The sequence below is a fragment of the Mustelus asterias genome, chromosome 1, assembly GCF_964213995.1.
Source record: "Mustelus asterias chromosome 1, sMusAst1.hap1.1, whole genome shotgun sequence".
Taxonomy (NCBI): domain Eukaryota; kingdom Metazoa; phylum Chordata; class Chondrichthyes; order Carcharhiniformes; family Triakidae; genus Mustelus; species Mustelus asterias.
This window is the reverse complement of record NC_135801.1, coordinates 19,112,959-19,689,674: the sequence shown is the minus strand read 5'-3', so window position 1 is coordinate 19,689,674 and position 576,716 is coordinate 19,112,959. Positions and strand designations below refer to the sequence as shown.

The 576,716-nt window shown below is 44.7% G+C and overlaps 4 protein-coding genes across 12 annotated transcripts in view; 3 read left to right on the top strand and 1 right to left on the bottom strand.

Moving 5' to 3' along the window:
* The window catches only part of LOC144491975 (janus kinase and microtubule-interacting protein 1-like), a 329,706-nt gene extending 244,549 nt beyond the window's left edge, over positions 1–85,157 (top strand). For 3 of the 7 annotated variants that reach the window (XM_078210200.1, XM_078210201.1, XM_078210199.1), the window contains exons 5-14: positions 7,467–7,676; positions 16,096–16,215; positions 16,774–16,920; positions 19,894–20,034; positions 22,651–22,710; positions 59,050–59,169; positions 61,631–61,759; positions 62,446–62,529; positions 65,739–65,801; positions 74,512–74,933. In XM_078210200.1, coding sequence (XP_078066326.1) covers positions 7,467–7,676; positions 16,096–16,215; positions 16,774–16,920; positions 19,894–20,034; positions 22,651–22,710; positions 59,050–59,169; positions 61,631–61,759; positions 62,446–62,529; positions 65,739–65,801; positions 74,512–74,685 — 1,248 coding nt within the window. In that variant the 3' untranslated portion in view covers positions 74,686–74,933. Of the gene's footprint in view, positions 1–7,466; positions 7,677–11,134; positions 11,183–16,095; positions 16,216–16,773; positions 16,921–19,893; positions 20,035–22,650; positions 22,711–59,049; positions 59,170–61,630; positions 61,760–62,445; positions 62,530–65,738; positions 65,802–74,511; positions 75,930–76,827; positions 76,927–79,879; positions 79,934–84,983 lie in introns of those variants that run through there. The other 4 variants (XM_078210202.1, XM_078210204.1, XM_078210197.1 and 1 more) reach the window with 3 other exon arrangements.
* A 188,835-nt stretch (positions 85,158–273,992) lies between these two features.
* LOC144507644 (dihydropyrimidinase-related protein 1-like) lies at positions 273,993–345,704 on the top strand. Of its 2 annotated transcripts, none has more exons than XM_078235240.1 (14): positions 273,993–274,364; positions 300,781–300,869; positions 311,599–311,783; positions 319,475–319,639; positions 322,902–322,963; positions 325,406–325,486; positions 330,001–330,069; positions 333,334–333,454; positions 335,318–335,474; positions 336,866–337,007; positions 338,740–338,910; positions 341,364–341,543; positions 342,917–343,082; positions 344,493–344,584. In XM_078235240.1, exons 1-14 carry the CDS (start codon positions 273,993–273,995, stop codon positions 344,582–344,584), a joined length of 2,052 nt encoding a protein of 683 aa, XP_078091366.1. The 2 variants fall into 2 exon arrangements, with proteins under 2 accessions (XP_078091366.1, XP_078092192.1); XM_078236066.1 differs by lacking the exon at positions 273,993–274,364 and adding an exon at positions 277,417–277,536 and having other exon boundaries at positions 344,493–345,704.
* Positions 345,705–348,382: 2,678 nt separating this feature from the next.
* Positions 348,383–393,485, bottom strand: evc (EvC ciliary complex subunit 1). Of its 2 annotated transcripts, XM_078210195.1 has the most exons (21): positions 392,920–393,485; positions 391,670–391,798; positions 388,564–388,647; positions 387,558–387,793; positions 385,682–385,766; positions 383,760–383,858; positions 380,292–380,426; positions 377,293–377,451; positions 376,074–376,290; positions 373,784–373,932; positions 372,463–372,561; positions 369,959–370,171; positions 369,453–369,562; positions 366,352–366,562; positions 365,612–365,812; positions 361,551–361,695; positions 359,463–359,574; positions 358,519–358,645; positions 354,721–354,811; positions 352,523–352,638; positions 348,383–350,181 (listed from the first exon to the last, which is right to left on the bottom strand). In XM_078210195.1, the coding sequence occupies exons 1-20, from the start codon at positions 393,106–393,108 to the stop codon at positions 352,559–352,561; spliced, it is 2,871 nt and encodes a 956-aa protein (XP_078066321.1). In that variant the 5' UTR covers positions 393,109–393,485; the 3' UTR covers positions 348,383–350,181; positions 352,523–352,558. The 2 variants fall into 2 exon arrangements, with proteins under 2 accessions (XP_078066321.1, XP_078066322.1); XM_078210196.1 differs by lacking the exon at positions 372,463–372,561.
* Positions 393,486–393,715: 230 nt separating this feature from the next.
* LOC144491933 (limbin-like) lies at positions 393,716–547,862 on the top strand. The gene is made up of 22 exons (XM_078210194.1): positions 393,716–394,487; positions 395,044–395,137; positions 400,745–400,905; positions 403,541–403,606; positions 419,142–419,328; positions 421,153–421,262; positions 424,095–424,160; positions 427,247–427,372; positions 432,893–433,035; positions 440,351–440,675; positions 452,283–452,522; positions 454,815–454,990; positions 464,785–464,944; positions 470,683–471,152; positions 484,561–484,756; positions 488,986–489,114; positions 508,381–508,608; positions 515,844–516,052; positions 522,435–522,522; positions 535,109–535,296; positions 540,194–540,295; positions 545,579–547,862. The coding sequence occupies exons 1-22, from the start codon at positions 394,179–394,181 to the stop codon at positions 545,856–545,858; spliced, it is 4,053 nt and encodes a 1,350-aa protein (XP_078066320.1). The 5' UTR covers positions 393,716–394,178; the 3' UTR covers positions 545,859–547,862.
* The last annotated feature ends 28,854 nt before the right edge of the window (positions 547,863–576,716 follow it).

The window sequence follows — 576,716 nt, the reverse complement described above, 5'->3', positions numbered from 1 at the left end:
GTCTTCTTTAGTCCTGTTCCTCCATCAATCATCAGCTCTTTGTGAAAGACAAGACTGTGCAACATGGAGCAAACCACAAAATAGTAGAAACCTTAGGCTGTGTATACTTTACTGTTCTCCCAAACCATCCTGACACCTGCATTCATAGAATCCTTACAATACAGAAGGAGGCCATTCGGGCCATCGAGTCTGTACCGACAACAATCCCACCCAGGCCCGACTCCTGTAACCCCATGCATTTATTCTGCTAATCCCCTGACACTAGGGTCAATTTAGCACGGCCAATCAACCTAACCTGCACATTTTCATCCTGTGGGAGGAAACGAGCACTCAGAGGAAACCCACGCAGACACAGGCAGAATGTACAAGCTCCACACAGACAATGACCCGTGGCCAGAATTGAACTTGGGACCCTGGCACCGCGAGGCAGCAGTGTTAACCACTGTGCCACTGTGCCATGTTCTGCAACATTGGACAGAGAAAGTGCCAAGAGTTCAGTGATTGGATGGCCTGGGCAGAACCTGGCACTGGGCTTGGAAAACCCCGACTCCAGAATGAATGAATGGGCAATGAAAAGGAGGCCACAGTTGAAGTCTGGAAAAAAAGAAAACCAGACATCCCCTGAACCCTGGCACTGGAGCCCTCCCCTCATAGAAATCATTAGAAATCATAGAAACCCTACAGTACAGAAAGAGGCCATTCGGCCCATCGAGTCTGCACCGACCACAACCCCACCCAGGCCCTACCCACATATCCCTACATATTTTACCTGCTAATCCCTGCATCCCAGGACACTAAGGGGCAATTTTAGCATGGCCAATCAACCTAACACGCACATCTTTGGACTGTGGGAGGAAACCGGAGCACCTGGAGGAAACCCACACAGACACGAGGAGAATGTGCAAACTCCACACAGACAGTGACCCAAACCGGGAATCGAACCCAGGTCCCTGGAGCTGTGAAGCAGCAGTGCTAACCACTGTGCTACCGTGCCGCCCATGCCAGGAGATTACCCAACAATGCCACCACGGTGTAATTGGTAGGAAAAGCTGGTAGGTTTATCTGGAGAGATCATCTCGTTGAGTGCAGGCACCATCACAGACAGTCATGTTGTCATTTGAGTTCCATTGTTTCTAAGCCTCTGCAGTAATGGTGTGCCAACACTAGATGTCACAAGTGTACACATATATAAAAGGGGACTCGCACCATCTTATGTTGGAAAGTTCCTGCCGCATTATTTAGTGTAGTGGAGTACAGGGTACAGTGCTTTGACATCCCGCTCGTTTCAGATTTCGTTCAAATCTGTTGTCGACTGGAACATGTGGGTTCTTTTTAGTCTGTGTCGGCTGACGAGAATACCAATATGAATTGATTTCCTAGTGGTAACCATGGAAACGTAATTTCTGTTATGCAGTCAAAGCTTTATTCAAATACATGCAAGGAGAAAGATTCCTGAAGGCACATTGTAAAGATATTTTCCCTTAAAGCTCGCCCTTATTATCGCAGGAACCTGGGATTTGTGCCACCGGGGGTTCATTTTGAGCTGTCATGCCAGTACAAGAGCTAAGTGATAACAGAAAGCATCATCACCACAGCCCCAATCAAATGGTTCACATTGATGGATGGTAAAATTGGCACTGTAATAGGTTCCAGCGGGCAGCTTGGATTGGTTGCTTGCATTACTCCTGTGAATGGTGGTGAGTCCAAAGATGTGCAGATTAGGTGGATTGGCCATACTAAATTGCCCCTCAGTGTCAGGGGGATTCGCAGGGTAAATATGTAGAGTTATGGGAATAGGGCCTGGGTGGGATTGTTGTCGATGCAGGCTCGATGGGCCGAATGGCTTTCTTCTGCACTGCAGGGATTCTATGATTCTATAAATGTAAAATACTTAGGTAGTTTGAGGAAAATATCCAGCCATCTGTGTCCTGGAGGCAGAAATACTTTAGGAACTAAGCTATTGTTATACATGTGTGCACATATTTATATATATTAGTACTGTATTTAATAATTAATGAGGAAATCAGGATACTTAACTCTCGTGAGGCTCCTTGTTCCTCTGTTGCAATGTAGTGGAGATAGTTCTTTTAATAAATTAGCATTTATAGAACACCTTTCATCACCACCGGATGTCTTAAAGCATTTTACAGCCGAGAAGTCACTTAAAAAAAATGTAGGCACCATTGCATGTCGGAAGTGCGGCAGACAATTTGTGCACAGCAAGCTCCCACATACAGCAATGTGTTACTGATCAGATAATATGTTTTTGTCATGTCGATTGAGGGACAAGTTCTGATAACTCCCCTTGTTTTTCTTTGCAATAGTGCCATGAAATCTTTGATGCCTAGCCATAGGGCCAAACAGGGCCTCAGTTTAATGTCTCATCTGAAAAACAGCATCCACGGCAGTGCAGCTCTCCCTCGGTGCTGCACAGTGTCAGCCTCGATTTTTGTGCTGGAGTGGGACTGGAACCTGCACCCTTCTGACTCAAGAGGCAAGAGTGTGACCAGCTGAGCCTCAGTTCACATCTAAATAAGTTTCAATTGCTCCAAAATTGGCGGCAATGCCTCAGGTTGACTAGGTTCAAAGTCCAAAGATGTGCAGGTTAAGTGGATTAGCCATGGCAAATTGCCCCTTAGTATCTCAAGATGTGTAGGTTAGGGGGATTATCGGGGTAAATATGTGGGGTTATGGGGATAGGGTCTGGGTGAGATGCTCTGCCAGAGAGTAGGTGCAGACTTGATGGGCCAAATGGTCTCCTTCTGCACTGTAGTAATTGTATTGTATTGTATAGGTCCTAAGCTCTGGAATTTCTTCCCAAGACTTCTCTGCCTCTCTTTCTTCCTTTAGGACTGATGTGAAGATGTCGGCGTTGGACTGGGGTGGGCACAGTAAGAAGTCTCACAACACCAGGTTAAAGTCCAACAGGTTTATTTGGAAACAGGAACTTTCTGATGATGGAGCAGCGCCCCGAAAGCTTGTGATTCCAAATAAACCTGTTGGACTTTAATCTGGTGTTGTGAGATTTCTTACTGTTCCTTTAGGACACTCTTCAGACCAATCTCTTTGACCAAGCTTTTGGCCATCTTCCCTCATAGCATCTTATGTGGCTCAGTGTCAAGTTTTGTCTCTACAATTGCTCTGCTAAAATGCCTTTCAATGTTTTATTATGTTCAAGGGTGCTATATAAATACAGGTTGTTGTTAAAACTTATGCTGGAGCATGGAAGCTAGGAGATACCGACATTTTATCTTAAGAGACTCACTCATAAATAGCATCAACCTAATAATACCTTATTAACCCGTATCATTGGGTGCTTCATTAATTAGGTTACCAGCTCTTTTGGCAAAGCTATCATCGTGTCGATCCAAGGAGGACAGGTGCGCGGCGGTTCTGGGGTTTGTGAAGCCGCAAGATTTTGGGAGGATAGGTCGGAGAGACCCTCTCTCGCCAACTGCTCGGTTGACAAAATGGCCGGTGCTGTGTCACCCTCTGGGGCAGTGGCGCACACAGATCTTCCCCCTCTGACAGGAAAGCTGGTGCCGGGTTCAGTCTATTTCGATGCAACAAAGTGGGTACCGTCACGTGCCGAGCACGCACACACGTGTTCACTCGGTGCCCAAGTGTGGTGCTGCCCTCGGGCTTGCCAGAGAAGTCGTGTGCACTGCCAGAGGAACGGGCTCTCACGCGACGTCCACAGACCGCTGCCCCGTTCCATGGATCCGTCGAGTGCCACTACAGCACGCACACGGGCACCTCGGCCTCACTCAGAGGAGAGTCCAAATGGAAGGTTGACCAACACAGACTCACTGGGTGTCTGTCCGACAGGAGTCGGGATTGGGGAGGGTCAAGCTCAGCCTGATGCACCAGTGTATGTTGGCCCTCCGAGGGCCCTCCCACACCGGACACAAGCCGCCAAATCGATCCGGGGATTCATTAGGTTACCAGCGTTACTGAGTTAGAACAATTAAACTATCCTCTGGAATCAGTTGTAGGTTATCAGTGGTTACACAGCCAGGTGATCCAAATCTATAGTCCCGAATGATCAACTCTGCCAGTGACCATGACTCACTTTAGCACGAATCACACCTTCCTAATATTAGGATGTATCCCACTCCAGCAGCAGTCATCGTTAATTCAATGTACTGTGAGTCCGAGTGGAGAGAAATTATATCCTTCCTTACAGATTGGCTGATTAGATGGTGAGATCAGAGTACGGAAACAAAATAAGATCAGAGCATCTTACTTTTGAAAAGATAATTAAATTGGGCTCAGACCAATTTTAACTCCAGGCACAGAGTGCCTTTGAATAATAGGTGAACTGTGAGGTCAGTTAAGTCGGGCAGCATGGTCGGGGCAGGCTTGGAGGGCCGAAGGGCCTGTTCCTGTGCTGTAATTTTCTTTTTTGTTTGTTCTTTGTCAGTTGAAACTTGTTCTGCATGGACCTGCACTGAGCTCCTTCCAAGGCCAATGGGCAGAATCTTCTGGAGATCCATCGAGAGTCCCGCATTTCCCCTTTTTCAGAAAGCCTGTTGCAACTCAGCTACTTAACAGACCAGTGAAAGTCTCCCCCCCCCCCCCCCCCCCCCCCTCAGCCATTCAGATGCCACCTGCAGCCTCAGATTGAGGAGGGACTCAGACACAGACAAGGCATGATGTGAAAGGGGGTTGCAGGGGAGGCGATGGAAGGGAATCGGTAACAGGGAGAGAGAAGTCGGCAGCAAGGGCTGGTGGCTGCCTCTCAAGGTCTCAATTTTCAGCTGGGCAGAAAGGCTGTTGATGAGTGTTTCTGATTTAATGGGGGTGAAGCTGGAGGGGACCCAGTCTGGTTAAATGCCCCCAAGCCACAAAACTTGCTTTCTTAGCCTTTGGCCTGCCCGACAGACTCTCGGATCCGTAGGGGCCTTTGTGCTGGGTTTGCTCAGGTATCCGTAAACTGTCGCACTGAACTGATGGCTTAGCAACAAAGTAGGAGGTTCTTTTGCCTGGTAAATTTGGCCCAGTGATCTTCTTTAGGGTAGTCACAAGAAATAAAGGGACAGAATACTTGATTTCATGAAGAAGAAATTCATTGCCACCTGAAAATGCACACACCGAGGGTGCGGGGAATATTCCCTGGGCCTGAATGAATAGGCCTGAGTCATAGAATCTCTACAGTGCAGAAGGAGGCCATTCAGCCCATCGAGTCTGCACCCTCCACAATCCCACCCAGGCCCTATTCCCGTAAGCTCACATATTTACCCTGCTAATTCCTCTGACACAAAGGTCAATTTATCATGGCCAATCAACCTAACCCGCACATCTTTGGACTGTCACATCTAGCATTGGATCTCGGAGGTCACTACTATCAGAGCAGCAGACAATTCATGGCAACCTCTAGTTAGCCCACTGACAAGAGGCATCATACCCCCTGAGTAAAGCATTTTAACAGTGGGAGGGGTGCAAATAGAAGGGAGGGTATAGTGACCGGGGAAGGTCAAGGTCATTATCAGAGGTTGCGATGGCAGGGGGAGTGTGTAGTGGCCAGTGGCAGACTGTCTATTTGAATATTAAGCCAAGAGATGCAGTCCTGCTCCTCTCAACTCCACAATCAGTTATTTTTTAAACAAACTTAACCTTTTATTGAAAACCCGCAGCTGTCCCTTTAAGGACTGCCTCTTTAGATCTCATGTGGACATGGTTTCCCTGAATGCGTCTCCACTGACCAAATTTTCACCGAGAGTCTAAAACACAGAACCTAGCAACTACTTCAGTCGCAGGGCCTGGAATCAATATGGCAGGCAACTCATAATGTTCACTAGTTTTAATTTGCCCAACGCATTAGGACGGCACGGTGGCACAGTGGTTAGCACTGCTGCCTCACAGCGCAAGGAACCCGGGTTCGATTCCCGGCTTGGGTCACTGCCTATGCGGAGTCTGCACATTCTCCCCGTGTCTGCGTGGGTTTCCTCTGGGTGGTCCAGTTTCCTCCCACAGTCCGAAAGACGGGCTGGTTAGGTGCATTGGCCACGCTAAATTCTCCCTCAGTGTACCCGAACAGTCACCGGGGTGTGGCAACTCGGGGATTTTCACAGTAACTTCATTGCAGTGTTAATGTAAGCTTACTTATAATGCTAATAAATAAACTTTAAACTTATAAATTGAGCTGAAGCACCTACTGAGTGCCTGAAAAATGGGCAGGGTGTCATGGAATTTCTAGGGCAGCACCTTTTTCCAATCCTGGGGTCTCCTAGGTGCAGGAAGTCCGCCTTTTAAGCTATGTGGTGGAATGTTGTAGTGGGTTGCAACCCCAGTTCTGCCTCTGCTTCACAGTGACAGGGGGAAAATCAGGGGCCTAGTTACCACAGGCTTCTTTGGTTTTGTTTATTGCCTGGACAACTTAGAACGTAGATGGTGTGGGCAGGGAGCGCATCTACAACTTACCATCTCAATCAAGGAGCAATTATAATGTAATGACATAGCAGAGAGAAACGGATGTGGAAAAATAAATTGCCGAGAAAGAATTTCTGCAGAAAATCCATGGAAAAGCCTAGAAGAGGTTTATAAAATAATGAGGGGCATAGACAGGGTAGATAGTCAACATATTTTCCCAAAGGTAGGGGAGTCTAAAATTAGAGGGCATAGGTGTAAGGTGAGAGGGGAGAGATACAAAAGGATCCAGAGGGGCAATTTTTTCACACAGAGGGTGGTGAGTGTCTGGAACAAGCTGCCAGAGGTAGTAGACATGATGTGGAGATGCCGGCGTTGGACTGGGGTGAACACAGTAAGAAGTCTCACAACACCAGGTTAAAGTCCAACAGGTTTATTTGGTAGCAAATACCATAAGCTTTCGGAGCACTGCTCCTTCGTCAGATAGAGTGGAAATGTGCTCTCAAACAGTGCACAGACACAGAAATCAAGTTACAGAATACTAATTAGAATGCGAATCCCTACAACCAGCCAGGTCTTAAAGGTACAGACAATGTGGAGTCTGCTTCATTGTCTGTACCTTTAAGACCTGGCTGGCTGTAGGGATTCGCATTCTAATTAGTATTCTGTAACTTGGTTTCTGTGTCTGTGCACTGTTTGAGAGCACATTTCCACTCCATCTGATGAAGGAGCAGTGCTCCAAAAGCTTATGGTATTTGCTACCAAATAAACCTGTTGTACTTTAACCTGGTGTTGTGAGACTTCTTACAGAGGTAGTAGAGCCAGGTACAATTTTGTCTTTTAAAAAGCATTTCGACAGTTACATGGGTAAGATGGGTATAGAGGGATATGGGCCAAATGCGGACGATTGAGAGTAGCTTAGTGGCAAAAACTGGGCGGCATGGACAAGTTCGGCCAAAGGGCCTGTTTCCAAGCTATAAACCTCTTAAGTTCTCTTATTTAAAAACTTGCCGTGTGTGGTGAGATTCCAGTGTGTCTGAGAAAGTCAGTGATGATGCCTTGAAGGTTTTACAGTGGTTTATTTTGTGTTTCTCCAGATGGATGAGATCAAGAGCAAAGACAGGGTCATTCTGACCCTGGAGAAGGACCTCGGTGTTCAAACAGGCCACACACAGAAGCTAATTCTTCAGAAGGAAGCCCTGGATGAGCAACTGGTGCAGGTGAAAGAAGCTGAGCGTTACCACGGCAGCCCCAAGCGGGAGTTTCCAAGCGGCGGTGGGGATGCCTCAGAGCTGATGGGGAACCAAGTAAGGGATACTATATATTTCAGTGGAATACAGCCTTTCAGTTGCTGGGTATCACTCTTGTTACTACACTGTGTAATCCAGGAATAGTACTCATAGAATCCTACAGTGCAGAAGGAGGCCATTTGGCCCATCGAGTCTGCACCGACCACAATCCCACCCAGGCCCTATCTCCACAACCCCATGCTTTTACCCTGGCTAGTCCCCCCGACACTAAGGGGCAATTTAGCATGGCCAATCCATCTAACCCACAAATCTTTGGAGTGTGGTAGGAAACCGGAGCACCCGGAGGAAACCCACGCAGACACGGGGAGAATGTGCAAACTCCACACAGTGACCCAAGCCGCGAATCGAACCCGGGTCCCTGGTGCTGTGAGACAGCAGTGCTGTGCCACTGTGCTGCCCCATTTTATAATTCCGTTTAGAGGATTGATAATACCCTGGCAACTTGCTTCTTTCAGCCTCTTTGCTAATTAATAAATTGTGCTGTTCAGATTTTCGTTAATCTCCTGACTAATCTTGGAGCTTTCCTCATTTTTTCTCCATCCCTGCATTGTTGGGTGGAGAGGAATCGCAGGATGCAAATTTTACTTTTAATCTTTGCTTCCAAAGTTTGTCATTCCAAAGTTTTTGTTTTCCTTCTCCCACCCACCCACAATCCTCTCTAACCGCCGGGTTACCAGGGCTTCCAAAAGGTGCTTAATAAAGTATCATGTAATAGTCTTGCTGGCAAAGTTAAAGCCTGTGAAATTAAAGGGACATTAGCCACGTGGCTATGAAGTTGGCCGAGAATCGTGATGTTTCCTTGGCTGGGGGAAGCTCTATAATGGGGTTCCCCAAGGGGTCAGTATTAGGAACATGGCTTTTCTACATCCACATTAACAATCTCGATTTGGGTCCGGAGGACATAATTTCAAAACTTGTGGATGGCATAAAGGTTGGAAGTATTATGTGAGGAGGCACGGTGGCACAATAGGCAGCACTGCCGCCTCACAGCACCAGAGATCCGAGGTGAAATTCCGGCCTTGGTTGACTGTGTGGAGTTTGCACATTCTCCCCATGTCTGTGTGGGTTTCCTCCGGGTGCTCTGGTTTCCTCTCACAGTCCAAAGATGTGCAGGTTAGATAGATTGGCCATGCTAAATTGCCCCTTAGTGTGTCCAGAGATGTGCAGGTTAGGTGGATTGGCCACTTAAATTGCCCCTTAGGTCTACCAAGGTCCCAACATAAGGTAAATGTGTGGGGTTACGGGAATAAGGTGGAGGGGAGGGCCTAAAGGGCCTCTTTTGGAGAGTCGGTGCAGACTCAATGGGCTGAATGACCTCCTTATGCACTGTAGGGGTTCTATGATTAGTGATAGACCTCAAGAGAACATAGATAGGCTAGTAGGATGAGTGGACGTGTGGCAGATGAAATTTAATGCGGAGAAGTACGCAATGATACATTTTGGTAGGAAGCACATGGAGGGTCATTATAAAATGAAGGGCCACTCCAAATGAGGTGCAGAAACAGAGAGACCAGAATATGTGCACAAATTGTTGAAGGTGGCAGGACAGTTTCAGACAGTTAACAGGTTGGTGAGATCCTGGACTTCATCAGTAGAGGCATGGAATATTAAGGTAATGAGGTTACGGTGAACCTTTAGGAAACTCTGGCTCAGCCTCAACTAGATTATTGTGTCCAACTCTGGGCGCCATACTTCAAGCAGAATGTGAAGGTGTTAGAGAGGCTGCAGAAAGCGTTTTATGGGAATTGCTGATGAGGGCGGATGCTTTGGAGAAGCTGAGGAAGTTCTCCTGAGAAGAGAGAAGGCTGAGAGGAGATTTGGAGGTTGCTCAAAATCATAGGAGGTCTCGACAAAGTAAATGGGGAGAAAATGTTCTTATTGGCAGAAGGGTTGAGAACTAGAAGACATCCATCAGTTTCAGGTGAATGACAGAAGACTCAAAGGCAACATGGAGAAAATCTTTTTGAACGCAGTGAGTGGCTACAATCCGGAATGCACTGCTTGAAAACTGGAGGCAGATTCAGCCATGGCTTTCAAAAGAGTGTTTGATAATTATCTGAGGGGAGAAAGTTTACAGGGCTACTGGGAGAAAGTGGGCCAATGGGACGAGAGTTGTTCTTACGGAGAGCCAATACAGACCCAATGAATGGCATCCTTCTGTGCGCTAACCATTCTATGATTCTTTTAATAGATTTTTGATTTGATTTGATTTATTATTGTCACATGTATTAGTATACATTGAAAAGTATTGTTTCTTGCGTGCTATACAGACAAAGCATACTGTTCATAGAGATGGAAACGAGAGAGTGCAGAATGTAGTGTTACAGTCATAGCTAGGGTGTAGAGAAAGATCAACTTAATGCAAGGTAAGTTCATTCAAAAGTCTGACAGTAGCAGGGAAGAAGCTGTACTTGAGTCGGTTGGTACACGACCTCAGACTTTTGTATCTTTTTCCCGAAGGAAGAAGGTGGAAGAGAGAATGTCTGGGATGCGTGGAGTCCTTAATTATGCTGGCTGCTTTTCTGAGGCAGCAGGAAGTGTAGATAGAGTCAATGGATTGGTGGCTGATTTGGGTGATGGATTGGGCTACATTCATGACCTTTTGTAGTTTCTTGCAGTCTTGGACAGAGCAGGAGCCATACCAAACTGTGATACGACCAGAAAGAGTGCTTCCTATGGTGCATCTGGAAAAGTTGGTGAAAGTCATAGTGGACATGCCAAATTTCCTTAGTCTTCTGAGAAAGTAGAGGTGTTGGTGTGCTTTCTTAACTATAGTGTCGGCATGGGGTGGGGGGGTGGGGGACCAGGATAGGTTGTTGGTGATTTGTACACCTAAAAACTTGAAGCTGTTGACCATTTCTACTTTGTCCCCGTTGATGTAGACTGGGGCATGTTCTCCTCTATGCTCCCTGAAGTCGATGACAATCTCCTTCATTTTGTTGACATTGAGGGAGAGATTATTGTTGCCGCACCAGTTCACCAGATTCTCTATCTCATTCCTGTATTCTATCTTGTCATTGTTTGAGATTCGACCCACTACGGTATGGCTATCGAGATTAATAACCCCGAGGTAGTGAGGGAGCCAAGAAACTTGAGCTCGTCAAAGCCAATATTGTGACAATCTATGCAGCATCCTAGATGGTCTGCCATCTATTGAGGTTCTTGCATTTAAGTTTTGAAGAGCCAAAATAGGCAGTGGAGGGAGGGGGAAGCCACTTTAGGCACTAGTTAGCTTCTATTTGTTTCTTTTACATAGTTTAAAAGTGAATGTAGCAGTAATGAATAGTGATGAATAATAACTTTTAATTATTGATTTATATGCTTTATATATAAATATATCCAAAGTGCCACATGTGGTGCCAACAAAGTTCTCAAAAAGATGATGTATTTGTAGGAATTTTTAAAACAGATAACAAGGTTTTGCAAACTTTTCAAATGTGTTGTATTATTTACAGATTAAGCCATTAAAGGAGCATTACTTAAAGGGGAACTTTAGTGTCAGGGTAAGTACAAAGAATGATGTGTACTTGCCTTAACATTAGTCCTTTAGTAACTAGAGAAAGCCCCTGAATGATAGACATTTATTCCTACATTGATCAAGGAATGTAGGGTTAAGGACAAGATGTGTGCTTACCCAAACATGGATCAATTACCCCAGGGATAAATACAATAGTGTGAACACTAATGTTTGCAATGTCTTCACATTTGCTTTGCAGGACCCTGTGTATAACTATTTTAGTGGTATGGATATATTGCGACGTATTAAAAATATTGTGTTTGTGTTTACAGTTTCCCCTTGCTGATTTCAGTTGTCGTGTTGTGAGTGCGTCAAATATAGGCCAAGTTATCTCCACACAGAGAGAGTTTTTATCCCTCACGTCTCCTATACGTCACTAGTATACACCTAGTCTCATAACCAACCTAACAACTGCTTGGTTTCAACCTTTTGTGGAAAGAGTAGTCCAATTCTCAGCAGGTTCAGCCCCTGCTTGGTCACCTCCACAGATGGGGCATTAGTGCCAGCTCCCCTATGTGCCTTTGGGAGAGAACAAACCATGCACCCCAAGATAGAAGGGTGTCCAATCCACAGACTCAGCGGAAGCCTATACGCACTCAACACAGCAAGACCTGAAGAAACTGCTTGGCTTAGGGATTTTATATTCACTCAAAAAAGTAATACTAGTATATATCATAGAATCCTACAGTGCAGAAGGAGGCCATTCGGCCCATCGACTCTACACCAACAACAATCCCACCCAGCCCTATCCCCATACCCCCATGCATTTACCTTCGTCAATCCCTCTGACACTAAGGGGCAATTTAGCATGGCCAATCCATTTGGACTGTGGGAGGAAACCGGAGCACCTGGAGGAAACCCACGCAGACACGGGGAGAATGTGCAAACTCCACACAGACAGTGGCCCAAGCCGGGAATCGAACCCGGTTCCCTGGTGCTGTGAGGCAGCAGTGCTAACCACTGTGGCACCGTGCCATCCCAAGTGGAGAATACAGAAGGTGTCCACCATCCTTTCAGTGGAAACTCAGGCAGGGAGATAACTACAAAAACCAATGAAGAAAATTATGTATTTCATACCTTGAAAATTAAAGATTGACTGGAATTTTCTGGACATTCCCACCATCATCCCATCTTCCGGTCCCGCCAATGGCACACCCCGCACTGTGGGTTTCCCGGTGGCGAGGGGTGCATTCGATGGGAAACCCCTTTGACAATGGCATGACTAGAAGATCCAGTTGCTGGCCAATGGAGGCCATCTCCACATGGTGCCTTGCGAGGGAATAAATAAGACATAATGCAGCTTTTAATTTTTTAACAAAAATGAGAAAGGTCAACAAAATGTGTAATATTTTCATCTGATAAAACAATCCAACTTTCAAAGGATATTTAGCGTGAGTATAGAGGTTCCCATGCCTTGCATACTCATCGTTCGCTGACCTCCATTGGTTCCCCATCCTCCATTGTGTTGGCTGTACCTATTTTCTTTGAAATCCCTCCCTTGTCTTAGTTGTTCTGATCTCTGCTGTCTTTTCCAACCCTGTGTCCCAGAGTGCACACTCTGCCTTGCGGACTCTGAGCCCCCACCACGGCAACATTGATGGAGCTTGCAGCCGCGATACCTCTCCATCCTGGCAATGTCTCTGCCAAGCTACAAGCAAGCTTCGCCTCATTATCTGTCACTCCACTGAACCTATTCCTCATCCTGCTGCGTTATTCCAACTTTTCTGTGAAGTACCTCCCATTGGAATGATTAAGCACGATTGGTTGTGATTTTCTATTGCTTAATTGGAAACCCAATTTATAGTCCCACAGTTTAAAACTTTAATCTTTCGAAGCAAGTATGACTGGGAATGATATCCTTGGGGTCGAGGGGAGGTAGAGGGTGGAGGGGTGGTGGTACTTGCTTGAGTGGTTGGGGAGGTTTTAAACTAACATAGCAGGGGGATGGGAACCTATGTAAAGATTCAGAGTGGGCGGGAATCAAGAACAAGGGAACAAAACAGCAAGGAGAATAAGAAAAGTGATAGATAGAGAAAACCAGGGCTAGAATCAGATAAGGATACAGTAAAAAATGATAGGAATGGACAGGAAATGTTAAAAGGGCTCACCTTAAGGTTTGGTGCCTGAATGTTCTTGGGGCACGCGAGTTGGACAGTGGAACGCTTTCCATCTTTCTTCTTAGGCAGTTCGTTGGAGTTGAGAATTACTTGTTTCCACATTAAAACAGAGTGCTGAGGTGATTGAGGAGTCCAATGTGCGACCTACAGTCCCTGTCACAGATGGGGCAGAAGGTGGTTGGAGGGGTGGGTGGATGGGGTGCCCAGGTTGCCACGCACTCCTTTCGCTGTCAGTGCGAGGCTTCAGTTTGCTCTTGGGGATGAAACTCGACATGTTCATCTCCTTCCCGGATGCTTTTCCTCTACTTTAAGTAGCCTTGGGCCAGGAATAATTCCCAGGTGGCGCAGGGATGTTGCATTCTTTCGAGGAGTCTCTGCGGGTGTCCTTGAAGCGTTCCCTCTGTCCTTTTATGACTTAGGCCAGAAACCCCAAGGTGTTTTATGAAGTTAGCCTAGTTTTGCACTTTGAATTTGGCATGGGTGAGCATAAGATGTTTCACTCCAGGCATGATTCAAACAAAGTTTATTTCAGAATGCAGTTAAAATCTAATAAAAAGATTCATCATAACTTCTACCAATTACAAGTTTTAAACATGATACAGTATAGACGTTAACAGCTAGCTATCTATGATGTTCCAAGTCAAACAACACCTTATAAACATACATCCCTTCCTAGACTTGGCACAAAAAGAAAGTATGCTCACGTGACTCTGGATTTTGCAGCTTTTTAACACCTACTGTGAATTAGTCCTTTGAATGTTGGATTAAATCTTAGGCTTCCCAATCCTGGAAATTTTAGCATATCTCTGGAGAGAGAGAGACACTGCCCTCCTCCACCAGCTTCTAGCTAACAACTGAACTGCAACTAAACCCTGGACTTTTCTGTGGGGTCCCCCAGGCAGCACCTGACCTGTCAATCATCCCCAGTCAGCACTCCCAAAGGATCATTGAAAACTCCAGGCCACTGCATTAGCCCAGATTAAAATAAAGATGTTGCCCACTATATTGCTCCAGTGACAATTAACGATCACCGCTTACAGACATTTTGGTGCACCAAACAAAACGCTAGGAGCTGCTTGGACAAACCCGCAAAGAAACACGACAAAAAATACATTTCTTAAAGGCACTGTATCGCCACAGCCCTCCTCGCCAGTGTGTGAGCATTGGGGATTCCCAGGTAAGTTAAATAACGATTGGATTCAATGAAGTCCAGTGATCGTCACAGATTTTCTTAGCTCAGCCTCAGAAAGACATGATTGAAATTTGGGTTATAGAATCATAGAATCCTACAGTGCAGAAGGAGGCCATTCAGCCCATCGAGTCGGCACCGACCACAATCCCGCCCAGGCCCCATCCCCACAACCCCATGCATTTACCCTAGCCAATCCCCCTGACACTAAGGGGCAATTTAGCATGGCCAATCCACCTAACCCGCACATCTTTGGACTGTGGGAGGAAACCCACGCAGACACCAAGAGAGCATGCAAACTCCACACAGACAGTGACCCAAGGCTGGAATTGAACCTGGGTCCCTGGCGCTGTGAGGCAGCAATGCTAACCACTGTGCCATCGTGCCGTCTACCGGTTGTGGGCTTCATCTGTATAATTGACGTGGGCAGTGCTATCTGGCTTCCAGAGCCAGCTTGCCCATATTGACAGTACTTACTAACTGTCCCATCAGCACTGACTCTGTGGGTGAATATTGGGAGGAAAAATGAAAGGGTGAATGTTGTGGGTTGGCAGCAACTCTCAAGACTGTGAGGATCCAGGAGGAGTACCCTAGTACCAAACGAAAGAATTTGACACAAGAATGTGTTGATGGCAGCCACTTGATAAACCTCATGTCCAGTAGCTTTCCTAGAGGAGAGGATATTGCTCCACAAGATTGGTCCAGTTTTATCGCCAAAGAAAATTGGTACAATGAGGACCAACTTCTCCCCCTCCTCCACGCCTCCTAGTCCACTGGTCAAGGAAGCTTTCATCATCACTTTGAAATCCAGGTGTCTAAGCTGAAAGGCATGAGTGGTCTAAGACATTACATGCTCCCTGACTTGTTAAAATAGGTAAACTACAGCCATTTTGCTGTCACCATGATAACATTGATATGGAGGAAAGAAACTCTGGTGGGAGCGTGCACAGAGATGGTACAAGAAGTTTCAGTTGTGTGGTCATAACCAATTGCAGCAAAATAACTTATACAAGAGGTATGACTGAGATTAAAGCCTAAGTGGTGATATTTGCATGATGAGTTCTCAGCAAAAGTAATTCATGCAAAATTCGAGTGGCTTGTCTATTATTTGGGTTGTGAGCGTCAGTGGGACTTAACAATGAGGTCATTCCATTTCCTAGAATCATAGAATCCCTACATTGCTGAAGGAGGCCATTCGGCCCATCGAGCCTGCACCGACAACAATCCCACCCAGGCCCTATCGCTTTAACCATACGTAGTTACCCTGCTAATCCCCCTGACACTAAGGGACAATTTAGCATGGCTGATCAACCTAACCTGAACACCTTTAGATTGTGGGAGGAAACTGGAATACCCGGAGGAAACCCACGCAGACACGGGGAGATTGTGCAGACTCCACATAGACAGTGACCCGAGGCCGAAATCGAACCCAGGTCCCTGGCGCTGTGAGGCAGCAATGCTAACCACTGCGCTACCATGCTGCCCAAAATCTTTGACTATCTTCCTTGACATTTACGTATGGCAGAAGTTGTTTCTGTTATCAGGCAAAAAAAGTCCACATCATTGACTTTCTCACTCTGAATTCTCTGTTAGGAAGCACAGCTGGATGAAAGGGATGTGCGGAGGTTCCAATTGAAGATTGCCGAACTAAACGCTGTGATTCGAAAGTTGGAAGATCGAAACACTCTGCTGGCAGATGAGAGGAATGAACTGGTAAATACAATAAACTGTGCTGCAACGACTTCAGTGAACGAATAAGCTCTGCAAGTAATTGCAACTCTGCCAAGTCTATCAAACAATCTTCCTCCACCAGGGGATAAATAAAAATAAAGGGCGGAATTTTCCTGTCGCGCGCACCACAGGAATCGCAGCAGGCGGGACATGGACCATGCAAAGGTCCGTTGACCTCCGGCGAGATTTCCCAGTCTTGGGCCGGAAAATCCCACCCAATATTTTCCACTTCCGAGCAGAAAGTGACAAGTTTGGAATAAATCCTCTGAAGAATTTATCTGCTGTGTAGCGAATTTCTGCAAAGCTAATGATTGCACATCAAATGTAAGCTGAGATAAGTGCTGCAATTTTCTGATTTTGCACACCCTGCTACCACTGCTGGCCAGAACAGGGAATTTGGCGCTCAGCCAATTCTTCATTCACTGCAGCGGGACTGGAGAATCCCTGCCGCGGGCGAGGTCGGAAAATTCCAGCAAGTGCCATTAAATTTATTGCATTTTGTTGAAACTTACCGTGTGCGACTCTCAATTGCTTTTACAGTTAAAACGTGTCCGCGAGACAGAGAGTCAGCTGAAACCACTCGTCGAAAAGAACAAGCGCTTGACTAAGAAGAATGACGATGTCATGCAGTCCATACAGAGGATGGAAGATAAGTTAAAAAAGCTGACCAGAGAACATGCAGAAATGGTAAAAGATACACTTGAAATTTTATATATCTTATAATTCCAGGTTGTAATTTAAACCACCCAGAGAGTACAATTGGGTTTGGCCCATAATCTTCTGTCAAAGTAACTGTGAGACAATTGACACATAGAATCATAGAATCCTTACAGTGCAGAAGGAGGCCATTCGGTCCATTGAGTCTGCACCGACCACAATCCCACCCAGGCCCTATCCCTGTAACCCCACGTATTTACCCTGCTAATACCCCTGACACTAAGGGGCAATTTAGCATGGCTAATCCACCTAACCTGCACATGTTTGGACTGTGGGAGGAAACCGGAGCACCCGGGGAAACCCACGCAGACACAGGAAAACGTGCAAACTCCACACAAACAGTGACCCAAGCCCAGAATTGAACCTGGGTCCCTGGCGCTGAAATTAGCAGTGCTAACAACTGTGCCACCGTGCCTTCTCCTTGCTGTGGTTTAGAAACATAGAAACTAGAAGCAGGAGGAGGCCCTTCAAGCCCGCTCTGCCATTCACTTTGATCATGGCTGATTATTGAATTCAATATCCTGATTCCTCCCCACCCCTCCTTCTTCCCATATCCCTTGATCCCTTAAGCCTCAAGAGCTAAATCTCATTTCTCCTTGAAATCAGACAATGTTTTGGCCTCAACTACATTCGGTGGTAGTGAATTCCACACATTCACCTGGGTGAAGAAATTTCTCCTCACCTCAGTTCTAAAAGCTTTACCCCTTATCCCCAAACAATGACCCCCTCATTTTGGACTCCCCCACCACTAGAGACATTCTTTCTGAATCTACCCTGTTTATTGCCTAAATGCTGCTGCAACATCAGGCAGGCGGTAGATGAGTGATTAAATGCAAAAATCCAAAAGTTGCTGTTTGAGTTGCACTGTCAGTTTGTGAAAACTGGCATCTTCCTGTCTGTCTCATTACCAACATGCATTAAGCATCGTGAAGCTGGGTTATTTTACAAGGTAGATATTAATTAAAGTCAACACAAAATAAGAAATCCTATCTGCTTCAGCCTGACCCAAAAGGAAAGAACAGTTCAGATCAGTGCTTTGTTTTACCATTAATGATTTGCCTACTATTATCTTATTTTCCCATCTTACTGTTTTTTTCCCACTTGGAATACCAGAATGAAACTGCAGCTAACTTCTGCTTACTCCCGCAATATCCGCCTGGCAGTACTTGGGGAGCTGTGTCGATAACTAGCTCCTCCAAATTTGATGGGACTCTCATCTGTTGGCATGCTAATGTCAAAGTCATTGAGTTCAAGATTGCAGAGTGACAGATTGATTCCTGGAATGAGCGGGTTGTCTTATGAGGATAGGCTGGAAAGGCTGGGCTTGTTTCCATTGGAGTTTAGAAGAATGAGGGGGTGGCTTGATTGAGGAACATAAGGTCCTGAACAGTATTGACGAGGTAGACATTGAGAGGATGTTTCCTCTTGTGGGTGAGTCCAGAACTGGGGGGGCACTGTTTTAAAATTAGAGTAAGAAGTCTCATCACTGATGAAGGAGCAGTGCTTCGAAAGCTTGTGCTACCAAATAAACCTGTTGGACTTTAACCTGGTGTTGTGAGACTTCTTACTGTGCCCACCCCAGTCCAATGCCGGCATCTCCACATCATTAAAATTAGAGGTTACCCTTTTGGGACAAAGATGAGGAGAATTTATTTCTCTCAAAGGATTGTGTGACTTTGGAACTCTGTCTCAGAAGGCAGTGGAGGCACAGTGGCACAGCGGTTAGCACTGCTGCATCTCAGCGCCAGGGATGGGGGTTCAATTCCGGCCTCGGGTCTGCATGGGTTTCCTCCGGGTGCTCCGGTTTCATCCCACAGTCCAAAGATGCGCTGGCTAGGTTGATTGACCATGCTAAATTGACCCTAGTGTCAGGGGATTAGCAAGGTAAATACGTGGGGTTACGGGAATAGGGTCTGGGTGGGATTGTGGTCGGTACAGACTCAATGGGCCGAATGCTCTCCTGCTGGACTGTCGGGATTCTATGAGTGGTTTAGTCGGGGAAGGCTTTGCACAAGACCTCCGACGCAGAGGAACGAACAGTGCAAGTTCTGAGTTGGATAAACTCTGGTGCTTTACTGAGTGAAGGCAGGAGAAATGGAATAATGCTTCCCATTCATCAGTTTATGGATGATGTTTACCTTAATAAGACTGCAGGTCAAACCAGAAGAAAGGAAACTGCATTTGGAATCTGGTGGCTCTTGCACATTCTGAATCTGAGAACAACGTGTAAATTCATCGCAGAAATACATTCTACTAAATTTCACTTCATTGCCAAACATATGGGGAAGCAATGGCCTAGTGGTATTATCACTAGACTATTAACCCAGGAGCTCAGCTGATGTTCTGGTGACCTGGGTTCGAATCCTGCCATGGCAGGTGGTGGAATTTGAACTCAATAAAAAAAATCTGGAATTAAGAATATTACAATGACCATGAAACCATTATCGATTATTGGAAAAACCCATCTGGTTCACCAATGTCCTTTAGGGAAGGAAATCTGCCTTCCTTACCTGGTCTGGCCTACATGTGACTCCAGAGCCACAGCAATGCCCTCCAAGGGCAACTAGGGATGGGCAATAAATGCCTGTCTCACCAATGAATAAAAAAACATCCTACCCACCAGTTTTCAAGTAGTTCATTTAACTATCAACAAGTGAAATGTGTAAGATAAATACAAAATACTCGGGGCAGGAATTTCCAGCCGTATTTGCTCCAAGATCGGAAATTCCCGCCCAAGGTCAATGGACCTTTGCATTGTCCACCAAATTTTCTGTCCCGCCTGCTACAATTCCTGCGGCAGGATGGACGGGAAAGTTCTCTCCCCTTGTCAAGCCATAAATGATTTGCGTAGGATTAAGAATATGAGAAAAATGAGACAGTTTAGTTCTTTGGACGGTTTAACGTACAGGTGTGTTAAATACATGTTCTTTTTGTGCTTGTCAGAAGGAAAAGTTAGCTTCGCAAGGACAGCTAAGACGGTATACTCCTCTGAGTGATCTGAACCAAACGCAAGATGAGCAAGAAATAGAGTTCTTGAGACTTCAGGTGGTCGAGCAACAACACATTATTGACGATTTAACAATGGTGAGACATTTGGTTATTGCACCCGTCCATACGTTTCCTAACTTCAGTGGCTGATGGTTGCTATTAATGAAGCAATTACTAGCTGCACCAGTATTATTAAGCAACAGATCACTAAATTTCTCAATGGAAGTTCTCCGTCTTCATTAAAAAGATGGATGGCAAACTTTTGTTGCCTAGCGAAGCTGTGAGTGTGATTTATTGACTTAAGGTTGCAGTACGTTGTAAGTGGTTTTGGATGTAAGCATCAGTGCAAAAGTCCTAGTGTAAATTAGCAGATGGTCAAATGCATTAGGTTGTGAGGTAAGAACCCAGTTCCATCTCAGCAGTTTGATGTGTGTATCAAGCGTAATATAACTTCAGTCTGAAAGGAAAATTCAAAGGCTGCAAAATGAAAATGATGCCCTTTCCACACAAAAATAGATTCCATGGCCCGAATTTTTCTGCATGGCATGGTCTTGCTTCTCTCCATTTGAAGAATTCCCGCATCAACTCCGAGTACCCTGCAGCCATCTCACGCTCAAATCAGCATAAAATGGCTACAGGCAAGAGGTCTGCTCCTCACTCAGGAGGAAGGCCCCGCTTTAGCCAGCTGTCAGCCTATCAGATTGGCCTTGCACCTCTCCAGCCCAGGGGAAGCACGGTGGCACAGTGGTTAGCACTGCTGCCTCAAAACTCCAGGGACCCAGGTCCGATTCCAGCCTTGGATCACTGTCGGTGTGGAGTTTGCACATTCTCCCCATGCCTGCTGGGTTTCCTCCGGGTGCTCTGGTTTCCTCCCACAATCCAAAGATGTGCAGGCTAAGTGGATTGGACATGGTAAATTGCCCCTTAGTGCCCAGGATTGTGTGGGTTAGATAGATGGTAAATATGTGGAGTCACAGGGATATGGCGGCGGAGAGGGCTTTGGTAAGATACTGTCAGCGGGTCGGTGCAGCTCAATGGGCTGAATGGCTTCTTCTGCTCTATAGGGATTTTATGATCCCTGCAGGAACAGCGCTGCAGTGGACAGAAGTTTAAGTTCAGGAGCTCATAAGAGCCCAGATCTGAGCACCTGAGTCCCAGGTAAGTTGAAGGGGTCCCAAGGCAGGGAGGCATGGGAAGGAGTGCATGCTGATAGAATCCCTACAGTGCAGAAGGAGGCCATTCAGCCCATCGGGCTTGCGCAGACTCTCCAACAGAGCATCTTACCCAGGCCCTATCTCCGTAACCTTACATATTTACCCTGTCAATCCACCTAACCTACACATCTTGGGACAATAAGGGTCAACTTAGCATGGCCAATCCACCTAAACCCACGCAGACACGGGGAGAAAGTGCGAACCCCACACTGACAGTGAGCCAAAGGGTCCCTGGCGCTGTGAGGCAGCATATTAACCACTGTGCCACCGTGCCACTATGATGGGAGCCATTGGGCTCTCAGGGGAGAGGCTGGTGGGGGAGGGATGTGCGGAGGCCACCAGACCTTAAGGGGAGGAGAGGGGGAGCCTCCCGATTTCAAAAGGGGATGTGCCCCCACCATCCTGCCCCTTTCCTGCCCAGGATGTAACCATGTTCTTTTCTGGGCTACATCCACAGATGTTCATTCCTTCTTGCCAACCTAAAAATTGAGGATGGGCAGGAAATGGCCCTTAAGCGGCCAATAATTGGCTAATCAGGGCTTCAGCTGGGGTAAGAGTGAGCTTCCCAACTGGGGCCTTGCCTGCCCCAGTGTAAAATCAGTGTGCGATCGTGGTGGGCAAGAACCAGGGTTGGAGGGGTGGCGGGGGGGGGGGGGGGGGAAGCGATGGGTGGGAGATTTCCATCCCTTCAATTTCTCACTCCTCTCCCCCCACCACCAACTGCCTGAAATCCTGCCAGTGGAGGGAGCATAGAATTCTGGCCCATATCTTTAGTCAGTGAAGCTGGTTTTGACGTGTCGAAGAATTGGTTTCTATTTTGCTCCAAGCTGAAATACACGGAAATAAGTGATGTTCATGTATTGCAGGAAAGATTAAGATCAATCTTTAATGTAGTAATTAGGAAATGAATTACAAGTGATTTTAAATTCTCTTGAAAACCTGCTAATACAGCTGTCACCTTGTTCACATGGGGGTGCTGGGATGTTTTGGCATCTCTTTAGTTGACAATCAACACACCCTTGAAGCATTCTGGGGAGGGGATTTGGAAAGGGACAAATGATGGGATAATTTAACTGGACTCCAAGCAAAGTCAGAGTTGAAATAATATTAGAAAATGGTGGTGATGTTCAGCAGGTTGGGTCGTATCTGTGGGGACAGAAACAGCTCAATAACCTTTAGTCAGAAGCCTAAAATGAGATGTTTCTGGTCCCTGTATGGATTGAACCTCCAGCGAGTAATAGAGTAGGATATCAGTGCGATTACTATGCATTTAAGAGCAAAATTACTTTCTCAGCCTGTCCTTAGATGTTATTGAGCAATAAAAGTGCCACACAAACCAGCGTCTATTTTTATTAATGTCTCATGGCTGGAATGGACTGGAATTGATCCAACTGATGGATTGCTATTGATCCTTGAAGTTTGTTATAGCATTTCCAGTTGATTGAGTCCATCATCTGAAAGTTGGATTTTTATATGTCACTATTTTGTGCTCCCTCAGGAGCGGGAGAGATTGTTACGCCCTAAGAAACAGAAGCGAAGAAGCACAAAACCTCACAAGGTAAGGTGACAAATATGCAGCAATCCTAGAGTTACAACTTCTGGGGACTCTGAAGTGCCTGTTCATTATTCCTCAAGCAAAGAGTGAAAGCAATGGCCAATTGCCTTGACATGACCTATTTGCTTCGATTTAAAACCCTGTCTGATTTTGATTTGATTTGATTTATTATTAGCATACATTGAAAAGTATTGTTTCTTGCGTGCTATACAGACAAAGCATACCGTTCATTGAGAAGGAAATGAGAGAGTGCAGAATGCAGTGTTACAGTCATAGCGAGGGTGTACAGAAAGATCAACTTTATGCAAGGTAGGTCCATTCAAAAGTCTGACGGCAGCAGGGCAAAAGCTGTTTTTGAGTCGGTCGGTACGTGACCTCAGACTTTTGTATCTCTTTCTCGACGGAAGAAGGTGGAAGAGAGAATGTCCAGGGTGAGTAGGTTCCTTAATTATGCTGGCTGCTTTGCCGAGGCAGCAGGAAGTGCAAACAGAATTAGTGGATGGGAGGCTGGTTTGTGAGATGGATTGGGCTACATTCACAGTCTTTTGTAGCTTCTTGCAGTCTTGGGCAGAGCAGGAGCCATACCAAGCTGTGATACAACCAGAAAGAATGCTTTCTATGGTGCATCTGTAAAGGTTGGTGAGAGTCGTAGCTGACATGCCAAATTTCCTTAGTCTTCGAAGAAAGTAGAGGCGTTGGTGGGCTTTCTTAACTATAGTGTCGGCATGGGGGGACCAGGACAAGTTGTCCTGTCCCTAATCATGTACAAAATGCAGAGAGGGTGGCACAGTGGTTAGCACTGCTGCCTCACAGTGCCAGGGACGTGTGTTCGATTCCTGGCTCGGGTCACTGTCTGTGTGGAGTTGCACCTTCTCCCCGTGTCTGCATGGGTTTCCTCCGGGTGCTCCGCTTTCCTCCCACAATCCAAAGACGTGCAGGTTAGGTGGATTGGCCATGCTAAATTGCCCCCTCCTGTCAGGGGGACCAGCTAGGGTAAATGCATGGGGTTATGGGGATAGAGCCTGGGTGGAATTGTGGTCAGTTCAGACTCGATGGGCCAAATGGCCTCCTTCTGCATTGTAGGATTCTATAAGACTTTCAGATTATTAACCTACGAGAAATTGGTTAAAGAAAAATAGAATGATTAATATATTGTAACCTTATGAGACTAATATTTGGAGGCTAAGAAATAACAGGTTGAGTTTGCTTCCCGAAGGCAAGTGCTTGGCAATTATTTACCATGGGTGAGATTCTCCAGCCTTCCAGCTGTATGTTTCCCGCCTACGGAAGGTGGCATGTTGTTTGCTAGCAGAGGGATTCCCTGGTCCTGTTGCTGTCAATGGGATTTCCCATTGATGCCACCCCACGCCGCCGTGAATCCCGCTGGCGTTAACGGCCAGAGAATTCCGGTCCAAACCATGGCAGAGTGCCACGTGTTGTTGCTGTGGGTAAAGTGGGCAGGATGGCTCCGAGTCCATCTCAGCTGGAATGGGAATCAGACCCCCGTGCCTTTGACATTAATCTTGCCCACACACCAGCTGTCCAGCTAACTGAGCTAACTGGCTTTGCACATGATCCATATCCAACCTTAAATAAAAACCTGTTTTTGGATGATAAAGTATAAAGTAAATGCATAATATAAATTAAAACAGAAAATGCTGGATAAACTCAGCAAATCTGGCAGAAACTGTGGGGAGAGAAAGGGAGTTATTGTGTTGTGTCCATAGGACCCTTCTACAGAACTGGAGAGGGATAAAAATGTGATGAATTATATAGTTGGAGAGAGGGTGGGGCAGAACGAAAGGTCAGGGATAGGTCGGAGCCAAGGAAGGATTGACAAAGGATTGACAAAGATGTCATGGACATGAGACAAAGGTGGTGTTAATGGTGGCATTGAGACTGAAGAAGCGCTAATAGCGGCATAAAGGTAAGATAGGAAAATGTGTTAACAGGACAGCAAAGGTCAGTTCTCAGTGAAAGCAAAACTGAAAACAGAATAGATTGCCCTTTGAGGGAGAGGTCAGGTGGTATTGGGGTAAACCAGTATGATGTCATGGGACCCGTCCCCATACTTTGTTTTTGACAAAGTGGCTAAAAATGCAGCAGAGGAAGCTGTCCTTGGGGCTGACAGCTTCCACCCCACTTTCCCCCACTTGCTGCACCATCTGCCCGTTGAATTTGTGAAGATGTTACTATCTCCTGAACCTTGCTTCGATGATGGATTCTCCTGTTGCTTCGACAGGTGAGTTTTCAGCAAAAAACAACCAATTCACAGTCTAGTTTGAAGTTGTCTCATGTGTGATGTTGGGTCAAATCTCTATTTGCATTACCGATTGTAAATACTGCATATGAAGTCAGTGTTGGAGGGATGGATGGAGGCATTGGCGTTGTGCCAATCTCACTTGTCCTGAAGGCACCTGACTGTTCTCCTCAAATGTTGAAATGGTTTGGTGACAAATACTTCTCCATTTGAGGTTGGTTCTTCCCACGTATTAGGATCCAGCTTGTAAGCTCCAAAATTAGCTTTCAGACTGCCTCTATATCTATGAGTGGACATTCCTGTGGTATGGGTTCCCATGCTCGTCCTGCCTTTGGTATGCAGGAATCCTCCACAACAACCACATTAGCGATCCAGCAAACTCTGAAGAATTGAAGAGTACAAGATGATAAAAGGTCTGGATAAAGTAAACGTGAAGTGGATGCTTCCGCTGGTAGGGCATTCTAGGATGAGAGGTCATAGTCTTAAGACAAGGGGTAGCAAATTTAAAACAGAGTTGAGAAGCAACTACTTCTCTCAAAGGGCTGTGAATCAGTGGAATTCTCTACCCCAAAGTGCGGTGGATGCTGGGACAGTGAGTAAATTTAAGGAGGAGTTAGACAGATTTTTAATTGGTAATGGGTTGAAAGGTTATGGGGAGAAGGCAGGAAAATGGGGATGAGGAGCATATCAGCCATGATCAAATGGCGGAGTGGACTCAATGGGTCGAATGGCCTAATTCTGCTCCTATATCTTATGAACACAGTCTCAATGCCAGATATGCAGCACTTTGCAACCTCTGTGTTGGGGATTTTGTCCTGACACCTGATGTTGCAAATATTCTCAGACAGTGAAGATGGAATGCCTCAAGTTGATTCATGTGATGCCAGTGGTTGCCCAAGTCTCACATCCATAAAGAAGTGGTCAGAACCACTGCCTGGTAGACTTTGATCTTTGTCCTGAGACAAACCCCATGCCAGAGTCTGTGAGTGAGCCTGCCAAATGTTGAGTTGGCTTTTGCCAGGCGATGGTTGAGTTTGTCATCTTGTGTAGTGTTACTGGGGAGGATACTCCCCAAGAGAGCAAAGCGCCTGACCTGAACGGAGGGATGTGGTGTTGTTCGTGACGATGGGATCTAGGAGTGTGTGGCCAGGGATGGGTTGATGCAAGATCTCTGTCTTCTTCAATGTGTTCTGAAGCTACGACAAAGTGATCAACAAACAGCTGAACATCCTCTGGAGGATGTGCTATGAGCGTGTAGAACAAGAGTTCACACAGTAGCTGCTCAGTGAGCTTTGTGCAATTAGCTTTTGCTAGTTGAAGAGGTTGCAGTCTATCCTGAATTGAATGTGTCCTTCTGCGTCAAGAGTGTGGGCTAAAGTATGGCCAAGAAGTATTTGGTGAACAGAACTGGAACCAATACACAGCCTTGTTTACTGCCATTGGTGATAGGAAAGGCATCCGATGAAGTGCTGCTTTCCATCATGTTGGCCATTATGCCATTGCGAAATGAGCGGAGGACACTGATCATCTTTTCAGGGTTGGTACAGAACCTTCAATAGCTCTGACCAAACCTTGGTTCTATTCTCCCTCCACAGACGCTGTCAGGCTTGCTGACATTTTCCAGCATTTTCTGTTTTTGTTTTAGATTCCAGCATCCACCATATTTTGCTTTTACCTTCAATAGGCCTGCCTGGTTTATTCTGTCAAAAGCCTTGGTCAGGTCCAGAAACACCATCGTGACTTTTTGTGAGATTTTACTTGAATTTGATGTGCTGCAGAGATCTACGTCTGCTGTTCCCCATCCTGTACGGAAGCCACGCTGTGATTCAGGCTACACAGAGCCAATGAGCTGCCTGACAATCCAATCAAGAATAACCCCAAATGTTTCTTTGACTTCATCTGTACATGTCATTGTTGGAACGTGGGCGCTAATGAGCGTCGCATGCTGGTTACTAGAAAGACTTAAATGGAAAAACTTTGAGTTGATTGCTACTTCTGTCAGAAGTGACTGAAGTCTCTGTGCCAGTTTACACCTGACAGTCGAGGTTTATCCTTCGAATGACCAGTTCAGTAGAATGCGTACCTTGCACCAACCTCCTCAAGTTCAGACTCCTCAGCGAGTCTTGGTTCACTTAGGGCAGACACCTCAATGTTGTACCTGGCCAAGATTCTGGCTACGAGGGCTGTTCTGCATTCTGGTCTGGTATTGCTGCCTCGAGCTGTTCTGACATGCCATGAAGTGAGCTTAGTAGCCATGTTCTCATATTTTGACCACAGTGAATGGATGACAAGCCAGGAGCGGTACTCTGACGGGAGCAGGGAGAGCAGGCTGTGTTTAGAGTTCTTTTTCTTTCTCTTCCTCGGATTGAGGAGAACATCACTCTATCTGGAAAGGTGGTCTGTCACTTCAGGAGGATATGATATCCACACCTGCCCTGATCTGTGGACAGCGACTGTCACCCTGAGGCTGCCTCTGTGCAGAGTTATGCCGATAGCATTCTCTACCTGTCCCCAGCACCACAGCGCTTGGTATGTCTGATGAACAGTCTCCACATTGAGTATATTTAAGTGGATGGGGTTTATACCGAACCTCTCCCTCGTCTGAAGCAGGTAATACTACATTGCTGCCATGCAATGTTTGCCATGCAATCCCTCAGGCAACTGGGGATGCAGCACGGTGGCACAATGGTTAGCATTGCTGCCTCATAGTGCCAGGGACCCGGGTTCGATTCCCAGCTTCGGTCACTGTCTGTGTGGAGTTTGCACGTTTTCCATGTGTCTGTGTGGCTTTCCTCTGGGTGCTCCAGTTTCCTCCCAGAGTCCAAAAGACATGCTGATTAGGTGAATTGGCCATGTTACATTCTCCATCAGTGTACCAAACAGGTGCCGGAGTGTGGCGACTAGGGGATTTTCACAGTAACTTCATTGCAGTGTTAATGTAAGCCTGCTTGTGATACTAATAAACTAACTTAAACTTTTCATGCCATAAGGGTAGCAGCTGTAAAGATGCAGGCTTGCTTTTGGAGTTCTCCTTCTCTGAGATGAGCTGCTGAATCATAAAATCCTACAGTACAGAAGGAGACCATTCGGCCCATCGAGTCTGCATCGACCACAATCCCACCCAGGCCCTCTTCCCATAATCCCATGCATTTACCCTCACTAGTCCCCCTGACACTAAGGGGCAATTTAGCATGGCCAATCAACCTCAGTCTTTGGACTGTGGGAGGAAACCGGAGCACCCAGAGGAATCCCTCGCAGACACGGGGAGAACGTGCAAACTCCACACAGACAGTAACCCAAGACAGGAATTAAACCCGTGTCCCTGGCGCTGTGAGACAGCAGTGCTAACCACTGTGCCACCGTGATGGAAGAGCCTCATCTACCCTTGACATCATCGTCCAGACTTTTTCCTCTGGGCATCAAGAATCTACCCACTATCCTTAATTTGATGATAAGGATGGAGGTGGAAAATTAGAGGATTGCTCTGCTAGTCTCCCTCTCACACAGTGCGAGTTCAGGATCCCCATCTGGTCCAAGTGTCAGGATCCTGAAGGCCACAGCAAAATCCAGCCCATTGTTCCTCATGCAATCCTATTGCTCATCGTAGACTTTCCATTAGAGCTAGCGTACAATGAAAATATTAAATGGATAAGCAAGTATAATGCAACTTTTATGCAATAATGAAGTGTTTTTTCTACAACCTCTGCACAAACATTCCATTCAAGATGATTTAAAGCTTTTTTTGGTCGGATTATTTGAAGATCTAAATCTCCCCCATCAAAATGTAGCGTGTTCATATGCACAAACTCCATGTGTGCCAGCAGCCTGACACATGTCACACCTCCTATTAATGTGTGACATAATTGTAGTAATGACTGAAAATAAGATGGTTCTTTTCATCTGATTGACAAATATGGAGAGAGACAGTAACCAGCTTTCTTTTATAATTCCAGCTACCTACATACCGAAGAAATCTTGTGTCTCTTGAGTGTTTGTGTCAGACACACTCTGGTAGCCCACTTAAAAGTAGTTGTCACACTTGCATCCTCTTAGCTGAAGTATTGTTCTCATAAATCGCAATAAATCATGATGAAACTGGAATGAATCAACAAAAACAAAAACTGTCAATCACAAAGCTCAAATATTTACCAATCAAACTAAGATTTAGAACAAAATTATGTTGCAGGAGATTACAAACTTACATAGCAACAATTAACTTACTTGTGCCATAGCAATTCTTGTGTTGGTAATATCTCAAACAATGGCCTAGTGGCATTATCGCCAGACTATTAATCCAGAAACTCAGCTAATGTTCTGGGGACCCGGGTTCAAATCCCGCCAAGGCAGACGGTGGAATTTGAATTAAAAATATACTGATGACTGTGAAACCATTGCTGTCAGAAAAACCCATCTGGTTCACTGATGTTCTTTAGGGAAGGAAATCTGCCATTCTAGTCAGGCCTACGTGTGAGTCCAAAGTCACAGCTATGTGGTTGACTTTCAACTGCCCTCGGGCAATTAGGGTTGACCAATAAATACTGACCAGCTAGCGACGCCCATGTCCCACGAATGAATAGAAAAAAGCCTCTGTCTGAGCTGTGAGATCCTGGTTTACAGAGCTGTCAGTGTCAACTGAAGAGATATAGCAAATTAGCTACAGAATCTATCTGTGCCTCTGTACCACAAATTGTGATTAATGATTGAGAACAAACGGGTCGTTCCCAGAGCATGACAGCACAGAATACACAGCCACTTGTATGGACTAATGTTATCCCTGTCTAACACAGATTTCAACTTTCTGCTTTCCATAGAAACATAGAAGATAGGAGCAGGAGGAGGCCATTTGGCCCTTCAAGCCTGCTCCACCATTCATTATGATCATGGCTGATCATCCAACTCAACAGCCTAATCCTGCTTTCTCCTCATAACCTTTGATCCCATTCGCCCCAAGTGCTATATCCAATCGCCTCTTGAATACATTCAATGTTTTGGCATCAGCTACTTCCTGTAGTAATGAATTCTATAGGCTCACCACTCTTTGGGTGAAGAAATGTCTCCTCACCTCCGTCCTAAATAGTCTACCCTGAAACTTCAGACTGTGAACCCTGGTTCTGGACTCCCCCTCCATCGGGAACATCCTCCCTGCACCTACCCTAACTAGTCCTGCTAGTATTTTATAAGTATCTAGGAGATCCCCCTTCATTCGCCTGAACTCCAGCGAAAACAATCCTAACCTAGTCAATCTCTCCTCATACATCAGTCCCGCCATCCCCGGAATCAGCCTGGTAAACCTTCGCTGCACTCCCTCGAGAGCAAGAACATCCTTCCTCAGAAGAGACCAAAACTGCACACAATACTCTAGATGTGGCCTCACCAAGGCCCTGTATAATTGCAGCGACACATCCCTGCTCCTGCACTCAAAACCTCTCGCAATGAAGGCCAACATACCATTTGCCTTCTTTACTGCCTGCTGCACCTGCATGCTTACCTTCAGCGACTGGTGCACAAGGACACCCAAGTCCTGCTGCACACTTCCCTCTCCCAATTCACAGCCATTCAGGTGCCTTCTTGTTTTTGCTTCCAAATTGAATAATCTCACACTTATCCAAATTATACTGCATCTGCCATTGATTAGCCCACTGACCCAATCTGTCCAGATCATTCTGAAGGATCTCTGCATCCTCGTCACAGTTCACCCTCCCACCCAACTTGGTATCATCTGTAAACTTTAAGATGTTACATTTTGTTCCCTCATCCAAATCATTAATATATGCTTTAGCAGAGATACTGCTGTTATATATTTAAAATGGTTGCATCTCTGCTGCTGGAATGTCACGTGACCTGTAGTGATGTAAGCAGAGGGATTTGTGGGCTTTTGGGGCTCTTCCATCTTGGACCTTAGATGAACAGCATCGTGTTTGACTTGAACCCAAGAGCATGGCACCTCACTGCTTATTGTTGAAATTTCCAGTCAATACTTAACAAATGCCAATAGGCATGAACAATTTATGCGGATCTTCTGCAGACTCAAAGTAAATTTTAGGAATGGGATGTTCCCGAGCAGTGACCAATTTAAAATGAGCCTGGGTTGCTTTGTGCCCATTCTGGTTGTTGCTTTGGGGATTTCTTTTGCTTTGTACACAGCTCAACAGCCTGTTAAAAATTGTAATATTATTCAAAATCTGTTGTACCTCCACCAGAGTAGAGAATCTGAAAATGTTTCAGTATGCCAAAGTGTATGACAATTGTGCCACTGGCTACATGTTCCAGGTGAATTAATCCGAAGGGTGACTAAAGCTAATCAGTGACCCCTAGAGAGTTTTTTAAAAATTCATTCGTGGGACATGGGCATTGCTGGCTGGCCAGCATTTATTGCCCATCCCTAGTTGATTTGATTTATTATTGTCACATGTATTAGTATACAGTGAAGAGTATTGTTTCTTGCGCGCTATACAGACAAAACATACCATTCATAGAGAAGGTAAGGAGAGAGTGCAAAATGTATTGTTACAGTCATAGCTAGGGTGTAGAGAAAGATCAACTTAATGCAAGGTAGGTCCATTCAAAAGTGTGACAGCAGCAGGGAAGAAGCTGTTCTTGAGTTGGTTGGTACGTGACCTCAGGCTTTTGTATCTTTTTCCCAAAGGAAGAAGGTGGAAGAGAGAATGTCCGGGGTGCGTGGGGTCCTTAATTATGCTTGCTGCTTTGCCGAGGCAGCAGGAAGTGGAGACAGAGTCAATGGATGGGAGGCTGGTCAGAGGGCAGTTGAGAGTCAACCACATTGCTGTGGCTCTGGAGTCACATGTAGACCAGACCAGGCAAGGACAGCAGGTTTTCTTCCCTAAAGGACATTAGTGAACCAGATAGGTTTTTCCAACAATCGACAATGATTTCACAGCCATCTGCCGTGGCGGGATTTGAACCCAGAACATTAGCTGAGTTCCTGGATTAATTGTCTAGCGATAATACCACCAGGCCATCACCTCCCCTTGGGATTCCAAAATGAACCAGACAGCAGCTGAAAAGTGCTTGGGAATAGACAGTTGGAGTTTTCCCTAGGTTGAAGGAAAGATTACGTGGGTCAGTGAGAGACACATGACCAAAATCAGTGTTAATGCTTTGGGCGGAATTTTCCTGTCCCACCCACCACGGGAATGGTAGCGGGCAGAACAGGACCATGCAGAGGTCCATTGACCTTGGGCAGGATTTTTCAGTCTTGGGATGAGCATAGTCGGACAACCCCGCCCTATATGTCTGGCTGAAGCATATCTTTAAGCACCCAGGAGCTTGGAGTTAAGATTGCTGTGAGTGTATTAGACGGTGTACAGAAACATGCCAATTACTTTGGAGATAAATCAACCCAATTGCAGTACTTCATAGTTAAGACACAACTCTGAGTTGACCTGCACTGGCAACATAGATCAGGCTCTATTCACGTTCAACATGTAATGTGTATGATAGGAGACATTTCCTATCTCACCCTCTCTCGGTAAGGATAATGCACAATTTAAAGGAGTGGAACAAGACAAACATCATGAAACTTCTCCAGCCTGGTGAGGAAGAATTGGAAATCAATGTCTCCTCAGCTGCCAGAATGAAGATTTCAAGGTCGAATGTTTCCCTTAAACAGGGGTCTCTGTTTATTATTTGCACTCCTTCATAAACCTCTTAAAAACAATCTTGTGGCTTGACTGTATTGGCTGGAATTCTCTAGCTGTTCACGCCAGTGGGATCTTCTGCTGATGGTGCACCCCCACTGTGGGTTTCCCAGCAGCGAGAGGTGGGGGGGGAGTCAGATTCCGCCACCGGAAAATGGCACACTGCCTCCCACCACAAGAAACACACCATGGGAAGTGCAGAGAATCCCCCTCCATCACGGTGACACAGTGGTTAGCACTGCTACCTCACAGCGCCAGGGACTCAGGTTCAATTCCAGCCTTGGGTCACTGTCTGTGCGGAGTCAGCACGTTCTCCCTCTGGGTGCTCCGGTTTGCCCCACACACCAAAGATAGAACATAGAAAAGCTACAGCACAAACAGGTCCTTCGCCCACAAGTTGCGCCGAACATGTCCCTACCTACTAGGCTTACCTATAACCCTCTATCTTACTAACTTCCATGAACTTATCCAAAAGTCTCTTAAAAGACCCTATCGAATCTGCCTCCACCACCACTACCAGCAGCCGATTCCACGCACCCACCACCCTCTGAGTGAAAAACTTACCCCTAACATCTCCTCTGTACCTACTCCCCAGCACCCTAAACCTGTGACCTCTTGTGGCAACCATTTCAGCCCTGGGTAAAAGCCTCTGAGAATCCACTCTATCAATACCTCTCAACATCTTATACACCTCTATCAGGTCACCTCTCATCTTTGGCTTCTCCAAGGAGAAAAGACCTAGCACTCTTAACCTATCCTCATAAGGCATGCCACCTAATCCGGGCAACATCCTTGTAAATCTCCTCTGCACCCTTTCTATGGCTTCCACATCCTTTCTATAATGAGGCGACCAGAACTGGGCACAGTACCCCAGATGGGGTCTGACCAGGGTCCTATACAGCTGCAGCATTATCTCCCAATTTCTAAACTCAATTCCTCTATTGATGAAGGCCAGTATTCCATACACCTTCTTAACCACAGGCTCTACCTGCGACGCTGCTTTGAGCGTCCTATGAACTCGGACCCCAAGATCTTTCTGATCTTCCACACTGCCAAGCGTCTTACCCTTAATATTATATTCTTTCATCCTATTCGACCTGCCAAAATGAACGACCACACACTTATCTGGGTTGAAGTCCATCTGCCACTTCTCCGCCCAGTCTTGCATCTTATCTATGTCTCGTTGCAACTGCTGACATCCCTCTACACTATCCACAACACCACCAACCTTTGTGTCATCAGCAAACTTGTGCAGGTTAGGTTGATTGGCCGTGCTAAATTTCTCCTTAATGACAGGGGGATTAGGAGGGTAAATATGTGGGGTGATGGAGATAGGACGAGACATGGGTGGATTGTGGTCAGTGCAGTCTCAATGGGCCAAATGGCCTCCTTCTGTGCTGTAGATTCTATGTTTACTTTGCGAGCAGAAATGGCAGCCAATGAACTCTCAGGGAGAATGAGATGATACATCTTCTTTAACACTTCACCCATTCCTGCCAAGGGGGCCGGTTTAAAATTGAGGGCATCGAGTTGGTGTGCAACATTAATTGTGCCTGTACAACTTAGCGACCGAGAAGTTCCCATCCCACCCGCCACGGGAATTGTAGCAGGCGAGACAGAAAATTTGGCGAACCATTTAAAGATTGAGCTCAGGCAGGAATTTCTGGTCTTGGGGCAAGAACGACCAGAGAATCCCGCCCAGTATGGCTAAACTGGATCTGATTTTCATGTCTTGCAGATTGCTTCGAAGTAGTTTGACTTCGAGAATCATAGAATCCTTATAGTGCAGAAGGGGGCCATTCAGCCCATCGGCCCCTATTTCACCATTTTAATTCTAAGTGCTGGGCGGACTTGAAACTTCAGTCAACATTCAGATCTGACTTTTAGACCTGTTCTCAGGCGCCCCCATACGCACTCTGCCTGAAAAAATAGCGATCCTGAACCGCGCTACAGAAGCCTGTGGGCGGGGCTTGTTAAGAAAAGAGCTAACGTTTCGAGTCCAGAAGACCAAAGCTTTGACAAAGGGTCATCTGGACTCGAAACATCAGCTGTTGTCTCTCCTGACAGATGCTGCCAGACCTGCTGAGATTTTCCAGCATTTTCTCTTTTGGTTTCAGAGTCCAGCATCCGCAGTAATTTGCTTTTATCCTTTATTTTCTTGCTGTTTGTCCGTAAGCAGGTGTTCTAATTTTTGAAATAGGTTGTGGCATGTTTCCCCAAACCCTGTTTGTGAGGTTAATTTGTAAAGTGATTCATAGCCAACAGTCTGGACAGAGTGGATAGTCAAAAGCTTTTCCCCAGGGTGGAAGAGTCAATTACTAGAGGGCATAGGTTTAAGGTGCGAGGGGCAAGGTTTAAAGGAGATGTACGAGGCAGATTTTTTACACAGAGAGTAGTGGGTGCCTGGAACTCGTTGCCGGGGGAGGTAGTGGAAGCGGATACGGTAGTGACTTTTAAGGGGCATCTTGACAAGTACATGAATAGGATGGGAATAGAGGGATGTGGTCACCGGAAGGGTAGGGGGTTTTAGTTAAGTCGGGCATCATGGTCGGTGCAGGCTTGGAGGGCCGAAGGGCCTGTTCCTGTGCTGTAATTTTCTTTGTTCTTTGTTCTTTAGGCTTATGTCAGAAGTAAAGTTCATTCACGCCATCAAATCTGGAGACTAATCGCAACTTCACTCACACAGCATTCAATAAGAGGACAGGAAAGGGGAGTTTTTACCACTTTGAATAACTTCATTATCGGTTCATGTGATTGCCAGAGTTCAGCATGTTAGCGTCCAGTGAGGGTTCCTTCCTGGAAGAGTTACAGTTTAGCAAGCTGAAGCAGGATTTTGCAAAAATCCTTTAAGGTTAATGGTGACACAGCAAGATGGGTTGGTGTACAGAGTCTTGGTCTGCTCTGCAGATTATGGCAGGAATCTTCCAGCAAAATAGGATTTGAGTTTGCTTAAACTTGATGCAGGCTGGTGGTCAGCCTGGAGTCCTGCTTTGATGTTTTCAGGTTGGAGTTTACACAGCAGACTGGCATATGAATTCGCAAATGTAATGTTAAAATTTTCCAAAGGCCAGAAGCTTGGGTCACGTGATGTTGCCCATTAGTGGTTCAGTAGCATGCTAACAAGCAGTTTCTATGTCTCTGATCGAAATCCATTATTTTAAAAATGAATGATGGCTATTAGTGCATCTGCAGATACGATCAGTTGCAATGGCATCCCCTTTGATACAGGACCAGACTGGGGAGAGGGAATGTCTACTGGTCCCTGGTTTCATTGAATGTAATGTCCTCACGATGAGAACTGAGATTCCACAAGGCTGAGGATTAAGCTATTGTCCTGTACCTGCTGTGGGAAGTTTCCAGAAACTGTAGCCATCTTGTGAATCATGTGACAGCCACCTTTTGGTTCAGCAAAGTCCACTTTTTAAATCAGCAAACAGGTAAGGTTTGATTTAACAGTTTATGATGCAGGGGTATGGGGGAAAGGCAGGGGAATGGCATCAAACCATAATGCCCGTTTGGAGAGCCAGTGCAGACACAATGGGCGAAATGGCCTCTTTCTATGTTGTAACAACTCTCTGATTATCACTTTCATGTCTTAGGGACATGACAATATTGAGAAGTGATGAGGACCTTGGAATGTATGTCCATAGATCTCTGAATGTAGTAAAACAGATCAATAAGGTGGTTAAGAATGCATACAAGGATACAGATTTCTATTAGCTAAGGTCTGGAATATAAGAACAGGAACATTATGCTATAACTCTATAAAACATTAATTAGACCACAGCTAGAGTACTGTGTACAGTTCTGGTCACTGCATTATAGGAAGGATGTGATTACACTCACGAGGGTACGGAGTAGATTTATGAGGGTGTTGCCATCACTTTTTGCCATGAGGCAAGATTAGATGTTTTTTAGAACAGAGAAGGCTGAGGAGAGATTTAATTGATGATGTGTTGCAGTTCACTCAGGGAATCTGAGTTGCTGTGGCAACATGCACTCTTACACACACCTGGAGCTATGGATAGCAAAGGTGGAAACTTCAATGTTCTTTCCATTACATGGCTGACCAGGAATCTCTCTCACTTTTATCGCCTACCATTGGCTCAACCTGTTAGGCCATGTTACGAATGCCTTCCTTAGCCCTCAATTCCTGGAGTGGGACCTGAACTCAGATCTTCTGGTTCAGAGGCAGGGACACTATCCACTGCACCACAAGAGCTTAGATTTAATTGAGGTTTATAAAATTGAGGGATCCAGATAGTGAATCCCATAGTCGAGAGTTCCATAACGTCAGAACATTAGATTTGAAGCAATTGATTTGATTTGATTTTGATTTGATTTATTATTGTCACATGTATTCGTATACAGTGAAAAATATTGTTTCTTGCACGCTAAACAGACAAAACATACCGTACATAGGGAAGGAAAGGAGAGAGTGCAGAATGTAGTGTTACAGTCATAGCTAGGGTGTAGAGAAAGATCAGTTCAATGCGAGGTAGGTTGATTCAAAAATCTGATGGCAGCAGGGAAGAAGCTGTTCTTGAGTCGGTTGGTACGTGTCCTCAGACTTTTGTATCCTTTTTCCCGAAGAAGAAGGTGGGAGTGAGTATGTCCGGGGTGCGTGGGGTCCTTAATTATGCTGGCTGCTTTTCCGAGGCAACGGGAAGTGTAGACAGTGTCAATGGGTGGCAGGCTGGTTTGAGTGATGGACTGGGCTTCGTTTACAACCCTTTGTAGTTTTTTGTGGTCTTGGACAGAGCAGGAGCCATATCAAGCTGATAAAACCAGAAAGAATGCTTATTATGGTGCATCTGTAAAAGTTGGTGAGAGTCGTAGCTGACATGCCAAATTTCCTTAGCCTCCTGAGAATGTGGAGGCATTGGTGGTCTTTCTTAACTATAGTGTCGGCATGGGGAGACCAGGACAGGTTATTGGTGATTTGGACACCTAAAAACTTGAAGCTCTCAACCATTTCTACTTTGTCCCCATTGATGTAGACAGGGACATGTCCTCCACTGCGCTTCCTAGAGTCGATGACTATCTCCTTAATTTTGTTGACATTGAGGGAGAGATTATTGTCTCCCTCAATGTCAACAAAATGAAGGACCCACGACGGGTCGGATCTCAAACGGGGGAAATATTAAAGCAGATTTGCAGAGAATGTTCTTCATCTACAGGGTGGAGGGGGTCTTATGCGCCTGAAAGGGTGGTAGAAGCAGCAACCATCATTTTATTTCAAAAAAATACTTCAACAAGCACTTCAAATGCTGTAGCCTGTAAGGTACAGACCAAGAGCTGGAACAGAGGATTAGGCTAGAGATCTCTTTTTTGACCAGCACGAACATAACAAGCCAAATATAGCCTCCTTCTGTATCATACATTTCGATGATTTGACTAATCAGTTCCACTGAATTTTATCCACCGTGCCTGAAGGATAGAAATTTCCTGTTAAACACCGAGGTTGAATTTCGGAGGGACAATTGTACTATACTTCAGGGCATCTTGCTACCTGGTTACGCTGTAGCTTTGCAAACTCAGTGCGGTATTGTGCGTGCATTTGATAAATAACGCACTGTCATAATGACAAGAAAACGAAGCTGCGGATTTTTCTAGTCCTTTCAGCAGATGGAGAATAACATTCGACACATTATTTTGGACTGATGACATTTACACACACGCCAAAACCTTGTTGCTGTTCACGCCGGCAGGATCTTACCGTCCCACCGACGGTGGGTTTTCTGGCGACAAGGGATGCATTCAATGGGAAATCCCATTGACAACAGTGGGACGCTAAGATCCCGCCGCCAGCGAGCAGCGCGCCCCCTCCCACTGCTGGAAAACATGCCGCAGAGGGGCTGGAAATTAATAATTCTGAAGCTTTCAGTAAAAGAATGGAGAAATAAAAACAGGAGGTGCTGCCTCATAGCCTCTGATAGCATTCACTCCAGCTCACAGTAATTAATTGTGTAGCAGCTTCAGATATTTGAAGCCTGTGATAAGGCATTATATAAATCCACATCTCTTTTTTATAACCCCCATTTTTAATTACTTAAAATTAGTTTTTATCTAAATATGTAGCCCTGGTTTAATCTTATATTTTTAAAGTTTATTTGATTTGATTCGATTTATTGTCACATGTATTAACACAGTGAAAAGTATTGTTTCTTGCGCGCTACACAGACAGAGCATACCGTTCATAGAGAAGGAAAGGAGAGAGTGCAGAATGTAGTGTTACAGTCATAGCTAGGGTGTAGAGAAAGATCAACTTAATGCAAGGTAAGTCCATTCAAAAGTATGACAGCAGCAGGGAAGAAGCTGTTGTTGAATCAGTTGGTACGTGACCTCAGACTTTTGTATCTTTTTCCCGAAGGAAGAAGATGAAAGAGAGAATGTCCGGGGTACGTGGCTGCTTTGCCGAGGCAGTGAGAAGTGTAGACAGTGTCAATGGATGGGAGGCTGGTTTGCGTGATGGATTGGGCTACATTCACAATCTTTTGTAGTTTCTTGCGGTCTTGGGCAGCGCAGGAGCCATACCAAGCTGTGATACAACCAGAAAGAATGCTTTCTATGGTGCATCTGTAAATGTTGGTGAGAGTCGTAGCTGACATGCAAAATTTCCTTTGTCTTCTGAGAAAGTAGAGGCGTTGGTGGCCTTTCTTAACTATAGTGTCGGCTTGGGGGGACCAGGACAGGTTGTTGGTGATCTGGACACCTAAAATCCTGAAGCTCTCGACCCTTTATACTTCGTCCCCATTGATGTAGACAGGGGCATGTTCTCCTTACGCTTCCTGAAGTCGATGAGATTATTGTTGCTGCACCAGTTCACCAGATTCTCTATCTCATTCCTGTACTCTGTCAGATCATTGTTTGAGATCCTACCCACTACGGTGGTGTCGTCAGTAAACTTGAAAATTGAATTGATGGGGAATTTGGCCACATAGTCATATAAGGAGTATAGTCGGGAGCTGAGAACACAGCTCTGTGGGGCACCAGTGTTGAGGATGATCGTGGAGGAAGTGTTGTTGCCTATCCTTACTGATCGTGGTCTGTGAGTTAGGAAATTCAGGATCCAGTCGCAGAGGGAGGTGCCGAGGCCCAGGCCAAGGAGTTTGGAGATGGGTTTCGTGGGAATAATAGTGCTGAAGGTTGAGCTATAGTCAATAAATAGGAGTCTGACATAGGTGTCCTTGTTATCTCGGTGTTTCAAGGTTGAGTGCAGGGCCAGGGAGATGCCGTCTGCTGTGGACCTGTTGCGGCGGTAGGCAAACTGTAGTGGATCCAGGTAGTCCGGGAGACTGGAATTGATTTGTGCCATGACTAGCCTTTTGAAACACTTATTTGTGTCACAAGTAGGCTTATATTGACACTGCAATGAAGTTACTGTGAAAATCCCCTAGTAGCCACACTCCGGTGCTTGTTCGGGTACACTGAGGGAGAATTTGGCACGGCCAATGCGCCTAACCAACACGTCTTTCAGACTATGGGAGGAAACCAGAGCACCTGGAGAAAACCCATGCAGACACGGGGAGAACATGCAGACTTTGCACAGACAGTGACCCAAGATGGGAATTGAACTGTGAGGCAGCAGTGCTAACCGTGCTGCCCAATTAACGACCAAAAAATTAATGAATTATTGTTTATGATTGGAGAATCTAGCTTGTTGACTTTTCAGTCCACTTTGTGCAGCCGTGACTTTGCTCGTCAATTGTCCATAATTTGTACAGCCGCTTACATTGTGTACAGGGCTGATACAGGCTGATTAGGCTCCTTTTGCAGCCTCGAATAGTAGCTATTCATAAAGAGCAGCATGTACTTTACAGTTAAGTGTTGCGCTCCAAAATTCACTTTTTGATCATTTGCCTGCAATTGATTGTCATGTTTTAATACACTTTGTGAGACAGTGTCCAAGCTTTGTGCCAACAGGGGCTTGTTACCATTGTGTTAGGGACCATGAGCCTGTTGGCTCAGACACCACGATGAACTGGATGATGCTCAGGTTTGCTGGAGCACGCGTGGGCCAGAGGGTGAAACCCCTGATTGAAAACAGAACTGACACAAGCTGCCTGTAATTATCCAGCGCACAATACAAGCGTGACCAGCTAACATAGCATGAACTGGAGAGACACTGGAAATATGTATAAAGGGGAATAAATGGTGCTGTCCGTCAGGCCATTTTGGGTATCCATGTAACTACGAGCCTGAGACCTTTGGCGATTTCCAGGAAAAGTCAGGGTCGTCTTCAAATTGATTCTTGCACACAGCTAGATACAGACAACCTTTTTTTATATATCAGTTAATCAATAGACACAAGCTGGCTGCATGCTGTGGTGAGTGAGATGCACTCTGCTGGAAGTAACCTTGGCAATGCGTGCTGTTAGACTTGATCCAGCTGCTCACATACCATAGACAGCAAGTTCGTCTAAATGACCAGGATGCTAAGGATGATTCACAAGAGCTCATTTTCTCACCAGCACCATCCGAGGCCAATGATAGCAAGAGCAGCTAAATCTGGAGCCTTTTCTTGGAAAGCAGTTGGGAATTGACTTTTCTTCTTCCAAAGATTATTGACTGGGAAACCATGTGCATATCTGGTTGCAGTCAGCCAACATGTTTCTCTAAGTAGCTTCCCTCATATAAATAGCTTCATAGTTTTTTCTATTCTCATTGCTGTGGTACTGGTGAAGCTACGCCACAGCACTTAATGAATATAGGACAAGTTAGCTCTGTTGTGCTTAAATTGCACTAAATTTCCTCAGCACTGCATCTGAGGTGACCAAGGTATAATATTTATTCACTGCAATCTTTCTCTCAGATAGCAGCTTATAAATATTTATGGTTTTCATTTTCAAGTATTACATTTATTGCTCCGGTGGTTGCATGTGTAGGGCCCCCATCTCTGGTCCAAAGGTTCTTGTCTTTACTCTTGGTATCAATAGCACACAACTTGGATGCTGTCTCACTAAATGTATTAAATCTCGAAGCAATTGTACACACAATGACACTAATTGCTTAGGGATCCTGAGACCTAAGGTCCATCTCAGGTGATCAGTCTTATTGACAGAACTCCAGGCACAACTTTGGATTGTCGGACCAGGCCATTCTGCCAACAGGAGTAAGAATGCAGGGTGAAGATCAAGCCTAAGAGGAGGGGGGGAGGAAAGAACGACAATTAATTTACATTCCCACCCACCCCGGATCAAGAGAAAATCCAGCCGAAAGTTTGGGATTTCTAATTTATTCAAACAAGTCCCAAGAAATTGTCAAAGTTGCGCCTGAGTTGAAATTATTCTTGTGTATTTTTCCCCTGCCAATTAGTTGGCATCTTCCTCAGTTACATTGTTGTACTAATCATATTTTAATGAACCTGTCACCTCTCACAAGTGTGGGGAATTAAAATAGAATGTAAAGGATGGCATTCGTATGTGAACAAGCATCCCTCAAACCTTTTTTTTGAAATTCCCCTTTCTCTTCAGTCCCCTAGAGTTCTACATGGATGTCAAAGAAAGAACATTTTTCCATGTTTCTGTCAGTGAATAGCTAATCCAGCTGAAGTGAGGCATGATATAGCAGCTTGGAAATTACTCTGCTTTCCCTCCCATTACAGTCATAGAATCATAGAGGTTTACAGCATGGAAACAGGCCCTTCAGCCCAACCTGTCCATGCCGCCCTTTTTTTTGAAACCCCTAAGCTAGTCCCAATAGCCCCCATTTGGCCCCATATCCATCTATACCCATCTTACCCATGTAACTGTCTAAATGCTTTTTAAAAGACAAAATTGTACCCGCCTCTACCACTACCTCTGGTAGCTTGTTCCAGACACTCACCACCCTCTGAGTGAAAAAATTGCCCCTCTGAACCCTTTTGTATCTCTCCCCTCTCACCTTAAACCTATGCCCTCTAGTTTTAGACTCCCCTACCTTTGGGAAAAGATATTGACTATCTAGCTGATCTATGCCCCTCATTATTTTATAGACCTCTATAAGATCACCTTTCAGCCTCCTACGCTCCAGAGAAAAAAGTCCCAGTCTATCCAGCCTCTCCTTATAACTCAACCCATCAAGTCCCGGCAGCATCCTAGTAAGTCTTTTCTGCACTCTTTCTAGTTTAATAATATCCCTTCTATAATAGGGTGACCAGAACTGTACACAGTATTTCAAGTATGGCCTTAACAATGTCTTGTACAAATTCAACAAGACGTATTGTTTTTGAAATCATAATTATATTCCCCTATTTGTTAAAGCCCAGATCAGAAACTCCAATGTCTTTTATGAAGCTAGCCTAGACCCTAACTTTTACATTTGAGGTCCTTAAGTGATTATTAAGTGCAATCATCCCTGCCCTCAGGCTTGATCTCCACCCTGTAACCTCCTGTTCAATCACAAGACCTCTTCTGAACTTGCGGGCATGGGGGAACGTTAAATTCTGCCCATTATTTTCAGAAGAAAATAATTTCAAACCAGGGTTTTCTAATATTTGGTCACAGTTTAGTTTTGGAATTATAGTCAGCCACAAGACCCCAGCACTTTGTGGGATGCTATGCAGTAAGTAATGGAAGAAAGACTTGCATGGTACCTTCCACAATGTCAAGATCTCCAAGATTGCTTTATAGCCAATTAAGTAGAGTCAGTATTGTAAATGCAGCAACCAATTTGCAGAGAGTAAAGTCCACATACAGCAAAGTGATAATGGCCGACTATTATGTGTTCGTAATGTTGCCTGAGCAATAACTATTGATCAGGACACTGGGGAGAATACCCTGCTCTTCTTCACAATGGTGCAATGGTAACTTTCACGTCCAACTGAAAGAACACCCAGGGCCTATGTTTAATGTCCTATTCGAAGGATGGCACTACTGACAGTGCAGCACCCCCTGAGTGCTGTGTGGCAGTGTCGGCTTAGATCTTTGCGGTCAAAGTTTCTGGAGTGCAACTTGAACCCATAATCTCCTGACTTGGAGGCAAGACTGATCCACTGAATAATAGACCGAGTTAAAGTTTAATTCCTTCTGAATGAACAGAATGGCATTATTTATATTTTTAGGCAGCTTTGATTGTTCAAATGAACAAAAAGACTGTTTTCTGTTGCAGTTTGAGGGCAAACCTTGAGTCACCCACTGGTGTGGAACAAGTTCTTGGTTATGATCTTAATAATAAGTTGTGGCACTATAAAGGTAGATTCTTAACAGTGACCCCCATTATTCTTTGATTATAAAGCACCTTTCATATGCAACAAACTAACATAACTGGCTGTTTCCTTTGGACCGATAATTACCTTTGTTATTCAAGAATTACTTTACTCTCTATTGCTGTACCTGGGTACGAGTCACTAGGATTGTTACTAGAAACTCTTCAATGATCAACCTTTCATACAGTGGAGAAACCAGCTGCTCCAGCATTATGTTTAAAGTTTATTTATTATTGTCACAAGTAGACTTGCATTAACACTACAATGAAGTTACTGTGAAAATACCCTAGTCGCCACACTCCGGTGCCTGTTTGGGTACACTGAGGGAGAATTTAGCATGGCCAATGCACCTAACCAGCATGTCTTTCGGACTGTGGGAGGAAACCGGAGCACCGGAGGAAACCCACGCAGACACGGGGAGAACATACAGACTTCGCACAGACAGTAATCCAAGCTGGGAATCGAACCCGGATGCCTGGCATTGTGAGGCAGCAGTACTAACCACTGTGCCACCGTGCTGCTGGTCTTTTCAGTGACCCCATTATTCTTTGATTATGAAGCACCTTTGATACACAACCAAATAACATAACTGGCTATTTCCTTACGACTGAAAATTACTTTTGTTGTCCAAGAATGACTTTACTCTCTATTGCTGTTCCTGGGTGCGTGTCACTAGGACAGTTACTAAAGACCCTTAAATGGCCAACCTTTCATACAATGGAGAGGCCAGTTGCTCCAGCATTATAATACCATTAATGGAGCGAATGGGATCTAATGGTCAGTTTTATAAATCCAAACATCACTCCTGGAATTGTGTTAAGAACATAAACATAAGAATTAGGAGCAGGAGTCGGCCATCTGGCCCCTCCAGCCTGCTCCACCATTCAATAAGATCATGGCTGATCTTTTCGTGGCTCAGCTCCACTTACCCGCCCGCTCGCCATAACCCTTAATTCCTTTACCGATCAAAAATTTGTCTATCCTTGCCTTAAAAACATTCAACGAGGTCGCCTCAACTGCTTCACTGGGCAGGGAATTCCACGGATTCACAACCCTTTGTGTGAAGAAGTTCCTCCTCGACTCAGTCCTAAATCTGCTCCCCCTTATTTTGAGGCCATGCCCCCTAGTTCTAGTTTCATCTGCCAGTGGAAACAACTTCCCTGTTTCTATCTTATCAAATCCCTTCAGAATCTTATATGTTTCTATAAGATCTCCCCTCATTCTTCTGAATTCCAATGAGTATAGCCTCAGTCTACTCAGTCTCTCCTCATAAGCCAACCCTCTCAACGCCAGAATCAACCAGTGCCAGTATATCCTTTCTCAAGTAAGGAGACCAAAACTGTACACAGTACTCTAAGTGTCGCCTCACCAACACCTTATATAGCTGCAACATAATCTCGCTGTTTTTAAATTCCATCCCTCTAGCAATGAAGGACAAAATTCCATTTGCCTTCTTAATTACCTGCTGCACCTGATTCATGCACAAGAACACTCAGGTCCCTCTGCACAGCAGCACGCTGCAATTTTTTACCATTTAAATAATAGTACATTTTGCTGTTATTCCTACCAAAATGGATGACCTCACATTTACCCACATTGTACTCCATCTGCCAGACCCTCGCCCATTCACTTAGACTATCTATATCCCTCTGCAGAGTTTAAATTGTATTGCAGGAAGCTGACTTGTGTTTTATAGACATGATAGTTTCAGATATTGTGGATTTTGAATTTGCAATGTCAGCTCAGACGATGGATTCATAGGGGATTTGTACTCACCACCTTCTAATTCAGAAGGGACAGTAACATCAATTAAACCATGCTGACACCAGACAGCAGACGGGATCACACACGCAAGCAGGTTGGGGCTGCCAATCAGCAAGTCCCAGCAATGAGACGGCTGTGGGTGACACAAAAGGTTTAAAGACAATCTCCATCTTAATAAATAGATGTTTTCCTTTAATCAGCACCTTTGATATATCTGGAGTTACTTCTCACATTCTACCACTCCAGTGTTACACCATCGCAGTGTTCACCCATGAATAATGTTGCAGACAACTTGAGCTGCCTCATTTTACTGCTCATCATTGCAATCTATTCATAGCGTATATTCTAAATAGAATTTTTCAGGGCACTTAGTTCACATTCTCAGAGAGACCCAAGAGCATTAGAACTGCATTGCCAATGCTTAAATTGCATCAGCTTTGCATAGCAGCATCACAAGATACTGTAAAACAAGGAAGCTACATAGTTACGATCACAGGAACTGTTGGGGGTAAAAATGACCAAGGTCTATCTGCTTTGCCTCCTACTGTCTCAGTAGTCACACATTAAAATGAGAATGGTGTTGTCAACTGATAATGAATGAAAAACACCATGACCAATTTAGGAACAATGAACTACTATTAATCAAAAATCTATCGTATTACTGGGCACAGTACACTGGAACATAAACCGATGCTGAATTAAAGCGGATTTATTCTATTCACATGTCCTCCCTAGCGATTAAGAAAGAGTCACTTCGACTTTTGTTTTGTTAATAATGGTTCACCCACAAGAAATATAAGGAATATTATAAGATTGCAAACAAAACGGAAGCAAAAATGAAAATGTCTGTAGTTTGATTCCTCAAACTCAAAATTGACTACTGAAAAATAATGAGTGAGGAAATCTATTGGCCTATCGAAACATAGATGATAGGAGCAGGAGGCCATTTGGCCCTTCGAGCTGCTCTGCCACTTATTACGATCATGGCTGATCATCCAACTCACTAGCCTAATCCTGCTTTCTCCCCATAACCTTTGATCCCATTCGCTCCAAGTGCTATATCCAGCCGCCTCTTGAATCCATTCAATGTTTTGGCATCAGCTACTTCTTGGGGTAATGAATTCCACAGGCTCACCACCCTTTGGGTGAAGAAATGTCTCCTCACCTCCGTCCTAAATGGTCTACCCTGAATCCTCAGACTGTGATCCCTGGTTCTGGACTCCCCCACCATTGGGAATATCCTCCCTACATCTACCCTGTCTAGTCCTGTTAGAATTTTATAAGTCTCTATGAGATCCCCCCTCATTCACCTGAACTCCAGCGAAAACAATCCTAACCTAGTCAATCTCTCCTTATACATCAGTCCCACCATCCCCAGAATCAGCCTGGTGAACCTTTGCTGCACTCCCTCGAGAGCAAGAACATCCTTCCTCAGAAAAGGAGACCAAAACTGCACACAATATTCTAACTGTGGCCTCACGTAGGCCCTGTATAATTGCAACAACACATCCCTGCTCCTGTACTCGAAACCTCTCGCAATGAAGGCCATCATGCCATTTGCCTTCTTTACTGCCAGCTGCACCTGCATGCTTACCTTCAGTGACTGGTGCACAAGGATACCGAGGTCCCGCTGCACACTCCGCTCTCCCAATTTACAGCCATTCAGGTAGTAATCTACCTTCTTGTTTCTGCTTCCAAAGTGAATAACTTCACATTTATCCAAGTTATGCTGCATCTGCCATTGATTTGCCCACTTACCCAACCTGTCCAGATCATGCTGAAGGATCTCTGCATCCACGTCACAGTTCACCCTCCCACCCACCTTGGTATTATCGGCAAACTTTGAGATGTTACATTTTGTTCCCTCATCCAAATGAATAATATATATTGTGAATAGCACTGATCCCTGTGGCACACCACTAGTTACTGCCTGCCAATTTGAAAAGCACCCATTAATTCCTACTCTTTGTTTCCTCTCTGCCAACCAGTTTTCTATCCATCTCAATGCACTTCCCCCAATCCCATGCGCTTTAACCTTGCACGATAATCTCGTGTGGGACTTTGTCAAGCACTTTCTGAAAGTCCAAATATACTATGTCTGCTGGTTCCCCATTGTCAACTTTACTAGCTACAGCTTCAAAGAATTCCAACAGATTTGTCAAGCATGATTTCCCCTTCATAAATCCATGCGGACTCTGTCTGATCCTGCCACAGCTTTCTAAATGCTCTGCTATAGTCCTTAATAGTGGATTCGAGAATTTTCCCCACTACCGACGTTAACCTTACTGGTCTATAGTTCCCTGTTTTCTCTCTACCTCCCTTTTTGAATATTGGACTGACATTAGCTACCCTCCAATCTGCAAGGACTGTTCCAGAGTCTATAGAATCCTGGAATATGACCACCAATGCATCCACTATTTCTAGAGCCACTTCCTTAAGTACTCTGGGATGTAGATTATCAGACCCTGGGGATTTATCCGCCTTCAATGCCATCAATTTTCCCAGCACCATTTCTCTACTAATATTGATCTCCCTCAGTTCTTCCCTCTCACTAAATCTTGCATTCTCCAACATTTCTGGTATTTGATTTGTGTCCTCTTTTGTGAAGACAGAACCAAAGTATGTATTCAGTTGCTCGGCCATTTCTTTGTCCCCTATTATACATTCCTCTGTTTTTGTCTGTAGGGGACCTACATTTGCCTTCACCAACATCTTTCTCTTCATATATCTATAGAAACTCTTAGGGCCCGATTTTACCATTGCGTCCGGGCGCGAAAACGTGGTAAAGTCGGGTGTGAGGCCATTAACATGATCCGCGCCCCATCCGCACAGATGGCCACTTTACCGAGACCCGGGAATGGCCACGATCCGATTTGATGCATTTAAATTGAATTAATTTCCTGCCCGCCCAACTTTATCAGCATTTCCCCCTTTACCGCCACGTTCGCCAATCCGGAATCGCGTCGAAATGGACATGCTGAATAAAAGTCTATTTCAGGCGCTCCAGCTGCTTAAGAGGCGAATTCAGAGCTTCCAACCGCTCTCTGACTCAGATCAGTGGTGGGGGGGAGGGAGTGAGGCGGGTCAAATCATTCTCTGGTGAGGGGGGGGAGGAGGGAGGCCCGATCATTGTCTGGTTGTGGGGGGGTGGAGGGAGGAGGAGGCAGGTCAGATGTGCCTCTGGCGGGGCGAAGAGGGGAGTGAGGCCAGATCATTCTCTGAGGGGGGGAGGAGGGGGGTGGGTAAGATGTATCTCTGGTTGGGGGAGGGGGGGAGGCCCGATCGCTCAGTGGTGAGGGGTGCAGGGAGGCCAGATGGATCTCTGGTGGGAGGGATAGGGGGGTCCACTGCCACTCTGCGGGCAGTCTGTGGGGGGGAAGGGGGCAGGGGGTCGTGATGGGACTGGGTAGCGGGGGGGAGGTGGATAAAGGGGACAGTGATGTCTGTGGGGGCCATCGCTCTCGCTTTTCGCTCTCGGGCCACTTTATCCGTTTTCTGCAGCCCGGGAGTGATGTGACAGCGGTGCGCTTTTTCAAATGTTTTCTAACTGCGCATGCGCAGTTCAGAGCTCTGATCATTTCGGGCGTGCTAATCCCCGCCCCCAGCGTGATTCAGACTCGTGATTTTTTTTCAGGCTGAGTGCGTATGAAAGTCGGATCTGAATTGCGCCCAGATTCAGCACTTAGAATGAAAATGGTCGAATCAGGCCCTTAGTGTCAGTCTTTATGTTCCCTGCAAGCTTACTTTCATTGCCCAGGTGAAACAGTTTTCCCCTTCCTAATCAATCCCTTGGTCCTTCTTTGCTGAATTTTAAACTGCTCTCAATCCTCAGACCTATTATTTTTCTTGGCCAATCTGTACGCTTCTTCCATAGATCGGATACTCTCTCTAATTTCCTTTTTAAGCCATGGATTGGCCCTCTTACCCATTTTGCTTTTGTGCCAGACAGGAATAAACAGTTGCTGTAGTTCCTCCATGTGCTCCTTGAATGTTTGCCGTTGCCTATCCACTGTCATCCCTTTAAGTAACTCTCCCCAATCCTATCAAGGCCAACTCACGCCTCATATCCTCATAGTTTCCTTTATTAAGATTCAGCACCCTAGTCTCCGAATCAACCACTTCACTCTGCATCTTGTTAAAACAATTCTATCATGTTATGGTCACACATTCCCAAGGGGTCTCGTACAGCTAGATCGGCAATGATTCCCTTCTCATTACACAGTATCCAGTCTAGGATGGCCTGCTCTCTAGTTGGTTCCTCCACATATTGGTCAAGAAAACCATCCCGCATACACTCCAGGAATTCCTCCTCTACGGCATTGTGGCTAATTTGATTTGCCCAATCTATGTGCAGATTAAAATCACCCATGATCACTGATATTCCCTTATCACATGCATCACTAATTTCGTGTTTAATGTCATTCCCAACATCAGCACTGCAGTTTGTATCATACTTCTGAAACAAGATTCTAACCTCTCAAAATAGAACCCCACAAATAGGCAACATATCTTCAAGAAAGTAACAGTATCAGTGGAATAAAGTCACATTATATGAATAGCTCACAGTGTTGAATTTAATGGTTCTCACTAGGTAATGTGGATGATTCAGACTAATATCCAGTATTACAACCTGCCTATTCACGTTCTCTTTTTAAGGAACAGGTGCTGATTAGAGTTGAGGAACTGCTGTTTGCATGCTCAGTTTTGGAGGGTCCAGCTTCCCTTCCTTGAGATTCAACATTCTATTAAGGGTCAAGTATGTTGAAATCATGTGGACCAAGTCATTAACATAACCCAGTTACTAACACACTTAGAATCCTATAGAATCATCGAATCCCAACAGTGCAGAGGAGGCCATTCGACCCATCAAGCCTGCACTGACAACAATCCCACCCCAGGCCCTATCCCTGTAACCCCACATATTTACGCTGTTAATCCCCCGACACTAAAGAGCGATTTAGCATGGCCAACTTTCCAACAGAGCATCCCACCCAGGCCCTATCCCTGTAGCCCCACATGCTTGCCCCACTAATCCCCCTAAACTACACATCTGGGCACACTTAATTACAATTTTGCATGGCCAATCCACCTAACCTGCGGAACATTGGACTGTGGGAGGAAAGCGAAACACCCGGAGTGAACACACGCAGACACAGGGAGAATGTGCAAACTCTGCACAGTCACCCGAGGTCAGAATCGAACCCGGGTCTCTGGTGCTGTGAGGCAGCAGTGCGAGGCACTGTGAGACAGCAGTGCTAGCCACTGTGCCACCGTGCCGCTCCAGTTACATCTCAACATAGGCCAAGTCATTAGCAAGGCTACTTGTAGGAAGATGGGAGAGGAATGAGGAATGTAGCTACTAGCTGTGCTGACTGGAATTTTTAAGCCAGCAACCTGGGTGACTTATGTTGGCCTGGACAACATCCATGGAGGAAACCCCAGTATACATAATAGCTACCGGGTTACAGCCGGCGGCCACCTGAAGGATCATGGCCAGGCAGCTGTGGCTTTTTTAAAAAATAAGAAGAAACTTGACTTCAATCCTCGCTCACTCTTTCTCTGTCCATGTTCTTGCCCATCTCTCGGCCGGTGGGATTGCAGATCTCTGAGTGCTAGAGGTCTTTCCATTGGCCCAGCAGCATTGGGAGTCTGCCCACCTTCCTGATTGGATGGCAAGTCCAATCCTGGGCCATTAATGGGAAGGAGAATCGCAGTGGGAATACCGAGTACGCACTATGCAGGATCGGAACCACAAACCAGCTCCCACGATTGTACACTGGTTGAAAGTCAGGGCCTTTAACCCAATGTAAAATCACATACAGAAAAAAAAGAGACAGATAATGGGATTGAGAGACAAAAAAGTTTCTTAATCAATTATTAAAATCTGAAGGAATAGCAGTTCACATTTGTAAAAGTAAATGTTTCATGCTGGAGAGGTTGTTTGATAGTAATTTTTTTTATTCATTCGTGGGACAAGGGGGTCGCTGGCTGGCCAGCATTTATTACCCATCCCTAGTTGCCTGAGGGCAGTTGAGAATCAACCACAAAGCTGTGGCTCTGGAGTCACATGTAGGCCAGACCAGGTAAGGATGGCAGATTTCCTTCCCTAAAGGACATTAGTGAACCAGATGGGTTTTTCCAATAATCGACAATGGTTTCACGGTCCCGATTCTTAATTCCAGATTTTTTAAATTGAATTCAAATTCCACCGTCTGCCATGGCGGGATTCAAGCCCTGGATCCCCAGAACATTAGCTGCGTTTCTGGATTAATAGTCTAGCGATAATACCACTAGGCCATTGCCTTCCCTGTACATTAAGACTTATCCCACCATTAAAATTTTATTTTCACTTAAATGAACATGGCCTGACTTATTCTGGCATGTTCATGGGGAATCAAAATAGGTAAGAACTGTGTCTTTGTGCCCTGCAATGTATGTAAAGGCGAGTCTCTGGCTGTTAGATCGAGACTTGTCAAGGAGCAAACTCAAACAATAGCTTGCTGATTTTTAGATTTAACTGTGCATGTGTGGATGCTGGATGTTACTATCTGATAGACTTGTAGAAGGTGATTGCTGATAGCCTTGCCGTTATTCTCACTGCAAAATCCGAGCCAATGTGAAAAGTAAATTGTGACAGTAGCAATTAAACAGATGGAAAAAAAGTGCAAGGACTTTAATGCTCAGTGCACTGTAGGTTTTTGTTCCCCTAGATCCCCTAATCTGTTATTGTGCCAAAACCATGAACTGTATGAAAATCTGGATTCCTACTTTATATCTTTGAATGAGAAATCTATGCGATCTTCTAAGAGCCAGGCGTGCAATTTGGAATGACCTGCCCATGTTCTCTGGGAGATTCTGATTTGTGATGAGAACACAGTTGTACGTACCCAGCGATGCCCACACTCGGAGGAGGGGCCAGGAGACCCAAGAGGGCGTTCCATCAGAGCCTTGGGGAAAGTGTTGGCATTGCATATTTCCTCGGATTTCACCTGAAGCAACCGCCCCAAAGAAGGTGTGATGAGGCAGACTTGAAGATTTTTGCTCCGTCGTCAGCAACCAGTTGTTTGATCTTCTTTGTTCTGCAGAAGGTTGTTTTGGCATCCTCCTCGTTTTAATGCTTCAGTGAAAGGGGGAATTGTGAAGCAGTTCAAGCATTATAATGGAATATTTACTGCTAGTGCTATATTTTTCTTGTTTCATCTGCCTGTGTGCTTTGGTTTGTCTGTATTTCTCTGGCTGCCAAGAAATGACTTACAAGCATGAAGGTAAGAGTGTCCTTCCAGCAATTGAAGATATGTTTTCTGTCGCTGATTAGTGCGAGTCACGGTTATTGGACTGATTTTATAAAATCCACAAGAGCTTTGTCTGCGAGAAGGAGATGTGCATTAGCTTGTTTTGTGAAATAATTTCATCCTTTTCTTTTTCACATGCAAAAATATTCCTGTCAGAGGATAGTAAAAAAAAACTGGTTAGACTGTAAATACTGTTCAGAAGTGGTGCATTTCCCATTTGCTCAATCTTTTTCTCTTGGGTTCAGCACTATGCTCGCAGCTCAGTTTGAATTTATTGCACCTAAATGTATGATGTAAAAATGAATTAAGAACGCAATTTAACTCTAATAGTAATAACACTTTTACAGCGAGCAGTAGCGATGAGCTTTTTCATCTTGTTTGACATGCCTGAAGCCCATGCGACCAGACAAGATGATATTCGCTGGATCTGAATTTAAACCAAGCCCTCGCAGTAAACAGATGATTTATGAAAGAAAAAGAGTTGAAATCTCACTAAGCTTTGCTGATGTGCAGGTGCACTTAGAAATGCTAGTCTTTGACTGAAGAAGGTTATTAAAACGAGCAGTGCTGAATGATTGATGCAGAGCCGAGGAGATTGTAAGGAATGGTTGAACCAACTTGTTCAGTCGCGCCTTTCAAAGGACTGCTTTGCGGCTGAAGGGATTATGCTCAGTTCATCCCTTCCAATTCCCCCTCCTGGGTCTTTTTAGGGATAAGTGTTTAACTTTGTACTGTAGGGTCAGTTCAATTGCTGTTTGTGCTCTAGTGGAGGCCTGACATCTGGGGTCAGCTAGGCTTTCAAGTAATACTCAGTAATGTAAGCCTTGGGGGCCCGGTCAATGTTGAGTTCCATTAAAACAGCTGCTGCGCCGTCTTATTCATTAGTGTTCCACTTGTGACTGACCTGAAGTGTTTTCACCTTTCGTCGGGTGGGGAAAAACCATCCCCCTGACAGCATTGTCAACAAGAGACCACCATCCCGTGACGACTGGCTGTGAACTCCTCTGTTTGCACTGTGTGACGGCACACAGCCTTCAAGCGTTCAGTCATTAAAGAGCAGGGCAAATTGGGTCTGAAGGTTCAAACTGGATCAATCAAAAAATGATAATACAACAATCCTCTAAATTAGTCAGAAAGGTAGGGGGGAGGGGGGGAATTTTATCTGTGGTGCGCCTTTCCTGATGGTGGAATAGAAAGTGGACGCCATTCCCATTATTGCTTTTCGCTAGTACTCTCATGATCACAATTAAAATTTAACATGCTGGGGACATGCATGGAGACACGTGTGATCATGTGGAGGGAGAGCATGCAGTGTGAAACCCACCCTCGGCTGACAGCAGGCATTGACAGGCTACGGAAGAGCTCCCTGTGCAAACAGGAACACTGCATTATGAGACGCTGCATTTCCAAGCCCCTTGATTTGATGAGCCCATAATCCAAACTTATCATGTATTGAACGTTTGAGCTGAACGTAGGTCTGGATCAAATGGGGATCATGACCCCACACTGTGGAAAACAGTCACCTGACACTGATTTTCCCCAAATTGGCCAATTTCTGGTCAGAGGGCAGGCTCACTATCTAATTAAGGATGGCAGGTGGGTTCTCGAAGCTACAAGGCAAAAAGAAGACACACCAGCTCAGAAGGAGCAGCAGCCTGAGGTTTAGGTAAGTGAGAAGGGGGGTTGCCTCCATCTTCAAGCAGCCTTTCTCCAATTTAAGTTCTAAAAAAGAAATCCCCTCAGCAGTCTGGTCATCATGTGGAAAGGAAGCATCTCCATCGGACAGCCTGTGGCTCTAACTATAACCAGGCAGGTGGGCAGAGCTTCAAAGTGTACCTGGAGCACTGGGTGCTCAGTCTTCCACCAAGAGGCAATCTCCAGGCAGTGAAGTTAGACCGAAAGCCTCCAAAAGTAGGCCTTAAAAGGTCATTAACTTCCCTCAATTGGATTCACTGCTACTCCTATCCAGCCTCTGGAAAAAATGGAACAGGGGCATGATGGTGTCAAGAAACTGATCATAGAATCCCTACAGTGCAGAAGGAGGCCATTCGGGCCAACGAGTCTGCACTGACTACAATCCCACTCAGCCCGTATCCCCCTAACCCCACGTATTTACCCTGCTAACCACCTGACATTAGGGTCAATTTAGCATGGCCAATCAGCCTAACCTAACCTGCACATCTTTGGACCGTGGGAAGAAACCGGAGCACCCGGAGGAAACCCACGCAGACACGGGGAGAATGTGCAGACGCCGCACAGACAGTGACCCAAGACAGGAATTGAACCTGGGTCCCTGGCGCTGTGAGGCAGCAGTGCTAACCACTGTGCCACCGTGCCGCCACAGTGGCAGCAGTGATATCCCAGCCAGCGGGCAAATTTCCCCACCTAAGCACCTGTCCGCATGGAGGGATAAGTCTAGCCCCGTGTGTTATGTGTGAGATCCAATTATGTGCTATAAAGACACCATGAGGTAAGTAGGTGTAAACCAAACAGAAATAGTTTATTCAACATCGTGTCAGTAGCAGAGTCAGAACAAGCTCCACTCAGGGTGGAGCCTGTGCCCGCGTCACCTGACCTGTTCCCTTAAAGGGGCATTTGCCCAACTACATACATAACACCCTGCTTTCCAAACAATGAATGTTGGATCAACGTACAAGTCAAACTGTTTGCCTATAGTCACTTGGTATAAGCTTGTCAGGAGGAAGGTTGTGTAATCCTACAGCACACAAAATTATGAATGAGTAAATACTGATGGGGCTCATTGGTGACACCAACGGATACTTTTTGATGTGTCAGTATGGCTCCCATCTATCCGTAATTTTACTGGAAACACAATCTCATTGAAAACAAGCTGGATAACATTCCTGTTTAAAACAGCAGAGATGGAAATGCCATGAGAATATGTCCCAAAGACTCCAAAGATGTGTGGATTAGGCAGATTGGCCATAATAAATTGCCCCGTAGTGTCAGTGGCATTAACAGGTAAATACATGGGGTCACGGGAATAGGGCCTGGGGGGGGTTATTGTTGGTGCAGACTCGATGGGTTGAATGGCCTCCTTCTGCACTGTAGGGATTCTGTGATTTTGTTCTATGTTGAACGTTCATCTGTTCATATCACCAGTAGCCATATTGCTGACTAATTTATAACTTAAGCCTTACAGATAATTAAAAAGAAAGGGGATCAATTTATGATTGACTGTTAAAGGCAAATAACATTCTTGGGTGCTTCATATATTCACGGAGCATTCCCTCCATCCAGTTACTCTCTTCTTTCCATATCAAGAATTCTTGTCATGAAAAAGCACTGAGCAGCAGAAAATCTCGGCCACCAATGATGTACGGAAAGCTGGCCTGTGCTGCAAATTCCTAATTGTGAGCTGTATTTTAATTCCCCAAGTTCATCACTAGGCAAATCCTAGCTACATGACAACGTGATGTTTGTTTTCTCAACGCTAATTTTTCCACCTTGCTCATCTCCCCTCTTTGCTGAAGTTTTGTCTCTTTATTGAGTGTATGTGTTATTCTCGCGTGACAAGACCCACTCTCCATGCACCCCACTATCCCCGGGTGCTAATCTCCCCGGTGTGGCTATCTTTCAGTAGAGCTGTTTGCCTCTGATTGACTAGCAGCTCTCATAAGAACATAAGAACTAGGAGCAGGAGTTGGCCATCTGGTCCCTCAAGCCTGTTACGCCATTTAATAAGATCATGGCTGATCTTTTTGCGGACTCAGCTCTACTTACCCGCCCGCTCACCATAACCCTTAATTCCTTTACTGTTCAAAAATCTTTGCCTTAAATCATTGCCTTAAAAACATTCAATGAGATAGCCTCAACTGCTTCACCGGGCAGGGAGTTCCACAGATTCACAGCCCTTTGTGTGAAGACATTCTTCCTCAACTCAGTCCTAAATCTGCTCCCCCTTATTTTGAGGCCAGGCCCCCTAGTTCTGGTTTCACCCGCCAGTGGAAACAACCTCTCTGCTTCTATCTTATATATCCCCTTCATAATCTTATATGTTTCTATAAGATCCCCCCCTCATTCTTCTGAATTCCATTGAGTATAGTCCCAGTCTATTCAGTCTCTCCTTATAAGCCAACCCTCTCAACTCCGGAATCAACCTAGTGAATCTCCTCTGCACCCCCTCCAGTGCCAGTCTATGCTTTCCAAAGTAAAGAGACTAAAACTGAACACAGTACTCCAGGTGTGGCCTCACTAGCACCTTATACAGCTGCACCATAACCTCCCTGTTTTTAAACTCCATCCCTCTAGCAATGAAGGACAAAATTCCATTTTCCTTCTTATTTACCTGCTGCATCTGACAGGTCTCATTAAGCAGGACTTCCACCCCGGGGTCCTTGATCCCGGGAGTCGGGCTGCTGCTGTCCAGTGAAGTGCAGGAGTGGAGCATGATGGGGCTGACCTTCCCTGAGAGGGGCAATACAGAGCTCTTCACAGCCGAGACTCCCCTCGCCGCCACAAGATTCTGTCCATGCCTCTTTCTGTGATGGAGAAAATCAAGTGCAGGAAAATGACCTTTGAACTTTCTGACAGCGCCCAAAGCCCTTGACAATCCACAGATCTCAGATTCTAGTGACATTTTCTGGAGCTAACTCACTCAAAATATGGAATCAATTTGATTTTTTTTAATATTGCTCAAATAAAACTAACTTCATGGTGCCTGTGAGATTCAAAATTTAATGAGATGCAGATTGAAATGCATGAAGCATGACCGGAGAACGTTAGCACTGTAATTTCAGTATTAAGTCAAAGAAACTAATTTGTGGAAAACTTGGAATAATTAGCATGACAATGTTTCAAGTCATGTGGCATTTAAGGCTTCAAATGATGCCCCTTTAGGTGCTTGAGTGATGTATGATGGATTTTTTTGAAGCTTGATTTCCTGCTCTATGTCAACATTTCTATTACTGCAATTCACTGAGTATAACATTTGCTTAACACAGTTTGACTGTTGTCTTTAACCAACACCTGGTTCTAAACTCCTCAAAGTAAATGATACACAGTTCATAACTGTATATCATTTGTGAGGCGGCATGGTGGCACAGTGGTTAGCACTGCTGCCTCACAGCGCCAAGGACCCGTGTTCGATTCTCGGTTTGGGTGACCGTGAGGAGTCTGCACATTCTCCCCATGCCTGCGTGGGTTTCCTCCAGCTGCTCCGGTTTCCTCCCACAGTCCAAAGATGTGCAGGTTAGGTTGATTGGCCATGCTAAATTGCCCCTTAGTGTCAGGGGGACTAGCTAGGGTAAATGCATGGAGTTCTGGGGATAGGGCCTGGGTGGGATTGTGGTCGGTGTAGACTTGATGGGCCGGATGGCCTCATTCTGCACTGTAGGATTCTATGATTTATGACACAATTGTCATAAGATTTGATATTTTTCCCTCACCGATAAAATTCTCTCCGGTTTTGATGTTCGTTTGGCACTTTTTTTGGTAAGATCGCCCCCCAGTTCTTTGCATAACTAGTCCAGTAATATCGGTAATGCAGCCGCTATGTTACTGTACTCCCTACCTATTTAAACCTGTTTTAGGCTGAGACTGTTTATACTGACTGAAACATCAGTCTGTTCCAGCTGTGAGTATGCAAACCCTCTACTTTCTCCCCTCCATAATTTTCTGTTTTGAATACACCCCGCTGACTTAATAACAAAGAATTGTGTTCTTCCAGCTCTACCAATGCTGTGTCTTAGCTGACACTTAAGACACATGAAGCATCAGCTTGACAATAACCTATTCAATGGCACATTGGAATATTGAGTTGGCACAGTGGTACAGTGGTTAGCACTGCTGCCTCACAGTGCCAGGGACCCGGGTTTGATTCCCGGCTTGGGTCACTGTATGGAGTTAACACGTTCTCCCTGTGTCTTTGTGGGTTTCCTCTGGGTTCTCCAGTTTCCTCCCACAGTCCAAAGGTGTTCGGGTTAGGTGATTGGTCATGCTAAATTGCCTCTTAGTGTCAGGGGGACTAGCTGGGATAAATGTATGGGGTTATGAGAATAGGGCCTGGGTGGGATTGTGGTCGGTGCAGACTCGATGGGCTGAACAGTCTCCTTCTGCACTGTAGGATTCTATGATAGAGAATGTTTGACAAAGATAGTGAAGCTTATGAGAACATTGGTAACAGATTGACCTTCATCAGTATTTTCTCCTATTTCTCAGAGGCATGTTGTAGAGACATTTTTTGGATTTGATGAGGAATCGGTAGATTCAGAAACCTCTTCACTAGCCTCGTATACAACTGACAGGACACCAGCAACTCCAGAAGAAGACCTCGATGAGGTAAATGACTCTATTATGTTTGCCGCACAATTGATACGGGAGCTCTGAAGGGGCTTTGAAACATGTTGGGTGAGATTTTCTGGCTTCCCAGCCAGTGGGAGGTGGCGTGTTGTTTGCTAGCAGCGGGATTCTCTGATCCCGCCACTGTCAATGGGAATTCCCACTGATGTCACCCCACACCGGCGGGAAACCCATGGACGGGAGTGCGCTGCCAGCTGGACTGGAGAATCCCACTGGCGTGAGTGGGCCAGACAATTCCGGCCATTGTGACAAAGTACAGAATTGAAAATAAAGAGTCTGACTAATAATTTATGTTTAAGAGAGAAAAGAAAATCTCTAAATACTGACAACCTGAAACAAAAGACAACAGAATGCTGGAAAAGCACAGCAATGTTTGTGAGCATCTGCAAAGATAAGTTAAACTTTCAAGTTCTGGGGAGTCTGTATCCTAAATGTATACCAGTCTTTTCTGATTTAGTTGCTGGCAAGTTTGCTGTGCTTGTCTAGTATTTTCTTGATATATTGCATGTGGTTAACTTGTGGTGAAACTGACCGTTGGTGTTAAAATTGTGGTGAGTTGGTTATGCTACTAGGTTGAGTGTATGCCTGGCTGGTTATGGTTGCAATGGCAGTTGTAGAGTGATGGTAAAAGCACGTGCTTGACTGGTGCCACTGTTAGTGAGAGCATGTCAGGACAGCATTAATTTTGATTTGATTTGATTTATTATTGTCACATGTATTAGCATACAGTGAAAAGTATTGTTTCTTGCGCACTATACAAACAAAGCATACCGTTCATAGAGAAGGAAACGAGAGAGTGCGGAATGTAATGTTACAGTCATAGCTAGGGTGCAGAGAAAGATCAAATTAATGCAAGGTAAGTCCATTCAAAAGTCTGACAGCAGCAAGGAAGAAGCTGTTCTTGAGTTGGTTGGTACGTGACTTCAGACTTTTGTATCTTTTTCCCGACGGAAGAAGGTGGAAGAGAGAATGTCTGGGGTGCGTGGGTCCTTAATTATGCTGGCTGCTTTCAAGTACTAATGGGTATGGAGGGATTTTCTTATGAGGAGAGGTTGATTAGGTTGGGCCTGTACTCACTGGAGTTTAGAAGAATGAGAGGTGAGATATGTAGAATTCTCAGGAGGCTTGACAGGGTAGATGCTGAGAGGTTGTTTCCTCTTTTTGGAGAGTCTAGGACCAGAGAACATAATCTCAGTGTAAGGAGTCACCCATTTAATACAGAGATGAGGAGGATTTTTTTCTCTGAGGTTAGTGAATCTGTATAATTCTTCACTGCAGAGGGCTGGGTTGTTAAGTATGTTCAAGGCTGAGATAGACAGATTTTTAATCAGTTAGGGAACCAAGGGTTTGGGATTAAGGCGAGAAAGTGGAGTTAGATTGTCATGATCCCATTGAATGTGGGAACAGACTTGATGGGCCGAATGGCCTACTTGTGCTCCTATGTCTTTCCTTTGGACCCCTCCACTCATCATTTTAAAATTGTGATTCATCAGCATGTGATATCTGCTTAACGGTGAAAATTCATTTTATTGACATGGGAAATCTGGAACAGGAAGAAATGAGTGAGAAACTTGTAAAGGAGGAAATAAATAAAGCCATGGAGGAAAACATCCTGAGCAAGCAGTTAGAAATAAGAATTAAACTCCAGGTCCAGAACTGCAGTGGGGAATTCAAAATGTAGTCAAAAGCTGTACGGGAACCATGAGGTCAGTTGTCCTTTCTCTAGTTACCAGGGAGTGGGTGAGTTCCAGTACAGCAAAGGGGGAACTATGGCCGGAATTTTCCAGCAGTTCACGCCCTGCCACTGCAGGTGAGGACAGAGAAATTGGCCCTCAATCAAATCTCTGTTCACCGCAGTGGGACCAGAGAATCCCACCACCGTGAATGGCCGGCACATTCCGCCCTATACTTGGAAAGGCACTGGAAAGTAGATCTTAATCGCTTCTGTAAATGGGATAAATCATTGTTGACTCTGAGTGGGAAAGAGACCATGAAGCATAGGGAAGGAAGTGAATGCGATTACTATTGAAGAGTTGAGAGGTTTGCCTTGGAAAGCCTGGAGAGAAAAGCTGAGGAAGGTATCATTCATAGCAAACCATTAGCTAGATTTAAGGAGCAATGGAATCACGTAAAGAACGCTGACTCCTTTGAAACTTGGCACAGAATTGGATCATTTCCTGACCCAAAAAGATATGTATTCTACGTATTCGCAAGAGTAGAAATCATTTTTAGAAAACTAGTTAAGAACAAAGTGAAAAGAGGCCTAAAGTCAATGGGGGTTTGGCAACTTATACGTTCTAAGTAAGTACAAGAGCATAGTTATTGTTTGGCTGCGTACTCAAATTTTTTTAAATAAAGGTAACTATTTGCATTCGGTTTCCATCGTAAGATTCTCTGATGTACTGAAGACTAATTCCAAAGATTTGCTCCATTTTATAAGGCCATAAACAGGGAAGAATCTGAACTGAGATTCCGTCAGCTCACTCGAGAATACCAGGCCCTTCAGAGAGCGTATGCACTGCTTCAAGAGCAAGTTGGGGGAACTCTGGATGTGGAGCGAGAAACCCGGGTAAGTTAAAGATGTGGTACGGACCCTCTTAATCTAGAATTGGCATTGGTTCGGCAAAACCCCTCCTCCTCCTTCTTCCAGTTTCCATCTTCTCCCCTTCACCACAGTCATCACTAAGGCGTCCAGCAAACGACATTGTTAATACAGGATCATTCACATCACCCAGCAGACCCAGTTACAAAATAAACCTTTAAAACTCTTTTCTTTTAAACGGACCTGACAAAAGTTTTACCTGATACAGACTGAGCATTCCTGATAGCCCAAAAAACTGACTTCAGAGCCAGGAGTGAAAACTCCCTTCAGAAATGCAATTCTCTGCTCTGCAAGAGTGACACAGTAGTTAGCACTGCTGCCTCACAGTGCCAGGGACCCGGGTTCAATTCCGGCCTCGGGTGACTGCCTGTGTGGAGTTTGCACGTTCTCCCCATGTCTGTGTGGGTTTTCTCTGGGTGCTCTGGTTTCCTCCCACACTCCAAAGATGTGTAGGTTAGTTGGATTGGCCATGCTAAATTGCACCTTAGTGTCAGGGGGATTAGCAGGGTAAATATGTGGAGCTACGGGGATAGGGGCCTGGGTGGGATTGTGGTCGGTGCAGACTCAATGGGCCAAAGAGCTGCCTCCTGCACTGTAGGGATTCTATGATTTCTAAGGTGTAATCTGTGACAGGCTCTAACTTATCTCAACAGACTCGCGAACAACTCCAAGCTGATCTCCTCCGAAGTCAAGCCAAAATTGAAGACCTGGAAAAATCACTTGCTGAGAAAGGGCAGGTAAAAGACTCTGAGAATTTGTGCGTACAAATGGCCATAATGTTGATTTATACCGGCATCCTTGGTTTAATTTGCGTCAATGATAATTGGTAACTTCTTGGGAGACTTTGCAAATGCGAGATTGCACAACTGTTTGGTCACGGAACACAGCTTTGAGATCCCAGACAGTGACGTGGTCGGTCACTCTGTCGAATACGTACATTGTGAATGAGCTCAGGCCAGAAAGTGATCCTGGCAATACTGCATACTGAATCGACCTGATAATTAATGAAGAATAAACCTCTGACCACCTTCTCAACCACCATTACAGGCTGCGTAACTAAGCACCTGAATGTTCACCGGCCACTTGCTGATAAGTGTTGACAGGCCATTATAGTTTTACACTCAGTCCTGAGATTGGAGTGCAACTGTTTGCTGTGCCAGGTTTATTCAGGTAGTTTCAGTACTGTATTTGCAAACGACACAACGTCGAAAGTATATACAGTGCTGCTCTCCCTATGAATCCCAATTCTGAAAATCATTTCCCCGCCCTCGCCACCCCCCCCCCGCCCCTGCCCCCGCCCCTGCCCCTGCCGCCCCCACATTTATCTAAAGAGACTTTTCAAGGTGCTTAATAGCAGTTATAACCAGACAAAATTTGACACCCAATTCAAAGAGGGTTTCTTGGAATCAAAAAGGTTTGGTCAATGGGATGGCTTTTAAGCTTCAGTGTATCAGCAAGTGCATCCTTTGGCAATTACATTGTTCGGCTAATTGTTTTATAAAAGGCAAGTGATGATTATTGGCTCAATCTCCAAAAGAGTATAAATGGATACAGCTGGAGCAATTGGTGTGGGTGAACCATAAGGAGTTTATATCTCTACTGAGTGGGTATAGAATAAACTTGCTGAAAGTAAAAGCCATACTGTTGTAATATTCCTCCATCATATACTACTGGTGGAATTAACATCAAGGAGCATGTGGTGCAAGGGTAGAAAGTCACATAAATCATTGCGAGAGCCAAACCATTGTCCTGTAACAATTAATTTCACATCTGAACCACTCAGTTGAGCAACATTTAAGAAATCTGAGTTAGTGTGTATTGCTGGTGACTGGGGTCTGCTTGGGTATTTCACGTATATCAAACCCAGGCCTCCACCGTTCATGACTTTGTGACAACCCAGTTCTACCCAAGTTACTGACTGACGCCAGTGGAGCAGTCGGGTTGTTACCCCAACAATAATTACAAATGGCATATTCCTTTTTGTCACGGCATATCATTTTACATTCTTCAAGGTGAAAAGAATGTTCCCTCTGTGATGTGAAAAACGGTCTAATTTAAACTCTGCATTCTGACAGTCTTCAGGGGAAATCATTGCTGGCTTGTGTTTTTTCTCTGAGATGCTAGAGTTAGTCTTGTTACTCAGTTTAATAATCTAGAATATTGTTCATAATGTGCAGGGGCATCAAACTCTTTGTATATGTTTCCTTAAGAAATGACTGGTCCAGAACTCATTCTAAATGTGTGACTCAGTTTTCTGGCCGCACTCGCCCCAAGGTCAGAAAATCCCACCCAAGGTCAACGGACCTTTGCATGGTCCGTGTCCCGCCCGCTACAATTCCTGTGATGGGCGGGATGGTATAATACCACTCTTACACTCACAATGGCTCAGAACCCATATGGGATCATGTATACCTTTGTGACTATCTATTATTTGAACTATCTGCTTGGCCATTTCTGTTGTCTGGAGGAACAGCTTATTTTGGATTGATGTCAAGGTACAACCTCACACTCATCTGCTAATGTTAGCAAAAATAAAGAAAAAACATTTTTGGGAAGTGAGGAAACCCGTTCTTCACTTCAAAGCACTTTTTTGATGAATGGAAGAAGATAGACTTTGTTGTGTTTGCATAATTTAAAATGCAAATTACGCTAAGTCAATTGAATGGAACACGTGCTTTTGCTGGTTCCTACTGTGGGTGTAGGTGGTATCCGAAAAGGCAATGTGAAATCTTATTAACATCCGTCACGCTCTGCACTGCCTTTGCTGTGCAGCTCTAGACTTGCACACCATTCTGTGTTGTCTTTTGCTACAGTAGAGAAATCTTTAGGCCAGGAGACTGATGGGTCGAGATATGTACTAGTGGTTTTTCATAAGATCATAAGATAGGACTCTAAATTACTGGCACTGTATTATGTTACCCTGATAGTGATCCACTCCATCCTTAAGCAATCACATTGATGAATGATCAGAACTGTACAAATAGTCATGTTAAAACCTTAAGATCAAGCTCAGTTTGACTTTTAAGTTGTCCTTTAAAGTGTGTGTGCATTTTCCTAATTTGTTGCATTTGTGGTTCCTGCACTAATGCTATATACCTTTTGGCTTATTGTGATTTTGTTTTGCACATTTGTTGAACAGTTTGTGTGAAATGTTGTTTTTTTCTCCCCATTCTCCTTCCGTTTATTCGGATGTGTAAGTCAAGCTTTCTATTGAAACCTTTCTAGCCTCCTGTACATAGACAAAACTAGTTTCACTGAATAAAGAACCCCTCTACATTCCTCTGCTTCAAGTTGACAAAGATCCTTTTTTAGCCTTAGTGACTGGTGGACCAGGCCAGTAACCCAAACTGCGTAGTAAGGTTGCCTTTTTATTATTTCTAAGCCTTTTTAACCATTTCTCAATAAGGAAACTGAATGTATGACAGTAATTTACAGTATCAAATGTCAATATGTTTGCATTATAGTGAAATAATGTCCATATAATTAACTGTACAATTTATTGCAATAGCTATGCTTACATTAATAGCAAAATTAAAATTGCTGTACATCTATTATAACTACATTTTTCTATGAATTCATTAAGACTTTTATTTAGCTTTTGGGGTTGGAGGAGTGCTGTGCTATTTTAGCATGCAATGACCTTCACTTACTTACTTTGCTAATTTAAGGGGAGAATTAACTTGCCCAAATGAGAAACAGCTTAATGCCCAAATTCGAATACCACACAAGGACATTTTGACAGGTTCAGAGTTTGTACGATAACATCACACAGTTCAATTTCAGCCCATTTCAACTTCAATGTGTCCAAATGCAACAATCTTTTTTTTTAATTTAAGGCTTTCTTCCCCTGCGCTCAGTGTGAGATACAGCATATTTTAAGCTTTGGTTTCGTTGCATAGGAATTTTGTAACACACTTTTGTTTCTTGCTATTTTTGTATATTTTAGGACTCAAAATGGGTGGAAGATAAACAGTTACTTTATAGAAGCAACCAGGAACTTTTAGAAAAGGTAAATGATCCAGTGGCTGTGTCTTATGGAGCTTCTCTGTTGTTGCCTCGTCCCAGTAATTTATCGTGGAGATGTTTAGCACTTTTGCTTCCGACAGCACGATTAATAGAGGGTGGAGAGACAACAGCTTTCACAGTTGACTAAACTAACCTCACTTGTCGCTAGTCAGGTTTCTTGTTGTAACCAGGCACTAAATACAGATTTTCATTTCTGGTTTCTTTTGTTTGGTGATTACGTTTCCATCGGTGCTTTGTGATTGCTAATTGTATTTTCTCGGCCTCTGTTGCAAACGATCTTGAATATCAAAGAGGGAAACCAGATTCCCTTCTCCCTCAATTTACTCTGCTCTCGTGATCGTTGCAACTCAATTCACAGCCTGATAGGAGATTCAGAGAGGCTCAACAGGTGTGAGTGACATTCAGTTTTTGCTACTGATAATGTCGTCCAGTGAGAAGACAGTAGTAACTATGGGCAGAATTCTCTCATCCCCTCGCTGGTGGCACAGTGGTTAGCACTGCTGCTTCACAGCATCAGGGACTCAGGTTCAATTCCGACCTCAGGTCACTGTCTGTGTGGAGTTTGCACGTTCTCCGCGTGTCTGCATGGGTTTCCTCCGGGTGCTCTGGTTTCTTCCCACTGTTCAAAGATATGCAGGTTAGGTGGATTGGCCATGCTAAATTCCCCATTAGATGTGTAGGTTAGGGGGATTAATGGGGTAAATATGTGGGATTACGGGACTCTGTTGGAAAGTTGGTGCAGACTCGATGGGCCAAATGGCCCGCTTCTGCACTGCAGGGATTCTATGATCTAATCAGTGGCAGGCAAGGTGGGGGAGAATTTGGCTGAAGGCCCAAAAATTGGTTTCACACTGGTGTGCATTTACAATGGGATATTCTGCTAATGCCCACCATGGTGGATTGAAAATCTCCCCCCCCCACCCCCCCATTGCTGGCTTCTCTGTCACACCAGTCAGAAAACATGAGGACCAACACGGCGTGCAAAAGGTGGAGCTTACTGGAAGAAGGCACTCGGAGGCCGCCGGCAATCCTGAACTCTTGAACTCCACAGCAGTGGGTGGGGGGAGGAGCATCTATTGGGTGGACCTTCCAGCTTCAGTCTCTTAGAGGAGGTCCATCTACCAGCCTCAGAGAGTTGCTGGACATCCATCTTCTTTCTCTGAGAGGTCCATTTTCTTTGTTCAATGGTAGGTCAGTGAAGTCAGGTGCCTTTTCAATATTGCGCACAGGTATGATGGAAGGACACTTGCCAACAAGCCCATCCAGCCATGGAAGATGGCACAAAAGCCCTCAGATACATGATTAATTACTCTGGAGAGGAAGTGTGGTTTCCTGTTGGCCTTCCAAGCGGGAACCATGGGACTTAGTCCCAGATGGGAGAATTTTGCCCCATATCTATTTTACACCCTTCAATGAGAACAGCATCACCGGAGTTTGCACAAAATTGGTTTAATTATTTTCCATCTTCAATTTTAGTCATTTTCTCCCTCTTCCATTAATTTTCTCTCTCTCCCCTTTTCTCTTTCTGTACTCTATCTTCATTTTCCCTTTTTTGCTCTCTATGCGTGCTACAATCTGTCTTTGGCTCTGTTGGCCAGAACTTTCCTCTTTGTGGTTAAGTTTCAGGGGTCAGCCATATTTACACTTATTTGGCGAGGATCTCAACAAGCACTGGAGTGCTCAGTGGAGGAGGGAGGGAAGGAGCAGGAATTTGCTGCCAAACAGAAACATTTGTCCATCTCCATTTAAATCCATTAACGGCACGGTGGCACAGTGGTTAGCACTGCTGCCTCACAGCTCCAGGGACCCGGGTTCGATTCCTGGCTCGGGTCATTGTCCATGTGGAGTTTGCACATTCTCCTCGTGCCTGCGTGGGTTTCCTCCGGGTGCACCAGTTTCCTCCCACTGTTCAAAGATATGCGGGTTAGGTGGATTGGCGATGCTAAATTGTTCCTTAGTGTCCCAAGGTTGGTGGGATTAGCAGGATAAATATGTAGGGATATGGGGATGGGGCCTGGGTGGGATTGTTGTTGGTGCAGACTCGATGGGCCAAATGGCCTCTTTCTACACTGTAGGATTTCTATGAATCTGATTTACAGCTGAATGACTGAGCACCAATTTCATTCACGGCTAAGGGGATTTAAGGTTTTGAAAGCATCGCATCGCTCCTAGTAATGCCTAAAAAAATGCCTAAAATTCCCAGGGATGGAGCTGGTGGTGGGAGATGGAGAATGGTTGTGTGGGGCAGGATGAGAAAGTCTCCTGAACGTCTGCCATGTCTTCAGCAGGAAGTCTGGGAAAATGCACGTTAATTGCTCCAACCCCAGAAGCAGATCTAGATGGCCATGGGGGTGTGGTCAACTTCCAGGAAACCCTGGATGGAGGACTTGCCTTGCTTTTCTGGTGCTTCATTACAAGTATTTTAGAAGCTGGTATTCCCACCTTTTACATCACTTCAAACTTCCCCCCAATCCCCATGGCTCTTCTATGCTAACGCGTGCCCCCCACATACCAGTCATGCCCCTCCTATCCCCCGTGGTCTCTCGTACCCCATGCTACTTCCACAGCCACTCACCAGACCTAGTATCTACTTTGATCAAACCTCAGGAGCCATGTGAAGATGAAAACAAAAGATGCTGACAATCTAATGTAGCTCTCACTCATGCGCAGGTGATTGTAAAAAAAACTCGTATTCATGAAACCCATTCAAAGGTTTTAAATCTCTTCAGGTGTTCATTCTGTTATGAAAACAAACAACTTCTATTCAGCCCATCAAAGATACCAAATCTTTCAATTGTCTCTTTAAACTGTCAATCAGCCCACCTGCTGAGATAATGCTTTTGTAGGTTTTGAAACTCAGCCAAATATTCAAACAACCTTGCCTAACAGTTCTTGGGAAATGTCAACAAGGATCCCGACTGGAACTGTGGAATAGGTGTTTTTTTTAATCTTCATTAGATGGCCCGCCAATCAAAGCAGTTTAGCAGACTTTTTTTTAAATTCGCACTAATAGTTTAAGCATGTTTGATTTACCAATTTAAAGAGCAGGGGATTTAAAACCCTCAAATCATGATACTGAAACAGACCGTATCCACCCTTCACAAGTGTTTATATCCACTCCATCGATTTGTGACTCCCGCACTGCGAGTTAAGGTCCTTGGAACAGCCAAAATGGGGTCTGATTGAACTTAGCACTAATTTCAAATGACCCTGCTGATTTCAGGTTTCCTGCCTGCATGGTTCACACCCTATCCCATTCCTACTCCAGCTAAAATGAAGTCTGTCAGACTTTGCATCTGGCTCTCGCCCGCCACTTTTAAAGGACTCCGGAGGGGGTTGCAATTCCACAAAATCTTGCCCTAACTGTTCGTGTGAAAGTCTAGCACTTTCTTCCTGGTAAATCAATCTCGGCCCTCTTTGTCCCCATTAGCAACCAGGCTTTTTGTTGAGTAGAAGTCAAAGCAGGTCACATGTTACTACTCCATTTTACTTTCAACTAAAGAGACAGTCCCTAAACTTAACAGTTATGTGAACATTGTCTTCATAACAACAGTGACTCTAAACAGAATCATTTTCACTTTCCTCTCTGAAAGCATTTAAAATTGTCACCTCTGACAATAGATGTAAATGATCCCTGTGGATGTCTCTTTTGACCTCTTGCCCTCACCAATGTAGATATTTATACAAATGCAACTGGTCTTTTAGTGGAAGAGCACACTAAGCATCATATAATGAAATGTTGCCTTTGTTCCTTTGATATCAGGTCCTTTGATCTTGCTTAGTTTTAAAGTTTATTTATTAGTGTCACAAGTAGGCTTACATTAACACTGCAATGAAGTGACTGTGAAGATCTCCTAGTTGCCACACTCCGGATGTGTTCAGACTGTGGGAGGAAACCCACGCAAACACGGGGAGAATGTGCAGACTCCACACAGGCAGTGACCCAAGCTGGGAATCGAACCCAGGTCCCAGGCGCTGTGAGGCATCAGTGCTAACCATTGCGCAACCATGCCGCCCACAATAGGGAAATTGTGCAATAGGGTAGAATGGCCAATAGCCAAGTCACAGCTCATTCTCTCCTAATTTTCTATTGCCAAAAAATGCCATTGAAAAGAACAGTCTAACATTTATTTATTACTGTCACAAGAAGGCTTACATTAACATTGTAATGAAAGTACTGTGAAAATCCCCTAGTCGCCACACTCCGGTGCCTGTTCGGGTACACTGAGGGAGAATTTAGCATGGCCAATGTACCTAACCAGCACATCCTTCAGACTGTGGGAGGAAACCGGAGCACCCGGAGGAAACCCACGCAGACACGGGGAGAATGTGCAAACTCCGCACAGACAGTGACCCAACCCGGGAATCGAAGCAGAGTTCTGGCACTGTGAGGCAGCAGTGCTAACCACTGTGCCACCATAATATAGTGTCTTTTATGACTTAAGGACTTCCAAAGTCTGTTACAGCCAAGGCATGTATAATACAGATGGATTGTGCTTGCAAAAATGAGACAGTTTGACCTGTGGCTCAATTGAGCTTCTAAAGTCTGTAAACTCAGATTTAAAAACATAATTGCAATTTTAATTAGCTTGTACTTTTAAACACTTTAGCATCCTTACCTAGAGACTATCAGTCAGGGCTTTTTTTCAGTGAAATTGGAGACAGATTGAAATCCCACCACACTTACCACTTCAACACATGCTGTCAGATTAAATTTGTTCCATCAACAAGATCCATTAGATACAGCTAAGGAAATGTATCCCACATTATGTATGTGCGCATTGGGAATAGAATCATGTGATCAGAGCTACAATTAACATCCTCTTGTAAATTGTGCATTGCCCCATCTGGCAAATACCTATTTAATGAACTGTTCATGACATGTCCTTGTTCTTGTCACACTATTCCTGTCCTTTAAAAGTTGCTTATTCAGGACTTCCCTATCAGTCATCCCCAAAACACTTCCACAATTATGTGACTGTCCTTCCCTGTCATTTCTACCTATGTTAGAAGCATTGAGTGTGGGTCTTTTTCTGAATGCCTCGATCAATTATATCACCTTCTGGTATTCTGGTAGTTTTAAGGGAACTTCTGGTGGTGAAGACTTGCTAGTATTCTTTTTTGGGAGCTGGTCTTTCAACTTAACTTTGTTTCTTCATCTCACAGCTACTAGTAAGGAAGACATCATTTGCTGTACATGCTTTAATTTTTATTGTTTAAGAGTAATTCAAATGGGAGGTTCACTAATTCAATTTAAATTGACTGCTCATCACAATTAGCGTTGCAGTGGAATCCGTGTGCAGAAATGAAACTTCTAAAGGTCAAAGCACACGTTTCAAATAGCAAAGATAGTTTGATGTTGTATTTGGTGCAAGTGTTTATCAGCAGTTACAATAACAGTCCAAACTGTTCAGAAACTGTCACTGAAAAACTGAGCTACTCAAACAGGCCTCAAGAAGATAGGATCAAGAGTAGGCCTTTCAGCCCCTGGAGTCTGTTGCACCATTCACTTAAACCATGGCTGATTTCTATCTTAACTCCATTTACTTGCCTTGGCTATTCCTTTTTTATTATTCATTCATGAGACATGGGCCTCGCTGGCTGGCCAGCGTTTATTGCCCATCCCTAGTTGCCCGAGGGCAGTTGAGAGTCAACTATGTTGCTGTGGCTCAGGAGTCACATGTAGGCCAGACCAGGTAAGGATGGCATTTCCTTCCCCAAAGGACATTAGTGAACCAGGTGGGTTTTTCCAACAATCGACAATGGTTTCATGGTTATCAGTAGATTCTTAATTCCAGATTTTTTAAATTGAATTGAAATTCCACCATCTGCCGTGACAGGATTCGAACCCGGGTCCCCAGAACATTAGCTGAGTTTCGGGATTAATAGTCTAGCAATAATACCAGCAGGCCATCGCCTCTCCGAATCATGTCAACTTAGCAAAAATCTATCAATATCAGATTTTTGCTAAATTTTCACTTGATTTATCCACTGTGTGAAGAAGTTCTTCCTGACATTACCCTGATCAGCTTCTTCTCTAAGTTTAAATTTGTTCCCCCTTAGTCCAGACACGCCAACCAGGGAAATAGTTTCTTTCTAACTTCCCTATCAGACCCTTTCATCATCTTAACTACTAGACTTTGGACGTAAATTGGCAATCCAGTTTGAATTTCTCCAAAACCTCAAAGTTTTGAAAAGGTTTTCTTCTTCCATGAGTTTCCGCTCAAACACAGTTGCCTCTTGCCGAATGCAAAATTTGGTATGAATTTGTGGCGGCACATTGGCCCAGCAGTTAGTACGGCTGCCTCACTTCACCAAGGACCCGGGTTCAACTCTGGCCTCGTGTGTCTGTGTGGAGTTTGCACATTCTCCCCGTGTCAGCATGGGTTTCCTCCGGGTGCTCCGGATTCCTCCCACACTCCAGAGATGTGCAGGTTAGGTGGATTAGCCATGATAAGTTGCTCCTTAGGGGGATAGGGCCTTGGTGGGATTGTGGTCGGTACAGGTTCGATGGGCCACATGACCTCTTTCTGCACTGTAAGAATTCTATGATTCTATGAATTTCATATAGGGATTATTCTATGAATAAGCACAGTTAAGCAGTACTTTAGAATGCAGTTTTTTGCTTTAAAACATTATCCTTGACGTTTGAAGAGTGGTAACTTAGTGCAGTCTATTCATGAAGATACAAGCGGGTTTATCATTTTAATAAAGTATTTTGGTCAGAGTTCATCGCCTGAAAGAAACCCAATTTTAAATAACCAATTGTGGTTTCAAAGAAAGTCAGAACCATTTGCTAATTATTTCAGTGTGCATTAGTCAAGTTTCTCAGTAAATTAAAAAAAAAGTATATTTAAAAGCTTTTAAGACTTGGAAGTCGGTGGCTTTGTACTCAAAAATATTTATTTTTAGGATCATCTTTGGGGGGGGGGGGCGCTACAATTGGGTACAATTAGTAGAAAATCTTAGTGGGAATTCATAGAATGCCTACAGTGCAGAATGAGGCCATTCGGCCCATCGAGTCTGTACCGACAACAATCCCATCCAGGCCCTATCCCCATAAATCCATGTATTTACCCTACTAATGCCCCTGACACTAAGGGGCAACTTAGCATGGCCAGTCAACCTAAGCCGCACATCTATGGACTGTGGGAGGAAACCAGAGCATCCGGAGGAAACCCACACAGACACGGGAAGAATGTGCAAACTCCACACGGAGAGTTACCCAAGGCTGGAGTCAAACCCAGGTCCCTGGCACTGCGAGGTAGCAAGTGCTAACCACTGTGCCACCGTGCCACCCCTACTCACATTGCTGGCATCCTTCATTCAATGTTTTAGTAATTGAAATAGTGTTTGACAGAACTGTATTCTAATTCTGCAATCCTTAAATGTTCTGAGGTAATTCTCAAAGCAAGGGCAATGTTTCCATTTGGAATGGAACTTTTTCAAATCTTTTTCACATCCAGGGTCAATCTCAAGCATTCTTGGGTAAAATGTGGCATCGCTACTTGACCCCCAAATTGAGCTTTAATTTTCCTGCTCCTTCTCAGATGGTTTTTTTTCTGTATTCCACATGAACCATCCTCAAAGCACGCACAGGAAGTCTGGGCAGTTTTGAGTTGTAAAGCGACACCCACTGGGAACCAGATTGAGGCAGCCTACTTGTTTCCCTCAACCCGCTGCCGCTGTTAAGAGTCTTGCATTATATTAGCTTGGGCTGAATTTTAACCCAGCTGTCAGAAGTCGAGGTAACAAACTTCACCAACAGGTTTATTTATATTTTAGAGAATACTTCCACTTTTATATTTGATTTAAAGTGAAAATTGTCTATACCTTTTAAGGAAGGCTTGTTATTTGTGCCACAACACTAGGGAGACCACTTCCTGCACATGCTCAGATGCAATCTTGAGTGTTAGCTGTGTGCATTAAACAACAAGTTGACTTCACGCAGACTAACAATAAAGTTCAAGTTACTCATTTTAGATCTGTGCAGTTCCGAAACAACTGCAAGTTCTTGTATCACCTATCATTTGGCAAATGTTCCTTCCATCGTTGATTAAGAGAAAAAGCACAACCTAGTAGAAACTCTAGGCCTCAAATCCTGTAATAGTTATTGACACCATTTTGCACCTCAGAGACCTCCAGGGGTTGCAGAGTCAGTACATTGAAATCTGGAATTTAGCTACTATTAAGATGATATTAAGATGAGGGGCAGCACGGTGGCACAGTGGTTAGCACTGCTGCCTCACATCACCAGGGACTCGGGTTCGATTCCCGGCTCCGGTCATTGTCTGTTTGGAGTCTGCACATTCTCCTCGTGTCTGCGTGGGTTTCCTCCGGGTGCTCCGGTTTCCTCCCACAGTCCAAAGATGTGCAGGTTAAGTGGATTGGCCATGCTAAATTGCCCCTTAGTATCAGGGGGATTAGCTAGGGCAAATGCATGGGGTTATGGGGATAGGGCCTGGGTGGGATTGTTGTTGGTGCAGACTCGATGGGCCGAATGGCCTCCTTCTGCACTGTAAGGATTCTATGATGATGGCATTTTGAGGCCCTCTATCAGTATTTGGTCAAGTTGGTTAAGAACCAGAGAGCACCAGAACAAAAAGGAGTGGAAAATGTTGAGTGTGAAACTGAGTCAAGTGATATTCGATAAATTGCAACATCCTTATGTACGCTTCTAAATTCTTTTACAGATTCATAAATTGGAACTGGAAGAGCTTAGACTACAGAATGAGATGCAAGACGCAAAGGACCAGAATGAACTGCTAGAGTTCAGAATCTTAGAGCTCGAAGTAAGACATTCCATTTGTAAAGTGTCAAATGGAGCGGAGGTTTATGAACCCAAAAGGAGAACGTTGGTGCAGTAATGTCGAGTGTAGACACTTGTCTTCCAGCGCTAATGAGCATTGCCTTTTATTAATGCGTAGCTGTTCCACTTGAAAAGAGAAGCTGTTTCACTGCCTGGATTTTTGATGTCAAACAATTCTTGGAATATATTCTGATAAATTGTTAGAGAATGATTGAAATGTACAAATAGATTATAATTTATACAAATAGGTTATAATTTATAGTGTTTTATTTTGCACTTAAATAAAAAGATTTTGTTTTTGCTACTAATTGCATTCATCATTTGTGTTTCATAATCCAACATTGTTCATCGAACTGTTGACTAAAGTGAGTCTAAGTTTGTTTCAGTTTTCATACTTCATGTACATTACGGTTTGTAACACACTCCCATTGCGATTTGTCTTTTATTTTCACTCTGAAGAATCTGGTGGAAAGCCAGGAGCTTCACATCACAGCCATGCCCCTCCTGCACTTGATTGAAATGCATTTCGCGCACATTCCAGAGTGGGAGATACTGGGAAGTATAATAGAGAAGTTATTAGGGAGCACCTGCTTTAGGAAGAAATATTGACGTAAGCAAGAGCTTAGTTAACCCACAAAATCTGGAATACAAGCTGTTCTTCAATTTTGTCACGAGTCTATCATCTTTTTGCACAAACAAGTTGACTTCACACAGACTAACAATAAAGTTCACGTCACTCATTTTTTGAGTCTGTGCAGTTCTGAAACAATTGGAAGTTCTTGCATTTAGTTCACCTACCATTTAGCAAGTGTTCCTTCCATCAGAATTGGGGCACGGGCAGTTTTGTGGATGGGGTGGGTATGAGATTCTAGTGTAACTAGCACAAAAGATAGTGGGAAATTCTACAGTCATTTGCATTGGTTTTCTTTTGCTAATTTTGAACTGTGCTACATTTTCATGGAGTTAATTGCATTAAAGGTTGCTTTGTGCTATGCGCCTTATACTATGTGATCTGTTTTCAGAATGCCTGTCTCATCTTTATTTTGGCCTAACATTGTTGCATTGGCAATACAAAACAAAAGAGTGATGCAATACCTGTATTTCAAGACTGTGCAGGAACACTAACCCATAAACTGTGCTTTTTTTTTGTAAAAGCTCATGTGATCTATTATTTTGTTTATCATTTCGGGAGACGTCCCACGTTTGAGCATGATTCCACTGAAACCCATTTAGTTGCAAATGCCCCTGCTTTTCCATCGGGTTCATTTCTGCAGCAGCATTCTTCCATAAGCAAGTTGTAAAGTAAGTATGAAAAACGTAGTTATAATAACAGCTGGCACAAAGTCTTCTGGAATACAATAGAAACTGTAAGGGTTCTAGTCTAGTCATTGTTAAACCTACAAATATGTTTTACCATCAGTGCTGAGCTGAAGATTGTTGATTGCTGTGACATTATACAACCCCATTGAATGTGAACTAAGCTCATTGGAAAGACAGAGGCTGAGGGGAGACCTGATAGAGGTCTACAAAATTATGGGAAGCATAGACAGGGTGGATAGTCAGAGGCTTTTTCCCCAGGATGGAAGCATCAATTACAAGGAGGCACAGGTTCAAGGTGAGAGAAGGAAAGTTGAAGGGAGATGTGTGGGGGAAGCTTTTCATACAAAGAGTGGTGGGTGCCTGGAACACGCTGCCAGAGTAAGCGCTGGAAGCAGGCACATTAGCAACGTTGAAGAGGCATCTGGATGGGTCCATGAATAGGGAGATATGGAGCGGGTAAGGGCAGGAGGTGTTTTTTTTTAGTTTAGTTAGGGCATCATGATAGGCGTGGGCTTGGGTCGAAGGGTCTGTTCCTCTGCTGTACTTTTCTTTGTTCTATGTTTTGTTTTCGCTGTGATGGCTAATTAGTAGTGGGATTGTTCCCTTTTAATATTTATCATTACACACAATCGCATAACTGGTGTTTTGATAAAGCTAAGGGAGCTTTTTGATATTTATTCCTTCCCTTACCCTCAATCAGCAAATGATCATGTCTGCTGTGAAGCATAGAGTACCAGAACAGAAAGGGGTGGAAAATCTTGGGTAGGGAATTGAGTTCACAGCAGTTAATACCTTTCAAAGCTTTAATCTTACACTATGATGGCTTTATTTTCTTCGTTATCATAACTTGGATGTGTTTGGATATGTTTCCTTCCTGCAGGAGCGGGAACGAAGATCGCCGGCATACAACTTGCATATGTCGGCATTTTCCGAGACTGGAAGCGCCCTTCAGCTCTATTGTCAGCAAGAGGGCATTAAGGTGAGATTTTCCTTCATCGGAGTCTGTCTTGTGAATGCCATCAAGGCATTTTAAGAGTCCGTCCCATATGTGTGGATGTACATAGATGTGTCTGACATTCAGCATTTGTGACTGGACAAGCTTACTCCTGGGTTGGGGCGGCACAGTGGCGCAGTGGTTAGCACTGCTGCCTCACAGCGCCAGGGACCCGGGTTCAATTCCAGCCGTGGTTGTGGAGTTTGCACATTCTCCCCGTGTCTGTGTGGGATTCCTCCGGGTGCTCCCACACTTCAAAGATGTGCGGGTTAGGTGCTTTGGCCATGCTCAATTACCCCTTAGTGTCCCAGGATGTGTAGGTTAGAGGGATTGGCGAGGTAAATATGTAGGGTTATGGGGTTAGGGCCTAGATGGGATTATTGTCGGTGCAGACTGTAGGGTTTCTATGATTTAATATAGAGAACCGTGGAGTGATAGGTGTTGAGAGGGTGAATTTGGAAAGACAGTGACAATGACACTATTTTGAAATACATAGATGAGAAGAGGGACCTTGGTGTCCATATACAGACATATTTAAACAAGACAGGGTGAGTTTGTGGTTTAAAAAGCATATGCGTTGCTTCAGTTTATGGAATAGAATATAACAGCGAAGCAATCATGCTAGAACTTTATAACTTTATGCAGCCCAGCAGTTTTGACCCTCAGTTTTCCTTCCCCATGTAAAACATAATCCCTGCCCCCTTCGCCAGGGCATCCCAGCCTGCCCCACCCAGTCCCCAGACTTACCTGGGTTCCAGGGCACCCATGCCTGTACTTCCCGGGTTTCCTGCAGTACCGGCAAAGGCCATTGCTCCCAGTGGCGCTGCCAATACTGAAGAGCTGCTGGTCTGCTGTTGACGGACAGCCCAATGAGGTAGACCTTCCTCCTGGAATGGGGCTGAAGTCTCGTCTCATAATAGTGAAAAGTCCATCAGCTGGGAAATTAAAGTGGGGCGGGCCGGCTGACTGGAGGTGGGCTCATGCGTGAAGGAAGCAGGACGCCCACCCTCAGCGTATATATGATCCAGCCAATTATATGTGGCACAGTGGTTAGCACTGCTGCCTCACAGCGCCAGGGACCCAGGTTCAAATCCAGCCTCTGGTGACTGTCAGTGTGGAGTTTGCACATTCTCCCCACGTCTGCGTGGGTTTCCTCCAGGTGCTCCGGTTTCCTCCCACAGTCCAAAGATGTGCGGATTAGGTTGATTGGCCGTGCCAAATTGACCCTAGTGTCAAGGGATTAGCAGGGTAAATATGTGGGGTTACAGAAATAGGACCTGGGTGGGATTGTGGTCGGTGCAGACTCAATGGGCCGAATGGCCTTCTTCTGCACTGTAGAAATTCTGTGATTTTATTCTTTGATTCTACATGGATTTTTGTGAAATAACATTCTTGTGAACGGCCCTGGGATGTTTTACTACATTAGTGGCGATGTACAAATCAGAGTTGTTGATCCTGTTTTGCTATTTTCCGGGAAGGAGGTCCATGGGCAGAGACCTTCTTGATCACCTCCCTTAAGGCGGGTGCTGTTGTGTCAAAGGAATTTCTGTGCTACCCCAGGAATCATGCCCCTTATGCCTTAGAAATGCTTCAGTAGAATTTACACCAGTTGAGAACTGGAGTGAGTTCTGTTTATGGCACCAATCCTTAACCAGACTTCTCTCTCGAGACCAACAGTTTCAATTCATAGATAGAATCTTTTCATAGAATCCTACAGTGCAGAAGGAGGTCATTTGGCCCATCAAGTCTACACTGACCACAATCCCGTCCAGGCCCTTTCCCCATAACCCCCAGGCATTTACCCCAGCTAGTCCCCCTGAAACTAAGGGGCAATTTAGCATGGCTAATCCACCTAACCCGCGCATCTTTGGACAGTGGGAGGAAACTGGAGCACCCGGAAGAAACCTACACAGACACCGGGAGAATGTGCAAACTCCACACAGACAATGACCCAAGCCGGGAATTGAACCCGGGTCCCTGGCCCTGTGACGCAGCAGTACTTACCACTGTGCTACCATTCATGCCGGTTTAGCTGTGCGAGGAATGAAACCAGTACGAGGTGACGGACGTGGCCTGACCTGCTGAGTAGTTCCAGCATTTTCTGTTTATATTTCAGATTTCTAGCATCTGCAATATTTTGTTTTTGTGCAAGGTGACTAATGTTTATTTCTTCTAGCATGTGAGAATAGTGCTTCCCAAACCTTTGCTCACTGTGACCCCATTTAATACTTGAAAATTGGTGCAATCCCCAGAGTGAGATCGGAGTGGGGGAAGTGGTAGGGAAGAGTTGCTGAGTGGGAGAGGGGCTGGGTGAGGTTGGTAGAATTGTTAAGGGGAGTCAGTGGATGGGTGGAGAGAGTTGTTGAGCGTGGGCCAATGATTTTGCTCTCGGCCATGTTGAAGACTGAGGCCTCAGGTCTAAGGATCTTACGTGCAGACATAATGGAACCTCAATGCCAGCCCCAGGAATGCCCTGCCATCAATCACAGTGTCTGTGGAAGTCCCCGCTTAGCCCGTTGGTGCACTACACCGGGCAGCCAATCCGGACACTGAAAGATTGACCAATCAGGACAGTAAAAAGCTGTCCCGTTGATGAACCATTTGGGAAAAATGATCATGCCCTGGTCAATATCTCTACTTGACAGCTGCCTTGGAGCTCGCAAAGCCCATGACCCCAACGGGGGTGATTAACCCATGGTTTGGGAACCCCTTGTGTATGGCATACCAAGAAAAGAAACCCTCTCAGTGAAACCTATACCTGGAAAGACTTTGGATTGAAATATCTATTCAAGAAAAACAATTAATAAAATGAATCAGCAATACTAATAAGTGGAATTAAATATTTTTTTATGGTTGTATTTCGCTGTTCTTTTCATTTGCTCTTCTAACCATCTCACAGATTTAATTCTTTGCTAATGATATCACTCTTTTCTTTCAGGATGTGGTCATTCCTGACCTAATGAAGAAACTTGATATCCTGGGAGATAATGGGGTAAGGTTACTTCAGACAACATGGATCAGCATTGTTCACTGAAATCAAATAAATTCAGGGAATTTGCATTGCTGGCACCTTTCATTCAATGTTGTTGTGATCATCCATAGTGTTTGACAAAACCCGATTGTAATCCTGCCATCCTTTAATGTTCTGATGTAATTCCCAAAGCAAGGGCAATGTTTCCACTTTGAATGGAACACTTTCTAATCTTTTTCACATCCAGGGTCAGTCTCAAGCATTCTGTGGTCACCGCTTCACGACCCCAACGTTGAGCTTTCATTTTCCTGCTGCTTCTCAGCTGTTTTATTTTCTGTATTGCATACGAGCCACCCTCAAAGTATCCGCAAGAAGGGTTACCTCAGTTCTGGACAGTTAGAGTTATAAAGCAACACCCACTGAGAACCAGATTGAGGCAGTCCACTTGTTTCACTCAACCCACTGCAGCTATTAGGGACGTGTGTTTCATTAGCTTGGGCTGAATTTGAACCCAGCTGTCAGAGGTCAAGGTAACAAACTTCACCATCAGTTTATTTATATTTTAGAGAGTACTTTCACTTCTATAGTTGATTTAAAGTGATAATTGTCTATACCTCTTAAGTAAGGTTTGTCTGTTTGTGCTACGAAGAGCACTTCCTGTACATGCTCAAATGCAATCTTGAGTGTTAGCTTTGTGCATTAAACAAACAAGTTGACTTGACACAGACTAACAATAAAGTTCAAGTTACTCATTTTTAGATCTGTGCAGTTCTGAAATAAGTTCTTGCATTTAGTTCACCTATCACTGGCAACTGGAAATTTCAGTAAATTCTCAAACTCCTATGTGCGGAATTGATATTAATACTGTATTTAGTTTAAGGTCACTTTTTGATAACAATCAATAAAAAAAAGTATTTTGACTAAAATACTTAAGAAAAAAAATTATACCCAATATGTGACTGGGAAATGATGATGCTGGGATTAAGAGTCCCATAAATTAGCGATCAAGCTACTTGGGTTGTGTAGAAACTCTCCACACAAATTCTTAACACATTGGGTATGATTATTTGGCCGCGCTTGCCCCAAGACCGGAAATTCCCATCTGAGGTCAATGGACCTTTGCATGGTCCTGTCCGCTATGATTCCCATGGCAGGCGGGACAGAAAAATTCCACCCATTGAATCTAGTCTGAGGCAGGAGCACTCATGTAAAATCTCATTGAGAATGTGATCCCATCACAGATTGAGAACTGGGATGAAAAGTCATTGATGTGATGAACTGAATTAAAAAGCCTTTGAAGGTGACAAATGCCTGCCGCTGATCAGAAAGTCGTGGCAGCAGCTATGTGTGCGCAGCATCTGCAGTGTGGAACGCGCACGCACACACAACTGTTTCTGACACCATTCACCAAATGTTCAGAACAAGTAACATTATAAATTCATTGGAATGGGAAACAAAATGCTTGCAGAAAGGATTCAAGAGAATGGTTCCAGGGATGAGAAACTTCAATGATGATGATGATTGGATAAGTCGGGACCGTTTTTCTTCAAGGAAGGAGGGCTGAGAGGAGATTTGATAGAAATATTCCAAATAATGATGGTTTGGACAGTGTAGACAGGGAGAATCATAGAAACCCTTCAGTGCAGAAGGAGGCCATCGGTCCATTGAGTCTGTACTGACTGCAATCCCACCAGGCCCTGTTCCTGTAACCCCACATATTTACCCTGCTATTCCCCTGACAGTAAGAAGTCTCACAACATCAGGTTAAAGTCCAACAGGTTTATTTGGTAGCAAATACCATAAGCTTTCGGAGCGCTGCCCCTTCGTCAGATGGAGTGGATATCTGTTCTCCAACAGTGCACAGACACAGAAATCAAGTTACAGAATACAAATCTCTACAGCATCTCCACATCATTCCCCTGACAGCCATGATGTGGGGATGCCGGCGTTGGACTGGGGTAAACACAGTAAGAAGTCTCACAACATCAGGTTAAAGTCCAACAGGTTTATTTGGTAGCAAAAGCCACTAGCTTTCGGAGCGCTCGCTGCTCCTTCGTCAGGTGCGCTCCAAAAGCTAGTGGCTTTTGCTACCAAATAAACCTGTTGGACTTTAACCTGGTGTTGTGAGACATCTTACTGTGTAATCCCCTGACACTCAGGGGTAACTTAGCATGGCCAATCAACCTAACCCACATATCTTTGGACTATGGGAGGAAACTGGAGCACCCGGAGGAAACCCATGCAGACATGGGGAGAATGTGCAAATTCCACACAGACAGTGACCCGAGGCCGGAATTGAACCCAGGTCCCTGGCACTGTGAGGCAGCAGTGCTAACCACTGTGCCACCGTGCCGCCCCAAACAGAGAAACTGGGAAAAACTGTTCCCATTCATGAAAGGATTGAGAACGAGCAGCCACAGAACTGGCAAAAAAAAAAGCAAAAACTAAATGAGAAAATACTTTCTCACACAGTGAGTGGTTAGGCTCCGGAATGCAGTGCCTGAGAGTGTGGTGGCGGCAGATTCGAGGGGAGCTTTCAAAAAGGGATTGGACTGTTATCTGAAAATGATTACGGGGAAAAGGTGGGAGAATGGCATTCAAAGGATATATTGGCCTTGGAGGGAGTGCAGAGAAGGTTCACCAGGTTGATACCAGAGATGAGGGGTGTTGATTATGAGGAGAGACTGAGCAGATTGGGTTTGTACTTGTTGGAATTTAGAAGGCTGAGGGGGGGATCTTATAGAGACCTATAAGATAATGAAGGGGCTGGATAGGGTAGAGATGGAGAGATTCTTTCCACTTAGAAAGGAAGCTAGAACTAGAGGGCACAGCCTCAAAATAAAGGGGGGTCAGTTCAGGACAGAGTTGAGGAGGAACTTCTTCTCTCAGAGGGTGGTGAATCTCTGGAATTCTCTGCCCACTGAAGTGGTGGAGGCTACCTCGTTGAATATGTTTAAATCACGGATAGATGGATTTCTCATCGGTAAGGGAATTAGGGGTTATAGTGATCAGGCGGGTAAGTGGAACTGATCCATTTAAGATTAGCCATGATCTTATTGAATGGCGGGGCAGGCTCGAGGGACTAGATGGCCTACTCCTGCTCCTATTTCTTATGTTCTTATGTTCTTATGAATTGTTCATTCGGAGAGTCAATGCTGACGTGATGGGCCAAATGGGCTCCCCTTGCACTGTAAAAACTTTATGATTCTGTGAAAATGTTTAGATTACATTCAAATTTCTTTTCATATCCAGGAGAAACAAGTGTCCTATAATAATATTAGGGGAAGATGGAAATTGGGGCAAGTTGCATACCCATTGTTTGGGTAGTGGAGCATGGTATCATTAGTCAGAATAGTGAAAAGCAAACTTTCAAGTGACTGCATCATGGAAATGTGACTTTTCCTCTACTGAGAGATTTGTGCGCGAAAGAGACAGAAATCTTTCAGCAGTGGGGTATTCTTTTTCCTCTTGGTCCTCCAGCCCACGACAACACATTCCACTTATGTCATTTTTAAAAACCTAAATAATTTGATTTATTATTGTCCCATGTATTAGGATACAGTGAAAAGTATTGTTTCTTTGCACGCAATGCAGACAAAGCATTCCATACATAGGGAAGGAAAGGGGAGAGTGCAGAATATAGTCTTGCAGTCATAGCTCAGGTGTAGACCAGCTTAATGCAAGGTAGGTCCATTCGCAAGTCTGATGGCAGCAGGGAAGAAGCTGTTTTTGAGTCGGTTGGTACGTGTCCTCACATTTTTGTATCATCTTCCTGGTGGAAGAAGGTGGAGGAGAGAATGTCTAGAGTGCATGGGGTCCTTCATTATGCTGGCTGCTTTTCTGAGGCAGCAGGAAGTGTAGACAGAGTCAATGGATGGCAGGCTGGTTTGAGTGATGGACTGGGCTTCATTCACGACCCTTTGTAGTTCATTGCGATCTTGGACAGAGCAGGAGTCATACTAAGCTGTAAAACAATATTGTATTGAGAACTGGTTTGAAGTATACACGTAGAGTGCAGTAATCTACGTCCAACTTTAATTTGTCTTTCATCCTCACACCACTACAGCATTCCTTGGTGCAGAGATGCTGTGAAATAAATGCTGTTTGTGGCCAAGGCATTATTACCGACGGTGAGAAGTTGCAGTTGGTGGGGGAATGTGCCTTGGGTGATGTATCTCTTAATTGTTTTCCTCCAGACATGGAAGTGCCTGGATTGTGCCGATTCGGTCAGAGGTGGCAAAGTGCAATCTCATGCAGGAAGTCAGAGAGCTTGTATGAAGCACCACCATGTCCCTTTAATCATCTTTCTTCCCGATAAGATGCTAAACTCTTTTTCAGGTGGACGATCCTATGGCATCTAGAATCATAGCATTCCTCCAGTGCAGAAGGAGACCATTTGGCCAATCGAATCTGAACTGATCCACCTTTTTATCTTACCAGGCCCTATTCCCGTGACCTCACATATTTGCCCACTAATCTACACATCTTGGGACACTAAGGGACAATTTAGCATGGCCAATCCACCTAATATGCACATCCTTGGAGTATGGAAGGAAACAGGAGCACCCGGAGGAAACCCTCGCAGACACGGGGAGAACGTGCAACCTCCGCACAGACAGACGCCCAAGGCCAGAATTGAACCTGGGTCCCTGGTGCTGCGAGGCAGCAGTGCTAACCATTGTACCACTGTGCTGCCCTCTGTGTGCTGGAAGTATTAACTAACATCATTTAAAAACTAGTCAGTATGTCATTGCTCATTGTGGAACCTTACTGTGTGAAGATTAGCTGATTCCCACATTCCAACAGTGATTATTTAAACATAAAGCATTTTGGGAAGCCTTGAATGGTCTATATAAATACAAGTCTTTTTGAATTGCACTTAACAGAGGGTTTATTTTTAATGTGTGTTCCTGTGTAATACATTAACTCAAATAATGCAGAGCTTTTTTTCAATCTGAGATGAAGCTGTGAGCAACATCTGTCAGATTTGTCCATCCTGCTTGTCTCTACCGTGTATAACTGTGCTGTTCAGCCCCAGTTTCACAATATTTTGCATGCCTTTGTATTTCAGAACCTGAGGAATGAGGAGCAGGTTGCAGTGATTCAAGCTCGTACTGTGCTCTCGCTGTGTGAGAAGGTACACTTCCAAATCATGATTCTTCTGTGAACCCGGAAGTGCATTCATAACCTGAGTCTGTATCACTTTGCTGTATGTTAACCTGCTGATTGGAATAAAGCACAGCCCGAAACAGGTCGCTCATTCTTTGTACTCATCACCAATGTCAATATAGAGACATCTTGGGTAGGATGGGGTGCGGTAGTTGTTGGGATGGTGGCGGGGGGTTGGGGTTGGGGGTGGGGACTGGTTGTATACAGCGCCCTTCAGTGACAGTTAATAATATGATTATATTGATTAAATTTACTTTTCAATTGTCCTATCACTCCGATAACCACTGAAGTTCCATGACCTCCGAGGAACTTGGAACCATAGCTCCATAGAGGTCTTGGAATCCACGACTCACATACAAAGATGGCCCTTTGGATTCCCAAACTCTGCAAAGGGCCTTGTATGACAAGTTCCTCACTCACCTTGTGTTGGGTATGCTCTACACCTCAGGTTCTCTGTCTGGATTAGCTGCTTAGTTTCATTATTTTAGCAGCTCTCTCTGTGAGCAAATTTATAGATATATCTGCTGCACGTTATTGATGGAGGAGGTCTTGTGGCGCAGTGGTTAGTGCCCCTGCCTCTGAGCTAGAAGCTCCAGGTTCGAGTCCCACCCCAGGACTTGAAGGCCAAGAAGATGCATTCATAACACGGTCAAATAAATTGTGTTGTCAACTTGCAATTCCTTCCAAACACGCCCATCACTGGTAGTAAAAGCAGGAGAGAATCCTGGTCAGCCACGCTTGATGTGGAATGGTGCCTGTCATGCTATAAGCTTCTGGCAACAGACTGGTGGCCTTTTCTGGGAATTACTAGCGATGGAAACAGGCAAAAGTCTGCACCACTAGGTACAGGGAGAGTATTGGACATTATTGATGGGTTCCAGTCCTCTCTTGGGTTCTGGATTAGTGAGAGAAAACAATAGTTTTGGTTTAGCCCATTAGTTGCATAGGAGCCTATCAAAAAGTTTGTCATTACTCTACCACATAGTGATATGGTGTGTATCAACTGAGGATGAGAGTCATAAGACCATAAGACCATAAGACATAGGAGCGGAAGTAAGGCCATTCGGCCCATCGAGTCCACTCCACCATTCAATCATGGTTGATTTCAACTCCATTTACCCGCTCTCTCCCCATAGCCCTTAATTCCTCGAGAAATCAAGAATTGATCAATTTCTGTCTTGAAGACGCTCAACGTCTCGGCCTCCACAGCCCTCTGTGGCAATGAATTCCACAGACCCACCATTCTCTGGCTGAAGAAATTTCTCCTCATCTCTGTTCTAAAGTGACTCCCTTTTATTCTAAGGCTGTGCCCCCGCGTCCTAGTCTCCCCTGTTAATGGAAACAACTTCCCTACGTCCATCCTATCTAAGCCGTTCATTATCTTGTAAGTTCATGGGTTGACACTGGAAAGTTCCAACAAAGATGCATCTGATCAATTTTCTGTGTAATCCACAGAATCTGCATTTTCCTTGAGTTTGTTTTGCCATCTTCAACTACTTAAACATGTTGATGCACATTGTAATTGAGAAAAAATATTGCTGTATGGCCAGCTGCTCCTCCTCAACCTTAGGGGAGTGTGTTAATCTGAAAGGCTTCATTAGCAGTCCATCTGTAACTTTGCACAATGCCAAAATGATCACTTGTAAATCCCCTGACTCCTTCACTACTCCAGTGGCGCATAAATTCATGACTGCTGTTCAACAATAATAATAGCAATTGGTATTTATGCAGTGCCTTTGCCACTGCAAGATGTTCCGAGGTACGTCACAGAAGCATTATCAAACAGACTTTGACACCAAGCCTCTTAGAGATGCAAGAAAAATGACCAAATCTTTGGTCAGAGGTAGGTTTTAACGAGCATCATAAAGACTGAGAGAGATTTTGGGGTGGGATTTTATGGCCTAACTCACGCAAGACTGGAAATTCCTGCCCCCGAGGTCAACATAGATTTCCATTGTTGGACCCTTGCCCATTCCGATTCCATGGCGGGTGAGGTGGTAGAGTTCCGGCCATAGTTTCAGAGAGGTTTATGGAAGGAATTACGGATCTTGGAGCCTTGGCAGCTTAACGCATGACTGCCAGTGATGAAGTGATGAAAACCCGGGATGAGTGAAAGGTCAGAATTGGAGAAGCTAAGGTCTTGGAGTCTTGTGAGGCTGGGGGAGATTCCAGGGAAAAGGAAGGACCAGGCCTTGGAGGGATTTGAAAACAAGGAAGAAAACTTTGATATTGAGAATCCTTTGAGTGATTAAGTTCCTCCTCAATTCAGTCCTAAATCTGCTCCCCCTTATTTTGAGGCTATGCCCCCTAGTTCTGGTTTCACCCGCCAGTAGAAACAACCTCCCTGCTTCTATCTTATCTATTCCCTTCATAATTTTATCTGTTTCTATAAGATCTCCCCTCATTTTTCTGACACTGCAGTTAAATTTTCCCCAATTCCAAACTTTTGACTTTACCCAAAGGTCAAAAACCTCAACCTCCGAGGATAACCTCTGTTATGTAACAAAAGCTCATTGTGGTGCAACTTCATACTAAGGGACATGTTTCCGAATGTCCCAACTTATGTTCCAACTGTTGCCTTTTCTGAGTGAAGCTTCTGGTAATGATGAAGGATACTGCCGTGATTATCAGGAACACATTAGAAGAGGATTTTGTTGCAGTCGCAGAGTAATAATCTGATTAAAATGATGCTGTCTGGTAAACATTTCTGGTATAATGATGGACCTCATTAACCACTGTATATACTTTCTTGGGGGCTGTATATGCTTTCTATCAAGCTACAACTGTGTTACCTTGCAGAATGTTCACTGTGGAAATAAATTAATAGAATTGTGACAGAAAATCACTTTAATATATTTGACTTTCAGTGGAATTCACAAATGTGTTATTCATATTCTCAGTGTTTCTAGTCATTGAGAGTTTTCGAATGCTGTTGTAATCCCACCTTCCCCAGAAGGACTTCAGTGAGCACTGGTTCAGATGCATTGTGTTAAATATAAGGCAGTGCCAGGTATGCACAAGGAACAGCCTTTTTAAATATAGCAAAGAACTGCGAGATACTGGAACTTTGAACTAATAACAGAAAACGCCCGAAACATACAGCATGTCAGCCAATACCTTTCGAGAGGGGCGGTACGGTGGCACAGTGGTTAGCACTGCTGCCTCACAGCGCCAGAGACCTGGGTATAATTCCAGCCTCAGGTCATGTCAGTGTGGAGTTTGCACATTCTCCATGTGTCTGTGTGGGTTTCCTCAGGTGCTCCAGCTTCCTCGCACAGTCCAAAGATGCACAAGTTATGTTGATTGGCCATGGTAAATTGCCCATTAGTGTCAGGGGGTTTAGCAGGTAAATACATGGGGTTACGGGGATAGGGCCTGGGTGGGATTGTTGTCGGTGCAGGTTTGATGGGCTGAATGGCCTCCTTCTGCGCTGTAGGGATTCTATGAGAGGGAGAGAGGTAGCGTAAACCTTTCAGGGTCGTGGAGTTTGCACGTTCTCCCTGTGTCTGCGTGGGTTTCCTCCGGGTGCTCTGGTTTCCTCCCACAGTCCAAAGATGTGCAAGCCAGGTGCCATGCTAAATTGCCCCTTAGTGTCAGGAGGATTAGCAGGGTAAATGAGGGTTGTGCAAATAGGGCCTGGGTGGGATTGTGGTCGGTACAGACTCGCTGGGCCGAATGGCACTTCTGCACTGTAGGATCCTATCCACAATTGTTAATAAAGGTTGGACCTTAATCCGGGTGTCATGCCCACAAGCTGGGGGGCCAGCGAGGGCCCTGCGTCACCGCCTTGGAGAAGGCCCATGGTTTTAAGTGCCAGTTAGGCATTTGACTGCCAATGGCAGATTCCACCACCCCCCCCACCCCCCAACCACAAGAATCACCATGGGGGTGGAAATCCCCATCCCCAGAGAGCTGCAGGCCAATAACACCCTCCCAAAAAAACCAGGGGCCCGGGATCAGTCAGGGACTTAGGCCACTGGTGAGTGAGGGTGGGTTGAGGGTCATGGGGAGTGGGGTGGAGGGGGAGAGAGGGTGCGGGCAAGGTGAAACTTGCTACTACAAAGAGTAGTTGAGGCAAACATCATAGATGAGTTGAGGGGAGACTCAATAGGCACCTGAGGCAGAAAGGGATAGGATGATAATGTTCAATGAGGAAAGATGGGCGGAAGCTCATATGGAGCATCAACACCGGAAAGGGCTGAATGGTCTATTACTCTATCTCTAGATTAGTGCGTAATGAAGTTTCATTCACCCACCCACACAAACGCAACAACATTGACAAGCTTCAGTGTGCCGTTATCTCTCAGCACTAAATGAGGAAATGGTGAGCATCTTTGGCTCTCACCACTGTCCTTGGTGATACACTAATAATGTAAACATTGTGCCCGTCAACAATTCATTGCTGGCCACAAGGAGGCGCAACTCTCCTGTTCAGACCAGTGGCTGCAAACTGCTGACTGTGATGGACCTTCTGCCATTACTGGGAAGCAGCCAGAAAATAAACCCACATTTGGACCACAGGATCCAGACTCGAAACGTTGGCTGTTTTCTCTCTCCATAAATGCTGTCAGACCTGCTGCGATTTTCCAGCATTTTCTCTTTTTTGTTTCAGATTCCCAGCATCCAAAGTATTTTGCTTTAGAATTGGAAGGATTATGCCTAGGGTGTCCCATTCATCCTCAACCCAATTGAGGCCCTTAAGTGGGCAACAAATGACCAGGAAGAGTTCAGGATCAGGTGGAAAGCAAGCCACCCTGCTTGAACCTCAGGCAGGAAAGGTGAGGGGGTGCCTCCTTCAATGGCTTCCTTTCCACATCAGGCACCTCAACCACCCTGAACGACATCTGCCACCCATGGGTTCTCCCCCACTCCGTCCAGCCTCTGCATCAAGACCCCCAATCTTCTCTCTTCTCACACCCCTGGTTCTCACTTCCACATCCTGTCCTGTACTTACCTAGTCCTGGATTGTGGACGTTGAGTCCTGGGACCGCTTGTGATTCCAGGCCTGGCCACTGCTGCTACTGGCACTGCTGAGATGACAGAGTTGTTGGCCAATCAGAGATGTAAGTCCTGTGACCTTGGAATATTAATGGCTGTGGGGCAGTCGGTATAGGCGGGGTTGCGTTCCCTGCCAACTCTTTGGCTGGCCAGATGGGAAACCAAAGTTGCACATTTGTTTCCTGTTAAAAGAGGATCTTCACAATCGGCAATTGGAGTTCTATATTTTAATTGTACTCCTTCCCACAATCCATTTCAATATTTGCATAGTCTTTCCAGCACAGAAACGGGCCATTCGGCCCAAGAGACCCATTCTGGTGTCAATGATTCACCCAAGTCTCCTGACTTCATCTCACCGCATCAACATATCCTTCTATTCCTTTCTCCCTCATGTAGGCACGTTTCACCCACCCCATCGTTAACAAGGACCAAGGAGAAAAGAAAGGAGCCAGAATGGGGCAGGTCTTCAGCTTATGACATTGACTCTGTCATGACCCTCCCCCCCCCCCTCCTCAACTTCTTCCTGGCTTGGAACTTGTTACAATTTATTTTATTCCTTCATGAGATGTCAGCACCTTTGGTGAGGCCAATATTTATTGTCCATCTCTAATTCCCCTTGAGTAGGTGAGTCGCCATTATGAACTGCTACCATGCACATGATTTAGGTACACTTACATTGCTATTATGGAGGGAGTTCCAGGATTTTGACCCAGGGTAGGCTTCTTGCCTGATCCCCGTCACAAGAGTGATCCTATCACTGTTGGGAAATGGAACCTGCAGTGGTGGTGGTAGTGCTATAGAATCATAGAATCCCTACAGTGCAGAAGGAGGCCTTTTGGCCCATTGCGTCTGCGCCAACAACAATCCCACCCAGGCCCCATCCCCGCAACCCTACATATTGTCCCTGCTAATCTCCCTGACACTGAGGGGCAACTTACCATGGCCAATCAACCTAACTCGCACATCTTTGGACTGTGGGAGAAAACCGGAGCACCTGGAGGAAACCCACGCAGACACGGGGAGAAAGTGCAAACTCTGCACAATTACGCGAGGTTGGAATTGAACCCGGGTCCCTGGTGCTATGAGGCAGCAGTGCTAACCACTGTGCCACCGTGCCACCCAGTGGAAGAACAGGTGGTCATTTAAAGGGAAGAGCCCTGAAGAACAAATTTCATTTTAGGCAAGTGGATTATTCCTGAGGGGCTGATGAAGTAAGATTTAATGGACGCTCTCCATCTAAAAAAGGAGGATGTCAGTGGACTTTTTGTGGCAACCTCAGAGTCCTGGTGGACTTTGCAACTGGGCAACAGGATGGGGGGGAGGGTAGAGAAATCAGGCAAGTGATAGTGAGTTGCTGACCAGCAGTTTCCCAACTGTGGTAAAAGGAAGGAAAGAAAAGTTGAGACGGAACTCGGTTTCAATACCCAGTTTCCTTAATCTTTCTGGCTGCTTTGGCACCTGACTTGGGATGGAACTGAAGAGGAAAATCTAAGCGAAGAATCTAATTCGAGAAAGAAGATCAGACTTCTTCACATTTGTGTGTCAGCCATGGCTCAATGGGTGGAGCTCTTGTCTCCGAGTCACAAGGTTCAGAGTTCATGTCGCACTCCGAGACTGGAGCAAAAAAGCCAAGGCTGAAGCTTCACCGAGGGAGTGCTGCACTGTCGGAGTCACCTTCTTTCAGATGAGGTGTTAATCCGAGGCCTCATTTGGGTTGATTTCGAAAAGCAGCTGGGAAGTTATCCCTCGATCAATAATGATAAAAGCAAATCACGTAGCCTTTATTACAATGCGGTTTCTGGGCAAGTGATGGTAGGAGTTGGGGGGTGGGGGCAGGTGTTGTTGTGTTTTATGTATCACAACTTCAAAAATTGGCTTTAAAGAGCTTCAGGACATCCAGTGGTCATGGACAGTGTTATATGTGTGCAATTCTCACCTCTCTTTGTATATGAAGTGATCAAGAAGTATAGAATCCCTACAGTGCGGAAGGAGGCCATTCGACCCATCGAGTCTGCACCGAGAACAATCCCACCCAGGCCCTATCCCCACATATTTACCCTGCTCACCCCCCCTGACACTAACGACAATTTAGCATGGCCAATCCGCCCAACCTGCACATATTTGTATTGTGGGAGGAAACCGCAGCACCCGGAGGAAACCCACACAGACACAGGGAAAACGTACAAACTCCGCACTGACCTGAGGTCGGAATTGAACCTGGGTCCCTGGCACTGTGAGGCAGCAGTGCTAACCACTGTGCCACCGTGCCGTCCTGTAGGTTAAACCTAGTATTCAAATGGTGAGAGCTGTTACAATCCGTATTGCAGTGTTCACCACTTTGTTGCCAAATATAAACAAATATTAAGGCAAGATGGAGTTTTTCAATCATCAAAAACTGCATCTTCCAATTAAAAGTTTAGGCTTTAAGTTCAGACAACTGGGAGAGGGTAGCACTGTGTAGATGTGTTTACTGTCATCCATGAAAAGTAGGGCTGGATTTCCACCCTCGAGGCGGGTAATGGGAGTTAGGAAAATTTGCAGCTCGGCCCACCTGCCTCCGGAAAAAGTGCCAGGAAAGGTGAAAATTTCATTCCGGGGTCACTGGGTGGGGTGGGGTCGGTAGGTGCAGGTGTGGGCCGCAGTTCTGTCAGCTGACTCTCTAAAAGGTTCGGAGGAGCCACAGGCGCTGCTGGGTGCTGAACTGGGCTGTTTAAAAGGCCCATCTTGTGTGTTTTTATTCCAGTTATAATGAGAAATGTAAGATTCTCTAGCCCTTGCACCCACTCAACCCCCCCCACACACTCCTCATGCTGCATCCGTGTCACCTCATGCCCACCATCCACCCCTCATGCCCACTATGTTCTGGCACTTGCCTGCCCATTGTCCCATTAAACACTATTGAATTAATGAACCCTGTGGTGACAATAGAATATGTAAAAATAACCTTAAAAGAGCCATTCATTCATTACTTTCCACACTCTTGAAAGAACTCCTTTTTAATCATCCAGAACTTCTAAAGCATCAATAACAGAAACTGCAATCACTTGAAACCACTTTATCTTGTGTAAATAAAGATTGGGCAATTGACAGAAAAGATCAGAGAACCGGAGCTGTCAATCAAGCAATGTTTTCCCTGGGGCTCAGCTGTTCCAATAGTCTAATGGATTACTGAGTTCTCAATAATGGGGCTTTGCCCAGTCTGAAAGCTTAGATCAAGCTTATTTGTTTTGGTTTTGGAGCCGATAAAATATCTGGCCTCCGTGTTAGCTGCACATGAAATATAGTGTGGGGTGTGGTGGGTCAGGGGGGAGGGGTGGTGCTGTGGAAATGCCTGAGGTATCTTCTTTCCAATGGGAAAAAAAAAGTTTTGATTGTGCCTTTCGAAAGACTACAATCATTTACATTTAAGCTTACAAATGTATTAGGAGTTAAGATAAATGTTTCCAAGGATACATTTGAAATCTGTTTTGTTGCAACGAGAGCTTTATATTTGACCCCTGAAATGATCACAAGCTGTAAACAAAATGAAAATTCAGAGTTTTAAACAGGTCTTGTGCTTTCGAGATAATTTTCCATTGAGATATTGCCTCTGTCACCTGGCTCAGGGTCTGAGCTAATTATGTCCATCATGACATAAGGGCGGCACGGTAGCACAGTGGTTAGCACTGCTGCTTCACAGCTCCAGGGTCCTGGGTTCGATTCCCGGCTCGGGTCACTGTCTGTGTGGAGTTTGCACATTCTCCTCGTGTCTGCGTGGGTTTCCTCCGGGTGCTCCGGTTTCCTCCCATAGTCCAAAGATGTGCGGGTTAGGTTGATTGGCCAGGTTAAAAATTGCCCCTTAGAGTCCTGGGATGCGTAGGTTAGAGGGATTAGCAGGTAAATATGTGGGGGTAGGGCCTGGGTGGGATTGTGGTCAGTGCAGACTCGATGGGCCGAATGGCCTCCTTCTGCACTGTAGGGTTTCTATGACAAACGCCAATTGTTTACTGACTCATCTCCTTTGATGTGCTTTCTTGAAAAATACAGTGGCTGAAACAAATTGAAGGCACAGAGGCTGCACTTCACCAGAAGATGATGGACCTGGAGAATGAGAAGGTACCTTAATGCGTGTTAACCAGCCTGGGGTGAGAATAATAGGGAGCTGTTCAAAGGTGGGGGTGCGGTGGGGTATACTGATCTGAAGCTCGTTAAATTAGTTTAAGAGAACAACTGACACTCAGACATAGCTGGATAGTGTGATAGGTGTGTGCCATTGCTCTTTGGAAGGTGAACTCATTTCATTGTCCTGTCTTTAACCCCATCGTTGTTCTTCAAATATGAAACCAGTTTTGCTGTGACTGAAATTGTCGAACCTAGAAAATTCACCAGCATTTTCAGTGCACGTAATGTATAAGAAATGAGTTTATTTGCTTGCTGTGAGGGATTTAGGCCGTTAAATCAGCAGGTATTGTGATACTGAACCATTCCAATGATAACAATCTGCGGTCAATGCTGAGTTAGCTGATTACTGGATTACAGGTTTCCCATGGAGTAAATCTTGGGATTTTTGAAAGCAGACCTATAATTGCTAGCATTTATATTCTGGCTTTCCATATCAGTTTTGGTAGTTTTTCTGTGTAAAATTGGGGCATTTTCTCTGATTGTATTTTCCCAGTGCAAATTCACACGCCTGGGCAGGACCTTCCTCTCTCTCCGCTGCGTGTTTGCTAGTACCAGGCAGCAGTGTGTTGCTCACAGGTGGCGAGATCGTATGGTCCCACCATTGTCATTGAGGTTGCCCATTGAATACAGCCCTCACTGCTGGGAAACCCCTGGCGGGGGTGTGCCATCAGCAGGACTGTAAGACCCCGTCGTCTGGACTGTAAGATCCCATCGGCGTGAATGGCAGCAAGATTTTGGCGCCCGGCTTTAGTCTCCAAACGGAACTTGGCCCTCCCTTTGACCCACCTGTTGAATCCACATCCTACATCATGATAATATGTGCTAAAGTAGGTCCTCAGCCTTGAATTGCAAGGTTTCACACTCACACTTCACAAAGAGTAGGTAAGAATGAGAGATGTTAAGGTGCAACAGTTGACTGGATAATCGGGGCAGGCAGAGGTGAAAGAGGAGTTCTGAACTGGAGGAGTTTGAGAGCAGTTTGCTGCAGCTGGGAAGGATCATCTTGATCCAAGCACCTACACAGAATGGACCGGGCGAGGTGCAGTGCTGTACAGTATGGGACTAAATGGCAGTCAGGCAACATAGAATATTTCCCGCCTACCCATTCCCTATTCCATCAAAATTTTATAGGCAATACAGGTCATATGAAGGCTTTAGAGTCATAGAGGTTTATAGCATGGAAACAGGCCCTTCGGCCCAACATGTCCATGCCGCCCCTTTTTTAACCCATAAGCTAGTCCCAGTTGCCCGTGCATGGCCCATATCTCTCTATACCCATCTTACCCATGTAACTGTCTAAACGTCTTTGAAAAAACAAAATTGTACTCGCCTCTACTACTACCTCTGGCAGCTTGTTCCAGACACTCACCACCCTCTGTGTGAACAAATTGCCCCTTTGGACACTTTTGTGTATCTCCCCTCTCACCTTAAACCTATGCCCTCTAGTTTTAGCCTCCCCTACCTTTGGGAAAAGATTTTGACTATCTAGCTGATCTATGCCCCTCATTATTTTATAAACCTCTATAAGATCACCCCTCAGCCTCCTACGCTCCCAGAGAAAAAAGTCCCAGTCTATCCAGCCTCTCCTTATAACTCAAACCATCAAATCCCGGAAGCATCCTAGTAAATCTTTTCTGCACTCTTACTAGTTTAATAATATCCTTTCTATTCTAGGGGGACTAGAACTGTACACAGTATTCTAGGTGTGACCTTACCAATGTCTTGTACAACTTCAACAAGGCATCCCAACTCCTGTATTCAATGTTCTGACCAATGAAACCAAGCATGCTGAATGCCTTCTTCACCACCCTGTCCACCTGTGACTCCACTTTCAAGGAGCTATGAACCTGTACCCCTCGATCTCTTTGTTCTATAACTCTCCCCAACGCCCCTACCATTAACTGAGTGAGTCCTGCCCTGGTTCAATCAACCAAAATGCATCATCTTGCATTTATCTAAATTAAACTCCATCTGCCATTCATCAGCCCACTGGCCCAATTGATCAAACTCCCGTTGCAATCTTAGATAACCTTCTTCACTGTCCACTATGCCATTAATCTTGGTGTCATCTGCAAACTTACTAACCATGCCTACTAAATTCTCATCCAAATGATTAATATAAATGACAAATAACAGTGGACACAGCACCGATCCCTGAGGCACACCACTGGTCACAGGCCTCCAGTTTGAAAACAACCCTCTGCAACCACCTTCTGGCTTTTGTATCCATTTGGCTACCTCATCCTGGATCCTGTGAGATTTAACCTTATGCAACAACTGACCATGTGGTATCTTGTCAAAGGCCTTGCTAAAGTCCATGTAGACTTTAGTGAGGAGGTGCATAAAAGAGTGTACTTCACCGAGAAGATGTGAGGGCAGCACTGGCATCAAATACATACAAACTTGCAGATGCCCGTATATGCCCACATGGTGTTATTTTGTGACTAAGGAAGTGACTATTAAATTCACTGGCCCTTTTTTATTAAAGCCCTATTTCTCAATTTTACCTGTCTCCTACCTCCCCCCTCCCCCCACATCTTCACCTGTCACAGCTTTCCCTCTGATTTCAGCTTCTCTGCCGTTTGGCCATTCACACCTTCTATTCTCTCTATGGACTGCCTCTTAGCCTTTCCCCTTGATTTTGTGGCTACGACTCATCTTTTAGCTTTGACAAAGGGTCATCTAGACTCGAAACGTCAGCTCTTTTCTCTCCTTACAGATGCTGCCAGAACTGCTGAGATTTTCCAGCATTCTCTCTTTTGGACAATTAAATTCAACTTTTATGGCACATCTTGGGCTGGAATCCCTACAAGATATTTCTTATTGTTGCTGGATGACCCAGCATTTATTATCCATCCCTTATTGCCCCTGAGTGCAATTCAGAGGGCATTTTTATGCTTTAAGAGCCAACCACATTGCTGTAGGTCTGGAGTCACAAGTAGGCCAGACCGGGTAAGGACAGCAGATTTCCTTCCCTAAAGGACATTAGTGAACCAGATGGGTTTTTTACGACAAAGATTTCACGGTCATCGTTAGGTGTTTAATTCCAGATTTCTATTGATTTCAAATTCCATCACCTGCTGTGGTGGGATTCGAACCCGGGTCCTCAGAACATTACCCAGGCTCACTGGATTATTAGCCCAGTGACAACACCACTGCACCAAAACCTCCCCGATTGCAACAGGAGCACAACTTGCATTTATGTAGCGCCTTTATCACAGTAAAACATCTTCTTAGGAGGGTCATCAATCAAATTTTGATGCAGAGCCACAGGAGATAGTGGGACAGGTGACCAGAAGCTTGGACAAAGTGGTGGGTTTGACGGTTTTAAACACAATTTTATTTTTTATTCATTCATGGGACATGGGCGTCGCTGGCTGGCCAGCATTTATTGCCTATCTCTAGTTGCCCTTGTTCAGAGGGCAGTTGAGAGTCAACCATGTTGCTGTGGCTCTGGAGTCACATGTAGGCCAGACCGGGTAAGGATGGCAGATTTCCTTCCCTAAAGGTGAACCACATGGATTTTTCCGACCATCAATAAGGGTTTCATGGTCATCATAAGATTCTTAATTCCAGATGTTTTTTTGTTGAATTCGAATGCCACCATTTGGCAGGATGTGAGATATAAAGAAATGGAGGTGTTTACAAAGGAAGTTGCAGAACTTTGGAGACCAGCAACTGAAAGTAGGGCCACCAGTTGTAGAGTGATGAATTTGGGGAGGAAGAGACCAGAATTTTCAGAGTGTAGATATCTTGGTCTGATAGGGAAGGGCAAGGCCATGGAAGGACTGGAAAACAAGGATGAAAGTTTCAGAAGTGTGGTGATGAGATGTAGTACTGGCATGTACTATTGAAATGAACGGAGGGTCAGGTAGCATCTATGGAGAGAGAAACACAGTTAATGGGCCGAATTTTACGGCCCTTCTCGTCAGCAGGATTTTCCAGTCCTGCCAAAGTCAATGGACGTTTGAACGGCTCTCTGCATTTACCAGCCCCGCCCCCATCGCAGTGAGGCGATAAAATTCAGCCCAATGTTTCAGATTGGTGATCCTTCGCCGGAACTGGGATGAATTAGAAATGGAGGAGGTTTAAGCAAGTGAAGGGTGGGTGGGAGAGTTGGGGTGGGTGGGAAGGGGGGGAGTGAGGCGCTGTGGTACTGGGTGCTGGCTGATGAGGGCAGGCAAAAGAACAAAAGGGAAGGTCCGTGATAGGGCAGGAGAGATTAAATGACAAAAGATTTGGGCCTAAGGCAGTGGGACAAGGAAAGAAACAAAAGATGTGTCCAGAGGAGGTGTGAATGGCAGAGTAATGAACTGCGCTTGATTTTGAAAAATCAAAAACAAATGTTTAAACCAAAAGCTGCAAAGAAACAGAAAACAAAGCGGGGTCAGAGGTCAAAGATTACAGTCAAATTGTTGAACAGAATGTTGAATCCAGATGGCCTTAAAATTCCTTGAACTTGCATTAAGCTTCATTGGAACATTGTAGGAGACCAAGGATAGGGAGGTCAGCAAGGTGAAGAATTAAAATGACAGGTACCATCAACCCTGTCATTTATTCTCTTCCCCTCTATCACAGATGTTGCCTTTTGTTCCTTTCCCACATTTTCCTCTTTCACTTCCTCCTGGTTGAATATCTGGTGCAGCCTGGGGCCTGTACTGTGACAGATGGTTTCCAGGCACCTAAAGGGTTCTTGGCCTAAAGTTGCCCTTTTCCCATGACTTGTCCCTGGGTGCAAGGTGCTACTACCTGCCTTTCTGGAACCTGTCTGCTGTTTCCTCCAACTTGCCACTTGTCTGATGATCCGCCTGGGTGGAGAAGGCTGACCTGAGAGACGTCAGTGTCAAGCTGATTGGCCCAAACCATTGTACTGGACTCTGGATCGGTGGCCTCATTCATCAGTGGATTGATTGATCTAGTGGCACCTGTCAGAACCCGATGGCACCGAGACAGTACCAACAAGGATCTGGAAATGGGGGCATTGTTTCTGAGGTGGTGGTGCCCTGACTGGCTCCCTCGCCACTTCTTGGGTGCAGAGTTGCCACATACATGCTTCATTGATGCAACAAAGAAACCGCTTCCCTCATGTTGCTTCAAAGACACAAGTCGTCTTCTCCTTGCTCTCTGCTGCTCATCCCTCCATCTGTTTGCACCCTTTGCCTCTGCTTAAGCTCTCTGCACCCCCGGTCGACAGCAGTGCTACATGGGAGTGAAAAAACAAGTCAGGCAGGTTTGTCAAGAAGCTCGAGGTGGAGGAACATAAGACAAGAAGTTGCTCCAAGAAACCTTCATTGAACTTGGCTCTGATTTCCTCTCAGTCTTTCTCACCATTCTTTTCCTCAACTTTGATGTACTCACACAGAAACGTAACTCCATAATGATGTGTCTCAGATCAGTCTTCCTTATAGCACAGATGAAGGCCATTCGACCCATCGATTCCGTGCCTTCTCAAGCATCGCCTCAGACATCTGAAGTGAGGGATTGGAGAGATCACAGAAGAGCAGTCCATGTTCTACCATCTCACATAGAGCGACAAGAATGATTATACTGTCTATCTAAGATTTCCCTAAGAATAACTGCCTAAAGTAAAGTTTATTTATTAGTCACAAGTAGGCTTACATTAACACTGCAATGAAGTTACTGTGAAAATCCCCTAGTTGCCACACTCCGCGGTGCCTGTTCGGATACATTGAAGGAGAATTTAGCGTGGCCAATGCACCTAACCAGCACGTCTTTTGGACTGTGGGAGCAAACCGGAGCACCCAGAGGAAACCCACGCAGACACGGGCAGAATGTGCAGACTCTGTAAAGACAGACCCAAGCTGGGAATCGAACCCGGGTCCCTGGGACTGTGAGGCAGCAGTGCTAACCACTGTGCCATCGTGCTGCCCCTTTGATCTGCCTCAAACAGATCAAATCATTCGGTGGTCAAAACATCTTTAAAAAGGACTAAATGCCACGAGAAACAATGGGTCAGGTTTTGTGTGTGCGTGGTGGATACTGGATGGGGCTACACAGAGCAGTCAGCCTGGGAACAGATTGATTTCCATGGAGGCCCTTCATACTGAGGCTAGCAAGCTTTCAGTCAGTGACTTGGGTGTGGTGTCGCTGCTTATCAACATTGTGCAACAACAGTTTAAAAGGAGATGTCCATTTTAGCATTGGGGATAGGAAGAAGCAACGCTGCAACATTCTGAATGGGTCCCTGGCAGGACAAAGCTGGGCCCGAGTGAGTGTCAGAAACGACCAAACGAGTAAAATAGAAATGAAATGTAAATGGAGAACACTCGGAATGTTCAGCAGGTCCGACTGCCTCTGTGGAGAGAAACCGAGTTAACATTGCACGTTGCTGAGCTCTCAGATCCGGTGATGTTGGGGATGTAATAAGCAGCAACAGAGGCAGGAAAAGGGAACAGTGAACAAAGGCAAAAAAAAAGGGAAGGTCTGTGATTGGGTAGAAGTCAGGAGAGATAAAACAACAGCAGGCATGTGGTGATGTAAGGCAGAAGTAGGTGGTAGTGGGATACCACCTAAGAGGTTCTAAGAGGAGACATTATTGGCAATGGCAAAATAGAAACATAGAAAATAGAAGTAGGAGTAGGCCATTCGGCCCTTCGAGCCTGCTGCACCATTCATTTTGATCACAGATGATCATTGAATTCAATATCCTGATCCCCCCTTCCCCCCATATCCCTTGATCCCTTTAGCCCCAAGAGCTATATCTAAATCCTTCCTGAAGTCAGTCAACATTTTGGACTCAACTACTTTCTGTGGTAGTGAATTCCACACATGCACCACCCTCTGGGTGAAGAAATTTCTCCTCACCTCAATTCTAAAAGGTTTACCCCTTATCCTCAAACTATGACCCCTAGTTCTGGACTCCACCCACCATCGAGAACATTCTTTCTGAATCTACCCTGAATAATCCTGTTAGAACTTTATAAGTTTCTGTGAGATCCTTTCTTACTCTTCTAAACTCCAGTGAATATAATCCTAACCGACTTAGTCACTCCTCACATGACAGACCTGCAACTCAGGAATCAGCCTGGTAAAGCTTCACTGCACTCCCTCTATAGCAAGGACATCCTTCCTCAGATAAGGACACCAAAATTGCACACAATACTCCAGATGTGGCCTCACCAATGTCCTAAACAATTGCAGCAAAACATCCCTATCCCTATACTCAAATCCTAGCAGTTTCTGTCTGAGAAAATATGGTTAGTGGTTATGAACTGAAATTGTTGAACTGTTCATTGGCTCCAGAGGCTGTAGTATGCCTAATTGAACAATGAGAACTTGCTGCTTGAGATTCGGTTGAACTTCAGTGTAGGAGACAGAATGGGAGTGAGGTGGAGAATTAAACTGACAAGGTAAACAGACGCTCAAAGTCATGTTTGAGGTTTCTACATAGTGACCTGTCTTTAGTCTCCTCAGTGTAAAGGGGATCACATCATGAGTAGTGAATAGCCTGTACTAAATTGAAAGGAGTATGTGTTAAGCATTATTTCATATGGAAGCATGTTTTGGGAACTGGTTAGCGGGAAGAGAGGACGTAAGAAACATAGAGACTTAGAAGCTAGGAGCAGGAGGAGGCCATTCGGCCCTTCAAGCCTGCTCCGCCATTCATCACAATCCTGGCTGAATGTCCAAATCAATAGCCCAATCCTGCTTTCTCCCCATAACCTTTGAACCTGTTCACCCCAATTGCTATATCTAGCCGCCTCTTGAATACATTCAATGTTATAGAAACAGGGCAAGTGTTACATTCCAGGTGTGGGAAGATGCTGTGGGATAGAGAGCAGGTGATGGGGGAGATTAGAGAGCTGGACCAGGGTGACACAGAGTGAGTGGTCCCTTCAGAATGCTACAATGTTTGGAGGTTATGGAAATTGTGAAGGGCCACCCTGAATGTGGAGACTGATGAGGTGGAAAAGGGAGAGAGGAACAAGAGTTTAGTCAGCACGATTTTCAAATGGCTGTGAGGTTGGGGGTGGGGGGCTAGAACCAGAGGCAGCCAGGTAGAGTAGTCTCTGTGGGAGGGCCAGTTTCTTCCTGCCTCACGGCCATTCCCAAGGAGGCTCGGTCAGAGGTGCACAGACTTCTCACCCTCAGGCAGCAGACAACCAATGACAATAATTAGGCCCCTCTCCTGGTCCTGCTGAAAAGAAGCGGCCTCCCAGCAGCTCCAGAATAATTGAGAGAGTGCCCCCTTCCCCAATAATGGAACAAAATAGATAAGCTAGATAGTCAACATCTTTTCCCAAAGGTAGGGGAGTCTAAAACTAGAGGGCATAGGTTTAAGGTGAGAGGAGAGAGATACAAAAGGATCCAGAGGGGCAATTTTTTCACTCCGAGGAGGGTGAGTGTCTGGAACGAGCTGCCAGAGGCAGTAGTAGAGGCGGGTACAATTTTGCCTTTTAAAAAGCATTTAGGCAGTTACATGGGTAAGATGGGTATAGAAGGATATGGGCCAAATGTGGGCAATTGGGACTAGCCTAGTGGTTAAAAACTGGGCGGAATGGACAAATTGGGCTGAATGAAGGGCCTGTTTCCAAGGTGCAAACCTCTATGACTCTATAAATGATGGCTGCCATGTTGAGGGGGTTCTCCTCCACAATGGCGAGTTGGCAGCTGTGGCCATTTTTATTTTCAAAACATTTAAAAGCACTGAGAGGATGCCTCCATCTTGAGGGACCTTCTCTCTCCCTTCCCTCTTGAGGGCTGCCTAGTGTCGGGAGACTTCCTGCCAACCTTAATTGGATGATGGTCATTAATCCCTAAGGGGGACACAGTGCGGGACTGATTTCCAGATTTAATCCCCTCGTTGGTGTCCCGATTTCAAAACAAAAATCCTACCCAACGTCTCAGGTTGTTTCATCAGGGCGTTAAGAGATGTAACAGGGATTACAGATAGTTGACATGGAGACTGGCAGACTCAGGCTGTGCGCTAAAAGCTGAATGTTTCATTCTCTTTTACCAGGAACAGTTTAGCAAACAGAAGGGCTACCTAGAGGAGGAGCTGGATTACAGGAAGCAGTCGCTGGACCATGCCTATATGGTAGGATCAGCATTCCTCAATGTATTTCTCAGAATCAGGATGAAATGAAGTTTGAATGATTGGGAGATCAACCCTGGGCAGGGTTGTATGTAAACACTCGCTGTAAAAATAATTAGCACGCGAGAGAGAGAGAGAGAGCAGTAACGTGCTTAACCAATTCCAAAAAAGAACCGATAAAAGACTGAATCGTTATCACTTATGAGTATAAGATATGTCAGTTATATCAGTTTTTATTCCTTCAATGTGGACATTTTCACACATCCACTTGCAATGGGGAGGCACGCTGCCAGAGAAACATTGGGCAGAGGAATTCCACATTGTTGTCATAGAATCCCTATAGTGCAGAAGGAGGCCATTCGGCCATAGGGGTAAAGCATGACTGTTAAAATAGGCTTAAGAACAAATTTAAAATGGAATTTGGCCTTGAAGCTTGCTGTTAATGAGGTTCCCAAGAATAGGCCCAAATAAATAAACCCTGTTAACATCAAATATCTCTAAATTATCTTACTTCAAGAGCATCAAATAGATTTTAAATACCAACATATGTTGGTTCACTTCTTATGGTGTTGGTCATAGACAGAAAGAAAATTTGCCTCACTCCTAACCCCTTTTAAAGAATAATATACATCATAAAATTACATAGATAAAACCTGGTATCTAAATCTTGATTTTCTAAGTATAGAATTGTGTTTTAGTCTGTACCTCAGAAATTCATCTGTTTAATGAACCAGTGTGGCAACGTATAAACCTTGCTTTTGTGGTAAGATGTGTCAGCATTGGTGTAGTGGCATCTCAGGAAGACGACACTAGATTGAAATTCCACCCAGGGGACTTAATCCAGCTTGACACTTCAATACTTTACCATTGGAGGAACCATCGTTCTGAGACTAAAGCGTATGTTTTACTCGTGAGTGAGAAGAATTCAGCCTGGAATTTAAACTGATGCCTCATATCTCTCAGATGGACATAAAAGATCCCGTGCCACTATTTGAAGAAAAGTAGGAGCTTAGGGTCCTGGCCAATATCCATCCTTCAAATCGACATCACTGAAAAGCAGATTATCAGATAATGATCCCATTGCTGTTTCTGGGAACTTGCTGCGTGCAAATTGGCTGCCACATTTCCCACAATGCAACAGTCTACACTTCAAGCGCACCTCATTGCCTCTAGAGGGCTTGGTACATCTGAAGTCATGAAAGGCATTCATAAATAAATATATTTTGTTCCTTTGGGATAATTGAGGAAATCCCACGTTAAAAATTCTTCTTCCAAAAAGTGGCTCAGGAAATCAGCAAGTGTTGTCCCCTTGTCATTTTTTTAAAAAAGGTTTTCATTTGTATAGAACCTTTCACACCTACAGGATGTCGCAAAGTGCTTTACAGCCAATGAAGTACATATGAAGAACAATCACTGTTTTAAGATAGGAAATACGGTCACCAATGACAACAGCAAACTCCCACCAACACAATGTGATAACAAGCAGATAATCTTGTCTCTTTTTTGTTGTGATGTTGACTGAGGGATGAATACTGGCTTAGACACCTGGGATAAATGCCTTGTTCTCTTTCAAAATATTGCCAAGGGACCATCTGCATCAACCAGAGGCTTTAACACTTCATCTGAAAGGTAGGGACTGCTGACAGTGTGACACTCCCTCACGCTGGAGTGCCAAGAGCTTCCAAGTCCTGGATCACCTCAGATAACTATGGAATCTGTATAATCGATTTGTTTCTGACTTGTATTTTGTCACAATTCATAAGCACAGACATAAAAATTGATTTAATGATCAAATACTGCAGATGCTGGAATCTGAAACAAAAACAGAAAATGCTGGAGAAACTCAGCAGGTCTGATAGCATCTGTGGAGAGAGAATAGCGCATGATAGGTGTAAAGGTAAATGTTAGTGTATGCGGGAGCATGGGTTGGCATGGGATGGAATTAAGTTGACATATTAGCTCTAAAGGATATGGGGGTGGGTGGAGGGCTTGAAGTGGCATGGGTTGGCATGGCTGGGGCATGGGGCTGTTTTTTGTTTTATTCATTTTTTGATATCTTTAACAAGTGCCAGAGGACTGAAACTGGTCTTCCTCTGCAGCCGGCAGCCTCTGAACTTTTTCCAGGGCCACCATTCTCATTTTCACCCGTGCCCGCCCCAATCCAAAAATCAGGACCTCCGGGGCACTTCCTCCCAGTTTAGGTTTATGGAAGCGGAATTGCCCTGATTTACCGCTCCTGACCCGGGAGCCAAAGCTCCAGCCATTAAATGACAAAATAGTTGGTGGGGCAGTGGAAATGTTGAAAACGAACATTCGGACTGATACATGCAAAGGGATGGAAGCAAAATGGGGCACAGAAACTGGGATCTGAAATTGGTGAATTCTGTGTCGCTTCCAGAAGGTTGTAAATTAAAAGATTATACTCGCGCATACAAAATATAAATGTGCAAAAGTAGTCCATTCAGCCCCTCAAGCTTGCTCCACCATTCGATGAGGTCATGGCTGATCTGTTCATGTTCCAAGTTCTATATCGACCCCTGATTAATCTTTAATTCCCTTGCCTAACAAAAATCTATCTATCTCTGCCTTAGAAATATTCAATGCCCCACCTCCACCACCTTCTGAGGCAAAAAGTTCGAAAGTCGCACAACCCTCTGAGAGAAAAAAAATTCCCCTCATCTCCATCCTAAAAGGGTGAACTCTAATTTTAACAGTGTTCCCTGGTTCTGGACTCAACCACAAGAGGAAATATCCTTTCCATGTCCATTTCTCAATACAAACACCTCAAACTTTATCTTTGTCAAAATCATCTAGAAATCTCAGTATCCATTTGTTGCTTTAAATTGGGCAGCACAGTGTCAATACCGGCCTATGGTGACTGCGTGGAGTTTGCACGTTCTCCCCGTATCTGCGTGGGTTTCCTCCGGGTGCTCCGGTTTCCTCCCACAGTCTGAAAGACGCGTTGGTTAGGTGCATTGGTCATGCTCAATTCTCCCTCAGTGTATGAAACAGGCGCTGGAATGTGGTGACTAGGGGATTTTCACAGTAACTTCATTGCAGTGTTAATGTAAGCCTACTTGTGACAATAATAAATAAACTTTAAAAACTTGCAGGGGCAGAAAAAGGGGAACTAAAAATTACACTATCTGAAATCTTTCTGTGAAATGACACTGGGGAATCAACTAGGTTTAAATAAATCCGTATAATTTGTAAAAAGAAATTAGACAGGTTTTGATTCATAATGGTAATCAGTGTTAATGTTGGCAGAGTAGAATATTCTCATGAACCCCCACTTTTATAATGTAGTGCCAGCATCAACCATGTCCATAGCATAGGCAGTGTAGTCAATTATAAAGTGGAGTTCTCTTTACTCTGCCACAGGGTGATGCTAAGTAGAATGATGGTTACTTCTGCTGGTATAACCTGTGGTGTTATAGCATTACTGTCACAACTAACCATGCGCACGAGTGTGAAATTTTACCTAAAATGAAATGGCGTGCAGTTCAGAATATCTGCTCTATGATTGTAGAACCAAGTTGAGAACTGTTGACGCAGTTAGGTATAAATTGAATAAGATACACTGAAGGTGAGAGGGGGAAAGTTCGAAAGAGATGAGAGGGGCAAGTTTTTTACACAGAGAGTGGTAGGTGTCTGGAACACACTGCCAGGGATGGTGGTGGAGGCAGATATGATAGGGGCGTTTAAGGGGCTTTTAGATAGGCACATGAATATGCAAGGAATAGAGGGATATGGACCAAGGGCAGGCAGAAGAGATCAGTTTAATTTGGCGTCATGTTCGACACAGCATCATGGGCCAAAGGGCTGCACCGTTCTATGTTCTATGTCCTGACGTACTGACAAGATATATATGTAGGGAAGTCATAAGCGTACACTTCCGCTGTGGAGAGGAATATATTTGGATATGTGCTGTTTTGATTCAGAAAGCTGAAATGATTGCCTCATGATCCAGCGCCTGTACTGTTTGGTGCTGTGTAGCATTGTGCTGATTGTGTTGTGCTGAATGCCAGACAATCAGGTTGGCAATAGCTGCCAAAGCATTTTCACCGCCACGCCCCTTATTGAGTTACCATGGCAACGTTGGTGGAAACACAGTGACCATTCAGAACCTTCAAGGCTGTAGACCTCAAACTACCACGGTTCAGAATGAGTGTGTTTGCCAGATCAGATTTAGAGTTCTTATTATCAGTGGAATGTTGTCGCCTTCTCGTTTGCTGCCTCTGATGTTGAAATTGGATATGCTGGTCATAAAGCGAAGTGTCTCAACTGTTGTTGGACGTGTCACCAGTTGCTAATAGCAACCAAAGAGCGCAGCAAACTTTCAAACAATGGGGTGGCGTTGCAAGGAACCTATTTTGTATTATGACCCTTTCAATAGTCACCCTGTTTTGGGTGTCGCTGACACTATATTGCACGGGGTGCCCCTATTGCCTTCTTGCTGTCTGCCCGACTCTTGTGTGAATTCTGATCCTTGTGCTCGAACAATGCTCGGCGCTTACGTCACACGGCTAACTCTTTCCCTCACAAATAGCCTTTTGTTTTAATGAGTTAATGCCTGCTGCGTAATATGTGTGTGTACATTCTCCTCCTCAGCAAATTCAGGAGCTGGAAGCCACCCTGTACAACACTTTGCAGCAGTGCCCTGGAAACAAAGTGAGTGAATCTCTGACGGAGGTACAAAAGGAAGAGTTGAAGTTGGCAGTCGAGAAGTGGCGACGTCAGGTCCTGAGGCAGAGCCGGGAGTACGATGGTCAGATTTTACAGGAGCGTTTGGAACTGTTGCAACATGCACATCAGGTATTAGACGTGCCCAGCATTTTACAGGTAGCACTCAAATCTACTTGAAATGCTGCGCTTCGCTCCTTAAGTTAATTATTTCAAAAGTAGTGAGGTTAATCGGGCTGATTATTCCCCTTTAACAGCCAACTCATTTTGATGTGTTTTTTTGAGCCAGTAAGTGGTATTAGGAGCATGTCTATTGACTTGTTTATATTGCCTTATTCAAAGGCTTAATTAATGCAAACAGGCTCCTTGCAGTCCTGAAGAAAATAAATTTCCCCGACAAAGCTACACATTAGACACAGAAAACGCAGGCACATATATAAACACCAAAGGACTTGCCCAGTAATTAACCTTATTGCTTTGTCAAAAACCTGGGCAGCACACTTATCATTTGAAGAGTTGTTTCAGTACCATATCTCTTTTTAAAGAGCCACGACTTGGGCTACTTGCTTTTGAGGGCAACCACTATTCTAGGATAGGGAGGGGAGGTGCTCGTGCGAGCATTTCAAAGAACCATAGAATCCCTACAGTACAGAAGGAGGCCATTCAACCCATCGAGTCTGTACTGACCACAATCCCACTCAGGCCGTATTCCCATAACGCCACACATTTACCCTGCTAATTCCCTTGACACTAGGGTCAATTTAGCACGGCCAATCAACCTAACCCGCACATCTTTGGACTGTGGGAGGAAACTGGAGCACCCGGAGGAAACCCACGCAGACACGGGGAGAAAGTGCAAACTCCACACAGACTTGACCCGAGGCCGGAATTGAACCTGGGTCCCTGACGCTGTGAGGCAGCAGTGCTAACCACTGTACCACCGTGCCGCCCCAGTTATTCAGCTGTATACAGAACAGGGCTTTTCCGGAAACCTAATCTGACTAACCTCTAAATTCAGGGAGACCTGATAGAAGTCTACAAGATTATGAGAGGCATGGACAGAGTGGATAGTCAGAAGCTTTTTCCCAGGGTGGAGGTGTCAATTACTCGGCGGCATAGGTTTAAGGTGCGAGGGGCAAGGTTTAAAGAAGATGTACGAGGCAGATTTTTTACACAGAGTAGTGGGTGCCTGGAACTCGTTGCCGGGGGAGGTAGTGAAAGCGGATACAGTATTGACTTTTAAGGGGCATCTTGACAAGTACATGAATAGGATGGGAATAGAGGGATATGGTCCCCGGAAGGGTAGGGGGTTTTAGTTAAGTTGGGCAGCATGGTCGGTGCAGGCTTGGAGGGCTGAAGGGCCTGTTCCTGTGCCGTAATTTTCTTTGTTCTTTGTTCATACCATCACTGCTTTTATACAGAGCAACAGAGATGAATTTACAGCTGGTGGGGCCCTGTACAGCTTCATTTCCCAGCCCATCCATCCCGTGATCTGAAGGTTGAAGCCCACTTCTCACGTACACTCTCTTTTCCCACCGCGCCCCTCCCCACTCACGCCTCATACTCGTTCTCTGGCCCCCCTCATACCCCACCACTTCCAGTGGGGTAGTGTGGCATTTTGAAGTGCAGGAGCTTTAAGTAACAATGTTGGCCACATAATTTCTCAATCTTCTATTATGTTGTTTTTCCATGTATTAATCACTTGAGTTCCCAAATGTCTGTAAGGCTTTGACAAAGGGCCACCTGGACTCGAAACATCAGCTCTTTTCTCCCCTTACAGATGCTGCCAGACTCGCTGAGATTTTCCAACGTTTTCTCTCTTTTGGTCTGTAAAGCTATGCTTTTTGAGTGAAAAATATTATTGCCAGTTGACATTTTATTTCAAACCATGAATCACTGAATGATTACTCTTTAGCATAGCTAGACGTCCATTATTCAACAGTTTAATTATGTAATTCAAGCCCATTAATAGATGAATTACAGAGCTTTACTTACAAGATATGGAATTTGGTTTGATTTGATTTGATTTATTATTGTATTAGTATACAGTGAAAATTCTTGCATGCTATAGAATAAAACATAGAATCTTACAGTGCAGAAGGAGGCCATTCGGCCCATTGAGTCTGCACAGACCACATCCCCACCCAGGCCCTATCCCCATAATCCCATGTATTTACCCTCCTAATCCCCCTGAAACGCAGGGGCAATTTAGCATGGCTGATCCACCTAACCCAACTTTGGACTGTGGGAGGTAATCGGAGCACCCGGAGGAAACCCACGCAAACACGGGGAGTATGTGCAAGCTCCACACAGACAGTGGAATTCTCGGCTCCACCCAAGCCGGGAATCGAACACAGATCCCTGGCGCTGTGAGGCAGCAGTGCTCACCACTGTGCCACTATGCCGCCTTATAATGACAAAGCATACCATTCATAGAGAAGGAAAGGATTGAGTGCAGAATGTAGTGTTACAGACATAGCTAGGGCGTAGAGAAAGATCAACTTAGTGCGAGGTAGGTCCATTCAAAAGTCTGATGGAAAAGAGTCAGAATAAAGTTTTAGAAGCGTAGAATGAGAGTAAAAGAAAGAATTAGAAGGTATGCTGGGCACAGCTTGTAAGAAGTCGCCTTGCTCAGGCGCCATCTTGAGAAAAAAACAATTTGAATAAAATTTGATTTGAATAAAACTGGGTAAATAGAGTTAAGATACAGATCAACCATAATGGCTTTATAACAGCTGTATTAACTTGTTCTGCCACTTTACATTGGGAGACCTTGCTGTCACATTACTAATGTGCAGCGGACTCTGGAGTCAGTTATTCATGATCAAAACACAGGCAGGAAGAAAAGGTGAGCAGGGCTTTTGCGACCAGGACATTGCACAGACACACACAGCAGAAGGAGATGTGAACCAAGGAGACAGCAGGGAGAGAAGCTCTGGCCTGTACCGTAGGACGGGCTACACAGTGTAAGTTAGCTTGAAATCATAAAATCCCTACAGTGCAGAAAAAGGCTATTTGGCCCATTGAGTCTGTACTGAACACAATCCCATCCAGGCCCTATTCCCGTAACCCCACATATTTACCCTGCTAATTCCCTGACACTAGGGTCAATTTAGTCTGGCCAATCAACTAACCCACACATCTTTGGAGTGTGGGAGGAAACTGGAGCAACCAGAGGAAACCCACGCAGACACAGGGAGAATACGTAAACTCCAGACAGACAGTGACCCGAGACTGGAATTGATTCTGGGTCCCTGGTGCTGTGCGGCAGCAGTGCTAACCACTGTACCACCATGCCACCCCATTTCCATTTTTATATTCTATATTTCACAACCCATTAAGTGGAGCTAAACTTGTCTATTCTATATTAGCAGCAGGTGAATACAAATTCAACAAAGTCATTTTGCTCATATCTATTGCCCTGTACATTACCCTTTAACATAGAATAAGGCATCTCTCAATTGAAACCCAACTTCACCTCAACTAATGTTATCTTAGTCCATGGTCAGTGAAATTGTAACAATGTGCATGCGATGTGGGTATCTAGTTTAGGTCTTGAGGATGCTAATGTTACAACCCTGGGTTATGTTGTCTTGCACGTAAATGGAGTGTGGCGTGAGTCAACTTGTATAAAGGTAAAACATTCCGATTGCTTTCGAGAGTGGCTGATCCTTTTGAACCTGGGAAGACAGCCGCAACAGACTGGAAATTGTTCTTGTCACTTAATTAACCAGGGAGGAGTTTCATAGAATCATAGAATCCTACAGAGGCCATTCGGCCTATCAAGTCTGCACCGACCACAATCCCACCCAGGCCCTAACCCCATAACCCATGCAGTTACCTTAGCTAGTTCCCCAACACTCAGTGGCAATTTAACACGGCCAATCCACCTAACCCGCATATCTTTGGGCTGCGGGAGGAAACCAGAGCACCCAGAGTTTGAACCATAAAATGTCGAGAAGCTGATTAACCCCTTTCCATTGTTAATGAACCTTCTGGCATCTCCTGTGCTGTATGAATGACAATGAATTGTAATGTATTCCAATGTGCTCTATACAGTATCCAGGCGACTGATAAGTCATCAAGTTTGGCTGGAGAATGGAGACTCCTTGGCTATGAATGGGTGTCAGTGATAGGGGCCATGGAAATTTGGGCAGGGCCTAAAAACGGGCGTCAAGTTGATTACTCCACACCTGTTGCTGCTGACGCAGGCATCATGCCAATTGCAGCCAGCGCCACGTTGGGCAGAGGGCTAAAAATCCTGAGAGGCTCGCACGTGTTAAAGCTAACCTGCATTACTCAAACTCACCCTGCACCTCCTAAAGGACACTTCACTGTGACTGGAGCCAGTGTTGGAAGTTATACTAAAAGTGATTCTGACATGGGAAGACAGTCACGGCACAACATGGCAGGAAATGGGCTCCAAGATTTTCTGATGTTGCACTGGAGGTGTTGGTGCAGTAAGGGAAAAGGAGGAGAGATCTAATCAATCCACACTGGGCCAGGGAGCCCCCTCTACATCCCTTACAAAGGCAGTGGGAGCAGAGAGCTGTGGTCAGTGCTAGGAATCTAGCCAAAGGACTTGAACACAGTGTTACCAACAGCTTCCATGACCCCCACATGAGCGATTTTGATTTGATTTGAGTTGATTTATTATTGTCACATGTATTAGTATACAGTGAAAAGTATTGTTTCTTGCGGGCTATACGGACAAAGCATACCATTCATAGAGAAGGAAAGGAGAGAGTGCAGAATATAGAGTTACAGTCATAGCTAGGGTGTAGAGAAAGATCAACTTAATGCAAGGTAAGTCCATTCAAAAGTCTGATGGCAGCAGGGAAGAAGCTGTTCTTGAGTCGGTTGGTACGTGACCTCAGACTTCTGTATCTTTTTCCCGATGGAAGAAGGTGGAAGAGAGAATGTCCATGGGGTCCTTAATTATGCTGACCGGTTTTCCAAGGCAGCGGGAAATGTAGACTGAGTGGTTAAGGTCAGTGAAAATATCGCTAATTGCACCATTAGCAACATGCTATCTCATTTTGTTTTTGTAGTGCTTGGTTGATTATGCTCAAGTGTACAGTCTATTTAAATCCTATTAAAATACAGTGACTCAAAGGGGTTAACTAGTGCCTCAGCTCCATGGGGACGTTTGGGTTGTTAGAGAGCCTTGTAACAGAGAGGGAACATGTTCCAGCTAGCCGTGGCTCAGTGGAGATAGGATTCGCATGCCCTGAGACAAAAGGTTCCGGCTTCAAGGAACCTCCAGGGCTTGAGCACAGAAAGCAAGGCTGACCTTACAATACGGCACTGAGGAAGTGCTGCACTATTGGAAGTGCCATCTTCCAGAGGAGACATTAAACTCAGGCCCCATCTGCTTGCTGGGTGTGAAAGGTCCCACGGCACCATTGCTGAGGAGATCAGCTGTTAAATTCCACCGAGAGTTAACATTGTGGGTTGTGACCTTCCATTCAAACCGGACTATGTTAGAGGTGAACAGCTTTTAAACAAGTGCAAAGCCTGTAAAGATGGGGGAGGGGGGGAGGAGGGCGGGGAAGGAGATGGGTGGGGGGAGGAGCTGGGTGGGGGGAGGTGGGGGGGGGGGGGAGGAGGTGGGTGGGGGGGAGAAGCTGGGTGGGGGGAGGAAGTGGGTGGGGTGGAGGAACAGGGTGAGGGGGAGGAAGTGGGTGGGGGAGGGGGGAGGGGGAGGAGGAGGAGGGTGGGGGGAGGAGGGGAAGGTAGGAGGGACAGGAGGGAATGGGGAGGGTGGGAGGAGCGGGGGGCGGGGGAGGAGAGGGTGGGGGTGGGGGTGGGGGTACGGGACGGGGAGGGTGGGGGGTGTACACAGAGGGAGAAGTCAATGATAAGGTGAAGGCAGGAGTTATTGTGTTATAAAAGTGAAGATGGTGCACATAAACACCTTTCCCTCTTGTTTTATCCCCTGTATCTTACTTTCTACAAAGATATTCACCGCTAACATCTTGGTTGGGATAAAATGCTTTTGATATTTTCCTCGCAAACAGAATTAATACTAACGCCCCTGGCAAGTGCCAGCTTTGAGAGGCGCTGAGAGTGTCACTGGCTGATCAACCCTCGTACTCAGAACAACTAAATTAAAGAAAGATACCACGCCTGTTCCTATCAGTTTCAGTTTAGGAAACCTGGTCGGCATGGATGAGAAGGGCCGAAAGGCCTGTTTCCGTGCTGGATATCTCTATGAGCCTATGGGCGGAATTTTCCTGTCCCGCCCGCCATGGGAATCATAGCGGGTGGGGTGTGGACCGCGCAGAGGTCCACTGACCTCGGGCGGGATTTTCCAGTCTTGGGGTGAGCGCGGTCGGAAAATCCTGCCCTCTGACTCTATTTTCTTCAATAATAATGAAAACACAGAATCTGAAGCACTTGTCATTATCGCACCTGTCAGCGCTTCTTCAATAATTCACCTTCCATGTTTCTCCTTTCTCTCCAAATGATAAATGATTTGGGGGGGAGGGAGGGGGGGGGGGGCGGGGGGGAGCTTTCATTACTTAGCCCATTAGTTATTCGTCAGATTGGCAAAGGATTATTTTTTACTTGCAAACAGCTCGGGAGCAGCTGTTATTTCTTCTTCCAGTGACGGTTTCACACATTGAAGGGGATCACTGTTTTGTCAACAAAAGGTAAATCTTATCAAAACCCTGCTTAAACAGTTTTATCTCATTCGACGCTGGAGGTAAGACAGGAAATCAGTGCTCTGGATTTATTGCTCGGTCTGAGATTCACTAATAATGCGCCACATGAACAAACAAGTGCTGCGCTGTTTCTGACAGATTGTTCTCTCCGGTTTCTCTTTGTAAACGTGAGGCACAGATTTCGGAGGTCACGCTGTCTTCCACTGTGAATCTTTTTAAATTCACTCGTGGGACATGGGCGTCGCTGGCTGGTCAGCATTTATTGCCCATCCCTAGTTGCCCATGGGAAGATGGTGGTGAGCTACCTTCTTAAACAACTGAGTGGCTTGCTAGGCCATCTCAGGTGGCAGTTGAGAGTCAACCACATTGCTGAGGGTTCTGGAGTCACATGTAAGCCAGATCAGATAAGCAGATTTCCTTTCCTAAAGGACATTAGTGAACCAGATGGGTTTTTCCGACAATGGTTTCACAGTCGTCAAGAGATTATAGATAGCTCCAACAAAAATAGGGGATAAATAGTAGGGGACTTTAACTTTCCCAACATTGACTAGGACAGCCATAGTATTCGGGGCATGGATGGAGAGAAATTTGTTGAGTGTATTCAGGAGGAATTTCTCATTCAGTATGTGGATGGCCCGACGAGAGAGGGGGCAAAACTTTACCCCCCTCTTGGGAAATAAGGGAGAGCAGAAGTGTTAATGAGGGTTCACTTTGGGACCAGTGATCATAATTCCGCTAGTTTTAAGATAGCTATGGAGAATGATAGGTCTGGTCTAAAAGTTAAAATTCTAAATTGGGGCAAGGCCAATTAGACAGGAACTTTCGAAAATTGATTGAGGGAGTCTGTTGGCAGGCAAAGGGATGCCTGGTAAGTAGGAGGCTTTCAAAAGTGTGTTAGCCAGGGTTCAGGGTAAGCACATCCCTTTTAGAGTGAAGGGCAAGGCTGGTAGAAGTAGGGAACCCTGGATGCCTCAGGATATTGAGACCCCGGTCAAGAAGAAGAAGGAGGCTATGACATGCATAGGCAGCTGGGATCAAGTGGATCCCTTGAAGAGTATAGAGGGTGTCAGAGTAGAGTTAAGAGAGAAATCAGGAGGGCAAAAAGGGGACACGAGATTGCTTTGGCAGATAAGGCAAAGGAGAATCCAAAGAGCTTCTACAAATACATAAAAGGCAAAAGAGTAACAAGGGAGAGAATAGGGCCTCTTAAGGATCAAAAAGGTCATCTCTGTGCAAATCCACAAGAGATGGGTGAGATCCTAAATGAGTTTTTCTCATCGGTATTTACTGTTGAGAAAGGCATGGATGTTAGGGAACTTGGGGAAATAAATAGTGATGTCTTGAGGACTGTACATATTACAGAGAAGGAGGTGCTGGTAGTCTTAAAGTGCATCAAGGTAGAAAAATCCCCGGGACCTGATGAAGTGTATCCCAGGACGTTGTGGGAGGTTAGGGAAAAAATTGCAAGTCCCCTAGCAGAGATATTTGAATCATCAATAGTCACAGGTGAGGTGCCTGAAGATTGGAGAGTGGCAAATGTTGTGCCTTTGTTTAAGAGGGGCTGCAGGGAAAAGCCTGGGAACTACAGGTCGGTAAGCCTAGAGTCTGTAGTGACTAAGTTGTTAAAAGGTATTCTGATAGACACAATCTACAGGAATTTAGAAAGGCAAGGACTAATTAGGGACAGTTAACATGGCTTTGTGAGTGGAAAATTGCACAAATTTGATTGAGTTTTTTGAAGGGGTAACCAAGAAGATGAGGGTGGTACAGTCAACATTGTCTACATGGACTTTAGCAAGGCCTTCGACAAGAGACCGCATGGTAGGTTGTGGCATAAGGTTAGAAACCTATAAAACTCTAACAGGACTAGACTGGGTAGATGCAGGAAGGATGTTCCCGATGACAGGGGGGTCCAGAACCAGTGGTCACAATCTAAAGATACGGGGCAGACCATTTAGGACTGAGATGAGAAGTCAGGAGCTAGGAATACTGCAGCGAGTAACTCACCTCCTGACTTCCAAAGCCTGTCCACCATCTACAAGGCACAAGTCAGGAGTGTGATGGAATACTCCCCGCTTGCCTGGATGGGTGCAGTTCCAACAACACTCAAGAAGCTTGACACCATTCAGCACAAAGCAGCCTGCTTGATTGGCAACACATCTACAAACATCCACTCCCTCTACCATTGACGCTCAGTAGCAGCAGTGTGTACTATCTACAAGATGCACTGCAGCAATTCACCAAAGATCCTTAGACAGCACCTTCCAAACCCACGACCACTTCCATCTAGAAGGACAAGGGCAGCAGATACATGAAAAAACCACCACCTGGAAGTTCCCCTCCAAGTCATTCACCATCCTGACTTGGAAATGTATCGCAGTTCCTTTGCAGTTGCTGGGTCAAAATCCTGGAATTCCCTCCCTAATGGCATTGTGGGTCAACCCACAGCAGTATTCAAGAAGGCAGCTCACCACCACTTAGTTCATTACCCAACTAGGGATGGGCAATAAATGCTGGCCAGCCAGCGACACCCATGTCCCACGATTGAATACAAAAGTGGTGAGCCTGTGGAATTTGCTACCACAGAAAGCAGTTGAGGTCAAAACATTGTTTGTTTCCAAAGAGCAAAGAACAATACAGCACAGGAACAGGCCCTTCAGCCCTCCAAGCCCGTGCCGCTCCCTGGTCCAACTAGACCATTCGTTTGTATCCCTCCATTCCCACTCCGTTCATATGGCTATCTAGATAAGTCTTAAACATTCCCAGTGTGTCCGCCTCCACCACCTTGCCTGGCAGCGCATTCCAGGCCCCCACCACCCTCTGTGTAAAATATGTCCTTCTGATATCTGTGTTAAACCTCCCCCCCTTCACCTTGAACCTATCACCCCTCGTGAACGTCACCACCGACCTGGGGAAAAGCTTCCCACTGTTCACCCTATCTATGCCTTTCATAATTTTATACACCTCTATTAAGTCTCCCCTCATCCTCCGTCTTTCCAGGGAGAACAACCCCAGTTTACCCAATCTCTCCTCATTACTAAGCCCCTCCATACCAGGCAACATCCTGGTAAACCTCCTCTGTACTCTCTCCAAAGCCTCCACGTCCGTCTGGTAGTGTGGCGACCAGAACTGGACGCAGTATTCCAAATGCGGCCGAACCAACGTTCTATACATCTGCAACATCAGACCCCAACTTTTATACTCTATGCCCCGTCCTATAAAGGCAAGCATGCCATATGCCTTCTTCACCACCTTCTCCACCTGTGACGTCACCTTCAAGGATCTGTGGACTTGCACACCCAGGTCCCTCTGCGTATCTACACCCTTTATGGTTCTGCCATTTATCGTATAGCTCCTCCCTACATTAGTTCTACCAAAATGCATCACTTCGCATTTATCAGGATTGAACTCCATCTGCCATTTCTTTGCCCAAATTTCCAGCCTATCTATATCCTTCTGTAGCTTCTGACAATGCTCCTCACTATCTGCAAGTGCTGCCAATTTTGTGTCGTCCGCAAACTTACTGATCACCCCAGTTACACCTTCTTCCAGATCGTTTATATAAATCACAAACAGCAGAGGCCCCAATACAGAGCCCTGCGGAACACCACTAGTCACAGGCCTCCAGCCGGAAAAAGACCCTTCCACTACCACCCTCTGTCTTCTGTGACCAAGCCAGTTCTCCACCCATCTAGCCACATCCCTCTCCTTTGCGAATACCGACGCAAAGTATTCATTTAGGATCTCCCCTACTTCTTTGGGCTCTAAGCATAATTCCCCAGTTTTGGCCCTGAGAGGTTCGATTTTTTTCCCTTTATCCCATGAGATCCAACCTTTTTCACCAGCCTACCATGAGGGTCTTTGTCAAACGCTTTACTAAAGTCCATATGGACGACATCCACGGCCCTTCCCTCGTCAACCATTCTGGTCACTTCTTCAAAAAACTCCACCAGGTTAGTGAGGCCTGACCTCCCTCTCACAAAACCATGCTGACTATCGTTAATGAGTTTATTCCTTTCTAAATGCGCGTACATCCTATCTCTAAGAATCTTCTCCAACAACTTCCCCACCACGGACGTCAAGCTCACCGGCCTATAATTTCCTAGATTATCCTTCCTACCCTTCTTAAATAACGGGACCACATTAGCTATCCTCCAATCCTCTGGGACCTCACCTGCGTCCAGTGACGAGACAAAGATTTGCGTCAGAGGCCCAGCGATTTCATCTCTCGTCTCCCTGAGCAGCCTTGGATAGATTCCATCAGGCCCTGGGGATTTGTCAGTCTTTATATTCTCCAACAAACCTAACACTTCCTTGTAATGGAGATTTTCTCCAACTGTTCAACACTCCCCTCCGAGACAGTCCCAGTCAACACATCCCTCTCCTTTGTGAATACCGACGCAAAGTATTCATTTAGGATCTCCCCTACTTCTTTGGGCTCCAAGCATAATTCCCCACTTTTGTCCCTGAGAGGTCCGATTTTTTCCCTGACAACTCTTTTGTTCCTAACGTATGAATAAAATGCCTTGGGATTCTCCTTAATCCTGTCTGCCAAGGACATTTCGTGACCCCTTTTTGCCCTTCTAATTCCCCGTTTGAGTTCCTTCCTACTTTCTTTGTACTCCTCCAGAGCTCCCTCCGTTTTTAGCTGCCTGGACCCAACATACGCCTCTCTTTTCTTTTTGACCAGTCCCTCAATTTCCCTGGTTATCCACGGTTATCCAATTCCCTTTTCAAGAAGGAATTGGATATAGCTCTTGGGGCAAAGGGTGTTCAAAGGATATGGGGGGGGGGTCGGGTGGGGGGGGGGGGGGAAGTGGGATCAGACTGTTGAGTTGGATGATCAGCCATGATTATAATGAATGGCAGAGCAAGTTTGAAGGGCCGAATGGCCTCCTCCTGCTCCTATATTTTATGTTTCTGTGAAAGCTGCCCCAATGGCTCCAGTAAATGGTTCCCGGAAGATTTTCCTCTCTATTCTTCAGAGATGACCATCCCCACAACACCCCCTCCCCCTGTAAATTTTAACCTTTACATACTTGTCCTAGTACACCTCAGTTTTGTAGCGACCTCGAGGTCTTTGGTCTGCATGAGAAGTGTGTACCTCTTCTGGGGGCTCTGCTGAAGCTTCAGAGCTGTGAGCCCTCAGGAGTGCACCCACCATCCTCAACTGAACTGCTGACCCATAGGCAGCCGATTAGAAAGGTCAGCTTCAGAAAAATCATCAAGCTGGTCCCACTGCCAGTAAAGGCCTTTTTTAAAATTAATTTTATGGGACGTGGGCATCCCTGGCTGGGTCTGCATTTATTGCCCATCCCTAGCTGCCCTTGAGAAGGTGGTGGTGAGCTTCCTTCTTGAACCGCTGCAGTCCATGTGGTGTAGGAACACCCACAGTTTTGTTAGGGAAAGTGTTCCAGGATTTGGACCCAGCGACAGTGATATAATTTCAAATCAGGATGGTGAGTGACTTGGAGGGGATTCTCCAGATGATGTCGGGATCCTGAAACTCGCTGTAAAATTCAATCCGTCAACTTACATTCTCCCTCCAAGAACGCTGTCAGACCCGCTGAGTATTTTCAACATTTTCTGATTTAACACATTTCCAGCAACTGTATATTTTGCTTCTGTATTGAAATGAAAGAGGAATTTGATTCCATCTCAGTTGAGGATATCCGTTCTTTGTGAAATATTTTTTTAAGCGTTTAGTTGGTTGGAACAGGCTGGAAGAGGCTTCTATTTTAGTTCCCATTGTTTTCAGTGATTCATTTCAAAAGTGATATGTACCCTTGTGTTAAAACAAGTGGCAAATAAAACTGGCTACACAATTTTCCTTGAAGCTGGTGTCCTGTAATTATCTGATCAAGGACAGAAAATCCTTGCTGTCCAATAGCAGCGGCATGGTGGCACAATGGTTAGCACTACTGCTTCACAGCGCCAGTGACCTTGGTTCAATTCCAGCCTTGGGTGACTGTCTATGTGGCGTTTGCACGTTCTCCTCAGGTGCTCCGGTTTGCACATTCTCCCCTCCAGGTGCTCCGGTTTCCTCCCACACTCCAAAGATGTGCAGGTTAGGTGGATTGGCCCATGCTAAATTGCCACTTAGTGTCCAAAGGTGTATGGATTAGCAAGGTAAATATGTGGGATGTTGGGGAGAGGGTCTGGGTTGGATGCTCTGTCGGAGAGGCAGTGCAACCACGATGGGGCCGAACGGTCTCCTTCTGCACTGTTAGTACTCTATGAATTGGATTTAAATTAATAATGATCCAAATTTTGCACTGGCAAGGCATTTAATGTGCTTTGCTGTTCGATGGACATTTAGCATTTTTCCTTTTTTCATTTTCTTGCATGGAAGTTTTTGAAAGTACAAGCTCATGAAGCCAAAATCAACGGAATTATTAATGCTCAGCCATCAATGTAAAATTATGACGTATTTCCAGTAACCGTGTACACAGTGCTGTTACGTGATGTTATTGGCAGAGAAATTTACTTAATCTCTAGGTATGGGGCCTGGGTGTTCCTTGATTTGTCCAGCTACTTGTTGCATTTACTTTACAACTCAACACTGACAATTTCCGAAACAACGATAAGTAGTATTTGTTTAGTCTTTTTCCTCTTTCTTTGGATAGCCTCCACACATTTGCCTTTTTTGACTTATTCTTGTGATGTGGGCATCACTAGCAAAATCCATCTCCAGCTACCTTGGGAAAGTTTGGCGAGAATTCCACCTGAACAGTCCATTGCAAGACTAGTTTGGAATTCCAAGGAATTTGACCCAACATCAATGATCTCAGGCAACTTATTTCCAAGTGGGGATGGTGTGTGACTTGGTGGCCCCATGTATCTGTTGATCTTGTAGGTAGTGGAAGTTGCAAGTTTTGGAGGTTGATGTTGTGGAAGTTGCCTCTGATAACTGATTAAAGACCATCTAAGTCTCCATAGAGAGCCATTTTACACTGTATGAGACTGGAGCTGGATCAATACTGAGATTTTCTTTCACTCCCTCCCGGTGGAAAAAGACCTAACCTGACCCAGGTGGTGGATCATGTCCGATTAGACCTTATTGCCGGAATTTTACCATCCCGCCCGCCACGGGAATCGGAGCGGGTGAGGGGTGGACCATGGAAAGGTCGGTTGACTTTGGGTGGGATTTTACGGTTTCGGGACCAGCAAGGCCGTAAAATAGTTTCGGGAATCGCAGACCCAAACACACATCTTTCCGATCTGTGGTACATGTGTTCGAAATCCACTGTGTGTTTTTAAATTGACCTCAGCATCTCTCTCCCGTCACTGTCACTACATTATCAGACTGCTTATCTGACATCAAGTACTGGATAAGCAGAAATTTTCCCCAACAAAGTATTCGGAAACTATTGTCTTCAGTGCTCGCCACAAGCTCTTAATCCCTAGCCACTGATTCCATAGCACCAAGAAATCAGACAGGGAATTCAGAATATACTTCTTTGTTCAGAGAGTGATGAGAATGTGGAACTCACTTCCACATGGAGTGATTGAGGCGAATAGTATAGATACCTTTAAGGGGAAACTAGATAACTAAATGTGGGAGAAAGATTAGAGGATTATAGTGATCGAGTTAGAGAAGGAAGGATGGTAAAAGGTTCGAGGGCAGCATATTGATATGGGCTAGTTGGGCTGGTTGGGCTGAGTGGCCTGTTCGTTTGCTGCATATTCTATGCATTCATTGTGTAAAATCTGCCTTTTTCACCAGGCGTTCAGCCTCTTCCCTCATATCCCCTTATGTGGCTCAGTGTCAAATTTTGTTTGCTAATGCTCCAGTGAAATGCTTTGGGACCTTATGCTATGTTAAAGGTGCTATATAAATGAAAATTGTTGTCGGTTTATTAACAAATCATTTTGAAAAGCACTCGCCCTCCTTTGAGGCCACCATTTAGCTTAGGGCCTGGATAAGCAGGCTCCAACTTCTAAGTCCCTATTTCCCATTGCCCATTGTTTCCTAGACAACGTGATGCATTGAATCAGATTGACTTGTCAGTATGTGTGTGTGTGTAAGTGTGTGTGTGTAAGTGTGTGTGTGTAAATGTGTGTGTGCGTGTGTATATGCGTGTGTGTGTGTGTGTCTACTATACAAGAATTAGGATATCTGAGACAGGTCTTGATTAAGAAAAGGGAATCAGATTTAAACCTGGAGGGAAGGAGAGAGAATTAAAGCTTTGCCAGTCAACAGGGGATTGTAGTGAGATCGGGATAAACGCCTGTGGAGAGGAAACATCAGAGGCAGGCCGGAGGGGGGCAGTGAACAGAACAAAACTCTTGAGGGTGGCAAAGATTGCTTCTTTTGATCTTTTTCCTTTCAAATGGTAGAAACATTAATACCTGAAAGGAACAAGGAACGTGTGAACATCGAAGGAAGTATGATAACAGCCGAGATGTGTGAGAAACGGGTCAGGTATGGAATTGAGAAAGATTTGAAAGAAGGGTATAGCTAAACTCTGGAGTCAATGTTTTAATCAAAATGTTGCTTCTCACCTCAAAATGTTGCTTCTCACCTCATGTAATCCAACAGAGTTTACTCCACAAACTAATACAACCCACAGCAGCGACTGGAAATGGTTAATTAGACAGCAGCTTCCTGCTTGGATATAGGGAAAGGCTGAAATCTTACTCTGTTCACCCCACAATCTTGTCAACACTGATTAGAATTCTCCAGCGTGGAAACATTTGATGAAAATTGTCATGTTTTGCTGATTCCTGCAAGTTCTATCAAGACTCTTCCAGGATCTCATTGCTTTTTGTGGGACCTTGTCGTCACAAATTAACTGCCTCATTTGCTTGCAAAGCATCTGTGGTGGCACTTCAAAAGTAAATTCATTGGCTGTGGCGCACCCTGGAACAACCTGAGGCAATGATGTACAAATGCAATGCCTTCCCTTCTTTCTCGATTGTAATTCTCCTTAACACGGCTATATTTCTTCATAATTAAATCCTCTGACATTAGGGATTAGCTTTGTGGGTAGTCCTTTTCTGTACTGCTTCCAGGACTTAGATAAAGTTACCTTGTGCTTCAGTGGTCAGAACTGAATACAGTGCTTTTTGGTAAAGCACATAGCACTGTCTCAAAATTTCACATAATCGATTAAGCTCATTCTATTTGATTTGATTTAATATTTGATCTGATTTATTATTGTCACATGTATTGGGATACAGTGAAAAGTATTGTTTCTTGTGTACTATACAGACAAAACATACCGTTCATAGAGTACTTAAGGGAGAAGGAAAGGAGAGGGTACAGAATGTAGTGATACAGTCATTGCTAGGGTGTAGAGAAAGATCAGCTTAATATAATCTAGGTCCATTCAAACGTCTGATGGCAGCAGGGAACACGCTGTTCTTGAGTCAGTTGGTACATGCATGATCTCAGACTTTCATATCTTTTTCCCAATGGAAGAAGGTGGAAGAGGGTATGTCTGGGTTGCATGAGGTCCTTGATTATGCTGGCTGCTTTTCTGAGGCAGCAGGAAGTGTAGATGGAGTCGATGGATGAGAGGCTGGTTTGTGTGATAGACTGGGCTACGTTCACAATCCTTTGTAGTTTTTTTGTGGTTTTGGTCAGCGCAGGAGTCATACCAAGCTGTGATACATCTGGAAAGGAAGCTTTCTATGATGCATCTGTAAAAGTTGGCGAGAGTTGTAGCTGACGTGCCAAATTTCCTTCGCCTCCTGAGAAAGTAGAGGTGGTGGCCTTTCTTAACTATAGCGTTGGCATGGAGGGACTAGGAAAGGTTGTTCGTGATTTGGACATGAAGCTCTCGACCATTTCCATTTCATCCCCATTGATGTAGACAGGAACATGTCCTCCCCTATGCTTCCTGAAGTCGATGACTATCTCCTTTGTTTTACTGACATTGAGGGAGAGATTATTGCTTCTATTTGCTTTGTTAAATATCGTTTTGCAATTGATTTGGCAAATGATGAGCTCACGCCCATTCCCAGCTAATCTGACACCATTCATTAATGGATTCCCCATTTTTCTTCCAACATGCAACACTCTCACTTGTCTAGATTAAATCTTGCATTGTTCAGTTTAGATTACCAACCTCTGTTTCACTCTGGATGAGGCCTGACCTGTTGGGTACTTCTAGCATTTTCTGTTGGTGTTTCCAGATGTTGGTGACCCGAAGCTTCTGTCTAAATAGCCACTTCCACGAGCTGCTGTGATTTATATTTACAGCATGCACCGTATTTTGCCCTTATTTCACTATGGTTCCATCCATTTATAGAGGGTTGATTATCCAGGACCACTAGCTCCTGGCAGGGGGACTAGCTAGGGTAAATGCAGGGGGTTACGGGGATAGGACCTGGGTGGGATTGTGGTCAGTGCAAATTCGATGGGCCAAGTGGCCTCCTTCTGCACTGTAGTGATACTATGATTCTATGATTCTATGAATCATGATGGCCTGTTGAATTGGGTGTTAGGCAAAAAATGGGATTGTTGCTGGGAGTCAAACCTGTTTCAAGTCTCCCTCCTTCCGTGCCTGTCCCAATCAAATTCCCGGCCAGAGCAGGTGGGAACCTGATGAATAATCATAATTGGTCATTTAAATGTCATTTTCGGACTGGAATCCCAATTCCAGGGAATTTTCACAGTAACTTCATTGCGGTGTTAATGTAAGCCTACTTACGACTAATAAATAAATAAGCTTTATAAAACTTTAACAACACCCTCCTGTGATGCCCATGTCCCCTCCAGTGGGATGTTCAGATGCTGGTAAACATCTTGGACTCAGAAAGGGGGTAGATTTTGTACCCATGTGTCTCTCTGCTACTGCTGAGCAGCAGAGTGAGGGTCCCCCAAGGAACCTGGGGGGGCTGATGGGCTCGGGCTGACGGGAGAGGGTTGACCTCGAGACTGTAACCTGTGATGGGGATCTTGTGGTTGAATGACCCATTGTAAAGATGTCTGCATTCCACCGGACAGGTGTTGCCAGCGCCAACGGGGAAGCACTCCAGTTTTCCCGCTAGCGGAAGCACTTATAGCAAAAACGGGAGAATCGCAGCCCGTAATGTTCAGTGAACTTGACAATCTGGCTTTGATATGAGCACTGTATCCCTCTGTTAATCTGACCATCTTGAATTACATTTCTGAATCCAGATTGTTCATATAGGGAAGACCAAATAGAGTTCCAATGCATTTCATCCGTCTCAAACCACTTCCTAACAAGCAACTAAAGCATAATTTCTGAGCCAATTTCCTAACTAGCTTCAATTTTATTTAAGATATCCATTGCAATAAGCCTATGTGGGATGCTTTAATTAAAGGTTTTCCAGAAGTCCGCCTACACTATATTCCAGGGCTTTCATTGTCTATTTAGGGTGTTACTTCATTCCTGCGTTCTCATTGTGTTGAAGCAAAGTTTAACCCATCTCCTATTTTGACATTCTTTGTCAGGAAGTCAAAGCTCTTGAGTTCCTTCAATCTGTAGATCTTTCGACAATCGGCGGTGTATGAAAACCCAATCTTGCCATTGTCAAATCTTATCTTCCCTCCTATTCTTTTCAACCACAGTCGTGTTCAGTGTAATGGGCAGAAACTTCTCAATAAAAAAGCAAGAGAAAGAAGCAGCAGCACGTAGATGCCAAAGGAAATCAGGTACACGAGTGCCTGGCAAATTTATTTCTTCACAAATTTAACGTGAATTCAAGGAAAGAAGAGCAACATTGCCAAAAGCTTCAAATTGTCTACTTCTTGTACCTGTCATTGTTCAGTGAGATGGTTTGAGTGTGTTATTTGAACGAACAGCCCGATCATCGTAAGAATGTCATTAATTTAATGGATTTGCTGCTCAAAAAATTGTTGGCCAACTGTGCTGCTAAAGCCACTATGTTATTAGTCAGTTCTCTTCAGAAAGATTCTTAATCATGTTAGTTGGAATTAGTTCTAGGGATATACTTGTATTTGCAAAATCCGGGTCTAAATCAGAATGGTGATCACTCTGTTAACATAGAATCATAGAATCCCTATAGTGCAGAAAGAACAATCCCACCCAGGCCCTATCCCCGCAACCCTACATATTTACCCCGCTAATCCCTCTAACCTACGCATCCTGGGACACTAAAGGGCAATTTAGCATGGCCAATACACCTAACCTGCACATCTTTGGACTGTGGGAGGAAACCAGAGCACCCGGAGGAAACCCACGCAGACACGGGAAGAACATGCAAACGTCACACAGACAGTGACGCAAGCCGGGAATCGAACCCAGTCACTGGAGCTGTGAGGCATCAGTGCTAACCATTTTGTCACTGTGTCATGATTTCAAACTATTCTGAGTGTTTCAAGAGAACTGCAGCATTCATCCAAAGGACTCAGTTCCAGTATCGCATGAGCATTAGTCTTTGCTGTGTTAAACCTGTGAAAAGGGATTTATCTAAAGGAAGTTTTGGTTTTGATTGGAACATCTCAGATATATTTGTTAAGGGTTATACATTATTGTGGTTGTTTTATAGCTGATAAAAGTTATTGTTAATTTTCTTTCCACACATGTTAACTATATTCTTAAATAAACTTTGTTTGATAAAAGCTCCCTACTGGGTCATTTGAACCATACCTGAAGTGAAACATATCATGCTTAAGCTAGCCAAATTCAAGATGCAAAACTTATGATCCAAGCAGGCTCCATAAAACATTGTGGAATTTCTGACCTGAATGATAACAAACTCTAAGATATATTATGAAGTTAGCTGAGACCACAACTTTTTGAATCTGGCATTAGCGTGAGGGTAAGGTGTTTCACTCCAGGTGTGATTCCATTGATCCACTAGGATGCTTTTATCGAAAGAATTTTTATTTAACAATATAGTTTAACCATGACAAAAATAATTAGTGTAATTCTTACCAACTCAAATACTTAAACATGACAAGATATAAATTTTAACAGAAAATGCTAGAAGAATTAAAAATGCTTCTAATTCTTGGGTAATTATATACGGATACTCACCCTGATCCCCCAAGGATCTCCCCCCCCCGCCCCCCCCAAGTACTCTCTTGACTCCCTAACTACCATCTCCGAACACCAGATTGGGCCCCAATCCCTGACTACCCCCACCACCACGCTTCACCCCCCTCACCCATGACTATACCCCATGCCCCATTATCCTCCAGACCATCTTACTGACCACCCGGACCCTCCCCACACCCCATGACCACACAACCCCCTTCCACAGACCACCCAACCCACCCCCACCAACCAGCTGACCCTCCCTGATTGACCACAATCCCCACCCCCCCTTCAATGATCACTTCCCCACAAGCCAACTGATATTAAACCACCCCCCTCTCCCCACCAGCCAACCTCCCCCCGACTCTCCTGATCCACTTACCTTACACACTTTCTCCCTGGCCTCTCAGAGTGGCTGGACCTTCCAACCTATCAGCTTTACGTCAGCTTTTAAAAAAAATTCATTCATGGGACATGGGCATCGCTGGCTGGCCAGCATTTATTGGCCATCTCAAGTCGCCCTTGGAGGACAGTTGAGAGTCAACCACATTGCTGTGGCTCTGGAGTCACATGTAGGCCAGACCAGGTAAGGACGGCAGATTTCCTTCCCTGAAGGACATTAGTGAACCAGATGGGTTTTTCAGACAATCAACAATGGTCATCAGTAGATTCTTAATTCCAGATATTTTTTATTGAATTCAAATTCCACCACCTGCCGTGGCGGGATTTGAACCCTGGGTCCCCAGAACATTAGCTGAATTTCTGGATTAATAGTTTAGCGATAATACCACTAGGCCATCGCCTCCCCTAAGTGCTGGAAAAAAGACTGTGTGGTTTCCTCGACTCTGCTGCACTCAACTGAAGGACTTTGGAAGGTGCTAGATTGCTGCTTTCTCACCTTGCCAGAGTCAGAAGGTCAGGTGAAAGAGGTAGAACTGCACTGCAGTGAAAGTAAGTAGGTGCAAAGTGGCAGTCTGTCTGTGATTGCCACTCCATGGAAGTCCTGGACCTTCACGTTAATAATGGAGTGCGGACTGTTGAATGGAATGCTAATGATTGAGATAATTGAGGAGTGTGCCAATCAGTTCAGTGTAAATCAGGACAGTGCTTCAAGGAGGCAATGACTTCCTGGTCAAGCACTGTGTTTACTAATCAATTTTCCTGTTTGGGAAAACTGAAATTTTGAAATCAACTATTCAGGTGATTTAGTTGGTAAATGCACCATCTAATGTGGAATTAATATAATCTAATGGGGCGGCATGGTGGCACAGTGGTTGGCACTGCTGCCTCACAGTGCCAGGGACCCGGATTCAATTCTGGTCTCGGGTCACTGTCTGTGTGGAGTTTGCAATTTCTCTCCATGTCTGCGTGGGTTTCCTCCGGGTGCTCTGGGTTCCTCCCACAGTCCAAAGATGTGCGGGTTAGGTTGATTGGCCATGCTAAATTGACCCTAGTATGTGGACGATTAGCAGGTTAAATGTGTGAGGTTACGGGAATAGGGCCTGGGTGGGATTGTGGTTGGTACGGACTTGATGGGCCGAATGGCCTCCTTCTGCACAGTAGGGATTCTATGATTCTATGAACTAATGCATACAGCTCATGATGAGTCCACAGTTGATCCTTTGATCATAAAGTTCCCCGCAATAATGTTGTTAGCAAAGTCACAACCCCTGCCCCAATTAGACCTCCCAGGTTGAGGAGCTGTCTCTGTTCCTATGTGCCCACCATCTCTCCTCCATACGCGACCCTCAATCCCTCAGTACCCTGCAACTTTGCCCCAAACCGCCCCCCCTGCATTCGCCCTGCATTCACCCGACACTATTCAATTCAATTCCATTCAACTTTATTGTCATTGTATAGTGCACAAATACAAATACAATGAAAAGTGAGCTTGCAGACTCCCAAGATACAAAGAAAAAGTAAATGCAAGTAATCATTATAAAATATGCCAACAGTCATTAAGTGTGTACATGCATATTGCACAATACCCATCACCTGGGAATATGTTAAAGGACAGAGTTCAGCTGGGTAACACCTCTGCGGAAGAAGCTGTTCCTTAACCTGGCTGTAGGGGCTCGAATGCATCTGTAGCGCCTCCCAGATGGCAGGAGAACAAACAGTCTGTGACTGGGATGGGTTGGATCTCTGGTGATACTGAGAGATCTCTGCTGACAGCGTTTGTGATAAATGTCCTGGATGGCTGGTAGCTGGGTGCCGATGATGTATTGAGCAGTTTTGACTACCCGCTGCAGTGCTTTCCGGTCAGAAACTGCCATACCACACCGTAATGCTGTTCGACAAGATGCTCTCTATTGTGCACCGGTAGACATTTGAGAGTAGCTGGGGGGACTCTCTTTAGCCTCCTCAGGGGCAATTTAGCATGGCCAATCAACCTAACCTGCACATCTTTTGTGTGTCAGAGGAAACCGGAGCACCTGAAGGAAACTTGCATAGATACAAGGAGAATGAGCAGACTCCGCACAGACAGTGACCCAAGCCAGGAATCGAACCCGGGTCCCTGGGGTTGTGAGGCAGCAGTGCTAACCACTGTACCACTGTGCCACCCCAATTTTGTTGTCAATTTTCTGACTGCTAGTGTATATAGTTTGTGTCCATGGATATTGAACTGACTGACATGCTGCAGTCAGCGTGTTGCAAGATCAGAAGATTTCAACAGAAATCAAGGGCTGTAGCAGCAAGAAGAACAAAATAAATCAGAAGGCCTGAGGTGAGAGAGAAAGAAGAAATGAGTAAAATCATAGAATCCCTACGGTGCAGAAGGAGACCATTCGACACTTGGAGCTTGCACCGACAACGATCCTATCCAGGCCCTATCCCTGTAACCCCATTTATTTACCCTGCTAATTCCCCTGACACTAATGGACAATTTAGCATGGCCAATCCATCTAACCCACACATCTTTGGACTGTGGGAGGAAACCGGAGCACCCAGAGGAAACCCACGCAGACACGGGGAGAAAGTGCAAACTCCACACAGACAGTGACCCAAACCGGGAATCGAACCCGAGTCCCTGACACTGTGAGGCAGCAGTGCTACCGTGCCGCCCTTAAATACAAGCAGACCACAGCAGAAATAATGAGATAGAGGGATGAGAGCCGATGCAGGGAGCTAAGAAGGAAATAAAGGAGCAAAAGGGGAATGGCTGGAGGCTGGCTGGGAATAAAAAAAAGGGTTGGATTGGACTGACTGGAAATTGCTAAATTATGGAGAGTTATTATAAGCCAATATCATTGCCAAAAGTATTTAAGGAGGCGTTGATCTCTCTTCTATTTGATAGCTGGGAAATCCAAGACAATTAGTTTGCTTAACAAACACATCGTGGGGCCAATTTTACTGTCTGCTATGCAAAAGGAAGAAAGAACATGTATTTATATATTTATAGAGTACAGCTTACAACCTTCATGTGTCCCAATATACTTTACAGGTAATGAAGTACTTTTGAAGTGTATCCACGGTTACAATGTCGGAAATGTTACAATCAATTTGCGCACAGCAAGGTTCCACTAGCAGCTATTAAATAAAGACCAGATCATTTATTTTGCTGATGTTGGTTGAATGAAAATATCAGCTCGACATCAAGGAGAATCCCTCAACTCCATTGAAATGGTGCCATGGGATATTTTACACCCACCTGAGAGAGAAGACAGCCCTCTGTTTAACATCTTATCAGAAAGACGGCACTCCTGACAGTGCTGCACTCCAGCAGTATTGTGCTGATTTTTGATCTGATTTATTATTGTCACATGTATTAGTATACAGTAACAAGTATTGTTTCTTGCGCGCTATACAGACAAAGCATACCATTCATAGAGTACATAGGGAAGAAGGAAAGGAGAGGATGCAGAATGTAATGTTACAGTCATAGCTAGGGTGTAGAAAGATCAGCTTAATATAAGATAGGTCCATTCAAAAGTCTGATGGCAGCAGAGAGGAAGTTGTTCTTGAGTGCTGGAGTGTCAGCCGCGATATTGGACAGAGCTTTATAAGATTGATTCTAAGTGTCCAGCTAGCGTGAAAATGGGAGATTTTCTGACCCATTTTTTGGGCAGGTTTTCATGCCCAATCCTATGTACTTAGTCATTGACAAAATGGTCTAGACTGTTTCTAGCTGTTGCAGGCAGTGGGCTGGGCTTAATTTGCCAGGCAGCCGGCAGAGAGAGCTAATGCTCATGTGCAGATCTCTGATTCTGCACATACGCAATTGCAACTGCTGAGGTCTGATAGACAAAGAGCTGTCAGGCCCCTGCTACTGCAGGCAGCCTCAACCAGCTGCCCACCCCCGCAATTGCCGGGCCCACAGCCGATCCCGAGTCCCACAACGCATGGGCATCTCGCCCCCGCCGCCCAGACCGATCGGGCCTCCCTCCTTCCCCCGATCCAATAGCAACTGCAGAGCGGCAGCAGGCCCCCCTCCCCCCCAACCCAATCTGGTTGCAGTGTACAGCGGGCCACCACCACCCCACCCTCCGATCCAATCCGGTTGCAGAGTGTGTAGCGGGCCCCTCTGATCCAATTGTGTTGCAGAGTGAACAAGAGGCCCCCTCCCCCTGATTGGGCAACCCATGCACCGGCCCTCCATAGGTCCTGCCCCTGGCACTGCCCACCGGGCAGTGCCAAGGTGCCTGCTGGGCATTTCCCAGGTGCCAGGCTAGCAGTGCCTAGTTGCCCAGGTGGCACTGCCCAAGGTACAGCCGCCTTGCCCTTGGCCAACCCGGGGGGGCCTCAATGTCCTCCAGTTCCACCGGCGAGGCCAACAGGACTATTCCCCGCTATTTTCCTCGCTAGAGAGAACCTCTCCCGGTGAGACCATAAAGGCAAGTGAGTCCGGACGATTGAGCATCGAGCGAGCTAATCAAATGGAAATTAACATTTAAATATATTTAAATAAATTATTCAGCCTCTTGCCCATATCCAGAGTGAGGCTGACCGCACCGGAAATCCGGCTCCCATAAAATCGCAAGAGTCGAGAAATTGGCTGTGATCCGGATTGCTCGGCACTCACATGACTTTATTGGTTCGCTCCACCCTTCGATGGGCAAGGTGAGCCAATAAAAATCCACCCATTGTGTTCAAGCTTCTGGAGTGAGATTTGAACTCACAACTTTTTGACTTGGGGGTGAGATTCCTCCCACAGTGCGCTGTCTAACAAGTGAGTCGCTTGCTATGTTTTTAGGCCCCAGACCTTTGAACCATGTTCCTTGATTCTGGAAACTCACAGGTCATTAATCTGCCAGTTTTCCTTGACCTTGGGGCCTTCACCTAGTTCCCCCAGACTTTGTTAGCTCTTCAAATCAAGACTCTGAGAAGCCCATCTCAACAACATCTATCTAGGCCCCTTCTTATTGTCAGACCCACCCAAAGGGCAGGATTTTATGGCCTTGCTCGTCCCAAAACTGTAAAATCCCACCTGAGATCAATGGACCTTTCCATGGTCAGTCCCTTGCCCGCTCCGAATCCCATGGTGGGTGGGATGGTAAAATTCCAGCCACAGTGTTTATCAGCCAATGTGATTGGTACTACTTGGGTAAAATTTTAAGGATGGTGAGTTATTAGCATTCGCCAGCTCAAAGAGTTGGCGTCTAATGCACAGCCGCTGACGCTTGAACTCCCACTCATTTGAACGTTGATTGACAGTGGGCGAGACTTTTGCCTGCCTTGGAAGGCTAGCCAACAATTCTTCAAACCGGCCAGGCACAGAGGTGCAGTGGCCAGAAGCAGTTACATTGCCGAGAGTCATGTAGACTGAAGACAATGTCCATTCCTTGGGCCTCCAGAGTTTACATTCCATTGTGAACAAATGACACGTGTCCTTCTGATACACTGCAGTTACAAAATGTTACATACTCTTCACCATATTATAACCCAATCTCACAGATACTAAAACCATTCAGAACAAATGGGTGGCACGGTAGCACAGTGGTTAGCATTGCTGCTTCACAGCGCCAGTGACCTGGGTTCAATTCCTGGCTTGGGTCACTGTCTGTGTGAAATTTGCACATTCTCCCCATGTCTGCATGGGTTTCCTCTGGGTGCTCTGGTTTCCTCCCACAGTCCAAAGGCGTGCTGGTTAGGTGCATTGACCTGAACAGGTGCCAGACTGCCGGGGAATTTCACAGTAACTTCATTGCAGTGTTAATGCCTTATTTGTGTCTAATAGATAAACTTTTACTTTAACAAATGTCAATAAAACTTCCTACCATAATTTTTTAGTTTTCTTTTCATCACATTAACACTGCAATCAAGTTACTGTGAAGTTCCCCGAGTTGCCACACTCCGGCACCTGTTTGGGTCAATACACCTAACCAGCACGTCTTTCAGACTGTGGGAGGAAACTGAAGCACCTGGAGGAAACCCACGCAGACTTGGAGAGAATGTACAAACTCCACACAGACAGTGACCCAAGCCGGGAATCGAACCCGGGTCCCTGCTGTGAGGCAGCAGTGCTTACCACTGTGCCAACATGCCACCCATAATGTCAAAACAGAAAGAAAAGTTTCCCTCTAAGACAAATGTTCTGCCCTACAACTGTGGTTAATCAATTTAATCAATGTATGGGTTTTATTTAAGGGCAGTGTTACCCGAAGTAAGCTACCTTTCAGTCATTTCTTCAAAGCTGATTAAGAAGTGCCCACAATACATTCAAAACAACATACACCAATTAAAGTGTTGTTGAAGTTGTTACAAAATCAATTATGAAGTGCCTTAGCCCTGAATTCTGAATTTCCCAGCCATGGAACTTGTTTCCTAACTCATCAAGGTCACTGAGGAGAGTGCACTGTGCACAGAGCTTTTTCAGTGAAACTGACAAGCTGTGAATACTTTGATCAGTTACATTGAAGAGCTCAAGCCATGGCTATTGAGAGAGAACTGATCAAGGCTCTTCTCAGCCAGTGCTGCTGCTACTTGACAGGTAGTTGTCAATTGTTTGGAAGCCACTTTGCCTGTCTAGCCCTTCACACACCTTCAGGCACACTTCCCTGCTGCCAGATTTCACTGCAATATTTGAGCACCTTTCACCTCTGCTGACCGTCAAGAGCAGAGGCCCAACCGTCCCAAGGAGGCAAGGATCACCAATAAAAGTTCGACATGCGGAAAATCAGCTTTCTCAATCCATCTGGACATCAGGGCTTCATGGAGCTCAGGCTCTCGCAGCAGGTTGTTGTTGATTTCTGCTGCCGGTGGCCAATCAGCCTAACCCGCACATCTATTGAATGGGAGGAAACTGGAACACCTGGAGGAAACCCATGCCGACACAGGGAGAAGGTGCCAACTCCAACAGACAGTGACCCGAGGCTGGAATTGAACTTGGGTCCCTGGCGCTGTGAGGCAGCAATGCTAATCGCTGTACCAACATGACGTCCAACCATTCAGAGAATCGTGTTCCAGACTCAAAGCAGTCCTGCTGTTTAACCAGGGATGGCATGGTGGCACAGTAGTTAGCACTGCTATCTTACAGCGCCAGAAACCCAAGTTCAATTCCTGGCTTGGGTCACTGTCTGTATGGGGTTTGATGTGGAGATGCCGGCGTTGGACTGGGGTAAACACAGTAAGAAGTTTAACAACACCAGGTTAAGTCTTAAGGCTCCGAAAGCTTGTGTGGCTTTTGCTACCAAATAAACTTGTTGGACTTTAACCTGGTGTTGTTAAACTTCTTACTGTGTATGGGGTTTGCACATTCTCCCTGTGTCTGTGCGGGTTTCCTCCGGGTGCTCCGGTTTCCATCCACAGCCTGAAAGATGTCTTGGTTAGGTGCATTGGCCATGCTAAACTCTCCCTCAGTGTATCCGAACAGGCTCCGGAGTGTGGCGACTAGGGGATTTTCACAGTAACCTCATTGCCGCCTACTTGTGACAATAATAAATAAGCTTTAAAATTCTTTTAACATTCCCTTCCATGTGCCCGGAAGGGGCAGCGTTCTCGGATGGGGTTGGGGAGCGGTTTGTTATAATGTAAATACTTGCTTTAGTGTGTGATTCTCAGGGCTGCCAGTGACATGACACGTTGAGCTGCCGTAGATCAATGGGCTTTCATTTGCCCGCGGGTACATCAAATCTACAGGGAAGCATTTTGCTCTGAGCAGCCAGTCAGTCTGATTTAGTGGTCACTTAACAAGTACTAAAAACACCGTTTTTCACATTGTGGAAATGCAGCAGTGACAGAGAGACGAGGAAAGCACAAAAGGATCTGGAGACAGGCAAAGGGATACATCAAATGAAGGGCTACATTTGAAAAATTAGTGCTTCAACTCTTTAAGTGAAACAATTCATTATATTCTTGTTGTGAGACATGTAAACATTGGTGTAAAAACACCTTTATTGAAAAGCCTTTCAGTCAGCACAGTAAGGACTGCTAAAATATGGATGGGAAATATTTATATTTTAAGATTTGCTGGTATCATGTGGTTATCAATCCTGATCTGCCACAGTTTAAAATAAAGAACTGAAGTTTGCTGCTTTTCAAAGACTAGCACTTTCTTTCATTTTAGCTCCTTACTTTCCACAATGATGAAATGATCTCTCTCTCGAGTTCACCGACTGAAAGAATGATTCGTTTACCATTTCTCTTAAGCTTGTGTTCCCATGGTAACTCTGTGTACATGAGCTTCCTGGTCTGGAGGCACACTGGGTGCCTGTGTCTGCTCAAACAAAATGACCATTCAACGAGAGGCGTGCAGGTGCTGAGGAGACATACCGCCCGAGATAGACTGGTTGCTTTAGCTGCTTTCGCAGACACCGATGCACTCCCCTCTTGAAAGGAATAAAAAAGGGACTCTTCCAAAAGTAAATGCTGCTCGCATATTTTGTTCAAGAGTTTATTTCACATGTCCTTGGCACAAGAATGTTTACCCCGAAGGAGAAAGCAAAAGCACCCGACGCTATCGCCACTCGAGATTCATCTGTGCTTGTTTTAACACTTGAGTAGTCAGTAGCTAAACAGCTGCTCAGACTATTGGCCTTTGTCCTCGCCCAGATTAGCAACTGAGCTTTTAATCTCCATTTGTCGGAACACTGTGCAGCGATTCTGGTGACTGCATTGTTGCCTTTACATGCCTGCTTCTCCCTGAGTGGCTGTGTTTTTAACAGAGTGGGTATCACTGCTTATTATTAATTAAGCAGTCCACATAAAGGTTATTTTAAGCAAAGCATTGAAGAATTATGGAATATTTTGGGGAGTTGATTGTAGCATCTTTCTGAAATCTTACTGGAAAATGATTGTCGGTTGCTTTGAAAACAGAACTGCACCCCCTAGCATCCAGAAGAAGAACAGGATCCTTTTAAATTGACCGATAACTCATTCTATAACTCAACAAATTAATTTAAAAATAAAACTAGAAAGCTTTAACGTAACTCTGTGTAGGTTTGTGTGCACAACACATTGTTCCCCGCAAATTCGTAGAAATAATGAAACAGAAACTGTCTATGCTCGTTACTACTTTCCATTTGCACATTACAGGATCTGTGTGTTTGGTTAGTCTCTAACAGTCTGTGGTCTGTTCCCCTACAGAGAATTAAAGAATTGGAAGACAAGATAGAAATTCAAAAAAGACAAATCAAAGAGATAGAAGAAAAGGTGAGAGCTAACAATGGACAATTTTTATTATAAAATTAATTGCATGCTTTTATGTATTTTAAATTAATTGTGAATAGACCAGTAACAATGAACACTTGAAAACATTGTCAACTTATAATATTGCAGATAAGCACGTTTATGTACGTACATTATTAGACTTTGAGCTGGTGCTAATATTTCTCTCTTCTTTAAACCTCTCCTTACTTCTCTCTTTTTCTCCTACTCCCACTTGTCTCCTTTACTTTCTGTTGGATTTTTATGTTTCCAGTTTTTGTTTTTATTTCTGTTTTTCTCTTTAGCTTTTATCCTCTGGCCCTGACGGCCAATCTGCTGAAGCACAGGTTAGTGGGCATATACTTACTACCCGATTGTACCTGATCCTTAAGGGGAGTTGCTGGGCTGTACCTAGTCAGTCTATACTAGAAGAATGATCCTCTTGTTAAGCTGATGTCCCTGACAGTTCTTAGCACTGAACGTCCTGAGCCCTGAATGAGATTTGAACCACTTTTTAGATGGCGAGATATTCAACTGAACATCAAGTGCGCTTTGTAAAGGGTGATTAAATATTCCCACTGAGCACTAAAACTGACCACTTAAGGTGGTTTGGTCCAGGACAAACTTGTTGCTTTTTGCCCAATCTCATGGGCTGGGATTTTACCATCTCGCCCGCTGCGTGAGGGGCAGATCATGGAAAGGTCCGTTGACCTCAGGCGGGATTTTCCAGTTTTGGGATGAGCAAGGCTGTAACATCCCGCCCATTGTGCCCGATTAGAAAATGAGTGATATTAAAAGATGTGTCTCAGCTTGGTTTTGAATGATAAGAAATCTTTTTCAATCAAATAAGCCATACATATGGGGCTGGATTCTATAACCCTTCCCTGCCAGGTTTGTTTTCGGTGCGGCGGTGGGGGGGGGGGGGGGGCACTCAAAATACGAAGGGTGGAAAGTCCACCATGTTCCTGCTCAACAAAGCCCCCATAATAGGGGGCCGCCATTGAAAAAAAACAGTTCATGGGAAACAACCTTATTACCAAGCCAATTGATCCATATTTCACACTACACATCCAATAGAAGTTTGGCATGGGCAGATAGGTGGGAAGTCCACCTTTGAAAGACGCTTTGGAATCGCAGGAAGGAAGGGAGCAAAGTGTTTGGAGACGTGGGGGGTGTGCCCAATGCACATTGGGGGAAGTCCACCCATTACCCGCTTTGTTCCTCCCCACCTGACCTCCAAGATCTGGCCCTTCACCCCTCCCTGACCCCTCCCCCCAACTTCCCTATAGCTGACATGGCTCTGGAATCTATTGAGGTTCTTCCTGGACCTCATCGCAGTGCCTGCCACTTGGTTCTGGTGCTGCTGAAACTACTGGAGCTGTTGGCCAATTGGATTGGCTGGCAGCTCTGGGGAGAGTGGGACTTCCTCCCACTGAGGGGGAGATGTCCCATTCTCAGCTGGTTTATTCCAGCGCATTATTGCTGTCGGGCGAGCTTTTGTTTTTGGGTCCACCAGCTGCCAACCAACTCTTAGAACAGGGGGTAGAGCAATACGAACCCCACTCCCCCACCACCTGTGAAATTCTACCCATAGATTATTTTCTTGAATAATATAGCATGCAGGGGTTATTAAAATGCAGAGCTAATATATATTAAGGATTTCTCCAATGTGGAGACTTTCACTTCGATTGTAACTGCAACATCAGCAGGTTCTGCAAGGGTGTTAAAAAATTTAATACTGGGACCAAGTCCTCAACACAGTGCACATTTTCTTTGATGTTGACCGAAGGCAGTGCACCTGAGTGCCCCATGGCGGGGCATTTCATTAACGTATTTTAATCGGGCCCCCACATGATGTAAAGTGCTGTATTAGTTTCCCAGAGATTGGGCAATCCAGCAGTGAATGGAAGATGGGACCTGCTAACTCCATGAGGCAAGTGCTTTTTCCAGCACTCCTTGTGGACGAAGAGGAACTTGGGTGCTTCCCTCAGTCCCTCAAGGAGGCTTGTGGCCTCCCCATTGTGATCTCTCTCTTCCACCTGCCCCTTTACCCACCTCCCTATTGTTGAAGGCTGTCAGTAAGCGATTTGGCTGGCTGCCTGTGAGGCAATTAAACTAGAAAATGTTTTATGCTTGCTGGAACTCCCTGTTCCCAGCCTTGTTGGTTTCTTTCACCTTCCCAATACCCTTATTTTGTCACAGGCATGTAGTGTTTAGGGTTGTTTGGTAACCGAGCCATTTTCCGGTGAGTTAAATGAAGCCTGTCATTGATTATGAATAATCAGCTCCTTTGGTATTTATTATGGGGCATGTTCAATATTGTATTAATCTATAGATAAATATGTGGAATCTCAACTTAATGTACTTTTAATTCTGCTTGTGCGAGTAGCAGAATTTGCAGCCAACTCTAAGTCGGCCTTTGTTTTTAGAGATCAAATAAAAATTGGGCGGCATGGTGGCACAGCGGTTAGCACTGCTGCCTCACAGCGCCAGGGACCTGGGTTCAATTCTTGGCTTGGGTCACTGTCGGTGTGGAATCTGCACATTTTCCCTGTGTCTGCGTGGGTTTCCTCCGGGTGCTCCAGTTTCCTCCCACAGTCTGAAAGACGTGCTGGTTAGGCGCATTGGATATGCTAAATTTTCCCTCAGTGTACCCGAACAGGCGCCGGAGTGTGGTGACCCAGAGGAAACTCAAAGGACTTCCTCCACCCCGGATTGGCTGCTGGCAACCCCAATAGGGTTTGTTTGGTGCCTTTCTGGAGACACAGGTATCTTTTGATCCCTGAGCCACCATTACGTCCTGGCAGGCTTGGGGATAATTGGATTTAAGTGGGCCAGTTCCATTCCTGTTGCCAGTGGATGAGTGCCTATGTTAGCCCCTTCCTGCTGCTAACTAAATCTGGAACAACGTCCTGCTTCCTAGAGAATCCGCGTGATTCGCCAGGCCCGGCAGCCATCTTGTCCACTGCAGTAAATTCTGCTCAAGATCTGTGAGGATAGGAACAGGCTCAACTGTGAGACTTCCCATGGTTAAACAGCTTCAACTTATGTACCACTTATGAAGAATAAGAACTATGATAAACATCTGAAGGGCAATGCAGCATGAGTTAGTGTCATTAGTAGGTGTGGAGAAGAAAAGTTAATAAACTTGGGCTCTAAAGTTAATGCTGAGTAGAAAAATGCCCATGTGGCTTTGTAAGAGTACTGGATTTGACCTCTATTTAATAATCCTTTCATCTGCAATTTTTACATTATCTTTATCATTAGACTGCAGGAGAGCTCACAGAAGATAAAACTAAGCGGACAGAGCAAATTTCAAAGTGTACAAAGCAAAATGCATACATTGACGTGGAGGCATTGACTAAATTCCAAGCTTCTACAAAGGACAAACCAGAACACAAGGAGAAAATAGACCCACGTGCACATGTTATGTCCACATTGGAAGATGCCATTCAAAACTTTCCAATATTTATCTACTTACTGAGGAGGAAGATCTTCCTGACAACAATTTGATTTTAAACGATCTAAGAATTGGACAAAAATTTTAATTATATATATATATATATACCTGAATGATTTAGAAATGATGGGGAGCAAACTTATAAAAGTGCAGAGCGATAAGGGGAAAGGGCAAGACACTGAAGATAACAGCAGGATGCAATTAAAGGAGCCACACATTTCTGAGGAACCACACACAGAACTGATGACTCCCACAGAACTTAAGGGAGGAGCACATTTGGAGTCTCTTCTGGGGGAGACGGCAGATTTAAATAACCAAACCTTAGCAGAGCAACTCATACAATTAAAGGAAGAAAACAAACACAGTGGTGGCAGGATAGCAGAACTTGAAGATCATATTTTAAAATTACAGAACTTCCAAAGCTCAGCAGAGCCAGGGCTCAGGGAAAACGTGGACAATCAGCAGATTTTGGAAGAGAAATTGAGAGAGTACGAGAGGGAATCAGTGGCTTTAAGGAAAAAGTTGAATGAGATGGAGCTTTCTTATCATCAACTTCAATTCGAATGCGATGCCCTCAAAGGCAGACTGGCCTCAGTGAGGGAACTGGACTCACTGGATTCTCGCAGCAGCGATGAGGAGGCTGAACGCAAACCGGGTGCCAAAACAGAGCTACTCCAAAGCGTCAGAAATCTAGAAGGGCTGCTAAAGATCAAGGAGATGAGCGAGAAGGAGCTGACGGACACGGTGGAAGAACTCCGAGGGCAACTGCAGCAAAACCAGGAGGCTCAGAGGCTGCTGAGCTCACGCTGTGCCAAGTTGGATCAGTTGACGAAGCAGAAGGAGGAGGTGGAAAGGCGGCTGGAGGAGAGGTACGGCCAGGTCGAGCAGCTGCAGAAGGAGAAGGAGAGCTCGGAGGAAGAGTACCAGGAGCATGTCAAAATGTTGCTGGAAGAGATCAGAGAGCGGGACGAAGCCCATTCCCAACTCGAGGCAATCAACAGGGAGCTGCTCCAGAGAATGGGGGAGGCGGACGAGGCCAGAGAGGGCCTTGAATCGAAGATTGCCAAACTGAAGATGGACCTGGAAGAGAGGGTGGAGAGCGAATTAAAATTTAAGAAGCAATGTGCGGATCTGGAAAAGACCGTGCGGGATTGGGAAGATCTTGAGCAACAGCTGAACGAGCAGTTTAGACAAGTGGAAAGGAAGCAAAATGGCAAAATTAAAAGTCTTCGCAAACAGTTGGAAGAGAAAGAAGAAACCCTGCAGAAGACTTTGCAGGCGCTGGAAGAACTCAAGGAGGGCGTCAAGGAGGCAGAGAGGGGCCTCCAGGAAAGGCAGCAACTTACTCCAGAGATTCTCAAGGAAAAGAGGCAGCTGGAGGCAGAGTTGAGCAGAATGGCGGAGGCTGAAGTGGACAAGGCCGGCTTGATGGTGAAGATGAGGAGCAGGTTCGAAACGGAGCTGAACGACAAGAGCAAAGAGCTGGAAGACTTGAAAGATGAAGTGGAAAGGCGGGAGGACGAGATCGCCCGGCTGCTGGAGCAACAGAGGCAGCAAGAAGAAGTCGACAGGAAGCTGCTGGAGAGAAACAAGATGCTGGAAGAGATGGCGGGGGACCTGCGGCAAGGGGAGGCCAAGATGCTGCAGGAAAAGATCGGCCGCATGGAGAAGCTCATCAGCATGAAAGAAGAGACGGAGGAGAAGCTGCAGGCGAGGATCTCCAAGCAGGAGTCCTTGCTGAAAGAAATGGAGGAGACCCAAAGGAGGTTGGCGCAACGCAACGAAGAAATGGGCGCCAGGCAGCGCGGGATGAGCGAGGAGATTCACCGCTGGAAAACCAAATGCTCTCACCTCGAGAAAGTGGAAAGGGAAGTGAAATTTGAAGCCAAATGCCAGCGAGATAGGATTAAAGAGTTGGAAGTTGCAAAAGCCACCTTGGAGGGGCAACTTCAGAGGAAGATCAGCGAGTTTGATGAGCTGGGCTCTTTGAAGAAGAAGGAACTGGCAAGTGTAACGGCGGAGCTCAACAACAAGATTGAAGAGCTGGAGCTCAAAGAGTCTGCCTGTCAGGCAGCCAAGCACAGCCTCGAAACGCAGCTGAAAAAAAGGATGAAAGAGTTTGACGTTTCTGAGGCGAACGTGAAGAGCCTTCGGAGAAAACTTGAGGAGGCCTTGGAGGAGAAGCAATGCGGGATCAGGAAGGTTGAAAGCAGCACGCGGCAGGAGAAGGCGGCGCTGGAAGCTCAGCTTGCTAAAGAGTCTCAGTTAGTCATGTCTCTGCAGGCCGCGGTTAAAGAGGGATGCCAGCTCTCCCACACCTTGAAGGGAGAGTTGCACGGTAAAGAGGCAGCTCTAAGACTGCTGCAAGAGGAGCACTCCATGCTGCTGGAGAGGATTCAAGCTTTGGAACAGGTAGGTGAGACATTCCTTGGGATTGCGAGGGCAGTGACATATCCTGGCAGGGGGTCGGTAACTTGAGTCAGACTTTGAATCTCATTGGTTTCCAATTCCTAGAGTAGAATCGCTACAGTGCAGAAGGAGGTAATTCTGACAGAGTATCTTACCCACGCTGCCCTACCCCTAAAACCTCACACATTTTCCAATCCACCTAACCTACACATTTGGGACACTAAGGGGCATTTTTTTAACCATGGCCAATCCACTTAACCTGCACATTTTGGGACACTAAGGGACAATTTAGCATGGCCAATCCACCTAACCTGCACATCTTTGGGCTGTGGGAGGAAATCGGAGCATCCGGAGGAAACCCACGCAGACATGGGGAGAATGTGCAAACTCCATACAGTCACCTGAGGCCGGAATCGAACCTGGGTCCCTGGCGCTGTGAGGCAGCAGTGCGAACCACTATGCCACTGTGCTGCCTTAAATTTTGTGCAGAGGAGTGTGCTTGCATTCGTGGATGCTTCTTAACTCCGCTGCCCTCATGCTTTGCGCAACCTATGGTTCATTTGTGAAGGGGTTCGCCCACATCAGTTCCAGTGGAACTGGAGTCAACCTGGGTTCTGAGTTCAGGGTCCTGAAGACTCCCAAATTAGAGAGAATTTACCTTAAGTGAAAAGCAGAACAGTGCAGATGCTGGTAATCTGGAAAAAGCTGGAAATACTCAACAGGCTATGGCAGCATCTGTGGAGACAAACAATGTTGATGTTACAGATCTGTCAACCTTAATCAGAACTGGGAAAGTTAGAGATACAACAGTATTTGAGCAAAGGGTGGGTGGGGCTTAAGCCTGCCATTCCGATATCTTCTATCGGGATTCCATTTTTCCTGGGACACTTTAATTTTCCGTCAATTAGCATCTTATCCCTGGAAAGGCATCTTTATTGGCATTCTTACAGATAAACTTTGACCCTCTTACAAGGATCTGTGAAACTGCGAGCTTGGTGTCATTCTGTTAAAAGAAAGTCAACAACATCCATTGAGGATTTATCCAAATTTGCACTAAATTCTTACTTTACACAAGAGCAGTCAAACTGAATTGAAACACCATTGTCTTCTCACTTGTTTTCGCCCTTAAGTACAAACTCTCTGTATGGTTATAAATGTTAAGACAGGTGTTGAAAGGATGAATTCAATAAGTGTTTCTGTAGCTTTGTTTACATCAATGTTTTAAATTGAATTAATTAGCATTTGACTTCATTGCGTGTAAACCCTGCACGCAAATGCATTCTATGTTAGCCACGACAACTTTTTGTTGCGGTATTTTACACCACTTGACACCAGCTGTACCAACTTTATATATCTTCACCAAACCAATTAAACAGTAATGTACTTGTCACCATCAATGTCAGAATGGTGTGAAAATATATTATGGGTGTCAGCCATGACTCTTGCCTGAGTCAGCAGGTTGTGTTGTCAAGTCCTGCAGTACAGCACTACATCTAGGCTACGACTCATTGAATCCCTACAGGGCAGAAGAGGCCATTTGGCCCATTGAGTCTGCGCCGACTCTGACAAAGTATCTTACCCAGACTCTCTCCCCCTGCCCTATCCCCGTAACCCCACGCACTTAACATTGCTAAATCCATCTAATCTACACATCTTGGGACACTAAGGGGCAATTTAGCATGACCAATCCACCTAACCTGCACATCTTTGGACTGTGGGAGGAAATCAGAGCACCTGGAGGAAGGCCACGCAGACGCAGAGAGAATGTGCAAATTCCACATGCAGTCACCCATGGCCGGGATTGAACCCGGGTCCTTGACCACTGTGCCACCGTGCCATCCTTAAGTGTAATGCTGTGGGAGTGCTGCATTTTCAGAGTTTACATTTTATGGATGAGCTATTAAACTGAGTCCTGCCCACCCTTTCTTACAGTGTGGCTACTATTTAGGGATCTATACACTACTCTTAACAATGTCTTCCTTCTTTTGCTGTTTTTAACCTCCAACCAAATAAGCTCTACATCATCTGAGTCTAGATCATCCCCTATTTATTCTCCTTACAAGAAAATCGCCCTCACTGACGTTTGTCTTTTTCGAAAATACAGTGCAAAGTTCATGTTTACCTGGCAATAGAAGACGAGAGGTTAAGCACAACACAAACAGAAAATGCTGTAAAAACTCAGCAGGTCTGACAGCATCTGCAGAGAGAGAATACAGCCAATGCTTCGAGTCAGGATAACCCTTCGTCAGAGCTCTAATAGTGCATGGGAAGCACTGCTTCACCTGAAAAGAGTGTTTGGGACCAGGGATAGTGAGCAGGGAGGGGGTGAAGGGGCAGGTGTTTCACCTTCTACGATTGCATGGGAAGGTGTTGTTGGCAGGGGGTGAGGTGTTGGGTGTGATGGAGGAGTGGACCAGTGTGTCCCAGAGAGAACGGTCCCTGCAGAATGCAGACAGGGGGAGTGAGGGGAAAATGTGTTGAGTGGTGGCATCATGCTGGAGTTGGCGGAAATGGCGGACGATGACCCTTTGAATGCGGAGACTGGTGGAATGAAAAGTGAGGATGAAGGGGGACCCTATCCTGGTCCTGGGAGGGAGTTTCAGATTGCAGCACCCGCAGTATCTTGCCTTTATCCAAGAGGTTCAGCACATTCATCCTCAAAACCAAAAGGAAGTGTCGGTCGTTACCTTTAGCCTGAGACCAGACAATGAAGATCCATGTTTTGTTTGTGCAATCAGTGAAAATAGATTATCAATAGTATTATGCCAATATTTGTAGTCCAGCTCTTGTACTTGGAGTCTTATCATACAAAACATTACACAAAAGATCAAGAAGGGCTCAACTGGACTTTCAAATCATTGAAATTCTTTGTCACAAAAATCTAGGTCGGAGAAACATTTTCATTTTTGTAAGACGTAGTTTTAAAGGTTGGCTACTCAGTGTTCCCCCATAGGATTGAGACAACATTAGAAGCACTTTGTGTGTGAATCTAATGCGAAGCTCTCCTGATGCGATGCCATTGTTGCAGTTCTTTGGAGCTGTAACATTAGAGTGCTCCATCAATATTACATGGCCACTTTGTCCAATGGAATTAACAGTAAGGCCTTTTCGTCATGAATAAATAAATGACTCTTCACCATATTGTGGAGATACTATTTGAGCAGCCGGTCACTGCAATTAACCCAACAGAAACTGTCTCAAAGTGAAAATATCTATTCCATCTGAAGACTGAAGCATTTTCAGTAGTGCGACATTTCTTGGGTTCACTTGGCCCCAATGAAAGGCAGCATTGTTTTATCTTCATATGGATTCCCTGGATGATAAAGTGAAGGAGATTAGTTATCATATTATCTCACCCAGAAAAGATGGAACGGATGTATTGAACGTTAATGTGACCATTGGTACCTCCTGGCAATTGCAGGATCTGGAGGAGGCAAAGAACGAAGGGACAAGACACAATGAGTGGGAGACCAATAAGCGTGAAATCGATGTCCTTGACCAGAGATTGGAGGAGCTCGCACAGTCCGAGAAGACCCTCAAACAAACCGTTGACAACTCCAGGAAGACAGAAGCTGCTTTACAAAGAAGGTAAGGACATGCAAGAGGTTGTGGTACTAATTCTTTTTCTCGGGCATATCTGGCAATTTCAAACTCAGGAGGGGAAGGCCTTATCATCACAAAAATTTCCTGAGCTTCGACTACTCTTCATTACTTTAGCGAACATGAGGATTGTTAATTAGCTGGTGATATTGAAGCAAGTAATAGCAATTACAGCTACCACTTTTATGAGCTTATATTTTTAATTGGTAATGGGTTGAAGGGTTATAGGGAGAAGGCAGGAAAATGGGGATGAGGAGCATATCAGACATGATCAAATGGCGGAGCGGACTCAATGGGCCGAATGGCCTAATTCTGCTCCTATATCTTATGAACCTATGCCTTTATTTACAGAATGAGAGATCACACGACACCAGGTTATAGTCCAACAGGTTTATTTGAAATCACAAACTTTCGGAGCGCTGCTTCATTGTCAGGTGAAGTATAAAACGGTGCAGGAATGCAGGCAGAATGACCGATTTCCGAAAACCTCTACATACTACTGACAGTTCTAAACAACTGGAACTCACATGGTGAATGATGTATTAAAGACTTTTGGAATTAACAGTAGCTGGATTTTCAATGCTAAGGGGAAAGAACGGCAGAGCATAGCTATTGCGTAGCTATTTCAGTCAACCTATACCGGCACAACAAGCGGAATCACTCCCTTTTTATCCGTTCATGGGATGTGGACATCACTGGCTAGACCAGCATTTATCGCCCATTCCTAATAACCTCTGAGAAGGTGGTGATGAGCCGATTTCTTGGACTGCTGCAGTCCACGTAGTGTAGGAACACCCACAGTTCTGTTAGGAAAGGAGTTCCAGGATTTTGACTCAGCAACAGTGAAGGAATGGAGATAAAGTTCTGCCTCTGTAGTGAATTTTTAAGGTGCTGGATGGGGTGGCATAAAGTGGGCTGCATTTTCCTAGATGGTGTCGAGCTCCTTGAGTGTTGTTGCAGCTGCACTCAATCAAACAGTAGAGAGTATTCCATTTTCCCTCCTGACTTGTGCTTTGTAGATTGTAGACAGTGTGTGATTCTAGATCAGGTATATTATGATGCAGATGAAAGCCGCTGGGTGTGATCTTATCTGCCATTCACGCCAGGCGCCCGCTTCAGCGAAGTCGGAGAATTTGGCGACCAGCCAAATCTTCGCTCACTGTAGCAGGATGGGAAAATCCTGCCCAAGTGAACGGTGGTATGATTCTGGCCTGTGAATCAAACACGGGCTGCAAACTTTTATAGCCGCATTTGTTATTGAGTTTTTGGGGAATTAATAGTTATGGAATGAGTGCAATAGGATATCATTAGAAGTGTTTCTTGGCCAGCAGAAATTTCTGGCAGCCCAAGTGTTTTAAAAAAAAGTTTATTTATTAGTCACAAGTAGGCTTACATTAACAGTGCAATGAAGTTACTGTGAAATTCACCTCGTCACCACAGTCCAGGGTCAATGCACCTAACCAGCACGTCTTTCAAAATGTGGGAGGAAACCGGAGCACCTGGTGGAAACCCACACAGACACGGAGAGAACGTGCAAACTCCACACAGACATTAACCCGAGCCAGGAATCGAATCCGGGACCCTGGTGCGGTGAAGCAGCAGTGCTAACCACTGTGCTACCATGCCGCCCCACTGTGCTACTGTGCCGTGTTAGGGAGAGAAACAAGTGAGAGGGCAAAAAATGAAATTAAAAGGGTTGGGAGGGGGAGCTTGGCTAAAACTCTGGCACAATAATTGAATTACCCTCAAGAACCTGCATGCACAAGGCATGGAAATGCATTGAATGGGTATGTTAGTATTGTACCCAGCAACTTGCTCATTAACACGAGTCAGTGTTACCCATACTATTTAGCGGATGCCAACCTGGCATGGATATTGAGTGTCTCTGACATTATTTAGCAGTAACCGACACCTCTTAAAGGGGTGGCCGTGCCAGTAAAATCAGGGTCATAGTGTCAATGAAGTTTGGGAAACATAGAACGAGAGTAAAAGATAGAATTTGAAGGTATTCTGGACGCAGCTTGCAAGAAATCGCCTCGCTCTGGGTGCCATCTTGGAAAAATTGGTTCATTTCTGATTTTCAGATATGATAAGGACAAATCACAATGGTTTCTAGAACCTAGATCTTTGAAGCTGTGGCATAGAAATGGTCAATGGAGTCAGTAGCTACATTCTTTTTTAATAACATTTTCCTCTTCATTCTTGTTATAAAAGCTTCCAAAATGGCAAGCAAGCAACTGCAGGGAATTGAAAATGTCATGAATAGGGAATGAAGTGAGAAATTATGGCCCATTAAACCTTCAACAACTACGTTCAAATCATTTCTCACGAATACATTGAATCTTTTGCTCAGTGAATTTTAGAAGTCAACATATTGTAAGAATACCAGAAAATCTTCATTAGTGTGAATGTGTCTTTGGTGATTAAAAGGGTAGAGTCACTCCATCAAACCCTTCCATGTTCGTGGAATGCGAAGTACATTTATAATTTAGAAAGTCGTTAAGTCAAAGTGCTGGAATTTTTTTAGATTCGCTTTGGTGGAATTGATTAAAAGGGACGATTGTTAGAACGTGAATTAAAACAATTCTATGGTTTGAATGAAACAAGTCACAATTGTTCCACCTGAACGGGTTATGTAGATGAGCTATTTGAATAACAAAAAAAATTTCAACAGTCTACAATGCCACACAAATGCCCAGGAAGAATCTTTAACTAGAAAGGTCAGATTTATCATTAAAGGGCAGTGTCTTCTGACAATTGAACTGTAATTGTCTATTTTAATTAGTTTTAGTCAATGCATGTGATTTTGTAACTTTTTTACCCCCTGCTTTTGTTTCTGAAGAAAGCTCAGGCTGACAATTTTACCTCCTCAGCCTGCTGGGAGATAGATGGGTGCAGTTAAAGTGGAGTTTGAATCCAATTCCTCGAGATGTGAGCCAAAACACAAAGTTGATAGGTGGGGAGAAGGAACCCATGTGGTCTGTTATGTATGTTGGGGCGTAGCCCCTTTAAGGGAACGGGTCAGGTAACCCAAGTATGGGATGAAATGCCCAGGAACGGTCCTGAGAGGGCAGTTGTCGCTTGGAGTGTGGAGCGAGTAAGACTGCAGTAAAGACTTGTGTTCCATGATGTCTGTTTGTGGAATGAGTTCTTGAAGATACACCGCATTACTAAAGGATTTAACATGGTCCATCAAGGCTGCCTTACATTCCTGATGTGTGGAACATCACAAAAGGCCATTCCCCCAGACATACCCACTTTCCCCCCTCACTGCCATGGCCAATACCCAGGGCCACTAACAGGAAAGAAGAACTCAGGAAAATTCTTCTCCAGCTCCACCCTACCCTAGGCAATTAAACCCAGTTCAGGCAATGGATCACATGTGACCTATAGACATCTCTATGGCTCAGTCTCGTTGTGTTGTTCAGCTCCCTTTTGAGGGCATGCAGAGAGTCAGTACCCACTATACCAGGCTGCAGCACATTCCTAAGGTCTCCAGACAGGCACCTACTTGTCAATCTTCACTTAGCAATGCTGCCAGGATAGCTAGTGTTGATGTATCACAATGGCAGACGAGAGGAAAGTTACTCCTCTGAAGTCGGTATGGTTTACATTTGATTTGACCTGATTTATTATTGTCTCATGTATTGGGATACAGTGAAAAGTATTGTTTCTTGTACGCTATACAGACAAAAACATACTATTCATAGAGCACATAAGGGAGAAGGAAAGGAGAGGGTGCAGAATGTGGTGTTACAGTCATAGCTAGTGTGCCAAGAAAGATCAGTTTAATATATGGTGGGTCCATTCAAAAGTCTGACAGCAGCAGGGAAGAAGCTGTTCTTGTGTTGGTTGGTATGTGACCTCAGACTTTTGTATCTTTTTCCCGATGGAAGAAGGTGGAAGAGAGAAAGGGCGGGTTTTCTGGCTACGCTTGCATCAAGACCGGAAAATCCCACCTGAGGTCAATGGACCTTTGCATGGTCCGTGTCCTCCCCGCTACGATTCCCGTGGCGGGCGAGACGGGAAAATTCCAGTCTATGTCTGGAGTACATAAGGTCCTTGATTATGCTGGCTGCTTTTCCGAGGCAGCGGGAAGTGTAGACGGCATCAATGTTTGGGAGGCTGGTTTGCGTGATGGACTGGGCCGCAATCCTTTGTGGTTTCTTGTGGTCTTGATCAGAGCAGGAGCCATACTGTGATACATCAGGAAAGAATGCTTTCTATGGTGCACCTGTAAAAATTGATGAGAGTTGTAGTGTTCGATGGGGCAAGTTAATGTGAGCCTTACCCTGAAGCTGTCTGAATTCAGAATTCAGACAGCTTCAGGGTAAGGCTAACATTAACTGCCCCATTGAATACTACAAGAATACTACAACTATCACCAACTTTTACAGGTGCCCCTTAGGAAGCATCCTTTCTGGATGTATCACAGCTTGGTAGTAATGGTTGATGTTCTTAGCAGTGACAGTCCGCAAATCAACCAACATAAAAATCCAGCAAAAATAGTTAAATAGAACTTTTTTCTTTCTTGTGCCTCCATTTGCTATCGGTTCCTTTATTTCTTTTTAGAATTCAAGAGTTGGAACTGTCAGAACAAAGGCTTCTGGATAAAATCAATGAGTTAACTTCCAAATCCCAGCAATCATTGGCCAGCGATCCACAACTGACAGGAAAGCTTCGAAATCTGCAAATTTCTGAGAGGGGTCTTAGAATTACGGTAAAGTTCATTTTAAACCCTCACCTTCCTCTATGCTTGCTCCTCTGAAGTCTCTGTCTTGTAGCAATTGTCAATTATCCAATCCTTCACCCAAATGATGATTCTCTATTGTTGGGGAGTAGATCATAAGGATTTTGCACTGATGGTAGAACAGGGTAAGGAGTAGGTAGCCCATTGAGTCAGTCCCAAACAGTTATACTGCACATTTTGGACACCACAAGCCCCATTCTGCTCTCCACCCTCCCCCCCACCCCCAACCACAGCAACAGAATCAGCAATCTGCTGGGAAAGGTATTAAAAACCCTGGACTAAATTTTGAAAGAAAATGTCTTTGGAAATTCGTCTCTGATGCCCAAAGGTGATTCACTAAATTCCAACAGAAAACTAGGAAACATATAGAATCCCTACAGTGCAAAAGGAGGCCATTTGGCGCATCGAGTCTGCACTGACTCTCCGACAGGGCATTTTACCCAGGCCCTATCCCCGTAACCCCACATACTTAACCCGCTAATTCCCCTAACCTATACATTTTGGGACACTAAGGGACAATTTGGCCAGTCAACCTAACCCGCACATCTTTGCACATCCCCCAGTACCCGGGCAGCTTCTACATGTAGATATCAGGAACTCATTCACCATCTTCTGAACATTTACTGTGAATTTGTACTCACCGCACAAGTCGCCAACTTGCTCCATTGGTTGCTGACTGTAAATAATTGCAGAATAAATCCTACTCCATGAGCACCTTGTCCTCATCTGAAGTTAAGGCTCACATATGTTCTAGTAGATACTACTTGACAGCAACCTGTTACAGACAGCGGACTAACTTATCCCTCCATTGCCCCTAACTCGAGGGTAGTGATGGCAATTGAATTAATTGCTTCAATTGGGTTTGACAGACACACAAGGCAAGTATTGGACCTTTTCCATACAATTCAGTATCTTGTGAAATTGTGCATTAACATGCAGAGCTTAGAGAGCTACTCGCTGCATTAAACTTGTCTATGAAATCCTAATCAAAAATCTGCTGTCAAGTGCAATCCAGATGACAGGAGGCTTTGTAGCCATTCAGTCAAAAGGGAAAATGAAGGCTTTGTTTTAGGCATGGGCTTTTACTGACCTTAAGACCTGGAATTCCCTCCCTAACGGCATTGTGGGTCAACCCACAGAACATGGGCTGCAGCGATTCAAAAAGGTGGCTCGCCACCACCTTCTCAAGGGCAACTAAGGATGGGCAATGCCATCAATGCCCATGTCCAACGAATGAATAATTTTAAAAAAGTAGAAGCTGGGTTTTCGCAATAAACCTGACTGACACTGTAAATGTAAACACAATACAAATGGCATCGAAAGAATTGAGTTGTTTCAGAAATGACAGTCTAGACGCTTATAAAATCTTCGAGATGCCAAATACGGGATGATGGCCCAGATTTTTATCATGGTCTGAGTGCCTCTCCATTGTGATAAAAATAGTGGAACTGCCTAAAAATTGCAAGTGCCTCCACATCCTCCCAACACGGCACTTCCCATCTTCATGGGGGTGGGAATGTTTTGTGCATGCGCGGTTCACAGAGGTAGTTCGCCATCTGAATCATCAGCTGCCTTTAATCAAGTTGGATTTTGGAATACCAGGAGTGTGAAACTTGAAACGTGTAGCTTAGACCCGGGCCTGGATTTTCGCCATGACAGAGGACTTCATCATCATCACGAAAATCCCAGAAATGAACTGAAAAGTCTAAGCCCTGTTTCATTTTCATCAATAAGTTGGGACGGCATGGTGGCACAGTGGTTAGCACTGCTGCCTCACAGCGCCAGGGGCCTGGGCTCGATTCCCGGCTTGGGTCACTATGTGGAGTTTGCACGTTCTCCCCGTGTCTGTTTGGGTTTCCTCCAGGTGCTCCGGTTTCCTCCCATAGTCCAAAAATGTGCAGGTTAAGTTGATTAGCTATGCTAAATTGCTCCATAGTGTTAGGGGGATGTCAGGTTGGTAGGATAAATATATGGGGTTGCGGGGATAGGACCTAGGTGGGATTGTTGTCGGTGCAAGCTTGATGGGCCAAATACATAGAACATAGAACATTACAGCGCAGAACAGGCCCTTCGGCCCACGATGTTGCACCGACCAGTTAAAAAAAAAAACTGTGACCCTCCAACCTAAACCAATTTCTTTTCGTCCATGAACCTATCTACGGATCTCTTAAACGCCCCCAAACTAGGCGCATTTACTACTGATGCTGGCAGGGCATTCCAATCCCTCACCACCCTCTGGGTAAAGAACCTACCCCTGACATCGGTTCTATAACTACCCCCCCTCAATTTAAAGCCATGCCCCCTCGTGCTGGATTTCTCCATCAGAGGAAAAAGGCTATCACTATCCACCCTATCTAAACCTCTAATCATCTTATATGTTTCAATAAGATCCCCTCTTAGCCGCCGCCTTTCCAGCGAAAACAATCCCAAATCCCTCAGCCTCTCCTCATAGGATCTCCCCTCCATACCAGGCAACATCCTGGTAAACCTCCTCTGCACCCTCTCCAAAGCCTCCACATCCTTCCTGTAATGTGGGGACCAGAACTGCACACAGTACTCCAAGTGCGGCCGCACCAGAGTTGTGTACAGTTGCAACATAACGCTACGACTCCTAAATTCAATCCCCCTACCAATAAACGCCAAGACACCATATGCCTTCTTAACAACCTTATCTACTTGATTCCCAACTTTCAGGGATCTATGCACACATACACCTAGATCCCTCTGCTCCTCCACACTATTCAAAGTCCTCCCGTTAGCCCTATACTCAACACATCTGTTATTCCTACCAAAGTGAATTACCTCACACTTCTCCGCATTAAACTCCATCCGCCACCTCTCGGCCCAACTTTGCAACCTGTCTAAGTCTTCCTGCAAACTACGACACCCTTCCTCACTGTCTACCACACCACCGACTTTGGTGTCATCAGCAAATTTGCTAATCCACCCAACTATACCCTCATCCAGATCATTAATAAATATTACAAACAGCAGTGGCCCCAAAACAGATCCTTGAGGTACACCACTTGTAACCGCACTCCATGATGAATATTTACTATCAACCACCACCCTCTGTTTCCTATCCGCTAGCCAATTCCTGATCCAATTTCCTAGATCACCCCCAATCCCATACATCTGCATTTTCTGCAGAAGCCTACCATGGTGAACCTTATCAAACGCCTTACTAAAATCCATATATACCACGTCCACTGCCTTGCCCCCATCCACCTCCTTGGTCACTTTCTCAAAAAACTCAATAAGGTTAGTAAGGCACGACCTACCTGCCACAAAACCATGCTGACTATCACCTATCAATTCATTACTCTCCAAATAACTATAAATCCTATCCCTTATAATTTTTTCCAACATCTTGCCGACAACAGAAGTGAGACTCACCGGTCTGTAATTCCCGGGGAAGTCTCTGTTCCCCTTCTTAAACAATGGGACAACATTCGCTAACCTCCAATCTTCTGGTACTATACCAGAGGCCAACGACGACCTGAAGATCAGAGCCAGAGGCTCTGCAATCACTTCTCTTGCCTCCCAGAGAATCCTTGGATAAATCCCATCCGGACCAGGGGGTTTATCTATTTTCAGACCCTCCAGAATATCCTGCACATCCTCCTTATCAACTGTAATACTGTCTATTCTACTCCCTTGCAACCCAGTGTCCTCCTCAGCTATATTCATGTCCCCTTGCGTGAACACCGAAGAGAAATATTGGTTCAATGCTTCACCAATCTCCTCCGGTTCCACACATAACTTCCCTCTGCCATCTATAACTGGCCCTAAACTTGCCCTAACCAACCTTCTGTTCTTGACATACCTATAGAACGCCTTAGGATTCTCTTTAACCCTATCCGCCAAAGTCTTCTCATGTCCCCTTTTAGCCCTTCTAAGCTCGCTCTTCAACTCCCTCTTAGCCAATCTAAAGCTTTCTAGTGCACTACCCGAGTGCTCACGTCTCATCCGAACATAAGCCTCCTTTTTCTTTTTAACCAACAAAGAAACTTTTTTGGTGCACCACGGTTCCCTAGCCCTACCAATTCCTCCTTGCCTGACAGGGACATACCTATCACAGACTCGCAGTAGCTGCTCCTTGAAAAAACTCCACATGTCGGACGTTCCCAGTCCCTGTAATCTCCTAGTCCAACCTATGTTTCCTAATTCTCTCCTAATAGCCTCATAATTACCCTTCCCCCAGCTAAAACCACTGGCCCGAGGTTCATGCCTATCCCTTTCCATCACTAAGGTGAACGTAACCGAATTGTGGTCACTATCACCAAAATGCACACCAACTTCCAACTCTAGCACCTGGTCTGGCTCATTTCCCAGCACCAGATCCAATATAGCCTCACCTCTAGTTGGCCTGTCTACATACTGAGTCAAAAAACCTTCCTGCACGCTTTGAACAAAAACTGACCCCTCTAACGAGCTAGAGCTATAACAATTCCAGTCAATATTAGTCAAGTTAAAATCCCCCATAACAATTGCCCTATTACTTTCACTCCTTCTGCACTGTAGGTATTCTATGAAGAGGATCCTTGCTTGGAAATCAAATTAAAAAGTAACTTCAGTCAATCTTATCTTGATATGTAGAACATGATGTTCTACTAATTTTAGATAACCCAAATGCTTTATGTCATAGAAATCATAGAAACCCTACAGTACAGAAAGAGGCCATTCGGCCCATCGAGTCTGCACCAACCACAATCCCACCCAGGCCCTACCCCCATACCCCTACTTATTTTACCCACTAATCCCTCTAACCTACACATCTCAGGACACTATGGGGCAATTTTTAACATGGCCAATCAACCTAACCCGCACATCTTTGGACTGTGGGAGGAAACCAGAGCACCCGGAGGAAACCCACGCAGACACGAGGAGAATGTGCAAACTCCACACAGACACTGACCCAAGCCAGGAATCGAACCCAGGTCCCTGGAGCTGTGAAGCAGCAGTGCTAACCACTGTGCTACCGTGCCGCCCATGGTCAGAAGAAAAGTGCATTAATAATGGAGTCATACTGCTTTGAACTCCGCCATCGTTTTGATTTTATTTACAGAATGACAGTAGAGAAAGAGCAAAATTGTAGATGTATGTCGAAGGAAGGCATTTGCAATTTTGCTGTCAAGAGTGACTCGTAGAAATCTTCCTAGTTACTCCCATTGTCCATTGGCTGTAGCTGTGCTATCATCAATACTTAGGCTTAGAAGCTTCCTGCACCTATTGATGAATGAGGCAGATAAATCGCATGCTTATGTCAGTTTCTATGGTTAGTTTTTCCTGGAACAAGTCACCAGCTCTGCATCAAGCAAGACTGACCAGATGACTCTCCCCTTCTTACCATCTGCCTTAGAAGTATTGAAGGATTGACTGATTAATAATTAACCTGTTTGGCCACATTATAAACTCACTGGGTCTCGAACCCAGAGCCTCTGACTCGGAGGTAGGAAAAACTACCCACTGCACCACAAGATCTCACTCAAAATTGGGATGGCATATGTCTTAATTTACTCAGTAAGAAGTCTCACAACAGCAGGTTAAAGTCCAACAGCTTTATTTGGCATCACGAGCTTTCGGAGCGCTGCTCCTTCATCAGGTGAGTGGATGAAGGAGCAGCGTTCTGAAAGGTCGTGATTCCAAATAAACCTGTTGGACTTTAACCTGGCATTGTGAGACTACTTACTGTGCCCATCCCAGTCCAACGCCGGCATCTCCATGTCTTAATTTACTGTTAGCTAATGACAAAAGAATCCACAATACCAGGAGTTATACAATTTTCCCATATTACTGAATGTCAGTGTTAAGTGTCTACCTTTGTATGCATGTAATGTGACTGTTCCTTGCAAAAATTAAACTAACAAAGGGCTGGCAATCAGGCTCTCTCTCTGCTTCCTAATAAATTTTCTGATGTCCATTTTTCACCATTACTTTATTGTTTGCTTTCCTCCCTAAAGATAAAGCCACCTTAGTCCCTGGTAACCATAGGCTTTGGAGGGGAGGGGAGAGCTGACTGGTGGTGATTTAACCTGAGGATCACCACATCTCAGGCGAGGGATAAGATTGAGAAGGTGGGGCCTTCATGAATAACCTCAACCGGTACAGGAATTGAACCCACGTTATTGGCATCGCTCTGCATCACAAGCCAATTGTCCAGCCAACTGAGCTAATCCTGAAACACGCTAGGATACTGACAGAAAGGAGCACTGAATTTGGTCAGCGATGAATAAATAAAATTGTTGTTAATGTCTCCGTTTTTGATGCTAACAACATCCCACTAGAAAGTGCTGTTAAATTGTTATTTTCTTTTAAGAACATAAGAACATAAGAAATAGGAGCAGGAGTAGGCCATCTAGCCCCTCGGGCCTGCCCCGCCATTCAACAAGATCATGGCTGATCTGAGGCGAATCAGTTCCACTTACCCGCCTGCTCCCCATATCCCTTAATTCCCTTATCGATCAGAAATCTATCTACCTGTGATATAAACATATTCAACGAGGAAGCCTCCACCACTTCAATGGGCAGAGAATTCCAGAGATTCACTACCCTCTGAGAGAAGAAGTTCCCCCTCAACTCTGTTCTGAACTGGCCCCCACTTATTTTGAGGCTGTGCCCTCTAGTTCTGGTTTCCCTTCTAAGTGGAAAGAATCTCTCTACCTCTACCCTATCCAGCCCTTTCATTATCTTATATGTCTCTAAGATCACCCCTCAGCCTTCTAAACTCCAACGAGTACAGACCCAATCTGTTCAATCTCTCCTCGTAAGCTACACCCCTCATCTCCGGTATCAACCTGGTGAACCTTCTCTGCACTCCCTCCAAGGCCAATATATCCTTTCGCAAATAAGGGGACCAAAACTGCACACAGTACTCCAGTTGCGGCCTCACCAGTGCCTTGTATAGTTGCAGCAAGACCTTCCTGCTTTTATATTCTATCCCCCTCGCGATAAAGGCTAACATACCATTTGCCTTCTTGATCACCTGCTGCACCTGCAGACTGAGTTTTTGCGATTCGTGCACAAGGACCCCCAGGTCCCTCTGCACAGTAGCATGATGTAATTTTTCTCCATTTAAATAATATTCCAATTGACTAATATTTCTTCCGAAGTGGATAACCTCACATTTGCCAACGTTACACTCCATCTGCCAGATCCTCGCCCACTCGCTCAGCCTATCCAAATCTCTCTGCAGACTTTCCGCATCCTCCACGCAATTCGCTTTCCCACTCATCTTCGTGTCATCAGCAAACATTGATACCCTACACTCAGTTCCCTCCTCCAGATCATCCATGTAAATGGTAAACAGTTGAGGCCCCAGCACCGATCCCTGCAGCACGCCACTGGTCACCAACTGCCAACCAGAAAAGCACCCATTTATTTTGACCCCAGATAGTGAATAAAAAGAGTAGAGAATTGTAAAAAGGCACAGATGAGTCACAGCAAGCTCTTCATGCAAAGAAGTTCTGTTTTTATTGCTTTGAAGTATCAAAGATCTGGTTAGAAATAAATATACCATTGGAGTCTTTTTGCCCAAGATATTTTAGTGCTAAAAAGAGAGCAAGTAAACTAACTCAGAGATACCAAGAGAATCAGAAGATTCTGCCTGTCCGTGAGAGTATTGGTAAAAGTGAGCATCGCGCAGTATTAATGGAGACCAAGTCCCATCTTCACAGTAAGGACACCCTCTGTAATGTCATGTGACACAAAGTGGGATATATTAAGGACAGATCCAGCAGCACAAAGCGAAGTGCCTATGAAGTGTGTTAAGACCCAGATCAGAAACTCCAAGGTGTTTGTGAAGTGAACCTAGACCCTAAGTTTTACATTTAATTGTGGTGAGCTTAAGATGTTTCACTCCAGGTATGATTCAAGTGACCCACTAGGAAGCTTTTATCAAACAAAGTTTATTAAAGAACACAGTTAAAATATAACAAAAAGAATTAGTATAACTTTTACCAATTACAAGATTTAAACATGACTTCATATAAGCCTTAAAAGCTAGCTATCTCTGTTGTTCCAAGTCAAACACCACCCCACAGCCATACACCCTTCTTCAGACTTAGCACAAAAAGCAAATATGGTCACGTGATGCTGGATCTTCAGCTTTTAACACCTGCTGTGAAATTGGCCCTTTGAATGTTGGATCAACTCTCTAAGGCTCCCCAGTCTTGAACCTTTCGGAAAGCTTTTGGAGAGAGAGAGAGAGAGAGAGGGAGGGGAGGGGGGTGGGGGGGGGGGGGGGGGGGGGAGGAGAGAGAGAGAGAGAGCAAGCAACCTTGCCTTCTTTTATCAGCTCCTGGCAGTAACTGAGAAATGAAACTTAAAACTGGACTTTTCTGTGAAGCATAGCTGTCTCGGGCCATATGACGAGACCTGTCAATCAACTTCAATTAAGCTCCACTTAGCAATCCCAGGGGACACATTAAAGCCACAGAACACTGCATTAGTCTCAATTAAAAATAAACATGATGTCAGTTACATTTGCCTCAGCAGCAATAAAGGACACTGGCTACAGACAAATTCCAGGAACCATCCTGCAGAAAAACATAATTAAAACACATTCCTTAAAGGCACAGTATCGTCACAGGTGCCCTGACCCATCAACAGCAGAATTGTATTCTACCACAATCTGTAACCTCACTGTCTTATCCCTGCCACAAGAAAGTTTATTTATTAGTGTCATAAGTAGGCTTACATTAACACTGCAATGAAGTTTCTGTGAATATCTCCTAATTGCCACACTCCGGCACCTGTTCGGGTACACTGAGGAAGAATTTAATATGGCCAATGCACCTAACCAACACTATGGGAGGAAACCGGAGCGCCCGGAGGAAACCCACGCAGACATGGGGAGAACGTGCAGACTCCGCACGTATAGTGACCCCAGCTGGAAATCAGACCCGGGTCCTTAGCGCTGTGAGGCAGCAGTGGTAACCACTGTGACACCGTGCCATCTTTTCATAAGAGTACCTTAGTCATCAGAATTCTCTGGTTAGATTGGTGCCTCAAATCGTCAGAGTAATTGATGAGCATCTGAAATTCAGTTAACATATATCGCAATCTTTAGGTAAAGATTTAATTTTTAATTTTCTGCCATTTGACAGTTCCCACTTGTTCTCAATCCAACTGCTGGTCCCCGACCTTGTTCATGTGCATTGATGTTCAAATGGAAGAATTAACGATTATGAGATGAGGGGTGGCAAGGTGGCACAGTGGTTAGCACTGATGCCTCACAGTGCCAGAGTCCTGGGTTCGATTCCCGGCTTGGTTGACTGTCTATATATGGAGTTTGCACATTCTCCCCGTGTCTGCGTGGGTTTCCTCCAGGTGCTCCGGTTTCCACTCACAGTCCAAAGATGTGCGGGTTAGGTTGGTTGGCCATGCTAAGATTGCCTCCTAGTGTCAGGGGGACTAGCTAGGGTAAATGCATGGGATTATGGGGATAGGGCCTGGGTGGGATTGTGGCTGATGGGCTGAATGGCCTCTTTCTGCATTGTAGGATTCTATGATGCTTTGAGATGCTGACAGTTCGGGACTGCAAAGTTCTGTGATGTGTGTTCATTGTACTCTTCTTCCTTACAAGCTGACTGAAAAGGAGAAGTCGGAAGAGGTGCTGAAGGGGAAACTGTGGCGTTTGCAGAACCACCTGAAGATGAAGGAGGATGAGATGAAGAAGCAATCCGAGTACTTTGAACACTACAAGCAGAAGCAACAGCAGCAAACGATGAAGCTGCGGGAACGGGAACAGTCGCTGCACAGCCAGATTTTCAAGCTGGACAGAGAGAGGATCGACCTGAATGCTACCAGCATTGTCTTGAGAACGGAGCTGCAGGAGGTTACGGCAAAGTTTGCAAAGCTAGAAAAGGCACACAACAAAAGGAGGAAAGATCGTTCAGAGCACGAAACGGAACTTGCCAACATGGAAAGTTCCCTGTCCGAGAGAGAGGACCAAATCAAAGACAGTATTCTGGTGCTTCAGCATGACCTGAAGAAGCTCTTGGAGAAGGACGAGGCCACGAACCGGGAGAAGGAACAGCTCCGTGAAAGACTTCAGCACGCGGAAGACAATGAAGACTTCCTCACGCACAAGCTGGAAGACTTCCGCTCACGGATCCATGAGCTGAAGCTATCGGAGAGCAGTCTGCAAGAGCAAGCGGAGGAACTGGGAGAGGAGAATGAGAAGCTCAGAAGAGAACTGAAAGAAGCGCAGGAGAATGAAAGCTATCTGAAAGAAGTGCTGGAAGAGAAAGAAAAGCTGGAGAGTTTAGTAGAGGAGAAGAATAGAATACATAATCTGACATTGGTAAGTGCTAATGCTGCCAAATGTAAAATCTCTACAAATTACGTTACTTCTTTTTGTTGTAATCGATACTGAAGCAATATTACTTTAAAACTAAGGCTAGAATCTAATCACCGTTCACGCCAGTGAGATTTTCCCATCCAGCTACAGTGAACGGAGATTTGGCTGGCCGCCAAATTCTCCAACCTCGCTGCAGCGGGAGCGTGGCATGAATGGCAGGTAAGATTGCACCCTACGTCTAAAAAAGGTAAAATCACCGTGGCTCCAGATAACCATGAGGAGGAGAGCTGACTGGTGGCGATTTAACCATGGATAAAGTAGACGTGGAGCGGATGCTTCCTCTTGTGGGGCATTCTAGGATGAGAGGTCATAGTCTTAGGATAAGGGGTAACAAATTTAATAAGAAGTTTAACAACACCAGGTTAAAGTCCAACAGGTTTATTTGGTAGCAAAAGCCACACAAGCTTTCGGAGCTGCAAGCCCCTTCTTCAGGTGAGTGGGAATTCTGTTCACAAACAGAGCATATAAAGACACAAACTCAATTTACATGAATAATGGTTGGAATGCGAATACTTACAACTAATCAAGTCTTTAATGGAGAGTTTAGTAGAGGAGAAGAATAGAATACATAATCTGACATTGGTCTGTTTGTGCTCTGTTTGTGAACAGAATTCCCACTCACCTGAAGAAGGGGCTTGCAGCTCCGAAAGCTTGTGTGGCTTTTGCTACCAAATAAACCTGTTGGACTTTAACCTGGTGTTGTTAAACTTCTTACTGTGTTTACCCCAGTCCAACGCCGGCATCTCCACATCATAACAAATTTAAAACAGAATTGAGGAGAAACTACTTCTCCCAAAGGGTTGTGAATTTGTGGAATTCACTACTCCAAAGTGCCCTGTCTGCTGGGACATGAGTAAATTTAGGGAGAAGTTAGATTGATTTTTAATTGCTAATGGGTTGAAGGTTTATGGGGAGAACACAGGAAAATGGGGATGAGGAGCATATCAGCCATGATCAAATGGCCTAATTCTGCTCCTATATCTTATGAACCTGAGGATTACCACACCTCAGGTGAGGTGCAAGGTTGAGAAAGAAGTCCTTCATGAATAACCTCAGCTAGTACAGGAATTGAACCCGTGCTGCTGATGGCACTACCTACTTACAAACCAACCATCCAGCCAGCTGAGCTAACCGAGCCCCATAAACTAAGTCTAGGCTCCAAAAGAATAACATTATTTTCATCTACATTTTTCTCTCCACATCTCATAAGAACGTCTAAACTGTACCCTCCGCCTTCCTTGTCAGTCAAGAATCTATAACTCAGCCTTAAGAATGTTCGGTGACCCAGCCTGCACTGCTCTCTGGAAAGAGACAAATGACTCCCTCCTTAAATATTTCTCAGTATTGCCGCCTTAAATGAGAGACCCTTTAATTTAAAATGTGTCACTTAGTTCTAGTTTCTCCCAGAAGGGGAAATATCCTCAGTATTTACCCTGTCAATTCTCCTCAGGACCTGATAGGCAAACCTTTCCCATTCTGCCCACCATATGAATCATAGCGGGCAGGACATGGACCATGCAAAGGTCTGTTGACCTCGGGGGGGATTTTCCAGTCTTGGGGCCAGTGCGGCCGGAAAATCCCGCCGTGTTTGCTTGAATAAGATCGTCTCTTATTCTTTTATACTTCACTGGATACAGTCTCTAACCTTTCATTATGAGATAACCTCTTCATCCTAAGAATCAGTTGAATGAGCCTTCACTGAACTTCTTCTAATTCTTTCTCAAGTAAGGAGATCACAACTGTACACAGTACTCCAGATGTGGTCTCACTAATGCCGTATACAACTCTACCAAAACATCCTTACTTTTGTATTCAATCCTCTTGCAATAAATGACACCATTCCATTTTCCTTCCAAATCACTTATTGCGTCTGTGCATTAATGTTTTGTGGTTCATGTACCAAGACACTCAGATCCCTCAGTACTGCTGAGTTTTGCAATCTTTTTCCTTTTAAATATTATCCTGCTTTTCCATTCTTCCTGCCAAAGTGGACCAATTCCTATCTTCCTGCATTATGCTCCATTTGCCAATTTTTGCCCACTCACTTAATTTATCTAGATTCCTTTGCAAATGTTCTCCTCGCAATTTACTTTCCCACTGATCTCTGTGTCATCCACAAATATAGAAACCATTCAAGTCATTTATGTAGATTATAAATAGTTGAGGCCCTAGCATTGATCCTTGTGGTACTCTGAAAGATAAGCTTGCCAATCTAAAAATAGCCCATTTATCCATACTCTCTGCTTCCTGTTCACCAACAAATTCTCTATGCATGATAACATGTTACCCCCTATACCATGAGCTCTTATTTTGCATAGAAACCTTTGATGTGGCAGCTTATTAAATGCCTTTTTGGAAATCCAAGTACATAACAGCTATAGCTTCCCCTTTATCCGTGTTACCTGTTACTTCCTCAAAGAACTCTAATAAATTAGTCAAACATGACCTCCCTTTCATGAAACCATGTTGACTCTGCATTAAGATTTTCTAAGTGTCCTGATATAACTCCCTTAATAATAAATTCTAGCATATTCCCTATGGCAGGTGATGATTTATGCCGCTATATTATACCAGCTCTCTCAGAGCTCATCCTTCAGGGGATTCATTACATATGAATGTGAAAATTAGTGGTTGAAGAGGATAAGTGGATGGCATCATTGGATTTTCCAGCAGAACTGTTGGATGCTATTTGGGGCGTGGGTTAGATGTGCCAGAGTTTAAGATGCACACTAAATTCCATTAGATGCCAGGTCTAGCGGAAGATGTGTCCATTCACAAACTGGTGAATAACAGGGAGCTGAGGCCAAAACTTGATGTGCCAGAACTGCTGTCACTTGTGCCAGAATTGGATTTGACTTTGGTCTGCAGAAAGGAGAGGTGAATTACCCGCCTGACACATCAAACCAAGAAATGGTCGGCTGTGTAAGCTTTGACTGTTCACCAGCATGTTTAAAGCAGCTGATTTGACTTTATACGATCAGAAAATTCTGTTTTGAGTATGCTGCTTAGAAAGAATTCTGTAGCTTGCCTTTTGATGGTTCCAGGAAGGGAAATGCCTGCTTCGTACCTTTCTATTTTGGAGCCCTTCCCAATGGGGTTCACAATAACCATTCCCATACATGCTGTCATATTCATGTTGCCTGTTTCTTAGATCTTTCATTTGCCATATCAATAAATGTTTTCCATATTGTAATCAGCCTGGGATTTGGGATTTGTCTACTTCCAATGAGTGTTTGGTGTAGATAACAATCTTGACAATTATATAAGAGACTTTAATGTAGTTTTAGGGAATGAATTCCATAGGACCTAGACACTGAAGTAATGGCTACCAATGGTGGGCGCAATGGCACAGTGATTAGCACTACTGCCTCAAAATGCCAGGGACCCGGGTTCAATTCTGGCCTTGGGTGATGTCTGTGTGGAGTTTGCACGTTCTCCCAGTCTCAGCGTAGGTTTCCTCCGGGTTCTTTGGTTTCCTCCCACAGTCCAACGATGTGCAGTTTAGGTGGATTGGCCATGCTAAATTGCCCCTTAATATCCCAGGACATGTAAATTAGATGGATTAGCCATAGTAAATGTGCGGGGTTACAGGGATCGGGCGGGGGAGAGGGCCTGGGTAAGATACGCAGTCAGAGAGTCAGTGCAAACTCAATGGACTGAATAGCCTCTTCTGCACTGTAGGGATTCTATGATTCTATGTACGGCAATGGAGATGCACAAGAGGCCACAGTTGGAAGACTGCGGAATTCTCGGAGGGTTGTATGATATTCATTGGCACCTTTTTCTTCCTTTAGAACAACAGCGAATTCCAGTTAAGTTCAGATGAAACGCCAGAACAAGAAACTCCATTGGAGGTGAGAACAAATCTTTATTTTGCAATCCAGCTGTTTTAACTCCTGTCTCAGTCGAGTTTGTTTTCTTTGGGATTTTGTAATCCCATTATTGAACAAGGGATTAACAAAAAGGTCACGTTTCATCATGCGCATGTCCTGTCCACTTAATATTTAAACTAGAGTTATTGGGAAAACCCTGCCTGGAATGCCATTTGAAGGTTAAATGGGTACAAATTTATCTGAGCCCATTTTTATCAAGTCACTGGAAAAGTAAGTTGATTGTGTGGCAAAAAGCCAGTTGCAGATTTGCTATGTGCCTGTTTCCATAGCTATTGAAAACCAGCTTCACCCTGTACCTATATGTTTGTGGGTCACACATCCAGTTTCCTTCTCTGCAATGATTTGACGTTGAGGTTATTGAAAAAACTTATGGTCAAACTATAATTTGGCAATGAACTCCAAAAGAAAGCAGAAATGCTAGTTAAGTGTAAAGCACAACATTTTAATCAGTGTACTGCAAGACTACAGAAAGGCTCTGTTCAATGAAGGAGCAGATAGTTCTCCAATGTCCGTGTACAAAACACCAGGTTAAAGTCCAACGAGTTTTTTTTGAATCACGAGCTTTCGGAGCACTGCTCCTTTATCAGGTGAGGGGAGAAGTGGGTTCACAAACAGGGCATATATAGACAAAGACACAATTGCAAGATAATGGTTGGAATGCGAATCTTTTCAGGTAATCAAGTCTTTACAGGTACAGACAGTGCGAGTGGAGAGAGGGATAATCGCAGGTTAAAGAGGTGAGAATTGCCTCAAGCTGATCCTACTAACTGTCCTGGCTTGAGACAATTAACACCTCTTTAACCTGTGATTATCCCTCTCTCCACTTGCACTGCCTGTACCTGTAAAGACTTGATTACCTGAAAAGATTTGCATTCCAACCATCATCTTGCAATTGCCTCTTTGTCGATATATGCTGTGTTTGTGAAACTTACCTCTCCACTCACCTGATGAAGGAGCAGTGCTTTGAAAGCTCGTGATTCAAAATAAACCTGTTGGATTATAGCCTGGTGTTGTCAGACTTCTTACTGTGCCCACCCCAGTCAAACGCCAGCATCTCCACATCATGTACAAAGACAGACGAAATTGTGACCTTCGCACTAAGGCATGGTAGAGTGAGTTTTGTGAGTGCGGAACATATCTCATGAGTTTGGAGAGAAAACACAGCATCACTGCTGTATTATTGCTGATCGCCGAAATGATTATTTTTCTGCTTTAGGTATCTTCTAAATATAAGCACCTGAGCAGCCTCTGCAGCGCAATGTTTCATCAGATGGTAAGCTCAGATTCTGATAGTTACTCCGCGGGTAATTAGTTAACTGCAGTTCAGAAACTCCAGGAAAATAAAGCATGAATTGATTTTCTTTATTTGTTCGTGGGATGTGGGCGTCGCTGGCTGGGCCAGCATTTATTGCCCATCCCTGAGGGCAATTAAGAGTCAACCACATTGTTGTGGATGTGGAGTCACATGTAGGCCAGACTAAGCAAGGATGGCAGGTTTCCTTCCCTAAAGGACATGAGTGAAGCAGATGGGTTTTTCTTGACATTCGACAATGGTTTCACAGTCATTATTGGACATTTTAAATTCCAGATTTTTATTGAATTCAAATTTCACCACCTGCCATGATGGGATTCGAACCCGGGCCCCCAAGGCATTATCCAGGGTCTGGATTATCTGGACTATTAGTCCAGCAGCAATACCACTGCGCCACTGCCTCCCCAATTATGTCTAATTTGTACTTATATGCTCATTCCAATCAGGTTGTGTTTCGGATGTATTCAGTTCTGTCAGAGGGTCATATGGATCTGAAATGTTGGCCGGAATGCTCCATCCGTTCACGCCTCGCCGCTGCTGCCAGAGAGGACGGAGAATTTGGCGCTCAGCCAAATCTCCAGTCGCCACAACGGGATGGGAGAATCCTACTGACGTGAGCGGCCAGAGAATCCTGCCCGTTAACTTTGTTCCTCTCTCCATAGATGCTGCCAGGCCTGCTGAGTTTATGCAGCATTTTCTGTTCTTATTTTAGATTTCCAGCATCCACACGCAGTATTTTGCTTTTATTTGAGTATTTATCAGTTTTGGTTTCAGGCGAGGATCCCAGTCAAGGTTCCTTCTGTATCCCAGGAGTGTCAGTTTTCTACTTTCTTGCTAAACTATAACTCAACATAACATTATAAATGGAGATGAGTAAGTGGCAGACATACCAAGTTTATTTTAGTCAGAATGGGAATCAAAACTCCACTGTGGCATCCTTCTGAACTGCATGTGGACCATATACGTCTCTAGCCTTATAACTATATGGAATTATATATATATAAATACACATTAAAAAGTACTGTCCAGTGTATTGGGAATGCTTTTAGCTGATGTAAGGGGAGGCAATGGCCTGGTGGTATTATCGCTGGATTACTAATCCAGAAACTCAGCTAACATTCAGGGGACCCGGGTTTGGACCCCGCCACAGTAGATGGTGGAATTTGAATTCAATTTAAAAAAAATCTGGAATTAAGAACTTACTGGTGACCATTGTCGATTGTTGGAAAAACCCATCTGGTTCACTAATGTCGTTTAGGGAAGGAAATCTGCCGTCCTTACCTGGTCTGGCCTACATGTCTTGACTCTAGAGCCATGGCAATGTGGTTGACTGTCAACTACCCTTGGGCATCTGGGGATGGGCAATAAATGTTGGCCAGCTAGCGATGCTCATGTCCCACAAATAAATAAAAAAATAATCTAAATGCAAAGCTTAAAGAGGATCAGAACAAAAATGAGCATTCAAACCCTTTTATAAGCCTTACAAGTTCCATTGAAACAATCGTTGAGAGTGAAACTTTGCATTGTAATTATCACAGTTAATTTGATTTTGTATTTACTTCCTCTTGTAGGAAGAGGAGACCTCACCGAACAGATACAGAGACCTAAAGAACTCTTTAACACACCTGCGATCTCAGCTGCAGGTAAAAAGAAAAGTGTCAAAACTCAGTAAATGCGCTATTCACCTTTCAGAGCACAAGGTTGCTTTGCATTCCTTAATTCTGGTGCTGGAAAATGAATAGAATTACATTTCTAACCATACTGGATTTTTCCAAACAGAGTCAGGAGAAGATAAGCACGCAGACCCTTGCCAGAACTTCCACAGAATTAAAAATGGCTTCTTATGACTTATTGAAAGTACTAAATGAAATTTGTAGCCTCGATTTTCCTCTGTTGCAAAATTGAAGCTTTTCTTCTCGATGTTGGGACAAACTTCTGCCACAATAGATCATCAGATATAGAAGCAGAATTAGGCCATTTGGCCCATTGAGTCTGCTCCTCCATTCAATCAAGGCTGATGAGTTTTTCAACCCCATTCTCCTGCCTTTTCCCTGTAACCTTTGATCCCGTACCAGTCAAGAACCTACCTATCTCTGTCTTAAATACACTCAATGACCTGGCCTCCACAGCCTTCTGTGGCAATGAGTCTCATAGATTCGCCACCCTCTGGCTGAAGAAATTCAACCTCATCTCTGTTATAAAGGGTTGTCCTTTTATTCTGAGGCTGTGCTCTCGGATCCTAGTCTCTTCTACCAATGGAAACATCTTTCCCATATCCACTCTATCCAGGCCTTTCATTATTCTGTAAGTTTCAATGAGATTCACCCTTTCCCTTCTATACTCCATCGATTACAGAACTAGAGTCCTCAAATGAACAAAGAACAAAGAACAATACAGCACAGGAACAAGCCCTTCGGCCCTCCAAGCCTGCGCCGCTCCCTGGTCCAAACTAGACCATTCTTTTGTATCCCTCCATTCTCACTCCGTTCATGTGGCTATCTAGATAAGTCTTAAACGTTCCCAGTGTGTCCGCCTCCACCACCTTGCCCGGCAGCGCATTCCAGGCTCCCACCACCCTCTGTGTAAAATACGTCCTTCTGATATCCGTGTTAAACCTCTCCCCCCTCACCTTGAACCTATGACCCCTCGTGAACGTCACCACCGACCTGGGAAAAAGCTTCCCACTGTTCACCCTATCTAAGCCTTTCAGAATTTTATACACTTCTATTAGGTCACCCCTCATCCTCCGTCTTTCCAGTGAGAACAACCCCAGTTTACCCGATCTCTCCTCATAACTAAGCCTTTCCATACCAGGCAACATCCTGGTAAACCTCCTCTGCACTCTCTCTAATGCTTCCACATCCTTCTGGTAGAGTGGTGACCAGAAGTGGGCGCAGTATTCCAAATGCGGCCGAACCAACGTTCTATACAACTGCAACATCAGACCCCAATTTTTATACTCTATGCCCCATCCTATAAAGGCAAGCATGCCATATGCCTTATTCACTACCTTCTCCACCTGTGACCTCACCTTCAAGGATCTGTGGACTTGCACACCCAGGTCCCTCTGCGTATCTACACCCTTTATGGTTTTGCCATTTATCGTATAGCTCCCCCCTACGTTAGTTCTACCAAAATGCATCACTTCGCATTTATCTGGATTGAACTCCATCTGCCATTTCTTTGCCCAAATTTCCGGCCTATCTATATCCTTCTGTAGCTTCTGACAATGCTCCTCACTATCTGGAAGTCCAGCCGTTTTCGTGTCATCCGCAAACTTACTGATCACCCCAGTTACACCTTCTTCCAGATCGTTTATATAAATCACAAACAGCAGAGGTCCCAATACAGAGCCCTGCGGAACACCACTAGTCACAGGCATCCAGCCGGAAAAAAACCCTTCCACTACCACCCTCTGTCTTCTGTGACCACGCCAGTTCTCCACCCATCTAGCCACATCCCTCTCCTTTGTGAATACCGATGCAAAGTATTCATTTAGGCTCTCCCCTACTTCTTTGGGCTCTAAGCATAATTCCCCAGTTTTGTCCCTGAGAGGTCTGATTTTTTCCCTTTATCACATGAGATCCAACCTCTTGCACCAACCTACCATGAGGGACTTTGTCAAACGCTTTACTAAAGTCCATATAGACGACATCCACGGCCCTTCCCTCGTCAACCGTTCTAGTCACTTCTTCAAAAAACTCCACCAGGTTAGTGAGGCATGACCTCCCTCTCACAAAATGAGTTTATTCCTTTCTAAATGCGCATACATCCTATCTCTAAGAATCCTCTCCAACAACTTCCCTACCACGGACGTCAAGCTCACCGGCCTATAATTTCCCGGGTTATCCTTCCTACCCTTCTTAAATAATGGGACCACATTAGCTATCCTTCAATCCTCTGGGACCTCACCTGTGTCTAGTGACGAGACAAAGATTTGTGTCAGAGGCCCAGTGATTTCATCTCTCGTCTCCCTGAGCAGCCTTGGATAGATTCCATCAGGCCCTGGGGATTTGTCACTCATTATATTCCCTAAAAAACCTAACACTTCCTACCTTGTAATGGAGATTTTCTCTAATGGGTCAACACTCCCCTCCGAGACACTCCCAGTCAACACATCCCTCTCCTTTGTGAATACTGACGCAAAGTATTCATTTAGGATCTCCCCTTCCTCTTAGGGCTCTAAGCATAACTCCCCACTTTTGTCCCTGAGAGGTCCGACTTTTTCCCTGACAGCCCTTTTGTTCCTAACGTATGAATAAAATGCCTTGGGATTCTCCTTAATCCTGTCTGCCAAGGACATTTCGTGACCCCTTTTTGCCCTTCTAATTCCTCGTTTGAGTTCTTTCCTACTTTCTTTGTATTCCTCCAGAGCTCCCTCCGTTTTTAGCTGCCTGGACCTAACGTACGCCACTCTTTTCTTTTTGACCAATCCCTCAATTTCCCTGGTTATCCACGGTTCTCGAATCCTACCCTTCCTATCCTTCTTTTTTACAGGCACATGCCTATCCTGCAGCCCTAACAACTGTTCCTTAAAAGACTCCCACACGCCAGATGTGGATTTACCCTCAAACAGCCTCTTCCAATCAACAGCTGCCAATTTCTGCCTAATCCCACTAAAGTTAGCCTTCCCCCAATCCAACACCTTTCCCTTGGGACACCACTCATCCTTTTCCATCACTATCCTAAAGCTAACAGAATTGTGGTCACTATTTGCCACATGTTCCCCTACCAAAACTTTGAAGACCTGACCGGGCTCATTCCCCAGTACTAGGTCCAGTATAGCCCCCTCTCTAGTCGGGCTATCTACATATTGTTCCAAAGAACCTTCCTGTACGCATTTTACAAATTCCTCCCCATTCAGACTCCCAGCCCTACGTGATTTCCAGTCTATACCAGGGAAATCGAAGTCTCCCACTACAACAACCCTATTTTTCCTGCACCTATCCATTATCTCCTGACATATCCATTCTTCCACTTCCCTTGGGCTGTTGGGGGGCCTGTAGTATACCCCAACATAGTAACTGCGCCCTTCCTGTTTCTGAGCTCCACCCACAGTGACTTGTTACACGACCCCTCTGAATTGTCCTCCCTCTGCACCGCTGTAATATGCTCTCTAACTAATACTGCTACTCCCCCACCTCTTTTGGCCCCTCCTCTGTCTCGCCTGAAACACTTGTACCCCGGAATATTCAGTTGCCTGTCCTGTCCCTCTTTCAACCAAGTCTCTGTCACCGCAACCACATCCAAATTCCTCATAAGCATTAAGGCCCTAAGTTCGCCTGTCTTACCTGCTATGCTCCTTGCATTGAAGTAGATGCACTCCAGACCTCCAGGCCCAGTGAGGTCATCCACCCCCAGAGTGCTCTTCTTCTTTGCCAGCCTTGTCCTGGCCCCAAGCTCGTCCCCAGCCTCTACACATGTAGACATAATTTTTTGATCTCCACCCCCCCGCCATATTAGTTTAAACCGACCCGAACTGCACTAGCAAAACTCCCAGCCAGGATATTCGTGCCCTTCCAATTTAGTTGTGACCCATCCTTCTTGTACAGGTGCCCTCCTCTCTTGAAAACTTCCCAGTGATCCAGGAATATGAAGCCCTCCCTCCTGGACCAGTCCTTTAGCCAAGCGTTCAATTGTACTATCTCCCTATTCCTAGCCTCTCTGGCCCTAGGCATTGGGAGCAGCCTAGAGATTGCCACCCTGGAGGCCCTACGTTTTAGTCTATTTCCCAACTCCCTGAATTGCTCTCCTAGGATCCCCCTGCTCTTCCTATCTACGTCATTTGCACCAATGTGTACAATGACATCCGTTTCTTTATCCTCCCCTTTTAATATGCCTCCTATCCGCTCGGAGACATCCAGTACCCCAGTACCAGGTAGGCAGACTACCATCCTGGAGTCCTTTTCGCACCCACAGAATCGCCTGTCCGTGCCTCTAACTGATGCATCCCCCACCACTATTGCTCTCCTGATCCCTCTCTTTCCTTTCCGTGCCACAGAGCCTGACTGTGTGCCAGTGACCTGGTCACTGTGGCTTACCCCTGGAGAGTCATCCTCCTCCACACTATCTAAAACAATATACCTGTTTTGGAGGGGGACAACCACAGGTGACCCCACCACTAATTGCTCACTCCCCTCCCCTCTCACACCTCATATGTCAAGCTTTTCATTCCCGGGATCATTCTTGTGAACCTCCTCTGCACCCTCTCCAAAGCCAGCACAGCCCTCCTTAGATACGGGGCTCAAAATTGCTAGCAATATTCCAAATGTGGTCTCACCCAGAGCCTTATAAAGCCTCAGCAGTACATCCCTATTTTTGTATTCTATGAAACATCCATGGCCCCAACTGGTTTTATAGCCTCAGATTCTTTAGTGTAATTTTGCTACATTCACCAATAGGTAAGGGGAGAGTAATTGACTGAGGCACTTTTTCCTTCCAGAGAACACTGAGGCAGAACCTGGGGATCCCAGCAGATGAAGTGAATCCAAGGTCACAAAGTTAGTTGGGGGTCAGTTGTGCATTCATGCGATGGGCAGAATGTAACATTCCAGTAGCCTCTACGTAGCCAATTAGAACAATTCGTGTTCAAATCTTTCAAATTTGGTACAGTAGCCCGTGCAATCGATCACTCTCATTACACAAGCTTTCTGAATTTTACAATATAGTATTCTGTTCACGCACAAGCATTCACACTGGATGACCATCTTTATAACTGATTTGTCTTTCTTATCGATTTGTCTTTCTTATCAGTTCTGCATTCCTTCTTCAGTTGTGATAGGTCAGATTAATCTGTATTATCCCAGTGCTGGAGAGTTCCTCTTTAGTCCCTAATGACAAGCAGAACATTAGACTCTCCTCTGGAGAGTTGGGGCTCCACCAGTAACATTTCCAAAAGGTGTTTGGTGGAAAACAAATTCTGATTTAGCCACCAGTGATTTCTCTATGTAATATAAATTCCTGCATTGTATTAAAACTGAAATACTCCACCCTCTCGTCATTGGCTGTCCCTTGATTCGATGATGATCTCTACTCCGAGTTTCTGCCACGGGTCTTCATGTGACTGATTTTCAACATTGTAGATCTCTGCAGCAGTATATCCCACAAGGTAATGGGAACTGGAGCTTAGGATTTGCTTCCTTTTCTTTCCCTCTCTGCGTCGCCCTGTCTCAACATTAAGATGTTGGGACTCGGAAGCGTGAAATAGTTTGGTGGACAAATTGTGATCATTCGGAGCAACTAGTAACAAATTCCTCCCAGTCATTAATGTCAATGCTGCCCTGCTTCAAGGTGAGCTGACATTGCTGACCACCATGGATGATTAGGTTTCCCTGCGTCCAGCTTTGCTATGGTCCTGATAATAGGCCTGACTTATTTCCATCATTGATATTATTAAGGTAATGGTAAAGTCACCATAGTCCCCGATGACCATACGTTGCTCTCCTCTTTGAGGGGGAGAGTTGATGGTAGTGATTTTAACCTGAGGATCTCCCCACTTCAGGTGAGGGGCAAGGTTGAGAGGTGGGTCCTTCATGAATAACCTCAGCTGGCACAGGAATTGAACCCACGCTGTTGACGTACCCGCCGTCTAGCCAACTGAGCTATCAACACGACCATATCAGGCATTCTCCTAACACAAAGTTAAAACAATGTACAAATGGGGTGAGATAACATAAATCAGATTCCTGACTTGTTTTCCCGATCCTGCCTAAACCAGTGCAGCTGAAAAATTAAGGAAAGTAAACTACTAACCACGGTTATACAAATTGTCTTCATATTTTAATCCTTCAAACCCTGATATAATTCTGGTGACTTTGCAGTGGATCCCTTCAAAGGCTGATACATCTTAGCTAAGGTCAAATGCCTGGAATTGAACGATGCTCCCAACATGGTCTGATAAAAACTTAGTACAAATGAATTGTACAGCTGAAATGTCACATCCTCACTCTTATATTCTATCACTCTTAAGATAAAGCCCAATGTTCAGCTGGCCGTTTTGATTGTTTTTAGTGATTTGCTTACATGGAAACCCAACTCGCTTTTCTCTTTCACCGTTCCTAGGGTTTTACAGCGTATCAAGAGGCCCTTCAGCCCATTGTGTCCTATAGTTGCTCGCCATTTTGAAAATATTCCAATTTGGGTCCAAAGTGAATGCCCTCGCACTTATCCCCACTGAACTCCATCTGCCGCAGTTTCACCCATTTATTTATTCCGTATATGTACCTTTGTAGCTTTCTCCTCACACCCACACTATTTACGGCACCATCTATCTTGATGTTATCTCCAAATCGAAATGGAAAACTTTCCAGTTGTACAGAACTTTAACAAAAGCTGAGGTCCCTGTACAGATCTCCGGGGAACAGTGCTGGTCACATCCCAGCAATTTCTTTATCCTGTCTCCAAACTAATTACCAGCCCAGACCACAAGGTTACAATTCCACTTTTGCTAATAATCTCTCATGTGAACCCTTGTGGAAAGCAAGGGGTTAGGGACTGGAATGCACTGCCTGAGAGCCTGGCGATGGTAGATTCAAACACAGCTTCCGAAAGAGAATTGAACAATTAACTGAAGAACAGAGGGTTGTAGGGGCTACAGGGAAAAGAGGCTGGACTGGGACTGTGAGGTGAGCTGCTCCTGCAGAGGGCCAGCATGGGCACATTCGGCTGAATGGCCTCATTCTGTGTTGCAACCATTCTGTGATTCGAAGCTTTTTAAATGAACAAGAACTTGTATTTTGGACTATATTACGATGAACATGATCATGAAAACCCCCTCCACTATCACATCATCCTGACTTGGACACTTATTACATTCCTTCATTATCACTGGGCAAAAATCCTGGAATTACTTCCACACAGCACTATGGGATCACATGGACTGCGGCTGTTCAAGAAGGAGCCACAATGCCACTGTCCCAAGAGCAACAGGGAATAGCGCTTGCTAGTGACATCCATATCCTGATAACTTGTTAACACAAACTATTTGATGGCTGAAACTGGTTCGTAGAATCATAGAATCCCTACAGTGCAGAAGAAAGCCATTTGGCCCATCGAGCCTGCACCGTCAACAATCCCACCCAGGCCCTATCCCATTTAACCCCACACATGTACCCTGATAATCCCCCTGACACTAAGGGTCAATTTAGCATGGCCAATCCACCTAACCTGCACATCTTTGGACTGTGGGAGAAAACTGGAGCGCCCAGAGGAAACCCACGTAGACACGGGGAGAACATGCAAACTCCACACAGACAGTGACCCGAGGCCAGAATTGAACCCCAGTCTCTGGCGCTGTGAGGCAGCAATGCTCATCACGCTGCCCGCAGAAAGTAATAATCTGGGTTCTATGATTGGCTTGGTATCTATACGAAAATTGAGCAACTGTTCTGGTGTGGCTTTTTGTATGGTCCACCTGCCTGGTTGTAGCTTTCCCAATCTTTATTAGAATGAATTACTTAACGGTGGTTATTTGAGTCAAGAAGTACAAACTTGATGATTTTCTTTGTGCAGGCAGGTTTCATCTGCCACCTTGCACACTAAACTAAGAGTGGCAGCACTGTGGCACAGTGGTTACCACTGCTGCTTCACAGCACCAGGGACCCGGGTTCAGTTCCCGATATGGGTCACTGTGCGGAGTCTGCACGTTCTCCCCGTGTCTGCGTGGGTTTCCTCCAGGTGCTCTGGTTTCCTCCCACAGTCCAAAGATGTGTGGGTTAGATGGATTGGCCATGCTAAAATTGCCCCTTAGTGTCAGGGGGATAGCTAGGATAAATGCATGGGGTTATGGGGATAGGGCCTGGATGGGATTGTGGTTGGTGCAGACTCGATGGGCCGAATGGCCTCCTTCTGCACTGTTGGTTTCTATGATTCAGTCGAGTGTAGATGCCATCTTTCTGAAGGCTTCAGCTCCAATTTCAAATATTTTTTTCCCACTCAGAATGGAGACATTTTGTTTCGAGAAGAGTTATTGCAGAACAAGTGGACAGCTGTGTTGGATTCAGCTCGGAACAAGAACACTCAGACTCCCTCCATTGGACAGTGTGTTCAAGAGGCCATGATCATTGCAAGTAGGGCATTGTGCACAACATTATACCCTTCAGTTAACCTCACTACTTCCTTAATCATTGTCTGTCATACAGTCAATGAAACATCTGTTTGATAAATTGTGTTTTGCAGCGAAACAATAGTTTTCCCTTTAACTATTGTGGATTGTTAAACTCATTTCGCATCTTATCAACATTCTAGTAAGAAAGCTTACTCTTTTGTTCAAGGAGGACTTGTGGCGCAGTGGATAGCGTCCCTGCCTCTGAGCCAGAAGTTCTGTGTTTGAGTCCCACCCTAGGACTTGGTGCCCAAGGAAGGTGCGTTCATAATGCAGCCAAATGATGAGTATCAACCCGCAAAATCTTTCCAACGTGCTAATGGCTGGCGATAAGAGTGGGAGAGACTCCTGGTCAGCCATGCTTGATGTGGAGTGACGCCCCTCAAGCTATAAACCTCCGGTGACAGGCCAGCAACCTGTTCCAGGGAAAACCTCTCTGTTTTGTTCAGGTACTTTAAGCATTTGTTTCCTCTTTCAATAGTACAAACTTCACCACGTAAATTATTTTCAAAGTCTATTTATTATGAATGCAATTCCTTTTGATATTAAGCAAGCAATCTTCCAGTACGTCCAACTTTTTGCCTAGTTTAGGGTGGACACTATATTGTCTCTTGGGTCACCAGTCTCTTGAGTGAGTCTTGCATCTCTTACTGTCAAAATTTCCCTCACTGCCTGAAGTGGGGAATTCTGTTCTCAGTGTCTGGAATATTTTCGAAATACTAATAAGTAAATCTATTTAATACTCAGATTTAAAGCGCAATAATATTTATTTCCAAAACTAGTTTTGTTATTTAACGTGCAAACAGTACAAAGAACAAAAGACATACATTAGTGATGCGCGACAATCAAGCACGTGGAACAAGGCTTCAGCTATTGAAGGCTTTTATTAGCAAACAATGGAACTAACTAACACGAGTACACCAGTTCAGACTGGAGGGGTCCCGCCGGAGCAGAGGGTCTTATACCTCTCCCCAGGAGGCGGGGCCCGACCGGGATGTGCCATAACAACATTTACCACAGGTAAACACCCTAATCCAACAACATTATACAACCCCCACAGTGGCAACACCCTAACCCAACAGTAACATAGGAACAACCCCCAGTGGTAACCAACGATGGTTCACCACAATTAGACAAGTACAATACTTCGGCCAAAGGGGGATCTTGTGATGCAATAGCACCTCGAGTTTCCTCCATAGATCTCCACTTTCATGCCAAAAACCTGGACAATTATACAATTTGGATATCTGAGATACAGTCCAGCAATTAATTTAACATGATCTCATTTAATATTTAACTTGTCAATGTATTCATGACACATTCTCAAATCGAACTATAATCTGACACCTTAAATAATAATTTGTCATTTGTCCGTTCAACTATCGGAAGTATACTCCTCAATCAAAATGTCTTCCTTGTTGCTTAGCAATACAAAATTATACTTTTAACTTATTCAGCGTTTTGCAAGGAGGTTAGAACCACTTTCTATTGGATGCGGGCCCATATATCTGGCAGAAGTCCCAGACTGAACTCCTTGTTCTTGTATAGAAATGTATATAATTTGTCCTTTTAAACAATGGATGGTTTCATACTGTACCATGTTCAAGTTACGTTGTAATTGAGTTTTCATGTTTTTCAGTCAATTCTCTGATGCAAGAAAAACCTGGGCTGACAATCAGTTACTGGCAAATTTAACAACTAACATCAGATGACTTTCAATGCCCTTATTAGTTTTTCATTTATTTTCAAAATCTTATTGATTAACTTCACTTCACTGCCCAAATACATAGTTATGCAATAGCATGACCCAGGGATCATGGTAATGAAACAGCTTTTGTGTGTCACCTGGATACCACAGTGCCACATAAGTGCTCAGATGTGTTTCTACCTTCCAATAGATGAGCATTCTTGTGAGCCAGTTCTACTTGTAAACCAACAGCCTGTTCTTTTTGTATGTAATGTATGGCTGTTTTATAAAACTCCTTCAAACATCACTAAATTACAGAGTGTGCCATACTGTTCCTGTTGGTGACCTGAGTATCTTACTGACTATAATGAATCTTTGAGTCTAGCCCTGCCAAACATAGGAAGACAATTCTCTTTGTCTGTGTTTGATATCCACTCTCAGCACGTCAAGCTGAGTCCTAACTGGACAGAAAAGTGAAGACTTGACCTCTGAACCATCCCCAGCTCTCTCAGTTGCCACGTGAACCGCTGCCTTGCTAGATGTAAGCTCCTGGTATCTGCCTCCCATATACCTCCTAGTCTCTCATTCCAGATTAATATGTTTATGAGGATATCTTACCAAACCCTCATTGTGGCATGCGAGAAAACAAAATGGCTTGACTGGATCATTCCTAGAATACATACATTCCATAGATTTAATTTCTCAGAAGCCAAATTCAACTCATATTTCTACATCATTAATTCAAACTTTCTATGAAGTCAATTGATAACAGCGATTAGCACTGCTGCCTCACTGCACCAGGGACCTGGGTTTGATTCCTGGGTTGTGTCACTGTCTGTGTGGTGTCTGCCCATTCTCCGCGTGTTTCTGTGGGTTTCCTCTGGGTGCTCCGGTTTCCTCCCACAGTGCAGGTTAGGTGAATCGACCATGTTAAATTCTCCCTCAGTGTACCCGAACAGATGCTGGAATGTGGCGACTAGGAGATTTTCACAGTAACTTCATTGCTGTGCTAATGTAAGCCTATTTGTGACTAATAAATAAACGTTACTTGTTCAAGAAAATCTGAAAGTACTACAATTTCATAGCAATTTGGTGATGGAGGGGCTACAAAATGAAGATATAACATGATCAAACTAACAAAAAGATGTTAATAAATCTCGGTATATCTACTTTTCAACAGAGCTGGCTTCCGAAAGTGTCTGTAATTACCCAAAGCTGCCCGAGGCTGTGAAGGAAGGGCGTATTATACCACTGCTTGAAGCAAACTCCTGTACATTGGCAGATCTGATGCAGGTTCTTAGGACTGGAGATGTGGAGAAGGTGAGGAACAACTCCTGAGCCTAAATGTAGCTGAATAATTTGCTCTTGTACCTCACATCTATATGATATATTACAGATGTTTTTATTCTACATTCTACATCATGGTGACGCTGGGTTTGATTTTAAAATGGTAAGTGGAACAATTCGCTCGATTGCTCAATCTTTTGAGGTTGAGGCCGATACATACAGCTGGGAAAAGCTTCACTCCACAACTAAGTGTGCTCTCTGATTCTCACCTGGGGGTGCATGAGGCTGAATAAGTGAAGACAAGTCCAGCACTAACATATTTCACCTTAATGTCCACCACATTTGCTAAACCGTTTTAAATATAGGAAATAAAATTCAACTAACAAATCTTACTTTTTCCCATCACTGTAAAATAAAGAACAGTCTGAAAACCGGAGCTTAGCTCCTCCCCCTCCCCCCCCCCCCCCAACCCCACCTCCCTCCCCCGAATTGGTGTGAAACTCCCTACCGCCAAAGAAATTCTCAGAGTGTGGAAAAATTGCATGCTGTAGCTCGCTAAAAACATCAGAGTGAAACTCGCTGGTGTTCTGCCTGTCCAGTTTGCGCCAACAATAATCCCACCCAGGCCCTATCCCCGTAACCCCATGTATTTACCCTGCTAATCCCCCTGATACTAAGGCGCAATTTAGCCTAGCCCATTCTACCTAACCAGCACACCTTTGGAGTGTGGGAGGAAACCGGAGCACCCAGAGGAAACCCACGCAAACATGGGGAGAACGTGCAAACTCCACTACAGACAGTCACCAGATGGTGAAACTGAACCCGGGTCCCTGGCGCTGTGAGGCAGCAGTACTAAACACCGTGCAACCATGCCACCCTTTTTATCTAAGACTTGCTATATATTTAACTTGTGTATTTATGCAGAGCTGTACATAATTGTCATTACCTTAACCTCAGGTCAGAGCAATCCTTCAGAGCCCTGAGACACAAAAGGAACTGGCTATGTTACTGGACCCTGAGGTAGGACACTGGTCGAGTTATGACCGGTCATCGTCCACGGTGGAAAAACGAGCGATCGCGACAGCTCAAGAGACCAGAAAATGTGGAGACCACCAGACGATTGGCAAGGAAATACGCAGTGAGGTCGCCGTTCCTGTGGACGCCCCAAGTGATGGGTCACAATCTGACCAATTAGAGCTCATGGGTCAGGAAGTCATGAAAGAAAAGTCAAGGTGCCTGTCTGTAAGCAGGATTGCAGATTGCACTGACAGTGACTCGGATATTTGCGCACTGCCGAAGACACATTTCAACACAAAAACAGGCCTGACTGGCACAGAACCAGAGACAATGACTGAAACCATTGCAAACCTCGAGGCTGAAATCCGACAACTTCAGACAGAGAAGGGAGAAGTAGGCCAGCTCTTGCAGTGCAGGAGCAGCCAGTTACTCAAGGCGACTGAAGAGAAGTGTAAATTAGAAGATGAATTGGGTGCAGCAAAGAGCGAAGTGAGCCATTTATCTCAGAAGCTCGAGGAAATAACAAAAGCAAAGCTGCAGGAAAAAGAATCGATGAAAAATAACCTGAGGAAAGAAAATGAAGCTTTGGAAAAACGGAATAAAGAGCTGCTAAATGGGATGGCAAAACTGGAATCCAACCAAAGAGACTTGAAAGAGAAGAATGAGGAATGTCTGCAGAGAATCTCAAAGCTAAAAGAAGAAAAGAGGCAGCTGGAAGACACAATTAGCCATATGCAGGAAGAAAACGCACAGAAATTAGGGGAGTGCCATCAAACGGTTGAAACTTTGAGCGCACAAAATGAGGAACTGCAGAAAAGAGTTTCAGAGTTGGAATCCAAGGACGAAACCCTTGCCAATGCCGTGACGGGAATGAAAGAGGAAATAGGAAGGCTGATGAAAGAAAATGAACGCCTGCTAGACTTAGTTAACAAACGGGAGAATGAGGAGACGTATGCCATTCACCAAACTGTGCATCAGTTAACAAGAGAGAGAGAAGATCTTTTCGCAAAAATTGGGAAACTGGAGAGCGAGGTGGAGAAGCACCATACTGAGAGCAGTGCCGCGCAAGACAAACTAAATCAATTGGAAAATGAAAACACCAACTTGTTGAATTTGAAAGACTATCTCGTCAAGGAGCTGAAAGCCCAAGGAGCAGTTGAAATTACTAAGCAAGACCAACTAAAGGAAACTCTACCGCAACAAAGTGGTAATTTATTACAAGAGGGTACTTCCAAAAAAGGCGACAGCAAGATGATGATCAGGGCTGAGAAGATGTGCCAAGTGAAACAAAGCTGGAGTTTGATGGAACCAAACGTTGAATTTAATGATGTATTGGCAGAGTCATCTGCAGGGAAACACACTGGAGAATCTAATGACTACCAGAGCAAGGGATCTGAAAAGAATGCGGAAGACCAAAAATGTCTTGTTGAAGAAGCTGGAACTATTGCGGAAACATACTTAGAAGAAAATGCGAATGTTGTGGCTTTAGAGGTCGTTAATTATTCTGACAAAATTAAATTGCTGGAAAGCATTGTTAAGGTAAAGGAAGAGTGTGTGCGTGCGCGGGTGTGTGCGTGTGTTTTGCGTAGGGGGTGGGTGGTGAGTGGGGGAAGAAGTTAGATAATTCCAAACCTCTAATGCAAGATTCCTTTTTAAACATCATGGCCGGAATTTTCTGACCATTCATACCGGCGGGGTTCTCCCGTCCCGCTGCAGTGAACGGAGATTTGGCCGAGCGCCAAATTCTCCGTCCTCGCTTTCAGCGGCAGCGGGGCGTGAACATCCGGAAAATTCCAGCCCATTAATTTCATTATTATTGCCACATTGCAGTTCCTGCTTCGAAATCCGGTTCTTTTTCCAATTTCAATTATTTAAAATTTTCGATTATACTGTCGGAACGTTTAGCACATAAAATGCTGGTTTGATGGTCGGTTCAAAATGTCCAGCCACCATGAATTAACATGTGTCATTTATTGCTCAACCTGCATCCACTTGAAGGAAAAGGATGAATCCTTGAAAAAGCTAAAGTTGGATTGTGACCTCCGACAAAGGAAACTAACAGACGCTGAGGAGAAGTCTGCAACTCGTGACTTCCAATTCAAACATGAAGAACGGGATTTGAAAGGAAAGGAGAGCTCTGCTGAGAAACCTGTGACTGAGGTAATCAAATATTGTTCTTTGTCTCCCATCACCTCCTTGACCCATTGTAAAACAACCCTTTTAAATATCAGATGCTGTACATGACTTTGATGGAAAGGAACAATTCACTTGAGAAACGACTTGAAAGAACAGAAATTGAGCTGAGGTCCAAACAAGATGAACTGGACAAGACAAAATCTGAGGTATATCTTAAAGTTTATTTATTATTGTCATACAAAGGCTTACATTAACATTGCAATGAAGTTACTTTACATTAACACTGTAATGAAGTGAAATCCCCGAGTCGCCACACTCCGGCACCTGTTTGGGTACACTGAGGGAGAATTTAGCATGGCCAATGCGCCAAGCCAGCACGTCTTTCGGACTGTGGGCGGAAACCGGAACACCCAGAGGAAACCCACGCAGACGCAAGGAGAACGTGCAGACTCCACACGACATTGACCCAAACTGGGAATCGAACCCAGGTCCCTGACACTGTGAGGCAGCAGTGCTAACCACTGTGCCGCCCTTTTGATTTGATTTGATTTATTATTATTGTCACATGTACTGGAATACAGTGAGAGATATTGTTTCGTGCGCGCTATACAGACAAAACATATGATTCATAAAGTACATAGGGGAGAAGGAAAGGAGTGGGTGCAGAATATAGTGTTACAGTCACAGGTAGGGTGAAGAGAAAGATCAGCTTAATATATGATAAGACCATTCAAAAAGTCTGATGGCAGCAGAGAAAAAACTGGAGGGGGTGAAACATTTAAGGACATTTAACATTTAAGGACCCCCCTCAGGTTGATCAGACTGGGCTCAGCTGTAATGCCCCCCAGTGCTGATGAGCCTGCCAATACTATTGTCTATGGGATGAAGGAGTATAATATCAAGGGTAAGACTCTTAGCAGTATAGAGGAACAGAAGGACCTTGGGGTCCGGGTCCATAGGACTCTTATATCGGCCTTGCAGGTAGAGGAGGTGGTTAAGAAGGCGTATGGTGTGCTGGCCTTCATCAATCGAGGGATTGAGTTTAGGAGTCGGGAGATAATGATGCAGCTTTATAAGACCCTCGTCAGACCCCACTTAGAGTACTGTGCTCAGTTCTGGTCGCCTCATTACAGGGGAGATGTGGAAATGATTGAAAGGGTGCAGAGAAGATTTACAAGGATGTTGCCTGGATTGGTTGGCATGCCTTATGAGGATAGGTTGAGGGAGCTCGGTCTTTTCTCCTTGGAGAGATGAAGGATGAGAGGTGACCTGATAGAGGTGAACAAGATGTTGAGAGGTATAGATCGGGTGGATTCTCGGAGGCTTTTTCCCAGGGTGGAAATGTCTGCTACGAGAGGACACAGGTTTAAGGTGCTGGGGAGTAGGTACAGAGGAGATGTCAGGGGTAAGTTTTTCACTCAGAGGATGGTGGATGAGTGGAATCGGCTGCCGTCAGTGGTGGTGGAGGCAAACTCGATCGGGTCTTTTAAGAGACTTCTGGATGAGAACATGGAACTTAATAGGATTGAGGGCTATAGGTAAGCCTATATATAAGCCTAGTAGGTAGGGACATGACCGGCACAACTTGTGGGCCGAAGGGCCTGTTTGTGCAGTATTTTTTCTATGTTCACAAAATATTCATGTATTTTATACGTTAAACATAGTAAAACATCCCAAAGCACCTCAGAAGAGGATAATCAGATAAAAATTGACACACGACCAAAGAAGGAGACAGTAAAACATGTGGCCAAGAGCTTGTGCAAGGAGTTAGGCTTTAAGGACCATCTTCAGACAGGAGGAGAGACTTGGGTCGAGATTTTCACTCCTGGGTAGGGAGCGCAGAGGCGGGACAAACCATTCAAAATAAAATGGGGCGTGATCCTACTGGCTGTCCACGCCACGCTCCCGCTGCAGCGACGTTGGAGAATTTGGCACCCAGCCAAATCTCCATTCACTGCAGTGGGATGGGAAAATCCCACCAGCGTGAACGGTTGGAGAATTCCGGCCACGATTCCCAGCCTTTGAGCAGTCAAAAAAATGAAACCAATGAAGAATGGTCACATTTGGAATAAGTATGTTTCTCAAATACAGAAATCCGAATAAAGATCATTAAAAACTCTAGTTGGGACCGACTTGTTTCATGAGCTAGTCAGATTTATTGATACAGATGCGAAGGATAGTTGATTTTAGCACCATTTAGGGAATATCGTGGCTCAGGGACCCAGGAGACACTGGTTATTTGCTGAACCATTGCTGGGGCTGAGTGGTACAGGTGGTTCCGTGGCTATTCTGCATGTGTACAGCTGAATGCTGACAGGCTCTTCAACTGGATTGGACCACAGTCAATCCTGATGCTTTTCTGACCTGATCCTTTGACACGTGGTCAGGGTAAATGCTGAGAGGTTGTTTCCCCTTGTGGGAGGGTCTAGCACCAGAGGGCGGCATGGTAGCACAGTGGTTAGCACTGCTGCTTCACAGCGCCAGGGACCTGGGTTCGATTGGGTCACTGTCTGTGTGGAGTTTGCACGGTGTCTGCGTGGGTTTCCTCCGGGTGCTCCGGTTTCCTCCCACAGTCTGAAAGATGTGCTGGTTAGGTGCAATTGACCCGAACAGGCACCGGACTGTGGTGACTCGGGGAATTTCACAGTAACTTCATTGCGGTGTTAATGTAAGCCGAATTAAGCCTAATAGCAAATTGGATTATTATCTAAATGGAAAGAAATTACAACATGCTGCTGTGCAGAGGGACCTGGGGGTCCTTGTGCATGAGACGCAAAAACCCAGTCTGCAGGTGCAGCAGGTGATCAAGAAGGCAAATGGGATGTTGGCCTATATCGCAAGGGGGATAGAATATAAAAGCAGAGATGTCTTGCTGCATCTGTACAGGGCATTGGTGAGGCCGCAGCTGGAATACTGTGTGCAGTATTGGTCCCCTTATTTGCGGAAGGATATGTTGGCCTTGGAGGGAGTGCAGAGAAGGTTCACCAGGTTGATACCAGAGATGAGGGGTGTTGATTATGAGGAGAGACTGAGCAGATTGGGTTTGTATTCATTGGAATTTAGAAGGCTGAGGGGGGATCTTATAGAGACCTATAAGATAATGAAGGGGCTGGATAGGGTAGAGATGGAGAGATTCTTTCTACTTAGAAAGGAAACTAGAACTAGAGGGCACAGCCTCAAAATAAAGGGGGGTCAGTTTAGGACAGAGTTGAGGAGGAACTTCTTCTCTCAGAGGGTGATGAATCTCTGGAATTCTCTGCCCACTGAAGTGGTGGAGGCTACCTCGTTGAATATGTTTAAATCACGGATAGATGGATTCCTGATCGGTAAGGGAATTAGGGGTTATAGGGATCAGGCGGGTAAGTGGAACTGATCCACTTCAGATCAGCCATGATCTTATTGAATGGCGGGGCAGGCTCGAGGGGCTAGATGGCCTACTGCTCCTATTTCTTATGTTCTTATGTACTTGTGACTAAACTTTCCTTTTTTTTGATAAACTGTCCAGATGTTGTCACTGGCTAATGATTAGAAGGAAGAAGCTTATTGTTTTCTTTTCTGAGACAAATCTGAGATAGCTCTGCTGCAACAGTGAAATATAGAATATAAAAATTGAACCAAAAGAGAAAATGCTGGAAAATCTCAGCAGGTCTGGCAGCATCTGTAAGGAGAGAAAGGAGCATTTTCTCTTTGGTTTCAGATTCCAGCATCCGCAGTAATTTGTTTTTATCCAATATAAAAATGAAAATGTATTACAATGAATAGGGCAGAATGAAGTAATTATGATTCATGTCCCTGTGTCTCCTTGACTACAGGCTCAACTGTGCCACAGAGACTTGGGCTTGGCAGAATCCAAGTCTGGGAAGGTCCAAGAGGAGCTAACGCAGGCTTTATCTGAGATGGAAAGGCTGAAGAAAATCATGAGAGAGCAGGAACGCCTGAAAGGAAATTTTAAATTGCTGGAAGAGGTAATACAAAGTAATCCAACTCTGAGCTGGAAATTTCCTCCTTCCAAGTGTTGTAATCTTCATGAAAGTGTACAAACAGTGGGGCACGACTCTCCCAGCCCGCTACGCTGCTCTTGTAGGCCGGGAGACTCAAGTGGAGGTCGTTTCGCAGGCTTTCCGCTGGGCGCCACGGCCTCCACGAGTCTCAGGCAGTTGGATTTCTGACGCCTTCAGCTCTGCGCCAGAAATTGGCGCAGAGCTACATCATTTTTTAAAATTAGAATTTAAATGTGTTTTACATGTGATTAGTGGGCCTGGGACCCCCTCCCTCCCCAGGGGCCAGGATTGGTTCACTCCCGCAGGGTTTACTATAGCTCCCCACTTGCGGGGAGCTGGTAGCCGGACCCCGCTGGAATGAAGAGGGGCCATTAAGACCCCCCCAGAGGTTCGGGTGCTGGACCCCTGGCACTGCCCAAGGGGCATGGTGGCAATGCCCAAGGGGCACCTTGGCATGACCCACTGTGTATCGCAATGCTGCCAGCCTCTCAGCCCCGCCCACTGATTTTCAGCATGATTCACGCTTGTGCACTCTGCAGTGCACAGAGTGTGGGAGATTCATTTTGGAAATCCCCACTGAAAAAAATAGCGTGATTACTCCAGTTTTTATGCAAAGTGGCAGGAAAACACTTTAAAGCAAAGACTCCTGGTATATAATTTTGATTCTCAAGCAGCAGTGATGGTCCAACAGTCACCGTTTAACTTCCAGTCAGTTTGCATTTGATCGCTCCCTCCAATGTGAGAGCTGACCTTAGATTTCCAGTCAGCAGGAGTGAATAGTGAAAAGGAGAGGATTGGGAATGGCCCTAATCTTGAGTCAATTCACCTGAATCTAAACTCCTTTCAACTGAACGTGCCTGACATTAACTGCAACAAGACGTCTATTATTCAAAAGATCACACAATCCCACTCAGGGAGACGAGCTGTGGCCATAAGAAGACAATAAGGTGTAGGAGCAGAAGTAGGCCATTCGGCCCATTTAGTCTACTCTGCATTCAGTGAGATCGTGACTGATCTGAAATGACAATCCTCAACTCCACTTTCCCGCCTTATCCCCATAACACTTGATTCCATTACTGATTAAAAGTCTGTCTAACTCGGCCTTGAACATACTTAATGACCCAACCTCTACAGCGCCCTGCGGTAAAGAATTCCACAGATTCACTACCTTCTGAGAAAATAAATTCCTCCTCATCGCTACCTTGAGACCCCTTACTCTGAGAATATGCCCTCTGGTTCTGGACTCTCCCACAAGGGGAAACAACCTCTCAGCATTTACCCTGTCAAACCCCCTAAGAATCTAATATGTCCGAATAAGGTCGCCTCTCATTCTTCCAAACTCCAATGAGTACGGGCCCAACCTACTTAATCTCTCCTCATGAGAAAATCCCTCCATACCCGGGTTCAACCCGATGAGCCTTCTCTGGACTGCCTCCAATGCCAGTATATCTTGCCTTTGAGGTTTGCAGCAAACAGTGAGTGCCCTATTTATATAAAGTCACATTAACACAGATCGCTGGATGAGCAACGTGAAAAGAAGCAAGCAGCTTTTTTCTGAAAACGTATTTGTCAAGCAAAGTAAGACTTCAATTAAAAATGTCATTAATCTTGCAGCGCAGTTAGTCCTCACCCACAGTGACGCGATCGCCTGCAGGTCTTTCCTGCTGCTTGGATGTGCCAGCGATTGTAGTGCTAGTGCCCTCTACTGTGAACCACTTCATTAGCCTGAGTGCAGTTTTATTTCAGTGAGGTTGTCATGAATGAATGTTAATTTTCATACACCAATGAAAATCCGGCAGATGGGGTTTGGGTTAACTCCTTGACTGCTGATCACACTCTAGCATTTTCTTATTGAAAAAGGTGGCTTTCCTGCTCATGCGAGTCTCTGTAACAATATTAATGTGATGATTTCAGCCAGGCTAATGAGGTTGGCTTGCTAGAGTATGAACTATCTGATGAGTCTTAATTGATGGTTAAATCAGGGGACCTCATGCTCCCTATTTAACGCAGGTATATTACGTTAATGAAATGGTTGCTACGAGAGGACAGAAATGGTTGCTACGAGAGGACACAGGTTTAAGGTGCTGGGGGGTAGGTACAGAGGAGATGTCAGGGGTAAGTTTTTCACTCAGAGGGTGGTGGGTGAGTGGAATCGGCTGACGTCGGTGGTGGTGGAGGCAAACTCGTTGGGGTCTTTTAAGAGACTTCTGGATGAGTACATGGGATTTAATGGGATTGAGGGCTATAGATAGGCCTAGAGGTGGGGATGTGATCGGCGCAACTTGTGGGCCGAAGGGCCTGTTTGTGCTGTGGCTTTCTATGTTCTATGTTCTATGTCAGAGTCCCAGCCTGCATTTAGCAGGGAGCAACTGGAGAGCAGGCTGTGTACAGATGTATGGTGTAAATAAAGTAACTTGGTGACGGGACTTCTCCCTCTGTGGAGTTATTACAATTAAACAGGCTACAAAATCAGTACTGCATGACGGCAGCTTGGGTTGGCTCTCATCTCTCTCCCTGCCCAACTTTCTCTTGTCCCTTCCCTGGAAGTTCTTTGCTTCCACTTGTGCTTCTTCAGAAAATTTCAGCTAAAATCAACACCAACAACTTACGTTAATGTAAATGGTATGTTGCCCTTCTTTGTGAGAGGTTTCGAGTACAAGAGCAGGGATGTGTTGTTGCAATTATACAGGGCCTTGGTGAGGCCACACCTGGAATATTGTGTGCAGTTTGGGTCTCCTTTTCTGAGGAAAGGTGTTCTTGCTCTTGAGGGAGCGCAGCGAAGGTTTACCAGGCTGATTCCGGGGATGGCGGGACTGATGTATGAGGAGAGATTGACTAGGTTAGGATTGTTTTTGCTGGAGTTCAGACCAATGAGGGGGGATCTCATAGGGACTTATAAAATTCTAACAGGACTAGACAGGGTAGATGCAGGGAGGATGTTCCCAATGGTGGGGGAGTCCAGAACCAAGGGTCACAGTTTGAGGATTTGGGGTAGACCATTTAGGACGGAGATGAGGAGACATTTCTTCACCCAAAGAGTGGAATTCATTACCACAGGAAGCAGTTAATGCCAAAAACATTGAATGTATTCAAGAGGCAGCAGCACAATGCTAAAGCTTAGTTTGATATTTGCAGTCCCGGTGTTAACTTTGGATTATAGTGTCTTATGCTATATGCTCATTAACAGGATTTTTTGATGGATCATAGAATTCCACTTGGCCCATCGAGTCTGCACCAACCACAATCCCACCCAGGCTCTATTCCCGTAACCCCACATATTTACCCTGCTAACCCCTCTGACACTAAGGGACAATTTAGCATGGCCAATCAACCCAACCCACTCATCTTTGGACTGTGCGAGGAAACTGGAGCACCTGGAGGAAACCCACGCAGACATGGGGAGAATGTGCAAACTCCACCCAGACAGTGACCCGAGGCTGGGATTGAACCAGGGTCCCTGGCGATGTGAGGCAGCATGCTAACCACAGTGCCACCATGCTGCCTACATAGTAATATAAGTCCACTTTATATTTCATTTATTATTCTCTCTAAATGCCTTTTGTTAGTAATTTACAAGCTATCATTCCAGGCTCAAAATGTTCTCTTTATTTTAAAATTTAGTTATACAGCCTCGATTAAATAAAAGAAACACTTACCTGCAAGTGTTCTTTAATACACCAGAGTGCAGAATGCAAACTGAATACTTAGCAATAATTTACACATTTTTGAGAATGCCTTTACCTCATGGTTATATCCATGTGACCATACTCTAGCACAGGAGGTCTTGATGAGCACTGGTAGCATCTCTGTCTCAGAACCAGAAGTTCTGGGTTCAAGTCCCACCTCAGGTCTTGATGGAAGGTGTGTTCGTAATGCAGCCAAATAGGTTGAGTGTCAACCTGCAAATCTTTCCAACATACACCAATAGACGGAGAGGAAGGAGTTAGAGCTGGAAAAATTCTTGCTCAGCCATGTGATGGAAAGAAAATTAGAATTATGGAATCATAAAATCCCTACCGTGCAGAAGAGGCCATTTGGCCCATCACATCTGCACTGACTCCCTACCAGAGTGTCTTACCCAGATCCTCTCCCCCCGCCCTATCCCCATAACCCCACACATTTCCCGTGGCTAGTCACCCTAACCGACACATCTTGGGCCACAAAGTGGCAATTTAGCATGGCCAATGCACCTAACCCACACATCTTTGGACTATGGGAGGAAACCGGAGCACCTGGAGGAAACCCACACAGACATGTGGAGAATGTACAAACTCCACACAGTCAACCTAGGCTGGAATTGAACCCCAGTCGCTGGAGCTGTGAGGCAGCAGTGCTAACCACTGTGCCACCGTACCACCCTCTTGGAGCCTCTACTGTCACACTTTATAGCTCCCAGCTACAATATGCAGGTAAAAGTGCATGCTGCCGTAGCAACCCGGACTCCTTGGTGGGCGGGTAGGGGGGGGGTTTGCCCAGTTGACTGGATGGTCAGTATGGATCAGACTGATGTCAACGGCACAATGTTCAATCCCCCATCCCTGTTCCGGCTGGGATGGATTTGGGACTTGTCTCCTTGCCCTACCTGTGCTGGAGATTGCAGCGCTGTGGGTCACACCTCGGCCACCATTCTCTTGTGGTGGATTTTCTGGCAGAGCACCCCACTGCGGGTTTCCTGGCGGTGCAGGGTGGCTACCATTTGAAATCCCATTGACAGCAGCGGGACCGGAAGATCCTGCCACTAGCGAGCCACCACTTGCTGCTGAGAAACCCGCTGATGGGAGGCTGGTCCTGACAGAGAACTCGGGAAGAAGATTTGAGCCGTATCTGCAGTTATGACCAATTCCAGAAGAGGGAGCTACAAGATCTTTTAAATGCACCCAAAATTTAATATGCTTCCTCAGTGAATCATGGGAGGGAAACTTCGACCTATGCCAACCCTTCCTGGTGTTACCTTTTCTTAGATCTTGAGAGTTGCCTAATCTTTGTGTGCAGACTAGGGAAGGTCTTATAATTCATCAATTCAATGGTAAAAGTGTTGTCTTGTGGCAATAGTATTTTTTTGTGAAGATCATCTTGTTCACGCTTCTTTGAAGAATTGGATTGATCTCCGTAGGATCTGAAGTATAGGTGATCTCATAACACACATTACACAATACGATGTCACTGCGAGTGAGAGAATCTGCCAATTGCAAACAGCCGGAGAATTGTCACTTTGAGTGACAACTGCATTTCTTCAGTTTTTTTGGGTTGATTTTATTCCAAAAGATCATTGACAGGGACCCTTGCCTTGACTGGATTAAGATGAGAGAACATCTTGTGCATGTCTTTGCGTCAGTTTGGACAGTTGTCACTCTTGCTGGTCGAGCATAACATTTTGGAGACGTTTTATTCCATACCGAAATTGTTGAAGCTTGACCAGTAATTGAGTCTGAATCTGAATGCATTGATGCGCCATTACTTTATAATCTGAGGTTGAAATGGATCTAAGCAGAGAGAGAAGGGAGTCCCAATTGAAAGAACAACTCGCTGCTTGAGATAGACACAGCAAAAAAATATGGATAGTCTCAGAGCGAGATACGGCCTTTTGGTTAAGATCAAGCATCAGATCAAGCCCAAGATGGGATGCAATGCCTTACCTTGTCAGCTTGGATCTTGTTTGTCTCTCTTGTGGGGATGATGTGGAGATGCCGGCATTGGATTGGGGTGGGCACAGTAAGAAGTCTCACAACGTCAGGTTAAAGTCCCTCAGGTTTATTTGGAATCACCAGCTCTTGTGGGGACGATGAATTGGATTCATTTGGATTTTGAGTTTTGATTTTGGAGTAAGCAAGGAATGGATTTGGGTTTGCCTGGTCCACTCTGAGCATTGACTTTGTAACTTTACGGATGGAGTAATCCCATGTGATGAAAAACAAGGGAGATGCAGCAAGTCAACTCAATAATGCGGTCAATCTTCCGATTTTGGTTTGATTTATTATTGTCACAGCTATCAGTATACAATGAAAAATATTGTTTCTTGCACGCTATACAGAAAAAAACATACCGTTCATAGAGAAGGAAAGGAGAGGGTGCAGAATGTAGTGTTACAGTCATAGCTAGGGTGTAGAGAAAGATCAACTTAATGCGAGGTAGGTCCATTCTAAAGTCTGACAGCAGAGGGAAGAAGCTGTTCTTGAGTCGGTTGGTACGTCTCCTCAGGCTTTGTGTCTTTTTCCCGATGGAAGAAGGTGGAAGAGAGAATGTCCGGGGTGTGTGGGATCCTTGATCATGGTGGCTGCTTTTCCAAGGCAGCGGGAAGTGTCAACAAGGTCAATGGATGGGAGGCTGGTTTGCGTGATGGATTGGGCTTCGTTCACGACCCCTTTGTAGTTTTTTTGGGATCTTGGACAGAGCAGGAGCTACACCAAGCTGTGAGCCACAAGTCTGAATGTGATATTTAAACCATCATAATCCATTATAATCATAATATTGTACTTGAATAGAATAGAATAGAATCCCTACAGTGCAGAAGGAGGCCATTCGGCCCATCGGGTCTGCACCGACCACAATCCCACCCAGGCCCTACCCCCACATATTTTACCCGCTAATCCCTCTGACCAATGCATCCCAGGACTCTAAGGGGCAATTTTTTTAACCTGGCCAATCAACCTAACCTGCACATCTTTGGACTGTGGGAGGAAACCGGAGCACCCGGAGGAAACCCACGCAGACACGAGGAGAATGTGCAAACTCCACACAGACAGTGACCCGAGCCGGGAATCGAACCCAGGACCCTGGAGCTGTGAAGCAGCAGTGCTAACCACTGTGCTACCGTGCCGCCCACGAAGTATTTTTAAAATGGGAAATTATGGCTGGAATTTTACCGGCACGTCCGCCCCGATTCTGGGGCGGGCGAGGCTCGCAGAATGGAATTCTCTGTTGGCCTCGGGCAGGATTTTACGAGCCTCGCCCGAGTGAGGTCATAGAATACCGTCCTATTAGTTTTTTTTTACCAATAAAAGCATTAGCTTTTTAAAGTTGATTTAACTTCTGACTTTGGAACCTCACCTTGACTCTTGTGATCTTCAAAAATCCATCTAAAAATCCCTTCTTTGACCCTGTTCATTATCACCATTTTTGATCAATGTTTCACTGTTGTGCTGTCTGCTGTAATTCCACATTTAGTATTCGAGCAGAGTGCAAAGATAAAAAGAAAGTTGGTCATCAGGGGAAGATTTGTGTTTTTCTCTTCATGTGAAATTGAAAACATCTTCTTGATGGAGGCAATTACAATTGTTGAACAGATACCAAAGAGAAGGAATTTCCATATAGATTATTTTGCTGATTGATGGCCAATTGCGCAAGCCGATGTGATTTAAGCTTCGTAACGTCTCCGCAGTCTGGTGCTAAAGGTGCTTTGTCATTGCACTCTCCAGTTAGCACTCTGATTGGTTCTCCCTCCCAGTTTCTACGAGCCTTGGCATCTGACAGACTGCTCTTTTTGGACTTGCAACGGCGGCCATTGTTATTGGATTTAGTGTTTGCTGTGATGGCTGCTTAGAATACTAAGGTGCACAAGCAGACCAGTCGGCCCATCCAGTCTGCACCAACTCGCCGATGGAGCATCCCACCCAGACCCTATCCCCGTAACCCCACATATTTACCCTGCTAATCCTCCCTAACCTACACATCTTTGGACACTAAGGGGCAGTTTAGCATGGCCAATCCACCTAACTTGCACATCTTTGCACTGTGGGAGGAAACTGGAGCATCTGCAGGAAACCCACGCAGACACGGCGAGAATGTGCAAACTCCACACAGTGACTTGAGTCTGGAATTGAACCCGATCCCTGGCGCTGTGAGGAAGCAGTGCTTCTTGAGGTTTCAGGGTTGCAACGAGATGTGATTAAGAGAGTTGCTTCATTTAAAACTGAGAAATGATAAACGTATATTATGTTAAAAGCAAAATACACTGCGGACAAAATTTATACTGTGAGGAGGGGGTGTGTGGTGGCTGTAATTGATAGGAAGGGCATAGATAGACACCCCCCCCCAGCCCCCCCCCCCCCCCCCCCCCTCCGCCCCCCGGCACCCTCTCAGTAGACAGGATTCTCATTGTAAATCCTGTCTAATTTTCCTGGTCTTTAACTCTGATGAGGGGTCACCCAGACTCAAAATGTTGTTTCTATTCTCTCTCCACAGGTGCTGTCAAACCTGCTGAGATTTTCCAGCAACTTATGTTATGTCCTTGGTAAATAAAAGAAGGAACTTACATTTATTTGGCACCTTCCACAACCTCAGGATGTCCCAAATGACTTTACAACCATTCTATTGCTTTTGCAGTGTAGCCACTGTTGTAATGTACGAAATGCAGCAGCCAGTTAGTTCACCGGATGCCCCATAGACCACAATGAGATAACAACCTGGCATGAGGGATCATTGTTGTCCGGAACACTCCAGTAGCAATCTCCTTGAAACAGTGCCATGGGATCTATTGCACCCATCTGAGAGAGCAGACTGGGCCTCAGTTGAATATTCCATTTGGAAACACTGTGCAGCTCTCACTCAGACTAGATTTGATGCCCAATGTTCAGGAATGAGACTTGAACTCACAATCTTCTGATTCGAAAGTGAGAATCAAGACTGGCACCTACAAATAATTATTAATAAAAGATGGAGTATTATTAACTCTGTGCATCATTTCTCATGCTGCTACACAGTGTGGGTTGCAGGCAAACAGTTTGCCATATTGATATTCGTGAGGTCAGACCATTGAAATGGATCCAGCCCCCCCTCCCCCTCAACAGCAACTCTGGAATGACAAGGCCCCGCACATTCCACTGACAGTTACAACTACGTAGGAACCGCTTGCTTCCACCTCTGCAAACACCGCTCCTCTCCATCTCTCCCCTGATTCAGCTGCTGCTAAAGCGCTGATATATGTGTGGGGTTTTTATTTGCACACTTGCGCCGGAAACTTCCGACCTCTCTCGCGGCTGGGATCCTCCAGTGCAGCTGCAGTCAATGGAAATTTGGCCAAATTCTCCGTTCTCACTGGTGGTGGGGGAAATGCATGGGATGAAATCGGAGATTCCCACCCTTGGTTCCATGTTATTGTTGGAATTGGGCTGCAGTAGAGCGCACGCTTTAAGTTGGGAATCAAGAGTGGCCAGTCGGAGAAGAATTAGGGCTTTATTATAAGAACATAACAAGGTCTTCACAATGGGTATTGCAGGGGAAGTGAGAAGTAATGGGTGGGATTTTCCAGGCCCATCGTAGAATAATAGAATCCCTACAGTGCAGAAAGAGGCCTTTCGGCCCATTGAGTCTGCACTACAATCCCACCAAGGCTCTATCCCCATAACCGCACATATTTACCCTGCCGGTCCCCCTGACTTACACATCTTGGGACGCTAAGGGGTGCTTTAACATGGCCAATCCACCTAACCTAATCATGGTGAGACAGGCCGCGAGAAGTTCAGCAGCCAGCCAAAGGTCAATGGACTGAATCACCCGTGTGGCGAATGGGGCTGGAAAATCCCGGCCTCTGTGTATCTGTTCTGCAGGCTTGTAAATAAACCTGTCCGAAGGTACAAGCTGGCTTCAGACTCATTCTTTCCTCAATTTATGATTGCTGCGATTAAATATTCCATACTTTCCATGTTGCCACCCAATCCCCTGCTTTCCATAAACTCCAACACGTCTCCTCCTTAATTTGCGATGCTTTTCAGCTGTAACTCCCAGACATCGGGAACACTCTAGAAATGTTGCAAAGTGTATTAAGATTTATTGCTTCAAGATCGTGTTTGTTCTGTTTCAGTTTGAGGAACTGCAGAGGAAAAAGAGAGAAGGTGAATTGCTGCTGGCTCCACTGAAGGTAACCTTTCGGTTCAAAATACAATTCACGTATCTGATCGATCTTGTCATGTTGACTGATTTCATTAGGGAAAATCATAGAATCCCTACAGTGCAAAAGGAGGCCATTTGGCCCATCGAGCCTGTATCGACAACAATCCCACCCAATACCTGTAACCCCACGTATTTACCCTGCTAATCCCCCTGACAAAAAGGGGCAATTTAGCATGGTCAATCAACCTAACCCGCACCTCTTTGGACAGTGGGAGGAAACCCGCGCAGACAATGTGCAAACTCCACACGGACAGTGACCCAAGGCCGGAATTGAATCCAGGTCCCTGGCGCTGTGAGGCAGCAGTGTTCACCACTGTGCCACCGTGCCGCCCACAGAAGATAACATTTGTTTCAATATTTATTTGTCTGCCTTTTTCCTTGAATGTATTTTCTCCCACTTTTCCCCTCCCCCAGTCCTCACGGTGTTAATCCATGATTTTTTATTCATTGGATACAGGGTGAAAAAGTAACCTCATTGAAGGCACTCAATGCATCTTATTTATTGTACTCCTGATAGGCGAAACTGTCCTGCCTGATACAGAAATGCCACAGCAGGAACAGCCTGATTATACAGTTGGTGAGGGAACTCTACCGACATGGCTTCGCTAACACAGGGCTGATAGAAGAGGCTGAAGACATGCTGAACGACACTGCGATCCTGGAGTACACACGCACCTTTCTGCCGTCACACCACCAGCAGGTAGGAATCTGGGTGTAAAGAACATCCAATTCATCCTCAATTTGCTTGATAACTCTCATCTTGGGATAGTAAGTGGAGATGAGCCCGCAAAAAGATCAGCCATGATCTTACTGAATGGCGGAGCAGGCTCAAGCGGCCAAATGGCCTCCTCCTGCTCCAATTTCTTAGGTTCTTATAGTTTTACAGGTGTTGTGTAAATGCAGGTCGTTGTTGTTAAGAGATGAGTGGCAGTAAAGTCATATAAAGGAAGCCTCTTTAGCATGCATTCTGAACTTTGTCTGCAGTGGTTAGTCTCATAGAATCATAAAATCCCCACAGTGCAGAAGGAGGCCATTTGGCCCATCAACATGTACTGACCCCAATCCCACCCAGGCCCTACCCCCGTAACCCCAGGTATTTAACCTGCTAATCTCCCTGACACTAAGGGTCAATTTAGCATGGCCAATCAACCTAACCTGCACATCTTTGGACTGTGGGAGGAAATCCACTCAGACACGGGGAGAATGTGTAAACTCCACACTAACAGTGACCCAAGCCGGGAATCAAACCCAGGTCCCTGGTGCTGTGAGGTTACGGGGGTAGGGCCTGGGTGGGATTGGGGTCAGTACAGGTTGATGGGCCAAATGGACTCCTTCTGCACTGTGGGGATTTTATGACTATGAGACTAACCACTGCAGACAAAGTTCAGAATGCATGCTAAAGAGGCTTCCTTTATATGACTTTACTGCCATTCATCTCTTTGCTGTGCTAACCACTGTGCCACCGTGCTGCCCATGATCTACACCAGTGTTGTTTAATATTACAGCTCCATAGATTAGCATGACTTAATTACACATTTTACTGCTGTATTACAATGGAGTTTACCAATAAGCTAGAGTCCATTTATTATTTGATGCATATTGCTGTCTTGTGATATTGGCTAGGCTCTTTAAACTCTGCGAGTTACTTGCTGTAAAAGAACCTTTGCTTGTAACGTAGCAACAACAAAAAGGCCGGTGCTGCATTTACTTGTGCCACGGGGAGCCTTTTGATTCAGACTGACAGTGGGGCTAAAGTTCAACCCATGCAAATCAGCTAGGAATTGTACCATAGTTTTCACACTGCCCTCCCCAGACGGGGCACTTTCTGAGGGACGGAGAGCGACTGGATGAATAGTTGGTTTCAAGTCAGGAGCAGGCACCGTGCAATTCAAACTGTGATGTAAAAGTGACGGATTGTATCACACCAAGAACCAGGGACAGTTCCAAATGAAGGGACTCAGAACCGCACATACCGACATGTTGGTCCATCATGTATGTATGTTGTAAAGAATGCAACCCGTTCAATAATATCACTGCAAATAAATTGAACACTTCTTCACCAGGCGACGTTAAGTCAGACTCAGAATTGTATCTTTAATCATTCAGGTGAAGCAGAAATAGGGAGAGTGACATGTGCAGCCCTCGATATATATTCTTGAAATGCAAGGTTCACCACGGGTAGCAGCAGAATCAGACTGGTCTTCTATACTGAAGGCATTTCCGAGCCTCTAGTACTTCACTCACTGCACAGGACTTCATTGAACTTTCATAAATCAAACTCCCTGCTTGTCAACAATTGTGGTGGAGGAAATGAGTCCCGCCAATCAGTGAAAGTACCTCTAGTACAAGTGAGAGGAGAGCCACTGGATAAAGAAAGGAACCAGTAATTAAACCGAGCGAGATCTTGTCCCAAGTGCAGCAGCAAGTCAGGCTGTACCTGTCTCCCAGCTCCGTTAGGGCAACTCAGTGGTTAGCACTGCTGCCTCACAGTGCCAGGGACCCGGGTTCAATCCCGGCCTCGGGTGACTGTGTGTGTGGAGTTTGCACATTCTCCCCGTGTCTGCGTGGGTTTCCTCCGGGTGCTCCGGTTTCCTCCCACAGCCCAAAGATGTGTCGGTTAGGTTGGTCGGTCATACTAAAGCGACCTTTAGGGCCCGATTTTACCATCAAGTTGCGTCCGTTTTCGGGCGTGAAGACTTGGTAAAGTCGGGCGTGAGGCGAATAGCGCTATCCACGCCCGCCTCCGCACCGGTTCCCCCTTTACCAAGGGCCTAAAATGGCTGCAATCGGGACCGCGCCCGAAACGGGCGTGACGTCAATTTAAATGCATTTGTATGCATTTAAATTGACTTAATGAGCTGGACGACCAAACATACCGGCACTTCCCCCTTTACCACCGTGTTCACCCATCCAGATTCAGCACGAAACAGACATGGCTCACAAAGGTCCAATTTGGGCACTGCAGCTTCTAAGGAGGTACGTTCCGAGCTTCCGGCGGCTCTCTGACTCAGATCGGTGGTTGTGAGGTGGGAAAGGGAGTGGGGGGGGGGGGGGGGGGGAGGCGGGTCAGATGGCTCTCGAGTGGTGGAGGGGGGGAAGGGAGGAGGGTCAGATGGCTCTCTAGTTGGGGGAGGGAGGGGCCGGGCGGTCCACTGCCACTCTGCGTGTGATTGGTGGGGGGAAGGGGGGGTCTGCTGCCACTCTGCGTGTGATTGTTGGGGGGGAGGGGCCCGCGATCAGTCTGATTGACGAGGAGTGGGGGATAAGGGGGTCAGTTATGTTGTGCGGATGGGGCAATGTCTGTGGGGACCAGGGGGAGGCATTATCCGGCCCGGGGGCGATGTGGCAGGAGAGCGTTTTTCTATTTTTTTTACTGCGCATGCGCAGTTGGAGGCGCCGTTCAGAGCTGCACTGTTTCGGGCGCGATAAGCCCCCACCCACAGCGCGATTCAGAATCGCTGAGATTTCTGCAGGTAGAGTGCGTACGGGGGCACTTGAGAACGGGTCTGAAAGTTGGATCTGAAACACTCCCGGTTTCAAGTTCGCCCAGCACTTAGAACTAAAATGGTAAAATAGGGCCCTCAGTGTCAGGGGGATTAGCAGGGTAAATACGTGGGGTTACGGGGTTAGGGCCTGGGTGGGATTGTTGTCGGTGCAGGCTCGATGGGCCAAATAGCCTTCCTCTAGGGGTTCAATGATCATTTTAGACTGCCGACTCCAGCTCCTGCATTCCCTTTTCCATTAAACCCTGATTCGCAGTTCCCGAGTAAGCTGATTACAATATAATGGTGGGATTCAAACCCTGGTCTCTGGATTTCTAGTCCAACGACAATAACATTACGCACCCCTTCCCCCACTTGTTCTGGGCTCCCCCGCATAAGTGGAAACAGTTTCTCCACATCCATTCCATTGAACCCCTTTATAATTGTACAGACCTATGTCAAGTCACCTCTGAATCCCAGAGAAAAGCGTGGCATCCTTATTCAACATCTTCCCTGATGGTTGCGACTCTCAATTTTGGTTGAATTAGGAGAAAAAAGACAGGCAGGATTAAAAGTTAGCTCCCAGGAATTGCTGCAAATGGCAATTTCAATTCTAACATTCCTTAACTCAGCTGTGATCCTTTTTGTTTCAGGGGGACATGAACATTAATTCAATCCTAACTGGAACGTCTAAACAGGAACAAGGTCAGTAAAGGGATACTAGTGACATGAAAAAAAGAACATCTCATCTGTTGGCAGTGCCTCACATACAAGCCCATAACACCAGAGGAATTCATTAGTGCATGTCTCAAACATCCTTCAGTGTGACAGCCATTATTCAATATTCCCCCTCCCATTTTAATTACCATTCTGTTTCTTTTAGTCCTACCATATCTCGTTATAGTTTGAGATCCGACCCACAACGTGGTGTTGTCAGCAAACTGAAAATCGAATTGGAGGGGAATTTAGCCACACAGTCATAGGTGTATAAGGAGTATAGTAGGGGGCTGAGAACACAGCCTTGTGGGGCATCGGTGTTGAGGATGATCGTGGAGAAGGTGTTGTTACCCAAACTTACTGATTGTGGTCTGTGGGTTAAGGAGTTCAGGATCTAGTCGCAGAGAGAGGAGCCGAGTCCCAGGCCATGGAGTTTGGAGATGAGTTTCGTAGGAATAATGGTGTTGAAGGCTGAGCTGTAGTCAATAAATAGGAGTCTGACATAGGTGTCCTTGTTATCTCGGTGTTCCAGGGTTGAGTGCAGGGCCAGGGAGATGGCGTCTGCTGTGGACCTGTTGCGGTGATGGGCAAACTGTAGTGGATCCAGGCAGTCCGGGAGACTGGAATTGATTCGTGCCATGACTAACCTTTCGAAGCACTTCATAATAATGGATGTCAGAGCCACCAGACAATAGTCATTAAGACACGCTGCTTCGCTTTTCTTGAAGCAGATAGGGACCTCAGATTGTTGTAAGAGAGGTTGAAGATGTCTGCAAATACCTCCGCCAGTTGATCCACGCAGGATCTGAGTGCTTGTCCGGGTACCCCATCCGGGCCAGTCGCTTTCCCTGGGTTGACCTTCGAGAAAGCTGCTCTGACATCTGCAATGGTGACCCCAGATACAGGTTCATCCAAGGCTTCCAGGATGGAGGACACGCTCTCGCTGACCTCTTGCTCAAAACAGGCATAGAATGCATTGAGCTCATCAGCTCACATATATGATCTATATATAAAGTACATGGCACGATGGCACAGTGTTTAGCACTGCTGCTTTACATGTGAGGTACGACCAATGGGCGATGTACAAGGGACCTGGGTTCAATTCCAGTCTTGGGTAACTGCCTGTGTGGGGTTTGCACGTTCTCCCTGTGTCTGCGTGGGTTTCCTCTGGGTGTTCCGGTTTCCTCCCACTATTGAAAGATGTGCAGGTTCGGTGGATTGACCCCGTGCTAAATTGCCCCTTATTGTCCCCGGATATGTAGGTTAAGAGGGATAACAGCATGGGGTTACAGGGTTAGGGACGGGGATGGAGGGGGTGGGCCTGGAAAAGATGCTCTGTCGGAGAGTCGGTGCAGACTCGATGGACCTAATGGCCTCCTTCTGCACTGAAGAATCTTAGAATCTAAGAATCCCTACAGTACAGAAAGAGGCCATTCGGCCCATCGAGTCTGCACCGACCACAATCCCACCCAGGCCCTATCCCCATATCCCTACATATTTACCCACTAATCCCTCTAACCTACGCATCCCAGTACATGAAGGGCAATTTTAGCACGGCCAATCAACCTAACCTGCACATCTTTTGACTGTGGGAGGAAACCGGAGCACCCGGAGGAAACCCACGCAGACACGAGGAGAATGTGCAAACTCCACACAGACAGTGACCCAAGCCGGGAATCGAACCCAGGTCCCTGGCGCTGTGAAGCAGCAGTGCTAACCACTGTGTTACCGTGCTGCCCCTGTAGGGATCCTAAGCATTGTAACATTGAAAAGTACCAAATTATTTCTAACATTTGTTTTACACTTTATTCGAATTCTTGCTATGATTACTGCATTCAGACAGGTGTTTGATCTACTTGTACTATCAGGTCCTGTGAACTATTACAAAAAAGATTCAGTGTATTTCTGAAAACATTATTTTTGTGTAAGTACATCAGTAAAATGTCCTGATGCCTGTGGTCTGATTGACTTGATGTGGAGATGCCGGCGTTGGACTGGGGTGAACACAGTAAGAGTTTTAACAACACCAGGTTAAAGTCCAACAGGTTTATTTGGTAGCAAATACCATTAGCTTTCGGAGCGCTGCTCCTTCGTCAGATGGAGTGGAAATGTGCTCTCAAACCATTTGCTCTCAAACCGTTTGAGAGCAGATTTCCACTCCATCTGACGAAGGAGCAGCGCTCCGAAAGCTAATGGTATTTGCTACCAAATAAACCTGTTGGGCTTTAACCTGGTGTTGTTAAAACTCTTACTGTCTGATTGACTTGTCAGGTTGTCACAAATGCTCTCTCTCTACCCAGCCACTAGGAGGCACCAGAGACCTCCCAGTGTGACTCCCCACCACATTTGCCACTGAAAGATAAATCTGGTTCGAGTGCAGTAAAATCATTTTCTTGTACTAAAAATGAAAGGACACGTGCTTAAAGATGAGGAAAAAAAAATATCTTCCTTACGCATTCTGGAGACTTAACACCATGATATTTCAAGTAAAATCCTTAATAGAAAATCAAATCAAAATAAGAAAATCCACATATTTATATCTTGTTTTTAATTATTTTATCATTTTAGGCTTGAACCCTTGGCTTCTGAGTTCTCCGTCTCATGGAAGTCGAACTTTTGTGGATTCTAATACATCTTTAGCCTACAGACCATGTGTGGCCATTGCTGACTACTGCCCTTATTCTAACATGCCCCACACAGTGCTGCCAGTGGTGAGTAATTCCCACTTTGGGATCGAATTCTGTCGCTCTCTATCTCACTCGCTTCTCCATTAGCTCAAGGTTTTTTTCTTGCATTCATGCATTTCCCTTCAGCTGGGAATCAACAATTTGCTTCCCCTGACAGTATCTCGATGGTGTATTCTGGTCAGTTCCCTCTGCGTGGAAAATAAATATCTGCTTCTCTGGGCCCGATTTTACCAGCGCGTTGCACCAGTTTTCGGGCGTGAAAACTTGGTAAAGTTGGGCATGAGGCGAATAGCACGATCCGCGACCGCCTCCGTTCCCCCTTCATCAAGGGCCTAAAATGGCCGCCGTCGGCACTGCGCCCGAAACGGGTGCGACATAATGGGCTGGACACCCAAACTTACCAGCACTTCCCCCTTTACCACTGCGTTCACCCGTCCACATTCGGCACGGAACAGACATGGTCCGCAAAGGTCCAATTCGGGCGCTCCTGTTTCTGAGGAGGTAAGTTCAGAGCTTCCGGCGGCTCTCTGACTCCGATCAGTGGTGGTGGTGGGGCGGGAGGGGGGCGGCAGATAGCTCTCTGGTGGGGGGAGAGAGGTGGGTCAGATCGCCCACTGGTGGGGGGGAGGGAGGCAGGTCAGATGGCTCTCTGGTGGGGAGGAGACAGGCAGGTTAGATTGCTCTTTGGTGGGAAGGGTGGTCCACTGCCACTCTGCGTGCAATCAGTGGGCGGGGGTAAGGGGCCGTGATCGGTCTGGGTTGCGGGGAGTGGTGGGGGGAGAAGGGGGACAGTTATGTTGTGGGGGTGGGGCAATGTCTGGGGGCTGGGGGGGGGAGGCATTATCTGGTTCAGGGGCGATGTGGCAGGAGAGTGTTTTTCTATATTTTTAACTGTGCATGCGCAGTTGAAGACACCGATCGGAGCAGCAATGTTTCGGGCGCGATAAGCCCCGCCCACAGGCTTCTGCAGCGCTGCTTTTTTTTCAGCCAGAGTGCGTATGGGGGCACCGGAGAACGGGTCTAAAAGTCGGATCTGAAACACTCCCAGATTCAGCACTTAGAATCAAAATGGCAAAATCAGGCCCAGTGTCTCCTCCTGAGGAGAAATAGTTATTTTCGAGTATTCCATTGAATAGGTTGAAAACTGTAAAAGCCACATCACAGATGTCAGGCTGATTTGAATGTCGACGAATACAGGGGTCATAGAATCATAGAATCCCTGCAGTGCAGAAGGAGGACCCTCGGCCCATGGAGTCTGCACCAACAACAATCCCACCTAGATCCTAGGGACAATTTAGTCTGGCCAGTCCACCTAAACCGCACATCTTTCGGACTGTAGGGCAGCATGGCGGCACAGTGGTTAACACTACTGCCTCACAGCGCCAGGGACCTGGGTTCGATTCCCAGTTTGGGTCGCTGTCTGCGTGGAGTTTGCACATTCTCCCAGTGGCTGCATGGGTGTCCTCTGGGTGCTCCGGTAACTCTCACATCTTTGGATTGTGGGAGGAAACCGGAGCACCCGGAGGAAACCACATGGACACGGAGAGAATGTGCAGACTCCGCACAGACAGTGACCTGAGGCTGGAATTGAACATGGGTCCCTGGCGCTGTGAGGCAGCAGTGCTAATCTGAACAGGATTCAGAAACTCCTGTTATAATTTAAGGGTGTGGTTTTTTCTTTGATCGCCATCTTCCTGTTGTCAATAAGCAGCACTTGAGATCAATATTTAGATGTCTGAACAAAAGATGTCTGAACAACGTAAACCAGTATATAAATCCGACGTGTTAATTAACCCTCAGCAGATTCTGGGCCGTTCATTTTATTTTACACCAATGCTTCACCTTTCTCTTATATACAAACAAATGTATATGATTGTAAAAAACATAGAGGCAGCAACATGGTTCTGTGTGTAACACAAACGCTTAATCAGTGTTGATTATCGATCTCTCTGAGGCCATGAATAATGGAGCAAGGTGGTTATGTGATGAATCCTGGCTGGAGAGGTCAGTCATCAGGTTGAAAGCAATCATAACGTCCATCGCTTGCGGTAACGTATGTAAACCACAGATGTTTGTATTATCACATGACAGCCTTCTATGGTGTCAGAGTAATTCTATACTTGGGGATCAGTGCTTCGGACGCTGTGCAAGGGGATTGGAGCTGAAACCAGTCCTGATGCTAATGGGATGATGTTAAACGATGGGAATTGATGGTGCGGTTCAAAAGCCAACCCATTCCTGCAATCCACACAGTTCCGGATAAGGGAGACAATGGAGGTTCCGGCTCCAAAGCCTGAGTTTTGACGAGAATTCCAGATTGACCCATTATCGCCAAAATCAAGAATGAGGGACTCGAAGTCAGTGGGCAACTTGCATCATTTGCTCTCCGATACTTTTCGTTTTCACCCTTCCACATTCTGGAACTGACTGTTGGGCAGTACTTTCGAGTAGAAATATAAGATAGAATTTTTTGGTGGGGGCAGGGCCAGAAAATAATGCGAGCTGTTCATAGTATTCTACAGTGCAAAAGGAGGCCATTCAGCCCATCGAGTCTGCACCGACCACAATCCCACCCAGACCCTATCCTCATAATCCCCTGCATTTACCCCAGCTAGTCCCTCTGACACTAAGGAGCAATTTAGCACGGCCAATCCACCTAACCCGCACATCTTTGGACTGTGGGAGGAAACCGAAGTACGCGGAGGAAACCCACGCAGACACAGGGAGAATAAAAGTCCATTAACTTCAAAAGCTAATAGCATGTTATTGTTTATTGTGAGGGGAATTAAATACAAACATAGGAGGTTATGCTTCAGTTACACAGGGCATTGGTGAGACCACATCTGGAGTATTGTGTACATTATTGCTCTCCTTATTTCGGGAAAGGTGTAAATGGGGTGAATTTTCCCATTCTGCCCGCCATGGGAATCAATGCGGGTGAGGGGTGGACCATGGAAAGGTCTGTTGACCTCGGGTGAGTGGGATTTTCCAGTTTTGGGACGAGCGTGGCCAGAAAATCCCACCCAGTGTGTTGGAAGCAATTCAAAGAAGGTTTACAGCACGGTGGCTCAGTGGTTAGCACTGCTGCCTCACAGCGCTAGGGACCTGGGTTCGATTCCTGGCTTGGGTCACTGTCTGTGTGGAGTCTGCACATTCTCCCCGTGTCTGCATGGATTTTCTCCAGGTGCTCCGGTTTCCTCCCACAGTCCAAAGATATGCAGGTTAGGTGGATGGGCCATGCTAAATTGTCCCTTAGTGCCAGGGGGTCTAGCTAGGGTAAATGCATGGGGTAATAGGGATAGGGCCTGGGTGGGATTGTGGTCGATGCAGACTTGATGGACCGACAGCTTCCTTCACTGCATTTTTAGCCACTCCATAGAATCCCTAACGTGCAGAAGGAGGCCATTTGGCCCATCGAGTCTGCACCGACTCTCTGACAGAGCGTCTTACTCAGGCCCTGCAACAAAAACAGAAAATGTCAGACCTGCTGAGATTTTCCAGCATTTTCTGTTTTTGTTTCAGATTCCAGCATCCGCAGTATTTTGCTTTCATCTTACCCAGGCCCTATCCCGGTTACCCCACCAATTTACCCCACTAAATCCTCTAACCTACACATCTTGGGACACTAAGGGGCAATTTAACATGGCCAATCAACCTCACCTGCACATCCTTGGACTGTGGTAGGAAACTGGAGGAAAGCCACGGAGACACAGGGAGAAAGTGCAAACTCCACACAGTCACCAGAGGTCGGAATTGAACCGGATCCCTGGCACTATGAGGCAGCAGTGTTAACCACTGTGCCACCGTGCCGCCCTACTCAGTGCAAAGAAATGTTAAAGGATGTACCGTTATGGAGCGGGCTCTGATTGAGTTTGCCCCGCCAAAAATTTTGTTTTTTAATAAGACTGGGTAACCCTTTTAATAGAGTGCCCCAATTAAAATATAAGCAACAACCCCCAACCTCAATGCAACTACAATCCCCCTGTGCCACATGGAACTCTCCAAGGCAGTGTCAAGGGGCAGTACCATTGGTTGGTGGCCCGGCAGTGCCAGGCATGACCCTCTTCCCCCGGGGGGGCTGTACTCACCTGTGCGCCTCTGATGGGTTCTGCTCAGCAGGTGCACGTTGTGGGGGGGCATCATTGTGCCCTCACGTCAACGTGAATGGACAATCCAACTGTGTAAGGTGGGGGAGGGGAGGTTTTTAGTCATAAAGACCTGATAATGATATTTAAATCTATGAAAGTCAGGATTCCCGTTATGTTGGGAGGAGGGAGGGGGGGGGGGGGGGGGGGGGGGGGGAGGTGGGGGGTGGGGCAGGTGGGGGGTGGGAGGGCGGCGTAGGGAAAGAATCCCGTCGACAGATAAAGCCGTTTTGGGCTCCTGCGGGATTTTCCACCCCCGTCACCAATGTAGAAGGATTGATTATATTTTCATTAAGGTAGCCACAATCTGTTACCACGAGACGCATGGTAAAATGTTGGCATTTTTCCCTTTAGCTGCCTCTTTCTGTCGGAGATGTAGTGCATGTCAGCGGAGACCCAGACAGGCATGGAATGTATGTTGCTGAAGTAAACGGGGAACTGGGATTGGTTCCGGCCAGGTTTGTGGAAGAGGCAGACACCATCCATTATCCGCACACAACCCAGGACAGGCCGACCGCAAGTGGCAGGATGAGCAGCCCGGGGAGGATTGTAACGTTGTACCGACAGCCCCAGGAGACACACGGCAACCAATACCAGGTCAGTGCATCTCAAATGGAGAGGATTTTGTAGAAATACAGAATCGTTCTTGGAGATTAACAAGAGACTAGAAATGTGGGTTTGAACTAAGGAGTGCCACTCTCCCTCTCTATCCCTGAACTGTCTTTGGAACGTTAAGGGATGATCACTTACCCATGCTATACAATAACATTGCAAATCTGCACTCCACACTCTGTGCGAGCGTGTATAAGTGCACCAACCTGCAATGCCAATGCATTACCAAGTCTACCCAGTTTAGCCGCATAAAGTTCAATTGGAGGTTAATTCTGAGTCATTCACAAAGTGCAGCATTCTATCTGGACGGCACAGTGGTTAGCACTGCTGCCTCACAGCACCAGGGACCCGGGTTCGATTCCGACCTCGGGTGACTGTCTGTTTGGAGTTTGCATATTCTCTGTGTTTCCTCCGGGTGCTCCAGTTTCCTCCCACAGCCCAAAGATGTGTGGGTTAGGTGGACTGGCCATGCTAAATTGCCCTTTAGGGCCCGATTTTACCAATCGGAGCCTAAGGGCGGGATCCAGGCGTAATACGGATCCGAGCTCGGAATCCTCTTTCCAGTGCACCCATAGGCTTTTTCCCGACTCCGGTCCGATTCGCGCTGTGGGTGGAACTTAGCGCTGCCGGAATGATCGGAGCTCTGAACTGCACATGCGCAGTTCGAAAAAAATCTGAAGCAGCGCGCCCAGGCACGAAAGAAAAAAGCAGAGACAGCGGCTCTCTGACACAGACCACCTGTGGGGGGGGGGTGTGACGTATCATCCTCTGGGGGGGGGGGGGGGGGGGCGCTGCCATTCTGCGGCCGATCGGTGGGGAGGGAGGGGGCAGGGGGTTCCGCTGAGGTGAATAATGACAGTCGTGGTGTTTGAGGTTTGCGGCCACTCCGGGAGGAGGGATTCGTTCCTCCGGTGGGGAGGAGGGATCGGCCGCAGAGTGGAAGCGGAACCCCCTGCCCCCTCCCTCCCCACCGATTGGCCGCAGAGTGGCAGTGCCCCCCCCGCTGCCCCCCCCCCCCCCCTCCGAAGAGGATGATACGTCACCACCCCCCCTCCCCCCCAGGGGATGATCGGTCACACCCCGTCCCTTCCCACCTCCCCACCCCCCAGAGCAAATGCATTTAAATCGTCGGGCCGCCCGATTCGGGTGCGGGCCGGACCCGATTCAGGTGTCGGTAAAGCCGCGATCTGCTCGGAATCGGGTGCGGATCGCGGTATAGGCCCGATGCCCAACTTTACCGTGATTTCACGCCCGAAAATGGGCGCGAAGTTTTGGTAAAATCAGGCCCTTAGTGTCAAGGGGACCAGCAGGGTAAATAAATGAGGTCATGGGTGTAGGGTCTGGGTGGGGTTGTTGTCGGTGCAGACTTGATGGGCCAAATGGCCTCCTTCTGCACTGTAGGGATTCTATGATTCTATCTTTTTAATTGTTTAATGATATTTAGAATTATTTTGTGACTTCATCTACCTAATTTTAATTTAATATAAAACATACACCAGTATTTGTATCAGTGACTGAGGGAGTGTGGGAAGCAGTGAATCTTGTATTAAACTGTAATCGCGGTCCCAGTTTTGGTTCCTGGTCTGCGCTGGATTAGCTGCCTTCAAGGATCCGACTGCAGTTTTGCAGGTAAGGTTTCTGCGTTTCCGCCGACCCCCCCTTCCCTGAACCACCTTAGGGGCTCTGGCTGAGCGAGATAGAGGAATTGGTGAACACACTGCTCATATCCTCCCATTCCCCCCAGCCCCTGCCCCTCCTTCCCAGGGGGTGACCTGACACAACATGTGATTAGAATGAGTACGCCCATGTGAAACAGGAACACGGGGAACAACAGCTGTTTAATGCTGCGTTAGTGGAGATGCAAAGACATCCATCATCCGAGGTGCTGCAGCCGATCTTTTGTTCACTCCAGCGCCTGGGCTCAGAATTGTATGTCCCACTTCTTAATTCGAGCAATCTTTGGAAGAAAATACTCTTTAGAAATGATGAGGGCACAGACTGTGCCAGATTTAGCGATGAGTTACAGCCTAGAATTAATTCATAGTCTGGCAGTAGGGGAACATTTTGTAAATAGTAACCATAACGTGATTAGAGTTGAAATTAGGTTTGGTGGGGGGGGCGGGGGGGTGGGGGTGGGGGAGAGGGAGGGAAGGAGGGAGCGGTGTGTGAAAGGGAGAGTAGCAAACCAAGCTTTTACATTGAAGTCAGGCCAATTTCAAATGGGTGAGGGATAAATTGAACGCAGTAAATTGGACTGACCGCTCATATTCCGTGTTAGACAAAGCAAGCATGTACTCCGAAAAGACAAATCTGCACTTGTAGAGTCAACAAATGTAATAGAGACAACATCAATAAAAGAAAAGGGAAAATGGAAAGTCTGCAGGAACACAAAGAAAATAATAAGAAACTGAGAGGAGTATAGGAAAAGCATACAGGGCTGTCAAAGCTAACACTAAAAGTTACTGTAAATATTTGAAGAGAAAGATAGTGTCCAAGGGGTGTGGGTCCATTAAAGATAGATGTATTCAAGACTATAATGGCCGATAGGCAAATGCCATATTGACTAAATAGATACTTTGTTTTCAAATTAAAGATTAGTAAGAAGGAGGCCATTATCTTCAATTACACCACACACTCTGTTTCGTGGAACTGAAACCATCCCCCTCCCCATTCTAAATCAATTAAGGTTGTAAGACAGTGATAGATAGGTTCTTGATTGGTAAAGGGATCAATGGTTACGGGGAAAAGGCGGCAGAATGGGGTTAAGAAACTTATCAGCCATGATTGAATGGCGGAGCAGAATCAGTGGGCCGAATGGCCTCATTCTGCTCCTATATGTTATGGTCTTATAGTAAGGCAGCCCCCAACATGATATTACTGTGAGGTTGCTGGGTTTCAGGTGGGCATGGTCACTAGAGGTGGGATGGAAGCAGGTAATTAATCCCTTATAAAATCCAATCCATTGTGTTAGCTTTCATAATTAATGTTGATACAAATTAACAATAAATTGTATTTCAAAATATATAATATCAAGCTATTCCCCAATGTTTTGTTGCTGGAGGTTCTTCAATAGATTATTTAATGCAGGATTAAAGATTGATATTTTAATTGTTTTGTCTCTGTAGGTAGCACCATCTGTGACAAATTCAGAGGCCGGTCAAAGTTCGCTCTCTGCTCCTCGTCCAAGCCACGTAGATGCATCTCAGTTTTTTCTATCGAGGTCACAGGATGAACTGGAAAACTCAGACACTGAGGCTTGTGGACATACAGGAGGAGAGGGGCAGGAGCCTGGACATCTTTCTAAATCCACTCACCAATCTTACTGCATCCCAGAGGACTGCTGTGAGATCCCATACGGCCAGGCAGCCAACAAAGGAGGTGACCCAAAAAGGTCTGGTGAAAGTACAGGCAGCACCCTTCGAGAAATGGCAGCAAGAAGCAATTTATCGGAGAGTTTGGTTTCAGGTCTTAAAGACCACAACATCAAACAAAGAGCAGTGGCAGAGATACAGGGCAGGAGAGCATCAAAGATAGCGCAAGGTAACAAATCAATTATGATCCAGGCTGGGAGTTTTGCTAGTGCAGTTCGGTGGGGTTTAAACTAGTATGGCAGGGGGGTGGGGATCAAAATATTAGGTCTACAAGTGTAGAGGCTGGGGACGAGCTTGGGGCTGGGACAAGGCTGGCAAAGAAGAAGAGCACTCTGGGGGAGGATGACCTCACTGGGCCTGGAGGTCTGGAGTGCATCTACTTCAATGCAAGGAGCGTAGCAGGTAAGACAGACGAACTTAGGGCCTTAATGCTTACGAGGAATTTGGATGTGGTTGCGGTGACAGAGACTTGGTTGAAAGAGGGACAGGACTGGCAGCTGAATATTCCGGGGTACAAGTGTTTTAGGTGAGACAGAGGAGGGGCCAAAAGAGGTGGGGGAGTAGCAGTATTAGTTAGAGAGCATATTACAGCAGTGCAGAGGGAGGACAATTCAGAGGGGTCATGTAATGAGTCACTGTGGGTGGAGCTCAGAAACAGGAAGGGCGCAGTCACTATGTTGAGAGTATACTAAAGGCCCCCCAACAGCCCAAGGGAAGTGGAAGAACGGATATGTCAGGAGATAATGGATAGGTGCAGGAAAAATAGGGTTGTTGTAGTGGGAGACTTCAATTTCCCTGGTATAGACTGGAAATCGCGCAGGGCTGGGAGTCCGAATGGGGAGGAATTTGTAAAATGCGTACAGGAAGGTTCTTTGGAACAATATGTAGATAGCCCAACTAGAGAGGGGGCTATACAGGACCTAGTACTGGGGAATGAGCCCGGTCAGGTCTTCAAAGTTTTGGTAGGGGAACATGTGGCAAATAGTGACCACAATTCTGTTAGCGTTAGGATAGTGATGGAAAAGGATGAGTGGTGTCCCAAGGGTAAGGTGTTGGATTGGGGGAAGGCTAACTTTAGTGGGATTCGGCAGAAATTGGCAGCTGTTGATTGGGAGAGGCTGTTTGAGGGTAAATCCACATCTGGCATGTGGGAGTCTTTTAAGGAACAGTTGTTAGGGCTGCAGGATAGGCATGTGCCTGTAAAAAAGAAGGATAGGAAGGCTAGGATCCGTCGAACCGTGGATAACCAGGGAAATTGAGGGATTGGTCAAAAAGAAAAGAGAGGCGTACGTTAGGTCCAGGCAGCTAAAAACGGAGGGAGCTCTGGAGGAATACAAAGAAAGTAGGAAAGAACTCAAACGGGGAATTAGAAGGGCAAAAAGGGGTCACGAAATGTCCTTGGCAGACAGGATTATGGAGAATCCCAAGGCATTTTATTCATACGTTAGGAACAAAAGGGTTGTCAGGGAAAAAATCGGACCTCTCAGGGACAAAAGTGGGGAATTATGCTTAGAGCCCAAAGAAGTAGGGGAGATCCTAAATGAATACTTTGCGACGGTATTCGCAAAGGAGAGGGATGTGGCTAGATGGGTGGAGAACTGGCGTGGTCACAGAAGACAGAGGGTGGTAGTGGAAGGGTCTTTTTCCGGCTGGATGCTTGTGACCAGTGGTGTTCCGCAGGGCTCTGTATTGGGACCTCTGCTGTTTGTGATCTATATAAATGATCTGGAAGAAGGTGTAACTGGGGTGATCAGTAAGTTTGCGGACGACACGAAAATGGCTGGACTTGCAGATAGTAAGGAACATTGTCAGAGGCTACAGAAGGATATAGATAGGCTGGAAATTTGGGTAAAGAAATGGCAGATGGAGTTCAATCCAGATAAATGCGAAGTGATGCATTTTGGTAGAACTAACGTAGGGGCGAGCTATATGATAAATGGCAGAACCATAAAGGGTGTAGATACGCAGAGGGACCTGGGTGTGCAAGTCCACAGATCTTTGAAGTTGACGTCACAGGTGGAGAAGGTAGTGAATAAGGCATATGGCATGCTTGCCTTTATAGGACGGGGCATAGAGTATAAAAGTTGGGGTCTGATGTTGCAGTTGTATAGAACGTTGGTCCGGCCGCATTTGGAATACTGCGCCCAGTTCTGGTCGCCACACTACCAGAAGGACGTGGAGGCTTTAGAGAGAGTGCAGAGGAGGTTTACCAGGATGTTGCCTGGTATGGAAGAGCTTAATTATGAGGAGAGATTGGGTAAACTGGGGTTGTTCTCACTGGAAAGACGGAGGATGAGGGGTGACCTAATAGAGGTGTATAAAATTATGAAAGGCATAGATAGGGTGAATGGTGGGAAGTTTTTTCCCAGATCGGTGGTGACGTTCACAAGGGGTCATAGGTTCAAGGTGAGGGGGGGGGAAGTTTAACACAGATTTCAGAAGGACGTATTTACACAGAAGGTGGTGGGGGCCTGAAATGCGCTGCCGGGCAAGGTGGTGGAGGCTGACATACTGGGAACGTTTAAGACTTATCTAGATAGCCACATGAACGGAGTGAGAATGGAGGGATACAAAAGAATGGTCTAGTTTGGACCAGGGAGCGGCACGGGCTTGGAGGGCCGAAGGGCCTGTTCCTGTGCTGTATTGTTCTTTGTTCTTTGTTCTAATCTGGGGGCAGCACGGTGGCACAGTGGTTAGCACTGCTGCCTCACAGCAGCTGGGACCGGGGTTCAATTCCCGGCTTGGGTCATTGTCTGTATGGAGTCTGTACGTTCTCCCTGTGTCTGCGTGTGTTTCCCCCAGGTGCTCTGCTTTCCTCCCACAGTCTGAAAGACGTGCTAGTTAGGTGCATTGGCCATGCTAAATTCTCCCTCAGTGCATCTGAACAGGCACTGGAGTGTGGTGACTGGGGGCTTTTCACAGTAACTTCATTGCAGTATTGATGTAAGCCTACTGGTGACACTAATAAATAAACTTTAAAATATTTATTACCTTGAAGGTAATAAATTACCTTGATGTAGTTTATATAGAGTCATAGAGGTTTACAGCATGGAAACAGGCCCTTCGGCCCAACTTGTCCATGCTGTCCTTACTTTTTTTTTAAACCCCTAAGCTAATCTCAATTGCCCGCATTTGGCCCATATCCCTCTATACCCATCGTACCCATGTAACTGTCTAAATGCTTTTTAAAAGACAAAATTGTACCTGCCTCTACTACTACCTCTGGCAGCTTGTTCCAGACACTCACCACCTTCTGTGTGAAAAAATTGCCCCTCTGGACACTTTTGTATCTCTCCCCTCTCACCTTAAACCTATGCCCTCTAGTTTTAGACTCCCCTACCTTTGGGAAAAGATATTGACTATCAACCTTGTCTATGCCCCTCATTATTTTATAGACCTCTATGAGGTCACCCCTCAGCCTCCTACGCTCCAGAGAAAAAAGTCCCAGTCTATTCAGCCTCTCCCTATAACTCAATCCATCAAGTCCCGGTAGCATCCTAGCAAATCTTTTCTGCACTCTTTCTAGTTTAATAATATCCTTTCTACAATAGGGTGACCAGAATTGCACACAGTATTCCAAGTGTGGCCTTACCAATGTCTTGTACAACTTCAACAAGACGTCCCAACGCCTGTATTCACTGTTCTGACCGATGAAACCAAGCATGCTGAATGCCTTCTTCACCACTCTGTCCACCTGTGACTCCACTTTCAAGGAGCTATGAACCTGTTCCCCTAGATCTCTTTGTTCTGTAACTCTCCCCAACGCCCTACCATTAACTGAGTAAGTCCTGCCCTGGTTCAATCTACCAAAATGCATCACCTCGCATTTGTCTAAATTAAACTCCAGTTACTTTAGTAAGGCGTTTGACAAGGTCCCACATGGCAGACTGGTACAAAAGCTATAATTACATGGGATTTGGGGTGGGCCGACTAGATGGATACAGAACTGGCTTGGTTATAGAAGACAGAATAGCGGTGGAAGGGTGTTTTTCAGAATGGAGATCTGTAGCTAATGGTGTTTCACAAGGATCAGAACTGGGACCTCTGTTGTTTGTAGTATATGTAAATGATCTGGAGGAAAATGTGGGTGGTCTCATTAGCAAGTTTATGGGTGACACAAAGATTGGTGAAGTTGCTGATAGTGCCAGGGATTGTCAGAGGATACAACAGGATATAGATAGATTGGAGTCTTGGGCACAGAAATGGCAGATGGAATTTAATCCAGACAAATCAGGATGATAGGGAGTGGGATAGCTTGATCTTGGTTTCAGATAAAGCTCGGCACAACATCGTGGGCCGAAGGGCCTGTTCTGTGCTGTACTGTTCTATGTTCTATCTTCATATAAATGCGAAATGATGCATTTTGGAGGATCAAATTTAGGTATGAATTATACTGCAAATGGCAGACCCATTAGGAACATTAACAGACAGAGGGATCTGGGCATGCAGGTCCACAGTTCTCTAAAAGTGGCAACACAGGTGGCCAAGGTGATAAAGAAGGCATATGGCATACTTGCCTTCATCAGCCAGGGCATTGAGTACAGGAATTGGGAAATCATGTTGCCCTCTTTTTAGGTCAAACCAAATAAACAACCTCAGATTAAGTCAGGACAAAGTAAAAGGGGCAGCTCCCCAAAAAGAGGGGGAACAGCCCGAACAGAAATCAAAGTACAAAGGAAACTTAAAAACATAAAATTAAAATGTGATTGTCAGGGTCAATAACGCACCCCAACCCCAGCGGTGCCCAACGGGCGCGGAAGGCGTCAACCGCGCCCATGGACACCGCATGCTCCCTCTCCAGGGACACCTGGCCGCGAACGTAGCCGCGGTAGAGGGGCAGACAGTCAGGATGGATGGCCCCGTCGATCGCCCGCTGCCTGGACCGGTAAATGGCGCGTTTCGACAGGCCCGGGAGCAGGTTCACGAGGAGGTCGCCATCCCGACCCTCCCCTCTCCGCATCGGGTGTCCGTAGACCAGGAGCGTGGGACTGAAGTGCAAACAAAACATCAATAAAAGGTTCTTTAGGAAAACAAAAAGGGAGTGCAGCCTAAGACACAAAACATAGGGAAATCATGTTGCAGCAATATAAAACCTTGGTTAGGCTGCATTTGGAGTATTGGGTGCAGTTCTGGCCACCACACTACCAGAAGGACATGGAAGCTTTGGAGAAAGTGCAAAGAAGGTTATCCAGGATGTTGCCTGGTCTCAAGGGTGTTGGCTATGAGGAGAGTTCACTGGAAAGACAGAGGCTGAGGGGAGACCTATTAGAGGTCTACAAAATTATGAGAGGCATAGACAGGGTGGATAGTCAGAGGCTTTTCCCCAGGGTGCAAGTGTCAATTACAAGGGGACACAGGCACAAAGTGAGGGGGAAAGTTTAAGGGAGATGTGTGGGAGAGATTTTTCACGCAGAGAGTGGGTGCTTCGAACGTGCTGCCAGAGGAGGTGGTGGAAGCAGGCACATTAGCAACATTTAAGAGGCATCTGGATGGATACCTGAATAGGGAAAGAATAGAGGGATATGGATCGAGTAAGGACAGAAATGTTTTTTTATTAGTTAGGGCATCATGATTGGCACGGGCTTGGAGGGCCGAAGGGCCTGTTCCTGTGCTGTACTTTTCTTTGTTTTAATAAATAAGCTCCTTCTTCCAGAATAATTGTGATTTTTGATAAATCGCTTGGTAAGTTAACACTCTTTCTCAAAAGAATACCCACCCAGCCGCTCTGTGACTCGATTTATGTTGAGTCGGTACCAGGTCCTCAATGGAATATTACAAGGTTTCCACTTTGATTCTCAGGCGGGCAATACGAAGCTTGTCAATGCTCAAAGGTCTTTGAGTTCTACCTCCTGTCCTGTATTAACATCGTGATCATGGGTCAACCAAGCACTCTGACCGCAAGCAACAGACAGGAGATTCTGCTGGTTTTTTGGGGGCAAATTGTATGTAAGTGAGTGTATTGTTATATAATTGAGTACAATATGTGCTGGGCCCTCATCAGGAATATCACCAACCTTTCTTAAACAAAACACTGGAAAAAGGGAGGAACATGAGTGGAGCCGATCCCTGCCAATTCCTGGAGTTCCCAATTGACCGAACAAGGGGATAAACCTCTGCCCAATCTTTATCAGGGCCGTACAGGTCCGAGAATCCTGCCCGAGCTGGGGATTCCTCAGTCTGGACTTTGCACTCCTCCAGTTCAGTGTAGCCTGATCTATTACCAGAGGCTGGTGCATTGTCATGAACCTTCCCTTGGTTGTCCCGGGGAGTGGGAGTGCCCACACCAGCGAGGCAGTCTGGATCCTTGAGATAGAGCTACATTTAGATTAACCAGGGACTGAGGTGATGGGCAACCCCACACCTGTGGTGGGCCAATGCAGGACCGCATGTCACGTGGTGCAAGTGGATGCTGTAGAAATGTCAATGGTGGCACAATCACCCGGCAGCCCTATGGAGGTTAGGTGGCCTGATCCGCCAGGGTTGACACTGGAGGGCATCAAGTGACACGAGAAAGTGTACATCAGATCCCCGAGCATTATTCCAGCGAATCAGAAAAGATGGTGCGAGAAGTAAGCTGAGCTAGTGATGCATTAGGAGACACGATCAAAGTAGCATTAAAAAAAGTTGTTCCGTACAATGCCGCGCCAGACCCAACCTAGAAACATGCACCACCTTCCCGTAAAAATGATGGTATTTTTCTCAAGGTTCTCTGACAAATGGTTACAGAAGTATTTTTTCTGCTTGGAAGGGCTTTTGTTTTATTCCTGAGTTTCATGCTGACATTTCTTTTCTCCAGAGCCCCCTGCTCCAGTTGCTTCAGCCCGTATTGTCGACTCCATTGGCCAGGGAAGCCTGCTGATTGACTGGGAGGAACCTATAATGGATGAAAAAGGATGCAGCAATGGAACATTTGTTCAAGGTTACAGGGTATGTTAGAGACTGAGATAGAAATATATATATATATATATATATGAGATGAAGTGGACTGCCTTTGAATTTATTCAATCAAAATAAAGGTACCATCATTGAGGGTAAATTAATTGCCTCAGGTTTGAAGTGTGGTATGGTCCACTGTCCATGGTAACAGCATTTTTTGCCTCTCTGGCAGTCATAATGCTTGGGTCTCCACCTATATAGAGGGGTGGGCTGCTCACTTTGCATTTGCCAACCCAGCTGTTGCGGGCTTTGCTGTCAACCTTTTAACTGTTTACAACTTTACCCATCAAGTAACCAGACCAAGTCATGGAGTTCTCTTAAAACAGCTGTTTTAATGAAAGCTATCTCTCGGAGCCTGGAAAGTCACAGGTCATAGTCTGTAATTAGCCAGAGAGCAGTATTCAGAAATACACAAGCAATTATAGTTTCAATTCGATTGCAAGTAATTAGCTTGCTTCATTATAATATCCAATCAGCGTGAAGACTTAATACATCATTGTTACAAACTACCATTGTCCCAGCTTGTGCTTGTGTCTGTCTGTCACTCCCTTTTTCCAGTTACAGATGTCTGAGTTAATGCATTTGCTCAGACTAATGACCTTGATGCTTATCTGTGAAGACTTTTATAACAAGAGCGTTTTTTTCATAGCAGCTTATGTGATTTTTAATCTTGTGTGATTATTAACCCTTTCACCAGCTTTCAAAGATAGAATGAATGTCAGCTACTAGACAGCTACTAGATTGGTGATGCCACTAATCAATCTCATTAATAGGACAATTGAAAACAAAACTCTAGTTCAAGTGACAGCAATGGTTCTTTTACACTTGGTTGCCTTTCTTTGTGGAAATCTTGTGCTTTTAAGAAAAACCAATTCACCTCTGATGTCTTTGTGTCACCAGACCAGAGAAGAGTTGTTGCTTTGCGGCCCTTTCATTAAGCTAAACTTTAAATCAGCTTAAAACACCAAATTATAAGAACATAAGAAATAGGAGCAGGAGTAGGCCATCTAGCCCTTCAAGCCTGCTCCGCCATTCAATAAGATCATGGCTGATCTGATAGTGGGTTCAGTTCCACTTACCCGCCCATTCCCCATAACCCTTAATTCCCTTAATGGTTAAAAATCTATCGATCTGTGACTTAAACACATTTAACGTGGTAGCCTCTACTGCTTTATTGGGCAGAGAATTCCAAAGATTCACTATCCTCTGGGGGAAGAAGTTCCTCCTCAACTCTTCTAAATTGACCTCCCCGTATTTTGAGGCTATGCCCCCGAGTTCTTGTTTCCATTATAAGTGGAAATAACCTCGCTGCTTCTACCCTGTCTAGCCCCTTCATTATCTTATATGTCACTATAAGACCTCCCCTCAACCTTCTAAACTCCAATGAGTACAGGCCCAGTCTACTCAATCTCCCCTCATAAACTAACCCCCTCATCTCCGGAATCAACCTGGTGAACCTTCTCTGTACCCCCTCCAAAGCTAATATGTCCTTTCTTAAATAAGGGGACCAAAATTGTACACAGTACTCTAGGTGCGGCCTCACCAGTACCCTGTACAGTTGCAGCAGGGTCCCGGGTTCGATTCCCGGCTCGGGTCACTGTCTGTGTGGAGTTTGCACATTCTCCTCGTGTCTGCGTGGGTTTCCTCCGGGTGCTCCGGTTTCCTTCCACAGTCCAAAGATGTGCGGGTTAGGTTGATTGGCCAGGTTAAAAATTGTCCCTTAGAGTCCTGAGGTGTGTAGGTTAGAGGGATTAGTGGGTAAATATGTGGGGGTAGGGCCTGGGTGGGATTGTGGTCGGTGCAGACTCGATGGGCCGAATGGCCTCCTTCTGCACTGTAGGGTTTCTATGATTCTATGACCTCCCTGCTTTTGTACTCCATCCCTCTCGCGATAAAGGCCAACATTCCATTTGCTTTCTTGATTACCTGCTGCACCTGCAAACTGAGTTTTTGTGATTCATGCACAAGGACCCCCAGGTCCCTCTGCACAGTAGCATGTTGTAATTTTTCACCATTTAAATAATAATCCATTTTACTATTATTCCTTCCAAAGTGGATAACCTCACACTTACCTTCATTACAAATTAATGAAGGTCTACGAATAGTTCAATCTAAAACAACTGTAGAGGCAGTGATTCATAGGCTACTGAAGCCTAGGAATGGTTTATGAGACAGTAATCTAATCAAAGATTCCACAGACCTCAACTTTTCATAGAATCCCTACACTACAGAAGGAGGCCATTTGGTCCATCGATTCTGCACCAACCACAATCCCACCCAGCCCCTAACCCCATAACCCTATCAACCTCCTGGCACTAAGGGGCAATTTAGCATGGCCAATCAACCTAACCCACACACCTTTGGAGTGCGGGAGGAAACTGGAGTACCCGGAGGAAACCTGCGCAGACACAGGGGAGAATGTGCAAACACCACACAGACCCAAGCCGGGAATCGAACCCAGGTCCCTGTGAGGTAGCAGTGCTAACCACCGTGCCACCGGGTGACCCACTTTGATCACTTGATATAATTCCTGGGCTGGTTCCCATCTATTGAAAATATTCTATTTATTTAATGAGGATAATTTACTGTCCTGAGAAAATTTGGCAACAGTTGATGGTGACTGGTAGCTGCCAGTGGGTTAATCTGATTAATTTGACGTGACATTCCAATTACACAATTATCATTGCTTCAAAAATCATGGGTGGAAATTTCCGGTCCCACCCGCTGCGGGAATCGTAACGCACAGGACAGAAAATTCGGCAGACCATTTCCAGCTTCATTGATTGCGGGAAGGAATTTCTGGTCTTGGGGTGCATGGGGTTGGAAAATCCCACCCAATGTGTTTGAAAATTCTGTCCATTTCATTCTCAAAATATCATTTTTGCATCTGCCACCTGCGCATCTTGGCCAGATAATTTAAAACACAATGGGCGCAGTCTCAGGATAACGAGTTGATTATTTAACACTGAGATGAGAAGAACTCTCTTCAATTAGAGAATTGTGAACCTTTGGAATTCCTTTCCTCAGAGGGTGGTAGATGCTTCATCGTTGAATTTATTTGAGACTGAGATAGACAGATCTTTGACCTCTCGGGGATTCAAGGAATATGGGGAGTGAGCAGGAAAGTGAAGGTGAGGCAGAAAATCCACCAGGAACGTATCAAATTGCAGAGCAGCTTTGAGGAGTTATATGATCTACGCCCTGCTCCAATCTCTTATGCTGCTATGGATGTAAAGAAAAGAAAGACAAACTTGCATTCATATAGCCCATTTCATGACCAATACACGTCTCAAATTGCTTCACAGCCAATGAGGTAGTTTTTAAACATAGTCACTGTTGTAATGTCAGAAACTTGACAGCTAGTTTGCACGCAGCAAGCTCCCAGAAACAGCAATGTGGTGATGATTACGGGATAAATATTGGCGAGGGCATTGAGGATGACTCCCCTGCTCTTCATTGTAACAGTGCCATGGCACCTACCTGGGTAAAACGGCAAGGCCTCAGTTTAATGTCTCATTTGAAAGATGGTGCCTCGAGCCTTGATTTTTTTTTTGTTGGACTGGGACTTGACCCCAAAATTTTATGATGAAGAGACAAGAGTTCTAGCACCTGGCCCACGGCTGACAGGCAGCGGAATTCCTGCAGCCTGGGCCTTCTCAGGGACCCAAATTCATAGCAGGTACTGTTTGTTGAGGCCATGTGTGTCAGCTGGCATGGTATTGGTAGTGGGTTCCACATGAGGCCAGAATTCTATATGAGAATATTGAATAGTGTCCTCTCCTTGATTCAACCTCCCCCAACCCAAGGCAGGATTGGCAGCCTTTTGAATGGGGCATTGCAATCAGAGACCTCGGGACAGAATGGAGTCCACGTGAGGAGGTCACAATCATGGAAAATATTGGGGATTGTTCAGGAAGGCACTCTGAATTCAACAGGTAGATGGAAATATACTTATCTCCTGGATTTGGCAATCTTTGCCTGGGTTTAGCTGCCAAGTTTTCGAAGGCTCAGAAAACACGGATGTCCCTGGTTGAATTCAAAACATTAATACAAACGAGGCTTGTATCCTTGTTGCGCTTGAAGTGTCAACCCACCTCCTTGAAGCATGATAGTTGGCCACCCGTTATCGCAGCTCTGTTAAAATGACTAAGTTATTAAAATTATGTTCAAACTTTGATATTTACTTGACAGGTTTTCATTGATGGTGAGTTTTACAAGTCAATAATAGGATCGTCCTGCACAAAGGTAAGAACTTATTGTACGCATCTACTTTGCTGTTAAACCTCTGATGGAATTATGTTTTTTTATGATGGAAAAGGGGAACCCCCCCCCCACATACACAGAAGGCCAACCCCTGGAGCTCCCCATAGGCCACCTGGCCAGTGCCAGGGACCGATGCCCAGGCATGTCCCTCATCGCCTTGGAAGCTATACTTATCCGTGTGCCCCTGGTGTGGTCATCTCGACTGGTTTATGTTTTTGAAAATGTTAGTTTGTACAAATCAGGCTCAAGGTGGGTTCCCCAGCAACGGGACAGGCGAGCCATGCAAAACACCATAGACATCGGCAGGACTGTAAGATCCCACCAGCGTACAAAGGGGAGCCACTTCCGCCGCCAGCAAATACGCTGTGGAAAATCTTGCCCAGAGACTTGGCTGCAGGATGACATAGTTTGGGACTTGAACACTTAAGGGTACATGACGGCACGGTGGCACAGTGGTTAGCACTGCTGTCTCACAGCGCCAGGGACCCGGGTTCAATTCTGGCTTTGGGTGACTGTGTGGAGTTTGCACATTGTCCGCGTGGGTTTCCTCTGGGTGCTCCGGTTTCCTCCCACATTCCAAAGATGTGCAGGTTAGTTGCATTGGCCATGCTAAATGTATGGGGTTACGGGGGAAAAAAATGACAAGCTGCTGGTTAAGGCAGGTTAGGATCTTTGCCCTGTGTGGTATTACAAAGTATCCTTCTCACAGGATAACTTACTAGCTTCCTGTCAGGAGTTTGTGATTGGTTTTCAATGGGGTGTATAGTACGTGGGTGCCATCCCATGATGCTCTACACTCCTGGCATTCCTGACACCTGGTGAGCATTCTCTCAAACTGCTGCTACCTCCATCAGGTAAAATAATGAATGTGTTTCCAATTACAAACCAAGCCTTTCATTATTTGCCTCCTCCATCTGTAGACAACCTGCTGATTCTGAGTATCTCGCTGAGCCTCACAAAATTAGGAATAACAATATCAGGGCTTATAGTTTATGGGTTTTGGAAACTGGCATGTGAGTCTTTGCACTAATCTCAGCGATGTGAGTTTCTTATATCAGCTTGCATATTTAAATTGATATTAAAGCTCATTAAGTGTGATACCAGCACGGTGGCACAGTGTTAGCACTGCTGCCTCACAGTGCCAGGGACTCAGGTTCAATCCTGGCCTCGGGTCACCATCTGTGTGGAGTTTGCAAGTTCTCCCCGTGTCTACGTGGGGTTTCCTCCCACAGTCCAAAAATGTACGGGTAAGGTTGATTGGCCATGCCAAATTGCCTCTTAGTGTCAGGGAGATTAGAAGGTAAATGTATGGGGTTACGGGAATAGGGCCTTGGTGGGATTGTGGTCAGTATAGACTCAGTGGGCCAATTGGCTTCCTCCTGTACTGTAGGGATTCTATGATAGATTTGAGCAGCTAAACAAATAATTTGGCTGAAACACATTGGAACAGAATTAGGCCATTCAGCCACTCCGCCATTCAATAAGATCACAAATTGGGCTGTAACTCCCAATGGAGTGGTAATCTGGGGAAGATCTGTGTGGCGCAGTCGAGGGCAGCTCAGTCACTGTTAGCCACCCCTCATTTTTACCGCAGTAGCTGTTGTTAAAGGTCTAGCCCAGTTTAAAGGGCACAGGTCAGTGGAGTTGGACTGAGCCTGGGGGTGGAAGGTGGGTAGAAGTCGATAGTTGGGCTTTGGAGGAGGTTGGGAGTCAGGCCAGACTGGGGCAGGGGTCGGGCCAGACTTTGCGCAGGGGTCAGGTTTGGGGCAGGCCTGGGGGAGCGGGTGGTCAGGCAAAAAGATGGAGTGGGGGTTGGGTCAGGCCTGCTGGTGGGGAGGTAGTTTAGTTGAGGGGTTATGGAGGGGTGAGCTTGTGTGTTGTGGGGTAGCCCTGTGGAGAGTCAGTGGGGAATAAGTAATGGAAGCCCTCAGTCTTATGTCAACACACAGAGTGAAAAAGAAAGCAAAGATGAAAAAAAACACTCCAGACATGTTTTTTGAAGGGAAGGAGTTTTAAGTGCCTTGACAGTTGCCTTTGACAGTTCATTTTGACATTCCTGATAGTTCCCAATGAGTTTTTAAAAATTCATTCATGGGATGTGGGCATCGCTGGTTGGGTCAGCATTTATGGCCCATCCCTGAGGACATTTAAGAGTCAACCACATGTAGGCCAGATCGGGTAAGGATGGCAGATTTCCTTCACTAAAGGATATTAGTGGTTAGCACTGCTGCCTCACAGCGCCAGGAACCCAGGTTCGATTCCTGGTTTGGGTCAATGTCCGTGCGGAGTCTGTACATTCTCCCCCTGTCTGCGTGGGTTTCCTCCGGGTGCTCCGGTTTCCTCCGACAGTCTGAAAGATGTGCTGGTTGGGTGCATTTTCCATGCTAGATTCTCCCTCAGTGTACCCAAACAGGTGCCGGAGTGTGGCGACAAGGGGATCTTCACAGTAACTTCATTGCAGTGTAAGCCTACTTGTGACAATAATAAAAAACTTAAACTAATGAACAGTATGGGTTTTTACGACAATTGACAATGATTTCATAGTCATTATTAGACTTTTAATTCCAGATTTTTACTGAATTCAAATTTTACCATCTGCTGTGGTGGGATTTGAACCTGGATCCCCAGAACATTACCCATCCAGCGACAATACCACTACATCACTGCCTCCCCAGTTGACAGTTAATGAGTTTATACACTTCTGATGCACATTTATGCTTAGTTTAAACAATCCCAAAGGGCACCTGACCTCCCCCAAAGGGCACTTGATCTCCTCCACAGGTGTCCCAGGACCATATCCAAAGGGGTACTTACCTTTGCAAAAGGGTACTCCATCTCTCCAAAAGACTCTACAAAGTTCAGACCTGCTCCTACCAGATCTAACGCTCATACATCGTGTTTCTTACACTTGAGTTATCTAAATTAGACATGAGTGGTGGCAGCTGCTGTTTTATATGGGAAGCTGCCTCCACAAACTGCGTTTATGCAAATCCCAACCTGGCCCCATTCCCCCGCCCCCATGAAAATGGTGGATGCTGTGTTTGGGAGTAGGAATTCTGTTCTTCAGCCCTTTGCACCTTTTTGACAATGATGTAGAGACTGTCCATCATTGCAAATATCCAAGCTCGAGGGTTCCTTTTATCGAGCCTCACCATATTCAATTTTCATTTACCTCATGGGGGTATGGAGCAGTCGAGACGCAATTACTGCAAATGCAGGCAAAAGGGAACAGTGGACGGACAAATGCTGTGCTATTTTTAGCGTTAAGACTAAATCAATTCTTTCGTGAAGCACATTACTCATCCACCTCTCCTCTTGAAGGGATGTAAGTTGTCTTAAAACATTTGAATCCTTGGATTTAAAATCACGGCTGAGCAGTAAACATTCTGAGGAAAAAATGGTCCTAATTGTTACCGTCAATAATTGCAATATTGTGTGAAATCTGTAACCAGTCAGCAATGAATTATTGTAGCTCACCTCAGCTTCAGAGAAAATGTGAAGCAATTTTTCATCGTCAGTGCAAAGGCTGTGGCGTGGCAGAGCAGACTGTTACAGCAACAACATGGGATAGCAATTGATTCTATAATGGAATGGTGTGATCCCTGCCCCATTTCTTCCCCTTGGTGTCTGCACAATGCTAAGTCATACAGACACTTCAATTAGACCACAATAATCTACCTCACCTTGTAGAATATTGGATGCATGAAACTGGCATGTCAGATCTGTAGCACGGTATCATAAGGAGCGGAGTCAGGTCGTCACCGGGGTCAGGTCGTCACCGGGGTCAGGTCGTTCACCGGGATCTTCTGATCCCGCTGACGGCACACCCCTGCTGCGGGTTTCCCGGTGGTGCGGGGTGGATTTAGTGGGAAATCCCACTGACAACGGCGAGACCAGAACATCCCGCAGCCGGCCAACAGCCTGCTACCCCCACCCGGGAGGGAAACATTATGGGGAGGCCAGAGAATCCAATCCCGGGGCAGAATCTTCTGGCCATTCACTTTGGATTTTCTGGTCCTTCTGTAGTGAACAGAGATTTGGCCAAGCACCAAATTCTCCATCCTCTCTTGCAGCGGCAGTGGGGCATGAATGGCTAGTAAGATCACGGCCGTGTTGCAAGGTGATTCATGATTGTGTGTGTGCCTATTACACTGGGACTATGTAAAATTTAAATGGTCAAAAACGCCAATGCAGTCGTGCAACCCCAGCATCTGTATTCACAGAATAATAGAATGCCGACAGTGCAGAAGGGGGCCATTCAGCCCATCAAGCCACCAACAACAATCCCACCCAGGCCCTATCCCCGTAACCCTATGTATTTACCCTGCTAAACCCCCTGACACTAAGAGAGAATTTAGCATGGCCAAGCCACCTAACTTGCACATCTTTGGACTGTGAGAGAAAACCAGAGCACCCGGAAAAAACACAGGGAGAATTTGTAAACTCCACACAGACTCACCCAAGGCCGGAATTGAACCCAGGTCCCTGGTACTATGCAGGTAACTGAAGGCAAAGATAGATAGATTTTTGAACAGTAAAGGAATTAAGGTGAGCGGGTGGGTAAGGAGCTGAGTCCACAAAAAGATCAGCCATGATCTTATTGAATGGCGGAGCAGGCTCAAGGGGCCAAATGGCCTCCTCCTGCTCCTAGTTCTTATTTTCTTATGTTCTAATGAAGTATCAAATCCCTGGTCCATTTCAGGAAATCTCATCTGCACCCTTTCTTAGGCCTTGACACCCTTCCTACAGTGTATTCCCCAGAAAGGAGAGGTGTTGGCATTGTGGCATTATCACTGGACTGGTAAACCAGAGACCCAGGGTAATGTTCTGAGGACCCATGGTAAAATCACACCACAGCAGATGATGACATTCCAATTCAATAAAAATTTGAATTAAAAGCCTAGCGATGCCCAAGTAACCATTATTGCTTGCTGTAAAAACTGGTTCATTCATGCTCTTCAGGGAAGGAAATCTGTTGTCCTTACCTGTCAGAAGTCTCACAACACCAGATTAAAGTCCAACAGATTTATTTGGCAGCATTAGCTTTTGGAGCCCCAAGCTCCTTCTTCAGGTGAGTGAGTCACTCACCTGAAGAAGGGGCTTGGGGCTCAGAAAGCTAGTGCTGCCAAATAAACCTGTTGGACTTTAACCTGGTGTTGTGAGACTTCTTACTGTGCTTACCCCAGTCCAACGCCGGCATCTCCACACCACGTCCTTACCTGGTCCAGCCTATATATGGCTCCAAATCGACTGTAATATGGTTGACTCTTGAATGCCCTAAGAAGCCACTCAGCTCAATGGCGATTAGGGATGGGCAATAAAATGCTGGTCCAACCAGTGATGCCCAGATGCTATGAGTAAATAAATAAAAAAATTGGAAATGGTCCACCAGCCAGGGCCTAATTAGTCTATACAAAGACTTCCTTATGTTTGTACCTTACCTCTATTTACAAAGCTGTATGCTTTTAACAGCCATCACGAATTGTTCTGCCATCTTCAAAGATTTGTGTCTGATACCCTTATGTCTCTCTATTCCTGCAATCCTTTTCAAGTAATACAATCTCATTCATATTATCTTGCCTCTTTCTTCCTAGCAGAATGCATCACTTCACAGATCTCTGCATTAAATTTCATCTACAGTATGTCTGCCCATTTCACGGTCCCTGCTCTTGAAGTCTGTTATTATCCTCCTCACTGTTTACGACATTCCTGAGTATCATGTCATCTGCAAACTCTCCAATTTTGCTCCTGGCCATTAATATATTGTAGTTGTCTATCAAATGAAATTGCTTCCTTCATATGTTGCAGGTCCTGTTGGAAGATCTTGACCTGAGTGTGCCAATTCGAGTCAGCATCCAGACAGTTGGAGTTAATGGGCTGGTTTCTGAGAAGGTTACTGTCCGATTTCTGAACTGCCACCCGCATAAGAAAGCTTTATCAGTACAGCCCCACCTTTCACAAGCCAATCAAGCGGATATGAGTTCAGAGGCGCTGCAGGTACAAAGAACACTAATTAGTCTGTGTGCAGTGTTCTGTGGCTGTGTTTACATCTCTAATGCACAAAGTTAAAAGTGTTCATACTGTTTAAGTTTATTTATTCGTGTCACAAGTAGGCTTACATTAACACTGCAATGAAGTTTCTGTGAAAATGCCCCAGTCACCACACTCTGGTGCCTGTTCAGGTAGACTGAGGGAGAATTTAGTGCGGCTAATGCACCTAACTAGCACATTTTTCGGACTGTGGGAGGAAACCGGAGCACCCGGACAAAGCTCACGCTGACACGGAGAGAACATGCAGACTCTGCACAGACAGTGACCCAAGCCAGGAATTGAACCCGGGTGTCTGATGCTGTGAGGCAGCAGTGCTAACCACTGTGCCACCATGCTGCTTACTTACTCTACCTCGAGTTTAATGCATCACCTTCACAATGTTATGTTTGTTCCATCCTGTTTCTCGAGTCACTCATGTACCTTTCCAGCTTTGATGCCCTTCCCCTGATCTCACAGTCCTCTCTTTGATTTTGTGGTCACATTACAAATTTGGGTCTTGTCATAGGTGTTCCTTTGAAAAAGAGGTGTTTAAGGATTTCCACCTCTCCCAATTCTCCCACTATTTTCTTCCCTTCCTCACCTCAAGGTACCTCCCAGCATCACTCACCCTCTGCTACATTGTTTAATTGGCTATTTTTTTTGTTTTGCTTTAATATTTCATTTAATTTTGTCTTAGGTCACAATTTGATGCAGATCCAATTGCCACTCAACTTACAAACACCAAAATAAAAAGATAATATAAATACACAGCAGTGTCAAAAACTGATAAAAAATATAAGACTGAATATTCTTCAACTTATCCACTCAGCTCATTGGCTCACTGTTGCTGCCAAATGGAATAAAAGTGACAGAAAGCACACATCTTGGCTGCAATATTACATAATCTTTTGTGGCTTCTGCAAACAGTGGCACAGTGGTTAGCACTGCTGCCTCACAGCGCCAGGGATCCGGATTCAATTCCGGCCTTGGGTGAATGTCTGTGTGGAGTTTGCACGTTCTCCCTGTGCCTGTGTGGGTTTCCTTCGGGTGCTCCAATTTCCTCCCACAGTCTAAAGATGTGCAGATTAGGTGGATTAGCCATGATAAATGTGTGGAGTCATGGGGATAGGATGGGGAGAAGGCCTGGATATGATACTCTGTCAGAGTGTCAGTGCAGACTTGATGGGCCAAATTGCCTCCTTCTGCACCCGAGGGATTCTATGAAAACTGACTGAGACAAGTTACAATTTAATATTTCTTTAACAATCATCTTTTTCCATGCTGTTCCGCCAAACAATTGTGTAACAGCATGGAAAAAGATGATTGTTAAAGAAATATTAAATTGTAACTTGTCTCAGTCAGTTTTCATAGAATCCCTCGGGTGCAGAAGGAGGCAATTTGGCCCATCAAGTCTGCACTGACACTCTGACAGAGTATCATATCCAGGCCTTCTCCCCATCCTATCCCCATGACTCCACACATTTATCATGGCTAATCCACCTAATCTGCACATCTTTAAATTGTTTGGCGGAACGATAGCACAGTGGTTAGCACTGCTGCCTCATAGTGCTAGGGACCTGGGTTCGATTCCTGGCCTGGGCCACTGTCTGTGCAGAGTTTGCACGTTCTTCTCGTGTCTGCGTGGGTTTCCTCCGGGTGCTCTGGTTTCCTTTCACAGATGTGGAGATGCCGGCGTTGGACTGGGGTAAACACAATAAGAAGTCTCACAACTTATCTACTTAACTTAACTAATGCTTTAACCTGGTGTTGTGAGACTTCTTACTTCCTTTCACAGTCCAAAGATCTGCAGGTTAGGTGCATTGGCCATGCTAAATTCTCCCTCAGTGTACCCGAACAGGCGTCGGAGTATGGCGACTAGGGGATTTTCACAGTAACTTCATTGCAGTGTTAACGTAAGTGACACTAATAAATAAACTTAAATTGCCCCTTCATGCCCCAAGATAGTTAGGGGGATTAGTGGGGTAAATACTTGTGGTTACGGGGTAAGCCTGGGTAAGAGTTGGTGCAGGCTCGATGGGCCAAATAGCCTCTTTCTGCACTGTGGGGATTCTATGATTCTAAAGCTCATGTGAGAAAATGGTATAAGGCCAGGGCGGGAAAAATCAGAGGAAGAAGCACTAATTTGGAGAATCTGGGTAATGAAGAGGACAGAAAGGGAAATAAAGAATTTGGTTTTTGATTATGTAGCTCTGATGTCAAGTTCGCCCTGGCACAGGCACTATGGGATGAACCACTTCATCCTCTGCCAAAACCTTTGAAATACATAGGCCCAGACCATCCGCTGTCCGGATTGTCAGAGCCCCGACATATATTGGGAGCCTGCCGAAGTCCCAAAGCATTGATTCCGTGGGAATTGCCTTGCAAGTTTGAACTTCCGATGGGCAATTACCCTGCTCCAAAGGACCCTCTGGGAAATGTCTCCGAATCTGAATTAGTGTCGGAAACCTTTGCACAGTTCCAAACTACCGATCTGAATAGCTACCCAGGAAAAATCCTAGTCTAACTCCTGGATAACTACACAACGGACCACCCAATCACTCATACTGACCCATGGCTACCTCCCTGACCACCCCGCGATCCACTCAACCTGATTAGTGCCCAACCTGACAACCCCGGGTGACTTGTCTACCCCTGATCTACTCTCCCCTTACCCAACTGCCCCCTTGCCACTACCCACTTACCTCACCCACCCTATCATAGAATGATAGAAACCCTACAGTGCAGAAAGAGGCCATTTGGCCCAACGGGTCTGCACTGACCACAATCGCACCCAGGCCCTACCCCCATATTCCTACATATTTCCCCACTAATCCCTCTAACCTACACATCTCAGGACACTAAGGGGCAACTTTTAGCATGGCCAATCAACCTAACTCGCACATCTTTGGACTGTGGGAGGAAACCGGAGCACCCGGAGGAAACCCACACAGACACGAGGAGAATGTGCAAACTCCACACAGACAGTGACCCAAGCCGGGAATCGAACCCAGGTCCCTGGAGCTGTGAAGCAGCAGTGCTAACCACTGTGCTACTGTGCCGCCCCACATTATCCATTAACTAATGTTTACAATGGACATTTAAACTTATGCCAACTAATGCTGTAAAAAGTGGATGTGTCTTCTGCGTGCTTTCTGCGAAGATTCACTTTGCTGCTATTCACTGATGCTTAGTTTGGGTTCGGCTCCAGAACTCATTATAACTTCATCCAAACATGGATAAAAGAGCTGTAATCTAGCCGTGAGGTGGGATAACTCCGCTATGGTTTCATTGAATCCCTACAGTGCAGAAGGAGGCCATTTGGCCCATCGAGTCTGCACCCAGGCTTACCCCATAACCTCACATATTTACACTGCTAAACCCCCTAACCTATACATCTTGGGACACTAAAGGCAGATTTAGCATGGCCTATCAACCTAGCCTGCACATCTTTAGACTGTGGAAAGAAACCGGAGCACCCGGAGGAAACCCACACAGACACTGGGGGAACATGCAAACTCCATACAGACAGTGACCCAAGCTGGGAATCGAACCCGGGTCCCTGGCGCTGTGAGACAACAATCCTAACCACTATGCCGCCACTTCATGTGACCTCACATTCTGTTCCGCTTTTCAAAACCCTTGAGCTTTAAGTACGCACTTACAATTTTTAGCATATCTTTTTAGACTTAAAATATTTTAATTACTGTTTTATTGAGTGACTGTATTCTCATTTTGAGCTGCAAAGCGGCTCATTAGGCAGTCACATCTACTGTGATTTACTGATTACACTGTGCAGCGGTTCAGGCTGTAGTGATTGTTCAGTTCCATCTCTGCCACTGATGGCTGTAAAAGGCTTAACCTGTCTATTAGATGTCAAACTCTAATTACGCGTTGGCGTTTTTAACATTTCTGATCTTTGATAAACCTTGCTGTGATCACCACCATTTCTGTTTTGTCCTGTTAACTTTCATCATCTATTACAGCACGGTGGCACAGTGGTTAGCACTGCTGCATCACAGTGCCAGGCATCCGGGTTCAATTCCCAGTTTGCTCAATGTGTGGTGTCTGTACTTTCTCCCCGTCTCTGCGTGGGTTTCCTCCGGCTGCTCTGGTTTCCTCTCTCAGTCCGAAAGATGTGCTGGTTAGGTGCATTGGCCATGCTAAGTTCTTCCTCAGTATACCTGAACAGGCGCCGGAGTATGGCAACTAGGGGATTTTCACAGTAACTTCATTGCAATGTTAATGTAAGGCTACCTGTGACACTAATAAATAAACTTAAAACTTTTCTGTGATGCCTTCAGTGCCAAAACTAAAGCCTTCCTGGTTTACAGGGCCAGAAAAAAATGCCAGATTGAGATGATGTTTTCTCCTGCCTATAGTCAAATTGACTGTACTTCTACGTCGGACAGTGTCTTTCCTATTGCGACTGGATGTGATCATTGTGATCCCTGTAATATAATGTATTCCAACCCTGTGGGACATCAGAGAAACAATAGGCAAAGTGATGAATCAGAATTGGTTCCACTTGATTTTTGAGCTCCTCTGCTCCCGAATCTATATCGGAGATTAATGGGCAGATGATATGTCAAACCAGTACTCGAACTGAAGACGAATGTTCATCTGCTTTTAGTTCTGGCTTTGTTAATGTAATGGAGTAGTCTGATAGTCACTGGGGTTATGGATAGTGCAGTAGGCATAGCAACATGAGTTTGTGCAGCTTCTTCTGAAAGAGATAGAAAAAAGAAATCCTCCTCAAATTTCTTTCTGCCATGATTGATACACGACACAATCTGAAAAGGGATTTGGAATTAGAAATGAATAAGTTCCATGATGTAAAATCCTGTTTATGAAGTTTATTTATTAATGTCACAAGTAGGCTTACATTAACACCGCAGTGAAGTTGCTGTGAAAATCCCCGAGTCACCACACTCCAGCACCTGTTTGGGTACATTAAGGGAGAATTTAGCATGGCCAGTACACCTAACCAGCCTAACCTAACCTTTTGGACTGTAGGAGGAAATTGGAGCACCCGGAGATAACCCATGCAGACACGGGGAGAATGTGCAAATTCCGCACAGACAGTGACCCAAGCCAGGAATCGAATGCGGGTCCTTGGCGCTGTGAGGCAGCAGTGCTAACCACTGTGCCACCGTGCCTCCCAGAGAGGCATGTTGAATAGTTCTAGGATTAGGAAGCAAAAAACAGCATGAAACGTCTCAGTGAGATCACACGAGTGCAAAGGTTCCACATTTGTTTTGTGTGTCAGTCCCATGCTCTGTATGAGTTAGCTGATGTCAGCCAGAATAGATAATATAACTGACCAGTGCTTTTAGACGAGGTTGTCGGTTCCTGGTTACTGTCTTCCTGTGGCCTGGTTGGAAAATGTGCTTGTGCAGATATCAGTTGAATCACAGAATACCTACAGGACAGAAGGAGGCCATTCGGCCCATCGAGTCTGTACCGACCACAGTCCCACCCAGGCTTTATTCCCATAACCCCATACATTTACCCTACCAATGCTCCTGACATTAATGTCAATTTAGCATGGCCAATCTGTGATGAAGACTGCGTACCAATGAAGAATGGGCACTTGATCACAGTATTAAGCAGCTCCCGGTACTAGTGGAGCCACTTTCAACATGGGCAGTGTTTTCAGAAGAGGTGTAAAGAAAAATAAATTTAAAATGCTCAATGTAATTTTATTAGAGACGTAAAAGCAGACAGAATAAGTTGATTGTTGCGTGATTTTGAAGAGTGCGATCAAAACATTTAACAACTTGCATTTATTTAATACCTTTGGTGTATCAGAACATCAGAAGGCACTTCACAAGAACATTAGCATTTAAGATTTGACAGCGAACCGCATAAGGAGACATGAGCAGAGGTCACAAAAAGAATGACAGAAGAACCAGGTTTGAAGGAGCATTGTAACGGAGGAGAGAGAGGGCAAAGGGATTTAGAAATGGAATTTCAGAGCTTAGGGCCCAGGCAGCTGAAGGCACGGTTACCAGTGGCAGAGTGATGAAAATCAGGAGTGCGCGAAGGTCAGAGTTATAGGAATTCAGTTGTAGGGATAGAGGTGACAGAGATATGGAAGGGTGAAGACATGAGAGGATTTGAAACCAAGCATGAACATTTTAAAGTAGAACTATTAGGCTTGGAGCCAATGTAGGTCAGAGCAAAATGCAAAGTAGGTCATTACAAGATAACAGAACTCAAAAATTGCCTTTATATACAGTAACATAATTCATACAGGAATACAATACAGCGGATGCTGGAAATCTGAAATGAAAGCAAACAATTACTGGGAAAACTCAACTGGCCTGATAGCATCCGTGGAGATAGAAAACAGAGTTAACGGCCGGAATCTTATCACCGTTCATGCTGGCAGGGTTTTCCCATCCCGCTGCAGTGAATGGAGATTTGACTAACCGCCAAATTCTCCGACCTCGCTGCAGCAGGAGTGTGGCGTGAATGGCAGGTAAGATCGCGCCCAAAGTTTTTGTGTCAAAGCACAGGAACAGGCCCTTTGGCCCTCCAAGCCTGCACCGACCATGCTGCCCGGCTGAACTAAAACCCCCTACTCTTCTGGGGACCACATTCCTCTATTCCCATCCTATTCATGTATTTGTCAAGACGCCCCTTAAAAGTCACTATCATATCTGCTTCCGCTATCTCCCCTGGCAGCGAGTTCTAGGCACTCACCATCCTTTGTGTAAAAAAACTTGCCTCATACATCTCCTTTAAACCTTGCCCAAACCTTGACTCTTAATAAAGGGCTCTGAAGAAGTGTCATACGGAACCGAAACGTTAACTCTGTTTCTCTCTCCACGGTTGCTGCCAAGTCTTGATTAGTTTTTCCAGCTTTTCCTGCTTTTAAATTGTATAGGAATATATTCAGTTTCCTTGAAGTTCTAAGCAGAAGTGGCCATAGAGTCATAGAGATTTACAGCATGGAAACAGGCCCTTCGCCCAACTTGTCCATGCCGTCCTTTTTTTTGGTCCTGAAGTTCTGTTGGTTGTGCTGGGTTTCTAGAAGTTTCTTCAATATCTTGTAATGAACTGGACCTCCTCCTGCCCCTTAAAATGGCAGGAAATAGCTGGGGGCCAGGGATTGGGCCTCCCTTATCCAGGAATTCCCCCACTTGCTCCACGGCCCAGATGCAGGGCTGACTTAGTCGCCCTGACATGAGGAAAAATCCGTGTTGAACGTTGGGGAGGGGAAGGTGGGACTCCATTCCAGGATTCCAGCCCCCTTCACATTGCGGTAATAAGGGTGCAGGCCGCAAGCCCGTGGTGATGGTGGACCCTGATTAAGATGTTCTTTCGGAGAGTCAGTGCAAACTCGATGGGCCGAACGGCCTCCCTCTGCACTGTAGGGATTCTATTTTATGCTTCTAATTTGGAGAAGGACAAAAGGCACAGGTTGTGTTCAGGACTGCTCGATTCTACAAAACGGAACTTGAAAACCTATTAGAGCCTCCGTGTATTTCCAAAATGTTAAGCGGTGTTTCAGTAGTTTCACCAACACATTGGGTGAAAGAGTTCTGGCACATAATAAGTTCACATGCACTGCTCGCCATCTTGCCATGGCAGCACGGTGGCACAATGGTTAACACTGCTGCCTCAGAGCGCCAGGGACCTGAGTTCGATTCCCGGCTTGGGTCACTTTCTGTGTGGAGTCCGCATGTTCTCCCCATGGCTTTCTTCCGGGTGCTCTGGTTTTCTCCCACCGTCCGAAAGGCGTGCTGGTTAGGTGCAATGACTATGCTAAATTCTTCCTCGATTAAGTTTACATTTATTTATTAGTGTCACAAGCAGGCTTACATTAACACTGCAATGAAGTTACTGTGAAAATCACCTAGTCGCCACACTCCAGTGCCTGTCCGGGTACACTGAGGGAGAATTTAGGATGGCCAGTGCAGAGTGTGGTGACTAGGGGATTTTCACAGTAACTTCCTTGCAGTGCTAATGTAAGCCTACTTGTGACTAGTAATAAATAAAATAAAAGATTTTGCACCTGAAAAGCAGACTCAACACCAGCAAGTTTCTAGGCCATTAAAATCCCAAGTGCCTTCACGATCCTTCTCTTCTGCCCTATATATTACATCACATTGCAAGGTCAGGATAAACCCGATACTGCTTGGTAGCTGGTTTGTCTATTCACTGGTACATGTGACTAAACAACGTCCCGAGAGGAGAATCATGTGACTTGTTACCATGGTGATTCATATATAGCAACTCAATACTTAGACCTTTTCATTTGAGTTAACCATTTGACAGACGCGTAGTGTCTGATTCATGGGAATGGGCACAAATTAATTGTTGCGACGCGTTTTCTGAAAAAGTTAAAATTAATCAACCCAAGTTTGGTTCAAAATATCAAATCGGTTTAAAAAAACGGTTGTTACTTTCCCTCAAAAGTGTACGGTTCGAATTTCATTCGGTCAGACTAATATAGCAGTTGCATATTTATCAGATTATTTTAACCTGCCTGTTGTTATAATCATGAGCGTGCCATATGAATTTTATGGGTCATTGTGATCCTTTTAAATAATTTACTTCATAGATTCATAGAATCCTACAGTGCAGAAGGAGGTCATTTGGCCCATCGAGTCTGTACCGACCCCAATCCCACCCAGGCCCTATCTCCATAACCCCATCCATTTACCCCAGATAGACCCCCTGACGCTAAGGGGCAATTTAGCACGACGCTAAGGGGCAATTTAGCACGGCCAATCCACCTAACCCGCACATCTTTGGACTGTGGGAGGAAACCCATGCAGACACGGGGAGAATGTGCAAACTCCACACAGACAGTGACCCAAGCTGGGAATTGAACCTGGGTCCCTGCCGCTGTAAGGCAACAGTGCTAACCACTGTGCCACCATGCAGTGTAAGACAGACAGATATTAGACTTATTAAATATTGATCCTCACTAGAAATGGCCTGACATAATTACAGCATGATAGTTTCCTGACCATCGTGTAATACATATCAGCTAAAGGAAGCCAAATCATTTGTAACTGGGAACAAAAAAAATGGAATCCAGCATTTCTCTTTAAAGGGATCATTTTTATATAAATGTCCCCAGAATCCTACCAGAAATCCAGTCAGATTCACTACACGATGGGCTGAATGGCCTCTTTCTGCACTGTAGGGGTTCTGTGGTTCTATTTTATATCCAGTGGGTGGCCGCGGGAATTTTTCTGCAGAATGGCCACACAGATTGGAGAGCTGTGGGGACCATCCTTGGCAGCCTATGGGAGGAGTGATCTGGAGGTGGGTCTAGCGGGGCAGTTTCTAGGGCAATAAGGGAGGGGGGAATCCAGGGCTGAGGGTTTTAGGGAGAATAGGGCGATATATAACCTTAATATCCTGGGGCCTGGGATAAGCAGTCCTGATCCTCCTGGCCCGCAAGGTGTTCTAACAGGAGCAATACTTGACCACGGCCTTTTTGAGCTTGGTAGCACTTCTGAATGTGGTTCTGCCGCTGGCTACAGATGGTGCAGGACTCTCCAAATACAAACAAAAACCACGTCCAGTGCCGATGATGCCATTAAGCAATGACTTTTAAACATTAGGAACACTATCACCCCCTCAGTCTCTGATAGCTCTGCCCACATCCCCTCCACTCTAGGAACCTCAGTGAGGGACCAAATCACCACCATAAAAATTACAGTGGACTGAGGTAGGTTGGACCTGGGAGATCAAATTTTCAAATTTTATCCCCGTTCTCGCAAGGAGAGTTAAAATCCCGACCTAAGTCGATGGAGTGTCCAGTCCCTTTGCCTTGTGGAGTGGGGCCCCTCAAGCTACAACTACCAAAATTGTCTCTCTCTAATCGATTCAGATTTCTATGGCCCTTTGGGACAATCATGTTCTAATTGTCAACCAGTTTTTCTTTTGCAAGTTAACTACTTAAGTTCTGAAGGTTCTTTTTAGAGATGCATTCTTATTTACTTCTGAAGTGGTGATTTTCCTCCTTTTGATTCAGAGCAGTCACAAGAGCAATGATCTGTCTTTATATAGCAAAGAACCAAGAACAGTACAGCACAGGAACAAGTCCTTCAACCTTCCAAGCCTGCGTTGATCATGATGTCTGCCTAAACTAAAACCGTATGCACTTATGACGTCTGTATCCTTCCATTCCCAAGCTATGCATGTATTTCTCTGGATGCCCCTTAAATGCCGCTATCGTATCTGCTCCCACCACCTCTATGGGCAGTGCGTTCCAGACATTCACCACCCTCTCTGTAAAAAACTTGCCTCCCACATCTCCTCTAAACTTTTCCCCATGCACCTTAAACCTCTGTTCCCCAGTACTTGACTTTTCTACCCTTGGAAAGAGCATCTGACTATCCAATCTGTCCATGCCACTCATAATCTTGTAAACCTCTATCAAATCACCTCTCAACCTCTGTCATTCCAGTGAGAACAAATCAAGTTTACCCAACTCTCCTCATAGCTAATATCCTCCGGACCAGGCAACATCCTGGTAAACCTCTTCAGTACCCTCTCCAAAGTATTCACATTCATCTGGTAGTGTGGCGACCAGAATTGTACACAATATTCTAAATGAGGCCCACTAAGGTTCTGTACAGCTGCAGCGTGAGCTGCCAATTTTTATACTCAACTCCCCGACCGATGAAGGCAAGCATGCTGTATGCCTTCTTGACTACTTTATCCATCTGCATTGCCACTTTTAGTGATCGGCGGACATGTATGCCCAGAGCTCTCTGCCTGTCAATCCTGCTAAGGATTCTACCATTTACTGTATAATTCCTACATGCATTGGACCTTCCAAAATGCATTACCTCACATTTGCTCGGATTAAACTCCATCTGCCATTTCTCCGCCCAAGTCTCTAACCGGTCAATATCTTGCTGTATCCTCTGACAATCCACTTCACTATTCGCAACTCCACCAATTTTTGTGCCATCTGCGAATTTACTAATCAGACCAGCTACATTTTCCGCCAAATCATTTATATATACTTCATCATAGATCATAGAATTTCTGCAGTGCAGAAGGAGGCCATTCAGCCCATTGAGTCTGCACCGACCACAATTGCACCCAGACCCTATTGCTGTAACCCCACACACATATTCACCCTGCTAATTCCCTGACGCTAGGGTCAATTTAGTATGGCCAATCAACCTAACCCGCACATCTTTGGACTGTGGGAGGAAACCGGAGCACCCGAAGGAAACCCACGCAGACCCAAGGAGAATGTGCAAACTCCACACGGGTAGTGACCCAGAGCTGGAATTGAATCCGGGTCTCTGGCGCTGTGAGGCAGCAGTGCTAACCATTGTTGCCACCGTGCCGCCCAAAATTGGTGAAGATCTCCTGGAATAATCCCGACAGTGCAGAAGGAGGCCATTTGGTCCATCAAGCCTGCACTGACAACAATCCCACCCAGGCCCTATTCCCGTAATTCCACATATTTACCCTGCTAATCCCCTGACACAATTTAGCATGACCAATCCACCTAACCCGCACATTTTTGGAGTGTGGGAGGAAACCGGAGCACCCGGAGGAAACTCAGGCAGACACAGTGACAATGTGCAAACTCCACACAGACAGTGACCCGAGGCCGGAATTGAACCTGGGTCCCTGGTGCTGTGAGGCAGCAGTGCTAACCACTATCCGTGCTGCCCTACACCACTGAGTAGGCTTTGCTAGGGAATTTGCTGAGACTTTTTTAAAAAGGAGCAAGCGTGAATTATTTCTTGGTAAATCTTTATGTTCGAAGGACTTAATGAAAATGTTTCTATTGTGAGGCAATTCAAAACTAGGGGCCATAAATATAAGATGGTCACTAATAACTCCAGTCCAGGGGGATTGATTTCACCCAGAGGTGAACAATCGTCAGGAATGGTTGAGATGAATAGAATAGATGTATTTAAGGAAAAATTAGACAGCACTAGAGAGAGAAAGGAATAGAAGGTCATGCTGATAGAACTCGATGAAGAGGGGGTGGAAAAATGCTGATGTGGAACATAAAGACTAGCATGGACCAGTTGGGCCAAATGGCCTATTTCTGTGTTGTAACTTCTTTACAATTCTGAATATACACATCTTATTTACCAATGATATTGACCACACTTACCTTTCAGAGTTCAGGTCTTTTTACCTTTAATTATTTTAAGTATCCTTACCACGGGAAGCTATTTTTGTGAAGGATATTCAGAAATTCAGTCATGTGCAACCGGCATGTAAATTATTAGAGAAACTAAATTGTCCCTTTAAAAAAAATGGTTCTCAGAACAAATCTTGTTCCTGAATTGATTGTCACAATGTTATCATTTGTTAAAATTCTTGAAAGAAAACTTGGTGTTCATAACGTTTTTCAGGATCTCAACACACCAGGTAAAAATCACTGGCAAACAGAAAAATGATCTTCGATATGTAAAATAATAAGTGTTATGTAGTGAGCGCTTTCAAATGTTGTATGTTTCACTTATGTTGGATCTTCAGAGTCACCTTAAAGGCAGCACGGTGGCCCAGTGGTTAGCACTGCTGCCTCACAGCGCCAGGGAGCCAGGTTTGATTCCAGCCTTGGGTGACTGTTCCACCTTCTCCCCATGTCTGCGTGGGGAGTGTTCCCTCTGTTTTTCCTCCAGGTGCTCCGTTTTCCTCCTACAGTCCAAAGATGTGTGGGTTAGGTGGATTGGCCATGCTAAATTGCCCTTTAGTGTCCAGTGATGTGTAGGTTAGATGGATTAGCCATGGTAAATGCATGGGGTTACAGAGATAGGGCTGGGTGGGGGTGGATGCACTTTTGAATCAGTGTAGCCTCGATGGGCTGAATGGCCTTCTTCTGTAAGTTCTTAATCTTCTCAGTTAATGTTTTGCATGGCGCACAAATCCTGTACCAGTGAAGATCAGCATGAGTCAAGTACTAAAGTGTCTAAGTCCCATTAGTAATGATAAGGTGTGATGAATGTACTGATTAGATTATTGAAGTTAATATTAAATTGGCCACCATCTTGTGTTCTCTTTTTTCCAGTTCAGCGCTGTTTATGATTATAATCCATTGCGAGACAGCCCCAATATTCATCCTAGCCATGAATTGGCTTTTCAAGAGGGGGATGTCATTTGGTTGTATGGACGACAAAGGAGAGATGGCTTCTGCGAGGCAGAGGTAAGCAGCTTATTTTGTTTTGTGGTTACATTTTTATATCACCTGGAATGGTTTGGCTTTCATGAAAAACGGTTTTCGGGGAAGAGTTCCAGAAGGCATGGTGTGATATGAACGCACAACTAATGATGGACAGGAGATGACCCTATTGGTGTCCATAGCCTTGATTTTACTGGCACGGCCGCCCCGATTTTATGAGACTCGGGCGGCTGTGCTGGTAAAATCAGGCCCATGTGTTGCACAATGTGAGACCTTGGCCGGGACTTTCTGGCCGTTCTCACAGGTGGGATCTTCCAGTCCCGCCAACAGCGCAGGTTTCATGGCGGTGAGGGATACATTCAATTGGAAACTCTGCTGACAACAGTGGGACCAGAAGATCCGCCGCTGGTCAACGATAGGCTGCCTTTGTTTTGCAGTGGATTGCACGGGGGTAAATCCTGCCCCTTGTGTGTCACAATATAAAGATTACCCATACTACTCTGATCTCCTGGGGGAGGTCAACAAAGAAACAGATAAAATCCTGGCCAATGCTTAAAAGCTTGGTTATGGCACTGTCACCAATGGTGAACTGAAGATATAAAATAGGGAAGGTGCAAGATGCAATACAGATATTATTTGCATTTATCACATCACCTTGGCACAGTGGTTAACACTGGTGCCACACAGCGCCAGGGACTTGGGTTCAATTCCCGGCTTCAGTGACTGTGTGGAATCTGCATGTTCTTCCCATGTCTGTGTGTGCTTCCTCCGGGCGCCTCGGTTTCCTCCCAAAGACGTGCTGAGTGTTGGCCATGTTAAATTCTCCCTCAGTGTATCCGAACAGGCACTGGAGTGTGGCGAATAGGGGATTTTCACAGTAACTTAATTGCGGTGTTAACATAAGCCTATTTGTGACACTAATAAATGAACTTAAACTTAAACATCAAAATGTCTCATGGCCAATAAGTGAGAAGAAGGATTTTGGAAATATTAAAAACCTTATGCTGGGGATTGAAAGTCGGTAAGAACTGGAGTGCAGTATGAAACATGTGGCGGAATTTTACCGGCATGTCTGCTCGAGGTTCATACGATCCCGCCCGAGGCCAACGGAGAATGCCGTTCTCTGAGCCTCGACCGCCCCTGTAATTGGGGCAGGCATGCCGGTAAAATTCCAGCCACAGTGTGAATTGTAGCTTTCTAGGTGAATTGAAGTTTGTAAAGACTTGACCTTGTACCGCCAGCTATTGAACACATAGAATAGAATACATAGAATCCTACAATGCAGAAGGAGGCCATTCAGCCCATCAAGTCTGCACCAACCACAATCCTACCCAGGCCCTATCCCTGAAATCCCACATATTTACCCTGCTCATCCCCCTGACACTAGTTTAGCATGGCCAATCAACCTAACCCGCACACCTTTGGACTGTGGGAGGAAACCGGAGCACCCGGAGGAAACCCACGCAGACACGGGGAGAACGCGCAATCTCCACATAGACAGTGACCCTAGCCAAGAATTGAACCCGGGTCCCTGGTGCTGTGAGGCAGCAGTGCTAACCCCTGTGCCACCGTGCTACCCCAAAGTTCAGGCAGGACAAGCCTGAAGCCAGGTTTGTTCTTGATGAGATACAGAGGGAGGCTGAGGAGATGGTATTGACAATGATCCAGAAGTGGAGTTTGAAGGACAATTGAGATTGCACATTTTCAGGTGAAAATGCTTGAATAAAAAGAGGACTGAGGAGAGAACAAAGGGATGGCACTGGTCCTGCCAGCATTGAGCTTGAGAAAGTTTTGACTCATTCACGATTTGTTGTCAGAGATCACATTAACAGCAATGGAGTCAGAGATATGATAGAGAACCTGAGCTGATATCATTAGTATTCGTGTGGAGACTGACCTCATTTGGCCAGACTTCTAATTGTGATATAAATGGGGCCTTTTGCCTGATTATGGAAGCCATTTCAGCCGCGGGAAGGTTGGTCCCAATGAACATTGCCTTGGCCATTGCCACAGAGCAGTAGGTCAGCAACCATGATTTGCAAGATGCTCCAGTCCCAGGCAGAAGGAGTGAAAATTCAGCCCGAGCTTTCTTACTGTGATGATATCTCAATTTCACCTCTCACAATACCTGCGGTGTGGAGAAGCCGGTGTTGGACTGGGGTGGGAACGGTAAGAAGTCTCACAACACCAGGTTAAAGTCCAACAGGTTTATTTGGAATCACGAGCTTTCAGAGTGACTCACCTGATGAAGGAGCAGCGCTCTGAAAGCTCCTGATTCCAAATAAACCTGTTGGACTTTAACCTGGTGTTGTGAGACTTCTTACTGTGCTTAAAATACCTGGTTATGAAAGTGCGATTTCGTGTCTGTCCATCCTAATTTATTGTCACACGATATAGCATTTTAATTTCATAATTGACAGTACACTGATTAAGAAGCACTCTGATTACCATTTTTCTCTCCATGTTGTTAACTTCCATCTGAAGTTGCCTTCATTACCCAGTTTTAAGTCAGTCACGTTGTCTGGATTGTATATTCCTTTGAACCGAAACAGGTTTGAGCTCATCAGCAAATGTTAAGTGCTGCTTTGCTTGATTGACATGATTATGATGCTGAACGCTGCTGTGATGCTTACAACGTGATCTTGCCCCATCCCACGGGTTATGAAATAAACAGCAGAGAAACTATTAATCAGAACCAGTTTCATCCACTTTCCAGAAGAACACTTTGACAAGTGTTGCATTTTGCCTTGTTTAAAAGGTACTCCACTTCAGATAAGACCATAAGACATAGGAGCAGAATTAGGCCACTCGGCCCATTGAGTCTGCTCCGCCATTCAATCATGGCTGATTTTTTTTTTCTCATCCCCATTCTCCTGCCTTTTTCCCATGACCCCTGATCCCCTTATCAATCAAGAACCCATCTATCTCTGTCTTAATGACCTGGCCTCCACAGCCTTCTGCGGCAAAGAGTTCCACAGATTCACCACTCTTTGGCTGAAGAAATTCCTCCTCATCTCTGTTTTAAACGATCGTCCCTTTAGCCTAAGGTTATGCCCTCTGGTTCTAGTTTTTCCAACTAGTGGAAACATCCTGTCCACGTCCACTCTATCCAGGCCTCGCAGTATCCTGTAAGTTTCACTACGATCCCCCCTCATCCTTCTAAACTCCAATGAGTACAGACCCAGAGTCCCCAACTGTTCCTCACACGACAAGCTTTTCATTCCAGGGATCATTCTTGTGAACCTCCCCGGACCCTTTCCAAGGCCAGCACATCCTTCCTTAGATATGGGGTCCAAAACTGTTCACAATACTCCAAATGGGGTCTGACCAGAGTCTTATGCAGCCTCAGAAGTACATCCCTGCTCTTGTATTCTAGCCCTCTCGACATGAAATGCTATCATTGTATTTGCCTTCCTAACTGCTGACTGAACCTGCACGTTAACCTTAAGAGAATCTTGAACAATGACTCCCAAGTCCCTTTGGGTTTCTGATTTCCTAAGCATTTTCCCATTTACAAAATAGGGACATGGACATAGAGAGGGAAAATGGTGTTGAGGTAGAATATAGATGATCAGCCACGGTCTAATTGAATGATGAAGCAGACTCGATGGATCAAATGGCTTACTCCTGTTCCTATGATAACACCTTCTAGTGAAAAGTTCAAAAATTCAAGTCTACTTCAGAGACTTAAAAGCATATGCGATCTAGATTAAAACCCTAGTGGGATACATTTTCCCATTTACAAAATTCCTCCTTTCAAAGTGCATAACCTCACACTTTTCCACATTGTATTCCATCTGCCACTTCTTTGCCCACTCTGCTAACCTGTCCAAGTCCTCTGCAACCCCCCTGCTTCCTCAATACTACCTGTCCCTCTACATATCTTTCTATTATGCTTTTATCTTAACAAAATTATGCTTTTAACTTAACAAAATAAATTTATGATTGAAAGTTAATAGAATTTATCCTCCCAAAAAGAGCTGTATAGATATGTTATAGGATCTTATTATATGGGGGCAAATCTCCCAGCATGTGTGGGTTAGGTGGATTGGCAGACATGGGGAAAAGGTGCATATTATATGTATGTATGGAAGCGAATCTCCCAGCAGTGCAGCAGGCCGGGAGACATGTTTTGCGGGCTTCCCGCTGGGTGCCACAGCCTCCGTACATCTCCCAGCTGAAGGTTTCCAACGTCCTCAGCTCTGCGCAGAAAATCAGCTTACAATATGGAAATCTTCATTTCCATTTCATTAGCGGGCCCGGAACTGAATTTTCCGGGCCCGCTCGCGTCTCACCTCCACAGCGCCGGGTGTGGTTCACTCCAGTGTGGTTTACTACTGCTCCCCACAACTAGGGAACAGGTGGCCTAACCCTGCTAGAGAGAATAGAGGCCACGATGGGCCAAAGAGGATTGTGGAGACTAAGTCATTGAGCATGTTCACAGCAGAAATTGATGGCATTAAGGGACATGGACATAGAGAGGGAAAATGGTGTTGAGGTAGAATATAGATGATCAGCCATGGTCTAATTGAATGACGAAGCAGACTCGATGGATTAAATGGCTTACTCCTGTTCCTATGATAGCACCTTTTAGTGAAAAGTTCAAAAATTCAAGTCTACTTCAGAGACTTGAGCATATGCGATCTAGATTAAAACCCTAGTGGGATACTGAGAGAGAGAGGTGCACTGTTGGAATATCCATCTTTTACATCAAGCCCGCTCTATCAGGTGGACATAAAGGATATTGTGCACAATTTGAAGAAGAACAACCAAATCCTGGGCAACACTCATCCCTCAATCGAGATCACTGAAATGATTATCAGATCATTGCATCACTCCTGTAGGTGGGAACTTGCTGTGCATCATTTGGCTACTGCATGTTCTACATTATAACAGTGAATTCAAAGGTACTTCACTGACTGTAAAGCATTTTGGGATGTCCTTAAATCATGAAAGCTGCTATTTGGATGCGAGTCTCTTTTTCATAACAGACCCTCTGATCATTTATATCATTGCTGTTTGTGAGATCTGGCTATGTTCAAATCTCCATTACTCTGACCTGGTTGTTTTGTGCAATACCCCACCTCATTTTGTTCTACCATTAGCAGACATGCCTTAAGCTTTCTGTGTCCCAGACTCTGGAATTTCTTCCCTTAAACTGCACCTCCTTTCCATCTCTTTCTTTTTCTTTTTCTCCTTTAAGACCCCGGCTCTTTGAGGAGGTTTGCACCACTCCTCCTGTTACCACCTCCTTTGCCTTGGCATCCATTTCTGTACGATTATGCTTTTGTGAAGTGCACTGGGAAGTTTAAAATGCCAAATAAATACAACTTTTCACTTTTCCTTTCCTCAGACCCACTTTTCATCACAGGATGTGTAGTTTGCAAAATGATTTGTATCCTGTAGTTATTAATGTATGATCAGCACTACATTAACCACTTTAAACATTCACTCCCTCCACCACCAATGCATAGTGACAGTAATGCATACCATTGACAAGATGTGCTCCAAAAACTTACCAAGCCTCCTTTGACAGCATCTTTTAAACACATGACTGCTACCACCTCGAAGAACAAGGGCAGCAGAAGCATGGGAACCTGCCACTTGACAAGTTTCCCTCCGAGCCACACACTACCCTGACTTGGAACTATATTACTGTTTGTTTATTGTCGCTGGGTCAAAATCCTGGAACTCTCTTCCTTACAGCACTGTGAATGTACCTACTTGAGATTGTTAAAGACCAGATCAGAACCTCCAAGGTGTTTCATGAAATTAGCCTAGACCTTATTATATTAGTTATTATAAGTTAACTTATGCATTTAATTTTGGAATTAGGGTGAGCATAAGGTGTTTCGCTCCAGGTATGATTCAAATGACCCACTAGGAAGCTTTTATCAAAACACAGTTTATTTAAGAACACAGTTAGAATATAACAGAAAGAATTAGCATAACTTTTACCAATTAAAATATGTAAACATGACATAGTATAATTCTTAACACTAGCTATCTCCATTGTTCCAATTTAGCAGTATCCCCCACAGACATAAATCCCTTCTTTGGAACGGGTTAGCAGAGAAACCAAAGATGTTTATGCAGCTACTAGATTTCCAGCCTTTGACACTTCTGGAGAGCGATCCAGACAGACACCTGTCTGCTAATTCTCATGCAGCAACTTCCAGACAAAGTTCCACCCCCCAGACAACAGAATCTCAGAGAAAAAGATTCATCTCCTAGCATTTATCCTTTACCTGCAGTCCCCAGACCTCAAGAGGGGGGAAAAGGGAGGCACTTCTTCTTCTCCCAAAAAGCAGATTGAGCTTGAGTTCTCTATGTAAGCCCATAAGTACCCAGTCATATGACCTTACCTTCAATCAACCTAATTAAGCCCGGCTCTGCAATTACCCCGGGGGAAACTCAAACCAACAAATCAAAACAAACTCTGCATCAATTAAGATCAATTATGTTGCTGCAGTAACAACACAGTACTTCTGGATCCAGACAAAATGGCTCTGATAATAGTAAAAACAAGCTGCTAGAAGAGCTCCTTCCCCCAAAAATGACAAAGATACATTTCTTAAAGGCACAGTTTTGTCACAAGGTGGACTGAAGCGGTTTAAGAAGGCAGCTCACCACCACCTCCTCAAGGGCAATTAGAATGGGCAACAAATACTGACCTAGCCAGCAGTGCCCACATCCCATCAAAGCAAACAAAAATGATTTTGCATTGGATGTTCTTAGTGATTATCTTAAATTGTGATGGCTTTACCAAGTCTAATTCTCCTCAACCCCCACACTACCCAAAAACTCACCTGCAGCATCCATAGAAATAACTGAGCTCCTTAATTGTCTCTTAATTGTTCAGAAATCATTACTAAACCACCGTCCAGGTAGATATGCAAATTAAAAACATACTGCTAAATATGACCCCATGTGAGTAGCAGAAGAATACTGAGCCTCTACACAGATTTATCAAGTATATGTTATTAGCATCTTTCCTGTTACGTAACCAGAATTTCCATGGCAACATATTGAGAACCTGTCATGATAAATTGTTGCTATGGAAATCCTGACTAGCTGAAAAAATGAGCTAATAAGTCAGAAGTAAGGTACAGCATCAAATTTATTTTCCCTCCTCTGTTAAAGCACCCTCTCAGTATACTTTATTATAATTGAGAAATAATTGCTGCCAGCAAATAAATTCTCTACAGCTATCTAACACTATGAGCTGCCTCATAGTGCCAGGGACCCGGGTTCAAATCTGACCTTGGGTGACTGTATGGAGTTTTCACATTTTCCCTGTGTCTGCGTGGGTTTCCTCCAAAGATGCACAGGTGGATTGGCCATGTTAAATTGCCCCTTAGTTTTCAAAGATGCGCAGGTTAGGGGATTAGTGGGGTAAATATGTGGGGTTACGGGGATAGTGCCTGGGTAGGATGCTCTTTCGGAGAGTTGTTGCAAGCTCAATGGGCTGAATGGCCTCCTTCTGCACTGTAGGTATTCGATGATTCTATTCTAACAATGATCAACCTACAGCAACAGAAATATGTTTTTGAAGATTTCCCATTTAGTATTTCTACTGAAATTATAAACATGTCCTTTTAGAATGAGTTTACAAAATCACTATCGATAATGAACTGGGGAACTTTTCACAAATGCTTTAATGATGTCCAGACACATATTCTTCCATCTGACATAAGTGGGTCAGGGACAGAAAATGTTTGCACTGTGGAGGTGGGCAGGAACCCGTGCCATATCTTCTTGCCCCGACCTCATTAATTATGCACCCAAGAGTTTAGTCCTATGTGGTAGGGCAGGTTTGATGGTGCAGGTCCAGCCATCAGTATCTGGGTGCCATATTAAAAAGGTGCTCAAAATAATTGATGCACCACTGAAGAAAGAAGAGGGCCCTCCGGAGAAAGATGATGGATCTCCAGGAACACTCTGACACTGGAAGGTGGATCTCCAGGAACACTCTGACGCTGGAAGATGGATCTCCAGGAACACTCTGATGCCGGAAGATGGATCCCCGGGAACGCTCTGACGCTGGAAGGTCCACTTGAAAGATGCTCCTTCCCCCGCCCACTGCTGTGGTGGTCCAGAGTTGGTGGCAGCCTTCACCCCAAACTCCGGAGGCAGCCCCGGGCATTGTTCAGTTCAGTGCCAATTTCTGCATGCCACGTTGTGCCAGATGTGTTCTGGACCAGCGTGTTATTCCCACTGGTGTTGTGGAGAATCCAGAGAGTGCGGGGCGGGGTGGGGGGGGGGATGATTCCGGTCGGGCCTTCCCCTGTATCCCATTAGTGGGATTCAAATCAGTTTCACGCTGGCCTCCAGTGGGTTTCCCGACCTGCCGTGGCTGGCACCAGCAGAAGATTCTTCGGAAAATTCAGGCCAGTGTAAAACTGAATTTTGGATTGCTGCCAAGTTCTGCCCCTTTGTCCACCATTGTACCCATCGGTGGGGACATGGGAGGATTCTGTTACAGCGATGACAGGAAATTTACCCCAAGAGTTTTAAAGTACAAGCCACCATCAAACTATAGTCATTTGAAGTATTGGGCGGTATCTTCCAGCCAGTTTTGCTTCAAGACTGGAAAATCTTGCCTGAGGTCAACAAACTTTTGCATAGTGCGCCCCTGCCTGCTACGATTCCCGTGGCAGGTAGGACGGGAAAATTCCACCCATTGTAATTCCAATTATTATATTTACAATATCTCACTTTTAATAAGCAATTTCATTTCTTTTTCAGCTATTTAGATTCATCGCACAGTAATGAATAATGTACTGAAATAATCCCTTACAACCCTAATTATGGCATCTTAAATTATGAACTGTGTTTCATACTTTACATGGGTAAATTGGACCAATTTATGGTTAGCAGACTGCAGTATCTGTTTTAAACTTTTTCCATGTATACAAAGCCCATTTTCTGATGCCCTTTAAGAAGCAGTTCCAAAAGTCTTGAATGCAACCGTAATTTATTGTTCAATATACAATGCATTCATAATAGGATAACAGAGAGAAAAACTATACAGTGACTCAGAAGCCAGTAAACCCTCAGAAAGCAGTCAAACTTTCCAAAGCTTTCTAAATCTTTCCATTGTGTTAAAGAACTATGAAGACTCACCTTCCATTACCCTGAGGATACAGAATGGTAACGTTGCTATATATTCTTCTTTGTGCAGGGATGATTTCGAATGTGTGGGTGGCATGGTGACATAGTGATTAGCACTGCTGCCTCACAGCCCGAGGGACCCAGGTTCAATTCCAGCCTTGGGTGACAGGCTGTGTGGAGCTTGCATGTTCTCCCTGTGTCTGCATGGGTTTCCTCCCACAGTCCACAGATGTGCAGGTTAGGTTGATTGGCCATGCTAAAACATTGTCCCTTAGTGTCCCATGATGTGTAGATTAGGGAGGAATCAGCAGGGTAAATACGGGGATAGGGTCTGGGTGCAATGCTCCATCAGAGAGTCGGTGCAGACTCAATGGGCTGAATGGCCTCCTCCTGCATTGTAGGGTTTCTATGATTCTAAAGTGTCACATTTAGAATACAAAGTGCAGTTACCATAATGGGCAATTCGTCATTAGTTTTTAAATACATTTTATATTTGCCTCATGGATAAAATTACTGAACGCTTTTGATTCAATAGCTATTGCTATGCTATGTTAATTCACCTTTTCCTGGTGTTAAGTATTAAATTATGCCTAGTTCTGTGGAATTAAAAAAAAACATTTATTATGTTTTCTATGAAAATTCTATGAATGTTTCATTTAACTTTCCTGATGTTGCTGGAGACTTTCCAACTCTTTTGTGCATCGTGTCACTGCACTGAAAAGCTTCCTTACTAATTCACTTGCTTCTGAAAAGACCGTTAAGCAGCAGGTTTGACCCAGACTGATTCCCTTCTGAGAGTTTGGCCGATTGTCCAATTAAAGATGGTGTACAGCATTAAAGACCCTACACAACATTTGTTTAAAATTCCCGAACATACAAAGATGGCTTTGTATGGTGGGACAGAAGATTTTCGGCTGTAAAATATAGTGTGGTCCATTGTGTTAAAGAACTGCTTAAACTCTCCTTCCTTTACTCCCAGGGTACAGAATGGTAATGTTGCTATATACTCTTTGTGCAATGATGGTTTCTAATGTGTGGGCGGCATGGTGGCACAGTGGTTAGCACTGCTGCCTCACAACACCAGGGACCTGGGTTTGATTCCTGGCTTGGGTCACTGCCTGTGTGGAGTCTGCACGTTCTCCCTGTGTCTGCGTGGGTTTCCTTCAAGTGCTCTGGTTTCCTCCCACAGTCGGAAAGACGTGCTGATTAGGTGCATTGGCCGTGCTAAATTCTCCCTCAGTGTACCCGAACAGGCTCTGGAGTGGGATTTTTACAATAACTTCATTGCAGTGTTAATGTAAGTCTACTTGTGATGAATAAATAAACTTTAATTTTAATCTTAACCATTTATAACCTAAGCACTGAATCATAACCTGCAAAGCCCCATTCGTCAACTTCTGATTATTGAAACAAATAGATAAGTTCTATGAACTGAACTTAACCACGTAGTCAGATAAATATTACAACTACCAGTAGGTAGGATTTAATCATTTTCTTTTCATGTGAGTGTGGATGTTTTTAAGGTCTCGTCCTAGGTTTTCAACAGTCTCCTAACATGCACACAATGCAAAATAAATCGTCAGGTCAGGATTTCTATCAAAGTTTCCTCATTCGTATGGTTTTTTTCTTACTGATGACAAATGATTTTTATCTGAGTTAAATTTGAAAACATAGCTTCTGATTTGATTTGATTTGTTATTGTCACATGTATTAGCATACAGTGAAAAGTATTGTTTCTTGTGCGCTATACAGACAAAGCAAACCATACAGAGAGAAGGAAAGGAGAGAGTGCAGAACGTAGTGTTACAGTCTTAGCTAGGGTGTAGAGAAAGATCAACTTAATGCGAGATAGGTCCATTCAAAAGTCTGATGGCAGCAGGGAAGAAGCTGCATTTGAGTCGGTTGGTATATAACAGACTTGGTTTTGCATCCACTCGTGGGTCCCTATGAGATCTCAGTGAATTTTTGGGTAGTAAAGTTTATTTATTACTCACAAGTAAGGCTTGCATTAACACTGCAATGAAGTTACTGTGAAATTCCCCTAGTCATCACAGTCCGGCGCCTGTTCGGGTCAATGCATCTAACCAGCAAGTCTTTCAGACTGTGGGAGGAAACCGGAGCACCGGGAGGAAACCCACGCAGACACTGGGAGAACGCGCAAACTCCACACAGACGGTGACCCAAGCCGGGAATCGAACCCGGGTCCCTGGCGCTGTGAAGCAGCAGTGCTAACCACTGTGCTACTGTATTGTGTTGACCACTTCCTGGTAGTGGTTCCACTGGTAATTAGTTGCAAGTCAACTTCTGGAATATTGCAGCTGAAGAAGTGAGAGAAATGTCAAACTTGGCACTCTCTCAGTCATTTGCCCTTCAACTTTGATTTGAGGCTTATTTAAAAAGAAACACCCACCTCCCAGAACATTGGATCCCAAGAATACCCTGACATTCTTAATATGATGTCAACAATGAGAAATATACTGGCCCAGGGTTCACTGGAGTGGACCAGCTTGAGTTATACTTCATAGAATCATAGACTTCCTACATTGCAGAAGGAGGCCATTTGACCCATCGAGTCTGCACTGACCACAAACCCACCCAGCCTCTATCCCCATAACCCCAAATATTTACCCTGCTAATCCCCCTGACACTAGAGTCAATTTAGCACGGCCAATCAACCTAACCCACACATCTTTCGGACTGTGGGAGGAAACCAGAACACCCGGAGGAAACCCGCAGACACAAGGAGAATGTGCAAACTCCACACAGACAGTGACCCAAGCTGGGAATCGAACCAGGGTCCCTGATGCTGTGAGGCAGCAGTGTTAACCACTGTGCTACCGTGCCACCCACGTGTTTGATCACATTTTATTTTTCCTCAGTTTGAATAACTTTGGCGCAGCAATTGCAGGAAATACCACCTTGATGAAGGTTGGAACAAACAATCTTATCCCCTTCGCTAATGAGATTTCAAGGTAGAGGAAGAATTAGAGCAGATGACAAGAGAAGGAATTAAGGGGAGTTTGAGTCAATTTGTTATGGAAAGAAAAATAGGGGAGATAGAAAGACTGAAAGAGTAAAAGTCAGTTATTTGATTTTAAATGAAATATTAATGGGATTAGACGAAGTCAACATGGATTTATGAAAGGCAAATGGTGTTTGACAAACCAAGTGGAGGTTTTTGAGGATGTAACTAGCAGAATAGATTAGGGAGAACCAGTGGATGTGGCGCATTTGGATTTTTAAAAAGCTTTTGATAAAGCCTCACATAAAGGGTTGATGCGCAAAATTAAAGTGCATTGGATTGGGGATAATGTGTGGGTATGGATTGAGAACCGGTTAGCAGATAGGAAATGATTGAGAATTGGTTAGCAGACACGAAACTGAGAGTAGGAATAAATAGATATTTTTTGAAATGGCAGGTGATGACTAGTGGAGTTCGCAGGGATCAGTGCTTGGGCCCCAGCTATTCACAATATACATCAATGATTTGAATGAGGGAACCAAATATAATTTTTCCAAGTTTGCTGATGACATGAAACTTGGTGGAAACGAGACTGATGAGGGGTATGTTAAGAGGCTTCAGAGTGATTCAGACAAGTTGAATGAGTGGGCAAATACATGGCAGGTGCAGTATAAAGTGAATAAATGTGAAGCTATTCACTTTGGAAGGAAAATCAGAATGGCAGAGTGTTATTTAAATGGTGATAGATTGGGAAATGTTGACGTACAAAGGGACCTGGGTGTCTTTGTACAACAATCATTGAAAGCGTGTGGCTACAGTAAGCAATTTCTTCAAACACATGGGGAGGTTAACAATGGACTGTTGTTTTCCTGAGTTAAATGCTGGAGCAGCACAAATAGCCTAGAGGTATGTGATGAATTGCAACTAATAATGTATCTCTTCCTCACTACAAATTGATGACAATTTATACACTAATAACCTATTCATAAACTCCCCAGCGACATCAGTGTCATTGTGTAATATCTCCCCATGATTTCTGTTACTTGTATGAACAGGCATTATTTAATGAAGGCTTAATTTTGAATTTGTCGACCCAGATTTGGATACTTTCGATAGCAGCCGTGATTTCTGCGGGTCAATATACAGCAAGGTGATAATCAGAAGAATTTACTGCACTTATTTCCAGTTCTCCCCTGTTTTTCTATTGCCCAAAATTGTTTGGTCAGAGAGAGGAAGATTTTGGCCTCTCTGCGTTTCTCCCCTATAATAGTGGGAGAAACACAGAGTGTGAAAACTTCCTAGGTTATTAGGTTATAGCACCATTGTGCATTCTAAGGATTGAAAAACAAATGAATATTTATATAAGCAGGTTATTGTGCAGCTATACATAATCTGGAGTGGGTTAGTAGCACGCTATTTTTCAGGAGCCCATCAAAAGGTAATTGCTAACTGCTTTACCATGTTTCTTTGCCAGCCTGCTATCCATTTACAAGTAATAAATATTAACTAACCAGAGGTGCAGAAAGTTTGGAAACGTATTTGAATTTACTGTGACAATACCATGCCATTAAGAAATGTATTTGTGTATGTTTCTTCTGACGGGACTGTTTTATAATTCAACTCTGATTATGGCGCCGATTGTCTATAACCGGTATCCCACATGTGAGCATGCAGAAGAAAAATTGATCCTAAATTTTGTGTTGTTTGTTTTAATCTGAGTTAATGCAGTTTTGTTATTGTTGGGTTGCCCCCTGGGGTTTCAGAGTAGGGTTTAATTAGGTTGATTGAAAAGAAGAAAATCACGTGAATGGGTGGAGCTAGGCTTACAGAGAGAAAAAAGCAGGCCGTTGCTGTTTGAATTTGTACAGAGCAGTAGCTCTTTCTCCCCTCTGTCTTTGGAAATTGAAGTCTGGGATCTGGTAGAAAATAGCTTTTTCTCTCCAGAGGTCTGAGAAAGGCAAGAGGTCTTTTCTCTCCATCTTTCTGGAGTTACGCTGTTTGAAGACAGCTCTTTTTCTGGAGGCTGCTGCCTGAGTGTCAAAAGACAGATGTCTATTTGTATCTCTGTCCAGAAGAGTTAAAAGGCTGGAGGATTGGCAAATGTGTTTAGCTAACTGATTCTGAAGAGGAGTTTACATCTATGGGGATATTGCTTAAATTGGAACTAATAAAGATAGCTTATAAAGAATTATACCTTGTCATGTTTAAGTATATCAGTGGTAAAGTTATGTCAATTCTTTATGTTATAGTTAAACTGCATTGTTAAATAAAGTTTGTTTTAATAAAAGCTTCCTAGTGAGTCAATAGAATCACACCTGGAACGAAACACCTTATGCTCACACTAATGCCAAAATCAAAAATACTAGGCTAACTTCATAATATACCTTGAAGTTTCTGATCCGGTCCCTAACACTTACCCACAAAATTGTTTGATTCCAGTGCATATCAAATTTTATTCACTGATGCCGACTCTATGTCAGGGATTGGAGTTTCAGTTATTGTTGCACCCCAGATTGCTCCTCCCATGACTGGATACTTTTCTGCACCTGGCATGCATGCTGTTGCAAGGCCTTGCTTCTCAATAAGCTGGCTGTAAGCATCATACCACTCATGGTTGGCACGGGTTTATTCATGCTAATTTGACCTGGCTTTTGGTATTTTTAGCAGAGCAAATACAGAAATATTCTTGGGTTTATTATAAGCTGCGTGTGTTAAAAAGGGATTTTAATATTATGGATACCAAACAACACAATTCTCGCAATAATTGCTAGAGGAAGGTCTCCAAGGTCCTTACTTGAAAAAGCACAAAGTGGACACAAAGGATAAAGTGGTGAATGCGGGGTCACTTTTAACATTTAAGAAAAACTTGGACGGGTTCATGGATGAGAGGGGTGTGGAGGGATATGGTCCAAGTGCAGGTCAGTGGGACTAGGCATAAAATGGTTCGGCACAGACAAGAAGGGCCAAAAGGCCTGTTTCTGAGCTGTAATTTTCTATGGTTCTATGGTTCTATGGACATTTCCTCCTTGGAGAAATGAATGTGGGTGTTTCTGGGCCGCTTGGGAAATTTTATGCCTGCATGTTTGTATCTTTTGTATCTTTCATTTCAATTTGAATGCCGAGGGTATGATTGTTGGCTACCAAACTGCTTAATATTTGTTTTTTATTCCTGGTATTTACATTAAGCCTGAATATAAGCATTTGATTTTTGTCAGAATGGTCTTTTAAATCTCAATTTCGGGAATCTAGTGATTTTCATCGTGTGGAAGAGAAGTCAGTTCTAAAGTGTTTCCTGAGCATTCAAGTTATTGTTTTCACAGGTTAATGGAAGGCGGGGTCTGGTACCAACAAGTTTCCTTGATGCCAGCATTGGATCGCCAAAAACATTGATGCAGAAAGCTGTAGGTAACATTATACTCTGTGTATTTGGTCAGATATTTCAATGAAGCACATTGCATTTTCATTGCTTCATTCAGCAGTTTTGCTAATATTAGAATTTATTTTTAAATCACGCAATATAATTTACTTTGGTTATTTTGGTTTCAAAGTAGACACTGAGGCCAGAACTTTCCAGCCCTTCACGTTGATGGGATTGTCTTCCGCTCCTGCCGATGTGAACAGAGATTTCAATAGCTTGCCGGCCCTGCTGTGGGCTCGCCTGCGGTGGGGTGTGGGGGTGAGGTGGGGGGGTGGGTGAGGTGGCGGGGGGAGGTGAGGCGGGGGTTAAGGGTGAGGCGGTGGGGGGTAGGAGTGAGGCGGGATGTGGGGGTGAGGTGGGGTGTGGAGGTGAGGCGGGGGGTAGGGGTGAGGTGGGGGGGGGTGCTGAAAAATTCCAGCCTACGGCCCCAGAATGTCAATACCGAGGCTGGTGGCACAAGTGGGAAATTTCCCAACTCGCCGCACCCACTTCTTAAAAGGATTAACTTTGTTTACTCAGCTGGCTATATGACAGTTATAATAAGCTGTTTCTTTTCTGTGATCTCTTTTGTCAATTGCTCAATGTTCATTTGCATAAAGGGAAGAGGTGTCAAGTGCTTATAAGATCTGTTATTGACACTTTGCAAGTTTAGCGGGTTAACTATTTTATAAAAGTTATAGAAAAAGCAGTTCTTGTAAAGAAAATTACAAATTAGCTTTTTTAAAGCAGTTCGACACATGCCATTGTTACTACAGAGTTCATTTAGAATGTGTACAGGGTAAATGTGCATAAAAATGCTGAGAGTTGACATGGAGGGTATGAGGGACCATTGGAGGTGGGTAGGGACATGAGTTGGCATGGATGTATCATGGAGGATTAGTAAGACCTTTGAACTTTAATATTCAACATGTTCCCAGATCAATATAATGGTTCCCCTGAGCGGCTGTGAGACAGAAACCATCAATAAATTGTCCCAATTCCACACAAATTGCACTGTGGGTGTACCTACACCATATAGATTGCAGCAGTTCAAGATGGCAACTCACTGCTACCATCTCAAGGGCAGAAAGAGATGGCAACGAAATGCTGGTCTCGCCAGCGATGCTCACATCCCAAGAATCAACATGAAAAGTATTAGAGAGTTCTTTTCATGACCACAGAACTTCCCAAAGAGTCTTTCAGCCAATCAAGTACTTTTTGAAGCATCATCATTGTGGTAATGTAGGAAACATGGCGCCATTATGCGTACAGAAACTCAGACAAATGTTAATGTGATGATGACCAGACAATCTGTTTCTCATAGCTTTCCTGCACCTCTTCAAAATAATGCCATGGGATTTCTACCCCCTGGGAGGGCAGATGCGGCCTAAGCTTAATGTCTAAACTGAAACTCCGCAATTCCAACAGTACTGCACCCCCAACTTTCTTTTTATTTAAACAATTCATCCAAATACATTACATCCAAATACATGATAATTTCACAATGATAAATTATTAAAGCAACAGTCAACATACAGCAGCATACAACCTACGTTCCAATGAAAATGGAGTGCATTGTAAGTTAAGTTTTAAGTTTATTTATAAGCCACAAGTAGGCTTACATTAACACTGCAATGAAGTCACTGTGAAAATCCCCTAGTTGCCACACTCCAGCATCTGTTTGGGTACACTGAGGGAGAACCTAGCATGGTCAATGCATCTAACCAGCATGTCTTTCAGACTGTGGGAGGAAACTGGAGCACCCGGAGGAAACCCACGCAGATACGGGGAGAATGTGCAAACTCTGCACAGACAGTGACCTAAGCCAGGAATCGAACCTGGGTCCCTGGCGCTGTCAGGTAGCAATGCTAACCCCTGTGCCACCGTGCTGCCCAAAAGGTGGTGGAAGCAGAGTCTTGGAGTATTTCTTTGGCACCATACGGTGTTTCGCCATCCAGGGTTTCGACATCCAGGGTGTTGCCTTCTAGGACACACGAGTCCCAACCAGAATAGCAGTTCTTGTACAAGTCCCATCCGGTACTTCACAGGAGAGTCAGCCTTGATTGTTGTGCTCAGGCCTTGGAGAGATAATTGATTCTACAATGTACAGCTGATAGTCTGATGGATCGCACGCCCATTGTAGAATCCGTTGGATTTTCTATTGAAATCAGGGGGGCGATTCTCCCAAAAGTGCTGAATTGGTGGGTAAACTGTTCTGGATCACGACCGTTTTTCCAGTGCAGCTTCAGACTCGAATCTCCCCACTCTGTGCACTGCAGAGATAACAATCAGGAATCCCATTAAAAACCCAGGGGGGTGGGGCCTATTCGCGCCGGAGTTTGACAGTTCTGGAACTCTGCACATGCACAGTGGCCCTGATCTGTCAGACTCCCCATTTTCTGGCCAGCTTGATCGCTGGCCAACCCACGACCCCCACAGTGCTGCCCCTCCAGCCCCCCCCCAACCGGCCGATTGCGGCCCCATGACAATTCCCAGGCCAGCCCCAACCCCCCCCCTCCCTCTGTCCTGGAGCGCCCTGATGTCCAGCCCCCCGCACCCAGCAGTAACGATCCCCCCATCCCCCACACCACAGCTGACCCCACTGGGGTCAGATCTCCCTCCCCTCCTGGAGGCAGGCCCCACCCTGGCAGACCACCACTTCCCAACTCCCCCCCAGCCTGCCCAAGTCATTGCCCTCCCTCCAGCCCAGACTGATCCCCATGCAGAGTGGCAGCGGGACCGCCCAACCCCACCAGTCGCCCCTAGGCCCCGCCCACAATGGGCCCCACCCCTTGGCACTGCCCGATGCCCAGTGGGCAGTGCCAAGGTGCCTCCTGGGTATGGACACTTTGCCCCTTGGGCAGTGCCAGGAGGCACAGACTGGCACTGGGTGCCCATGCCCAGGAGGCACCACGCCCCACCGCCCGACTCCCTGGGGAGCCCTGATTGCCCCCCCTTCATTCCAGTGGGGTCTCCCGCTAGTTCCCCAAACATGGGGAGCTACTCTAAACCCTGCCGGAATTAAATACTCCCGGCGGGGTGGGAGATGCTATCAGTCGGGCCCGATAATCACATGCAAAATATATTTAAAATACATTTTAAAAAGATTCAAATGACTTACCGCTCTTCCCGCCGGTTTCCAGCGCGGTCTCGACTGCGACTGTTCTCCGGCTCTGGGAGATGCGCATGCGTTCCCGACACATGCGCGAATCCCGTGACAAAGGCCGACACGCGATTCTCCCGACTGGACCCACCAGAAAAATTGCGGGTGGCAATGGGAGAATCGGGCCCCAGTACTGTGCAAATTAGTCATCTTCCATCGCATGCATTAATCTGCTCCAACCAAATGTTAGTTAATTAACGTGATTTCAGATCATCTTTTTTCTCATCCAGACGAGGTCAGCGAGTTCACCTCCAGGACATCACGAGATACCCAAGATTTCTAGCTCCTCCGAACACTTCCACAAACAAAAACTAAACAATAGGCGACTGTTGACGAGAAGAGTATGAATGTGGTAAGTTTGACAAAGTTCCACTGGCTGCCCAATGCTGTGGTAAATCAGGTTGCCCTTGGTTATGGATAACAAATTGTCTGAAGGGTAGAAAACAACAAAGGTTTGTTGGAGAGTAACATCCGAGCACGGGAAAGTATTCAGTGAGGTGTTAGTAATCAATCTGCTTCTAATTAATATCAGTGACTTGGACTCAGAAACCCAATGTGTATTGTAGTTTGAGGAGCAGTGGGGTGAAGGGACAGCTCAGTTAATACAGAATGGACTAAATATGTAAGTGGGCAAATTAAATTTACTTATGTCAACTGCAAATTTCCCTGCAAAGGAAGGCAACTAGTCAACACGTATACTCTGTGAATGTTGTCGTCGTAGCTGAGAATAAGATGCAAGAGTTTACGTAACCTTTTGACACACAACTATGAACAACCAATGCTGAGTTAACAATCGACAAAGCTAACAGAATGTTAGAATCTCTGGTCACAGCAGTAGAAATCAAGTTGCAAGTCGATGTAGTTTGTATGGATTTCAGCAAAGACTTTGACAAGGGCCCACATGGGAGATGTAGAAAGAAGGTAAATGCACAAGGAGTACAGGGTGCTTTGATAAAATGAATTAAAAACTGGCTCAGTTATAGGAGACAGAGAGTGTTGACAGAAGGCTGCTTTAGTGACTCGAAGCCAATGTCCAGTGGTGTACCACAGGGACCTATGCTGGGTCCCCTATTATCATTTATTTAAATGACAGTGATGACTATGTGGTGGATAAGATTAGTAAATTTGTGGATGACACAAAGATAAACCGGGTGGTTAACAGTGAGGTTGAATGTCTTGGGTTACAAGAAGGTATAGATGGAATGGTCAAATGGACAGATAAGTGGCAGGTAGAATTTACCCCTGAAAAGTGTGAAATGATACACTTTGGAAGGAGTCAAGGAAGTATTCTATGTATTGCATGACACTAGGAAGTTCTGAGGAACAAAGAGACCTTGGTGTGTTTGTCCATAGATCTCTGAAGGTGGAAAGGCATGTTAGTGGGGAGGTGAAATAGGCATATGGGACGCTTGCCTTTTATCAATCGAGGCAGATTACAAAAGCAGGGAGGTCACGTTGGAGTGACCACAGCTGGTGCACTGTGTGCAGTTCTGGTCACCACATTACAGGAAGGATGTGATTGCACTGGAGAGGGTGCAGAAGTGATTCATCAGGAGGTTGCCTGAGTTGGAACATTTAGGTTATGAAGAGAGGTTGGATATTTTTGTTGGACTGGAGAAGACTGAGGGGTGACTGATCGAGGTGTACAAGATTGAGGGCATGGACAGGGTGGCTAGGGAGCAGCTGTTCCCATTAGTTGAAGGGTTAGTCACGAGGGGACACAAGTTCAAGGTGAGGGGCAGGAAGTTAAGGAGGGATTTGAGGAAAACCTTTTTACCCAGAGGATGGTGATGGTCTGTAATGTGTTGCCTGGGAGGGTGGTGGAGGCGGGATGCCTCACATCCTTTAAAAAGTACCTGGATGAGCACTTTGCATGTCATAACATTCAAGGCTATTGGCCAAGTGCTAGTAATTGGGATTAGGTAGGTGGGTCAGATGTTTCTCATGTGTCAGTGTGGACTCGATGGGCCAAAGGGCCTCTTCTGCACTGTGTGATTCTGTGAATGGTTATAAGGACAAAAATAGATGCCATTGCAACATCTCTGATCTTAAGAAATTGCAAGTATTCCACAAACTGCTTCATCACTTTTATGATGTGTGGTGTTGAATGGAGACCTTGGAACAAGTACTGAAGAATTGAATTTCTCACTGATCAGCATTAACCGTAATTCCTAATAAAATCACCTGAAGTGGTTAACAATGAAGATAATGTTAGCATTAACATTAACACCTAGCTTCTTGCTGTAGACATGTTGTAATAGAGTCATAGAGTGCAGAAAAGGCCCTTTGGCCCATCGAGTCTGCACCGACAATATCTACCACTAAATGCTTACTAATCCCATTTTCCTGCTCTTGTCCCATATCCTTGAATATTTGGATATTTCAAGTGTGCATCCAAATATTTTTTAAAGGTTGTAAGGTTTCTGGTCCTGACTATCTTTCCAGGCAGTGCATCCTAGTTTCCCACCACCCTCTGAGTGAAAAGGTTTTTTCTCAAATCCCCTTTGAATCTTCTGACCTTTACCCTAAGACTGCTCCCTCATGGTTGACCCCCTCAACCAAGGGGAACACATGCTCCCTACTCACCCTGTCTATACGCCTCATGTTTAAACTGACTCAACAAATAGTTTGAAAGATAGCTAAAGCTAACATCGTCAGTGATTGATTATGCTTTATCCTAACATGTAATCTAATTGGTGAATACTGATGAATCTGGCATTATACTTTATACAGATCTAGAGTGTGGTTGCTCTTAGAGACAAAGCAGCATTATTATTGGTTACATAGCTCTGATCCCATTGACGCTAAGTCCATAAAAAGGCTGAGTTTAGCATGTGCATGCACAAATGGTAGTTGTTCTATATAAAGTTATTGTATGTTACACCTTTCTTATTAAATCATATTTACTTTGTGTTCTGAAAATCTTTGCAGATATGAAGTTTGAAAGAATGCTGTTATTATCTGGAAGATCTAAACAAAATGTGCACTGCTATTGCCAAATAGTCCAAACTAGTAAATCTTCCCTGAATTACTGCAGCCTGTACATACAGGCTGGGCATCTCTGCAGAATGAAGTTTCTTCTCCACTTCCATTTGGTGCTAAGTTCCAACAGAGCCACAGCCTTGTACTAATCTTTGCCTTTAGTTTATTGCCAGATATATGTATTGAGCATTCATACTACCTCCCTGTTGTTCCGTTTTGTATTCCTGGCCAAATTCCTGGACCTTTGCATTAGGTCCTTCGTGCCAAATGCCCTTGTGCTCTGACTTAATAACGTAACTAATTCTTAAATGGAACAAATCTGCATTATGGTTCTGAACAGAAAGGTTTTGTAGCAGTGTTGTTCTGCTTCTGAAAACTGATTAATTTATTTTGCTAAAAATAACAAAACTCAGCAAACAACTTTCCTCTTTCACTCATTTTAGAAATGAAATATGTTTTAAAAATTGGTTTATCTTTGTGAGTATTACATAAGTGAACAGATGCAGGCTGATGATCAATGCCTTGGATAAATAACGAACAGAGGGACCTCCTGTTGAATTAATTTACATAACCTCTTTCATTGCGATAAATGCATCTTCTATTCATTACATGTGTGTTGCATGCAACAAACCTGTAAATGTGCAGGAGGTGAGGGGTCGGTACAGTGGAAAGCACTCCTGGTGGCATCTGTGTGAGATTTGGTCAATAAATCTTTTTTTTTTAGTTTTTTTTAAAAAGCACAGTTTTCACTAAGCAAGTGTATTTAACATTTCACTTCTTTTGAAGTGTATCTCAGGACGTTATTCAGGAGGCAATAGTGCTTACTTACTGTTTGTTCTATATTTGTATATTATGTGTACAGTATAAGACAACTTGTTTGCACTTTTCATTGTCTATTGCACCTGAATAAGAAACAAGTACTTTTGAATTTATTTTTTTAAAGAAAACTGCATTAACAGCTTAAGAGATATTTTACAAACGCGAAATTTCTCTTCATAAAGTTGTTCTTGCAGCAAGTAAATCCCTCCTAAAACCATTGATAATTGGTCATTTTAAAAAACAAAAGGTAATTCATTGGTTGCTGCTGCAGTTATCAATCCTGGTATTTGGCTGAAATAAAACCTCTCCAGTAACGACGGGCAGAATTCTCAGATGTCGTCCACCCCGACAACGCTGCCGGCGAGAACGGAGAATTTGGCACTCAGCCAAATCCCCATCCTCCGCAGCGGGACTGGAGAATCCCAGCCGTGGGCAAGGTCAGAGAATTCCGGCTGTCAGCTCCTCCTGTGGTGTGAATCGCTCACCTGAAATACTATTTATTAAGTTTTTGAATTCTCTGACGCACCCACAGTAAAAAGTGTGAATTATTAGACTTTGGAATTTTTTAAATATTAAATATCATCCCAAGTTACTTAGGCTCCAAGATGGTAATTGCTAACTGTCTCGAAACATTAACAGACGTATAATACTTTATTCCAGACTTTCCGAAATCCAACTTGTTTCCCAACGTAATTGAAGTATGATTAATGTCAATGCAAAGTTACACTCTCCTATTTAATCGCTAGTGAATGACATGGAAACCATTCAATTGGACAGTACATTTTGCCAGTAATGTTGAACTTTTACTGACTGGTAAAGAACGTGGATAATCCAAAATCAATAATTTTTTTTTTTGCATGAGACATAGTGATTCTGCTCAAATGAGGAAATGGGTGAAATGAAGGTGTCCCTTTGCAATTCCTTTCCTCCAAACCCTTGTAATGTTTGTTAATAGAAAATTTCAGTGCATGACTTGTTGATATTGTACCGTGGCCTTGTGACAAACAGCAAATCTAAACTTTTATCCATTTATATAAAACCAGCGGATGTGGAACAATCTGCACTTCTTTATTACTTTCTTTTCCAGTATGGCAAAAAAAGGCGTGTATAATATATGTTACATGCACACACACAACACAGCGAACAGGTTTTCATTTTGTTTTCGTTTTACACATTATGAATCCTTCAGTGCCTTACAGAGGCAGAGAGGAATTAACATTTTGGTTTTGACACAAGTCAGAAAAGTCTGGGTTTTGTCTGACAAAAGCCAAACCCTCTTACAAGACTGTGTTATGGTTTCTTCCTATGACTTGGTCTTGAGACTTGTTTTCCCTTCATATACAAGGGCCTTCTGAAACAAATGGAATAGAGTTTAGATGTGCATTTTATTAAAAATAGACGCATAAGCAAAGTGTCAGCAGATTTCTCATGTACAGATTATGGAATTCATGTATTGTAGCCACCACTGTTTCTTAAAATGTTTATTAAATGACACTTAAAAATTACTTAAAATCCAGTTGATTTACTTGTTAATAAAATTGTAAGGTTATTTTTGTAAGCTAGCAACATGTAAATGATTTGTATACATTTGTATATTGTATAATGTATGCATTTTGTATTAAAATGAAAATTAAAAAGTTCTTCTGGTAATGAGTTTATTTCCCCACTCAGTTTTAGATTTGATGATTTCTTTTTGTTTTCTATTGTTTAGAAGGAAATGAAAGTTAACAGTCACTTTTTTAACATAAATATGAGTGCGCTTATGCACATACATGTGGCCAAATTTGGCTTTCACTGAGAAATCGAAGCAAGTTAAATGAATTTGGGTCAAGTCTGTAGGAAATAGTTTTGCACCATAGTGTCAAACGTATTCAAAAGCCGCAAAGGTATACAGCATTATAAACGTCGCAGTTTCCTCGAGTGGGCATTGAAATGTATTGTTGTGGCATAGCAAATTAACATGTATATACTTGAACTTTTCTTTCATTACTCTGATTGTGCTAGATGCTAACATTACCACCACTTGAAGTCTAAAAATAATTAGGAGTCACGTGATAGAATGATTGAAAGATGACCATAAAATAGAACACCGGGTAGGAGTTCCTCAAACTGATAAGTGGAAAGTAGTATCTGTTATGCAGAAATAATTCGATCTCAGAAATTGAAGCCCTACTGTCAAAATTGGCAGATAATACAAAATTGGCAGGCATCATTGATATAGAAAGACGTAACAAACAGATAAATGGGAGATGATTCATTTTGATAGGAATAATAATGAGGCAACTTATTCTTTCGAAGGGAAGGAACCAAATCACAGAATCTTTACACTGCAGAAGGAGGCCATTTGGCCCTTTGGCTCAGCACTAGCTCTCTGAAAGAGCATTCTACCTAATCCCCATGTCTTATCCCCATAACTCTGCATATTCTTTCTTTTCAGATAGCAATCCAATTCCCCTTTGAATACCTCAATTGAACCTGCCTTACTCCAGCCTCTCAGGAAGTTCATCCCAGCGTCCAACCACCCTCTAAGTGAAAAAGTTTTTCCACAGATGGGCAAATAGATCAGAAAGCTCAGAGAGTATAGATACATAAATCACAAAAAGTAGAACACAAATTGATAAAGTGAAAAGTACTGGGGTTTATTTTAAGAGAAGTAGGATACAAAAACAGCAAGATCATGGGCCGAATTCTCTGACCTTGCCCGCAGCTGGGATTCTCCAGTCCCGCTGCAGTGAACGGAGGTTTGGCTAAGCGTCAGGTTCTCCATTCTCACTGGCAGCGGCGGCGGGGCATGAATGGCTGGAGAATTTTGGCCCGTATAATCTACTGGCAGGAGGATTGATAGCCAAACAACATCAATTTAAGATCATTGGTAAAAGAACTGGGGTAAGGTGACAAGAAATCTGTTTAGAAAACAAGTTATGATAATTTGTGAATTGCATATATACTTAGAAAGGAATATCTGGCAGTGCTATGGGCATGGACCAGGAAATTGGGATTAAGTAACTCTTCAAGTTACTGGTATGTGCATATTGGGCCAAATGGCCTCCTTGCTATGCTGTGTTAAGGAATTCATCCTAAATTCTTCTTTATGATTGTAAGATTGTATGATTTGCATATGGCATGCTTGCCTTCATTGGCCGGGGCATTGAGTACAAGAGTCGGGAAATCATGTTGCAGATATATAAAACCTTGATTAGGCCACACTTGGAGTATTGTATGCAGTTCTGGTTGCCGCACTACCACAAGGACTTGGAAGCTTTGAAGAAAGTGCAAAGAAGGTTTCACCAGGATGGTGCCTGGTCTCGAGGGTGTTGATCATGAGGGGAGACTTGTTTTCACTGGAAAGACAGAGACTGGGGGAAGACCTGATGGAGGTCTACAAAATTATGAGAGGCATAAGTAGGTTGGATAGTCAGAGGCTTTTTCCCAGGGTGGAAGTGTCAATTACAAGGGGACACAGGTTCAAGGTGAGAGAGGGAAAGTTTAAATGAGATGTGGGAGGGACGTTTTTCAGGTAGAGAGTGGTGGGTGCCTGGAACGCACTGCCAGAGGAGGAGGTGGTGGAAGAAGGCACATTTAGGAGGCATCTAGATTGGTGCATGAATAGGGAGGTAATAAGGGAGTACAGACCGAGTAAGGGCAGAAGGTTTTTTTTGTAGTTTAGTTAGGGCATCATGATTGGCACGAACTTGGAGGACTGAAGGACCTGTTCCTTTTCTTTGTTCTAAGATGATATTAAATCTATATAGAATCATGGCTAGATCACTCTTAGAGCTACAAAGTACTTAGAGCATAACGATAGCTCATTTATCCAAACACATTCTCAGTGTTTCCGTCGCACAAAGAATGTTTGCACATTTAGTCTTTCTACCACTGATAAGAATTTACATGGATGTTGACAAAATTGAAAGGATGTAACTAGCAATAAGTATTGAGTGAAATGGGGCACTTTTCTTGGGAAATGAGAAAAGTAATAGGACCTGATTTTTTAACAGTAAGTTTGCACTTTGGGATGGATCAGAACAAGTGGACATAATTCTAAGATAAATGTTCACCGATGAAATAAAGATTTAGGATGAATTTCTTAACACAGTGAGTGATGAGAAAATGGAATATGTTGTCACATGCTGCTAAAGTAGGTGGCATTGATGTAATTAAGGAAAGCTTAATGTATAAGTGAGGGAGACGGAAAAAGTGGATCGTGACAGGAGGGATAAGGTAATTGGAATGAGAAGAGAAAAAAAAAAATTGATCATTACACCGAATTTCCTGCTGGTGATTCTTTGTGAAATTAGTTCAGAAAATAAGAACAATTGAGCATCGCTGAAATGGACACATGCTGTTGAAGCTTTTCATCTTGCACTCATCAGGATAGAATTACAAGAATACCAATTTTTCTCATGCAGTGTAATGTGCTGTTTCCTTCAATATTTGGTATTCTTGCAGTTCTGTCCTGATGCGTGCAAGACAAAAAGTTTTGACAGCACGTCTCTTTTCTCAGCAATGCAATTTGACAGTGGGCATCAGCTCAAAGCACCAAAATATTCAGCAAAGCTCAGCTTTAACAATCTCACTAACTTATGGAATGTCGCATCAGTGCTCACTTAATGTTTGGGTTAAGGGATTACGGCCTCATTGCTGATATTGAATGAACCAAACTTTGTTTTCATTGGGTTGTGCTATCCGGAGCAAAACAGTCGTTGATGCTAACAGCTATGACCCTTATTTTGAACAGATATTCCGCAAAACTACTCCAGTCAAATAGTTGCTTGGTAGTACAGAGCATAGGCATTGCTGAGAGAAGGGAGATGCTGCCAAAGCTTTTTGCCTTGCACTCATCAGGACAGAACTGCAAGAATACCAAATGTTGAAGGAAACAGCACTTTATACTGCATGAAAAAAATTTGTATTCTTGTCATTCTATCCTAATGAGTGCAAGATGAAAAGCTTTGACAGCATGTGTCCATTTCAGCAATGCTCAATTGTTCTTACTTTCCTGCAATTGATTTTGTATGACTGCCAAATGGCTACAAAATTAGAAGATGCAATTTTCCAATTACTTTCACAGAAAGTCGCGTCCTGGAAAGACATCGGGTGGGATTTCATGACCTCACTCAGGCGAGACTCGTAAAAGCCCGCCTGAGGCAACGGAGAATTCTGTTCTGCAAGCCTTGCCTGCCCTGACTCTGGGGGAGGGGGGGGGGACAAGGAGGTAAAATTCCAGCCAACATGACTGAAGGCAACAAAGCCCAATGATAGCCATAGCAAAGAGTAAGGTACACCAATATGTTTAGCCTCACTGCTATCTCATACAGAGTGTGGAATGATAATGTGATAACTGGGACTATATCTGTTCCTTAACAGTTACATCAAAATTACATGGTGTTAAGCATCACTGCCATTTTAAATAGAAACGTTTCTTCCCAAAATAGAAAGTAATGAATCACCAGTGAGCCATGGGTTGGGATTAGTTCCTACAGTTATATAATAAAAACATAGAAGATTTTTCAGTGTAGGTTTGATGTAAACTGGCATGACAGGACGGAACAGCACTTTTACCTGTTAAAGTATTATTGTAGTTATTCCAACTGTGTCACAGTAACATCTAGCACCACTCAGCTTAGCTAACATTACAGCAATGGTAATTTCATCAAATAGGCTGCACAGACCCCATTATGTTTGGCATTGAACTGTAGATGACCTTGTTTATGAAATGTTCCCATATTTGTGTGAAAATATTTTTATTTAATTGCACATTTGTTTTTATTTTAATGGCACTTCAAGGAACTGTTCTAGTTGTAGATTTTGACAAAATGTTACTAATGAGTTTGCAATATTTAAACAACAGAATAACGGCCTGGATCTTCTGTGGAGCAGAAATCATCGTTAGATGGTTGCTCTGCTCAAACATTTCTCTGACTCCACGCTGCTTCACATGTTTTGCCAGGTCTTTCATGCCTGGCTTTTCCATAAATCTCTCGGGAAATTCCTGTGCAGTGGAGTCGAGTCAGGGGAAAGACAGGACACAACCCCTCCTGATCCCCTTTTTATGGCCCTAGCTGGCATATGATAAGTTTAAAGCTGAAATTTGAATGTTAGTGGATGGGTGAGTGGTTGAATGTGTGAATGGTAGGGTGTTAGGGTGGTTGGTGAGGGAGGTGAGCGGGTAAGAATAGGTGGACAATGTGGCAGGTGGGTGAGGTGACAGATGGGACAACTGGCAGAATGGCAGGCTGGCAAGTAGCCAGGGTGGTAGATAGGTGAGGTGATAGTCAGGTCTGGGGGTGTAGTCAGGTGGTCACGGGGGGTAGCTGGGGTTGATCTGATTGGGTTGTCAGTTCTGGAGTTACCCAGGAGTTAGATTTGTTTTTTTTCTGTCCAACATTTCCTGGGTAACTACTCAGGTACATTTCTTTAGTGTCACTAAAATAAAATAAACAAAAGAGTCAGAGTTAAAGATGTTAGTGGAGGGTCCTGGGGAACAGGTAAATTTCCCATTGGAAGTTGAAACTTCCCAGGCAATTCCCACTTCGGTCAGTGCATTGGAACTTCTGCAGGACCCCAATGTGCATCTCCAGTCATATATCTGGTCTGGTGTCAGACAATCTGGAGACCAGAATATTTGGGCCACCATGTCGTACATCTCTGAGTACTTTACCATGAGTATGTCATTGAATTACCCCCAAGTTATAAAGAAAGTCTCTGACAATCTGTTGTTGTCTATTTATTGGTCCTGCATTATTTGTATAAAAAGTACATCCATTTTTTTTGTTCCCTATTGATTATCATTTGTGTGATTAGATTAAAATAATTTTTATACTGCACAGATTAAATCAAATACAACCTTCCAGTTCAAATTTTGCAGCATCTGAAATGTCTTGACCAATGCTAATGTGAATCAGGGATTTCACAAGAAGTAACTTCTAATCCATTCTAAGTAATTCTTACATTAAAAATTGGAATTAAACTGACTATTTCTGTGCCCAATTAGCCAATGATAGATGCTTGTACCTACTTGCTATATTTGGTGGCGCTTAATGCCACCATGGCCATCTGATAGTGAATGGGAGCCACAGCACATCTGCTGCAATACTCTTCACCTGTGTAGAGCAGGCCTCAAGTTAATTTATAACGAGGCCTTGATAAACAGATCTGTTGCTATGATGTGAATAAATATGTTCAGTAAAGGTATCAAATGTAGCAAAGGTGGATAAATTGAGCTGGAAAGCAGATCAGCCATGACCTAATTAAATAGAACAGACTTGAGGGGCTGAATCCTGTTCCAATGTGTCTAAAGTCAGGATTTCATAGAATTCCTATGGTGCAGAAGGAGGCCATTCAGCCCATCGAGTCTGCACCGACCACAATCCAACCCAGGCCCTATCCCCATAAGCCCATGCATATACTCTAGCTAATCCCCTTGACACTAAGGGGAAATTTAGCAAGGCCAATCCACCTAACCCACATATCTTTGGACTGTGGGAGGAAAACGGAGCACTTGGAGGAAACCCACGCAGACACAGGAAGAATGTGTAAACTCCACACAGACAGTGATCCAAGCCATCGCGTCTGCACTGACTTTCCAACAGAGTTTAGGCCCTCTCCCCTGCATTCTCCCTGAAACCCCAGACATTTACCATGACCAATCCACCTAACCCACACATCTTTGGACTGTGGCAGGAAATCCAAGAAAATCCACGCAGACATGGGAAGAACATGCGCACTCTACGCAGACAGTGACCCAAGGCCGGAATTGAACCCTGGTCCATGGTGCAGTGAGGCAACAGTGCCAAACACTGTGGTGTCGGAATTTATATTTAGATATCACTGCAGTGCTGTGTTTTTTTGATGGTGGGGTGGTGGAAGATGTGGTCAGGTTTCTTACAGCACATGTTTTGGGATAATTTGGGGATTGAGATTCCTATGGGATCCAAGTTTGCGTTTATGTTCCACAACTTTTCGTAATGCTATGTGAACTGCATAACCGACAACTTGCACTCGGTAAATCAAAATATATGTATGCAAGTCAGACATGGGTCATTGGACTTTTTCATATAAAATACAAACGCCTGTTTCAATATTACATTTAAAAAGAAGCGGTGATGGGTTGAACGCTGTACTCCAGATTTTGAAAAGGAGGGTACCCTATTCATGTACACTGCCCATGAGTACACTGGAGAGAGATCAAAAAAATCCAATGGAGTGTGGCGCCCTCAAGCTAAGGGCGCGGCTTGATTCCCTGAGCCCAGTGTTGGTGCTGAAAGGACAGCTCCCTGTGAACTGAATACCCGGGGACACACACACACTCTGATCCATCATTCGGAGACCAGTCTCACCCTCCCACTCAGAGCACATTCCAAAGGCCCCTCCTCAAGAGGAAGGGATGACACACACACAAAAAACTAAATGAGCCAACAGCGGCACTCTCTTTTCTCCTGCATGCAGACGCTATTACTTCCGTGTCAGAGGCTTAGATGAAACAGGCTGTCACCAAAAGAATTCATTAAAGTGGCCAGATCCTGGCTGGAGTCCACTGCTTTGCTCTTGTGTGTGTGAGAGAGGGAGAAAGTGTGACAGAGTTGCGTTGAGTGAGAGAACAAGAGCTCTCATTCTACCCCTCTTCCTTCCCCCTCTCTATTTCTCTCGCTCTTTCTCTCTATTGCTCTTTCTCCCTCTCTATCTATTTCCCTCTCTATATATATATTTCTCTATCTCTCTTTACCTCTCTCTACATCTCTCCCTCATTCTATCTCTTGCTCTCTATCTCCTCTCTCTATATATATCTTTCTCTCTATTTTCCCTCTTTCTCTCTATCCTCTCGCTCTTTCTCTCTAAATATATCTTTCTCTCTCTCTGCATCTCTCCCTCTTTCTCTCTTTATCTATATCTCCCCTCTCTACCTCTATCTTTCTCTCGCTCTTTCTTTCTCTCTATATAATATCTTTCTCTCTCTCTCTTTATTTCTCTCTCTACATCTCTCCCTCTTTCTATCTCTCTCTCTCTATCTCTCTCTCGTTCTTTCTACATCTCTCTCTCTCTTTCTCATTTTTTCTGCAGGCTGTGCCCAGAAAGCATGGCTGAGGGTAAGAGACACTGGAACAAGGAAGACGATCTGCCGGTGTACCTGGCCAGGCCGGGGACCACAGCTCAGACCCCCCGGCAGAAATACGGGGGCATGTTCTGCACGGTGGAGGGTGCTTACGAGAGGAAGACAATAGATTTCGATGCCTACAGCGTGGGGCGCCGGAGCGGCCGGGCTTCCCGCAGTGCTAGCAGGCAGGACTTGCTGTCCCCGGAGTCGGATGGGCTGAGCGAGACAGCCAGCGATGTCAGTGAGATCTCCGGCTCGGTCATCAGCTCTCCCAGCGAGAGGGAGGAGAGAGCCCCGCTGGAGATCAAACCAGCCACCGGCAAAGAACTGCTCCAAGGCTGGGAGCAAGGCAAGGTACAAGCCCAACCCTCCATCATTCTCATTCACCACCCCCCTCCCCCCCTTACATACAAAAAAGTTAACTTTCCTCCCCCTTCAAACCTCTCATTCAATCCACTTTTGCCAATCACATGGGGGGGGGGGGGGGAAAGTCCTGATTTTAAACACTTTTCTTTCATAATGGGATTAAGTGTTTCAAAGTAATGTTACAGTGAATTGCAGCAAAGTGAGGAGGGGCGAAGCTGTTTCTGACTGGTAAAAAAATGTCCTCTTTTTACCCAGACGGATTCTTTTGTTCCCCGGGATTTATTGAACGGGGTTATCAGAGCCACTCCTTCACTGGAAGCTACCAGCCCCCACCTGAGGATGTGTGCAGAGCTGCAGGATAAGATTCACGCTTACACTCACTCACAAACTCTGCCAAGATCAGGGGGTCGGTGTGGTGAACTGGAGCTCCCATCTTTTAATATAATCATCCACCCATCCTCTTCCTTGCTGCCTCCACTTGACGCCATTGTCTGCATTGGCTTCCAACTCCACCCTCCCCCCCCCCAAACTCAGCCCTGCCTCTCACGCTGTTTTATACAATAGACTTCAATACTCTGGGGCATTCTGTTACATCTTCTTCAATCAGAGTGGTGTCTGACGTTTCCTCCTCGCCCACCCCCCCAGCCAGCAATACCCTATCAAACAGACGATCAAGGCAAAATTACTGCAGGTGTTGGAATCTGAAACAAAAACAGAAAATGCTGGAAAATCTCAGCAGATCTGACAGCATCTGTGGTGAGAGAATAGAGCCAACGTTTCGAGTCTGAATCATCCATATTGCTGTGGCTCTGGAGTCACATGTGGGCCAGACCAGGTAAAGACGGCATATTTCCTTCCCTAAAGGGCATTACTGGACATCAATGATGCTGTCAGACCTGCTGAGATGATCAGGGAGGTTTGCCAGTTACCATAAAGAGAATTGGATCAACCCGGAATACTGCTAGTTATGATGGACCCATTCACGGAATAGAATCCCTACAGTGGAGAGGGAGGCCATTTGGCTCATCGAGTCTGCACCAACTCTCCAAAAGAGCATCTTACCAGGCCCACTCCCCCCACATATTTGCCATGACTAATTTACCTAACCTGCACATCTTGTAACACTAAGGGGCAGTCTAGCATGACCAATGCACCTAACCTGCACATGTTTGGACTGTGGGAGGAAACTGGAGCACCCAGAGGAAACACATGTAGACATGGGGAGAACATGCAAACTCCACAAAGTCACCCGAGGCCGGAATTGAACCTGGATCCCTGGCGCTGGGAGGCAGCAGTGCTAACCACTGTGCCACCCAATTTGTCTTTCCCTGAATTGGTACAGGACGGAGGGAGCCAAAATGGCAGTGTGCTCATCACATTTTAGTTTGGTTGGAAACTACATTCAATTGGGGAGAGCTGTTTGGGAGAGAAAAAAGAGGTATTTAAATATGATCTCCTGCTACACATAAGGTCAAGCCAGTTAATGTGAATATTCTGCTGAGTTGAGTGACACTCGACATCATTGCGACCACAATTCCTCACACAACCATGTAGAATTCCTCAATTACTAGATTGTTTTCCCACAAACAGCATGACATGAACACCACAGAGGTTTGAACTGGTAAGTGGCAAGTGACATTTGTGCCACACATGCACTGGCAATGCCCATTTCCGACCAGGGTGCATCCAAACACCTCTCCTTGACATTCAATGGTATCATCACTCTTGTCGAATCCCCTTCCAACAATGTCCCGGACATGAGTGTGGTGGCATATTTGTCTGAAGGAGCGCAGCTCCAATAGCACATAAGAATCTCAGCACCATCTGGCCTTCCAGGGCATATCATGGACGCAGTATGTGCCATCTACAAGATGGTACACACTGTACACTCTACAAGGGGAGGTGATGCCTAGTGGTATCATTGCTAGACTATTAATCTAGAAACTCAGCTAATCATAGAATTATAGAATCCTTACATTACAGAAGGAGGCCATTCGGCCCATCAAGTCTGCACCGACCACAATCCCAAATAATGTTCTGGAGACCCGGGTCCAAAGCCCATCACGGCAGATGGTGGAATTTGAATTCAATAAAAAAAATATCTGGAATTAATAATCTATTTCATAGAAACCCTACAGTGCAGAAGGAGGCCATTCGGCCCATCGAGTCTGCACCGACCACAATCCCACCCAGGCCCTACCCCCACATATTTACCCGCTAATCCCTCTAACCTACACATCCCAGGACTCTAATGGGCAATTTTTAACCTGGCCAATCAACCTAACCCGCACATCTTTGGACTGTGGGAGGAAACCGGAGCACCCGGAGGAAACCCACGCAGACACGAGGAGAATGTGCAAACTCCGCACAGACAGTGACCCAAGCCGGGAATCGAACCCGGGACCCTGGAGCTGTGAAGCAGCAGCGCTAACCACTGTGCTACCGTGCCGCCAAATTGATGACCATGAAACCATTGTCAATGGTCAGAAAAAATCATCTGGTTCACTAGTGTCCTTTGGGGAAGGAAATCTGCCATCCTTACCTGGTCTGGCCTACACGTGACTCCAGAGCCACAGCAATGTGCTTGACCGCCCTCCAAGGGCAACTAGGGATGGGCAATAAATTATGGCCTGTACTTCAGAACTGCACCACCTACAGTCACATACCATTCTGGCTTGGAAAAAGTATTCATTTGTCAGTGGGTCTTGAAGCCCCCTCTCTCACAGCACTCTGGGTGTATCCTCACCAGCTGGACTGCAGGGGTTCAAAGAAGGACAATTAAGGCTGCTGGCCTTGGCAGCAACGCCCACCTTCCCGTGAATAAACGCGTAAAAAAAAAACCCACAAGTGCTGCCAACTAATGGGGAAAGTGCTTCCTGAGGTGAACAAGCTTCTCCATGAGAGCAGCCTCTAGAAGGAGCTCTTCACCTTACTCCCTCTGGATGGCTGCAGACTGATACCTTCCTCTTGCAGCACATTCAAAAAAAACAATACACTCTCAACAAATAAATATTATCCCCCCCCCCCCCCAAAAAAAGAATCGTGTTTTAACTTGACGATTGCCGGCCCCCGGTTTGAAACCGCGTCCTCCTGCTCCCACAATAAAAAAAACCAGCCAGACATGTCCTACCAAGGCGGCCAGGATATGCAGAACATAACGGTAAGCACTTTCATTCTGAAAATGAGCTCTCGCCAGCGTCCCAGTGTGTGCGAATAACTGTGTCTGTGTGTGTGGAGTGTCTTTGGGAAGAAAGGGGGTTGGAGGGGAAGTTTGCCCAGGGATTTGACCACTATCAGGGCAGGAGTATGGTAGAGGGAAAGCTGGCATTATGGCGAAGGGGGAGGGCGATGGCTCCTAGTTTAAAATGAATGTCACCAGCAGCTTGCATGTTATTATTATTTCAACCCCTCATTACACTGTCGATTCCAGTCACTCCTTATGCAGGGTTTCAGACAATGACTGGCCAGTGGATTTGGGATCGATGATGGTTTATCTCAACCATCGCTGGAATATCTGGACTCCGAAAGGTTCCTGCTTTATTGAGAGGGGATGGGGGTCATTTATTGCCGCCAAATCACAAGTCAGAGCAAAGGGTGTAAATATATCGTGTACAATCCTGACCATTGAAGCGACAATGCAAAATACAAGATTGTGGCAACCGAAGGGTGTTTTTTTTAAGAAAAGGGAGGGGCGAACCAGACAAAAAAAATCTTCAGAGCATCAAACGCCATCATTACATACCTCCAGGGTCAGATGGTAATTGTACAAACTGTTGGATTTCATGGAAGAAATTGACTGGGGGTATTTACATTATATTAGGCTATTTTCTATCGTTGATTGAAGTATTTTCCCAAGTAAAGTTGCTCTCAGTAATTGTAGAAAAACGCATTTAATCAGGGCGATTAGTATTCAGACATGGTTAGGAGCTGCAGAGTTCTTCCTTTGCTAGGCTGTTAGGGACTCTCCCTTCCCCCCGCTGCATCATTTTGCTCTGAAACTACAGCGCACAGTGTGTTAGGACAGCCGCCTTTCATCTCGGTGACTGAGATCAGTTCCAACTCAAGGCCGGAACAAAAAGGTCTCTTCCGCCTGACAATGCAATTTGGCCGCAAACTCGCCCAAACCACGGTGCTGTCAGCAAGAATTGCCCTCTGCAGTTCACTCCCTGGGGACGTTGTAAATGTGATCTTGAGTCTGTGGCCTCGATGGGCGATCAAGGCTGATGATGGTTAGTGAAGTGTTGGGTTTGAGACAGGGACAATGGATGGATTAATGTGACGGTGTTTCATGTTTCCCAACTGGGGCGACGCCCATGTCTTATCCAACTATGTGCTGTGTACTGACTGATATCACAATTATAGCGAGGGCACAAGGTACTTTGAGGCATTTGAGAAATTTAATTCATAAATAATAATATTGTATTATAAACTGGAAAAGGACAAATTGGAAATCATCCCCAGCTACCTAATTGTGTCTCAGTCTTCTAATGTGCCTTATTAATGTATTTCTAACCTCAGCAAGCAAACATGTACTGATAGAGCAGCTTTAATGCACTGACACATATCCAGCTACTTAACTAGAAGTGGGTTGAGGGAACATAGAGGCCGTCAAGCTTATTCCAGTGAGATCAAGGCTGATCTGTGACCTAATTCTATATCTTCACCTTGGTCCAAAATCCCTTAATACCTTTGGTTAATAAAAAATCTATTAACCTCGCATGTAAAATTAATAGTTGCCGGAGGAGAGTCTATGGGCAGGATTTTCCGGTTCTTTCTGTGGCGGGATGTTCCTTTTCCGCCGAAGGTGACCTCCCCCCGCCCCCACCCCGTGGCAGGTTCCCCAGCCATGGGATGGGCGAGCCGCAAAAAAGGCTGTAGACATTGGCGAGACTGAAAGATCTCACTGACAGCCAATGGCAAGTTGCCTCTGTCGCTGGAAAACATAACGCAGTGGGCTGGAAATTCCTTCACTTTGTGTTGGGAAAGGCTTCTTCATTTCACTCCTGAAAGGACAGGTTCTAAGTTTCAGACTATGCGACCTAGGTTTAGGCTCCCTTAATAGGCAGCATGGTGGCACAGTGGTTAGCATTGCTGCCTCACAGCGCCGGGGACCTGGGTTCAATTCTGGCCTTGGGTGACTGTGTGGAGTGCACTTTCTCCCCATTCCCTGTGTGGATTTCCTCCCGGTGCCCCAGTTTCCTCCCGCACTCCAAAGATGTGCAGGTTAGGTGGATTGGCCATGGGAAATGCATGGAGTTATGGGATGGGGGGAGGGGTGCTGGGCCTGGTTTGGATGTTCTTTCAGAGAGTAAGTGCAGACTCAATGGGCCAAATGGCCTCTTTCAGCATTGTCGAATTCTATTCTGTGATTTCTAAATTTTCTGCTAATACAACCTGCGAAAATAGATTCCCACTAGCTATCATATTGGTTGCGTAATAGTTTGAAAGCTTTGATCGTATCATCCAACCTTCTAAATTCCAGGGAGTACAACCCTAGTTTGTGTAATGGGGGAAGAATCATAGAATCCCTACAGTGCAGAATGGAGCCTGCACTAACAACAATCCCACCCAGGCCCTATCCCCAAAACCTCATGTATTTACCCTGCTAATCCCACTGACTCTAAAGGGCAATTTAGCATGGCCAATCCATCTAACCTGCACATCTTTGGAGTGTGGCAGGAAATTGGAGCACCCGGAGGTAACAGAGGGAGAATGTGCAAACTCCACACAGTCACCCGAGGCCGGAATCGAACCCGGGTCCCTGGTGCTGTGAGGCAGCAGTGCCAACCACCGTGTCACTGTGTCGTCCCTAAGAGTTAAGATGCGACTAATTTGTTTTAGAGGACTTTTAAAGATATTGTGGTCAGGTCCAGGGTAGGGAGAGAAGTACAATAAGAAGAGGGGATTTGAAAGAAAGTTCCAGAATGTTTGAGCAACATGGTTGAATGTTGCCCTGCCAATGGTGGAACAAAGAGATGGGAGTTGCAGAGTGCTCCAGAGTTGGAAGACAGGCATGTGAGCAAGAAGTGTTTTCACATTTAGGGTGAAGAGAGGTCTCAATGCCTTGGGGCCGAAGACACAGGGTGATAGCTGAGTGGAACTTAATATGTGATAGTTGTGGGTACTGGAGTTTTAGAGAAGTTTGGTGTTATGAGGTGAATCTTGGTTGGCCAGTGGAGAGTGTGTGTTGAGTGAGGACCTCAGCAACATGGAAAAAGAAGTACAGGCTGAGGTGGGTCACGGTGGCACAGTGGGGAGCACTGCTGTCACACAGCACCAGAGACCCAGGTTCGATTCCAACCTTAGGTGGCTGTGTGGAGTTTGCATATTCTCCCCGTGTCTGCGTGGGTGTCCTCCCATGGCCTAAAGATGTACAGGTTTGGTGGATTGGCCATGCTAAATTGTCCCTTAGTGTCCAGGGATGTGGAGGTTGGAGGGATTAGCGAGGTAAATAAGTACAGTTACAGGGATAGCACTGGATAAGCTGCCCTGTTGGAAAGTTGGTGCAAATCCAGTGGGCCGAATGACCTCATTCTGCACTGTAGGAATTCTATATTCTGAGGTGAAGTCTCAGCAGAGTCTGTGACAAAGTTGTACGCTGTCAAATGCAGCTTAAGCAAATTATTAAATAGGAAAATTCAGGGTTAAGGTGTGGACTTCCTGATAAAAGCAAAACAGAATAGCTTTGTCCTTTCCAGTTGTGAGGTTCAGAAAAGTTTGGCCCATCCATAAGCAAACAGCTGGACAGCACAGAATGAAGCTGCACAAATGAAACTGATGTTGAGGAAACAAACATTAATTTCAGCAGCATACGTTTGGCTGATGTTATCCGTACTTATGTAATGTCGTCAAACAATTGCATGTAGATAAGGAATTGGGGACCAATGATGGAACGTCAGGATGCACTAAGGATAACTGTGGCAAGGGAGGAAAAGCCAGAAAGGGAGATATGCTAGCTACATTGGGACAGATAGGAAAGGTACCATGGAAGATAGCTGGTGCAGGAGCATGGTATTAGAGGCATGAGAGAAACTAAACAAAACAAGGGGGGGTAACATCATGGTTGCAGTTACACAGGGTATAGTTGGTTATTGTGGCAATGGTGCTGTAGATGGGCAGGAAATCACAATGAAAGATCTTGGATAGGGAATGGTGGGTGGGTTGGGAATGGAATTAGCTGATGATGCATTCAAGAAGCTTAGGGAAACTGTTGGAGAATGATGGGTCCAAAAATGATGAACAAAATGATAACACAAATTCTGGTCACTCAACTCACCTTCCTGGACCCATGCTAGCTAGCATTATTAGTACAAATAGGAACATAAGTAGGCCATTTGGCCCCTCGAGCCTGCTCCGCCATTCAGTAAGGTCATGGGTGATCTGTTTGTGTTGAATTCCATATTCCCATTCAGTCACAATAACATTTGATTTCCTTGCCTAACAAGAATCTATCTACCTCCGCCTTAAAAAGATTCAGTGACTCCGCCTCCACCACCTGCTGAGGCAGAGAGTTCCAAAGTTGCACAACCCTTGGAGAGAGAAAAAATATCCTCATCTCTGTCCAAAAAAGGTGATCTATAATTTTAAAACAGTACTTCTATACTCATTTACAAGTGGAAACACCATTTCCATGTCTGTCTTGTCATTAACTGTTCAAGATCTTGTACACTTCAATTGAGTCACCCCTCATTCTTCTAAACTCCAGTAGAAACAAGTCCAGCCTATCCATACTATTCTCATAAGACAACCTGCTCATTCCAGGTATCATCTAGTAAACCTCCTTTGAACTCAGAATTCACCCTTTTCCCTATAAACTGTTCCAAAATCCATCCTTGACTTACCTGTCTTCAAATATCATTCCATCTCTAAGTTAGCTTAGATTCTTTAAGGTCCTCATGTATTGTCACAACCAATCTCAGTGCCCTATCTTCCAAGATGCCCTATTTGAATCCCTTTAGTCTGTCTTCTGCCCTATTTATAGCAGTGATTTCTTTAAATTCATTAATCATATCCTTTGTAACTGTGCCCATGTTAACTTTCCTTGTCCTCCAACATCTCTCTAAAGCTCTCAACCATAATATCATCATACATGTCCTCTCCGCTATGTATCCCCAGAGGATTACTGCAGTTCTACTCTTGGAGCATAGACTAACCAGTATGATACAGGAGTTTAAAGAGTTAATTGTGGAAAAGAATGTGCTGGCTGAGTCAGTTGAAACTGTCAGAATTGAGTTGGATAGATATTTGTTCGGTAAAAGTATTGATCATCAGCCACGATTTAATTAAATGTTGGAACAGGCTCAAGGGGTTGACTAGTGTACTCTTGTTTCTGTTACAGCCACAATGGCTTTCTTTTCAGCTCCTCACTCTAATTCCTGGAATCCCTCAAGTATCCATGTTTGGCCCTCTCCTCCTTTCCAATTATGTGCAACCTTTCAATGACATTATTCACAGGCCCAAAATCAGTTTCTACATGTAATTGATGGCAGCATCTTTATTTGAACAAGAGTCACATTCAACTTGAAACATTGGGCGGTATTTTATGACTTTTTGTCTAATTGTCGGGCGGGCGTGGAACTGGGATAGTTTCAGATCCGTCTTTTTGTCGTGTTTTCAGGCCCCCCCCCCCCCCCCGTACGCACTGTGGCTGCAGAATTTTGAGCCAGTCCATTCCTCGCTGAAGAAACCTGTGGGTGGGGCTTAACGCACCTGAAAGCCTGTAGAGGGAGATATTGCTCATGTGCAGACTGCTGATGCTGCACAGGCGCTTTAACAGTAGCAGGGGTCTGACAGACAAAGAGCGCTGTCAGGCCCTTGCTGCTGCAGGCTGCCTCAAGTAAACCCCCCCCGGCAATCGCGGAGGCTCTCAGCCCGAGATGCAGCCCCCGCTGCCCAGACCAATCACGGACCCCCTCCATACCCCAGCAATCAGGCTCCGCTGCCCTCACCGCACTGATTGCTGCAGAGTGGCAGCGGGCCCCCTCTCCTCATTAGCCCCACTGACCCCTCCTCACTGGCCCCACCCCCTTTGGGTATTGCCCAGGTGCCAGGCTGACATTGCCAAGGCGCCAGTCTGGCACTGCCCAAGGGGCATTCCCGCCTTGTCCTCCGCCTCCCGTGGGGGTGGGGGGGGGGGGGTGTCTCAATGGCCTCTGGTTCCACTGGCGAGGCCAATGCGATTGTTCCCCGTTCTTGGGGAGCATATCTATTCTTCGCTGGCGAAACCCTCTACTGGAGAGGCCATAAAGGCAAGCGAGCCTGAACGATTGAGCGCCAGGCTTGCTGAACAGATGGAAATCAACATTTCCAAAAATTTAAATAAATTAACGAGCCTCTCGCCCATCAGTTACAGTAACCCAGTAGGAGTGAATTCTACCCTGTATTGATTTTGGAAACTTGCTGGGAAGAAGGTGGGAGATTTTATCTACTCATCCCTTACAAGAAGTGATAAATACAATTAAATGTGTATGGGAATTAAAATATTGGTAGTGTGCTCAAGGCTTGCTAATCGTCAATGTTTCTCATATATATAGAGTCACAGAGTCATAGAGGTTTACAGCATGGAAACAGGCCCTTCGGCCCAACTTGTCCATGCTGCCCTTTAATTAACCACTGAGCCCAATTGCCGGCGTTTGGCTCATACCCCTTTATACCCATCTTATCCATGTAATTGTCTAAACGCTTTTTAAAAAACAAAATTGTACCCGCCTCTACTACTACCTCTGGCAGCTTGTTCCAGACACTCACCACCCTCTGCGTGAAAAAATTGCCCCTCTGGACCCTTTTGTATCTTTCCCCTCTCACCTTAAACCTATGCCCTCTAGTTTTAGACTCCTCTACCTTTGGGAAAAGATACTGACTATCTAGCTAATCTATGCCCGCATTGTTTTATTGACCTCTAAAAGGTCACCCCTAAGTCTCCTGCGCTGCAGGGAAAAAAAGTCCCAGTCTATCCAGCCTCTCCTTAGGCCTTTGCAAAAGCTGTTTGGGGGACAGAAATGTCTGGCAAAAACACAGTGAATGATCCAATGGTGTGGAGGTATGGAATTGAGTCTATGGCCAAACGCTTCAGCAATGCAATACTCCCACCCCTTGTTTGAAAGCTGTTTAGTGAAGCTGGTGCCAAGAATGGAAACAAGGCTTCTTGGTATTCCGGAGCATGCTGCCTAAAGCACGACAGCATGCCTGGAAAGAGAGTGAAGAAAAAATTTGAGGATCCACATAGAGTATCACGACTCTGGGATACTTATTAGCTGTAGATGTCATTGCAAGAAAGCATGGGTCTTCAGTTGTCTGTTGACTTAGAACCTATGTAACCTGTTCAATATTTTTATTGCCAGATAGATGTTCTTGCTCTTCCTAAGTGGTGTGTGGGAGAGTGCTGGCAAATGGTGCTTTTGGTGCATCCTAGCCCACCTGACATCTCTCCATTATCCTACCTCTTCCTCCAAAAAACCTAAGTAAACTGGTATGTCCATTGTGGTTTGTACCAATACTGTGGATATAAAGAACAAAGAACAAAGAACAGTACAGCACAGGAAACAGGCCCTTCGGCCCTCCAAGCCTGTGCCGCTCCTTGGTCCAACTAGACCAATCGTTTGTATCCCTCCATTCCCAGGCTGCTCATGTGACTATCCAGGTAAGTCTTAAACGATGTCAGCGTGCCTGCCTCCACCACCCTACTTGGCAGTGCATTCCAGGCCCCCACCACCCTCTGTGTAAAAAACGTCCCTCTGATGTCTGAGTTATACTTCGCCCCTCTCAGCTTGAGCCCGTGACCCCTCGTGATCGTCACCTCCGACCTGGGAAAAAGCTTCCCACTGTTCACCCTATCTATACCCTTCATAATCTTGTATACCTCTATTAGACCTCCCCTCATTCTCCGTCTTTCCAAGGAGAACAACCCCAGTCTACCCAATCTCTCCTCATAGCTAAGACCCTCCATACCAGGCAACATCCTGGTAAACCTTCTCTGCACTCTCTCCAATGCCTCCACGTCCTTCTGGTAGTGCGGCGACCAGAACTGGACGCAGTACTCCAAATGCAGCCTAACCAGCGTTCTATACAGCTGCATCATCAGACTCCAGCTTTTATACTCTATACCCCGTCCTATAAAGGCAAGCATACCATATGCCTTCTTCACCACCTTCTCCACCTGTGTTGCCACCTTCAAGGATTTGTGGACTTGCACACCTAGGTCCCTCTGTGTTTCTATACTCCTGATGACTCTGCCATTTATTGCATAACTCCTCCCTACATTATTTCTTCCAAAATGCATCACTTCGCATTTATCCGGATTAAATTCCATCTGCCACCTCTCCGCCCAATTTTCCAGCCTATCTATATCCTGCTGTATTGCCCGACAATGCTCTTCGCTATCCGCAATTCCAGCCATCTTTGTGTCATCCGCAAACTTGCTGATTACACCAGTTACACCTTCTTCCAAATCATTTATATATATCACAAATAGCAGAGGTCCCAGTACAGAGCCCTGCGGAACACCACTGGTCACAGACCTCCAGCCGGAAAAAGACCCTTCGACCACTACCCTCTGTCTCCTATGGCCAAGCCAGTATATATTAAGATGTGGTGCCAAAACATTTGCTCTAAGGCATTCTGCAAGTGGAAATCTGATGAGCTTAGGATAGAAAGAACACTTAAAGAGGAACTATGAACTGAAAATATCAAAGATTATAAAATAGTGAGGTAATCCAAAAACCCATAAGAAACTGGAGAAGAGTTTGGATAAAGAAATGGTTACTAAGATGTGAACAAGATTTCCTCGTGGCAGTCTCTCATGTTTCAGCTTAGGACTGAGATGAGGAGGATTTATTCTACTCGGAGAGTTGTGACTCTTTGGAACTCTCTACTCCACTGGGCTGTGGAAGCTCTGAGTCTCCTACGCTCAGTCACTGAGTATGTTTAGAGTTTGGCATTTAGAAATCTGTCAGTGATACTAAGGGATTTGGGGATGTTTGAAAAAAGGCATTGAAGCTGGGCAGCACAGTGGTTAGCACTGCTGCTTCACAGCGCCAGGGACATGGGTTCAATTCCAGCTTTGGATGACTGTAGAGTTTGCACGTTTTCCCCCTGCATGGGTTTTCTCCGGGTGCTCCAGTTTCTTCCCACAGTCCAAAGATGTGCAGGTTAGGGGGGATTGGTCATGGTCAATTGTTCCTTAGTGTCTTAGGAAGTGTAGGTTATGGGGATTAGTTATGGTAAATGTGCAAATGCTGGCGTTATAGGAATAGGATGGAGATGAGGGCCTTTCGGAGAGTCAGTGGGCCAAATGGCCTCTTTCTGCATTGTAGGGATTCTATGGTTCTACGAATGATCAGCCATGGTATTGAATGATGGTGCAGGTTCAATGGGCTGTGTGGCCTATTCCTATGTTCTTATGACATTATGAGGTAGTTGCAGAGGTCAGCTTTTAGGACAGGTCATTAGCAATGGCAGGTTTGACTAGTGCACTGTTATTTATCTCTTTAGTTTATTTTGTAGTACAATTGGCCAGATTTTTCCAGCCCCTCACACCGGCAAGATCTTCCAGTCCCGCTGATGTCAATGGAGATTTCAATGGCTCACCAGTCCCGCTATGGGAGAACCCATGCGGGGTGCTGGAAAATTCTGGCTATTGTTAATTGATGTGAGCAGTTGGCTAGATTATTTTAATTTCTTGGAAACGTCATATTGATTATTGAAATTTAAATGTGCGAATCCACAAATTTATTCATGATTCCTAGCTAACAACAAATGGGTAACTGATAGATGGGTTCATATGATAATTCCTTCATGACCAATTAAAACTCCAAATAACTCCTGATTTAATACCTGTTACTCAATCCAAACTATAGAATCATAGAATCCCTACATGCAGAAGGAGGCAATTTGGCCCATCGAGCCTGCACTGACAACAATCCCACCCCTCCCCTATTCCCGTAACCCCACATATTTACCCTGCTAATCTCCCTGACACGAGGGGCCCGATTTTACCATACGGGTGTGAAAACGTGGTAAAGTCGGGCGTGAGGCATTCCACTATCTGCTGTGGCGGGATTCGAACCCAGGTCCCCAGAACATTAGGCTGAGTTTCTGGATTAATAGTCTAGCAATAATACCACTAGGCCATCGCTTTCCCTAATCTAAATTCAGTCAACCTCTTACATTTCATCAACAACTTTAGAATTTGATGTAGTTATTGGATTTTTCATCTTTTCATAGAATCATAGAATCCCTACAGTGCAGAAAGAGGCCATTGGGCCCATCAAGCCTGCACAACAACAATTCCACCCAGGCCCTATCCCCATAACCCTATGTATTTACTCTGCTAATCTCCCTTTCACTATGGGGCAATTTAGCTTGGCCAATGCACCTTACCCACACATCTTTGGGCTGTGGGATGAAACCAAAGCACCCGGAGGAAACCCACGCAGACACGGGGAGAAGGTGAAAACTCCACACAGACAGGCACCCGCAGCCAGAATTGAACCGGGTCCCTGGAGCTATGAGGCAGCAGTGCTAACTTTAATGGAATATTTAATGGCAAGTTCTTAACTAGTTCTTTCTAGAGAACATGCACAATCACGTCATGAAAATTCCAGAAACACATGAGGTTTTTCTCCATTCATGCAACCTTTTGTTGTAAAAAGGACCTAAAGGATCCTTTAACAACATCCCTTACCCTTAACCCCAAAAGAACCTACGACAGTGGTATCCAAGCTGCAACTTGTAAACGACATGTACCCCCTGATCTCAACTAGCCCACTATTATTTGTGACTTTAAGTCTTACTTGCTGATGTGGCCTATTTAAATTCTCTGGAGTTTTGGAAAGCGTCGTGACCTCATGATGGATAAATTCTAATTCTGAACATGCAGTATGTCAGCGACTTATGACTAATAGGAATCTGGGTTTAATATTTATGAGGTAAGTTCAGCAATCCTATGTTCTCAGCAGGTAACTGCACTCAAGGGGAATTCACAGAACTCTCCTTGGAGAAGCGAAGGTTGAGGGGTGACCTGATAGAGGTGTATAAGATGTTGAGAGGTATTGATAGAGTGGATTCTCAGAGGCTTTTACCCAGGGCTGAAATGGTTGCCACAAGAGGTCACAGGTTTAGGGTGCTGGGGAGTAGGTACAGAGGAGATGTTAGGGGTAAGTTTTTCACTCAGAGGGTGGTGGGTGCGTGGAATCGGCTGCCGGTAGTGGTGGTGGAGGCGGATTCGATAGGGTCTTTTAAGAGACTTTTGGATAAGTTCATGGAAGTTAGTAAGATAGAGGGTTGTAGGTAAGCCTAGTAGGTAGGGACATGTTCGGCGCAACTTGTGGGCCGAAGGACCTGTTTGTGCTGTAGCTTTTCTATGAAAGAAACTCAGACAGCAACGCTGTAGAGCTGTTTTTAATCCATGCTCTTTTGAACTGTGTTTCCTTTTGACAGCACAGAAATGATGGGTTTAGCCTTATGTGACCTGCAGTTGTGGCTTCCAAAGTCAAAAAGGTTGGATTCTACTGCGAATCATAGAATCCACAGTGTGGAAGGAGGCCATTTGGTCCATTGAGTCTGCACTGACCACAATCCCACCCAGGGCCTATTCTCATAACCCTAGGTAGCCGCCCTGACATGAAGGGGCAACTTAGCATGGCCAATCCACACATCTTTGGACTGTGGGAGGAAACCAGAGCACCCAGAGAAAACCCACACAGACATGGGGAGAATGTGCAGACTCCACACAGACAGTGACCCAAGCCAGGATTACGAATCGGGGACCCTGGCACTGTGAGGCAGCAGTGCTAACCGCTGTGTCACCGTGCCACCCTTAATGATATTTACGCAAGTAATTTTTTCAATATCAGTGAATGAGACTGACATTTTGCAACATATTAGTACTAGTTAGACCTGGGGAGGAACCCAGCCAGGAATGGTATTACTGCTGCCCAGACCTGTGTTTGGGGTAACATTTCTTGCAGACAGTGAAGACTTTCAAACCCAAGTTGCGGTAACAATGGAAGCCTTCGCTGCCTGCAGCACCATTAAGCCAGCTTTCTTGACCAACTATAACCGGTAATGTCTCGACTGCATTTTTTGCATGGTTCATGAATTTTTACGTTAATTTATAACAGCACTCAGTTCAAGCTTTTTCTGAAAAGTCATGGATCACGCAGTGTTTTTCAGCATACTAATAAATGTGATATGAAAATAATTATCAGTTTTGATAAGCAAAAGAATGTCCTCAGGATTGTCGAAAATGACCATTTTTCTCTATTTATGGAATATATGGCCAAGAGTAACGTAACAATAGTTTCAAAGAGACCAGAATGCATTATAAAAGTAAGAAAAAGTCATCAGTATTCATTATATCTGAGTGTTACTACTGACCTGCGGCGTCAAACTAATATTGTATGATAATGTTTGCCTTTTTATTCTTGCAATAATTGATCATTTAAATAATAGCTCCAAAAAGTATTTACACATTTCCCAAGACAAAATAGTTTGCAATTCCTGAGCAAATTCATGGGGTCATTAAAAAGCTAGTCTAATGGATAGGTTGCCTCTGGTTTAACAGATTGCTTGCAGTTCAATAGGTGTTCCAAAGATGTGTGAGTTAGGTTGTTTGGCTAAATTATCCCTCAGGGCACGATTTTACCATTTTCATTCTAAGTGCTGAATCTGGGCGCAATTCAGATCCGACTTGGAAATCTGCTTTCAAGCGCCCCCATTAGCACTTAGCTTGAAAAAAAATCACGAGTCTGAATCACACTGTGGGCGGGGCTGAGCGCGCCCAAAATGATCAGAGCTCTGAACTGCGCATGCGCAGTTAGAAAAAAATTTGAAAAAGCGCACCCGTGTCAGATCGCTCCCGGGCCGCAGAAAGCCACCCAGGAGCAATGGCCCCCACAGACATTGCCCCAGCCCCACAGCATAACTGTCCCCCTTATCCACGCAACCCCTCCCTTCCCAGACCGATCACGACCCCCTGCCCCCTTCCCCCCCCCAACGATCGCCCGCAGAGTGGCAGCGGACCCCCCCCGCCCCCCCACCAGAGATCCATCTGGCTAACCCCCCCCACCAGTGAGCGATCGGGCCTCTCCCCGCTACCAGCGATACATCTTATCCACCTCCCTCTGGAATTATTAGAGCATCTTATTGAATCTTAGGGAATCATAGAATCCCTACAGTGCAGAAGGAGGCCATTCAACCCATCGAGTCTGCACCGACCACAATCCCACCCAGGCCCTATCTCCATAACCCATACATTTACCCGAGCTAGTCCCCCTGACACTAAAGGGCAATTTAGCATGGCCAATTTACCTAACCCACACATCTTTGGATGTGGGAGGAAACCGGAGCATCCGGAGGAAACCCACACAGACACGGGGAGAACGTGCAAACTCCACACAGACAGTGACCCCAATCGGGAATCGAACCTGGGTCCCTGGTGCTGTGAGGCAGCAGTGCTAACCACTGTGCCATCGTGCCACCTTTTGTGCCAAGGTGCTGTCCTTTCTTTCAGAATTTTAAAATTGTCTAGGGTTGATTTTTCCCTCCCAGAAAAATAGCTTCTGAACTTACCAGTATGTTACACAGAGTGGTCAATTAAAGATGGCACTGAATAGCTGAATAATGTTTTAAAAAAAAATTCATCATACACAGTGATCATACATTGAGTTTTGAGAAAGAGTCAACCCCTTGCTTTTAGCACATACAATGCCTGGAACTCATTGCTATATCTCAGGTAATTATAGTTCCGTTGCCTTCAAGCTGGGTCTGTGGAAGGTTTCAGGGAATCCATGAAATAAACGGATGAGTGTCGGCTAGGAACAGTGTGTGGTTCATGGATGGAAATCATGTTAGTATTGGTATCAAGCTTTTGGGGTTTTTGCAGATAGGAAACCAGTGACTGCCCATTGCTCCAAGGGCCTCCCTATTTCCAGCCTGCACTGCACTCACATGGGAAGGAAAAATACTGCAGATGCTGGGAATCTGAAACAAAAACAGAAAATGCTGGAAAATCTCAGCAGGTCTGACAGCATCTGTGATGAGAGAATAGAACCAATGTTTCGAGTCTGGATGACCCTTCGTCAGAGCTGGCCCAGCTGGGTCATCCAGACTCGAAACGCTGGCTCTATGTTTTCTCTACAGATACTGTCAGACCTGCTGAGTTTCTCCAGCATTTTCTGTTTTTGTTGTGGAATGTGTCAAGTGCTTGCCAACGTGCTGCTGATGTCATCCTCGTCCAATCGCAGTTAATGCACCAAGCAAACGTTAGAGATTTCTTTCTTGTTTTTTTTTCCCTGAACTTTCCTGTGGGCTTGAGGGTCAGAAAAAGAAAATTTAATAACATAGCTTTGGCAGCTGAGATGGTGAGGAAATATCTGCGTTGAAATCAAGAGCATTTAGGGTCTTTGGACTAGTCTGGAGTTAAACTACCAGCTGTAGTTTAAATTGATATCCTACATCAAATATTACATTTATATTACTCATCACCTCTGATCGGAGCTGGCAACGCCCCCGCCTTCCTCCTGAACACTGGACCCCTTCCCCCCCACCCACGCAGTCATTGCCGGCACCCCCCACCCAAACATAGGACCACTTCCCCCCAAGCCCCACCCCACACAGCCATCGCTGGCATCCCAGGCTCCCATGTCTGCTCACCCACTACCACAAATAAATGGATCCCCCTCATCTCCAATGAGGCTCCCATTGGGGTTTGCCCTTGGTATTGTCCCCTAGCACAAGTTAGCACTATGAGGTTGTCATTGCAAGGTCACCACTGGTGCCAAGAGGCAGTGCCAGGGGACATTGCAGGCTACTGACTGGCCATGTCCCTTTACCCCAGGGGCTATGCTCACCTTTCTGTCCCCGGGGTGACCCCCCCATGACAGGTTCACATCTGGGTGAACCTCATAGAATCATAGAATCCCTGCAGAAGGAGGCCGTTCGGCCCATCAAGTCTGCACTGACCACAATCCCATAAAGGCACTATTCCCACAACCCCACGCATTTTATCCTGCTAATCCCCCTGATACTATAGACAATTTAGCATGGCCAATCAACCTAACCCGTACATCTTTGGACCAAACTTTTTCTCTTCACATACTATAATCGTGAAGAGAGGTTAATATAGTTCCAATTTGGGATGATATGTGATTTGGATGGGTAATATATTGGTATTTTGTTAAATGAATAATACCAGTCTACAAGTGACATTGTCCCATTCACTGCTGCCCACTGCAGCACTAGCCTGACACTTCAAAAAAAACCTTTACTCTTGTCTGAGCCAAGCTCAGCCTCTGAGCTGACCGATTCTCCCATAGCCTGAGCATATTGTCCATCACATCTCACCCAAGCCGACTGAATTTCTTCCTGAGATTCATACATGCACTTCTCCATCTGTACTGGGTCTCGCACCTGAGGCAACTCGTATTGCCCCTTTCTGTGGGGTTGTCTGCGATGAGTTGAGAACGGGCTCTTAGTTGATTGAAGAACCTACTGTGGGTTCTGAGTTTTTTGCAGCTTCACACACCGCAGTTGTGGAGTCTTTCCTGTTCAGATTGGAAATGTAGTTATGCATTGCCTCTGATTGTCTGACCATCATTTTAAATGGTCCAGAAGCCTTGAGCAACATGTGGCTGAGTTACCGAATCTGTGGAATGAGGTGTCTGAGTGAAAGCACAAAGTTGCAGCTTAATTCTAAGTCCACGATTCTTCTTCGGGGAGCTTCCGTGGTTATTTGAGGTTTGCCAAACCACCGTTTATGCTGTGATTTTACTATGGGTGAGGAGGCCACCACAGCCAGAACAGGGATTGAACCCTGGGCTGTCAGCTTCATTCTGAACCATGCATTATCTGTTCTTCCAACTGAGCTAACCGACTCCAACCCCTCTCCCCCCGGGGCCCAGTTCAAACTAAGTAATTTAAACAACTAAGAGGCCATGTTAGGGAGAGGTCAAGGGGACAATAAAGGAAAGGTCGAATCCGCATTTCCCTTCCATTTATTCTTTACAGACTCCTTTATAATACTGGGTCTCAAGCTCCCTAACATTGCCAGAGATTTGAAATACCAAACCCAGTCCTTCTACCCGGATTACCATCAACTATAATGTTCACACACCCTAGTACCCATCCTAATTCTCTCCAGAAATTAGCAGCACTTTCTCAGCACCGTCACGACCAACATGCATCATTCACCACTAACAGAGTAACAGATCCCCCTCTCAACACTCTCATATCCCAACCCCTGACATTTTCCATTACTGTAAGAAGTCTCACAACACCAGGTTAAAGTCCAACAGGTTTATTTGGTAGCACAAGCCACTAGCTTTTGGAGCGTTGCTCCTTCATCAGGTAAGTTACCTGATGAAGGGGCAGCACTCCGAAAGCTTGTGACTTGTGCTACCAAATAAACCTGTTGGACTTTAACCTGGTGTTGTGAGACTTCTTACTGTGTTTAACCCAGTCCAACGCCGGCATCTCCCCATCAATTTCCATTACTTACAGACCCGTGTAACCCTCTCTCAAACCCTCAGATATTCAATCCTTCCAGCTCTTTCCAAACCCCGAGTTCCACTTTCCCAGTATTTTAATTTCTATACAAACACTTGGGCCCAAAGATACTGTTAACATGCCATTGTATCGTGTAATCAAAATGCAGTTTCACTTATTAGTCATTTAAGTAATGTTTCATTACGTAAAACATTTATCCTCCAAACTACTATAAAAAATACCTCAAGATGTCCATTTCACAGGGCGGGATTTTCCAGCCGCACTCGCCCCAAGTCCGTTAAATCCCATCCGAGGTCAACAGATCTCTGCATGGTCCGTGTCCCGCCTGCTACGATTCCCGTGGCAGGCGGGACAGGAAAATTCTGCCCGTCTTTCTACAAGATGCATCATGGGAACTCGCTAGTATTTATTTAAAATTCTAGTTGCTATAAACTGTCTTTTGGATGAGATGTTGAACCTATGCTTGTCTGCCCTTTCTATTGGGAGTAAAAGATCCCTTGGCACCATTCCACACAGAGTGAGCGAATGAGTGAGTGTGTGGGGTAGTGAGTGTGTGGGGTAGTGAGTGAGTGAGTGTGTGGGGCAGTGAGAGTGAGTGAGGCAGTGAGTGAGTGTGTGGGGTAGTGAGAGTGAGTGAGGCAGTGAGTGAGTGTGTGGGGCAGTGAGAGTGAGTGAGGCAATGAGTGAATGTGTGGAGCCGTGAGAGTGAGTGAGTGAATTAGTGAGTGAATGAGTGTGTGTGTGGGGCAGTGAGAGTGAGTGAGTGTATGTGTGTGACAGAGTGAGTGTGTGGGGCAGTGAGAGTGAGTGAGGCGGTGAGTGAGGCAGTGAGAGGTGAGTTAGTGGGAGAGAGTGAGTGAGCCTTACTCCCAGTCTCAGGATTCTCTCTCTCCAGGCAACTGCGGGGGTTACAAATAGTGTGACATGAACCCAATATCCCGGTTGAGGCCGTCCTCGTGTGTGCGGAACTTGGCTATCAGTTTCTGCTCAGCGACTCTTTCATGTCACACCATTTGTAACCCCCACAGTTGCCTGGACCTGCAGAGTTTCACTGGCTGTCTTGTCTGGAGACAATACACATCTTTTTAGCCTGTCTTGATGCTCTCTCCACTCACGTTGTTTTGTTTCTTAAAGATTTGATTAGCTGTAAGTATTCGCATTCCAAGCATTATTCATGTAAATTGAGTCTATGTCTTTATATGCCCTGTTTGTGAACAGAATTCCCACTCACCTGAAGAAGGGGCTTGGAGCTCCAAAAGCTTGTGTGGCTTTTGCTACCAAATAAGCCTGTTGGACTTTAACCTGGTGTTGTTAAACTTCTTACTGTGTTTACCCCAGTCCAAGGCCGGCATCTCCACATCATAATAAATGCTGGCCAGCCAGTGATGCCCATGTCCCATGAATCAAAAAAACCCCAGTCACAGAGGGTGAGTGAGTGACTGAGCATGCTGAGATTGGGAGTGAGCGGGACACACACACACACTGAACTTCTCACCAGGTCATTTTTATTCATTACTCTTTTTAACCTATCAAGTTAATGTTTTGACATCGTCTTACTTTCCCTCAGCAGTGTTTTTTTTTAAATTTTCTGAATAACACAACCTTTTTTTTGAAATTCTGTTAATTGTTGTGCCAATAACAACAGAAATCTTTCTGACATTTATTCATCTGGCCCCTTGAGAGACAGAGAAAGGAAAATGTGGCTGTACTGAGTGAAAAGGTTGGACAAGCTGCTATAGACTGTCAGAGGTTCCATCTCTTGGATCAGATGTTAAACCAAGGCCTGTTGTCTGCCCTAGTGGATGTAAAAGATTCCATGGCACTGTTCCGAAGAACTGCTGGGAAGGTACCTCTGGCTGTCCTGTCTGATATTTATCCCTCAATCAACATCGGGAAAAACAGATTATCTGGTTATAATCACCTTGCTGTTTGTGGGAGCTTGCTGTGCACAAATAACTTGCTGTTTTCCTACACTTACAACAGTAAGTATAGGAAAAACTGTGGCACAATGGTTAGCATTGCAGCCTCACAGCGCCAGGGACCCGGGTTCGACTCCTGGCTTGGGTAACTGCCTGTGTGGAGTTTGCATGTTCTTCCCGTGTCTGCGTGGGTTTCCTCCGGGTGCTCCGGTTTCCTCCCACAGTCCAAAGATGTGCTGGTTAGGTGGATTGACCATGCTAAATTGCCCCTTAGTGTCAGGGGGACCAATTAGGGTAAATGCATGGGGTTATGGGGATAGGGCCTGGGTGGGATTGTGGTCGGTGTAGACTCGATGGGCCAAGTGGCCTCCTCCTGCACTGGAGGATTCTATGGTTCTTTAAGCATAGGTTTCTTCAAGGTCAGCAGCAAGTTCCGTCACTTTAAAACTGAGTGACCACATTTCAGAAGTACTGCATTTGGGTATAAAGTGCTTTGAGATGTTTGAAGGTCATGAAAGGTGCTATATAAATGCAAGTCTTTCTTCCTCCTGCTCCCATTGAAAAAGCACACTAAAGTAGGGATTAAATATTGGGAAGTCATTTCTGTTTGCTAAGGACCTAAAATCAATCTGTAGAGAAAATACTAGGACACCACTATCTATTGGTTTACTGACCGGTGAGTCTAACCTCAGTGGTTGGTAAGCTGATGGAGAAGATCCTGAGGGACAGGATTTATGAGCATTTAGAGAGGTTTAGTATGCTCAAGAATACTCAGCATGGCTTTGTCAAAGGAAGAAGATCGTGCCTTACGAGCCTGGTGGAGTTCTTCGAAAATGTGACTAAACACATTGACGAAGGGAAAGCGGTAGATGTGGTTTATATGGATTTTAGCAAGGCGTTCAATAAGGTTCCCCATGCAAGGCTTCTAGAAAAAGTGAGAGAGCATGGGATCCAAGGTGCTGCTGCCCTGTGGATCCAGAACTGGCTTACACAAAGGAGGCAGAGAGTGTGTATAGATGGGTCTTTTTCTAAATGGAGGTCAGTCACCAGTGGTGTGCCCCAGGGATCTGTTCTGGGACCCTTGCTGTTTGTCATTTTCATAAATGACCTGGATGAGGAAGTGGAGGGATGGGTTGGTAAGTTTGCCAATGACACGAAGGTTGGTGGGGTTGTGGATAGTCTGGAGGGATGTCAGAAGTTACAGAGGGACATAGATAGGATGCAAGACTAGGCGGAGAAGTGGCAGATGGACTTCAACCCAGATAAATGCGTAGTGGTCCATTTTGGCAGGTCGAATGGGATGAAGGAGTACAATATTAAGGGAAAGACTCTTAGTACTGTAGAGGATCAGAAGGACCTTGGGGTCCGGGTCCATTGGACTCTAAAATCAGCCCCGCAGGTGGAGGAGGTGGTTAAGAAGACGTATGGTGTGTTGGCCTTTATCAATCGAGTGATTGAGTTTAGGAGTCCGGGGATAATGATGCAGCTATACAAGACCCTCGTCCGACCCCATTTGGAGTAGTGTGCTCAGTTCTGGTCGCCTCATTACGGGAAGGATGTGGAAAAGATTGAAAGGGTGCAAAGGAGATTTACAAGGATGTTGCCTGGATTGAGTGGCATGCTTTATGAGGATAGGCTGAGGGAGCTCGGTCTTTTCCCCTTGGAGAGACGTAGGATGAGAGGAAACCTAATAGAGGTGTACAAGATGTTGAGAGGCATGGATCGGGTGGACTCTCAGAGGTTTTTTCCCAGAGTGGAAATGGCTGCTACGAGAGGACACAGGTTTAAGGTGCTGGGGGGTAGGTACAGGGGAGATGTTAGGGGTAAGTTTTTCACACAGAGGGTGGTGGGCGAGTGGAATCGGCTGCCGTCAGTGGTGGTGGAGGCAAACTCAATAGGGACTTTTAAGAGACTCCTGGATGAGTACATGGCACTTAATAGGATGGAGGGTTATAGGTAGGCCTAAAAGGTAGGGATATGTTCGGCACAACTTGTGGGGCCGAAGGGCCTGTTGGCGCAGTAGCTTTTCTATGTTTCTATGTTTATAGGTTGAATATTTGTCATGGTAATAATCAGATTTAAATAATGGTTTCAGATTTTAAGGTTCCATCTCTGTGTGTTTCTTAAATTGAGATCAATATGCTGTATTACAGATAGTTCATTCACACATGACAGCTACTTAGATAAGCTAGGCTTCTGCTGCTATTTCTAGCTGCCCAATATTGCCTTCCAGGCAATCAGAAAGATGATTGTCAGCTTGTTTTGGCATTGCCCCACATTATGGGATAGTTTCCAAAACACAGTTCCGGCACAGAAGATTTTTCAAGGTTTTCTCAAGGAAACTCATCACTGTTGTATACAGTTGGGACAAGTCCAAAGCAAGTAACATTGCCAGAAAAATGCCAATTGGCTGGTTTCACTCTGTGAAACCTGCTGGGCATGGGAATGAACAGGTAAGAAAAAAAGGGGCCATTACAAGACAACATGAGGGTGGCACGGTGGCACAGTGGTTAGCACTGCTGCCTCACAGCTCCAGGGACCCCGGTTCAATTCTGGTTTTGGATGACTATCTGTGTAAAGTTTGCACATTCTCGCCGTATTTACATGGGTTTCCTCCGGATGCTCCAGTTTTTTCCCACAGTCCAAAGATCATAGAATCATAGAATCCCTACAGTGCAGAAGGAGGCCATTTGGCCCATCGAGTCTGCACCGACCACAATCCCACCCAGGCCTTATCCCCGTCACTCCACATATTTAGCCCGCTAACCTACGTCTCCCGGGACACTAAGGGGCAATTTAGCATGGCCAATCCACCTAACCCACACATCTTTGGACTGTGGAAGGAAACCGGAGCATCCGGAGGAAACCCACGCTGACAAGGGAAGAACATGCAAATTCCACACAGACAGTGACCCAAGCCAGGAATTGAACCCAGGTCCCTGGAGCTGTGAGGCAGCAGTGCTAACCACTATGTCACTGTGCCACCCTGTACTGTGCCACCATGCAGGTTAGGTGGATTGGTCATGCTAAATTGCTCCTTAGTGTCCCAAGATGCATATGTTGAATGGATTAGCCATGGGAAATGTGTGGGGTTACATGATGGGATGGGGGAGGGAGCCTGGGTAAGATACTCTGTCAGAGAGTCAGTGCAGACTCGATGGGCCGAATGGCCTCATCTGCCCTGAAGGGGTTCTATGATTCTATGAATGAGTTTCCTATCATTTATACTTGTCGACATAAAGTCACATATCTTCTCCATTAAGTGAGTATGTGTTAGTTATGGCTGCTGTGAATTAGTGCCAACGGATCTTTTATATTGGTTCAAAATCTCATCCAAAAGACAGTTTATAGCCATGGAGTTTTAAATAAATACCAGCCAGTCCCCCCGGTGTATCTAGGAGGAAGTCAAAGGAAAGAGAATTTCTGAAATGGTTGTCTTGTGATATTGCTTATACTAGTTTGGAGGATAAATGTTTTATGCAATGAGCCATTATTTAAATGACTAATGAGTGAAACTGCATTTTGATGACATGATACCATGACAAGTCAACGGTATTTTTGGACTCAAGTGTTGCATCCTCTTTGTATAGAAAATAAAACTCAGGGTTTGGAAGCAGCAAAAGGGTCTGAATATGTGAGGGTTTGGAGAGGGTTGTATAGGTCTGGAAGTAATGGAAAATGCATTGTGGAGGATGCAAGAATTTGTCACGGATCTATGGAATATTCAACTACAAAAAACAATAACTACTTAGTCTTTACTTACCAAAGGAATAACCTGTTGCCATGCAAATAAGAAAATGAATCTTTCTTTCCTATGTATTACATACCAATGGACTTTTGTTGATGAGTCATATGTGACCCAAGGGGTCACAGTCTGAGGATTCATAAGATCATAAGAATATAAGAACTAGCAAAAGTAGGCCATCTGGCCCCTCGAACCTGCTCCGCCATTCAATAAGATCATGGCTGATCTTTTCGTGGACTCAGCTCCGCTTACCCGACCGCTCACCATAACCCTTAATTCCTTTACTGCTCAAAAATTTATCTATCCTTGCCTTAAAAACATTCAATGAGGGAGCCTCAACTGCTTCACTGGGCAGGGAATTCCTCAGATTCAGGGTAGACCATTTAGGGTGGAGGTGAGGAGATATTTCTTCACACAAAGAGTGGTGAACCTGTGGAATTCATTACCACAGGAAGTAGTTGATGCCAAAACATTGAATGTATTCAAGAGGCGGCTGGATATAACACTTGGGGTGAATGGGATCAAAGGTTATGGGGAGAAAGCAGGATTAAACTATTGAGTTGGATGATCAGCCATGATTGTAATAGATGGCAGTACAGGTGTGAAGGGTCAAATGGCCTCCTCCTGCTCCTATCTTCGATGTTTCTATGTGTAACTTAAGAATTTGGGTTTGTCCTTGCACTTGGGTCACTGTCTGTGTGGAGTCTACATGTTCTCCCCATGACTGTGTGAGTTTCCTCTGGGTGCTCCAGTTTCCTCCCACATTCCAAAGACATGCTGGTTAGATGGATTGACTATGTTAAATTCTCCCTCTGTGTTCCCAAACAGGTGCCGGAGTGTGGCGACTAGGGGACTTTCACAGCAACTTAATGTGACATTAATAAATACACTCAAAAACACTTTTTGCCCATTTTTCTACCTGTCATTTCTCTGTAAGGGTCAGGATATCTCTCCTAAAGTGGCCATTCTTCTTCTTTGAACAAGGACCATAAGGGCTGGCTAATGGATTGTGCAATACCATAGCAGGCTCTGCTACTCAGAGACAATTTGGTCCCAAATATACTTCAAATTACTGCCAACAATCCATTAATGAATCTTTCCATGCTGTGTATAGTTGCTGTTTAATTTAGCCTGAGCTGAAGCTCTTTAATGCATTGACTTTAGTCTCTTGGCAAAAAAAAAGCACTTCTCTTTGGTCTTGTATTCATTGGTTTGGTCAATTTTGTTTCTTTTGTAGAGTGATCGAATTCTTATTAAAGGTGGGAGGATCATCAACGATGACCGGTCCTGCTATGCTGATATTTATCTAGAAGATGGAATCATACGGTAAGCATCTAGTCCAAACTCGTGTATGACTATGCTTTCTTGTGACAGCAGCTGCAGATACATTTCTGTTGCCTAAAGTAAGATGTCAATAAATATATGTCTAAATAATAATCTGGAAGATAAGTGATGTATTAGCAATGGAAATGCATTACAGGCCTGTGTGTGCACTGAAAACCTAAGCCTGAACCCGCATCTAAATTCTGTTGGTCATTTGTGAAAATAAGCAGGTTAACTGTTGTTAAGAAAGTGATGGAGAAATTAAGAAATTCAGCAAACTGATGAAACTGTGATTTGACAATCTTCGGTTCCTGATGGACTTTTGGAGGGCCGAAGGGCCTGTTTCCTGTGCTGTACTGTTCTTTGACTTCACCCTAGGGTCTTAAAAAAAGTGGCTAATGAAGTAATAGGGATGTTGCTGTTAATTTTCCAAAATTTGCCAGATTCTGGAGAGGTCCCGTTGGACTGGGAAGCAGCAAATGTGAACTCTCTACTTAAGGAGGGAGAGGGGCAGAAAACGGGAAACTATAGGCCAGTTTGCTGTCGAGGGGAAGGTGTTCGAATCAGTCATTAAGGAGGTTGTAGCTGGGCACTTAGAAAAATCTAAGATAATTGGGAAGAGTCAGTCCAGTTGTGTGAAAGGGAAATCATGTTTGACCAATTTATTGCAACTCTCTGAAGGAGTAACGTGTACTGTGGATAAAGGGGAATCTGTAGACGTACTGTACTTGGATTTCCAAAAGGCACCTGATAAGGTCTCACATCAAAGGTTATTGTGGAAAATAAAAGCTCATGGTGTAGTGGGTAACACATTAGCATTGACTGGCTGGCAGAAAACAGAGAATGTGGATAAAAGGGTCTTTTTCCGATTGGCAGTGTGTGACAAATGGAGTCCCACAGGGGGTCTGTGCTGGGGCCTCAACATTTTCAATGATTTAGATGAGGGAGTGAAGGTATGGTGACAAAATTTGCAGATGATGCAAAGATAGATAGGAACGTATGTTGTGAAGAAGGCATAAGGAGGTTGCAGATGGATATTGAGTGAGGGGCAAACATCTGGCTGATGGAGTTTAATGTGGCAAAATGTGAAGTTGTTCGCTTTGGCAGGAAGAAGAAAAGAGCAGAGTATTATTTAAATGGAGAGTACGCGAGTAGAACAAGCAATTTAGAAGTCTGATGGAATGCTACCCGTTATCCTGAGAAGAATTGAACATAAAGGCCATTAATGAGATTGCATCTCGAACACTGTTTGCAGTTTTGGCCTCCTTATTTAACTAAGGATATAAATGTATTGGAGGCTGTTCAAAGGCTGTTTCCTACGATAATACTTGGAATGAGTGGATAAAAGCAAATTATTGCGGATGCTGGAATCTGAAACCAAAAGAGAAAATGCTGGAAAATCTCAGCAGGTCTAGCAGCATCTGTAAGATGCTGCTAGACCTGCTGAGATTTTCCAGCATTTTCTCTTTTGGTCTTGGAATGAGTGGGTTGTCTTATGAGGATAGATTGGACCAGCTGGTCTTGTTCCAGCTGGAGTTTAGAAGAGTGAGTGGTGACTTACATAAAAACATAGAAACTAGAAGCAGGGGTAGGCCATTCAGCCCTTGGAGCCTGCTCCACCATACATTTTGATCATGGCTGATCATCGAATTCAATATCCTGATTCCCCCCCTCTCATATCCCTTGATCCCTTTAGCCCCAAGAGCTATATCTAATTTCTTCTTGAAATCAGACAAGGTTTTGGCCTCAGTTACATTTTGTGGTAATGAATTCCACACATTTACCACCCTCTGGGTAAAGAAATTTCTCCTCACCCCAGTTCTAAAAGATTTAGTGCTTATCCTCAAACTATGACCCCTAGTTGTGGACTCCCCCACCATTGGGAACATTCTTTCTGAATCTACCCTGTCTAATCCTGTTAGAATTTTATAAATTTCTATGCGATCCCATCTCATTCTTCTAAACTCCAGTGAATATAATCCTAACTGATTTAGTCTCTCCTTATATGACAGACCTGCCATCCCAGGAATCAGCCTGGCAAACCTTTGCTGCATTTCCTCTGTGGCAAGGAAATCCATCCTCAGATAAGGACACCAAAACTGCACATAATATTCCAGGTGTGGCCTCAGCAACACCCAATACAATTGCAGCAAAACATCCCTATCCCTATACTCAAATCGTTGATTGAAGTGTACAGGATCCTGAATGGTCTTGATAAGGTGGACATGGAAAGGATGTTTGCTCTTTTGGGTGAGTCCAGAATTAGGAGGCCCTGTCTTAAAATTAGAGGTCGCTCTTTCAGGATAGAGATGAGGAAGATTTTTTCTCTCAGAGGACTGGTAAAGATTTACCAGGATGTTGCCGGGTATGGAGGGCATTAGCTATGAGAAGAGGTTGGAGAAGCTTGGTTTGTTCTCACTGGAGTGACAAAGGTTGAGGGGCAACCTGATAGATGTCTACAAGATTATGAGGGGCATGGACAGAGTGGATCGTCAGAAGCTTTTTTCCAGGGTGAAAGAGTCAATTACTAGGGGACATCGGTTTAAGGTGCGAGGGGCAAGGTTTAAAGGAGATGTAGGAGGCAAGTTTTTTACCCAGAGGGTGGTGGGTGTCTGGAGCTCGCTGCCGGGAGAGGTAATAAGAACATAAGAACATAAGAAATAGGAGCAGGAGTAGGCCATCTAGCCCCTCGAGCCTGCCCCGCCATTCAATAAGATCATGGCTGATCTGACGTGGATCAGTACCACTTACCCGCCTGATCCCCATAACCCTTAATTCCCTTACCGATCAGGAATCCATCCATCCGCGCTTTAAACATATTCAGCGAGGTAGCCTCCACCACCTCAGTGGGCAGAGAATTCCAGAGATTCACCACCCTCTGGGAGAAGAAGTTCCTCCTCAACTCTGTCTTAAACCGACCCCCCTTTATTTTGAGGCTGTGTCCTCTAGTTTTAACTTCCTTACTAAGTGGAAAGAATCTCTCCGCCTCCACCCTATCCAGCCCCCGCATTATCTTATAAGTCTCCATAAGATCCCCCCTCATCCTTCTAAACTCCAACGAGTACAAACCCAATCTCCTCAGCCTCTCCTCATAATCCAAACCCCTCATCTCCGGTATCAACCTGGTGAACCTTCTCTGCACTCCCTCCAATGCCAATATATCCTTCCTCATATAAGGGGACCAATACTGCACACAGTATTCCAGCTGCGGCCTCACCAATGCCCTGTACAGGTGCATCAAGACATCCCTGCTTTTATATTCTATCCCCTTCGCAATATAGGCCAACATCCCATTTGCCTTCTTGATCACCTGTTGTACCTGCAGACTGGGCTTTTGCGTCTCATGCACAAGGACCCCCAGGTCCCTTTGCACGGTAGCATGTTTTAATTTGTTTCCATTGAGATAGTAATCCCATTTGTTATTATTTCCTCCAAAGTGTATAACCTCGCATTTCTCAACGTTATACTCCATTTGCCATATCCTCGCCCACTCACTCAGCCTGTCCAAATCTCTCTGCAGATCTTCTCCGTCCTCCACACGATTCACTTTTCCACTTATCTTTGTGTCGTCTGCAAACTTCGTTACCCTACACTCCGTCCCCTCCTCCAGATCATCTATATAAATGGTAAATAGTTGCGGCCCGAGTACCGATCCCTGCGGCACGCCACTAGTTACCTTCCTCCAACCGGAAAAACACCCATTTATTCCGACTCTTTGCTTCCTGTCGGATAGCCAGTCCCCAATCCACTTTAACACACTACCCCCAACTCCGTGTGCCCTAATCTTCTTCAGTAGCCTTTTATGGGGCACCTTATCAAACGCCTTTTGGAAATCCAAAAACACCGCATCCACCGGTTCTCCTCCATCAACCGCCCTAGTCACATCTTCATAAAAATCCAACATGTTCGTCAAGCACGACTTTCCCCTCATGAATCCATGCTGCGTCTGATTGATCGAACCATTTCTATCCAGATGCCCTGCTATCTCCTCTTTAATAATGGATTCCAGCATTTTCCCTACTACAGACGTTAAGCTGACCGGCCTATAGTTACCCGCCTTTTGTCTCCTTCCTTTTTTAAACAGCGGCGTAACATTAGCCGTTTTCCAATCAACCGGCACTACCCCAGAATGCAACGAGTTTTGATAAATAATCACTAACGCATCCACTATTACCTCTGACATTTCTTTCAATACCCTGGGATGCATTCCATCCGGACCCGGGGACTTGTCCACCTTCAGTCCCATTAGTCTACCCAGCACTGCCTCTCTGGTTACATTAATTGTATTAAGTATTTCTCCTGCTGCCAACCCTCTATCGTTAATATTTGGCAAACTATTTGTGTCCTCCACCGTGAAGACCGACACAAAAAACTTATTTAAAGACTCAGCCATATCCTCATTTCCCACTATTAACTCCCCCCTCTCGTCCTCCAAGGGTCCAACATTCACTCTAGCCACTCTATTCCTTTTTATATATTTATAAAAACTTTTACTATCATTTTTTATATTAATTGCTAGCCTAGCTTCATAGTCTATCCTTCCTTTCTTTATCGCTTTCTTAGTCTCTCTTTGTTGTTTCTTAAATTTTTCCCAATCACTTGTTTCTCCACTATTTTTGGCCACTCTGTACGCAGCTGTTTTTATTTTAATACTCTCCTTTATTTCCTTCGTTATCCACGGCTGGTTCTCCCTTTTCTTACAATCCTTGTTTTTTGCTGGAATATATTTTTGCTGAGAACTGAAAAGGATCTCCTTAAAAATCCTCCACTGTTCCTCAGCTATCCTACCTGCCAGCCTGCTCTCCCAGTCTACCTTAGCCAATTCATCCCTCATCCTATCATATTTCCCTCTGTTCAAACAGAGGACACTGGTTTGGGACCAAACTTTCTCCTCTTCCATCTGAATCAGAAATTCGACCATATTGTGGTCACTAGACCCAAGAGGGTCCTTCACAATAAGATCCTTAATTCTACCTACCTCGTTACACAATACCAGATCCAAAATAGCTCGTTCCCTCGTCGGTTCCGTAACATGCTGTTCAAGGAAACTATCCCGACAGCATTCTAAGAACTCTTCCTCCATTCCACCCTTACCGACTTGAGTCTGCCAGTCAATGTGCATGTTGAAGTCCCCCATGATTATTGCCGTTCCGTTTTTACACGCATCCCTTATCTGCTTGTTTATAATGGAAACAGATACGACAGTGACTTTTAAGGGGCGTCTTGACAAATACATGAATAGGATGGGAATAGAGGGATATGGTCCCTGGAAGGGTAGGGGGTTTTAGTTCAGTCAGGCATCATGGTCGGTGCAGGCTTGGAGGGCCGAAGGGCCTGTTCTTGTGCAGTAATTTTCTTTGTTCTTTGTTATTTGACTGTGCGACTCTGAAACTCTCGGCCTCAAAAGATGGTGGAGGCGGGGTCATTCAACATTTTTAAGACGGAAGTCGCGAGATTCTTCTTAGGCAAGGGAATGAAAGGCTATCAGGGTGGATGGCAATGTGGAATTAGAAACGCAAACTGATCAGCCATGATCTTAATGAATGGTGGAGCAGGTTCATGGGGCCGAGTGGCCTACCTCTGTTCCTACTTTGTATATTCATATGGAGAAATGCAAAGTACCAAAGCTTTCTGCTGCTAATTTTGCCAACAGTAATATCTGGTCTTCGACAGCTATTGAGCTTGTGGTTTTATCTATTGACGATTACTTTTCATGACTCTTGAGAAATCTAACTGAATTGTGACAAGTGACGGAACAGATTACTCGACAGAAAGCAGAACGTGGGAATAAAGGTTAGCTCTGCGGAGTGGCCGAGGTGGGAAGTGGTGTTCCATAAGGATTAGTACTGTGACCACGTTGTTTACAATTGACAGTAAAGACTTTTTAAGAATCAAATTGACACAAAATTGCCATTTTGAATCGGGGGCGGGTCGGGGATGGAAAGTTGGCAAGTTAGCCTGAGGAGGACTGCAATAAATTTCAGGAGGAGATTAAAAACAAAACTTACAAGGATTAGCAAATGATTGGCAAATGAAGTTCATCACGGATGCATGTGAGGTGCTACGTAAAGTTCAACACAGATGTTTGTGAGATACAACATTTTGGTAGGAAGAATGGGAATGTCACTTCAGTCACTTCCTCTCTGGAAGGTGCAGGTCTAGATGGGGCAGACAAAGGGATTGCGGAGTACAAATACACCAATCATTAAAGGTTGCTACACAGGTTAGCAAAGCTTTAAAGAAAGCAGTGAGAAGTCTCACAACACCAGATTAAAGTCCAACAGGTTTATTTGAAATCACGAGCTTTCGGAGCGCTGTTCCTTCATCAGGTGAGTCACTCACTTGATGAAGGAGCAGCACTGCAAAAGCTCGTGATTCCAAATAAACCTGTTGGATTTTAACCTGGTGTTGTGAGACTTCTTACTGTGCCTACCCCAGTCCAACTCCGACATCTCCACAATAAAGAAAGCAAACCAAGCCCCAAGTTTTATTTAGAAGAAGAATCATAGAATCCCTCCAGTGCAGAAGGATGCTTTTTGGTCCATTTAGCCTGCACCGACAACAATCCGATTCAGGCCTTATCCCTATAACCCCACGTATTTACCCTGCTAATCTCCCTGACAATAAGACAATAAGCATGGCCAATTCACCTAGCCTGCACACTTTTGCAGTGTGGGAGGAAACTGGAGCACCCGGAGGAAACCCACGCAGACACGGGAGAATGTACAAACTCCACACAGACAGTGACCCAAGGCCGGAATTGAACTCGGGTCCCTGGCGCTGTGAGGCATCAATGCTAACCACTGTGCCACCATGCCGCCCATTTCTAGAGGAACAAGAGCATTGGAAAGTGGGGAAGTTATGCTAAACCTCTACTGAACCTTGGTTAGAGCACACCTACAGTTCTGCTTGCCATGTTATAAAAAGGAGAGGGTAGAGAGGAGATTCACTCAGACGATACTCGAAATGTGTGCTTATACATTTCAGGAAAAGATTGATAGGCTGGGTCTCTTTTCTCTTGAAAAAATAAAGCTGAGAGGTGACCTAATATGGGTTTTTAAAATTTATATCATTATGAAAGTAGGAATTTTGATGGAGTTTAGACAGAGAAAATACTTTCTCTTGTGGGGAAGAGCATAACTAGAATCACCAAGAAATCCAAGAGGGATTTCAGAAGAAATGTTTTTCTTCAAAGACTGGTGAGAATGTGGAACTTGCTGCCACAGGGAGTGGTTGAAGTCAATCATATAGAGGGGAAACTAGAAAGCACTTTTGGGCAAAGGGAATTGATGGTTATAATGGGAGATTTAGATTAGAAAAGATGAAATGAGGCTCCAGTGGAGTTTAAAGTATGTACTGGTTGGCCAAAAGGCCTGTTTCTGCGACCATGTATCCTGTAGAGAATGAGAATCCATTGTGGAGTTATATACGATTAGCAAGTAAGGATTTTTGGTTTGATTTTTCAAGTCCTACTACAGGAAGCAGACCCAAGTTGCATTGTTAGGATAAATATCCCTCTGGTCCAGTACAGATAATTCTTGAAAGCCTCTAAATATTCACTAATAATTCAGGACTTGGTCCCATTTGAACTTTTTTAAAAAATCAAGGGGTGGATTGTCCAACTTCGCCCGCAGCTGGGATTCAGCGGTCCCCTGCTGTGACTGGAGATTTGGTTGAGCGCCAAATTCTCAGTTCTCGCTGGCAGCGAAACTGGAAAGGTTTTGAATTAATATGCTAGAGTTTTCAACAAACGGTAATGAGTCAATAATGTGTCCCTCAATAATCTACTTTTGTAAAAGGGTAAAAATACAAGTAAAATACTGTAGATGCCGGGGATCTGAAATCAAAACAGGAAGTTCTTTGTGCCGAAGAAGAGTTAATGGATTTGACACTATGGGCGGGATTTTTCACTCCTTCCCAATGTTGCATACTGTTCAGTATAATATGGGGGAGGTGATGGCCTAGTGGTATTATCGCTAGACTCTTAATCCAGAAACTCAGCTAATGTTCTGGGGATTTGTGTTCGAATACCGCCACGGCAGATGGTGGAACTTGAATTCAATGAAAATATCTGGAATTAAGAATCTACTGATGACCATGAAACCATTGTCGATTATTGGGCAAACCCATCTGGTTCACTAATGTCCTTTAGGGACAGAAATCTGCCATCTTTACATGGTCTGGCCTACATGTGACTCCAGATCCACAGAAATGTGGTTGACTCTCAACTGCCCTCCAATTAGGGATGGGCAATAAAGGGATGGGCAATAAATGCTGATGTGGAGATGCCGGTGTTGGACTGGGGTAAGCACAGTAAGATGTCTCACAACACCAGGTTAAAGTCCAACAGGTTTATTTGGTAGCAAATACCATAAGCTTTCGGAGCTTGCTGCTACCACTCCATCTGACGAAGGAGCAGCAAGCTCCGAAAGCTTATGGTATTTGCTACCAAATAAACCTGTTGGACTTTAACCTGGTGTTGTGAGACTTCTTACAATAAATGCTGGCCAGCCAGCGACACCCATGCCCCACAAATGAATTTTTTAAAAATAGCATCAATTAAAGATGGGAGTTTTACGTGGTTGCACTGGCTTCCCTTCTCCTGCCTACTTTGTATGTATTTTTTAACAATCAGATGGTTCAGTTTTAAGATTTTCTAATTTAAAAATAAAGAGTCAAACCATCACATTGGCTATTTCCCAACATTCTAAATGTTTTTAAAGTGAAAAAGTTTATTTATTAGTCGCAAGTAAGGCTTACATTACACAGCAATGGAGTTACTGTCAAATTCTCCTAGTCGCCACACACCGGTGTCTATTCGGGTAAATGTACCTAGCCAGCCCATCTTTAAGACTGTGGGAGGAAACCGGAGCACCCGGAGGAAACCCACGCAGACATGGGGAGAATGTGCAAACTCCACACAGATAGCCGGGAATTGAACCCAGATCCCTGACGCTGTGAGGCAGCAGTGCTAACCACTGTTAAATGTTACCCGCAATTTAGAGGTTACTGAGCAGAGATCAGCATGCATATTAATGTACGAATATGTAGAAAACTGCTTTGAGCAGAGAGCAGGGTGAGCAAAGTCTAATAACTGATTGCTCCCACAGCATTTAACATCAGGTCAATGGGACATGAAATGCTGGTCAGGTCAAGAGCTATCGGTCTGAGGCAGCTTCTCTGATTTGACGGAAGAATGAGATGTGGCTTGGGGGACTTAAAATCAAAGGCACTTAATGAAATACACTTAAACATTTGAAAACATAACTCATTATCAGTCACTGCAGGCACAGGCTCAGAGAAAGTATTTTATTACTACCTATATAATGAAAAATCTTGGCTCTGAGTGCACTTTCTGTCTGTCATACGCTGGTCACATTTTTAATGTCAGCTCTTTCCCAGGGCTAATTTCTGTGCCCTGTAAATGAGTCTAACTGCATTTCCAGTCTGACCACCAGGCAGCTTTATGCCCAGGTTATCAACATCTTTATATTCCCTCCATGAGGATTTTCAGAGGCATCACCCAATCCACCTTCATGTTCTGTTTTGCTTCAGGTAAGCTCTAAGTTTTTAACTTCACAACATCTTTTACATTTAAATCTTTATCCATAATTAATCCCTTTCAGCCTCGTGGCTCCCACCTCCCTTAAAGATAAGATGAATCTTCACCTCTTCTTCCTTGAGGTTTGTGGACGGCAATTTTGAGAAACTAGCGGCATGGTGGCACAATGGTTAGCACTGCTGCCTCACAGCGCCAGGGACCCAGGTTCGATTCCGACCTGGGGTCAGTGTGGAGTTTGCACATTCTCCCCCTGTCTGCGTGGGTTTCCTCCCACAGTCCAAAGAAGTGCAGGTTAGGTTGATTGGCCATGCTAAATTGACCCTAGTGTCAGGGGGGATTAGCAGGGTAAATACGTAGGGTTACGGGGGTGGGGTCTGGGGGATTGTGGTTGGTGCAGACTTGATGGGCTGAATGGCCTCCTTCTGCGCTGTAGGGATTCTATGATTCATGTAAAGAGGATTCAGACACAGTTCGGGAAGCTGAAAAACAATTTGATAATATCCCGGGAGCCACAGAAGAACCTGAAAAATATCAAGAACAAGTACAGCACGCAAAGATGGAAATCAATAATACAATGAGAATTTCAGAATCAATCGATTCATGTCCAAAAATTGAAAACTTTGATGCTGAAGTAGCTTCTCCTGATGCAAATTAATCGAAGGTTTTTTATTGTTTTAAAAATAACATAACGCTTTTGCAGTTCCTTGCTGCGTCATAATGTTTTCAATTACTATGTTACTAACCACTGAATTCCTGGGTGTCTGCTTGCCACTCCACTGAACCTGTCCGATCTTGCTCTTGGTTCTTCATTCTTGTTGCAACCTAATGTTTACTGGACTTGGTATTTGGATAGTTGGAATTTGATATTTGGAAAGCTTTTTCCGCTCCTGTCTGTTGTTACAGAATTCTCCAAAATGCGTAGTCTACACTCTTGACACCGACAGTCCTTAGCCCTGCATTCCAATATGACATTGCAGGATGGATCCAAGAAAATGACCAGCAGGAGAATTCCATAGAACAGTTTTGACTAAATCTAACAGTTGTGTCTTTCTTTAAATCAAAACCTCTACCATTTGTCAACAAGGATTATTTATTTCAGTTGATCCTTCAAAGGGTTCAGTTTTGTGTTAGGATGCTGTATAATTTGTCACTTTTTTTTTAATCACGAAGGCAAATAGGGGACAATCTAGATGTTCCCAATGGTGTGAAAACCATCGAGGCAAATGGCAGGCTGGTTATCCCAGGAGGGATCGATGCAAACACCTACCTGCTGAAACCCTACATGAACACCACGAGTGTGGATGACTTCTTTCAAGGAACGAAGGCAGCCCTGGCAGGAGGAACCACCATGATAAGTAAGAAATGGACTTTATCCTCACCAACCTCCCCCACCCACTTCCAGTGCAACAGAGCATCGATGTGTTAATGTGTAACCCTGAAATGGAAACTCTCTGTTCAGTAACTTATGGGTGCATGCTAACATCACGCAACAGCTACGTCAGTTGTTCTTGCCACACTGTATGGTCCATCTGCTGCTATACTTAATGATATTCCTTTCAATCAAGGTTCGAAATACACCCATTGCATTTTTGCCAGAAACTTATGAATTGATGACAAGATGAATTATTTAGCTGTGATGCCAATTTTTCCAATTATAACATATTCTGGTGTTAGTTCAGGTGAAAGATGATCAGAATTGCTTCTCTATGTCATTCGAGGCTAATGGGACATCACTGCCTTGCTTTAAATTTATTTCCCTCTCTGCTTTTGCTCTTTTTGGCACGATTGTTTTCCTGTATTTTCCACTTCCCTGGATTTTTCTTCAAGGTTAAAGGAATGAGAACGAAAGAAAACAGCCCGATCCCGACATAATTCTCACTGGTTTTGCTTATCATAGAATCCTTACAGTGCAGAATGAGGCCATTCAGCCCATCGAGTCTGTACTGACAATGATCCCACCTATCCCCATAACCCCATGTATTTACCGTGTAATCTACCTGACACTAAGGGAATAATTTAGCATAGCCAATTAACCTAACACACACATCTTTGGATAACACAAATATTGTCCAATGTTCCCAATGGTGTGAAAACCATCGAGGCAAATGGCAGGCTGGTTATCCCAGGAGGGATCGATGCAAGCACTTGGCCTCCCGGACGTCCATATCTGTGACGGGTGTGTTGAGCTGCGGTTTCTAAGGGACCATGTTAGAGAACTGGAACTGCAGCTCGAGGATCTTTGTCTGGTTAGGGAAAATGAGGAGGTCGTAGACAGGAGCTATCAGCAGGTGGTCACACCAGGGCCACGGGAGGCTGTGGTGAACCATCGTTGGTTCCCACCAGGTAGTACTGAGCCAGGGTCTGGCCAGTACTATGAGTCTGTATATATGTTACTGTTGGGGTTAGGGTTGGGCTGTTCTACATGTTACTGTTGGGGTTAGGGTTGGGCTGTTCTACCTGTAATATAGTTATTATGGTACATCCCAGTCGGGCTCTGCCTCCTGGGAGAGGTATAAAGGTCACTGCTCTGTCTGGGACCCTTCAGTCTGGGATCGTGTATTATATATGGTAGCTCTATTGTAGTAGTCAATAAAAGCCTTTATTTCCTTGAGCATCTCTAGCCTCGTGAGTTATATCGCGCATCAGAGGCAGAAAAGTGGGTAACGTCCAGGAAGGGGAAAGCTTGGGTGATAGAGAGCACCCCGGTGGATGTGCCCCTTCACAATAAGTACTCCTGTCTGAGTACTGCTGGGGGGGACAGCCCATCTGGGGGAAGCAGCAGTGGCCGTGTCTCTGGAGCAGAGTCCGGCCCTGTAACTCAGAGGGCTAAGGAAAGGAGGAGGAAGGCAGTATTAATCGGGGACTCAACAGTAAGGGGGTCGGACAGGCGTTTTTGTGGAGGCAGACGGGAGTCTCGGATGGTGGTCTGCCTCCCTGGTGCCGGGATCCGGGATGTCTCTGGTCGTGTCCCAGATATCCTGAGGTGGGAGGGAGAGGAGCCAGAGGTCGTGGTACATATTGGTACCGCTGACATAGGTAGGAAGACGGAAGGGGTCATGAAAAGAGAATATAGGGAGTTAGGTAGACAGTTGGGAAGGAGGAACGCAAAGGTAGTAATCTCAGGATTGCTGCCTGTGCCACGGGAAAGTGAGAGCAGGAATGGAGTGAGGTGGAGGATGAATGCGTGGCTGAGGGACTGGAGCAGGGGGCAGGGATTCAGGTTCCTGGATCATTGGGACCTCTTTAGGGGCAGGTGTGACCTGTACAAAAAAGACGGGTGGCACTTGAATCCCAGGGGGACCAATATCCTGGCAGGAAGGTTGGCTAAGGCTACTGGGGAGACTTTAAACTAGAAAGGTTGGAGGGAGGGAATCGTGATGAGGGGACTGAGAGTGAGGAGGTTAGCCCGCAAATAGAGAACGATTATACACAGTGTAAGAGGGAGAATAGACGGGTGATGGAGAAGGGGAGAGCTCAGACCAAAGGTTTGAGATGTGTCTATTTTAACGCCAGGAGTGTAGTGAATAAAGTGGATGAGCTTAGAGTGTGGATCGATGCTTGGAAGTGTGATGTGGTGGCCATTACAGAGACTTGGGGACGGGGACAGGACTGGATACTTCAGGTGCCGGGTTTCAGATGTTTCAGAAAGGACAGAGAGGGAGGCAAAAGAGGGGGGGGAGTGGCACTGCTGATCAGGGATAGTGTCACAGCTGTAGAGAAGGTGGACGCCGTGGAGGGATTGTCTACGGAGTCTCTGGGTGGAAGTTCGGAGCGGGAAGGGGTCGATAACTTTGCTGGGTGTTTTCTACAGGCCGCCCAATAGTAACAAGGATGTTGAGGAGCAGATAGGGAAACAGATCCTGGAGAGATGTAGGAATAACAGGGTTGTCGTGATGGGAGATTTAATTTCCCAAACATCGATTAGAATATCCCTAGGGTAAGGGGTTTGGATGGGGAGGAGTTTGTTAGGTGTGTTCAGGAGGGCTTCCTGACACAGCATGTGGATAAGCCTACAAGAGGAGAGGCTGTACTCGATCTGGTACCGGCTAATGAGCCTGGACAGGTGTCGGATCTCTCAGTGGGGGAGCATCTTGGGGATAGTGATCATAACTCTATCTCCTTTACACTAGCATTGGAAAGAGATACAATCAGGCAAGCTAGGAAAGTGTTTATCTGGAGTAAGGGGAAATATGAAGCCATCAGGCAGGAGATTAGAGGCATAAATTGGAAGGAGGCTTTCTTGAGGAAAAGTACTGAAGTAAGCTGGCAGATTTTCAAGGAATGTTTGTTTGGAGTTCTGCATGACAATGTTCCGATGAGACAGGGAGGTGTTGGTAGGTTACGGGAACCGTGGTGCACGAAAGCTGCGCTGAACCTAGTGAGAAAGAAAAGGAAAGCGTACAAAAGGTTCAGAGAGCTAGGCGATGATAGGGATCTAGATGAGTATACGGCTTGTAGGAAGGGACTTGAGAAAGAAATTAGGAGAGCCAGAAGGGGCCATGAGAAGGCCTTGGCAGGTAAGATTAAGGAGAACCCTAAGGCGTTCTATAAATATGTGAAGAGTAAAAGGATGAGATGTGAAGGAATAGGACCTATAAAAGGTGAAGGTGAGAAAGTCTGTACAGAACCGGAAGAAATAGCAGAGGTGCTTAATGAATATTTTACCTCGGTATTAATGGTGGAAAAAGACCTGGGTGGTTGTACTACAGGATTGAGGCGGACTGAAAAGATTGAGTATGTGGACGTTAAGAAAGAAGATGTGTTGGAAATTTTGAATAAGTCACCGGGAACGGATGGGATGTACCCCAGGTTACTGTGGGAGGCGAGGGAAGAGATTGCAGAGCCTCTGGCGATGATCTTTGCGTCGTCGATGGAGACGGGAGAGGTTCCGGAGGATTGGAGGATTGTGGATGTGGTTCCTGTATTCAAGAAAGGGAATAGGGATAGCCCAGGAAATTACCGACCAGTGAGTCTAACCTCAGTGGTTGGTAAGTTGATGGAGAAGATCCTGAGGGACAGGATTTATGAACATTTAGAGAAGTTTAGTATGCTCAAAAGTAATCAGTACGGCTTTGTCAAAGGCAAATCGTGCCTTATGAGCCTGGTGGAGTTCTTTGAAAATGTGACTAAACACATTGACAAAGGAAAAGCAGTAGATGTGGTTTACATGGACTTCAGCAAGGCGTTCGATAAGGTCCCCCATGCAAGACTTCTCGAGAAAGTGAGAGGGCATGGGATCCAAGGGGCTGTTGCCTTGTGGATTCAGAACTGGCTTGCCTGCAGAAGGCAGAGAGTGCGTATAGATGGGTCTTTCTCTGAATGGAGGCTGGCCACCAGTGGTGTGCCCCAGGGATCTGTTCTGGGACCCTTGCTGTTTGTCATTTTCATAAATGACCTGGATGAGGAAGTGGAGGGATGGGTTGGTAAGTTTGCCGACGACACGAAGGTTGGTGGTGTTGTGGATAGGTTGGAGGGATGTCAGAAGCTGCAGCGTGACATAGATAGGATGCAAGACTGGGTGGAGAAGTGGCAGATGGACTTCAACACGGATAAATGTGTAGTGGTCCATTTTGGCAGATCAAATGGGATGAAGGAGTATAATATCAAAGGTAAGACTCTAAGCAGTGTAGAGGATCAGAAGGACCTTGGGGTCCGGGTCCATAGGACTCTTAAATCGGCCTCGCAGGTAGAGGAGGTGGTTAAGAAGGCATATGGTGTGCTGGCCTTCATCAATCGAGGGATTGAGTTTCGGTGTCAGGAGATAATGATGCAGCTTTATAAGACCCTCGTCAGACCCCACTTGGAGTACTGTGCTCAGTTCTGGTCGCCTCATTACAGGAGGGATGTGGAAATGATTGAAAGGGTGCAGAGAAGATTTACAAGGATGTTGCCTGGATTGGTTGGCATGCCTTATGACGATAGGCTGAGGGAGCTCGATTTTGTTCTCCTTGGAGAGACGAAGGATGAGAGGTGACCTGATAGAGGTGTACAAGATGTTGAGAGATATAGATCAGGTGGATTCTCGGAGGCTTTTTCCTAGGGCTGAAATGGCTGCTACGAGAGGACACAGGTTTAAGGTGCTGGGGAGTAGGTACAGAGGAGATGTCAGGGGTAAGTTTTTCACTCAGAGGGTGGCGGGTGAGTGGAATCGGCTGCTGTCAGTGGTGGTGGAGGCAAACTCGATAGGGTCTTTTTAGAGACTTCTGGATGAGTACATGGGACTTAATAAAATTGAGGGTTATAGGTAAGCCTATATATAAGCCTAGGTAGGTAGGGACAAGACCGGCGCAACTTGTGGGCCAAATGCCCTGTTTGTGCTGTATTTTTTCTATGTTCTATGTTCTTTGTCAGTACTCTCTTGGTTTTATACTGTAGGAGTGTTTCATAATGATAAATGGATTTCAGAATTCTATACTGAGCCTATTGTGTCACTGCAAGGACACCGTCCACATCAAAACACTGTGCAGCTAGTATAATTCCAGCAAAACACAGAGTTGTCCTGCCAGCTCCCCACACACACCACCTTTCTGAAAACTACCCCCCCCACCCCCGCAGAAATGTTAGAGAGGAGTTGGTTCAAAACGGAGATGAGGAGAAACTACTTCTCCCAGAGGGTTATGAATCTGTGGAACTCACTGCCTCAGAGTGCAGTGGATACAGAATCGATCAACAGATTCAAGAAAGAGATCGATATGTTTCGGATGAAAAGTGGGATAAAGGGGCGATGGGGAGCAGGCAGGAAAGTGCAGTTGAGACCAGGACAAGATCAACCATGGTCATGTTAAATGGCAGAGCGGGCTCAAAGGGCTGAATTGCCTTTGAGTGGCACGGTGGCAGTAGGACAACACATGGCACAGTGGTTAGCACTGCTACCTCTCAGCGCCGGGGACCCAGGTTCAATTCTGGCCTCAGGTCACTGTCTGTATGGAGTTTTGCACTTTCTCCCCGTGTCTGCGTGGGTTTCCTCTGGGTGCTCCGGTTTCCTCCCACAGTCCAAAGATGTGCGGGTTAGGTGCATTGGCCATGCTAAATTGCCCCTAATGTCAAGGGGATTAGCAGGGTAAATATGTGGGGTTACGGGAACAGGGCCTGGAAAGGATTGTAGTCGGTGCGGACTCGATGGGCTGAATGGCCTCCTTCTGCACCGTAAGGATTCTACACACCTGCTCCTAATTCCTATGTTCTTATGTACCCTGATATGTGCTTGGGGATATTGAACTGTAAAACAGATGATAGAGTATGATCTGTCATTTCAGTGCTGGATGGAGTAAATGCCTATTTGTCTCTGACATCCACAGATTACCCACTGGCTGTGTGGGGCAAGCCAAGGGAAGGAGGCCCACCCACCCCCTCCAATTCCAAGCTACACAAATAGAAAGATAATGGCAGGGGTGATCTGTCAATTCCACCTTGTGAGGGCATGGTATCTCATAAGATGAATCACATGACTCTCCCATTGTCTTCCCACAATCCTTTCACTTGTCCCCCATGTTAGAGGGGTCGGGAAGGCTTCAGGCAACTTGCCCTCACTTGGGCCACTGCTGATATTTTACCAGCGGCAGGGGAAGGGGGAGGCCGGGCAGGTGGCCGGGAAGCTTTCACTGTGCGGGCTGCTGTTGGGCAGGAAGGAGAGATCTATTTTGGGCGTTCCCGGTACCCACCCAGAGGCACCAACACTCCACCCCCCAAAAACAGTACCAAGAGAGGCTAGGGTGTTGGGATCTTTGGGGGTGGAGGATAGGCTTAAGGGAGCGTTGGGTGGCATATGGAGGGGTGGGAGTGGTATATGATCGTTTGCTAGGGTATGCCAACCAGGCCTGTCCAAAACCCCAAACTTACCTGGAAGTGCGGGCTCCATCACTTCTTCGGATTGCCTGTAATCCCAGCGCTGACCACTTCTCAATACCTGGCACTGCCCAATGTACTGACTGTTTCGAGGAGCTCTCCAGTTAGTTCTACACCACTGCTCTTTCCCTATTTCTGTCCAATTTATTTCTCGTCAAGAATTTATCCAATTCCCCATTTGAAGGCTTCTCCTACATCTATATCTATCACTGTATTAGGTATCACATTCCAAATCATAACCACTCATTGCATACAAATGTTTTTTCCTTAGGTTACCTCAGTACTTTTTGCCAATCACCTTAAGCCTTTGCCCTCTGGTTGGTGACCCTTTAGTCACTGGGAACAGTTTCTCGTTCCTTCATCTAAACCCTTCAGGACTTTAACCACCTCTCGCAAATCTCTTCAGCTTTCTGTGCTCTGAGGAGAACAACCCCAACTTCTGTGGTCTATTGACACAATAGTACTCCCTCAACACTAGATCCATTTTCGTAAATCTCCTCAATATCTTTGATAAAGTCTTCATATTCTTCATAACCTTTTGGACACAATGCTGAAGCTGCGCCATTGCTTTGTATGGGTTTGGCATAGTTTCCTGGGTTTTGTGTTCCAATACCTTTATTTATAAAGCCCAGGATCCCATATATTTTATTAACTACTTTGTGATCCGTTCCTGTCCCCTTCAAAGATTTGTGTACAGGTGTTCCTTGGTCTCTCTCCTCCTGGACTCCCTTTAAAATTATACCACGAGGTATGTATTGCCTCCCCTCATTATCCTGACTAAATCTTTCTTGAATTGATCTTTCAATCATAAAAACACTCTAAACTAAATACAATTAGCTCATTTCCGTTTAACTAGAATCAAAGTGAGAAATAATGTGTTGACATTCCCAAGATTAGGCTGCTATGGCAGACGGATTAATGGCCAGAATTCTCCATTGTTGTACACCTCACCTCTGCTGCCAATGAAGATGGAGAATTTGGTTCTCAGCCAGATCTCTTTTCGCAGCAGCGGGACTGGAGAATCCCAGCCACGGACGGGACTGGAGAATCTCAGCCACGGGCGAGGTTGGAGAATTCCGGCCAATTTGTCCCATAACGGATATCCACTCACTGCCCTATGTTGAGTGATACTGATATGTGAAGCCTCTGTGTTACTGAATTTCTTAATTGCTTGACTCACGTATGAACATTTCGTTTGTAGTTGACCATGTTGTACCAGAGAAGAATGCTACTTTGCTGACTGCCTTTGAAAAATGGCATGAGGCAGCTGACAACCGATCTTGCTGCGACTACTCTCTGCATGTGGACATTCCTCAGTGGAATGAGGGTGTGAAAGAAGAGCTGGAGATCTTGGTTCAAGAGAAAGGTCAGTATGCTGCAAATAATCTAACTGTCAAGGCATTGCTTGTGAGTCAAGGAGTGGGACTGAGTGACTGAGAAGAGGCTCGGGAGTGGCTGGGTAAAGGGAGCAAGACAATAGAGAATGTGTCAGAGATGAGCCAAGTTTGCAGAGAGCTGGAGGTGCAGCCTATGAGTTTCATAGAATCCCTACAGTGCAGAAAGGAGGCAATTCGGCCCATCAGGTCTGCATCAACCACAATCCCACCCAGGCCCTATTCCCGTCACCCTTTATTTTCACTCTACTAATCCCCCGACACGAGGGTTAACTGAACGTGGCCAATCAACCTAACCCACACATCTTCGGAATGTGGGAGGAAACCGGAGCACCCGGAGGAAACCCATGCAGACACGGGGAGAACTTACAAGCTCCACACAGACAGTGACCCGAGGCCGGAATTGAACCCGGGTCCCTAGCTCTGTGAGGCAGCAGTGCCAACCACTGTGCCACCGTGCCTTGTAATGGGAAAGCTTGGTGGTGCAGGGCAAGTGAATAAGAGCGGTGTCCTGGCAGAGTTAGAGTAAATGCTTTACTGTCTAATTTTTCTATGCTGAGAGGTAAGTGTTAAATTCTCATTACACTGAAAGGAAACTGATTGTTTTTCTCTCATGCCTCATTGGTTGTCTTTTACAGCAGAAAAACTGAACCAGATTGGGTTTTATTTGTACTATTGCTGGTTTATTTACATAATACAATCACTGACATACAAATTTGGAACTTTCTCTTCCAAATGGCTGTCGACTCTTGGGCAACTAAAGCTTTCAAGGCTAAATTAGATTTGTGTTAGGTGGGGGTAGCAAGGCATGCGGAGAAAAGGTGGACAAATGGAGTTGAAGTGTAGACCATACATAATCTATTTGGATGGTGGACATGGCCCAATATATTTGGGGGTTAGGTTGTTTGGCCATGCTAAATTGACCCCAGTGTCAGGGGGATTAGCAGGGTAAATGTGTGGGGTTACGGGAATAGGGCCTGGGTGGGGTAGTGGTCAGTACAGGCTCGGTGGCCTGAATGGCCTCCTTCTGCACTGTAGGGATTCTATGATTCTAATAGGCCAAATGGCCTGCTGCCACTTCTAAATATCCCCCTCGACCTCCACGTAGATTTTGCACTGTGATTCCGCTTTCTAATTGTCGTTCTGTCTGTTATCAGTTCCCATTTAAACTTCCGGATTTGCTCAAAAAGGTACATTTTGATATTGGGAGTACCTCACCATTTTTCAGATCTTGTCCACCATTAAGTTCATTGCTAACTATTGCCTCACCTTGCCCCCTTTGCGCATCACTCTGTCCATCTTGAACTGCTTCAAATTTTCGTGAAGAAAATCTCACCCAAACTCCTTCACAAATGATACTTCAAAGAGCTCTTCTTGTGACTCAATATCCCCATCAGCATTGATACCCTCCCCTGTCCCTCTCATGACCTGCTCTATAACTACCAAAACTCAAGTCCTCATTATACCCCAGATGGTCTTCCATTCACATTGTTCTCTTAGTACAGTAGGCATCTCCATGAACATAAACCCAGTGGGATATAGGAGAATTCACATGAGATATTAAAAGGGGCGGCACGGTGGCACAATGGTTAGCACTGCTGCCTCACAACGCCAGGGACTCGGGTTCAATTCCAGCTTCGGGTGACTGTGTGGAGTTTGTGCATTCTCCCCGTGTCTGCGTGGGTTTCCTCTGGGTGCTCCGGCTTTCACCCACAGTCCAAAGGTGTGCAAGTTAGGTGGATTGGCCATGCTAAATTGTCCCTTAGTGTCCGAAGATGTATAGGTGAGAGGGATTAACCATAGTAAATGTGTGCAGTTATAGGGATAAGGTGGGAGAGAGGGCCTAGATAAGATATTCTGTCATGGAGTCGGTGTGGGCTTAATGGACCGAATGGCCTCCTTTTAAAAATGAAACTTTTCATTGTGGTAATTGAATATTAGGGTGATCCTAATGGTGACAGTCATACCGTAGCAATTAAACGGCAAATATCTAGAGAGAATATTGTAAACTATGAAATAAAAGCAGCCATTGTATTATCAGAGTAATTAGCATGTGGAGGTGCTGGTGTTGGACTGGGGTGGGCACAGTTAGAAGTCTCATAACACCAGGTTCAAGTCCAACAGGTTTATTTGGAATCACGAGCTTTGAAACTCACTTACTCACCTGATGAAGGAGCAGCGCTCTGAAAGCTCGTGATTCCAAATAAACTTGTTGGACTTTAACCTGGTGTTGACAGATTTCTTACAGAGTAATTAGAGTATGTATCAGACATAACATTGCGGATCTATATTCACTATTTCTATTATACTGGCTTCATTCTGAAGGGTAAAGATAGCACAAACTTCTTTTCTATGATACGAACTGCTCCTCGAATCTACCCTGCACCTTTATTTATAACTCAGTTCATAGCTGTCTTCATTAGCTTTCTCTTTAAAAACAAACTATCCTCATCATGAAACCTCCCACTACCATAATTTTGGGCGGCACGGTGGTTAGCACCGCTGCCTCACAGCGCCAGGGACCCGGGTTCGATTCCGGCCTGTCAGTGTGGAGTTTGCACATTCTCCCTGTATCTGCGGGGGTTTCCTCCGGGTGCTCCAGTTTCCTCCCACAGGCCAAAGATGTGCAGGTTAGGGTGGATTGGCCATGCTAAATTCACCCTTAGTGTCCAAAGATATGTAGGATAGATGGATTAACCAGGGTAAAATGTGTGGGGTTACAGGGATAGTGCAGGGGAGATGGCCTGGGTAAGATGCACTATCAGAATGGCCTCTTCTGCACTACAGAAATTCTATTAATTCTGTTTATTAAATAACACCTTTCAGTGTAGAGGGTAGAAAGAGAGGAGAAAATCCAAGAAAAGATTTTGATTGGAATTTACTTCATGTAATTAGTCAGCTTACGATTAAAGGACAAATCTTCCCATTTCATTCTCCTCTCCTCACGTGCATGTTTCCGACTGAGGGAAGAATATTGGAGATTTAGCTGCAGGTGTTTCAATGAGCTGTGTTCTGCCCAGATTCCTGCTGTGTGATTTCAGTGGACAGAATCTGGCCCAGAAGTGCAAATTTAGATACTTACCCCAAAAATCTCCATTTCATTCTAAAAATTACGTCCTTTAATTTCAGGTTAACATTATTGAAATATACAATATAAATTACGATCAGCTCAGTTCAATAGCTGGTTCGTGTCCTCTGGATCTAAATATAATTTCCTTTTCTGTTAAAAAACAGATATTAATTCCTTCCAAGTCTACATGGCGTATAAAGACATGTTCCAGATGACCGACAGTGAGGTAAAGTAGATCCGTTTCTTTACATTAATGTATTTAATCCAGGGTCTCTTTCAATGAGGATGTATCCAGGTTACATTAAGACCCTGAGGGGAAACTGATATGGGGATATAATAAAAATATAAAGTACTGGAAAAACCCAACAGGTCTGGCAGCATCTGTGGAGAGAGGAACAAAGTTAACAATTCGAGCTGGTATGACTGTTCTTCAGAGCTGATGAGGGGGTGGATCAGGTGGAGCAAAATAGAAGGTCAGAGAGAGGTGGGAGCTCGGGAGAAATGACAAAAATGTCATGGACATAAGCCAAATGGAGTGTTAATGGCAAGGTTAAAGACTAAAGAAGGTGCTAATAGCTGCATAGAGATAAAATAGAACAATGAGTTAACAACAGAACAGGGGTCAGCGCTGCATAAAAATGAAACATTAGAACAAGTGACAGATGGCCCTGGGTAGGCATGGTGGGGTGGGGGGGTGGTGGGGGGGGGAGAGGGTGGGGGGGTGGTGGGGGGACTGTTGGAGGTGTGATGAAACTGGGCCTTTAAGAAATGCATTCTTATCACGTTTCTTGTCAGGGGTATGTATGAAAGTCGGGGTATGTATGAAAGTCAGGGCCTGTACTGTGCTGTACTGTTCTATGTTCTATATGTTCTCTGTTCTATTTCACATGGTGCCAATTTGTTTGAGCGGCAGGCAGCTCAAATGTTGAGAATACAGGATAATGACTGATTTTAGCTAGGGATGTGTTTGTTTAAACAAAGTTAATGCATTTTTGTTTACTTAGGTTTTCCTTGGGGTTCCAGAGTAGAGATTTGATTAGGTTGATTGACAGTCATGTTATTAACGGGAACAGCTAAGCTTGCAGGAGAGGACAGTGCTTTAGTTTTATTTTTAAAAGTCAAGGGCAGTTGCTGACTGGAGCTGTTTAAAAGAGGTGGTTCTCTCTCTCTCTCTCTCTCCTCTGAAAAGATCTCTCTCTCTTTCCAGAGGTGTTCAAAAAGCTTCAGGATTGTTAACACATACAAGCACATAAGCCTGTGCTGTTTGCTAACTGATTTTGAAGAGGGGTTTTAAGTTTGTAAGAGGAATTTTGCTTAAATTGGAACTACTCGAGATAGATTAGCAGTTAAGAACTGTATCTTGTCATGTTTAAGTATTGTTCAAATGTTAAATGTTAAGCTGATTCATTTGTTATCATTAACTGTGTTGTTAAAAAAAGTTTGTCAGTAGAATCGTGCCTGGAAACATCATATCCTTACATTAATGCCAAAAATAGCACATTGTTGGGGTCCAGTCTGATTTCATAATATATCTTGGGGTTTCTGATATTGTACCCTAACAGGGGAAAAGAAGAGAACAAAATAGAGGAGGGAGTTCACGGTCTGAAATTGTTGAACTGAATGTTAAGCCGAGAATGTCTCTGGAGGATATAATAACAGGGCAACCGTGAACTCAAGAGAATTCACCAGAGGGTGTGGCTTAAAGCCTCACAGGCTGGGAGTGGATTGAGTTAGAGTGCTGATTTTCTTTTTTGGGGATTGGATTCGAAAACAGGCCGGACTAACAGGTTGAAAGTTTTGTGACGAAAGGATAGTTCTATCAATAGTCCTGTATTCTGCAAAATTATACTTTTACTTCCCCTCCAGGTTCTGTATTTCTATTCATACCATAAAATCGATCAGAAGACTAAATCCAGTAATCAATACAGCCCACCCTCCCCATCAAGTTTCTGTTTAACCTCCTGGCTTACCACTGGAGCCAAATTATGCCATTGCGTTCTCTCCCTTCAGAATGGAATAAAGCCTACAGATGCTGTCCCTATGTCAGTACCTTGCGAGGAATACTAAGTATGCTTAGCTCTGTTTGCTTCATTTATGCAAAGACTTCATTTTAAGATATTTCTGCCTGTGCAATTACATTTAAATGCCAAGCTTTTAAAGCTAACTCAGCCACATTTTAAACTCAGCAGGCATGCTGGGATTAGCTAGAAAAATTGTCTGCATTCTTTGAAATTACAATGCAAGCAGAAGCCAAAACAAAGTTTTTCTTAAACAGCATCTGCAAGTTGTTTATGCAGCTAGGGACAGCATGTACCGAGGAATTCCATAACACAGATAACTAATCACATATAGTGTCGTTTTTAGCCCCCTGTATTCAATTATGGGTCAAGTCTGTTCTCGAGACCTATTTAGTATGTTTTGAATCCTTTGACCAGTACAAGACTGGCTTTTTTCAGTATCTCTATATCTCTCTCTCCAGTTTTTTCACTTTCTGTAATGTTTTCATTTTAAATTCTGCTCAATAAAAGATATGCAACGTATCAGTGCTGTCTCCGTCTATTCAGAGGAATGAATGGACCCCACAGCCTGATTAAGCAGATAGTATGAACAATACTGTGACACTGTTGTAAAGTACTTTCAGTCATTTGCATTCTTTTGGTATTTGCAGCTTTATGAAGCTTTTCTTTTCCTCAAAGATCTTGGCGCTGTAATCTTACTTCATGCAGAAAATGGTGACTTAATTGCAGAGGTGAGTGGCTGTTTTTGAATTCATTTGCTTATGCCTGGCATTATGGCTCCTTGACTTGGGTTCCTTGCAGTCCAGTGGGACAGATATCTCCAGCCATCACAGAGTGAAAACTCTCTTTACCAATCACAGACTTTACCCAAAACTTCACAGCAAAAATTCTCAGGGCGAAAATCCACAGGACATGCAGGGCTGGGTGGGGAGGAGTGCTGGGAGGTCCGAAGCAGGGAGGGTGGTGTGATCCAAGACATACAGGCAATGTGGCTTTACATAAATGTTAATGGCGGATGTCTGCACCTTGTCTTCATGCCTAGCCCACAAGTTGCAGTGCAGAGGGAGATGATACAGGCTTCATCTCCTGGAAAAATTTTGATTAGGCCTTAGCAGCCCCTTTTATAAGGGTGTAATGTTCAAATAATCTTTATTCAAATAAACTTTCCCCTGTTTCGTCAAGGTCCAGGCCACAATGGCCAGATTTATAGGATGGCAGAGTTTTCTTGCCGATGCAGTCTGCCCTGTAGCCATTTAAACACTCCAGCAAGAGTTAATTGGCTGAAGACAAGAGGAAGTGCTGCCTCAGTGGTCCGCCAGCCGATCAGATTGGCTCATAGCTCCTTGGTCACTGCAGCGCCATAAGCTGCAGTGGACAGGACTGGGATTGCAAACACTCACAATGATATAAACCCCGGGATTCCAGGATCAGGTGAGTTTTGGAGGTCTCAGGGTGGGGAGGGGAGGTGAAGTTCGGGGGTGCAGGCAGAATAGGAGTGGGTGCCCGATGGAGATGTCCCACCTTCCCTCCCTGGCCTGAACATGGTTACTCTATTTGGGCTTCCCCCACTGGCCCTAAACGCCTCCCACCAGCTTGAAAAAGGGTGGAAAATGCCCCTTAAGTGGTTGATAATTGGCCACTTCAGGGCCTGAATTGGGGTGGGGTGGGGGTGGTGGTGGTGGGAGAGCGGCTGGCCTGGGTCCCAACCCAGAGAGGTTGGGGTGGATGGGAGTCTGGAGGGAAAGCCATCCGAGAAATGTGATGGTCACACCCGCCTACGTTGACCCTGGTGGAGGTACATAAAATTCCTGCCAATATTGCTGGACCGCCCAGTAGTCCTGTTTTGCACCCAATACACTTGGTCACAGATGGCAAACCCCATCCACCGATATTCTGGGCATCTGTGAGCTCAAAGAGCTGGTGCTGGGAGATGCCAACCCTTATCTACACCCTTTACCGTTGTAAGAGATTGGAGTCTCAGCCAAAACAGCAAAACCTGTTGAGTATAATCACCTTCAGAATCACCTAATATCTCGTTGCTAAAATGTGGCGATGCCGGTGTTGGACTGGGCTGGGCACAGTAAGAAGTCTCACAACACCAGGTTAAAGTCCAACAGGTTTATTTGGAATCACGAGCTTTCAGAACACTGCTCCTTCATCAGGTGATGATGATGTTGTGAGACTTCTTATTGTGCCTTATCATTGCTAAAAGGCTAATGTTATGATCTCGGTGGAGGCCAGTATTAAAAGAATGAAGCCACAAGGTAAACTGTTAAAACCAAAGAATTTTACTACATAAAAATTGAAGAATATGAATACTAATAACTGCACGCTACCTTAAATAGTTACATTAAAAATATTTAAAGTTTCACAGTTACTTATACTCTAAACTGAACTTCTTAACTCAAATTTCCTTCCACATCCATTTGACTTCCACCTCAAAAACTCCAGTCAGGTAGTTATCAGGAATTGGAAGATTACGCACTTGGTCTGAGTAGTGTTTCAAAGATTTAAATTTTATTTTATTAGTCACAAGTAGGCTTACATTAACACAGCAATGAAGTTACTGTGAAATTTCCCTTGCATGTAGGTTGAGATTTTTTGGGCCTTCCACTTACCCCTGGCAAGGTTTGCACTTCATATCTCCTCTAACTATCCCACACTTATAGACCCCCAGTTCAACACGGGTGTTGCCAACGACTGGAGTATAGCCACCTCTGTTCAGAAATTTCCTGGTTCTAATGTAACTTTAACTCTGGAGTCCTGGGCGCTCTCTCTCTCTCGCTCTTCTCAGTTTGGCTCTCCCAGAAGTTCAACTCACTGTTAATAGAGCCCTTTGCTTATCAAGGGTTTTAAACCTTTTCAGCCAGCGCAAAGAATTTCAGTTGAATTCTGCTGAAAGAGTTGCTCCCCATAGCCAGCTTGCTTTAAATTAAACTGCTAGAAAGATTTGTTCCCTGCAATAAACTACTTAAGAACATAGAACATAGAACAGTACAGCACAGAACAGGCCCTTCGGTCCACGATGTTGTGCCGAGCTTTGTCTGAAACCCAGATCAAGCTATTTCCTCCCTCTCATCCCGAAGTACTCCATGTGCCTATCCAATAGCTTCTTAAATGTTCCTAAAGTTTCTGACTCCACTATCCCTGCAGGCAGTCCATTCCACACCCCAACCACTCTCTGAGTAAAAAACCTACCTCAGACATCCTTCCTATATCTCCCACCATGAATCCTATAGTTATGCCCCCTAGTTACCGCTCCATTCACCCGAGGAAATAGTCTTTGAACGTTCACTCTATCTATCCCCCTCATCATCTTATAAACCTCTATCAAGTCTCCTCTCAACCTCCTCCGCTCCAAAGAGAAAAGCCCAAATTCCCTCAACCTTTCCTCATAAGACTTAACCTCCAAACCAGGCAGCATCCTGGTAAATCTCCTTTGCACTCTTTCCAGTGTCTCCACATCCTCCTTGTAGTGAGGTGACCAGAACTGCACACAATATTCCAAATGTGGTCTCACCAAGGTCCTGTACAGTTGCAGCATAAAAGGTCCTGTACAGTTGCAGCATACTTATTTACCTTTTGCTTTTCTATTTGTCTATCTCCCAGGCAGCTTGGTCACTTGATCAGATCCTGGAAGAAGCTTTTTTTTTGCAAGAAATCATCTTCCAGAGAAACCTAGTTCTTAAAGGAACTATCACCCCAACATAAAATATATATTCTCCCCCTCCACCCACCCTGTCCCCGTCCCCCATCCACCCCCGTCCCCCCAAAGCAAATAGGTCATCAAATTAATAACATATACTGAAGTGACAGTGCTGGGGAATAAGAAACAGAAAACTCTTTACATTCTAAAGATTATATATCGTCACTGAAATAAGACAAACAGAATATATTGTACTTTGAATACTGTAGCATTTTATATATAAATGATAAACTTACTTTATGCTTTATATAAGGAGCTTTGTATTCATTAAAAAGTGTTTGGCAAATGTTGTTTTAATAGAAAGAGACACAATCTAATGGTAAGATTACAATTGCACTAAAAGCAAAGGACCCAGATTTGACTTGATATATAAAGCTGCACAGACAGGGAATGCTGCAAAGACTCAGCAGGTCAGGCAGCATCTGTGGAAAGAGAAATATAGGCTTAACTTTTCAGCTCAATGGAAAGACCAATGGCCGAGTGACTGGATAAGAATGGCTCCTGTTTGACTCTGATTGGTCAAGACTTTGCCGTGGAAATGCACCAGGGAACTATTGTTCCCCCAAGGCTTTGTCTAATTCAAAAAAGGCATGGTGCCTGGACAAAAGGCAAGGTGTTTCTTTTATCTGCAATGCACGTGTCCCTGAGTATGAATATATGGAACTTCTAGCAAGTGTAAGTGAGCTGCATTGTGAGCCTAACTGATTGTCTTAAATTTGTTGTGGGCAAATGTTGGCAACTTAACTATGAGGTGATTTGCGCAGTGCAACCTACACCTCTATACAATACAGATGCAGCTCTATAAAAATCATGCCAGTTTACATGAAGACCAGTGCCTTCCTGGTAACAAATTGAACATATGCAGGGCTTGGTTAACAATGAATATAGAGGTGATTCATGACTCCTCCAGCCTGTAACCACTCTGTCCAGGGGGTTTTTGGAGGTAAGGCACAATGGAATGTGCACAATTCTTCAGCATTTCACTATAATCATTGATTTACCCACCATGATGGTAGTTCAGAGTAGTTACACCTTTCATACTTTGTCAGTGCACATATTCAAACTATTTTCAAGAGCATTTTGAAGTTGAATATTTCCATTTGCAACCCTTGGTGCAGCATCACTAATTTAAAATTTAATGAATTTCTTAGCTTTTTTTTGTCCATACTAAGTCACACAAGCAAACCCGACCTGAAGGTGGGATGATACAACATAACTCTTCCTCTCTCTTGTCCGTATCTTCACACCCATCCTGTTTTGTTTACCTTTTGGGGAACAGTGCGGCAAGTGGTGGAAGGACATCTGAGCTGAGCCCATTGAAACATGTTGAACACTCCCTCTGTGGCCAACAAGTCCTGGCATTGGACTCAAACCCGGAGCGGTAGGGGCGCTTTCGCTGTACCGCAAGGCCTCCATAAACAGCATAGCTGCACGCTTGAAGTAGTGTTTTCCATAGGAATAATACATTTAATTTGGCAGAGTGGCTTCTTGAAAAGCTTTAACAAATGAAATAATGTAACGAATGTCTTTTATTTCCAGGAGCAAAAGAGGATTTTGAAAATGGGAATAACAGGACCTGAAGGTCATGCATTGAGCAGGCCTGAAGAGGTAACATTGTCATTTTGTCTGCCTTCTACACGCATGTACACATGTATAGGGAATGATTAAGAATAGTTGCTGGCTACACTGTTACCGCATAACCCATTATTTACCACCACATTGACACTCTGCTGCGGAGAGGATGGACTAGCCAATCACCATTCTCCTTCATCAGAGCTACCAGTCGCCATTAACCAGGAGACTTGAAGTGAGGCAAATGCGATGAAATGCTTTTGGTGCCGCTTTGACATCTTGGGAATAAAAATAGCTGGTCACAACGTGGTAGCTGGATCAGTTGTGAATTTTAAACCTGACATGGATAGATTTTGATTTACCAAATGCAGTAAGAAGAAATCAAAAGAGTAAAATGCTGGAAAATCTCAGCGGGTCTGGCAGCATCTGTAAGGAGAGAAAAGAGCTGACGTTTTGAGTCCAGATGACTCTGGTCAGTAAGAAGGCAGTTAAGAAGAAAGATGGCGACGTGGGGTTAAGTCAAAGAGTAGCCATGATCTCACCGAATGGTGGAACCGACAGGCAAAGCCAAATGGCCTCTTCCTGCTCCTAACAGAGTTTTGAAAAGTTAGTGAAATTAACTGCGATTTGGTTTTGTTTGTCTCTCTCCTCTACAATAGCAGTGATGGATCACTGGATAGATATAAAAAGTGTGAATTCCGAATGACTTTCATTCCTTCCCCCTTTGGCCTTGGGATAGTGCCATTGATTGTTGTGACATTGCCTTGGCTCCAGCTGGGCTCATATAACTTAGTGCAGATCAAGGCACCTAATCTCGAACACCCCTGACCTGTGCAGCTGATCATCACAGCAGGTAGTCCACAATCAAATTGTTGGATTTCTTCATCTTAAATGGCCACAGTAATCAGGAGTGTATAAGATATAGGAACAGATTTAGGCCATTCGGTCCATCGAGTCCGCTCTGCCATTCAATCATGGCTGATAGGATTCTCATCCCCATTCTCCTGCCTTCTCCCCGTAACCCTTGATCTCCTTATTGATAAAGAACCTATCTATTGCTGTCTTATAAATACTCAATGACCTGCAGAACACAGCATACTGGCACATATCAGTACTTACTAGATACGCTATAGTTGCACCAGAAGATGTTTTATGTTGTGAATGAGCTTGACTCCAGGTCGTTACATGCATGTTGGCTGTAAACTGATGCTTTGTTGCATTTCTATGCCTGAAGCAAGTAGGTCCTGGGTGCCTACCCTGTAACTGGATGCTATTAGCCTGAAATTTTTATCCATCTGGTGCATGTTTCTGGCCGCGATTAGCCGCGGAATCTGATTGCACGCTGACTGGCCAATCAATGAGCAGCCAGCATGAAATGGCTGTTAGGAAATCCTCACCGCTGCCAGGGAGGGCTAGAAGGAGGTGGGTGCCAAGTGGAGGGAGGGTGCAGGCTGGTGCTCCTAAAATGCCCAGTCAGGGGAACAGCCGATGTGGAACTGTCGTAGGGAGCTGCAGACCTGTGAAAAATAAATAACAATGGAAAAACGCTGCCAAGAGTGACTGTGCAGCACATTCAAACACAAAGCTCAGTCCCCAGATATCTTTTCAAATTTTGTTTCAGCCCTGACATTTGATCCTCCCCTGGGCAGCAAAAACGCAAAGGGCGTTTTGCCACTTGCCTGCCTGTCAAAAAATAAAGGTCGACTGGTCACGTAAAACTGAGGTCAGTTGGCCCCTGAATGGGCTAAATTGCCTGCTTGATTGGTGGGCATGCTTCCGACTTTCACAAGTGCACAATGATGTCAGGACGCGCGCTCAATGTCTTTTGTCGCTATTCCCATGTGGGCGCGTGCCCATCCGAGCAACATAGAATTCTGCCCATTGTGCCACGTCAAGAGTGTGCAATATTCTGTCTCTTAAAGTAAAGTAAGTTAAAAAGTAAAGTTTATTTATTAGTGTCACAAGTAGGCTTAAATTAACACTGTAATGAAGTTACTGTGAAAATCCCCTAGTCGCCACACTCCTGAGCCTGTTTGGGTACACTGAGGGAGAATTTAGCACGGCCAATTCATGTAACCTGCACATCTTTCGGACTGTGGGAGGAAACTGGAGCACCCGGAGGAAACCCACACAGACGCAGGGAGAACATGCAAACTCCACACAGACAGTAAGCTGGGAATCAAACCCAGGTCCCTGGCGCTGTGAGGCAGCAGTGTTAACCATTGTGCCACTGTGCCGCCCCCTTAGTTATGCAAGCATATGCTATTGTGCCTTGATGACCATGTTTAAACTTTAGCTGCATTAATTGGGGCGATCTCCCCTTACTGATGTACTTCTCAATCTTGACATTCTGATTTAAGATTCATCCAGCAATAACTTAAGAGTGCTTCAAAAAAAAGTCCTTTTCAAACTATATAACAAAACTCAATCAGGACAGAGCAGAAAATCTGGGCACAAAAATCGGCACAAGTTGCCTGGGGTTTTAGGGGCAAGAGGTCATACACTTCTGTTTTATTTCACTCTCAATTTTGTGAGAGTTTGCACTGTGAAAATGAGTCAGCTAATACATAATTTGGGCATTCATGTGATGGTACATGGCACTAATTCATCCAGTCTTTCGATCAAGATATTTTTGCTGCAGTACTTGATGTTTTTTGAGTATATTTGATGTCAAATAGGCTGATATTTTGTATAACATCTGAATGGGGCAGCACAGTGGCACAGTGGTTAGCACTGCTGCCTCACAGCGCCAGGGAACCGGGTTCGATTCCCGGCTTGGGTCACTGACTGTGTGGAATTTGCACATTCTCCCTCTGTCTGTGCAGGTTAGGTGAATTGGCCATGCTAAATTCTCCCTCAATGTGCCCAAACAGGTGCTGGAGTGTGGTGACTTAGAGATTTTCACAGTAACTTCATTGCAGTGTGAATGTAAGCCAACTTGTGACTCATAAATAAACTTAACTGTTTTACACCACAGCAAGAGCAAAGTTGACAGAACATAGTGTTGCCTGATGCATGTTAATGCATATTAGGCTAAACTTAGCTTGCAATAATTCATTTGTTTTAGATGGAGTGGTCTTTTAAAAAGCATTTAGACGGTTACATGGGTAAGATGGGTATAGAGGGATATGGGCCAAACGCGGGCAATTGGGACTAGCTTAGTGGTTTAAAAAAAAGGGCGGCATGGACAAGTTGGGCCGAAGGGCCTGTTTCCATGCTGTAAACCTCTATGACTCTAAGTAATATTTATGCTGTACATTTGCCTCACAATTCCTGGTGTGTGTCTTTTTTTTTTGAAAGCTGGAGGCTGAGGCAGTTTATCGTGCTATCACTATCGCCAGTCGGATCAACTGTCCCCTATACATCACCAAGGTGATGAGTAAGAGTGCAGCGGATGTGATTGCTCAAGCCAGGAGAAAAGGTAAAAGATGCATGTCGTCCAAATCCTGTCTTCAGAAAAACTTGTATGGCACTACCTCGTGTGAAAGCAGCACCCAGGCACCATTTTAACCCCGTCCATTCCATTCCTGCTGATAGGGTGAAGATTCGGGCTTAGCTTTCCGTGAATATCAGAAAAATGATACAGGAGCTGAGAATATTCAGACATGCTCAGCAAGAATGGATATAAACATTCTTAACATTAGTAGAGACTCGTGGAACTATTTTTGCAATGACGCTATCCTTATTAGCAGATGGCTCTACTCCACATCTGTTGTATACTGGCCGCTCAATGGTTTGTCAGTTCTGTTCACATTTGGGGCGGCACGGTGGCGCAGTGGTTAGCACTGCTGACTCAGTGCCAGGGACCCGGGTTCGATTCCAGCCTTGAGCCACTCTCTATGTGGAGTTTGCACATTCTCCCGTGTCTGCGTGGGTTTCCTCCGGGCGCTCCGGTTTCCTCCCACACTCCAAAGATGTGCGGGTTAGGTTGATTGGTGATACTAAATTGCCCCTTAATGTCAGCGGGACTAGCTAGGGTAACTACATGGGGTTATGGGGATAGGGCTTGGGTGGAATTGCTCTCGGTGCAGGCTTGATGGGCCGAATGGCCTCCCTTTGCACTGTAGGGATTCTGTTATGTTGATTGAGGCAGATTGAGAGGATAGGATAAAGTTTGGTGTTGTCTTTATCCATCAGCATGCATATGTATTAATATTCTCTCACTCTAGGGTTTGTATAGAGCGAGTCAGGCATGTAGGACTGTAGAACAATTTCTAATTGGGTAGAAAGAAACCTCAACCAAAACCAGGAAGACAACATTTTCATACAATATAATATTCCCTAGGGGACGGAGGTCGGACGGAGGGGTGGGTGGTGGATGGACAATTGATTCGAGACAGATTTTCCAGCTTTCTGAAGGTGCTGGGGTTTAACTGAAATCTTTGGGATGTTGCCCAGGTCACCACTCTTCTGTTATGGGTGTCTAATCAATGATTGTCAGCAGCATTTATGGCAGCACTGAGCCCACACGACTGAAACCCAGTCTTCCTCTTACTCAGAATCTGCATTGGTAGGATCCATAAGTTGGTGATTAGGAATTGAGGAGTGAGAATGGTGGCTGAGTGTCATCCTTCTTAGCTTTGGAGCATTCAGGCCAATTATAATTTTAATATTTAGTTTCAATTAATGCACTTATCACTCATTCCCTTCATCCTTCTGTGCTTGTGTTCTTCCCCATATACTGGCCTTTATGGTCAGGTCACATTGTTGAACAGACTGTGTGCACGTTGGTGTGAGCATATGTGTGCGCGTCTGTGCATGCATCATGTGCATATGTGTTTGTACATGTGTACAAGTCTACATGTGTGTGCGTATACATGTGTGTGGATGCACGTGCGTGTGAATGGTTGTGTATGTGCGCATGTATGTGTCTGCATGGGTGTGTGTGCATGGGTGCATGTGCCCGTGTGGGTGCATATGTGTGACATTTGGGTGTGTGTCCGCGTGGTGTGTGTGTGTACATGTGTGTTGTACATCATACATGTGCGTGTGTGTTGTGTGTGTGTGTGCATCGTGTGTGTGTCCAAGGAATCTCAGCAGGTGGGAGGTTTTAATTTACAGAACAGAAGATTCAAAAGAGGAAAAGAAATCAGACATTTTTACTATATTGTGTATTTCCAATATTGTTAAACATTCAGACAGAAACAAGTAAAGAATCATTTTTAAGGCAAAGTTTTTTTTAAGGCTTTTACTTTTACAAGAATAAAACCTAAGAACGGCATTTGACAGAAAATAGTCTTGGAGGAGCCCCAATGCCAGATTCTGTATGTTCCTTTATTAACAGGAGCTGTAGTTTTTGGAGAGCCAATCACTGCAAGCCTTGGGACAGATGGAACACATTATTGGAGCAAAAACTGGGCTAAGGCTGCGGCTTTTGTGGCATCACCACCACTGAGTCCTGACCCCACAACACCCGACCACCTGAACTCACTACTAGCCTGGTAGGAGAGTTACCTCAGTTTAACCCTTGTACATGACAAACCCAAGGCACTTGGCCTTAAAGAGCAATTTCCTTTTGATTTCTCACTTTTACCGTGTGTAGTGAAAACACTGAATTTAGATGCAGTTTTGGTTTGTTAAGGGCTGGTAATTTTACTCGCAAGTATTGGTTTAAATTCTGAAATATTCCGCGAAGAAGCTTCGATGTTTAGTCAGGGAAATTATCACAGCACCATCCTTCACAGATTTTTCCCTCCACTCTCTCTGGCTTGGCACTTGAGCACCGGACAACATCCTGGTACCTGGTTAAGGTGGCGATTGTGCATGCACCTGCCTAAACATTGAGTGTGAGGAGGCAAACGGGGCATCACCATTGAGCCTCACCCATCCTCTTCGACATCCGCACATGAATACTTTCAAGTGGGAATGTCTGGATAGCAGTCTAGAACTGGAACTCTGGCTGATTCTTATCCTCCTACTCCCTTCCCCACGACTCCTGAGCTACTGAAGTCAAGTAAAGCACATCTACCACCTTTTAGGCTACTTTAGCACTGGGATCTTCCTGATTGGTATGGTTTTGTACCACCGCCAATTAGAAAGTAATTTGTCTAATGAATTGCCCATGTATTCAGGGAACCTATTGAGACAATTCTCCTTTAACTTTGGAAAAGTTGCATAGTAACAAGATCTATATTATTACAAGAAGTTACTATCAGGTCTGACGATAATAAGATTAATGTCAAAGAAACCCATTGCAATGATAATACCATGATGTGGAGGTGCCGGCGTTGGACTGGGGTGGGCACAGCAAGAAGTCTCACAACACCAGGTTATAGTTCCAACAGGTTTATTTGGAATCATGAGCTTTTGGAGCGCTGCTCCTTCATTGGGTTAGTGACCCTCCCACTCACCTGATGAAGGAGCAGCACTCCGAAAGCTCATGATTCCAAATAAACTTGTTGGACTTTAACCTGGTGTTGTGAGACTACTTACTGTGATAATACCAGTTTAATTAGCGCACTTAAAATATAATTACTTCTGGTATTAAAGCCACACGGGTCTCAATGCATCAGTACAATATATGTATCATTACAATGTCCCTTTAATCGATACAAATGATTTGTTAAGCAACTGTCTCAGTATATTTCTGAACTGTTTTGCCTTGTTGACTCATGCTGGCTTTTAATAGTTCTTAAGAGTGATTAGCATTGAGAAAACTGTTGATAAGCTTTTAGAGAATTTTAACTAAAATAAAAATGGTAGTGATAATTTATGAAAAAAAACACGTTGTTGCTCTGGAACTTCTAGCCAGTGAACTAAATAGAGAAGAGGCGATATTTGCTACCGTACTGCTTTAGGAACAACTAATTTGATGTGATTTTACGCCCTCTAGTGGAGATCTGCAGGTGACAGGAAGCGCCCACAGTACATTTACTACTGCTCAGAAAGCCATTGGCAAAGATAACTTCTGCTTAATCCCCGAAGGCACCAACGGCATTGAAGAGAGAATGAGTGTTATCTGGGAGAAGGCTGTGGTAAGTTGAGGATTTCAGTATGAAGTGCAGAAGGCAGCAGGGAACACAAGCGTGTAAGCTGTTTGTCTTCATCTTCTGGGGTGATAAACTCAAAAGCCAGATAGGTTAGACAGGGACTGACTCTACCTTTTCGCTGGGTTCTCTATAAATGGGGACATGACTCCGTGATGGAGGGAATTGGCGAGGAGAGATATGAACATATATGTTTAGTACATTTAAGCAAAAATGATGAGTCCACAGATTATTTTTGTGAGAAGTTACACAGCTCTAGTGTGAAATTATGGATAGACTACCATTTCCTTACATGATGTGGAGATGCCGGCATTGGACTGGGGTAGACGCAGTAAGAAGTCTGACAACACCAGGTTAAAGTCTAACAGGTTTATTTGGAATCATGAGCTTTTGGAGCGCTGCTCCTTCATCAGGTGAGTGGAGAGATGGGTTTCACAAACACGACATATATAAAATTGCATTCCAATCATTATCTTGCAATTATGTCTTTGTCTATATAGGCTATGTTTGTGAAACCTACCTCTCCACTCACCTGATGAAGAAGCAGCACTCCGAAAGCTCGTGATTCCAAATAAACCTGTTGGATTCCCATTCAGGGGAGAAAGAGGAAATTAGTGAATGAGTTGCACTCTGTTGCAGCATCGGCATTGCCAGGGAACAGACCCTGTGTGCTTCACCTTTCAGCTTTGCAATGTCTGATAAAATGCTTACTTCCGCTGGTGGGATCATGGTTAGCAATATCCAGCTGATATTGGGGAGACAATGGCCTAGTGGTATTATTCCTGGACTATTAATCCAGAAATGCAGCTAATGTTCTGGGGACCCAGCTTTGAATCCCACCATGGCAGATGGTGGAATTTAAATTCAATAAAAAATATCTGGAATTAAGAATCTACTGATGACCATTGTGGATTGTCGGAAAAACCCATCTGGTTCACTAATTGGTCCCCATTACCTGGTCTGGTTTATATGTGACTCCAGAGCCACAGCAATATGGTTGACTCTCAACTGCCTTCTGAAATGGCCTAGCAAGCCACTCAGTTCAAGGGCAACTAGGGATGGGCAATAAATGCTGGTCCAGCCAGCGGCGCCCATGTCCCACGTATGAATAAAAGAAAAGTGAGTGGAGAGTGCACAATGCTGTTCTCTGCCATTTTTATATTCCATTATTCCCACAAAGTTGTCAGATGAACACAACTGAGACAAATTGTCCTGAAAGATACCAAAGTCACGAATAACGTCACCTCAAGAATATATCCCAGTGAGTTAAGACCATGGATATTGTGGTTAGCCAGTTACAGTGTGCATGTGGTATTGAACAAGCTGCCAGAGGTAGTAATAGAGGCAGGTACAATTTTGTCTTTTAAAAAGCATTTAGACAGTTACATGGATAAGATGGGTATAGAGGGATATGGGCCAAACGTGGGCAATTGGGACAAGCTTAGTGATGAAAAAAGGGCGGCATGGACAAGTTGGGCCGAAGGGCCTGTTTCCATGCTGCAAACCTCTATGACTCTACGATGTGGATAGGGAAGAGGGTTGGTTAATAACAAGTTTATTTTGGTTGTTCTATTTGGTTTGATTATTACCTCACTGAAACATCTTTCCTTTGTCAGCCTGTGTGTTTATTCTAACTTTGACAAAGTTGCGTTGCATCCGGGTGCTCGGTGCCTGCTCAGCAATTATTGTAAATTGAAACTTGAACTATTGTTATTGAAAGGCCACAGGTAAAATGGATGAGAATCAATTTGTTGCCGTCACCAGCACCAACGCTGCCAAAATCTTTAACCTGTATCCACGGAAAGGTCGGATAGCTGTCGGATCGGATGCTGACCTCGTCATCTGGGACCCAGACACAGTTAAAACAATCTCTGCCAAAATACATCGTTCGGTGAGAAAACTCTTATTCTCGGGGACTTGAGAGTGCATTAAAAATCTTTCATTGTGTGGTGACCCACTGTAACTGCATGTTGTACGCCTGGACACACCCCTACTGCGCCTGACCCGAGACTCCTCCCTTTCCACCTGATCGAGGTATAAAGGTAACGGTTCCTCCCCTCTACCTCAGTCTGGACCAGGCTAGCTACAAGGATGTGTTCTAGTTCTTTGTGATTAAAAGCCTGTTTTATTTCACACTCGCTATAGTCCTCGTGAATTGATGGTGCATCTCATTGGTCCATTTCTGCTGTTGCTTTAGAGATAGTTGATTTCAAATGGTTTGGAAAGATTTAACAGGAATATTGCATTCGCAAATTCGCATTTATCAGCAGCGAGACATTAGGGTTTTGTACAGTTGGGTTCTGATGAATCCTTTGCTAAGAAATGCGCTTAACAAGAATTTAAGTTGAATCGACATTTCTGTAATGTGCAAATTGTAATGTCACCTGGCAAGTCTCTGCACTGGAATTTATCAGGCAATTAAATTGAACCAAGTGTTGGGACGGCACGGTGGCACAATGGTTAGCACTGCTGCCTCAGAGCACCAGAGACCCGGGTTCGATTTCAGGCTTGGGTCACTGTCTGTGTGGAGTTTGAACATTTTCCCCGTGTCTGCATGGGTTTCCTCCGGGTGCTCCGGTTTCCTCTCACAGTCCAAAGATGTGTGGGTTCAGTGGATTGGCCATGCTAAATTGCCCTGTGGTGTCAGGGGGTTAGCAGGGTAAATAAGTGGGGTTATGGAGATAGAGCCTGGGAAGAATTGTGATCGGTGCAGACTCGATAGGCCAAATGGCTTCTTTCTGCATTGCAGGGATTCTATGAAAATGAACACGTAACAAGCATGAGAGTGAGTAACTTCTGGATCTTCAGAATACTTAAATAAGACTCCGTTGTCATTAACATACAATAGAAGGGAAGGGGATGTGATGCCTTGGAATTATATCTCCTAGATGTGGTAATGTGGCCTCTTGAAGTGACAATCCTATGTGGGCCACGTGATCAGGCCTGACCCTATAGAACGGAGGTTCAGGAAGCCGGGTGAATCGGGAATGAGGGCCTGAGTCCTGGGACTGGGAGGACCTCAGTTGGAGTCAGGGAGGGAAAGAGAGTAGACCTGTGCATATGTTCTATCAGATCCTAAAGGCGGGACTTTCCGAACGCGTTCACCCGAACACCGGAAATTCCCGCCTGAAGTCAACAGACCAGAAGGACGTGGAGGCTTTAGAGAGAGTGCAGAGGAGGTTTACCAGGATGTTGCCTGGTATGGAAGGGCTTAGTTATGAGGAGAGATTGGGTAAACTGGGGTTGTTCTCACTGGAAAGTCGGAGGATGAGGGGTGACCTAATAGAGGTGTATAAAATTATGAAAGGCATAGATAGGGTGAACGGTGGGAAGCTTTTTCCCAGGTCGGTGGTGACGTTCACGAGGGGTCATAGGTTCAAGGTGAGGGGGGGAGGTTTAACACGGATATCAGAAGGACGTATTTTACACAGAGGGTGGTGGGGGCCTGGAATGCGCTGCCGGGCAAGGTGGTGGAGGCGGACACACTGGGAACGTTTAAGACTTATCTAGACAGCCATATGAACGGAGTGGGAATGGAGGGATACAAAAGAATGGTCTAGTTTGGACCAGGGAGCGGCGCAGGCTTGGAGGCCAAAGGGCCTGTTCCTGTGCTGTATTGTTCTTTGTTCTTTGACCTTTGCATGGTCCTGTCCTGCCTGCTACAGTTCCCGTGGCGCATGGGATGGAAATATTCCACCCTTAGTGTGTAAATAGTTATTATAGTTTAATAAACCTTCCTTGTTGTTGGAGCCACATTATTCAATCATAGAATCCCTACAGTACAGAAGGAGGCCATTCGGCCCATCGAGTCTGTACCCACCACAATCCCACCCAGACCCTATTCCCATGACCTCACACATTTACTTTGCTAATCCCCCTGACACTAGTGTCGATTTATCATGGCCAATCAACCTAACCCGCACATTTTTGGACTGTGGGAGGAAACCGGAGCACCCCGAAGAAACCCACGCAGACACAGAGAGAATGTGCAAACTCCACACAGACAGTGACCCAAGGCCAGAATCGAACCTGGGTCCCTGGCGCTGTGAGGCTGCAGTGCTAACCACTGTGCCACTGTGTCTCCGATCTTTTACACTGGACATGAAAATTCAGGGGTTTGATGTAATCTTCACTTCAATCAGGGATGTCTTCATCTGCACCTGACTGTGTCTTGCATTGTTTTTTGCATTCTTTACCAAAGCTTGAAACTGAATTTTTGTCGGTATACTTTGCACATCTAATGCAGTACAAAATGGCTATCATCTCTGTAATTTGTTAAAAAAAGAAATTATGAGTTGAACATCATTCCAATTATGATGCTGTTGATGATTTACATCCACGCAGGCTGTGGAATATAATATCTTTGAGGGAATGGAGTGCCGTGGTGCTCCGATAGTGGTCATCAGTCAGGGGAATATTGTTCTGGAAGATGGGAATCTGTACGTCAGTCAGGGAACAGGCCGGTTTATTCCTCGTAAGCCGTATCCTGAATATATATATCAACGTATCAAGATTCGGAACAAGGTGAGTAACTGTGTTTATGTGTGTAGGAGGATGGAGAGGGGGCAATTTCATTGAGGGTGACTGATACTCGTGACTTCAACTGCAATATGACCACGATTGATGTAAATTATATTCCATAAAGAGAAGCTCCTTCGGTATCTTAATTAGATCAGTCTATCACTCGGTTCAATTGCAGTTTGCATTTCAAGAGCTATGAAGGCAGGGCAGGGATTTGGAATTAAAATCTGATCAGCCATTATCTAACTGAATGGCGGACAGGCGCAAGAGGCTGAATAGCTGACCCCTGTTTCAGGGTTCCTCTCAGTAAATTAAATTTGGCTTTGCTCACCGTCACTGTTACTCATTGAGAATGTCAAATGGTCAGAAAATCATATGCCACATGCTGCCCCGAGCCCGGATCTGCACTGCCTGATGGTGATGTTCTTCAGTGAAAATACAAAGTTCAAAGTTACCCTTACTGAGCACAGCATGGACACTCAGATGGACACTGCCCACCCATGTCCATGACCACCCGAAGGCTTTAATGGCCTCTGAGCCCTCCCTGGTGTGTGGCTATCAGGCCTGGTCTCTGCTGTTGGAGACCAGTAATGAATCTCGCCGAGCTCATGTCGCAGCCAATGGTCGGAAGATCCCAGGAGCTGGGAGAATCCAGTGTCAAACGGGTTAAACTTATTTAAATGCTACTTTAAATATTCTAATCAGCCTCTCGCCCTTTCTGGGTGTAATCTGGCTTGCACTAGTAGAAAGGGACGGGGACGATTGCAAACGGTTTGGCGCCGGATGCGAAACCGGGATCGGCATGATCTGCGCCAGGCACGGCAAGGCTGGAAAATCACTCCCGATAAGTTTGAAATGTTGAAGTGATACATTTTAGGAGGAATACAAGCTAAATGATACAACTTTAAAGGGTGTGCAGGAACATTTTAACTCTTAAACTTTCCTGGCAGTGTTTTGTCCAGTTTACAAGAGCTAACAAGTGCAGGTTGCTGATCATCCATTTAAACGTTTGAGGAATTTTACCATACTTTTACAGTAACCTGCTGTTAAATTAGGAAATTACTAATAGTTCTAGATTGAACTTTATGTGCAGAATGAGTTGCCTGGTGGAATTCCTGCATTCCTTTAACATTGCTCCAGTTTGTATTACTTCTCCTCAACCATTTGAGGTACAACTTCACATTCCGAACTTACCTTAGAAATTCTTAGCGCGTTTTGAAAACGTTCTTCATGCAATCAAACCAAGCATTAATAATGAGAAACAATGCGAAATTATTGCTCACCAACCGAAAGACTTGATATTGTAAGATATGCTACTAATCCTTTACTGTCTTTCTCTGGTTGAATGTATCTCTTCATCGATCACCTCTTCCAAGTCGATGGGACTGCACGGGGTGAGTCGAGGGATGTACGATGGCCCTGTGTATGAACTTCCAGTCACTCCTAAATACGTCACCCCAGCTCCTTCAACCAAAACATCTCCAACAAAACCACAGCACCCACCGGTGCGAAATCTGCACCAATCTGGATTTAGCCTATCAGGTGAGATATCGAAGATGAGCGCAGGAACAAACCATGCATGTACATGTGCTTAAGGAAAGAAGGATGTGCTGTAGGGGAGGAGGGTTGAGTGATGGTGGTTAAGCCAGTTTGGCAGAGACATTACAATGTGTTAACACCCAGCTCTCCAGTCAGATAGGAAGACCCAGAAAAGCGAAAGGGCGAATATATCGGCTAACATTCCTCTTTTGATGCAAGGCATGTCAAATTGATTTTAATTTCATTTATGGGATGTGGCCAGGCCAGCATTTACTGCCCATCCCCAAGTATTCTTGAGAAGGTGAAGATGATGGAGCTTCCTTCTTGAACTGCTTCAGTCCCTGTGTGGTAGATACACACATGGTGCTGACAGGGAGGGAGTTCCAGGATTTTGACCCAGCGACAGTGCAGGAATGGCAATACATTTCCAAGTCAGGCTGGTGAGTGACTTTGAATCATAGAAGCCCTACAGTGCAGAAGGCCATTCAGCCCATTGAGACTGCACTGACTCTTACCCAGATCCTATCCCCTAAACCCATGTATTTTACCCCACTAACCCATATATGGGACACTAAGGGACAATTTAGCATGGCCAATCCACTTAACCTGCACATCGTTGGAGAAAACCCGTGCAGACACGGGGAGAACATGCAAACTCCACAGTCACCCGAGGCTGGAATTGAACCTGGATCCCTGGCACTTTGAGGCAGCAGTGCTAACCACTGTGCCACCATGCCACGACATGGAGGGGATGATTAAGCAATGCTGCTAATAGCAATAAGCCAATATATTGGCATTGTCTCTGTCACCTTCTTTGCATTCTTGTGCACAGATTGAAGTGCAGACATGGGTAAAGGTAGGGAAGCTCATTAGTGGGTGTGAGTGGGAAATTGCATACAAGTGAAATCTAAAGAGACTGGGAAAATTGACTGAGAGAATCATTGTGGAGAGACAACAGTTATGAAAGACTTCAGGAAGGCTTGAATAACATATTAACCATTCTAATTTTGCCAAGTCTGCAGGAGCACAGAATGGGCGATATTGAACCAGCTGTCCCTTTTGCTTTCTGGTTGATTTTCCTTTTCCATTGCAGTCAGGGAAAAGAAGAGATTAAGCAGCGTTGAGAACAAGCTTCCAATCCATTGTCACCCCTTTTGAGTTAATGCCCACAATGATTTTTTTAACCCCATTATCCATGACTTCACAATGGATTCTGACCATGGCTAATATTTGCTTCCATTATTTTCTAAGGACCTTAGAAATAATACTGTGTCATTACCCTGCACTCCAGAGGAAGATACAGCAGGGAAGCAGAAACAGTTCTGACAAAGTTGCTCATTCCAGTATCTTTAAAGCACTTTTAAGGGAATGTCACATTTATTTTAACTGATGACTGTGCTGTCTGTGCATTAGGTGCCCAGTTCGATGACAACATCCCACGCCGTTCCGGACATCGTATTGTCAATCCGCCTGGCGGCCGCTCCAACATCACAAGTTTAGGTTGACCAGCACGAGATGCTTGAGTTGCTGGTGGCTGATGCAAGCAGTTTATTCACGTACAAGGTTATCAGTGTTAGGAAAACCAGGTTTCTCTGGTGTTTAAGCAAAGAAACAAAGTATGCGTGTGTGTGTGTGTGTGTGTTTGTCTTATAGAACGAGGTGAATTACGTGATGTATTTTTGCTTGGAGTTGATTGCCACACAGTTGTCACTTAGCATGGCCCACCCATTAGCACTGTCCATTCTGACACTGGTTTAGACTTTTTTCCTTATAACTTAATAAGGGTTCTTTGCACATTTTAACTGTTATAGAAGTTAGTGCATGATGGTAAGAGATGCAATTTCTGTTTTGTGTATTGAAAAATAAACACATTCTTTCGGACAAATTGCCAAGAACTGGAGTAATTTAGCCATAATTGTTAGCTAAACTTCTGTGGATTTAAGGTACATACAGTATCCCTTTTCTCTGATCATCAGCAAAAAGATAATCATAGGTAGGAAGATTGAGACGTTTATATAGATGGGCAAAGCACTGGTTATCCTGTGGCCTCAGTCACATTCAATCACACTGTAGCATAACCACTGCATTCAACCACTTACCGGCAATGATTACCTCACAACATTAACAGAGAATGGTACTGTGACAACAAAAACGGCAAATTATGAGGTCATTTTGAAGTTTGTATAGTGATTTTGGCTTGTAACCACGAAATACGTTTCATACTCCTATTGGTTTGCTGTCGCTTTAGAATTTCTTAAGTCATTTTTGTTTTTGCTGTAAGCTTGAGAAATGTTTCACACGGTGATTTCGGCTTGCTGTCAACTTGGGAAAAGTTTCAGAACAGAGGGCTTGCGAGTAAGCGTTTTAAAGAGAGAGAGAGTGCATTGTTTTATCTGAGGTGATGCAGGTTAGTGCAAGAAATGTTCCACCATTGAATCACGGTGTCTGAAAAATACCAGCAAGCATATGGGCCACCTTAGTCTTAAGCTGCAGTCACATTTTCTACCTTTTTGATACCAGTTCTTCCTTTGTATTCATGTACATTTGTACTATTCCAAACTGAATACTCTGATGTTGTGACTACTTGAGCCTCAAGGCTGTGAAATAAATGATGAGTAAACCTTCCATTCTGCTCTCATTTCTGTGTATTTATTTACCAATCAGTATTTGAAGATACTGGGCCCGATTTTACCATTTTGATTCCAAGTGCTGGATCTGGGAGTGTTTCAGGTCCGACTTTTAGGCCCATTCTCCGGCGCCCCCCCCCGCCTGAAAAAATATCAGTGATTCTGAATCGCGCTGCAGAAGCCTGTGGGTGGGGCTTATCATGCCCGAAACGCTGCTGCTCCGATCGGAGCCTTCAACTGCGCATGCGCAGTAAAAGAAATAGAGAAACGCTCCCCTGTCACATCGCTCCTGGGCCCGATAATTCCTCCCCCCTGGCCCCCACAGACATTGCCCTACTCCCACAACATTACTGGCCCCCTTATCCCCCAGCTACCCAGACCGATCGCAGCTCCTTGCCCCCCCCTTCCTCCTCCCACTGATCGCATGCAGAGTGGCAGCGGACCCCCCTGCACACCCCACCTAGAGCCATCTGATCCACCCCCCCGCCCCCCCACCAGAGAGCCCTCTGACCCACCAGAGAGCCCTCTGACCCGCCTCCTCTCCCCCCTCCCTCCCCCCACCCCATCTGAGTCAGAGAGCCGCCGGAAGCACTGAACTTACCTCCTCAGAAGCTGGAGTGCCCGAATTGGATCTTTGCGGACCATGTCTGTTTCGTGCCAAATCTGGACGGGCGAACACGGTGGTGAAGGGGGAAATGCCGGTAAGTTTGGGTGTGCAGTCCATTGTCAATTTAAATGCATGTGTTTTGGGCGCGGTGCTGATGGTGGCTATTTTAGGCCCTTGGTAAAGGGGGAACAGGCGTGGAGGTGGGTGCAGGTCATGTGACTTGCCTCATGCCCGACTCTACCAAGTTTTCGTGCCTGAAAACGGGTGCAACTTGATGGTAAAATTTAGTCTACTCACTGAGGAAAGCAGCGGCTGCTCTTGAGCCAAGTCCTTTCTTATGGTTATTCCACCATCCTGCAATAAACATGTCTTGCAGGGAATCAGAGGTCAGAACTCAAGCCTTCAAATTCTGGTGTCTACATATTACCAGAAACAGGTCAATTTCACCAATTATTGTTCATAAGTTTATATGATATAGGTGCAGAATTAGGCCATTCAGCCCATCTGGTCCACTCTGCCATTCGATCATGGCTGATATGCTCCTCATCCCCATTTTCCTGCCTTCGCCCCATAACCCCTCAACCCATTACCAATTAAAAATCTGTCCAACTCCTCCTTAAATTTACTCACTGTCCCAGCATCCACTGCAGTTCAGGGTAGCGAATTCTGCAGATTCACAACCCTTTGTGAGAAGTAGTTTCTCCTCAACTCTGTTTTAAATTTGCTACCTCTTATCATAAGACAATGACCTCTCGCCCTAGAACATCCCACCAGCAGAAGCATCCGCTCCACCTCTGCTTTATCCATACCTTTTATCCTCTTGCATACCTCGATTTGATCTCCCCTCATTCTTTTAAATTCCAGAGAGTATAGGCCTAAACTATACTGTAGCACCTGAAATCATTTCAGAAAGTTTACATGTTTACGGAACAGGTACTAATTTGTGTAAAAATAATTTGTGTCACTCTGCAAAAAATACACTGGGTGGAATTTTCTAATTTTTTGATGTCTCAACTCAGACAGGGAAAGCTAAGTTTTAAGTTTTTAAGTTTTATTTCCTCCGAAGCACCCGCCATATTGTTTGACATAGTCCAAAAAACTTCAGGAGATAAGTCCCCAGGGGGTCACAGCGGGGTGGCCTGCTAATCATATTTAAGTGGATTATAATGGGGTTCTGCACAGCTGAAACCCCATCACATCATTACTGGGGTGGGGGGTGGGGGTGCGGGGGACAATAGAGTGGTGAAATGCCGGCACAAGACAAGTACTTCCAATAGGAGAACATCAGGAAGGGTCACTCCCAAGCTGAGGTACATCAGAATGGTGTGGGATGCTGAGCCTGATCCTCAAACCTTCACTCAGGAACATTTCCTCAACAGCTGCTGATGGAAATAAAAGGTAAATGTCAAGTATACATAATTAATTCTCCATCTATTATCTGAAAATATAACTACTATACAGCTGCTTATGAAGCAATTTTTATGGCAATTGATAAATATTTAATCTTTTTTTGTTTTGCATCTTTCCTTCTTCAGCAAATATTTATCATAGGGTGGCCCAGTGGTTAGCACCGCTGCCTTTAAGTGCTAGGGACTCAAGTTCGATTCCTGGCTTGGGTCACTGTCTGTGCGGAGTCTGCATTTCTCCCCGTGTCTGCCTGGGTTCCTCCGGGTGCTCGCGTTTCCTCCCACAGTCTGAAAGACGTGCTGGTTAGGTGCATTGGCTATGCTAAATTCTCCCTCGGTGTGACCGAACAGGTGCCTGAGTGTGGTGATTCGGGGATTTTCACAGCAACTTCATTGCAGTGTTAATGTAAGCCTACGACACTAATAAACTTTAAACTTATATATTTCTCTAACAATACTGAGTATAGATAACTATAACCTTTTATTAAAGCATTCTAAATTGAGGACTTTTATTGTGCATCACTCTTGAATGAATCTTCCATGAGCTGTTCCGTATTTAAATGAGAAATTTTTGTTTCTTGAGCTCTGAGTATAAACAGAGAGACAGCCATTGTGACTATTTAAAATACAGCTTACAAAAACGCCACTTTGAAATTTGGTATTAAAGTTTTAATTGTCACGCACCCAATAAACACATAATGAACCTGTTGTATGTGGTCCCTACATTTTCAGTACTAAAGTTACGAGAATTAATGGTTAACTTTTATACGCAAAAACAAACTCTGGTAACTTTTATGGTCCTATTAATGGTTTCCTCGTGAGTTTACCTTCTCAGGAATTTTCCACTCGTGGGTCAGGGCTCATGAACAGCAAGGCCTGGTATGTTCTGTGTATGTTAGTCAATCTTAAAAATATCAAGTGATTGTAGACACAGATATGTGTTGAAAAGTGAGACTGCTGTGCAAATTGGTCTATTTAACCAAATACAGGCTCCAGAGCATGAGGTTCCAGCCTTGACTCCTTGCCTGTATTAGGAATGACTTTCACATTGTTTTCCATCAAAGTGCTGTTGTTTAAGGTAAGTTGAATAATGATCTTGTAAACTCCGAAAGTTTAAAATGTCTTTATTATGGTAGAAACCTTATTTCCAATAGTAAGTGCTTTAATTTAATTGGTCTAATTTGTGGATCTGCGTAACTAGCCATTTTTTGATCGGTAGCCTTTAACCTTTGTGTTGGGTAGCTTGTGTCCTAGCTGAAACCGTACCTATTAGGTTGTCATTTACTGCTTATGTTTAAAGGTATTTGAACTAATGAAGAACAAACGAACGGTAATTTATTTATCTGGAATTCACTGCCTGAAAGAATGGTGGTAGCAGATTCAATGTTAAAGTGAATATATCTTTAAAGCAAAGACATTGCAGAGCTACAAGAGAAACAATAGGGGATTGGGACTAATTGGATAGTTCTATCATAAAGCTGACTCAGTCGCTTTGGACCAAATGGTGGCTTCGTACTAGACAGGCAGGCATGATGGGGCAGCATAGTGGCAGAGCTGCCTCTCAGCGCCAGGGACCCGGTTCGATTCCAGCTTGGGTAATTGTCTATGCAGAGTTTGCACGTTCTCCCCTTGTCTGCGTGGGTCTCCTCTGGGTGCTCCGGTTCTCTCCCACAGTCCAAAAGACTTGCTGGTTAGGCGCATTGGGCACATTGAGGGAGAATTTAGCATGGCCAAACAGGCACTGGAGTGTGGTGACTAGGAAATTTTCACATTAACTTCATTGTAGTGTTAACGATGGCCTAATTGTGACACTAAAAAAGAAAACGCTCAACATGTGGCTGACAAAGCACACACAGACACAAATGCATTTTAAATGTATAGCCACAGGAATGAAAGTGTATGAAAATTCCACTTAAACTACAGAAATATAACTTTAAACGCTATTACATTTTAAAGGATATTTTCCAATATTGAATAATCAACACTTTTATCACCTCTTCAGGATAGAAGGGGGAGGGGAAGAAATAATCTAAATTAAGAGAGGGAATGTGCTTTAATACGATAACATTAATCATTGCTCAGTACGTGAATGAACTGGACTGGTATTTTGTAACAAGAAACACATATGAACAAACAGCAATAAAACACAGCCAATAAAAACAATCTCAGTCAAAGTGCAGAAGAAAACATCAATGTTCTCAACCTTACAGCAATTTACTGTCACAGTAGATTCCTACAGTAGAAACCTTTTTGACTGGTGCCACTGTACTTTACATATTCTCAATAGCATTTGTGGTCCTTGCATGGTCACTAATTTCAGATATCTGAATAGTCGTTTGGGTTTGTGGCTTGTCTTTTCCCTGGGGAGATGTCTGTGTACTCTTCAAAGAATAACCATATTGGTTCTCACTGTGGTGAAACGTCAATAAAGGACCAGCGCATCTTGTAGAACATTACCAAAGCTGAAAAGATAAATCAGGAAGTCATTAGGTGTTGGCACGCTTGCATTTTAAAAGCTTGAATACAGTAGGGGAAAGACTTCATATTCAGTGAAAAATTAGAATGGTAAGTCTTGTGGTGAATATTTATTTCATTTCATAGGGAAGGGAAATTATTGTTTGGGATGTGCACAGAGCAGCCAGCTTCATTCAGTCAAGAAAGTGAAGTTCGAAAGGAAAGCAATGAGTATCAGTGAAATAGGGACAAACATTAATGATGGAGAGAAATTACCTACTGTTGGAGCAGTGTTCTCAGATACGGGAAATGTATGCAGACCTTGGAAGGACAAGGCATTTATAAAGAGCTACGGTTGGTGCGGGAAAACACTTGGCTGATTTTCCTGTCCCAAGAAAACCAGGAAATGGGTGTGAGAATTGGCACAATTGCAGCTGCAGGACCATAAATTTGAATACCCCTTTCCCTCAAAAAGAGCCCCAAACAAACCTCCTATGTTGGGAAAGGGTTGGGGGTGGGATCTGACATGTGCATCCTGTTACATCAGGGTCACTATTGAAAGGTCGAGGGGAAATTTGTATTTAATGTCCTACAGTATTTTCGTTGGATCTGGTGAACTTTGGTAAAAAAACCCCAGATATTTCGGGCAACTTGGGAGATCCTGCTGAAGAGTCAAGAATATTCTGACAGGTAAGTGTGATATGTTTTGACAATGCTGATTGTCATTACAAGATACTGTATTATAAAGTTGATGTATTTTTATTGTGGTGATCAATCACAGGCTCCCTCCTGAAAAATAAGGAGACTATCAGCATTGTGAAAGTGTTGAGGTGCATTAAAGTACCTTTTCCCACTGGAAAAACTGCTAAAATACATTCAAAACTGGAGAACACAGTGTCTAGGAACTCTCCTGTCATGATTTGAATAGCTTTTTGAAATGCCCAAGTGGCTTTTGCTTTGAAAAAAAAAGCCAATTGCTTAAACTTAGATTTTATCTTTCTTTCAGTTTTAATAGGCTCTATTGTCTGGAGCTATAGTAATTTGTTTGCCAGCTCTGTCTGTTATGAATGCTTGATTGAATTTCAAAAGCCTACAAAGCATTTAGTTCAGCAGGTGGTTGTTTACATGGTTTCCAGAGAACTAGTGCATGGTTTGATTGACAATTAAGAGGCTACAATAAGGTTATCTGTCTTTGTGGTTTTCAAATAGAAGTTTGTTTGTTTTCACAACTTAATGACTACTTAAGGGGATTTAAGTTTTTCTCAGTGAAGCTAAAGGTTTTTTATTTCTGTGCAGTGTCTTTGATTGACGGTTTTATTAGATTTCTTTAGAAGTTTCATTCAAAAAAAAAGTCTTATTACATGCTCCTGAGTCTGTACAGTGATTACTGGGTGATACTCGACTATGGAAGATACATAGAGGGGCACCGGAGCATGGGATGAAGTGGGAGGGTTAGCTGGCATAAGGACAATGTGGAGAGCTGGGCTGATGTCCCAGAGAATTGAGGTGGGTCTTCTAACCAGCCTGCCTTGGCACCCAGACTTCTTCGGCTCTGCCTCAGGAGGCAGCAGATCTGAACCTTGCCCACCCATTCTTCTTGGAGATGAAGATATGGCAGATATGAGAAGAAGTGACAGATTTGGGTTGGTGAAGTTGGGAACTGCCCTGACTCTCATTTCTCACAGTAAGGGTGAAAATCCGAGCCCAATGTTTCGATAAAAGGAGGAAATAACTGTTTTTGGAGAAGGCAGCAACAGTGGAGGCAGTGAGAGTTCCATTGAGGTCAGAGGAAATTGGAGATCAAGATCTTCAATAGATGAAGATACTACTAAGTATTAAACAGCAGGCAGATGTCCAAAGGTATGCGATGTAGGAAATAAATGGAAAACTGATCTATAAAATCCAAGCTGATTGGGCTTGAGCTGGAACTTTCAAGGAGATGATTAATTTGTGATTTTGGTTAAGTTTGATAATGTTAGAATGCTGATATGTAATGATGATAGGGTAGTGGTTAGAAGGAGGAATTTTGTTCTGAGAGAAAGGGGGAACATGAGGACAGATGGATTGACTGTAAACGAGTAAAGAGAGGACAAAGAACAGGAGATATACCATCAGGATAATGGAAAGACCACAATCAAGGTCAGAGGGCAGTCCAGAGAACAGAGTATCTGATAAACCTAACAAAGATAAAACTTGATGTTGGTTCACGGTAATCAGTGAATATCAAAGGTGGAATAAAAACATATTGTCTGTATAGCGTGTAAGAAACAATACTTTTCACTGTATGTTAATACATGTGACAATAATAAATCAAATCAAAATAGAAGCATATTATAACTTGTAACATACCTCAAAGGGTGGACCATTTTTTTCCAATCAATGCTTTTATGTGGCATCACTCTCAGCCTGTTGTGGAAATAGGGTATTTCTAGGCTCCTTCCTCTTATATGTTCCACTTATAGCTCCTGTTTGGAAATTTACAAATGTTTTACATTGAGAATAAATAATAATTGGGAACGTTTTAAAGTGCCATTTTTGAATGTCATCTAAGATTAGAAAATCCATATTAACCTTGAACACAGGTATAAATGTCTCTTCAAAAATAAGTGGAGGTCCCATCTTACTTTATAACAGTAAGTAGGAGAAAAGGATGTTTTAGAAGATTATATAACATGCAAGGTTAATTTTTCATCTGTAATTAAGGAAAAAGAAGTTTGGAATCAATGAGTGGGGCTTTGTGGATGATGAGAAAATGGTGGAGAAGATTGACGTTCCGGTTATGGAAATTAGTAGTTCCAATGGTGCACTGAATGTGGTTTGAAAATTAGTTTGGAATCAAGCAATTCACAAATTTTAAATCACTGCTATAGAAAACACATGGGGAGGAAAATAAAATCAAGAGCTTTTGCATCCGAGCCAAAGAAAATGGCTTCAGACCTGTCTGTACTTAGCTAAAGGATAATATGATTTTGGACAAATAGCAAGATACCATTCCTTTTCTAGAGATAGAGATGAGGACCTTAAGATGTAGGAGCAGAAGTAGGCCATTCAGCCCATCGGATCTGCTCTAGCATTCAATGAAATCATGACTGATCTGATATGATAATCCGCAAGTCCACTTTCCCGCCTTATCACATAACCCTCGATTCCCTTACTGATTAAAATCTGTCTATTTCAACCTTGAACATCCTTAATGACCCAGTGTATACAGCCCTCTGCTGCAAATAATTCCACAGATTCACTACCCTCAGAAGAAATTCCTCCTCATCTCTGCCTTAAATGTGCCTTTACTCTGAGAATATGCCTTCTGGTCTGAAATTCTTCATCAAGGGGTAACAACCTCCTCAAGCACCCTTAGAATCCTGTATGCATTAATTGGGCCACCTCTCATTCTTCTAAACCCCAATGAGTACAGGCCCGACCTACTCAAGCTCTCCTCATAAGAAAATACCTCCATACTGGGATCAACCTAGTGAACTTTCTCTGTTCTGACTCCAATGCCAGTATATTTTTCCTTAGATAGGGGAACCACAACAGCCCACAATATCCCAGATGTGGTCTAACTAGTGCCTTGTATAGTTTTAGCAAAACTTCCCTATTTTTGTACACCATTCTCTTTGAAATAAAGGCCAAAATTCCATTTGCCTTTCCTATTACCTGCTGAATTTGCACGCTAGCTTTTTGTGATTTATGCACAAGGAGTCTCAAATCCCTTTGTGCTACAGTTTTCTGTATTCTTTCTCTATTTAAATAATATTCAGTTCCCTTTTTCTTCTGATTTTCCTGGGCAAGAGAAGATGTAACAAAGAAGTTTGAAATTACAAATAGAACACCCGGAGAAAGATGGTTTAAAGTATAATGCAGCCAAGGAGTCCGAGGGAGGGGGAAGAGAGACTGCAATTAATGCTAGTTACTCAGAGGGTTACTGAGATTGGGTGGTTGTCTGATGTCCCTTTAATTGCATCGGTGACCTGTAGAAATATCCTTGTATTGAGACTTAGAAATGGATAATTCATTATAAAATGTATTGTGTGTTTATCTTATACATAGCAGCTGGAATATTACCGGCCCGCCCGCCACAGGAATTGGAGCGGGCGAGGGGAGGAACATGGGAAAGTCCGTTGACCTCGGGAGGGATTTTACAGTTTCAGGACGAGCAAGACCGTAAAATCCTGCCCAGTAACTTTGCAAAATTAAAAGTTCGGAGTGGGGTTGGGGGGGGGGGGGGGGGGGGGGGGTGAAGGTGGATGCAGAGCATGTGTAGGATGAGAACTAGGGGCCTGTGCAGAGAAAATCAGACAATTCAGCCTCATTCTTGACTGTAACATTCTACAATTCTACCATGGTTTACTAATTAGTGAACACAATGTCCTCTCCGGAAAGAGAAGGTAAGAAAGTGCATGGCTCTGTAATGGGGTGAAGCAACTGCAGTTGTCACTTGTTCTTGAATCTCTAACCAGGTTCAAGGGACCTTTAAAGTGTCAAGTTCAACTCAAAGAAACCCTAGAACTTTTATATATTGAAACAAAATAAACTTAGTTCCCTACCTGAAAGAAATTTCTTTTCCAAAGGCTTCCAATCTGCCTGGGAAACTCTGGCTAAAGCAGCAAGTTGGGACATGAACGTTTGTTCTGCCAGCTAAATGGTGAAATTAGACAGAAAAAATATTTACTGAAGGTCAAATATTTTGGAGATTTCCTATGTGAAGTCAATGAGAATTCAAAACCATCACTAACTTGACATCAATTTAAACAAAATTGACAATCTCATTCAGATGGCTAGGTGGTGTGCCAAATGCAAAAACTGTCACTCCAGTACAATAGGGGGGAGCTCTTCTGGAGGTCCTTGCAACAATATACTCTAGAACAGGGTTTCCCAAACTTTGCCAGTCGCAGAACCCTTTGGGAACTCCCAAGAAACAACCTTATATTGCAGAATGAACCCCAAAAAATTGATTATTACTGCGCAATATGTACAAACATACAAAAACAAACTTTACATCCTCACTGGCTACAGGGGAGGTCTCTGAAGATTAGAGAATAGCCAATGTTGTTCCTTTGTTTAGGAAATGCAGCAAGCATAATCCAGTTAATTACAGGCCCATGAGCCTTACATCAATGGTAGGGAAATTACTGGAGAGGATTCTTCAAGACAGGATTTACTCCCACTTGGAAATAAGTGAACGTATTAGCGAGAGGCAACATGGTTTTGTTAAGGGGAGGTCATGTCTTGATTGAGTTTTGCGAGGAAGTGACGAAGATGATTGATGAGGGTAGAGCAGTGGATGTTGTCTACATGGACTTCAGTGAGGCCTTTCACAAAGTCCCTCATGGCAGACGGGTACGAAGGTGAAGTCGCACGGGATCAGAGGTGAGCTGGCAAGATGGATACAGAACTGGCTCGGTTATAGAAGACAGAGGGTAGCAGTGGAAGGGTGCGTTTCTGAATGGAGGGCTGTGACTAGCGGCATTCCTCAGGAATCAGTGCTGGGACCTTTGCTGTTTGTAATTCATAAATAATTTGCAGGAAAACGTAACTGGTTTGATTAATAAGTTTGTGGACGACACAAAGGTTGGTGGAATTGCAGATAGCGATGAGGACTGTCGGAGGTTACAGTAGGATATAGATGGTTGGAAACTTAGGTGGAGAGACGGCAGATGGAGTATAATCCGGACAAATGTGAGAAAATACATTTTGGAAAGTCTAATATAGATGGGAAATATACAATAAATGGCAGAACCCTTAAGAGTATTGATAGGCAGAGGGATCTGGGTGTACAAGTACGCAGGTCACTGAAAGTGGCAACGCAGGTGGAGAAGGTAGTCAAGAAGGCATACGGCATGCTTGCCTTTGTCAGCTTGGGCATTGAGTTTAAATATTGGCAAGTCATGTTGCAGTTTTATAGAACCTTGGTTAGGCTGCACTTGGAATATAGTGTTCAATTCTGGTCGCCACACTACCAGAAGGATGTGGAGGCTTTGGAGAGGGTACAGAAAATATTTACTAGGATGTTGCCTGATATGGAGGGCATTAGCTATGAGAGGTTGGAGAAACTTGGTTTGTTCTCACTGGAACGATGGAAGTTGAGGGGCGACCTGATGGAAATCTACAAGATTATGAGGGGCATGGACAGAGTGGATAGGCAGAAACTTTTTCCCAGGGTAGAAGAGTCAATTACTAGGGGGCATAGGTTTAAGGTGCGAGGGGCAAGGTTTAAAGGAGATGTGTGAGGCAAGTTTTTTTTTTACACAGAGGGTGGTGGGTGCCAGGAACTCGCTGCTGGGGGAGGTAGTGGAAGCAGATACGGTAGTGATTTTTAAGAGGCGTCTGGACAAATACATGAATAGGGAGGGAATAGAGGGATAAGGTCCCCGGAAGGGTAGGGGGTTTTAGTTCAGTCAGGCAGCGTGGTCAGTGCAAGTTTGAAGGGCCAAAGGGCCTGTTCCTGTGCTGTAATTTTCTTTGTTCAAAACAAAGAAACATATTTTATGTCTTTTATGTGTACTGTTATTATAATAAAGTTCTGTTATTCAACAAATATTTCCAATTCTTACCTTTGTTTTGTCATTTTTAATGGGAGCACAAACTAACACACATTTCCTCACCCACACCCTCACCCATTCTCGCCCTCACCCATCCACTTTCATGTTCACCAATATACTCTCAACCGCTCCCATACTCTCACCCACATGCTCCTCTTCAGCTCCAGCAGCTTTAACTCTTCTCGGGCCCCCCACCCCCACCGACCTTGGGTCTTCTCAAGCCCTCCTAGCCCAGCCTCAATTCTTAAGCCCCCCTGGCCCTCTCAGCCTCGGCTCTTCTGGGTTCACACCGAGAATCCGGCTGCTCTGAGCAGACCAACCAGTATGTTTTAGGGGCATGAGTTCATTTCTTTCTTAAGTTTGAAGTGAAGCCAGAAGAGGCAGGTGTGCTCCACAGCACATCCGAGGGCCACTGCTGACTCATAGTCCTCCCCGTCCCTTCAGGCAAGGCAATCGACCTCACATTCAAGTGCTAAGAGGAGCGATCTGCTTGAGGAGATACAAGAAGCACTAACAGCTCACATAAATTATTGAAATCAATGGTCCAATCCAACCCCCTGGTCTTGAACCTCCTGTTTGATTCCAGTCCTAAAAATCAGATCCAAGCAACTTTCTACAACATTCTGTCCTCACCTAATGTTCACAAATGTATTTGTAGCACTAGTCAATCTAAAAGGATCAGAATTAGAAACTTCAGTTCATTTTCCCTTTCTATAACTCTTGAGTTGAATGAACTGTCACAGCTCTGACACCACTGGGGTTCAATTGACCTAACTCAGCACAGACTGCTGGCTGAATTTGGACAACTTTTGATTGGTTGAGCTACACAATAAGCTATGGAGAGGCATGAGTTATTACTTCCATCCCATCAGCTACATCAGAGGCAAATTTAATCTGAAAAGGCACAAACATAAATCTTGCACAATTTATATGGAGCCATGTTATTAGCAAGTTATTCAGTACAACAGCAAGTTCACAAGCTAAATGAAAATCCTGTATTATTCTATTGATGGGCTGCACTGCTAAGATTTTTCTTTTACTGCCATCATAAGACCATAAGACATAGGAGCAGAATTAGGCCACTCGGCCCATCAAGTCTGCTCTGCCACTCAATCATGGCTGATATTTTTCTCATCCCCATTCTCCTGCCTTTTCCCCATACCCTGATCCCCTTATTAATCAAAAACCTATCTATCTCTGTCTTAAAAACACTCAATGACCTGGCCTCCACAGCCTTCTGCGGCAAAGAGTTCCACAGATTCATCGCTCCGGCTGAAGAAGTTCCTCCTCATCTCTGTTTTAAAAGATCATCCCTTTAGCGTGAGGTTGTGCCCTCGGGTTCTAGTTTTTCCTACTAGTGGAAACATCCTCTCCATGTCACTCTATACAGGCCTCGCAGCATCCTGTAAGTTTCAATAAGATCCCCCCCTCATCCTTCTAAACTCCAATGAGTACTGACCCAGAGTCCTCAACCGTTCCTCATACGACAAGCTCTTCATTCCAGGGATCATTCTTGTGAACCTCCTCTGGACCCTTTCCAAGGCCAGCACATCCTTCCTTAGATATGGGGCCCAAAACTGCTCCCAATACTCCCAATGGGGCCTTATACATCAGTTGCTGTTTACATACAAAAACACATAATCTAATAACTAGAGCTGAATATTTGACACGTGCACCTGATTTCTAATATTTTAACAGCTATTTGTCCATTTATTTTAAACTAGCTAATGTCCCCACTAAACAGTAGATAATTAATGACTCATGGAAGCATTAATCAATTACAATTGGTGACCACTGTTTTACCTTTAAGCGTTTGTCAACCTGTTCCTTCAGCTGATGGAGCAGCACTGTCCTCTGCTTTAGGAACTCCATGTGTGTCTCCTGTTCAAGCAACAACATGGATCTAGTCCTCTTCTGTTGCAGCACCAACCTGTTAGCAACAATAGAGAAAGAGGGAGACCTTTACCTCGAAATTAAATATTCTTCTCTCCAAGTTTTCAGTCTGTAAATTGTACAGACATTGGGCCTTGAGAGGATGTGACAGTAATGCTCATATTCTCGGAAACATACAGCAAAACAGCTTATATTTATCTAAAGCCTTTCACACAGTAAAAATGTCCCGAGTCACTTCACTGGAGTGTTTTCAGGCAAACGTTTACCATTTAGAGATCGTGGCCTGGATTTTTCATTTGAGGTGGGCATGGGAAGTTGGGAAAATTCCTAGAGCTGCCTGTCTGCCTCGGAAACTAGAAGCAGGAGTAGGCTGTTCAGTCCATCGAGCCTGCTCCACCATTCATTTTGATGATGGCTGATCATCAAAATCAAGATCTACCTTTCCCCCATATCCCTTGAATCTTTGGCCACAAGAGCTAAATCTAAATCCTTCTTGAAATCACCCAACACTTGGCCTCAACTACTCTCTGTGGTAATGAATTTCACAGATGCACCTCTCTTTGGGTGGAGACCATGCCCGCCAAGGGGGGGGATCTTCATTGCTGGGTGACAGGTGTGAGCTGGAAGAAGCGTGGAGGTAGCCATAGCATTAACTCAGAATTTAGCTTAATTGTTTTGTATACCAGTTTTAATTTTAGAAAAAAGGACAGCAACAGTAGCATTTTAAAAATGAATTTAACTAAATGCAGCAAGCCATATCAGGTTACATAAATAATACTACCCTCAAATAGAATGGTTTTGCATTAATTCCTCCTCCCATCCCACTAAAATCTGATTGATAACATTTTACTCACTGGTTCTGAATTCTTCTTGGTAGAGGAGGATTTGTCTTCACATTGACTAAGTCTGCATTGAGGTTCTCCTCCAAAGCCTTCTCATCACTAAGTTTTTGTCTTCTAAATGTTTCTGATTAAGGAACAGACATCACTTCAAATTACAATTCTCACTACATTTCATTAATCGAAGACACTAACAAGGGACTCAATTAATTACAAAATTTGAAATTAAAATCCTGAACCTCCTTTTCACTTTGTAAAGGCAGCACTGCTATCAGAAAACGCATTTCAATATGCAAGAAATTTCTACGGCACTTTTGAGTAGAAAAATGTACAAACGTGGTCCAACAAATGGCATAATCAAGAAACAAAAATGGAGGAGATACTGGGAGGATAATCAAAGGTGTTGTCAAGATGGAGTGGTTTTGAGAGAGGTGGAAGGGACCACACATAAAAACATAAAAAGGGCCAGGCAATGGCCTAGTGGCATTATTACTAGACTATTAAACCAGAAACTCAGCTAATGTTCTGGGGACCTGGGTTCGAATCCCACAAGGGCAGATGGTAGAATTTGAATTCAATAATAAAAAAATCTGGAATTAAGAATCTACTGATGATCATGAAACCATTGTCGATTGTCGAAAAAACCCATCTGGTTCACTAATGTCCTTTAGGGAAGGAAATCTCTGTCTTTACTTGGTCTGGCCTACATGTGACACATGTCACAGCAATGTGGTTGACTCTCAAGTGTCCTTGGTCAACTAGGGATGGGTGATAAAGGCTGGCCCGCCAGTGACACCCATATCCCATAAATGAAATAAATTAAATTAAAAGGCCTGTTCAACCTTCTGATTTAGGGTGCCCCTCCCTCTGGGACCTGGAAGCTCTAAAGCTCTGCCTACCTTCCCCCACCACCCCCTCCCCACCTGCCTAACTCAGACACCAACACTGTTCATCTTCTGACCCGCCCTCGTCATCCTCTACCTTCCTGCCCCAGAGAACACCAGGACTTACCTCAAGTGTGATCCCGGGACTTAGGCTGAGGCACAGCATCTGATCACTGCAGCACTGTGGCTGGACAGCTTGGAGAGCTGTCAGTCAGATTGGTTGACAGCTCCTCAAGGCATAACTTTCTTTTAAGAGCGGATGGAAGTCCCACATGCTGCCAATCAATGCTCAATTGAGCATGAAATGGCAGTGGGCCTGCCAGTGTCAGCAGGGATAGCTTCCATGCCAAGTGCTTGCCACCCTGAAAATTCAGGCCCCTATCTCCATCTTAAAGAAGAGCCCCCTTCCTTTGAAATCGTGTGCCCCCCCCCCCCCCACCCCCACCCCCACCCCATTTCTGGATTCCTCCACAAGTGGAAACATTCTCTCAGCATCTGCTTCTTCAGAATCTTACATGTTTCAATAAGGTCGCATCTCAACTTTTCCAAACTCCATTGAGTATCAGCAAAACCTACTCAAACTTTCCTCACAAAACATTCCCTTTGCCTCTTCTCAAGGGCAATTAGGGATGGACAATAAATACCAGTAATGTCCATACCCCATGAATGAATAAAATAAATTGTCATTCTTGGTCTTGGTCCAATAACTCAACTCTATTGAGATTCCAAATTTGTTAACTGATATGGAAGTTAAAGGAAATCTGGTGTGACACCAACAAGTTTCTAAACTGTTTTAATCCAGGACTGGACTGTCATCCAATATTATACTTCAGATAATATATGATATTGGCTATGTGAATCAAGTCACGTTTTCAAGTAACATGATAGTCACTTACTTGATCGATTATACATTGTTGCGAATTACAAAATATGCATCTTTAATTAAATAAAATTGGTAATCTATTCTTCACCCAGATGGAAATACCTTTTGCTCTCTTGGTTTTGTTGTCCACAATGTTTGCTTACCGCAACTGTGGATAATTAACATGTCTTCCCCATTGAGGTCAGGTTTTACTGAGAGTGAATGTCACAAAGTGTGACCAACCTCCGCAAGTCACAGTAACAGAGGAAGGTTCTTTACAAATTGATTATAACTAACCCTCCCCACCCAGATCCATTGTTCACTTAGGAAAAAAGAAAAGTAAATTCTTATTGAGACCTTGCATGAGCCTCAGCTGATTCTTTTTGTCTTTTCTGTACACCTCAATGATTTCTTCTGTCTGCTGGTAATAATTCTGGATAAGATTGGTTGCACCTTCCATGGTCACATAGACACTCTCAGTTGCTCTCTCGACGAGTAGATTCTAAAAAAAAACAAATATGCACAAGTCAACATTTTTTTAATTACTTCCTGGTCTTGTGGAAAAGCTCGGTGACACATTGGTTAGCACTGCTGCTTTGGTGCCAGCGATCTGGGTTTGATTCACGGTTTGGGTCACTATGTGTTGAGTTTGCACGTTCTCCCCGTGTCTACGTGGGTTTCTCCGGGTGCTTCGGTTTCCCCCCATCGTCCGAAAGACATGCTGGTTAGGTTTTTATTATTGTCACATGATTGGTATACGTTGAAAAGTATTGTTTCTTGTACGCTACACAGACAAAGCATACCGCACATAGAGAAAGAAAGGAGAGAGTGCAGAATGTAGTGTTACAGTTGGTATGTGTCCTCAGACTTTTGTATCTTTTTCCCACGGACGAAGGTGGAAGAGTGTATGTCTGGGGTTCTTGATTATGCTGGCTGTTTTTCCGAGGCAGTGGGAAGTGCAGATGGAGATAATGGATGGGAGGCTGGTTTTAGTGATGGACTGGGCTTCGTTCATGACCCTTTGTAGTTTATTGCAGTCTTGGACAGAGCAGGAGCCATACCAAGCTGTGATACAACCAGAAGCAATGTTTTCTATGGTTCATCTGTATAATTTGCTGAGAGTCAGACATGCAAAATTTCCTCAGTGTCCTGAAAAAGTAGAGGCGTTGGTGGGTTTTCTTAATTATAGTGTCTGCATGGGGGGGACCAGGCCAGGTTGTTGGTGATTTGGACAACTAAAAACTGAAGCTCTCGAACATTTCTACTTCGTCCCCATTGATTTAGACAGGGGCATGTCCTCCATTATGCTTCCGGAAGTCGATGACTATCTCCTTCATTTTGTTGACTTTGAGAGATTATTTTCATCGCACCAGTTCACCAGATTCTCTATCACATTCCTGTACTCCGTCTCGTCATTGTTTGAGATCTGGCCCACCACAATGGTGTCATCAGCAAACCTTAAAATAGAGTTGGAGCGGAATTTGGCCGAGCAGTCATAGGTGTACAAAGAATATAGTAAGGGGCTGAGGACACAGCCTTGCGAAGCACTGGTGTTGAGGATGATCGTGGAGGAGGTGTTGTTGCCTATCCTTACTGATTGCAGGCTGTAGATTAGAAAGTCTAGGATCCAGTTGCAGAGGGAAGAGCCGAGCCCCAGGCCGCAGAGTTTGGCGATGAGTTTCGTCGGAATAATAATGTTGAAGGCTGAGCTGTAGTCAATAAATAGTCTGATGTAGGTGGCTTTGTTATCTAGGTGTTTCCAAGATTGAATGTGGGGCCAGGGACATGGCGTCTGCTGTGGACCTGTTGCAGTGATAGGCGAACTGTAGTGGATCCAAGCAATCTGGGAGGCTGAAATTGATTCGTGCCATGACTAACCTTTCAAAGCACTTCATAATGATGGATGTCAGAGCCACCGGACGATAGTCATTAAGGCACATTGCCTGACTTTTCTTTGGTAGTGGGATGATGGTCATCTCCTTGAATCAGGTAGGGACCTCAGATTGGCGTAAAGAATTGCATCGACCATGTTAAATTCTCCATTAGTGTACCCGAAAGGTGGCAGAGTGCAGCGACTAGGGGATTTTCCACAGTAACTTCATTGCAGTGTTAATGTAAGCCTACTTGTGACACTAAAAAATAAAGTGATAAACCTCACCTAATGTCAAAGAAAGTTAGGCTCTTCATTTACTTCAATAGCTTTTAACACAGTTTAATATTTAATACTGAGATCTAACATTTTAGCATAAATATCAATGGGAATTTGAACAGAAACTCATTAAAGTAATGTCATGTCAGTTAGTTCACAGAACCTGCAGAGTTCATTGACATAAAGGTAAATTTTCTAAAATTGTGATTCTGGCAAGGAGCTTTACAGAAAATTCTTGAGCGATTGAAAGTTTGACTGACCTCTGCATCTGAATTCTCCGATGGTTATTAAAAATATCTGATATTATAATTGGTATGTTTCAAAAGTATAACTTTTAATTTGAGGATTAAAATTATTAAATCCAAGATAAATGAAAATTCCTGGTGTGAGAAATTGGTAAATGTCCCTAAGGTAATTATGAACCACGGGGAAAAGGAAACTGTGTTGCTAGGATGATGGTGAGAAGTATTCACACCAACATTCCAGGTGTTCCCTATCGCTATAGTGATATGTGATACAGGATGGGAGTCTGTTGAGATTTGGGTGTTGTCGCTGTGATTTTTCCCAGATAAGGCCAGGATGTTGCCTGGTATGGAGGGGAGATCCTATGAGGAGAGGCTGAGGGATTTGGGATTGTTTTCGCTGGAAAGGCGGCGGCTAAGAGGGGATCTTATTGAAACATATAAGATGATTAGAGGTTTAGATAGGGTGGATAGTGATAGCCTTTTTCCTCTGATGGAGAAATCCAGCACGAGGGGGCATGGCTTTAAATTGAGGGGGGGTAGTTATAGAACCGATGTCAGGGGTAGGTTCTTTACCCAGAGGGTGGTGAGGGATTGGAATGCCCTGCCAGCATCAGTAGTAAATGCGCCTAGTTTGGGGGCGTTTAAGAGATCCGTAGATAGGTTCATGGACGAAAAGAAATTGGTTTAGGTTGGAGGGTCACAGTTTTTTTTTTAACTGGTCGGTGCAACATCGTGGGCCGAAGGGCCTGTTCTGCGCTGTAATGTTCTATGTTCTAAGGCAGTTGGTGCTTGGAAGAGAGAAGACTACCAGTAGTTGTAGCTTTGAATGAGCTGTGGATCGAGATCAGAGGGATATCGGAAACCAAGGGTGTTTTCTGATTTGAAGCCACAAAGCAGAGTGCAGTGAGGTCTATACTTGAGCTGTGCAGTCCACAATCGTGAGACAGTGAAGGAGAGTTGGAGGGTCACCCAGGCTGACGCTATTGAACGAACCCCAAGAAATTGTGTACCTAGGACAACAGCTGGAACACTAAGTAGAACCAAAGTGAATTCTTGAGAGCTGTGGCATGCCTTGGTTTGGTCCCAGGAGAGGTGCATGAACTCTCAAGATTCTGTAAAGTATATGGGTATTCATGGGTGGAAGTAAAAGTTGAACAGAGTGTAAAGTTTACAAAAAGTGCCTACTTCGTTTAACCCCTGTAAAGGTTTTTTTAAAAATGTGAAATAAAGATTATCACTTTTTTGAGTTTAATAACTGGGAGTTCAAATTTATTTTTTAAACTTACTGGTCTCTATCTAGATTGTAACACAGTTGAAGCATTACGCTCTGGAGAACAAATATGCAAAATTCACTCCCTCACCTCGATGAAATTTTGTACATGCAGAAATTAAAACATATTCAAATGATTACAATCGGCTTTATCTACAGGGTTTTTTAAACACTGCCTTTAGTATGAAGGATTCATGTTGGGGATTTTATAAGACATTGACTTGACACCCAAATGCAGTGGGAAGAAATGTAACTTTTGCCAATTATGTAAAATGAATGATATCAGATTGGTCCCCTGTTATATATCCTCCCTGATTTTCCAATTGAGCACAATGTATAATGGGACTCCGTTCCATTTTCACCCCTATTACACTATCACCAAATGCTAGAATTACTTGCAGTTTGTTTTATGCAGTAGAGCACCCTCTACTGTATCCAGTGCATTATGTCAGGTGACTTATCTGGAAATAAGTGAATGTGTACAAATCCTACTTTAAACTGCTGCACTCACTACATTTAAAGTAAACTTACCATTCTACTCATTGACAATCTGGTACAACCCAAATAAATATCAGTGCTCTAGGTAATGATTCCACCCTGTATAAGGTATACAGAAATGCGTGGCAAAATGTGAATGACAGTTCTTCAGCTGTCTTAGCCAGCCATGGAACACACTTTGCATTGAACTGGACTATAAGAGTTGAATTTTGGCACTAATCTCGCATAGCCATGGATAACTTCTAATGAATGTTACCTGAAGTTTCTGTGTGTTGTCGTCATGGTTCTGTTTTAGGGTGTGCGCTCTGGCCTGCTGGGTCAGAACACGACCCATGACCCTTTCCATGTGATGTTGTAATAGATCCATGAATGCCTGGGTTTCTGCAGCAAGTTGTTGGTGATTTAGTATTTCAGCCTCTTGACACAGCTTCTCCTGTTCTTCTGAGAATTTGGACATCTTGAAAAATAAACAGAATCCAGAACTTTTCAAATCACAATCAATGAATTGTGAAGATAAATAATTAATGAAATACTTTGCCCCAATCTGAATATGTGCAATAAAACCCTTCTTCTATATCCCTGTTTAACATTACAAAAGTAACAATTAGGGTGGCACAGTAGCAAGCACTGCTGCCTCACAGACCCAGGTTCAAGTCCAGCCTTGGGTGACTGTGTGGAGTTTGCACGTTCTCCCCATGTCTGCATGGGTTTCCTCTGGGTGCTCCAGTTTCCTCCCACAGTCCAAAGATGTTAGGTGGATTGAACATGCTAAAAATAACCCCTTAATTTCAAGGGGATTAGTGGGGTAAATACATTTGGTTATGGGGATAGAGCCTGGGTGAGATTGTTGTCGGTGCAGGCTCAAAGGGCCAAAGGGCCTCCTTACGAACTGTAGGAATTCTATTCTATGATCTTGAAAATTAAAGCTCAACTGCGAATATTGAATATTTATCCTTGGTAGCTTTGACAAACAATTAGCGTATAATATTTCTGTACCATATTATCCTGTAGCTTCACGTTCTCATCATCACGCTGGTCCCAAATGGGTAGTTCTTTCATCCGTTGTTCTCCAAGTTCATCTAGCAGACATTTTGTCTTGAAAAGCTTCATTTCTTTGAGTATCATTAGACTAAGCTGTCTCAGAGTTAGTTGTCTGACCATCGATTGCAAAGCTACCTTGTGCTCCAGCATAATGTGTTTGGCAACCCTGAAAGAATAAGCAAGTACAAAAAGCGGTTACACCTGTAGATGATTCAGACAACGCTTGGCCGTTAGATTCAGAGCTCCTCCGATGTCTCGGGCACACAGAAGTAATTGAGTCAGATTAGGACTGGCACACGTGCAAAATGTGTAAGCCGTAGGATTCACTCGAGGACTTGATCACAGACTCCAAATTGACCAATTATTAGGGGGCACAGGTTTAAGGTGCGAGGGGCAAGGTTTAAAGGAGATGTACGAGGCAAATGTTTTTACACAGAGGGTGGTGGGTGCCTGGAACTCGTTGCCAGGGGAGGTAGTGGAAGCAGATACGTTAGTAACTTATAAGGGGCATCTTGACAAATACATGAATAGGATGGGAATAGAGGGATATGGTCCCCGGAAGGGTAGGGAATTTTAGTTAAGTCGGGCAGCATGGTCGGTGTAGGCTTGGAGGGCCGAAGGACCTGTTCCTGTGCTGTAATTTTCTTTGTTCTTTGACCCTTCTGACGAACTGCTGCATTGACAGATGTACCATTTTTCAGAGAAGATATTAGTTGAAACTCTGGTTGCCTGTTTAAGTGAATGTAAAAGATTCTATGATCGTGTTTGAGGAAGAACAAGGAAATTCTCCCCATGTCCAGGCCAACATTTACCCCTCAAACATCACTATAAAAGGCAGATCAACTGTTTTTTCACCTTGCTGTTAAAAGTGTAGTCTTGCTGTGCATAAATTGATTGTTGCATTTGCTTTCAAAGCAACAATGGCTACACTCTGAAGTATTTCACGGATCGTTATGCAATTTAGAACACTTTTTACCAACACAATTTCTTTCTTTCAACTCAATGGAGTACACACAATCGAACGAGAGTGCACATCAGGGTGAATCAATGGGATAGGACAGAGTAGAATGTAGATAGTTTAGGGTAAAGCAAATTCAGGAGAAACCACAAATAGCTACAACAGGCAAAATGACTGAGAACAGAATGATACAGAGTAACATAAACCCTATAGTATATGTAATATAGCAATGTGCTAAATTGTTGTCTTATGATAAGATATAATGTGCTCGATTTAGTTTATTAAATAATAATTAACAGGAAACCAATCAGGCACAGTGTTATGAATCTATCAATATGCATGTCAAAGCACTGAAACACAACCAGAATGAACATGCAAACACAATAGTGAAAATCATTAGGATCAAAGGAAATTGAGAGTACATAATTTGTGTACACTGAAATAATAGACATTTTTAATGATATAAGAAAAACAGAAAATGCTGTTAATACCCAGTGGATAATGGTATAATAAAGTAATCAATAATGGGAGGGTCAGAGTTAAGAAGACGGCTAAAGAAACACAAACTGTAAAAAAGTAGCTCAGAAGGTAAAAGATCTGTCCAGTTTAGATGTAGCCCGAGAAACTAAAGTCTACCCAGTCTGGGCATAATGTGCAGCTTTAAACTGGAGAAGTGAAAAACCAGTAATAGTTTGCAGTCGAGATTATTATCCAATGATACCTGCTGAAAATGCATGAAAATACAAGTGTGTGGAAATGAGGTTAGAACGGAATCAAGCTTAATTTTGAAGTTTTCTATAGTTAGAAACATAGAAGATAGGGCCAAATGGCCTCCTCCTGCCCTTCGAGCCTGTTCTGCCATTCATTACAATCATGGCTGATCATCCAACTCAATAGTTTAATCCTGCTCTCTCCCCATAACCTTTGATCCCATTTGTCCCATGTGCTATATCCAGCCACCTCTTGAATACATTCAATGTTTTGGCATCAACTACTTCCTGTGGTAATGAATTCCACAGGCTCACCACTCTGGGTGAAGTAGTGTCTCCTCACCGCCATTCTAAATGGTCTACTCTGAATCCTCAGACTGTGACCCCTGGTTCTGGACTCCCCCACCATCAGGAATATCCTCCCTGGATCTACCCTGTCCAGTCCTGTTAGAATTTTATAAGCCTCCAAGAGATTCCCCCCTCATTCATCTGAACTCCAGCGAAAACAATCCTAACCTAGTCAATCTCTCCTCATACATCAGTCCCACCATCCCCGGAATCAGCCTGTTAAACTTCGGTGCACTCCCTCAAAAGCAAGAACATCCTTCCTCAGAAAAGGAGACCAAAACTGCACACAGTACTCTAGGTGTGGTCTTACCCACACTTGGATACATTCTAAGTCAAGAACAAGCAATTGGACAAAGTAGCGGAGGGACATTTCCATCTTGAAACTGTGCTCCAATAAGAATAAATGCACTTGGGAAAGGAGGAAAAAAAAAATTAGATTGCTTGAGTGACCATTGCATCATGTGGTATGGCACAGCAGCCCCTGTGGGGGGCGGCACGGTAGCACAGTGGTTAGCACTGCTGCTTCACAGCTCCAGGGACCTGGTTTCGAATCCCGGCTCGGGTCGCTGTCTGTGTGGAGTTTGCACATTCTCCCCGTGTCTGTGTGGGTTTCCTCCGGGTGCTCCGGTTTCCTCCCACAGTCCAAAGGTGTGCAGGCTAGGTTGATTGGCCATTCTAAATTGCCCCTTAGTGTCCCAGGATGCATAGGTTAGAGGGGTTAGTAGGTAAAATATGTAGGGATATGTGAATAGGGCCTAGGTGGGATTGTGGTTGGTACAGACTCGTTGGGCCGAATGGCCTCTTTCTGCACTGTAGGATTCTATATAAGACAAGATGGTCATAGCCAGAGTGCCAATGTTAGGCTTGGAATTACTTTTAAACGTGTTATCACCTTCCTGTAAACTTGTTAAGGGTGGAATATTCAAGGAAACAAAAAGTAAAAGAAGAAAAAAAAACAGGAGGTACTAGTGGTGTCACTAAATTTCACAAGGGCATGAGTAACTTATCAATTTGGTAAACCTTGAATAACTCGTACTTACTTTTCATCTAGGCCACTCTGCCTCAGTAGGAAACCTTGAATGATCTTCTTCTGCACATCAACCAGATGTTTCTGTCTCACCGAGTTAAGTACTTGCTCGTCTAGCCATACCTAAATTTTGCAATAAGAAGATTGATTTGTATACAAAATCCCTCATTTCAAAACCAGTACGAACCTCATCAGCTACACTATTAGATTAAAAGTCAGTTAACGTGTCGGCTTTCAGAAATGAGTTCCTCGCAAAATTTCCACGAAAAATATTGCTCGGACAGTGCAAGACTTAAGATGTTCTAGGAGTGCCTATTGTTCCATCACTGTAACAAAACTGTCAAAGTCACTCTAGTTTACTCGAATGCCTGGTTGACTAATGAGTAACAAAAAGGAGAAGTCTAAGGGCAGGTCATCCGTCCAGCCTTTCGACAGGGGCTGGCAAAGTAGCAATGACCAAAATAAAGTGGAGGAGAAAATTAAAAAAAAAAGGGACTGGAAGTAATTAATTTTACATGCCTGTTTCATTTGGGCCAGTTTTTCTTGGAACTGTTTCAAATGCTGCTTTCTTTCTTCTTCTGCTGTCTGCTTCCTTGCTGTCAGATCCTGCTGCAGGCGGCTTCTCAGAGATTCCATTGCAGATAAAGATACTCCAGTTAGCTTTGGTAGGGTTTCTGTGAAAAGATCCTTGATCGATTTGTCCAAGGTCCGTGATGAGGCAGAGTGCAGCTTCTGTATGATACAACAGTTTTTATTATGTTACGTGCCTATGTTGTTAAAACAATGATAGCTCCATATTTCTTCAGTTGAACCCATTGAGGAAAGCACCAAAAAATTACTTTCAACTTAATTTTTTTGCAGAGTAAAATCCACCCTCTCCAAGTTCACGTTTACCTCTACATCTGAAGGTTGTAATTAAAAGGATTTTTTAAAACTTTAAACTGAAGGTGAACACCCTACATGAATAGGATTGGAATGGAAGGATAGGGACTCCGTAAACGCATACAGTTTTTGTTTATGGAGACATCACGATCGGCACAGGCTTGGAGGGCCAAAGGGCCTGTTCCTGTGCTGTACTGTTCTTTGTTCTTTAGACCCTCACCCACCAAACACAAGCAAAGTTTGGTCACATGTCGTACACAAAAACATCTGACCAAAATGGTCAGGAAAATCATGTGCAGACTATGATTGAAATTCTGATCTCTGCCTCTAGTGATTGAGACTCCAAACCAACAGCAAGAAACTAGAAAATTATCCCAGTGAATGTCAACTGTATGATTTCACATTTTTCTTTCACTGGAAAATAAAAAGATTCACGAACATGTATTTGAAATTAATGGGTTATTTAAGGATTGCATGACATAGAAAGATAGTACATTATCCCTTCACCTAGTCAGTGATAGGAAAGTCTCCCCAGATTATCAACTATGATATCCAATGTGAAATGAGTTGAAACAATATTAATCTAATATAACTACTAGTATAATATAGGTGGAATCTTACCAACATTGAGTGTCAGGATCTGACTGAAAACCAGTCTGTTTCTCTCCAGGGAAACAGGCAGGTTTCCTCTCCAGATCTTCTGACACTTTGTCAAAACAAATCTGGGGGAAGAGGTGGCATGTTCCACGCCATCATGTTGAGGGGCGGGGCCGAAACAGGCTGGTAAAGCCAGCTGCACTGAGATATCGAGGTGCTATTTTGGAAGGGTGCCACAATCAGAAAAAAATAACCTCCCCCCCCCACCCCACCAGTCTCATGGTGCCAACTTGGCAGTGCCAACCTGTGCCAGGGCACTGCTTGGATAATGTCCCTCTCCCCTGGGGGCAATACTCACCTTTACGCCCCCAGGGGATCATCAAGACAGGTTCACTTCTGTAAGTGTAGCTCATGTAAACTACGCCGACGTGAGTTTGAAAATACGCCTGCTGGGAAAGAATGTGGTGAGGGGAATCTTTAATTATATTTAAATTTATTACAATGTATTGAAATCAGGTTGACGCCGAGGGACTGCGAAAATCAGAAATCGCGATCTCACTGGCGAGATTAGTGATATCCGAGTTTCGCCGGATCTTGAGCCCCCCGCTGCCATTCCCATGCACGGAGAGCCTGGGCTCAAGATCGCCCCCATAGTCTACAGTATAAGACTTTGTATAATACAACATGAGTTGCAATAAACTGTCAGCCTCACTCAAACCACAAGAATGGCTGGCAGGTGAAGTACAGAGAAATATCATACTGCTGTATTAGAGTATACTGCACTATTCTCCGGTTAAGAGATAGTACAGAGCAGTGATATTAGCGTTAGATTGCTTCTGCAAGAGCCAAGCTCAAATATGGTGAGTTGAATTGCCTTCTATGCTATAAACTTTTAAGATTCAATTACTTCCGTCTTGAAGCTAAGGCAGCTCTACTCCCAACAATGACCCAGTCATAATCTACGTTATAACTGTCATGAAAATATTTGATGATTCTACCAGGGAGTAAAAAAAAAATCCTACTTCCTTGAATAGCCAATCCCATCTGGATTAGCACAATTTGGCTAAATTTGATATGGTTTCGATTTAGTGAAGCACTTTTGCTTTTGGATACAGCATTCATGTTATATTCTATATTCTGCTGCAGAATCAGTGGTGAAGATTCATTGAGGTTGTATCTTGGTAGTTATGCTGAGGTGCACCTCATTGTGCATTTTTAAGGTCAATTATATCAATGATAAGGATACTATCAGTTTACAAGCATTTAATCAGCAGATCACAATGTATATGGTAGTGTACACAATGTGGAGGCTATAAGGGTAATGACTGTTCCAACCTTCACAACGTAAAAACGCTGAATCATAATATCCTTCCATCTTAATCAAAAAATCCTCTCTTCTGCTTGAATGCCTTCAAAACCTTTCACTCCTAAGACTTTAGTCAACAAAACCAAACCTTTGAATATTTTAGTAAAATGTACTAAAAACTGAAATTTTGTTTAACTATAGAAGGGTAATCTATGAAATGGGTAGACTGGACTCTCACCTCCCACAGCTCGGTAACTGCCTCGACATCATGATGATCCTCTTCATCCTGCACATCACAGCAGTTTTGCCTGTGCCGCTCTGCAAGCTCATGGAAATTCTATAAAGTTCACATCTATATTATTTTGTGTCAACAAACTACTGGAGTGCCTATATGCAATCTGCCTGTTAGAATTAATGATGTGGAGATGCCGGCGTTGGACTGGGGTCAAAAACAGTAAGAGTAATGTTGGGTTTATGTCACACTATCAGTAACCCCCACAGCTTGCCTCTTGGACTTGCAGAATCTCACTGGCTGTCCTGTCTGGAGACAATACACATCTCTTTAACCTGTGCTTAATGCTCCCTCCACTCACATTGTCTGTATCTTTAAGACCTGGTTGGCTGTAGAGATTCGCATTCTAATCAGTATTCTGTAACTTGATTGTGTGTCTCTGTGCCCTGTTTGAGAGCAGATTTCCACTCCCATCTGACGAAGGAGCAGCGCTCCGAAAGCTAATGGCATTTGCTACCAAATAAACCTGTTGGACTTTAACCTGGTGTTGTTAAAACTCTTACTGTGTTAGAATTAATATCAGAATGAACAAGGAATTAAACATCTCTTGGCAATGTTACTTTTAAGATTCGCATATACCATGTCATTGCTTAAGCAGAACTGAGGCTCAACATATAGTTCACGACTATCTCAAGGAGACACAAACATTTTTCTTTCTGCAACAATGAAATCCAGCAAGAAGACACTAATAAGAAATGTAACATCCACCCCTCTATTCTGTCATTTTTTAAAACTTGTTTCTGAACACAGAATTTGCAGGATAAAATTGTAGAACTGGATTCATTTGTATGTCCCAAACTTTCTCAACGAAGATACAACCAACCTGGTGGTCTATCAATGGGCATTGTAATGGTCAGACATTGGCATGAACAGTACAGTCAACCAGAATGCTCATGAAGAAAACAGTGCATCAGGAAGCACATTTCCAATTTTGGCCAGGAATTTTTAGATGATAGAGTTTGCCTTCCCGCCATTTGAGGACTTGGTGGTGAACAATCCCTGCCAATATTGGCTGCCCTGCAGTCATTTAATGCTCCAAAGTGCGCTAATTTCATAAATGGAACATTGTTCCCTATGGATGGTAACGATGCACAAATTCAGTGAACAAATGAAGGGTGAGCTTGCTGAAGGATAGTCTTAAATAGGCCAGTGATCGCTTTGTTATAATGGAGTTGCTCCCTCATGCTAAAAACAGAGTTTGAGCCCAATATGTTAACTCCCACATTTACGTCTAACAAGTTTCTCCAAAAGGATTTGAGAGTCTCACCTGAAAAAACTCAGCAGCAGCAAGCATTTCTGCTGCCCGATCTTTCATATTAGTTGCCTCTTGTCTTTGTGTCTCTTCGAGTCGCTTCATCAAGTTTCTGTGTTTGCTCTTCATTTCCAAAATGAGCTCTTTGGTCTGTTTTGCACATTCTGTAAGAATTGTTTATATTATATGTGGGTACAAGTTGTAGAAACGTTTCAAGGTTCAAATAATGTTTAAGGTGTATCAAAGTTATTGGCTGGAATTTTACCGTAAAGTTGAAGTTTATCTATTAGTCACAAATAGGCTTACATTCACATTGCAATGAAGTTACTGTGAAAATCCCTAGTCGCCACACTCCGGTGCCTGTTTGGGTACACTGAGGGAGAAGTTGCATGGCCAATTCACCTAACCGTTCTGTCCGCCAGGGGAATCAGTGCAGGCGAGGGGACGGACCACAGGCAGGATTTTACTGTTTTGGGACGAACGAAGCCGTAAAATCCCGCCCATTTTGTCAGCAATTTTCATGCGTATTCTCTGGCACAATATCAGAGGAACCATCAAATGGAATTGAGTAAAGAGTTAAACATGGTTGTTCCACCAGAGGTGCCACTGCAGTTGGAGCAGGAAATCAGGAGAATTCAAGCAATATTCAGGGCTTATAACTTCCAATTCGATTTCAGCAGCATTACTTTGCAATTTGGAACAGAAGTCAAATTTCAATGACAGCTTACTTCTTAAAATAGCTGTCCTTATAATGATTGACATGATGCCAACATCTTCAGGTTTCCATGTGAACAGTGAGCTGATACAGCAGGGAACATTCCAAGTGGTTACCCGTGAGAATAAAGCTGCCAACTTCTAAAACTCTCAAAAAATAATATTTTTCTGAACTGTTGGGAGCATTCATGTTCTGAATTCTGGGGGATTACACTTGTAGGTCCTCCAGGCAGTGGCATCGTCAAGTTGAGTTTGAAGGCTGTGCTGTTTGCCTCTGCCCTGACTGAATTAAATTACAGATTTCGGGCAGAATATTGGATGAGTGGTGTCCACTTAAACAGTGGTGGAAATGACACTGCCCAAAAGCACATCCTCGTTTTACCTTTCAGGCACTATAAGTGCAGATTTATTTAGAATTTCTTGCTTGCAATTAAAAAGTTGTTAATGTCCTTGGGACATGAAATAGGAGCTCAACCCTAACATTTCTACCCAGAATAGTGAATCGTTAAGCTTGTAGAATCCATGGGGGTGATTCTCCAGCCCCGTGAACCCCAGTGCAAATTGTCTTATGGCCAGAGAATTGTGCAAGATGGGTCAGACGTGAGCTGTTCCAGTGAGAACCCCATTTGGCATTCTTCCTGCCCCCCGCATGCCAATGTAGTCTGATTAACGTATGGGGTCTGTTTAAAGCCAGATTCAACTGACTCCCAGGATTCACCGATCCTCCGGTACAACGGGAACCCGGTGCGAATCATTACTGGTCTCCACAAACAGTGACCAGACGTGATCCCCATGCAGGGGGCTCGGAGGTCATTGAAGCCCACAGCTAGTTAGGGACATTGCTTGGCAGTGACCTGGCACAGCTCTGGCACACTGGCAGTGCCAACCAATTGACACTGTCAGGGTTCAAGGGGCAGTGCCAGGTTGGAACTACCAAGGGCAGGGCCTGAAAGGGGGGACATGAGAGGGGGTGGTGTCTGAAGTTGGAAGGGGGGGTGGGGGGGGGGGACATGGCAAACTCATAGCGGGGTTTCTCTCACTTGGGGGGTGAGGGGTGATGTCGGTGATTTGGTAGGAAGGGCCCTGATTTTGGGGGGGGGGGCAGGGGGTCAGAGGGGCTGGATCACCCTCATGCCTACATGGTGTGTGTATGGGTGCTGGAGTTTGCCCCTCCAGGGTAAAGTGTGGGGGTGTTCCCCATGTTTGTGAGGTGCTGCAATATCCATGGGGGGGGGGGCAGAAATACCCTCAACTTTACCATGAGGTCAGAGCGCCCTTGAAAAAGGTCACTCTGATCTCCAAGGAGTTGATCTTGCCGGCAACTTTCGGTCCCGCAGATCTCTTTGCCTTTGCTGGTGGGAATTTTTCCAAAGCTCCAAAAAAATGACTAAGTATAGGGTAAGCTGTGATCTGCATTGTGCTGAACCACTGATGGAATTCTCACTGCTTTCACCACCAGAGATGACAATTAGTCATTTTTTGTGATAATTCGGCCCCACATCTCTTCAGATTTTGACACTTGGAGGTGATATCCCCGAGTCCTGGAACTGGTCCATACAATTCAGCTCATGAGCTACCTTTCTAACCTTACCATTGATGTAAGTGTCCACACTGTCTTGAACAGAACTTTGTAATCTGGCTAATATCTCTTCCTTTTGCCATAAAGCCAGTTCACCATCCCTGGCAAGAATATTCAGCACTGATGTCACAATCTTTAATTTGTCTTTGTTCTCCTGCTGCACAAGCCACTTCGAGGAATGAAGGGTCTTTGCCATGAACTCCCAACGTAATAGCTTATCCAGTATAACCTATGACAAAAACATAACCATGCCAGTTGAAAGCTAGCTGTTGAATGATTTAATTCAAATTTAACTTTTTATACGTGCTATCCAAATCCTTATCAGGCATTTCCCTTGCATGGGGTGTGGCGGTACAAAGTGGACGCACAGCTGCAAAATGGAGGGTATAACTTCACTAAACTGGCTTCAACGCAGTATACGATCATCTGTCAGGGATGGTCCAACACTACTTCAGCTATACATTGGTTGTAATAAACTTTTAAAAGTTTAAATATTGACGCAATGTTATTTTTGAAATTAGTAATAGTTTTGACTTGCAGAGGGAGTTGGAATACAGCGAGCAGTTTTGCACTGCCACTGGATGACACATTCACTGATCTCTACATCCCCAGAGAAGTGGATGATAATGCCAGGGTAATTCAAAATGATGGAAAATGGCATCAGTCATGCCATGCGGCAACACCCACACACTGATAACCTGCTTGCTGAGTCTCAGTTTGTGTTCTGGCAGCACTACCTTCATTCAGACCTTATCAAAACCAGGATGCAGACATGGGGCAAGGAAAGAGCTAAAATGCCAGAGGAGAGATGATATTGTTAATATCCAGGTCAGAAATTCCAAGGTGTTTTATGAAGATAGCCTAGATCCTACATTTTTACATTTGAATTTGGCATGGGTGAGAATAAGGTGTTTCACTCCAGGTATGATTCAGTGACCCACTAGGGAGCTTTTATCAAACAAAGTTTATTTAAGAACAAAGTTAAAATATAATTAAAGGCATTAGCATAACTTTTACCAATTACTAGATTCAAACATGATACAGTATAGACCTTACCAGCTCGCTATCTATGTTGTTCCAAGTCAACCACCATCCTATAAACATACACCCCTTTCTAGACTTGACACAAAAAGTATGCTCATGTGATACTGGACCTGCTGCGAATTGGTCCTTTGAATGTTGGATTGAATCTCTGAGGCTTCCCAATCCTGGAACTTTTGGTTATACATACCATGACTTGAAACGTAAGGCAGTCAGTTAGCAGACTCTCCACCTGCGACATGTTTTCGTTTATGTTCCTCATTATTTCTTGCACAGTGACCTTAGGGAGCTTGGAATGAGTCAAGAGGCAAAGGCGGGTACTTTCAATTTGCTGGAAGAATCCACTGAGCTGAACAACAGGCACAAACAAATGTTAACCGACTTCATAAATTACCTCTACAGGCTGTGAGAGCCTGTTGGAATAAAAACATTCACCAGGAAGTATATTAGCAGAACAGGTGAAGAATAATGGCAACACAAACCTTTTCAACCTTGATTAAATAAAGTCCTTGAGAATAGAGTTTCTGATACATCACAAAGTCTGTGCCATTGAAAATGTCCCTCACCATATACAAAAAGCAAACTGCAAGGATAGTTTTATGACCAGGGGGTTCACAGGATGAGGTTGTAATGCAATATACTTACTCAATGACAAGCAGGGCCGATAAGAACAATGGGGCAGCACGGTGGTTAGCACTGCTGCCTCACAGTGCAAGAGACAGGAGATCTATTCCCGGCTTGGGCCACTGTCTGTGCGGAATGTGCATGTTCTCCCCGTATCTGCGTGGGATTCCTCCAGGTGCTCCTGCTTCCTCCCACAGTCCGAAAGACATGCTGGTAAGGTGCATTGGCCATGCTAAATTCTCCCTCAGTGTACCCGAACAGATGCCTGAGTGTGGCAACTGGGGGATTTTCACAGTGACTTCATTGCAGTGTTAGTGTAAGCCTACTTATGACACTAATAAATAAACTTTAAACTTAACTTCTGTGATGCTGCACACTGGAAGAATAGATGCAAAATGGGAACACCGAGATCACAGGTTTGTACTTATGGTATAGTATTGTAGATCCTGGGACTATTTCCTTCTGGGTTGCAAATTCAGCAGTTTGGAGTATTTCTTATGCTATCTTGTTTTTACCAATATTGTGCCTTAGCCTCTTTTAGAACCAAATTTGACACAAATTCTTCTTGCACAATCGTGACGGATTTGCTCCAGGTTTGTTCTTCCTTATGCATAGATGTGGAATGGAACTCCACAGGTGAATTAACTTTTAAATTACCAAACCATTTTGCAATGTTTACAGCATCATTTTAGAACAATGCTGCTCCCATTTGACCTCTTTAAACGTGTTTCTAAAATGTTTATTTATAATTACTACTTTTCAGATTAAAGATTATTTTTGAAATTTAAGTTTACTTCAAATACTGTATTTTGTGACTCAGATTTTATGCGATGAACAAAGATATAGCAGGGAGATCAGAATGCACCAACACCGTATTGGTTTAAAGTTTATTTATTGTCACAAGTAGGCTTACATTAACACTCAAATGAAGTTACGGTGAAAATTCCCCAGTCGCCACACTCCAGCACCCGTTCAGGTACACCAAGGGAGAATGTAGCATGGCCAATGCACCTAACCAGCACGTCTTTTGGACTGTGGGAGGAAACCCATGCAGACACGGGAAGAACGTGCAGACTCCGCACAGACAGCTGGGAATCGAAGTATCTGAAAGGTCTTGGTGCACCTATTTGTGAATAGTATAATTGGGCCTGTCTTTCTGATTCAACAGGAGTTGAAGAGTCAGTGGGGAATGGATCCATGACAATATTGGCTGCCCTGCAGTGATTTAACACTCCAATTGGCTGGAGGCTGCACCTCTGCCCCTCAATCTGGATGGAGATGCCCGAGGCCAAAGCTGGGTCACTTTGGGCTTCCCCACCCCCATTCCCTGAACTCCTCACGCCATCCTGAAAAATGAGGCTGAGTGGGAAACGGCCTTTCACTGGTCACAAATTGTCCGCTTAATGGCCTCAGTTGGGGCAAGGGCAGGTGAGCCAGCCTCGGCCTTGCCGGTCCCACTGTGATATTGTGGATATGTCGGGGTAAGCAGGGGGAAGGCCGTCGGGAGAATTCTACAGGCTCACCACCCCACCTGTAAACTGACTTGTCGGGTGGCGTAAAATTTTGCCCCTAGAGACAATTACAACACCAGGAAAACATTCCAATTGTTGAAAAGCTCTTATGCACATGTCACATTCACAGTTAGTGCTGCAAAATCATTTAGCATGTGCTCTCACACTTGTATGAAACTGCGAACTGATGTATCGGTCAGCACTTTCATCTCCATTCCCACCGAACAATGCTGCTAAATGACACTGGTGAATTGGTGCATTTCTTAAAAGGGTAAATGAAAGTTGCCATATATCCAACCCAAGTATAAATAACCAACAATGATCATGTTACAATGATTGCCAAATGAAGGTTTTGAAACTTGGTGTGCCGAAGCTTTCCAGTTTGTTAAAATAACGGTATGCAGTGAAACAACTATACGGCCACCTGATGATTTGCTGTGGGCAAGCAACAGATATGGGATTGGTTGATAAGCAAAGCTTTGCGGCATATTATATCAGCCCATCCATTTAACAGATGGCACTGTGGAACAGTCTTACTTTGCCAAGTACTCTACAATATATTGTCATTTCCCACATCTGTTTTGGGACCAGTAGATATGAAATGGCTGCTACCTCCTGGGACACCTCGTAATCTCTGTTTTATAAGCTGCATGGATTGGAGTGCCAAACATGGCAAGCTGTTAGTGCATTCACATGATACAACCACTGGTGCACTTTATCAGCCATGGAAAAGGTAACTGAGTAATGTGCTGCTCTACCACATCCTTCTTGTATCTGTACTTGTATCCAAACAGCCTTTAATAAGACTACTAAATATTTAAATCACCATTACCTTCAGCCTTTGTAAAGACTGAAAGAAATTTTGTCCCCTTACATTGCCACTCTTCAGTTGAACTCCCTGTGCCTGGGCTAACATATGCAGGGAGTGTGTTCAACCGATTTCAAAGACCTGACCGTGGAAAGCCAGGTCACCACTCCTGCCACGTGCATGAAGTTCCACAATCCTGCTGCTTTTACAATGGACTGCATTATAAACCATCATAAGTAATCTTGCCTGGCATATGGTGTATTGCAAATAGTTGCGTTCATCTCTTTCAGTTTCCTCCAAAGTAAAATGCTGCGGCGAGTCAGTCCTGTTGGCTGCACCAGGCAACATTGGCTGTTCTGTCTCCTCCAGCTTTTCCAGTTCCTTTTAAGCAAGAGAGTTCAATCAGTTGTGTCTGTAACGTATATATCAACATCTTTTCACAAAGTATTGAAGACTAAAGATGAAGTATTATGTTTTTCATCGTAATATTTACTGAAACTAATTCGGGGAGGTTCTCCCAGCCCGCTACACTGCTCGAGCAGCCGGCCAGGAGACATCAGTGGGGGCCATTTTGCGGGCTTCCCACTGGGTGCCATGGCCTCCACGAAGATTACCAGAGTTATCAGCTCCACGCCACAAATTGGTGTGGATTTGATTGCCAAATGGAAATCGGGATTTACATTTGATTAGCGGGCTGGGACTGAAGTCTCTGGGCCCACTAGCATCTCCCCTCTGCGCCAGGAGTGGTTCACTCCAGTGAGGTTTACAACTGCTCCCCACAAACGGGGAACTGCCGGCCTGACCCCACTGGAGGGAACAGAGACCATTGAAGCCACCCCCCCTCCCCCAGGAAGTCGAGGGTAAGGGGGGGTGCCCCTTGGGCAGTGCCAGTTGGGGGGGAGGGGGGGTCCTGCTGCCACTCTGCACAGGGATCGGTGGCAGAGGGAGGAAGGACGGTGGTTGGGGCTGGTCATCCGGGTCAGTGGTGGAAAACATAGGGGTTTGCCCAGAGAGGTCCTGGAGGTCAGCAATGCGGGGCCACTGTGCATGTCCCAAAATCCGCTCTGACGGATCAGCACATGCGCAGTGGCCTGCTCCTCGCTGTGCTGCCACCTCCTGATTTTCAGAGAGTGAATCACGCTAGGGCACTCTGTGATGCACAGAGTGTTGGTGATTCGCTCAGGAAATCACATTGAAAAAACTAGCGCGATTTACTCCCATTTTCCCACAAATTGGGGACTTAGAATTTTTTGGGGAGAATCCCAGCCATTATATTTGAAATTATTTTTCCCTCTACTTTACGTCACGCCATCTCTGCCATCCTCCCTCCCCTCACTGAGATGCTGCTCCTGAGTCTTTGCAACTGCCACAATAGGCTGGGATCTTCTGGTCCTGTGGAGAAATTCCTGCTTAAACACATCTGATCTTTGGCTTGTCCATCAAATTTTCCCTCTCGGCCGTGGTGGGCATCGTCATGGGTTGGACCAGAAAGTCTGGCCAATGAAACTGGTTACCGGGGACTGAAATTGCACGCATTGGTTTGCCTTCCCTTCCTATGAAGAAATGTTTCAAATTCTCACAATGATTCTTCCCCAAAGTCCAGCTGAGGTCAGGGAATTGCAATTTTGGAACTCCCGGATCGAACCATGCCTTGCCATTGGCCAGAATTCTCTGACCTCGTCCACGGCAGGGATTCTCCAGTCTTGCTGCTGTGAATGGAGATTTGACTGAGCGTTAAGTTCTCTGCTCTCGCTGGCATCGGTAGCAGGGTGTGCGAGACTGGGAAATTCCTGCCAATACATCTGTATGCCAGCATTGTGTCACTGGGCTCCCTGAGACATAACTTTGTATTTCAAATGGTTTTTCTTTTAAATTGTCTAGAACCCCCAACCTTTAAAAGTCAAATGTGGTCACTGTTAACAGTAACCTAGAGCAGAAGTTAGTGGTCACTGCAGGGGTGCCTGTCCATCAGTGGCAAAACCAGTGGCAATCCCGTTGCAGTTACTTTTGGGAGGCTCAAAAGGATTTAACCCCAATCCGATAACTAACTGGTCAGCGTTGCGATCCCTGATTCTTGAAGAAAATTTCTCCCCAGAAATCTTGCTAGATCTGAGAGTGGCCAGCCAATCAGAGGTTGGCCGCTCTCCAGTACTGGCAGTACCTCTGTGAATGGAGACCATTGTCGGTCCACAGTGCAGCCTACACCATAGTCACTGGAGACCCAGGGAAATGGTGAGTGGGGTGCACTCTCTGGAGCTAAACAGGGAGGGTCGCTGTGAGGCAGGGGAGAGGTTCAATTTAAAGGACAGAAGGGGGGGTGTCTTACTTCCAGTCCCTCCTCTCTACCTAACAAGGAAGGGTCTTTTTTCCAGGCCCCAAGTCTACCTGTCAGGGTTTCCCTCTTGTAGGCCTGCGTGGTGTGGACCTCTGCTAGTTAATGCGATAAGCCCCTTAAGTAACCACTTAAGAGCCTCAGTTGGCCTCCATGTGGGAAGACTCCTCGAATCTTCCCACCCTTGACTAAATCGGAAGGAGGTGGGAAGAAAGTGGAATCTGCACCTTGCACCTCCCAGCCCAATCCCTCCCCCCACCACCCCCGCACAGCCTCTGAACTTGTTCCAGGAGTGACATTAAATTCTGTCCATAATACTTTTGAGCTCTCAAGATATTATCAGCTTACAATTATTCTCAAAAATGTATTGTGAGCCTTCAAATATTTATGTATTTCTATTTCCTCCACTCCTGTTTCAGACGTGCCTCAGTTGGTCGTGCACTTGCCTCTGAATGACTAAGTTCCAGGTTCAAGCCCCACTTCAGGGCTGACGCTCCAGTGCAATGCTGAGGGGACTGAATTGCAGTGAGGCAGTTAACCTGCTTGGGTGGATGCAAAAGATCTTGTGGCACTTATTCAAAGAAGAGTATTGGAGTTTCACTGATATCCTGGCCAATATTTATGGCTCAAACCATACCACGAGGGACAAATAATCTGGTCACCATCACCCTGCTGTGTGTAGGAGTTGCTGAGTACAGATTCACTGCCGCCTCTCCTACCCTACAACAGTACTTTGTTGGCTGTAAGGTGTTGTGAGGCATCCAGTGGTTATGAAAAGTGTTATACAATTGCAAAGCTTTCTTTTCTTCTCCTGAAAGGTTGTCAGCCACTAACTCTCCCCAAGGCCAGAAACTAATGACATTTTGCCACAAGCACCAATAGTTGTAAGATTTGACCAGCAGCAACAAACTCAGCTTTCGTCTTTCTTTCAGTTTAGTTTATTTATTAGTGCCAATAATAGGTTTACATTAACGCTGCATTGAAGTTACTGTGAAAATCCCCTAGTCGCCACACTCTTGCGCCTGTTCGGGTACACTGAGGAAGAATTTAGCATGGCTAATCCACCTAACCAGCATGTCTTTGGAGTGTGGGAGGAAACCAGAGCACCCGGAGGAAACCCACGGAGACATGGGGAGAACGTGCAAACTCTGCACAGGCAATGGCCCAAGCCGGGAATCAAACCTGGGTCCCTGACGCTGTGAGGCAGCAGTGCTAACCACTAAATGGAGTAGTTGGGAGTAAACACTTTGCTGGAGTTATCAGGATGCTACTTTTATACAATGCTGAAAGTAACTGCAGTATGACCTTAAGTGAAACCATGTGGTTCATGCTCCTTTCAGTATGAAAATACAAATAGTGAGGACTGCATGATTGAAGATTACCTTTTCTTGTGTGGAAAGAAAATCTCTGTAAAACTTCTCATCTATTTTCTCTTTGGAGTATAAATCATTCAGCTGCATCCTTAGTGACTGAAGAAACATCTAAAATTAAAGATGGATGTATTCAGAGTTCCTGGACAATAAAAATCTGACAAACAAACTAGCAATATCACTGATTCTGGAGGATAGTGCAGAACCTCAAAAGGCCATAGAAGGGATTGTTGGAATGAATGGATAGTGGCAGGAGAATTTCAATGGGGAGAAGTGTGAAGTGATTTGTAATGATAGGAAGGGTATAGACAATGTAAAATAAACCGTACAACCCAAAAGGGAGTGTATGATCAGAGGGACCTTGGTCTTTATGTGCATAAGTCACTAAAGGTGGCAGAATAATTTGACAGCGCAGTTCATAAAGCATACATCATCCAAGGCACTACCCACAGGGGCATAGAGTACAAGAGCGAGAAGGTTACGTTGAACGTATATAAGACACTAGTTTGGCCACATGTGGAGTATTGTGTCCAGTTGAGGCACCACATTTTACGAAGGATGTGAAGGTATTGGAGATAGTGCAGAAAAGATTAACAAAATGATTCCAGGAAGGGGAAACTTCAGTTGTGAAGACAGACTGGAGAGGTTGGGACTATTATCCTTGGAGAAAAGAAGGCGGAGAGGAGATTTGATAAAGGAATTCAAAGTCATGAGGTACCTGGACAGTGTAGGTAGGGAGGAACTGTGTGAAAGGATCGAGAATGAGAGCGCACAGATTTAAAGTATTTGGCAAAAGAAACAAAAAAGTGATACGAGAGAAAGCTTTTTCATGTTGAAAGTGGTTAAAGCCCGAGAGCATGGAGGAGGCAGGTGCATTCGAAGCATTCAAAATGGAATTAGACTGTCATCTGAAAAGGAAGGATGCATAGGTTAACAGGGAGAAGGTCGGAGAATGGCACGAATTAGAGATGGTGCAGATGCAATATGCCGAATAGCCTCTTTCTGCGCAGTAATAATCTTGTGCTTCAATGTTGTATGCAATTAAGGTGATCTATAATCTACATTGTATTATGCACAGAATGATAAGTGTATTACATATATAGAGGGTAACACACTGTTCATTAAACACAATGGCCCACTGCCACGAAATTCTACTGGCTTTGCAGAGAGGCCACTCTAATAGCACTGGTATTGGCATGGACTCCAAAAAAATGATCCCCTCCTTGGGATTTGGAATGGGATCATGGCAAGATTAACTAAGATGGGACAGAAGTTTGGCCTTGCTGCACTTCTGGCAATGCAATGATGTCGCCAACATTTCTAGGTTAATTGTCGCCAACATTTCTGATTAGACCCCACTTGGAGTACTGCGCGCAGTTCTGGTCACCTCATTACAGGAAAGATGTTGAAGCCATTGAAAGGGTGCAGAGGAGATTTACAAGGATGTTGCCTGGATTGGGGGGCATGCCTTATGAGGATAGGTTGAGGGAGCTTGGTCTCTTCTCCCTGGAGAGACGAAGGATGAGAGGTGACCTGATAGAGGTTTACAAGATGTTGAGAGGTCTGGATAGGGTAGACTCTCAGAGGCTATTTCCAAGGGCTGAAATGGTTGCTACGAGAGGACACAGGTTTAAGGTGCTGGGGGGTAGGTACAGAGGAGATGTCAGGGGTAAGTTTTTCACTCAGAGGGTGGTGGGTGAGTGGAATCGGCTGACGTCGGTGGTGGTGGAGGCAAACTCGTTGGGGTCTTTTAAGAGACTTCTGGATGAGTACATGGGATTTAATGGGATTGAGGGCTATAGATAGGCCTAGAGGTGGGGATGTGATCGGCGCAACTTGTGGGCCGAAGGGCCTGTTTGTGCTGTGGCTTTCTATGTTCTATGTTAAGATATTCAATACATACATAATGGTGCTTACGAGTTTTCCAGACATACCGTATGTTTTTCTTGACGTAGTTCTGTGTCTAAAGACCTCAGGGTTTGCAAACTGAGACTGTACAGGCCAAGCTCTGCATCAGGGCTGTTAAATAGGAAGAAATCAAAATTACAACAGGTCAGCAATGAATTATATTAAATAAACCCTGGAATAGCAGAAACACTTTTAGCTCACACAATGGCTTTTAACTTATCAAACGTCCTTCATCTGTACCTGTTCCAGTATAATTTCCTCCATCTACATTTATAATGGAAATTATCTATTCAAACTTGTCACGTTACAATAAAAACAGAAAATGCCGGAAACCCTCACCAGGTCTGGCAGCATCCATGGAGAGCATCATACGTTCAATGGTCAGGATTCTCTGAACTCATCCGCAGCTGGGATACTCCAGTTCCGCAGCTGTGAATGGAGATTTGGCTGAGTGCCAAATTCTCCATTCTTGCTGGCAGTGGTGGTGGGACGTGCGAGACCGGAGAATTCCGGTCAATGTTTCAGGTCGATGGTCCGATCAGGTGAAAGGTCATCGACCTAAAATGTAATTTTTGGATATTCAGAAGCTTTTTCCCTGGGTGGAAGAGTCAATCACGAGGGGCGTAAGTTTAAGGTACAAGGGGCAAGATTTAAAGGAGATGTACGAGGCAAGTTTTTTAAAAAAAATACAGTGGATGGATGGATGGTGGGTGCCTGGAACTCGCTGCTAGGGGAGATAGTGGAAGCAGATACGATCGTGAATTTTAAGGGGCGTCTGGACAAATAACATGAATAGGATGGGAATAGAGGGATATGGTCCCCGGAAGGGTAGGGGGGTTTTAGTTCAGTCGGGCAGCATGGTCGGTGCAGGCTTAGAGGGCCGAAGGGCCTGTTCCTGTGCTGTAATTTTCTTTGTTCATTCTAGTTTCTCTCTCCACAGATGCTGCATGGCCTTCTGAGTATTTCAAGCATTTTCTGCTTTCATTTCAGATTTCCAGCTTCTGCATTATTTTGCTTTTGAATGCTGCGGTAACACCCACCTCCAACACGGGGCGGGGCACAAAACCTTGTTTCTATTTTTCCCAGCCCCTTACCCTGCATTGAAGATAACCTGCTCTCCTTTACTTCTAATTTCCCATAACCTTTGATGCCTAATTCTAAATATTATAAAACACAGGTAATATCTAAATTAAGGACAGGGCATAACACTTTATAATGAAAAATGAACTAAATCTGCACATATCATTCTAATTAACCCACATCCTCTAACTTTGTTTCAGCTGAAGGCAGAACGTATGACACTAAAACAGAGACTGAATCATACTTGCAAGTCCTGGTTCAATCAGCCCCAGTCACTTTGATTCACCTGAATATTACATTTGATGCCCTGTGTGAAACACTTGAGCGATACATATGTGCACATATAATCTCTACAGCACAGAAGGAGGCTATTTGGCCCATCGCACCTGCATTGACAACAATCCCACCCAGGCCCTATCCCCATGATCCCATGTATTTACCCTGCTGATCCCCTGACTCTAAGGCCCAATCAACCTAACCCGCACATTTTTGGTTTGTGGGAGGAAACTGGAGCATCCAGAGAAAACTTATGCAGACACAGGGAGAATGTGCAAACTCCACACAGACAGTCACCCGAGGTCGGAATTGAACCTGGGTCCCTGGCGCTGAGAGGCAGCAGTGCCAACCACTGGGCCACCGTGCTGCCCATAAATATCACTCAGTTAACAGACAAAGCAGCTAAAACTTTTGGCAGTGGTGCGATTTGAGTCCACACCTCTACAGAGACTGGAGCTTAATCCAGCACTTTAACCACTTGGCCACAATACTACTCAAACAATGGCGCCAACATGGGGCCATGTGCATCCAGTAGTTCTATTTTACCTTGCGTAAACCAGCACTTCACAAAAGAACGTCACCATCGGAACTATATTATTTTCATCACATGTTGTTGGGTCTGATGGTGAATAATTCTGTGGAAAGCAGTAGCAATCGATCTCATCTTTCTGATCAAGGAGCTCAGACCCTGATAAAACAAGGTTTTCTCTTGCTCTTTTGGTCTGATTTCTCTGTTTCACACCCTCTATTAGCGAGGGATGAGATGACCCATCTGCTAGTGGCTGGAAATAAAATACATTATTGTTAATAATTAGGAACTAGAATATCAACAAAATCCAAAACAATTGAAAGATTATTAACTTATCATGACCTTCCAAAAGAAACACGTTTTAGAGAATAACAGCTCATCCTCAAATTGGAAAGTTCGCATGTTGGATTTCGACTACTTAACTGGGCAAGTAAATTAGTGGTTATGATTCTTTTAAATTGTTAGCCTAATAAAAACTATTCGATTTATTGTCACATGTATTAGTGTACAGTGAAAAGTATTGTTTCTTGCGTGCTATACAGACAAAGCATACCATTCATAGAGAAGGAAAGGAGGGTGCGGGATGTAGTGTTACAGTCATAGCTAGGGTGTAGAGAAAGGTCAACTTAATACAAGGTAAGGTCCATTCAAAAAGTCTGATGGCAGCTGGGAAGAAGCTGTTCTCGAGTCGGTTGGTACGTGGCCTCAGACATTTGTACCTTTTTCCCGATGTAAGAGAGAATGTCCGGGGTGCATGGGTTCCTTGATTATGCTGGCTGTTTTGCCGAGGCAGCAGAAAGTGTAGACAGAGTCAATGGATGGGACGTTGGTTTGCACGATGGACTGGGCTTCATCCACGACCCAATCATGTAACCAGATTTTGAGAAATATATTGCAGTAAATAGTCTTTTAAATTTTTAAACAAGGTAAAGTTGGACATCAGCTATGAATAAACCAAAAGCAATTTCAACTAGGTGTCGCACTGCTATAATTGTTGCCCATTATAACAATTATGATACATACCCTGAATTTTTGATTGATGGGATATATTACTCTTGCTTTGAGTGCAAAAGCAGCTATATTACTGTTCAGTGAAGTTTCATTTTCCTGTAAAATAAAATATATTAGCAAATCATAATGAGATTCTGCTGGTGAAACTTCGTATGCTTTTTATCTACATGGGATCTTAGGGACGTAACAGAGCGCACAGGTCATCTTTATAGTGGAGTTAATGTTCGTAATATTTCAGTACAAAGCAAAATTAAATTATTATGAAAAGCATTAACAGTATATTCCAAAAACAATCTGTCATTTCCCAAAGTCCAAACAAGATTCAATTATACCAACTCTCCATTTCACTAAAAATATTTTAAATGACTGAGAATGTCGTCTTATCTTAATTGCTATATTGAACTATTATTTTGCACAAAGTTATTAAGCTATAAGTTATTAAGATTCCCCCACAGGAGCATTTGTGATTTAATTATGTGCTGTTTAATGTCAAATATTATAGGCACCAATTTTAAAAGGAGGGAGTGTGCAGGAGCTTGGAAGTCTAGTGCTATTCTCTGAGTCTGGCAATGTGGAGGCCTGGCCACTGTTAACTGCCAGGCCTCATTGCCTAAACTTGGTGACCTAAACCCAGCTGAATTCACTACCTTGCCGGTGGTCAGGAATGGGAATTCAATGGCAGAGGCTCCAATTTCCTAATTGAAGAGTGGGACTCAGGCCATGAGTAGGGATGGGTGTTGTTGGTGCGGGGCGGAGGGAATGCCCAGGCAAAGGAACCCCAAGATTTCCTTGAGAGGCTCAAAGGAAACCAAAATTTTAATTTAAATACATCTTCAGCCCCACAATCCACTTTCTGATAAGTCTAGCCTGAAAGTCACCATTACCATGCTGAGAATTGCAGATTGGATGATCAGAGGAGGATCTACGTTATTTAAACAAGGACCCCTTTGCCTACTCAAAATATCAGGTTAACGCTGCGACAGGGTGGGATAGTAGCAGGTTGTGGCTTTCCACGTGGACGTTTGATTTGATGTTCCTGTGTGAATTGGAGAACTGGTGGGAAACCCTTATCACTTCTGTGGGGGAGGCCCAATTAAATTAAGTGCCTGTCAGACACCAAACTGGCCAGCATTGGCTTCCCCCAGGCTTTCAGAACCTGGCAGCAACCTCACCCAAGAGCTGCCAGCCAACCAGCAACAAGCAGCTCTCTGCTGCTGGTAGATCAGCGAAGTTTCCTTCAACCATCAATGAAACTCAGATCTATTCCTATGTTTACATAGCAACGAGGCTTTGTGATGGCAAAGGAACACAACACCACCACTAATTGGAAGTTATAATTACAACACAACAAATTTATGTGAGCAGCTTACATTGTAGCATTGTTCCAGAGACTTCACTAGGGGTTACCGATGGATTCCGTAAGGTCGGGTTGGGGTCAAGGGGAGAGGGTCGTAGGAAAGGGGGGATTGGAGGCAAGCACTGCCTAAATTGGGCATATAGTGCTTGACAGCGAGGGATCTCCATGGATGGTATGCTGCTGGCAAATCCAACAGTGTTTGTCGGACAGCCTTCAGAGGACACAGGAAAACCATGCAACTCCCTTTTAAACTCTAAACCACCAGAGTTCAGTGACAATTGGTGTCATTGGCTCATTAATTAGCCTGAATGACATCCCGCCGTGAGTGGCCACGTTTCCCTCATTGATCCTTTTTTTGCTTTGGACTTAATTGGGGGAGGTTTTCCACCTCTGGGTGATTAACAAGTGGCCTCTCTCGTGATTAAGTAGCCCCGGTCGCTATGTTTTCCTTTATGATGAGTGGAATAAATTCTGTCCCAGACAGTCAAAATCATGTCCAGCCTTCAAATGGGGGTGAGAGGCAAGGGACAGCTGAACCAGGGACTGCAAATGTAATTCAATCCCTACTTTGAAGTCGGAGATCAGATCCTTAATTTAAACACTCATTCTAAATTCCTAAGCCCTCATTCATAATGTTAATTGCTCATGTAAATCTGTCGTGCGGTAATTACAACTTTTAGTTAGTGGTGGTGTTATGTTCCTTTACCACCACAAACTTTGGTTGTTGTTATGTAAACAAAGGATCAGATTTGAGATGAACTGATGGTTCAAGGAAACTTTGTTGATTGGAATGTGCTTCAGGCTTCAATGCAGAAGCACCCACCATTGACAAATGGTTTTTGCATCCATAAAGTACCTGAACTGTGATGTTTGTGTGCACTGGAGACGTTGCAGAATATTTTCCTCTTCATTGCATCTGGAGAACACACTCAGGACTCTCAAATCACTTCCACTTCTCTCCCTAATCCCAGTGCAAGATCCTGACACTTTGTGGCCATTTGCCAGTGTTAAACAGGATCCCTACAGTGCAGAAGGAGGCCATTCGGCCCTTTGAGTCTGCACCAACCCTTCAAAGAGCATCCCACCCAGGCCCACCACCCTGTCCCATTCCCCCAACTCAGCACATCCATCGTAGCTAATTCACCTACCCTACACATGAGGGGCAATTCAGCATGGCCAATCCACCTAACCTGCACATCTTTGAACGGTGGGAGGAAACCGGAACACCCGGAGGATACCCACGAAGGCATGGGGAGAATGTGCAAACTCCACACAGTCTCCCAAGGCTGGAATCGAACCCGGGACCCCGGCGCTGTGAGGCAGCAGTGCTAACCACTGTGCCACCGTGCTGCCCGGCAATGTAAATAGCTCAGGTGAGGAAGAAGTGATGTATATTTTCTTACCTGCATAACATGCATTCGGTATGCAGCAGTATTGAGCACCCAAAAGAGCCCTGGGTGGGAAAATAGATTTCGCTGTTTTTTAAATTTATTTTATCTTGCAGTGCTCATGGTGAGATGCAAGATGGGCTTTTTCATAAGGGCAGGCACATTATATCCTATAATGTATGATATATCATTCTGCTGCTAAGACAAAGCTGTGTCCCTAGCTGCCATTAACAGTGGGTGAAGTTTAACTGCTTTCCCGTTTTTCCTCTAAGATTATAAATGAACAGACAGAACTACAGACAACTGCTATAAAAGCAAGCACAAATCCCTCTTTCGAGCAACATAGGACAAGACATAAAAAAGTATCACCCACTTTGCGAAAAGGGAAAGCTCCACCTTTAGCTCCTTTTTCTTCAACTATCTCTTGATTGCTTCTGTAACTCTGGCTGTCCTCAGAATCCTCAGAGTCGGAATCGTCCTCGGTTTCCTCCGAACAAATTTCCTGAAACAGGGAAATAAATGGGGACTTGTGACAAAATGCAGACCTTGCCCCCTCCTCTTTTTGTTTCTGGGAGGGATTTTGTAAAGGGGACAGCATTTCATAATACATAGGAATATAGGAATTAGGAGCAGAAATAGGCAAATTGAGCCCTTTGAGCTGGCTTCGCAATTCAATTATGGTCATGGCTGATCTCTCCCTGGTCTCAAATTCACATCCTTACCTGTTCCTCATAACCCTCTAACCCATTTTTAAAATCAGAAATATACCTATCTCCTTCTTGAAATTATCTAATGATTCAGACTCCACCGCACTCTGGGGCAGCGAGTTCCAGAAATTCACCACCCTCTGCAAGAAGTAGTTCCGCCTCATCTCAGTTTTACATCTACTGCCTCTTAACCTATACCTGTGACCTCTAGGTTGCCCCATAAGGGGAAACATTTAGTCTATGTTTATTCTATCAATGCCTTTCAGTATTTTATATACCTCGATCAGATCCTCTCTCATCCTTCTAAACTCCAGCGAGTAGAAGCCCAAACTATTTAAGCTCTCCCCTTTCGCTCCGGAATCAATCTGGTGAACCTCCTCTGAACTGCTTCCAATGCCACCACATTCTTCCTCAAATAGAATCCCTACAGTGCAGAAGATTTGGCCCATTGAGTCTGCACTGACAACAATCCCACCCAGGCCCTATCTCCGTAACCCTGCTAATCCCCCTGACTCTAAGGGGCAATTTAACATGGTCAAACCTAACCCGCACATCTTTGGAATGTGGGAGGAAACCGGAGCACCCGAAGGAAACCCATGCAGACACAGGGAGAACATGCAAACTGCATACTGACATTGCCCGAGGTCAGAATTGAACCCAGGTCCCTGGCGCTGTGAGGTAGCAGTGCTAACCACTGTGCCACCGTGCTGCCCACGGTGCAGTAAGGAGACCAAAATTGGGCACAATACTCCAGATGTGGTTTCACCAACACCCTACACAATTGCAACAACACTTCTCTACTTTTATACTCCAGTCCTTTTGCAATTAATGCTAACATTTGGGGATGATGAAAATGTCTTCACACTTTGGAAAGGCAGAGACTGATCAATCACAGCAGCGAAGGAACGAGGTTTACCTTCCCCTGCAGGACTGCTTGCAGCACGAAGATGTAAAGAAGAGCTCCGCCGACCAGCCCCAACACAAAGCCCACCACCACAGCGGCTGCCAGCAACCCCGGGTAAATCTGCAGCTGGCTGGAGGTGACGGTCAGCACGGCTCGGACTGAACAAGGGGGCCAGCTCCATGACTGCCCGTCCAAAGCCATTCAAATCACCACAGGAAGATCTTCATTCCAGCAGCAAAATAAAAACTGCGACCATCCCGACAGAAATGAGGGAAAACCTTGCTTTCCAGAGCAACGCCTCACAATATGTGTCCCTTTCGCCTCAGTTGTGTTTTTAAGTTGGATCCTCCTGGGTGGTCTTGTTTTTTTCCAGCACTTGGCAACATTTCCAAACAGGAATGTTATGAGGAGAATAAGATTGCCCCCTCCCCAATTGTGTTTAATTCGAAATAATTCTTTTTTTAACTCCCCTTAACGAAAAATCAAAAAAAAGTTGTGGGTGTCAGAGATTAGTGTTTAATCACAAAAGGGAAAAGTTTCCCCAACTCCTGCTCAAACTTTCTGCCAACTTTCAGCCTAGGCTGCGGGCGGTGGCTGACGGGAGTTGTAGTTCTTTCCGGCTGCCTGCCCAATAGGGAGGCGCCAGGCTTCGCGCGCGGCTGGACTACAAGTACCGGCGTGCCCCGCGGCACCTCCTGATTGACAGCCGAGTCAACCAGACAGAAGGGCGACCGGGTTAGCCAATGGGAGTGGGGATTGGGTCCAATCCGGCCAATCGGGCGGAGGGAAGAGGGCGGGACCTGACCTCCCCGGGACAATGGCAGAGCCGAGTGAGATTTTAACAGCGCTCAGGACTCAGGGACAGGGATAGAGAGAGAGGATTCTTGTCCTGTGTGCAACTCTGCCCTCGAACAAACTTTTACAGCATCTTCATTTCTCCAATCAACACCAGGGTGATGCTTTATTCTCCACTGTAATAGTGGCTTGTCTCCTGTTTTGGGAAGGTGGACTCTCTATCTGCTTGTTTGTGGCTATGTGGACTACCCTCAATGTGCATCTCCCCTGCACCCCCTAATTTCCTAATGCAGAGCTCTGACTAAGGGTCATCCAGACTCGAAATGTTGGCTCTATTCCCTCTCCACAGATGCTGTCAGACCTGCTGAGACTTTCCAGCATTTTCTCTTTTTGTTTCAGATTCCCCAGCATCTTCAGCATTTAGCTATTTTCCTAACGCTTTGTTAAGTCCCTCTTTTTTTTGGCATGAAAAAGAAATGCAGCTCACCCTGAGGTTCGGCAGCTCCCTCCTCCTGTTGACTGCATTTGTTCACACCGTGCGTGCCCGGGAAAGCGCAGCTACCCCGCAACCCCTGCTGAATGTTTTCAAGTTCTCCTCCCCAACATCCCACTGGATAACTACAACTAGAAAGGAATTCCAAGGTCCGGCAACTTCATTCGATTGCCTGCAGCAGCTGAATGGCGGTGGGCACAGGAAACATCTGGATGTGCCAGCTGACATTGACCACTGGGCAGCTGCTTTGGGACAAGATTTGATTGTAATAGTCGGCAATCCTGTTGCAAATGTGAGTGCAGATGTTAGAAAATAGAATTATGCCATGTTACAAATGAATGTTCGTTGTCTTGATAGTTTTACGTCCACCTTAATCCTCAATCTTTCATTTAATATTTTGAAAAACATTTAATATAAAGTTGCAAAGTAGGACTAATATTTGGTACTGATAGCACATTTCAGTCCACTCCTGTGGTCGAGGCAAAGGTGGACGTTAGCACTGCTGCCTCTCAGTGCAGGGACCTGGGTTCAATTCCCGGCTGTGGGTCACTGTCTGTGTGGAGTCTGCACGTTCTCCCCATGTCTGCGTGGATTTCCTTCCTCTCACAGTCCGGAAGAAGTGTTGGTTGGGTGCATTGGCCATGCTAAATTCTCCCTCAGTGTACCCAAACAGGTGCCAAAGTGTGGCAACTGGGGGATTTTCACAGTAACTTTGTTGCAGTATTAATGTAAGCCTACTTGTGACAGTAAATAAAAAGAAAATGGATGAGCTTTACTTTGTGTCTAACAACTTTGCCCACTTGGGAAGCACACTTGAATAACACATTGACACTTTTTTAATTCTGAAGTGCTTGGAAGATCGGGGCTCATCAGCACTACCGTGCAAACCGATAGCAGATTCCTCAGGATTCATGTTGTATGAAGCTGCATACATACCCTCAGGTATGTGAGCTGTATTCCTTGTGCTTATGTACTGCATGTCACTAAGTTACACTCATTCGCTTTGTGCAGAATTGTAATTTGATTCTGATTGTGATATGATCTTTTGCAGATTTTTGTTTTGCCAAGGATATAAACATCCCAGCAGATTTAGTTTGTGATTGTTCAAGAAAATAAAGATCCATTGGTGTGGGTTAGGGTGGTGGGGTTTGGGTGAGCAGAGGCTTGGTGGAGGGTGGGATGGGGGAATGTGGGCGGGGCACAGGGGGCTGGGGGTGAAAACTGTTGTTGAATAGGACTCCTGATCTACACAGTGTGAATAAAGAACAATATATTGTGGAATTGTGTAACTTTGCAATGCCATATTTGTGGTTGTGTAAGATGTATCTTTGTAATAAGGTAAATTGTAACTTTTTTATTTGAAATATAATTTGCTTGTTAATTCATGTTTAATTTGCATTGGTTCTGATTTGTGTTACTGTAAAAGTTACAAAAGGTGGAATCTTGCAGGTAATTTCTTCATTTGAGGGTCATTTGGTAAATATGAAAATTTCTTGCTTCCTTATGGGGATTGTATCAAGCTTGAAAGATCTTTTTGATATGAATTGCCGCTGTGAAATATAATATATTCTCCACAAATAAAATTAACACCAAACCATTCTGTGTGCAAACATTCAAGACATCCATTATTGACAGATTATCATTCTAGTATCTTGAGGAGATTAATGTACTTGGCCCTGCATTATGTAATCCACTCTATGAAATCACAGTCAATAATTTGTCCGTGCCTTTCCAGGTGGTGTTTTTAAACTTAAATATAGGTTTGTAATATTGAGAAGAATAAAACTAACCTCAGGAAGTGACCTTAGAACTGTGTCACATGCACTGCAATTATGACCATAATGCTTGGAAATAAAGAGAGCAAACGTGATTTTCATATATTTTCATTGGTTTAAATACTAGAAACCATGACAGCACTATGCTAAGATGAAACATCATAGGAACAAGGTGAAAGAGGTAGTGACATGATCATGATGTCCGATTCCAGTCTAGATTTCTATGCATTTGGTCTAATAGTAGGGCAACATTTTTACTGTCTATAAAAAAAAATTATCATTAAATTCAATATTTACTGTAAGATGTCAGAAAACATTGTGGGCGGCATGCTGGCACAGTGGTTAGCACTGCTGCCTCACAGCGCCAGGGACCTGGATTCGATTCCAGGGTTGGGTCATTGTCTGTGTGGAGTTTGCACATTCTCCCCGTGTCTGCGTAGGTTTCCTCCGGGTGCTCCGGTTTCCTCCCACAGTTTGAAAGACGTGCTGGTTAGGTGCATTGACCCGAACAGACGCTGGAGTGTGGCGACTAGGGGAATTTCACACTAACTTCATTGCAGTGTTAATGTAAGCCTTGTGACAAATAAATAAACTTTACTTTAAAACAGCAAAATAAAATCCTTCTTGAGGTACCAAATGTGTTTATATTGAATATATAAATGTGAAAACGGCTTTTGTAAAAACAAATATTCAGAAACACACAACTGGTCCAGCATGATCTGCAAAGAGAAAAAACTCTCTTCCAGAACGGGTAATAGGAAGAAAAGGTGCCAGGTTAGGATTGAGGAAAACAAGGGGAAGGTGGAGGCAGTGAACAACAGGCACGGTGGCGCAGTGGTTAGCGCTGCTGCCTCACAGCGCCAGTGACCCAGGTTCAATTCCTGCTTGGGTCACTGTGCGAAGTCCGCACATTCTCCCTGTGCCTGGATGGGTTTCCTCAGGGTACTCCGGCTTCCTCCCACAGTCCGAAAGACATGCTGGTTAGGTGCATTGGCCATTCTAAATTCTCCCTCAGTGTACCCGAACAGGCGCCGGAGTGTGGCGACTAGGGAATTTTCACAGTGACTTCATTGCAGTGTTAATGTAAACCTACTTATGACACTAATAAATAAACTTTTTATAGCTCTTGGGGATCAAGGGATATGGGAGGAAGGGGGGAATTCGATGGTCAGCCGTGATCAAGGTGAATGGCGGAGCAGACTCAAAGGGCCAAAAGGACTACCCCTGCTTCTAGTTTCTATTAAGTCAAGAATAAGAAATGCAGTTTCCTACCAGAGAGGGGTTCCTGGGATGTATGGCTACAATATTGTGCTTTGCAGATAGGAACTACGTGGTGGCACAGTGGTTAGCACTGCTGCCTCACAGCACCAGGGACCCGGGTTCAATTCCGGCCTCGGGTCACTGTCTGTGTGGAGTTTGCACATTCTCCCCGTGTCTGCGTGGGTTTCCTCCGGGTGCTCCGGTTTCCTCCCACAGTCCAAAGATGTGTGGGTTAGGTTGATTGGCCACGCTAAATTGACCTTAGTGCCAGGGGGTTAGCAGGGTAAATATGTGGGGTAATGGGAATAGGACCTGGGTGGGATTGTGGTCGGTGCAGGCCCGATGGGCCGAATGGCCTCCTTCAGCACTGTAGAGATTCTAGGATTTTATGAAATCTACTTGAAAAGTTGAGAAACACAAGCGCTTAACATGTGAGACTAACTGACCCACAGTCTCCATGCCTTCCTTAGATTCCTTTTAAATAATAGCTCTATCCATGCTATTCTTCAGTTTTCTGATGTTCGCCTTTTGAGATGTAAATGAAGCTTTAATATTTATTTTTGCAATATCACTGTCATGTTGTCATCAACTGGAAAACATGCTTATGGGTGTGTGACTAGTTTAATTGAAGACAGATAGACTACATCAATAAAGCGGGTGTGAAGCAGGTAGTTTGAAATGGTGATAAATAGGGAGCCAGGAGAGCTTGAATAGGACGTTGCATAAGGCAAATAAAAGAAATGGTTTAAGGTTGGCTGTTGTATGAAGATGTGAATAAGGTACCGGAAGTTCTAAGAAACACAAGCTTTAGTGAGGAGCTGAAGGAAATTGGTATTAGTAGAGAAATGGTTTTGGGGAAATTAATGGGATTGAAGGCAGGTGGATCTTCAGGGCCTGATAATCTTCATCCCAGAGTACTGAAGGAAGTGGCCCGAGAAATAGTAGATCCATTGGTGGTCATTGTCCAAAATGCTTTGTACTCCGGAATGGCTCCTACAGATTGGAGTGGAGCTCATGTAAGCCGGCTATTCAAAAAGGCAGGTGAAGAGAAAACAGGGAACTATAGATCAGTGAGTCGAACATCAGTGGTAGGGAAGTTGCTACCATCCATTATCAAGGATTTCATAGCATAGCATTTGGAAAGCAGTGGTATAATCAAAGTTAACATGGATTTGCTTGGCAAAGGGCCAAATGGCCTACTCCTGCTTCTATTTTCTATGTATGTTGCTGTGTATTTCAAAAGGAGCAAATGCAATTGGAAGATTGTAAATAGACGCGGCAAAATGGTGTAAGTTTACTTTTAAAATAAGTAGCCATGAAGTTAAAAAAGGGGATGATGAATTCTGTAAGAAGAAAATTCTAAAGGATTGCAGAAGACAATACAGCATAAGATCAAAGGGAAACACAGACTGAAGGAAACATTGAGGACTGTCTTCTTTGGTGGCTATGCAATCTCGAATAAGACAGAGTGCATGTTGAAGTTAGTCCAGTGAGCAGCAGTTTGCTGCCACCCTCAGAGAGCACCCTAAGAGCAGCAGGGCATTGTGTAGTAAAATTACTGGAATTCAAAAATCTATCAAAACTCTTGACTTTATTAAAGCCAAAATCATTTAGGAAATGTGTAAAAAGTTGTCAGCTGTATAAAGGTATTCTTGTGATTTCAGTGTTCCTTTATTTTTTTTCTTTATTCTATTAATGGGCGGCACGGTAGCACAGTGGTTAGCACTGCTGCTTCACAGCTCCAGGGACCTGGGTTCGATTCCCGGCTTGGGTCACTGTGTGGAGTTTGCACATTCTCCTCGTGTCTGAATGGGTTTCCTCCGGGTGCTCCAGTTTCCTCCCACAGTCCAAAGATGTGCGGGTTAGGTTGATTGGTCATGCTAAAAAAAATTGCCCCTTAGAGTCCAGAGATGCGTAGGTTTGAGGGATTAGCGGGTAAATATGTAGGGATATGGGGGTAGGGTCTGGGTGGGATTGTGGTCAGTGCAGACTCGATGGGCTGAATGGCCTCCTTCTGCACTGTAGGGTTTCTGTGATTAACTTTAATATATAAAACCATTACAATTGGTCTGAGAGTTATTTATCTTGACTTAAAAAACTCCTCATAATACACAAATTGTAAAATAGTTCTGGCAGCTGATTTAAGTTTCCCTTTGGAATTTGGGCAACCTGGCAATTACTATCTGTCATGCCACAACACTTCCTTGCAGAAGCTCTATGTTTTTCTACCAGTGGCTCTGCCAACCCATCTGCAATGATGCTCTCTAATTGGAGAAGTGCTTTGTTTTCACTTTGTTGAGGTTAGCAAGGCGATTTGGCAATTCTCATTGTAATTATTGTACATTACATGATCTTGCCTGTGTGTTTTGGCTTTATATTTGGTATTTCAGCACAAAATGTAGGCTGACACAGTGCAGTCCTGAAGGAGTGCTGAGCTGTTGAAGGTGACTTCTTTCAAATGAGGTGCTAAATCGAGGCACCCCCCTGCCTGCTCGGGTGGATGTACAAGATCCTTGGCAATGTTTCTAAGAAGTGCAAGGAGTTCTTCCCAGGTTCTGGGCAATATTTACCCATCAACCAACATCGTTGAAACAGATTATTTGGTCATTTTCACATTGGTTTTTTGGGCTTTGTTGTGCACACACAGGCTGCTGAGTTCCCATGTTACAAGAGCGAATAGACTTCAAAAGTACTTAATTGGATATGAAAAGCGTTTCGACATCCTGACATTGTCAAATGCACAATGTGAAGACTTTTTTTTCTTTTTCTTCCTATTTCCGTCACACGCCTAATTCTGGGGTTGATTCTCTGGCCCAGGCTCTTTATGTCTGGGGACTCTTGCGAAAGGGGCCGTAACGCGATTTACAGTGGGGAGAACCCATTTTTAACTTCACCTCGTCCCTGGCGAGCGACATAATCTGGACGTAAACCTGAGTCACATATTTAAATCCAATCCTAATTAACATATTCAGATTTAACTTGAGACCAATTCACTGGGCACAACGTGAAGTCGACGGGGACAAAAAACAGGAAATGCTGGAGAATCTCAGCAGGTCTGATGGCATCTGTGGAGAGAGAATGGAGCCAATGTTTTAAGTCTGGATGACCTTTTGTCAGATGCTGTCACACCTGCTGAGATTTTCTGTTTTGGTTTCAGATTTCAGCATCCGCAGTAATTTGCCTTCATCTTCGTGAAGGTGATGGGTGTCATTACTGGTCTCCAGAAATGAAGACCAGATGTGATGACCATGCCGTGGGGTGGCGGCTCAGAGGCCATCGATGCTGGGTGGTCAGGGTCAACGAAGTTACTGTGAAAATCCCTTAGCGTCCTTTCAATGTCCTCGTATTTGCTGGGAACCAAATGCACAATATTACAATGGGGTCGAATAACACGTCAATTTAATGTGCTTACATTTTGCCAAATTAAATTAGGAATCAGTCAGTCCTCAGTCTAATTCTGGTGTTGATGGGAGTTATTGTTGCATGTTGCATTGACAGTTGTACATTTGTTCAGTTACAGAGCTAAAGGCCGTATCACAGAAACACCAGGATCATCCTTTGACTTCAGCAGCATCAGACAGCATGTGGAGCCAATCACTGCTCTTCTCACTCGTGTCCTGGACCAAACCAATCGAATCATTAATAAGAGGGATGCCGTCACCGTCCCCACCAAAAGTGAGTACAGAAGTATGTCTAAAACCCCCCCATTGATCAGGGAAAGGGGGCTTAATTTTAATATAACTTGCAAATGGTCCTTTTACTGGGGCTATGTTTGAGGGGGGCTGGTCTGATGGCTTGCAAATTGTAGCAAAGCTTCCTGGTTCCAGGAGAAATACTTGGTCCCCATTCAATAGAGACGATTTAGAACTTGTGCGTTGAACCAACTTGAGCAAATCCTATTACATTTCAAACTTTCCCTGTTTCTGATAGGAGGTTACAGACACTCTGTTTCTCTCCACACAGGTGCTGTCAGACCTGAATTTTTCTCGCATTCTCCGTTTTTATATCAATGAGCTATTTGAGGGTAAAATGATTGGCAGCACTGAAGTAATAAACAATTTCCCCTCCCAATTTGGTCTTTGATGTTTTCATTTGTCATAGATCCTGATGTATTTTCACAATAATGTGTTACCGGTAGACCCTAATTTGCTAATTTTCTTAATTATCCTCATAGTTGTCTCTTCTGAATTGTAACAGGAAGCGGCATGTCTGGGGTGGGGAGGGTGAATAGCATTCAGATGGGAAGTGACACTTGTCCAGATCCTGCCTGACAAGGATTTTGTTCATCTGAACACTTGGAATATTTTTTTCTTGGTTCCATCTTACCCCTGCTTTTGGCACCATACCATTACCCTTCAGTTTGGAACTATCAGACTGCTGAACCGTGTAGTCACCATCCATGGTTCTATGATTGAGGATAGAGAACACTTCCTTAAAGGTTTGGTAACACTTGACTCCAAGCAACCCCTTGCAGTTCAGTTTCTTTTCTCCATTGTAATTCCTGATCAAAGCATCATTTTTTTTTTGTTGCAAAGTATAGGTAACAGGAGACAGCAGGACAATGTTAATCCCCTTTGTGTAAAAGGTTTGAGCAAAATATTTTCTATTTGTGGTTTAATATCTCACAAAAGGTGCCGGGTGGAGATGTTTTACCTCCCCTGCATATTCTGATTCAACTTTTCTTTGCCAACTAGTTGTGCTTTTAAGATTCAGCAATGATATTACAAATTGAAAACAGCTTCCTTGTCGAATGCCCATCAAATTAATTTATTGTGACATACCCTCTAGAAGCATTCCAAAGCATTGTTATATATTGTTAAAATATGATTCAAGTGATGGGTTTAGTACTTAATCTACTGTAGGGAATATTATGCAGTGGGACTGAAGTTTAGTATTTGAATGGTTTGTGTTCCTTGAGCAGTCATTCCCCTACTTCAGTGCTGACAAGTGATGTGCCAGAGTAATTTAAGGTATGATAATAAAATCAGAAGAAGGGGAAATCACAGTCCAGAGAACAATCTGGAAAATAAGTTGTCAGTATTTTGATACTTCATAGAAATAAAGGAACATTAATATACAAATTGAAATGTATTAAAAACACTGGGCTGTGTTTTATGCAGCCCCACCAGGTGTCTTTTGGGCAGAAGAGGGGCACATAAAATAGGGCGGGCAACCATGCCACCACCGCCCACCCCCGAACTCACCCCCATGTTATGGGGGGGTGGCAAAATTGGCAGCCTGCCCACTGTATTCAAATAAATAAGCAAAGGTCAATTGGGTTTATCAAGCCAGTTAACCCTGATAGTATTCTGCCTACGGCATAAAATGTTTGGTGTGGGCAGCATGGCAAGGGTGGGCAGCCTGATCTTTATTTTGTTTAAGATGTTCTTCAATAGGTGGGAAGGATGGAGGGTCTAATCAGTCTACTACTACCCCCTCCCCCCTCCCCCCCCCCCCCCCACTTCCTATCCAGTCAAGCCACTTCCCCAATCCCAACATGCCCAGCTCCCTGACCCACCCAAACCCTCCCTTCCCGTGATCCTGGACCTACTTGCTTCAGGGATTCATGGGCCTTTTTCCTCCTTCTCCTGCAGTCCTGGCAGTTGCCACAGACGCACTCATCTCGCTGTCAGGACTCATGTCGCTGCTGGCTAATTGGATTGGCCGACAGCTCCAGTGGGCAGGACTTTCTCCCCAGTAAGGGGCAGATGGCCCTTATTTAGCCGTCTGCAGTGTTGAAAAAGCAAAATACTGCAGGTGCTGAATAAGAGATCCATGCTGTTTAAAAAAAATAAAGGCTCGGGTAAAGTTCAAGCAGACTGCGGTACCTTTTGCTTTTGTTTCTGTTTGGGGGTCATGGCTGTGGGTTGGCATGGAGCACGTCAGTTCGAATTTTCTTCGGGGCGGGGGGGTGTCAGTTGCGAGATGTGCCCCCCCACCCCCCCGCATTATTCATCTCTCTGTTTGGATACCATGAAGCAAATGAAAACTGCTTCAGAATATCTATTATTTCATTTCAATTGTAATTGTTTTCAGATTAAAGACAGATTCATACATATCTTGGCACAATGTTTGGGAATATGGCTTAGGCGGCAGGCTAAGGCTGTGTTTTCCTGACTTGTACTCCTTGCAGTCGCTGCACTTATTGGGAGCCCGGGATTGCAACATCAACTTCTTACGTGATAGAGTTGAAGGGACTGAGTCCTCACTGGATGCATGCCGATGATGTGGGAGCTGGTGCTAGTGTTGCTATTTAGCTAACTGCTCTTGTTACCAGTCACTGTAATGTTGCATCTTATATTTCCAACAGCACAGAAACACGGAAGGGACTGCAGCTTCTACACCTTTCAACTTGACTTTTCAGAAATGTGCTGAGGTGAGTTTTCTGCTTCAGCTATGCTACCTTCTGGACCACCAATAAAACTGCTGAAGCTAACAGCAATTATATTTACAGTGTGCTGTCTTTAAATATCCTAATGATTGAAGGATTCACACATGGAGGGGGATTAGTGTAGTGGTTTGTGATATTGTCACTGGACTAGTAATCTAGTAACCCAAGGTAAAGGTTCAAATCCCACTAAGGCAGCTGCTAAGTCTAATGATGTGCTTTAGGGAAGGAAATCTGCCGTCCTTACCTGGTCTGGCCTACATGTGACTTCAGACCCACAGCGACACGGTAGCACAGTGCTTAGCACTGCTCCCTTACAGTGACAGTGACCTGGGTTCGAATCCCGGCTTGGGTCACTCTCTGTGTGGAGTCTGCTCATTCTTCCCATGTCGGCGTGGGTTTCCTCCGGGTGCTCCGGTTTACTTCCACAGTCCAAAAGACATGCTGGGGTTAGGTGCATTGACCATGCTAAATTCTCCGCCAGTGTACCCAAACAGGAGCTGGAGTGTGACAACCAGGATGATTTTCACAGTAACTTAATTGCAGTGTTAATGTGAGCTTACTTGTGACACTGATAAATAAACTTTAACTTAAACAGCAATGTGGTTGACTCTTAAATGTCCAGTCAAGACCAATTAGGGATGGGCAATAATTGTTGGGAGAAAAATGAATAAATGAATCTATTTAAGGATCCAACTTCCAGCTGGAACAGTGTTAAACAAGTTAATATTTGAGAGGTTGGTGTTGTAGTTAGCGAGGAAAATGAATAAGTTGTATGACAAAGTATTGGTGAATGTATGTATGCATTTGCTATGATTGAATGGAAATAGAAAATAGGAATTAAAACAGTGGAAATACACAAGAGGTCTGTCAGAACTTGGAGAAAACAACTACTTTGTAGGCTTTGCCACCCAAATCAAACTATCAATTGTGTCCTTACCTGTGCTGAGTCCACAGTTAGGGTACTTCACAACCTCTGAATTACCAAATGGAGAATTGTGACCAGTTTCCACTGCTGATCTCAACCCAATGATTGCAGCTGCTTCAAATGTGTGAATGTCATTCTTCATTGTGAGGTCTTTTATGGTTGAACAGGTTAGCAGCTTTCACCATCTAAGTGTCTATGTGAAGAGTGCAATTTTTTTTCTTTATTCGTTCATGGGACATGAGCGTCGCTGGCTGACCAATATTTATTGCCCATCCCTAGTTGCCCAAGGGCAGTTAAGCATTGCTGCGGGTCTAGAGTTGCATGTAGGCCAGACCAGGTAAGGATGGCAGATTTCCGTCCCTAAAGGACATTAGTGAACCACATGGGCTTTTCCAACAATCGACAATGGTTTCATGGTTATCATTAGACTTTTGATTCCGGATTTTTATTGAAATCAAATTTCACCATCTGCCCCAGCGGAATTCGAACTCGGGTCCCCAGAATATTAGCTGAGTTCTGGATTTATAGTCTAGCGATAATACCACTGGGCCATTGTCTCCCCCCATGCTGGAGCATCAATAAACACAGCAGTTAGTGTCTTGATGACAAGAGAGAGCTACGTGTTTTCTTTTAAAGTGAAATTCCCAAATGACCATAGGCTGCTCTGCTCTTTGAGGAGGAGAGCTGACTGGTGGTGATTTAACCTGAGGGTCGCCACACCTCAGGCGAGGGGCAAGGTTGAGAATGAAGAGCTGAATAACATCAGCTGGTATGGGAATTGAGCCTGTGCTGTTGGCTTCGCTCTGCATCACTAACCAGCTGTCCAGCCAACTGAGCTAAACCGTAATGTTATAAGACACTAGTTAGGCCTCACCTGGTTTACTGTCTCCAGTTCTGGGCTCCATTCTTGAGGAAGTCTGTGAAGACATTAGAGACAGTACAGAGGAGTTGCACAAGAATGATTCCATCGATAAATAACTAACTATGATGATAGACTTGAGAGGTTGGGACGCTTTTCCTCAGAGGAAAGAAGGCTCAGAGGAGACTTGATGGAGATATTCAAGATCCTGAGGGGTATGGACAGGATAAATACGGTGAAATTGTTCCCTCTCAAGAGGACATTTGATTTGATTTATTATTGTCACATGTATTAGTATACAGTGAAAAGTATTGTTTCTTGCATGCTACACAGACAAACCATACTGTGCTAAGAGAAGGAAACGAGAGAGTGCAGAATGTAGTGTTACAGTCATAGCTAGGGTGTAGAGAAAGATCAACTTAATATAAGGTAGGCCGATTCAAAATCTGATGGCAGCAGGGAAGAAGCTATTCTTGAGTCGGTCGGTATGTGTCTTTTGTATCTTTTCCTGACGGAAAGAGAGAATGTCCGGGGTGTGAAAGGTCCTTGATTATGCTGGCTGCTTTTCCGAGGCAGCAGGAAGTGTAGATGGAGTCAATGGATGGGAGGCTGGTTTGAGTGATTGACTGAGCTTCATTCACGACCCTTTGTAGTTTCTTGCGGTCTTGGGCAGAGCAGGAGCCATACCAAGCTGTGATACAACCAGAAAGAATGCTTTCTATGGTGCATCTGTAAAAGTTGGTGAGAGTTGTAGCTGACATGCCAAATTTCCTTACACTCCTGAGAGAGTGGAGGCATTGGTGGGCTTTCTTAACTATAGTGTCGGCATGGAGGGACCAGGACAGGTTGTTGGTGATCTGGACACCTAGGAACATGAAGCTCTCGACCACTTCCACTTCATCCCCGTTGATGTAGACAAGGGCATATCTTCCATTATGCTTCCGGAAGCCAATGACTATCTCCTTCATTTTGTTGACATTGAGGGAGAGATTGTTGTCATCACACCATCTCACCAGATTCTCCATCTCTTTCTTGTACTCCGTCTCATCATTGTTTGAGATCCGACCAACAACGGTGATGTCATCAGCAAATTTGAAAATCAAGTTGGTGGGGAATTTGGCCACACAGTCATAGGTGTATAAGGAGTATAGTAAGGGGCTGAGGACACAGCTTTGTGAGACACTGGTGTTGAGGATGATCGTGGAGGAGATGCTGTCACTTATCCTTACTGATTGCGATCTGTGGGTTAGGAGGTCTCGGATCCAGTCACAGAGGGAGGAGCTGAGGCCCAGGCCACAGAGTTTGGAGCTGAGTTTTGTAGGAATAATGGTGTTGAAGGCTGAGCTATAGTCAATAAATAGGAGTCTGACATAGGCGTCTCTGTTATCTAGGTGTTCCAAGGTTGAGTGTAGGGCCAGGGTGATGGTGTCTGCTGAGGACCTGTTGCAGCGGTAGGCAAACTGTAGTGGATCCAGGCAGTCTGGGAGACTGGAATTGATTTGTGCCATCAAGAACTAAATTTAAAATAATGGGCAAGAGGTTTAAAAGTGATGTGAGGAAACATTTGCGTACCCAGATAGTGGTTGGAATCTCAAGCAAATTCCCTGAAAGGGTGGCAGAGGCTGGTTTGATCGATGTATTCAAAAGGGAATTGAATTACTGTCCGAAAAGAGAGAATAAGCAAGGTTATAGGGATAAGGCAGGAGAGTGGAACTAACTAGAATGCTCTTTCGGAGCGCCTTGGAAGACTGAATGGGCCGAATGGTCTCCTTAGCACTGTAAAGATTCTGTAATTAGAAATGCAAGTGCTATATTCATAAGATTTATAGCTAATTACAGAAAGAATAAGCCCAAACGGTATGTAAGAAATCTCTTGTGTCTAAAAGCGGTTTTATAAGACTGGATAAAATTTGTGTGTAAGAAGAAAGTCAGATTCTGTGATAAATAAGATAGACAAATGCAGGAGGGGTGCATCCATGAGGCATTCCTTTATCGGATTAGATTAATACAACATGAGCTTTCTCTTTAAAGCTGTGATAATACATAAGTCATGATGTGGAGATGCCGGCATTGGACTGGGGTAAACACAGTAAGAAGTTTAACAACACCAGGTTAAAGTCCAACAGGTTTATTTGGTAGCAAAAGCCACAAGCTTTCGGAGCCTTAAGCTCCTTCTTCAGGTGAGTGGGAATTCTCTTCACCGCACAGGACCTTCAACCGATGCTATACACTAGATATATCGATGACATTTTCTTCCTTTGGACTCATGGTGAACAATCACTGAAACAACTATATGATGACATCAACAAGTTCCATCCCACCATCAGACTCACCATGGACTACTCTCTGGAATCGGTTGCATTCTTGGACACACACATCTCCATTAAGGACGGTCACCTCAGCACCTCACTATACCGCAAGCCCACGGATAACCTCACGATGCTCCATTTCTCCAGCTTCCACCCTAAACACGTTAAAGAAGCCATCCCCTACGGACAAGCCCTCCGTATACACAGGATCTGCTCGGATGAGGAGGATCGCAACAGACACTTCCAAATGCTGAAAGATGCCCTCATAAGAACAGGATATGGTGCTCGACTCATCGATCTACAGTTCCGATGCGCCACAGCGAAAAACCGCACCAACCTCCTCAGAAGACGAAACACGGGACACGGTGGACAGAGTACCCTTCGTCGTCCAGTACTTCCTCGGAGCGGAGAAGCTACAGCATCTCCTCCGGAGCCTTCAACATGTCATTGATGAAGACGAACATCTCGCCAAGGCCATCCCCACACCCCCACTTCTTGCCTTCAAACAACCGCACAACCACAAACAGACCATTGTCCGCAGCAAACTACCCAGCCTTCAGGAGAACAGTGACCACGACACCACACAACCCTGCCACAGCAACCTCTGCAAGATGTGCCGGATCATCGACACAGATGCCATAATCTCACGTGAAAACACCATCCACCAGGTACACGGTACATACTCTTGCAACTCGGCCAACGTTGTCTACCTGATACGCTGCAGGAAAGGATGTCCTGAGGCATGGTACATTGGGGAGACCATGCAGACGCTGCGACAACGGATGAATGAACACTGCTCGACAATCACCAGGCAAGATTGTTCTCTTCCTGTTGGGGAGCACTTCAGCGGTCACGGACATTCGGCCTCTGATATTCGGGTAAGCGTTCTCCAAGGCGTCTTCACGACACACGACAGCGCAGAGTCGCTGAGCAGAAACTGATAGCCAAGTTCCGCACACATGAGGATGGCCTCAACCGGGATATTGGGTTCATATCACACTATCTGTAATCCCCACAGCTTGCCTGGACTTGCAGAGTCTCACTGGCTGTCCTGTCTGGAGACAATACACATCTCTTTAACCTGTCTTAATGCTCTCTCCACTCACATTGTCTGTATCTTAAAGACTTGATTAGTTGTAAGTATTCGCATTCCAACCATTATTCTGTAAATTGAGTTTGTGTCTTTATTTGCCCTGTTTGTGAACAGGATTCCCACTCTCCTGAAGAAGGAGCTTAAGGCTCCGAAAGCTTGTGGCTTTTGCTACCAAATAAACCTGTTGGACTTTTACCTGGTGTTGTTAAACTTCTTACTGTGATAATACAGAAGAGCAGTGCTTTAAGGATACTTACAGAAATAAAATATGAAGAATTTTTAATGCAGGATTATGTTGCTGGTATTGGAACTTAAAAGTACAGTTGACATGTGCTGCATGGCGTAAGTTTAGATTTGTTTTATTTACATGAAGATCTTCCATTTGCAGTGAAGAATTATTGGCTAATTGTGCCCTCTAGTGTGCTCAATGTCTCTCTGCACACACATCGGAATTTCACAAATGACAAACTATTGCTGAGAAACTTGTTGCTGTTCCTCTTCCCACACCCCGAGAAACACGACTTACTCTCAAAACAGCGTTAAGGTCGGTCGAGTGACAGGCCTAAGCAAAATTCGGGCCTCAATTTAAATGTTGCCAGTGGGCAAAGGGCCGCTCTCTGAAGCCAGCCAGTAGATTGGGTTGGGCGCAGAATGAGAATTGATTCGCTCCTATACAGAACTGCCAGGTTGGGTTCAGGGAGTGTGGATAGTGGGGAAGGAGGGTTGTGGTGGAGCAGAGGAGAAGGGTGAATCTGGGTGGGGGAATCACAAGTGTGTGAACAGGGGGACCAATTTTGTTGATGGGCCCAAGGGAAGCACTTCCCTCAGTGGAATTTCCCTCACCATGATGAACCAATGGGAAATGTTGGCTATAAATGACTTTTTTAATATATTTATTTATGGGACATGGGCGTCATTGGCTGACCAGCATTTATTGCCCATCCGTAATTGCCCTTGGAGGGCAGTTGGAAGTCAGTCACATTGCTGAGGCTCTGGAGTCACATGTAGGCCAGAGCAGGTAAGGACGGCAGATTTCCTTCCCTATGGGATGTTAGTGAACCAGATGGGTTTTTCTGACAATCAGCATTGGTTTCATGGTCATCAGCAGATTCTTAATTCCAGAATTTCTTTTAGCTGAATTTGAATTCCATCAGTCGTGGTGACACGGTGGCGCAGTGGTTAGCACTGCTGCTTTACAGCCAGGGATCCGGATTTGATTCCTGTCTTGGGCCTGTGCAGAGTCTGCATGTTCTCCCCGTGTCTGCATGGGTTGCCTCCTGGTGCTGGGGTTACCTCCGGGTGCTCTGGTTTCCTCCCATAGTCCGAAAGACATGCTGGTTAGGTGCATTGGCCATGCTCAGTTCTCTCTCGTTGCACCTGAACAGGTGCCGGAGTGTGGCAACTAGAGGATTTTCACAGTAATTTCGATGCAGTGTTAATGTAAGCCTACCTGTGACAAATATAAATAAACTTCAAAAGGATTTGAACCTGGGTTCCCCGGACATGAGTTGAGTTTCTGGATCAATAGTCCAGTGATGATACTACAAGGCCATTATAGATAGTGACTGAATGGCACGTCATAATGTCATGCATCTTGATTCACCATTTGATGACAGTCAGCCTTTATTGTTCTTGACTCAAAAACACAGACTCCATTAATCCCAGTTTTGTTTTAGTTTTTTAAATCCAAAAGCTGTTTGTTTTAATAAAAAATAGAAAATGCTGGCAAAAACTCATCAGTGGAGTGAGAAAAACAGAGTTAATGGTTCAGGTCAATGACCTTTTATTAGAATCATAGAATCCCTACAGTGCAGAAGGCCATTCGGCCCATCATGTCTGCACTGGCCACAAACCCACTGAGGCCCTATCCCTGTAACCTCACCACTAGGGTCAATTCTAGCATGGCCAATCAACCTAACCCACACTTTGGACTGTGGGAGGAAACTGGAGCACCCGGAGGAAACCCACACAGACACAGGGAGAAGGTGCAAACTCCACACAGACAGTGACCCGAGGCCGGAATTGAACCTGGGTCCCTGGCGCTGTGAGGCAGCAGTGCTAACCACTGTGCCACTGTGCTGCCCCTAACCGGGAGAACTGAGAAACGTAAAAGCTTTCGAGCAAGAGAAAAGGCGAGGGGTGGGGAAACGGAACAAAAGGGAAGATTGCCTGAAATATTGGCTGGAATTCTTTGGACATTTATGCCGGATGATTTTTCTGTCCCGCTGCAGTGAACGGATATTTGCCCGAGCGGCAAATTCTCCGTCCTCTCTGCCAGTGGTGGCGGGGTGTGAATGGCCGAAGAATTCCGGTCAATAACTTTGTTTCTGTCTCCACAGATGCTGCCTGACCTGCTGAGTATTTCCAACATTTTATTTTACATTGCCAGCATTTGCAGAGTTTTGCTTTGTCTATTTTCTTTGCTATGCTTCATAGGACCACTAATCAGAGCCAGAATTGTTTGAACAGGATATTGTCGGTATTGAAGTGTTAACTCACCTTTACAATTGAGATCACTGAAACTAAGTTCAATCATGTTGGAAGCTAGGGGATAAAATTTTTATTTTTTGACTGAGAATCTTATAAGCGTGCCGTCATTCAGAGAGCATTCTCTTTATTAGCACTCGATTTTAAAACATTTTACATGAAGTGCAAGCCACGTTGGAGAGGACTTCAACAGACAGTGCCATATGGGAAAGCATTTTCTTTGGTATTCTTAAAAGTCTCATCACTCCAGCCAAGGAAGATAATATATTGTCAGTTTAATTATTAAAAAAGTAATGATTATGCTGAAAATTTCAGTCTGCCCTTCTCCAGTTTGAGTTCTGCACTTAGATTCTTTGTTTACGTTGCCCTTTACTTCTTTCGACACTTTGGCCTCCCCAGGAGATGCGCTTAAAAGCAGCAATGAGAATAGGTGGTGCTGATTTCAGACAAGCCTCTTAACCTTTCCTGAATCACATGCGGTGAAAGGTGCAAGATTCGCTCTGGGAACATTGACTGTGCTCCCATTCTGGAATGTGCACACTCCGTGATTATTAACATTAAGGTTGAGCCCCCCCAGTCCTGCCAATTCTTGCCCTCCTCTGACCTCTGTCGTTCTGTTCAGACAGAAACAAGGGATGTGAAAGAGGATTCCGTGTTAGCTGTGGCTCAGTGGGCAGCACAGCCACCTCAGAGTCAAAAGGCTAAGAGTTCAAACCCCACTCCATAGACGGAAAATCTAGGCCGACAATTCAGTGCTGCTTTATCACGAATGCCGTCTTGACATTATACAAGTTGCTCTCCTGGATCGGTGTACAGCATCCCTTGGCACCATTTCAAAGGACAGATTTTCTGGCCAATATTTAGTCCTCAACCAATACCACTGAAGTAGGTTATCTGGTCATTATTGTAGAATCCCTACGGTGCAGAAGGAGGCCATTGAGTCTGCACTAACCATAATCCCACCCAGGACCTAACCCCATAGCCCCATGCATTCACCCTAGCTAGTCTCCCTGCCATTAAGGGACAATTTAGCATGGCCAATCCACCTAACCGGCACATCTTTGGACTGTGGGAGGAAACCGGAGCACCCGGAGGAAACCCACGCGGACACAGGGAGAACGTGCAAACTCCACACAGGCAGTGACCCAAGCCCGGAATCAACCCTGTTAAGGCAGCAGTGCTAACCACTCTGCCACCGTGCTACCCTCTGTTGCTGTCTGTGAGACCTGGCTCTGCACAGTTTAAACAGACAAATAAAGGCTGGAATAATCTAGCCGTACATGCCGCCGGGATTCTGTCATCGTGCTGGCGATGCATCCCCTGCCGCAGGTTTCCCTAAAGGCGTGGGGTGGCATCAATAGGAATTCCTATTGACAGCGGTGGGACCAGAAGATGCTGCTGCCAACGAACAGCGCACCACCTGCTGCAACTGAACAAAACGCTGAGGGGAGGCCAGAGCAGCACACCCAAAAATAGGTAATAATAGGTTTAATGTCTCATGAGGGTGGGTGGGGGGGCTGGTTAGCTCAGTTGGCTAGACAGTTAACGTGTGGTTCAGAATAACACTAACACCTCAGGGAGTTCAATCCCCATTACAGCTGATGTAGCTTTGAAGCTGTCTCCTGCCCTCCTCCATCGTAAAGCTACCGCACAAGCTGTGGTTTGGCCACACTCGAACAATCCAGGAGAGAAATGTCTCATGAGAGAGATGGTCTTCTCCTCATTTACCAATAGACGGCTTATAGTCATGGTGCAATTTGTTTTTAAATGCTACGATATCCAGAACTAATGATGTTTTTGGGGTGGTGTTGAAGGTGCCTGGGCTGAACTTTACATGCCCCCAGCAGGTGTGTTCCCCATGGGGGGTGGGGGTAGGGGAGTAGGTAAATGGGGCGGGACCCATCACCTTTCTGCCCATCCCCAAGCTCACCCTCATAATACGCGGGGGTGGTGTTGCGTGCGGGTGCCAGAATTCTAATCCAAATTCTGGCACCTACATACAACACCACCAATTAAAGGCCAATCAGGCTTGTAATCATGCAGGGCAGGAGTGGGAAGCTCAATTTTAAAAACTAAATGTTTATGAAGGATGAGAAGGGCAGGCGGGGGTCGCTCTTCATGGGCTGCCTTTTGCCTATCCATAGAATTATAGAATGCTAACAGCGCAGAAGGAGGCTTTTTGGCACATTGAGCCTGCACCGATTCTCCGACAGAGCATCTTAGAATCATAGAATCATAGTGCATGTCCGCAGATATTCCACTCGAGGTTGAGTACAAGATCGCTAACATGGGTCATATCAAATATTACTTGGCACCCAAGATTGAAGATGAGGAGTGCAGAAAGAAGCCATTTGGCCCATCGAGTCTGCACCAACCACAATCCCACCCAGGTCCTAGCCCCAAATCCCTACATATTTTACCCACTAATCCCTCTAACCTACGCATCTCAGGACACTAAGGGGCAATTTAGCATGGCCAATCAACCTAACCCGCACATCTTTGGACTGTAGGAGGAAACCGGAGCACCCGGAGGAAACCCACGCAGACACGAGGAGAATGTGCAAACTCCACACAGACAGTGACCAAAGCCGGGAATCGAACCCAGGTCCCTGGAGCTGTGAAACAGCAGTGCTAACCACTGAGCTACCGTGCCGCCCACAGGCTTCCCCCCATAACCCCACACATTTACCGTGGCTAATTCCTCTAACCTGCACTTCTTTGGACACTAAAAAGGACAATAGATCATGGCCAATGCACCTAACCAGCACATCTTTCACACTGTGGGTGGGAGTCAATCAAGATGCCAGAGTGTGACGACTTCTTGCAAGCTGTGCCCAGCATACCTTCTAATTCTCTTTTATGCTCCTATGCTTCTAAAACTTTATTCGAACTCTCTTCTTTCTCTACACCCTGGCTATGACTGTAACACTACATTCTGCACTCTCTCCTTTCCTTCTCCATGTTTGGTATGCTTTGTCTGTATACAGTAAGAAGTCTCACAACACCAGGTTAAAGTCCAACAGGTTTATTTGGTAGCATGAGCTTTCGGAGTGCTGCTCCTTCATCAGGTTACTCACCTGAGCAGCACTCTGAAAACTCATGCTATCAAATAAACCTGTTGGACTTTAACCTGGTGTTGTGAGACTTCTTACTACCGGCATCTCCACACTTTGTATAGCGCGCAAGAAACAATACTTTTCACTGTATACTAATACATCTGACAATAATAGAATCAAATCAAAAAACCCACGCAGACACGGGGAAAATGTGCAAACTCCACACAGTCACTCAAGGCCAGAATCGAACCAAGGTCCCTGACACTGTGAGACAGCAGTGCTAACCACTGTGCCACCCCCTCCTTAGGTTGACACCCAATTTCTTCCAACACAATTCTCTCCTTTAAACTCCTCCTCACCCACTGCCCCCTCTCTCTAATCTACCAAAACCCTCCTGGCCCAAGACCCCAACCTAGCTGCTCCAGGGATTCAGGGCCTTGGGGTCCTTCCTCTCTTCACTAACAGTCCTGGATGCAGCCACTGACACTCTCCTGCCACTGCTGGAAATGATGGAGCTGCTGGCAGGGCAGGGCAGGATGTGGGGTGTAGGCCCCACGCGACCCTCATTAATCATCCCCGGCACTTTATGGCTGCAGGGCAGGTCTGCTGGGAGCCAATGTGAGGAGAGGGGGGTGGGGGGGGGGGGCACGCGGTCCGGACCATGTATCATACAGCCCCGAGTAATTTGGAAGTTTAGTGGAACGGTCAAGTTCTGTTGATGTAGTACAATATTCTGACCAAGAGATGGTGCAGTATCCTTTATATTGGAATACAGAATGTTAAATTTCACTGAAGAATCCAACCACTGGGTGGCACATGGTTTGTTATTGCCTACAAATTAGGAGCAGGAGGGGGCCATTCGGCCCTTCAAGCCTGACCTGCAATTTGGTTGATCTGATTTTGGTCACAACCCTACTTTCCTCTCTACTCTCTCTTACCTTTGACTCCCTCGCAACTCAAGAATCTATTGAACAGGGTCTTAAGAATAGAAACATAGAAAAACTACAGCACAAAACAGGCCCTTCGGCCCCACAAGTTGTGCCAAACATATCCCTACCTTTTAGGCCTACCTATAACCTTCCATCCTATTAAGTCCCATGCACTCATCCAGGAGTCTCTTAAAAGACCCTATTGAGTTTGCCTCTACCACCACTGACGGCAGCCGATTCCACTCGCCCACCACCCTCTGTGTGAAAAACTTCCCCCTCACATTTCCCCTGTACCTGCCCCCCAGACCTTAAACCTGTGTCCTCTCGTAGCAGCCATTCCCACCCTGGGAAAAAACCTCTGAGAGTCCACCTGATCTATGCCTCTCAACATCTTATACACCTCTATTAGATCTCCTCTCATCCTACGTCTCTCCAAGGAGAAAAGACCGAGCTCCTTCAGCCTATCCTCATAAGGCATGCCACTCAATCCAGGCAACATCCTTGTAAATCTCCTCTGCACCCTTTCAATCTTTTCCACATCCTTCCTGTAATGAGGCGACCAGAACTGAGCACAGTACTCCAAGTGGGCTCTGACGAGGGTCTTATATAGCTGCATCATCCCCGGACTCCTAAACTCAATCCCTCGATTGATAAAGGCCAGCACACCATACGCCTTCTTAACCACCTCCTCCACCTGCGGGGCCGATTTTAGAGTCCTATGGACCTGGACCCCAAGGTCCTTCTGATCCTCTACAGTACTCAGAGTCTTTCCCTTTATATTGTACTCCTTCATCTCATTTGACCTGCCAAAATGGACCACTACGCATTTATCTGGGTTGAAGTCCATCTGCCACTTCTCCGCCCAGTCTTGCATCCTATCTATGTCCCCCTGTAACTTCTGACATCCCTCCAGACTATCCACAACCCTACCAACCTTCGTGTCGTCGGCAAACTTACCAACCTATCCCCCCACTTCCTCATCCAGGTCATTTATGAAAATGACAAACAGCAAGGGTCCCAGAACAGATCCCTGGGGCACACCACTGATGACCGACCTTCATTTAGAAAAAGACCCTCTATACCCACTCTCTGCCTCCTTTGGGCAAGCCAGTTCTGGATCCACCGGGCAGCAGCCCCTTCGATCCCATGCCCTCTCACTTTTTCTAGAAACCTTGCATGGGGGACCTTATCGAACGCCTTGTTAAAATCCATATAAACCACATCTACCGCTTTCCCTTCGTCAATGTGTTTAGTCACATTTTCGAAGAACTCCACCAGGCTCATAAGGCATGATCTGCCTTTGACAAAGCCTTGATGAGTATTCTTGAGCATACTAAACCCCTCTAAATGCTCATAAATCTTGTCCCTCAGGATCTTCTCCATCAGCTTACCAACCACTGAGGTTAGACTCACTGGTCGGTAATTTCCTGGGCTATCCCTATTCCCCTTCTTGAAAATAGGAACCACATCCGCAATCCTCCATCGACGACGCAAAGATCATCGCCAGAGGCTCGGCAATCTCTTCCCTCGCCTCCCACAGTAACCTGGGGTACATCCCATCCGGACCCGGCGACTTATCTATCCTGATGCCATTCAAAGATTCCAGCACAACCTCTTTGTTAAAGTCCACATACTCAATCTTTTCAGTCCACCGTAAGCCCGCAGTACATCCAACCAGGTCCTTCTCCTCTGTGAAAACCGAGGCAAAATACTCATTAAGCACCTCTGCCATTTCTACTGGTTCCATACAGATTTTCCCGCCTTCACCTTTTATAGGCCCTATTCCTTCATGTCTCATCCTTTTATGCTTCACATATTTATAGGACGCCTTAGGGTTTTCCTTAATCCTACCTGCCAAGGCCTTCTCATGACCCCTTCTGGCTCTCCTAATTTCCTTCTTTAGTCCCTTCCTACAAGCCGTATACTCATCTAGATCCCTATCTTCGCCAAGCTCTCTGAACCTTTTGTGTGCTTTCCTTTTCTTCTCGACTAGGTCCCGCACAGCTTTCGTGCACCACGGTTCCTTTAACCTACCAACTCCTCCCTGTCTGCTCGGAACGTTGTCCTGTAGAACTCTAGACAGACATTCCTTGAAAAACTGCCACCTCTCTTCAGTACATTTCCCCGAGAATACCTCCTTCCAATTTACTCCTCTAATTTGCTACCTTATGTCTTCATATTTCCCTTTACTCCATATAAACGCTTTCCTAGCTTGCCTGATCCTCTCTTTTTCCAATGCAAGCATAAAGGAGATAGAGTTATGATCGCTATCCCCAAGATGCTCTCCCATTGAGAGATCTGATACCTGTCCAGGTTCATTGGTCAGTATCAGATCAAATCCAGCCTCTCCTCTTGTAGGCTTGTCCACATGCTGTGTCAGGAAACCCTCCTGAACACACCTAACGAACTCCTCCCCATCCAATCCCCTTACCCTCGGGATATTCCAATCTATGTTTGGGAAATTAAAGTCTCCCATCACAACAACTCTGCTATTATTGCAACTCTCCAGGATCTGTTTCCCTATCTGCTCCTCCACCTCCCTGTTACTATTGGGCGGCCTATAGAAAACTCCCAGCAAAGTGACCAGCCCCTTCCCACTCCGAACTTCCACCCACAGAGACTCGGTGGACAATCCCTCCACAGCATACACCTTCTCTACAGCTGTGACACTATCCCTGATCAGCAGTGCCTCTCTTGCCTCCCTCCCTGTCCTTCCTGAAACATCTGAATCCCGGCACCTGGAGTATCCAGTCCTGTCCCTGAGACATCCAAGTCTCCGTAATAAGAATACTCAATGATGCAGCCTCCACTGCTCTCTGGGGAAGAGAATTCCACAGACTAACGTCCTTCAGAGAGAAGAAATTTCTTGTCTCCATTTTAATATATATAGATCATGCTCTACTTATAGAATAATATGAAATTTGGCACAGATGGAGTAGTTACTATCTCTTTAACATGATGAATCTTTTCTAATTGAATTTCCCAGCCTGCTCCCTTCTTTAAGTTGGTCCTCTTGACATATTTATTTGACCCTTTTTAGATGATATTGGACTAGCTATTGGAAAATGCATTTACTTTTGAATCATAGGTCGGCACGGTTGCACAGTGGTTAGCACTGCTGTCTCACAACACCAGGGTACAGGGTTCAATTCCAGCCTCAGGTGACTGTGTGGAGTTTGCACGTTCTCCCCGTGTCTTCATGGGTTTCCTCTGGGTGCTCCGGTTTCCTCCCATGGTCCAAAGATGTGCAGGTTAGGTGGATTGGCCATGCTAAATTGCCCCTTAGTGTCAGGGGGATTAGCAGGGTAAATGCATGGGTTACGGGGAATTGGCCTGGGTGGGAATCCTGTCGGTGCAGGCCCGATGGGCTGAATGGCCTCCCTCTGCAAGGTGGGGATTCTATTAATTGATGCTGCCCTGGTTTTAAAACAGGTGCCTTTGTGTCCAATATGGCGGGCATCATGTTCACACTCATTCTGCGCTGGAAGTGTATCACCCGCCATACTGATGAAGACTTCAGTAGAAGCATTCAAGGTCTGTGCTTTAAATCAACAATAACGCTTTTGTGTGCAAGGCACAATTCCTAGTTGAGACCCTGTTTCCAAAATAGGGCTGCCCTGAATGCTGCCCCTTAAAGGGACCACTGCAGGCTGCCAGTAAGTCATTGGAAACAAAAATCGGGAGAGGCATTTAACAGGGAACCCAAACACCATGCCCGAAATCCAAAATCACTTCCATCAGGCTTTATATGGGAAGTTAATGGCATTGTATGTAACTGACCTAAACTTTTGTTGCATAGGTACATGCACAGTTTAAATATATGAATCGAATGCATGCAATAATGCACTATTCTCTTTTACAGGTGACTGGAAGAAATGCATCCCAGATTGTGACTGTGAAGCTGATAATACGCAGTTTGGCTGCACCGTCCACGTTCAACATTTCTCAGCTTAATATCCGAGATACGATTAGCGGACTAAGCATTCAGAGTAACATGGGGCGGGAAACTGAAATAGGATTCCAGACATACACCAAAGAATCCCTTCAAGGTATGGTGCTCCTAGGTGTTTACATACAATGCATCAAGTCATGCCACAACTTCAGCGATAAAATTGAACTAATATATCGTACTTATTTGTATTTAATTATGTGTATGTCATTGAAACATAGTAGATCTTCTACTTTGTGTTTTATCATTTGCTCAATCAACCTATTAAAGTGCTGCTGTAATTTGCTATTTAGTAGTGTCTCATTAACTCTTAACTGATGAATTAACTGCTTTAGAAAATCCATAGTATGAAGGTTGCACTCTGGCCTCTTTAATACAAACTGCTTCATGGAATAGAATCCTACAGTGCAGAAGGAGGCCATTCGGCCCATCAAGTCTGCACCGACCACAATCCCACCCAGGCCCGATCCCCATAACCCCATGCATTTACCGTAGCTAGTCCCCCTAACACTAAGGGTCAATTTAGCATGGCCAATCCACCTAACCCGCACATCTTCAGACTGAGGGAGGAAACCGGAGCATCCGGAGGAAACCCACGCAGGCATGGGGAGAATGTGCAAATTCCACTCAGACAGTGACCCAAGCCAGGAATCGAACCTGGGTCCCCGGTGCTGTGAGGCAGCGGTGCTAACCACTGTGCTACCGTGCCACCCATCATACATGCCTATGATGGTCTCAGTGATTGAATGTGATAGTTGTGTTCACCCTACATGAGGTTTGTGCCTACCTTTCCTCACAAAATGAAGCTGCAAGACCAATATTTATTGCCCATCCCGAATTGTGCTTGAGAAGGGTAGTGGTGAACCACCACCTTGAACTTCTGCTGTCCAAGGGGGGTTTAGGTACCCCCACAGTGCAGTTTGGTCTTGTAGCCTTCTGGGGTAGTTCCAGAATTTAACTGTGGCTTGCATTTCAGAGGGCATTTAGGAATCAATGCTGTGGGTCTGGAGTCACATATAGGCCAGACTGGGATGGATGACAGATTCCACACCCTAAAAGACATTTTAGGAAATCCAATAGTTTTATCGTCATTATTACTTATACTAACTTTTTCCTTCAGACTTACTTGATTAACTGAATTTAAATTTTCTAGCTTCTGCGATAGGATTTCAAATTGCATTTTTTGGATTACTTGTCCAATAATATAATGACTATCCTACCATCCCTGTTAGGGTCAATAGTGATATATGTGCATGCAGGGGTAAAAGATTTGGCTATGATTCTGCCTACAATCAAAGAGCCTGACAAGACTTGTAGGCCGGAATTCTCCAACCTCGCCGAGCCATGCCTGGGATTCTCCGGTCCCGCTGCAGTGAATGGAGTTTTGGCTGAGCGCTAAATTCTCTGTTCTCACTGGCAGCGCCGGCAGGATGAATGAGATTGGAGAATCCCGGCCACACTCTAGGTTGCCCGTTGAAGAGTGGGCAGTTGGGTGAAGCATCAAAGGTTGGTGACCTGTATCTATTGGCAAAGAAGGACAACTAGCCTTGCCTTAATGATAATCAACTGACTTGTTTGGTTGGAAGCACTTCATTTCATTTTGACATTTGAAATCCTTTGTGGAATGTCATATTATGGGCGGGATTTTCCGCACCCTCTGCAGAATGTTTCATTGGCTGGTGGGATCTTCCAGGCCGCTATCAATGGGGTTTCCTGTTCTTTGTGCCCTCTGCCACTGGGGATCCAGTGGCGGGGGATCGCCGTCAGCGGGACTAGAAGATCCTGCCGGCGGGAATGACCAAAATGATCCCACCCTTTACTTCAGAGACCATTGTGAGAATTCAAGGTTAAACTGACAGGAATTGCTCCAAAAACCTTTCTAGGCGCTTGTGCTAAAAGACCCATTTCACCTTTTGTTTGCTAGCTGGTGAATACTATGCAATAAATTATACTGCAGTATTAAATGCCGGAGCGTCCCAGGACTGGAGGAATATTTCATTACCTGCCTACCTCAACTTTGGCAATGTATCACAGGTATTCTGCTTAAAGATTATTTCATCTTCTACCTGATTAATAAATAAGGTTCTTCACCCTGATGCTGTTGGTGGATCTTGTTGATACCAGGTATTTTTCTAGAGGAAAGAACGGTACATCTGAGAGAGAACCCCTTTAGAACATTGACGATTTACTGATGGGTTTTGCACTAGGCAGAGGTTTATTCCATAATGTGGCAACTGGTGGGCATGAAAGGTTATATATTAAATTAAGTTTAATTTGTTTGTGGTTTTGTACCGAATACCTTTCGAACTCTATACTAACCTATGTGCTCACTTATTTAAGAAAGTTGCATGGTTGCCTTCGTTATTTTCTTCAGGAGAATAGCTTGAGCTCCTCTAGTCTCTTGCCGTAGGCTTGATGTTCCAGTGCCTATAACCAGCTTTGGAGTTATGGGCTTTGATATCAACCTTATAATTGATCACAACGTTACCCTTCAAGTTCTCCTAAACGGCTGTCTTAATGCTATATAGCAAGGTCCCTGGAAAGTCACAGGCCACTGCCGGACTGCCCAGAATTCAGGAATACACAAGCAGTTATAGTTTCAAATTTGATTACAAGTAATTAGCATATACCAATCAAGTTATAGGAGTTATCTCTCTATCCACTCACAGTTATTGATTAAGGTTACATCATTCATAAGTTACAGATATTAAAACCAATCACAATCACCTCACTGTTGCTTAATTATAATATCCAATCAGTGTAAAGACTTAATCATGTTAGCTAACCTAATCCATCATAATTACAAGTTATCAGTGATGACCTAGTTTGTGTCGGTGTCTGTGGCTATCACTCCATTCTTTCAGTTCCAGATATCTGATTTAATGAATTCTCTCAGACTAAAGGCCTTGGTGCATATCTGTGAAGACTTTTATAAAGGCCTTTGATTCTCTTATAGCAGCTTATTTGATTTTTAAGCTTGTGTGATTATTAACCCTTTCAGGAGTCCTCCATTGAACACTTCTTACTGCACTACCTTAGGACATTTTCCTTTCATTTTTAGGATCTAGGTGTAGGTAGCTAACGCGTTCACCGTTCGATCCTTCTCACTCAAAAATAATTGTCATGCCTTCTACCCAAGAACTATACTATAGACAAACTCATCGCATTTACCATGAATCTGTTGTAAGTACAAGAGTAAGAAGGTCATGTTGAACTTGTATAAGGCACCAGTTAGGCCTCGTCTGGAGTACTGTGTTGCATTTTGAGTGGCTGACTTGAGGAAGGATGTGAAGGCATGGGCGAGAGTACAGAGGAGATTCACAAGGATGATCCAGTGATAAATAATTGTAGCTGAGGATAGATTGGAGAGGTTGGGACTGTTTTCCTTAGAGAAAACAAGGCTGAGAAGAAACTTAATGGATGGTGATATTCAAGATCTTGAGGGGTGTGGACAGGGTGAATAGTGAGAAATTGTTCCCTCTCAACAGTACATCAAGAACTAAAGGGCACAGATTCAAAATAATGGGCAAAAGGAGTAAAAACGATGTGAGGAAAGGTTTTTCACTCAGGGTGACTGGAGTGTGGAATGAACTTCCTGAGAGAGTGGGTGGAGGCAGGTTTAATCGAGGTATTCAAAAGGGAATTGTTAGCTGAAAAGAAATAATCTGCAAAGTTACAGGGATAAGGCACAGGAGTGGGACTAGAAAGGATGCTCTTTCAGAGGGCCTGTGCAGGTTCGATGGGCTGGCTGACCTCCTTCTGCACTGTAGTGATTGTATGATTCTGAAATAGTGAGAGTCCTCTGGGAGAAAATATTCCTCCATCCTGACTTCTAATTTATTTTCAACTTTACCATTGCCTCTCTTTAGAAATAATATTCAAATCTGTTCCATCCAATATTTTATTATTGTAAACAGCTCAATCATATCACCTCCCCCAGGCCTGTTTCCTCAAATAATCGAACCCAATAACAAAGCAATGTAAATTCATGTCTCATTCTTGTATTTTCTGTCTTCCTTTCCAGAGCTTCAATAGCCATCACTCAGTATAAGGAGCAAATGCTATAACAATGTAGTCATATTAATGCAAATATGGTCCTGTCAGAGATTCTTTTATTAACTTATCAATACTTGTGCGAACCCCAAGCACTTTCCCTATGACGACCTCAAATTTGTTGTGCACCTTTAGTAAGTGGGAAATAAGCTCTCTCAATCCTGTTTATTACTTTGAATGGGCACTCATGTATGGATTGGAGAAGCTGTGAGCTGCCTGGCACCATGTAGATAACCGTACAATCCCTACAGTGCAGAAAGAGGCCATCCAGACCATTGAGACTGCACTCCTAAAGAACTTCCATCCAGGCCCTCCTCTTTGTCTTAGCCCCATAACCCCGCACATTTACTATGGCTAAACCACCTGGCATACACATCTTTGGACACTAAGGGGCAATTTAGCATGGCCAATCCACCTAATCTGCACTTTTTTGGACTGTGGGAGGAAACCGGAGCACCCGGAGGAAACCCACGCAGACACGAGGAGAATGTGCAAACACCACACAGACAAGTCACCCAAGGCCGGAATCGAACTTGGGTCCTTGGTGCTGTGACACTGCAATTATCCCCTTTAATTGCCACCCATCGTTCAAAAGACTGTTCATTTATTTATTTACAACATGTATTTTATTTACATCAATATGTAACCTAGTAATCTCCAACTTATTTCTTTGTTCATGCATAATACTTACACTGGATTGGAAATTACCACAGATAATTATTGTATATGACCTGATCTTGTTTGCAGTTGTTGCTGTTGAATCTTGCCAAACTGTTACACAAGATCAATAAAATCTATAATCATGTCTCGCAGGGTGGTTATATTCAGGTCGCACCCCTGGTGGCAGACTTCACACTGACTCAGGAAACAGTTGTTCAGGTAAGTTGATTATGCTTTGCAGTCTTGATTACCATAAGTTGAAGTGCTATTATTTAAAGGCTTGCTTTGACTGTTCATGTAGCAATCCTGCTATTGATATACAGGTTTGCAAAATCTGCATATTGCACAATCTGTCGATATAATCAAATTAATTCAGGTATGGGAATTAAATAATAGGATGGGTTTGTGCATTATCATTTTCACCTCTGAGGGAAAATAGATCATCCAGCCCTGCCTGGCTGAATTGTTAGCTTTATGAATCCTGCGTAAAATTAATTTGGGGACTTCTAATCCAGTGGTAATAGCTCTGTTGAACTGACTAGAACATTGGATGGAATTTAATACCCTCCCCAAAAGCAGTGGCATGGATTTAATTGGGCAGTGCGAGCACCCCAATGCCTTCCCACTTTTGCCCCAGTTAAGGCTGGGGCAGGAAGGCTTGTGGATGCCCCACCACCGATTGAGAACTGTAAGTGGGCAATTGATTCCAGGCGGGAAGCCCAAAATGCAAATCCTGTCAGGGTTGCTAGCAGGTTTCTGGGGGATTTGGGGGTGGGGTCCCTCGTTCAAAGGCACTTGCTGCCTCATTAAGGTACTAGACATCGGGAAGCACTGGGCTGACTCACCCCCCCCCCCCCCCCCCACCTCTCCCACAAGCTCCATCTTGCGCACATTTACATGTGCCCCGGGCCCCCTAGTGATCCCAGGCCTCCATTGCATTCATTGTTAGTGATAGCCACTGCTCCTGCACTAATTGTCGAGTGATACACAGCTGTCGGACTCTATTGACTGGCAGCCCTCGGGGGTGGGAAGTGGGACTTCCACCCAGTAGGTCCCTGACCGCTGATGTCCAATTAAGTGTCTGATTAGCATCTAATTCAATGGGCCTCTCTGTAAAGAGACGATTCAGAGCTCTCACTAGCTCTCTAGCCAGCAGGTAGATCTCCATCATCTCCCTTAAATACCACCCAGTGAAGGTGGCAATGTGGCTCAGACCCTGGTGTAGGAGGAAATACTTTTTTGAAGTTAAGACAGAGAAGATGCACTTTATTTCCATTGCACTTTTGTGTCTTTGATGCGATCGCTTCAATAAAGTCTTCAGGTTTTGACACACTTCACCTTAAACAGAAAATCATTTAAGTCCAAAGATGTGCGGGTTAGGTTGATTGGCCAGGTTAAAAATTGCCCCTTAAAGTCCTGAGATGTGTAGGTTAGAGGGATTAGCGGGTAAATATGTGGGGATAGGGCCTGGGTGGGATTGTGGTCGGTGCAGACTCGATGGGCCGAATGGCCTCCTTCTGCACTGTAGGGTTTCTATGATTTCTATGAACATGATTTGTCCCCCATTAGATATATTTTTGTTTAAGATACCAGAGCAGAAACCCCAAAGAAGCCCGACTAGACCCCAGCAGTTTTTTAAATTTTGTCATTAGTGTGAGGATAAGGTATTTCACTCTAGATGTGATTCTATTGACACACTAGGAATCTTTTATCAAAACAAACTTTATTTAACAATACAGTTTAACTATAAGAAGTGAATTTGTTTAACATTTGCCAAGTGAAATACTTAACCATGACACGATCTTAACTGCTAACCTATCTTCATTAGTTCTAATTCGAGGAATATTCCTCTTATTGACTTAAACCCCTCTTCAGAATCAGTTAGCAAACCTCAGGCTTCCATGCTTGTATTTGTTAACAGTCCTAGAGATTTTTGAACACCTCTGGAGAGAGAGACATCTGTCTTCTGACAGCCCAAACGGCAGCCTCCAGAGAGGGACAGACAGAAACACAGCTCTTCTTATGGAACCCAACTGTATCTGACTGTTTAAAAAAAAACAGTCTCTGCTGCAAGCTTAGCTTCTCCCATTTTCTGTCTCTATCAATCAGCCTAATCAGAACCCTACTCTGAAACCCCAGGGGAAAAACCAAATGAACAAAAATGCATTAACTTAGATTAAAACAAATACATCCCTCGCTAAAATCAATAATTAGTCTGCATTCTGAGCATATTAACTACCTGGTGCAGACAAATCAGCACCATGTAAAGCAGAACTGAATTTTAAACATACCCCTCACAAGAAACGTGATATTAATACATTTCTTAAAGGCACAGTATCATCACGCAAGTACCTTATATTAACCCAGAATGTTAGAGTATACGATAGATAGGGGATTTTCACAGTAACTTCATTGCAGTGTTAATGTAAGCCCACTTGGGACTAATAAATGTGAACTTTTTGAAAAGATATTGGAAATTGTTTCATCTTTTTGATTTTGTGTAGTAAAGGTTATTTTTGTTTGTTCAAATTCTGTGGAATATTGTGGCTTTATTCAAGTCCTACAACAGGAAGCAGACTATGTTGAATTATTAAGATAAATATTCCTCTGGTCCAGTATAAATAATTCCTCGAAAGCTTCTAAGGGTTTGCTAATAATCCAAGTTTTGGTCCCATTTGAACCTTTTCAAAAATCAAGGACTGGATTCTCCGACCTCGCCCACGGCTGGGATTCTCTAGTCCCACTGCTGTAATGGGAGATTTGGCTGAGCACCAAATTCTCCGTTCCCACCGGCAGCTGTAACGGGGCAGAATACCGGAGAATTCCGACCCTTGAATCCCGAGCTTTGTCTACTTTATACAAAACGTTATTGGTCCCATACTGGATCTTACCAAAACCTTTGGGGGAGGGGGTGTGGTCAAGAATTAGAGCAATATCCCGAGTGTATCCAGAGTTTCCCTGTTTGAAAAGTGAGTGAATCACAGAAATAACCTTAACATATCTCAGAGATGAGGTCAACTTGTCAATAGCTAAACAAATAAAATCTCCAAGTATCAGCTCATATTTTAAAAATAGTTGTTTAAAAACAGTTACTTTTCACTTTTAATTTTTGGTTGAGTTGAACGTGTTCTTTTGAGCAACTATTGTACAGCAACCGCTGATAGGAAATAGAAGCAAACAAGACTTTACTCTTGTTTTTTCGGTGGAAAGTACCCAGGGACCTGCTGTCAGAATGAAAAGTTATTTTGATTTATTTGTTACTGGCTTTGCCAGCTAACCAGTTTTTTTTAATCCTTCTTTTCCAGGTTTCTCCAAATCATGGCATCCACTTCCTTGGATTTATTGTTGCATTCATTGTTTCCTTTGCCTTGGTGTGTTCAGTTCTCATCATGATCCATTTCGTAAGAGTCAGAAATAGCCCTCTGCAGAAGGTCAGTGAGCCAAGAGGTTGTTTTACACTCGTGCTGTTTTAGTTTGGATCCCAGCACAAGCTGTGTCCGTGAGTCAGCTGCTGGTGTTCACCCAGCTAAAATTGGGTTCCTTCTCTCCATGACAAAATGGTCAACTTGTAATAAACCGGGCCCAATGATTCTGCTCCAGCATAAGAGAGTCATATTTGACAGCGTAAATGCCAGAAGCTGGTTCAACAGATGCCTTTTATTCCAGGATCTGATCAAGTGGGCCAGTGGGCTGACGAATGGCAGATGGATTTTAATTTAGATAATTGCGAGGTGATGCATTTTGGTGGATTGAACCAGGACAGGACTTACTCAGTTAATGGTAAGGCGTTGGGGTGAGTTGCAGAACAAAGAGATTTAGGGGTACATGTTAAAAGCTCCTTGAAAGTGGAGTCACAGGTGAACAGTGTGGTGAAGAAGGCATTCGGCATGCTTAGTTTCATTGGTCAGAACATTGAATACAGGAGTTGGGACGTCTTGTTGAAGCTGTTACAAGACCAAGATGGCGCCGGAAGGAGGCGACTTCTTGCAAGCTGAGCAAGACTAACTCTTTTAAACTCTCTAACAATGCCTTCTCTATGAACGGTATGCTTTGTCTGTATAGTGTGCAAGAAATGATACTTTTCACTGTATGCTAATACATGTGACAATAATAAATCAAATCAAAAAATTCATTGGGAAGACCACATTTGGAATACTATGTGCAGTTCTGGTCACCCTATTATAAAAAGGATATTATTAAACTAGAAAGAGTGCAGAAAAGATTTACCAGGATGCTACCGGGACTTGATGGTTTGAGTTATAAGGAGAGGCTGGATAGACTGGGACTGTTTTCCCTGAAGCGTAGGAGATTTTGGGGTGATCTTGTAGAGGTCTATAACATAATGAGGGACACAGATCAGTTAGATAGTCAACATCTTTTCCCAAAGGTAGGGCAAATCTAAAACTAGAGGGCATAGGTTTAAAGTGAGAGGGGAGAGATACAAATGGGTCCAGAGGGGCAATTTTTTCACACAGGATGGTGGGTGTCTGGAACAAGCTGCCACAGGCAGTAGTAGAGGCGGGTACAATTTTGTCTTTTAAAAAGCATTTAGACAGTTACATGGGTAGGATGGGTATCGAAGGATATGAGCCAAATGCGGGCAATTGGGACTAGCTGAGTGGTTTCTAAAAAAAAAAGGTGGCATGGACAAGTTGGGCCGAAGGGCCTGTTTCTATGCTGTAAACTTCTGTGACTCCAAACAGTTACATGACAATTATTGTTACTCATCCATGAGGTAGAAATGCATTTTGGCTGGTGATGGGAAACCGGTGGTATCTTATCGACCACCTATCCAATGTCCTGTTCCATCATTCGGGGAAGGTGGGATCAGGATATTGAATTTGATGATCAAAATGAATGGCGGAGCTTGCTGGAAGAACTGAATGGCCTACTCCTGCTCCTATTTTCTATGTTTTTATACTACTGTAGAAAGTAGCTGAGACCAAAACATTGTGTGAATACAATTGGAACATAAAAGACCATCAATGCCCTATTTGCATTGCTGTCTGAGAAAGATTTCTACCATCATGTCTTCCTATTGTTGCCTGTTGTGGGTTTTGTTTTAAATGGGAGGAGTGAGTGAGGCAGTTTGAGAGCCAGTCGCATAGTGATCTGTTGTGAGTACCCCAGTTCCCAGTGGAGAATAAGGAGTTGTCTGAATGTCACAAGCCAATGGGGAAGGGAGAGTCAGCCCAGTAAACAGGCATTTGCCATTGTGGGGGAGAATTTCCACTGGCATCTCCTGCTCATCTGCTGCAACCTTGACGGGAGAACCAAGCAAACTCTGGAAATACAACATTACGTGGCTCCCCTGAGAGATTAAAAGGTGCAAGAACCCCATTCGACAGTTCACTCCCTATGTCTTTGATGGGTTGTGCTTGTTCACCTTTTACTGAACGGGCATGTGCAGTGCTGCAGGTTTGTTGGAAATCTTGCTGTCATTTGACATGGTATATTGTCTGTCTCAAAACCACCCAGACTGGTGGCTGCATACTGGGGTAGTGTCGCGCTAAGCCCAATGACTGCCTCAGAATCCAATGCCCATCATTTAGCCCTAATGTATTTATTTAATGGCATGAATCTGCCACTCTTCCTCAGACTCTTCACTGTATTCAGATTGTCCTGTGCACTTTCTGTGTGGAATATAATTTGTCTAGATTTATTCAATATTCTGTCTTAACGTTGGCCAGGTGAGTGTAATAAAGGGCTAAGAAACAAGATGCATAACATCATTGTCATGCATCTGTCAATAGAGATTAATGTCACAATGTGCCTCTACAGAATTCATAACTGTTCATTAGGTAGAAGTTCCGCTGTTGGAAATATTGATTTAGTCACCCAAAGAGCAAATAATTGAATTTTTCTGACACAGGAGGCCCAAATTTAACTCTCTCCACTCAGTAGAATGCAGATTTTGGGGAACACCCTTAAGATGCAAGTAGCTGCTCACCTCTTCCTCATACATTATCGGCATGTCTTGATGTTAAGCTGGTTATTCTAATAAGACACATACAGGTAGGCAGTGGAGTCCTCTTTACATATGCAAATAGGTTCCCAATAATTTTTATCAGAAGGTGAACTTCTATTTTAAATGAAGGCCCCTAGCAGGGGAATAATAATGGCTTCCCCCAGCAGACCAACCTGCCAGGAGATAGATTGTGGAACAGAAGAGGCCCAGGTGGATAAGATTTAGAATTTTTATGTTACATTTGCTGATGGGCTAAGAAGAAGGGTCCAATAATATTTCTGGGAATGTAGGTCTGGGTTTTTATCGGGAGAAAGTGCTTGAAAAGGCGGGATCCTCATTGCCAAGGGCAGGATGCGGGCTGAAGTTGGACCAGGCAACCCGAGAAGAATTGTGGGAACTGCCGCAGGGGCTGCTGGGTACAGGGGTGGCAGTCTAGAAGGCTTGCCATGGGCTTTCAGCTAGTGAATAAAAGCACACGGGCCCTTCAGTCCTCACCCCTGTTTCACCTTCCAAATCCTCCCCATGCCCCATCCATGTCACTTCATGCCCCCACCCACCTGCTATGTCCCCTCCTGGCTCCTATGCCACGCTCTGCATTCCATCCACCATCTATGTCCCCTCATGCACTCGATGCCAAGCTCTAACACTTCAATGCCCATTGCTCCTCTATACACTTTCTAGAACCAATGAACACTGCAGTTTATACTAATACATGTAAACAATAACTTTGAGAAAATGTAATCTGTTTATAACTTATTCCTATGCTTGAAAATAAAGTCTGGACCAAGCTAATAAATATGTCAATCATTCAGGTCATTTGAAGCGCCAAATACCGCAAACCTTTGAAACCACTTCATTTATGCCAACAAACATTGTCAAGTGATCAGAGAGCCTGAGCTGTCAATCAAACAATGTTTCTCTTGTGAAGCAGGTGTTCCAGTAATCTAATAGCTGTCTGGGCTGATGCAGAGACGAACACAGAGGGCATGAGGGGACATGGCTAGATGGAATGGCAGACCTTGACATGGGGGCAGGAGAGACCCGAAGGGGTAGATGAATTGGGGTTCACAACTGCTCTGAGTTACTGTGAACTGCGTCTCTATGAAAACCTGGCCTGCCTCCTTAAAAATTGCAGAGGACAAGACATGCCTATTCCCATAATGGAGCTGGCCAGATCAGGAGAGCCAGATGTGGACTTCTAACTGGAACCAGTCCACACCCTTTAATGGCATTCCCAATAATCATACAGCCTGGCAATGGGATTAGGAACTCCAGAATTGGGACCTACCCACCATCTTTAAAGGGCTCTTGGGTCAACCTGACTTGGTGAAAATCCAGGCCAAAGTCTTGACCTCTCAGTTATGCCTTGGTGCAGCAGCCATCCCAGGGACAGAAACTTCAAAGTTTTTTAAAAATCTGATACTTTGGGCGGGATTCTCCCATCTCTTCCGAAGCTGTCCCGCTGCGAGTGAGAATGGAGAATTTAGCGTTCAGGCCAAAGCTCCATTCACTTTCAGCAGCACCGGAGAATCCCAGCTGCGGACAAGGACAGAGAAGTTTGGTGTTTTTTTGGAATGTTGACAATGAAGGCGTGAATTTTACTCCCTTATGTAAACCTACTGTTATCATAGCTAAAAGAAACTGTTGAATTACAGAATAACCTTTACAATTTCATTTACCTCAATTGCATTCTGGATTACTGGTAACCCAGTCATTTCCTTCCACTAATAATAAGTGCATTTTGTTGTTCAAGGATTGATATGGTGCACTGTATACCCCAACCCAGCCAAAACCACAGCCAAGCAAACCATTCACCATCATTTTGACCAAATCTAGAGTCATTTAAATTTAGACATAGAGATCTACAGCACAGAAAAAGGCCTATCAGCCCATCCAATGTGAGCCGGTCAAATACAAACCACCCAACTATTCTAATCCCATTTTCTAGCACTTGGTTCATAGCCTTGTATGCCTTGGCGTTGCAAGTGCACATCTAACTACTACTTACACATAATGAGGGCCTCTGCCTCCACCATCCTTTCAGGCAGTGAATTTCAGACTCCCACCATCCTCTGGTGCATGCACATGACAAGGTGACTGACTTTCCAGTTTTATCTTCCCGGTTAATGGAACAAGATATTGGATAGGTGGTAGATGAGGTACCTCCTGCTTCCCATGATCAGTCAAGATGCATTGCTACCTCATGGATGAGTAACAATAATTTACGATAAAGATTCATTCTGTGCCTCCCCAACATGACACCATTATGATCAGGAGACCACCATGTGGGAGTTAATGGCTGGGATTTTCTGTCCGCCCCTGCCAGTCGGGCCTTCCAGTCATGCCAACAGTGACCCCCTGCCGCTGGTTCCCCTGCAGTGGAGGGTGCAAACAATGGGAAACCCCGTTGACAGCGGGGTGGGGGGATGGGAGGATCCTGTCGCCAGCCAATGGCTGGTCAAGTCTGTCCCTGCAAAATACATCACAAAGTGATGTTAATCACTTTAACTTTGAGTTGGAGCTTTCCCTGATTAGCACATAACCAGAACTAGACTGGTGGCGGGCAGGAGATCTCACCCAATAAACGTGAACTTGCAAATTTGGTCTGTAATACAGTTGGGGAAGAGGTAGTTTTGACTATTAGCACACATTTTACATTATTGCAATCCGTTCAGTTGCTCTCGTAACACCTCTTCCAATTCTCATTTTGCATTGAGGATAGAGATGTTCAGCAGGTGCCCAGGCTGATATTGTGCATATCACACTCTGGCTGAATGTTACAATCGCTCGCCAATGCATCAAAGGTCTAATTACTGTGCAGCACTCTGGTTGAATCTTCTATTCTACAGGTATAGAATTGCTGTGTTCTCACAGACGTTTACCTAGTAACAGCTGAACCCGAGTGAGCATTACTAACAATATTTAGGCTAATGTGTCTCAGCTGAATTGCATTATGCAGCTTATACCTCGGCTCTTGTTACAGGTGGAGACAAACCAATCCAGTTCTAGTTCTGGGCTAATCAGTGATGCAGCCGAACAACTCAAGGAAAAACTTCAACTCGAGGATAAATTGATTGACATTTTGGTGCTTGAAGATCTACAGGACATGACTCAGGCCTTCAATGAGTAAGGGTTTTTTTAAAGAATTATCTAAGTAAATCTTCGATTTTTGTACACTGTTAACAGCTAAAAACATTTCAGACTGAATTTCAGAAGACAATGAAGGGGATTCGCTGGTCTAAAAACATTTCAGACTGAATTTCAGAAGACAATGAAGGGGATTCGCTGGTCACCTTGCCCCGTGCTTCTCATGGCGGGAGGCGGCGTGACGTTTGCCGGCAGTGAGATCTTCCGGTCTCTCCAACGTCAAGATCCCACAAAAGATGGGGCGGCACAGTGGTTAGTGCTGCTGCTTCACAGCACCAGGTCCTGGGTTCAATTCCAGCCTTGGGTAACTGTCTGTGTGGAGTTTGCACATTCTCCCTTCGTGGGTTTCCTTCAGGTGCTCCGATTTCCTGTCGCAGACCAAGGAGGTGCGGGTCAGGTTGACTAGCCATGCTAAAATTGACCCTAGTGCCAGTGGGATTAGCAGGGTAAATACGTGGATTGCTGGGATAGGACCTGGGTGGGGTTGTTGTTGGTGCAGGCTTGATGGGCTGAATGGCCTCCTTCTGGTTGTAGGGATTCTATGATTCTAAGATCCCGCCGATGTGAACAGCTGGAGAATTCCAGCCAATGGTTGCTGAAGCAAGCCATGCTTTCTCGTTGAGAAAGTTAGCGTTCCTCGGTCATTGAAGACGAGTTTTTTAACTTGATATTGTTGGTGGTCTTCAGGTAAAATCACATGGCAAGAATCAATATTGCAACTGATTGTAGAAAGTGTAGGTGCAAGGATCTGCTAATTCAAGGTTCTTTCACCACCTCTGACCCCACAGTGACGAATTGTATTGTCATTTCATGGTTTAAAAAAAAAATGACCCCAGACTAAATCACACTCGTTGACAGTTTGATGTACGCTCCAATGTGTCAAGCAGAGCACAGCTGGGGCAAGTTTGATTAACATTGAATCACTGAAGTAATGAAGCCCATATAACATGATTCAGGCCTTCAATAAGTAAGGGTTTAAAAAAATATCCAAACAGATCTTTTGTTTGTCCTGCATCCCTGCTCAAAACATTTCGAACCAAATTTTAAAGGATGATGGCTTAGGAATAGGGTTGTGTGGTGACTGCTTTGCAGGCATGACTGGCCTCCTGTCTCCTCAAAATGGTGTGTGTGACGTGCAGATATTCTTCTCACTTGATTAATTAAGGTTCTTGATTAATAAGCGGATCAGGGGTTATGGAGAAAAGGCAGGAGAATGGGGATGAGAAAAATAACAGCCATGATTGAATGGCGGAGCAGACTCGATGGGCCGAGTGGCCTAATTCTGCTCCTATATCTTATGCTCTTCTGACTATATAGAATCATGGGAATCTATGGCACAAAAGATGGCCGCTTGGTCCATCATGTCCACCTCACTCCAAAAAGAGTTATCTAAGGTTTTTTTCCATGTGATGAGGGTAACTGCGGAGTTCCAAACCCCTGCCACCCAATGGCTGACAAAAGCCCTCCTCAGATCCCCGATAACACTTCTAGTAATGACTTTAAATCTATGTTCCCTGGTTATTGAGCTCTCTATTAAGGGCAATCGGCCCTTCCTAATCCACTCTTTGTCAGCCCCTCATAATTTCACACACCTCGATTCGATTTCCCTTCAGCCTCCGCTGTTACAAAGAAAATAACACTAGTCTATCAAATTCTCAGAGCTAACAATTTTCCAACCCTAGCAACATCTTCAAAATCTCCTCTGCACCCTCGCTAGTGTGATGATACTGTGGTGACCAAAACTCTGTAGTACTCTAGCTGTGGCCTAATCAATGTTTTATATAGCTGCTACAAAACATCCCCGCTCTTATTTGTTTTGCCTTAACTAATAAAGAAAATTATTCTCAGTGCCTTCTTAGTGACCTTATCTACTTCTCCTAGTTTCAGTTATCTGTGGGTGTGCACTCTGTTCCTCTATGCGTCTCAGTACTGAAGCCCTTAATTAAATCCCCCGAAACTTTCCACTTCTCTACCCCACTTTCCTCCTTTAAGAAACTTCTTAAATCTTACTTCTTTGACCAAGCGTTTGGTCATCTGCTCCAATACTCCCTTATGTATCATATTTTGTTTTAGTGGCTTAAGACATTTTATTATGTTAAAGGTGCTACATAAATGCAAGTTGTTGTTGTTTTATCCTACTGTTTGTTGTGTATTTCCCTTGTAATGTTTGCTTTCCCCAGATGCATTACTAAGCACTTTCTCCAATTTGAATTGCATTTGTCACTTTTCTGCCTCCCTGCCTGATTGATATCTTCCTTGCCATCAATCATAGAATCCCTACGGTACAGAAGGAGGCCATTCAGCCCATCAAGCCTGCACCAATGGCAATCCCACCCAGGCCCTGTCCCCTTAACCCCACGTATTTACCCAGCCAATCTCCCTGACACTAAGGGACAATTTAACATGGCTAATCAACCTAATCCACACATCTTTGAACTGTGGGAGGAAACCAGAGCACCCGGAGGAAACCCACGCAGACACGGGGAGAACGTGCGTACTCCACACAGACAGTCACCCATGGCCGGAATTGAACCCAGGTCCCTGGCACTGTGAGGCAGCAGTGCTAACCACTGTGCCACCGTGCTGCCCACATGGCCAATTTTCATTGTCTGCAAACTTCTTAATGATGCCCCCTCCTGCATTTGGATCTGAAGAGCATCATTGCTATGTACCACGAAAAGCAAGGAACCCAGACTGAAGCTGACAGACCCCCCCCCTACTGAACCCCTTCTGGTCACAAAAACATCTGCCACCTTTTACTTCCAGCCTCTGAGCTAACTTTGGATCCAACTTGAAACTTTTCTGGGCAGTCTACCATGTGGGACCTCAACACTAAAATCAATATGGAGTACATGAAAAGCACTATGCTCCTCAACCCTCCTTGTTACCTCCTCACAGACTTCGATCAAGTTAGTCAAGCATGATCTTGTCTCGGCAAACCCCATGTGGACTGTCCTTGATGAATCCATTCCTTTTTAAGTGACGATTTATACCGACACTCTGAATTTTTTCCAATAATATCCCACCAATTGAGGTCAGCCTGACCAGCCTGTGGTTAGTCAGTCTGCCCCTTTCTTCCTTTTGAAACAATGTATGACATTAACCATTCTCCAGCACCGTGTCCATTTCCAGAGATAATTGGAAAGTGATGATCAGAGCCTCTGTCGTTCCTCCCTTTAGTTCTCTTAACCGCTTGGAATACATTTTATCTAACTTGGCAATTTATCTCTGCTTACGCAGCCCACCCCACACCACCTCTCCAGCAATTGTTATTGCTGCTCTGACGTATTGAGCGAGGCCTCTCAGCTTAATTAGTTACTTACCTTATTTAACTTTCCTCTTTACTTGTCTCGTCCTATGTGCAGTATTTTTTTTTTTAAAAGCAGCGATCCTTCCAGTTAGACCCTGTGGTTTGAGGTTCTTGTAATCCTCTTGGTTTGGCACACGGTGGCATACGGTTCACCGATGCGACTGAATTCCTGATGCCAGAACTCAACCCAGATGGCCTGAAGGATCAGATCCCCTCCAGTGGTTTTTCAAATAAAACACATTTGCCAGCAAAAGCTGATCCAGACCATAAAGTATGTTGCATTACATTTTTGGATCTTCTGTGCAACAGTAAAATATTACACTGCCAAAATAATTTCATAAGTTTGGCATCATTTTGGCTGACTGGACGTAACTTTGGAGTGTGCTCCCTTGTTGTCAATACCAGGAGTGATTAAAACCAGGACATTTTATTTTTACCTTTTTATCTCTCCTCCTTTCATGTCTGTCTGTCTCATTCTCTTCTGACTCTCTTCATTGTCCAATTATTTCAAGCATTTCTTTATATAGAACAGATAATAGCATTCATTTGTCAAGGGCAGCACGGTGCTCAGCACTGCTGCATCACAGTGCCAGGCACTCAGATTCAATTCTGGCCTTGGGTGACTGTGTGGAGTTTGTACATTCTCCCTGTGTCTGCGTGGGTTTCCTCCTGGTGCTCCGGTTTCTTCCCACAGTTCAAAGATGTGCAGGTTAGGTGGATTGGCCATGTTAAATTTCCCCTTGGTGTCTTGAGATGTGTAGGTTAGGGGGATTAGTGGGGTAATTAGGGAGGAAGTGTTAGGTTTTTTAGGGAACATTAAAACTGACAAAGCCCCAGGGCCTGATGGCATCTATCCTAGACTGCTCAGGGAGATGAGAGATGAAATTGCTGGGGCCTCTGACAGAAATCTTTGTCGCTTCTTTGGACACAGGTGAGGTCCCTGAGGATTGGAGGATAGCGAATGTGGTCCCGTTGTTTAAGATGGGTAGCAGGGATAACCCGGGAAATTATAGGTTGGTGAGCTTGACGTCCGTTGTAGGGAAGTTGTTGGAGAGGATTCTTAGAGACAGGATGTATGTGCATTTAGAACGGAACAATCTCATTAGTGACAGACAGCATGTTTTTGTAAGAGGGAGGTCGTGCCTTACAAATTTGGTGGAGTTTTTTGAGGAAGTGACAAAAACGGTTGACGAAGGAAGGGCCGTGGATGTTGTCTATATGGATTTCAGTAAGGCATTTGACAAAGTCCCACATGGCAGGTTGGTTAAGAAGGTTAAGGCTCATGGAATACAAGGAGAAGTGGCTAGATGGGTGGAGAACTGGCTTGGCCATAGGAGACAGAGGGTAGCGGTCGAAGGGTCTTTTTCCGGCTGGAGGTTTGTGACCAGTGATGTTCCGCAGGGCTTTGTACTGGGACCTCTGCTATTTGTGATATATATATATATATAAATGATTTGGAAGAAAGTGTAACTGGTGTTATCAGCAAGTTTGCGGATGACACGAAGATGGCTGGACTTGCGGATAGCGATGAGCATTGTCGGGCAATATAGCAGGATATAGATAGGCTGGAAAATTGGGTGGAGAGGTGGCAGATGGAATTTAATCCGGATAAATGCAAAGTGATGCATTTTGGAACAAATAATGTCGGGAGGAGTTATACAATAAATGGCAGAGCCATCAAGAGTATAGAAACACAGAGGGACCTAGGTGGGCAAGTCAACAAATCCTTGAAGGTGGCAACACAGGTGGAGAAGGTGGTGAAGAAGGCATATGGTATGCTTGGCTTTATAGGACGGGGTATAGAGTATAAAAGCTGGAGTCTGATGATGCAGCTGTATAGAACGCTGGTTAGGCCACATTTGGAGTACTGCGTCCAGTTCTGGTCGCCGCACTACCAGAAGGACGTGGAGGCGTTAGAGAGAGTGCAGAAAAGGTTTACCAGGATGTTGCCTGGTATGGAGGGTCTTAGCTATGAGGAGAGATTGGGTAAACTGGGGTTGTTCTCCCTGGAAAGACGGAGAATGAGGGGAGATCTGATAGAGGTGTACAAGATTATGAAGGGGATAGATAGGGTGAACAGTGGGAAGCTTTTTCCCAGATCAGAAGTGACGTTCACGAGGGGTCACGGGCTCAAGGTGAGAGGGGCGAAGTATAACTCAGATATTAGAGGGATGTTTTTTACACAGAGGGTGGTGGGGGCCTGGAATGCGCTGCCAAGTAGGGTGGTGGAGGCAGACACACTGACATCGTTTAAGACTTACCTGGATAGTCACATGAGCAGCCTGGGAATGGAGGGATACAAACGATTGGTCTAGTTGGACCAAGGAGCGGCACAGGCTTGGAGGGCCGAAGGGCCTGTTTCCTGTGCTGTACTGTTCTTTGTTCTCTTTGTTCTTTGTAAATACATGGGGTTAAGGGGATAGGGCATCAGTGGGATGCTCTGCCAGAGAATCAGTGCAGACTCAATGGGCCGAATGGCCTCATTCTACACTGCAGGGATTCTATTTGATCTTTGATCTAGCAAAAGAGTGTTGGCTAATTCTAAAGCTAGCTGTCTAACTTGTATAATATAAAAAAAGCCAGTTGCATTGTATGTATGGTAATTAAAAGTATGTAAATGCATACAGGTATTAGCAAAAACTACTGGAACTACTCAGCAGGTCAGATAACATCTGTGGAGTGAATAGAGTTAATGTCTCGGGTCGAAGTGACCTTTCCAGTTCTGATGAAAGATAAAGTTTGTGATATGTGCCTGCATGCGTTATAATGTAAAGGTGCACAGCAGCGAAAGTGTTAAGATGGGACTTGAGAATGGCACCACTCAGTGTGATGCATGTAGTCACATGGTCAGAGAACAGTCCAGAAAAACATTAGCTGGCATTTTACGACCTTGCTCGGGCGAGGCTCGTAAAATCCCGCCTGAGGCCAACAGAGAATTCCGTTCTGCGAGCCGCGTCCGCCCCCATTCCAAGGCGGGTGTGGCGGTAAAATTCCGGCAATTGTGTAAGCAGCTAGGCCGCATGGTGGAAGCAACACGACACATGATTTTTAAAATTGATTTTATGGTGTTTTATTTTATGATTATATTTCTACATTTTATATTATATTTTATGATCGTACATGGAACTGTAAATTGTTAAAACATACCGGTAAAGGTGTTCCTGTTTAACACACACAGGCCCCAAGATCTCACCAATGAACCACCACCCACATCACAAATAACCCATATTACAGCAGTTTAGTTAGAAAGAATAAAACCTTTGTATTTGTGTTCACTCAGGTTGGAGCCTGTCGTGACCTATATCTTTAGTGACATGAGTCACTGGTTGTGCGCTCTCACACAAGTTACCATGGAAATAAATGAATTATTAAGAAATCTGCTGTGCATTTCCATGGCTGTTTTATATTTCAGAATTTAGGGGTTGGATTCTCCGAGCTCGCCCGCAGCTGGGATTTTCTGGTCCCGCTGCAGTGAATGGAGATTTGGCCGAGAGCCGAATTCTCTGCTCTTGACAGTCGCGGCGACAGGGCATGAATGGCTGGAGAATTCCTGCCTAGAATTAGTGGTTTCTCTTTTAATCTGAAATATTGTCCCTTTTTTACAGGGTGGCATGGTAGCACAGTGGTTAGCACTATTGCCTCACAGCACCAGGGACCCGGGTTCAACTCCAATCTTGGGTGACTGGTTTTGTGGAGTTGACACGTTCTCGCCGTGTCTGTGTGAGTTTACTCCGGGTGCTCCAGTTTCCTCCCACAGTCCAAAGATGTGCAGGTTAGGTTGATTGGCCATGCTAAATTGCCCCTTAGTGTTAGGGGGTTTAGCAGGGTAAATGCTTGGGTTTATGGGGATGGGGCTTGGGTGGGATTGTGGTCTGTGCAGGTTCAAAAGGCCGAATGGCCTCTTCCGGCACTGTAGGGATTCTATAATTCTGTTTCTGAGTGCACAAAGTGGTACCCAGTAAACATTTGGTTTTTCTTTTGCAGCCTGCATGTGTTGAGCCTGATACACATGGATACAGATCTGGAATATTATCGAAAAAGAATGAGCATTGATGCCACTGTGTTGTCGCTCAGGAAGGTCAAACCTGATGGCTTCCTTTCACCTACTTTAGAGGAAAGGTTAAGCACTGTCTTCAGGGGGCAGTTTGAGGAGATAGAGAGCAGATTATGTATACAGCACGATGACGTGTTGGCTGCATTAGCAGCTCAAAGCAACCAGGAGACCAGAGAGAAAATGGAAGACCTCTATCTGAGACAGCAGCAAGAGGAAGAGGAAGCTAAGCTGCTCTTACAGAATATGGATGAAGCGGTATGTCAAGGCACACAGTAGTGTTATGTTTTTTCGTCAGACACAGTACAGAGAAAGAGGTAAAACTGTTTGACTAGTAAACTTATGATGGTGATATTAATTGGCAAATGAATAAACCTATGACATATTTCTCAGAAGTGGAATGTTTTCTGGAGGGTATATTGACAAAGTATTACATTTTTAAAAAAACAAAAAGCCAAGAAGAGCCTTATATTTGGTACCTTGATAACTTCATTACCAAATTCTTGCTGCATGGAAAATTCTACGTTGGCCAGAATAAACACTCAAACTGTAATTTACTTCTCCACCAATCATGCTTTACAGCCTTTTGAATGCGGAAATACAGTCCTGTAGATTCTGACGATCCTCCTGAACCTTTCTATTCTTATTACATTCCTGCATTACAGGATTTTATAATAGATATTGGACAACATTAGTCAACTCTGTAAACATGAGGGATGTGGGATCCACTTGAAGGCACCACTGGCAGTACTGAAGCCCTAAAAGTATCTGCTGTAGACCTGAAATTGTGACAATAACTATCACAACGGCTTTCATTGGATAGTGTTATGACCCCAGTTGAGTGGCACTCACCTGATGAAGGAGCAACGCTCCGAAAGCTCATGATACCAAACAATGAGCTGGTTTTGTAAGACTTCTTACTGTGCCCACCCCAGTCCAACGCCAGCATCCCCACATCATCAAAAGACACTAACTTACTTCTTTTCATAAAATGTTGGAGGAACAGAGTCGCAGGCCCACTCATTAGTTTTAACAACAAGAAATAACGTTTATGAAACCTAAAAAACTTGGATTATGATACAATACTTCTTTACTCCTCCCTTACCTTAACAGTTACACACAGATTCCAAGATTACCATGGATTACAAAGTACATTTTAAGCTATATTGGTCTCATTAACACAAAGTCCCTTTAAACACATAAGTTGCTGTGGTCAAGCACACACGCTGCTCTGAGCCCAAATTAGTGCCTGTGGATTTCTCTTCGGAATCCCCCCAGATGATTATCACATGAGAGTTTCCAAATTCCATTCTCAAAAAAAACACTTTAAAATCTTCTTTCACATTAGTGCTTTATATTAGCAGTTTACATTCCAAAGTTCTGTCCGGGTTTTCCAAATGACTTTTAAACAAAGCTTCTACTCTGCATTTAACAGCGAATCCAGTCCAGGTTTTACACCCCCTCCTTTTGTCTTGACTGCCTTACAAATTCTTCACAACTGCTTTAACTCTGGATTCTCAGACTATTAAAACGACATCAAACTTTTGATTTACCTCTGAAGTCTACTTTCTCACTTTAACTCAGCTTACTGCAATTATCTCTGTAACTCAGAACTCTTTGGTTACTCTTCCTTGAATTCTTCTGAATAATACCTTGGTTTCTGTTCTCTTAATTTCAATCATTTTAATACATTCTTAATTTCAGTCATTTTAATACATTCTTTCTGTCTCAATTCTCTGGTTATCTGGACAGTAACTGGTTCTTTGGGAAGCCTGCCTCTTTGCAGCTCCTGTCCTGTCCAGTCTTCTGGCAGGGTTGAGAGATGTTCACTTCTCAGCGTCCTGTCTTCAATTGCAATCAAGTTCAGCTACACAAAGAACAAAAAAGCTTTTTCATTTAAAAGGGCATCCAGTTGCAAAGCATGCTTCTGCTGGGCTATATATGTTTTGCACCATAGACGTTTCTAAGCATAATAGAATTACAATTGGAATTGAAACCAACCCCCATACATACAACATCTTTGTCCAGCATGAATCTTTATCCTTCCAGGCACAGAAAAGTTAAATTAAACCCAGTTAAAACAACTGCTTATTTTTAATGTTTACAAATGCAAATATAAATCATAGAACATAGAACATAGAACAGTACAGCACAGAACAGGCCCTTCGGCCCACGATGTTGTGCCGAGCTTTATCTGAAATCAAAATCAAGCTATCCCACTCCCTATCATCCTGGTGTGCTCCATGTGCCTATCCAATAACCGCTTAAATGTTTCTAAAGTGTCTGACTCCACTATCACTGCAGGCAGTCCATTCCACACCCCAACCACTCTCTGCGTAAAGAACCTACCTCTGATATCCGTCCTGTATCTCCCACCACGAACCCTATAGTTATGCCCCCTTGTAATAGCTCCATCCACCCGAGGAAATAGTCTTTGAACGTTCACTCTATCTATCCCCTTCATCATTTTATACACCTCTATTAAGTCTCCCCTCAGCCTCCTCCGCTCCAGAGAGAACAGCCCTAGCTCCCTCAACCTTTCCTCATATGACCTACCCTCCAAACCAGGCAGCATCCTGGTAAATCTCCTCTGCACTCTTTCCAGCGCTTCCACATCCTTCTTATAGTGAGGTGACCAGAACTGCACACAATATTCCAAATGTGGTCTCACCAAGGTCCTGTACAGTTGCAGCATAACCCCACGGCTCTTAAACTCCAACCCCCTGTTAATAAAAGCTAACACACTACAGGCCTTCTTCACAGCTCTATCCACTTGACTGGCAACCTTTAGAGATCTGTGGATAGGGACCCCAAGATCTCTCTGTTCCTCCACAGTCTTCAGAACCCTACCTTTAACCCTGTAATCCACATTTAAATTTGTCCTACCAAAATGAATCACCTCACATTTATCAGGGTTAAACTCCATTTGCCATTTTTCAGCCCAGCTTTGCATCCTATCTATGTCTCTTTGCAGCCTACAACAGCCCTCCACCTCATCCACTACTCCACCAATCTTGGTGTCATCAGCAAATTTACTGATCCACCCTTCAGCCCCCTCCTCTAAGTCATTAATAAAAATCACAAAGAGCAGAGGACCAAGCACTGATCCCTGCGGCACACCGCTAGCAACCTGCCTCCAATCCGAAAATTTTCCATCGACCACCACCCTCTGTCTTCGGTCAGACAGCCAGTTACCTATCCAATCGGCCAACTTTCCCTCTATCCCACACCTCCTCACTTTCATCATAAGCCGACCATGGGGGACCTTATCAAACGCCTTACTAAAATCCATGTATATGACATCAACTGCCCTACCTTCATCAACACACTTAGTTACCTCCTCAAAAAATTCAATCAAATTTGTGAGGCACGACTTGCCCTTCACGAATCCGTGCTGACTATCTCGGATTAATCCGCATCTTTCTAAATGGTCGTAAATCCCATCCCTAAGGACCCTTTCCATCAATTTACCAACCACCGAAGTAAGACTAACCGGTCTATAATTACCAGGGTCATTTCTATTCCCTTTCTTAAACAGAGGAACAACATTCGCCATTCTCCAGTCCTCTGGCACCATCCCCGTGGACAGCGAGGACCCAAAGATCAACGCCAAAGGCTCTGCAATCTCATCCCTTGCCTCCCACAGAATCCTAGGATACATTTCATCAGGCCCAGGGGACTTATCGACCTTCAGTTTATTCAAAACTGCCAAGACATCCTCCCTCCGAACATCTATTTCCTCCAGCCTATTAGCCTGTAACACCTTCTCTTCCTCAAAAACATGGCCCCTCTCCTTGGTGAACACTGAAGAAAAGTATTCATTCATCACCTCGCCTATCTCTACTGACTCCATACACAAGTTCCCACTACTGTCCTTGACCGGCCCTAACCTCACCCTGGTCATTCTTTTATTCCTCACATAAGAGTAAAAAGCCTTGGGGTTTTCCTTGATCCGACCCGCCAAGGACTTCTCATGTCCCCTCCTAGCTCTCCTAAGCCCCTTTTTCAGCTCATTCCTTGCTAACTTGTAACCCTCAATCGAGCCATCTGAACCTTGTTTCCTCATCCCTACATAAGCTTCCCTCTTCCTTTTCACAAGACATTCCACCTCTTTTGTGAACCATGGTTCCCTCACTCGGCCATTTCCTCCCTGCCTGACAGGAACATACCTATCAAGGACATCCAGTATTTGTTCCTTGAAAAAGTTCCACTTTTCATTAGTTCCTTTCTCTGACAGTTTCTGTTCCCAACTTATGCCCCCTAATTCTTGCCTAATCGCATCATAATTACCCCTCCCCCAATTGTAAACCTTGCCCTGCCGTACGGCCCTATCCCTCTCCATTGCAATAACAAAAGACACCGAATTGTGGTCACTATCTCCAAATTGCTCTCCCACAACCAAATCTAACACTTGGCCCGGTTCATTTCCCAGTACCAAATCCAATGTGGCCTCACCTCTAGTCGGCCCATCCACATATTGTGTCAGGAAACCCTCCCGCACACACTGCACAAAAACTGCCCCATCCAAACTATTTGACCTACAAAGGTTCCAATCAAATCCCTTAAAACCACCTTTGTTTTCCTAACAATAGTGTCTTTAGGACAATAAAATGTCACAAGATACATCACAGGAAACTTATCAGCCAAAATTAGACAAAAGGCCAAATGGAGGTATTGGGACCAAACAATTGGTCAAAGAAGAAGGTTGTAAAGAGCATCTTAGAGAAGAAGAGTGAGATTTAGGGAAGGAATTCCAAAGCTGGACTATAGGCCGCTGAAGGCATGGCCATCGAAACTGGGACCATAGAAATTGAGGATGCACAAGAGGCCAGAATTGGCTGATACGACTAACTAATTTTGTATTGAATTATGGATCCTGAATTTGCCCACAACTCACATTGGACCCCCTGGTCTACAGTCATTCTGATTAGTTTGAATTAATTTCATATTTAATAGGCTGATGTGGATTGCCTAAAATAAAGCACTGTATGTAGCCTTCCAATAGAAAGTTTTCATGTAAGATGTTAGTGTATTGATGCATGTTGCTGAACAAAGTTTATTGCATATGGAAGCGATGGCCTCGTGGTATTATCACTAGACTATTAATCCAGAACTCAGCTAATGTTCTGGGGACCCGGGTTCAAATCCTGCCACAGCAGATGGTGGAATTTGAATTCAATAAAATATATCTGGAATTAAGAATCTGCTGATGACGATTGTCATAAAACCCATCTGGTTCACCAATGCCCTTTAGGGAAGGAAATCTGCTGTCCTGGTCTGGCCTATATGTGACTTCACAGTAAGAAGTCTAACAACACCAGATTAAAGTCCTGTTGGACTTTAACCTGGTGTTGTTAGACTTCTTACTGTGTTTACCCCAGTCCAACGCCGGCATCTCCACTATCATAGAATCATAGAAACCCTACAGTGCAGAAGGAGGCCATTCGGCCCATCGAGTCTGCACCGACCACAATCCCACCCAGGCCCTACCCCCACATATTTACCTGCTAATCCCTCTAACCTACGCATTTTAGGATTCTAAGGGGCAATTTTTAACCTGGCCAATCAACCTAACCCGCACATCTTTGGACTATATGTGACTTCACAGCAATGTGGTTGATTCTCAACTGCCCTCTGAAATAGGGAAACTAAATGCTGGCCAGCCAGCGACGCCCATGTCCCACGAATGAACAAATAAAAATGGGCAGCTCAGTAAGGTTAGATTACTGAGTTGCAAGCAACTTACTGTAATTGAAGGGTTGGAGGTCAACAGAAAAAACCCAGTACGCTTAAGCACGCGTAATCTTAGTGAACTAATTTTGTGTTATTCCTGTTGTTTTTTGCTGCAAGGCTTGTATGGTCAAACAGTTGCTAGATAATGCATGTTGAACGCTAGAAACATGTGTTTTTCTACACTGCTGTGGGGTTGATTTAGGAACAGCCTGTGATAATATGCTTGAGAAAACATTCAGGATGGTTCCTTTCACATTCGCTTGATCTTTTGCTGCTAAATGCCACAAGAGGTACATTTTATTTTTTGTGCGCAGTCACTTGCCTTTCCAAGTGGAATGCCAGTTCCTGCAAAATCCACATCAAAAAAGGAACGCCAAATAAATGTGACGTGAAAACAGAAAATGACGGAAATGCACAGCAGGTCAGGGGACATCTGATGAATGGCTATTGACCTGAAATGTTAACTCTGCCTCTCTCTGCTAAGGTGCAGCCTGACCTGCTGAATATTTTCAGCACTTTCTGTTTTAATTTCAGATTTCCAGCTGGCTCTTGACAAAATAAATATGCGTGGATATTTATTTTAAAAAACACGCCGAATTGCGCCTGCTCCATTTTGCTTTGGTCCCTACAGCCAAGGAGGTCTATCAGATTCTGTCTTATTTTTGGATGAATGGAAATGGCTCCCGAGTAGGAACCGTGTAGAAATGGGTGGCGCTTGTTTTAAAGACTTTGCTAAGTAATGCTTTTGCGTTATTTCTATATATAGATGTACATTCGGTTATTCTGCAGATGTTTCTAATAACAACAACCTGCCCCATGCAGCACCGAAAATCTCCCAAGGCTTTTCATTGAGAGTTGTCCAGCTAAATTTGACTTTGAGAGGCAGATATTGGGGAAGATCATTCAAACCCTGATCAAGAGGTACATTTAAAGGAGTTTCTTCAAGGAGGAAGGAGGTGTGGAGAGGTGTATGGAGGGAATTTCAGAGCTCAGCGCCGGCCAACTGAATGCACGGCCACCAATGGGGGAACAATTAAAGTCTGGGTTGCTCGAAAGGAACAGATTAAAGAAGCACAGATATTTCGGAGGATTGTGCACTGGAGGAGATTTGGACACAGAGAGGGACAGAGTCTTGGAGGGGATTGCCAGCCATGGCTCAGTTGATAGCTCTCTCGTTTCTGAATCATAGAGATCCAGGTTGACCTCCCAGATTTGGAGTGTAGAAATCAAGGCTGATGTTCCAATGTAATAGAATGTGCGAGAGTGCTTCTCCTGTATTCAGACTGTGGGGTTCTTCCAGTCACCACTTTCCCCTTACCCCCCCGCCACTCCTATTGCCTTTCTCTTCCATTCGCTTCTGTCCCCCACTCCCCCCCGCCCCCCCCCCCCCCCCATCCCCCCACCCCCTCAGTCACTACCTCTTCCCCCACCTCAAGTATGCCTTTCCATCTCGCCGGGCTCCTGTGCACAGATTGAGACGTTTTTGTTGTGGCTGTCAATTGTGCAGACTTTGGTTTTCTTCCTCTGACCTCAGTTCAAATCCACATCTCTGAGAGTAACAATTCTCTTTGTGGATGTGGATTAGAGTAAATAGCGGCTTTCTGGCTGACTGATGAAAGTGCTTTTTCTTTGAGGAGAAATAGCCAGATTGGTCTGACGGGAAAAAGAACCCTATTGAAGTTGAAGTTATAGATTTTTTTAAAAAAAATAATCAGACTGAGTGTGTTTGTGTGTCTGGATGTTTTGTTGTTTAGCTTGTAAGGATTGTGCAGCTTTTAGTGTACATGACAGCAGTAAAGTTTTACTTTACATCATACGTACAGACCTGAGATGGTTTATGACTTTTGTGTTCAGGATTCTTTTGAAAATCCTTCTACTCTTATTACCACAATAATTATTTGAAGTTTATTTATTAGTCACAAGTAGGCTTACATTAATATTGCAATGAAGTTACTGTGAAAATCCCCTGTATTTAATAAACATTTCATAGTGTAGTATCAATGAGTAAAAGTGTCCTGTAATTAAATTTAATGTCCATTAATAAATCATTTGCATTTAAAAGGATGTGTCAAGGCACACAGGTTGCACCAGAACAGTTCACACACCCCCTGCCCGCCCCCTTCCCCATTGCCAGTCACTGTACCGGCTATTTAAATGATGGGGAAGTATTTTGTGATTCACCTCAATTTAATTGGGTGAGATTTTCAGGTTCTCTGTCCCTCTCCACCCCCGCCCTCCAGTGGCAGCCTGCTGTTGGCCAGCGGTGCGAATCTCCTGGTCCCGTCACTGTCAATGGGATTTCCCCATTGAATCCACCCCACGTTGCCAGGAAACACACAGCAGGGGTGCGCTGTTGGCAGGACCAGAAGATATTGCTGGTGGGAAGGGCAGGGAATTTCCACCCCTAGTGTAACTAAGAGTCAGCACGACATGAATGTTGTCTGCAGGAATGGAAAGCTAGGGTCTACATTTTTTTTTACAAGTGGTGGGCATGTTTCAATTATCTGCAAGACAAAAGTGAACAAATTGCCAACTATGAAAGGACAAGTGAGGGGCGCCATGGTGGCACAGTGGTTAATACTGCTGCCTCACAGTGCCAGGGACCAGGGTTCAATTCCCGGCTTGGGTCACTGTCTGTGTGGAGTTTGCACGTTCTACCCGTGTCTGCGTGGGTTTCTTCGGGTGCTCCAGTTTCCTCCCACAGTCCAAAGCTATGCGGGTTAGGTAGATTGGCCATGCTAAATTGACCCGAGTGTCAGGGGATTAGCAGAGTAAATGTGTGGGGTTACGGGAATAGGGCCTGGGTGGGATTGTGGTTGGTGCAGACTCGATGGGCTGAATGGCCTTCTTCTGTACTGTAGGGATTCAATGGTCACTTATTAAAATTGAGCAGGCTGTTTAACCAAAAGAATGCCGAGAGTCCTTAGCTTTATAAGTAGAGTGTAAAAGCAAGGAGGTGGTGCTAAACATTTATGCACCACTGGATTAGGGGAGACAGCGGCATAGTGATATTATCACTGGACTTGTAATCCAGAAACCCCAGGCTACTGTCCTAGGGACCTGGGGTAGAAACCCATCATGGCAGATGGTGAAATTTGAATTCAATTTTTTAACAATCCATGAAATCATTGTCAGTTGTTGTAAAAAAACCATCTGGTTCACTAGTGCCCTTTAGGGAAGGAGATCTGCCATTCTTACCCGGTCGGGCCTACATGTGACTCCAGACCCACAACAATGTGGTTGACTCTTACCGGCCACTCAGTTCAAGGGCAGTTAGGGATGGGCAACAGATGCTTGCTCGCGATGCCCGCATCTCATGAAAGAATAAAAGAAAACAAAGGTTGTAACTGGAGTATTGTATCCAATTCTGGGCACCGCACTTTAGGAAGAACATTGAGACCTTGACACCAGATATGTGGGACTTCAGTTACATAGGGAAACTGGAGCTGGTCTTCTTAGAACAGAGAAGGTTAAAAGGAGTTGATGGAGAAGTTTTTATGGAATAATTGAGGAGAACTCTTATCAGAAACATTGGTAGGAGGGTACGTATTTAAGATAATTGGCAAAAAACACAACAATGAGTTGAGGAAGACAACTTTTATGTGGCGAGTCGTTCTGATCTGGAGTGAGCTGCCTGTGACACGGTTCATAGAATCGCTACATTGCAGAAGGATCCTATTAGGCCCATCGATCCTGCACTGACAACATTCCCACCCAGGCCCTATTCCCCGTAACCCCAGATATCTACGCTACTAGTCCCCCTGACACGAAGGGGCAATTTAGCATGGTGAATCCACCTAACCTGCACATCTTTGGACTGTGGAAAGAGACCGGAGCACCCGGAGGAAACCCAAGCAGACACAGGGGAACACACAGACAGTCAGCCAAGGCCAGAATTGAGTTTGATACCCTCGAGCTAACCACTGTGCCGCCATGCCGGCGGTGGAAGCAAATTCAAAAGCAACCATCAAAAAGGAATTGGTTAAATACGTGAAGAGGAGAGCTTTGCTGAGCTACGGGGAAGACCAAGGGAGAAGAATTAATTTAAATCAAAACTAAACATGTAGGGGAAAACTCAACAGGTCAGACAGCATCTACAGAGAGTATTATGTGTGCCCTGTGGACTAAGAGGCATCAAAAATCATGAGCTAAGCTTGAATAGTTCAATACTGGGAGTTGTTTATTGAAGGTGTGCTCTCATTCACAGTCAGATGTAAGGCGGCCCAACAGGTTCCCACACTCAGCAGAGCTAATATTCCAGGGGTCACTGGACCCATACTCTTAAAGTGGCAGCCAACACCCCAAACCGCAGCATACTATATATACACATCAAAAAGAGAAACAGAATAAATGTTTCAGGTCAAGATAGCCTTCAATCAAAGGTCATCCTGACCTGAAATGTTAACTTTGTTTCTCTCTTCAAATGCTGCCTGACCTGCTAAGTTTTTCCAGTAGCTTTTTGTTTAGATTTCAGATTTCCAGCATCTGCAGTATTTTGTGTTTGTGTTGTGTGAGAAGGATTAATCAGATAGCTCTTCCAAAGATCCTGCATGGGCACAATCGGTTGAATGGCCCCATACTGTGATGTATAATTTAATCCTTCAAGTAGTCAGTGACAGTGCAGTGATGGGATAGGGGGCTAATTTAACCAAACAAAAATTAAGAAAATTGTAAAATGGGCTATTGACTTGCTAGCACTGGTTTTATACATAGAATCCCTACAGTGCAAAAGGAGGCCATTTGGCCCATCGAGCCTGCACCGACCACAATCCCACCCAGGCCCTTTTCCCATAACCCCACATATTTACCCTGCTAATCCCCCTGACATTAAGGGGCAGTTTAGCATGGCCAATCAACCTAACCTGCACATCATTTGGACTATGGGAGGAAACCGGAGCACCCGGAGGCAACCCACACAGACACGGGGAGAAGGTGCAGACTCCACACTGACAGTGACCCGAGGCCGGAATTGAACCCGAGTTCCTGGTGCTGTGAGGCAGCAGTGCTAACCACTGTGCCACCATGCTACCCATTTTTTAAAAAATCAAGACCAACTCTTGTGTCTTCCAGTATTCCCTTTACACTTATGTGTGGCCTTCCTTTATACTGGCACTGTAGAGAAGTCAAAACTGACAGCATCGTAATGCATTTTTTGACACTGCACCAAACAGAATAAAAATACTGCACACACACATACAGCATTAGAAGAGGTTGTCACCAAGTTGCATGCAAGGTTTTGATCGGTAGAAAAGTGCATGCTGAAGAATTTCCAGTCTTTGCCATCTAATATTTCAATAGTAATATCTACCATGCGATTGCATGTTTTGTCATTGAAACTTTTGGGGTAAATTTTGCGAGGCTTCCCATGCAGCAGCAGGTGGGTATTGCAAAAAGAATGTATATTGTCTGTAATTTTCAGTCATTGTTTTTATGATTCCTGCGGGTTGGGCAAAGCCTTGCCTGTGACGTAGGAACTCACAATGCGCCTCATGTTCTGTAAGAATGTGCTGTCTCTGTTAAAGATATTAGTTTCTCTTTGATTTTATAATACCAATTCAGATCAATGGAAGTTGCTGTGGAAGGAGTCTTGGTGAGTGTCTTGTAGATGGTGTACACACTGTATGCCAGTGTATACACCACTGGCATACATATGTATAAAACCAGTGCTAGCAAGTCAATAGCCCATTTTACAACTTTCTTAATATGGTGAATATTGGGGCAGCACAGTGGTTAGCACTGCTGCCTCACAGCGCTAGGGACATGGGCTCGATTCCCAGCTTGGGTCACTGTCTGTGTGGAGTTTGCACATTCTCCCCGTGTCTGCGTGGGTTTCCTCCGGGTGCTCCAGTTTCCTCCCACAGTTCAAAGATGTGCGGATTAGGTGGATTGGCCATGCTAAATTGCCTCTTAGTGTTAAGAGGTACTAGCTAGGGTAAATGCGTGAGGTTATGGGGAAAGTGCCTGGGTGGGATTGTGGTCGGTGCACTCAATGGGCCGAATGGCCTCCTTCTGCACTATAGGGATTCTATGAAAAGTACTAGTAAGGAATAAGCTGGAGCACTATAAATAAGGAAGCTGTGGGAGTATTAAAGAGATGGTATTTTAAAAGATTTATTTGTGTTATTTGTTCAGGTTGCCTCACAGTGCAGGGAGGATCTGGAGCAATTGCACGCATTGGAGCAGAAACGGCTAAAGTACTCACTTTTAGTGGCGCATCAAGAAGTTTCTGGAAATGCCCAGAGGGAGTTGGTTGTGCGCCTGAGGCAGACATTCCAAGCCATCATCTTTGAACAGTTGAAGGAGGTCACAAGACAGGAGGAATTTGATGCAACTTCAGCCGACCAACTTCTGCGTGAAAACTGGCACATTCAGGTAGAAAAGATGGTACCACTAACGCATTCTGAAAAAAAAAGATTGAGAAGGCACTAATTTGTCATGGAGATAATTATGTCTCAAAGCAAGATGTTCAAAAAGAGAGCCAATTTGTCTATTAATTTTACTGAATAGAGCACCTGCAGGGATTAGCTCTGTGGTGCTGTGCATGTTTTAAAATATTCTTTCACGGGATGTGGGCATCGCTGGTCAGGCCAGCAATTTTTTTGCCTATGCCTAACTGATCTTGAGAAGGTGGTGGTGAATCACCTTCTTGAGCTGCTGCAGTTCACGTGGTGTAGCAACACCCACATTGCTGTTAGGGAACGTCCAGGATTTTAACCCAGCGAAAGTGAAGGAACGGTGATGTAGTTCAGTTCCAGGTGAGTAGCTTGGAGGAGACCTTGCAGGTGGGGGTTTCCCCATTTGTCCGCTGCTGTTGTCCTTCCAGATGCGAGAGGTTGTGGGTTTGGAAAGTGCTGTGGAAGGAGATTTGGTGAGTGTCTTGTAGATGGTACACACACTGTGCCAGTGATGGAGGGAGTGAATATGGAAGGTGATGGATGGGGTACCTATCATAGAAACCCTACAGTGCAGAAGGAGGACATTTGGCCCATTGAGTCTGCACCGACAACAATCCCTAAAGGCCCTATCCTCATAACCCCACATATTTACCCCGCTAATCCCTCTAATCTATGCATCCCGGGACACTAAGGAGCAATTTAGCATGGCAAAAGCACCTAACCCGCACATCTTTAGACTGTCGGAGGAAACTGGAACACCCGGAGGAAACCCACGCAGACACGGAGAACGTGCAGATTCCGCACAGACAGTGACCCAAGCCGGGGATCAAACCCAGGTCCCTGGTGCTGTGAGGCAGCAGTGCTGCCCCAATCAAGTGGACTGCTTTCTCCTGGATGCTATCAAGCTCCCTGAGTGTTGCTGGAGTTGCACTCATCCAGGCAGGTGGAGAATATTCCATCATGCCCCTGACTTGTGCCTTGTAGATGGCAGACAGGCTTTGGGGAGTCAGGAGATGGTTTGCTATCTGTCTAATTCCCCACTTCTGACCTGCTTTTGTGGCCACTGGGTTTAAATGGTTGGTTCAGTTCAGTTTCTGGTTTGTGGATGTTTGTGACATTGCGAATGATGTTGTAGGAATGTATTGACAACTGTGATCCCTAACAAAGTAGTTAATGATAATAGCACAAAATAAGCCAATCGTGATGTTGCACCTACTGTAGTGACTCTTCTCAATAACCAGGCAGCTAAGAAGCTTCTTATTCTGTTATGAATGTGGAAAAGTTTGTTAATCCAGCTCTGGAGAGTGCATTTCTACTGGAGAATGGTTCAGTGTAAACAATACACTCTCGTTTTATCAATCACAGTCTATAAGACCCTTAGCATTTTTGGGACAGAGGTTCCTGTGTTGGCAAGTCAACAGAGATGAGAGAAGTTGTAATCATCGTGTAGGAGAAAATATTTTCAAGCCTATTGTTTATGCAGAATAATCATAACTAGATTATTAAAGAACAATGACTGGAATCTTACCACCATTCATGCCGGTGGAATTTTCCTATCCCACCGCAGTGAACGGGGATTTGGCTGGCCACCAAATTCTCCGACCTCAGCCGGAGTGTGGCGTGAACGACAGGTAAGATTACACCCAATGTTTTTGACACGTGTCCTAATTCTCGATTGTTTCATCTTACTCTTGAAAAACGTTTTTGAATTTAAACAGGAGATACTGGAAAAACTCAGCAGGTCTGGCAGCATTAGAGTTAACAGGCGGGATTTTCCGATCTTGTAAGCCCCACTGTCAGCGAGAATGGAGAATTTGGCTGTCAGTCAACACTCCATTCGCTGCAGCAGTGCTGGAGAATCCCAGCTGCAGGCAATGTCGGAGGTTTCCAGTGAACGTTTCAGAAGAAGAGTCATATTCTACATGAAATATTGGGCGGGATTTTCCATCCCAGCCACTGCTGGGATCATCTGGTCCCACTGAAAGTGGGACATTATGAAAATGGACATTATGCTGGGCTGCCGAATATCCCGTGGCAGGTCTGGCCGCAATGGGGATGGAAAATCCCTGCCAATAACTCAGTTTCTATCTCCACAGATGCTGGCAGACCTGCTGAGTTCTTATTGCAGATCTGCAGCATCCACAGTACTTTGCGTTTATTTTTAATGGTTCCATTTAAAATGTTGTTCTTTTTTAGAAACAATAACGCACAAAACGTGATTATATTTTAGTCCGAATCTTGTGTGATGTTGTGTTGTGTTACTTTCTAGTTTCAGCTGGAGAAACTGATGGACCAACAATTGGCTTTCCAGAGAAAAGTCCTCGACGAGGGCCTAGCTCATAGAAAAAACCTTGTGAGCCGGATAGAGCGCGGTGTGAACCATAGACGCAATCTCCTGAACACAGCTGCCCTCCACATTGCAGGCCTTGCCAATCTGGTGAAAAGGTAAGGCATGATTGCCATTCAATCCAATAGTATCCATCAGAGAATCATTCCCATCTAATGCCAAGACTTCAGTTAGGCAGGATTTGTGTATATGGATGAATTTATTCACTGCAGAACAGTGCAAAGGTAATGAAAAGGCATGTGCAGAATGTTGGTTTGATGGGGAACAGAACTCAAGCACCACTGTCTCACAGCACCAGGGACACGGGTTCAGTTCCAGCCTTGGGTCACTGTCTATGTGGAGTTCGCACTTTCTCCCTGTTTCTGCCTGGGTTTCCTCCGGGTGCTCTGGTTTCCTCCCACAGTCCAAAGATGTGCGGCTTAGGTGGATTGGCCATGCTAAATTAACCCTTAGTGTCCAAAGATGTGTAGGTTAGGGGGGAGTTAGCCATGGGAAATATTTGGGGTTATTGGGATAGGGTGTGGAGAGAGGACCTGGGTAAGATGATCTGTCAGAGAGTCAAAACTCCTGTTGCTTTTCATTCCCTTTCTCCCATATATATAGAAACAGTAAGATTCCCACAGGGAATCGAATTGTTCTAGAACCAAAACAAAATAAGGCAGTGTCGGAATCGGTGGTGGGAAACATTCTGAGAGACTGAGTGGGTAAAATCAAAATGGGTAAAAAAGCATAAAATAACTCTCGAAGCATCCACCAGAGACATTTGCATCCAATCTCTGGTTCCTTCAGTATTCACTGCAGCATTGAACTGCTCTCAGGCAATCCTGGGCACTCATACATGAATGTAGATGATTGTGTCCAGATCTGGCATGGATGATGAGAATCTGTGGGGCCATGGTACAATCTTAATTGTAATCTTGCTTCTTTGTGGCAGGAGCTTCACATGCCATTCAGTTCACCTCCTGTGAATGTATGTGAAGGATGGAATGAGTGTAGATCGAGCCCAGGCCCCTTCGGGCCCCATCTGAGCTCACGTGTAAGGTGTAGCAGAACCTAAAATCAGAGCCATAGGGCTCTCTCAGTGAATCGCTTCCCTTCGGTTAATATGAATAAATAATTTGAAATGTATTGTAGAAAACCCAGTTTAAATTATTGGCGGTTTCTCAAAGAAATGTAGTCTGTCTGAGCATCGTGTACACAGTAACTTCATTGCAATGTTAATGTAAGCCTTACTTGTGACTAATAAATAAACTTTAAACTTTTACCATTGCGAGTGCTGGACTACAGAATCCCCACAATGGGCAACATTTTGCAGCTATGATCATCCTTGTGGCAGGTTCTTAATCATGTGTGGCTTGTCGGGAGAAAATGAGGACAGGTGCTTCCTCCAACAGAGGGTAGAGTGTATTTCCGGGCTACAGCAATATCATCAGAGACTTTTGGTCAGTTATTTTTAAATTATTTTATGGCATGTGGGCATCACTGGCTAGGCCAACATTTGTTGCCCATCCGTAATTACCCTTGAAAGATGGTGGTGAGCTGCCTTCCTGAACAGCTGCAGTCCATGTGGTGTAGGTACACCCACAGTGCTGTTAGGGAGGGAGTTCCAGGATTTTGACCCAGCGACAGAGATGGACTGGCAATATATTTCCAAGTCCAGATGGTCCAAAAATGTGCGGGTAAGGTGCATTGGCCATACTAAATTGCCCCTTGGTGTCCTGGGATGCGTAGGTTAGAGGGATTAACGGATTAAATATGTGGGATTACGGGGATAGGGCCTAGGTGGGATTGTTGTTGGTTCAGACCCGATGGGCCGGATGACCTCCTTCTACACTGTAGATTTCTGTGCGTGTGGAGTGGAGGGGAACTTGCAGGTGGTGGTGTTCTCATGCATCTGCTGCAGGTAATAGAGGTGACAGGTTTGGAAGGTGTTGTTGGAGGAGCCTTGGTCGTTGCTGCATCTTGTAGATATGGCCCCTACTGTCCTTCAGTGGTAAAGGGTGTGGATGTTGACGGTGGTGGATGGGGTGCCAATCAAACGGCTGCTTTGTCCTGGATTGTGTCATGTATGAAACAATGCAAATAATTTTCTGCCATGCACAAGCAAATTAAAGTACATCGGTAAATTCATGAAAGCTGTACCCAGAGGATGAAAGAGTGTTGGGTGTGATATGAAACCTACGGAATATTAAGACCAGTACTAAGGAGTCTCACACTGTGGGATTACATTGTGTTAGGTACCTAGACATCATTCCACATTGATGAAGTGGGCAGGTTCAAGATGGGTCCTGTTCCTGGTTCAGCTTTTTGTTTTTGCATTTTAACCTCTGACACTACCTCAACCCTCCAGTCTTTGGGAATTAAGATTCAGCTGCGTGATCTTTAAATTACACTGTGAAGAAGTGCGTGAACATGAGATTCGGGTATGAAATGCCACTTATTTTAAACTGGGGAGTGCCTCCATTAAAGTAATCATACCAATGTGTTATGTGATCCACACTAATTTTGGAGCAAATGTATTTCCAGGCTTTGAGAGATGTTGAAGCCTTCAATTTAAAAAAAATAATGAAGATGCTCAAAGGCATCAGAAGGCAATTTTATACATAGATTTAGTCAAGTTATAGTGAAATGTGTCACTTCTCAAATATTTTTAATCTGTAGGAAACCCATTAATAAACTTGTTAGGAATGAAGTATTAAAACTACTTGCACTTGCCTCACTATTGAAAAATAGTTCTCTGATTTCCTGTCTGGTGATTTTTATTCTGGCGTGGATATCCACATTAAAATGATAATCGACCACTAGTATTTGATGAATCGGTGTGACCGAGACACTATTCATGGGCCTGTCCAGAAACACATTGTGCCATATTCACTATTTATGATTTATACCTTTCCCAAACATCAAATGCCAGTTTGTAAACTCCAAGTTAGTCTAATTGATGTGGACAACGACCTTCAGTTCCTCTTCTCTACCCTTTCTTTGCATCATGTTAGATCGTGTCCTACTTAAAAGCTAAAATTAAAATGCAAGGAGATTTAAAACCATTGATATCAATGAATCTTCAACTACAGTGTTGGGAAACTGATATTATTAGATTTTCCCTCAGTGCGTAAATGTGGGTGTAAATCTGTATTTTAATTTGTGCAGTTTCATGGTTGCTGTTAGAAATATAACGTTTTCAGAGTAGCACCATTTCCCCCAATGTAATTTAATATATTTGTTGATATTTAATCTGACTCAAATTGAAAGACTTTAGTTATTTTGGACCAGTCTCGAAACGACTGAATCTCATTGAATGGTGGAGCAAGTTCATAGGATCAAATGGCCCACTCCTGCTCCAAGACCTATGTTCCAATACTGGCAGACCCACTTTGTGCAGGAAGCGTTCTTGTATGTCAACTGAGCAGCTGATTGCCGGGAAGCTTGCACACCTGGCGCGTGTGATTCACGCGTGGGCATTGTTTTGATCTTGAGAGTGGGTTGTATCCCATCTCCGTAGTGCTGCCAGCAACAGGGGGAAATGCATTGATTTTTCCCGCTAATGGCAGCACGGTGGCACAGTGGTTAGCACTGCTGCCTCACAGCACCAGGGACCCGGATTCGATTCCTGGCTTGGGCCACTGTCTGTGCGGAGTCTGCACGTTCTCCCCATGTCTGCGTGGATTTCCTCCAGGTGCTCCGGTTTCCTCCCACATTCTGGTTAGGTGCATTGGCCATGCTAAATTCTCCCTCCGTGTACCTGAACAGGTGCCGGAATGTGGCGACTAGGGGATTTTCACAGTAACTTCATTGCAGTGTTAATGCAAGCCTGCTTGCGGCACTAATAAATAACAAATGTTCCCGTAGTGGCAGTCCCACTTTATGCAGGAAGCGTGCTTATATGTCAACTGAGCAGATGTTTGCCGATTCAGGAGGCTTGCACGCCTGGCGTGTTGGGCCCAGTGTGGTTCACATGCGGGCATTGCTTTGACCTTAAAAGTGGTTGTATTCGATCTCAGTGGTGCTGCCAGCTTCAGCAGAAAGGGCACTGATTTTTCCACCAGCAGCGGCACTTAGAATTCAGTCGGAGGGATCTCGGCCTCTGTTTTCTGTCCCTACAGATGCTGCCAGACCTGCTGAGTTTTTCCAGCATCCTCTGTTTCTGTTTTGGATTCCAGCACCCATAGCATTTTGCTTATTTTACCCGTTACATTTGTTCATTTCAATTGCTATTTTCATAGAATCCCCACAGTGCAGAAGGAGACCATTCAGCCCATCGAGCCTGCACCAACAACAATCCCACCCAGGCCCTATCCCCGTAACCCCACGTATTTACCCTGCTAATCCCCAGTTTTATCATGGCCAATCAACCTAACCTGCAACATCTTTGGACTGTGGGAGGAAACCAGAGCCCCTGGAGGAAACCCAAGCAAACTCCACACAGTCACCCGAGGCCGGAATTGAATCCCGGTCCCTGGCGCTGTGAGGCAGCAGTGCTAACCACTGTGCCATCGTGCCGCCCCTAATTTTTCTTGTTCTTTTGCTACTTGTGGCTGTTTTCCAGGCTGTTTGGGGGCTGACTTCATAATGGAAATGAGATATGGAGGAAATAAGTGCTTGTTAAAGTTTTAAATGAAAGCGAATACTGCAAGAACACACAGGCCAGCATGCAGGAAGAATATAGACCTGAACAGGAGCTGATCAATAGGTCTGAACTGTTGACTCAGTGCAATGGTTTCTCACAAAGTCTGTGGGCCATGTGGACATTAATTATTGCTTTCCTTTAATCTAACTAAGCGCAAAGGAAGAATCAATATTCATGGAAATCAATATAGTTAGAAGTGGGTGTTAATTCCCTGCATCTATTCCCCCTCTTATTCCCTTAATAGAATTTCTATACTTCAATTTGAAATATGTTTATGCAACATTTAACCAGCTACTTAGAGCATTTTGTTTTGACTAGGGGGGGGAGAATCTTTCACTGACATTTGAGTTCTTATCACGAAGTATAACTTTTTGAAGTTATACTCTGTGTGGAGTTTGCACATTCTCCCCGTGTCTGAGTGGGTTTCCTCTGGGTGCTCCAGTTTCCTCCCACAGACCAAAGATGCGCAGGTTAGGTGGATTGGCCATGGTAAATGTGTGGGGTTGTCAGACAGGAGAGAGCCTGTCAGAGAGAGTTGGTGGAGACTCGATGGGCCGAATGGCCTCTTCTGTACCCTAGGGTTTATATGATTCTATGAATAGTGCAATAGTTCGATCAAATAAATCATGTTCCAATGTATTTTAGACTGGGTTTAGTAAGAAGTCTCACAATACCAGGTTAAAGTCCAACAGGTTTATTTGGAATCACAAGCTTTCGGAGCGCTGCTCCTTCACCAGGTGAGTTTCTTTGGCAGTCTATAAAAATGATGGTTTAGACAGCGCAACAATATTTAAATGAACTTTGGTTCCTGAATAAAGTGTTGTGACTGTGATTCTCCGACCTCACCTGTGGCTGGGATTCTCCGGTCCTGCTGCAGTGAATGGAGATTTGGCTGAGTTCCAAATTCTCAGTACTCGCTGGTAACGGTAGCGGGGCGTGTGAGACCGGAGAGCTCCAGCCTGAAAGTCTAAACTTGGGTCAGCTGTGTTGAGAAAGGAAGAGGGATAAGGCTGGAACGATGGAAGGAGAAATTGGGAAAGAAGTAAATAAAAAGATAAGGCTTAGCTATGCACATATATATATATTATTGAATACTAAAAGCTGGAAGGTGAATTCAGAACATTTTAAGTGCTACTCATGGTTTGGTGGTGTCGTACATTGGATCTGTCATGTGCAGCTTCACAAACTGCATGGTTATTGTACGAAACAATAGTGACATTCTGTGAAAGTACACACAAGGGGTCAATAAAGACCAACATTTATCTTGAGCAGATTACTTTGAGGACCAAAATATTGTCTCTATGTGTAAACAAAGATTTTTTTTACAACGTATCTGAAAATTGATGCCTAGCTCAAAGTACTTTATTTACCCTACACTACTTTCAAGGGCAGGATGGCAGCATTTCCAAGCCTGGCACCTGAAGAGTTGGTGGGAAACACATTCCCGCTGATACCAGCTGCCCCGCAGCCACTTAACATTCGGCAAAGTGATAATTGGCTCATGGCAGGACTTGCACTTCCATCTGCGGAGGAAGTCCCATTGGATGGTCGGGCAGCTCTGTACTCCCAGCAGCACCAAGCTTGAGAGAGGCCACTGCTGGGACTATAGGCAGTCTCAAAGGAGAGGGGCTAATGGAGTAAAAACAGAAAATGCTGGAAAAATTCAGCAGGTCTGGCAGCATCTGTGGAGAGAGAAACAGAGTCAATGTTTTGAGTCAGTATGACTTTTCCTCAGAGCTACTGGAACCTGGACTGAAGGGACATGTCTTGGGTATGTGTGGCCTGGCAGGTAGGCCCAAATGAGAGGAATAAGAGGTTTGATGGAGCCCATGTTTGAAAGGTTGGGAATAGGAGGGATAAAAGGGGGGACGTTACCCTGGGCTCCAATCAGCATGGGGGCCCCCCCCCCACAAACAGCACCCCACCTATTGCCAAAACCAGCCTGTGCAGCTAAAGCTGCCAGCTGAACGGCTTGGCATGGGTTTCCCTCTGCACAGCACATAGCGGCAGGGGTGGGATGAGGCACTTAAGTGGCCATTCATTAAGTGGCATCAGCAGAATAAACCATTTTATGCTTATGAAATGCAAAAGAAAATATGATGTCTGAGTAGTCATTACATTTAAATTAAAGCTCCCATCAACAGAGTGCCAATCAACTGGCATGCATTTTATGTCCTTGAGAAGTGCACAGGAGAGCTTTAGTCAAAGATGTTGAGTTGAGCAAAATTCAGGGGCATTAATTGTGAACTGCAAGCAAGAAGCACGAAACTAACCATAGCGTGACCACTCGTTTAGTCTTTGCTGTGTGTTGTGCACATCAGCTGTTACTGGGATCAGTCTAACAGAGCATGAAAGGAGGATCAATAAGCATAGAAATCAATGGTGCTTGGATATGTGCCTGAAGCAGTGTGCAACTTTCATCCTGTCTCTCCCCCACCATAGGGTTTCTGAACCCTGAGTCTAATAAAACATTATATTTTCCTCTTAGTTATTGGATGCAGTTTAACAGCTTAGTACTGTGTTTATGGTTGTTGACATTTTAGAAGCATATTGTTGGCCGGAGAAGTATCAAGTTGACAAATAGATGAGAAAGAATAATGAGTACCACTCAGAACAAACTTAAATAGGTTTTATGTCCCATGAATCTCTGCGTGATTTTTGACATTTTATTGAGTAGTGCTTGGAAAGTGCCTGTGTTCCAAATATTTCTGAAAGACCAAAGTTTAGCAAAATATGTATTGTATTTCTACTTGATTTTTAACAAAATGTTGTAGTTTAATCCTCTTTTGTTCCCTGCCTACATATCTGAAAACACCAGTAGTTGTCTTGTACAGAATGTGCAGAGCAACAGTCTAGAATATAGGCTCTAGATTGTTGGGAATTTTATCTGGTTTTTTTTCCACGCACCCCCCCCCCCTCATTGCAAACGTAGCTTCCTATTTTTTCATTCTTTCTGGCAACTCAAGCAATTATATTCTCTATGTGAGCAGAGATGGACACAGGACCCTGAGCTCCCATTCACACGGTGCAGTAAATTAGTGCATCAGCATCCTACAGCACGGGCATGCTGATCTTTACAAAAAATACTTGTAATAAAACACAGTTTCCTTGACAAATATATTGCCATGTCCTAGACTGAAATACAGATTTTTAAAATTTTATTTATTAGTCACAAGTAGGCTTACATTAATATTGCAATTAAGTTGCAGTGTTGGGCGGCACGGTGGTTAGCACTGCTGCCTCACAGCACCAGGGACCCAGGTTCGATTCCCGGCTTGGGTCGCTATCTGTGCGGAGACTGCACGTTCTCCCCGTGTCTGTGTGGGTTTCCTCCTGGTGCTCCGGTTTCCTCCCACAGTCCAAAAGACATGTGGGTTAGGTGCATTAGCCATGCTAAATTCTCCCTCAGTGTACCTGAACAGGTGCTGGAGTGTGGCAACTAGAGGATTTTCACAGTAACTTCATTGCACTGTTAATGTAATGCTTTCTTATGCTCTGACCAAGACCATAAGAAACTGCAGAAGGTCATGAGTATAGCCCAATCCATCACACAAAACAGCCTCCCATCCATTGACTCTGTCTACACTTACCGCTGCCTCAGAAAAGCAGCCAGAATAATCAAGAACCCCCCACAACCTGGACATACTCTCTTCCACCTTTTTCCATCGAGCAAATCATTAGCCTGAGGTCATATACCAACCAAATGGAGGACATCTTCTTCCCTGCTGCCACCAGACTTTTGAATGGACCTGTGAAAATCCCCTAGTTGCCACATTCCGGCGCCTGTTCGGGTACGCTGAGGGAGAATTTAGCATGGCCAATGCACCCTAACCAGCACGTCTTTCGGACTGTGTGAGGAAACCAGAGCACCCGGAAGAAACTCTTGCAGACAAAGAGAGAACATGCAAACTCCATACAGACAGTGGCTCAAGCTGGAAATCAAATCTGGGTCCCTGGCGCTGTGAGGCAGCAGCGCTAACCACTGTGCCACCGTGCCACCCCTCCTGCTCCCATCTCATATGTTCTTAATCAGCTGAATAAACAAAAAACAGGGATTAAAACATGGTGCCTGGTAAAGTCTGTTTAGATCAGCTATTCCAAATCATCCTTCCTATCCCTTTCTATCACCAACCCTACAACCCGCCAATAACTCTGCCATCCTCTAATGCTGACCTCTTGTGTATCCATGATTACCCCATCTTTGGCCGACCTGCCTTAAGCTGCCATGGCCGTAAGATCTGACCCTCACGAAATTACTCAGTCATCTCTCCTCCTTTTGCGTATAGTACCATGAGTGCCAGCCGTTTCATGCACAAATGACCACTGGGCTATGTCACTTGCGGTGGGTTGGCAGGAGGGGAGGCGAGATAATAATCACTGCAAAGTTCAAACCCATCTGAGCCTGGTGTCCACGCATTCCCACTTCCACCAGAAGAGCGACTGGACAAATGGGCAGAAACTGGACACCTGCCTGACTTCGCATTTCCATTTCAGGTGCAAACCAGAATGCCCCAATTTCATCAACTGCCCCATTTTAAATCCAAATCCCAAAGTAAAAAAGTCAGATACACACTCAACAAGGGAGACAATTACATCGTGGTGATGCCACTGGACGAGTAATCCAGAGGCCCAGGCTCTGGGAATGTGGGTTCAAATCCCACCACGGCAGCTGGTGGAATTTCAATTCAATTAATAAAATCTGGAATATAAAGCTAGTCTCAGTAATGGTGACCGTGACAGCCATTGTTGGTTGTTATGACAGCCCAGCTGTTTCACTAATGGCCTTTAGGGAAGGAAATCTGCCGTCCTTATGTGGTCTGGCCTATGTGAGACTCCAAACCCACAGCAATGACTCTGAAATGGCTCAACAAGCTACTCAATTAGGGATGGGCAAAAAATGTTGGCCTTGCAAGTGAGACCTGTGAATCATGATAGGGTAAATTGATAACTATTTGGAATTTGTTGCCTGTTGAATTTCAAAGTTTGACACAAACCAATGTAGCAGTGTTTTAGAAAGTAGATCTGTATGTAGTTTGTTCTGAATATAAGCCTGTTACAAGAAGTAAAACAACACAGAGGCCCAACAGGCGAATCAAATAAAAATGTAAGTATGTGCGTACAGAACCATGTTTTCACGCATTTTGAGGATAGTATTGTGAGTTTTTTTGTATTCGCTAACCTTGAAATTAGTGGTGTGTTTATGTGTCATCACTTTAAATGGTTCTGAAGCACTTCCAATGAGATACCGTGTTTTCTTTACTTTAGTGCTGGTTATCTAGCAGATGGCCCCGTGGAGTCATTGTTGGCGATGGTACGACAGGAAATACTGTCTGTGAAGAAGAAGTTAGATGAGGTCGTGGATTACGAGAAGAAACTAATACATTGCAAATTGATCAGTGAGAGAAGGGAGTACGTTGTCAGAAAAGTAAGTGAATAGCTATTTTATCCCTTCACACACGATGTGAATGAGTTTATGCACAAAATGGAATTTGGAGGACAATAATTGAATGCGAAGGAAGGTAGTGATGATATCATCCTTGCTAGTCACACAGTCTCGAGAGAAACATATAAATCGTATTTCGCTTCAGCTTTCTGACTGTGGTTTTGAATTGTTTGAATATTGTTGTAGAAATGAGATCATGCAGTTTCTTAACGTCTGTCACTTTTTGACACAATATTTTCACCAATAATTTTCACATGGGGTTCTCCCAATTTTCCACTATATTTCTGGCAGACGTGGTGGAGGAAATGTGTTATGCCAATCTTTGGGGAGAGTGGGGTGGGGTATCTGCTGAAATAATCGCTGGAAATTGAAGAATGATTGAAGAGTCCCACCAGCTCCCATTGAAGTCCTACCCCCTATTGTAAAAAAGCAAGTAAGCGTTACCTTTTTACAGCATTGGTAGGGATTGAGGTTGTAACAGCTTAAGGTTCTCAACAAGCAATATGTAAATTCAAAATACTCTCACAGGGAAATACCAGCTAACATCTGGGGGAGGGAAATCAAGTCTGGAGCACTATTGTTGTGGCAGTTGCTAAATGTTAACTTCAACTGGAATAGAACTATGTTAAACCGCATTGCTAAAGGATAGCATCTGCGGAGGTGTAAGGAAACCCTTCAGAGGAGAAGGAATTTGAAGCATTTGTCACAGAATATTATACCAGAACCCATGACCTCAATATATATGCTTGTGCTAATGTGTATGCAAAAGGAGGGTAACCGATTGATTGATACAGTCAGGAAACCACCTGGGAATGTTGAAAGCTGAAAGCTGTCTGCAGTTGCATTTTATTTTCAGGTTAATTCTATTGTGTTTATACTAGTGGACCATTTTGGTACATTGTCAGTTAATGGAATTGAATGTCTAGATATATTAAATGAACACAAACAAATCCCCCAATGGTCAATCAGTAAACACCTTGCAACATGTTACTGTATTATCAATATTGGCCAGCGTCCTGTATTCTGCTGAGTTAATCACTCTCACCTAAAGCAGCAGTAATTGGTGAGACAGGCTGTGCTGGCATCCCTCTGACAAGAGAAAAATTAGACAGATTTGCCACTCCTGATTATTGCAACACTGAGTTTAATATTCCAAGATACATGTGCCAAGGAACAAAATAAATCCTCAACTCCTTGCACTTAACTCCTTGACAAGGAACCACCTGAAGTCTTTATCATCCATTATTAGGTCTAAGTGAATGACTAACCATCTTGCATTAGCCATTTTGGATTAAATATCGCAATGGAGATACTAGAAGAGATTCTAAGAGCTGGTGTTTAGGATGTTTTCATATCTTGTAGAACTTTATTCTCATGAGGGGCATTGTTGAGTTGATCTTCAGTTGATGGGATTCAGGCATTAGCTTCTGGGTTGAGTTGAAGGACTTATTTGGTGGCAATATTATCTGTTCTGGATGGCCAATTTCACATAAGCTATTAGATCTGCCACAATACAGAGGCAAAGCACCATAGATGCTGGAAATAGCAAGACTGGGTTGATGCAGGAAGGATGTTTCCTTTACTGTGTGGGGGAGGGGTCTAGGATCTGGGGACACAGTCTCAGGCCATTTAGGACCAAGATGAGGAAGAACTTCTTCAGCCAGAGAGTAGTAAATGTTTGTAATTCTCTACCCCAGAGGGCTATGGAGGCTCGGTCACTGAGGTTGACAGATTTCCAGATACTAATGACATTAAGGGATGTGGGGGTAATACAAGAAGATGGTGTTGAGGCAGAAGATCAGCCACAATCTAGTTAAATAGCAGAGCAGGCTCGAGGGGCCGAATGGCCTACTTGTGCTCCTATATTCCTATGTTCTTAAGTCTGAAATAAAATCAGAACATGCTGGAAATGCACAGCAGGTCTGGCAGCATCTGTGGAGAGAGAAACTGAGTCTGCTAACTGGTTGAGCTGTCACCTTCCTGGATCTCATGAGCGACACACTTGTCTCTGTTGGTAGCTGGTTGGGGACTGAAAGCAAACTGCAACGGATGCTGGAAATCTGAAATAAAATCACAAAATGGGGCTGGTTGGTTTGATTGCATAATTTTACTACTATAATCTTTGACTCATTTTTCCGGAAGCCTTTGTTCAGGGTGTTCTGCAGGGATCGGTGCTGGGTCCTCTGTTTGTAGTGTACATTAAAGATCTGGACCTGAATGCAGGAGGTGTGATAAGTAAGTTTGCAGATGAGACAAAAATTGGTGGTGTGGTAAATAGTGGGGAGCAAAGCCTTCGATTACAGGATAGTATAGATGGGCTGGTTGGAAAGGCAGAACAGTGGCAAATGGAATTTAACCCTGAAAAGTGTGAGGTAATGCATTTTTGGAGGACTAACAAAGCAAGAAAATGCACAATGAATGGGCAGACCCGAGGAAGTACAGAGGATCAGAGGGACCTTGGTGTGCGTGTCTATAGTTAGCTGAAGATAGCAAGACAGGTAGGTGGTTAAGAAGGCACATGAGATACTTGCCTTTATTAATCGAGGCACTGAAAACAAGAGCAGGGAGGTTATGATGGAGCTGTATAGAACACTGGTTAGATTACAACTGGAGTACTGTGTGCAGTTCTGATCACCACACTATAAGAAGAAAGTGATTGGTCGAGAGAGGATGCAAAGGAGATTCACCGGGATGTTGCCTGGGCCGGAATGTTTCAGCTATAAGAGAGGTCGGGTAGGTTGGGGTTGTTTAACTTGGAGCAGAGAAGGCTGAAGGGGGGACCTAGTTGAGGTGTATAAAATTATGGCGGGCATAAATAGCGTGGATAAGAAGGAACTTTTCCCCTTAGCAGAGGTGTCAATAACCAGGGGGCACAGATTTAAGTTAAGGGGCAGGAGGTTTATAGGAGATGTGAGTAAAAACTTTTTCACCCAGAGGGTGGTGGGAATCTGGAACTCGCTGCCTGAAACGGTGGTAGAGGTGGGAACCCTCACAATATTTAAAAAGTATTGAGATAGTTACTTGAAATGCCATAGCATACAAGACTGCGGGCCAAGTGCTGGAAAATGGGATTAGAATAGATAGGTGCTTGATGGCCAGCACGGATGCGATGGGCCAAAGGGCCTCTTTCCATGCTGTAAAACTCTCTAACGTATTTAACATCTCCCCGTTTGCCATCCACACATGCTCTGACGCCCAGAAAGAGGAGCTTATTGTGTTTTCTCTGACAACAGAGAAGCAGCAAATAAAATGGCTGGAATTTTCCAGCTGTTTATACTGGTGGGATTCTCCGGTCCCGTTGCAGTGAACAGAGATTTGGCTGAGCGCCAAATCCTTTGTCGTCACCTGCCATGATCGTGGGGTGTGAACGGCCGAAAATTTCCATCCAAGATGTACTCGTTTTTGAAATTCCGGAGTTGAACTGTTCCGGAGTAGAATGAAATACATTGACTAAATGAGATGAAATAAACCAGAGCCTGGTGGTGGCAGTATTGTAGCTAGCATCAATGGTAGTTGTTTCCAAAATTCATTGAAAACCAGCCCATTATGAAAAGAAAATATATCTACAGTATTAATTTGAAGTAAAGTCACTAGTACTATGGAGAAATTTGTTTGCGTAGCATTGCTTCTGATGTTTCACAGACTAACATTGATTCCCTGAAGGAAGACATGGCCACTACCTTGCGTGGCCACAAGACCATTAAGATATAGGAGCAGCATTAGGCCATTTGGTCCATCGTGTCTGCTCCGCCATTCAATCATGGCTGATAAATGTCTCAACCCCATTGTCCCACCTTTTTCCTGTAACCTTTGATCCCCTTGTCAATCAAGAACCTATCTATCTCTGTTTTAAATACACTCGTTGACTTGGCTTCCACAGCCTTCTGTGGCAATAAATTCCATAGATTCACCACTCCCTGGCTGAGGAAATTCCTCCTCATCTCAGTTCTAAAAGCCCCTTTACTCTGAGGCTGCGCCCTCGGATCCTAACCTCTCTCCTACCGATGGAAACATCTTCCCCACGATCACTCTATCCAGTCTAACTTGGTGTTCTTCATTAATTTTGTTCAAGGACTTCACGCGGGCCACAACTCGTGACCTCCAGCACTGCTTGCCCTGGGAATCAACTTAAGTCTGCAAAACACTGCTAGAAGCAGTGCTACTGCAATGGTTGTGCAGGGGTCAGTGCTTGGGCCCCAGCTGTTCATGATCTTTATAAATGACCTGGATTGAGGGAACCAAATGTAACATTTCTAAATCTGCTGATGAGACAAAACTGGGTGGAATTGTGAGTTGTGAGGAGGATGCAAGGAGGTGTCGAGGTGATTTAGACAAGTTGAGTGAGTGGGCAAACACGTGGCAAATGCAGTATAACGTGGCAAAGTGTGAAGTTATACACTTTGGTGTGAAAAACAAAAAGGAAGAATGTTATTTAAATGGTGACATATTGGGAAGTGTGGGTGTACAACAGTATCTGGGTGCACCAGTCAATGAAAGTGGAGAGACAGCTTCAGCAAGCAATTAGGAAGGCAAATGATATGCTGGCCTTCATTGCGAGAGGATTTGAGTTCAGGAGTAGCGATAGCTTGCTGCAGCTATACAGGGCCTTGGTGAGACCACACCTGGGGTATTGTGTGCAGTTTTTGGTCTTCTTACCTAAGAAAGGATATACTTGCCATAGAGGGAGTACAGCGCGGGTTCACTCGGGATACCGGGGTTGGTGCGACTGTCCTATGAGGAGAGGTTGGTTCGACTGAGCCAGTATTCACCAGAGTTTAGAAGGATCAGAATATTTCTGATTGAAACATATAAAATTCGAACAGGGCTGGACAGAGTAGATACAGGGAGGATGTTTTCCCTTGTTGGGGAGTATAGAACCAGGGGACACAGTCGCAAGATACGAGGTAGATCATTTAGGACTGTGATGAGGAAAAAAATCTTCACTCAAGGGATAGTGAACCTGTGGAATTCTGTGCCACAGAAAGTTGAAGGCCAAGTCACTGAATATATTCAAGAAAGAGATAGATGATCTTTTAGTTTTTAATGGTTTCTAGGGATAGGGGGGGAAATTGAGAATATGGCATTGGGATAGAGGATCAGCCATTATCGTATTGAATGGTAGAGCAGGATTGAAGGGCTGAGGGTCTACTCCTAGAATCATCGAATAGAAAGTGGCCATTCAGCCCATCAAGCCTGTACTGACAATTCCATCTGGGCCCTATCCCCATAGCCCCAGGTATCTACGCTACTAATCTCCCTGACACTATTTAGCATGGCCAATCAACCTAGCCTGCACATGTTTCAACTGTGGGAGGAAACTGGAGCACCCGGAGGAAACCCACGCAGATAACGTGTGAACAGTTATTCGAGGCTAGAGTTGAATCCGGGTCCCTGGCACTTTGAGGCAACAGTGCTAACCACTGTGCCACCATGCCGCCCTGTTCCTAGTTTCTATGTTACTCTAAGTAAATCTCTCCTAGGTTTGTCTGTTATTTTTCTGAGATCTACGATGGATCCATGTGTGACATGGTAACAAACCTGAAAGAAGGATATCCAACTTCCCGTGTAGTCATTTCTACAAAAGGGAGTGGCTTTACACAAGTGTAATGGGATACATTTTGTATGGTTTCCTGCACCCTGGAGCTGGAGAGAGTTCAGTTAGCACAGTGTTACTTTAAAGGAGGAGGATTTTGTGTTTAATGTCGTTCTTTGTGCTTCAGATTTGTGAGCAGGAGCATCAACAAAAGCAGCTGGCATCTCTTCTCCACACCTCGGGAGAAAGACGCATCAGTCTGAACAAATACCTCATGGAGTGGCACAGCCTGTTAAACAATCAAAGCGCAGAACTTGGAGAATTGGTGGAGAAATTGGACGAAGAAGCAGTTGACCAACTGGAAACCCTGCACACGCGACTTACCGAAAATGCCTCAGTGAAAATTAAAAAAATACAGGTTGCATTTGTGCAGGGCTTGGTCAACCTGGGGGCCCCTAAGGACCGCTTAAGACAGATGGAGGAAGATCAGGATGAGGAAGTAAACACTCTGCACCAGAGACAAAACGAACAAGAGGAAAACAGCGAACAGAAAGCTAATGAATGGCTAGAGGAAGTCAGGGAAGAATTATCTAAGCGGCTACAGTCAGAAGTGGAAGATCAGAAATTCTTGCGGCATTGGAATCAATTGGTTTTCCAGTAAGTCTATTGAGAATTTTGATGCATGTTCTTGAGGTGTTGTTAAGGCCAGCAGTTCAGAGAATCTTAGAATCCCTACAGTGCAGAAGGAGGCCATTCGGCCCATCAACCCAGCACCGACAACAATCCCACTATCCTCATAACCCCACGTATTCACCCTGCCAATCCCCCTGACACTAGGGTGCAGTGTAGCATGGCCAATCAACCCAACCCACATATGTTTGGACTGTGGGTGGAAACCGGAGCATCTGGAGGAAACCCACGCAGAGATAGGGACAATCGTCCAAGGCCGGAATTGAACCTGGGTCTCTGACCCTGTGAGGCAGCAGTGCTAACCACTCTACCGCCGTGCTGCCCAAGGTTACTACTCTAATTGTCCTCCAGAAGGACATGGTAGGCCTTCGATTTAAACCGCATGCGGTTCGCAAGGAGCAGGTGGCCCCACGATCAGAACATAAACACAATGGTTTCAAAATGTTACATAAAAGGGTGAGATGAAGAAGAGGAGAGCAGTAGTGATAGGGGACTCAGTGGTCAGAGGTACGGACAGAAGGTTCTGTGGTCGGGACAGAGACTCCCGCATGGTTTGTTGCCTCCCGGGTGCCAAGGTCAGGGATGTCTCTGATCGCGTGCACAGCGTTCTAAAGTGGGAAGGTGATCAGCCAGATGTCGTGGTACACATCGGTACAAATGATGTAAGTAGGAAGAGTGAGGCGGTCCTAAAGAGTGAGCACAAAGAGTTTGGAAGGAAGTTAAAAAGCAGGACCCGAGGGTAATAATCTCAGGATTGCTACCTGTACCACGTGCCAGTGAGGGTAGGAGTAGGATGCTTGGGCGGATGAACACGTGGCTGAGGAACTGGTATAGGGGGCAGGGTTTCCAATTCTTGGATCATTGGGACCTCTTCTGGGGCAGATGGGACCTGTACAAGAGAGACGGGTTACACCTAAACTACAAGGGGACCAATATATTTGCAGGGAGGTTTGCTAGTGTTATTGGGGAGCGTTTAAACTTGATTTACAGGGGGATGGGAACCACAGTGTCAGAGCAGATAGTGGAGCAGGGGTAAAAAGACAGGTTAGTCCAAGTAAAATCACAAATGGAAAGGCTGAGTGTGGTGGAAATAACCTTTTGAGGTGTGTCTATTTCAATGCCAGGAGTATTGTGGGGAAGACAGATGAGCTGAAGGCGTGGATAGACACGTAGAAATATGACATTATAGCCATGAGTGAAACTTGGCGACAGGAGGGGCAGGACTGGCAACTCAATGTTCCAGGGTTCCAATGTTTCAGGTGGGATAGAAGCAGAGGGATAAAAGGTGGGGGGTGGCATTGTTGGTCAGGGAAAATGTTACAGCGGTACTCAGGCAGGATAGATTAGGGAGCTTGTCTACAGAGGCCCTATGGGTGGAGCTGAGAAACAGGAAAGGTATGACCACATTAATGGGGTTGTATTATAGACCACCCAATAGTCAGCGAGAATTGGAGGAGCAAATCAGCAGAGAGATAGCTGACAACTGCAGGAAACACAAAGTTGTGATAGTAGGGGATTTTAATTTTTCACATATAGATTGGGACTCGCATACTGTTAAAGGTTTAGACGGGGTAGAGTTTGTAAAAGTGTTCAGGAGAATTTTCTACATCAGTATATAGAGGTGCCAACTAGAGAGGATGCGATATTGGATCTCCTATTGGGAAATGAGTTAGGGCAGGTGATGGATGTGAGTGTGAGGGAACACTTTGGATCGAGTGATCATAATGCCATTAGTTTCAACCTGATCATGGATAAGGATAGATCTGGTCCTCGGGTTGAAGTTCTGAACTGGAAAAAGGCCAAATTTGATGAAATGAGAAGGGGTGTGGGAAGTGTGGATTGGCACAGGCTGTTTTCTGGTAAGGATGTAAATGGAAAGTGGGAGGCCTTCAAAGGAGAAATTTTGAGAGTGCAGAGTTTGTATGTTCCTGTCAGGATTAAAGGCAAAGTAAATAGGAATAAGGAACCTTGGTTCTCGAGGGAGATTCTAACACTGATTAAGAGGAAGAGAGTTGTATGAAATGTACAATAGCAAGGAATGAGCTGAAAAAGGGGCTTAGGAGAGCTAGGAGGGGACACGAGAAGTCCTTGGCGGGTCGGATCAAGGAAAACCCCAAGGCTTTTTACTCTTATGTGAGGAATAAAAGAATGACCAGGGTGAGGTTAGGGCCGGTCAAGGACAGTAGTGGGAACTTGTGTATGGAGTCAGTAGAGATAGGCGAGGTGATGAATGAATACTTTTCTTCAGTGTTCACCAAGGAGAGGGGCCATGTTTTTGAGGAAGAGAAGGTGTTACAGGCTAATAGGCTGGAGGAAATAGATGTTCAGAGGGAGGATGTCCTGGCAGTTTTGAATAAACTGAAGGTCGATAAGTCCCCTGGGCCTGATGGAATGTATCCTAGGATTCTTTGGGAGGCAAGGGATGAGATTGCAGAGCCTTTGGCTTTGATCTTTGGGTCCTTGCTGTCCACGGGGATGGTGCCAGAGGACTGGAGAATGGCGAATGTTGTTCCTCTGTTTAAGAAAGGGAATAGAAATGACCCTGGTAATTATAGACCGGTTAGTCTTACTTCGGTGGTTGGTAAATTGATGGAAAAGGTCCTTAGAGATGGGATTTACGACCATTTAGAAAGATGCGGATTAATCCGGGATAGTCAGCACGGATTTGTGAAGGGCAAGTCGTGCCTCACAAATTTGATAGAATTTTTTGAGGAGGTAACTAATTGTGTTGATGAAGGTAGGGCAGTTGATGTCATATACATGGATTTTAGTAAGGTGTTTGATAAGGTCCCCCATGGTCGGCTTATGATGAAAGTGAGGAGGTGTGGGATAGAGGGAAAGTTGGCCGATTGGATAGGTAACTGGCTGTCTGATCGAAGACAGAGGGTGGTGGTGGATGGAAAATTTTCGGATTGGAGGCAGGTTGCTAGCGGAGTGCCGCAGGGATCAGTGCTTGGTCCTCTGCTCTTTGTGATTTTTATTAATGACTTAGAGGAGGGGGCTGAAGGGTGGATCAGTAAATTTGCTGATGACACCAAGATTGGTGGAGTAGTGGATGAGGTGGAGGGCTGTTGTAGGCTGCAAAGGGGCATAGATAGGATGCAAAGCTGGGCTGAAAAATGGCAAATGGAGTTTAACCCTGATAAATGTGAGGTGATTCATTTTGGTAGGACGAATTTAAATGTGGATTACAGGGTCAAAGGTAGGGTTCTGAAGACTGTGGAGGAACAGAGAGATCTTGGGGTTCATATCCACAGATCTCTAAAGGTTGCCACTCAAGTGGATAGAGCTGTGAAGAAGGCCTATAGTGTGTTAGCTTTTATTAACAGGGGGTTGGAGTTTAAGAGCCGTGGGGTTATGCTGCAACTGTACAGGACCTTGGTGAGACCACATTTGGAGTATTGTGTGCAGTTCTGGTCACCTCACTATAGGAAGGATGTGGAAGCGCTGGAAAGAGTGCAGAGGAGATTTACCAGGATGCTGCCTGGTTTGGAGGGTAGGTTTATGAGGAAAGGTTGCAGGAGTTGGGCTGTTCTCTCTGGAGCGGAGGAGGCTGAGGGGAGACTTAATAGAGGTTTATAAAATGATGAAGGGGATAGATAGAGTGAACGTTCAAAGACTATTTCCTCGGGTGGATGGAGCTATTACAAGGGGGCATAACTATAGGGTTCGTGGTGGGAGATACAGGAAGGATATCAGAGGTAGGTTCTTTACTCAGAGAGTGGTTGGGGTGTGGAATGGACTGCCTGCAGTGATAGTGGAGTCAGACACTTTAGGAACATTTAAGCGGTTATTGGATAGGCACATGGAGCACATCAGGATGATAGGGAGTGGGATAGCTTGATCTTGGTTTCAGATAAAGCTTGGCACAACATCGTGGGCCAAAGGGCCTGTTCTGTGCTGTACTGTTCTATGTTCTATGTACAGGCAGCAAGGAACAGATCAGATGCTCGAGGAGTATAAAAAGTGCAAGAAGCTAAAGAGGGAAATCAGGAGGGCTAAAAGAAGACATGAGGTTGCTTTGGCAGACAGAGTGAAGGAAAATCCAAAGAGCTTCTATAGGTATGTTAGGAGCAAAAGGATAGTGAGGGATAAAATTGGTCCTCTTGAAGACCAGAGTGGTAGACTGTGTATGGAACCAAAAGAGATGGGGGAGATACTAAATGGTTTTTTTGCGTCCACATTTACTGAGGAAACGGGCATGGAGTCTACGGAAATAGGGCAAACAGGTAGGGAGGTCATGGAACCTTTACAGATTAAAGGGGAGGAGGTGCTTGCTGTCTTGAGGCAAATCAGAGTCGATGAATCCCCCGGACCGGACAGGGTATTCCCACGGACCTTGGGGGAAGCTAGTGCTGAACTTGCAGGGGCCCTGGCAGACCTATTTAAAATGTCAGTATTCACGGGAGAGGTGCCGGATGATTGGAGGGTGGCTCATGTTGTTCCGTTGTTTAAAAAAGGTTCCAAAAGAAATCCGGGAAATTATAGACCAGTAAGTTTGACGTCGGTGGTGGGCAAGTTATTGGAAGGTGTGATAAGAAGGGATATGATCTACAAATATTTGGATAGACAGGGACTAATTGGGGAGAGTCAACATGGCTTTGTGCGTGGTAGGTCATGTTTGACCAATCTATTCGAGTTTTTTGAGGATGTTGCCAGGAAAATGGATGAAGGGAAGGTGGTGGATGTTGTCTACCTGGATTTCAGCAAGGCCTTTGACAAGGTCTCTCATGGGAGGTTAGTTAGGAAGGTTCAGTCGCTGGGTATACATGGGGAGGTAGTAAATTGGATTAGACACTGGCTCAATGGAAGAAGCCAGAGAGTGGTTGTGGAGGATTGCTTCCCTGAGTGGAGGCCTGTGACTAGTGGTGTGCCGCAGGGATCGGTGTTGGGTCCATTGTTGTTTGTCATCTATATCAATGATCTGGATGATAATGTGGTAAATTGGATCAGCAAGTTTGCTGATGATACAAAGATTGGAGGTGTAGTGGACAGTGAGGAAGTTTTTCAAAGCTTGCAGAGGGATTTGGACCAACTCGAAAAATGGGCTGAAAAATGGCAAATGGAATTTAACGCAGACAAGTGTGAGATATTGCACTTTGGAAGGACAAACCAAAGAAGAACATACAGGGTAAATGGTAGGACTCTGAAGAGTGCAGCTGAACAGAGGGATCTGGGAATACAGGTACAGAATTCCCTAAAAGTGACATCACAGGTGGATAGGGTCGTAAAGGGTGCCTTTGGTACATTGGCCTTTATAAATCGGAGTATCGATTATAAAAGTTGGAGTGTTATGGTAAGGTTATATAAGGCATTGGTGAGGCCGAATTTAGAGTATTGTGTACAGTTTTGGTCACCTAGTTACAGGAAGGATGTAAATAAGGTTGAAAGAGTGCAGAGAAGGTTCACAAGGATGTTGTCTGGACTTGAGAAGCTGAGTTACAGAGAGAGATTGAATAGGTTGGGACTTTATTCCCTGGAGCGTAGAAGAATGAGGGTAGATTTGATAGAGGTGTATAAGATTTTGATGGGTATAGATAGAGCGAATGCAAGCAGGCTTTTTCCACTGAGGCTAGGGGAGAAAAAAACCAGAGGGCATGGGTTAAGGGTGAAAGGAGAAAAGTTTAAAGGGAATATTAGGGGGGGCTTCTTCACGCAGAGAGTGGTGGGAGTGTGGAATGAGCTGCCGGATAAAGTGGTAAATGCGGGGTCACTTTTAACATTTAAGAAAAACTTGGACGGGTTCATGGATGAGAGAGGTGTGGAGGGATATGGTCCAAGTGCAGGTCAGTGGGACTCGGCAAAAAATGGTTCGGCACAGGCAAGAAGAGCCAAAAGGCCTGTTTCTGAGCTGTAATTTTCTATGGTTCTGTTTGGTTTGAAATGAGCATCCATTTGAACTCGCAATTTGTGAACAACTTTCTGATATTTTGGATTTTGAAAGCTTAGTGAATTTCTGAGTCTGTCTTCAATGTAAGAAAATTATATTAGTCATATTCTTATTCAGCTTTGTTCAGCAATTATTACATTGTATTTTTTCCTCTGTGGCAGCGGTTAGTAGGAAAACTTGAGAGTTTGAAAGTTTATATGCAAATTGCCTTAATCTGAGGTATCCATTAAAGTAATTACAGTTCAAAAATGAATAATCCCAGTCACACTTTATTGTAGAAAGCCCTAATATTAGAAGAACTCTATTCCAACAAATTTTATTATTGCCGCAAACTGAATTTTTTTTTTGTAGTTTAAGCACCAGTGAGGTGAGCTACTTGTGAGGATTAACTGTAATTTCCCATCTAGGATTGTAATAAAGAGACTTTAATGTGGATAAGTCCAGTTTGCCTTCTCTGGAATTCTACTTGAACATTTCGGGGAGGGAGGGGTGAGAGGAGGTCATGATATTTTTTTTTCTCGTAATATTTAATCTTGCAACATAAGCGTGGCTAGCTAGCAAAGACAGCATTTATTACCCATCCTAACTTAACCTGGAGGATGTGGTGATGAGCCTCCTGCAGTTTGTGTGGTGATGGTAGTCTCTCATTATTGAACATGTCCCCACGAAACGGGATAAATTGTCATAGTTGTTATTGGCTATCTCTCAAATTGAGAATAATATCCATTTGAGGTCACGTGTTTCGGCCATGGGCCTTCATGTTGCCCATTAGGGAGGTTCTCAACCTGCAGAACTTTAGGCACAAGGAGTAGGATGTCACATGAGGTAGTTGGATCCATAGTTTATAAAGTTTATTTATCAGCCACAAGTAAGGCTTACATTTTCATTGCAATGAAGTTACTGTGAAATTCCCCTAGTTGCCACACTCCAGCGCCTGTTCAGGTCAATTCACCTAACCAGCACATCTTTCAGACTGTGGGAAGAAACCGGAGCACCCGGAGGAAACCCACGCAGACACTGGGAGAATTTGCAAACTCCACACAGACAGTGACCCAAGCCAGGAATCGAACCCGGGTTCCTGGCACCATGAGGCAGCAGTGCTGACCACTGTGCCACTGTGCAGGATTTACTTCCTTTTCTTTCTTTCTCTGCCGTCACTCTGCCTCTTAAGGAAGGCTTTTGGACTTGAAAGTGTGAGACAGCTTGATTGACAAGTTGTCACCATTTTGAACGATTAGTAACAAGCTTCTCCTAATCAATGCTTCTAGGAGAGCATCAGGACATCCTTTGAAATGTTTTCATCTGTGAGTTGAGGAAATAGGATCTGGCAGGGGAGATGCGATTCAGTCATCCGGATGCAGTGTCCAGACCGAGGCAGCATTCCACCAGCTCAAGGCTGATGCCCAAAGACAAATTGGAAGGGGGTGAAGGGTTATTGGGTATAGGCAGGAATTTGGAGTGGAGGTTACAATCGGATCAGCCATGATCTCATTGAATGGCGGAGCAGGCTGTAAGGCCAAGCGGCCTTCTCCTGCTCCCAATTCATATGTTCATATAAGGACATGTGGTTGGCATAGTGGTTAGCACCGCTGCCTCACAGCACCAGGGACCTGGGTTCAATTCCGGACTCAGGTCACTGTCTGTGTGGAGTTTGCACTTTCTCCCCGTGTCTGCGTTGTTTCCTGCCGGCGCTCCGGTTTCCTCCCAGTATTAAGATGTGCGGGTTAGGTTGATTGGCCATGCTCAACTGCCCCTTAGTGTCCCAAGATGTGTAGGTTAGGGGGATTAGCAAGGTAAATACATAGGGCTACAGGGATAGGGTCTGGGTAAGATGCTCCGTCAGAGAGTTGGTGCATACTTGGTTGGTCAAATGGCCTGTTTCTTCACTGTAGGGACTCTATGATGATTCTATGATTTAATTTGCTGACCATCTTGACATACAAAGCTTTTTCAAAGGCACCAAGGTCAAATAGACAATAACCCCTTTGCTCACAGAATGGTATTTATCTTAAGAATGATAATGTCCTCCATCAACGCTGGATAGGTTGTTAGGTGCTCTGTTTGACAGGGTGATTGACCATTCCGCATTCTGAGTTTTCTTGCGTTGCTGAAGATATTGACAACCAATATGGGAATTTTGGTACTGCTTCTATCAAACTTAACACGAAGCAGAAAAGACATCTGACCAGGATTTTGCTCTGCCTTCCTGTCCTAAATCAGGTGGACTTTGAGTCTGGAGGCCAAAGCAGGTAAGGCCAGCAGATTTCCCCTCCCTTAATGAATTAATTCATTAGTGAGCCAGATGATAGTTGTGTCATGATGACAAGTTTTATATTCCAGATTTATTCATTTAATTCTAATTCTGCCAGTTGGCATGGTGGGATTCGAATTCATGGCCCCAGAGCATTAACCTAGGCCTCTGGGTTACCAGTCCAATGTCGTTACCACTATGTCACCATCTCCCTGCTAAGAGAGCAAAAAGGCCTAGTCATAGCTTCACCTTGTTCCATTTTTTACCTGATCCCTTACGAGCATACACACCATGACAGTCAAGGAAATGTCCAATATTAAAAATGACTCATTAAAAATACATTCCATGCCTCATGCTTTAAACATTAGCCCGTGTCAGAGTTCATCCTTTCACCAACTTCTTGTTAAATCGTTCATAATTGAACAGCCCTCATCGTTCACCTATATTAATGCTGACATGATTTCCAAAATTTCAGCACAGCCGCTTAAGCTAAGTTGGTGGGGAGACGGGTGGAGGTCAACAGGAGGGCAATCGGTGGATTTATTGCAATATTATTCTGCGGAGTCGCCGAGAATACATTTATTTTTAAGCGAAGCCCTGTGAATAATGCAAAACACTCAAGGCTGAGAAACCAGTCTGTCCCACACAATTGAGACACCATGTGTATCACCCAAAAAGAAGTTTAACAACACCAGGTTAAAGTCCAACAGGTTTATTTGGTAGCAAAAGCCACACAAGCTTTCGAGGCTCTGAGCCCCTTCTTCAGGTGAGTGGGAATTCTGTTCACAAACAGAACTTATAAGACACAGACTCAATTTACATGAATAATGGTTGGAATGCGAATACTTACAACTAATCCAGTCTTTAAGAAACAAAACAATGGGAGTGGAGAGAGCATCAAGACAGGCTAAAAAGATGTGTATTGTCTCCAGACAAGACAGCCAGTGAAACTCTGCAGGTCCACGCAACTGTGGGAGTTACAAATAGTGTGACATAAATTCTGATTCTAGGATCGCATGATAAAGACTCAGGAGGAAAAAAGCAGAAATATTTATGTGAAATAGTGTGACATAAACCCAATATCCCGGTTGAGGCCGTCCTTGTGTGTGCGGAACCTGGCTATCAGTTTCTGCTCCGCGACTCTGCGCTGTCGTGTGTCGCGAAGGCCGCCTTGGAGAACGCTTACCCGAATATCAGAGGCCGAATGCCCGTGACCGCTGAAGTGCTCCCCAACAGGAAGAGAACAGTCTTGCCTGGTGATTGTCGAGCGGTGTTCATTCATCCGTTGTCGCAGCGTCTGCATAGTTTCCCCAATGTACCATGCCTCGGGACATCCTTTCTTGCAGCGTATCAGGTAGACAACGTTGGCCGAGTTGCAAGAGTATGTACCGTGTACCTGGTGGATGGTGTTCTCACGTGAGATGATGGCATCTGTGTCGATGATCCGGCACGTCTTGCAGAGGTTGCTGTGGCAGGGTTGTGTGGTGTCTTGGTCACTGTTCTCCTGAAGGCTGGGTAGTTTGCTGCGGACAATGGTCTGTTTGAGGTTGTGCGGTTGTTTGAAGGCAAGAAGTGGGGGTGTGGGGATGGCCTTGGCGAGATGTTCGTCTTCATCAATGACATGTTGAAGGCTCCGGAGGAGATGCCGTAGCTTCTCCGCTCCGGGGAAGTACTGGACAACGAAGGGTACTCTGTCCACTGTGTCCCGTGTTTGTCTTCTGAGGAGGTCGGTGTGGTTTTTCGCTGTGGCGCGTTGGAACTGTTGATCAATGAGTCTAGCGCCATATCCTGTTCTTATGAGGGCATCTTTCAGCGTCTGGAGGTGTCTGTTGCGATCCTCCTCATCCGAGCAGATCCTGTGTATACGGAGGGCTTGTCCGTAGGGGATGGCTTCTTTAACGTGTTTAGGGTGGAAGCTGGAGAAGTGGAGCATCGTGAGGTTATCCGTGGGCTTGCGGTACAGTGAGGTGCTGAGGTGACCGTCCTTAATGGAGATGCGCTGAAAGATGCCCTCATAAGAACAGGATATGGCGCTAGACTCATTGATCAACAGTTCCAACGCGCCACAGCGAAAAACCGCACCGACCTCCTCAGAAGACAAACACGGGACACAGTGGACAGAGTACCCTTCGTTGTCCAGTACTTCCCCGGAGCGGAGAAGCTACGGCATCTCCTCCGGAGCCTTCAACATGTCATTGATGAAGACGAACATCTCGCCAAGGCCATCCCCACACCCCCACTTCTTGCCTTCAAACAACCGCACAACCTCAAACAGACCATTGTCCGCAGCAAACTACCCAGCCTTCAGGAGAACAGTGACCAAGACACCACACAACCCTGCCACAGCAACCTCTGCAAGACGTGCCGGATCATCGACACAGATGCCATCATCTCACGTGAGAACACCATCCACCAGGTACACGGTACATACTCTTGCAACTCGGCCAACGTTGTCTACCTGATACGCTGCAAGAAAGGATGTCCCGAGGCATGGTACATTGGGGAAACTATGCAGACGCTGCGACAACGGATGAATGAACACCGCTCGACAATCACCAGGCAAGACTGTTCTCTTCCTGTTGGGGAGCACTTCAGCGGTCACGGGCATTCGGCCTCTGATATTCGGGTAAGCGTTCTCCAAGGCGGCCTTCGCGACACACGACAGCGCAGAGTCGCGGAGCAGAAACTGATAGCCAGGTTCCGCACACACAAGGACGGCCTCAACCGGGATATTGGGTTTATGTCACACTATTTCACATAAATATTTCTGCTTTTTTCCTCCTGAGTCTTTATCATGCGATCCTAGAATCAGAATTTATGTCACACTATTTGTAACTCCCACAGTTGCGTGGACCTGCAGAGTTTCACTGGCTGTCTTGTCTGGAGACAATACACATCTTTTTAGCCTGTCTTGATGCTCTCTCCACTCCCATTGTTTTGTTTCTTAAAGACTGGATTAGTTGTAAGTATTCGCATTCCAACCATTATTCATGTAAATTGAGTCTGTGTCTTATAAGTTCTGTTTGTGAACAGAATTCCCACTCACCTGAAGAAGGGGCTCAGAGCCTCGAAAGCTTGTGTGGCTTTTGCTACCAAATAAACCTGTTGGACTTTAACCTGGTGTTGTTAAACTTCTTACTGTGTTTACCCCAGTCCAACGCCGGCATCTCCACATCATATCACCCAAAAGCCATGTCATCTCCTGGGAGAGGCAAAAAAAAATTTAAAAACCCATGCTAGTTAATTTGGGGATAAAATATCTGGGCAATTCCAGCTGAAGGCTTCAGGCTCAGCCTGAGGCCTTTAGAGAAAATACACCTCAGTCCTGGCGACCCTTGTTTCCCTTGGTGTCCTGTGCATTCTAACGCCACAGTGACCGTCCCACCGCACCATGGGGTTTAGTGCCTTCAGTGGGCTGCTATATTCTGGCAAGGCTCCAGATAGATTGTGCTGTATACAGATAGTAACTCTGACTGAGAGGACAGGCTGGGATTATGGTGGTTATGATGGCTTGGCCTGATCCTGTGGATTCTAGGGATAGAAAAATGTAGCTCTTTTGTCTTTACTGCTTATCTCTGTCTCACTTCATTTTATTTGAATTGTTTTTATTAAAAATAAAACAAACAACAACTCGCACCGAGCATGAATATAGTTGTTAACCATGATTTTGATTGACTGCCTCACTATGATAACATGAAGTTATGTTGCAATGATAGTTAATGTTTTATGAACACTTGGAATCAATATTAGGTATTAAAATTGCATTGCCGCACGGCTGGAGCACTCGATCCACTTTCAGTTCAGCTTACAAATCATGGTATATGGGAGCAATAATTGTGTAAATTATGATAATAGCTGACATCTGTACCACCATCTGCTGCACCGGCAGGACAAATACTTTACATTTGATGGGGCTGGCTAGCTTTGAGTGCCAGTGCGTTGTATCTTGTTAAGTCTCTCAGCCTTGAGTGTTTTGCACTATTCACAGGGCTTCGCTTAAAAAGAAATGTATTCTAGGCGACTCCGCGGAATAATATTGCAATAAATCCACCTATTGCCCTCCTGTTGACCTCCACCCGTCTCCCCACCAACTTAGCTTAAGCGCCTGTGCTGAAATTTTGGAAATCATGTCAGCATTAATATAGGTGAACGATGAGGGCTGTTCAATTATGAACGATTTAACAAGAAGTTGGTGAAAGGATGAACTCTGACACGGGCTAATGTTTAAAGCATGAGGCATGGAATGTATTTTTAATTAGTCATTTTTAATATTGGAATAACAACTAGTTCTGGCTTGTGACCATCTATAAAAGTCATCTTGCATGTCAAATGTATTCTTTTAGCCACATTGCAACTGGGGTATTTTGGAATATATGGCAGGCAATATCCTCTGAAGAGGGACTCGAGCTTTTTATCTGTTCTTTCTGTGGGCGTCGCTGGTCAGGCCAATACTTGTTGCCCATCCCTAATTGCCCTTGAACTGAGCAGCCATTTCAGAGGGCCATTAGGAGTCAACCACATTGCTATGGCTCTGGCACCACATGTAGGCCAGACCAGGTAAGGACGGCAGATTTCCTTCCTTCCCTACATTGGTAAACCAGATAGATTTTATAATAATCAGTTTCATGGTCACCATTACTGGTATGAGCTTTCAATTCCAGTGGTTAGCACTGCTGCCTCACAGCGCCAGGGATCCGGGTTCGATTCCCGGCTCCGGTTTCCTCCCCCAGTCTGAAAGATGTGCTCGTTAGATGCATTGGCCATGCTAAACTGTCCCTCAGTGTACCCAAACAGGCGCTGGAGTGTGGGAACAAGGGGATTTTCACAGTAACTTCATTGCAGTATTGATGTAAGCCTCCTTGTGACACTAATAACTAAACTTTAAAAAATCTTTGATTTTTTAAAAATTGAATTTGAATTCCACCAGGTGAGATTTGAACCTGTGACCCCAGAGCTGTAGCCTGGGCCTCTGGATTATTAGTCCGGTGACATTGCCACTATGCCAAGTCTCCAGCTAAAGTCACCTCACTTAACTAAATGGGAAAGTAAAATGGCCAAAATGTCATCTGTTACAATAATTTAACAATTTTTAAGATCATTCAGTTGCATAATCTGTGAAATAAACTACATAATTGTTGAGTAGCACCACTAATTTGTGATAGGCGAACCATTGGTTAAACTTGGTCCTTAGTTTGTCCCTCAGATTAATCTAGTGGCTCATTTTTGTTTTAAAGAAATATAATGACAAGCCCACTTGCACTATCTGAAGAGGAAATCCAAATGATGATGCAAAGCTATCTCGACAATTTTTGCCAAATGGACAGTAGCTTGGCTCTTCCTAAGCTGCGTGAGAGATCCAGGATCCAAGGCCGAGTGACTGACTGGAGGAACACAAAGATGGAGAAGCTGGAGAAGCGGTGGAAGAAACGGGTGAGTGAGCTTGAGGAGGACAACCTTCGATCCTGTGGACCGTTTGCAGAATTACTGTTTCTGTTATGTAATGAGGTTGGATTTTGGACCCGGTGCATTTTGTCAAACGCTGCACCTTTTCAAGTTGAAGTGAAAACCGGCAGAGGAAAAGCCACCTTGGCAATATGGGGCTTAAAACCAAATCAACTCAGACATGGTCTAGTTTTACATCCTGTCATCATATAATGAGTAGAGTGACTCTTAGTTATTTATGGCTCATCGAGCTGTCAGACAGAGACAGTAACTGAATATGTTTACTCATTAGGCTTGATTAGAAAATTAAAACCCTCCACTTTTCCCAGAAGCATTGGCTGGGATCTTCCGATCCTGATGAAGGTGACAGCACCCCCCCCCCCCCCCCCCCCCACCTCCCCCACCCTTGGCCAGCAAGCGGCCATTGACTAAAGCAGGGCCAGAAGATCCCACCAGGCAGGAGATGCCGGAAAATCCTGGCCAGTGCTTCTGAGGAATGTGGAGGGTGTGAATTGTACTCCATTTCGATCTTAACAGCAGTCACAAACAGCTCACTGCAGTCTAATGTTACTTTTAACACGAGGTGAATGGCCAGGATACTGCAGTGCCAGTGGATGCTTTGAATAAGATGTTCTTATAACCTAAAACAATCAATACTATTCTTGATGTTGGCTCAAAATCAAAAGTTCAGACAGAGATTAATTTTTAGCAGTGTTTTCATTTCCATGAGGAAAGACATGACCGCAGCCCAAGTTATGGGTACCATAGAATCCCTACAGTGCAGAAGAAGGCCATTTGGCCCATCAGGTCTGCACCGACTCTCCGAAAGATCATCTTAACCAGGCACCCCTATGCTATCCCCATAACACTGTGCATTTTCACCAAGTACTTTCACCAACTTTTACAGATGTACCATAGAAAGCATTCTTTCTGGTTCTATCACAGCTTGGTATGGCTGCTGCTCTGCCCAAGACTGCAAGGAGCTACAAAAGGTCGTGAATGTAGCCCAATCCATCGCACAAACCAGCCTCCCATCCATTGACTCTGTCTTCACTTCCTGCTGCCTCGGCAAAGCAGCCAGCATAATTAAGGGCCCCATGCACCCCAGACATTCTCTCTTCCGCCTTCTTCCGTCGGGAAAAAGATACAAAAGTCTGAGGTCACGGACCAACCAACTCGAGAACAGCTTCTTTCCTGCTGCTGTCAGACTTTTGAATGGACCTACCTTGCATTAAGTTGATCTTTCTCTACATCCTAGCTATGACTGTAACACTACATTCCGCACTCTCTCGTTTCCTTCTCTAAGAACGGTATGTTTTATCTGCATAGTGTGCAAGAAACAAGACTTTTCACTGTATATTAATACATGTGACAATAATAAATCAAATCAAATTTTCCATGACTAATCCGTCTAATCTTCACATCGTTTGGACACTAAGGCGCAATTTATCATGGTCAATCCACCTAACTTGCATATCTTTGGATTGTGGGTGGAAACCGGAGCACCCAAAGAAAACCCACGCAGTCACGGGGAGAACGTGCAAACTCCATGCAGACAGTAACCCACGGCCGGAATCTAATCCAGGTCCCTGGCGCTGTGAGGCAGCAATGCTAACCACTGTGCCACCGTGACACCCGGCAAAAGAACAAAACCCAATGTATAAAAAGCAATAGTGTTGAACTCCAGATTTGAGCAGTTCTGTGTTCATATGATTTAGTCTAGAAACACTAATGTGCAGAAATCTCTTTCTATCAGTGATGGCCCAGGGCTGAGTATATACAGATCACTTTTATAGATTGCAGTGATTTATGTTAAAATGTTCACATTGGTACCACTCACTGGCGCTGAAGTGTTATGAGTTCATGTTTGGGTGAGCAATTTAATTTGCTTCTCCAAGCAGTGAGTCCTTTGATCTGTTCACCTTTATCTTTCTATCTTGGTATTTTTTCAAATCTGAAGTGACAGTTTCACTTCACGGTTTCTTTTTTGGTAATCTGCGTGGAAGCAAAGGAAAACACAGATTTGTGGCCTTTTGATATTTAGAAGCGCAGAGGAATTTAGCTGAAAATAGACCAAGGTCCTTCTAGTTCAACTTTTACCATCCTGGGTACAGTGATACAATCATAGATCATAGAAACCCTACAGTACAGAAAGAGGCCATTCGGCCCATCGAGTCTGCACCGACCACAATCCCACCCAGGCCCTACCCCCATATCCCTGAATATTTTACCCACTAATCCCTCTAATCCACGCATCCCAGGACACTAAGGGGCAATTTTAGCACGGCCAATCAACCTAACCCGCACATCTTTGGACTGTGGGAGGAAACCGGAGCAACCGGAGGAAACCCACGCAGACACGAGGAGAATGTGCAAACAATGATAATGGAGTTGTTGTTGGCGGATTATGGCAAAGCCAATTCTGTCATAACTAGGCCAACCCCTACAATGCCCATATGCATTGATGACCCCATTATTGGAAAGAACATTGATAGATATTTGAGGACATCACTTGGAATATTTCATACTTGTGCAAATAAGTCGGCATGGCAAAATCAAATTCTATTCTAGCCCTACTATGAATATTACTACAATATGTGTGAAAGATTTTTTTTTGGATAAATGCATTCAAGTGGGCAGACAGATTGACTGGAACAGAAATGGAACTTTATGGTTAAATAAATGTATATGACATCGTTTTACTGAGAAGTGGATATTAGGGATTATAAAAATAAACATTTATGCCTGAATTTTTCACAAGGGTGAGCGCTCGGTGTCTGCCACCTTGAACTGACAAGTCTGCTGCTATTTTACGCACATTGGCAGTAGGTGGAACATCCGCCTGCCTTTGGATAGATGTCCCACCTTGGAGCATGGCCAACAGATCGCCAACCCCTCCAGGCGCAGTGCTTCAGTGGTCGGAAGAGGTACTGCAGTGCCAAGCCCGAGCCTAAGTCCCAGAACCGTACTTTAGGTAAATACCAGGGGTCCTGGAGGTAGGGGGGTAAGGGATGCCCTGGAGGGAGATGAGCAGATTCAGTGTCAAGGGGTACGACAGAGGGGAGGGAGAGCCAGAGCTCCCAAGTCCCTGAGGGGAGGGTAGCCCAAATCTGAAGGGGCCTTCCAATTGAGGCGCCTGCCATCACTGACACCGCCCCCTCCCTATTCCCACCCAAGATTTAGGGTGGGAATTCTTATGTTTCACACCCTGTTCCATCCATCATCTGCCAGCCTAAAATTTGAGGCTGGGTGGGAAAAGGCCCCTGAAGGGCCATGAAGTGGCAACTTAAGGGCCTCAATAGGGGCATGGACGAGTTTCCCATCCAAGGCTCTATTCGCCCCACAGAACCTGCAAGTGAAGGTGGGGGGGGGAGTGGGAGAAGGGGATGGGAAATATTCTGGCCTTAGTGTTCTTTTTGCTGTAAATTAATTCAAGAGAAGGTGTGAGGTTTGACTTCGAAGGGAAATGATAGACCTTCTCAGAGGCCCAATATCAGGAACACCTCAGATCTCGCCATTGAGGTGCGTTCTAGGCCAATATGTTTTTACAAATTATTTTTAAAAAAATGTCATTTGAAGGTGACTTGTATGAGCTCTCCATTAGAGAAGGGACATAGCTTTAAAATCCATAGCATGTTCTGTGTATTCCCAGAGCGTCAGCCGGAGTGCAACACGATGACTGAAAACTAGGCGTGCTGGACATTTTGGGATGACTGTGAGAGGAGAGAGTCTGCAACCACCTCTTGCTGTACCCTGAGTGTGAGGGGAGACAGGAACTTGAATAATCAGCTGGTTCATGGGCCTCAAATTGGTCTAAATTAAGGCTTGCGTCTCCAAATCTATGGGCATAAGTTTTTAAAAGTGCATTTTGAGCGAGCCCACTAAATAAATGTGCAAGTTTCCCCCAGGCAGAGAGCAGCCCACCACCCCACTCCTCCATGTTCATTAGTCTTCTGCTGAACTTTCTGGTCTTGTGTCAACCCCAGTCACTATGAATGGTACCAGAACCCGACATTTTGTTTCATAATTGAGGGACCTTTCCTTGACCCCATGAAATTGCACTAGCAGTGGCAGTGGTTTGTACTGAGATGCGTAACTATGCAAATTTTCTGGGTCAGTGTATTCCACACATTGGAAACGATAAATGGAATCTTTTGAGAAAAAAGCAGTTTCTTTTTTTGACGATTTAATGAGAGGTTTTCTGTTCCTCTGTGTAGGACAAGTTAAAAACTAAGGAACTGGGACATGGTGATGGGATCAAGCTGGTGGCTCTACAGGAACGCACACGGGTCAAAATTAAATTGTATGAGGAAGAAAACAAAAGAGCAGCTGAAGAAATGAATGCGGTAAGCTGGATCACAAAGCTAAGTACTGAGGGTCGCACAGTGGTTAGCACTGCTGCTTCACAGCACCAAGGACCCAGGTGCAACTCTGGCCTTGGGTCACTGTCTGTGTGGAGTTTGCACATTCTCCCCCTGTCTGTGTGGGTTTCCTCCAGGTGCTCCGGTTTCCTCCCACAGTCCAAAGATGTGCAGGTTAGGGTGGATTGGCCATGCTAAATTGCCCCTTTGTGTCCAAGATGTGTAGGTTAGAGAGGGATTAGTGGTGTAAATATGTGGGGTTATGGGGATAGGGACTGCATAAGATGCTCTGTCGGAGAATCGGTGCACACTTGATGGGCCCAAATGGCCGCCTTATGCAGTGTAGGGGTTCTATGATAACGCGATTGTAAGTGGAAAACAGTGAAAGGGTGCTGTCCCTGTGTATGTGTGGGTTTCCTCCGGGTGCTCTGGTTTCCTCCCACAGACCAATGATATACAAGTTAAGTGGATTGGCCATGCTAAATTATCCCTTAGTGTCCAAAGATGTGCAGGTGAGGTGAATTAGCCATGCTAAAAGCACAGGGTTATGGAGATCGTGTGGGTTTGTGTGCATGGGTAAGATGCTCTGTCAGAGAATCTGTGTAGACTCGATGGGCCAAATGGCTTCCTTCTGCACTGTAGGGATTCTATAACACAAGTGTTGGCAGCTATCCTTCGTATTCTGCAGTCCTGAAATTCTAGCCCAATGTAACCCCAGCTGCCTTGTTGTGGCTGGAATGACCAACAAATACAAGACAGCAGGCCATAACAGGAACTCAATTCTCCAACCAGTTACCTCTTGTGGCCAGTAGGACAGGTCACAGTTGTCACCTCCCAGTTGCACTCTGGGTAGCAAAACCGAGAGAAGCCCCTTCCCCAATAATCGGCAATCATTTTCCAATGAGCTCTCAGCGAATGGGAAACTCAGGATGTATTATAGGAGTAAATGACCGACGCAGTGAGAATACATTCACTTCGACTTGGAGATATATCAAATTCGCAACATGGCAACAGGCCCAACCAGTCTGTGATGGTGTTTACCCTCACACAAACAATTAGTTCTAATTGAATTTACCTCCCCTGTTGTAATATTCAATCGTGGACTTTCACCTACCTATCCAATCCGATTTTCAGACATCAGAAGGCATTTTCAAGGAAGAAATAATGTGCATTCATGTGATGCCTTTCACATCCTCATGGGGTCTCATGACCTTTGAAGTGTAGTAATGTTTGAAATATATGAAATTTTAAGCCCCCCCACCCCCTCTTCCAAATCATAGTGGTTTACGTTGGGTACAATGGAAAAGGGTTGCAAACCTCAAACCCATCTCCAATTGCCCATTTCTGGTCTTTCAAGCGCAGTGTTTAAGAACAGCATTCACTCCCAGGAGGTCAGTTGTTCATTTAACCATTGTAATGAAGCTCAGATTTAACCTCCATTTTAAATTGTACGCTAGTGGGCTGGGTTTCCCGACCAGAACCCATCTTCCCCCACCACCACCCACTCACCAATATATTCAACCTCTACTTTCTCCATGATGGCTCTGACTTTATGGTCAATCCACATCCCGTAGTCTATAACCTCTCCTCCCCATTCCCAAAGGCCAGCCAGCCTCCCCACCTGGCTAACTGTAACCGAGAAACGGAAACGGAAAATATTAATCAGCTCCTGCTTTTGAATTTGTCAAAGCCAGAAGGAAACCTGTCCTTCCAAGTATCTTAGCTGCAAAACAGGCTCCCACTCCAACTCTGGCCTGTATTCTAAAACTCCTGCATTTTAAATATCTCTTTCCTGAGTTGAACAAGGATAAACCATTCAATCCTATCAGTCTGTTCCTCCATTCACTTAGGTCATGGCTTACAGGTAACTCAATTTCTTTTACCCACCTTGGTTCCACATCCCTTGTCCGAGAAAAATCCTTCAATCTCCGTTTAGAAATGTTCTCGGCACTGGTCTGATGGAGAGGGTTCCGGATATGCACTATTTTATGTGCGCAAAAGTGTTTCCTGATGCCACTACTAAAAGGTGTAATTTTAATTGTCCATGGATTCCCCCACCAGGGGAAATAGTTTCTTCCCTTCTCCTTATCAGACTACCTCGTACACCTCTGCTAGATCACCCCTTAGCCTTCAGTGCTCAAGAGGAGGCTATAGCACGTGGTATTGTCACTGGACGAGTAATCCAGAGATCCAGGGTAATGCTCTGGGGACCCAGATTCAAATCCAGGGTCGATGGTGAAATTTGAATCTGGAAAAAATCTGGAAATAAAAGTGGATGGGTGACCATGAAACCATTGTTAATTGATGTAAAAACCCATCTAATTCACTAATGTCCTTCAGGGAAGGATGTTGGGCTGGCCTACCATGTGATTCAAGGCCCACAGCAATGTGGTTGACTCTTAAAATGCCCCCTGAAATGGCCTAACAAGCCACTCAGTTCAAGGACAATTCGGGATGGGCAATAAATGCTGGTCCAGCCAGCAATGCCCACATTCCATGAATGAAAAAAAAATAAGAGTGCAGCTGACTAAACTGCCCAACATGAAAGAATTTGAGATGAATTAATCGTAGTTACTGTTATTTCATGGCAATTACCATGATACATAAACATACAATGCAAGGCATGCTTTGTAGGGTTATAGGTCTGTAGCTATTTTTACTTGGAGAAATTTAGACTGATCATATTAGTATTTTGGCAGATGGTGTTTTGGTAGTTTCGGAGTTCTAGCACACCCCTTCACAGGCATCAGGTGCAGGTTTCACCACATGTGTGGCAGTTCAGTACAGGATGAGTGAAGTGCTGGGCTTTCAAAAGTGGGCTGAACATTATTCTACATTTGAAATGTTGCTGCTGTCAGAGTTCTCTGGTTAACAGCAACCTAAAGGCACTCAGTTGACTCTTTACACTAACAGCACTGGACACCATGCATCCAATGCAAGGTCTTTAATTACTTGTGCACAAGGAGAACTCCCTCCGCCCAACACGGGATGGCCGGAGCAATTCTGAGGTTACAGAGAAACAGCTCAGCGTTATAGTCAATTACAGCAAATCAGGAACAAGAGATTTTTCACGCCTTTCACTGACACACATATTTGCCAATTAAATCTCGGTCTTTTGCCCTTTCTCATTCGATGAAAAATTGACTTCTGCTAATCCTTCATTTGCATAGCATATCCCCATATCTCACCTTTGATATTTGTTATGGAAAAAATCTGGTCTTGCTCACCCTCTGGTGAAGGCCGAAAAAGGAAAATGTTATGGGGGTCTGCGAAAAAATAGCAGAGACTGACTCCTTTTGAAGGTCAGTAAGCTGATAAACGTTTTCCACCGTTGTACAGAGAAAGCATGAAATTTTAATTTGAACACTTTTAACTTCCACACAATTTGACTTCCAAACTATGAAACTTCAATCTGAACATTTTAACTTCCACGCTGCTGTGTATTCTTGCTGCCAGTGCACCTACCTTCACCAATATGGCAGCTGCCGTACTTCTTATCAGAAATATATCTACATTTTCTGTCTGAAGTATTGGGAACATAGGCCAGTGAGCAACTCTGGAAAGCAGGTGCGATGCAGCCCAGGTGCCTAGGCCTATTTTTTATTTTGGGGGTCATTTTTTGTACAAACCTTTTTCGGGGATCGTTTTAAACTCAAGAGCACATGTGTTTAATAATTGAGAAGTGGCCAGGCTCTCTGCATAATAATGTATATTGGAGATCGGGCCAGCATTTAAGTAGTTCTGTTTTTGCTTCTGGCTGATTTGGCAAACTTCTACAAATTTTCGTCAGTTGACCACCGGTACCAATGATCAATCCTCCTTCAGGAAGCCTGACTGACGTGTTCCCATCATGAGCAAAATGTAGCCTGCACGTGCAACAGAAAGGGAGATCGTCCCTACGGAACAGACCTTCATATAGGCTGAGAAATTTGTTTTGACTACACCAGGTTGACATCTCTCTCACTATATTGGTGAAACTCTGAACTGGCATTAGGCCCATTGCATTTGTAGGTACAAGCCTAACATCGTTTCAATACCTCTTCCCAAAATTGGATTGCCTTGAACGTAACTAGCACCAAGACAACTACGTTCAGGATAGTTGTGTCTCATGTAGCCAAGCCAGCAGTTCTCAAAGGGATTGGTGGGTGTCACCATGAGAAGGGTAAGTTATTTTTACTTGAATGTAGATCAGTAAGGACTAGTGCTCCTCCCAGCTCCACAGCAGTTCTGAAGTTCCCCCATTCATACACTACTGGTGATTTCCCACATCCTCTTCTGGTTGCGTCCAGTCTTCCACCTGGTTTCCCCCCTCCCACCCACTACGTCAACACTTCCCTTCCAATGACTGCCTTTTCTCCTTATTGATTGCTTCAACCTCCCCTCCCTCAAGGGCCTTGTAGAGGATGAATGCCTGGTGATGCAGCATGTAGAAGTTTACATCAGGAGAGCACCCTTTGACTTCACCTTGGGTATTTTTATTAAGCAATGTTTAAAATGTGATAACTGCTTGAATGATGCACGATGTTTTGGATGCACAAATAGACCAACAAGTTGTGGCGAGAAAGTTTCCATGTAAATTGCAAATTGTCATGAACTACGGGATGATTTGCTCTGCTCCTCCATAACCTGAATGCAATGGGATCTTATTCCTACCCCCCAACTGCACTTCATAAAGCTGCTGCATTTACATTATTGTTAATTTTCACATATGTGTTGATCACACTTGGCTCCACCTCACCACCATCTCCCTGACTCCTCCGCTGTTGCTAAATTATCAGACTGCTTATCTGACATCCAGTACGGGAAGAACAGTAATCGCCTCGAATTAAATGTTGGGAAGACTAAAGCTACTGCTTTCAGTTTGTGCTCCAAACTTTGTTCCCTAGTTAGCCGTTCCATCCATCTCCCTGAGAACACTCTGAGATTAAACCAGATTAAGCATCCTGAGAGACACTCTGCTCCAACAAATCCTGGCCCGCTATAAGAACATAAGAACATAAGAAGTAGGAGCAGGAGTAGGCCATCTAGCCCCTCGAGCCTGCCCCGCCATTCAATAAGATCATGGCTGATCTGACGTGGATCAGTACCACTTACCCGCCTGATCCCCATAACCCTTAATTCCCTTACCGATCAGGAATCCATCCATCCGCGCTTTAAACATATTCAGCGAGGTAGCCTCCACCACCTCAGTGGGCAGAGAATTCCAGAGATTCACCACCCTCTGGGAGAAGAAGTTCCTCCTCAACTCTGTCTTAAACCGACCCCCCTTTATTTTGAGGCTGTGTCCTCTAGGTTTAACTTCCTTACTAAGTGGAAAGAATCTCTCCGCCTCCACCCTATCCAGCCCCCGCATTATCTTATAAGTCTCCATAAGATCCCCCCTCATCCTTCTAAACTCCAACGAGTACAAACCCAATCTCCTCAGCCTCTCCTCATAATCCAAACCCCTCATCTCCGGTATCAACCTGGTGAACCTTCTCTGCACTCCCTCCAATGCCAATATATCCTTCCTCATATAAGGGGACCAATACTGCACACAGTATTCCAGCTGCGGCCTCACCAATGCCCTGTACAGGTGCATCAAGACATCCCTGCTTTTATATTCTATCCCCCTCGCGATATAGGCCAACATCCCATTTGCCTTCTTGATCACCTGTTGTACCTGCAGACTGGGCTTTTGCGTCTCATGCACAAGGACCCCCAGGTCCCTTTGCACGGTAGCATGTTTTAATTTGTTTCCATTGAGATAGTAATCCCATTTGTTATTATTTCCTCCAAAGTGTATAACCTCGCATTTATCAACGTTATACTCCATTTGCCATATCCTCGCCCACTCACTCAGCCTGTCCAAATCTCTCTGCAGATCTTCTCCGTCCTCCACACGATTCACTTTTCCACTTATCTTTGTGTCGTCTGCAAACTTCGTTACCCTACACTCCGTCCCCTCCTCCAGATCATCTATATAAATGGTAAACAGTTGCGGCCCGAGTACCGATCCCTGTGGCACGCCACTAGTTACCTTCCACCAACCGGAAAAACACCCATTTATTCCGACTCTTTGCTTCCTGTCGGATAGCCAGTCCCCAATCCACTTTAACACACTACCCCCAACTCCGTGTGCCCTAATAACTTTGGGGTTGTTCTTGGGAGAGCTGATAGATAGAACTCTTGGGGTTAAAGGGATCAACTTTGCTGCACCATTTGATTCTGAGTTGAGCTTTTGACCTCATATTTGTGCCATCACTAAGATTGCCTATTTCCACATGCATAACCGCTTCATGATTTTGCCCCTGTTTCAGCTTATCTGCTGTTAAAATCCTCATTCATGCCTTTGCTATCTCTAGACATGACTCTTGCAACAGATTCCTGGCTGGTCTTCCCAATTCTGCCCTCTGTAAACTTGAGGTCATCCAAAACTTGGCTGCCCATGCCTTAACTCATGACACATCCCGTTCCTCTGTCACCCCCGTGCTCATTGACTTAAATCTATCTCCTGATCAAGCAATGTTTTGGCTTTGAAATTCTCATTCTTGTTTTCAAATCTCTCCATGGCCTTGCCCCTCCCTATCTTTGTAACCTTCTCTAGCTTCACAATCTTCTGGGATATCTGCACTCCTCTCATCATATCTCTTGAGCATTCCCAATTATAATTGCCCTATCATTGGTGACCAAATCGTCTGTGGCCTAGGCCCCATAATCTGGAATTCCCTCCCTACATCTCTCTGTCTCTCTCTTCTTCCTTGCTTCCTTAAGATACTCCTTATAGTCTACCTCTGTGACCAAGCGTTTCAAGCATTTTGTCATCTTGATTTAGTATTTACTCATTTGGCTCAATTTCATATTTCGTTTATGGCATTCTTGTGTCTGTCCTTTTGAGTGCAAAGCTTCAGCAACATGTCTCTATATTCAAGTTCTATATTACCAAGTGACTGATAATTTAATGTGTGGAGTCTCATTCCCTCAGAGTGAAATAATATTGGAGATTTAAGAAATGTTAGACTTCCCTTTCCATTTGTCTTGATCCATAATCCAACATTTCCTTCCATTTCTTTTATTTTTCTTTCTATCCATTTCACCTTCCTTCTCCGTTCTACCTCTGTTTATTTCTCAACCCTTAAAACCTCATTTGTTGAGGAGAAACCCTGTTCGTCTCATTGTTTACCAAGATCCCTGATGCTCTATTGCCCTCACTATGTCATTATCAGCTTGCTCTTCCAGCATCTTACCAGACAAAGTAAAGTTAAGCTGAAAGATTCTGAAAAACTCTTAACAAACCCTGAGACACACCCTGTGTGGGAGAGAAAAACTGAGCTCAGCAGGGGATTGGCCAGGGGGGGCCAGGAAAATTAGCACATCATCAGCAGCACCCTCGTTGTGGACTAGCTGTCTTTGCATATACATGAAATAGACAGCGCAGATAAAAGGTGGATGTTTACTATATCAACAGGACACAGGTGAATGTCCTTGCTGACAGCACTAAAACTGCAATTAAGACATGAATAAATGACGTTGTCTGAATGGATGTTCCATCCGTCTACCACTAAAGATTATGACATTACCAACGGGACGCGATTAAACAGCTATTGTTTCGGGCCTATCTCTTTGTATCATGTGTAAATAATTTACCGGTGTGCGTGACTTTACCCGGAGTAATGCCTCATTAAAAAAAGCTGACTGTACACAATTGAGCAAAGCAGACTGAAGAAGCCTTAGGAATTCTTCAGTTCTCTCCTTATCGATAAGAAGGCAATAAAGGATCCATCACTCATGAACGCTATGTCCGAATATCTTCCAAGCACCGACACCTGCTCCAACAGATCCTGGCCCACTGTAACTCTGTAGGGTTATTCTTGGTAGAGCCAATAGATAGAGCCCTTGGGGCTAAAGGGATCAAGGGATATGGGGAGGAAGGCGGGTTCAGGATGTTGAATTTGATGATCAGCCGTGATCAAAATTAATGACAGAGCAGGCTTGAAGGGCCGAATAGCCTACTCCTGCTTCTATCTTCTATGAAGCGTGGATTTTGCAGTTGAAATCTAAGCACATCACACAGCAAAGATTGAAAATGGCACACCAGAATTTTAAAACTCTTACACCAACACTTTAGACAGTAACGTTATTATTGATTTCACGTCCATCGGCCCTGAAATTGCACAGTTGGCGATCTTGTACAGGCGCTCCAAGTGCATCAGCCGCTATTACACCCCCACTGTTTCAACAGCAATATTAGCACATTTATTTCAATGGGTATATGTCTGCTCAGAAATGGTGCAGACAGGAATTTGCTCACGCGCCAACCTCATGTGGCATAACTTTCAGGCCATTACCTTTAATAAACTTAATCAGAAGCAGCAGAAATACGAGTTAGATCAGCTTGTCAGCTCATGAAGCTCCTGAAATGTTTGCCTTTCACATGCACGGGTTACTCTACATTTTCTACCCGTTTCTGCGCTCCTTCTGAATTTCCAGCAGCCGCAGTTATTCTTTTCACGTTGAACGCTGTTAAAACGTTTGATAATTAATAGCTTGCTCTCTGTGTAAATCCCAGGTGCAGCAGGATAAATTGCCAAGATGGGAATGCTTTGCAACTATATCACTCGCCTCTTAAAAGCTCTCTCTTATTGCCGACAAATTACTCACCCCTGAACAAAAGCTGATGGTTTCTATAAGTTGAACCATGTAATCTTCCATGTATTAGAGAGATGAGATTGAAAATACCACCTGAGGTATTGTAATAAATCCAGCATCATGTTGGATATCTTTTGCTGCTAAGTTATGAGGAGACGTTATTCAGACTGACAATTGTCATTTGAATTTTTTTTTGATTATTGGAGACCAATTGTCTGTGGAGCGGAAAAAGAAATTGAATGTGGTTTTGCAGCACTTCCGAACTGATAAATAGGAATCTTGGGTGGGATTTTCCAGCCCTTCCTGCTGATAGGATTTTCTGGTCCTGCCTTCGGCACAATGGGACGGTCAAACCACGCAAAATGTCACGGACATCGATCTGACTGGATGATCCCGTCAATGACAAACCGCCTCTGCTGCTGGAAAACAGGTTTTCCTTAATTCCTTGAAAACAATCATGATATTGTATAAACCTTAATGAATATAGGAAATGTTCCAATCAAATGAATTCCATAAACAACCCTTGCCACAGGTTTAGCACAGCAAAACATGGGTGCTCACGTGATGCTGGAACCCAGTTCCCTGGGTGGAGGATTGATTCTCTGACTTCCCAGTCTTGTAACTTCTAGCGGCCCTCGTGATACACCCAGGACAACCTGAAGTCAGAACAGCTTCCCAAAACACCAGGGAGAGAGAGACTCTCGGCAAGCCAACCACCAACAGCAGGTTTTCCACTCCAGGAAGGACAGGAACCTTGCTTCCAGCTAACAGCAGAATTTCCAAAACCAGGGAGAGAGAGAGAGAGAGAAAAACACTGCTTTTCAGCTTGATGTCCACCCCCTTCGAAACTAAAACTGTTACCGACCAAATTAAAAGTGAAACCTTGAATTCATTATGAAGAAACAGAAACTGTCCAAAACACATGACCTGCCACCAGTCTGGCTCCTAACAATGCAGGGTTATAAAACAACTCCCAGAAAGTACCTGCGGCCCATAGTATAAATAAACAAAACCCCATTTAAGCCATTGACACAGCAATAAAAGGACTGCTAGCAGCAGCCAGCCAGTGCCATAATAAAAAAAAACTGAAGCTGTGATAGCTGCAGCGAACATGGAAAAACAAAATTCTTGAAGGTACACTAATGTCACATTATGCTGCTAAATTATACTGAGACCTCCTCCCTCCCGTTTTCATCTAATCCCATCAGTTCATCCTTCTGTTGCTTTCACCCCACTGCCTTCCTCTCAGAAACATCTTGGCTATTTGTCTCAAGATCCACATTCACATTCATAGAATCCCTACAGTACAGAAGGAGGCCATTCAGCCCATCGAGTCTGCACCGACCACAATCCCACCCAGGCCCTATTCCCGTAACCCCACATATTTTTCCTGCTAATCCCCTTGACACTAGGGTTAATTTAGCGCGGCCAATCAACCTAACCCGCACATCTTTGGACTGTGGGAGGAACTCGGAGAAAACCCATTTTATTTTATTATTTATTAGTTTAATTTCCGTTAAATCACACCAAATATAGATCAACTGTTCCTGGGTAGCATTTTTATTTTCTTGTGTTTATAAATTTAATAGGGAAAACTTTGTTCTGAACCCGATATTAATTTTGTTCCGCCCGTTGTTGAATTGACCCCCCCCCCCCCCCCCCCCCCGCTCCCGCCCATGTGATCATGGCATTTTCACATGTTGCTTTCTTCCTTCTGCACTGCCTTTTCCCCAAGGATTGTATTATTTCTCCCTTTGTGGAAGGTTCAACTCCAAACCACAATTATTGCTTGACATAGGTTGTCCTCCAATTGCTTAACGAGATCAGAAGGCTGACATTTCAAATAGAAAGACGTTCAAAATCCTCGCATCCTCGATTCAGTGTAAAGGTGTCCTGCTTTCAAATCTCTAATGAAGTTAGCTAGTGACTTTAGTCAGCCGGCAGGTTTAAAAAGGAGATAGACTGATAGCAGTTGAGAGACAGGACATGAAAGTTGCAGAGATATTTAACAATGATGCTTTGAGCCTTGGGAACATTTCCAAGGACAACTAAAGAATTTGAGTTGCTCAGATTTAAAAGGTTAGATCTCGTTACTGTTGATTGCATGGACTTGGAGGTGCCCTGGTACAGATTTATAAAATAATAAGAGGGTTTTTAAACTTTAAAAGGGTTGCCCTATAAGACTATTGATAAATTATTCCAGCTTGTCAGCTTGGGGAAGTCAAGGGGACATGCGTTTAAACTGTTTAAATGTAAGACTGGATGTTAGGCAGTTTCTTTGGAATATGTTGCTGCCTGATGTGTTGCATGCTGATTTTCTGCATGGCCTTCAAGATGGAACCGAACCAATTCCTGACTGAGTCATAGATTGTGCCATTAGGACAAAGTGGGCAAACTGATAAGGACCAGGTGAAGTCTTGATCAGCTGACTGAGAGAAATTTTCCAAAGTTCCTTCCCCTTAATCCTAGGTTTTTCTTTCTTCAAAAATTTGTGTTGTTTCAGTCAGGAGATACCACACCTGGTGGGTGGCAGAGTGGGGTGGGGGGGAGGTGGAACGGATATTTCTAGTCACGGGGTGGCACAGTGGTTAGCACTGCTGCCTCACAAGGCCAAGGACCCGGGTTCGATTCCCAGCTTGGGTCACTGTCTGTGTGAAGTTTGCACGTTTTCCCCATGTCTGCGTGGGTTTCCTCCGGGTGCTCTGGTTTCCTCCCACAGCCTAAAGTTGCGTGGGTTAGGTGGATTAGCCGTGCTAAATTGACCCTTAGTGTCAGGGGAACTAGCTAGGTTTAATGCATGGGGTTATGGGGATAGGGCCTGGGTGATTATGGTCGATGCAGAATCGATGGGCCGAATGGCCGCCTTCTGCGCTGTAGAATTCTTTGAAATGCATTTATATTAATGTTCTTGCGTACCTGTCCAGTTTTCACATTTTTTAATAATTATATTGATTATTCAAGGTGTTATCTTCCTTGTGTTGAGCTTGGAAAGGTAGCAATCGGAGTATCATCGCCATCATTGGTGTCCAGGCAAGTTGTCTGCAATTATTTTGATACTCAATAGCGACAGATGAGGTATCTCCTCTGTGAGTCAGAACTCCGAGGAAATCTTTCCTATTACCTAAACAGATTGCAATTGATGGGGATGGAGTTGTAACAATGCTGAAATTTTACAGTGAAAAACTCTCAGGTTTTGGGATGTTTTCTATCCTAGAATTCCCAAGCTAGCAGATCAGGATTGTAACGGATAGCCAGAAAATGTCTAAGCCTGTCAGTCATCATTCATACAAAATTGCCAAGTTTGTACCTCACTGCAGCTTGTGCCTAGTTCCACAAATCCAAAGTGCCCACATACCCCTCACTGCCTACCTTACAAAAGTAAGGTAAAGTTTATTTATTAGTCACAAGTAAGGCTTACATTAACACTGCAATGAAGTTACTGTGAAATTCCCCTTGTCGCCATAGCCAGGCGCTTTTTCGGGTCAATGCACCTAACCAGCACGTCTTTCAGAATGTGGGAGGAAACTGGAGCACCCGAAGGAGACCCAGGCAGACACGGGGAGAATGTGCAAACGCCACACCGACAGTGACCCAAGCCGGGAATCGAACCCAGGTCCCTGGCACTGTGAGGCAGCAGTGCTAACCACTGTGCTACCGTGAATGCCATTGTTCCTGGGTTTCCTTCCCCGCTTTTAGCATGACTGCTAAAAGCGAGAGGGTTATGCGGGAAGCTGCCTTGTGTATCTGACAGATTTTGTACTGAGTGGTTGAGCGGCTGTGAAAAGCCATTTCCCTGTGCATTCAATCTGTCAACTATTCCACTCATGGAGCTGAAAGATCCTGCAAACGTTCGGACTGGGGCGTGAGGGAAATAATTCATAAATCCAATTAAGTGGGGAGTATGCTTCAAATTATTAGCCTCGCAGGCTGTACCTGAAGATTCATCAACTGATCTTAATTACGAGTTGATATATAGCATTGCTGAAGGTGGTACAGTACCCGGTTCAATTACTGCAATTTCAGTTAAAACACAACAGCAGCTCACCAATCCACATAATGGAACAAATTTAATGAAACAATACATCTCATGACAGCCTGAAGGTAAAGCTGTTGCCAATACTGAAGATACAGACCCCACAGATATAATATTGGTGATACCATTTATCTGCTACTTGACAAATTTGGCAGTAACTTTCGTCTTATTCCGAAACTTCAAAATCTAATTTGTTTGCACTATAACGTTTTTTCCTTTACGGTGGCACAGTAGTTAGCACTGCTGCTTCACAGCGCCAGGGACCCGGGTCCGATTCCTGGCTTGGGTCACTGTCTGTGTGGAGTCTGCACGTTCTCCCCGTGTCTGCGTGGGTTTCCTATGGGTGCTCCGGTTTCCACCCACATTCTGAAAGACGTGCTGGTTAGGTGCATTGATCCAAACAGGCGCTGGACTGTGGCGACTAGGGGAAATTTCACAGTAACTTCATTGCAGTGTTAATGTAAGCCTTACTTGTGACTAATGAATAAACTTTAACTTTAAATGGTTACATTGTCACAACAGTGATACTTTTCTGATAGTTCAGCAAGGCATAAGCTAATGGTGGCGGTCAGAAAGGAGCAGAGTTGGGGCTTAGATTGAATCAATGGTTTTATAGATTTAATGGTTTGGGCCCTCTTCAAGTTTTTTCTAGCCTTTTAGGTGTAAGGGGCGGCACAGTGGATAGCACTGCTGCCTCACAGCGCCAGGGACCCGGGTACGATTCCCGGCTTGGGTCACTGTGCGGAGTCTGCACATTCTCCCCGTGTCTGCGTGGGTTTCCACCGAATGCTCCGGTTTCCTCCCACAATCCAAAGATGTGTGGGTTAGGTGGATTGGCCATGCTAAATTGCCCGCTAGTGTCAGGGGGACTAGCTAGGGTAAATACTTGGGGTCATGGGGATAGCGCCTGGGTGGGATTGTGGCCGGTGCAGATTCGATGGGCCGAATGGCGGCCTCCTGCAGTGTAGGGATTCGATGAGCCATAATATGTCAGCACAAGTTACAGTATCAAAAAAGGTGAAGAACAGAATGAAAGAAGTGAAACTAAACAAGCTATCTTACTGGAAGGTTGCAGGCCTAAAAAAGAATTAACTTCGAGTGACAATGACTTCAGCACTATCAAGAACCGTCCAAAGCCAGGCTCTAAATGTCGAGATTCCCTTTTTCAAAGCAGTATGGCTATGTATGAAAACTATCTGTGGTTGTCCTCAGAAAAACTAGTAAGCAAATAGTTCTCAAATACCTGCTTCAACCACATTGTAATTTACATTATGAAACAAGTTATTGATCTGTTTTCATACTTGGGTTTAAATTGGTCTTGCAGTTATGAAAGAGTTGAGCATAGTTTAGCATTGAGTTGCACTGCCCTGGAATTTTTTGACAGTATTTGTTGTTGTCAGGAGTGTGGATTTGGTGCAGTAGTTCTTGTCAGACAACTTGTAGGACTGGCAGTAACAGCATGTATCTTGGGGCAGCGTCTCTGGACAAAGACTAGTCCCCCAGATTAAAATTGGGATTAGGAATGGACCTTGCTATTCACAGTTCGGATCCCAAAGGATTTGACATCTCCGAGATGGTTTTTAATTTTCAAAGGGTCATTTCTGCTGTCAACCAGTCTGCATGGCCACTTCCATCTCCATCGAAGTTTCTGGCCCTGTCAGGGGCAACCTGTTCTCTTCGGCAAGGCAGCAGCAGCCCCGACATGGCAGCCGCTACTTTTGCCTCTGGTGCAAAAGCAGGCAGGACCAGTCTCCTGGGGGCGCTCCGTGCTTCTGATTGGGTACAAAGCTTTTGCCTTCTGCCCAATTGGAGCATTTGAATTGAAAATTTGCGTCAGGTTGCCAAACCCTGTTTTGAAAATCCAGTTGATGTGTCACAGGGAAGCAGTGACGATTTCACAGCAAATTAAAAAGTGCAGTGCTGCATAACAAAACTCTCATCCATTGTAAAGGAGGATGATCCCTGCCAAAATCAGAAAAAACTTCTGTTTCTATATTGCCTCCCAGCACCTCAGAATTCCCCTCTCAGCCAGTGGTAGCTTTGAAGTGTATTCACTGTCGTAAATGTCCATATAGGTTGATTGGCCATGCTAAACTTCCCCTTTAGTGTCAGGAGGATTAGCAGGGTAAATACGTGGATTTACGGGAATAGGACCTGGGTGGGATTGTTGTCAGTGCAGGCTCAATGGCTTGAATGGCCTCCTTCTACGCGTGGGCAGCACGGTGGTACAGTGGTTGGCACTGCTGTCTCACAGCACCAGGGACCCCGGTTCGATTCTGACCTTGGGCGACTGTGTGGAGTTTGCACATTCTCCCCGTGTTTTTCCTGCGGGTGCTTTGGTTTCCTCCCACAGTCCAAAGATGTGCGGGTTAGGTTGATTGGCCATGCTAAATTTTCTCCTTAGTGTCAGGAGGATTGGCAAGGTAAATACATGGGGTTACAGGGATAGGGCCTGGGTGGGATTGTGGTCGGTACAGGCTTGATGGGCTGAATGGCCTCTTTCTGCACTGTAGGGATTCTTTGATTCAGAGGTGCCAATCGACCATGCTGCTTCGTCCTGATTGTGTCAAGCTTCTTGAGTGTTATTGAGGCTGCACGCATCCAGGCATGAAGCAAGGTCCCACTATAACACTAATGAAATAAATCTGATTAAAACATATGTTTCAGTGATGTCGATTGAGAGAGAACTGTTTATCAAGACACTGTGGGAATGACCACCCGAGAGAGGCGAAGGAGCCTCCAACAGTGCAGCACTCCTTCTGTACTCCAGTGGGATGTAAGCTTAGGCTATGTACTCATACCTGTGGAGCTGAACCTGAACCCACAGTTTTTGAATGGGAGGGCGAAAGTGCTATCGCTGTGCTAAATCTGACAGCTAAATTGCTTTTCCTTTTGAAAATTAAAATTCAAACTGTGCACGGTCATGTTCAAAGCCACTTAAGGGCCACTTGGGAACGAAGGGGGGAGCTTTATCCAGATCATCCATTGAAGCTGCAATAATCCAAAATCCCTAAACTGCAAACGAATTGTCAAGAAATTCCCCGGCCTCGTTTCCTCATCAAAAGCCCCATCAAGATCACTAGTGCAGCAAACCAGTTTCTGGCTGACTGGCTCCCGCAACGGGGAAGCAACATGAAACAACAACTGAATTTTCTCACATTAATTCTTTGCCTTCCAGTGGAATCTGCACATCCTTACTTTTGGAAAGATTTCAAGGCAAAGGAGAAAGGATGTTTCCATATGAATGCTGAACACAGCAAGTTTGCAAGTTTTGCTTACTTTCCTCAAAAGTCTAAAATGTCTAAAGTTTCAAGTCTAAAAGTCTCAAATCATTGGGCTGTGGAATATCTGTACTGATGTGAAATATTATGATTAGATAGGTCTGTTCTGCATTCCTAGCCTGTCTTGTTGTGTCTATAAAAAAAACGCTTACACCACTGGCCATTTGACTCATTTCTTCCGTGCTGGTTCTTCAGTTGAGCAATCCAAATTATTGCCACTCTTCTTTTCGCTTTCCCTCGAACCCTCTATCTTGCTGCTCTTCAAATATTGTTCCTGATTTCTGCCCATCCCGATGTGGGATTGGCTGGCTTTAAAATAGGTGGGCAGCACCCGATTCCAGGTTTCCTGTCCCCCATTCCCTTCATTGGCAATCTTCTGTAGCGTGGGATATGGGCTCAGGTTGCAAGCCCGCGCCCAGCAGTTCCAATGTCGCTGTCTCCACCGCGGGAGTTAGCATTTTAGACACCCCCACCCTGCAAAGATTTGATGGAATTGGGCCAGCTTGTAAAGGTGATGATGTTCATGCCAGCTCAGAGGTATTGTGAACCATAGGAGAAGCCTATCCTAGAGTCGGGAACCTTTTAAGTATCATAGAATCCATACAGTGCAGAAGGAGACCATTCGGTCCATTGTGCTTGCACCGACAACAATCCCACCCAGTCCCTATCCATGTAGCCCCACATATTTACCCTGCTAATCCCCCTGACACTAAGGGGTAATTTAACATGGCCAATCAACCTAACCCGCACATCTTTGGACTGTGGGAGGAAACCAAAGCACCCGCAGGAAAAACACGGGGAGAATGTGCAAACTCCACACAGTCGCCCAAGGTCAGAATCGAACCGGGGTCCCTGGTGCTGTGAGACAGCAGTGCCAACCACTGTGCCACCGTGCTGCCCACGCGTAGAAGATGTCAAATCCTTTGGGATCCGAACTGTGAATAGCAAGCTCCATTCCTAATCCCAATTTTAATCTGGGGGACTAGTCTTTGCCCAGAGACGCTGCCCCAAGATACATGCTGTTACTGGAAACTGGAGCACCCGTAGGAAACCCACACAGACATGGGGAGAATGTGCAAACTCCACACAGACAGTGACCCAAGCGGGGAATGAAGTTACTGTGAAAATCCCCTAATCGCCACACTCCGGCACCTGTTCGAGTACACTGAGGGAGAATTTAGCATGGCCAATGCACCTAACCACCACATCTTTCGGACTGTGGGAGGAAATTGGAGCACCCGGAGGAAGCCCACACAGACACGGGGAGAACGTGCAGACTCCGCACAGACAGCGATTCAAGCCGGGAATCGAACCAGGGTCCCTAACAACAGTAAGGCAACAGTGTGTCACCATGTAACCACTGTGCCACCGTGCCGCCCCGACCACACTCTTGACCTGGTGATTAACTGCCTTTTGCGAGAGCCTTGACCGAGCCCTGAATTATGCACTTTATAATTTAACGGGGTGCGAATGAGTTTGAGTTGTGGTCAGATTCTGTCATGCTTGTTGGGGCAGTGGAGGGAGTTTAAAATAAAGGCCTTTGTTTCTGTTATAATTTAGGTCAAACATGAAAATTTCAGTTATTCATATGACAGATTTGAGAAATGGGTTACTCTTGTATGCATAGTTGTTCTGTAGTCAGATTAGTTTCTGATGTAACATAGCTAACATCAGCAAATAATTATGAAATCTAATACAATATTATCGATTATTGCGAGGGGGTTTGAGTCGGGAGGTTATGATTCGGTGGTCCAGGACATTGGTGAGACCTCATCTTGAGTGAGGATCATAATGCAGAAGGAGGCCCTTCGGCCCATTGAACCTGCATTGACAACAATCCCACCCAGGCCCTATCCCCATAACCCCACTTATTTAACCTGCTAATCCCCCTGACACTAAGGGGTAATTTAGCATAGCCAATCAACCTAACCCGCACATCTTTGGACTGTGTACGGTATTGGTCTCCTTATTTAAGAAGGATGTAAATGCGTTGGAAGCAGTTCAGAGAAGGTTTACCAAACTAATACTAGGAATGAACAGGTTGCCTCATGACAAAAGCTAGGATAGCCTAAGCTTCTGGAGTCTGCTGGAGTTTAGAAGAGTAAAAGGCGACTTGATTGAAACATGTAACCATTGTGGGAGAATCTAGAACTAGGGGTCGCCATTTAAAAATAAGGGGATGCGCATTTAAGACAAAGATGAGAAGATGGTCGTGAATCTTTGGAATTCTCTACCTCAAAAGGCATTGGAAGCAGAGTCTTTTAAAAAGTGTTAAGGCAGAGGTGGATAGATTCTAGATAAACAAGGGGGTGAAAGGTTATCGGGGGTAGGTGAGAATGTGAATTTGAGATTACAATCAGATCAACCATGATCTTATTGAATGGTGGAGCAGGCTCAAGGGGCCAAGTAGCCTACTTCTGCTCATAATTTATACATGTTTGTACAACTTAGTACAGTTGCTAAACTCTGTGTGCTGTTCCTAGGAGTTACAGGACTTTTATTTTTGACATAGAATTATCATAGAATCCCACAGTGAAGAAGGAAGCCATTCGGCCCATCGAGTCTGCAGTGGTGACAATCCCACCCAGGTTCTATCCCCATAACCCCATGCAATTACTCTAGCTAGTCCCCCTGACACAAAGGGGCAATTTAGCATGGCCAATCCGCCTAACCCGCACAGCTTTGGACTGTGGGAGGAAACAGGAGCACCCGGAGGAAACCCACGCAGACATGGGGAGAATGTGCAAACTCCACACAGACAGTGATCCAAGCCGGGAATCAAACCCAGTTCATGAAGATAGTCGAATAAAAATGCGTTGCCTCAGTACTTCCTTCGTTTAGGCAGGATAGTGTGTCCAAAGGTCTGGACAGGCTAGGCTTGTTTCTGCTGGAGTTTAGAGGAGTAAGAGGTAACTTGATTGAAATATGTAAAATCCTGAGAGGTCTTGATAAGGTGATGTGGAGAGGATGTTCCCTCTTGTGGGACTCCCATCGATTCTCTTCCTTGTAAATTTTGGTCTATAAAATAGATTTAAATACATTAATTTAAGAGGCTTCTATCAGAGAGCCTCTTCATCATTGGGCAATTATTGCAAGTCGGCAGAGTGCTTCTATCACATACCGTAGCTTGAAGCTGCTTGTGGCTTGAGTGATGTTAATTACCAGTGAAGTGCACCTTTTAAATCATTACTGTTCTTAAAATATTCCAAACACTGTCTGTACTGTCTGACTTGTGTCTGCAGGGTTTTTTCTTGGATTTTGGAATTGTTGTGGGTGTCATAATAAGATGCTGACTAAATGTTATTCCAGGTTTCTACTGAGCTGCTTCACCAGAGAGCCAATCAGATGAAGGATCTGGAAGAAAAGCTAGGCACCTGCATGGCTTCAATTCAGCTTGGCAAAGCCGAGAAGCAGGTGAGGGCTCTGGAGATTCACACCGCCATTCTCAACTTCCAGACACTGCTGTTGGAAGAACTAAGCGCAGCAGAGTCAGTGCCCGAGCCCGAGTGTACCCAGACTGTTCAGGCACACATTCATGTGAGTGTTATTTAAGAGAAGTATACTTATAACGTGAAACCTAATTTTATTCCTCCTCTGTCAAATTATGTTTAACTTACTATTCTAGCCTATTTTGAATGCCTGTCAGATAATGCATGAATCCTGTCAGGTCAGAAACATTAATATTGCCTTCAGTATCTTTACTTTTTCAAACTATCATTGTTATAAAATTTAGCTTTGCCAAAGCCTCGTCAACTCTGGGCCCAATGTGAATTTTTCATGCATCTCTTGGACTGTGAAACACACCCATTCGTAGAGTTCTAACCCTGATTCCAACCCCTAGGAATAGAGTGTAAATAAAGTTGAATTGCCGGAAGAATCAGTACCTCTGCTTGGGTACTGCGTGCTTTTTGCCTGTGTTATGACGTTTTGCCGGTGTTATTTGTCCCTCTGCGGGATTTTGGAACCACCCAAAGGAATATACCTCGCCTTGTAATCTTATACAAATGTGGGTGAGGTAGTAGGATGCTACTGGTTTTGGTAAATCAAAGCAGGATCTGACATTCTCTACCATGAGCAATTAACAGGTCTTTATTTTAAAACTGGTGACAACCTTATTAAAACAATTAACAAACTGAATAAACTCCCCAAGAGAATGCTGTTTGAATATTACAAGAGTCATTCAGGAACAATGATATAAATCCTTACAGAATATAGTCACTCTCAAGGAATATAATACCAGGCGTCTGTTGGAATTGTGAACTTTCTTCTGTTGCTTCCATCTGGAACACATTCTGAGTTGGTATCTTTCTCTTTAGATGACGATTTTCTGATATATTAAACTGCAGGATTTTATATGAGATTCTCGCCTTTCCCTCCTTCTGACTAACGAGGTGGCAAGCTCTTTATTTAAAGAGACAATGCTATATGATTTCTCTTGTTTTTTTTTGACATTTCTTTTCACTATTTACATTTTCAAACATCACAGTTTTAACCTTACATATGCAACTTCATAACACCTGTCACAGTAAAGGAACGGGGATATAGTTCCAAGTCAGGAGGGTGAGTGGCTTGGGGGGGAACTTGTAGGTGGTGGTGTTCCCATAGAATCCTAGAATCGTACAGTGCAGAACAGGCCCTTCGGCCCATCAGGTCTGCACCGACTCATTAAAAACACCTGAACTCCTACTTAATTCCATGTGGCCCATAGCCCTGAATGTTATGATGTGCCAAGTGCTCATCCAGGTACTTTTTAAAGGATATGAGGCAACCCGCCTCTACCACCTCCCAGGCAGTGCATTCCAGACCACCATCATCTTCTGTTTTTCCTCACATTCCCCCTAAATCTCCTGCCCCTCACCTTGAATCTATGTCCTCTCGTGACTGACCCTTCAACTCAGCTGTTCCTTATCCACTCTGTCCATGTCCCTCATCACCTTGTACACCTCGAGCAGGTCATCCCTCAATCTGCCCAGCTCCAACGTAAACAACCCAAGCCTACCCAACCTCTCTTCATAACTAAATGTTCCATCCCAGGCAGCATCCTGGTGAATCACCTCTGCACCCCCTCCAGTGCAATCAAATCCTTCCTGTAATGTGGCGACCAGAACTGCACACAGTACTCTAGCTGTGGCCTCACCAAAGTTCTATACAATTCCCTCATGACTTCCCTGCTTTTGTAATCTATGCCTAGATTGATAAAGGCAAGTGTCCAATATGCCTTTTTCACCATCCTACTAACATGCCCTTCCACCTTCAGAGATCTGTGGACAAACACACCAAGGTCCCTTTATTCCACAGAATTTCCTAATGTACCATTCATTGAATAGTTCCTTGTCAAATTACTCCTTCCAAAGTGTATAACCTCACACTTTTCAGGGTTAAAATCCACCTGCCACTTATCTGCCCATCCGTCTATCTCTTCCTGTAGCCCAAGACACACAGCCTCATTGTTAATCACCTGACCAATCTTTGTGTCATCCGCAAACTTACTAATCCTACCCTCCACATAGTCATCTATGTCATTTATATAAATGATGAATAATAGGGGCCCCTTTAAATGGTTTAATACTTTTTTCCCTTTGCATAATAGGACTTTGCATTTGCATCTACTGCCCTTGTCCTTCTGGATAGTAGAGATTGTGGGTTTGGAAGGTGCTGTCAAAGGAGCTTTGGTGAGTTGCTGCAGTGCATCTTGTAGATGGTACACACTGCTGCTACTCTGTGTCGGTGGTGGAGGGAGTGAATGTTTAAGGTAGTGGATATGGTGTCAATCAGGTGGAGTTGCTTTGTCCTGGCTGGTGTTGAGCTCCTTGAGTGTTGTTGGAGCTGGATTCTAATATTGTACAAAAAATAAGTTAAAGTTTAAGTTTATTTATTAATCACAAGGAGGCTTATATTAACACTGCAATGAAGTTACTGTGAAAATCCCCTAGTTGCCACACTCAGGCACCTGTTCGAGTACACTAAGGGAGAATTTAGCATGGCCAGTGCACCTAACCAGCACATTTTTTGGACTGTGGGAGGAAACTGGAGCATGCGGAGGAAACCCACGCAGACACGGGAAGAACATGCAGAAACAGGTGACCCAAGCTGGGAATCGAACCCGGGTCCCTGGCGCTGTGAGGCAGCCGTGCTAACCACTGTGCCACCGTGACGCCCCCAACTTAAAAAGTTAAAAACGAATGTAATGTGGGTTTCTGAATGAAAGGGATGTTTCCACTATCCCAAGAAAGCTGAGTGCACAGGATCATGTGTTGGAGAATCACAACAACAGTACTGTAACATTACCTACAACACACACTCCCTCCAGCCGTAGCTTCCTCACTGTGAAAAAGCTGACTCTGGTTGTACAGTGTCCTGTGCCATTCTGATACCATCAAGGGCACCATATAAATACCAGTTTTTTTTCAATCTTTGGAAAAGCACCATTTTGGGGCACGAGCAACAGCAAACAGGACATCACGATGGCCAATGTGCTTCTTGGCCCTTACTATGAATTGAAAATTCCCCTCACTGGGAGAGTGGACTTTATAAAGCTTAGCTCCACTGAGCACATATAGAGTTTTAGACAAGAAAAAGCTATTAGGCCTATCAAAGCTTTGCATTCCAGTTATCTATTTTTAACTTAACAATCCCACCCAGAGATTATTCAAACACTTATTTCTTTTCTCAGTGAAAGTTTTCTAGCTGATTACTATTAATGTCTTCTGTTCCTCCTTTCTCGCCATACTCTAAAGTAACATTCTGGATTTAACTTCCCTGAACCATTTAATTTTTATATGTCGTAACGCTGCCTGCTTCAACAACCACCTATTTTGGGCCAAGGGTAACGGATTTCCAAAGTTTAAGAGCAAGACAATTAAATGATGTATCAACAACAGCAAATTACATCTGTATCGCGCGTTTAAATGTAGTAAAGCGCTCCCAAAGGTAAGAGGTTTTAAATATAAGCTCTGGAAATATGCTCCCGGGACAGTCTTGTATCTCATCCATCACCATCCAATGCACGATTCATGGTATTCCCAACTTCCTCATCATAAACCATAATCACTGCAAAACCAGAAATGTCACTGTTAATGCCTCTACTATCTTTACCCCCTGGCAATGTAAGAAACTTATTGCTAGCTTAAATCCTCAACTAAAAGAACATTAAAGGAACTTGCAGTAACAGTCCAATTTGTTGCACTATGGTTGGCAAAGGAGAGGAAGAGAAAGTGTGGGAATGCAATAGTTATAGGGGATTCAATTATAAGGAGAATAAATAGGTGTTTCTGAGCACTAAACAAGACTCCAGGATGGTATGTTGCATCCCTGGTGCTAGGGTCAAGGATACACACAACGCCAGGTTAAAGTCCAACAGGTTTATTTGGTATCATGAGCTTTCAGAGTGCTGCTCCTTCATCAGGTGAGTGAAGGAGCAGCGCTTCAAAAGCTCATGATACCAAATAAACCTGTTGGACTTTAACATGGTGTTGTGAGACTTCTTACTGTCCCACCCCATCCCAACGCCGACATCTCACATCAGGGTCAAGGATATCATAGAGTGGCTGCAAGATATTCAGAAGGGAGAAGATGAACAGCCAGTGGTCGTGGTACACATCGATACCAATGATATCGGTGAGAAAAAAGGGATGAGGTCCTAAAAGCTGAATATAGGGAGTTAGGAAGTAAGTTGAGAAGTAGGACCTCAAATGTAACGATTGCATGATTACTACTAGTGCCACGTAGTAGTCAGAGTAGAGATATCAGATGACTACATGGGTGGAAAGATGGTGCAAAAGGGAGGCTTTCACATTCTTGGTACATTGCGAGCAATTCTGGGGTAGGTGGGGCCAGTATAAACTGGACAGGCATTTTATACATATATTAGGAACAAGAGGGTAGCTAGATGAAGAGTTGGTCCACTTAAGGACAAAGGAGGGAAATAATGTGTAAAACCAAAGGAAGTGGGTGAGATCCTTAATGAATACTTTGCATCGGTGTTCACAAAGGAGAGGGACACATCGATTGATGGTGTCTTGGAGAGGTGTACAAACCCTTTAGAACAAGTCATCATTACGAGGGAGGAAGTGTTAGGTGAATTAAAAAGCATCAAGGTGGACAAATCCCCAGGGCCAGATGGCATCTAACCCAGATTACTGTGGGAGACAAGAGAATAAATTGCTGGGCCTCTAACAGAAATCTTTGTTTCTTCATTGGCCACTGGTGAGGTACCAGAGAATTGGAGGATAGCCAATGTTGTCCCGTTATTTAAGAAGGGTAGCAAGGATAACCCGGGTAATTATAGGCCAGTGAGCTTGACATCAGTGATAGTGAAACTGTTGGAGTAGATTCTTAGGAGTAGGATCTATACACATTTGGAACTGAATGGTCTTGTTAGTGACAGACAGCATGGGAGTACGTGGGAGGTCATGTCTCAATAATTTACTTGAGTTTTTTGAGGAGATGACAAAAATGATTGACGAGGGAAGGGCTGTGGATGTTGTTTACATGGACTTAACCAAGACATTTGACAAGGTCCCTCATGGCAGACTGGTGCAAAAGATTAAGTCTCACGGGATCAGGACTGAACTAGCTAGATGGATTCAGAACTGGCTTGGCCTTAGAAGACAGAAGGTAGCGGTGGAAGTGCATTTTTCTGAGTGGAGGTCTGTAACTAGTGATGTTCCACAGGGATCAGTGCTGGGACATCTGCTGTTTGTAATATATATAAATGACTTGGAAGAAAATGTAGCTGGTCTGATTAACAAGTTTGCGGATGATACTACTATTGGTGGAGTTGTGGATAGTGATGAAGATTGTCAGAGAATACAGCAGGATATAAATAGACTGGGAAATTGGGTGGAGAAATGGCAGATGGAATTTAATCCGGACAAATGCGAGGTGATGCATTTTGGTGGATCCAATTCAGATGGGAGCTATTAAATAAACGCAGAACAATCAGGAGCATTGACACACAGAGAGATTTGGGAGAACAGGTCCACAGATCTTTAAAAGTGGCAGCACAGGTGGAAAAGGTGGTGAAGAAAACATATGGCATGCTTGCCTTCATCGGACGGGGCATCAAGTATAAAAGTTGGCAAATTATGTTACAGTTTATGAAATGTTGGTTCGGCCACATTTGGAATACTGTGTCCAATTCTGGTCACCACACTACCAGAAGGACATGGAGGCTTTGGAGAGAGTGCAGAAAAGGTTTACCAGGATGTTGCTTTCTATGGAGGGTATTAGCTATGAAGAGAGATTGAATAAATTGGGATTCTTCTACCTAGAAAGACAAAGGCTGAGGGGTGACCTGATAGAAGTTTATAAAACTATGAGAGGTATAGATAGGGTGAACAGTTGGAAGCTTTTTCCTAGGGCAGAAGTAACAATTACAAGGGGGGCACAAGTTCAAGATAAGGGGGAGAAGGTTCAGTGGAGATGTGCGGGGGAAGTTTTTACACAGAGGGTGGTGGAGGCCTGGAATGCACTGCCAAATGAGGTGGTTGAGGCAATTATATTAGCCACATTCAAGACTTATCTTGATAGGGCATATGAACAAACGAGGAATAGAGGGATATCAGCGGTTGGTTTAGATAGATAAACGTGTTCGGCGCAGGCTTGGAGGGCCGAAGGTTCCTGCTGTACTGTTTTTGTTCTTTGTTACACATTGGGCAGGACCAGGACTGATGTCCCAGGGCAAGTATTTGCTAGTCTGGTTGGTTACAATATACATCAATGATTTGGAGGAAGGAATCGAATAAACTGAGCCAAATTTGCAGACGACACAAATATAGGTGGAAAAACAAACTGCGAGAAGGATACAAACTGTTTACAAAGAGTTAAGGGTTAAGTAAGTGGAAAGAAAACTGGCAAATGGAGTATAATGTGGGAAAATGTGAAGTTCATTTTGGATGAGAGAACAAAAGAACAGAATATTATTAAAATAGAGCAATTAAACAAATTTCAAAATACTTAAAATTTTGTAAGCTACCTTCAGTTTTTGTAGTTGTGACCCTTTATCAGAAAACTGAGTTCTAATGAATAATTTTACAGAGGGTATTAACATTTCCTCCAATTGATCACTTGTATGTTTCCTATTTTCTATTTTATCTGACATTTTAAAAATCTTTCATATTTGTAATGTTGAAGAGAGCGGAAGGGATAGAGTGAATGCAGGATAGACGGAACGATTTTGTGCCTGCGATCATCGTGAGTGCAAATGACGCTCGCCGTGGGAGCAAACTCTTGTGAGAATCAGAAAACGGGATTCCCGCTGGCACGATCTGGCAAGATGGGACGGCACGGTAGCACCATGGTTAGCACTTCCGCTTCACAGCACCAGGGACCTGGGTTCGATTCCCAGCTTGAGTCGCTGTCTGTGTGGAGTTTGCATGTTCTCCCCATGTCTGCGTGGGTTTTCTCCCACATTCTGAAAGACGTGCTGGTTAGGTGCATTGATCCAAACAGGCGCTGGACTGTGGTGACTAGGGGAATTTCACAGTAACTTCATTGCAGTGTTAATGTAAGCCTTACTTGTGACTAATAAATAAACTTTAAAAAAGATCTCATTTTCCAATTTTCCCCGCCCCTCACCGTAACGAGGATATTTGACTTATGAAGCAGGTCTACTGATCATGTCAAACTGTTCACGTAAGGGATCACAGTATACTGGTTATGAGAGTGCTTTTGGGTGCATGGACTTCTCAGATGTCCATAGAAACAGGTTTCTCCTGATTTCCTGTGTGCCCAGTGCCAGGATTGATAGCATCTCGTCTTCCTTTCTGTAGGAGCTGGAGCAACTTGCCTGTTTGCATTCAGATACCCTGCAGCACGAGCTTGGTATCCAGAGGGAGCTGATGGAACAGAACAGCTGGACTTTGACGCAGAGCAGGCATCCCATTGAAGATGATGCAGCACAAAGCAGCAGCCAGATGTTTACCTGTCTACAGCAGGCCATGCTCAAGCTTAAAGTTCTGATGGAAGCAGAGAGTCAAAGGTAACAGCCTTGTGTTAATAAAGGAAGATTCGAAATAATGTGTAAAAGTAACAGCAGTTACTGTAAGCAGCAGGGACTGTGTTTACCAGGTTCAATAAAGGAGCAAATTACGTGTAAATTTATATTCGGGGAGGCATTGGCCTAGTGGTATTATTGCTCGACTATTAATCCAGAAACTCAGCTAATGTTCTGGGGACCTGAGTTCGAATCCCGCCATGGCAGATGGTGGAATTTGAATTCAGTAAAAAATATCTGGAATTAAGAACCTGATGAGCACGAAACCATTGTCGATTGTCGGAAAAACCCATCTGGTTCACTAATGTCCTTTAGGGAAGGAAATCTGCCCTGGTCTGTGACTCCAGAGCCACTTCAATGTGGTTGACAAGAGATGGGTGAGATCCTAAATGAATATTTCTCATCAGTATTTACTGTTGAGAAAAACATGGATGTTAGGGAACTTGAGGAAATAAATAGTGATGTCTTGAGGAGTGTACATATTACAGAGAAGGAGGTGCTGGAAGTCTTAAAGCACATCAAGGTAGATAAATCTGCGGGACCTGATGAGGTATATCCCAGGACGTTGTGGGAGGCTAGGGAGGAAATTGCGGGTCCCCTAACTGAGATATTTGAATCATTGATAGTCATGGGTGAGGTGCCTGAAGATTGGAGAGTGGCAAATGTTGTGCCTTTGTTTAAGAAGGGCTGCAGGGAAAAGCCTGGGAACTACAGGCCAGTGAGCCTCACATCTCTGGTGGATAAATTGTTGGAAGGTATTTTGAGAGACAGGATCTACAGGCATTTAGAGATGTAAAGGACTGATTAGGGACAGTCAGCATGGCTTTGTGAGTGGAAAATCATGTCTCACAAATTTAATAGAGTTTTTTGAAGGGTTAACCAAGCAGGTAGATGAGGGGAGTGCAGTTGATGTTGTCTACATGGACTTTAGCAAGGCCTTTGACAAGGTACCGCATGGTAGGTTGTTGCACAAAGTTAAATCGCACGGGATCCAGGGTGAGGTATCTAAATGGATACAAAATTGGCTTCTTGACAGAATAAGAAGTCTCACAACACCAGGTTAAAGTCCAACAGGTTTATTTGGTAGCAAAAACCACAGTGGTGTTTTTGCAAAAAAAGCAAAAAAACCACAGTGGTTTTTGCTGCCAAATAAACCTGTTGGACTTTAACCTGGTGTTGTGAGACTTCTTACTGTGTTTACCCCAGTCCAACGCCGGCATCTCCACTTCTTGACAGAAGCCAGAGGGTGGTTGTAGAGAGTTGTTTTTCAAACTGGAGGCCTGTGACCAGCGGTGTGCCTCAAGGATCAGTGCTGGGCCCACTGTTATTTGTCATTTATATTAATGATTTGGATGAGAATATAGGGGGCATGGTTAGTAAGTTTGCAGATGACACCAAGGTTGGTGGCATAGTGGACAGTGAAGAAAGTTATCTCCAATTGCAACGGGATCTTGATCAATTGGGCCAGTGGGCTGACGAATGGCAGATGGAGTTTAATTTAGATAAATGCGAGGCGATGCATTTTGGTAGATTGAACCAGGGCAGGATTTACTCAGTTAATGGTAGGGCATTGGGGAGAGTTACAGAACAAAGAGATCTAGGGGTACAAATTCATAGCTCCTTGAAAGTGGAGTCACAGGTGGACAAAGTGGTGAAGAAGGCATTCGGCATGCTTGGTTTCATCGGTCAGAACATTGAATACCAGAGTTGGGACGTCTTGTTAAAGTTGTACAAGACATTGGTAAGGCCACACTTGGAATACTGTGTACAATTCTGGTCACCCTATTATAGAAAGGATATTATTAAACTAGAAAGAGTGCAGAAAAGATTTACTAGGATGCTACCGAGACTTGATGGATTGAGTTATAAGGAGAGGCTGAATAGACTGGGACTTTTTCTCTGGAGCGTAGGAGGCTGAGGGATGACCTTATAGAGGTCTATAAAATAATGAGGGGCATAGACAAGGTAGATAGTCAATATCTTTTCCCAAAGGTAGGGGAGTCTAAAACTAGAGGGCATAGGTTTAAGGGGAGAGATACAAAAGTGTCCAGAGGGGCAATCTTTTCACACACAGGGTGGTGAGTGTCTGGAACAAGCTGCCAGAGGTAGTAGTAGAGGCAGGTACCATTTTATCTTTTAAAAAGCATTTGGATAGTTACATGGGTACGATGGGTATAGAGGGATATGGGCCAAATGCGGGCAATTGGGATTAGCTTAGGGGTTTAAAAAAAAAAGGGCGGCATGGACAAGTTGGGCCGAAGGCCCTGTTTCCATGCTGGAAACCTCTACGACTCTATGACTGTCAACTGCCCTCGGGCAACTAGGGGTGGGCAATAAATGTTGGTCAGCCAGTGACGCCCATGTCCCACGAATGAATAAAAAGATACATAAATATGGCAAGATCCCCAGAATGTGCTGATACACCAGGCATCCATATAACTGGACATCACAAACTTGTTTTCTTTGTCTGCGTGCTTGTTGTTTGAGGTACTGTGGGGATGAAATTTGTCTTGAATGGAAGCACAAAATGTGCAGTCGTGTATCGGCAGCCTGTTTTATATCCTGCCGTTTATGGAAACGGAAATCGGAGAGGGTGTAAACAAGCTGCCAATTCATTATTGCCTTACACGTACCCTTGCCTCGGACCAATTTCACGTCTTGTATTACCTTGCAGTTGATTGTATCTCTATTGTTTTGGTCTTTTTTTTGAATAAAGTGAAGCCTCCTGGTGCGTTCATGCCATGTAGTCAGAGTCCCACAAGGACCAGGCCACATTTCTGGCACTCAATAGCCAGATTTGCCAGTTCCAGTTTCAGTCAATAGATATAGGTAAGGAAGGCCCTCTGTTCATTCTTCATACATCAGTCCAAAACAGTAATCTTCTCGCCATATCCGTTACAAAATAAAGCAAAGATTTTGTTCGAAGCCAATTAAAGAGCTCCTACTGCACAGCATAGCAATCCTCAAAATCATCGCTATGGCCAGAATTCTCCGCTCGTTCATGCCCCACTGCCGCTGCCAGTGAGAACAGGGAATTTGGTGCTCGGCCAAATCTCCATTCACTGCAACGGGGACAGGAGAATCCCAGCTGCGGGCGAGGTCGGAGAATCCTGCCCTATTTGTGTCATGTTGCACTATTTTGCCATAAAAAGAAGTTATCAGTTGGCAGGAGGGTGGGAAGATGCAGGACCAACCATGATCAGAGGAGAGCAATAAGCTAGACGAGCTACAAATGCAGGAAGGAGTCTTGCAGCCAGGAGGTCTAGTGCACCAGTCACTAACTAAGCACATTTTCTGTTAATCATAGTCCTTGCATAACCAGCATTGTCCATTTTGTCAACATACCGTGGCCCAATAAATACCATGCCACCCACTCTCATCTAGTCTTACCTTGCCAATCCTTCAGTTATTAACTAGGTACTGCCAAACTTGTAGCCAGTCTGAAAGAAACCTTCTGGACAAAGGAGAAATAAAGTGCATTTAATGATCCACCAAAGAATTAAACTAGTGTTGATACCACACTGTTTCCTTTGGAAAAACTGTATGGTGTTTGTCATTGGAAACTAGTCTTCTACCATGTCTAGATGCTATTGCAATGGAAGTACCAAATATGGTCTCAAGTTGCTGTACGTTAATGCTGGTGTTCTACCTCCTGCTACCATGTATGATAATGAAATGGTATCCATACCTGTTCATTACCTAGCTCTTCTTCAGTGCGTTCGGCAGCTGGATTGGACAGATGTGCTATGTTCCAGGTTTAGCTGCCTCTCTTCCTGTCATCCTGGACCTCTTGATGTCATCTCCTTCTTTGCCAGTCCCTCAGGGTTGAGGATGACTTGCTTCCACTCGGGGGAGGTGGTTTTCTGCAGTGGATGAATAGTCCATTCCGTGGACTCTGGCACAGGTTTGATAGGGGGTGTTTGATGAGGTGGGTGGGTGGGACTTCTGGAGTCTGCACTCTCTGTCTGCTGTTTACGCTTGGCCTCTGCGTGCTCCACCCGGTGACGCACTTTCACGGATGTTTCTCCTCCAGTTTGTGTGTTCTAGGCCATGTGATTCCTACATGTTAATGGGGATGTTGCATTTATTGAGGGAGGAGGCTTTGGGTGTCCTTGTTAGTGTTTCCTCTGCCCTCCTAGTATTCGCTTGCCATTGCAGAGCTCGGAGTAGAGCACTTGCTTCGGGAGTCTTGTGTCAGACATGTGGACAATGTGACCCCTCCCATCACAGCTGGTTGAGTGTGACCAGTGCCTGGATGCTGGGGATATTGGCCAGGGAGAGGACGCTTACATTGGTACGCCTATCCTGCCAGTGGATTTGCAGGATTTTGCAGAGGCAAAGTTGGTGATATCTCTCCAGGGATTTGAGGTGTCTGCTGCACATTGTCCATGTTTCTGATGCATACAGGAAGTGGGGAGGGGGGGGTGGTGTTGGGGAAGAGTGGGGGAGGGAAACAGGGCTGCTCTCGACCATGAGCTTGGTGCTGGATTTGAGGTCTTGGTTTTTCTTTGGTTCCTCAGGCGTCTGAAGACTGCACTGGCACTTGGAGTCAATGCTGGATTTCATTGTCAATGTCTGTTCATGCCATTAGGAGGTTCCCGAGATTTGGGAAACGATCCATGTTGTCCAGGGACTCACCGTGGATCTTGATGGTGGGGGGGCAGTTTTATGTGGCAGGAGCGGGCCTTTGTTTTCCGGATGTTCAGTCTGAGGTTCATTCTCTCATCTACCTCGGTGAATGTGTCGACGATGGTTTGTATCTCGACTCCCGAGTGTGCGCACATGCAGGCTGCAGCTCGATGACAGAAGTTGGGGTGATCTTGGTTCTGGCCTGGAGATGTCAGAGGTTGAACATTCACCCGCTTGTCCGGTAGGTTAGCTCCACTCCAGTGGGGAGCTTCAAAGTGATGGGGGGGCGGGGGGGCGGATATTGCTGCGAGGAAGATGGAGAAGAGCATTGGCGTGATGACGCAGTCCTGCATCACCTCAATTTGCACACATACTGGGTCTGTGGTGGTTCCATTGGTGAGGATCACGGCTTACATGTCATGGTGGAGAATGGTGTGGAATTTCCGCAGGTAACTGAATTTGAAGAAGATGTTCCACAATCCTTCACGGTTGACAGAATCAAAGGCCTTTGCGAGATTGAAGAAGGCCAGGTACGGAGGTTGATGCTGCTCCCTGCACTTTTCCTGGATTTGTCGTACACTGACGATTATGTCCATTGTGCCTCTTAGTGGGTGGAAGCCGCACTGAGACTCAGGGAGGAGCTCTTCAGCCACTGGGAGGAGGCAGTTGAGGAGAATTCTCACAATGACGTTTCCCGTGGCGGAGAATAGGGAAATCCCTCTGTAATTTCCACAGTCAACCTGTCTTCTTTCTTGGAGATGATCACAATTAAGGCATCTCTGAGATCTCCCAGCATGCTCTCTTCATTCCAGACAGGGTGATGAAGTTCTGGATTCCTGTCAAGAGTGCCTTCCGCTGCATTTTAATACTTCAGTGGGGATTCCATCTGTGCTGGAGGTCTTGTTGTTTTGCCGCTGTCGGGTGGCTTTTTCAGCCTCACAGTGAGCTGGCATTGCACTGAGATGGTGGTGGGTAGCACGTTGCGGGATGGTGTTGAGGGCACGTGTCGAAGGCTACATCTTGGTTGAGAGGGTCCTCGAAGTGCTCTCTCCAAGGGGCATTGATGTCTCTCTGTCTTTGATGAGTGCATCTCCATTTGTGGCTCTCAGTGAGCTAATCCCTGGGTACTCGGACTATAAATGGATTTAATTACACACACTGTGGTTGTGGGTGGGGTTGGGGTGGAAGATGCTTGTGCATGATTCTTAAAAATGTGGGATGGTCGATGCACACCAACCACACCCTGGTCCCAGTGGAGTGAGGTCTTGGCCCAGTGGCAGGGAAATCCGAGGCGACTGGAGAGCAGGACGGAGACTAACAAACACACATCATCCAGTTATCCGCCTGCCTGTCAGTGACATCACTTTAATAGATGACGTCATTTCCTTGCCCTCTAATGCATTGTAGTTTCCCACCCCTCCCCTCGCCCCGCCGCCCTGCCCCTCGCCCCGCCCCGCCCCTCCCCTCACCCCACATGGGCTGTTTAGATGCTAAATGTTTTGATTAAGTGTAAATAACAGGACAGAGAACCACATCAGCTTCAGTCAAAGTCTCTTGATGTATTACCATGATAGGTTTTCCCATTATTTCGGTTGATTTGATAGTAGTTACTATTTTATTTGGTGTATGGGTTGACGGCCTTGTGGTCTCCTGACAAGACTTGTGCTGAGTACATTGCCTGGTGACAGAATGAAGATTCAAAACCAAATCCGATATTAACTTCTACAATGTTTTCCAGATTAAGAGATGAAGATAGGTGTAGTCAGTTATTAGAAGATATCAAGGGGGAGCTGGTGGTGAGGACAATACTGAATCTCCAGGATCAGGTAATATTATACATCAAAATGTAGGATTAAGTGCACCATTTTAATACTTTCACTTTCTGCCTTGTATTTGTTTTCTTTTTAAAATATATGGGCAGGTTTGAATGTTAATGTATTTATCATCACAGGCTCACTGATTCTTCCAAGCATCGCTGAATCTTTAAATGCAACATTATCCAATTATAAACCTCTGCAATTCTCCAAAGTTGTAGTAATGTATGCCATGCAATATTGTTACTGATGTTCCAGAATACTGTGTTCTCAGTGACTTGTGTTACTGTTAAAACGTATACCATATTCTTTGTTCTTGTTTAATCTGCTTGGGACTTCCCTGTCAACCATGTAAATAAAAGCAAAATACTGCGGATGCTAGAATCTGAAACAAAAACAGAAAAGGCTGGAAAATCTCAGCAGGTCTGACAGCATCTGTGGAGAGAGAGTTGAGGCAGCATTTCGAGTCTGGATGACCCTTCGTCAGAGCTCTCATTCGGCCCATCGAGTTTGCACCGACTCTCCAACAGAGCACTTACCCAGGCCCTATCCCCATAACCCCACGTATTTACCCCACTAATCCCCCTAACCTATACATCTTTGAATACTAAGGGACAATTTAGCATGGAAATCCACCTAACCTGCACATCTTTGGACTGTGGGAGGAAACCGGAGCACCCGAAGGAAACCCACGCAGACACGGGGAGAATGTGCAAACTCCAAACAGACAGTGATCCAAGGCCGGAATTGAACCTGGGTCCCTGGCGCAGTGAGGCAGCAGTGCTAACCACTCTGCCACTGTGCGGTAGTGATTACATTACCCTAGGCCAGTGCTTCCCAAACCATTTTCCAATATGACTCTGGTTTAACATTTAAAAATTAATACGACCCCAGTTATCAGCAAAAACAGGATGGTAAAATAGCAGCAGAGTAACTTTCAGCTTATAATTGTTAAAGGTTGCGTGTTGTAGATAACATATAATAAATACATCATATCAGTTTGAAAACCACGATCCCTCAGTGAACAGGCCGAGTCGCTAAATCTGAGTCTGCTTCCATCATTGCCCATTCTGGGGAAATCTCTAACATATAGGGCTGCATGGTGGCACAGTGGTTAGCACTGCTGCCTCACAATGCCAGGGACCCAGATTCAATTACACCCTTGGGTGACTGTCTTTGTAGAGTTTGCACATTCTCCCTGTGTCTGCGGCGTGGATTTCCTCTGGGTGCTCCAGTTTCCTCCCACAGTCCAAAGGTGTGCAGGTTAGATGGATTGGCCATGCTAAATTGCCCTTTAGTGTCTCAAGATGTGTAGGTTAGGGGGATTAGCGGAGTAAATACGTGGGGTTACAGAGATAGGGCCTGGGTGGGTTGTTCTGTCGGAGAGTTGGTACAGACTCAATGGGCCGAATGGCCTCCTTCTGCACTGTAGATTCTATGATTTATGTAGATGCATTGTTATACCATAGCACACCTGATCAGAAGCTTCCCCAGCCAATCAAAGTGTCCAAGACTGGGAGGTCGTCTTGTGATTGCGTTTTACTTCTAGGAAGTATTGGGGGGGGAGGTGATGGATGTGATTTTATTTTCGCCCTCACGTTCACTGACACTGTGACCCCCAATTGGGGGTTCCACAGGATGTGAATCACTGCCTTAGTTGCTCTCAATCTCCAATGTAGTTTCAGCTCTACTTCCTTCAGTATTGTTCTCTTTTATTATGAATGCAGTGTTTATCCCAAACAAAAATGGAGTGATATATTGAATAAACAGTTAGAATTGAATATCAGAGTTGAGACATGTCCTGAAAGATGTTTGCTGCCAGCGAGGCATAATTCCGTACCTATAATTCCCCTGCCTGTTGGGGAAAGCGTTTCTTTTTAATATACAAGAGTTCCTTTGCCTGAGTTGAACGATGGCAGAATTGCCATCAGCTTTCACTAGTCTTATCCTGTCACAGAGAAGAAAGTGTCTTCTCTGCTTCGTGCCATGTTATTTGAGTTGGCAGTTTGACATATGGAAAAGAGGCAGGAATGTCTCTAATCATTTTGTTCCATTTCATCGCTGAATTACTTCCAACAGTTTCATTTCTCCAGTTTGATGGTCACAATATAAAAAAAAAATCTCCATTCTTTGTCAGCTGCTCCCGTGTAATTGGCAGGCATGAAACTGTGCAGCCTGACCACGGTTACTTTCATTCAGTGGGAAATAGATTTGCATATCCTGAAAGGTTTAGAGTTCTTTCTGCTGAAGAACTCAAGTGTTTCTAATCAAGTAGAAGCTGTTTATTAAACAGGCTAAGGTCTGCGTCATAACCTTCCTGTGATTAGATTGGGTTAGTCCAGCCTCGGGCACGTGTACTTTTGAGCTTGTTTGGCCATATGTATAGCTATTTTTTTTTTTAAACGGATGAAGGCCTAGATATTTTTACAACTCCATTTTAATCCCTGGTGAAGGGCACTGGAGCCAGTGGGGCATGTGACAGGATTGCCCTAACTTGACGACGTGAGGTTTGGACCAGTTTAATTCCAGGGTCTCAGTAACAGACTCGGATCTGAAATCGCGCCCAAGCTTGGTGTGAACGTCGGCGAATTGGCAGAAAGGAATAACACCAATAGCAGGGTGAGCGGTGGTCTGGGGAGTGGTGGACACATTAGACCATCGGGATCGAGTGAAGGAAAGCTTGGGTCAGATGGAGATTTAGGTTTTCAGCAGCATCAAGCCCCCAAGGAAACTTTTCGAGCTTCTCATCTCTTCATCCCTCTTTTGAGCCTTTTGCTGTTTGGTATCCGTGGAGAGTCTGGCAACTTGAAACGGTTTCATGATGACTGCCAGCGTTGGGAATGGAGTATTTTTTACTCCCGGCTCCTGGAATCAGCGTCAGACCTTCCCCCAAGTCATATGATCCAAAGACAGAGTAGAGCTCCTCTCTCGCCCAATATTGTGTCTTGACCCAACCTGAGCACAGCATTTTGCACTAAGCTGCACTATTTTGATTGAAATTCTCAATATAGTAGCATCTGTGTCAAATTGTGGAAACCTTGTACTCTATGTAATTGAAAGGAGCAGAGATTTGCAACTCATCATTCTATGGTGGAGTCAGCCTTAGATGAAAATGAAACTATTTTGTCTGTTGGATTACTTCATGAATTTTCTCTCTTGCTGGTCAGAGCAGGACACAGGTGATGTTGAGGTCACTTATGCTAGCTTTTTCTACAAGGATCAGATATACATTATGGACTGGGAACAAGCCATTTCTGAACCATATTCTTAAGAAATATCTCTCGACACTTTTCTGGTTTAATCTGTTTTGGATGTTGGTTAGGCATTAAATATTGGCCGAGATAGTGGATGAATTCCCCTGCTGTACATAAGTACTGTAAATCAAAGAACAAAGAAAATCACAGCACAGGAACAGGCCCTTCGGCCCTCCAAGCCTGCACCGACCATGCTGCCCGACTTAACTAAAACCTCCTATCCTTCCGGGGACCATATCCCTCTATTCCCATCCTATTCATGTACTTGTCGAGACGCCCCTTAAAAATCACTACCGTATCCGCTTCCACTACCTCCCCTGGCAACGAGTTCCAGGCACCCACCACTCTCTGTGTAAAAAATCTGCCTCGTACATCTCCTTTAAACCTTGCCCCTCGCACCTTAAACCTATGCCCCCTAGTAATTGACTCTTCCACCCTGGGAAAAAGCTTCTGACTATCCACTTTATCCATGCCTCTCATAATCTTGTAGACTTCTATCAGGTCTCCCCTCAACTGCTGTCGCTCCAGTGAGAACAAACCAAGTTTCTCCAACCTCTCCTCATAGCTAATGCCCTTCATACCAGGCAACATCCTGGTCAATCTTTTCTGTACCCTCTCCAAAGCCTCCACATCTTTCTGGTAATGTGGCGACTAGAATTGAACACTATATTCCAAGTGCGGCCTAACTAAGGTTGTATAAAGCTGCAACATGACTTGCCAATTTTTAAACTCAATATCCTGGCCAATGAAGGCAAGTGTGCCTTCTTGACTACCTTCTCCACCTGCATTACCACTTTCAGTGACTTGTGTACCTGTACACCCAGATCCCTTTGCCTATCAATACTCTTAAGGGTTCTGCCATTTACTGTATATTTCCTATCCGTATTAGACCTTCCAAAATGCATTACCTCACATTTGTCTGAGTTAAACTCCATCTGTCATCTCTCCGCCCAAGTCTCCAATGATCTATATCCTGCTGTATCCTCTGATGGTCCTCATCGCTATCCACAAATCTACCAACCTTTGTGTCATCCGCAAACTTACTAACCAATCCAGTTACATTTTCCTCCAAATCATTTATATATATTTCAAACAGCAAAGGTCCCAGCACTGATCCCTGAGGAACACCACTTGTAAGAGTTTTAACAACACCAGGTTAAAGTCCAACAGGTTTATTTGGTAGCAAATGCCATTAGCTTTCGGAGCGCTGCTCCTTCGTCAGATGGAGTGGATATCTGCTCTCAAACAGGGCATACAGAGACACAAAGTCAAGTTACAGAATACTGATTAGAATGCGAATCTCTACAGCCAACCAGGTCTTAAAGATACAGACAATGTGAGTGGAGGAAGCATTGAGCACAGGTTAAAGAGATGTGTATTCCTGTGGGAGAGCACCTCATCGGTCACGGGCGTTCAGCCTCCGATCCTCGGGCAAGCGTTCTCCAAGGCGGCCCTCACGACACACAACAGTGCAGAGTCGCTGAGCAGAAACTGATAGCCACGTTCCGCACACATGAGGACGGTCTACATCATGAACACCACTTGTCACAGCCCTCCATTCTGAAACGCACCCTTCCACTGCTACCCTCTGTCTTCTTTGACGGAGCCAGTTTTGTATCCACCTTGCCAGCTCACCTCTGATCCCATGCAACTTCACCTTCTGCACCAGTCTGCCATGAGGGACCTTGACAAAGACCTTACTAAAGTCCATGTAGACAACATCCACTGCCCTACCTTCATCAATCATCTTCGTCACTTCCTCGAAAAACTCAATCAAGTTCGTGAGACACGACCTCCTCTTCACAAAACCATGTTGCCTCTCAATAATACGTCCACTTATTTCCAAGTGGGAATAAATCCTGCCTCGAAGAATCCTCTCCAATAATTTCCCTACCACTGATGTGAGGCTCACCGGCCTGTAATTACTTGGATTATTCTTGCTATCCTTCTTAAACAAAGGAACAACATTGGCTATTCTCCAGTCCTCTGGGACCTCCCCTGTAGTCATGATGTGGAGATGCCGGCGTTGGATTGGGCTAAACACAGTAAGAAGTCTCACAACACCAGGTTAAAGTCCAACAGGTTTATTTGGTAGCAAATAAACCTGTTGGACTTTAACCTGGTGTTGTGAGACTTCTTACTGTGTGTACCTCCCCTGTAGCCAGTGAGGATACAAATATTTCTCTCAAGGCCCCAGCAATTTCCTCCCTTGCCTCTCTCAGTATTCTGGGATATATCCCATCAGGCCCTGGGGACTTGTCTACCTTAATGTTTCTCAAGAACCCCAATACCACCTCCTTTTTGATCTCAACATGACTCAAACTATCTACGCATCCTTTCCCAGACTCATCATCCACCAAGTCCTTCTCTTTGGTGAATACTGACGAAAAGTACTCATTTAATACCTCGCCCATTTCCTCTGGCTCCAAGCATAGATTCCCTCCCTTGTCCTTGAGTAGGCCAACCCTCTCCCTGGTTACCTCCTTGCTCTTTATATATGTATAAAAAGCCTTGGAATTTTCCTTAATCCTGCTGGCCAATGCTTTTTCATTACCCCTTTTAGCCCTCCTTACTTCTTGCTTAAGTTTCTTTCTACTTTCCTTGTATTCCACACTTGCTTCGTGTTTTCCCAACCTCCGAGCTTTGACAAATGCTTTCCTCTTTGACTAGGCTCACAATATCTCTCGTTATCCAAGGTTCCCAAAACTTGCCATACTTATCCTTCATCCTTACAGGAATGTGCCGGTCCTGAATCCCTATCAACATACACTTGAAAGCCTCCCACATGCCAAATGTTGATTTGCCCTCAAACATCTGCCCCCAATCTACATCCTTCAGTTTTTGCCTAATATTGTTGTAATTAGCGTTCCCCCAATTTAGCACCTTAATTTGAGGACTACACTTATCTTTATCCATCAACACCTTAAAGCTTACTGAATTGTGGTCACTGTTCCCGAACTGCTCCCCTACTGAAACATCGACCATGTGGCCATGCGCATTCCCCAATACCAGATCCAGTATGGCTCCTTCCCTAGTTGGACTATCTACATACTGTTTCAGGAAGCCCTCCTGGATGCTCCTTACAAACTGCCCCATACACGTCCCCAGCACTAAGTGAGTCCCAGTCAATATCGGGGAAATTCAGTGTATGATTTATGAAATGCTATTCATTTACTTGATTAATGCTATGTAAATGTGGCCATTGGTTTTTATTCTGATCCACATAGAATGTAAACTCTTTTCCTCAGGTGAAAGAATTTATGTGGTGGCATGCAGTATAATCAGGGAAGCTGGTGTACATAGGCAAGGTTCTCCTAGTTATCTAGGAATCCAGTACATTATTATTGTGAAGGTGCAAACATGCAATTAGTACAGGAGCAGGTGATACATTATAATAAATATGTTGTAATATAGTTAGTCATTTCATCTTTCACATAAATCATCAGACCATATTTTCCATGGTGAAATATTGTGGCAGGCTTCTGGATCTTAAAGGCCTAAAACATGTTTCTTTCTTTCAATTCTCTTTTCCATCAATACTTTTGGCCTTTGGTCTTCCTGTTCAGTCCCAGCTTTATGAGACCCCCAAAAGATGGCACTAGATTAGAATATTTTATCTAGCTAATTTGGATCCATTTCTGTCAGTCTTGGGTTCTGATGTCTCATTTTTGCTCTTTACGTGAATAAAAGGAAAGCTTTATAAGAGGAAGTTGGTCTTGTTGTCAATTGGTGCCTAATGCCCTTCACCTATCCCCTCCCCTCCCGATTCTTGACCCCCTCATCATCCCCATCCTTAATGATCTTCCGAGACATATCTCCCATCATATGTGCTTTTTGCTTCTTGTTCTACACAATTTGTCATGGTAAATGTTCAATCATTTTGTTCTTGCGGTAAGAGTTGGGGAACATTCAGGGAGATGGCCTGTTGTCCGTTTGGAAACCTGATCATTATTTTCAGTAGATTGCAACCCAAGTAGACCGGGTACAAGATGAAAACTGAAGATAGATAGAGGAGGAATGTGAAAGTAGATTGGGCTTGAACACCACAGGGTGGCACGGTGGCACAGTGGTTAGCACTGCTGCCTCACAGCGCCAGGGACCGGGCAACAACATTCTACCATAGTTCTGTGCTCCCCCTGATGCGTAGTTCACCACTTTGCCAGGGCAGACCGGTTCCTGCCTCCATTTTCCGAGCTGGTCTTCATGGACAGCACCGTGCTGCTGGAATCATAGACCTTCCTGTATCACCGAGTCGCATCAGTACTGCACCTGGGGTTGGGGTTAGAGGAGTCCCCTTCCCCCTGATTTGATTTGATTTGATTTATTATTATGTATTAGTATACAGTGAAATTGTTCTTGTGTACTATACAGCAAAGCATAGGGAAGGAAAGGAGAGAGTGCAGAATGTAGTGTTACAGTCATAGCTAGGTTGTAGAGAAAGATCAACTTAATGCGAGGTAGGTCCATTCATGGGCAGCACGGTGGCACAGTGGTTAGCACTGCTACCTCACAGCGCCAGGGACCCGGGTTCGATTCCTGGCTTAGGTCACTGTGTGGAGTTTGCACATTCTCCCCGTGTCTGCGTGGGTTTCCTCCGGGTCCCCGGTTTCCTCCCACAATCCGAATGACGTGTTGGTTAGGTGCATTGGCCATGCTAATTTTTCCCTCGGTGTACCTGAACAAGCGTTGGAATGTGGTGACTAGGGGATTTTCACAATAACTTCATTGCAGTGTTAATGTAAGGCTATTTGTGACACGAATAATAAACTTAAAAGAATTGAAGTTTTTTTCAAGAAAAAATAATCTCATATTTGAAGACAAAATGCTATAAAATACAGAAGATTGCTGAAGGGATGGTATCATTCAAAGTTAAATCCCAGAGGTGAAAGGACACTCTACTGCAGCATCTCCTCACAGACATTAAAATAATGAGCTTCTGAAAAGATCAATAAATGTTTTACTGGGGTTTTAGAAGAAGCTGCTCTTTAATGACAAAATATTGTCTTTATTGCACTGCAGTGATTGATCATCTGATGTTGTCAACTGCCTCTGATTACCACAGTTGGATCTTGCGGGGTTTAGCGTGAAACAGCGAGGATTGTGGCAAATCACTGCAGCTAATTCCCCCGAGTCAAATGTAATTCTGTTTCTTATTTGAAACTTTCTGTAGTTGGATTTGCCTTGCTACTCGTCATGTAATGAATGCTCCTGCAGTACCAAGAACTGGAATGAACTGCGGGTAGTGCAGCTTAGTGCTCACTCAACCGATGGGATTTGAACATTATTAAAATGTAAATGGCAGTGCAACCCTTTAAAATGTCCCCTCTTTTCAGTCGGCTGTGTACAAGCTGCTTTTATTCTAGAGCTGCTGTCCATCCTTCCCGATGGCAGATTCATCTTTCCCAAAGGTTTCCTGATGGGTGACTTGCCAAGAAATGCGCCTTCTAGCATTGTTAGGGGGAGCTTAGCGAGCTGCCTGTGGGGACTTAGCACCACAACACCAGTAATAAATAGCCATATCAGATTAACATACAGGTAGGCCATCCTTGTAAACCTATGCGATAAGTACAGCTTACACCTTTTAACCATGTTGATGTTTTGGCACAGGGAAATAATCCTAGTTATTTCAAAATATCACTGAAAATCTCACACCGAGCATTTGTCCAGCTTTGGGGCAGACATGAAGAGGGAAAAAAGGGTTTTCAAATACTTTTTTACAAGTAGATGACACGCCTTTAACATGAAAGGTAATGAAGTCAGTTTGTATTGTTGTATGAGTGGGAGAAAAATGGTTTCTGTCTTATTTTAGAACAGACTTTTAAAAAAAAAATGTTTACTCAAATCCATTCCTTGCTTGCTCTAAAAAAACAAGGAATGAATAAAAAACAAAATCAAAATCCAATTGAATCCCATTCAAGGATCCCTCGCGAGACACAAACAAGATCCAAGCTGACAAGATGAGGTATTGCAGCCCATTTTGGGCTTGGTCTGATGTTTGATCTTAGCCAAAAGGTTTCAGTTTGTGACATTAAAAAGACACAATTATCCGGCAGTTAAGAGTATACTATCTATACATTGATCAGATTCAAAGACGTTTAAAATGGCACAGTACAAAAGAGGCAATTGAGTCTGTTGTGCTTTGTGATCCCCTGGACTTGTTGAAAAATACATTTAGGGGGTGTGGGTGTCGCTGGCTAGGCCAGCATTTATTGCCTTGCCCTAATTGCCCTTGAGAAGGTAGTGCTGATTTAATTAGACCTGCCTGAATTCCAGGACTGCAAATGAGAATGAGGCGACCTTGTTAGTGTATGGATTATTTCATTTCTGTTGATGACAGAAGAGTTAGGTTAATTGGCCATGCTAAATTAACCCTCATGTCAGGGGGATTAGCAGGGTAAATATGAGGGGCTACGGGAATAGTGCCTGGGTGGGATTGTGGTCAGTGCAGACTTGATGGGTCAAATGGCCTCCTTCTGCACTGTAGGGATTCTTTGATTCTATGACAACCGACAAAATAGACCTTCACATCCAAGGTTCGGGTATTTTGACAGAGTTCGAGAAAGTAAGTCAAACCTGGCTGCAGGCCAGTTGTATTTTGTTGCTAGTCCAAGCACAACTTTTGATTTTGGCTGCCTGTTCCGCATTACATTGACTCTGACCTAAGCACAGGTGCTGTTTAGCGCTGGCCAGCCGTCTCCTAGTAGGATCATGCCCAGGTTCCCCTGGCAACAAACCTGTCAAGTTAAAAATGCAAATGAGGCCCTTCAAATGGTCAGACTGAGACTTGGCTTGGTTTTTAAACAGATTTATTTACAAGTAGGAACCAAGCAGTTTATTTCTATGCCAAACGGTGTCACAAAGGATCAGGCAACTGTTTGAGTAAATGGAAAACATGCCAGTGCCAATCACTTGACTCTCCAACTGATTCCCCTAAAGAGAAAATATTAGTCCAACATTTGACTGTCACTTACGACAAGGTGATGTTTTGTCCACTGACTGCATATATGTACCATTGGCTCAGATTTTACTGGGCACTTAGTACCGTTTGCTATTAGTTAGACTTGCACTCGCATATTTAGACTTTTAAATGTTTTGCATGGCAAGTTAGTGAGTGTGTGAATTGATAAAATCGCACAAAGACAGGCACTTGGGACCTGAGTAAACAGGGCAAGTAACAGGATAACTCCTCAGCCCATTAGATTGAAAAATTAATAGCAAAGTCTGAAAATGAAATCTAAATGAGAGTGAGTGAAGTCAATCTCAAGTCAGATACAGAGGCAAAGAAGGATTGAATTAAGAGACTAAAGAAATGAAGGACAAGAAAAACAAATCAAAAGTTTTCATTTCGCAATTTAAAATCTCCAACAATGATTAAATCCTGAAGGAATGATAGTACACACATCTAATAGTTAATTGTCATTGCCTGAGTGATTGATATTTAACACCAATATTGTTGAAGTTGACTTAACTTGCCGGGAACTAATTTTGTTTGTATCTTCTATGCAATTTCAGCAACTTTGTGATATTCAATGCATGTGAATGGTGAGGTAGATGGCAAGATTCCGGCAGGCAGTAAAGAGATGAAACCACAAGTTTACGTGTTGATTTAGTCCACCAGAATATCATCTTGATAAAAGAGTTCAAGTCAAAACTAGTTTCAACTGTGCAGACGCTTGCTAAACAGCTGAGAGCCAGTTAAAATGCTTGCGCTCATGAAAGAGGCTGCATTGCATTCTGATGGCTAACTCTTCAACTAACAGCCTCTTCTAACAGCAACCGGATATTTGACAGTAAATAAGCAGTTGAATTTACTTTCAAGCACAACTTAAATGATGCTCATCATTTCATGGTTAGTGCTACCAAAGTTGTGAAGAGGACTTTCTGGGACACTTGGTCAAGAAATCACTGAGAGCCAAGCAACATTTATCCCAGAAATTAAGAGGGGCTTCTCCACCTTATTGGACACCTTGTAGGGGGTACCAGATGAAGTATAATGCTTGGTTCCTGGACGTGAAAGAATAACAAAAGTGCAGCACAGGAACAGTAATTTGGCCCTCCAAACCCGTGCCGATCATGATGCCTTAACTTAACTAAAACAAAACCTTCTCCCCTTACTTGGACCCTATCCCTCTATTCCCTCCCTATTCATGTACCCATCCGGATGCCTCTCAAATGTTGCTAATGTCCCTGCTTCCACAACCTCCTTTGGCTGCGTGTTCCAGCCACCCATCCTCTGCGTGAAAACTTTCCCCCACACATCTCCCTTAAACTTTCCCCCCCTCACCTTGAACCTGTGCCCCCTTGTCATTGACACTTCCACCCTGGGAAAAAGCTTCTGACTATCCATCTCTGCCCCTCTGGACCTCTCTCACCAGAACCTGCAGTGCTGCATCCAAGAACCTGGGCACAGTCTCCCTCAGCTTCCCACCCCCCCCCCCCCCGCTCCCCCCCCCCCCCCCCCCACCCCAGATTTTCATACAGCCTTGTTTTATTAGCCCAGCCAGTTTTCACACCTTGGCCAAAATAACACCCAAGGCTTTCACAAAGCTAATTTGTTTTTAGTCATGCATGGGACACGGGCATCGCTGGCTGTCCAGCATTTATTGCCCATCCCCAGTTGTCCAATGGCAGTTGAGAGTCAACCACACTGCTGTCACTCTGGAGTCTCGTGTAGGCCAGACCGTGTAAGGACGGCAGATTTCCTTCCCTAAAGGATGAGTGAACCAGATGGGTTTTTCCAACAATCAACAATGGTTTCATGGTCATCAGTAGACTCTTAATTCCCGATATTTTTTAATTGAATTCAAATTCCACCATCTGCCCTGGTGGGATTCGAACCCGGATCCCCTGAACATTAGCTGAGTTTCTGGATTAATAATCTAGCGATAATACCATTAGGCACCCACTCCTTGCCTGAAGTTGCTGTACCCCTTACACCTTAATAATGACCAGGAGGATTGGGTTCACTGTTTTTCTGATAGCAAAAAAATGGGGTAAGTTGGATAATTATTTGTCACCGGTTTAAATTTGGGATCAGTGTTTGTAGATGGACTTCTGCCAATGTTCCACTAAATTATCTGTATTTTTGTTTTAACAATCAAGAAGCCCACATCCATGCTACTGTCACAAAATAATTGTGATTGCTGTGCATTGAGAAACATCCACTTTCCTTTAAAAAACCAGATTGCCACAGTGGTGTAACATTTTGTACAAATCTGTTGTCCATTATTGTGCACATGGATTGAAAAATTCTCTCTATCTTGAATTCCAACTCTATGCATTTCTGCTCATAATAAATACACAGATCAACATTTTTCTTCTCGACTTCTTTCCGTTTATTACAGGAGATGAAGCTGGCAGCTTACCTCATGAAGCGACTGAAAACACCGAGGACTGTGTTTCAAGCTCTGCTAAATCTGCTCTTCCCAAATGCCACTGAGAAAGAATTAACTCTGCTGGTAAATGGGATCTTTCCTGAGAGAACCATTAGCAGTAAGATAAATGAGGATGAAGCGGATGAGCAGGGAAAGAGGTAAGTGTTATTGATGGGGTCAAGACTAGTGGTTAATGGCGTTTGAAGCCAACTTTTCTCAGCGCCAAGAATTTGTTAAAGCAAATGTCTCTCTTTAATGCCGCAAAGCGCAAAATGATATCAGTGTTTTGGGTAGAGTAGGCAAGTGGAAATGGAGAGCAGTAAACATAAGGGGCAGGATTCTCCGGCCGCACTCGCCTGAAAAACGGACAGTCCCACCCAACTTCAATGGACCTTTACATGGTCCGCCCCCCCGCCCACTAGAATTCCAGTAGCGGGCAGGATGGGAGAATTCCGGCCAAGTTGCGTTGGGCAGGGTATCAGATTCGAACTTCAGTGATGGCTAACGTGTTTTGGTTTCCCCATTTTGATCAGGTGAACTTTGCTTTTGAGATCAGTATTACAGCTATTTTGAGTTGTCCTTCATCTTACAGTCATAAAAATATACAGCACAGAAAACAGGCCCTTTGGCCCAACTCATCCATGCCAACCAGGTTTCTTAAACAGAACTAATCCCATTTGCCTGAGTTTGGCCCATATCATCTGAAGATGTACGTGTACCGGTCCAATCGTCTTCTAAAAGTTGTATATGTACCTGCCTCCACCACCTCCTCTGACAGCTCATTCTGTGTGAAAAAGTTGCCCCTCAGGTCCCTTTTAAATCTTGCCCCTCTCACCTTAAACCCTATGTCTTCTAGTTTTGGATTCCCATACCCTGAGGAAAAGACCTTGGTTGTTTGCCTTATCTATGTCCCTCTAGATTTTAGAAACCTCTATAAGGTTACCCTACATCCTCCTACATATTCCAGGGAAAAAAGCCTCAACCTATCCAGCCTCTCTCTATAATTCAAACTCTCCAGTCCGAGTAGCGTCCTTGTAAATCTTCTTTGCAGCCTTCCCAGTTGAATAACATCCTTCCTATAGCACGGTGACCAGAATTGTATGCAATACTCCAAACATGAGCCTTACCAATGTCTTGTACATTTGTATCAGAACGTCCCAACTCCTGTACTCAATAGTCTTGACCATGCTCATGTTATCCCGTGGACTCATTAAAAGGAAATTCAGGTATTTCTGTGCTTGAGCGAGGTACCTTGTCACCTTTGATCAAACCAGCTTGAGCTGTCAAGCTGACACCAGTAAGTTCTTGAAAGCAGCCAAGTGAGGAGTCAGATTTCATCAGATTGTGAGCCCAGAGAGGGTTGTTTTGCAAGATTACAATCTGCAGTGTAACAGGGAAATCTGACACTAGTATCCAGGTAACTGCTATATATGAATATCATTTATGTTTCTCGCAAACACAGATGATCCATTTTGTTTGAATTTCATGAATAGGAGGATTTATTTGAGTTGAACTCTCAGTGCATAGTCCCAATGTTTTGGGCGGAATTCTCCCAACGAGCCCGGAGTGGGTTTGGTGATGGGCGGGCGCGGTGAACCTGGTAAGAGCCAACAGGTGGGAAACATGCCGGTGTAAAATCTCTTTGCAATTCTCCCAATGGCGAGTTAATGGTGGGTCTCTCTTCCCACTGGCATCTCATGAATACTCATTAAAACAGCTACCTACCTGCATCCCATCAGACCTTCCAATTTAGCTTCACACCAGCGGGAATTTACTTTGGCACCAAACCTGATTGCTAAAGAATGGCATGCACAAGGTGGTCCTCAGTTCGCCAGGGACCTTGAGGTGAATACTGCAACAATCTGCCATAGTTCTGTGATCCTCCTGATGCGTAATTTACCACTCTGCCAGGGCAGACCGGTTCCGGCCTCCATTCTCCAAGCTGGTCTTCATAGACAGCACCGTGCTGCTGGAACCATAGGCCTTCCTGTGTCATTGAGTCGCATCAGTATTGCACCTGGGGTTGGGGGTACACGAGCCTCCTTCCCCCTGATTTGATTTGATCAATTATTGTCACATGTATTAGCATACAGTGAAAATTAATTGTTTTTTGAGCACTATACAGATAAAGCAAACCGTTCATAGACAAGGAAAGGAGAGAGTGCAGAATGTGGTGTTACAGTCATAGCTAGGGTGCAGAAAAAGATCAACTTAATGTGAGGTAGGTCCACTCAAAAGTCTGACAGCAGCAGGGAAGAAGCTGTTCTTGAGTCGGTTAGTACGTGACTTCAGACTATTGTATCTTTTTCTCAGCGGAAGAAGGTGGAAGAGAGAATGTCCGGGGTGCGTGGGGTTCTTAATTATGTTGGCTGCTTTGCCGAGGTAACGGGAAGTGTAGACAGAGTCAATGGATGTTTGTAGATTAATTTTTTTATCATCTTGTGATTGATTGTCACATGTATTAACATACAGTGAAAAGTATTGTTTCTTGCGCGCTATACAGACAAAGCATACCGTTCATAGCGAAGGAAAGGAGAGATGGGGTGGGACCTGCTGCCACACTGCAAGTGGGATCACTGGCTGGTCATCGGGGGCGGGGGGGTTGGTTTGGAACGTTCCTAAGTGGGGACTTCGGGGTTGGACATTAGGATCACGGTGGGGGTTGGGACTGTCGGGGTGGGGGGGGGTGGCGTTAGGGGAAATTGGGGCTGGCTCCGGGAAGCCAGCGATCAGGGGGTTGCGGGGCTGGCCAGTAATCGGGCTGGCGAGCAATCTGGAGATCGGCAATGGGGGGGCCACTGCGCATGTGCCGATCTCCGCACTGACAAATCGGCGCATGTGCAGTGGCCCGCTCTGCGCTATGCTGCCGGCTTCTTGGGCAGGAATAGGCTCCGCCCACCACTTACCAGAGGGAATCACACTATGGCATTCTGTGATGCACAATGTGCCGGAGATTCATTCTGGCGGGATTTGCTCCCATTCTCCCGCACGTTGGCAACTTAGAATTGTTTTGGGAGAACCCCGGCCATTTTTTCTTCCCCTTCGGATTGTAAGTTCTTAGTTTCTTCCCTTTGTTTAAAATCTCCACCATACTTGATTGACAGGCACGAAACCTGCTCCCAAATATCAGATAACACTGATTAAAGGGCTGTTGGAGAAAACATTTGAAATGCTCTCTCAGCTGGAAGAAACCAGAGATCACCAATGTTTGAAAAGCAATAGACTAAAGGGAGAGGGGAGGGAGAGTTGGAAACATACGCACAAAAATGCACTCGAGAGAAAGTGATTGATTGGCTCTTAAACTGATGTAAAATAGTTGAAGCAGTATAGAGACAGCTAGGGTAGGAGGAGGGAAAAGCCAAAAGAAAGGCCTGTTTTCATAGAATCTATAGTGCAGAAGGAGGCCATTTGGCCCATTTAGCTTCCACCGATCACAATCCCATCCAGGTCCCATCCCCGTAACTTCACATATTTACAGCCCTATAATCCCCCTGACATTTAGGGGCAATTTAGCATGGCCAATCAACCTAACCTGCACATCTTTAGAGTGTGGGAGGAAACCTGGAGCACCCGGAGGAAATCCACGCAGACACAGGGAGAATGTGCAAACTCCATACAGACAGTTACCCGAGGCCCGAATTGAACCCGGGTCCCCGGCGCTGTGAGGCAGCAGTGCTAACCACTGTGCCACCGTGCCGAACCTATAAAGTGGGAGGCAGGAGAGATTGGGTTTAAAAAAGTGACGATGGTGCGAGGCAGAAGGAGATGGCATAAGTGAAGAAACAAAAGCTGGGTCTATTGGAGCTGTAGATCATCAACTACAACTGCTATACGAAATAAATACAGCCAGTGGTTGAGCTCCATGTTGAGTCCAGAAGGTTGCAAAGTTCCTAATCAGAAGATAAGGGGGTGCTGTTCCAGCCGACACGGAGCTTCACTAGAATAGCCAAGGAGGGAAAGGTTAGAGGAAGAATGGGACGATGAATTAAAACGGAAGGCAACCAGAAGCACAGGGTCATACTTGCAGATTGGATAGCAAAGCAGTCACCCAGTCTGTATTTGCTCTCTCCATTGCAGAGGACGATTAAGTGACTGAAGTGCAATGAACTTGAGACAGTAAGGAGCACAATAGGAGAAATCAATGGCATTTATGAGGTACAGACAATATTGTGAATAACTGAAGAGGAGAGTAGGGAGGAAATGTTGAATGAGGAAAATGGCAAAGCAGGGCAGGTTCCATTGGAGCAGAAGCCTGGGATAATGATGCTTGGAATTCAGATTGTCCCATCAGTACACTGCTTACAGAAAGCATCCCCTTCCTTTACACTCATAAATATCTTTAATTTCTCTTGTCATGTCTCCAATTTTAATATTACTTCAACACTTACTTAATTTACTAACTGAATTCAATCACTTAATATAACAAGGGGGCGACACGGTGGCACAGCACTGCGGTTACACCACGGTTAGGTTGCCCACATGCTATATTGTCATTGAAGTACAGTGATGTTGAATGCATGGATACATGCTTGGGGTGGCACAGTGGTTAGCAGTGCTGCTGCACAGCGCCAGGATCCCGAGTTCAATTCCATCTTCAGGTGACTGTCTGTATGGAGCTTACACATTCTCCCCGTGTCTGTGTGGGTTTCCTCCGGGTGCTCCGGTTTCCTCCCACACTCCGAAGATGTGCGGGTTAGGTGGATTGGCCATGCTAAATTGGCCCCTAGTGTCAGGCGGATTAGCAGGGTAAATACGTGGGGTTACATGGATAGGACATGGGTGGGATTGTTGGTCGGTGCAGACTTGATGGGCCAAATGGCCTCTTTCGGCACTGTAGGGATTCTATTTGCCAAGCTGCACCTACATGTTTTGAACTGTATGGTTTCTAAAACCTTCATTTGTCTGAATATTCTTACTTAGTAGGGTCACAAAGTCCAGAAGTTTATGTCTGGATTTATGGTCAATGGCAACACATGGTGATAAGCCTCTTGGGAGTTACACGTGGATCCCAGATTTTCAATGTAAAATGTTGCTATTTTCATCTCCTTGTGCTAGGAGACGGCAGAAGTCAAAAATGTCGCTGGACCAAAAAGTGAGAAGCAGGCTGATTGGTGAATACCTGGAGAACGTAGGTACTCCCTCCCGGAAGAAAAGAAGGTAATGCTAATAAATCTTGCTTAATCGTTTCTCCAACTTCATTCAGTGGTTTAAAAACGAGATTGGAACCATAAAAAGCTAAATATAATTATGAATTACTTGTTTCTTAAAATTACTACTTTCAGTAAATATATTTGTTACTCAAACCAACTGTAAAATTGACTACCATTTAAACAACAAATATTCCAAAAGCTAAGCTGAATGTCTAGTCAGTAAAGATGTGATTCATTGTAAACTCTGCACATTAGTTATCTTTTAATTCATTCACGGGATGTGGGTGTCGCTGGCTGGGCCAGCATTTATTGCCCATCCCTATCTGCCCTTGAGAAGGAGCTGTCTTCTTGAACCGCTGCAGTCCATGTGGTGCAGGCACATCCACAGTGCTGTTAGTGAGGGAGTTCCAGGATTTTGACCGAGCGACAGTGTTGGAGCAAACAATGACTATAAAGAAATTGGCTAATGAGGGTCATGTTTGAAATTAGTCAAACCCTTTTAATCCGGTCAAATGCGAGGTGATGCATTTTGGTAGATCCAATTCAGGTGGGAGCTATAAACTAAATGACAGAACAATCAGGAGCATCGACACACAGAGAAATTTGGGAGAACAGGTCCACAGATCCTTAAAAGTGGCAGCACAAGTGGAAAAGGTGTTGAAGAAAGCATATGGCATGCTTGCCTTCATCGGACGGGGCATCAAGTATAAAAGTTGGCAAATTATGTTACAATTGTATAAAATGTTTGTTAGGCCACATTTGGAATACTGTATCCAATTCTGGTCACCACACTACCAGAAGGGCATGGAGGCTTTGGAGAGAGTACAGAAAAGGTTTACCAGGATGTTGCCTGGTATGGAGGGTATTAGCTATGAGGAGAGATTGAATAAACTGGGAATGTTTTCCTGGAAAGACAGAGGCTGAGGGGTGACCTGATAGAAGTTTATAAAATTATGAGGGGTATAGATGGGGTGAACAGTTGGAAGCTTTTTCCCAGGGCAGAAATGACAATTACAAGGGGGGCACAAGTTCAAGATAAGGGGGGAAAGGTTCAGTGGAGATGTGCAGGGGAAGTTTTTTTACTCAGAGAGTGGTCGGGGCCTGGAATGCACAGCCAAGTGAGGTGGTTGAGGCAGACACGTTAGCGACATTTAAGTTTTATCTTGATAGGCATATGAACAAATGGGCAATAGAGGGATATAAGCAGTTGGTCTAGATAGGTAAACGGGATCGGAGCGGGCTCTGGAGGGACACGTGACTATTGCATTTAACTCTGAATAGCCCTATTTGCAATTTCAAATCTCCAGTAATCCATCTGATGTGTCCAAGACTGGGATGAGATCACTATGACGGATGTGATCCCCAAAAAGTTCCTGTGCTGTACTGTTCTTTGTTCTTAACCTTTCTTCAGACCTGAGTACTGCAAGACTGTTCCTGAGCATGTGTTTGAACATGTAGGGACAGTAAGTAGTTAGCACTGCTGCCTCACAACACCAGGGACCCAGTTCGATTCCAACCTTGGGTGACTGTCTGTGTGGAGTTTGCATGTCCTCCCCGTGCCTGCATGGATTTCCTCCGGATGCTCCAGTTTCCTCCTGCAGTCCAAAGATGTGCGGGTTAGGTCATGCGCAATTGTCCCTGAGTGTCCCAAGACGTGTACGTTAGATGGATAAGCCATGGGAAAGTGTGGGGTTACGGGATAGTATGGGGAAAAGGTCCTGGGTGATATGCTCTAACAGAGAGTCGGTGCAAACTTAATGGGATGAATGGCCTCTTCTGCATTAGAGGTTCTATGATAAACCCTGTGTACATTATCACTCTCATTGAGTGTATGCTACCCCTTCTGTTCTTTGCTCAATTTACATGTTCTACATGAATGAGTGTAGATAGTGCTTGTCAATGGGTTATGTGGCTGTGCAGAAATCACAGTTGAATCCAATGTAGTCGCCATCTACATGGATACACACACAGAGGGGTCACTTGAGCCCACTCGAACAGAAACGCTGTCAGAATCTCCACTGCCTAACTCTGGATCGCACACATCAACATTGCTGGATAAAAGCAAATTACTGCGGATGCTGGAATCTGAAGCCAAAAGGAAAAATGCTGGAAAATCTCAGCAGGTCTAGCAGCATCTGGAAGGAGAGAAAAGAGCTGACGTTTCGAGTCCAGATGACCCTTTTCAAAGACTGTTCCTGAGCATGTGTTGGAACATGTAAGGAGAGCAAGTGGTTAGCACTGCTGCTTCAAAGCAGTGCTAACTGCTATTCTCCCAAAACCTCTTCTCCCAAATTTCTCTGTGTGTCAATGCTCCTGATTGTTCTGTCATTTAGTTTATAGCTCCCACCTGAATTGGATCTACCAAAATGCATCACCTCGCATTTGACCGGATTAAAAGGGTTTGACTAATTTCAAACATGACCCTCATTAGCCAATTTCTTTATAGTCATTGCAGTGATTTTTATTAATGACTTAGAGGAGGGGGCTGAAGGGTGGATCAGTAAATTTGCTGATGACACCAAGATTGGTGGAGCAGTGGATGAGGTGGAGGGCTGTTGTAGGCTGCAAAGAGACATAGATAGGATGCAAAGCTGGGCTGAAAAATGGCAAATGGAGTTTAACCCTGATAAATGTGAGGTGATTCATTTTGGTAGGACAAATTTAAATGTGGATTACAGGGTCAAAGGTAGGGTTCTGAAGACTGTGGAGGAACAGAGAGATCTTGGGGTCCATATCCACAGATCTCTAAAGGTTGCCACTCAAGTGGATAGAGCTGTGAAGAAGGCCTATAGTGTGTTAGCTTTTATTAACAGGGGGTTGGAGTTTAAGAGTCGTGGGGTTATGCTGCAACTGTACAGGACCTTGGTGAGACCACATTTGGAATATTGTGTGCAGTTCTGGTCACCTCACTATAAGAAGGATGTGGAAGCGCTGGAAAGAGTGCAGAGGAGATTTACCAGGATGCTGCTTGGTTTGGAGGGTAGGTCTTATGAGGAAAGGTTGAGGGAGCTAGGGCTGTTCTCTCTGGAGCGGAGGAGGCTGAGGGGAGACTTAATAGAGGTTTATAAAATGATGAAGGGGATAGATAGAGTGAACGTTCAAAGACTATTTCCTCAGGTGGATGGAGCTATTACAAGGGGGCATAACTATAGGGTTCGTGGTGGGAGATATAGGAAGGATATCAGAGGTAGGTTCTTTACTCAGAGAGTGGTTGGGGTGTGGAATGGACTGCCTGCAGTGATAGTGGAGTCAGACACTTTAGGAACATTTAAGCGGTTATTGGATAGGCACATGGAGCACACCAGGATGATAGGGAGTGGGATAGCTTGATCTTGGTTTCAGATAAAGCTCGGCACAACATCGTGGGCCGAAGGGCCTGTTCTGTGCTGTACTGTTCTATGTTCTAAAGCACCAGGGTCAAAGACAAAGGGTCATCTGGACTCATAACATCAGCTCTTTTCTCTCCTTAAAGGTCCTGCCAGACCTGCTGAGATTTTCCAGCATTTTTTCTTTGGGTTCAACATTGCTGGCCCAATTAATGACAAATTTCAGTTAGACTGTGCGCTGATCGGGTTTCAAACGTGATGTGGGCGAGTGATACGCAGACTGACCTTGGTTCCCTGGGACAGGCAACGCTACTGGCCACTATCCGTGTGGCTCACATGCCATTCTTCAATGATGCCAAACCTGCCATAATTGTCATGCACCTTCTTAAAGAGGCCAGCCAATCAAAAACCAAACTTCCCCAATAGGGGGCAAGTGTGAGTATTCACTGAAAGACCAGAACTGACTTAAATTGAGCCAGTTTAACCTGCTTTGGACTTTTTGGGATTCACATCCCTCATAGTGATCACATCCCTGTCTTGGACACATCAGATGCATTAATTGGAAATTAGAAATTGCAAACAGGGCAATTTAGAATTAAATGCAATAGCCATCTGTCTTCTAATTCTCTGAAGACATGTAAATAACTTGATGTTTTAAAAAATCAGGCAATACCCTAAATTATAATTGCTGGGTAATTTATCACTCTTTGTCAAATAGCAATTTTGGCTGGCCTGTGGTGAATGTTCAAAGAACATTGTATTCATTTGTCTTGAGGTTATTTTGAATGCTGTTGCTATCAATTGTTAATAAACTTGATTGATTTTATTAGCATTGCTTAACTTTATAATAGAATCAGACCAGGTGTCAATTTCAACTTGTCATATGACCATAATTATTTTAATAATTCAAGCCAAAATGCCTGTTGGGCATCGAAGAAACTGAGCAACGAAACTAGTAACAAAAGCATTATAATCCAGGCGTGAAAGAAAATAAAGAAATTACCTGTTTTTATATCGTGCCTTTTACGATCTTAGGTTGCCCAAATGCTATATTGTCATTGAAGTACAGTGATGTTGAATTCATGGATACATGTTGGCCAGGGAACTGAGGAGATCTCCACTGCAGGTCTTTGAATAATGCTGTGGGACCTGTCACTTCTCGCTGAGAGGACTGATGGGTCTTTGGTTGAACTTCTCATTCAAAAGCACTAAAATGTTGGCCTGGATTATGTGCTGAAGTTTCTAGGATGGGACTTGAAGTCATGACCTCTTTCCTGAGGTGGATAGGTAGTCTCCATAAAATCCCTAGCACAGAATCCCTACACTGCAGAAGGAGGCCATTTGGCCTATTGAGTATGCACTGACCCACCAAAAGAGCATCATACCCAGGCCACATCCCCAAAACCCGACACATTTACCATGGCTAATCTACTTAATGTGGGCGGCACGGTGGCACAGCGGTTAGCACTGCTGCCTCACAGCACCAGGGACCTGGGTTTGAATCCCGGCTTTGGGTCACCGTGTGGAGTTTCCCCGTGTCTGCGTGAGTTTCCTCCGGGTGCTCCGGTTTCCTTCCACAGTCCAACAATGTGCGGATTAGGTGGATTGGCCATGCTAAATTGCCCCTTTGTGTAAGGGGGACTAACTAGGGTAAATGCATGGGGTTATGAGGATAGGGACTGGGTGGGATTGTGGTCAGTGCAGACTTGATGGGCCGAATGGCCTCCTTCTGCATTGTAGGATTCTATGATTATATTTTGGGACACTAAGGGACAATTTAGATGTTCTGAATAATGATCTTGTGCAAATTGCTGAATAGATTGAAGTGTGGGCCAGCTATTTGGTTTTGGAACAATTTTGCACAACATGCATATCATAATAAGTGAGAGTTCAAAGCTCATTAATTGTTCAACTGTGATTCTTATACAAGTTGTCTTAAGGTTGATCTTCAATTTTCTGTGCAGCATATTGAAAAAGAAGCGACTCCGGCTCATGAAACAGGTGTCCTTCTCTCACAGCCACGGCTCTTCGGAGTTCCTTCCTGTTGAAGTTGCTGATCATCCTGAACCAATCAATGATGCACTGGGAGAAGTATTAAACATGTCAGATACAGGGGAGAAAGTCTTTCTGTTTCGTATCAAAGAGGAAATACCTTCTTCCTCACAACTTCAACCAAAGAAGAAGAAAAAGCGCAATTTCCTAAATTTTAAAAGATCAGCTGTAGCTAACTTTGATGGACTTTAATTAAGTCAAGGTTAGCTTTATAATGCCATTATGACTATAATTAGCATTATGAGCCTTTGAGACTCTATACCATTGCAATACTTGAAGAGAGTAAGTGGTTTGACACAGTTAACAGTTAGACTTTCCTCTCTTGTTTCCAAAAACGCAACAATGGAAATGCCCACTTTGATTATCATTCCTGAGCCTGATAAAATTGGGGTAAGTCTATGAGAGTCATTGAGTCACAAAGTCATAGAGATTTACAGCATGGAAACAGGCCTTTGTCCATGCTGCCCATTTTTTAAACTACTACGCTAGTCGCAATTGCCTGCGTTTGGCCCATATCCCTCTATACCAATCTTATCCATGTAGCAGTCTAAATGTTTTTTAAATGACAAAATTGTACCAGCCTCTACTACTACCTCTGACAACTTGTTCCAGTGAGTCACCACCCTTTGTGTGAAAAGAATTGCCCCTCTGGGCCCTTTTGCATCTCTCCCATCTTAAACCTACGACCTCTAGCTTTAGATTCCTCTGTCTTTGGGAAAAGATATTGACTATCTAGCTGATCTAGGCCCCTCATTATTTTATAGACCTCTATAATATCATCCCTATGACTCCTACCCTCCAGGGGAAAAAAAGTCTCAGTCTATCCAGCCTCTCCTTATAACTCAAACCACCAAGTCCCGGTAGTACCCTCGTAAATCTTTTCTGCACTCTTTCTAGTTCAAAAGTATCCTTTCTATAATAAGGTGACCAGAACTGTACACAGTATCCCAAGTGTAGCCTTACCAACATCTTGTACAACTTCAACAAGACGTCCCAACTCCTGTATTCAATGTTCTGACCAATGAAACCAAGCATGCCGAATGCCTTCTTCACCACTCTGTCTTTCGAAACATGTGACTCCTAAACGGTAACAAATTGGTGAGACCAATTGGTGAGAAAAAAAAAGAACCGATCGCTATGTAATTATTCTTTTGACGTTTCCCAGGCAACTAGCCAGCCAATTAACTGGCACAAAAGCCAAATATTAAGTTAATGTGTGGTACGGACAATAATTATATCGAGTGCCTCAGCAACGAATCAGAACATTGTTTGGTGAGCAGGATTTGGAGGCATTACTTCTGTAATGGAGAAATGTGAGCAGATTTTAGCTTAAATATTCCGAAGAGGCAACAAGTGTGGGAGATTGTTGACAGAGTATCAACAACATGGAGGATCTTTCCGGAAATCCAGAAGAAGTTAAATACATTAAAGAAGAGCCCAACAATAAGGCATGAATATGAAAGAATGAAAGTAAGTGCAAGAAAAGGTGACAGTACTGATAATTTTCTCTGCCACCATTAGTGTCCAGCAAAGAATTGAGTACAAGTGTTTTTGATTTAGTTGACGCATTTGAATCCCAGCTTCCCTCTGTGATGAACCTGAGCCTCCTCAGTACAATGTTCTACTGCTGTGGTGCCCCTGTTACTTGGAGTGGTCATGTGCTGCAAATATTTGCCCTAAACTTTGCGCTGCCTTCTCCTCCTCCTGTTCTGTTGTGATCTACCCACTGATGGCTGTTACTTCCTACGTTACTGTCTCGCGTTACAGTCTCGCGTTGCACTCATGCTCCTGTTTGGCACACTATACCCTACCTTCACGACTGTGATAATGATTATAAATTTTCCCTTTAATTAAACTCACCATGACCAGGTAAAGGTCACACTTTTTGATCTGAGTGTGCAGGTGCGGTTTGGGAAGTGACCACATTGACGATCCCAATAAACAAAAAATGTATTTTTGTTCCTTTTTTTTTGCTCCTCCTTCAATAGATTGGAATTCAGATGAATGGTTTGCACTTTGTACCAATTGCACTACAGTTTATTTTTCAAACAGCCATTTGAATTTGATTCTATTGAGCAGGGGGATGGGGAGGAGGTCAAGGCAGTAATGAAGTTCTGTGTAAGCAATTTAATATTGTATCTGACTTATTTATAACTGAAATGTAAAATGTGGTTGTATAAATTTATTGAGAATTTTAAACTCTGTGTGATGTCATTTTTCAATCTTGAATCTTCCTTTTGTAACTCTTGTGCCTTTATCGGAAGGATATTTCCCCCAGATTAATTTCTAACTTGCTATAAGCTGTTATCACTTAGGAAAACCTTTTGCAGTGTGGTTATTCACTCAGACATCCATATGGAAGAGAAGTCTGTACCTTTTTGTGGTTGCTCTACTGGGCTACAAATTCTCGAACAGGGCAGCACGGTGGCACAGTTGTTAGCACTGTTGCCTCACAGCACCAGGGACTTGTGTTCAATTCCGGCCTCGGGTCACTGTCTGTGTGGAGTTTGCACATTCTCCCGTGTCTGCGTGGGTTTCCTCCGGGTGCTCCGGTTTCCTCCCATTGTCCAAAGATGTGCGGGTTAGGTTGATTGGCTATGCTGAATTGCCCTTTAGTGTCAGGGGGACTAGCTAGAGTAAATGCATGGGGCGATGGGGTAGGGCCTGGGTGGGATTGTGGTCGGTGCAGACTTGATGGGCTGAATGGCCTCCTTCTGCACTGTAGGGGTTCTATGACAAGGATAAGTGGTTATTTGAGAGCGCTGTACATATTTTCTGGACCTGGCCTCTTATTAAATCCCTGACAGCAGCTACTCGTGAACAAATTGCGGACATTGTGACCTCAATTCAATCCAACTCACCCACATGCCTTTAATTTGCACTGCCAATTGAAGGCAGACATACGGTAGCATTTTGATTTGCTACTTGGCATCACATGGTGTTGTCTTCCAGCTTTGTGAACTCAAATGTGAGTACCAACTGTCACTGGATTCACAAGTTACAGACAAAACCCCGAATTACATTAAATAAACATGAAGTAAGAGCTGGCGTAGGCTATTCAGCCCATCAAACATGCTTCACCATTCAGTAGGATTATAGCTGGTCTTCTATCTCAACTCCACTTTACCGTACTATCCCTCAAGTCCCTTGGTATCCAAAAATTGATTGATATCTGGCTTAGGAACATTCAATGACTGAGCTCCCACAGTCTCTGCAGGGGAGAATTCCAGTGATTCGCAGTCCTCTTGAGTGAAGATTTTTAAAACTAATTTCAGTCCTAAATGGCCAGCCCCTTATTCTGAGACTGTGACCACCATCCCCCATGCTCCTCTTTCCCCCTCCCCCCCCCCCGGCCAACCCCATTTCTGGACTCTCCAGCCAAGCAAAACATCCTCCATCCTCCTAGCATCTACCTTAATTGCCTTTTCAGATCAAATCATTCTGAATGAGTTGAAGGATTCTTGTCTTTGGAAGCAATGTTTTCCTCTCACTTTTTGATTTGATTTGATTCATTATTGTCACATGTATTGGTATATAGTGAAAAGTATCGTTTCTTGCCCGCTATACAGACAAAGTATGGGGTGGGGTGATGGGGTGAAACGGAGGTTCATAGAGAACAGTATTCTATTCTCCATTTTCACTCACGTGAGGAGTGACCTGTATAGAAATTTATAAAATTATGAGGAATATAGATAGGGTGAACAGTTGGAAGCTTTTTCCCAGGGGCAGAAATGACAATTACAAGGTGACACAAGTCCACGGTAAGTGGGGGGAAAGGTTCAGTGGAGATGTGTGGCTGAAGCTTTTTTACACAGTGTGTGGTGGGAGTCTGGAATGCACTTCCAAGTGAGGTGGTTGAGGCAGATAGGTTAGCGACATTTAAGACTTATCTGGATAGACACGTGAACAGACAGGGAATAGAGGGATACAGGCGGTTGGTCTGGATAGGACAATGTGATCGGTGCTGGCTTGGAGGGCCGAAGGGCCTGTTCCTGTGCTGTATTGTTCTTTGTGTGCCGTTCCCGAAAGCAGGTCCTTGGCACATTATCTTCTGATGCTTCATTCTGAGCTGTTTCCTTGGCAGATTTTGTCAGTGGTATTTTCCCATTGGCATTCTGCATCACAGCTTTAATATTAACATGTTGTTAATACATTGACTCATGCAGGGATAAGCAGGTTTTAGTGTTGTTTTATTAATGTTCATACATAGATACATTTTGAAAGCTGTCAGGTAATTGAAAGACATTTTCTTTTAGCATTTAAACTGTTGCGGGATTACAGCAATCCACCCGTCTAATAACTGACATTTCATTTAATGCTTGCTATTATTAGTTAAGTCCAAAGTAGAAAACTTTTCATTTAAAGCAGCGTCAGAATAATAAAAAGATAAAGCTAGCAGCCTGGCGTTATTCCATTAGAATGCACTCTTCCTCCCGATTAACCCAAATCTTGGCTTAATCTTAGCTGAACACAATGTTTGTTTTTCCCTTATGGCCAGAATTTGACGTATGAGAGTCAGGTCTGTGATCGACCCGACTGAACATCAAATTTTGTCAAGTGACTTGACTCAATGACAATTAAGGGCCTTTTCCAGACTAACCTCAGTTTTTAGAGAGTGGGTGTTGGATAGATCGGGGGCCGGGGGAGATAAAATAATTGCAATCCTTAATTTTGGGCAGGGTGATGGCAGGAGGTGGGGGGGGGAGAGGGACACCCCTTCTGATTTGGCTTGCCCTCCCTTCAAGGACCAAACCTTGACCTCTGCCCCCCACCTCACCCCAGCCCATCCACTGAATGCCCCAGTTGCTTTGCTCATGGCTCAAGCAGGAGTCCCCTACTGTTAACTCTCTGTGACCCCTGCCACTTACTCCCATGCTCCAGCATTTAGTCCCAGGGCTCGATGTTCCACCCTCCCGCCGTGTGTTTTGTAGTGGCGTAGACTGCCATTGGCCCGCAGCAGGATCTTCCCCTCCTGTTGCGGTCAAGACGGTTTCTCATTGTTCGCACCCTCCTGGGGTACCCACAGCGGGGTGGGGTGGGCATTGGCTGGAAGATCCTGCCAGTGGGAACGGCTGGACAATCCTATTCCCAGGCATGTTGCGACAGTGCCTCTTCTAGCCAGTGAAGCACTGGGGCTGGAGAGCAGTCAGCCAATTTGATAATCCAGCAGCTCTACAGGGTGACTTCTGTCCAACCAAGGATGGAAATCCCACCTGCTACCAATCAATGCTCATTAGAGCGCAAAATGGCAGTGGGCTTGTCCGAGACGGTGGGGTTGTGTTCTCCACCAACTCTCCGACTGGCAGAGGTTGAGCCCCAGTTAACCAAAAAACTCACCTCAATCAAAGCATCTTTACTTATGCCTGTGATATAAACAGATTAAACATTCAGCATCTCTTGAGCTGTGGAAGTCCTGATCTCTGCGTTGATGCCTGTGACCTCACTCATTTGGAGCTGAAATGGTTAAGTAGTGTTTAGGTTGCAGATTCGAGTACAGACCAAGAGTTCTCCACTCCTCATATGTCAAGCTTTTCATCCCAGGGATCATTCTCCATAACCTCCTCTGGACCCTCTCCAAGGCCAGTACATCCTTCCTTAGAAATGGAGTCCAGAATTCACACAATATTCTTAATGTGGGCTCAACAGAGCCTTATAGAATCCCTGCAGTGTAGAAGGAGGTCATTCAGCCCATCGAGTCTGCACCGACCACAATCCCACGCAGGCCCTATTCCAGTAACCCCACACGTTTACCCTGTTAATGTCCCTGCACTAAGATCAATTTAGCATAGCCAATCAATCTAACCCACACTTCTTTGGACTGTGGGAGGAAACTGGAGCGCCCAGAGGAAACCCACGCAGACATGGGGAGAACATGCAAACTCCACACAGACAGTGACCCGATATAAAGCAGTGCATCACTGCTGAGGTGGATAGTGGAAGTCAAGGAATTTGCTGGTACAGTCTGGCTGTGAAAGAGGCCACAAGTGGGAGTGTGTCAGTACAAGAACTACATGCAGATTCAGTCAACTCCCAAGTTTTGCACAATCTTAATCTTACCGATCAGATCTAAAATGCACGATGAATGTTTAATCTGTTTTATGTCACAGGCATAATGCACTGATTGCTTGCTTGTCCCTATTTGTCCTCAGGCTGCTATTCAAGACAAATGGAGGACAGGATCCTGTCCTGAGATTAGAAAATGCAGCAAACTCGCCTACGACCATGAACAGGCAAATTCTTTAAACTGTAGAAGAATACTAAAAAGATTAAAGGGACATTGCTGAGCTGCATCAGGTGAAGCAAGCACAGCGCTATCACTGTAGCTTTGCAGGGAAACTGAGAGCTGGATTTTCAACCAGATGGGATGACTTAGAAATCTTTTACAAATGGGTTTGATCCAGATTTCAGAATTCCTGACTACATCCCCGACTGTCTGGATCTCAGGAGAGCCTTGTAAGGATGTGGGCTGGCTTGGGACACAGGCCCACCTGCCCTGGCTGGCTACTTTGCTGAGATAGGTACATGTACTACTTCACAATTTTCATAGAGTCAGGCCACTGCATGAAGGATCTCTTGAAAGGGTGAGTTTGAAATGTTCTCCTTATGCCCCTACACCAAGGTACGCTCCCCAAACAACCCCAATGGCCCCTGATGACCCTAATGACAAGTTGTGCCTGTCCACCCACCCCCATGGCCCTTCGAGCCCCCATACCAAGCTATGTGCCATCCACTCCCTCTCATGTCCCCTATGCTAGGTTATAGCATAACCATGACTATTGACCTACTATATACTGCATAGTGCAGACAAACCCTATACTGGCAATGGGATGTGTGAAAAAAAATCTTCTGAAAAGTTATTTGTTCATATATCTTTTCCCCTTATTAAAGAAGTCAGTTCATCACAAGGCAATAAAAGTTTCAATCATCCAGGCCCTTTAAAGGATCATTAGGAGAAACCGCAAGCCCTTGAAACCTCTTAGCCTTGTGTTAATAATCATTGTGAAACTGACTGTAGAGATCAGAGAGCTCAAACTTCAATCAAGCAATATTTCCTCTGGTCCTCAGGTGTTTTAGAATTTGAATGGATGTCTGGGCTTTCAGCCAACCTTACATAATGAGGCCAAAAATCCATAATGGGGGGTGGGTGGAGGAGCATAGTTTTCATTGGGGGTGGGTGGAGTGGCATAGATTGTCATGGGGGCATGAGGGATCATGGGGGCTTGGTTGAAGGGCACAGCTTGACATGGGGATGTGAGGGGCTATTAGGTGTAGGGAAGGTGTATGCTTGTCATAAGGGGCGTGAGGAGGACTTTCTGAACTCTTTTTAAAGGTCCCCTCCTGAAGCCTCATCTGAGGTGTGGTGAAGCCAGACTCATTGAAAACCTAATCCACCTCCATGAAAGGTGGGTAGGGTTGGGTGGGAGTAGGACATGCCTATCTCCACACTGAACCAGCCAGGTTGGTAATACGGGGTGAGGGCTTTTGATCGGAAGTAGACCTTTAAAGTTACTCCCAGAAATCAGACAGCCTGAGAATGGAGCCAGGAAACCCGGGATTGGGATTTGCCCGTCATTTTTAAATGAACCATCCCATCTTGGCAAAAATCCAGCCCAGAAGCCTCACTAAACCGCTTCTTGTCTTGTGTCTGAGGACAAAACTGGTGTTGGTGTTGGATTTAACCTCTAGTCATCAACATTCTTGTGCACCTGACATTGCTGCCTAACCCCTTTCACCTTTTCCAATTTCCTCAGATCACAAATACACTGTGATTTCTGAACTGATGGGCTTGGAAACTGAAACTTCTGAATAAAAAATGGAATTTAATCCAACCCGTCACATTAGGAAACAATGTGGCCAGGCCCACCGAATCACTGGAGAGGTCACTTGCCAGTTTCCTAGTGCCAGGAAAAACCTCTCGCGATTAAGTCAGAAACCAGGCTGATTCCGGGAATGGTGGGACTAATGTATGAGGAGAGATTGACTAGATTAGGATTGTTTTCGCTGGAGTTCAGATGAATGAGGGGGGGATCTCTTAGAGACTTATAAAATTCTAACAGGACCAGACAGGGTAGATGCAGGGAGGGTATTCTCGATGGTGGGGGAGTCCAGAACCAGGGGTCACACTCAGGATTCAGGGTAGACCATTTAGGACAGAAGTGAGGAGACATTTCTTCACCCAAAGAGTAGTGAGCCTGTGGAATTCATTACCACAGGAAGTAGCTGATGCCAAAACATTGAATGTATTCAAGAGGCGGCTGGACATAGCACTTGGGGCGAATGGGATCAAAGGTTATGAGGAGAAAGCAGGATTAGGCTATTGAGTTGGACGATCAGCCATGATCGTAATGAATGCGCGGAGCAGGCTCGAAAGGCCAAATGGCCTCCTCCTTCTCCTATCTTCTTTGTTTCTAAACAGAAAGGGGCCCATGCGGGTAAACGTGCCGACTTGAGTGGCTTGTCAGTCATACTCGGTAATGAACCAATTGCCATCAATTATGCCTGAACCCACCAGAATCTAATGGGAGTTCTGGGGTTAAATGGGAGAAGCATGCCATTCCCATGCCTTGTGTTGTGGCTGCCAGCCTGCCAGAGGAAGCTTTGTTGGTGGGCACTCTGTGGCCAATCAGGGGACCCAGAATCGGGAAGGGGCACTCTGCTAAAAGCTTCCCCTCTGCTCTTGACTCCCACTCACCAGTTCCCTCCTCCCCGCGACACTCTCCCTGAGAATCCCATTCCACACTCACTCATCTGAGTCCAGGGATCCAGTTAAAATCCCTGGTAAAGACACTGAAGCTGCCAGCTTCTGATTGGTCGGCATCTCTCAGGGGGTGACGGGGGTGGTGCGGGTATGGGGTGCTGGAGTGACTCACATTTACTATTTGGGAACCTGGCAAGAGGGTATTAAAAACACTAGAGTGAATTACTTATCCCCCTTTGGGGAATCAGCAGGAATCATTTCTTGAATTGGGTTGTGCACGATCACATAGAGATTATTTTACGGATCCTGCACCCAGCACAGATCCTGTGCTTAGGTTGTGTTATGCAAGATTGTAAAAGCTCGTTCACACAAATTAGCTTAGTTCAGTTGCAAAGCATGAGACCTTGTGGCAGCTACAAACTGAGACTCTATAATTATTTCAAATGAGAAATCTAGTTGCGATATGATCAGGTGTCAGCATTTACCTTTACGGTTGAGATAATATTTCTGTTACAATCAAGGCATGATTCAAGCAACTCATTGAAAGCAGCGAGATTCCACCAATGTCAGGTAATATATAATGCAAGAATATTAATGGAAAAATAATTGTAATATGAAGTGCCAAGAATATCAATGACATGATAATTGCAATGTGTGGTGCCAAAAATATCAATGGAATTATAATTTTATACAGCCTGTACATAGAATCCCTACAATGCAATAGGAGGCCATTCGGCCCATTGAGTCTACACCAGCAACAATCCCACCCAGGCCCTGTCCCTGTAACCCCACATATTTATCCTACTAATCCCTCTGACACTAAGGCGCAGGTTAGCATAGCCAATCAACCTAACCTGCGTGACTTTGGATTGTGGGAAGAAACTGGAGCGCCCGGAGGAAACCCACGCAGACACAGGTAGAACGTGCAAACTCCACACAGTCACCCAGGGCTGGAATTGAACCCGGATCCCATGGCGCTGTGATGCAGCGGTGCTAACCACTGTGCTGCCGTACAGTTTGGCTTAAATTGACTTATCCATAAGAAATTAAATCTAGTTGTGATGCTGGTAAAATTATACAAGTGATGTATGTACAATAAGGATTCAGTCACTGGAACCTAACTTTACCCCATTCGTGTGGAAGAAGTGGGTTTCGATTTGTGGGACACTGGCATCAGTGGGAAAGTGGGGGCTTTACTACATCTGAACCATGCTGTGACCAGTGTTCCTGCAAACTGCATGACTAGGGAAGTAGAGCGGGTTTTAAACTAAACAGAGGAGTTGATGGTTCTGGAGAGGGGATATGTAGGTTTACAAAGCAGAAGGATATGGCAGCATTACAAGGCAGCTATTCGGATGATGATATCCAGAGAATAACAGGAAGAGACAGAGTGTTCAAACATTAAAAAAACAACAATAAATAGGATCAGAATGAGAAAAAATGGTAACAAGACAAAATTAATAGCTCTTTACTTAAATGCACCTAGTATTCAGCACAAAATAAATGAATTAATGGCACAAATTTAGGTTAATGGCATGATATTATAGTCATTACAGAGACATGGTTACAAGGAGATCAACACTGGGAACTAAATATTCAGTGATATGTGACTTTTTGTGATGGCAGGCAGGAAGGACAGGGTGCTGTGGGTAACTTTGTTAGTACAAGATTGAGTAAGCACGATTGCAAGAAATGATCTTGGATTGGAAGAAGTAGAATCCATATTGGGGGAGGTAAGAAATAACAAAGGGTAAAAGACATTGGTGGGCATAGTCTATTGGCCCCCCAACAGTAGGGATGAAGAATAAATCAAGGAATAATAGGGGCATGTAAAAAAGGCAGTTCATTAATCATAGGTGACCATACTCTTCATGTTGATTGAGAAAATCAAATTAGCCATAGGAAGAATTCATACAGTGAATTCGGAACAGTTCCCCAGAACAATATGTTGTGGATCCAACCAGGGATCAGGCTATTTTGGATCTGGTCATGTGTAATGAGGCAAGTTTAGTAAACAATCCCAGTGTAAAAGATCCCCTAGGAAAGAGTGATCATAATATGGCAGAATTTAGCATTCAGTTTGAGAGTGAAGAACCTGGGTCAGAAATAACTGCTACAGTTAAGTAAGGATAATTATAAAGGAATGAGAGCAGAATTGGCTAAAGCAGGCTGGGAAAGGAATTTAGCAGGAAAGACGATTGATCAGCAATGGCAGATATTTATGAAAATAGTTCATGACTCACAACAAAGATACATCTCAGTGTGGAAGAAGGATTCCAGGAAAGGGATAAAGCAACCAAGGACATTAAGGATAGTATTAAATGAAAACAAAAAGCATAGAATGTGGCAAAGATTAGTGGTAAGCCAAAGGATTGGGAAAATTTTAAAAACCAACAAAAGATGACCAAAAACTAATAAAGAGGGAGAAGATAAACTATGAGGGTAAACTAGAATGTAAAATAAAAATGGACAGCAAGAGCTTCTTCAAATAAAAAAAAGGAAGAGAGAGGCCAAAGTGAACATAGGCCTTTAGAGAATGGGGGCGGGGGGGGGGGGGGTAAATAATGGGGAACCAGGAAATGGCAGAGGCATTTAACAAATACTTTACATCAGTCTTCATGGTGGAAGACACCAACATCATTCCAAAAATACTAAACAATTAAGGGGGGGGAGAGGAAATAAATACAATAACTATCACTGGAGAAACAGTACTAGGGAAACTAATGGGGCTAAAGACCAAAAGGTCCCCTTGACCTGATGTGTTGCATCCCAGGATATTAAAGGAAGTAGCTTCAGAGATAATGGATGCACTGACAGAAATCTTCCAAGAACTGTTAAATTCTGGAAAAGTCCCAGAGGATTGGAAAACTGCCAATGTAACGCCCCTTTTCAAAAAGGGAGGGAGATAAAAAACAGGTAATTAACTATAAGTTAATTAACTTAATGTCATTGGGAAAATGTTAGAGTCTGTTATAAAGGATGCAATAGCAAAGTATTTAGAAGTGCATAATATAACCAAACAAAGTCAGCATGGCTTCATGAAGGGGTGTCATGCCTGACCAATGGATAAGAATGCTGTGAGGTGGTAGCAAATAGGATAGAAAAAGGGGAACCAGTGGACGTAATATGCTTGGATTTCCAAAAAGCGTTTGATAAGTTATCACTCAACAGGCTACTTAATAAAACAAGAGCCTATGGTGTTGGGGATAATATATTAGCATGGACAAAGGATTGGCTAACTGATAGAAGATGGAGAGTTGACATAAAAGGAGCATTTTCAGAATGACAACCTGTAACTAATGGAGAGCTACAGAGATCAGTGCTGGGGCCATAATTATTTACAATATATATTAATGGCTTGGATGAGGGAAGTGAAGGTAGGCAAGTTTGCAGATGTCACAAAAATATGTGGGGAGTCAAATGGTGAATATGACACAGAGCATACAGAAAGATATAGACAGGTTAGATAGGTGGGAAAATTCTTGGCAGATGTAATATAATGTAGGAAAATGTGAAATTATGCAATTTGGAAGGAATAAAGGAGCTGAATATTATTTAAATGGAGAAAGACTGCAGAAAGCAGCAGCAGAGAGGGATTTGGGGTCCTCATGAATAAATTGCAAAAGCTAACATGCAGGTTCGGAAGGTAATTGAGAAGGTAAATGAAATGTTGGCTTTTATTTCAAAGGGAATGGAGTATCAAATAGGAAAGTCTTGCTAAAACTTGCAAGGCACTAGTTAGACTACACCTGGAATACTGTGAATAGTTTTGGATCCTTATCTAGGGAAAGATATACTGGCACTGGAGGCAATCCAGCGAAGATTCACTAGGTTGATCCCGGGTATGGTGAAATTTTCTTGTGAGGAGGCATTAGGTAGGTTGGGACCACAGAGGGCTGTAGATGTTGGGCCATTAAGTATGTTCAAGGCTGAGATAGATGTTTAATCAGTAAGGGAATCAAGGGTTATGGGGATAAGGCAGGAAAATGGAATTGAGGATTATATCAGATCAGTCATGGTCTCACAGAATGATGGAGCGGACTTGATGGGCCAAATGGCCTACATTTGTTCCTATGCCTTCTGTCCTGATGGACTCATGCCACATTTGATGGGAATCTCAAACAGGTTCCATGTTCTTCCTGGAATAAGATGATAAATGTTGCAATATGATACTAATCAAAACTATTAATGTTTAGTACGGAGGTTTAGATCTTTAATACTCTCAAGATACAATCACCTCAGCTAGACTATCACTAGGACCTAAATGCTTGTTCAGACAAGAAAAGAAGGCTTTTATATGGTCATCTCCCAACTCCAATTGGGTCACTTATGGTTGCTTGGGAACAGCTTACGAGCCCACCGCTTTTATTTGGAAAACCAGTGGATAGGATATTCAGACTCCAGTGGGAGTGGGGACGAAGGCAGTCAGGCCCTGAGAATGCCGCCAGCAGTCAGCATGCTGGTTCCTTCACACTGACCATTTCTCCGGAGGCAGTTTTGCGCAGCTGGTTGCCGATTGGATTTGTTAAAAGCCTCATTACCTGCAAATAAAGGGGGCGAGCTGGAATTTTCCAATTCGTTTCCCACACCGGTGGTGGTGGGCTAATCATGTGCCTGGAGGTGGGTACCTGGTGGTAGACTGAGGGGGTGTGTGTGGGAGTGGGGGGGGAGGGGGGCGTCACCACTCCAGGCAGGATTAATGTCTTCCTGTCTGCCTGGGTATAAGAACAACCCCCATCCCCACTTGTCCCATCCCCTCAGTGACAACCTGTAAGAAAGACCCATTACTTAAATAAAGTTTTTAAACTGTTAGTTAGATGGAACCTCCATGTTGAACCACCCTCTCTTTTACTCACCTACCATCACAGCCTGCTGCTTCTCTGAAGCTAAAGGGCCTCTGATTGTCCCTCCCGCTGTCCTTTATTGGACAGGGAACCTATATCCGTGTCAATTAAGGGGCAGCTTGTGAAAATCCCACAATAAGCAACAGTTTCCCCCAAAAGCAGCTTTGGGACTTGGAATCAGTCCTGAGCTGTTTTCCTTCCCCCAAGGGAAAATTCCAGCCCTTTGTGTGGGAGTCTCGAGCGTGTTGAGAAAAAAGAGACTTCAATCTCCTTTGACGGAATTTGAAATTCACTATTCTGAAAGCTATTACAGCTGAAGGTATTATGTACAGAATAATAAAGTGTCAGATCAGATTAGAAAAGCTTTGTGAAACTCGCCGGCTTCACTGATGCCTTTACCAACACTCTGGGCCCGATTTTACCATTGCGTTGCGCCTATTTTCAGACGCGAAAACGTAGTAAAGTCAGGTGTGAGGCCATTAACACGATCCGTGCCCGCATCCGCGCAGATTGCCACTTTACTGAAACCCGGGAATGGCGGCGATCCACCTTGTGCCCAAATCAGGCGCAACGACGATTTAAATGTATTTGCATGCATTTAAATTGAATTAATGAACTGCCCGCCCAACTCTATTAGCATTTCCCCCTTTACCGCCACGTTTGCCAATCTGGAACCTCGCCATAATGGACCTGCTAAATAAAAGTCTGAGTCGGGTGCTCCAGCCTCTGAAGAGCGCGTTCAGTGTTTCCAACAGCTCTCTGACTCACATCAGTGGTGGGGGGGGAGTCAGATCATTCTCTGGTTGGGAGAGGGGAGGGGAGTGAGGCCAGATCGTTGTCTGGTTTGGGGGGGGGGGGGGGGGGGGGGGGGCGGAGGAGGAGGCGGGTCAGATGTATCTCTGGTGGGGTGGGGGGGGGTGGGTAACGGCCGATTGTTGTCTGGTGGGGAGGGAGGAGGAGGAGGGTCAGATGTTCCTCTGAAGGGGGGGAGAGTAGTGAGGCCAGACCATTCTCTGGGGGTGGGAGGGGAGTGAGGCTAGATTGTTGTCAGTGGTGGGGGAGGCCCGATCGCTCACTGGTGGCGGGGGGGAGCAGATGGATCACTAGTGGGGGGGAGGGGGGTCCGCTGCCACTCTGCAGGTGATCGGTGGGGAAGGGGGGCAGAGGTGGCGATTAGTCTGGGTAGTGGGGGTGGTGGATAAGGGGGACAGTGATGTGTGTGGGTAGTGGGGGGGTGGATAAGGGGGACAGTGATGAGTGTGGGTAGTGGGGGGGTGGGTGGATAAGGGGGACAGTGATGTGTGTGGGTAGTGGGGGGGTGGGTGGATAAGGGGGACAGTGATGTGTGTGTGTGGGTAGTGGGGGGGTGGGTGGATAAGGGGGACAGTGATGTGTGTGTGTGTGTAGTGGGGGGGGTTGAATAAGGGGGACAGTGATGTGTGTGTGGGGGCCATTGCACCTGCTTTTTGCTCCCGGGCCGCTTTCTCTGCTTTCTGTGGCTCGGGTGCGATCTGACACGGGCGTGCTTTTTCAATTTTTTTTCCAACTGCGCATGCGCAGTTCAGAGCTCCGATCGTTTCGGCCGCGCTAAGCCCCGCCCACAGCACGAATGGGACTGGATATGGCTGAGAGCGTATGGGGGCGCCTGAAAGCAGATTTCTAAGTCGAATCTGCATTACGCCCAGATTCGGCACTTGGAATGAAAATGGTAAAATCGGGCCCTCTGTGCAATTTCAAAGCGCTGGTGTGGATCACGCAGCCAGCTGGAGGGGTGGGGCCTACAGAAGCCGGCAGAACCAGGATTCCGAGATCGGATGCCATTTTTAAAGGTAGTGATTTTCATTTGATTTATTATTGTCATACTATAGTATACAGTGAAAAGTATTGTTTCTTGCGCGCTATACAGACAGCGCATACCATTCATAGAGAAGGAAAGGAGAGAGTGCAGAATGTAGTATTACAGTCATAGCTAGGGTGTAGAGAAAGATCAACTAATTCACAAGTCTGACAGCAGCCGGAAAGTAGCTGTTCTTGAGTTGGTTGGTACTAGACCTCAGACTTTTGTATCTTTCTCCCGAAGGAAGAAGGTGGAAGAGAGAATGTCCTGGGTGGGTGGGGTGCTTGATTATGCTGGCTGCTTTGCCGAGGCAGCGGGAAGTGTAGACAAAGTCAATGGATGGGAGGCTGGTTATCGTGCTGGTGTGACATTATGCCACAGGATGGGACGGATACGTCTCACAGCGTCAAGCCCGGTAATTTTCTGATAATGTATTAGAATGAATGGGAATCAGGAAAGGGCGTGAACTTGATGACATCACCAGCAGTAGGACAAGAAATTTGGCTGGTGCTTATTCGGCCGCTCACCTGATTTAGTGGCCATTAGGGGATTTACTATCAATGAGACTAGATGATTCCATCCAATATCTGTTCTCACTTAGAAGATGAAAATGTTTACTGATCATTAAATCGGAAAAATATTTGCTTTCAACACTGGATTTAAAAAACAATAGTGGGTGCGATTCTGCAGGACCGTTCACTGCAGGCGCAATCTCGTTCCGCCCACTAACTTTCATGAGAGGGCACCATAACAGGATTTACCACGGCGAGATCTGTTTGCTACAGCTGATGCACAGAAGGAATCTCCTTCCAGAACAAAGAACAAAGAATAATACACCACAGGAACAGGCCCTTCGGCCCTCCAAGCCCGTGCCGCTCCCTGGTCCAAACTAGACCATTCTTTTGTATCCCTCCATTCCCACTCCGTTCATAAGGCTATCTAGATAAGTCTTAAACGTTCCCAGTGTGTCCGCCTCCACTGTAGGTTTTTAGTTTAGTTAATACATATTAACATATGTAATAATGTTTTACAAAAGTCAAGTAAAAACTAGGCTGTATTGATTGAAGTTAACTTGTTATGTTACTGTGTTATATACATATATAGGGCATAGTTTAAGGTGAGAGGGGAGAGATACAAAAGGGTCCAGAGGGGCAATTTTTTCACACAGAGGGTGGTGAGTGTCTGGAACAAGCTGCCAGAGGTAGAGGTAGAGGCGGGTACAATTTTGTCTTTTAAAAAGCTTTTGGACAGTTACATGAGTAAGATGGCTATCGAGGCCAAGCGCGGGCAGTTGGGACTAACTTAGTTGTTAAAGAAAAAAGGTGGCATGGACAAGTCGGGCCAAAGGGCCTGTTTCCATGCTGTAAACCTATTATAGATATAGTCCTCGGTCTTGAGGAAGGCTGTAAAAATTCTACACATTCTTGTAATTAGGCTTCATTGTCAGCTCTGAGTTGTAAAACACCCTGAGGGAGAAAATCAACTTTGTCTGGGTGTAAAATGATCAACTATCTTACCAAGATCTACCTGGATTTCCCTGCATCCAATCAGCATCAAAGGTTCAGCGGCCGCCATATTGGATCAATCAGCTTATTGTTACCCGATAGAGGGGTCGTGCTGATTGTTCATGCAAATTAGGGTTCGGTGCTAGTTCGAGGACCACAGTTGCAAAACTGGAATACAAACGTGTGCCTCTCAACCTCCACCCATTTGTGTCAGTTCATAAAGCAACCATAGCAACGGTCCTTAAAAAGGCGGCTAGAAAATGCCCCTCAAATTGTAAAGATTTCTGTTTTCGGTGGAGTCAGAGATAACAGGATTCCTCCTCCTGCCACTCCATAGATGTGCAAGTTAGGTGGATTGGCCGTGCTAAATTGCCCCTTAGTGTCAGGGGGACTAGCTAGCGCAAAGTGCATGGGGTTATGGGGATAGGGCCTGGGTGGGATTGTGGTTGGTGCAGACTCGATGGGCCGAATGGCCTCCTTCTACACTGTAGGATTCTATGATTCTATAAAGTAGTGTGGGCCATTGCTAGACAAGGCAGATCTTGGGGTTGCCTCCTCCGTTCAGGAATCTACCGAAGCACTACTGTCTTGTGAGTTATTTCCTTGATGTCTGCAGCTCAATGGTTCTGAGGCAAAAGAGGCCCAGTGCTGAATTTGGTACAGATGTAGCATAATTGATCTGGTGATTTGAGGTCTAGTCTCGGCACAAATCCAATTTCTAGCCCCTTGTCCCTTCAGCTACAAGTGAGTCTCAAGTTCCTAATGCACGGTTTTCACTCGAGTACTGTCACTTGGTGCAGTGAAAATCCTTCATGCCAGCTGGTGAATATAATTGCTGTATAACATTGCCCATACTCCTTAGCTTGACAGACTAAAAATAAGATTTGAAAAGCAATGGAGAGCTTATCCTGCAATGTAAAGCCGCAGGAACTGCAGAATATCAAGAAAAGCCACCTGAACCAAACATACATCTGCCAAATGAATACCAGGTGTTGGAATTTAGCTCCCAGTCAGAAGCAATTTGCTTCTCCTTTGTATAATTTGTCCACAAAAAGTGGAGGGATGGTTGTAAAGACTACATGGGGGTGAGCAGGCTTAGTTCCACACATTTTTTGTCTGTAAATTATGTTTTGAGTTATTTACGATGAACTAACTTCTTTTCCAAGCCACTGCGATCTTCAATATTTATTCGCTAATTAACCTTTGTCAATTAATTAACATTCATCCATTCTTGTTCTGATATATATCATCGAGCTACACACTGTTGGATATTTTCCAGAGTATGATTCACAAAGCCTTATCGATGTGAGTTATCATTGAATCATAGAATCCCAACAGTATAGAAGGAGGCCATTCAGCTCATCGAGTCTGTACCAACCACAATCCCATCCAGGCCCTATTCCCATAACCCCACATATTTACCCTGCTAATCCCCCTGACAATAGGGTTAATTTAGCATGGGCAATCCACCTAACCCAAACATCTTTGGACTGTGGGAGGAAACTGGAGCACCCAGACAGACATGGGGAGAATGTGCAAACTCCACACAGACAGTGACCCGAGGCCGGAATTGAACCTGGATCTCTGGCACTGTGAGGCAGCAATGCTAACCACTGTGCCACCAAGCCGCTCATCATCGAAGCTTTACTTGTTTCATTTATTTCAGTCGAGGTGACTTAGGCTGAAATTTTCCAGCCATTCCCGCAGGTGAGATCTTCTGGTCCTGTTGACAGCAACCACCTGCTGCGGGTTCTCCAGCGACAGACGATGCGAGCAATGGGGAAACCAGTTGACAGTGGAGGGACTGGAAGATCCTGCCACTGGCCAATGGTGGGCCTCCTCTGTCACTGCAAAACATGCTGGGGAGAGCGGGTATGGAAAATCCCATGTTAATGACCTCATCGAGGCCCATGAGATTAATCTCTTGGAGTATGAGCTCCCTGATTGAGGTAATGATTGCCTGTCCAATCAGAGAATCTCACCTGTACATATATATATTGTCAGGACTATTGAAGCACTCCTAGGAGTGGAATTGAGTTTGTCAGTAAAGGGAATTTGGTGAAGGGAAACTGGCCTCTGAGGAGCTATTTCACCCAGTCTTAGATACAATTGCAGAGTTAAAAAGAGGCAGAGGCCAGAGGTCCCTGTACAGGAAATGTTTTCTATGTTTATGGATTTGACAGGCAGATATTCAATGTTAAGATTAATTGTTGTATCAATGGTAAATCAATGCAATATGAGCCTATTCATAAATCACCCACCTATGTTGGTCTACATCCTTTATCATTTAAGCATTAAACTGAGAAACCAATTGCAGTCAAACAGTTAGAAAGAATTGATAATAACCCATGTTTGTAATGAAAATTTAAGAAACGGAAGATTGCATTTATATAGTGCCTCCCATTACAGCCAATGAAGAACTTTTGAAGCGTGGCTACTGTTGTAATGTAGGAAATTTGAAGCCAATTTGCACATGGCAAGATCTCAAAAACTGAAATGTGACAATGACCAGCTCATCAATTAAGTGGTTTTGACTGATGGATATACATTAGGCAGGACACCAGGGATATCTTCCTAACTCTTCTTTCGAATGAGTTCCATAGGCTTGTTTATGTCCATCTGAGAGAGCATTCAGAGCCTCAATTTAAAATGTCATGTGGAAGATGGCACTCCAAGGCACACCTTCAGTACTATGCTTCGGCTGTAGAGGCTGTAGGCCGATTAAGCAAGGGCTGAGTGGGACTTCGACCCCTCACTGAGAAGTCCCACCCTCAGGGGCTATTAGTCAATTGAACTGGTCTTATTATGGAGGTGTACTCTCAAGAGAGGACGGGGGGAAGGTAGTGGGGTGGGTACACCTATCCTATTTTAAATGTACTCCCTCACCCTTCCCAAAATACAACCCTTAGAGTGGGACTTGAACAAGCAACGTTTGATTCAGAGTTGAGAAAGCTAACAACTGAGACTCAGCTGACACTGCACAGTTCCTGTGGTAATATTCCTGGTTCCATGAACATTATTTGAGTTGCAGAATGCTCGCGTGAGCTGTTCGTTTTGCATAGGCAGGTCAGACATAATGTATCACTTTTATTGATCCAGAATATACTAGTGTATGATGTATGAACTCGTCAATCATGCCAGATAAATGTTCGCCATTGATTTATAGCTGATTGCCAGTGAAGTGATTTGAATTCAATGAAATAAACATTGGAACACGCTGCAATGGAACTGATCACCTTCTGTAGGGTGGCATGGTGGCACAGTGGTTAGCACTGCTGCCTCACAGTGCCAGGGACCTGAGTTTGATTCCCGGCTTGGGTAACTGTCTGTGTGGAGTTTGCACATTCTCCCCGTGTCTGCGTGGGTTTCCTCCGGGTGCTCCGGTTTCCTCCCACAGTCCAAAAATGTGCAGGTTCGGTTGATTGGTCATGTTAAATTGTCGCTTAGTGACAGGGGGAGTAGCAGGGTAAATACATGGGGTCACGGAGATAGGGGCTGGGTGGGATTGTGGTCAGTGCAGACTTGATGGACTGAATGGCCTCCTTCTGCATTGTAGGGTATGATCATTTGCAGGGTAATTGTGCCACCAATTTGAGTGATGAGGGCAGCAAATGCACAGCAACATCACCACCTACAAGTTCCCCTCCAAGCCACACACACCATCCTGACTTGGAAATATATCAGTCTTCACTGTGGTTGGGTTAAAATCCTGGAACTCCCTTCCTAACAGCACTGTGGGTGCACTTACACCTCAGGGACTGCAGTAGTTTGAGAGGCAGCTCACCACCACCTTCTCAAGGGCAATTAGGACGGGGCAATAAATTCTGACCTACCCACATCTGTGAAAGAACTATTTTTGAAATTGAACCCAACACCTTTATTGATTCAACTACAAAGTGTATACTGGGTGAATGTTCATGAAAGTGCCATGAGCTGGCTCAGAAGAGTATGAGGGCCATTGGAGGTGGGTGAAAATGCATGAGTTCTGATGGACATAAGTGGGTATGGAAGGTATGAGGGATAGAGGGCTTAATATTTCTCAAAATGTAAGCATGCAGAGAAATTGCATTTAATTCATGAAAAATTCATGTTAAAACATATTTTTCCAGATGGATTTTCAGGTGGTAAATGCAATTTGATGTTGCCACAGAGCCTTCAACCACTCTTGTTCATAATTCTCTTTGTGGCTGAATTTCCTAAACTTTTATAAATGAATGATGCAGCTTTTGGTGACAGTAGTATGGTTGTAATTATGAAAGTAATACCCATGTCATGTGCAAAACATTTACCAAAGTGACCTCAGCATTCAGTGCAGTTAGTATATGTACATGTAACACTCATAGAGTCATAGAGGTTTACAGCATGGAAACAGGCCCTTCAGCCCAACTTGTCCATGCTGCCCCATTTTTACCATTAAGCTAGTCCCAATTGCCTGCATTTGGCCCATATCCTTCTATATCCATCTTACCCATGTAATTGTCTAAATGCTTTATAAAAGACAACATTTTACCTGCCTCTAATGCTGCCTCTGGCAACTTGTTCCAGACAGTCACCACCCTCTGAGTGAAAAAATTGCTCCTCTGGACCCTTTTGTATCTCTCCCCTCTCACCTTAAGCCTGTGCCCTCTAGTTTTAGACTCCCCTACTTTTGGGAAAAGATGTTGACTATCTAGCTGATCTATGCCCCTCATTATTTTATAGACCTCTATAAGATCACCCCTAAGCCTCCTACGGTCCAGGGCAAAATGTCCCAGTCTATCCAGTCTCTCCTTACAACTTAAACCATCAAGTCCCGGTCGCATCCTGGTAAATCTTTTCTGCACTCTTTCTAGTTTAATAATATCCTTTCTATAATTGGGTGACCAGAACTGTGCACAGTATTCCAAGTGTGGCCTTACCAATGTCTTGTACAACTTCAACAAGACTTACCAATTCCTGTATTCAATGTTCTGACCAATGTTTTCAATGTTCTGTCCAAACACAGTCAAGCTTTTGCTTCAATGTGCTGATGATCTCTCCCCTATCCTCCTAGCACCACCATCCCATCCCCCACCCACCACTGCCCCCAATCCCCCGCCACCAATCCCGCTCTCTGGATTTTGAGCGCACGCCGCCATTCCCGCAGATGGAGGGAGTGGGCTCAAAATTCCACCCTTTTTTAAAGTTAAACTTATAAGAGTCGGTCAGAATTTTATTTTGAACCAAGTCACTCACCATCCTGACTTGGAAAAGTATCACCATTCCTTCACTCTTACTGGGTCAAAGTGCAAAATCCCCTCCCTTACAGCATTATGGATGTACCTGGAATACAGTGATACAAGGAGGGAGCTCAACATCACTTTCTCAATGGCCGTTAGGAATGTGCAACAAATGCTGCCTGGCCAGCAATGCCATGAACAGATCAAAATAATCCCCAGTCCCAATGACAGACTGAACTGCACACCCATACTGGTACCAATATTGATATCAGTGCCATTGGATATCAGTACCATTGGTACTGATATTGGATCAGTACCATAATGGTACTGATGCTATTGATTCTCACATAAGTCCCTGCACAGAGGTTGTCCAAACTGTTACTTGCCTAAGCATGTTTAATGAGGAGGCAATGGCGTAACGGTAATGTCACTGGACTAGCGACCCAGGGTAATGCTCTGGGGACCTGGGTTTAAATCTCACCATGGCAGAAGGTGAAATTTGCATTCAATAAAAATGAGGAAATAAAAAGTCTAATGGTAATTGTGAAACCATTGTCAATTGTAAAAACCCATCAGGTTCACTGAAATCTGCTGTCCTTACCTGGTCTGGCCTACACATGACTCCAGAGCCACAGCAATGTCTTTGACTCTTAATTTGCCACAGGAATGGACAATAAGTGCTGGCCCAGCCAGTGACCTCCACGTCCCATGAATGATATATTTATAAATATTTGCTGTTTAACAGGTCCATGTATTTTTGTCATGCGAAATTCAGCAATTTGCACAATGTAAACACATTCCGAATGTACATTATAGGTGAAGGCTTGTCACAAAATTAATTTAAAATATTATTTTCCAGTGCATTGTGGTGCTCTTAGGTTAATAAGCCAACAGTCTGGAAAGGCTGACCAGATACCTAAATTGACTGCAGCTGAGTTCTACTTTAAATAAATGCTGGTGCAGTTTGTGTCCTGGTTAGTAGACAGGTATAAAAATGTTCATATTCGTCGCTTCAACACTTCAGTGGATCCTTATGTAGCTGCTGACGAGACTATAATTTAAACCCACGAGGCCTTTGGGCAGTAGCACTGGACTACAAAAGGTTGCTTGATCCAAGTGGCTTTGTTGCCTATTTTTTTCACATGGTCAGCTGGCAGTTGACATTGATAGAGTGCGGAATGGCCCAATCACGGTTATATTCCTGAAAAACTGGTTGAACTTCTCCCCCATTGGAGTCCTAAAGAAAATATCATTGGACAACATCTGTGCAATGTTCCACTTTATTGTATACGCTTGATATCGAACACAATAACCACTATATGTAAGGAAGCACACACATTTACAGGTTAACAGGGTTTTCAAAGCAATTTTTACACAAAATTACAAAGATCCTACAGCACAGAAACATGGAAACTAGAAACAGGAATAGGCCATTCAGCCCTTTGAGCCTGCTCCACCATTCAATAAGACCATGGCTGATCATCGCATTCACTATCCTGGGGAGGTGATGGCCTAATGGTATTATCGCTATTTTATTAATCCAGAAACTCAGCTAATCTTCTGGGGACCCAGGTTCAAATCCTGCCATAGTAAATGGTGGAATTTGAATTCAATTTTAAAAATCTGGAAATAAGAATCTACTGATGACCGTGAAACCTTTGTCGATTGTCGGAAAAAAACATCTGGTTCACTAATTCCTTGAGGGAAGGAAATCTGCCATCCTTACCTTGTCTGGCCTACATGTGACTCCAGAGCCATAGCAATGTGGTTGACTCTCAACTGCCCTCCAAGGGCAACTAGGGATGGGCAATAAATGCAGTGATGTGGAGATGCCGGCGTTGGACTGGGGTAGGCACAGTAAGAAGTCTCACAACACCAGGTTAAAGTCCAACAGGTTTATTTGGCAGCACTAGCTTTCGGAGTCTCAGGCTCCTTCAACAGGTGAGTGAGGCCAGCCAGGGATGCCCATGTCCCACGAATGAATAAAGAAAAGGATCCCCCCCCCCCCGCCCCATATTCCTTGATCCCTTTAACCCCAAAACAAATCATTTGGCCCAACTGACGTCTGCTGGAATATATGCACCACACAAACCTCCTCCCACCACTCTTCATATAATCCTATCAGCATTCTTTCTCTCCCAGTTGCTTAAATAGCATTTTCTGAAATGCCATTTGCCACTAAACACTCCTTGCCTCATTTTTATATCTTTCCATTATGGATTTTTTTTCCCCCAAATTCTTGATCGGATATGTCGGTGACTATTATATATTTATGACCTCCAGTTTTGTTTCCTCTCCACGAATTGAAACATTGACCGGAATTTTACTGGCTCGCCGAATGGAATTCTCCACTGGCCTTGGGCGGGATTTTATGATCCTCGCCCGAGTGAGGTCGTATAAAATACCAGCCATTGTCTTCACTCTATCAAGCTCTTCTATAACGTTAAAGACCTTCATCAGTTCACCTCTCGTTCTCTATTCTCGAGAACAGAGCTCCAGCCTATTTAGCTTTCCTGATCAGTATGTCCTCAGGTAAGCTGCTTGTGCTTTCCTTAGCACTTTCTCCTCTGCACCCCTCCTGTAACATGGAGACCAGACTGTGCACAATGCTTCAAATGTGATCTACTCAAGATTCAATATATCTTCAACATCACTTCTGAGTATCCCTTGAGGAATTATGCTCAGTGAATGGTTTGCTTTTTTAAAATTGCCTTATTAACCTGTGTCACCACTTTTAATGATTTGTTTAAGGATATACTCCAGATCTCTTTGCTCCATGTAATAACTCGAGGCAACTCGGCGTGGTTAACAGTGAACTAAAGGATTTATTGATAAGAAGGACAGTATACACAAAAAGTTCAACAGCACAACAAATACAGATCTACTCCTAACAACGCCCTAACTCCAACGGAAACCCTCCAGCCCTGGGACTGCTCATCCTCCCTCCCAATTGGCCCTGGTTTACGCGCTTGCGCTCCATTGGCTCCAAACTGGTCATGTGGCCCATGAAGGATTGCCCCTTAAAGTGACCACACTACCACACTTCACTACCCCATTTAGGCTCATTAGCTAAATGTGACATAGCCTTCTTATTCTCCTCCAAAGATGCACCACCTTAGACTTACCTACATTGAAATTTATTGACCAATTACACATCCGTTCTGCAAATATATTCATGTCTTCATGAATATTGTCCAGTCTTCACTATTTACCATATCCTCTCACTTGATGTTTCCTGATTTAATTTGAGTTTGTTTACTTGGTTTGACCTAAAAAGAGGTCTCACTTGATGTTGTCTGCAAATTTTGAAATTAAGGGTGGTTAGCACTGCTGCCTCACAACGCCAGAGACCCAGGTTCAATTCCACCCTCGGGTCACTGTCTTTGCGGAGTCTGCACATTCTCCCCGTGTCTGCGTGGGTTTCCTTCGGGTGCTCCAGTTTCCTCCCACAGTCCAAAGATGTGCAGTTTGGTGGATTGGCCACGGTAAATTGACCCTTAGTGCCCTGGAATGCATGGGTTAGAGGGATTAACGGGACAATTATGTGGGGTTACGAGGGTAGGGCCTGGGTGGGATTGTTGTTGGTGCGGACTTGATGAGCCAGATGGCCTCTTTCTGCACTGCAGGGATTCTAGGATTCTATGAAGATTCTCCCCTACCAGTGGGTTGGAAGGCAGGGGGGAGGCATATTAAACTTGGGAGGTGGCCTACACACCTGCCCGTTTCTGCCCCCACTGCAATGGTGGCGTTCAGCAGCCCTCCTGCCAGTGGGTCAATTGAGGCCCTTAAGTAGGCATTTAATGTCTGTGTAAGGGCCTTTTCCCTTTGCTATTGGAATTAAACCCGCAACAGGAGAGGTTCATGCCAAGCGATCAATCCAGCAGGTTTCCCTGCGTTGGCTGATGGTCGCAAGGGGGGAGATATTGTTCATTCTTAATTGGTTCGCTAGGCTCATGCAAGGAGCCTCCCCCAGGGTATATCACCCTCCCCCTTATCCCCCATGCCGTGGTTCTCCTCCTCTCATAGCCTCTCAAATCCCAGCCCCCACACCCATTGCCAACACCCTCCCCAACCACAAAGTTAAAACTCCATCGCTGAATGCCTCCTCAAGCCCCACGTGCAGTACCCGCAGTGGCCATGGGACAAGGTGGCGATGCTGGTATTTGAGACCTGCTGATCTCTGATTAGCGGCAGTTCTTTAAGGGGGGGTCTTCCTGTCTGCAGGGCAGTGTTCACTTCTGGGGAGGCTTCCCTCAACCTCCACCCCAACCTTTTAGCTGGAAAGGGCAGGGAACTTGGTGCCTTGATTAATTCAGCCAAATACTTCTGATTTTCAAGACCAAATTGTTTAGGCAACTTGTGAATAACAGGGATCCCAGCACTGATCATTGTGGAACACACGTCTCACCTTTAGCCAGTCTGATTAGCTACATTTTAATCCCTACTCTTGGTCTTCTGTCTTGTAGCTAACTTGCTATACATTCTGGTACATCCTCTAATTCCACATGCAAACCATAGCCATGAGATTACAATGCTGTTCCTTACTGAAGGCACTTGGAAAACCTAAATATCTGGTACTTACTGCATCGCGTTTATCTATTCTTCTGTATCTTCAAAGAATTGATGAAGAATGGCCAAACATGATCTCACCTTCTGAAATCTGTGCTGATTACACATATTTCTAGTTTCTTGTTTTGTTTTTTAATTGACATCTCTGAGTAAAGATTCCATCATTATTCCTACCACTAAAGTAAAAATAATTGGTCCACGGTTCTCAAGACTGGTCTTAGCTCCCTTTTCAAATGTAGAGATACCATTAGCTGTCTGACAATCGTCTGGGACCATTCCCTCTTCCAATGAATTTATATATGAATTTATTTTTAGCCTTCACTAATTCTACACAAACCCCTTTTAACATGAATACAATGCAAAAGAATTGTTTCCCTCTAAGTTTGACCACTTTATCAATTACCTCCTGGCTCTCCCTCACAAATGTCATTATGGATAGGAATGTTAATTGGTGGGTGATGGGATGCCTGCACCAAACTTGGATGCAAGTCCTGCTTCAGCGAGCAGCACCATTGGCAGCAGTTATTAGTGTGGAGATGCCGGCATTGGACTGGTCTCTCCACTTGGAGCCGGCAGTTTGCGGTGTCAGTGGTAGTCATGATGTAGTCATGATTCAGGACTCACCTGAAGAAGGGGCTTGGGGCTCCAAAAGCTTGTGTGGCTTTTGCTACCAAATAAACCTGTTGGACTTTAACCTGGTGTTGTTAAACTTCTTACAGCAGTTATTAGGACAGGGACCATACACGCACCCGTGATTCAACGTCCCAGAATCCAGGATCAGGTAACTGTATGGGGTCTCATGGTGAGGAGGGGAGGTGAGGTGCAAAGAAAGGTAAGGGGTCTTGATGGAGAGGCCAAGGAGAAAGGGAGGAAGCACCCCATGGGGGCACAGACCAGTTGGGGAGGGACAGGTGGTGTCTTGAGGGACACACTACTGTTAAATGACCAAGGCCTAAGCAGGATGATCTGGCAAACAACCCACTTCTGAACTCCTATCGCTAGCCTCAAAATGGAGACCAGGCAGGAAGTGGCCCTTAAGTAGCCAATAACTGACCACTGCAACAGGAAACATTCCCTGTTCCTGCCCTCGCCATGGGACTTATCCCCAGGTGGGAGAATTCTGCCCAGTTGGTGAAGATGTTATTTCAAATAGAGAATATGCAAATTAAACACCCTTGCAAAAACTTGATGTTCCAGTTGCAATTTCACTCCTTTTATAGGCATCTTTATCGAGCAGTTTTCCAGAAGTGCATTGTGGTGTAGAACATCAAAGCTGTGTTTAGTGGATGCTGCATCATTGAATATAGTTAAGGCTGGGGTAGACCGATATTTAGGCCCGAATTTTCCAGCTGTTCATGCTGGCGGGATTCTTCAGTCCTGCTGGCGGCGCACCCCCGCCCGCAGGTTTCCCACCGGTGTGGGATGACATCAGTGGGAATTCCCATCGTCAGCAGCGGGACCAGAGAATCCCGCTGCTAGCAAACAACACGCCACCTCCCGTTGGCAGGAGACATGTGGCTGGGAGGTCGGAGAATTTCGCCTTTTGTCTTGCAGGGAATTCAGGGATATGGGGAGCTGGTGGGAAAATGGAGTTGAAGATCAGGTTCAGCCATGATGGTATTGAATGGTGGAGCAGATTCTAAAGGACATATGGTCCACTCCTGCTCCTATTTCTTGTGTCTTTGTGTTCGACATGTTGGCTCAGAAATTCTATTATACCCACTTTTGGGAGCAAGGAAGATGCATAGAACATCGAAGCATCTTATTAATGAGGCTCGAGGCTGCCAGCTATTGGGTCTTTGACCTCGTTATAATGGAACCAATGTAGTATCAGAAGCGTTGGCAGTATTTTGGATAATATGCTAATATTGACAAGTGGGTCGAGGGGCTGAGGATCTGGCAACCAGGTTGATGGGGTGAGGGAAAGGAGTCCAGGTAGTCGAGCGAGGGATCGACACATGGAGTGGGAGTGTTGCTCAAAGGTCAGAAGAGAAGGACAGTTGTCCAGGGTTGGGAAAGGATGAGGAATGGGGAGAAGGAGTTGAAAGGTATCCAACTCAATAGTAGACCAATTACAGCCAATTCAATTTTATTAACAATTTATTTATGAGCTCAACCTTATTCAGTACAGTGGATTTGGATTTTAGGATAAAATCTCTACAGTGCAGTGCCATTCGGCCCATTGAATCTGCACTGATTCTCTCACAGAGTATCTTACCTAGGGTCTTCCCTCCCCTGCCCTATCCCCACACATGTACCATGGCAAACCTTTTTAACCTACACGTCTTGGGACACTAAGGGGCAATTTAGCATGGCCAATTCACCTAACCCGCACATCTTTGGACTGTGGGAGGAAACCAGAGCACCTGGAGGAAACCCACGCAAACATGGGGAGAACGTGCAAACTCCACACAGACAGTGACCCGAGGCCGGAATTGAACCAGGGTCCCCGGCGCTGTGAGGTAGCAGTGTTAACCACTGTGCCATCGTTTGTGTTGGAAACAATTCTGTTTATGAGTCTGGGAACTATTTAAACTGTGCCTGGTTGTTACAAATAAATTGCATCTATCGCACTCCAATAAGTAAATCTAATTGTATTACAACCTACCTCTGCAACTCAATTGCAATGTTTGCTACTTTATCATGCAATAATGCTGCTTTATGGACTGGGATATGGGTTTACTGCTTAATCTAATTCATGACACAATTACTCCTTAGTAAGAGTCAGGGATTAGTGGCTATTCAAATAAGGAGCTACAAATCGCTACATGTCAGAGTTATAGAATCCCCATTTGGCCCCTCGAGCCTGCACCAACAACAATCCCACCCAGGCCCTATCCCCGTAACCCCACGTATTTACCCTGCCAATCTCCCTGACACTAAGGGGTAATTTAGCGTGGCCAATCCACCTAACCTGCACATCTTTGGACTGTGGGAGGAAATTGGAGCACCCGAAGGAAACCTGCGCAGACACAGGGAGAACGTGCAAACTCCACACAGACAGTCACTCAAGGACGGAATTGAACCCGGGTCCCTGGCGCTGTGAGGTGGCAGTGCTAACCACTGTGCCATCGTGCTGCCCTGGGGACAATGGCAGAATTGAACCTTAACAAAGAACCTCTGTGAATGTCTCTCTAACTCTGATATAGAGTCGGAGACTTCGGACAATTCCAATGGACTCATTAGATAATTACCCAGGAAAAGTATAAGCAGATATCAAATACAATAAATATGATTCAATCATCATTTAATATTTGCACTACCATAATTTTACACTTTATGATGTTGCCTTTGGAATAACTACATAATTTTCTGAGTCACTCCCCCTAAAGCTTCTACCATTATCATTGCTGAACTTCAACTGATTTATAAGCTGGTCATAGTTTTATTATATCTCCACTTAGCTTGTACAAAATGCCAACTTAATGATATAAACTTCTTAATGCCTTGCACTATTCAAATCCAAGTCTTCACAATGATTTGAGCACAGGGTTTACAACGCATCGAATTGTGTCATTGTCCACTAATAACTAACACCCTGTGCTGTGTGTGCATCTCCTATTTTCAGGGCTATAGCCACCCCAGACATCAGGGTCGGAATTTAATGGAGCCCACTCTGGAGCAGGAATAACGGCGAGGGAGTGGGAAAATCAGGCAGGAGTACTCGTATCAGATTCCTGGCGTCAGGAGATTCGTCCCCACTTAAGGTGGGGGTGGGAAGGGCCCAATGTGGGAATCCCGCCCCCCGGTGGTGGGATGTCAATTAGACTCATTAATGAACCAACTGATGACAGTTATCCTGAGCCCACCACAATTTGTTGGTGGCTCAGGGATTAAATGGAAGCTGCACGGGCTCTCCTATTCCCCCTGTTGCCAATGGCCCCCTGTGTTGGTCAGGCACTCTGTGCATGATCAAGGAACCTGGCCTCAGGAATAGGCTGCTGAAAGTCCCCCGCAGCCCCTGCTCCCAAATCAACCCCCCACTCTCCTTCACCCCCCCCCCCCCCCCCCCCCCGGCCCCCATCCTGTGCTCACCCATCTTTGGCCTGGGGTCTTAAATTAATCCTGGGTCTATGGTGGGGACATTGTCAGCTGCTGCCACCCTCCCTGATAGTAATGGGGAGCTGCTGCCCCCTGGTTGGCCAGCAAACCCCCCCAGTGGGTAGGATTTTCAACCAAGGCTCCTCAATTACAGGCTAAGTTCAAGGCTGGTAAAGGGCCTGATGGACACTTCATTCTGTTGGGCTTTCTCCATGGAACTGATGGTGGTTTCCCACCGATTGGATAACCAGTGGATGAGACCCCCATTGGGCCCAGGAGTTAAGATGTGCCCTGGTCACTAACTCTTCTACTTGAGAGCAAATTGACAGCAATTAGCACAGACGTGATTAAATGGGGA

Bases quoted from the DNA above. Each gene is read 5' to 3' on its own strand.
- LOC144507644 (XM_078235240.1), top strand. From the start codon at position 273,993: ATGGCTGAGGGTAAGAGACACTGGAACAAGGAAGACGATCTGCCGGTG. The intron at 333,455-335,317 runs GTAAAAGATGCA...CTTTATTAACAG, and splicing joins TGCTCAAGCCAGGAGAAAAG to GAGCTGTAGTTTTTGGAGAG. The intron at 343,083-344,492 runs GTGAGATATCGA...TCTGTGCATTAG, and splicing joins ATCTGGATTTAGCCTATCAG to GTGCCCAGTTCGATGACAAC.
- evc (XM_078210195.1), bottom strand. From the start codon at position 393,108: ATGGCTTTGGACGGGCAGTCATGGAGCTGGCCCCCTTGTTCAGTCCGA. The intron at 391,799-392,919 runs GTAAACCTCGTT...TCCCTGTTTCAG, and splicing joins AAGCAGTCCTGCAGGGGAAG to GAAATTTGTTCGGAGGAAAC. The intron at 354,812-358,518 runs GTAAAACAGTGG...TTCACCATTTAG, and splicing joins AGGTTGACAAACGCTTAAAG to CTGGCAGAACAAACGTTCAT.
- LOC144491933 (XM_078210194.1), top strand. From the start codon at position 394,179: ATGCAGCTCACCCTGAGGTTCGGCAGCTCCCTCCTCCTGTTGACTGCA. The intron at 421,263-424,094 runs GTATTCTGCTTA...CATGTCTCGCAG, and splicing joins ACTTTGGCAATGTATCACAG to GGTGGTTATATTCAGGTCGC. The intron at 440,676-452,282 runs GTATGTCAAGGC...TTATTTGTTCAG, and splicing joins TACAGAATATGGATGAAGCG to GTTGCCTCACAGTGCAGGGA.